This window comes from Elephas maximus, chromosome 5 (genome assembly GCF_024166365.1).
Source record: "Elephas maximus indicus isolate mEleMax1 chromosome 5, mEleMax1 primary haplotype, whole genome shotgun sequence".
Classification (NCBI taxonomy): domain Eukaryota; kingdom Metazoa; phylum Chordata; class Mammalia; order Proboscidea; family Elephantidae; genus Elephas; species Elephas maximus.
In genome coordinates, this window is record NC_064823.1 from 110,214,917 (window position 1) to 110,745,699 (window position 530,783).

A 530,783-nucleotide genomic window follows, 5' to 3' on the forward strand; every position below is an offset into this window, starting at 1 on the left:
GGTCTTCCAGCCACAGACGTGAAGGTGAAACTGACAGTCCCTGCCTTCAGGGATCTCACAACCTAGATTAGAGGCAAATAAAGAAGCCAATAAAATACAACACAAATACTGTACCAAAGGCTAGGGAAGGTTTCCCTGGAGGAAGTGGTTATGAACATTTAAACAGCACTCCCTACGTGCCAGGCGCTGTTCCAAGCACATATATAGATAAAATCTTTTACTCCTCAAAGGAGCTATATTGAGATTACCCTCCCATTTGGCAAAAGAAAGAAACGAAGGCCCAGGAAGGTCAAGTTAGTTGCCTGAGGAAGATAAACAGTGGAGCTGTAAGTGGGACCCAGGTAGTCTGGCTCCAGAGTCTATGCCTTAAATTCTTTGGCTCTACTGACATCTTCATAAGGAACCCTGGTGGCACAACGGTTAAGCTCTCGGCTGCTAACCGAAATGTTAGTGGTTCAAACCAACCCAGCAGTTCAGAGCAAGAAAAACCTGGCTATCTGCTCATGTAAAGATTTCAGCCTAGGAAACCCTATGGGGTAGTCCTACTCTGTCATATAAGGTCACTGTGAGTCAGAATCAACTTGACAGCACACAACAACACTGACATCTTCAATGAGACCTGAAGGGTAGGTAAGAGCTTGCCAGGCAAAGCACACAGCTGTCTGGGGGTGGCATGGTATGGGCACAGTGTTAAAGGGCTCTGGGAGACCCCTCAATGGACCTGCCATGAAGAAGTTGAACCACCTGGAGCAGTTAGAGCTGAAGTTCTGACAACCCTTCTAAAGTGGCCCCCAGAATACTGACCCTTGTTGCTCTAATGCTGAAGAAAGTCAATCAAGCAGGGTAACAAAGGAATTCTAGAAAATCCTTCTCAAAAAATAACTCTTCCTCCAACTGTCTATCGTTTAGATTTTGATTAATAAGCCTCTCTTTTAAAATGTAAATATGCCCTGTAAGGAGCTAAATCTGTGGCTCAAATTTATGTTGTTGTTAGCAGCTTGCCTCATGGCCACTCCATGCACAAAAGAACAAAACACCACCCAGTCCTACATCATCCCCATAATCAGTTGGGAATAGGACCATTGTATCCGTAGGATTTTCATTGGCTGATTTTCCTAGTCTGTCTTAGTCTGAAAAAAAAAGTCTGAAAGCTCCACTGAAAACCATTCAGCATCATAGCAACACATGAGCCTCCACTGGTAGCCAGGCCGTGGCTGTGCATGAGGTACATTGGCCAGGAATCGCACCAGTCTCTGACACGGAAGGCAAGGCTGTGCCACTGAGCCACTGATGCCTCACGAGCCAGTTGCCGACAAGTCGACTTCAGCTCATGGCCACCCCATGTGTGTCAGAGTAGAACTGTGCTCCATCTGAAGAGTTTTCCATGGCTACTTTTTTGGAAGTAGGTTACGAGGACTTTCTTCCAAGGTACCTTTAAACCAAAAAAAAAAAAAACCCATTGCTGTCAATTCCGACTCATAATGACCCTATAGGACAGAGTAGAACTGCCCCATAGAGTTTCCGAGGAGCGCCTGGTAGATTTGAACTGCTGACCTTTTGGTTAGCAGCTGTAGCTCTTAACCACTACGTCACCAGGGTTTCCAAGTTTCCCTTGGGTAGACTCAAACCTTCAACCTTTCAGTTAGCAACCCAGTGCTTTAATCATTTGCCCCAACTAGGGTTCCTGTTGTAATTTTAACCAGAGAATCAAATTTCTTTTCTTGTGCCCTTACTCTCATCCAGATGGGGAAGCTGCTCTAAAGAGGTTTGGGACAGACACCAGGACTAAAAAAGGGTACTGTACAACTGGGATCAAGTTCAAAAGTCTGTCACAATGCATTACTGCCCCTGTTTCACCACATACTATCTCTGCAACACCAGAAGCATTCTACTTTTTGCATTAAAAGGACTTTGCGTGTAGAGCCTATGGAAAGGAGTGTTGGAATTTTAAAGTAGGAAATTTACTTTCAGGATGAGTATTATCAGCATTTGTGAGTGAAATAAAGGATAAACCTGTCTCAAGGAAAACTGGACACAAAACCACGTGAATGTGCATTCATCTTGCTAGTGCAGATTTTCCCCGTTTGGGCCACAATCATGCTCTTGGGGCCTGCATTGTCTCTTCCTGAGTCTGGCAGTCTGAGCATTAAATCCAGATGAGCCTAAACCAGCCAGAACTCGGGGTGGACAGCCCGAAAAGTTTACACTGGGAACCTGGCCACGTGCCTCGCCTGACAGCACTGCCAGTACATAAAGGTAAGCAGAACCCGTGCTCGACCTTTGCGTGACACCTCATTTAGACCCCAGTGCTCTGCTTTTGTGAGACTTGATGTTATTTATTTCTCAGAGAGGGAATGAGTGACTCAGGAGATCCTGTGATTCACAGAGCCTCTCACAGCGCTAGGCAGATGGCCGAGCCAAGAGCTGGGACAAGAAAAAAGATGGCAGAAGTGGGGAGGGCCGCTCTTATCACCCTGCAGACTTCCAAGGCCACCCCCCTACAAGCAGCCACCCCCCCCCACACACACACGAATGCACGCACGCACAAGCCAGGAAACACCTCCCCACCAGGAAACTAGGGCCCCTGTGACAAAGCAGGAAGGAGGTGATTGTGGGTGAGCCCAGAGCTCCCGGAGGTTCTGATCTAGATTACCACCTACCTTCATTTTGTTCTCAACCCATCCCCACCCCCTACCCTCACGCTGGCTATCCTGCATATTGCTTGTCTGAGTCCCTCTCCCTTCCTTGCTCCCAAACTCCTGTACTTACCTCTTCTTATTTATCAGTTTGTGTGTTTCATCTACCCAACAAGACTACATATTGTGGAGGTTCAGAGCATGAGCTGTGGAGACAGGCCACCTAGGTCAACCCCAACTGCTGTGACCCTGACCATGTTACTTCTTTGTGCATCATTTTTCTTACCTATTGGGATGCTGTTGTTTTGTTAGGTGCCATTGAGTCAATCCCAACTCATAGCAACCCTGTGTATAACAGAAGGAAATATTGCTCCATCCTGTGCCATCCTCACAATAGTAGGCATGTTTGAGACCATCGTCACAGCCACTGTGTCAATCCATCTCATTGAGGGACTTCCTCTTTTTCGATGACCTTTTACTTTACCAAGCATGATCTCCTTCTCCAGGGCCTGGTCCCTCCTGATAACACGTCCAAAGTAAGCTAGGCAAAGTCTCACCATCCTTGCTTCTAAGGAGCATTCTGGCTGTACTTCTTCCAAGACAGACTTGTTCATTCTTCTGGCAGTCCATGGTATATTTAATATTCTTTGACAACATCATAATCCAAATGTGTCAGTTCTTTGGTCTTCCTTTTGTGACCCGATTAGGGTCGGTGCCCTGGGGCAGTCGAGCCAATGAAACATACTCCAAGTCAGAAAGAGTGAGAAAGTTTATTAAGGAGATGTGTATACCACCGGGGACCTGGCAGCAACACAGGCTGTCTCTATGGAGTCCCAAAGAGCAGCTTTACATTAGAGCTTATACAGAATCTTACAAGAGTTACAAGTGCCTTTGTAGTCCCCTGCCAGACATTTCTTTATTAGGCTAAAGATAAGCATATCTGCTGATACCTGGGCTCCAACTTTCCTGTGAGGAGTTGTATGCCACAGGTAGTCCACAGAACAAAAGGTTATTTCCATCAGTTTTAAACAAAGCACAAAGTCGTTAACATTTGGTCAAAACAAAGCCATTAACACAGGTATGTGAAGGAGGCAGGCAGAGGAAGAACAACTTATAGGTTTAGCGTGGCCTTAGTTATGTTAAGCTCTCAGTTACCCATTGTGAAAAAGGAGAAAACATGCTGGGGAGTATTGGGGTCACACTTTTTTCATTATCTAGTTTTGGCATGCATATAAGTGGTTGAAAAGACCACAGCTTGGATCAGACGCACCTTAGTCATAAAAGTGACACCTTTGTTTTTTAAGACTTTAAAGAGGTGTTTTTGCAGCAGATTTGCCTTTTGATTACTGCTACTTCCATGGGTATTGATTGTGGATCCAAATAAAATGAAATTCTTGACAACTTCAATATTTTCTCAATTTATAATGATGTCACTAATCTGTCCAGTTGTGAAGATTTTTGTTTTCATTATGCTGAGGTGTAATCCATACTGAAGACTGTAGTCTTTGATTTTCATCAGTAAGTGCCCTAAGTCTTATTCACTTTCAGCAAGCAAGGTTGCGTCATCCGGGTATTGCAGGTTGTTAATGAGTCCTTCTCCAATCCTGTTGGTATAATAGTACCTATTTTAGAGTTGTTTAAAAGGCCCTGGAACTCTTCTGTTAAGGAAGGAAGGAGAGAAAGAGACTGTGAGCCCCTTGAAATAATCCTGATTATTCCTTTTTTATTCTGTTCTTTATTAAATTTATGTATTCATTCATGAGTGCATACAATGTGCCAGTTAGTGAACAAGATCAGCCCCTGCCCTCCAAAAGCTCACCGTGAAGAGGGAGGGACAATGAATGACATCAACGGTTGTAACACAGTGTGAGGAAAGGGCTATGTGGCATCACTGTGAAGTCATGGCTCTGGAGTCTGGGTTCCAATTTTGACTCCGTCACTTCCTTGCTGTATGACTAAGTCACTAGCACTTCCCTTGTAGGAATGCTATAGGGATGGAATTAAAATGTGAAGAGAGCCCAAAACAGTCCCTGGTACATACTGTTTAATACATACTAGTTATTAATATTTATAACTATGTTGATATATATGTATATATGTACATGCACCCTCACGTGTCTGTCAGTTTGTTGTTCTGTGGGGGCTTGCATGTTGCCGTGATGCTGGAAGCTATGCCACCGGTATTCAGATACCAGCAGGGTCACCCAAGGAGGACAGGTTTTAGCTGAGCTTCCAGACTAAGACAGACTAGGAAGAAGGACCTGGCAGTCTACTTCTGAAAAGCATTAGCCAGTGAAAACCTTATGAATAGCAGCGGAACATTGTCTGTTATAGTGCTGGAAGATGAGCCCCCCAGGCTGGAAGGCACTCAAAAGATGACTGGGGAAGAGCTGCCTCCTCAAAGTAGAGTCGACCTTAATGATGCAGATGGAGTAAACCTTTCAGGACCTTCATTTGCTGATGTGGCACTATTCAAAATGAGAAGAAGCAGCTGCAAACATCCATTAATGATAGGAACCTGGGATGTATGAAGTATGAATCTAGGAAAATTGGAAAATGTCAAAAATGAAATGGAATGCATAAACATCGATATCCTAGGCATTAGTGAACTGAAGGGACTGGTATTAGCCATTTTGAATCAGACAATCATATCATCTACTATGCTGGGAATGACAACTTGAAGAGGAATGGTGTTCCATTCATCGTCAGAAAGAATGTTTCAAGATCTATCCTGAAGTACAACACTGTCAGTGATAGGATAATATCCATATGTCTACATGAAAGACCAGTTAATACAAATATTATTCAAATTTATGCACCAACCACTAGGGCCAAAGATGAAGAAATGGAAGATTTTTATCAGCAGCTGCAGTCTGAAATTGATTGAACATGCAATCAAGACGCATTGATAATTACTGGTGATTGGAATGCGAAAGTTGGAAACAAGGAAGAAGGATCAGTAGTTGGAAAATATGGTCTTGGTGATAGAAACAATGCCAGAGATCGAATGATAGAATTTTGCATGTCCAAAGGCTTCTTCACTGCAAATACTTTCTTTCACCAACATAAACGGCAACTATACACATGGACCTCACCAGATGGAACACACAGAAATCAAATTGACTACATCTGTGGAAAGAGACCGTGGAAAAGCTCAATATCATCAGTCAGAACAAGGCCAGGGGCCAACTGTGGAACAGACCATCAGTTGCTCATATGCAAGTTCAAGCTGAAACTGAAGAAAATCAGAGCAAGTCCACGAGAGCCAAAATATGGCCTTGAGTATATCCCACCTGAATTTAGAGACCATCTCAAGAATATATTTAACACATTGAACACTAGTGACTGAGAAGACCAGACGAGTTGTGAAATGACATCAAGGACATCATCCAGGAAGAAAGTAAGAGGTCATTGAAAAGACAGGATAGAAAGAAAAGACCAAGATGGATGTCAAAGGAGACTCTGACACTTGCTCTTGAATGTCGAGCAGCTAAAGCAAAAGGAAGAATTGATGAAGTAAAAGAACTGAACAGAAGATTTCAAAGGGTGGCTCGAGAAGACAAAGTAAAGTATTATAATAACGTGAAAGAGCTGGACATGGAAAACCAAAAGGGACGAACATGCTCGGCATTTCTCAAGCTGAAAGAACTGAAGAAAAAATTCAAGCCTTGAGTTGCAATAGTAAAGGCTTCTATGGGGAAAATATTAAACAACGCAGGAAGCATCAAAAGAAGATGGAAGGAATACACAGAGTCATTATAGCAAAAAGAATTAGTCCATGTTCAACCATTTCAAGAGGTGGCATATGATCAGGAACCGATGGTACTAAAAGGAAGAAGTCTAAGCTGCTCTGAAGGCATTGGCGAAAAACAAGGCTCCAGGAATTGATGGAATATTAATTGAAATGTTTCAACAAACAGATGCAGTGCTGGAAGTGCTCACTCGTCTATGCCAAGAATTATGGAAGACAGCTTCCGGGCCAACTGACTGGAAGAGATCCACATTTATGTCCATTCCCAAGAAAGGTGATCCAAGCAAATGCAGAAATTATAGAACAATATTATTAATATCACACGCAAGCAAAATTTTGCTGAAGATCATTCAAAAACAGCTGCAGCAGTATATCGACAGGGAACTGCCCGAAATTCAGGCCAGCTTCAGAAGAGGATGTGGAACTGGGGATATCATTGCTGATGTTAGATGGATCCTGGCTGAAAGCAGAGAATACCAGAAGGATGTTTACCTGTGTTTTATTGACTATGCAAAGGCATTCAACTGTGTGGATCATAACAAATTATGGATAACACTGTGAAGAATGGGAATTCCAGAACACTTCATTGTGTTCATGAGGAACCTTTACATGGATCAAGAGGCAGTGATACTGATTGGTTTAAAGTCAGGAAAGTCGTGCGTCAGGGTTGTATTCTTTCACCATACCTATTCAATCTGTACGCTGAGCAAATAATCTGAGAAGCTGCACTATATGAAGAAGAACAGGGCATCAGGATTGGAGGAAGACTCATTAACAACCTGTGTTATGCAGATGACATAACCTTGCTTGCTAAAACTGAAGAAGACCTGAAGCACTTTCTAATGAAGATCAAAGACCACAGCCTTCACTATGGATTACACCTCAACATAAAGAAAACAAAAATCCTCACGACTGGACCAATGAGCAACATCATGATAAATGGAGAAAAGATTGAAGTTGTCAAGGATTTCATTTTACTTGGATCCACAATCAACAGCCATGAAAAGAGCAGTCAAGAAATCAAAAGATGCATTGCATTGGGTAAATCTTCTGCAAAGGACCTCTTTAAAGTGTTGAAGAGCAAAGATGTCACCTTGAAGACTAAGATGCGCCTGACCCAAGCTATGGTATTTTCAATTGCATCATATGCATGTGAAAGCTGTACAATGACTAAGGAAGACGGAAGCAGAACTGACGCCTTTGAATTGTGGCGTTGGCGAAGAATACTGAATATACCATGGACTGCCAAAAGAACGAACAAATCTGTCTTGGAAGAAGTACAACCAGAATGCTCCTTAGAAGCAAGGATGGCCAGACTGCGCCTTACATACTTTTGGACATGTTGTCAGGAAGGATCAGTCCCTGGAGAAGAACATCATGCTTGGCAGAGTAGAGGGTCAGTGGAACAGAGGAAGACCCTCAATGAGGTGGATTGACACAGTGGCTGCAACAATGAGCTCAAGCATAACAACAATTGTAAGGATGGCTCAGGATGGGGCAGTGTTTTGTTCTGTTGTGCATAGGGTTGCTATGAGTCAGAACCACCTCGACAGTACCTAACAACAACAACATGTACGTGCATAATAACCAAAAAAACCCAGGTGCCATGGAGTGGACTCTACTGATAGCAATCCCATGTGTTGTTGCAGAATAGAGCTGGGCTCTGTAGAGTTTTCAATGTCTGTTATCTTCTGGAAGCAGGTGGCCAGGACTTTCTTCTGAGATGCCTCTGGGTGGGTTTGAATTGACAACCTTTTGGTTAGTAGCCGAATTTGGACCACCCAGGAACTCCTATATGCATAAAAGACATACGTATATACGCACACACCTATGCGTAATAGATGTCTGTGGCCAAGTGTAATGGCAACATAGAGAGTGGAAAACAAATCCAGTCAGGCAGGTCTTCCAAAAGGAGGTGACACCTGGACCCAGTCTGGAAGAATGAATGAGAGAGTGGTGGAGAAGCAGAGGAAGGAGTGGTTCAGGGAGAAGCTATGTATCTTTAGGCTGGATTCTCCAGAAAAGCAAAACCAATGAGGAGATTTATCTCAAAGAAATGCCTCATGCACTTGTGGAGGCTGGCAAGTCCCAAATCCATGGTCAGGCAACAGGCTGGAGGCTTCCCCTGACTCATGTGGTTGCAGGGGCTGATGAACCCACAACTGGCAGGTCACACAGTAGGCTGTTGGTTCACGGGGCTGCGGAAGCTGGCAAATTCCAAAACTGCCAGGACCGATGATAGGCTCAAGTCCCAAGAACCAGAAGTCAGACAATAATGAGCTGCATTCAGGACACAGAGCAAAGTACAGCCTTGTCAGAGCATACATATATGTATTGGATGCAGGTTACATTCCCAAGGAAACTCTTCCTACATCAGAATAAGGGTGTGACTTGAGTAAGGGTGTGACCTGTCACACCCTCTTGTAAGGCAGTGACTCTAGATACACCCCACACTAATCCTGCCTCCTTAACTGATAGTGGTTAGGATTTACAACGCATAAAATGGAGGATAATTACATCAGATTACAAAATGGAGGACAACCACACAATACTGGGAATAATGGCTTAACTAAGTTGACACATAAATTAACCATCACACTATGGCAAGGCTGAAGTATGAGAAGAGCGAACATCGGTCACTCTATTTCATTCTTGGGGGGCCTAAGACGTTCATGTTGGAAAGGTAACCAAGAGCTGAGTCATGCAAGGCCCTGCTAATGAATTTGGACTTTGCCTGAGGGCAATGCAGAGTTATGAAAAGAGTTCAAGCTGGAGCCTGATTTCAACAGTTTCCCACTTCCTAAATCAGCCACATTTTTCATAGTATTAGCCAGTGATAATCCACTTTGTGATCATGATCCTGAAGACCTGTAGGATGCTGAAGTAAAGCCTAAGACAGGCTCTGTTAACTATTATATACTTTTAAGGCTAAGTATATTTTATTTTATTCTGATTCTTTGAGAAGTAATAAATCCTTTATTGGAATGACCCATGTCTTTTCTCTCTTATCTTTGAAAGTGTCTAGAACAATACCCAGGCACATCCAACATGCACAACAAATACCAATTAATGAATACAATAACCCGTGCACATTACTTCTTGACATTGGTTACATATATTTATATTTAAAGTAGCTAACTGTAACACTATGGTGGAAAGTAGGGGTAAGGGTCGGGACATGAACTATGTAGTAGCAAGATGTCAAAGGACAAATATCAAGGGAATTGGTTAGAAGTTAGACTTCTGGTGTAATGGAGTGCCATTCATTTATATCACAAAGCCAAATATCTTTTCAGACCACAAAATGACAGTGTTATTTCTGACTTCTGGTAGCACAATGTAAAATTAACAATAGGACTGTATCCCCTTTAATTTGGAGGAGCAAAAGGGGGTGAAAAGAAAACATGCTGGGGGAGAAAGAAACCGGCGAGTCACATTAAGAAAGTGGCCTGGGGGATCTACTGGGGAACACAAATGCCCCATAAAAGCAGTATCTTGACAGTCTTTGAACCCAAGCTTATTTATTCATTCATGTATTCTTTCGTTCATTCATTCAACAAATATTTATTGAGCCCTTATTTTTTTTCCTATGTCCATACACAACGGTAACCAAAACAGGCACCACCTTGTTCTGTACCTCATGAAGATTACAGTAAAGCAGGGAAATAAGTTTTAAAAAAAAAAAACAATAATAAGTATATAATAACAAATGGTGAAAGTGCTATGAAAGAGAAGGGAAGGTGGAGGTCAAGGAAGGTCTTCCTGAGGAAGAATCAGATAGAGTAGGAAAGTCCAATTGCCTCCATGAATAACTGCCTGCTTTGCCATGAGACCAGAACTGGATGGTGCTCGGTTATCAATATGGAACATTTGATCAAGGATTCTACAGATGAATCCTGATTACAATGGGGGAAAATGAGAATCACGTTTCAAATGCTCATGTTATCCAGACTTTCTGGAGCCATTGAGGCCTGATGACCCCCCAAAATTATTGATGAAATCTTTAAACCTTGAAACAGAAGTATCCCCTGAAGTCGTCTTTGAACCAGATAATAGCTTAGCCTAATTAGAAAAGAATGCCTGCATTAAGCATTACACACTTAAATAATTATCTATATGTGATCTTACAGACAACAGCAACTCGAAATAATAGATAAGAAACTTAGGAGAGAGCAATGAGTTTGTGTTAATGATGGTGAAATAGTTTGGAAAAGGTTGTCAAGAAAGATGGCACAACTTGAAGAATATAACCAATGTCAATGAATGGTACATGTAGAAATCGTTGAAGTGGCATATGTTTTGTTGTGTATATTTTCACCAAAAAATAAACTAAAAAAAAAAGACAGACTGGAGAAACCCTGAGCGTATGGCCCTGGACACCCTTTTAACTAGTACTGAGGTCACTCCTGAGGTTTACCTTTCAGCCAAATATTAGATAAGGCCATAAAACAAACAATAATACATGTAGCTCATCAATATAAAAAAAAAATTTTTTTTCATCAATATACATGAGACTAATTTTTTTTTTTTTTTTAAATGGGCACACCAGCCTAGGGGCGAGGGTGAGAAAGCAGGAGACAACAGGAAAGCTGGACCAATGGAAATGGGGAGCCAAAGGACGAGAAGGGGAGAGTGTTGACAAGTTGCCGAGTTGGTAACAAATGTCATAAAACAATATGTGTATTAATTTTTTAATGAGAAATTAATTTGCTCTGGAAAACTTCACCTAAAGCACAATTTTAAAAAAGATAATAGAAAGAGAAGAAGAAGATGAGTAGGAAAAAGCTGGAACAACATTGATGTGGGGAGAATTCCAGGCAGAGGGAAGGCTCTGTGTCAGCTGCAGGCTAACACTGAGTCTTCCATTCCAGGGCTTCCACCGGTATTGTCCGCGTCTCGTTATGATGCCTGATCACCCAAATTAAAAAAAAAAAAAAAAATTAGATCTGGTTTCGTTTTCGCCGGTTCCAGCCGGTTGGAAGCCCTGACTTCAGCCTAAGAATTGGGAGTGGGTGGTGAGGCCCCCAACACAGAAAGAACTACAAGGCAGCAAGGGGGGTGGGGGGTGCACTTGTTGAGCGACTTAGCCGAGCGAGTGCTAAGCGGCGAGGTGAGGGGTCAGAGCGAGAGAAGGAAGGACGGGAAGCTGGGCGAAGAAAGGCGGAGGCCGAGGAAGCCGGGACAGGGGGCCTGGGACTCCGGCCGGCCCCTTGGGGCGGGGGCGGGCGCCCAGGGAGGCGGGGAGAAGGCCGGGCTGCAGCGGCGGCGAAGCGAGCTCGGCTCGGCGGAGGAGCGACTCGGAAGGGAAACGCGCTCGGCAGGTGAGCCCCGCGGAGCCGCGCCGGGGGGAAGACAAGCGGGGTGCAGGGCGAGAAGGGGCTGGCCTCCTCTGCCCGCTTCACTTCCGGAGTCCTCAGGGAGGGGACAGGGGCAGGGTAGCCCTTCGGAAGGCCGCTCGGGTCCGGAGTGGCCGCCTTGAGTCGCCCTTCCCAACCCCCTCCTCCCGCCCGACTACCGCCTCGGCCCCGGCCGCCATCGACCCCCGCGGTCCCGGGGCGGAGGCGGGGGGCTTGGGGTCCTGCTGGCGGCCCCGGGCTCAGGACAGCGACGGATTTCAGCATGTTGATCACTGCCTTTCTCGCCGATCAGAAAGTGCGTGACCCCCTCCCGCTGCCCATCGGACCCCGCGCCCTCACCCCCTCTCCTCATCTCCCCAAGGTGTCGCGCTCCAACCCCCCCCCCCACTGCCTACCTGTCAGAGGCGCAGAGGGACCCCAGACGTAGCGTGCGTGGTGGGAGCTGCACCTGGAACAAGCAGGACCCTCAGAAGTGTGTTAGGGGCCTGATGCCCACAGCTGAGATGTTGTGGTATCTTTGCTTCCCGATTTGGGACAACCAACGGCTTAAGGTCTGAATAAGCAAGAATAATCTAATTCGGCATTAGGCCAGCACCCTGAGGTCAGCGAAGATTTCCTAGGAGTCCTTGGAAAATAAAGCACGCAGGACCACTCTGACAGCTGCCTTTTACTGCTCACATGTACACTGTGAGCCTAGCGCTGAGCTGGGACTTCAGGAATCTCATCCCTTGTCCTCAAAACAGCCCCCTCAGGTTTGCTAAAAAAGGTTTCAATTCAATACAAGGTCATTAAAAACCAAAAAACCCCATTGCCGTCGAGTCAATTTGGACTCACAGAGACCCCATGGGGCGGAGTAGAACTGCCCCATAGGGTTTCCAAGGAGTGCCTGGTGGATTTGGACTGCTGACCTTTGGGTTAGCAGCTGAACTCTTAACCGCTGCACCACCAGGGCTCCTATAAGGCCATTAGCTTAAACACAAAACTTTACCAAATGTCTGTTATGTGCTAGACCAGGGGATACAAAGAATAAGACAAAATCAGTGCCTTAAAGGAACTCAGTCTAAAGAGTTACACAACATGAAAAGGGCTCCCTTAGAGGTGCCTCCCAAGGTGCCTTCAGAGATGGCTGAGGCACAGGAACATTTAGTCCCTTGCCCCCAAATCGCAGGGCTCAAACTCACAAAGAGTAGAGGCGGCATTTGAACTCAGGTCTTTCTGACTTCAGGGCTTTCCACTGCAGGGCAGCATGCTGCCTCTATACCACAATGACATTAGGTACCTAAAAGTGAAATTTTTATCATATGACTTGCAGTTTCATAACTGATCCTCCTGTCATGGGGTCCATCCAGTCTCTACAGATCATTTTGAAAGTTCAGGAGTGTCTTTGGTGCCCTCAGACATGACCAGACAGAAAAGACATCCTTCATGTCTCCTTCCTTAGCACCTCGTACTCACCTCCACGTCGAGTTGACTCCTATTCGTAGGGACTCCTTATGTGTCAGAGTAGAACTATGCTCTATAGGGTTTTCAGTGGCTACTTTTTCTGAAATAGATTGCCGGGCCTTTCTTCCAATGTGCCTCTCAGTGGACTTCAGCTTCTAACTTCGTAGTTAGCAACCTAGCACAGTACTCACCTGTGTTGTTATTAGGCGGCATTGAGTCAATTCTAACTCACAGTGACCCTATGTACGACAGAACTATACACTGCCCGATCCTGCACCATCCTCACAATCGTTGGCTATGTTTGAGCCCATTGTTGCAGCCACTGTGTCAATCCATTTCATTGAGGGTCTTCCTCTTTTTCACTAACCCTTTACTCTACCAAGCATGATGTCCTTCTCCAGGGACTAGTCCCTTTTGACAACATGTCCAAAGTACATATGATGAACACTCACTGTCCTCGCTTCTAAGGAACATTTGGACTATACTTCTTCCAAGACAGATTTTTTCATTCTCCTGGCAATCCATGGTATATTCAATATTCTTCGCCAATGTTATATTTAAAAGACTTCAATTCTTCCGTCTTCCTTATTCATTGTCCAGCTTTGACATGCATATGAGGTGACTGAAAATATTATGGCTCAGGTCAGGTGCACCTTAGTCCGCAAAGTGACATCTTTGCTTTTTAACACTTTAAAGAGGTCTTTTGCAGCAGATTTGCCCAATGCTATACATCCTTTGATTTCTTGCCTGCTGTGTCCATGGGTGTTGCTCGTGGATCCAAGTAAAATGAAATTTTTGACAACTTCAATATTGTCTCCATTTATGATGTTGCTTATTGGTCCAGTTGTGAGAATTTTTGTTTTCTTTATGTTGAGATGTAATCTATACTGAAGTCTTTGATCTTCATCAGTAAGTGCTTCAAGTCCTCTTCACTTTCAAAAAGTAAGGTTGTGTCATCAGCATATTGCAAGTTGTTAATGAATCTTCCTCCAGTCCTGATGTCCCTTTATTCTTCTTATAGTCCAGCTTCTCGGATTTGCTCAGCATACAGATTGAATAACTATGGTAAAAGGATACAATCCTGATGCTCACCTTTCCTGATTTTAAGCCATGCAGTATCCTTTTGTCCTGTTCAAACAACTGCCTCTTGGTCTATGTACAGGCTCCTCATAAGCACAGTTAAGTGTTCTGGAATTCCCATTCTTCGCAATGTTATCCATAATTTGTTATGATCCACACAGTGGAACGCCTCTGCGAAGTCAATAAAACATAGGTAAGCATCTTTCTGGCAGTCTCTGCTTTCAGCTAGGATCCATCTGACATCAGCAATGATATCCCTGGTTCCACATCCTCTTCTGAACTGGGCTTAAATTTCTGGCAGTTCCCTGTTGATGTACTGCTGCAACCATTTTTGAATTATCTTCAGCAAAATTTTACTTGCATGTGGTATTAATGATATTGTTCGATAATTTTTGTATTCTGTTGGATCACCCTTCTTTGGAATAGGCACATATATGGATCTCTTCCAGTCAGTTGGCCAGGTAGCTATCTTGCAAATTTCTTGGCATGGATGAGTGAGCACCTCCAGTGCTGCGTCCGTTTGTTGAAACATCACCATCTCTAGAGGAGCCCTTTTTCATGTTGTGTAACTATTGACTTACCTGTCTTTCTCTAGATTGTGAGTGTCTTTAAGGTGGTGATTTTATCTTAATTCCCTGGTTTAATAGACACTCAGTAAAAAGGTCAATTCATTAATGACCTTTTAATGAATTGAAACGTTTTTTAGGAATACGATTTATGGGTAGTAAAACATTTCACTGTTCACAGTAATATTTCCCTCTAATCTAAATTTGACTTGTTGCCACTAGTGAGATAACTTCTGTGTGTTGGTGGGGGAGGAGCGTTAGAAATTGCATTTGCAGATGGTGGCAGATTAAGACCTATGACAAAATGAAAGTAAGTTTTCCAAATAGGTGTAGTTGGTACTAAGGATGTTTTTAGGGTTGATACAAGCATTCAGTCACAATGTAGTGATTCTCTTTTACTTCCTTTAGACCCTGGGTGGAGGAGTAAGCAGAGTATACTCAACTAGAAGAAAAGCAAGGCCAAGGTCATCATGGCTTCAGTGTCTACTCAGGGAAACCAAGATAAAGATCCCCATTTGCCGCCACCAAAGAAGCAGGTATATTTTTAACTTGGTTATCTGCCATCTGCAGAGGAATAGCATACAAGACTTTAGTTAACACTCAGCCTAGCCCAGTCATGTTACTTTTTTTGTTTGTTTATTTTTCAGTCTGGCACCTGTTGGATGAGTTCAGGGAAAATGGAATGAGGAAGGAAAGTTTTTGGCTGCCTTTAAAAGGAGCTTTTTAAAATTTACTTACAAAATCCTTCCTTTACTCTTCCCTGATTAGAATCTCACTTAACTAACTCTTATGTAGGCTATTGGTGACTGAAGAGGCTTCCTTTAGCAGAGCAAATTCTTGGTTGAACCTAACAGAATGATGCATTATGCTCGCTTTTACATTTTTGTTACCAAGGCTAATCATACTAAGCATATGCTGCTGACAGGTGTTCCTAACCAGGACAGCAGGTTCTTAATTACTAAATTAGCCATCAGATTGAGGATCCAAGTATTAACATGGGCACAATTTTTCAACTTGTTAAGAATGAATATTATGTGTTTCAGGGATATATAAATGAAGAAAAGAGAAAGTATTATGATAGGTAAATGGAGTTCATGTTCTCTGGGATCAACTTTTCAAAGTAAAAAGAGTTTATGGAGGAGATAGTGTTTACGAGGCAAAGTTCAGGCAAAAGATATCAAGTCACCAGGAGAAGCGTTTGGACATCTGAATTGCATCTGTGAAATGGAGAGCCATAAAATATTGATGGCTGTAAAAGGATCCCTGGTGCTCTGCTGGAAGACTCTGCAGGAACATTTAATCCTGACTGCAAGACTCACAGTAGTTGTGATCCTGTGTGTGTGTGTGTCCGCTCGCACGTGCATGTATATATGTGTGTGTGCGTATGCGGCAGCCACAGCCAGAAGCAACAACAGATATTTACATTGGGCATAAGCTGGAGTGCTTGCTGTTGGGGGGTTGTGTTGTGGAACTAAGGTAAGTGAAGAATGAGAAATCTCCTTCTCGCCTTGCTGAGACACCCTTTCTACACCTCCTTATTCTGGGCTGTGGGGAATTGTAGATAAAGAGGAGGGATGTTGCCAGCTTGGGTTGTTTGTAGACCTCCGAAGGTATTAGTGTCACAGGTCTCTCCACCTTGTTAATATGGCAGCATGCACATTAAATGCTCAGGATGGTGTCTGGTCCATGGAAAATACTCAAGAAATGTCATCCACATTGAAAGGTATTACAAACAATAAAAGGAGCCCTGGCGGCACAACATTTAAGCACTCAGCTGCTAACAGAAAGGTTGGTGGTTCTAACCCACCCAACAGCTCCACGGAAGAAGGACCTGGTGACCTGGCTCCATAAAGATTAAAAAAAAAAAAACACAGCCAAGAAAATGCTGACTGCTCTGTCACATGGGATCATTATGAATCAGAATCAATTTGGCAGCACCTAACAGAACAACAACACAAACAATAAAAGGGTCTACAAAAGAACAGTGGCAGAACTAGCGAGGTAAACTTCAAGAGCCAAAGAGCTGCAAAGCACCTCAACAACAAAAGCAAAAACCCCCAATAGGTGAATGACAGAGGACATACGTAAATAATCCACACACAAGGACATACAGGTATGACGTTTACAGTAAGAAATAAAATTTGTTTTTCAAAAACTACTAAGCCAAATATAACAAATTATTCCAACCCAGGTCCAGTTGAGAGCAATCTAGCAATACTTTATCAAATTAAGAATATACATGCTGTATATTTTACTTCTACATATATGTTCCAAAAATTTGCTCACATGAGCCTGTAAGGGACATGTGGCGGTGAGGACTTGCGAGCACCCTGGAGAATCATGCAGCAGTGAGAAGCAGTGGGCAAGATATATACACACACACATAGCAACATGGATGGGTCTTAAAAACATAAAGCTGAATGGAAAACATTAAATTTTAAAAAAGATATCTAAAACCATGCCATTTACATAAAAAATGCATATACCCAAAACAATGAATACTTTGCAAGAATGCCTACAAATAAAAGACCCACATTAAACAGCAAGAACGGTGGTGATGGGCAGAGGGGAATCAGAGTGGGGACAGTGGATCAGAGTGAGTGAATAAATACCTACATATACGCAAAGGGGGAGGGAGCCTGAAAGACGGAGTTAGTTTGTATTAGAGGATATCAACATGATAAGAAATACTATACTACTAGTAAAAATAATTACTTCAATGGTATAGGTCCCTGGGTGGCACAAACGATTTGTAGTCAACTGCTAACCGAAAGATTGGTGGTTCCAACATACCCGGTGGCACTGTGGAAAAAAGGCCTGGTAATCTGCTTCTGTAAACTACAGACAAGAAAACCATGTATCGCTCAGTTCTACATTGTAACGCATGGGATTGCTGTGAGTCGGAATTGACTTGACGGCAATGGGTTATGTCAGTAGTTGCACCAGAAATTATGTGCAGACCACTTACAAACATGCAAAATACTGTCAAGGCTGAAAGTAAGCTATGTAGGATAACAAAAAGCAGTTGATGAGGTCACAGTCTAAAAATGCATACAGAAGTATATAAATAAGATAGACTGTAATACAGTGTTTTGTGTACTATCCCAGGTGTATAAATATTGTGCTGTAGAGGAGTTAACATCCCTCTCTTCTCCCAGAAAGCAACATTTGTGCTAGATCTTTAGGGAACCAAGTGAGCAAAGGGCATGAGGAACATGCCAGGTACAGTGACTATATGGACAGAGGCATGGCCAGGGACAGGTTATTCAATAAACAAGGTAAACACCGGCTTACTTGTACTTACTACTCTGTAGTGAACAATTTCACATTTTTTCACCACATCAAAGATTCTGCTTCTAAGTATGGCTGGCATCTGTCTCTCTCCCAACCCCACAGCACCTTCCTAGAGAATCAAAGCCTCTTTTCAAATTTACAATCCCTAACAGGAGTAGATGAACCAGTAAGCGAGGTAAGCACAGTGCTTCTTACTAATCTTGCTTATTGTTCACTATGCATTAGTAAGTAAGCACAAGTAAACCTGTGCTTACCTTGCTTATTGGGTAATCTGCCTCGTGGGTATGGCAGTAAGAAAGAAAATATGTCCTCAGCAGTAATTTAGCCTGACCAGATAGCTGTTCCATGCTCTCTCGGTGAATCACCCTGATTCTCCATTTGGGATTCTTTGCTTGCCTACGTTCATCCAGCGTTCCCAGATGGGAAGCTCTCTCTGAAACTGGTGATTGCTTTGTGCTGTCAGCCGGCACAAATCGATGCTGTGTAACAAGAGCAAAGAGACCTCTCTGTCCTCCCCAAGAGAAAACAAAGCAGATGTTTTTCTGATGATTTCAGCTAACTCACCACATAGTTTTCCTTACAGAGCCTGTTATTTTGTCCAAAATCAAAACTCCACATCCACAGAGGAGAGATTGTAAAGATTATCCGAGAATGTCAAGAAGAAAGTTTCTGGAAGAGAGGTAATTGCACCCCTCTTAGTCTCTGTTAACACTGTATTTGCTCCAGAGTCCTTGGGTGACACAAATGTTAAGGATTTGACTACTAGCCAGAAGTTTCAAACCCACCCGGAAGTGCCTCAGAAGACAGGCCTGGCAACCTACTTCCAAAAGGTCAAAGCCTTGAAAACCCTGTGGAGCACAGTTCCACTCTGACACACGTGGGATTGCCATGAGATGGAATCTACGTGATGGCAACTAACAACCTATTTGCTGCAATAAACTGCCTGACTGTCGTGTTAGAATTATGGTAATGATTTATTTTTGAGCTGACACTTTGCATAAATCCCTCATGAACTTTGGTATTTGGGGCTGTTTAGAGTTTAACTCCATGTTGAGACTCTTTTTAGGACAGAGGTAATAATTGATTAAGGAGCCCTTCATCTCCCTTTCCAAAAAGTAATGCACACTTAACACTTTCCTTGATGTGACCAAGTAGAACAAGAGCGCTGTTTAGAATTTCTTGACTGCCAAAGAGCAGACCTTCCTAAATTACACTAGACTCTAAGCTTGATAGAATTCAGGAGCAATGCCAAATTCAGTGCTTCGTCCCAGAGCATAGCACAGTGCCTCACACATAGAAAATATTAATACATTTTTGTTCAGTGAGTTATAAATGGCAGCACTTCATTAATACTTCTCTTACATTGTCTTTGAAATAACCTTGTCTACGAGCTGCTGCTTCTTTCTGGGCCTGCCTTCAGACCAGGATGTGAATTCAGGCTGTGCACTGTTACTTCCAATGTTAAAATGACATAATAGAACCTATAGATACACTTCCAATGTTTTACAACGTTGCTGATGCAGGGATAGTTTGTACTTGAAGATATTCGTTTTGATTTCTTAAACCATTCAAATTCAGTTTTAACTATTTTGGAAGCAACACTCTCTAGAAGTTGACATTCGTTATGCATCACTGTGATTACTGATTATGCTTCTAGATATCCACGCCTTTTCTGACAAGCTAGGAGTAAGTAATTTAGTTGGGCACTAGTAGAGTAGATTAACACTCTACTATGGGCTTTTATGATCCATTTACCTACCAGCAGGCAGTAGAATGGAAAAATCAGTTGCTATTTGATTTGTCTTGGTTGCTAGGAAGAGCTAGATGTTTACCACTGCTCTCTGCTTTTGGAAGAGGTCATTTGACACGTTCTGACAAAACTAGAAACTTCTTTTTGCCAGACTAAATTGCCTGTTTTAAAAATCAATAGCTAAACGTCACTCATGTTCAACGTGAGTATAATCATTTTGTAATCTTTAAAAAACAGGCAAATCCAAATTGTGGGACAAAATGTTATAAAAGATCAAAAAAAAAAAAAAAAAAGCAAGAAACTGTCCTAGATTAAAGCAGGTTAAGAAAGACATGCTAATGAAGTGTAATACATGATCCTTGATTTCCTGGATTGAAAAAAACCCACAGTTATAGAGTACATTATTGGGCCACTTGGGGAGAATCGACTGTAGATTGTGTATTAGTTAACATCATCAATATTATTTTTTTGAATATGCTAATAACATTGTGGTTACGGGGGAACATTCTTGTTCTTAGAGGGTACCTGCTGAAGTATTTAGGGGTGAAGAGTCATGGTGTTTGCAAATTCCAGTTGGCTCAGGAAAAAAAAAAAGAGAGAGATAAAGCAGATTTGGCAAAATCTTCACAATTAATGAATCTAGATGGAGAATATACAGGAGTTTATTGTACTGTTTTTTAACTTTTACCTAGAATTGATCATTTTAAAATATATAGCTAATGGAAACTCCCAAATTCGACAGCTAAGCAACGTCCACATGAAGATGCTTGTGTTGCCTGAGGTGATCAAAATCTGGTGCACGTTGGGCATTCAGTAAATGTGGAGGGTGGGGATGGAGTGGAGCCCCTGAGTGGTGCAGATGGTTAACATGCTCAACTGCTAACTGAAAGGTTGGAGATTTGAGTCCATCCAAAATCACCTCAGAAAAAAGACCTGGCAATCTACTCCCCCAAAAATCAGCCGTTGAAAACCCTACAGAGCACAATTCCACTCTGACACACATGCGGTCACCATGCGTCAGGGTTAACTTGACGGGAAAGGGTAGAAATAGAGTAGCATGGAGTTTAGGTTTTGTTAGATCAGTAACTGTGTGTTGGGCTGAGTGCCTTGGGCAGATCCCAAGAAAATTCCCATGTTTAGGATAGCGCTGAATAATTAAAACAACAAAGGAATAAAATCTCATTGCTGAGGTAGGAAAGAGAAAAAGCTCAGAGTAATTCTCCCTGACTTCTAGGTGAGATGCCAACTTTTAAAATATCGATATTGAGGGGCATTTTTGTTTTACAGCCCTGCCTTTTTCTCTTGTAAGCATGCTTGTCACCCAAGGACTAGTTCACCAAGGTAAGATTCATGATTTGTTGAGTACTTTAACTTAAGATAGCCCAGTTTTCTGTGGTCCTCCTGGCAACTTTTTGGTGCTGACCATTTATTTTTTGGTAAAGGGTTTATTTATTTGTGCCCGTTTTCAACCTAAGTGCCTATCATAGGCAGAATAATGGCTACTCAAAGATGTGCTAATCTTCCGGACCTGTGAAAATCTTAAGTTACAAGGCAAAGGGAAATTAAGGTTGCTAATCAGCTGTGGCTTAAAATAAAGAGATTATCCTACATTATTTGGGTGGACCCAAATGTAATCACCAGGGTCCTTAAGAGTAGACGAGGGAGTCAAAAGGCAAAACCAGAGAGATGACAAAGTGACAAGGACTCAGCCCAACATTGTTGGCTTTGAAGATGGAAGAATGGGGCCATGAGCCAAGGACTGTGTGTGGTCTGTAGATGCTGGAAAGAATGAGAAAAAGAATTCTGCCTTAGGTCCTCCAGAAAGGAATGCACCCCTGTTGACATGTTGGTTTTAGCCCAGTGAGATCCATTTTGGATTTCTGACCTCCAGAACGGTAAGATAATAAATGTGTTCTTTTAAGCCGTTAAGTTTGTGATAGTTTGTTACAGCAGCCATCAGAAACTAATACAGTGCCTTTCTCTGTATCAGAGACACTATGCCTCCCAGGCCCTCTATATATGGCTGGGCAGATTGTTCACTACACAAGGGCGCCCTGGGGAGTGGACAAGTGAGGCCAAAATACAGCCCATGCTCTGTTCACCAAGCCATTTGTCCTGGAGAGAGGCTGCATCTGCCTGAGGAAGGGCACCCTGTCTAATTCTTGTAACAGACCATGAGCACTAGCAGCCACCTTGAATCTCCCCTAACAGACCTCCCTCTGCCTAATAGAGTTTTCCTTTTTCCCTCTTTCCTTCTCCATTCTCTTTTTTCTCCCTGCCTCCCTCTGACCAGTAACCCACAGCTTTGCATAGTCCCCAGGTAATAAATAATAAGGCACCTGATCCTGTTTAAGCCCATTTTATTAAACACTACTGATTACCTGAACTTTAAAGAAACATTATACGCAATAAATATGAGGTAAAATGTTCTTGGTCCTTTCCTGGATCTCAAAGACCACATATCTCATGCATCTGGGAGAATCCCACTTGAATCAATAATATTCTTGTCCATAAAAAATTTTTCATTTTTATAACTTTAAGATAGTCTTTTTGTAGAAATATATTCATCAATTAGCAACAAGCCTTTATCAGACTGTTTCGATGCAGAAAAAAATATGGCAAGGATATCCATAGAGATGATGTTTTATAATACTGAACTACTCAAAATCTACCATCTCGTGCATCTATGAGAATATTTGTCCAGGGACTGTGTTTTAGATTACTTTGACTACTATAACAAATTACCTCAAACTGAGCAGCTTAAAACAACGCAGAATTGTTTTATAGAGGGTCTGGAGGTCAGAAGTTGGAAATGGGTCTCCTGGGATAAAATCAATGCGTCAGCAGGACTGCATTCTTTTTGGAAACTGTAACAGAGTCCGTTTCTTTGCCCTTTCCAGCTTCTGTGGGCTCCTCACATTCCTTGGCTTGTGGCCCCCTTTCATCTTCAAAGCTAGCAGTGGTGGGTTGAGCTCTTCTGACATGGCATCACTGTGACCTCCTCTTCTGCCTCCTTCCACATTTAAGCACTCTTGTGATTACATCAGAAACCCTGGTGGCATAGTGGTTAAGTCTGCTAACCAAAAGGTTGGTAGTTTGAATCCATCAGGTTCTCCTTGGAAACTCTATGGGGCAGTTCTGCCTTGCCCTATAGGGGTTTCTATGAGTCAGAATAGACTTGACGGCAGTGGGTTTGGTTTTTAGAGTGATTACATTGAAGTCTGTGGGTGATACAAATGGTTACTGTGCTACCTGAAAGGTTGAATGTTTGAGTCCACCCAGAGGCACCTTAGAAGAAAGACCTGGCAATCTACTTCTAAAAAATCAGCCATTGAAAACCCTATGGAACCCAGTTTTACTCTGACACACATGGAGTTGCCGTGAGTTCAAGCTGGACTAGTTGATAATTACTTTGGCCCCACCAGATAATCTTCCTATTTTAAGGTCAGCTGATTATCAACCTTTATTCCACCTGCTACCTTAATTCTCCATTGCTCCAGGTTCGGAGGATCAGGTTGTGGACATCTTTGGGGAGTGAGGCATCATTCTGACTACCATAGGTTGTAATGCTTTCATTTAAAAATTGTGAGATATATAACATACATAGTATGAATCTTTAATTTTAAATTCTTTCGACGCCAGTGGGTCTGATGTTGAGTTACTTATGAGGGGAAGAGGGTAGGAATGACTAGTTGTTTTGAACTTAGTTGTTTGTTAGCACTACTTGGATGTCTTTAAATCAGTCTTTCACATTATCTTTCTACAAATTAAAGCTAATATGTACTGCTTGCCTAAAAGATCTATTTTGGCCAAAAATTGAATTCATAACTTTTAAATGACCATCTCATTAGATTAAGAACCTGTGTACAATTGAAATATATTGTATCTTAAGTTTTGAAGTTTTTTTAAAAAATAAATTTAAGTTATGAAATGAAATAATAATGTATTTATATATTATTCCTTAGGTTATTTAGCATCTAATCCTAGATTTGGATCATTGCCTAAAGTTGCACGTAAGTCATAGACGTGAAAAAAAATAGATTTATGTTAGAAAAAAGATGTTTATAGCAACTGGAGATATGAATGTCCCAAACTAACTGAACTGCCTGTATTAACTATGAAAATTCAGTCTCCATTTTTTGCCACTTTGCATTTCTTACCTCATTCAGCACTTTCTGATACAAAGCCCAGCAGCCGGGACTTAGCCTTAGACAATTCTCTTTAAAGCCTGGACTAGGAGGAACTAGTAGGATATATAACTAGATGTCAACAGCAGAGCTTCTGGATGATAGATCTATTAGTGATTTTAATTTTCTTCTTTTGGCCAGTCTTTTCAAACTATGTTTATAGTAGACATAAAACATGAGTAGCGGTAAAAATCAGCAGCTTTCTAATAATAAATTTACTATAAACTTGGGGTTTCATCTTCTTCCAGTTGGTATACATAGTCGTTTCATGTACAGAGACAATGCATTCCAGTTTACAGTCTGAAATCTTATTCCCAGTGGGAGCCCTAGGGTAGAGATTTCTTCCATGCTACACTACAGGATACAAAGGCTGTGTAGATCATAAAAAATTATGGATAACATTGTGAAGATGGGAATTCCAGAACACTTAATGTTACTCATGTGGAACCTGTACGTAGACCAACAGGCAGTTGTTGGAACACAACAAGGGGGCACTTTGTGGTTTAAAGTCAGGAAAAATGTGCATCAGGGTTGTATCATTTCATCATACTTAATCAGTCTGTATGTTGATCAAATAATCTGAGAAGCTGGACAATATGAAGAAGAACACAGCATCAGGATTGGAGGAGGGCGCATTAACAGTCTGTGATACACAGATGACACAACCTTGATTGTTGAAAGTGAAGAGAACTTAAAGCACTTACTGATGAAGGTCAAAGACCACAGCCTTCAGTATGGATAGCACCTCAACATGAGGAAAACAAAAATCCTCACAACTGGACCAATAAGCAACAACATGATAAGTGGAGAAAATGCAAAGTTATCATGGATTTCATTTTACTTGGATCCACAATCAACGTCCATAAAAGCAGCAGTCAAGAAATCAAAGGAACTATTGCATTGGACAAATCTGCTGCAAAAGACCCCTTTAAAGTGTTAAAAAGTGAAGATGTCATTTTGAGGACTAAGGTGTGCCAGACCTAAGCCATGATATTTTTAGTCACCTCATATGCATACAAAAACTGGACAATGAATAAGGAAGACTGAAGAAGAATTGACAGCTTTGAATTACAATGTAGGCGAAGAATATTGATTATACCATGGACTGCCAGAAGAGCGAACAAATCTATCTTGGAGGAAGTACAGCCAGAATGCTCCTTAGAAGCAAGGATGGGGAGACTTAGTTTAACGTACTTTGGAGATGTTATCAGGAGGGACAAGTCCCTGGAGAAGGGCGTCATGCTTGGTAGAACGTCAGCAAAAAAGAGGAAGACCCTCAATGAGATAGACTGACACAGTGGTTGCAACAGTGGGCTCAAGCATAACAACAATTGTGAGGGTTGCGCAGGACCAGAGAATGCTTCATTCTGTTGTGCAGAGGGTAGCTATGAGTTGGAACTGACTCCATGGCACCTAACAACAACCACAACACTGTCAGAGCCTTGGAAATCCTTTGGGACAGTTCTACTGGGCCCTGTAGGGTTGCTATGAGTCAGAATTGACTCAACAGCAGTGGGGTTTGGTTTCTTTTTCTTTTTTGGTTTTGACACTAAAGGAGGAGTCTCTGGGTGGTGCATATGGTGCACTTGGCTGCAAACCAAAAGTTGGACGTTCAAGCTCACCCAGAGACAACTGGAGAGAAAGGCCTGGCGATCTACTTCCAAAAAACTAGCCACTGAAAACCCTATTCTGATACACATAGGGTTGCCATGAGGCAAACTCAACTCAACAGGAACTGGGCTGATACACCATAGGAAGGTCCCCTCTTCCTCGTGACCTCTCTTTCATACAGTGCCCTACTCCAAGTCCATAGAGGGGATTACGGAGCCTTCCTACCCAGTGTTTAGGAGACTGTCCATAGCCACAACTCAGACCCCACTGTCCCATCTCTTGGTAGCCTCAGCCATTTGGTTGACAGCTGGGCTATCCTCAGGCAGCCTGTCTCTGGGACAGCACCTTTGCTTGCTCCATCCTGACCTCTCTATCCCCAGTTCAAATCTGAGGAGATCAGAAAGTCCCCGATTGCCACTCCCGGTTTTTAATGTTCTTATGTGCCGTTGAGTTGGTTCCGACTTACAATGACCCTATGTATAACAGAGTGAAATGATGCCCAGTCCTGCACCATCCTTACAATCATTGCTGTGTTTGAGCTTATTGTTGCAGCCACTGTGTCAGTCCATCACATTGAATGTCGTTTTCTTTTTCGATGACCCTCTACTTTTTCAACCATGATGTCCTTCTCCAGGGGCTGGTCCCTCCTGATAACGTGTCCAAAATACGTGTGATGAAGTCCCACCATCCTCGCTTCCAAGGAGTATGCTGGCTGTACTTCTTCCGGGATAGATTTGTTTGTTCTTCTGGCAATCCATGGTATATTCAATATTCTTCACCAACACTATAATTCAAATGCATCAGTTCTGCTTAGGTCTTCCTTATTCATTGTCCAGCTTGTGCGTGTGCGTATGAGGCAATTGAAAATACCATGATTTGGGTCAGGCGCACCTTAGTCCTCAAAGTGACATTTTTGCTTTTTTTTTTTTTGAGGGAGGGCTGCTTTATTTCAGGACAAGGTACAACAGCCCACACCCCTGGCCCTGTACCTGGGAACCTTGGGCACAGTGAGCTAGGCAGCCACAGGCCTCAAGAGACAAAGCAAAGGCAAGTGTGAATATGTCCTTCCCAGGTCAGAAGGGCAGGTCACCACTGCTGTGGTGTGGCTCCTTGCAGCTCCTCAGCTGTCCAGGGACTAGGGAGTAAAGGGATGAGGACATGAGACCCAATATCCTCTAAAGTCAAGCTGAGGTGGGGAGAGTGACACTGGAGGTGACACACTTTCTCTGTTGGCAGGAGAAGGGCCAACACATCAGAGAGCTGGAGGGCTGGAGAGCCAGTCTTAGGCTGCATTCTGGAATGCCAAGGGAAGACCCAAAGTGACGGCAGTGCAGAATCTCAGGGACAAGGACATTCTCAGGGAAAGCATCCAGGGTGGGAGCAGCCACAGAGGCCCATGCTTTGTGTATTTTCCAATTGCAATGGTCGTCTTCTCTCCCTTGGGCATGGTCAGATACAGCCAGAGCCTTGCCTGGGTCCTGAGAGGCTGCCTGCTCACAGTGGGTGCCCTGGCTTGGGGCAGTCCCAACCACTGGTACCGCAGAAGAAGTCCTCAGAGAGCTCGCTCAGGAGCCCATCCAGGTCATCTGCTTCTGAGAGTTCCTCCTCAGGGGACTTCCTTGCTTCTGGGTGCTGTGCTGTTCTGAGGTCTTCCTCAGACTTCGCATCCACATCAAGCTGGAGGCCACCATGGAAGCTTCCTAGATCCTTGGGGAAGGGCTGAGATGCCTTGAGGAAGTTCCCATCCCCAGAATCTGGGCTGTAAATATGAACCAGGTTGTTGGGCGTCACGTTGAGATAGTGATTCCGGAGTAAAGAAGAAAACACTCCAATCTGCTTCAGTAGCAGCACCGAGCCTGGCTTCAACTCATTCTGGCACATCTCCAGCAGCACCCTGTGCACTGTTCCCTGCATCTCCCCTGTGGGGTCCTTGAAAACTACGCTGGTGTCCATCATGCTCCGGGTCAGGGACTTGATCATCACTGCCATGTTGGGGACCTTGTTCCTGGGCAGCTGCTTCAGGGCAACCTTCCGCAGCACCATGATGATGCTGTAGGTACAGAGGAAGCAGGTGGGGTCTCTCTCATACAGGCCCAGAGAAGATTTCATGGTTAGCCAAGGCCCTCGCCCAAAATCCTCCTCTACTGATGCCTGGGAACTAGCAACAACCTCCGTCCGGAATTTAGCCAGAGCACCATGAGTCAGAGTCTGAGGGGTCTTTTGCAGCAGATTTGCTCAGTGCAATGAGTTGTTTGATTTCTTGACAGCTGCTTTCATGGACGTTGATTGTAGATCCAAGTAAAATGAAATCCTTGACAACTTCAATATTGTCTCCATTTATCATGTTGTTGCTTACTGGTCCAGTTGTGAGGATTTTTGTTTTCTTTATATTGAGGTGTAATCCATACTGAAAGCTATAGCCTTTGATCTTCAAGTGCTTCAAATTCTCTTCACTTTGAGCAAGCAACGTGTGTCATCTGCATATCAAAGGTTGTTGACGAGTCTTCCTCCAATTCTGATGCCTCATTCTTCTTCATATAATCTAGCTTCTCAGATTGAATAAATATGGTTAATGGGGAGCTTCATTCTCAGAGTTTTTGTTCATTGATTTATCCTAATACTTTAAAATAAAAATTACTACTGTTAATAAAGTTTTAGAAGAGGATTAATAGATAAAATTCTGAACCTTTAAATGATTCATTTTTCCTAACCTGCTTTTACAGTTGCTGGAATCTTGGGATTTGGATTTGGAAAAGTATCATACATAGGAGTCTGCCAGAGTAAATTCCATTCCTTTGAAGATCAGCTCCGTGGGGCTGGATTTGGTCCAGGGCATAATAGGTTTGTAATCTTTTTTATTGAAAGATTTATTGAAGATAATTCTAAGAAATCAAATGAAAGATCATCACCATTTGTAATATTAAAGTTTTTAAAAATCAGTAAGTTAAAGAAAACTTTCTAACCCTCAAATTTTGAGTTGTTGCCACCCAACTTCAACAACTGTTATTTAATATTTATCTTAATTACCTAATAATTTCATTTGCACAACAGATATTTAAGACTTTGGAAAGTTACGTTCCCTGGGCCTGTAGAGTGAATAGAACCTTAAACATTGTCTCTTCCTGATGAGATACAATTCTGATCACCATTTAACTATATGGCCCAGACAGTTGCAGAGACTTCCTGAAGATCACGTAGTTAGTAAGAGACAGAAGAAAATCCATTGCCGTCGAGCCAATTCTGACTCAAAGCAACCCTCTAGGACAGGCTGGACTGCCCCATAGGGTTTCCAAGGCTGTAAAATCTTTACAGAAGTAGACTGCCACATCTTTCTCCTGCGAGAGCTTAACCACTGTACCACCAGGGCTCCTTAGAAGGTAGAAGGGGGACTCTAATCTCAACACATTTGCCTTCTAAACTCATGCTTTTTCCATTATACCATCAAGGCAACCAGAAAGTCATTAATTCCATATTTACAGACAACACCAACTTTAGCCCATCCTTTTAATGTTCTGTTTGGAAGGAAGCTGGCTGAGGAATAATTGGCCACATGATTCTCATCTGTGTGGAGGCAGTGGGAAAAAACACAAGCAAAGGAGAAAACTTTGCTGACTGCTCCCTCTTCCTGTTTGATTACATGAGTTTATTTAGCAGTTAACCAACTTTGGGTTCCAAAAAAAATGATGAACGAAGACTGAACCCTACATTTTTCTGATAATGTTCACTGTTCTGGTCTTCATGTGTGAACGGGGGTGGTTGAAGTAAATGGTCTCCAAATTCCCTTTAAGATCTATGTTCTGTGATTCCATTTCAGCTTTCCCACTTCTAGCCACAGTAGCTTCACTTTAGGCTTCAGAAGTGGACTTGCATGAGTAGCTGATAACCAATTGCTAAGGTCTATGTGAAGGACCATTATTACCAGGACATCTCAGAGGCAATAGTTTACAAAACTGTTTGGTTTTCTAGTTACGGGAAAGTAGAACAGGGCATCCAACGAAGTTGAGATGGAGGAGAAGGGCAAGGATAGGGTATCAGGTAAGATCTCTTGGAGATGATAATGCTTCACTTGAATCTTCAAAGACCAGAGGAGTTATATCAAGGCAGAAGAAGGGGATCCCAGGCCAGGAATAGCATATACAGAGAGGGAAAGTTTACTTACTACGGAAGCTGCAAATAGATTCTGTGTCTAGAGCACAGTGGCAAAGGACAAGCTGGAAGGTTAGGCAAGCAGGGGTCAGTTGCTGGAGGAATTTATACCATACTAAGAATTTTGACTTCATTCTCAAAGCAATGTGGTGAAGCAAGTGATAAAGGAAGGAGAGAGGAGTTCATTCATCTCTCCAGGAATTTGCAATAGCTTTTAGTTTTTTTTCTGGTCTTGCTACCTTCTCAGTAATCCTTCTCACCCAAGTCAGATTGATGGTTCTACAATGCAGATCTCATCCCATCACTATCCTGCTTAATTAAAAGCCTTTGGTTGCAAACTCCTTATCATAAAAAAAAAAAAAAAGTAGATGTTTAATCAGTGTTTTGTTTGTTTTTTAATTGAATTTCTAAGATTCTAAAATTTTAATGCTGGGGAAAACCTTGAGGACATTTATTCCATGTGTGTTAATAGTATTCAATGACAAAGTATGCATTTTCTTTGGTACTCATTAAATCCTAAAGAAATTGATACAAAGTTAGATAAACAATGAACCGGGAATTCTGGAAATGTCATTTAAAAAGTTTTTTTTTTTAATTAAAAAGTATTGAGTGGGTGCTAAGCCTAAGCCCCTAGTCGTTGATGTTGTTAGTTGTTCTAGAGTTGATTCCAACTCATGGCAACCCCATGAGTGCAGAGTAGAACTGCTCCATAGAATTTCCAAGACTGACCTTTCAGAAGCAGATCGCCAGACCTGTCTTCTAAGGTGCCTGTGAGTGGATTCCAACCATAAACCTTTTGTTTAGTAGTTGAGCGCATAACTGTTTCCACCACCCAGGGACTCCTTTAAGTGTACAGGGATATAGTTAAATCTTGGATAAATACACTGTGTATTTTATGGCTTTTTGTGCTATGAGTAGAAATTATTCAAATTTAGAAAGGGTCAAAATATTCAGCCCCTGTGTAACCCAGATCACAACTACGAACATCTGTTTCAATGAAGGTTAGATTTCTTTGATGAAAATCTGGGGATTTTGAACCTAGAAACAGCTCTTGTTATCCCTATAAAAGCTAGGCTAGTGAACATTAGCATAGAAAATGTCTGTAAATAATACTGTGTTAAGACCAGAGCTTCTCGTGTCAATGTACAAACCATGATCTATTTTTTGTTCTGTTCTAGGCACTGCCTGCTCACCTGTGAAGAATGCAAAATAAAGCATGGATTAAGCGAGGAGGGAAGTTCACAGCCTTCGGCTTCCTAAACTCTATGGCTTTGAAGTTTCTTAAACCTCTGAATTTGCACACATGGACACTTGAGACTGTGTTGCATCTCCTGTCTGGAGGGGAGATAGGAGGATAGAGAGGGTTAGAAATTGGCAAAATCGTCACAAAAAGAGAGACTGGAAGGAGGGAGCGGGCTGACTCATTAGGGGGAGAGTAAGTGGGAGTATGGAGTAAGGTGTATATAAGCTTATATGTGACAAACTGACTTAATTTCTAAACTTTCACTTAAAGCACAATAAAAATTATTAAAAAAAGAATTTCAAATAACAGATTTATATTGGTCCAGAAATATTGTGATTCCCTGACTCTTACTGATGCTTTCTGATGGAGGACAGGAGTGAAAATTAAGGGAGTTGGGAAGTAATGAGGCAAGAAAACTAATTTGTATGCAGAAAGAAATACAAGGAAAGAGTGTGTCTTATAGGTATGGGAAGCACTTTCTAAAATAATTTCTCAATGTGCTCAATTGCTAACCGAAAGGTTGGAGGCTCAGGTCCACCCAAAGGCACCTCAGAAGTAAGACCTGGTGACCTAATTCCAAAAAATAAGCCATTGAAAATCCTCTGAAGCACAGTTCTGCTCTGACACACATGGGGTCGCTATGAGTCAGAATCAACTTGGCAGCAACTGGTAACAACATGACCTGAAGGAATAAATACAACTTCCCAAACTGTCCCCCATCCTCCCAAGGAGCAGCTTATTTATAGGAAGAATCACTGGAAGAATTGACTCTAGAACCATAAACTTCTACGGCTTTAGGGAGCTCAGAAGCAGCCAATCCAATGCTAAGAGTTAGCTCTTGGCTGTTCTCCTACCAGGTGTTTTTTTTTTTTGCACACACACACAAAAAAATAGTAACAACGATAAAAACTTCTCTTGCATCTTCTCAGGAGTATGCTTTATATGTGTGTCACCATTCATACGTAGTGTGTGTATGTGTTTTACTTAATATATCTTGACCCTCTACCAGGGAGGTAAAAAGAAAAATTTAATCCAAAGCAAATACCTGATACGAAGTACCTATTTAAACATTAAAAATATTTGGAAGTTTGCATTTTTACATGAAGTATGTGAAATGGAATGATTTTGAATAACCCCCTTATTAGATACCCTGTTTTTTCAATCAATAAATTTCTATTTCTGAAATCAGAATGTGGAGCCAATATCCTAACTTCTTGGATGCAGTTTAACTCTTGGCTCTGACTAGTAATTGGCGACTGTCTGTATCTCAGCTTCTGGCAGAAATTCAGAATTGGGCACATTTGTTTCCCACATCCCAGAAAATGATTTCCCAGGGACCAGAACATTTCATGTTGCTAAGCACAGCAAGTCGATGATATAATCTGTATTGAGACACTGGGAAAAGATGAGTCTATTATTGTTGAAACAGAACATTCTTTTTACTGCTGACATCTTAATAGTTCTTCTCAATCAAATGGGGTTTATTATTTGGGCTGTCTGGTTTTCCTAAGTAGTTTAGGTATTCATTAAAGCAGTTTATCATAGTGATCTATTTTAGTGGGAAAGGAAATCAATAAGGGAAAAACTGGAAGGTCATCCAAGAAGTCTTGGTTATTCTGCTGCATATCTGTTGTGTATGTTAAGAAGCAAGTCTCTGGGGAAAATGTCTGTTTCTTGCAGGACAATGTGTTAAAGCATAGCATCCGTCTTTTAGCATTTAGAAATTACCAACACTCATCACCAAGCTGGTCACAGGTTATAGGAGGAAAAATCTTCATAACGAAAAAAAAAAAAACCTTGGCAAAGAACAGCAAGATAAAGTTGCAGATGTATTAATTGGACAACATGTTAAAAGTTGGATGTCTAACAAACTTTGTTGGCAAACTTTCCCTATTACCATATCTACTGATATGGTGAGCCACGGTGGCACAGTCAGGTGCTTGGCTGCTAACCAAAAGGTTCGCAGTTCAAACCCACCCCATGGCTCTGCAGGAGAAAGGCTGGATGAGGTGCTTCCATAAAAAATGATAGCCAAGAAAACCCTATTGACCAGTCCTGTCATATGGGATCGCTATGAGTCATAATCTACTTAACGGCATCCAACAACAACAGCTAATATTCTACCTGAAGAAAAATGGAAAACGTTCCATTATGTTGAATTTGATTAATGAAATTTAGCATTGTAACATAAAACTACTTTATGATACATTGATGTATCAATAAGAGAAAAACTTGCCATCTGTAATCAACAAATCTTATCTAATACATTTATAGTTATTCTGGACAACATTGTAACAACAGAGGAGAGCGGCACTAATGAGAATAAAGAAAATCCTTATTCAACCAGAAAATTACATCAAAATGATTTAATCCCACACACCCTTGTAGCACAGCAGTGATGCCTTGAGGCAGGTGACTAGAAAGGATTCTATCAGGGTATTTTTTATTTTAAGGCATTGATCAAAACTTCCACCCACTGTTGAGGTGATCATTTGTTTCTAAATTTCCCCTCAGTTTGTGTGATCCTAGAATTCAAAAGATATTGCTGGAGGTCAACTGTAAACTGCATGAAATGTGTTTCACAATTAAAAAAACAGTGGAATAATCCTTTTGTGTCTGTGTCTCTTACCAAAATAGGTAAAAAATTCCAGGAAGATTTATATAATATGATATAATATATATGTACTTTGGGCATGTTATCAGAGGGACATCATGCTTGGTAGAGGGTCAGTGAAAAAGACGAAGACCCTCAATGAGGTGGGTTAACACAGTGACTGCAATAATGGGCTCAAACATTGCAACGATTGTGAGGATGGCACAAAATGCATGTGCATCTCTTAGAATTCTGGGTGACAGTCCCCTTTTTTCAGCCATTGGGGTGAGTTTTAGCCCTGTCACATCATGGTCTTGGGATGCCCCTTGCTCTGTGGTGTCCTCATACACCAAGACTCCAGAAACGGGCTGACCAGTTGGGAGAAAAGCAGATGGATGAGTGTGGCTAGTGGAGCGACATGGCCTATCTCAAGGTAAACTTCATGTCACCTCCAGATAACTTCATGTCAGTGTGGGCCCTGTGATGACTCATCTTCAGATTTATTTAGATTCTCATGCAAAATCCCTCTAAAGATTGGTAACTTTTTAAAAAACTTGTATGCCAAACAAAATACGTGTGCTGGTTTCAGCCTACAAGGAGCCAGTTTCTGACTTCTGCAATAAAGAAAAAATTGATAAGATTTGATTATATAAAAGACTAAAAAATTATTCTTTATGTAAATAATAATAAATAACCTTAAAAACATGCATTATAATATTTTCACAGTCTCATTCATTTCACCTTGGACAACTGAATTGCAAAACCAGTTAAAAGAATCAGTCTTCATCATGCCCTTTCCTCACTCTTCGGGGAAAACCCAAGAAGTGGAAAAGCAAGAGTGAGCGCAAACAGCATCCTTATTTTTAAAAACCTAATGGAGAAATTGCACGGGTCACTTCTGCTTATCTCCCACTGGCCAAATTTTAGTTGCATGGCTGTATCTAGCAGCAATTCAAGTTATTCCAAAAGGGATGTGGAGACTAGATTCTGAGGGCAAAGCAGGAATCTCTGCCACAGGGCTGCTGTGTTTGACATGTGGGTTATAAATAAGACTGTTCACATTACGGTACTAAATTTCACAGTGTTCTTCCTCTCATTCTCCCAGCAAGATAGCAAATCTCATAGTTTTGTCTTCCTGAGGGTTAGGAGATATCACTGTTTAAAAAAGAAAAAAAAAAAAGTATAAATTTTGGAAAATAAATCAATTAGGATATTTTTTAAATCCATTTATAAAGCAAGCAGCAAGAACAATGCCTTCCTTAAATTCCCAATTACTAGGAAATACTCATCTCTCAGTTTATCCTATGGGAGTCTTGTGTGTTTCTGTGATGCTAGAAGCAACGCCACTGGTATTTTAAATATCAGCAGGGTCACCCATGGTGGACAGGTTTCAGTGGAGCATTCAGACAAAGACTAGGAAGAAGGGCCTGACGGACCTACTTCCAAAAAAAATTGGCCAGCGAAAACCTTAGGAATAGCAGTGGAACATTGTCTGACATACTGCTGGAAGATAAGCCCCTCAGGTTGGAAGGACTCAGAATATGACTGGGGAAAAGCTGCCTCCACAAACTAGAATCAACCTTAATGGTGTGGATGGAGTCAAGCTGTTGGGACCTTCATTTGCTGCTGTGGCATGACTCAAAATGAGAAGAAAAAGCCACAAACATTCGTTAATAACAGGAATGTGGAATGTACAAAGTATGAATTTAGGGAAATTGGAAGTCATCAAAAATGAAATGGAGCACATAAAAATCAATATGCTAGCCATTAGATTGGTACTGGCCATTTTGGATCAGACAATCATATGGTCTACTATCCTGGGAATGACAAATTGAGTAGGAATGGCATTGCATTTATTGTCAAAAAGAACATTTCAAAACTTATCCTGAAGCACAATGCTATCAGTGACAGGATAATATCCATAGGCCCACATGGGAGACCAGTTAATACGACTGTTATTCAACTTTATGCAATAACCACTGATGTCAAAGAAGAAGCAATTGAAGACTTTTGCCAACTTCCGCAGTCTGAAATTGATAAAACATGCAATCAAAACACACTGATAATCACTGGTGATTGGAATGTGAAAGTTGGAAACAAAGAAGAAAGATCAGTAGTTGGAAAATATGTCCTTGGTGATAGAAATGATGCCGGAGATCACATGATAGAATTTTGCAAGACCAACGACTTCTTCATGGCAAATACCTTTTTCACCAACATAAACAGCGACTATACACGTGGACCTCACCGGATGGAATACCCAGGAATCAAATCAACTACATTTGTGGAAAAAGGCAATGAAGAAGTCAAATATCAGTCAGAATGAGGCCAGGGGCCGACTGTGGAACAGACTATCAGTTGCTCTTATGCAAGTCCAAGTTGAAGATGAAGAAAATTAAAACAAGTCTGTGAGAGCTAAAATACAACCTCGAATATATCTCACCTGAATTTAGAGACCATCTCAAGAATAGATTTGACACATTGAATACTAACGAATGAAGACCAGATGGACTGTGGAATGACATCAAGGACATCATACATGAAGAAAGCAAAAGGTCATTAAAAAGACAGGAAAGAAAGAAAATACCAAAAAGGATGTCAGAAGAAACTCTGAAACTTGCTCTTGAAAGTAGAGTAGCTAAAGCAAATGGAAGAAATGAGGAAGTAAAAGAGCTGAACAGAAGATTTCAAAGGGCAGCTCAAGAAGACAAAAGAAAGTATAATGAAATGTGCAAAGAGCTGGAGTTAGAAAGCCAAAAGGGAGAACACACTCAGCTTTTCTCACGCTGAAAGGACTAAAGAAAAAATTGATGCCTAGAGTTGAAATTTTGAAGGATTCTATGAATAAAATATTGAATGAGGTAAGAAATACCAAAAGAAGATGGAAGGAATACACAGAGTCACTATACCAAAAAGAATTGGTCGACGTTGAACCATTTCATGAGGTGGCATATGATCAAGAACTGATAGTACTAAAGGAAGAAATCCAAGTTGCACTGGCAAAAAACAAGGCTCCAGGAGTTGACCGAATACCAATTGAACTGTTTCAACAAAATGACAGAACTCTGGAAGTGCTCATTCATCTATACCAAGAAATTTGCAAGACAGCTACCTGGCCAACCTACTGGTATAGATCCATATGTGTGCCGTGCCAAAGAAAGATGATCCAACAGAATACAGAAATTATCAAACAATATCACTAATATTACACACAAGCAAAATTTTGCTGAAGATAATTCAAAAATGGTTGCAACAGTACATTGACAGGGAACTGCCAGAAATTCAAGCTGGATTCAGAAGTGGACGTGGAACAAGGGATATCATTGCTGATGTCAGACGAATTTTGGCTGAAAGCAGAGAATACTAGAAAGATGTTTACCTGTGTTTTATTGACTATGTAGAGGCATTCAACCGTGTGGATCATAACAAATTATGGATACCATTACAAAGAATGGGAATTCCAGAACACTGAATTGTGCTCATGAGGAACCTGTACATAGACCATGAGGCAGTCATTCAAACAGAACAAGGGGATATTAAGTGGTTTAAAATCAGGAAAGGTGTGTGTGTCAGGGTTGTATCCTTTCACCATACTTATACAACCTGTATGTTGAGTAAATAATCTGAGAAGCTGGACTATATGAAGAACGTGGCATCGGATTGGAGGAAGACTCATTGACAACCTGCGTTATGCAGATGACACAACCTTGCTTGTTGAAAGTGAACAGGACTTGAAGCACTTACTAATGAAGATCAAAGACCACAGCCTTCAGTATGGATTGCACCTCAACATAAAAAAAAAAAAAACTCATGACTGGGACAATAAGCGGCATCGTGATAAACAGAAAATATTGAAGTTGTCAAGGATTTCATTTTACTTAGATCCACAACCAACGCTCATAGAAGCAGCAGTCAAGAAATCAAACCATGTACTGCACTAGACAAGCCTGCTGCAAAAGACCTCTTTAAAGTGTTAAAAAGCAAAGATGTTACTTTTAGGACTAAGGTGCGTCTGACCCAACCCATTGTATTTTCAATCACCTCATATGCATGCAAAAGTTGGACAATGAATAAAGAAGACCAAAGAAGAATTTGATGCCTTTGAATTAGTGTCGATGAAGAATATTGAATATACCATGGTATCATGGATTGAATTATGTTCCTCCCAAAAATGTGTGTATTCAATTGGGCTGGGCCTAGATTCCCAGTATTCTGTAATTTTCCAAAAAAAAAGTATTCTGTAATTTGCCTATATGTTATAAATCCTACCTCTATGATGTTAATGAGGGAGGATAGGTGGCAGTTGTGTTAGTGAGGCAGGACTCAACCTACAGGATTGGATTGTGTCTTGAGGCAATCCCTCGAGATACAAGAGATAGAAGCAAGCAGAGAGACAGGGGGACCTCAAACCACCAAGAAAGCAGCACCAGGAGCAGAGCGCGTCCTTTGGACATGGGGGCCCCTGTGCCTGAGAAGCTCCTCGACCAGAAGATTGAGGACAAAGACCTTCCTCCAGAGCAGACAGAGAGAGAAAGACTTCTCCCGGAGCTGATGCCCTGAATTTGGACTAGACTGTGAGAAAATAATTTTCTCTTTTTTAAAGCCATCCACTTGTATTTCTGTTATGACAGCACTAGATAACTAAGACACATGGACTGCCAGAAGAACAAACAGATCTGTCTTGGAAGAAGTACAGCCAGAATGCTACTTAGAAGGGAGAATGGTGAGACTTCATCTCATATACTTTGGACATGTTATCAGGAGGGACCAGTCCCTGGAGAAGGACATCATGCTTGGTAAAGTAGAGGGTCAGCAAAGAAGAGGAAGGCCCTCAATGAGATAGATTGACACAGTGGCTGCAACAATGGGCTCAAACACAGCAATGATTACGAGGATGGTGCAGGACCAGGCAGTATTTCGTTCTGTTGTATATAGGGTTGCTATGAGTCGGAACTGACTTGACGGCACCTAACAAAAACAACAACAGTAAGCATATGAACCAATCCAAGATAAAATATATTTGTATTTGCTCAATTATTTACTCAATCAACATACATTTATTGAGCACTTTCCATGTGAAAAATTATGGTACGCAGTACTGAAGATACAATAGAAAACAAGACAGAAAGTCCTGAATCAATAAACTTATGCATTTTTATAAATTAATAAACAGCAACTTCTAAGATACTGTTCTAGAACTATGGCAACAAAACATGATGCATTTTATGTGATTTATGCACTTAATTTCATTCTTTTAATAAAAATGACTCGGTTAATGCTGTTACCTCTAGATGTGAGAACAATTTACTCAGAGACCAAGCGCTAACATTTACCGTTTCCATTTAAAATAGCATTCATTCATTAGAGACATGGACTCTGAGAAGTTGAGTTTGCGTGCAGAGAAAGGTATGAGTTTGCATACAGTGGGAAATGAGGCCCCAAATAAGAAAGACATGAGATGCAGAAAAAGGAGAGAAGAGAGTTCCAGAATCAGAATGCAGGAACAGGTCTAGAGAACAACCAGTACAGACGCAGGGTGGAAAACAGAGAGCTCAGGACAAAAGTTCCTATGGACAGGACAGAGACAGCAGGAATACGGAGAAAAAAATATGATGTTAGGTTTGCAAAACACAAACAAAAAAAAGATGGCCTGATAAAGGTGAACTAAAAAACAAAGGAAAAAATATATTCTCCAAACATAAACAGCTACAAAAATTAAAGGCTCTGCAGTAAGAAGTTATTTTCTGGTCAAAATAATGCAAACAGTTTTCATGTTTTAGAATCAATCTGTAGATAAAGCTCAGAAGTGATTATGGTTATAACTAGAATGTAAATATTATCAACTTTGGTAACATAAAAGATAAATACGGGTGACCCAATTTGGGAGGTGGATGATGGAATGAGAGCTAAGGTGATGTGAGGATTGAATAATATGTATTGATGGGCTGGGAAATAGTAGTGTATCTCAATTATTGTGGAGGAAAACTAATCTACTGAATAAAATAAGTAGATTTTGCTATTTCTGTCAGGGTTATGATTTTTTTTTAACACAGTGTGATTTCTGTCACTGTTATTTAATCACACTCCTATAAACCCTGAATTTTAAGCCAAATGAAAAACAGACACAGAAATAACATAGGGATAGAAATATCAACTTTGCTTCTGGCAATTCAAGAGCAAGACAAATGGGCATCTCACCTCTTTTTTCTTAAATGGAACATATTTACCACATCATCAGTAGAAGAGCCAAAAAGCTACAGCCTGCCTCCGGTGAAAGAAGTAGGCAACAAGTATTAAGCCATTTACCCTGGCCAAGAGCAAACAAGGTCACACCTGTTAGTCATTCTCCTTCTCTTGGAAAGTAATAATGAAGAGGGCAGGAGAGAAAGGGAGATTTCTTTCCCAGGTGGTTTACTAAAATAATTACTATATGGAGTAAGGTAGGAACCTCAAGAATGGAGAGAATTTATTCTCCCTACAAAACAAGTTTAATCAATAACAATTTATTGACTTACTACTATGAACTGAAGTAATTCCCTAAGATAATGTGTAATGCAGACTTGGTTTAGAAGTCTCAAACATGTCTTTAATGATAGTAAATGGGCATTTAAAAGACAATGTCAAAATGGATTTAAGGCTTTGTTCAATTTCCCACAGGAGGACAATGAAAAGTACTCTGCAGTTTAATTTTTACAAATAGAGCTGTCTTAATGTTTATGTTGTAAGATTAGAAATAGGATTAGTGATATTGTTACCTTTGCAGCTATTGTACTTAAGAAAATACTTGGAAACATTTAGAATTCTAACATCAATTTACCTGTTTACAGCGTATCTATGCTTAATGTAAAAACTGCATTGTTAATCTTAAATTCTATTGTCAAATACAATTTCAAAACATTATTTCCCTATTTTATAACAGGTTTGCTTTCATTTCTGCTTGCTTCTCAGCAAGGTATTTCATCTCAGCTATCATTTCTCTTATTTCTTATTTCATGTAGTCCATGTTGCAATGACTGTTATTTAGAGCTAAAGAAGATGCTATCTAAAATTTACTTGTTTCCTGATATATGCCTTTCACAATCACCTTCCTTCCTGCATCATGACAGTTTCATTCCCCAAGGATATTATAGAATCATATGCCCCGTATGTTGTTGTTTTCAATACTTACATCTGATACTGACATTAGCCTGAAAACTAGAGTAATTCAATTTTTGTTATATCACCTCATTTTCTTGTTTGGATATTTATCATTTCAAACAGGAGCCTATGGGTGGTTGTCTTAGTCATCTAGTGCTGCCGTAACAGAAATACCACAAGTGGATGGCTTTAACAAAGAGAAATTAATTTTCTCACAGTGTAGTAGGATACTAGGGCTCCAGGGGGAGGCTTTCTCTCTTTGTTGGCTGTGGAGGAAGGTCCTTGTCCGCAATCTTCCCCTTGTCGGAAAGCTTCTCAGGGTCAGGGACCCTGTGTCCGAAGGACACGCTCTGCTTCTCGTGCTGCTTTCTTAGTGGTACGAGGTCCCCTACTCTCTGCTTGCTTCTTTTTCTTTTTATCTCCTGAGAGACAAAAGGTGGTGCAGGCCACACCCCAGGGAAACTCCCTTTACCTTGGATCAGGGAGGTGACCTGAGCAAGGGTGTATTTCAATCCCACCCTAATCCTCTCAACATAAAATTACAGTCACAAAATGGAGGACAACCACACAATACTGGGAATCATGGCCGAGCCAAATCGATGCACACATTTTTGGGGGGACATAATTCAATCCATGACATTGGTGCAAACAGTTAACACAGTCAACTATTAACCAAAAGGCTGGATGTCCCAGTCCAGCCAGAGGCACCTCAGAAGAAAGGCCATTGGAAATCTTCAGGAGCACAGTTCTACCTTGAAACACATGGTATTACCATGAGTTGGAGTGGACTAGACAGCAACTCGTTGTTTTTATTTATTTTTTTTTTTTAGTGGTCATCCCAAATGAGAGTCCTTGCCCCTCGAAAGTAGAGAATACTCATAAAATGAAGTGTTCCTTCCACCTATTTTTTAAAAACTATATTGCCTTCTTGGGGTGCTGAGCTCAGACAACTATTCCTTATCTTTCTTCCCAGGATCCATCTGTATGGTACTTTTCAGAAATTCCTTAGTTTCAGACAAGTGGAATGGCAGGCTTCCTCTGCTTGAAGTAATGACGTAAAGTCTCTCTATATCTGCAATCCCCCAGTAAGCTCAATTGGTAAGGAGGGATACAGGAAGGTTGATACTTGAGCTTTTTGCCATCTTTACTCTCAAGTGTTAAATTTAAAAAAGTAAATAACTATAAGCCCCATTTATGTTATTTAATGTATCCTTAGCTAGAAAATATAACTAACTAAAGCCTAGGCTTATTTAGCAGTTTGATGAAGACTCTTGGGGGAAAAGTTTTAAGAATATTCATATAATATTTTGAAAAGGCAGAACACTCACCTAGCCATTATAAAAAAAAAAAAAATTTTTTTTAATTTTTTTATTATATCCTATTTAAATAAGAAAAAAGTTGTTGTTGTTAGGTGCTGTCGAGTCGGTTCCAACTCGTAGCGACCCAGTGCTCAACAGAAAGAAACACTGCCTGGTCCTGCACCATCCTTACAATCATTGCTATTCTTGAGCTCACTATTGCAGCTACTGTGTCAATCCACCTTGTTTAGGGTCTTCTTCTTTTCCACTGACCCTGTACTTTGCCAGCAAGATGTCCTTCTCCAGGGACTGATCTTTCTTGACAATATGTCCAAAGTATGTTAGCCATCCTTGCTTCTAAGGAGTATTCTGGCCGCACTTCTTCCAAGACAGATTTGTTCCTTCTTTTGGCAGTCCATGGTATATTCAATATTCTTCACCAACATCACAATTCAAAGGCATCAATTCTTCTTTGGTCTTCCTTATTCATTGTCCAGCTTTCACATGAATATGACGCAACTGAAAATACCATGGCTTGGGTCAGGTGCACCTTAGTCTTCAAGGTGACATCTTTGCTTTTTAACACTTTAAAGATGCCCTTTGTAGCAGATTTACCCAATGCAATCTGTCATTTGATTTCTTGACTGCTGCTTCCATGGCTGTTGATTGTGGATCCAAGTAAAATGAAATCCTTCAGAGCTTCAATCTTTTCTCCAATTATCTTGATGTTGCTTATTGGTCCAGTTGTGAGGATCTGGGTTTTATGTTGAGGTGAAATCCATACTGAAGGCTGTGGTCTCTGATTTTCATTAGTAAGTGCTTCAAGTCCTCTTCACTTTCAGCAAGCAAGGTTGTGTCATCTGCATAATGCAGGTTGTTAATGAGTCCTCCTCCAATCCTGATGACCCGTTCTTCATATGGTCCAGGTTCTCAGATTTGCTCAGCATACAGATTGAATAGGTATGGTGAAAGGATACAACCCTGATGCACACCTTTCTTGACTTTAAACCAATCAGTATCCCCTTGTTGTGTTCCAACAATTGCCTGTTGGTCTATGTAAAGGTTCCCTGTGAGTACAAGTAAGTGTTCTGGAATTCCCATTCTTCGCAATGCTATACATAATTTGTTATGATCCACACATTTGAATGCCTTTGTGTAGTCAATAAAATACAAGTAAACATCCTTCTGGTATTCTCTGCTTCCAGCCAGGATCCATCTGACATCAGCAATGATATTCCTGGTTCCATGTCCTCTTCTGAAACCAGCCTGAATTTTTGGCAGTTCCCTGTCGATATACTGCTGCAGCTGCTTTTGAATGATCTTCAGCAAAATTTTACTTGCATGTGATATTAATGGTATTGTTCTATAATTTCCACATTCAGTTGGATCACCTTTCCTGGGAATCTCTTCATATCCATATTTATGCCTATTCCCGTGAAGGGCCAGGCACAAATAAATCTTTTCTAGAAAAATATAACATCATCCAGAGCCTCTACTATTTTTTCAAATACAATATCCAACAGTCAATCAAAAGTTAGCACTCAAGCCAAGAGACAGGAAAAAAATTGTCAAAAACTAAGGGTAAAAATAAATAAATAAATAAGAGCTACATATGCCCTAGCTAAAGAAGTTAGTGGAAGACCTTTGATGAGATGGATTAACTCAGTGGCTGCAACAATGGGCTCAAACATAACAATGATTGTGAGGATGATGCAGGACCAGGCAGTGTTTCATTCTGTTGTACAACCAACTCAATGGCACCTAACAAAAACAAAAAAATGAAATTCAACAAAGATATTAATCATGATTAACATGATTAGAAAAAAAGATGAAGCATTCCACCAGAGAACTGAAATCTAATAAAAGGGTGGAAAGTCTAGGCTGAAAAAATACAATTCTAAAATTAAGAAAATTAACAACTGATTAGACAAGCAGAAGAGAATTAATGAACTCAAGTATAAACCCTCCAAAAATCAAACCCACTGCCACAGAGTTGATTCCAACTCATAGCAACCCTATAGGACACAGTAGAACCACCTTTAGGGTTTCCAAGGAGCACCTGGTGGATTTTAACTGCCGACCTTTTGGTTAGCAGCCATAGCACTTAAAAAAGAGATAGAATATGAAATTCTGGAGCTGAAAAGTTACAATAAATGAAACAAAAATCTCACTAAGGAGTTTCAATAGCGTATTATGACAGAAGAATCAGTGAACTTGAAAATTGGTCAATTGACCTTATTCAATGTCTGGAGAAAATAAAATCAAGAAAAATTAACAGAGCCTAAGAGACCTGTGAGACACTATCAAACACACCAACATACACATAACAGGAATTCTAGAAGGAGAGGAAAGGGCAGAAAGAGTATCTGAAGAAATAATGGCTGAAAACTCATATTTCACAAGGCATAAATCTACACATTCAATAAGCTGAACCCCTCCCTCTCCCACCCCTCCAAAAAAGTAGGATAAACACAAAAAGATCCACTAAGACATAACTCTAATCAAGTTGCTGAAAGAGAAGGACCAAGGGAGAATCTTGAAAGCAGCAGGGGAAATGTGTTTTTTATTTCTTCATGTGCATTCAAGGTACTGTGTAGTAGTCTTTTGTTTCAGCCTGAAGGACTAACTTCAGCATTTCTTGTACAGCAGGTTTGCTGGGGATGTATTGTCTCAGGCTTGTTTATCTGGGGTTGACTTTTAATTTCTCCTTTGTTTTTGAAGGATAGTTTTGTTGAATATAGGATTCTTGATCTTTTTCTTTCAGCATTTTGAAGATATTATCCCACTGCTTTCTGGGTTCCACGGTTTCTGATGAGAAATCAGTTATAAATCTAAGCAGCTGTTGTATGGGATGAATTACTTATCTCTTGATCCTTTGAAGACCGTCTTTCAAAATTTGGCTCTGATGTGGCTAGGTGTAGATTTCTGAGTTTATCCAACTTGGAATTTATTGAGCTTCTTAAATGTGCAGATGTTTTTCATCAAATTTTGGTAGTTCCTAGTCACTATTCAAGTAGTCTGCCCTTTCTTCTCTCTCCTCTCCTTCCAGAACTCCTATTCTGGGTATATTAGCAGGCTTGATGGTGTCCTACAGGTCTGTAAAGCTCAGTTCATTTCTTTTTTCTTTCTGTTCCTCAGACTGGATAATGTCATTTGACCTCTCTTCAAGGTCACTGATACTTTCTCCTGCCAGTTCAAATCTGCTATGAGCTCCTCCAGTGAGTTTGTTTCAGTAATTTGTACTTTGCAACTCCAAAATTTCTATTTGATTATTTATCACTTCTATCTTTTTATTGATATTTGGAGAGACATCATTCTCATACTTTCAATTCTTTAGAGATGGTTTCCTTTCATTATTTGTATATATTCATAATAACTGGTTTAAAGTCTTTACATAGTGTCTGAGTCATCTAGTGCTGCTGTAACAGATACAACACAAGCGGATGGCTTTAACAAACAGAAGTTAATTCTCTCACAGTCTAGAAGGCTCTGTCAGCTCTGGAGGAAGGTCCTTGTCATCAATCTTCTTCTGGACTAGGAAATTCTCAGGTGCAGGGACTCCAAGTCCAAAGGATGCACTCTGCTTTCGGTACTGCTTTTTTTGATGGTATGAGATCCCCCTATCTATTTGCTTCTTTTATATCTCAAAGAGACTGGCTCAAGACAAAATCCAATCTTGTAGATTGAGTCCTGCTTATTAACATAACTGCCACCGGTCCCACCTCATTAACACCATAGAGTAGGATTTACAAAACATAGAAAAGTCACATCAGATGGCAAAATGGTAGACAACCACACAATACTGGGAATCATGGCCTAGCCAAATTGATACATATATGGAAATGCTATGAGTCGGAATCGACTCGACGGCACTGGGTTGCTGAGTATATTTGGGGGACACAATTCAATCCATGACACCTAGTCAGTCAGACATTTTGACTTCCTCAATGACAGTTTCTTCTGATTGCTTTTTTCCTATAAATGGGTCATACTTTCCTGTTTTTTTTTTTTTTTTTGGCATGTCTCATAATTTTTTGTTGAAAACCACACTTTTTAAGTAATGTAACACGGCAACTCTGGAGTCAGAGTTGCCCAGAATTTGTTTTTGTAGGTGGTGGAGGTGTTCATTGTTGAGGCAGTTTGTTTGTCCTGGACTAACTCTGTAGTCTAATTTGTCATATATGGCCATTGGAAGTCTCTGGTCAGTTAGGTAAGTGGTCAGATAATAATTAGGCAGAGATTTCCTGAAATGCTTTGACCAGTAAGTCTCCCAGCTTTTGCTGGTGGGCTGCGTGCATATGAGTGTTGGAGCACAGCTTACATGCTTCAGTAGGCAGTTTACAACTCTGCCTCAACCTGCACTCCCTGCTTGTGCAGTGCCTCAAGTGCAGTCAAATATCTTAAGAGACTAGGGCCTTCTCAGGTCTTTCCTGGGCATCCGCATGGTCTTCTGGACTCCCAGATGTCAGAGTTTTTCAAAGCACCCTATGAACATCTCATTCCTCAGTTTTTCCTTTTAAGTGTTTTAGTCAGGCTTTTATTAGCACCAAGTGGTAATGCTGCTTCAGACAGCTGCAATGTTAAACGGTGGCTAATCATTTCTGAAAAAATGCCCTGGGGAGAGAACTGTTATCAGAGAGCAGCTCTAAGTCAGCTCAAGGAAGCCTTTAGAGTGGAGCTTTTCGGCAAGCTGTCAGACATGTTGAATAGTGGCAATTCTCTGTGGATGGGGGTACTTGGGAGCTCCAGACCTGGCTTACCCCCTCCATTGGTTGCTAAGCTACTAATTTTCACAGCTACCACTGTTGCAAGGCTGTTGGTTTTTAAGGCCTTTGTGGAGCTGGGGAGAGGTGGATGGGATTAGGTCAAGTTAGAACATTACAAAAGCTCATTGTTCTTACAGAAATCCAGCAATTTTTCTTCAATAAACATTCTATTGTTGGAAACTTTCAGTAAATTTCAAGTTCTTTAAAAGTTGATTTTAACAGATGTATGGATAAAGAAAATGTAGCATATACATACAATGGAATATTATTCAGTTGTAAAAAGGAATGGAGTTCTGCTACATACATGCTCTAACATGGATGAACCTTGAAAACATTATCCTAAGTGAAATAGCCAGACACAAAACAATAAATATTGTATCATTCTATTTGAGGCATCTAAACAAAATAAAACAAAAATGCATTCTGACTCATAGCAATCCTACAAGACATAGAACTGCCCCATAGGTTTTTCCAAGGAGCAGCTGGTAGATTCCAACTGCCAACCTTTTGGTTAGCAGCCAAACACGTAACCAATGCATCGCCAGAATAGACAATTATAGAGACAGAAAGTAAAACAGAAGCTACCAGGGGATAGGAAGAGGAAAGAGTGAGAAGTTATTGTTAAAGGGTACAAATTTTCTGTTTGAGATAATGAAAAAATTCTGGAAATAGTGGTGATGGCTATACTACGTTGTGAATGTACTTAATGCCACTGAATTGTACACTTAAAAACAGTTAAAATGGTAAATTATATGTTGTATATTTTACAATAAAAAAAATCCAAAAATTTTTAAGTTGATTTTGACAATTTTTGCCAGTATTCTTGCTGCTTTTATGGAGGAACAGATTTTTGGAGGTCTTTACTCCACCATTCCTGAAGTCCAGTATATCACAACCATTATATTTCATGCTCTCAAGCTCAGTTTAGGTGCCAGCCAGGCACAATGGCAGTTCATGCATGTTGTCATGTATACGGCAGCTCATCTTGTTGGCATGGGGCACACTTAAATCTGCAGTTACTCCAGGTACTTCCATGACTCCAGGTACTTCCATGCCCCCTCTAAAGCTTCTTCAAATCTGGTCCAAGTGTGTGTGAACTCTTTGACCAAAAGCAAGTGGCACCCAGGTTGGAGGTGGTGAGACAAATATGGGTTTCTTTATTCCCCTGGTTTCCAGTATTACCTCTTAACTACCAGACTGGCTGGTCTATAGCAACTTCAAACTCAACACTAGATGCAGACACGATAGCCTGCAAATACTGATCTACCAGCTGCTACAATTGCCTAAAGTCTAATCTCCATAATAAACCCTTAAATCTGTATCATTTGTAACACTTCTGCTTTTCTGATCAAACGCTAATGCAGAAACTTGGTAGCTACAGGAAATACTGTTTAGGAACATCCTTGAACACGACTTCAGTGTTTTAAGGATGTTGTTCCTCAAGAGTATCATTTCCCCCTTTTTGAATGAGCATCCACAGTACTGTCATGCCTGTATTACTGAATTTGGGGGGGAAGAGGACAAATTGTTTAGTTCACAGATCTTCAAATTAGAGGAATGGTACTCAAGGAACTATACCCAAGGAGACTCATCCACACCTAGGCCTGATTATATTATGGGCTTTGAGTTAATGTTATAAAGGGATGAGATTTAGAGGTCCTGGGAAAACGGATGAGTTTATTTTGCATGTGGGAGGGATGTGAATTACTGTGGCCAAATGGTAGAGTGACAAGTTTAGTCCAAATATCTTCCATCCCAAGTGTTCTTAAAATGTGCCTTAGGTGGGGGGGCTTCTATATTCCCTCCCTTTGCTAGGCAGGCTTGTGTGGAAATGATGCTGATTCCTGCAGCTAAATCACACATAACAGGTAATGTACCTTTTGACATGCTTGCTGGAACACTTGCACTAGACCCCTCGGGAAACAGTCTGACCACCCTGAACGTACAATGCTGTGAGGAAACTCAAACTAATCTACAGAGAAGCACAGCATGGTGAAGTCCTGAAACCAAACGAAGAGAGAGATGTCCTGGCAAGGCCCCAGCTGCTATAGCTCCTTACTATTCACCATGACTGCAGACCTAAGACCAGGGCCAGAATCACTCAGCTTAATCCTTCCTTAATTCCCACAGAAAACCGGAGATGACTATACAGATTGTTGTTTTAAACCACTAAGTTTTGGGATGATGTACAGCATTAGCTAACTGGAATATTATGTTTCTGGGAGAAATGTAATATGAATAAACAGAATTTAGACAAGATTACAAATTTATTTTCAACTCACCTGAACCAGAAATAAGCAATGGGTCAATACTGAAGAAAACATATCAAATTTTCATTCTCCTGGAATTTGCACAATTTTTGAACATGAACATTTGCTTTAAGGCATGTAGCTGTTTACTGTATATCGATTTATCTTCATGAATCACTTTCATATAATATTCAGATATGTGACTATTTTCTATCACTATAAAACACCATTACTTATCATTGTACTTAAAATTAACATACAGGCAATAAAATCATAAAATAAATGAAGATGAGAGCTGCTGCATGTTTCTTTACATTTATTTATCATAATCATAATACAGCAAACACTGGAGAAAGATTTTTTATAATTTGTTGATGTGAAACTTAGAATTTAGGATTATGCTTGCTCCCCGCACCCACCCCAAGTCTACATGCAGTATTATTTACTTTTATACTGATTCTAGAGCATTACAATCTCTTGACGGTTTTATAAGGGTACCTTCGCCCTATAACTTTTAAAACAATTTCACAACTGTATACAATCATGGTATAATACCATCATTCATATAGTTCCCCAAGTGAGCATATTCACAATATTAACATTAAAATCTGTGTTTTTAAAACATCATAATAAAACAAACCACGAAAACACTAGCTTTAACAGTTTATGAGGACTGCTGCTGAACTCAAAGCATGCAGATATTCATGACCACCTAGATGAAGCTGGATATTGAAACTCCTTCAGTTGGTCCAATGATGTCATTTCTCACTCATCCCAAGTATCTCCATATTTGTTTACCTTGACTAGGAAAAAAGCACAAACAATTGATGATTCCAAATAATAAGTAAATTGCACTGTTTTGTTTGCAATTATAAGGATGAAAAGTTGTGTTTCTGTCATCTGAATAAGAGCATATGAGAGTCAAAATATAATTACAAAAAGGGGCTAGACAGATTTGTGAATAGGGGATTGGACATAAATATACTAAAGTACTATGTAAGAATTTCACATAAATATTTGATCCTCAAAACAGTCTTGTAAATACAATCCCATTTTAAAAGTGAGAAAACAGATTAGTAACTTGCCCAAGGTACAAGCCTAATAAAACAAGTAGAACTGAAATGTGAACACAGGTCTGTTTAAGTCCAAAGTCTGCATGCCCTTACAACTTTACCGTACTATCTAAATAAACGTGGCATATATTGCAGCACATATTTTTTTTAAAACCCCAGTATGGGGGGAGGGAGAACATTTTAATTTTATTTTCCCCAAAAGACACGGTAATAAAAATGGTCAAGTCTTCATGCTGTGGTTAATTCAATCTTCTCTCCCATGAGCAGTAATACTACTATCAAGAAGAAAGTGGTCTCCAATATTCCTGCACTTTAGGTGAGATTATATTTTGAAACACGTTCCTCTGCCTTCTCTTCTACATAGCCTTCATCTGTGAATTACAGCTCTTCAGAACACCAAGTGAATCATAACAAGGTAAAGAAGCAGTTCTCAGTGTGGACTAGGGACCTAAGACCCTTTCAGGGAATCTACAACATCAAAACCATTTTTATTATTATGCTAAGATATTACACGCCCTTTCCCCTCATCTTTTTGCCTTTTCCCTTGCTCTCATTCGCTCATGAATATAGTTTTCCAAAAGCTACATCATGTGTGATGGCATTACTGCTCTCACAGCTAGGGGAATACGTGTTCAAAAACTTCTCATTAGTCTTAATTCCAAATTTGGTAAATATCAATAAATATAATTCCTACAAACAAGAAATTTTTGAAGTCCTCAATAATTTTTAAAATGTAAAGAGGCCCTGATACCAAAAAGCTTAGAAACTTCTGATCTAAAGTACTGCATTACAAAAAACCAAAAAAACCAAACCCAGTGCTGTCGAGTGAATTCCGGCTCATAGTGACCCTATAGGACAGAGTAGAACTGCCCCATAGAGTTTCCGAGGAGCACCTGGCGGATCTGAACTGCTGACCCGTTGGTTAGCAGCCATAGCACTTAACCACTACACCACCAGGGTTTCCATTGCGTTAATAGCTCATGCAATTAAGGCAGAAATGGGAAGATTAACATTCTACACTTTATACTCTGATGTGCTCAAAAACGGGATTTCATGAGAGGAAAAATTACCGGAAAAAAGTTAATGAATCAGCCCAGTTGAAACATAACTAACAGATTTCATTCCACATAGCAGTATTTATCTTAAAAAAAAAAAAAGTAACACACATCATTGTGCGGAAACTACATTATATGAAGCCAGCAAAGACATCTGTCATAAAAAATTAAAGTGGCTATACATGTTTAAGATACTATTAACAGAAAAGTAATTCTATTTTTTTGTAAACAAATATACTTTTTAAAAATTTGATCAAAGTTTACTATGTGTCACTCACTATCCTAGGTGATTTGCATACATTAACTCATTTGATTCTTATGACAGCCCTACGAGGGAGGTACTATTATCATCCCTAGTTTACATGAGCTGTCTAAGGCCAATGTACCTCTTTTTATTCAACAAACACAGTCCTAAAAAGTTGTCTATAAATCAAATTATACCTGAAAAAGAGTGATTCACTTACACTAAAGAGAAATTTATCTTTTTTTTTTTTTGGCAAAGCAAAGCAATCTTTTATAATGAAATACTACTCCTTGATTTACCTGTTTAAGGCAAGGGAAGAATAGAATTTTAAAAATGTCAATTATAAATACATTATAAATCATATTACAGTTAGACACTGACCATTTGTAAGGGATATAGCCCATAACTTGCCAAAATCTCAAATTTAAGAATACCAAATAATCCACAATTTCCCTCCGTAAGATAAAACTTATGGACCCTGTAATCTACACTGTACTGCCATATTTTCTGTCTAGATTCTAGAACAGAACATTCTAGAACATTCATTGACACTATTTTACAACTGGCTTTTTATCTTGAAATTATATAAAGCACAGAAAAATCAGTTTTCTTTTCATAAAGAAAAAAAAAAACTGATCACTTCACATTATGTCATACAACAGAACTTTAAGGCTGTTCACAGTCAAAACCACAAATATCAAATTCCAGCAAATGCCATAGGGCCAGATTTTCTTTTCTTAATCTCTATTACTACAGAAGGTCCAACCAAAATACTCCATTTCTGACCCTGCAATGCAAGGCACCTATGCTACGCAGACATAAAAAAGACAAGAAAAATATTACTTCCCGCCCTCATGGAGCTTACAGTCTAAAAATCTTCAAGTCAATTAGCAGAACAAAGCACCAATATGAGTCTTTCCATATTACAGAATAAAGGCTGATGAATGCATTAAGACATGTTAAGTATTTTTTAAATGACAAATATTAAGGAATTTTGCAGGTTACAATTCTATTTCAAAGCTAATTTTCTTACATCAATGGTATCACAAAAGTATTATCCATCATTATAAAAACAAATTAGAGCGCTAATAGAAAACAACCATTAACAATTACGAATAAAATTAAATAACCAATAAAAAATACTAAGGATTTTTATGCATTTTTGCATTCTTTGTGGCATATGGATCTCAAGAAGGTACACCAAGGACCTATTCCTTCTTCAATTTTTACAGCAGTAAATAGAAAACTTTGAAACAATGATACACCTTCTAAAATTTCTTAAGAGAAATCCTAAAATTTTACACTGAAACAGCTGTAACACTGCATTGGAAATTCACTGTTCCATTAGAAGGAAACTTGTTTAAAAATTTACTTTGGGCAATGCATATCTCATCCAAAATGACTTTAAAATGAACTACGATTTTCTATGTTATAACTTAAAATTTATAATTAATTATAAAACAACAGTACCATTTAAAAAAAGTCAAATTCCTCTTCTGGAAATTCCTTTAAAGCTGGTTTGTAAGGCATAAAACTCTATTTCAATTTCACAAACGTAGAAGAAAATCTATTTCATTACTTAATCATGATTCTGTGGTTCTGTCAAAAGTGGCTACAGCCCAATTATCAACCTAACATCACAACATCTGGCTTTATGCAATAATGCATAATTAGAGGGAAAAAAAATAGAATCTCCAAGGTCACTTCTTATAAGGGAAAAATAGTCAAATGAATGCCTAATTTCCAAATTATATTAGAAATCTAGTCTCACTGTCTTAAGTCATACTACTATTAGGACTTCATTATTTTCTAACACAGAATGGCCTTTGGAACACATTAAAAATGGAAGAACTGATGAATGTGAAATAACTACTCTTTAAAAATTTTTTTTATTTTGGTTAATTACCTGATGAATTAAAATCACATATTAACGTTTTTAACTAATGTTACAGTTCCAATTCTAAAAAGTAAAGTGATTTAGACTAAGCTATCATACCTTCTTTTTTTTATCATACCTTCTTTTTTTGGCACTCTTTCCTGCATAGGCCTGACTGAGGGGTCAGTCTTTTGTGTTAAAGTTACTTCATATGACTCTCTGTTCTTAGTCCTTAATTCCTCATATGTAATATTTTTTCTTTTAGGACTTTCTTCAATGTTGGGATCAGGTCCTAAAACAACAAACAGTTAATAAATGGTGATAAAAGAATCTGGCTTAGTCCAAAACTAAATTTTGCAAATGCTCCTTGGCTAAAAGATCAAATTATTACCACCATTTGAAGGGTATTATATTTTCCCCAAGATAATTAAAATACTAAATTCTACTTCCGCTTTGAGGCTTTTATTTCTAAAACTTAAAATCAGTATCAAAAGCAGAAAAAAATTAACCATGGCCAGAAAAAGAATGGATACTATAATATATAACAGCACAATTTAAACTCATTAAAATGAGTGTTTTAAACTGAAAGTTATTCATACTGTGTATGGGACTAGAGAAATAAATTCTAGTGGTGACCAAGTGAACAAAACTTGACAAAGCATAGCTTTTATTTTATTTAGTGATATTTCCAGTTAAATGTTACTATGACCATAGTCTATATATTAAGCAACTCCATTCTATATTAAGCAAAAACACTTGAAAATTTTACTACTGAAAAGTATAAAACATAGCCTTTAATCATAGTATACATTGTTTCACTTTGGTCTAATGGATACAATACTGAGGCAGAAGAAAATGCCAACTATAACTTGTGCCTGGGAACCAGCATTTACTCTTTATCTCTCCCAATGGTTAGAGTCAAAGTATGAACAATATATATTACCAGAGAGTCAAATACTGATGTTAAACAAGGAAATAATCATTCTTAATTTTGGATGACAGGACTAAATATTGAACATAGTTTGTAAAATGCATAACCAAGCAAAAAAAAGGCCACATAAACATTCTTATAGAAATTAACTAATCCTAACAAAACATTCAGTGAACAATTTAACTTACAAAGTCTTCTACACCACACCAAAAGTACTATTTTTTCAAAAAGGTTTTCAATGAGACATGCAAATTGGGTATATCACATCAACGTAATCATATTAATTAAAATAGTTTTTAAAAAAATCTTTATGGAAGTGGTACTATTTTGGAACTCAATGGTAAGGTCCCAGTGAATAATCAGAATTTTCAAAGCAACATAGCTATACATTAGACAATGTTTTCAACCTTAATCTTTTATTTTGCTACAGTGTAAATTGAATGATTCAAAGCCAAAAGAACTTAAATTTCAATTAATTCTAATATTATGGTTGAAAACTAAATTTTTCTGGTTAAAGAAAAATGCAAATAATAATATAACCTTTCACTAGGTTTAAAAGCACTTTACATTTCATTTATATTACAACAGTAACGAACTAATTTCCCTTAACCAAAAATGATGGTATTTAAAAACTTCTAAAACAGACAGTGTGTAGTAGATTAGTAGTCAGGAACCTTGCTTCTTAACCCCACTCTGCCAACGACTAGCAAGTGTCCTTGGGCAAATCACTAAGTTTCATTGACTCCTGGTTTTCTCAACTGGAAGTTTGACTAGATGATCTCAAAAGTTCCTTCCAGGTCTAATACTTCTTATTAAAAAGAAAAATTCTGTGATATATAATGAAAGTGTAAATAGAAAATTAGGGAGAATTTTCTCTACTTACAAAAGCCAAACTAAAATATTCTGCGTTGTGCAATCATCAACAACAACTAACACATCACAAAACCAAACCTATTGCCTTCAATTCTGACTCAGCGACCCTACAGGGCAGAGGAGAACTGCCTAATAGGGTTTCCAAGGCTGTAAATCTTTAAGGAAGCAGACTGCCAATCTTTCCCGGAGAGCGGTTGGTGGATTGCCCACCTTTTGGTCAGCAGCTAAGCACTTAACCACTGCTCCACTTGCACTGTGTAAGGGGGTATGATTTACTACTTTGGGGAGGTTATAAAGAGCTGGAAGGAATAAGAAAATGTAAAATAGCACACTGACTTATATCTAACTGTAATAAACTATAAGTTTCATGCCAGCTATGAGGGAGTGCTTTAGACATTGAAAGATGAAAAACTATAGATTTCTGGTAAGAGAAAGCAGAACTAAAAAGGGCAGGTAGGACTTAAATCAAAGGAAAATGTTCTGCTATGAGAGGACAACAGCTGGGGCAAAGCAAAGGAAGACCAGTGCTGGCCCCTGTGGAGAGCAATGGAAGACAGGCTAGTCTGGCTTGAAGAAGGGGGTCAGAAAACAGCAGTGATCAGATGGACGGCTGTTGTGGTGGGCGTAAGACATTCAAATATGGGTCTCGCCTAGGCTGTGGGCAGATATCAAAAGGCTTTTTGTTTACTTTTATGTAGAAAACAAATTATATAACATAGAATTCCTAATGCAATGGAAGAAAGGATACAAGTCATTACAAAGCAAGAATTAGTGAATGACTAGAATACAAGTAGAATGAATTTGGCCTTGAGAGTGCAAAAATGAGAGACAGTGAAGGACAAATAGAAAAGACAATGACTTTTACTACTTTCTCCTCATCTGCCCACCCCACACCTTCCCCTTCTAATTGGATGTCTTTGATTCCTACCTCACAGTGGGGGGAAAACTGAGAATTAAGAGACTCTCAAATCTTCTCATCGAAAATTAAGAATCTCTTTAATTATCTTAAGTTCCATCGTCTCCTGTCTCTTCTTCACTCTTAAGGTTAATAGCCTCTGCCCTCCTTTGCTCTAAAGCAGTACTATCCTATATAATTTCCTGCAATGATGGGAATGTCCTATGTCTGCACTGTCCAATACAGTAGCCACTAACACTTGAAATGCTACCAGTGCAACTGAATTTTTAATTTAATTAATTTAAATAGTGACATATGGCTAACGACTACTGTATGTCCTGACCTACTAGAACCCCTTCTGCATCCTCTCAAACCTTACTTGACCTATAATCAATTTCTCCTTCTCTAGTGCCTTTAACCTACATACAGACTTAAATCTCTCCCATCTTAAAGAAAAAGTCCTTCCTTCAACCTTGTGCATGTCCCACAGTCACTGGCTTATTACCTTCTTCACAGCAAGCTTTTTCAAGGAGTACTCTACAAGAGGTCCATAATACTTTATCCAAAACCCTTGGGTTCCCATGTGTTTCACAATTCAGTTTTTCAGATTTTAGAAAAGTATTACAATATCGATCTCTTATTTTACTTAATGTCCACCCAATCAGAGGTCTGAAGAAGCAATGAGAAAGCAAATACATTAATATTTCTACAGTGAAATCTAGGGAAAAGATCACACTAAGCCTATGAACAGCCTCATGTCAGTTCAGGTCAGGGTTTGCTACTAAGAGAGTTGAGGTCAGATTTTATCACAAACTAAGTTACTTAAAGAAAAAAAATTTTTTCTGCATTTCCAAGCTTTTTGGCTTTTAGGATTTCAGATAAGGAATTGTAGATCTGTACTTTGTTTCTAATTCCTCAACCTTTCACTGAAAGTTAATTTGAAGAAAGAAAGAAAACTAATGTTTACTGAGAGCCTACTACCTGCCAAAGCACTGTCATTGATTATGTCATGTAATTCTAACAGTTCTTTTAAAAAAAGGAAGTATTATTATCTCCATTCAGGAGACCTAGAAACTGACAGGATCACAAATTAGTTACTTGTCCAACGTCACACGGCTAGCAAATGTCAATCACGATTCAAATCCAGGTCTTAACCCAAAGTCTATGGTCTTTCACTTACGTTGTGTGATCTTCAAACAGACTAAGAGTTTCTAAGAGACAAGAGCCAGATCTTATTCATCTTTGTTTCTTTGATATCTAGCAGAGTACCTGACACCTACTAGTCTTCAAGAAATGTTGAATGAAAAACAGATGAATAAATGAACAAACAAACATGTTGAGTTTAGGCTGATGGTGGAACATATAGGTGATATCCAGAAGAAAATTTCATCAAATAAAGTTTATACATACGTTGGACCATAAAATGCTGAAATTCATTTCAAGAGAAGTTTCTACCTTGGGCAATATGATCAGTAATACCAGTGGCAGTAGATTCATTCATGGAAGCACTGAATGGAATTGGTTCATAATGAGGAAGTGTATCTTTTTCTATGTCGTCTGCTGCTGGGGATGTCACAAAAGAGGAATGACCACTGACATCTGAGTCATGTTTAGACTTTTGAGAATAGTGCCTGAAAAAGAAAATCATACTACATAAGAAATATGAGTCATTGCTTAAACCTTATTTAAAGACATATATTAAGATATAAAAATAAATTATCTTCTTTTCTAAAACAACCATATAATTTTTAACATAATTATTTATAAACACTAGTCTCTTTCTGCCACAAAAACATTACAAATATATTCTGACCCCCACCCATATAACTTGAAAATAGTCACGCTTAAATTAAAAAAAAAAAATCTGTATCCAATTTTCTAATCATTAGGCTTCAGAGATAATTTTAAGGTGTTTTAAAGTTTCTTAGAAAGAATACTTCGAATTGGTCTAATTTCCGCAAATACGTCCAGTTCCTACATTAACTGGGAAGTTTCTTTTACAGCCAGCAGTCCACACAGACACTATTTTGCTACTTAAAATACAGGTATAATATTACCTAGAATTTGGTTTACACTTCCTGCCATTTACGATAATAATTTACTTACCAATCCACTTAATTATCTTATTTATCTACCTATCCAGATAGACAGATTCATTTATCTATACTCATACAACACAAAAACCAAACCATAGTCTAAAGCAAACCAGTAAGAGGATTAAACATTGTCTTATTTATTTACTAAGACTTAGGAGTTTGAAATTTTTAACATTCGAAAGTTTAAAAACATTTATTTTGATGTAATTACAAGTAAAATGATCCCATTACAGAAAGTTTGGAATAAGGGGAAAAAATCTTTAACACCAGTATCATCATCTTGGTTGATATGGGAGGTATATCACCTTTCAATATTTTTACAAGAATATACTCTCAAAAGAGAGATAACTGTATATGCACATAACTTTGCACTCTGCCCTTTTCAGTTTATTAAAAGCATTTCATCATGTTGCTTCATAAGACTTCATAATCATATTTTTAAATAACTTCACAATGCCCTATTAATGGAGATAATTTACTTAACTATTCATTTCCCTTCACTAGAAATTAAGTTGACTCCAGTTTTTCACTATTAAAATAAAATCATAATCTTTGTGCCCATATTTTTTGTTTTGCATTTTGACTAGATTCACAGAAGTAAAAAAACTCAGAGTTCTAAAACGTTATCACCTCCCCCCACAACAAACGCTGACAAAACACTATCCAAAACACTTGTACCAACTTATGATACTGGAAATGTATTCAGATACCAGACCTCTTTTGAAAGTATTTAACAAAGAATTATTATTCTTTATATGAAGCTGGATTATCAACACAAACATCAATGTGATGTATTTTAAAGAAAATTAAACAGATATTTTTCTGCTTAATTCATTTTCTTGCTGTTTTAAACAAAAGAAGCATTAAAAAGGAAAGCTGAAGTTTGTTAAGTAATGGGAGATTGATAAAAGCTAGGAATTCAAGAGAAAACTCCAAATAACGTAATCAAAGGTATCTGTCAAGTCAAATCAAGATAAAATTCTTTATTCTAGGACATATAGTCCCAGTAGGATGGAAGTCTATATTTAAAACAATGGCAGCCAAGGCTTGCTCTACTTTTTAAAATAAAATTAGCTTTAACCTACAACAAAATGGCAAGTTTCCAATGTCTCCAGTTGAGCAATGTTTCATGCCCTGAATTACGGCAATATTTGTTTCCTTGTAATTTTGAAGCTAAAAATTAAAAAACATTAAATAAAGATCAGAATCTGGCCTACCCAGGTGAAGATCGCCGTGCCTGTCCTGATCGTAAAGCCTCTCCAAGAGGGGAATTCTCAAGATTCTTAAACTTCTCTTGGCAAGTTTTCACGTAAGACAGCTTTCCAGCAAAGTAGCCCATGATACAAGCAACTTATTTGTTAAAAAAAAAAAAGTATGACAGTGTGAGTCAATGTACCTTTTTAGACAAAAATATTTCTCAAAGAACATTTTTAAACCAGTATGATCTAAGTGTGTCTTTGGTTTGGAGACTGAGATTCTTGAAATAATTTATGATAAAAGTACCATATTAAATCAAACTCACGCTTCAGAGATTCTGTGAATGAAATTCACTTTCCAAAAATAAGCCAAAATATAGCTGCTATCACATAAATCAACTCTAAATTCACTAATTACACTCTTAATATACACACTAAAGATATAATAGAAAGAGGAATAAAGAATCAAAATATTAATAGTTCTAGCCTAGTTGAGGGAATTTTGGCTATTTCTTTTCCTATAAAATGGGAATCATATCATTTGCCCAGTCAACTTCATATGATTGTTTTAAAATTAAGATAAAATTGGATACAACAAACCCCTTTAAGTAATTACGAAGTACTACCTAAATGTGGCTACTGTTGCATCAATATGAACGAAAGGTTAACCTGAAAGACTCATGAAAGTTTCAGGTACTCTTTCTCAGAGCTATTAAGCTTCTTTTCTATTAATCATATTGCAAAATGTAAACAAGTCATGCTGAAGAGATTTCTTTAAAAAATTAAGCTTAACTTTCAAATACACTTCACTTTGATTAATCAGACTATCTAGACAACTTTCTTTCCCTAAGGCAGACCAAGAGAATTTTTAAATACTGGATCTTTATAAAATAAATTTAAAAATTCTCATTACATTATAAAAAGAGGGGAAAAATGCCTCTCTTTCAAGTAACTCATGATTTTTACTGCTAACAATAAAATGCCCAAGTAGTCCACTTAAAGGCTTAAACTGATTTGTCAGTGCATATAACCATGTAATTCTATTATGAGTAAGATATGACAAAGTATTTGATAAAAACTAATGATTATGATTATTATAATGATTATACTTAGGTTAAAAAACCCTGTATATTCTTCAAAAAACACTCGTTGCCATCGAGTTGATTCCGACCCATAGTGACCCTATAGGACAGAGTAGAACTGCCCCATAGAGTTTCCAAGGAGCGCCTGGTGGATATGAACTGTGACCTTTTGGTTAGCAGCTATAACACTTAACCACTATGCCACAAGGTTTTCCTGTATATTCATAGACAATACCAACTAAATACAGTATTGTTTCATACTTACATATAAGTTTAGGGATGGAACCATACTTTGGATGACTTGAAAGGATTCCTAAAGACAAAAGAATAAATATTTCTGAGTAACATTAATTGTTAGAGGAAGATATATTTACATAATTAAGGTTAAGCGTGCAGTAGGTTTCACTAGAATTTCAAGTTTATGCCAAGACTATACAGGAAAATGACAAAACTTATTGAGAGAAATAAAGGCTAAATAAATGGAGAAATATACTACGTTCATAAATTGAAATATTTAACACTGTGAAGATGGCAATTCTTGACAAATTGATCTATAAATTCAATGCAATCCCAATCCAAATCAAAACAAGTTTTTGCAAAAATTGAAAAGCATATTCTAAAAATCACGTGGAAGGAGAAAGGGTCAAGGATAGCCAAGGCCAAATGACTTGCACACGACATTTTCCCAAAGAGAAAACACAAATGGCCAAGAAGCACATGAAAAGATTCTTAGCATCATTAACCAATGTTGTTGTTTTGACTCATAGGTACCCTATGTGACAGAGTAGAGCAGCCGCATAGGATTTTCTAGGCTTTAATCTTTACAGGGGCAGATCGCTAGACCTTTCTCCCATGGAGCAGCTTAACCATTGCACCACCAGGGCTCCTTTATTAACCACAAGGGAGACACAAATCAAAACCACACTTTACCCCCACTAGAATGGTTATGATTTAAAAAAACAGGAAATGACATGTGTTGGTCAGGATGTGAAGAAACTGGAACCCTCGTTCGATGACAGTGGGAACGCAAAATAGTATGGCATGGTATAACAGTTTGGCACGTCCTCAAAAAGTTAAACATATAACTATCATATGACCCACCAATCCCAATCCAGGTATATACCCAAAAGAACTGAAAGCAGGAACACAACAGAAATCTGTACACCAATGTTCACTGCAGCACTAGTCACAATAGCCAAAAGGTGGAAACGATATAAATGTCCACCAACAGATGAATGGATAAACACAACGTGATACACATACAATAGATTACTTAGCCATAAAGAGAAATGAAGTCCTGATACATGCTACAAGATGGATGAACCTTGAAAATATTATGCTGCGTGAAATAAGTCAGTCACAAAAGGACAAATACTGTATGATTCCACTTATATGAAAAAGGCAAATGTATAGAGACCAATGTCTATTAGTGGTTTCCAAGGGTAGGAGGGAGGAGAAAGGGGGAGTTAGTGTTTAGGCAGCAATGAGTTTCTCCTAATGGTGGTGGAATAATTTGGAAAAGGAGAGTAGTGATTATTGCACAACACGATAAATGTAATCAGTCACTGAATTAAACATGAAAAATTGTTGAACAGGCCAAAAAAAAAAAAAATCAGTAAATGGTAAAACATATGCATAATCAGTGACAGACTGCAATGGCTTAAAAGAAGAAATTAAGTGCTCATTTGAGAAGTTTGGCTTCACATGGAGGTAGCTGGGAGCAGTTGGAAAGGGATATGAAAAAGGGTATTTCCTTTCTATGTTCTCAAGATAGAAGACACCCAACATATTTGTGTGTTTTGAAAGATAGGAAATGAGCAGGGGTCGGGGGGAGCAGTTAAGACTGTGTTGAGTATGAGACACTGTGGATGAAAACATACACAAAATACAACGGATTTTGATTTTGTCTTGTGGGATTCCTCAATTCCTTTCCTAAAGTCTCTTCTTCAAAACCTAGTTAATCATTTCCCCTGGTTCTGCCTTAGCAATTTAATGGAGTTTTCATTCCGCCCCAAGTGATTCTGCCAGTGTAGACAGGTCGGTCTCCTGACTGCCTGTCCCAATAGTCCTGCTTATTGTCCTGATCATGAGGTCCTTCCTTCTGCAAATATTCTTCCTTCTCCTTTGACCTAAATCTTGCCCATTCCTGCAAAATTCACTTATTCCCAAAAAACTTTCTTGATTATAACAGCCCCACAGAGATCTTTTTTCCTTGAACACCTGCAGCTCTTGGAGTCTCTACTACACAATTCAGTAGCTTATTAAGCATTTGATTATATTCTCTATTTGCTTCAATGTCTGCTTACATTGTTTCCTCAGAGGAACTACTGGCAACTCTTAACATTTCTTTCATAGGACCCTCCCTCCATGCCTAACTTCAGTCATTACTAGTTAAATGACAAATTAGATTAAGACAAATAAAACGGAAGTAAAATAACAGACACTATAAATTCTCCATTCATAACTCCTTGTGCCAGTTCTTCCTTAAAACAAACTATTAAAATTTTTTTTTCCCAATATGTTATTTTTTCCCAATCCCAGTCTATATAACCACTTAGTCTTAAATGACATATGATGTGCATATATATCCTCATTTGTTCCCACGTTTAAGATTATTGTCACGGTAGCACGTTGTACGGAGGTTCTTCGGTTGTTTTTTTTTTTTTTTAATTGTGCTTTAAGTGAACGTTTACAAATCAGTCTCTCATATAAAAATTCATATACACCTTGCTATGTACTCCTAGTGGCTCTCCCCCTAATGAGACAGCACACTCTTCCTCTCTACTCTATATTCCCGTGTCCATTCAGCCTGTCCCAATCTGCCTTCTCACTTCCCCTCTAGATAGGAGCTGCCCACATAGTCTCACGTGTCTACTTGAGCCAAGATGCTCACTCCCCACCAGTATCATTTTCTGTTTTACAATCCAGTCTAATCCCTGTCTGAAGAGATGGCTTTGGGAATGGTTCCAGTCTTGGGTCAACAGAAGGTCCGGGTAATATGACCTCCACGGTCCTTCTAGTCTCAGTCAGACCATTAAGTCTGGTCTTTTCACAAGAATTTGAGGTGTGTATCCCACTGTTCTCCTGCTCCCTCAGGGATTCTCTGTTGTGTTCCCTTTCACGGCAGTCATTGGTTGTAGCAGGGCACCATCTAGCTCTTCTGGTCTCAGGCTGATGTAGTCTCTGATTTATGTGGCCCTTTCTGTCTCTTGGGCTCATAATTACCTTGTGTATTTGGTGTTCATTCTCTTTTGCTCCTTGTGGGTTGAGACCAATTGATGCATCTTAGATGGCTACTTGCTAGCATTTAAGATCACTTTGAGAGTTCTTTAAAAAACAATTTTTTTTTTTAACCAAAGGGGGGGGATCCTCCCACTTCTCTCCAAAACTACTTTTCTCAACTAGTTAAAGCGAAAAATGTAAACTTCCTAGTCACATTTTAGGAGGACCTAGTCAATTCAAAGCAGCCATTTTTTTAGGCTGTGCGGAGGCCATTCTAAGGTCATGTCATCCATTTCTGGACACCTTCCTATTCTCAGGTAGATGCGTTCACAAAGTAAATAATAATGAGCAGTTCTACAGCTTACATTACTAAATTTTACGATACAGAGACTGATACATTTAATATTTAATCTCAGCTCAACTCCACATATGAACATGTTGCACTATTTAAGACAAGAGACGAGAAAACAAGAAAGCCTACTCGGAGAATTATTAAAAACAGATTAGCTGCCAGACTCTTGAGATTCTAATTTTTTATTTAACGTTATACCCCTCAGATTCTAATTTTTTATTTATGTTATACCCCTCCCTTTCCAGATGACTATGAGGCAAAGCTGATTTTGGGAGCTACTGATCTCTAAACCAGTATGTAAGAATCACCTGCAGTTTGTTAAAACAGATTTCCAGGTCCTGCCTGAAAGATTCCAGTTCAGCAGGTCTGGGATGGGGCCTGTGAATTTGCATTCTAATAAGCTCCTAAATGATAGTGATACTGGTGGTCCACCTAGATGCCATTTGCCTCTCTATCTCCCTGCAAATCATTCCCAGGTTTTTACTTTCTTGCTCTTATAGACTGTTAATGTGCTGTAGTACAGGACAGTATTAGATTTTGAAAACAAGATATGAGTCAATGGGTCCATGGAAACATAACTCTTGTGATGTTATATACGTTTATCAATGATAATGTTTAATATATTTATCTGAAAATCAGAAAAATAACATAAACATGATGATATCCAATGTACAAAATAAACTCAAAAAGTTTAAACATTTACCTTTACTAATTAATCCTTGAGTTATCAACACACTTGTTGCAGCCAAAGGCACAGCTATAAAAGAAAAAGAACTTGTTAACATCAACAAAAGGAAAAGGTTTTATCTGCATTCATTAGGGTAGATAAATGAGTATCAATAAAACTATCTAAGTATGCAGCACAGTTAATACCTGTAAAAGAGACTTTTTCATTTTTAAAAAATGTACTGTATACAATCAGAGAAAAATAAAAGGAGCATTTTAATTAAAAATAAATTAAAATATTAAACAATTTAATTCAAGAACCATCTTAAATCTACATGACTCCAAAACAGCACTAATATCAATTGGAGCCCTGGTGGCACAGCGGTTAAGAGCCCAGGTTACTAATCAAAAAGGTCAGCCGTTCAAATCCACCAGCTGATGCTTGGAAACCCTATGGGACAGTTCTACTCTGTCCTATAGGGTCACCATGAGTCAGGGTAGACTCAACGTCAACGGAGACAGAGAGAGAATATCAACTAGGGCCCTTTGTGGCGGAGTAGTTAAGAGTGCAGGCTAATCAAAAGGTCAGCAGTTCGAATCCATCAGCTGCTCCTTGGGAACCCTATGGGGCAGTTCTACCCTGTCCTACAGTGTTGTTATGAATCAAGATTGACCCCACGGCAGTGGGCTAATATCGATTAAGAAAACACAGTCTCGTAAAATAAACAATGTCATCAGTGAGTATTGTGCTCTTAAAAAAAAAAAATCAACTATATGAGGATCAAAACTGTCAATATTTACTCTAAAACAAAGATGAAAGGTAAGAGTGGGTCAGGGTAGCTAGAATAATAGAAACAGAACCAGAATGGAAATAATGAGAACATCGACACATTGTGAAAAATGTAACCAATATCACTGAACAATATGTATAGAAATTGTTATATGGGAACCTAATTTACTATGCAAACTTTCACAAAAACACAGTATTATTTAAAAAAAAAAAAAAAAAAGACAACATGGAAAATTGTGTCCAAAAGTTACATGTGGAAAGAGAGAAAAAAAGTGTGGGGGGGGGAAGCAAGAAGCAAATTACAAACAAGAGCCACCAAAAAAAAAAAAAAAAAAAACGAGCCACTACATAGCAGTAACTAAATTCCACACCATCAGTGTCTTAAGTGCATTATCTCATTACTTTTTACCATCTTATCTACCTTATCTCTAAGGTAAGCAATGCTGTTACCTCCCCTTTTAAAAATAAGGAAATTGAAGCTTAGAGATGTTAAGTAACATGTTCAAAACTACATAGCTAGTTCAACGGCAGGTCTAGGATTCTCATAAAGTCTGTCTGATAGCAGATCTCAAGCTTTTAAGCTCCATGTTACACTGAGTGAACCAAAACACAAGGTAAATTTGCGCACAATTATTTGGTGATTGAGGCAAGAATTAAAAAGCACATATTTTAAATACTAATGTTCTTTCTTCTGAACTAGTGAACTCCTTAAGACTATACGCAATTATGTCTATATATGCATATTAATCCAGAGTGAAAATTGCAAAGCTCTCATCATAATCTCAAAGGGGTTCATAATTTTAAAACAGCTGTGAATCACTTTTAAATATCAATACTGTCCAAAAGAATTTTCTACAACAACAGAAATAGTCTTTATCTGTGACTTCCAACTAGACAGTGTGTAGAAAAAGAGTCAATTAAGGTCCCTGGGTGATAAAAGGAAACCCTGGTGGCGTAGTGCTTAAGTGCTACAGCTGCTACCCAAGAAGTCGGCAGTTCAAATCTGCCAGGCGCTCCTTGGAAACTCTACTGGGCAGTTCTACTCTGTCCTATAGGGTCGCTATGAGTCGGAATCGACTCGACAGCAGTGGGTTTTTTTTTGGGTGACATAGATGGTTCACGCTTGACTAACCTAAAACTTGGCTGTTGGAACCCACCAGCGGCACTGTAGAAGAAAGGCCCAGTAACCTGCTCCTGTAAAAATTACAGCCAAGAACACACTATAGAGCAGTTCTACTATGTAACACATAGGGTCGCTGTGAGTCAGAATCGACTCAGTGGCAGTGGGTTTGGGTTTTCGTTTTTAGTGTGCAGAAAACACTCAACATAGCTGGCCTGAGACTGCTATCCTCAGAAAGGCCTGCTTGAAAGGTTGGTCCCTCGCTGGTTACCGGGAAATGAACTGATAGCTGCTTATACTGATATAAAATTTTCCCTAAATGATAAGTGGCTCACTGTGCCTGAACTTAAGAAGCCCTTGTGGCATAGTGGGTAAAGCGCTCAGCTGCTAACCAAAAGGTCGGCAGTTCAAACCCACCAGCCACCCTGTGGGAGAAAGATGTGGCAGTCTGTTTCTGTAAAGATTTACAGCCTTGGAAACTCTATGGGGCAGTTATACTCTACCCTGTAGGGTTACTATGAGTCAAAACTGACTCAAACACAGTGGGTCTGGTTTGGGTTTTTGGTGCCTAAACTGCTTGTACAAATATGGTTTTTGGTGAACATCTACTTTCTTTCTGGGAGTCTGGAATTTTGGTATGTGCTAGGCCAAGGGTGCCTACGTGATCAGAGCCCAATAAAATCTTGGGAGTTGAGTCTCTAATGAGCTTCCCTGGTAAATAACACTTAATGCATGTTGTTACAACTTGCTGCTGGAAGAGTTAAGCGAGTCCTGTGTGACTCCCTTGGGAGAGGACTCTTGGAAACTTGCACCTGGTTTCTTCTGGACTTCATCTCATGTCCCTTTCCCTTTGCTGATTTTGCTTTGTACCCTTCCGCTGTAATAAATTTTAGCCATGAGTACAACTATATGCTTAGTTCTCTGAGTCCTCCTAGTGAATTACCAAACCTAGGGGTGGTCCTGGGACTCCCAAGCCACTTGCTACATCTGGCTACCTTGCACTTGAAATGTGGCTAGTACAACTGAGGAACTGCATTTTTAATTTAATTTAAATAGATACATATGGCTGGTGGCTGGCAAAATGGACAGTGCAGCTCCAGACCAGGTGTCAGCAATTATATTCTGTAAAGAACCAGAAGATAAATATTTCTGGCTCTGTGGGCCACAAAGTCTCTGTCACAACTACTCAACCACTGTTTTAAAGAAAAAGGACCTGGAAACAATACATAAAAAAAAAAAAAAATGACTCTTCTCCCCTCACAGCAATAAAATGCTACTCTAAATTCATAATTGTTTTCAATTCAAACTTTTATTTCATTTAATCACAATAGCACTAATAGGCATTTAATAAAGCTAGCTAAAACATATAATAAAGTAAATTAATCCTCATAACAATCTCACGAGACAGATTCTATTACTCCCATTTTACAGATAAGGAAACTGGGGCACACAGACATCAGGAACTTGCCCAAAGTCACACAGCTAATAAGTGGTGGAGCTGGGATTTCAGTGAAGACAATTGGGCTCCAGAGTTTTTGTTCTTATCCGTACACTTGCACTGTCTCATTCGAAAACCAGCAGTACACATGCACGGAAAATTACTCATGGAATCTATAAATGATACATGAAACAAATATGAATTCACACACCTTTTCAGTAATTCCAGACATTAAGATTACTGTAATACGTAATACACATTAAACTGATCCTTTATGTACAGATTCTCTTACTACCTGTGTGTTTGGGCACACATACAGCTGGGTTTTTTGTTTTATTTATTTATTTTTGTCAGTGCATAGGGCCACATTTTAAGCGCCTGGAAATAAGATGCCTTCAGTTATACTCTAAGATTAACAGAAAGTAGATGAGAATAGAAATAAACAAAATCATCTTAAAGAAGAGAATGTCCTACACCACGTCTAATTTTAAACCATGATGAATACAATTAACAGACCTCAAAAAAACATAAAAATTACCTTAGTGCTTTTCCCACAAATTTCTAAATACTTTCAGCAGTCTTTCATTTAATCAATAGTCACAAACTGAAAATCTTCAAAGTGACATGGAATCCATTACACATACACATCTGTCTATATATACATATATATACACGTAATACACGTACATGAAACCATATTAAAAAAAAAACAAAACCCATTGTTGTCAAGTAGACTCCAACTCACAGCAATCCCATATGCTGCAGAATAGAACTGCTCCATAGGGTTTTCTTGCCAGTGATCTTTACGGAAGCAGATTGTCAGGACTTTCTTCCACAGCACCACAGGGTGGATTAGAACCACCAACCTTTAGGTTAGTAGTTGAGTGCAAACCACCACTTAAGCAGCCTACCCAGGGACTCTATATACTGCAAAGAACATCCTTACTTGAAGATACAAATGTTAAAGTACAATGCATGGCTATTAATGCTTCTGATAATTTCATATTGAGTTTCCTTTGTTGTATGGTTACAGACAAGGTGCTAAATATTTTCAAAGTTTGATGTTATTACAATATGCAACACCTATGTTATCTGTTTTAACAATCAACCATTACTAATGCATTCATTTTCTGGCTGCTGCAATTTCCCAGTAATCTTGAAATGACATATAGCTAACAAGCCACTTTAGCCTGTCCTTATTATATGCTTATGCTTTCTGTTCTCCAACCTGTGATTAATCTATTTTAACACAAGCAATTACTCAGCCTTCTATTGTTCACATACCAATGTCCTACTTGTGGCAAACAACAATCAGGCATACTCGGGTATCCTGCCTACTTATCACTGCCCTTTATTGTACTTCTAGCATAATGCTGTTACAGCTGTTTAGAATGTTAAACATGTATGGAAACAAATTTGTCAGCAAGAAATAAATCTGGACATTGTATCTATGCAGCTATTAGCCTAACATTAAAATGATCCCAAACCTTATCAACCAAATTGTCTTTCTTAATTCTCTGTGTGATCAACAGACTTGAAAATGGATTTTATTCTATCTCTACTCTGTAATTCTCAAAGATAAAAAATCTGTTGCAGAGTATAACTGGGTCTCTGAGAAATTATTTCCATTCTACAGGAGGTGAGAATTTTTTTTTAAAGCCCTTGGTTTATGACTAGAAATCTAAAACAATTATCCACAGATGGAGATTACATTATCATCACCTAATTTTTACTCAGGTTCTTTGTGGCTTGAAACTTTTGCAAGTCTCAGAATATTAGACTGAGGATAAAACGCAAAAGATTCTATCAGAACTACTACTACCTTAACTGCTCTTTCTTGGTCTTTGTTGATTCTTTTACCGCCACTTATTCTCTTATCCATGAGTACTACCCAAACTTTGTCATTTATTCTATCATTCCTAAATATCATTCACATGATAGACACTGTGACCAGTTTTATGTTTCTATTTCTACACTTGATTCCTTGGTGAATTCACTAACACAGCTACAACAAAAATCCTAATTTCTCATGTATATCTTTCCTTCTATCTCTAGTTGCTTACATACCTCCCATAATTGAACACTGCACCATGAACTCAAAATATCCAGCCTAAACTTATTTCCCCCTCCAAACAATACCTTCTTCAAACTACACGTTTTGATCAGTAATACTGCCATTCTTTAGTCTCCTATTCTGGATATCTTGAAGTTATTATTTAACTTTTGCCTTTCCTTCAATCCTCCTTAGTCAATCTCTTAAAAAAAACCTTGTTATGTGTCCTTTAAAAAAGCTCTCATTGCCATCCCATCTTCTCCAGTCCAAGTGACACTAGCTTCAACTACATCTCCTCAATGACGATGTCTGTCTGGGCTATTGTTTCAGCTCATAATGATTTCACTGAGTACAACTTCTTATCCTTCTGTTAACTAGTCTCCCTTAAAAAAAAAAAAAAATGTATCACCAACTCCGGTCAAGAACCTAAGATTTATAATGAATCAAACCTTTAAGTCCTTCATATTACGCTTTACTTTCTACCCCCAAAAAGAGGCCTGTTTCATTCAGATTAGCCTCAAGACTCTAGAAAGAAATCAGGTTATTGCAGATTCTGTGCCTCTGCTCACTATTCCTTTTCATCTAGATGCTCCCTTCCCTTTTTTCTTCACTTAAGTCCTACTAGTTGTTAAGCCTCATTCGTTTAACCAAGCCTTTTTAAGCTAAGTTGGTTCAAATTAATTTATTTTCTTAAAATTCCTGTTGCAGCTATACACTTAGTCTTTCTCTAAATGTTTCATGCCTTAGCTCTGTCTCAACTACATTATAAAACTACCTCAAGAGAGACTGCTCATAAAACTTATATACCAATCACAGTAACATGCGCAATATAAGCATGAATACTAGGCAAACTGATGAAAACATAAATTTGTTCAACTGCTTAAGTCACCCTTTTTTTTTTTTAATTTCCTCCCTTTTTGTTAAGATTACCTTACCTGAAGACTGCACTCTTCAGGCACAACACTATGGTTTTCTTGAAAAGTAATTAAGATTATGTTCTGTGTTACTTCCAACATCCTCTGTATTTAAAAAATAAAATCTTCATGTATATAATCTCTAGTCAGAAATCTAGAGCTAGTAGTGTAACAACATTTCACACTGATAAAGGGAAACTAACCAGTTCTTATTACGTAATGGTTAAAAGCTGAGTTAAAATCATGAGTTCTCGTTTCAGACATGCCTGGCTTCAAGCCTAGACATCACAACTTACCAGCTTCATAACACTAGGCAATTCATTTAACATCTCTAAACCTCAATTTCTTCATCTGTAAAGTGAAGATAATTATCAACCTTACTGAACTGTTTTGATATAATCCACGTATATTCAGTAAATGCTATCATTATTATTGCCAAAATTACCTTATCATCTTGAAAAAAGTTCTGGAAACTATTACTTTAAAATGTGTACAATTCACCTCTATTTCCTTAATCTAATCAATCCCCGTTAGCAACAACCTCAGTACATTGACAAGTTCACCAATTTGTCCTATATACAGTCATTATAATTTCAGGTACTAAAGGTCAAATTATGTTGATTAGAAATTTTAACTTACATCTGAACCAGAAACTTTCATCATTGCATTCGGCAAAGACCCTTCTTTCTTCCTCTGTTGGAATATAATCAGCCCCTATGTCTTTTTACCAAAGAAAAAAGGAAAATATTAAAACACCCATATAAAAAAAACTAAGTCTAAATATTAACAAAACACACAATTTTTCTATCACATAATGAAACAACTGGCTTGTAAACTTTTAACAAACTTTGACTTCAGAAAGAAGTTAGTACTACTATCTGCTAGTTAAGACTAGCTACTTTTACACAATGTGCAAGGACCTGGCGCAAAATGAAATGTCTGATCTCCTGTTCAAATCATTATTATAATTTCAAGATGGTAACAGCACAGCATTAAACCAAGCACAGGGCTCTGTTTGACTGCCCATGAAGCCAGCCCTGCTTCTATCATTCAAGGCAGTGAAAATTTCTTTACATAGAAAGTGTTTCTAATTATAAAAACTCGATAGTTACTGGGAATTGGTCTTGGAACTTCTGCATTCGGCTCTCGAAAATCGGCCCTCCCATTCATCTTCCCTGTACCAAAAACATTTGTATTAAGTATTAGAGAAGAAAACAAAATATGTCAACAAAAACTAGATATTTATGATATAGTAAAAATACTAGTCTATGAGGCAATCAATCAACAAATATTTACTAACCACTCCATCTCAAATATAGGGTAACTATGAGTCAGAATCGACTCGAGGACAGGTACAGTACATCTTCAGTACGTGACATAAAAAGTTACCTAAATGAAAAAGTTACAACCCTATTAATTTGGAACTGATTATTTGTGTTAGGTCCTTAATTGAAAAAAAAAATAATTAGGTGCTTTGTAAGTATTTACCAACTGATTAATATCAAATTAAGATATAAAAGGCTATCAATAAAACAACAGCCATACTTTCCCTCCTGAAGCTTTTTTATTTCACATTATTCTGTATTTTGGTCTTTTCATAAATCTATGCATAATAATTAAGATAATTCTCCAAAACAAGAAAAATCTCAAAAATCCTATTTGGGCTTCGATTTAAAAAAATGAAAGGTTGCTGTTAGCTGCCTACAAATCCACTCCAACTCATAGTAACCCCATGCATAACCAGAGGAGACGCTGCCGATCCTGCGCCTTCCTCACAATAGCAGGTATGTTTGAACCCACAGTTGGAGCCACTATGTCAATCCATCTTGTTAAGGGTCTTCCTTTTTTTTGCTGACCCTCTACCTTACCAAGCATGATGTCCTTCTCCAGGGACCGGCCCCTCCAGATAACGTGTCTGAAGTAAGCAAGAACTGTCTTGCCATCCTTGAAACAGTTATTAGGAAACATGCAACCTTTCCCAGAAAACAGTACTCCAAAAAACTGTAATAATAAAAGACGTCATGTCTTTCTCCCTGTAGTGTAAATCTAACAGCAAATTCTGCATCCTCCAAAAAGAGTCTAAGAAGAATATATAGGAGTGGCGCAGCGGTTAAAGCACTAGGCTGCTAACCAAAAGGATATAGGAGATTTAAAAAATATCCGGCATTTCAAGAAAAAACATTTTTATTTTTTTCATTTAGATTCTTTCTACCCATGCCTCTGGACTTGAGACCAACAGATCATATAACTATATTTTACAGCGTTTACATAGTATGATTATTCCCATTTAAAAAAAAAATTGCATGAAACGGGAAATGACACACAAATAGGACAGCAACTGGGTCTTTCCATAATTCATTTATTCAAAAAGCCATCACTGAGCGTCCACTACGTGCCAGCCCCTTAGCTAGGGAAAAGGAACAGAAAGGCTAAGCTAAATTCATCGATAGAGCGTGCTGAAAAACTACTTAAATTCTAAAGCAACCGTTTAAGAATTAAAACGCAGCATCCTAGAAACCCTAAAAAGAGACTATCAGGGTTGACAGAGCCCCTTTGTACAAGTCCCCTTTACACAATACCATTTTAATCTCTTAATTTAGAAGAAAAAACTACACTGGACCGGTTTCGGCTGAATACTGTTGGTTCCCGCACTCCATCCCCCACCCACTATCTCCACTACCCTACTCTCCCAGCTGCATTTACTGACTGCGTACCCCCACCCCACCCGTCACCAGGGATCTCTCCGGTCCGCACCCTCCATAAATATTCCCTCGCCTCCCCGGTCACCACCACTCAGGAGCTCGAGACCCGAGGCGCGATCTGCGCACCTTCAAAAGCGGGAAAATGGCGGAAAGTACGGGGTAGCAGAGTGGCTACGCTGAGGTGGTGAGTGAGCAGGTGGGGCAGAAGGGGGCTCTCTGCGTCACCTCACCCACCTCCGACGACAGCGGCGGGCGACCGAGCTGCAAACACGGTCAATCCGGGGCAGAAGGCCCGGAAACGACCTAGAGGGAGGGGGGGGAGCGCGCGTAAACCTGGAAGCGTACGGGCAAGCGAGGAGGGTGGGCAAGGTAGAGACTAGGCTGCCCAGAAGTCACCCACATAAAAAGGGCTCAAAATGACTGCGACCCGGATGCACTGTTAACCTACGGCAGGATATGACGTCCGGGCTCGCGGCGGTGTCCAAGAGTGGACTGCCTCGGAACCTTGGCTCGCGCCTGCGCCTGTCGGCTCTGCCCCCTACTCGCCCTTCCTCCTTCCCGTCCTAGGCCAGGGCGCTCCCCAGCTGCATTGCGGCTGCGCAGGTGCCGCCGCGGGCCGGGAACTCCGCCCTACCTCCTCACTGAATCGAGGGGGAAGAGTTGCTTCAGGGTGTTAACGCACCTTACGGACATTGCAGTGATCAGCTGTCGCGGAGGTTCTGGAGCTCACCTTTATCCTTTGTTGAAAGTTACCAACTTTTATTGGCTTTCTCTATTTTTAGGCTTTACATAATTAATACATATCATTCTTTTAACCCAGAAACCCTATAGAAAACCAAAAACAAACCCATTGTCGTGAAGTCGATTCCAATTCATAGCGACGCTAAAGGACAGAGTAGAACTGCCCCACAGGGATTACAAGGAGCGGCTGGTGGATTTGAACTGCCAAAGTTTTGGTTAGCAGTTGTGGCTCTTAACCACTGCACCACCAGGGCTCCGAAACCAAACCTATTGCCATGGAGTCCATTCCGACTCACAGTCACCCTATAGGACAGAGTAGAATTGCCTCAACACGGTTTCCAAGGAGCAGCTGGTGGATTAGAAATGGCCAGCCTTTTTGGTTAGCAGTCGCAGCTGTTAACCACTGCACCACCAGTGCTCCATATACTAATTTTTATAAAGTAATTATTAAGCAAGTATGCTTGCTTATCCGTTAGACCCTATTTGACCATAGTTGAGACAGCTTAGCTCTAGAACCTTTGGACAATGGTACATTAGCTCTCTGAACTTAAAGTTTTTCTCAGCTGAAAAATGGAAACAATGCCTACTTTATAGGGTTGTTAGGATCAAAATGCAACATCTAAAAATGTTTTTAAGCATTCAGTGGCTCTCTTTATTAACGAGAGAGTGTACATTCGGTGTGAGGCTCTTGACTTCTCTTTATCAGCCATCATACTCCCACACCCAGTCAATCACCATTCATTTATTTGTTCCACAAATACTGAATGCCTGTTATGAGTCAGGAGTTCTGTTGGCACTATGGTTAAGCACTTGGCTGCTAACCAAAAGGTCAGCAGTTTGAACACACCCACTCCCCAGAAGAAAAGACCTGGCCATCTGCTCCTATAAGGATTTCACCCTGCAAGCCCTATGGGGCAGTTCTAATCTGTCATAGGGTCACCATGAATTGAATCAACTCCACAGCACATCCTACAGTGATCTATCTAAAACACAAGTCCTACCATGTGGTTTCTTCCTTAGTGCCTTTTGATTTTTCCCATTATACACAAAGTTTAAGGTCCTTTATGGCTTAGCCTCTATGCCTCTTCAGCCTTTTCTTCTACTTTAGTGTTCACTAATATGAAACATGGAAACCCTGGTGACACAGTGGTTAAGAGCTACAGCTGCTAACCAAAAGGTTGGCAGTTCGAATCCACCAGGCGCTCCTTGGAAACACTATGGGGCAGTTCTACCCTGTCCTATAGGGTCATAATAAGTTGGAATCTACTTGGCAGCAATGGGTTTAGTTTTGGTTTAATATGAAACACAGCCTATAGGCCTTTGCACTCACAGTTCTCTGTACCTGAATCAGCACCCCCCTCCTCTATTTGTCAATTCCACTGGTATTTCAAAATCCTGCTTTTACATCATCTCCTCTCTGAAGCCTTTCCTGATCCAGGAGGAAAACTAACCACTCCTCCTCCTTAGCACTGCTTTACCTTGCACATACTCCTGTCACAGCAATGTAGTTCTGTTCTATATTGTGATTATTGTTTGTTTGTTTCTTTGTTTTTGCTTATGTCTGTTCCTACTAAAGAACTCCTTTAGGACAGAGACTTATAAGTCTTTATGCTCCCAAATATGTTCCTAAAATGATCAATAATACTAATTACTCTTCAAGCTCATTCTGGGCCCAGGGCTTTTGCAATTGCTGTTCCGTCTTCTAGAACACTATTCCTCCAGATGTTCACATGACTTCTTGTTTGAGGCTGCAGCGTAATGTCACCATATCAGGGAGGCGTTCCCTAGCCACCCAATTAACACCCCATTCACTCTCTCTGTACCTTGTTTATTGTTTTCATAGGACTTAACATGATCTGAAACTATTATTTGTTTGTTTTCTCTCTCTCCACTCACTAAAATAAAAGATACATGAGAGTAGGAGCCATGTCTGCCTGGCATCAAAGTGTCTGGCAGATAGTAGGAAATCAATAAATATTTGTTAAATGAGTTTATTGAATACATTTTTAAAAGACAGGAAACAAAAATAAAGTCAGAAGACATTCCAGGTGAGCTTTATGCTAAAGCAAAAAGTTTTTGAAAAAAATTTATGAAAAATTGATGCCTTTGAATTACGGGGTTGGTGAAGAATATTGAAAATACCACGAGCTGCCAGAAGAACAAGCAAGTCTGTCTTGGAAGAAGTACAGCCAAAGTGCTCCTTGGAAATGAGGATGACAAGATTTTGTCTCATTTACTTTGGACATGTCACCAGCAGGACATGTCCTGGAGAAGGACATCATGCTTGGTAAAGTGGAGGGTCAACAAAAAAGGCAAAGACCCTCACTGACATGGATTGACACAGTGGCTGCAACAATGGGCTCAAACGTACCAACGATTGTGAGGATGGTGCAGGACCAGGCAGTGTTTCATTCTGTCGTACGTAGGGTCATTATGAACCAGAACCTATTTGATGGCACCTGACAACAAAGATGTTTTTCATTGCTCACTGATTCCCCAGCAATCAAGTCAGTAAATAAATTTGGTTTCAGTTGATGAAAGGGCATGGTGCTCTTTCTGTGGGGACAAATAGAACTCTCACACATTCAAGGTAAACTGCCATCTTTGCTTTCCCCCGTATTAGTGTTTAGAGGTTTATTGAGTCCTTTAGTATTTTGAGCCATTCAACAATCAGAGAATTCAAACACAAATTGTTTAAGATACAAGGTCTTACTGGAAGTTGTTTCATATTTGAGAGAGATAGGATATACTAATACTCTGTCATGGATTGAATTATGTCCCCCCCAAAAAATGTGTATATCAGTTTGGCTGGCCATGATTTCTGGTATTGTGTGATTTTCCTGCATGTTGTAAATCCTGCCTCTGTGATGTTAATGTGCAGCAGTTGTGTTAGTGAGGCAGGGCCCAATCTACAAGATTGGATTGTGTCTTGAGGCAATCTCTTGAGATATAAAAGAAAAAAGCAAGGAGAGAGACAGGGGGGCCTCATACCACCAAGAAAGCAGTGCCAGGAGCAGAGCGTGTCCTTTGGACCCAGGGTCCCTGTGTAGAGAAGCTCCTAGTCCAGGGAAAGATTGATGAGAAGGCTGACAGAGAGAGAAAGCCTTCCCCTGAAGCTGAGAGCCTGAATTTGGACTTCTAGCCTACTTTACTATGAGGAAATAAACTTCTCTTGGTTAAAGCCATCCACTTGTGGTATTTCTGTTATAGCAGCACTAGGTAACTAACACACACTCATTTTCAGATCCTTGGTACTCTAATTTTGAACTGTAAGATCACCAGAAATCAATCTACCTGGATTAAATTAAATCAAAACTCTTAGAAACATCTCCACTGAATTAAGATCTAATAAAATATCAGTGTAAGAAAGTCTGCTTTTTTAGGCATTGCTTTTTAAAACTTATCAATGAAGGAATTGTTTAGGATACTGTTAATTCATATAAATGGAAACCCATGTAATAAATTCTTCCTTGATTTCAGTGTCAAGAAAAACTTTGTCTTCATATGAACTCTTGAACTTCCATAATCACAATTATATTCAGCATTTTTTTTTCATCAATACTCCATGAAGACAGAGATATGTTTACTATGTCATCATAGACTATCCAGTACTAGAAGAGTACCAGGAACATTGTAGATGTCCAACAAATACTTATTGTTCAAAATCTAATGTCAGAGAAGTCTAGGAAAGAGAATGTTCCAAAAAGGAAGGAATGGCCAATCATGTCAAATGCTGATAGGGACTGAGAACTAGTCATTAAACATAGAAATAAGGAAGTTATGACTTTTGTAAAAGTAGTTTCATTAGAACTTAGATCACAAGGGGTTAAGAGTGATTAGGAATAGTATAGAGACAATGGAGATTACTCTTTCCAGAAGTTCAGCTGTTCAGAGAAAACAAGATATAGGGTGGTAGCTTGAGGGGAAAATAAGGACTAGATTGTAGGTAAGCTTTGTTTTTGTTTTTTAATGCCACAGAGATTTGACAGTAATTGACAATGTGAAAGAGCCAGTAAAGATAAGGGTTGAAAATATAGCATCAAGTAGACTTCTTCCAACTAGTATTCCGTGAATTCTATAGCCACAAGCAATTGATCCACTCAGCCTTTGGGGTGGGCTGTTGGCAGAGGCCACAGGCTGTTGCCTGCAGTCTGAGCAACCTCGTTTGGGATCCTTTAAGGGTAACTAGAAGGGAACAAAGTCTAATGGTGTGCCTTTGGACTCCACAGGTTATGAAAATAATGGAAAACATTCAGCTTTTTTCTTCTCTACTCTAAATCTCCAAAGGTTCACCTGAAGGACATACTGCTACCCATGGTGACCAATGAGCCAGTGGGGCTGCTGGAGAGGTTCCTGTTCTAGTCATCCAGGGAGTATGGCAGGCATCCCAAGGTGTCGCTGGTAGTACAGGGGCACAAGGAGAAGGACGAGGGCTCTTGCCTGGTGCAGCTCCAGAGAGGAGCCCCAAAAAGCAGCCCCAAATCTTAGTCTTCACATTAATTTGACATGTCTGACTTTTTGTAGCTGATGTACCTTTTTTTTAGGCCAGCTTTAGGGAGACTGTTCTAACAATGCATGCGTGTTCTACAAGTTAGAAAATTTTTTTATTAGCGCTCACCATTATTTTGACATAGTTGAAATAAATAAGTTCATTTGGATTTAAAATTCACTTATATTATCACAGGACGATTTTATGTTACATTTCCTAATGAAAGGTAGGAAAAGAACTGAGTTCTTTAATATTTCAATTGTAAACATTGAATGGTTGTTACAGTCAAAATTTCTCATTGTTTAGAACTACTAAGAATTCAAAGAGATCATCATTAAAAAGTCTTGACCAAGACATGTGTATAGCCGTTTCAAACTTAAATATTTAAAAATTATGTTTTCAAAAGTAAGCTCAAGTTTGAAAATATATTATTTGGAAGTTTTATACAATTCAACATTTATTCAATAAAGTCAATATTTATTATCTTCCTTTTAATTTTGTATTTTTTTTCACAGTTTTGTACTATAATATTTATCTGTATTTTTTTTATATGTATATGTATAGACACACACACATACATATTTTTTTTTTTTTTAAACCAAGCCCTATATAAATGTCCCAAGGCACTGGTGGGTCAGTGGTAGAATTCTTACCTTCCATGTAGGAGACCCAGATTTGATTCTGCCCAATACACCTCATGTGCAGCTACCACCCCTCTGTCAGTGTAGGCTTGTATATTGCTATGATGCTGAACAGGCTTCAGCAGAGCTTCCAGACTAAGATGGACTAAGAAGAAAGGATCTAATTCCAAAAATCAGCCAATGAAAACTTGACAGATCATAATAGTCAGATCAGCAAACTCTCAGGCAGCCTTTTGTTCCATTATGCATGAGGTAACAGTGAGTCAGGGCTACTCAATAACACTAAGAACAGTAACAGCAAAACAACTGGGAGACTTCTGCCCACTTTGTCAGAACCCAGTTTAGTTTACAAGTCTTAGAAGTAAAGTCTAAATTTATTCATGTATAAAGGTCCACTATAGTTTTCAGACTTTTATCAAGTGCAGTACTTCTTGAAGATTTTCCAAAAAGCAGACTTCCTTGGGGATGTGAATTCACTGGCAGATTTGGCAAGTCACCCCAAATAAACATCCAAAAAAAATATCCCTTGCCGTCGAGTCCATTATGACTCATAGCAACTATAGCGACCCCATACGACAGAGCAGAACTGCTCCATAGGGTTTCCAAGGCTGTACTCTTTACATAAGCAGAGTGCCACATTTTTCTCCCATGGAGCAGCTCTTGGGTTTGAACCGTTGACCTTTCGGTTAGCAGCTGGAGTTCCTTCCCAACATAGTTTTATACAAATGAAATTTTAAGACCACCTCTCCCCCAAACCAAACTGCCATTCCTCAGTTTCTTCTACAGTGAAATTTTGCATTGGCCACTCTGTGAATGTCTTCCAGAGCTAGTTTAAGGTGACTCCAGAAACCCTGGAATTCTAGCATGCCTCTGAACTTATGCTTGGATATATTTTCCTGGGGTGGTACGCTTTGCTTGGTTTCCCTTTTACAGCAGAAAAGATGAAGAGAAGCATCAATAAAATTATGGGGCCTATGCTCCTGCATTTAAATGAACCTAAGAAGATTTGATTAAAATTGCTGAGATCTCAAATCATATAAGAAAGCACCTAGCACAGAGTTCAGTGCTTAGTTTTCATTCAATAAATATGAGTTACTTTTTGCTTTTCTCCTTGAAGCTTTTAAAGTAGAGAAGGAATTTGGAAGGAAAAAAAAAAAAAGAGAGAGAGGTAAGCACCATTCCTGGTTAATAACAAGTAGTTTATCTGGCTTTCAAATTAAAATGTAAAATAAAGAAGTTTATTTTTAAGAGTATATACAGCTTCCAAGGAGTCCTGGTGGTACAATGGTTAAGCGCTCAGCTGCTAACTGAAACATCAGTGGTTCAAACCCACCAGCCGCTCCATGGGAGAAAGACCAGGTCTGCTCCCACAAAGATTGGAAAAAAAAAAACCCAAACCCATTGCCGCGGAGTTGGTTTCAACTTAGAGCAGCCTGATAGACAGAATAGAACTGCCCCATAGGGTTTCCAAGGAGCGGCTGGTGGATTCAAACTGCCAACCTTCTGATTAGCAGCCGAGTTCTTAACCACTGGAATCACTATGAGCTGGATTCCATTCAATAGAACCTAACAACAACAATAGGGCTTCCAATGATGAACTATTCTAGTTTGAAAGAATACTGTTTGGTGGATGATAAACCCCAACTACACTAATTCCTTGTTATTTCATTCATTTCATCTCTGACTCCAGTATCCTGAGTATTATGTTCAAAAATGAACGTGTTTTGTTATAACTAGGCAGTCAACACTTTGTCAAAGGTTAGAGAAAAAGAACTTAACCCACATTGCAGGTGGCATTTTTGCTGAGAATCTTTTCACTACAGTGAATATTAGGAAAGAAAGACACTCTGAATAGCCATCTCTTGCTTTTCTTTCTTGTGTGACAGTTTCATTTTCAAACAGAAGCAGGAGGAAAAAAAAAAAACCCTCCCCAGGAGGTAACGGTTGCTGCAGCACTCCCCATGCTGTCAATCAACCAGAGAACCATCTGCCCCACTTTAGATTTCAGGAGCCATCTTGCACATCTGCTGTACTTTTTCTAATGTCACTTATAGAACCCACTACAAGCTGTTAGAGTGAATTAGGGGAACCAGGGTGCAGCTGCATGTAGCCAATTTTGGAGTTTTTCAGCTGGGTCCTAAATGTCAATCTCTGTTCCAAAAAAAATTTTTTTTCTTATGAGATTAGAACCACAAAGCGAAAAAGTTATTTTGTAATAACTTCTAAAGAGAACGCATCTTAAAAATGTGCCCTCTGAAAGTTTAAAAATATATATATTTTAACATCTCCCACCAAATGTTTAAGCTAAGTGTGTAAATGTTTAAATAATCCTTAATGAGTTTCTCTTAAAAAAAATATCATGTGAGAAAAATGTTCTTAAAACCTTAACTCAATAACTGAGTACTTTCTAGTACGGAACCAAGTTTGATGTCTGCTATAGGGATGTTAGAAGTTTGTAGGCTAGAAATCTAAAGTATTAAAAGCTTCAAGTCAGTTTCTCTATATCACTCTCAAATTAACAAAAAGACAAATACAGTATTTAGTTAACTGTGTTTGAGGGAAATGAGGATTTTCACGTTTATGATCGTAAAACATAAGATTTAAAAAGATTACTGACCCAGAATACTAACCCATAGTAAATTATTTTTGGCTACATGCCAAGATTCTGTTCAATGTTTTTCTCAGTATCAGCTCCTGCAGCACCCTGTATATGTTTTCAAGATAACGCTTATCATGCTGCAATGATTTGTTTACTTGGTTCACCCACTATAATGATTCTTAGAAATGCAGGGACATTTTATACTTATGTCAACAGTATCATGCATACTAGGCTCTTTTAAAAACGTTTAACAAATGAAAAGTCAATGTATAATAGGAAAAAAAATTATGGTAGTCTTTGAAATGGTCTTTAATAGAAGCAATCAGAAGCCACATCCAGGTGACTGTTTTGCTGAAACTCTAGATGTTTTACCCCAACATCTGTCTGCTTACTGCATCTGTCTTTCCTCCTATGCAAGGCCAGCCCTCCACCTGTGAAGCAGATCTTACCTCCTTTCACTTACTCAAGGACATCCTTCCCGAAGTTCTACCAGCTCTCTCCCACATCATTCATTGTCCCATCATTTTACCGTCATCAGCTTATAAAACAAACTATAATTCTTGCGCCTTTAACAACCCCAAAACTTCTTGACCTCACATCTCCATTTATGTTCTCTTCCATTGCAAAACTCCTTGAAAGAACTGTCTATACTTCCTGTCTCCAATTCCTCTTCTCCCAGTCTCTCTGCGACCCACTTCAAGCATGCCTTTTACCCTTAACTATCCACTGCAAAAGGAGCCATGAAGTGGTTAAGCCCTCAGCTGCTAACTGAAAGTTCGATAGTTCGAATCTACCAGCTGTTCTGCGGGTGAAGATGTGGCAGTGTGCTCCCATAAAGATTTACAGCCTTGGAAATCCTGAGGGACAGTTCTACTCTGTCCTATAGGGTCACTGTGAGTTGGAATTGACTCCATGACAATGAGTTTATCCACTGCAAATGCCTTTGTAATTGTTTCCATGATCTTTATGTTATTTATCTATTGTTCAGTTCTCAATCCTTCTTTTACTTGACCAAAATATCCCCCTTTTCTTTTCATCCCCACTATTTCTCAGTCTTTATTGCTGGTTCATCTTCGTCTCTCTGACTTTTAAACTTTGGGGTGCCACTGACTCAGTCCTCGGGCATCTTCTCTGCAGTCACTCCTTTGTAATTTTGTCCATTCTTTTGGCTTTAAATACCATCTATACTCTGCTAACTCTCAAGTTTAGTTTTCCAGTCCAGACCTCTCTCCGGAACTCTAGGGTCATATCTGCCTACTTGAATATCTAATCGGCTTTTCAAACTTTACATACCCAAAACCAAATTCTTGATCTCCAACCTCAAAACAGAGAAAAATTAATTTCTTCCCACAATCTTCTTCATCTCAGTTTATCTAGGTTTCCAGTTTATTATATTAAATCCTTGGAGGTATCCTTGACTCTTCTCTTTCTCTCACACACTCCATATAATCTTTTGGTAAATCCTACTAAGTCTATCTTCAAAGCATATCCATAATCTGATCCTTTCTCAGTATGTCCACCAATGCCATCTTGGTCCAAGTCATCATCTCTTAGTGCAGTTATTACAATAATCCCCTAACTAGTCTTTCTGCCTCACTTCAGTTTACTCTTAACATGGCTGCAAAAGTGATCTTGTTAAAACCCAAGTCAGATCTTCAGGCCTTTGCTCAGAACCCTCCAATGGCTTCCCTTCTCAGTCCAATAAAATCCAAAGTCTTTACAATGGTGTACAAGGCCCCGTGCTCTTTCTCCGTCTCCCCTCTGGACTTCTACTACTGTTTCCTCCACCAATTATACTCCAATCATACTGTTCTCACATTTTCTCAAACATGCCAAACAGTCATCCACCTTAAAAGCTAAGAAAATATTTCTTCCTCAGTGTGAGATGTCTGAGTGCCCTCATATATCTTTATGATTCACTCTCATCTACTTCAGATCTTGGATGAAATGTCATCTTCTCAATAAGCATTTCTACATCATCCTGTTTAAAATTTAAACCTTTCATTTTCTTCTCTCCCATCCCCAACCTCTGCTCATTGGCGGTTCCTCAAAAAGTTAAACATAGAACTACCGCATGATCCAACAATTCCACTCTTAGGTATATACCCAAAAGACTTTAAAACAGGGACTCAAATAGATTCTTGTACACCAATGTTTACTACAGCATTATTCGTAATAGCCAAAAGTGGAAACAACCTAAGTGTCCATCAAAAGATGAATGGATAAACAAAATTTCTAAGAAATAAAATGTCTAATAAATAAAATATCTAGAATAGGTAACTGCATAGAGATAAAAGTCTATTAAATGTTACCAGAGGCTGGGAGAAGAGGGAAATGGGGAGTTACTGCTGAGGGGGTGCTGAGTTTCTGTTTGGAGTGATGAAAAACTTTGGACAATGCATAGTGATAATCGTAGCACAACATGGTCATTAATGTCACTGAATTAAGAATTGGACACTTTAAAATGGCTAAAATGGCAAACATTTTGATACATATATTACCACAATAATTTTTTAAAGGATATGATTATCAACCGAATAAGGCTGCTAGAGAGGAAGAGAACAAAAATGACTCCCAGGTTTCTGGCTTTGATAACAGCATTAAGAGGTGAAATCACCAACTGACATGGAGAATAGTGGAGGAGGAAAAAGTTGTCAGAGGGTGGAGACAATATATGCTGAATTTTGGGCATGCCCAAGTGGAGAGTTGTAGTGGACAGTTAATATATTGGTCTCAAGCTTATAAAAATATCTGAGAGGGAGTCATCAGGCCATATGTGGAGCTGATGTCACAGCAGTGGAGGAGTAGAATGAACCCTGGGAAACATCAGAGTTTAAAGCAATGTTTCCCAGTCTAAGGACTTAGAGCATCAAATCACCTTCTATTTTAAAAATACAGATTCTCTGGAGACCCTCCCTAACCTACGGAATAAGAATCTTTGGAGATGAGACTGAGGAATCTATATATTTTTAAAAGACCCCAGTTAACTCTTCTTGGGCTACCAAGCGGCAACTGCAAATCCAGTGATTAAAGTAATGGATAGAAGAGGAGACCAAGGAGTATATTTAAGAGAAGACGCAAGAAAGGTAACAAATAATAATATTTGCTGTGTACTTACTATGAGTCCAGCATTGTTTTGAATAAACACTTTACTGCACAGTGGTATTAGATCCTCACGATCCTATAAATGGTGGTGGTGGTAATTAGTTGCTGTTGAGTCAATTCAGACTCATGGTGGCCCCAATGTGCACTGAGTAGAACTGATCCATAGAATTTTCAAGGCTGTGACCTTTCAGAAGCAGATTACCAGGCCCGTCTTCTGATGTGCCTCTGGATGTGTTTGAACCGCCAAACTTTTGGCTAGTAGCTGAGTGTTGAACGCTTTGCGAGTAGGTATTATTGTTATCCCCAGTTTACAGATGAGGAATTTGAGGCACGGGGAGGTTGATTAACTTACTTAAGGTCACATAGCTAATAGTTATAGAGCCAGGAATTGAATCTAGCCCTTGCTCTAAAGTCAGTGCTTCAAAAATTTTAAAGTGCTTACAAATCACCTTGGTATTTAAAAATGCGGATTCTTATTGTGTGGGTCTAAGGTGGGAACTGAGATTCTGCATGTGTAACAAACTCACAGGTGACACGAATGTTGCTGATCTTGGGATCACACTTTGGATAGCAAAGATCTACCATTGGTTCTCAACCTTGGTTACATTTTAGAACAACCTGGTAAAGAGTAACAAGTCCCTGGCCCCACCACAAACCAGTTCAAGCAGAATCTTTGGGGCTTGTGCAGAGAAGAATCTGGGAGTGAGGATGGGGCATTAAAAGTAATTAAAATTAATTTATTTAAATAAGAGGAAGAACAACAGCAGCAACAACAAAAGGAAGAAGAAGGAAAAGGAGGAGGGAGGGAGGCAGTGATCATACTGCGCTGACCAAAGAGTGTAATTAAACAAATCAATCTAATTCTGTGGGACCTCGGTGGTCTAATTAAAAGATAAATAAACAAAGCCACAATTTGAAAGTTTAAACTTACCTTGCAAAAAAAAAAAAAAAAAATTAAAAGTAGAATCTTCCTGAGTAGAAAAAAGATAAAGAAAGAAAACCATGAAAGTAACTTTATGGAAAGGATGAAGACCAACCAAATAGAAAGTCCATTCCCTAAGTGCACAAAGAAAATGTTTTAATGAAAGCAATAAAAAAAATTTATTATTTTCTTTAAAATGTTTCCCCAATTTTAAATCAAAAAATGCTAAAGCCAGACATGAAACTATGAATGAATAAAATTAGGATGGTTTTAATTTCAGAAGAAAGAAAGAGGATATGTCTTTTGTTTTTGTTGTTATTAGGTGCTGTCCGGTTGGTTCCGACTCACAGCAACCCTATGCACAACAGAACTAAATACGGCCCTGTTCTGAGCCATCCTTACAATCGTTGTTATGCTTGAGCTCACTGTTGCAGCCACTGTGTCAATCCACCTCTTTGAGGGTCTTCCTCTTTTCTGCCAACCCTGTACTTTGCCAAGCATGTGATGTCCTTCTCCAGGGACTGATCCCTCCTGACAACATGTCCAAAGTATGTAAGATGCAGCCTTGCCATCCTTGCTTCTAAGGAGCATTCTGGTTGTACTTCTTCTAGGACAGATTTGTTCGTTCTTTTGGCAGTCCATGGTATACTCAATATTCTTCGCCAATACTACAATTCAAAGGCGTCCATTCTTCTTCAGTCTTCCTTATTCATTGTCCAGCTTTCACATGCATATGATCCGATTGAAGATACCATGGCTTGGGTCCGGTGCACCTTAGTCTTCAAGGTGACATCTTTGCTCTTCAAAACTTTAAAGAGGTCCTTTGCAGCAGATTTACCCAATGCAATGCATCTTTTGATTTCTTGACTGCTGCTTCCATGGCTGTTGATTGTGGATCCAGGTCAAATGAAATCCTTGACAACTTCAATCTTTTCTCCATTTATCATGATGTTGCTCATTGGTCCAGTTGTGAGGATTTTTGTTTTCTTTATGTTGACGTGTAATCCATAGTGAAGGCTGTGGTCTGATCTTCATTAGTAAGTGCTTCAAGTCCTCTTCACTTTCAGCAAGCAAGGTTGTGTCATCTGTATAACACAGGTTGTTAATGACTCTTCCTCCAACCCTGATGCCCCATTCTTCTTCATATAGTCCGGTTTCTCGTATTATTTGCTCAGCATACAGATTGAATAGGTATGGTGAAAGAATACAACCCTGACACACACCTTTCCTGATTTTATACCAATCAGTATCTCCTTGTTCTGTCCGAACAACTGCCTCTTGATCTATGTAAAGGTTCCTCATGAGCCCAATCAAGTGTTCTGGAATTCCCATTCTTTGCAATGTTCTTCACAACTGACTGGAAGAGAACCATATTTATGCCTATTCCCAAGAAAGGTGATCCAACCGAATGCAGAAATTATAGAACAATATCATTAATATCATATGCAAGCAAAATTTTGCTGAAGATCATTCAAAAATGGCTGCAGCAGTATATTGATGGGGACCTGCCAGAAATTCAGGCCGGTTTCAGAAGAGGACGTGGAGCCAGGGATATCATTGCTGATGTCACCTGGATCCTGGCTGAAAGCAGAGAATATCAGAAGGATGTTTACCTGTGTTTTATTGACTATGCAGAGGCATTTGACTGTGTGGATCATAACAAATTATGGATAACATTGCGAAGAATGTCTTTTATAAAGAGATCATTAATTTATAAAGCCAGCATATAAATGTATATATCCACATACCCACATAATAAAAAAATGAAATAAAATTGCTCACTACTTAAATTCAAATTTTGTTAATTTCTTCTAAGTAGCTGTAAACTAAACCAATTTGGATATATGCAGATTTGAAAAAAAGATATAAGGGAGGTTTCTGATAAATCTTATATGGTATGTCTCCTTTCAAATATATCTAAAATAAGTTACAGTATTATTCATACAAAGCTGCAAATTGTTTACTATCTGGATAGTCCCTTTATTACATATCCATGTTGTGTAAGAAATTACTCCAAAACTTAGTAGCCTAAGACAACACGCATTTATTATCTCAAGGTTTTTGTAGGTCAGAAATTTGGGAATGGCTTAACTGTGTGGTTCTGATGAGGTTGCAGGGTGTCTCCTGAGGTTGCAGTCAAGATGTAGGCTGGGGCTACAATCAAAGACTTGATTGGGGCTGGAGGATCCACTTCCACAACGTTATTCACATAGCTGTTGGCAGGAGGCCTCAGTTCTTTGCCTTAGGGTTACTTGAGTGTCCTCATGGCCAGGAAGCTGGCTTCTGCAGAGTGAGTGATCCAAGAAGGAGAGAGGAGGAAGCTGCAATGCCTTTTATGACATAGCATCAGAAGTTACATACTGTCCCTTCCTCCATCTCATATTTGTTAGAAGGGAGTCACTAAATCTAGGCCACATTCAAGGGAAAGAGAATGAAACTCCACCACTTCAGGAGAGGAGTATCAGAGGATTTGGAGACATACATTAAAACCAACACAATCTCCCACTTTGGAGAGTGGTGTCTGGGGTCTTAAACACTAGCAAGTGGCCATCTAAGATGCATCAATTGGTCTCAACCCACCTGGATCAAAGGAGAATGAAGAACGCCAAGGACACAAGGTAATTATGAGTCCAAGAGACAGAAAGGGCCACATAAATCAGAGACTACATCAGCCTGAGACCAGAAGAACTAGATGGTGCCTGGCTACAACTGATGACTGCCCTGACAGGGAACACAACAGAGAACCCCTGAAGGAGCAGGGGAGCAGTGGGATGCAGACCTCAAATTCTTGTACAAAGACAAGACTTAATGATCTGACTGAGACTAGAAGGTCCCCAGTGTTCTTGGCCCCCAGTCCTTCTGTTAGCCCGAGACAGGAACCATTCCCAAAGCCAACTCTTCAGACAGGGATTGGACTGGACAATGGAATAGAAAAAGATGCTGGTGAAGAATGAGCTTCTTGGATCAAGTACACACTTGAGATTATGGTGGCATCTCCTATCTGGAGGGGAGATGAGAGGGCAGAGGGGGTCAGAAGCTGGCAAAATGGACATGAAAAGAGAGAGTGGAGGGAGAGACTGGGCTGTCTCATTAGGGGAGAGCAATTAGGAGTATATAGCAAGGTGTATATAAATTTTTGTATGAGAGACTGACTTGATTTGTAAACTTTCACTTGAAGCACGATAAAAATTAAAAAAAAAAAAAAAACACAATCCCTTTCATGTAGTTGTTGTTATTAGTTGCCTTCAAGTCAATTCCACAGCTTAATATCTGAGTTCTCTGTAAAATAGATGATTATCTGTATTTCTGGGAGAAATAAAAAAGCCTAGTTTGCATATCTCCAGTGTCTAACTTCCCCTTCATTCCTTCCACTACATTTCTACCTTCACTTCTCCTATGAATCTCTTCTCCGAAGGTAACTAATGCCTCTCAGATGATAAATTAAATGGATACATTTCACGTCTTATTTTTATATCTCTGCAGCATTTGGTACTGTTAAACACTCCCAACATGAAGCTGTCTTCCTTTTGGCTTCTAATATAATATTGGTTCTTGCTTTTCTGTTGTGGTATGTGCCTAGACTAGGTTCCCAACCCTGGCTGCATGTATACCATATTTTTAAGCAAATAACATGTGCGTTATATGTTTTTTTGCAAGCCATGCAACCCTCTCATGCATTATTTTCCTATGTGTGTTATGCATGTTTTATGTGTGGGCACTTTTAATCCCATGAAGTTATCCAACCAGTCTTTCAGTGGGAGATTCCATCTCAAATTTAGAACTGCTTGCTTATAGCTATTACAATATTTGCTGGGCCTACAAAAACAACATATATTAAAATGGAAAGGGAAATATATGTTGGAAGTTGATGGCCAGTGTTACGCTTCTGGAGAATCCTTAAAAATTTAGGTACTTCACCATATAGTAAATAGAGCCCATCATGAAAAGTCTGGTAGCAAAGTCAAGTTGGGCAAAATTTGTTGGTGTGGCCGTACTGCTACCTCCAAGGGGCCACTTCTGAGGCTATTAACGTTATATAAACTGCTGCACTAGAAAAATTTCTCCTAGAACAGAGATGATACAGCAGATGGTTCCCCACTGAAAACAATAACCAGGGACAGAAAAGGATCAAATGTATAATTCAATTGATGTCTATTTTTAAAATACCTAGGCCTGCTTGAAAGGACCCATGTTGAGTTACCCACAGTTCAGGATCTAATTTGATGAATGGCTGAACTAGCACCCAGAATACCTGGAAAGCCTGTGGAAACACACCAGTGCCATTTGCTATTGACAATCAGCAAGAAACTCAGTCACCAATGCACCCCAATCCCAACAAGAAGGAACATATAATCTCCCACCAGCCCAAATTCACCTATGGTGTTAGCCACAACAATGCACAATGTGATCAATCTAACTCTATATTTGGCTTACTCTGCCAACATAATTTTAGCACACAGAACATAACTCCCCTCTCCCAGCCGGCCTTCTTCATAAACCTCACGTATAAAGATGATCCTATTCTCTTAACCATCAACATCTATCAACAACATCCAGAGGCTAATCTCACATTAATATGCAGGCAATGGTGGGCTCAGCTTAAAATCAATCTGTTGACCCAGATACTGAAAACAAGGCAGAGAACGTACAGCTTGTTTGGCTATAACATTATATACTCCTACTAACACCACGTGGAATTATAGTAAGCCACACAAACTTACCTTCACAGGGAAACAGGAAATACAGGCAGTAGAGGAACCCTAAAAAAAAAGATTTCATCTAGGCTATTCCAACTCATGGTGACCCCATATTTGTCAGAGTAGAACTGTGCTCCATAAGGTTTTGAATGGCTGGTTTTTCAGAAATAGACCACCTGGACTGTCTTCCAAAGTGCCTCGGGGTAGACTGGAGCCACCAACCTTTTGGCTCACAGTTGAGTATGTTTACCATATGCACACAGAAGGGACTCCAGAAGGGGGCCTAGTGTGGCCCTTTGAGCAAACCCTGGTGGCATAGTGGTTAAGTACTATGGCTGCCCGGCAGTTGGAATCCACCAGGTTCTCCTTGGAAACTCTATGGGGTAGTTCTACTCTGTCCTATAGGGTCACTACGAGTTGGAATCGACTCTACGGCAATGGGTTTTTTTATCACAAGATTCCCCTCCTCTAATCCTGAACAGATAAGTTGGGAGTTTTGTTTTAATTTGAAGAAATCTTTACCTCATGTGTGCCAAGAGAGACTCAAATGAACCTGAAAACAAAGACGTGGTAAAGATGCTCAAACCTCTAGAGGCCAAGCCATGCTCACTGAAGTTTACACGGAAAATGAAGATCACCATCTTCAAAGAGCCTGAAGAGATGATGTGGGAGATCTGCGAAGTGCTAGATGCCAACAGCTGTAAATGGGATCTGACCCAGACATACATACTGCTGTGCACACATGGCATGCAGGCCAAGAGGACTTCATGCAGTGGGGGACGGAGGTTTGCAAACAGCCTTGGTGGTTTATAAATGGGGTTCAAGTGAAGAGAATTTCAGGCACTTCCAGGCCTTCAAAAGCATTGCCTTCAAAATTACCAAGGAACTTAAATTTGTGAACTCTTCTTTTCTATTCTGTAGGCTAATGTAATGATGGATACGTGACACTATGCATTTGTCAAAACCCATAGGACTATGCAACACAAACATTCCTCTTTTCCACTGACCCTCCACTCTACCAAACATGTTGTCCTTCTCCAGGGACTGGTCCCTCCTGATAACATGTTCAAAATACATGAGACATCTTGCCATCCTTGCTTATAAAGAGCATTCTGGCTGTACTTCTTTCAAGACAGATTTGTTTGTTCTTTTGGCAGTCCATGGTAAATTCAATGTTCTTCACCAACGCCATAATTCAAAGCAGTCAACTCTTCTTCCGTCTTCCTTATTCATTGCCCAGCTTTCACATTTATATGAGGTAATTGAAAACACTACGGCTTGGATGTTTTGTAGCAGATTTGCCCAATGCAATGCATGGTTTAATTTCATTACCGCTGCATCAATGTAAACTATGAACTCTACTTGATAATAGCATATCAAGAGTGGCTCATCAATTGTAACAATGGTATCACACTAATGCAAAATGTTAATGAAACAATGTGATGGTGGTGAGGGGGTACATGGGATCTCTGTGTACTTTATGCACAATTTTTCTGTAAAAATATTTTACTCTAAAAATAAAATCTATCTAAAAACAATCTTTTTTTTTTATCAGCCTTCTCCTGATCAAAAGAGGGAAAACATGGGAGACAATTTCAAATTCTCATGGACTCCAGCCTTTCTGGAGCCATGGAGGGTGGATGAATGCCTGAAACTATTGCCCTGAGGTAATCTTTAAACCTTAAACCAAAAATATCCCCTGAAGTCTTCTTAAAACCAAACAATAGCTCAGCTTAACTAGTAAAAAAAAAGGTCTGCATTGAGCATTATGCTCTTTTAACAACTACCTATTTGGGATCAAACTGACAACAGCAAGTAGAAAGATTAGATAGGAACCTTAGGGGACAATGAGTTTATGTTAATGAAGGAGTAACAATTCAGAAAAGCAGGGGGAGTGTGGTCGCACAACTTGAAGAATGTAATCAATGTCACTAAGTTTTACATGTAGGGGGAAAAAAATCAGCATTCTTAGAAGAAAATATAGGGGCATGGTTGCAGGGCCTACTTTTTAATGATGGATTGCTGAATATGATAACAAAAGCATGAAAAAAAAAAAAAACAAAATAAATGGCACCCCATAACATTTTTTTGTTCATCAAAGGAGTTTATAAAAGTGAAAAGGTAACCTACAGATTGGGAGAAAATTTTGGGGAACTGTCATGGGTTGAATTCTGTCCCCCTAAAATATGGGTCAACTTGGCTAAGCCATGATTCCCAGCACTGTGTGGTTGTCCACTATTTTGTGATCTGATATGACTAATCTATTGTTGTAAATCCTAACCTCGATGATGTTAATGAGGCAGGATTAAAGGCAGTTATGTTAATGAGGAAGGACTCAATCTACAGGATTAGGCTGTATCTTGCGTCAATCACTTTTGAGATATAAAAGAAAAAAGTGAGCAGAGAGACGAGGGAACCTCCTGCCACCGAGAAAGTACAGCCAGGAGTCCAGTGAATCTTTGGACCCAGGATTCTTGTGCTGAGACACTCCTAGACCAGGGGATGATTGATGACAAAGACCTTCTCCCAGAGTCAACAGAAAGAGAAAGCCTTCCTCTGGAGCTGGCACCCTGAATTCAGACTTCTAGTCTCCTAAGCTGTGAGAGAAGGAATTTCTCTTTGTCAAAGCCATTCACTTGTGGTATTTGTGTTATAGCAGCACTAGATAACTAAGACAGAATTTGGTATTGGAAGAGTGGAGTGCTGGTCTAACAGTTATCTAAAACGTGCATGAGGTTTTGAAACTGTGCATGAGTACAGTTTGGGAAAAGGTTTAAAGAGCCTAATAGTAAAAGCCTAGATTGCCTTGAAAAGACTGTTGGTGGATTTATGGACAGCAGACAACTCTGGTGAGGGTTCAGAGGGAAGTGAGGAGAGCTGGAACATCGGAGATGGCACGGACAGTGAGAAGCAGCAGTAGAGAAAAGGCAGCAGCAGAACCAGGAGACCAGTGTGAAACAGCACTGGGAGTCGACTCATGGAGCAAGAGAGCTGAACACCTTTTCACAAGCAGAAGGCTTCCTGGTGGAGTGGGGTACCTTTAGGCACTTATCAGTGGAGCAAGGCTTGTCGACCCATGGAGGCCAAGTAGGGTGCCTCCAGGCACTTATCTGTAGAGCCAAAGAGCTTTGGAACACTTGCCTGAGCAGGGCAGATGCCAGGTTATCCCGAGGGGCCAAGAGACCAAGGAACCAGGAAGCAGAAGCTGAAGAGACAAGGAACAGAAGAAGCAGAGCTGCCTTAGTCTCAAAGGGTAGGACCAAGACCTCTGGGATCACAAAGGGTGGAGCCATGGACTTGTGGGTCTCAAAAGGTGGGGCTAGGGCCTACTAGGTTTCAAAGAGTCAGATCTTTGCCAATTCAGTTCTGGAGTGTGGGACTGCCTTTCATGAGTGGCAATGGGATGGGGCCAGATTTGCTGCCCAATGCTGAGAGGGTAGGGTTGCTATGCCCAAGGGGCAGAAGAACAGGTCCTGCCAGGGCTGAGGGGGTAGTGTGGCCACTCAGATGGACTAGGAGAATGAAGCCATCCACATTCAAGGAAGCAAAGTTATTGTTCCAGTGGGCCTGGAAGGCAGAGCTGAAACCCAAGGCCGAGGGACCTCTGCCCAGAATCCAGAGAGTATAGCCAACACCGGGAGTCTAGAGGGCAGGGCCATTGCCTAAATGTCTCAGAGAACAGAGGATTATTTTCAAGCCATAAGAGCTATTGCAATGTGTTGTGCTGACTTGCTTGGTGCCTGTTATCCTTTATTTCCCTCCAACTTCTCCCATTTGTAATGGAAATGTCTAGTGTGTGTCTGTTCCACCATGGTACTTTGGAAGCAGATAACTTATATTCTAGATTTCACCAACGAAAAGGAATTTTTGGAATTTGGACTTGGGGTTGATTTAAGGCTTTTGCTGTGATATGATGGGGTGAATATGTTTTACTCGTGGCAAGGACATGAATTTTGGGGTACCAAAGAGTGGAATGTCATGGATTGAATTGTGTCTCCCAAAAATGTGTGTCATCTTGGCTAGGCCATGATTCCCAGTATTGTGTGGTTGTCCACCATTTGTGATCTGAGGTGGTTATCCTAATATTGTAAATCCTAACCTCTGTGATGTTAAAGAAGCAGGATTAGAGGCAGTTATATTAATGAGAAAGGACTCAATCTACAGAATTAGGTTGTCTCTTGAATCAATTCTCTTTTGAGATATAGAAGAGAGAAGCAAGCAGAGAGACAGAGGGACCTCCTACCACCAGGGCAGTAGAGCTGGGAGTGGAGCTCATCCTTTGGACCCAGGATCACTGCACCGAGACGCTCCTAGACGAGAGAAAGACTGATGACAAGGCCCTTCCCCCGGTGCCAACAGAGAAAGAAAGCCTTCCTCTGGAGCTGGCTCCCTAAGTTTGGGCTTCTAGCCTCCTAAACTGTGGGACAATAAATTTCTCTTTGTTAAAGCCATCCACTTGTGGTATTTCTGTTATAGCAGCACTAGATAACTAAGACAGGAACCATATGTCCAATAAGAGTCTAATATCCTTCATATGTATACATATCTTCTAAAATTTAACAGTAAAAAGAGAAACAACCCAATCTAAAAACGAGCAAAGGATGTGAACAGACTTTTCACCAGAGAGGATATTCGAATGGCCAAGAAACACATGAAAAAATGCTCAAAGTCGTTAGCTATTTGATCCAAATCAAAACCACAGTGAGATACCACTTCACTCCCACAAGCATGTATAAGATTTTAAAAATGGAAAATAACAAATGTTGGTGAAGTTGTGGAAAAATTGGAATCCTTATCCACTATTGGTAGAAATGCAAAATGGTTCAGCCACTGTTGAAAAGAGTTTGGGGGTTTCTCAAAAAGTTAAACATAGTATTACCACATGACCCAGCAATTCTACTCCTAGGTGTATACACAAGAGACATGAAAGCAGCAACACAGACAGATATACACCAACGCTCTTTGTCCCATTATTTATCATAGGCAAAATATGGAAACAATCTGAATGTCCATCAACTGATGAGTGGATTTTTTAAAAATGTGGTATATACACGCAATGGAATACTAAAAAAAAAAAAAAAAAACTCATAGCCACCCTATAGAACAACGTAGAACAACTCCAGAGGGTTTCCAAGGAGCACCTGGTGAATTTGAACTGCTGATCTTTTGCTCAGCAGCTGAACTCTTAACCACTATGCCACCAGGGTTCAGGACTTCATTTTTCTTTACGGCTGAGTAGTATTCCACTGTGTGTCAGCCATGAAGAGAAATGAAGTCCTGATACATGTTACAACATGGATGACTCTTTAAAACATCATGTTGAGAAAAGGACAAATATTGTATAAGGCCACTATTATAAGAACTTGAGAAATAGTTTAAACTGAGAAGAAAACATTCTTTTGTGGTTATGAGAGGGGGGAGGGAGGGAGGGTGGGAGAGGGGTATTCACTAATTAGATTGTAGATAAGAACTACTTTAGGTGACGAGAAAGGCAACACACAATACAGGCGAGGTCAACACAACTGGACTAAACCAAAAGCAAAGAAGTTTCCTGAACAAACTGAATGCTTCGAAGGCCAGCGTAGCAGGGACAGGGGTTTGGGGACCATGGTCTCAGGGGACATCTAAGTCATTTATAATAAAATCTATTAAGAAAACATTCTGCATCCCACTTTGAAGAGTAGCATCTGGGGTCTTAAATGCTAGCAAGCGGCCATCTGAGATGCGTCAATGAGTCTCGACCCACCTGGATCAAAGGAGAATGAAGAACACCAACGACACAAGGTAATTATGAGCCCAAGAGACGGAAACGGCCACATGAACCAGAGACGACATCATCCTGAGATCAGAAGAACTAGATGGTGCCCGGCTACAACCAATGACTGCCCTGACAGGGAACACAACAAAGAACCCCTGAGGGAGCAGGACAGCAGTGGGATGCAGACCCCAAATTCTCATAAAAAGACCGGACTTAATGGTCTGCCTGAGACTGGAAGGACCCTGGTGGTCATGGCCCCCAGACCTTCTGTTGGCCCAGGACAGGAACCATTCCCAAAGCCAATTCTTCAGACATGGATTGGACTGGACAATGGGTTGGAGAGGGATGCTGGTGAGGAGTGAGCTACTTGGATCAGGTGGACACTTGAAACTTGGTTGGCATCTCCTACCTGGAGGGGAGATGAGAGGGTAGAGGGGGTTAGAAGCTGGCGAAATGGACATGAAAAGAGAGAGTGGAGGGAGAGAGCAGACTGTCTCATTACGCGGAGAGTAATTGGTCTTCGTTCATTAGTGTTCATTGCATCAAATTTATTCTTGAAATGGTCTCTAAATTCAGGTGGGATATATTCATGGTTTTATTGGGTTCTCATGGACTTGCTCTAATTTTCTTCAGCTTCAACTTGAACTTGCATAAGAGCAATTGATGGTCTGTTCCGCAGCGACCTCTGGCCTGGTTCTGACTGATGATATTGAGCTTCTGCATCATCTCTTTCCACAGATGTAATCAATTTGATTGCTGTGTATTCCATCCAGCAGGGTGCATGTGTACAGTCATTGCTTATGTTTTTGAAAGAATGTATTTGCATTGAAGAAGTTGTTGTCTTGCAAAATTCTATCATGGGATCTCTGGCGTCATTTCTATCACCAAGGCCATATTTCCAACTACTGATCCTTCGTTTCCAATTTTTGCATTCCAGTTACCAATAATTATGAATGGATCTTGATTGCATGTTCATCAATTTCAGACTGCAAAGTTCATTAAAATCTTCAATTCCCTCATCTTTATTGGTTGGTGCATAAATCTGAATGATAGTTGTATTAGCTGGTCTTCCTTGTAGGCATATGGATGTTATCCTATTACTGACAGCATCATACTTCAGAATAAATCTTAAAATGTTCTTTTTGACTATGAATGTGATACCACTCCTCTTCAATTTGTCATTCCTGGCATAGTAGACCATATGATTGTCTGATTCAAAATGGTCAATACCAGTCCATTTCAGCTCACTAATGCCTAAGATATAGATTTTTGTGTGGTCCATTTCATTTTTGACTTGCAATTTTCCTAGATTCATACATTGTATGTTCCATGTTCTGATTATTAATGCATATTTGTAGCTGTTTCTTCTCATTTTGAGTCATGCCGCATCAGCAAATGAAGGTCTCAAAAGTTTTACTCCATCCACGTTATTAAGGCTCACTTTACTTTGAGGAGGCAGCTTTCCTTAATTGTATCTTGAGTGCCTTCCCACCTGAGGGGCTCATCTTCTGGCACTATACCAGAAAATATTCCACTGCTATTTATAAGGTTTTCACTGGCTAATTTTTTCAGAGGTATACTAACAGGTCCTTCTTCCTAGTCTTAGTCTGAAAGTTCCAGATACCTGTGCACCATGGGTAACCCTGCTGGTATTTGAAATACCAGTGGCATAGCTTCCAGCATCACAGCAACACGCAAGCCACCACAGTATGACAAACTGACAGATGTGTGCTTTATTAGGACTGGTTATTTGTATGATATTCCTTTCAATGTAGTCCAACCCTACTTTATTTTATATAAAGTCCCTATCGAAAAATCCACAGGTTCCCTCTCTCTGTATGTCCTAGGAACTGCCATTGGAAAAATGGTATCAGTTTTCTATGGCTGTGTAACAAATCACTCTATATCAGAGGCCCAATAAGCCCTTATTTCTGGGCCACCTTGATAGTTTCTCTCATCTTGACTGGACTCCCTTAAGCATTGGTGGTCAACTACGGGTCTAGGAGGCATTTGCTAATCCTGGCTGGGCTCTCTCATGAATTGAGGGCTCTGCCGGATGCCAGCTGTTCTAGGATGGTCTTGAATGGGATGACTGGGCTCTGCTCCACATGGTCTCTCATGATGTAGCAGGAAGCCCAGGCTGTTCACATGGTGTAGGCAGATGCTCAGAGTAAGAGGAAGCATGCAGTGCCTCTGGAGAACCAGAACACCACTAGATCCTCCTATTGCTCTGTAGAAATAGCAAAGAGCACACAAATAAGAAGAAATAAAGACTATTTATTCAGACCTTGCTACAGCAAGACAGTCAGCCACCTTCACTTGAGTTTGGCAGAGACTCAAAAGCAGGCTAGATTGTGGGAAGGCATCAGGTATGCCCTGACTGGAGGCTGTTTGTATGGGGCAAGTTGGAGGGGAGCTTATTTGGCTTTCTCTGCTTGGTCCTAAGTTAGAATGGGGAAATTTTTTTTAATTAATTAATTTATTATGGTTTAAGTGAAAGTTTACAGATCAAGTCAGTCTCTCATACAAAAAGTTATACACACCTTGCTATATACTCCTAGCTGCTCTCCTCCTAATGACAGCACATTCCTCCTCTCTACCCTGTATTCCCCGTGTCCATTCAACCAGCTCCTGTCCCCCTGTTCCTTATCATCTCACCTCCAGACAGGAGTTGCCCACATAGTCTCATGTGTCTACTTGAGCCAAGAAGCTCAATCCTCACCAGTATCATTATCTATCTTACAGTCCAGTCCAATCGCTGTCTGGAGAGTTGGCTTCGGGAATGTTTCCAATCTTGGGCTAACAAAGGGTCCTGGGACCACAACCTCAAGGCTCTCTTCAGTCTCAGTCAGACCATTAAACCTGGACTTTTTACGAGAATTTGAGATCTGTATCCCACTGTTCCCCTGCTCCATCAGGGATTCTCTATTGTGTTCCCTGTCAGGGCAGTCATCAGTGGTAGCCAGGTACCATCTAGTTCTTCCAGTCTCAGGCTGATGGGAGTGTCTGGTTTACGTGGCCCTTTCTGTCTCTTCGGCTCATCTTTACCATATGTCTTTGGTGTTCTTCATTTTCCTTTGCTCCAGGTGGGTTGAGGCCGATTGATGCATCTTAGATGGCTGCTTGCTAGCATTTAAGACCTCAGACGCCTCTCACCAAAGTGGGATGCAAAACACTTTCTTATTTTGTTACGCCAATTGACCTAGATGTCCCCTGAAACCATGGTCCCCAGACCCCTATCCCTGCTACTGTGGCCTTTGAAGCATTTGCTTGTATTCAGGAAACTTCTTTGTTTTTGGTTTAGTCCAGTTGTGCTGACTTCCCTTGTATTGTGTGTTGTCCTTCCCTTCACCTAAAGAATGGGGAAAATTTTTAAGGAAGCTGTCAGTTGTTAATCAAGTCCTGGCTATTTTGGGCCAATTATTACCGGAATTGTTGCTTGGCTTTCTGGACTCTAGCTGTATAGAGTCGTTTAGCTTCCTGGGCTAGTTGCTGCAAATAGTGAGTGTATACACACACACACACACACACACACACACATTATTGTTAGGTGCCATCTAGTCGGTTCCAATTCATAGTGACCCTATATGCAACAGAACAAAACACTACCCAGTCCTGCGCCATCTTCACAGTCATTGCTATGTTTGAGCCCATTGTTGCAGCCATTCTATCAACCCATCTTGTCAACAGTCTTCCTCTTTTTCGCTGACCCTCTATCAAGCGTGATGTCCAAAGCATGTGAGACGAAGTCTAACCATTCTCACTTCTAAGGAGCATTCTGGCTGTACTTCTCCCAAGGCAGACATATATATATATATATATATATATATATATATATATATATATATATATATATATATATGCCTAGGTTATAATACCAAAAAAACCCAAACCCATTGCTGTCAAGTCGATTCCGACTTATAGCGACCCTACAGGACAGAGCAGAACTGCCCCATAGAGTTTCCAAGGAGCACCTGGCAGATTTGAACTGCTGACTGTTTGGTGAGCAGCCGTAGCACTTAGCCACTATGCCACCAGGGTTTCCTAGGTTATAATAAAAAAATACGGACCCTAAAATCAGGTGATTAATTTTTAAAATATTGTGATATATTCATACAATGGAATACTACATAGCAGCGAACAAGGAACAAATTACTGCTCCATGTAACAACAGATAAAATCTTACAGATTTTACCTTAAATAGATGAAATCAGACACAATGGAGTTCATGCAATATGATTCCAATTATATGGAGACCAAGAACATGCAAAACCTATGTCTGGGGATATCAGAACACTGGTTACTCCAAAAAAAAAAAAAAAAATTTCCCAAAGATAATATCAATTGGGGAAGTGGCAATTATCAATTGCGGATCTCAGAGGTCGTTTTAAGAACGTATATAAAAAAAAACAAAACCAAACCCTCTGCCGTTGAGTCTACTCCAGTTTTTTTTTTATTGTAAAAATTCATTGCATTGTACTCTCAAGATTAGTTCACATTATGCAATTCACTATATGTGTGTTATGCCTGATAAAAAATAAAAAGCTGTTTATAATTGTCATTTTCATAAGTTCTTCACTTCAACGTACAGATCCCAAATCCACGAAGAGGCCAGTAACAACACGCTCTTCAGTTGGGGCCTTCGGCTCCGCACACCGAGCCCCTGCCCTTCGGCATCGAGAGTCCCAGAAACCGGAAGCGGAAGTGCGCGTCCATTCCTATCTCCCCGGCTCCGGCTGTGTCTTTTACCTACTGCTGCCCGGGGGACAGGAGGGCGTCCGGAGATGTAAGGGCTCTGCTCCTGCTCTTTGCACAGTCCTGGTCTCTCCACCCTCCCTGGGCTGCTCCAGAGCCGCGCGACTACGCGTAGCTATGCTGCGCCGGGCTTCCCACCGCCGCCATCCCGCTGCCTCAGCAGCAGAGCCGGGCCCCTCCCTGGCTCTCTTGGGCTGCGGCTGTTTTCTTCTGGGCGGGGTTTGGGATGGCCAACTAGGTGGGCTGGACCTGTGTCTCTGTGTTAATAACAGGTAAAATCGTAAATCCTCGCTAAACAAAAGTGTTGATTTCTACACCAGCAGCGTCAGCTTCACCTGGGTGTTAGAAACACAGTGACGGGCTTCGTGGAAGCCCAGGGTGAGTTTAAAATACCCTGCTCCTACCCCCTCCAGTCTGCTGCTCACCCTGCTCTCATTTGTTTTCTGTGCTTGATCAGGCAGGACTTTGGTTAAGTATTGCTGGTCATCCAAGCAATAAGGTTATGGTAAAGAATATATCCCCCCTACTTTTAATGTTTTTTTGTTACTTTTGATGGTTGTGGAGTCCTGGTGGTGCAGTGGTTAAGAGCTCGGTTGCTAAACAAAGGGTCGGCAGTTCGAATCCACCAGCTGCTCCTCGGAAACCCTATGGGACAGTTCTGCTGTAAAAGGTCGTTATGAGTCGGAACGGACTCGACAGCAGTGGGTTTGGCTTTTGGTTTTGGCTTATCTGAAAGGGCTGCTTCAGACTTGAATCCACTCCATTTTGTAATTTCTGCTTTTGTACATGCTACCGAGATACTAAGAAAAATTTTTTTCCTTAAAGTATAACTAACCTTTAAAAGCAGCTTGTTTAGTTTTACATAATTGTATTTAGGTCATCAGGCTCACTGAAACACTTGAAACTTGTTCTTCCAGAAAACAATCGAAGATCAATGAACATGTCTAGTTTCTAAGACATCAAAGGTCTTACAGTCATGCCTCACTGATCTTGAGATTGTCTTAGCAAGATTTCCATTTTTCTATTCTTTATAATATTGGTCTTTGTAGCCAATTTGAGAAAGAATGTTACCAGAATGTTCCCAGAAGTAACCAAGCAACTAAACCCACACCTAGCCTTTGAACAAATCACTGAAGTTTCCCGGTTCCCACATATCCTGCACTCAACTATCTTACCTAACCAAGCACCAGTCAGAATGTTGGTAGCTTGTTCCCAAGGAGTTGTAAAACAAACAGCTTATCTGCAGTTTGTTTCCAAGGAGCCTTAAAATAAAACTGTAAACCACCAATCCAAAATGCCTAGGTATCCCTTGATAACCCAATCCAAGATGAACCCCCGCTTCCAGTAATCCCACCTAACACTGATCTAAATTTGTAACTTCCAATCAAAACAGTGCACCTAAAGTTCTTTTGTTCTCACTCTATAAAAATGTTCTTGCATCTCCACTACCTTGGATTAAATTCTACTTTGTGCGGTGCAGTGCCTCCCCAGCTTGGTCAGGTTGTCTTTCCTTTCAGTAAATCTCTCTTGATTTTATTTTAAATAGAACATGTATCGTTCCTCAATGATGGTCTTTAAGATAGATGAAACATGAGTTGGAACTAGTATGTGCATTTTAGGACCACTTAAACCAATTTTAGGAGGAAAAATATTTAGTAAGAGCCACATTTTGAAGAATTTCTTTGGCTGTAAGGCAGACATTTTTGTCATGATTATGTGAGAAACAGTATGGCCAAACCTAGTTGGTCTGCTGTAAACTGTGATGTGGCTGAACAAGCTTAATGTAGGCATTGAGCGATTTATAGAGATCACACACCCAGTATTTGTCCAAGATCTTAAGGATTGGCTGAGACAGGATCTGTGTGGGATTGGATTCTAGTGATTCAACCACAATTTCTGGGACTGAAGAGTCACACTTTTTAATAGGTCGAAGCTTGCTTGTAGGAAATGTGGGCATATTCCCAATGTCAGGGCTGGAAATGTTGGGAATGAGGACAAAGTGGGAGGTGTGTGTAATGTGTTGAATAACGTCTAAGAGTTAAAACAATGCTAGAGATTTATCAGTCAGTCATACAATTTGCCAGTTGGACAACACACAGCATGAGCCTGGGTGTTGCACCTAAGATGAGGCAGTATGGGGTTTTTATAGTCCAAGGAACAAAGAAAGGGAAGTCCAAGTGGTTTCGATGAGTCTTTTGGATATTCGTCAAAATGTCTCTTGAAATCCTTTCTTCCTCTGTTGTGTTTGTCTAAGAAGACAAATGATGCAAGTCTGAGGGGTCGATGTCTGCTGATACCAGCTTGTCTGGAATGTAGACTATTTTAAGAGAGTTACATTACACGTAAACTTAAACAAGCAAGTTATTATCTCTGATATTTGGATTACTTATTATCATAAACATTTGCATTTTGACACCAGGTTTCGCCATGTTCTCTTTTTTCCACATTTTGTTTTCGTCTCCGCATAGATTTCTAGCCTCCACAAATGAAAGTAATCAAAATACCGAGACAAATTTTCGTGTGTCAGCCATACTACAGTTTTGCAAAAAGTACCTCATCCTTTGTAATAATTGTTTCAGAAAGTATTCTTGCTTAAATAAATGTGAAATGCACAACTACTAGAAAGTCACAATTTATAGTAAATAATTTTTAACATAAAAAAAATTTTTTTTTTTTTAAATTTTGAACATAAGTAACGCTTAAATGAAGTAAATAAAATAATGTGTGATGTCTGTAATATTGTTACTGGAATGACGTTCTTGCCTCTCACTGGTCAAGAATGAGCAGGTAAGGCACGTACATAGTTTTCCACACGAGCAAAGCTTTATTGATAAAGAGGCTTGCAAGTGGAGACGAGGAGGGCCTAGAGCAATGCATACCCTCATCTCACAGAACAAAAGACAGGCCTGAGTTTTTAAAAGTTCTTGGAGGCAGGAAAGATTCATGTTTATTCATAGACACAGGCAGGGATATGTTAACTAAGGTGCCCTCGCAGTAGCTTTCCAAGATGGCGCCTGTCCTGGAGGCCTCTGGGATTCATAGCAGAACTTATTATGAGGTGTCATGCCTGCGCAGTCTCTCGCTCCCCAGGTTCCATCCCTCAGCTGGGGCTGCAGCCCTTTACTGCCCCTGGTGGAAGGTCACGCAACAGTCACAGGTGGATGTTCTGTGCATGTTCTGGGGCCTGGTTTTCTCCAGCTGTTTCTGAAAGGCAACTTTATAAAGAAGTTTGCAGGCAATTTTTAGATACCCTGCCCCATTGTTCTGGGGAATGGCTTTGTTTCTGCGCTCTGGCCCATTTCTTGTTATTTTGTTTACAGATTTTGGGGCCCCTCTATTCTCTGTCTTCCTAAGACTCTAGGTTCAGCAGTCAGCCCCCTATTACCTCCCTTATAGTATAGTCTGTTTCTCTTTTACTTGTTTCTCCTCTAACCACACCAGTCTCTTTGCTATTTTTTAAACAGGCGCCCTCTGATCTCAGGGCCTTTGCTCCCCATCTTAATATGACTAGAGAATGTTTCTTTTTAAACCAAATATAATAAAGTAAACCAAGTGTAATAATGAGGGCGGTATGTGTACAGGCAATCCCCAGGTTACGAACAAGATTCGTTCCTGTACGTGTCTAAGAATTTGTAGGTAAGTCGGAATAGGTGCGTACTGTTCTTATCTAGGCTTACTTTAGTGCTAACCCAAAGGTCGGTGGTTCAGAGCCACCATTGGCTCCTTGGGAGAAAGATGTGGCAGTCTTTGTCTATAAAGTTTTACAGCCTTGGAAACCCTATGGGGTTGTTGACAGTGTTTAGTGCAAGAAAAGGGTATAGCCTATTCAATGATGTAAAATCTGCAGGTGAAGGTGATTGTGATGAAGAATTTGATTCAAGTCATTTCAAAGTGAGGCCAAATTTACAGACAAGTACCAGTTGTCTGTAAGCCAGGCATTTGTACCTCAAGAACTGCCTGTATGTCAAATCTATTAAATGTGAAAGCAAAAAAAGGATATCATTTCATATAGAATAAGAGATAGGAAAAGTAGACACTGAAAGTCAAACAGTGAGTACATACATCATTTCAAAAATTTATAGTGTCTAAATTTAAGTGTTCTGTTTATGAAACCATTGCTAAGTCTAATGTCATTAGATAATCTCTTTTTTTAAACTATTTAGAATTATACTTCATCAGAATTTTTGTTATAGATGTAGACCTGTTACTTTTTTTCCATACTAATAATCAGTTGATGCCTATCCATTTACTTTAAAAAGTTCAGGGCAAGTGTGTGCTCTAGAAGACCAGAGCCTGTTCAGCTTAAACACAAATGCAAATACAAATGCCCTCCGGGTAGAGCATTACCTTCAGCCTGGGAGGAAGCCCTGCCCAGGGAAGGAGTAGAAAGCCAAGAACCTGTGACTCCCTCCTTATTTAATACTCTTTCTCGTCCGTCCTTCTTCCCTTTTAGGTCCTAGGTGTGGTGCAGGGAGAACTAGTCCAGTCTAGGCAGTTGGGGATCTAGAGTGACCATCTTGTACTTCCTAAATCACATGGAAGGATTTCAGCAGCTCAGACTGGCTGTGTGGACCAAACATTCATCTGCCTCCAGACTGCCTAAAATCCTTTTATTGAAGTGGCTTCTTGGGCTTCGAGAGCACATTCACTTAGACTTCCAGAAGTTGGAGCTAAGAATTGGCAAGTGTTACAGAGTACTGGGTTACTCTTACAGTAGGAGGACAAGGCAAGATATGAACTGTTGGAGGACCAGTTGTGTGCTGGTTCCTCAGTAAGGTAAAAAGGTGGCACAGGAGGCCAAGGGACTGAGCCCTAGGAGGCATCTTAAGGGCCTGCTCCACTGTCACTGGGCCCTTCATCTATACATATGTGGTTTTTGAAGCTGTGGCTGCCTGGAGTCACCTTCCTTGTGTGACTGTCAGAGCTGGAACCATGGGGGTATTAACATCATTTACCTGGGTCTTGGTTGTCTGCGTTGAGTGACAGAATCTCCTGACCGGAGGATGAAAACAACAGCTCTGGCTGAGGAGGCTGAGCCCCAGGCCCCCCAGAGCCAACGTCGTCCCACCACTGCAGTATTCTTGCCACTTGTTTTGGTTATCTAGTGCTGCTGTAACAGAAATACCACAAGTGGATGGCCTTAACAAAGAGAAACTTATTCTCTCACAGTCTAGTAGGCTACAAGTCCAGGGGAAAGCTTTCTGTCTCTGTCGAGTCTGGAGGAAAGTCCATGTCATCAGTCTTCCCTTGGCCTAGGAGGTTCTCCACACAGGAACCTCAGGTCCAAAGGACACACTCTGCTCCTGGCACTGCTTTCTTGGTGGTATGAGGTCCCCATGTCTCTGCTCGCTTCTCTTTTTTATATCTCAAAAAAAGAGATTGGCTTAAGACACTAATTTTTTTTTATATACTTCTATTTATTATATTTTACATTTTGTTTTACATCTTATTTTATTGCATTTTTTTAAAATTTTTATTGAGCTTCAAGTGAACATTTACAAATCAAGTCAGTCTGTCACATATAAGTTTATATACACCTTACTCCATACTCCCACTTTCTCTCCCCCTAATGAGTCAGCCCTTCCAGTCTCTCCTTTCGTGACAATTTTGCCAGCTTCCAACCCTCTCTGCCCTCCCATCCCCCCTCCAGACGGGAGATGCCAACACAGTCTCAAGTGTCCACCTGATACAAATAGCTCACTCTTCATCAGCATCTCTCTCCTACCCACTGTCCAGTCCCTTCCATGTCTGATGAGTTGTCTTCGGGAATGGTTCCTGTCCTGGGCCAACAGAAGGTTTGGGGACCATGACCGCTGGGATTCCTCTAGTCTCAGGCAGGCCATTAAGTCTGGTCTTTTTGTGAGAATTTGGGGTCTGCATCCCACTGATTTCCTGCTCCCTCAGGGGTTCTCTGTTGTGCTCCCTGTCAGGGCAGTCATCGGTTGTGGCTGGGTACCAACTAGTTTTTCAGGTCTCAGGATGATGTAAGTCTCTGGTTCCTGTGGCCCTTTCTATCTCTTGGGCTCATAGTTATCGTGTGACCTTGGTTTCTTCATTCTCCTTTGATCCAGATGGGTTGAGACCAATTGATGCATCTTAGATGGCCGCTTGTTAGCATTTAAGACCCCAGACGCCACATTTCAAAGTGGGATGCGGAATGTTTTCATAATAGAATTATTTTGCCAATTGACTTAGAAGTCCCCTTAAACCATGGTCCCCAAACCCCCACCCTTGCTCTGCTGACCTTTGAAGCATTCAGTTTATCCTGGAAACTTCTTTGCTTTTGGTCCAGTCCAGTTGAGCTGACCTTCCATGTATCGAGTATTGTCCTTCCCTTCACCTAAAGCAGTTCTTATCTACTAACTAATCAGTTAAAAACCCTCTCCCACCCTCCCTCCCTCCCCGCCTCGTAACCACAAAAGCGTGTGTTCTTCTCAGTTTATACTATTTCTCAAGATCTTATAATAGTGGTCTTATACAATATTTGTCCTTTTGCCTCTGACTAATTTCACTCAGCATAATGCCTTCCAGGTTCCTCCATGTTATGAAGTGTTTCACCGATTCGTCACTGTTCTTTATAGATGCGTAGTATTCCATTGTGTGAATATACCATAATTTATTTACCCATTCATCTGTTGATGGACACCTTGGTTGCTTCCAGCTTTTTGCTATTGTATACAGAGCTACAGTAAACATGGGTGTGCATATATCTGTTTGAGGACACTCTCTAATTTTGTAGATCTCATCTGTATAACTGCCACTAATCTATCTTGTTACATCATAGTGATAGGATTTAGAACACATAGGAAATCACATCAGATGGCAAAATGCTACATAAGCATACAATAGCGGGAATCGTGACCTAGCCAAGTTGACAGATATTTTGGGGGGATACAATTCAATCCTTGACACTACTGGGGCCTTTCCTGTACACTTCTAAAACTACAGCTTCACCCTACACACTGATGGAGTAATTTGGGGGGAGAGGGTTCGTAGGAGAAGGCCCTGACTTTTTATGGGGTCCTGGGTAGGGCTTGATGCTATCATGCCCTCACCAAAGGAATGAGTCTGGGGAGAGTGAGTCTACCTGGATCACGTTTGGGATTTCTAAACTCTTTCTTTTTTTCCAGTGGTGAATGTTCTCAGGTGTGTGAGAAGCATCATTCTCTACTTCCTTGTCCCCTCACCTGTCTGTGCCTAGTTGTTGTTGTTAGGTGCCATGGAGTCTGTTCCGACTCATAGCAACTCAACGTACAACAGAAAAAACACTGCTGGGTCCTGCACCATCCTCACAATCGTTGCTATGTTTGAGTCCGTTGTTGCAGCCACTAGGTCAATCCATCTCATTAAGGATCTTCCTCTTTTTCTCTGACCCTCTACTTTACCAAGCATGATATCCTTCTCCGGGGACTGGTCCCTCCTGATCACATGTCCAAAGTACATAAGACGAAGTCCCACCATCCTCGCTTCCAAGGAGCATTCTGCCTGTCCTTCTTCTAGAACAAATTTGTTTGTTCTTCTGTCAGTCCATGGTATATTCAATATTCTTCGCCAACACCATAATTCAAATGCATCAATTTTTCTTTGGTCTTCCTTACTCATTGTCCAGCTGTTGCATGCTGTGGTCATTAAAGTTATGTCAACTTGGCTGGGCCATGATTCTCAGTGGTTTGGCAGTTGCGACATAGTCTGACATGATCACTTCCATGATGAGATTTGGTATAATGTGACCATCTCCATGATGGGATCTGCTGTGAGTAGCCAGTCAGTTGAAAGGGAGTTTCCTTGGGGGTGTGGCCTGCATCAAATATAAGTGAACTCTCTGGCAAGTCTTGGGGGCTTTTGCTTGCCCTGAATCCTGCAGCTGACTCCTGCTGTCAGACTGCTGGTTCTTGGGACTTGAGCTAATAGGTTACCTGTGGCCTTGCCTACCAATATTGGGATTTGTTGGCGTTTGGAGCCTGTGAGCTAGAGCCCTGCTGTCTGACCTAGTGATCTTGGGTTCACCAGCCCCTGTGGCTACGTGAATCAGGAGAAACTTATATCCTGACCTATGGACATGGGATGTTCCAGCCTGTATAATCTCATGAGCTGTTTCCTTAATATAAATCTCTATGTATACATTTAGAGGGTTTACTGGATTTTGCTTCTCTAGAGAAGCAACCCAGCCTAAGACACGTGTGCATAAGGCAATTGAAAATACCATGGCTTGGGTCAGGTGCACCTTACTCCTCAAAGTGACATCTTTGCTTTTTTAACACTTTAAAGAGGGCTTTTGCAGCAGATTTGTCCAATGCAATATGTAATTTGATTTCTTGACTGCTATTTCCAAGGGCATTGATTGTGGATCCAAGTAAAATGAAATCCTTGACAACTTCAATCTTTTCTCCTTTTATCATAATGTTGCTTATTAATCCAATTGTGGGAATTTTTGTTTGCTTTATGTTGAGGTGTAGTCCATACTGAAGGCTGTGGTCTTGATCTTCATCAGTAAATGCTTCAAGTCTTCTTGACTTTCAGTAACCAAGGTTGTGTCATCTGCATAACGCAGGTTGTTAATGAGTCTTCCTCCAATCCTGATGCCTGTTTTTCTTCATATAGTCCAGCTTTTCAGATTATTTGCTCAGCATTCAGATTGAATAAGTGTGGTGAAAGGATATAATCCTGACACACCTTTTCTCATTTTAAACCACACAGTATCCTCTTGTTCTGTTCAAATGACTGTCTTTTGGTCTATGTACACGTACCTCATGAACACAAGTGTTCTGGCATTCACATTCTTCACAATGTTATTAATTTGTTATGATCCACACAGTTGGATATATTGTCAATAAAACACAGGTAAACATTTTTAAACATCTTCTTGGTATTCTCTGCTTTTAGCCAAGGTCCATCTAACATCAGCAATGATATTCCTCATTCCATGACTTCTTCTGAACCCAGCGTGAATTTCTGGTAGTTCCTTGTCAATGTACTGCTGCAACCTTTTTAGAACTATCTTCAGCAAAATTTTACTTGTGTGTGATGTTAATGATTTTTTCAGTAATTTCTGCATTCTGTTGGATCACATTTGTTTGGGATGGGTCATATATGATCTCTTTTTGTCGATTGGCCAGTTAGCTGTCTTCCTGATTTCTTGAGATAGATGCATGAGTGCTTCCAGTATTGCATCCATATGTTGAAACATCTCAGTTGATATTTTGTCAATTTCTGGAGGCTTGTTTTTCACCAGGGCCTTCATTGCCACTTGGACTTCTTCCTTCAGTACCATCAGTTCATGATCATATGCAACTGCCTGAGATGATTGAACATCAACCAATTCTTTTTGGTTAAGTGACTCTTTGTATTCCTTCCATCTTCTTTTGATGATTTCTGCATTGTTCAACATTTTGCCTATTTTTGTTGTTGTTAGGTGCCGTCAAGTCAGTTCCAACTCCTGACGACCCTGCGCACAACAGAAAGAAACACTGCCTGGTTATGCGTCATCCTCAAAATCATTGTTACGCTTGAGCCCATTGTTGCAGCCACTTCATCATTCCATCTCATTGAGGGCCTTCCTCTTTTTCACTGGCCTTTTACTTTACAAAGCATGATGTCCTTCTCCAGGGACTGATCCCTCCTGAAAACATGTCCAAAGTATGTGCAACATAGTGTTGCCTCCTTGCTTCTAAGGAGTATTCCGGATGTATTTCTTCCAAGACAGATTACTTTCGCTTGTAGAATCCTTTAGTATTGCAACTCAAGGCCTGAATTTTTTCTTCAGCTCTTTCAGCCTGAGACATGCTGAGCGTGTTCTTCGCATTTGGTTTTCTAACTCCAGGCCTGTGCCTAGAGCTGGTGTTAAAGCCGTATAATTTTTGACAGCTCTCCCCAGTCTTGAATTAGAATGTAAAATTAAAGTTTTCTTTTTTGCTAGAGAATTTCAACATATGGGATCGGTGTACTTAAGCTGTTGGGTTTACAGTTTCCACTGGAAGAAAATGTCTAGAATCAGTTTATGTGTTTCTACTAGGAATTTTTTTTCCATTTTCTTTTTTAAATAATTTTTATTGTGTTTTAAGTGAAAGTTTACAAATCAAGTCAGCACCTCACACAAAAACCCATACACAACTTGCGACATACTCCCAATTACTTCCCCCCACCATGAGACAGCCTGCTCCCTCCTTCCACTCTCTCTTTTTGTGACCATTTTGCCAGCAGCTTCTAAGCCCCTCTACCCTCGTTATCTCCTCTCCAGGGAGGAGATGCCAACATTGTCTCAAGTGTCCATCTGAACCACGTAGCTCACGCCTCACCAACATCCCTCTCCAACCCATCATCCAGACCAATCCGTGTCTGACGAGCTAGCTTCAGGGATGGTTCCTGTAGTGGGCCAACAGAAGGTATGGGGGCCATGATCACGGGCTCCTTCCATTCTCAGTCAGACAATTAAGTCTGGTCTTTTTATGAGAATTTGGGGTCTGCATCCCACTGTTCTCCTGCTCCCTCAGGGATTCTCTGTTGTGTTCCCTATCAGGGCAGTCATCGGTTGTGGCTGGGCACCATCTAGTTCTTCTGGTCTCAGGATGATGTAGTCTCTGGTTCCTGTAACCCTTTCTGTCTCTTGGGCTTATTATTATCCTGCGTTCTTGGTGTTCTTCATTCTCCTTTGATCCAGGTGGGTTGAAACTCATTGATGCATCTTAGATGGCCGCTTGCTAGCATTTAAGACCCCAGACGCCGATCTTCAAAGTGCGATGCAGAACGTTTTAATAGATTTTATTATGCCAGTTGACTTAGATGTCCCCTGAAACCATGGTCCGCAAACACCTGCCCCTGTTTCGCTGACCTTCAAAGCGTTCAGTTTATTCAGGAAACTGCTTTGGTTTAGTCCAGTTGTGCTGACCTCTGCCGTATTGAGTGTTGTCCTTCCCTTCACCCAAAGTAGTTCTTGTCTACTATCTATTTTCTACTAGGAATTTTTTAATATAATGAATATTAAACTTTTCAAACAGAATAATGCTTATTTTAACTGATGTAAAAGTTACTCTAAAGCTTATTTTATTCTTGAAATGGATCTGAAAGATTTCCACTACATTTAACAAATGATACACGAACCCCTAATGTGTTAAATATTTTAGCTATTTGAGGAACACTCTCCTGGCTGAGATAAAATGAGTGTACTTACTGTGATACCCCTGGTCACTGTGTTGAGAAACAGTGCCCTAATTTACATTTTTATAAATTACACAAATGTATTAGAGCACTTAATAAGTTAGTTCCCTAAATGATTAAATTCTAAATGGTTTCGTAAATGGCAATTCCTATTAAAAATATTAAATATCAGATTTGATTTATATCATGTTTAAAAATACAGTATGTTGTTGTTAGGTGCCGTCGAGTTGGTTCTGACTCATAGCAACCCCATACACCGAAGAATGAAACACTGCCCAGTCCTATGCCATCCTCACAATTGTTACCATGCTTGAGCGCATTGTTGCAGCCACTGCGTCAGTCCATCTCGTTGAGGGCCTTCCTCTTTTTTGCTACCGTCTACAATATAGTTTACTTAAATTGTGTTTCCCAATAGATAATACCTTTAACATTTCAAAACTCTTATATAAACTTTAAAAGTATACTTTGAGAACTTCTTCCCACTCTTGTTCTCATCCATCCAATCCCTATTCCACCAGCTACCTTTGGATAACCAACTTTATTACTTTCTGAGGCATCATGCTAGTGTTTCTTTATGTAAAAGCAGGCAGGTGTAGATAGAAATTTTCCCTACTTTGTTACACAAAAGGTAGTATTCTGTTTGCACTTTCTTTTCAATTACATTTTCTTGGCCATCTTTTCATAATATTGGTGTGTCTGTCCCCTAGTTGGAGGGACACGGTGAGGACGTTGGAAGCCGCTACTGGGCCCCATCCCGCCTGCTTTTGGCAGGCCTTATCTGTCAGGTTGAGGCACCCCAGCCCGTTTGCTAGGAGCAGTCCAGCCACGCTTGGACCTCAGCCCCTGTACACGTCGCCCCCTCACGGAGTGATCAGTGCCAAGCTGTGACCAGAGGTGGCACTTTTTATCACCCCGTGGACCCCGTTGTGGGAAGCCCAGACTCCAGGGATTCCTTCCCAGCAGTCTCTTTCCTTCCTTCTCTTCCACCTCCTTAGTTCTGCTCAGGGTGGAACCTAGCCTTAACCATCACAGCCAGCGTTATTCTTGCCTCACGCCTCACAGTCTGTTACTTCCAGACTTAGGTAAGTGCACAAAATAGTCGGATAGATTTTTTCTTATTGTTGTGAATACAAAATGTTGGATAAGGAAACAGTTGAAAAGTGAGTGGGAGTAGTTTGTTCATTACATATTTGGTACAACTTATCATTTAACTCATCTGAACCCAGTGCTTTCCGTTTTGGAAGATTTTTACTTACTCTTTCAGTTACTTAAGAAACATAGGCGTATTCACATTGTTTACTCCTTGTGTATGCTTAGGTAGATTGTGACTTCCAAAGAATTGGTCCATTTCATCTAGGTTATCAAGTTTGTGGGCATAGAGTTGTTCATAATAATCCTTTATTCTTTTAACATAGATGGAACCAGTAGTAGTGGTCCCTCTTCATTAGTCATTTGTGTCTTCTCTCTTTTTTTCTTAGTTACCCTGGTTAGGGGTTTGTTGATTTTACTGATCTTTTCAAAGGACCACCTTTTGCTTTGTTAACTTTCTCTATTGATTTCTTGTTTTCATTTATTCTCTAATTTTTCTTAATTTATTTTCTTCTGCTTACTTGGAATTTAAATTGCTCCAATTTTTCTAGTTCCTACGATGGAAGCTTTGATTACTGGTATTAGATCTTCTTTTCTAATACATAAAAAAAGCAAAACGTCATTGAAAAGAAAGAAAATACCAAAATGGATGTCAAAAGAGACTGAAACCTGCTTTTGAACATAAAGCAGCTAAAGCAAAAGGAAGAAATGATGAAGTAAAAGAGCTGAACAGATTTCAAAGGGTGGCTTGAGAAGACCAAGTAAAGTATTATAATGAAATGTGCCAAGAACTAGATTTAGAAAACAAAACGAAAGAAGTTGCTTGGCATTTCTTAAGCTGAAAGACCTGAAGAAAAATTCAACCCTTGAGTTGCATTACTGAATTCTATAGGCAAAATATTTACTGACACAGGAAGCACCAAAAAAAGATGAAAGGAATATACTGAGTTCTTGTACCAAAAAGAACTGTTGGTGTTCAGCCATTTCAGGAGGCAGCTTATGATTAAAAACCAATCATATTGAAGGAAGAAGTCCAAGGGCATTGGCGAAAAACAAGGCCCCAAGAATAGATGAAATACCAATTGAGGTGTTTCAACAAATGGATGCAACACTGGAGGTGCTCACTTGTCTACGCCAAGAAATTTGGAAGACAGCTACCTGGCCGACCAACTGGAAGAGATCCATATTAGTGACCATTCCAAAGAAAGGTGATCCAACAGAATATGGAAATTACTGAACAATATCATTAATATCATACACAAGTAAAATTTTGCTAATGGTAGTTCAAAAGCAGGTGCATTAGTACATCGACAGGGAACTGCCAGAAATTTCTGTTCAATTTCAGAAGAAAACGTGGAATGAGGGATGTTATTGATGATGTCAGATGGAGCTTGGCTGAAAGCAGAGAATACCAGAAAGATATTTACCTGTGTTTATTGACTATGCAAAGGCATTTGACTGTGTGGATCATAACAAATTATGGATAACACTGAGAAGAATGGAAATTCCAGAACACTTATGTGCTTATACAAAACCTGTACATAGAACAAAAAGCAGTTGTTTGAACAGAACAAGGGGGCACTGTGGGTTAAAATCAGGAAAGGTGTGTGTCAGGGTTGTATCCTTTCACTGTACTTATTCTAACTGTATGCTGAGCAGATAATCTGAGAAACTGGACTATATGAAGAAGAACAAGGCATCAGGTTTGGAGGAGGACTCATTAACAACCTGAGTTATGCAGATAACACAACCTTGCTTGCTGAAAGTGAAGGGGACTTGCAGCACTTACTGATGAAAATCAAAGACTATAGCCTTCAGTATACATTACTTCTCAGCATTAAAAAAAAAAAACTTCTCACAACTTGACCAAGAAGGAACATTGTGATAAACGGAGACAATATTGAAGTTGTCAAGGATTTCATTTTATTTGGATCCATAATAAATGCCAATGTAAGAGACAGTCAAGAAATCAAAGGACACATTGCACTGAACAAATCTGCTGTGAAAGAACTCTTTAAAGTGTTAAAAAGTAAAGATGTCACTTTGAGGACTAAGGCGCGCCTGACCCAAGCCATGGTATTTTCAGTCGCCTTGCATGCATGCGAAAGCTGGACAACGCATACAGAAGACCAAAGAAGAATTGAAGCGTTTGAATGATGGTGTTGGCAAAGCATATTGACTATACCATGGACTGCCAAAATAATGAACAAATCTATCCTGGAAGATGTTCAGACAGAATGCTCCTTAAAAAGCAAGGATGGCGAGACTTTGTCTCACCTACTTTGGACGTGTTACCAGGAGGGACCGTTTCCTGGAGAAGGACATCATGCTTGATAAAGTAGAGGGTCTGTGAAAAAGAGGAAGACCATCAATGAGATGGATTGACACAGTGGGTACAACAGTGGGCTCAAACATAGCAAAGATTGTGAGAATGGCATAGGACCAGGCAGCGTTTCATTCCGATGTACACAGGATCAGTATGAGTTGGAACCAACTCAATGGTACCTGGCAACACCAATAACAGCATACTAATCATAGTCATTTTGAATTTCAAGTCTGATATTTTCAACATCTCTGCTATATCTTAGACTGGTTCTAATGCTTACTCAGCCTTTTCAAGCTGTGTTTTTTGCCTTTACTATTCCTTGTAGTTGTTTGTTGAAAGACAAAAGTTATATGCTAAGTAAAAACTGAGGTAAACAGGACTTTACTGTGGTATATTATCTCTATCTGGCTAGAAGTTAGGATGTGTTTACTGTTTGCTGTAGGTGTCGGAGGCCAAAATGTTCTCTGTTTTTGTTTACCCTGTGGTGTTTGGGTTTCTTAGGCATTTTTAAATAAGATGTGAGACTTGGAATTCCTTCAGTTGTAATCCCCTATTATTATATAGGAACTCTACTGATGTGGCGCTAAGGTGTGGGGGCTGGGGGAGCATCCTATAGTCTAATGATGAGGTATCAGTCTCTTGGTGATCTTGTGCTCCTGGGCAGTGAACTCATGTGTTCTTCTCCCTCTATTTCCTCCCCCACTTTGTTGAGATAGAAAGCGCAGATGGACCTGGAGTTGAGTATTTCACTTTTGCAGTCAGTTAGACTCTAGCAGAATAGTTTCCCTTGATGGCAGGCCTTGTTCAGAACAGAATGCACTGGGTGAGTTTCGAAAGGCTACTTTTCCTCTTCTCCCTACTGGAAGCATGAGGAGATTTTTCTCTGATCTTCATACGAGGACCTGGTAGGGTTCCTAGAGAGAAAACTCAAAAAACGGTGTGGATCTCTCTAAGATTAGATTTCCTTGGCATTTTCAACCCTCAAGCTTGTCCACACAGCCTTCAGCAAGTTGTCAGTTACTGTTTAAGTTTTCCTACTCCTGTACTGACCCTAGCTGTGGTTTCTCTCCTGGGCTTCTGCCCTGGTATGATTCTCTGTATGTGTCAATGTGTCCCTTCAGTTTTGGAGGCAGCAATTTGCCCTGTGACTTCAGTTCTCTGAGTTCAGTTTGGTCAGCTTTTTTCATTGTTGTTGTTGTTGGGAGGAAGGAGAGACAACTTCCAAACTCCTCATTATATCAGACCAGAAACTGAAAGACTTTGTGTTTTGTATCATTATGATTGTCTTTATTTTCATATTAATTTCTTTATACTGTTCATTTATGCTGCTATTATTTTTCCAGTGTCCCAAATTTATATATTTAGTGTATTCCTAATGACCTTTTACTCTTTAAGAATAAGCAATGGATATTTTCTTTCTTGAGAATGAAGGTCAGTGGAACCCTTTGACTCTTGTGCCTCTACATGGGGACGTGTTGAAGTCAATGAGCATGTGAAATCTATATGAGTATTTGCAAAATTATCACAGTCTGCTTCCAAGTTGTTTAGAATTGAAAGTGTGGGTTTTTTTTAATCAAGCTAGGTTTCACTAGCTAGTGGATTCGGAAATGCTTCTTTGCAATCACTCAGTAAAGAGAAATATGCTTGTGCTACTTGTTGTTTGTCCCCTTATTGTGCTGCATTTTCTGTAGAACTTATTGCCGCTTGACATTATATTCTATTGTTTATATACTGTCCACACCCAAAGAATTTATGACCTGTGTGCATCTGGATATTTCTGTTTTATTCACTTCTGTACCTGCTTTGCCCACATGAAGTAGGCTGTGCGTCCATATTACCGAAGCGAATTTTAATAAATGAAGAAACCAGAGTTAAGGACCTCAAGGGAAGCCATCTTGCCTGAGACATACGGCTTTGCCAGAAAAAGGACCTCCAGGTTGTTTGAATTGAATAAGATGTTTCATTTGCCTCCTCTCCCTAGCACCCAGCTGGGCTCTAGGTAATCCATGGTGTTATAGGAGAATAACAACCAGAATAACAACAAAACTGTATGTATATGAACAGAAGTGTAGTTGTCAGGAATTTAGTTTGAAAGACAACAACAACAACAAAAAAAAAAAAGGCGACATTCTAACTGGACAATAGTGCCCGTGAGATTGATTAATTTTCTCTAACTCTCCTCAGCTATTGAAATAATATCTGCTTAGGAGAGTCATTATGAGATATAAATGAGGTAGTATGTGAAGCTGTTTGCAAAACCTTTCACATATCTTAGTTGCTCAATACATTTTTTCATGGCTTTAAAATATGCAATCTGCCCCACTACGGTGGAAGAGACTTTTGAATGTTGGCTCTTGATGGACGTTTGTTGTGACAACATCATACCAGAAATGATTAGAGATGACCCAGGCAGCTCACTTCACCCCTGCCCTGACAAGAGGAGCGTTTCTGTTCTATAGCTGCTTTACTGTTGAGCTCAATTTTAGCATCATTAGTGCAGTATAGCAACGTTTTCTGTCCTCACTACATAGGGAAGCCACTGGATTGAAGATACTTCACAGAGACCACTCCGACAGCCCAGGGGATTCCAGAGGTTAGGGTTCAGATAGTCATGCTTATGTGCATTCCAGGGGGTGCAAATGTGAGAAAATTTTCCAGGGGAGCCTCTGGAGAGCTAATGCGTAAGTCTCCATTTCATAGGAATCACCAGTATTTTAACAACTAAACCCTCTGTACTTCAATTAACTTTCTTATAAAATTAATTAACTTACTTACAAAATGGGAATCTTAACCTCTTCTCAGTCAGCAAACACAAGGGCATGCTATTACGGTTCTTGCAGAGGTAGGGTGTTTTGTAATAATAGTAGAGTGTTTTCGTGGGTGTCTGGATGTATGTTTGTTGAGGGGAGCAATCACCGATAATTGATGTACAGTACCACTGGATATGGAAAGTTTGATAATAGTGGAGAACTCTGAATTCTCATGTTTCCTGTCTGTCAACTGAGCCTTGTCTAACTTTTCAATACCTTGCCTGTTTCCATGTAAGAGACAGAGAACATGAGAGCACAACTGCTCAGTTATTGAAAAATAGGTGACAAACATATAATGATCCATAATTCTTGAAAAGTATTTTCTGCAGATGATCCCGTCACCTCCTGATCATCTGGAGTTTTTCAAGAAAATAAGATCAAGTCAGGGCCTTGAGTTGCCAGTTTGTTTTTGTGGGCCCCTCTCATGGTGAGGGGCAAAAGGAAAAACTGCCAGTCCTTCTGTGTCCCAGGTGTAACTATCTCATCCTGCTTTCACCCTGTGTTTCATGTTTTGTTGAGTGTTCTGGTCAGTCTTTTTGGAAGAGGTGAAATTGTTTTTTCACAAGGAAGTGATGATCTAATTATAGAAATAATATTTTTATTATTACAGCCTTTCTCTAATTATTGCTATGTGCTATGACTGCTCCAGTCCATAAAGATAGAGTGAATAATACTGGAATGGGTCACAATGAAATTATGACGAGATAAGTTCAGTGTGTTGGGAGTATCGTTAAGTCTATGAGACTGGATACAGTCAGTGAGGAAGTGAATGTCGACCGTGAATGGAAGAAGCCAATAGTTAATCCCTAGAGTAGACCTTGGTAGAACATAGGACCTTGTGTCAAATCCCTATGAATTCTCAGTTTCCCAGGACTTTCAGCCTCACCCTTCCTTTTGCATACATTGGAGTACATGGTACCTTGTTGATCCAGAATATGTGGGATGTCTTGGGACTCAGTTGTCATTGAGGATGTGGCTTTGGACTTTACCGAGGAAGAGTGGGCCTTACTGGATCTTACTCAAAAGAAACTCTACAGAGATGTGATGATGGAAACCTTCAGAAACCTGGCCTCAGTAGGTAAAGATGGCATCACTTTTTTTTTTTTTCATTTACATGTTTAACGGACACATATATCATACTCATTGACCCTGCACCAACATTTGGGCTGAGGAATGGAAATTCATTGATAAATAATACAGGCATGGTCATTTGTTCTACGGAGCGTACATATTCTGGTTTCTTCTTAAACATAAAATGGTATGTATTAAAATGACTTTTTATTTCTCTTGTACTTAAAGGCCTTGAGCCACTTTTAAGTGTTGCCAGTGTGAGAATTGGCTCATGGGACGCTTGGGCACAAAGAGAAAATATGTGGTGTGGGACCTTGTAAATTGTTTTACTGTGTTTATGACAGGTTTGACATGATTATTTCGCTGCAGATAAACTCATACCTCTCATCTCAGGAGATTCTGAAAGCCAAAGTGTTAGCTCAGTGTAAATGAAATGTTCATTGCTCTTCACTGGCTTTTCCCATGATATTTCTTTCTCCATGAGCACCGTGTCACCCACACACATTTGTTCTCCTAGATAAGCAATAGACAGATCTGAGAAGAGTAAAGATAGGACTCATTCAGGTCCACTGTGTTGGGGAGCAGCAGGAAGTAAAAAATCCTTTGAAAGACTAGCCCTGTATGGAGGAATTAGATTTGAATAAATCAGTTAGAAAAGGTCTCTTTTGGGTTAAGGGGAGTGAACTTCACAGATACCTGAGCTTATTTTTCTGACTTTCCTCAGTCTTCTCACAGCTATGTTCATGGAGAAAGACCTCTTTTCCTCCTACATTGTACATTGTGCATTTTCATGTTACATGTGTCATGGATGTATTTCCTAGTAAATTACTTTCTGACCATTGCCAGACATCCAAATGCCTCAAAGTCCTTCTTTGCTCACAGCTATCTTTGTGCTACTAATAATTCTTTTTTTTTTTTTCATATTGTGAACCTCAACTTCAATCATTGTGTCAGTTTCTCGAGACCTTAATGATAGAGAAAAATTATCTAGCGAACATATTACAGTGGAAATCATGAAGAAAAGCACCTGGTTCACCATGTTAGGAGAAATCTGTAAACTGCGTGGCATCGAAGATCAGCCTAAAAACCACGGGAGACGTATAAGGTAAGTGTTATTCACACAAGAGAGAGCAGTAGACAGTCTTAAGGTATCATGGTATTAAAACTATATATGTACAGTAAAACCTGTGAAAGCCAGAACCTGTGTAAGGCAGAAAACTGTCAAGAGAAGGAAAACTCAAATATCCACTAAAAACAAGTCTTATGACTGTAATGCTGCACCCTGTCAAAGGAAGAAAACTGCAAGACCCAGAAAAGCAAGGCAGCCCTGTCGAGTTCCAGCTCTCACAGGTTTCACTGTATATATATAGATATAGAGATATCGATACATTGATATATGTATACAGATATAACAACAACAGCAAAAAAAAACCCAAACCCATTGCCATCGATTTGATTTTGACTCATAGCAACCTATATGGATATATTGATATCTCTGGATAGATAGATACATAACTAGCTCTAAAATTGTGTATTCAGAGAATTTTTACAAAGTATTATTTTCATAAATGTGAGTCAGATACTGAGTACTTGAAACATATTTCTCTAGTACACAATTATCAGAAAGCCTCATATTTTAGAAACACTGTGTCAGTAATGGTAGCATCTCTACTAGATAATTTAACCTATGAAGCATGAGACACCTCAGGGCAAAAAATATATGTTCACAATGTTTATAATGGTAAAATGACAACAAATTTATTCCCATTGACGTGTTGCCCTTTTTTAAACAGAAGGCATACAGTAGAGAACCTTTGTGAACATAACAAAGGCAATCGGTGTGGAAAAACCTTCAGCAAGATTTCAACTCTTACTGTACTCAAAACAACTACTTCAGAATTAAATCCTTCTGAATGCTGCAGATATGGAAGAGCCTTCATGCATCATTCATCACTTAAGCATCATGTCAGATCTCAGACTGGATGCCCTGCCTATGGGTGTAAGGAATGTGGAGAAGCCTGCAGTTGTCCCTCCTACCTAAGCACTCCTGTGAGAACTCTTTAACAGGAAGCAAGCCCTATAAACATAGGGAGTGTGGAAAAGGCTTGATTTGTATCTCAACTCTCAATAATCATGTGACAACACTCACTAAAGAGAAACCCTGTCCTAGTTATCAAGTGCTGCCAGAACAGAAATACCACAAGTGGATGGCTTTAACAAAGAGAAATTTATTTTCTCACAGTAAAGTAGGCTAAAAGTCCAAATTCAGGGTGTCAGCTTCACAGGAAGGCTTCTCTGTCTGTCGGCTCTGGAGGAAGGTCCTCATCCTAAATCTTTCCGTGGCCGAGGAGCTTCTCAGGCACAGGGACCCCAGGTCCAAAGGACGCGCTCTGCTTCTGGTGCTGCTTTCTTGGTGGTATGAGGTCCCCAACTCTCTGCTTGCTTCTGTTTCCGTTTATCTCTTGAGAGATAAAAGGTGGTGCGGGCCACACCCCAGGGAAACTCCCTTTACCGTGGATCAGGGAGGCGACCTGAGTGAGGGTGGTATTACAATCCCACCCTAATCCTCTCAACATAAAATTACAATCACAAAATGGAGGACGACCATACAATTCTGGGAATCATAGCCTAACCAAGTTGATATACACATTTTTGGGGGTACGTAATTTAATCCATGACAAACCCTATGAATGTAGTGAATGTGGGGAAGATTTCTATAGTTTCTTAGCCTTTAGGACACATGTGAGAGGACATAAATGTAAATATAAAGAATGTTGAAAAAACCTATACTCGTCCCTCAACCGTCACTATAGGTCAAAAATTTCAGAGTGGAGAGCGATATTATGAATGTAAAGAATGTTTGAAAGCCTTTAATTGTGCTGCATCCATCACTGAGCACATAAGAAATTGCACTGTAGGGAAACCTTTTGAACACATAGAATTTGCGAAATCTTTCAGTTAGCCCTCAAACCCCACTAATCAAATAAGAACTCACAGTGGAGAGAGGCTATATGAATGTAAGAAATACAGGAAAGTCTTTAGTCAATCCTCACACCTCAGGGCCCATATAAGAGTTCACACTGGAGAGAAGCCGTATGAATGTAAGGAATGTAGGAAATCTTTCAGTCAGTCCTCATCCCTCACTAAATATGTAAGAACTCACAGTGGGGAGATGCCATTTGAATGTAAGGAAAGTGGGAAAGTCTTTAGTCCTTCTGCATCCCTCACCATACATATAAGAACTCACAGTGGAGAGAGGCCTTATGAATGTAAGGAATGTGGGAAAGCGTTTAGTTGGTCCTCAAACCTCACTAAACATATAAGAACTCACACTGGATATAAGCCTTATGAATGTAAGGAATGTGGAAAAGTCTTTAGTTATCTTTCTCCCCTCTGTAAACAGGAAATACAGGAAAGTTTTCAGATGTCTCTCATCTTTTGGAACACATATGAGTAGGTATATTGGAGAGAAACAATATACATGTAAGTGATGTTGGATAGGTTTCATCCTTTATCTTTTTACAAACCTGAAAGAAGATATGTGGCAGAGAAACCATGTAAGGGTAAGGAATGTGGGAAACTTTTTGTTTTTCTCCCCATGTTTCCAAAGACATTTGAATTCATGCATATGGAAAAGCCTTCCCTAATTAACCCTACTGAACTTGTGAGAAATCTCACTGGAGAGGTTTCTAGTAGATGTACTTGGGAACATCTACATGTCTTTTTCCATTCTTAGGCCGCGTGAGGTACATTATGCTGTGAATTGATCTTATGAATGTAAAAGATTTTGGAAGCCTTCAGTGTCCCTCCTCCTTTAGGAAGCCTACGAGACCTCATGCACTGGAGAGACCCTGTGGCTATAAACATTGTGAGAAAGCCTTCAATCACTCCTTTTTTCTTTTTGTGCACCAGGAAATGCATATCAAGGAAGAAATCTTTTAAAAAGGTTACACATGTGGAATTTTCCACTGTCTTATCCCCATACTAATTTCAATTTTGTATTTTGTGATGAAAACATTAAAGTAATATCACTTTCAATTTGAGGACATGAAGTTGTATATTTACATTTTGGTTTGTTTATATAAAAATTCTTTTCATTAGAAAGTCTCATCAACACATGGATGTTCTTATTTGTGTGGTATTTTTTATCTACTCTGTTACATGTTAATATTTTTCAGAGCATAAAGCAGTGTGTTCTCCTTGTAGAAAATTTGATTTTAACCAAAAAGTGTATGGAAAAGCAAAAATCACTTAAAATCGTTATGACCTATTATACCACCACAGTAGTCAAAACAACCTGGTACTGGTACAACAACAACCACATAGACCAGTGGAACAGAATTGAGAATCCAGGCATAAATCCATTCACATATGAGCAGCTGATATTTGACAAAGGCCCAAAGTCTGTTAAATGGGGAAAAGACAATCTCTTTAACAAATGGTGCTGGCATAACTGGACATCCATCTGCAAAAAAAGAGAAACAAGACCCATACCTCACACCATACACAAAAACTAATTCAAAATGGATCAAAGACCTAAATATAAAATCTAAAATGATAAAACTCCTGGAAGAAAAAATAGGGACAATGCTAAGAGCCCTAATACGTGGCATGAACAATATACAAAACATTACTAACAATGCACAAACACCAGAAGAGAAGCTAGATAACTGGGAGCTTCTAAAGATCAAACACCTACGCTCATCTAAAGACTTCACCAAAAAGGTCTCAACCCACCTGGAACAAAGGAGAAACAAGGTAATTATGAGCCCAAGCGACAGAAAGGGCCACATAAATCAGAGACTAGATCAGCCTGAGACCAGAACTAGATGGTGCCTGGCTACAACTGATGACTGCCCTGACCGGGAACACAACAGAGAACCTCTGAAGGAGTAGGGATTCTGTGGAGTGCAGACCTCAAATTCTCCTAAAAAGACCAGACTTAATGGTCTGACTGAGACTAGAAGGATCCTGGAGGTCATGGTCCCCAGATGGTCCCCAGACCTTCTGTTAGCCCAAGACTGGAACCATTCCCAAAGCCAACTCTTCAGACAGGGCTTGAACTGGACTATAGGATAGAAAATGATACTGGGGAGGAGTAAGCTTCTTGGATCAAGTAGACACATGAGACAGTGTGGGCCTAGCCAAATTGATACACATATTTCTGGGGGGCACAATTCAATCCATGACATACAGATTTCCATCCAATCATAAAGTTTTCATTTTTCTCGCATATATCCCTGGGAGTGGGATTGCTGTCATATGGTAGGTGTATGTTTATAAGAAACTGCCAATCTGTTTTTTAAAGGGGTTATGCCATTTTGTATTCCATCAACAATGTATAGTTTCTGTTGCTTTTGAGATCTGGAGTGGCTGCTGCTTGAAGGAACCTAGCACATTTCTGTTTGGCGTTGGCGTCAGGGAAGGACATTTGGGTGGGTGGCTCATCTCACAGGCAGCTCTGCAATTGCTGAGGGAAGGGCGTGGCCTGAAGCAGTCTCGGTGAGACCACGGGCCTATGTGTATGGGGCTCCTGGCCATGCCGCCACTACTGTTGGCAGCCTGATATGAGCCCAGGCCCCACCGAAATCTTTTTCAGAAGGAAAATAACAATCCTCACGTCTCAGCCACAGAAAGTGGCCATTGCTACTCACTGCCACAATTCCTGAGATCCCGGCCATACTCTTTCCTGGTGTGGAATCTGGAAGTAGATGTGCACATCTGAATTAGCAGGTCAGTTGGTAGTCAGCACTCTTACTACTCACTCCCTCCACCACCATGTCTGAATAAGTTTTCTCCTCTGTGTAGCAGGTGGAGTCAACATATCACCATGCAGGAGAGGGAAGGTCCAAAGGTGCATTATTTTCCTAGGCGCGCTATATGTGTATTGTGTGTGTTGGTACATTATTTTTGTGGGAACATTATTTGTGAAAAATATGGTATCCTTGTATTTCAATTTTATGTAAATTCTATTTTTCTCTTTTTTTTTTTTAACTTAAAGACTATGTTTCTAAAATTCGTGTTGCTATGTGTATATATAATCTGCCATTTCTAAGGGCTGCGTGGTTCTCCATGGTGTGTATCTACCACATTTTACCTCTCTACTCCCCCAAGCATGGAAGCCCAGGCTGCCTCAAACCTCTCACCACCACAAGTAATGGTACAACAAACACTCTTGAACACAACCCTTCATGGATCTGTGTGAGAATTCTTTTGGGGCATGGGTACCCAAAAAGAATGTCTATGCATATTCTTTATTAGACTAGGCACTGGGTAATTGCTCTGCAGAATAGCTTCTCCACTCTGATTCCTCCAGCAGTGCATGAGTCCCACATCCCCACCAACTGTTTGCTGTGTCCAGCTTCCTAATTTTTGCCAGCTCTGTAGTATGAAGTAACCAGTGTCATTGTTTTTATTTCATTTGCTGACGTTTTGAAGTGGAGTCCTCCAGGAAAAGTAAGCATGGTATATTTAATTCTTTGAGAAGCACTGCCAAATTAATGAGAAGGCAAGTAGATAAGATTAAAAATGATAAATGATGTTGCGATTTATTATGGAGTCCCTGGGTGGTGCAAACAGTTAATGCACTCAGTTGCTAATCTGAAGGGTGGTGGCTTGAGTCCAGCCAGGTACACCTCAGAAGGGCCTGGTGATCTACTTCCAAAAAATCAGCCATTGAAAACCCTATGGAGCACAGTTCTACTCTGATACACATTGGGTTGCCATGGATCAGAACAACTCGACAGTAACTGGTTTGATTGGTTATAATATGTAATGATAAATATGAAATCACTTGAGTACTAAAGATTCTTAAGATTAAAAAAATCAGACAATGCAAGTACAAAATATACTAGTTTAGACTATTTTTGGGGAACAGCTGAACTGCTCATCAGTAACCAAACCAAAAAATCAAACCCTTTGCTGTCGAATTGATTCTGACTCATAGTGACCCTATAAGACAGAGTAGAACTGCCCCATAGGGTTTCCAAGAAGCAGCTGGTTGTTTTGAACTGCCAACCAATAGGAGATTAAATAAATTATGATCCAATCACCATGTTAAAAAATTTAACTATCACACATCATGAGATAGATCTATATGTGGCATAGTGGCAATTTATTGATGTGCCTGTCCAGCTTCCTTTCTCTCTTCTTTTGGTAACAATGATTTTCCTTTACAAAGTCAACTGTCACTCACTTTCAGTGTGGTGAACTTTAGTTGATTCCACCCCTCAGTCCTTGCTATGGGCCCATGACTCAAGTTGGCTGATGATGATCCACTCTGAGATCTTGGCAGAAAGTTTTGAGAAAGAGGCTTACTCCACTGGGGTTGCTAAGCTGCTGGTGCCTGCCTGGGAAGAAAGCCACTGTAAAAGGAAAGCAGAAACCACAGTCAAAGAGAGAGCGAAAGAAGGTTTCTTGATGCTATCTTTAGAGCACTTGGATCCAGCTGCACATGAGGTATAGAGGTACCTCTGAACTTTGCAGTTACATGAACCAAAAAAATTCCATTTCCTTGTTTAAGCTGTTTTGAAATGGGTGTCTAATCTTTGCCACAGAAAGGGTCCTGATTTAACCCAAGGACTAAAATGGAAAGATGTCCATGAAATTTTGCAAAAAGAAAAAAATCGGAGTGCAAATCACATATAGAATGATCGCATTTTTGTGGGGAAGAGAAGAAAAATAGGAAAAAGAATCCTAAACTGTTAGGAGTGGTTATCTAAAAATTAGGGTGGGAAATTTCTCTTTTTTTCTCTTGAAAATATTAGGGTGGGTCTTTGTCTTAGTCATCTAGTACTCCTGTAATAGAAATACCACAAGTGGATGGCTTTAACAAAGAGAAGTTTATTCTCTCACAGTCTAGTAGGCAAGAAGTCTGAATTCAGGATGCAGGCTCCAGGGGAAGGCTTTCTCTGTCAGCTCTGGAGGATGGTCTTCGTCATTAGTCTTCCCTTGGTCTGAGAGCATCTCAGCGCGGGAACCTCAGGTCCAAAGGACACACTCTGCTCCTGGTGCTGCTTTCTTGGTGGTATGAGGTCCCCCTGTCTCTCTGCTCAATTCTATTTTTTGTATCTCAAAAGAGATTGGCTTAAGACACTATCTAGTAGATCTCATCAATATGTTGTTGTTAGGTACCATCGAGTCAGACAATCACAGTCTGCTGAGAATGACAGCTTGAAGAGGAATGGTGTTGCATTCATCGTCAAAAAGAACATTTTAAGATCTATCCTGAAGTACAACACTGTCAGGATAATATCCATATGCCTACAAGGAAGACCAGTTAATACAACTCACCAATATAACCGTCACTAATACATCTTATTATATCATAGTTATCGGATTTACAACACGTAGGGAAATCACATCAGATGAAAGAATGGTAGACAGTCATACAATGCTGAGAATCATGACCTAGCTGGTTGACAGGTATTTTGGGGGAACACAATTCAATCCATAACAGTGTTTTTACTGTCTATATTTCTAGATTTTTGGTTATTAAGTATATATATATAATTGTAGCTTCAAAAAAAAAAAAGTGACTATAATAGTAAAATATTTGAAAAACAAATATTCCATAATAAGGAACTGACTAAATGATGACTCATCCATACAACAAAATCTATTTAAAAATCATGTTTTAAAAGAATATAGAATAACATAGTAAAAGTTCACCATTCTATGGTAAGTGGAAAAGGTGACACACAAGGGGCACAGTGTCATTGTTAGCTGCTGTCAACTTAGCCCTGACTCATGGTGACCTCATGTGTGTCAGAGTAGAACTGTGCTTCATAGAGTTTTCAATAGCTAATTTTTTGGTTGCAGCAGTACATCAACAGGGAATTGCCAGAAATTCAAACCAGATTCAGAAGAGGACATGGAACGAGGAATATTATTGCTGATGTCAGATGGATCCTGGTTGAAAGCAGAGAATACCAGAAAGATGTTTATCTGTTTTTTATTGACTATGCAAAGGCATTCGACTGTGTGGGTCATAACAAAATTTGGATATCATCGCGAAGAATGGAAATTCCAGAACACTTAATTTTGAAAAAAAAAAAAAAATTTTTTTTTTTTTAATTTTGCTCATGAGGAACCTGTGCATAGACCAAGAGGCATTTGTTTGAACAGAACATGAGAATACTGAGTGGTTTGAAATCAGGAGAGGTGTGCATCAGGGTTGTAGCCTTTCACCATACTTATTCAATCTGTATGCTGAGCAAATAATTTGAGAAGCTGGACTACATGAAGAATAATGTGGCATCAGGAATGGAGGAAGTACTCATTAACAACCTGCGTTATGCAGATGACACAACTTTTTGCTGAAAGAGGAGAGGACTTAAAGGACCTACTGATGAAGGTGAAAGATCACAGCCTTCAGTATGGATTACGCCTCAAAGAAAACGAAAAATCCTCACAACTAGAGCAATATGCAACATCATGATAGGCAGTGAAAATATTGAAGTTTCAAGGATTTCATCTTACTTGAATCCACAATCAATGCTTATGGAAGCAGCAGTCAAGAAATCAAACGATGGTGGCATAGTGGTTAAGTGCTACGGCTTGATAACCAAAAGGTCAGCAGTTTGAATCCGTCAGGCCCTCCTTTGAAACTCTATGGGGTCGTTCTACTCTGCCCTATAGGGCTGCTATGGGTCGGAATCAACTTGACAGCAGCGGGTTTGGTTTTTGGTTTTATCATGGTATTGCCTCATTGGTCCAGTTGTGAGGATTTTTGTTTTCTTTATGTTTAGGAGTAATTCATACTAAAGGCTGTGGTCTTTAACCTTCATTAGTAAGTTCTTTAAGTCAGCAAGCAAGGTTATGGCATCTGCATATTGCAGGTTGTTAATGAGTCTACCTCCAGTCCTGATGCTGTGTTCTTCATATAGTCCAGCTTCTTGGATTAGGTGCTCAGCATACAGATTGAATAAGTATGGTGAAAGGATACAACCCTGACACACACCTTTCTTGACTTTAAATCATGCAGTATCCCTTTGTTTTGTTAGAATGACTGCCTCTTATTCTAGGTACAGGTTTCTCACGAGCACAATTAAGTGTTGTGGAGTTCCCATTCTTCGAAATGTTAACCATAATTTGCTATGATCCACACAATCGAATGCCTTACAATAAGGATAGAAGAGTTATAAACCAAGATCTGTCTTTAAATTATTATCAACAATAATCAATATCCCTGAAAGATTTAGCGCAAAGAGTTTGCCATTTAGGTAGGTCTGTGACTATGACCGGATTTGCCTGCAGATAAAAATGCACGGAAAATCCTGGGTAAGTTATCACTCAGAATGGAACATTGGAAGGAAGTAACAATAATATCTTGTATTTTTTCTACTACTTTTTACTTTACAAAGCATTTTTACAAATGCTGTTGAACCATCAGAAAAGTCATTTAGGTACTGTTATTTCTGTTCTACAAACAAGGATCAGGTGCTCAAAGAGATTAAATGAAAAAAACATAGAATTGGCAAATAACCAAGCTGGGACTTGAATTCAGGTCTTCTAGGTTTAAAAAAAGAGCCTGTGTTGGAAGATGAAAAAAAAAAAAAAGAGCAGAGCATTGGCACCATTTCAGAATTTGGAGAAACTTTTCCTAGGAGTTGCCTACGATAACAGTATAAGATATTTTTTCCTCTGACTTAAAATCATTTTACTCCTTAGGGATATCCCACAATATTATTTTCATCTTTTAAGAATATTTTGGTTTTCTTTTTTCTAAATTTTATTTATTTTGTTGTTGCTGAGAATATACACAGCAAAACAATACACTCATTCAACAGTTTCCACGTGTACAACTTAGTGATGATTATATTCAAGTTGTGCAACCATTCTCAGTCTCTTTTTTTGAGTTGTCCCTCCCTCATTAACATAACCTCACTGCTGCCAACGTTCCTATCCAATTTTTCAAGTCCATGTTGTCATTCTGATCCCATATAGATAGTTCTTAAAAGAGCATGATGCTCTTTTTTTTTTTACTGGTTAAAGTATTGTTTAGTTTTAAGATGACTTCAGGGAATATTTTTGGTTTAAAGTTTAAAGATTATCTCAGGGTAATAGTTTCAGAGGTTCATCTACCCTCCAGGGCTCCAGAAAGTCTTGAGTCTGTGAGAATTTGAAATTCTGTTCTGCATTTCCCCCTTTTTGATCAGGATTTTTCTATGAAACCTTTGGTTAAAATATTCAGTAGTGGTATCCAGGCACCAACCAGTTCAGGTCTCATGACAAAGGAGGCAGTTGTTCATGCAGGCAATTAGCCACACATTCCATATCCTCCTTCTATTCCTGACATTCCCTTCTTCCTCTGTTGCTCCAGGTTAATAATGACAAATTGTCATGCCTTGAATGGCTGCTTGCTAGCTTTTAAGACTGCAGGTGCTTTGCAACGGACTAGGAGCTAGAACAGAAGTGCTACACAAGTTATTAGGCCAATTAACTGGCTTGTCCCATGAAACCACAACCCTAACCTCCAAACGAGAAACCAAATCCCATCAATGTTTTGTTGTACATAAGCAGCCTCAGCAGCTACTGTTTTTGAGGGTTTTTTTTTTTTTGTAGTTTTTGTAGATATATCTACAACACAACTTTTCCCAATTCAATTTTTTACAGTGTCCAATTTATTGACAGCACAATTGGCTCTGCAACCCTACCTTTAATCGATGCGATTTTTCTATCACTGTTTTAATTGGAAAAAAATTTTCAATGTGGGTAATTGTACGTTTCTTACAAAAACAAGGAAATTTCCAGAGAAATGTTAATAAGACAACTCCAAAGAGTTTTTAGTGTTTATGTATTTTTGTTGGTATAGGGGTAAGGAATCAACTTCACAGCACTGGGTAGGGGATAGAGGTAAAATGAGAACTCTTATAGATCAGCCCTGAATAAAGGGTTTACAATCTAAACATTAATGAGCATAAAGAAGTCTAGAAACCAAAAGGTAATCAGTCTACATGGAAAGGAAAATGACATGTGGATTTATAAAAATAGGCAAGATCCTTAAATAAATCTGGGCAGGAATAGTGTGTTTGTCCTAAAGGCAGGGCAAGAATTCTGACTTTCATGCAAAGTCCATTAAAGGAAATTTTAGGAAGGGAGTGACATTGTCAGAATGGCAAGAGAGGAAGTTGATTTTGGCAGCAGCTTTGGGAAAGGACTTGAGGAAGAAGAAAATCCGGAGAAGAGCCTTTCTCAAGGGGAGTAATGACTATACATTATATATAGGTGGAGTTGTAAAAATGCAAGACCGAGCATACAAGAGTCATCTGTTTTACACTTACATGGAATCTTTCTAGTTCAGGTTCTGTTAATCAAATCTTATTTTTCATCTGTCTCTTCACTGTATTTTTTAATTAAAAAAAATAGCATCCATTAATACAGACTTAACATTATAACAACAGTGTATTTTAAAATTGTGTACTTTGACCGCTTGCATTAACTTTATGTTGCGCCAACAAGACTCAGACATGTTTAATCAGTTTTTGGTGCATTCCAATCTCCAATAGTAAGCATTAACACCTTGGACTTGAAATTTTAAAACAAAATCCTCATTGTTTCAAATGTCATTCAATGTTGTGAACTTATGTTAAGAGTTTTGGGGTAGGGAATAGAGGCTGTTACTCAGGCCCTTTTAATAGCTTTTAGCTTGTTGGGACATGAGTTTCAATTCTTTGAATGTAGTTCTCCTACTCTTTATGGTTCATTGTTGGATAAATACCTAACAGCCAGCAAGTTTTCTCTTTTTTTTTTCCTTCCCCAAACTGTAACTAATTTCTTTTCCACTGAACTGCTTGGTATTTTTAAATTGTAGTCATTGATGGTGAAGGTTAATATGTGTTTAGTATATTGATTTGGGAATTAAGATCACAACTATCAAAAAGAAAATAATGTACCACAATTATTTTCTTTTTATTTTTATTGTGCTTTAAGTGAAAGTTTACAAATTGAGTCAGTCTCTCATACAAAATTTTATATACACCTTGCTATGTACTCCTAGTTGCTCTCCTCCTAATGAGACAGCACGCTCCTTCTCTCCACCCTGTATTTTCATATCCATTCTGCCAGCTTCTGTCCCCCTTTGGCTTCTTATCTCCCCTCCCAACAGGAGCTGCCCACATAGTCTCACATGTCTACTTGAGCCAAGAAGCTCAGGCCTTGACAGCATCATTTTCTTATAGTCCAGTCCAATCCTTGTCTGAAGAGTTGGCTTTGGGAATGGTTCCAGTCTTGGGCTAACAGAAGGTCTGGGGCCCATGACCTCCAGGGTCCTTCTAGTCTCAATCAGAACATTAAGTCTGGTCTTTTTATGAGAATTTGAGTTCTGCATCCCACTGCTCTCCTGTGCCATCAGGTATTCTCTGTTGTGTTCCCTGACAGGGGAGTCATCGGTTGTAGTTGGGCACCATCTAGTTCTTCTGGTCTCAGGCTGATCTAGTCTCTGATTAATTTGGCCCTTTCTGTCTCTTGGGCTCATAATTACCTTGCGTCTTTGGTGTTCTTCACTCTCCTTTGCTCCAGGTGGGTTGAGACCAATTGATGCATCTTAGATGGCAGCTTGCTAGTGTTTAAGACCCCAGACACCACTCACCAAAGTGGAGTGCAGAATGTTTTCTTAATAAATTTTATTATGCCAGTTGACCTAGATGTCCCCTTAAACCATGGTCCCCAGGCCCCCACCCCTGCTACTCTGGCCTTCAAAGCATTTGGTTTATTCAGGAAACTTCTTTGCTTTTGGTTTAGCCAGTTGTGCTGACCACAAACAGTTATTTCGTATATGCTATTTTTTTTTTATCATGGAACTTTAGGAGTTCAATAAACATCAACTTTGAGTCTTTTCTCTCTCAATGACTTAATTTACTGTAGTTTTTGCAAATAATGTGCACACATAACACATAGCATAGGTCACTTATGAAAATAGCAAGGGGTAGGGGGTGCGCAATTGGTAAAAATTGTGTAATGCACAGGTTGTTCGCTTAAAAATACCATAAGTCATTAGGAACATAGTTGTTACATCACATTAATTTCATCAATGTAATCTAGTACAGGCCAATACCATGGCTAGATCCACACTTCTTCATCTCAACATTGGAAGATGCCTAGAGTAAGTGGAGTGCAGGAGAATTGATTAAGCTGTTGGCTGATGTCCCCTAGAGCCATAGCATGTGACTTCCAGCAGTGATGGAAGGAATATTCCAAGGGAGTATGTTTTTGATGGCTAGTTGGAATTATCTGTGAAAAAGCTCAGAAGGGGTTAAACAAGGCCCCGAGAGCTTCACTGGCCTTGGTAAAATCAGTCCTCCCCCTACTGTTGTACCACCTTCAGCAGGATTGAAGGAAGAGTCACACAGAGTAAGGCTCCCCAGTGACCATGATACCACCTGCCTACCGCAAACCAGGAACTAGTTGCTGTTGAGTCAATTCCTATTCATGGCGACCCCATCTACAAAGTGCTGTGAAATCAGGCCCAAAGCAGAGGCTGTAATGAAGACTGATATTCATCTTTTCCTTATGTGACTATCAGAACTAGTCCCATCATACCAACTGCTGTATACACTTCATTACGAGTGAATGTCCAAGCCCTCTGAGTAATTCATTATCACCCTAAGGATTTAGTACATCCACGAATAGAGTTAATCTCTCATTGTTCCCCAACCTCCCAAACCCTTTCACTGTGCCCTTCAGAATTTATGGTTCCTCTTCCTGTAATTGGAGCTTGGGTAGGCATTGAAGACAAGACATCCTCCTCAATTCTCTCAAGTGATAGCTGTGTTTTCTCCTACATCCCACTTACACAGGACCTGGCGGTGGTATCCATTTTTCCTTGTTGCTAATTTTAGACATTTTATCTTTATTCCTTCCTAAAACCAATCAACCAATAAAAATGTAGCTTCTTTACAGCACATGTTGTTATACTACTACCCTTCCTTATTGATTTATCTACTAGCCTCTTGCTAATGTATTCTTATTTGATGAATGAATATTCTACTGTGCTTTTCTCCACTACTACTCCATACTCTGATGCTTGGTGACTTCAGCATTCAAATAAATTGCCCATGTAAACACCCTGGACTATCAGTGTCTTAATCTTCTCATTTTCAATATTATTTTCCTCCACTTCGTTTCAGCAAAACACTATCATATGCCTTAGAGAACTTACTATTACCACGTAACTGTATCACCTCCAAAAATCCTGATTTTTAGAACTCCATACTTTCCGACCATCCTCTCATCTTTCTAGATCTAGCACTGCCCCCCAACCAGCCCATTCGGGGTAGCTAATCTAGTGATTTATCACTTCTTTACTGTTCATCCTTGCAGTTCTTATACTGTCTTTTCTCCTTACGTGGCTTACTACCAGCACTCCATGCATATACCCTCAATTCCTTTTTCCCCCTCACTTTGTATCTTACTCACTAAAAAATTCATACCCTGTCTTAAAATTCATACCCTGTCTTAAACATAGTTCTCCATCTATTTCACGTCAGTACTGAACAGTTGAACATGGCTGGAGAACAATATGTAACCACACTGACTAATCTTACTTATTTTTTAACCACAAATTTCAAGTCAGCTTTTATTCTTTTGGCAGTTCTACATTTTCCTGGTCTTTCCCACTCTCCTAGATAATTGTTTCACAGATACTCCTCTTTCTTCAAACTTCAGAAATCCCTGCCTCATTTTTCACTTTTAGGTAGTGATGACCTTTCTAATTTGGTTAAGAAGGTAGAAATAATTGGAGGAGAATCACTTCATTTTTCTTCATTGAATCTATCAGTCTGTCAGCACCTGTATCTGTGTGCTTTGCCTTCCGTTCTGTTACCTTGCATACAAATTAGTGCTCACACTTGAGGCCAACATTTCCACATTGGCTTCTGTCCTTCTGACCACATGGATGATTTCAGTCTAGCAATATCCCCTCTCTGCTTCACTGACAATGTTTCTTTCTCTCCTCTATCATTTCCATCACCATACAAACAGAATATAAAACCCTCTCTAATGTCCTTGTGAGCCCTGGTGGTGCAGTGGTTAAGAGCTATGATGAGCTACTGCTGCAAACCAAAAAGATCGGCAGTTCAAATCCACCAGCTGCTCCTTGGAAACTCTATGGGGCAGTTCTACTCTCTTCTATAGGGTTTCTACGAATCAGAATCAACTCCATGGCAACAGGTTTGGTTTTAATGTTCTTGTTCACCTTCACCTAAGGTCACATTTTCCTACTCGTTTTTTATGGCAATATCCCATTAATAACTATTTGCTATTACTTTATCATTTTGTTACCTCAGATTTGCAACTCAAGTCACTCATTTTCTGCATTTACAACGATTCCTCCAAGACCACTCTTGTCTTGATCAAGCAATAACTTTCTTCATGCCAAATCCAATGGTAGTATCTTAGCTGTCATCTTGCTTGGCCTCCGTGATGGACTGAATTGTGTCCCCTAAAAAGTTATGTTGAAATCCTAACCTCTGTCCTTTAAATATGACCTTGTTTGGACAGGGAGACTTTCTTTTTTCATGTTAATGCAGTTATACCTGACAGAGTAGGGTGAGTTCTAAACCTAATCCTCTCTGAGTGGAGACACACACGGGGGAGAGGCCCTGTGAAGAACTGTCTACACGTCAAGGAACACCAGGGGCTACTGACAAGGAAAGACACTTCCTGACAGCCTGTTATGAATTGAATTGTGTTCCCCCCAAAAATGTGTTGTAAATCATAGCCTCTATGCCTGTGGTTTTAATCCCATTTGGGAATGCAATGTCTTTATTATGTTAATGGGGAGAATTAGTATAGGGTGTGTCTTGAGTCAATTTCTTTTGAGATATAAAAGAGGTTAAACAAGCAAGCCACCAAAAAGAGATGGGGGAAGAGAGATGCCAAACCACATGAAGATTGCCCAGGAGCAGAGGCTCAGAAGAGACAAGGACCTTCCTCCAGAGCTGACACAAAGAGAAAGACTTCCCCTAGAGCCAACACCCTGAATTCGGACTTGTAGCCTCCTAAACTGTGAGAAAATAAATTTCTGTTTGTTAATATTTCTGTTATAGCGGTACTAGATAACTAAGGCAGAGCCAATGCCCTGGTTTGGACTTCTAACCCCCAAAACTTGAAACAATAAATTTCTGTTCTTTAAAGCCACTTGCTTTGTCTTATTTGTGTGACAGCAGCACTGGGTAACTATGACAGCCTCTTAACAGTATTTGACACAGACTATCATTCTCTCCCTGAAGCGTTTTCTTCACTTCATTTCCAGATCACCACTCTTCCTTGGTTTACCTACTTCACTGGCCATTCCTTCCAAGGCTGTTAAATGTTGGAGTGCCTAAAGGCTCAGTCCCTGGCCTTTTCTTTAGCTATACTCATTTATTCTCATTTCCTTGGTGCTCTCATCAAGGCTTTAAATACCATCGATACACTGAAGCCTCTCCAATTTGTCTCTCTGGCACTAAGCACACCTATGAACTCTAGACTTATATGCAAGCTCCTTCTTTTTCTTCTTGATAACTTCCCTTGGATGTCTATTTGAAATCACTGCCTTTGAATCTTGATATCTTTTTACAAACCTTCTCCTTTCTTGCTTGATATATATTTTTTCTACCTTTTGAGTTTTAGTTTGTTTTTGTCTTTAAGTCTAAGGTGTGTCTCTTGTAGGCAGCATTTAGAGGGATTGTGGGGTTTTTTTATTCTTTCTGCCACTCTCTGTCTCTTTATTGGTGCATTTAGTCCATTTACATTTAGTGTAATTATTGATAGGTATGAGTTTTTTTTTTATGAGTTTAGTGCTGTTATTTTATGTCTTTTTGTGTGTGTTGTTGACAATTTCTTTGTTCCACTTAATTTTCTGTGCTGAGTCATTTTTCTTAATGTATTTTCTTTTCATTGTTGTTGATTTTGTATTTGGTCAGTGTTTATGTTTTTCTTGTTTTTTATTTTGATGCGTAGGATTGTTAGTTTTCTTTTTGGTTACCTTAATATTTACCTCAATTTTTCTAAGCTTAAACCAATCTTTTATTTCTTTATATCACTTTGACTTCCTCTCCATATGAAAGATATATGACTACATTATTTAGTCCCTCTTTTTTGTTTTAATGTGGCCATCTTTTACATATTGACATCTCTGTTTCCCTATTTTCAGTGTTTCAGCCTTGATTTATTTTTGCGACCTTCCTATCTGGGTTGATATCTTGTTGTTCTGTCCTGTGTTCTAGTCTTAGGTTGTTGTTTGATGTTACTGCTTTTCTAACTGGAGGACTTCCTTTAGTATTTCTTGTAATTTGGGTTTGTTTTTTACGAATTCCCTAAACTTCTGTTTATTTGGAAATGCCCTAATTTTACCATCACATTTGAAGACAGTTTTGCTGAATATAAAATTCTTGGCTGGCAATTCTTTTTCCTTCAAGGCTTTATAGATGTCATCCCATTGCCATCTTGCCTGCATGGTTTCTGCTGAGTAGTCAGAGTTTAATCTTATTGACCCTCCTTTGTGGATGACTTTTCATTTATCCCTAGCCACTATCTTTGGTTTTGTCAAGTTTGATTATAACATGTCTTGGTGACTTTCTTTTGGGATCTACCCTGTGTGGGGTTTGATGAGCTTCTTGGATAGATATCTTCTCATCTTTCACAATATCAGGGAAGTTTTCTGCCAACAAATCTTCAACAATTCTCTCTGTATTTTCCATTATTCCACTCACCCTGTTGTGGTACTCCAATCACTTGTAGGTTATTCCTCTTGATAGAGTCCCATATAATTCTTAGGGTTTCTTCATTGTTTTTAATTCCATCATCTGACTTTTCCTCAATAAGTTGGTGTCAAGTGCTTTATCTTCAGTCTCACTAATTCTGACTTCCAATGCCTCAATTTTGCTCCTGTGACTTTGTATTGCCTTGTTAGTGGGTTAGTGGTTGTCTGATTCTGAAATTTTATTGTTAATCTTTTGGATTTCTGTTTGCCGTCTCTCTATGGATTCTTGGAGCCTGTTAAATTTGTCATTATGGTCTTGTATAACCTTCTTAAGTTCCTCTGTTGCTTTGTCTGTGTGTTCCTTGGCTTGTTCTGCATTTTGCCTGATCTCCTTCCTGATCTCCTGAAGAGCTCTGTATATTAATCTTTTGAATTCTATTTCCAGTAATTCCAAGAAGTTATCTTCCTCTGGAAGGTTTCTTGAATCTTTGTTTTGGTGGCTAGCTGAAGCCATGATGGTCTGCTTCTTTATGTGATTTGATATTGGCTGTTTTGCCTGAGCCATCAGTAAGTTATTTATTTATTTACTTTATGTTTACTTACTGTGTCTTCACTTCTTGTTTTGATATACCCAGATAGGTTGGTTGTGTAAACTAGTTTGATTATTGGCATTCTTGAAGCTCTAACATCCTATCGCCAAATGGTTAGAGCTGTTACTAGGTATGTGAACCCAGGAGTCCATTTACTTTTCTTGTATGATTTCAGGTCAGGTGTCCAGGTAGTCAGTCACCAAGTGTGTGGTGTAGGTACTCACCTACAGTCCTAGACAGGCAGGGGTGGTTGGAGTAGGCACAGGTATCTGGCTGCAGTAGGAGGTCATGCTCTGTGAAGACAGGGTGCTGACGGCTACCCCTGAGTGTCTGTTCCCTAGAGTGCATTGGTGGGTGAGTTTTGTAGCCAGACTATGGGCACCAATGCTGTGGGCTGTAAAGACTGGGAGGCAACACTTATTCTTGGACCCTGGTCATAGGTGGCTAGGTGGTGTGGGTGGAGCCACCACTCCTCAGGCCCCTAATGTGGATAGGTGAAAACCCTGCTTAATGAGCAAAGTGGTGTCAAATGTCATGAATCTGCCACTCCCCCTTATAGCTGATATAATTGAAAATAGGCTTCAGGTATATACCCTGCTGTACTGTGCTAACGAGAACCTATGCTATTGAAATGGACCCATGCAGGCCTATCAGGGATAAAAGGCATTCAAAGTCTGTGGACCCCTTTTGCCTGTGCCTAGGCAAAGGCACTGTGCCTTCCCTGAGTTCCCAGTTTAGGGGAACTGACAGATTATTTTTTCCTGCGTGTTAATTTGTTCCCTCTCCAAAACTGGGAGAACGGCTCAGGGCACATGACAGGTCCTACTTCTGGCCCAGGGGGTGGGACAATTGCTGACACCAGATTGGGGTGGTGTGGGGGGGCAGGTAAATGGGAGAGAGGTTCTTCCCAAAGGGGGCGTTTTCTCGATCTGCATGATAGGTTAAATGCACGTATTTATCCTTTGTCGATTGAGCGCTTCTTCTCTCTGGTTCTGGAGGCTTGAGCAGACTCTCTGCCATTTGTTCTCTCCTGCTGTGGAATATGCATTTAGAGCACCACTACTTGCCTTACCATGCATGCCAACCAATCCAGCTTGCAGCATGCTGGTGCCGGCCAGGTCAGGTCTGGCACCTCCTCTCTGCTCTGAACCATCTCTCCCTCTGCTTACTGTTCAGTCTGATTTCTTGACTTTGCTTATGAAGTTCAGAGCTCATAGATTTTCATATAAAATTGATTCACTTTTTGTTTTGGGGGTCTTTATTGTAAGGGACCACAGGAAGTATCTGACTACTCTGCCATCTTGGCCCTGCCTCTCCCTTCCTCTTTCTTAAAAAAAAAAAAAGCCATTGTCGTCAAGTCGATTTCAACTCATAGCAACTGTATAGGACAGAGCAGAACTGCCCCATAGGGTTCCTATGGCACAGCTGGTAGATTCGAACTGCTGACCTTTTGGTTAGCAGCTATAGCTCTTAACCACTGCACCACCAGGGCTCCTCTCCTTTCTTAGTGGTCTCTTTTTCAGCAGTTGGTACTCACTTTTCACCCCATTGACCTGGGAGTCATTCTGGACTCCTGTCTTGCACTCATATTCAGTCTGTCAGCAAGTTCTTTTGGCTCTAACATAATAATATATCCAGAATCCAGTGAACTCTCACTTTCTCCATTGTTACCACTCATGTCCAGGCTAATATCATCTCTGCTCTACTCTTTTGCAATATTCTTCTAACAGGTCTCTCTGGCTCTACTCTTGCCCTCATACAATTCATTCTTCACATAGGATCCAGATTAATTTTTTTTAATTGGTAAATCACATGATGCCATTCATCAGAGTAAAGGCCTACAGTGGTTTCCCACTGCATTTAGAATACAAATCCAAAGTCTTTACCCATGTTTGCAAGGCTTTTATGACCTGGCCCCCCTCTCTGACCTCATCTTGTAATTCTCCCTCTCCTTCACTCTGATTTAGCTACTTGGACTTCCTACCCTTTTTTGAAAATGCCATACTTGTTCCAGCCACAAGGGAAAAATAGGACTTGTAAAGAGTATAACTTAGCATTTAAGATAAAAATAAACTTACCAATACTCTGGTTAATTAAACATGTTGGGACTCAGATGGATCTATCTGTTGAACTGGATTCCATTTGTAATCTTATGTATATTTGTAGACTGATTATTGAGTTGATTAGTCAGTAAACTCCATGGATATGTCAACTTAATAATCAATCTACAAATATACATAAGATTACAAATGGAATCCAATTGTGTAGTACTTTGGTTTTGTTACTGACACCAGCTACTTTGTAGTTAAGACTGCCTTGATTTTCCATTACCTGTCTATCAATTTGTCATACTGTCATGGCTGTGTGTTGCTATGATGATAGAACCTATGCCACCAGTATTTCAAATACCATCAGAGTTACCCATGGTGGACAAGTTTCAGCAGAGCCTCCAGTTTCAGCCAGGTTAGGAATAAAGGCAATATACTACTGAAAATTAGCCAGTGGAAACCTATGGATCACAGCAGAACAATGTCTGACTCAACTTGCTTTAGACATGTCATCAGGAGAGATCATTAGAAGACATCATGTTTGGTGAAGGAGAGGGCCAACAAAGGTGAGGGAAACCCTAATAGAGATGGATTAGCACAATAGCCACAGCAATGGACTCGAACATGTTGGAGATGGTGAGGATGATGAAGGAGAGTGCAACATTCGTTGTGTTGTACATAAGATCACCACCAATCAGAGTAGCTCAATGACAGCTAACGACACCAACAGCAGCCTTGATTTTGGTCATTTATATCATGATGTACTTCTTTTTTCCAGTGGAATGTGAGATGGAAGACATTTCTTTTATAATTAATGTATTAATAAGTACTAAAATCTTATGAAATCTAGGTCTGGGTTACTTATGCATCAACCCAAGGTTATTATTCTTCTCTATTCCCACTTTCTTCATCTCTCCTGTGAGAAAAGGATCTCTTTCTTATCTCTTATCTTCATTCTTATTCTCCTCCCAAAACCTATCAGGAGAAATTCTATTTGCCTCAAATTCTAAGCTAGTCTATACCATAAGCAACCTGAAGGCAGAGACCATGCATGTGTTGTTAGCTGCAGCCACAGTGTTTAGAACATTACTGGCACATAACTGGCACTAAAGAATAATTATGGAATGAATAGTTGAATGGAAAACAGAAATGCTCAGTTTTCAGACAGAAACCTAGCTTTCTTTGTTAGGGCCTAATAGAGAAAATGATCTGATCTTCATAGAAATAAAAATGTTTCATGGAATAAGCAGAGGATTGTCATGTCAGTAAGATCAGCAATTGCCCTTTAAGAAGGTACATAGGAGTGTGCATTACCTGGATGGTGAAATTTACAACCATCAAGGCCATTATCACGGTCTCAGCCTTAGCCTTACAGGTTTCGAAACCCAATTTTTTCAACATACTAAGAACAGATCCGTTTTTAAGATTGAACTGACTGAAATGTAATGGCATATGAACCAGAAAGCCAGTGTATTAGTTTATCATGAGAACTATAATCATCACAGGGATTAGAATATATGAAGCCTGTATAATCAGTGCATTTCAAAATAAGAAGGTTGCTTGGTAAGCAGGGACTGAGGACACATTACAGCCTAGTGATTAAGACTCAGATAGACTTGACTTCAAATCATGAGTCTGCCACTGACCAGCTCTGTGACCTTGGGCAAGTTACTTAAGTTCCAAATGTCTTAATTTCCTCATCTGTAAAATGGAGATAATAACAGTTTCTACCTGCAGTAGATACTTTTTGCAATGTCTTCACAGGTCACACTGTTTCACTTACTTTAAAAATAACCATCCTCCCTCCCTCTCTTCCTCTTTCCATAAATGTGGGTCTCTAGCATCTCTATTTTTATATTATGACCTTGCCTCACTTTCCAAAGGGAAATGGATGAAAGATGGACCCCTTATTTAGGCAAGACCAATCAGGTTCTTTCTCCCAGGAATTTGCAATTAAGACTAAGAGATTCTATTCAGTTTGGTCTATTTGCTTGAATGAAGTGTTGTAAAGTTGAGATCAAAGACCGCTGTTGTAGAGTAATGATGCCTGTCCATATGTTGTCAGAGCTAGTCAATGCTGGTCTGCAGAGACAGGGAGAGGGGAATGAAGTAGACTCATCCAGAAAAGCAGAGATGTAGGACCATGGGCCCTGGAGAGAGAACCTGAGGCAGCATCTGCCAGCTCCCTGTTCCAGGTCCTTCAGAGGCTCAGCAGCTTTACCCTTTCTTGAGACGTCCCTGTGTTCTATCATAAAGTTCTCCTTCTTGCTTAAGCTACTTAGGCTTGGTTTCTGCCACTTGTCACAAAAGAACCTTAAGTTAGCACACATAGAGGATATATAATGATGGTATTCCTGCCACTGGGGTAGACAGATTCACTCCTTAGTTCAAGGTATCCCCTCTCCATAACTGGAGATGCCAGCAATTGCTTTCTGAAAATCTCTTATTTCTCTGCCTCCGTGGCTTGCCCGTTTGTAGGTATGGAATAAGCTAAGGGATCTTAATGACTTGGTTGTCTGCCTTCTCCCTGTCTTCAAATTTATCTATAGATTTCTTAGGACTATTCATAGAAGCTATTCCAGGTTCCTCTATCTCCTCCAGGTACTCTAAATGTCATTACAGTTAAATACTACTCTCCTAATTTTTCTGTTAGCCTGCCTGGACTCTACTCTTCTGAGACCCTTCTCTGTGATGCAGGCAAGGGCAGTGAGGGAACCTGGAGAATAGTAGATAGATAGATAGGTAGGTAGGTAGGTAGATAGGTAGAGAGATAGATGATAGATGATAGGTAGGTAGGTAGGTAAGTAGGTAGATAGATAGATAGACAGACAGACAGACAGACAGACAGACAGACAGACAGATAGACAGATAGACAGATAGACAGATAGATAGATAGATAGATATAGAGTCATGGATTGAATTGTCTCCCCCCAAAATATCTTTCAGCTTGTGTAGGCCATGATTCCCAGTATTGTGTGACTGTCCACCATTTTTTCATCTGATGTGATTTTCCTGTGTGTTGTAAATCCTACCTCTTTAATGTTAACGAGGCAAGATTAGTGGGAATTATGTTAATGAGGAAGGACTTAATCTAAAAGATTAGGTTGTGTCTTAAGTCAATCTCTTTTGAGATATAAAAGAGAGAAGTGAGCAGAGAGACAGAGGGACCTCATACCACCAAGAAACAAGAACCAGGAGAATAGCTCATTCTTTGGACCTTGGCATCCCTGTGCCAAGAAGCTCCTTGACTGGGGAAGATTAATGATAAGGACCTTCTTCCAGAGCCGATAGAAAGAGAAAGCCTTCCCCTGTAGCTGGCACCCTGAATTCGGCCTTCTAGCTTCCTAGACTGTGAGAGAATAAATTTCTCTTTGTTAAAGCCATCCAACTGTGGTATTGCTGTTATAGCAGCACTAGATGACTAAGACAGACAGACAGACAGATAGATAGCTACTGTCAAGTTGACCCTGACTTATGATTACCCCATGTACTACAGAACGAAACATTGCCCAATACTGCATTATCCTCACAATCGCCCGTGTGTTTGAGTGCATTGTTGCAGCTACTGTGTCAATCAATCTCACCAAGGGTCTCTCATACCCTCGCTGACCCTGTACTTCACCAAGCATGATGTCCTTCTCTAGCAATTAATTCTTCCTAATGACGTATCCAAAGCAAGCAAATCAGACAATTTCCATGGTGATCGATAGGGTTTTCATTGGCTGATTTTTGGAAATAGATCACCACACATTTCTTCCCAGTCTAAGTCTGGAAGCTCTGCTGAAACATTTCTACCATGGGTCATCCTGCTGGTTTTTGAAATACTGATGCCTTGGCTTCCAGCATCACAGCAACATGCAAGCTTCCATAGTAGAAGATATTGACAGATGAGTGGTGGATAGCATATAGATCAAATTCAAATATCAGAGAGCAGTGGAAGATGGTGCTGGAAAAATAGAGTGGGACTTGTAATGAAATTACCATTAAAAAATAAAATAAAATGAAACCCAAATTCTCTGATGTTGACAGAATCGCCATGACAGGAGAGTTTAACCTGAAGCTCAGATGCTTTCTTCCTTGCAATTCACTCAACAATGACTGCTGCCTCCATTATGCTGGCAAGGAAGAGCTCTGCTCTCACATTAGCACTGCCTTGGAAGCCTTGCCATTGCCATCAATTTTACTGCTTTAGCTGAAAGTTATTCAGTCACAGGTTCTTCAATGTGAAGGACACTTTCTGATGTCAGTACCATTTTGGAGACTAGAACAAATTGTTTTCTTACTTGCATGAAAATTACCAGGCTGACATCGTACAGGCTAAAAATGTTCACATAGCAGGACTCTAGAAATAGATCCAAAATACTAAATTGTGTTGAGTGAGATTTCACAACAGCTATCAGATATCTGCATATGGTTTGCAAAACTTGTCTTATGGAAAATGTGAGCTGCTAACATACTGGCATGTGGAAAGTTGAGAATTTTCCCGAGGTAAAACAACTTTCACAGATAAATTCTTAATTGCTTCACTGATTAAGTCAAAGCACAAATTCTTTAAAGGCAGGGTGTTTCTCTGTAGGACATTTTAGAATATTTTTCAGCTACTATGGACTTTTTGCTGTGTTAAAAGGCATAGTTTACTGAAAGATAATTTTATATTTTCAAAATGTTTGTAAAACTATTTACTATATTGTTACTTTATTATGTATAGCATATAAACAGTTCCTGATGAAAAAAATTGCAACTCAATTGCATATTGTTTTGTTACTTGAACTTGAGTCTCTGCTTCTCTATTATCATACCAGTGTGGCTACTATATTTCTAATCTATTTGTCTTTTACATAGTTCATATATGGGCATTATACATACATGTTCCAGTATGAGTTATCAATACACTAAAATTCAGGCCAGGTTTGTACTTGCAGAAAAGTAGTAAAGCATTAAGGCTTTAATTTGTACTTTACATAAGCACTAATCAGCAGGTGACTGTATTACTAGAAATGTTAAGATAATTGCAGCAAAGCTCTTTTTAAGAGTAAAATTTTTATATGATGGCCCAACTCCCTATTTCACGGTGCTTTAGATGATTTCAGAAAATGATTTATTCATTTTTTTAATAGTATTATTCCAATCAGCTAGGAGAATTACTATATACGTGTATCTTTGTGTGGTTTTTGCAGTGTCTAGGAACTACCTGGGAAATGTCAGGAAAGTAAAGCTTAATTTAGAAGATAGACCTTGGAAAAGATAATGGACTAGGGTTTGAGTCTAGGCTGTGGCTCAACTCTTTTTTTAGTTATATCTCCTCGTTTTTACTTGAGGAGTTCACCTGATGGTACATTTCATTCATTAAAAAAAAAAAATCAGATAATGCTTCTAGCTATAAAAAATATTGGCATGTTTACCAAAACCTTCTTTCTTTACCTCGAAAAAGTAAGCAGTTGTGATATTGAATCAAATTTAATGGTAGAAATAAAGGTGTATCTGGAACCCATAATGAAATCCAAAATACTGTCCATTAGGATTTTTCCTGAACTTTTGGCAAAAGCAATTAAACTTCCCCAAGAGAATGATGGTATAACTAGTAAAAATGAACCTCGTTGGATACAACTAAAAGAGATATTCTTCTTTTACCAGCAAAAAATATCATTGCTATAAATTAATAAAAATGAAGATTGTCTTAACTGCTGGCATCAGAATTCTCCTTAGGGAGAATTTCAAACTGCCCTTGGGTGGAAAAATGCCTCAATAAGTGATTGGCACCCTGAAGGTTTTAGGGTTAGGATCCTGAGGTTTTAAATATTGACTAGTGACAAAGCTTTAGAGAGGGAATCAAAACTGCTTAGTTCAGGAATTTGCTCTACAGCAGGAGAGAAATTCTTGGCTACCGAAAGAATGATGAGAAGAAAACACAGCAGGGGAAAGGGAATGTCGGGAGGATAAGCATGCCCTAGGAATCATGGCAGAGGGCCATGAGAAGCCCTTGGTGGTAGGTGGCAGAACTGTACTCAAGAGCGTATATAAAAAGTACTTTGAGCTGTTCGTGAGGCTGTGCCTGATGTGACAGCTCCCCGGGGCTCTCAGCTCTTCGGTGGAGTCAGCCACACTCACAATGATTGCCTATGTTTGCTTGTTTGTTTTCTAGACGTTGAAAGAGCCGCAGGAATGAGCTGTCAGGGAGAAAGCGTGAGTCTGGAGGCGAAGGTGAAAACAGAACTTCCATCTCACACCCCTCCCCTGGGAACACACAAAAATTCCCAGGAAGGTTTTTGGACTTGTATGAGGCATTCGGGCCAATTTTCTAAATCTAAAGGGGCCAGGTGTCTCCAGCTGGCAGCTGGGTTTTATGTGAGAGAGAATGTATTTGTTTCCTTGGTGCAGGGTGGCCAGATAAAGTAGAAGACACCCAGTTAGATTTGAACTTTAGATAAACAATGAATACTTTTTTTGTTGTAAGTAGGTTCCACACACTGCTTTGGATATATTTTTGTAGCACGGGTACACTCACAAGAGCTTCCACAGATACCCTAGGCAGCTGTCTCATTGAATTTGGGCCTCACTTCCAACAAACAATATAATTTCTTAGAAAAGAGACTAAGGTCTAAGCCAAGGCTATGGTGCCACAGAGCCCACCTACTTCATTTCTTTTTGTTCCTTCTTTCTTCCACAGTCTTACTTAGCTTTCATCTGTCATTACTTGTCATATTCTGTAAACCAGAGGCAACTGGGGCTGCACTGAGGGAAGATATTGAGAGGCAGCATGTAGTTAAGTTTCCTTATTTGTAAAGAGGGATGATAGTATTACCTATGGGGTTGTTATAAAAATTAAATGAGTTAATACGCTTATCAACTGTCTTGTTACCTGTCATTTCACATTTACGGTAATAGTAAAAAATCTACTATCTGACTACTTGGTGCATTAACGAAGTATGTCTGGCAGTAACGAAAGCCAAGTTGTGGGGTTAGAGTAACGTTGGCTGTGAATGTTAAGGTTATGTGTCAACTTGGCCGGGCCATGATTCTTAGCAGTTTGGCAGTTATGTAATAATGTAATTTGGCAGTTATGTGATGATGTAATTTGGCAGTTGTGTAATGATGTAGTCATCCTTCATTTTTGTGATCCGATGTGGCCATCCTCCTTTTTTGCATAGTACTGATTTTCACATAATGACCTGGTCTTTTGAACATAGCCATGTTGATAAGTGAGGAGTGGGTGCATATGTAAAGCACTAACAATAGTACCTGGGTAGGTAAATAGTAGTGTTTGGCTTTAGAGCCCAGAATCTAGGGTCTAGAGGCCTTTGACTATTGTAGTCACTAATCTTGTACCTCCCTAATCCATTCTCCATACTGTAGTAATTGTTGTTGTTGTTAGTAGTCTTCCATTTGGCTCTAACTCATGGTAACCTTATGTATAACAAAATGAAACATTTCCTTGTCTTGAGCCATCTTAATGATTGTTGGTACGTTTGAGTCCATTTTTGCAGTTATTGTGTACTGCCTTCCTACTCATGGGGCTCATCTTTCTGCACTGTATTGGATAATACTGTGATGTGATCCATAGGGTTTTCATTAGCTAATTTTCATAAGTAGATCACCAAGCTTTTCTTCCTAGTCTGACTTAATCTGGAAGCTCTGCTAGAACCTGTCCACCATAGGTGACCCTGCTGATATTCGAAATACCAGGGGCATAGTTTCCAGCATCATAGCAATATGTAAGCCACCACAGTATGGCAAACTAACAGATGGGTGGTGCATACTATTATACTGTAGTTAGTGAAGGAGCCCTGGTGGCACAGTGGTTAAAGCACTTGGCTGCTAACTGAAAGGTCAGCAGTTGAAACCCACCAGCTACTCCATGGGAGAAAGATATGGTAGTCTGCTTCCGTAAAGATTATAGCCTTGGAAACCTTATGGGGCAGATCTACCCTGTCCTATAAAGGGTCACTATAATTTGGAATTGACTAGATGACAATAGGTAAGGACCCCTGGTGGTGCAGTGGTTAAAGCTCTTGGCTGCTAACCAAAAGGTTAGTAGTGTGAACCCACCAGCCACTCTGCAGGAGAAAGATATGGCAGTCTGCTTCTGTAAAGATTATAGCCTTGGAAATTCTGTGGGGCAGTTCTACTCTGTCACAACTGTTACTATGAGTCAGAATTGACTCAATGGTAATGGGGGGTGGGGTAGGCCCTACTAGGGCAGTGTTAGTTCATTGGTAGCGTTCTCACCTTGCATGTGTGAGACTCAGGTTCAATTCTCAGCCAATGTACCTCATGCACAGCTACCACCTGTCTGTCATTGGAGGCTTGTGTGTTGTTATATGCTGAATATGTTTCAGTGGAGCTTCCTGACTAAGATGGACTAGGAAGAAAGGCCTGGTGATCTACTTCTGGAAATCAGCTGATGAAAATCCTATGGATTACAATGGTCTAACCCACATTTGATCATGGAAATGTCTCAGGATCAGACAGCATTTTGTTTGGTTGTACATGGGGTAGCCATGAATCAGGGTGACTTGACAACAGCTAACAAAATCAGTGGGCCCTTAACAATTTTGTCTTTCCTGGTTTCTCCCATTTACTGCTTGCTATTCTCCCTTTTACTCTGCATTTTCCAGGAAGGTGTTGCACATGCTGTCTTCTGCCTGAAATATTTTTCTCCTGCTCTTTCTCCATGTTAGTTCATACTCATTTTTCAGTCTTTGTCAAAGAATACTTTGCAGGGAAACCTTCCCTGACTTCCTAGTGTAGATTACAACTTATGGTGTACAGTGCCCTGTACTTTTCTTTCATAGACACTTATCACAATTTCTAATTATATATTTGAGTGATTATCATAACGTACTGTGCTTTTATGCAAATCATATGTGTGCTATACATTTTTTGCCAACTGCACAACCCCTCCCTCACTACTTTTGTGAGCTATGCTGCGCATTTTATGTGTGGGCATGTAATTTACGTGGGCATGTTATATGCAAAAAAAAATACAGTAAGTTCCATGAAAACATGTTTATCTTCCTAGACCATGTCTATCTTCCTAGCCATTATAGTTCTCAAGTCTAGCATAGGCCTGACACACACCAAGTACTCAACCAAAAACAAAAAAAGAGTGAGAGTTTTGTTAGGCCAGGGATCAATGGACTATGGCCTGGAGCAAAATCTGGCCTACCACTTGTTTTTGTATGCCCTGGTTGAAAAAAATCAAAAGAAGAATATTATCTGACTCTTGGAGATGAAATGAAGTTCAATTGCAGTGTTCACAGATAAAGTTTTATTGGAGTATAGTCACACTCATTCACTTATGTATTGTCTAAGTCAGCTCTTGTACCACCAGTTGAGTAGGTGCCTCATAGGCCATATGGCCCACAAAGCCAAAAATATTTACTATCTGGCCCTTTGTAGAAAAAAAAATTACCAACTCCTGTGTTAGACAATGGTCATTCTGGGCTCTGGGGCAGCCTGTGTTCAAAAGCACCTGCAGGTGGCTTTTCTCAATTGTCAACGGTTTGCTTCTGTTGCTGAAACAAGTGATCTATTTATTTTGCTTACTTGGTAGGATTAATTAAAGAGAGTTTCCTTTGTCCTTTGTTTTTCTGCTTCTCTATCAACAGACAGAAGCCCCCCAAAGCACATCAGTCATATGGTACATTCCTTTGCCAGTGGTATGATCATGTAACTCTTTTACCCTCTCCCCAGCATCAGAAGATTTCCCAGTTCTATGGATAATTTATGAATTCCTTTCCAAAATGAAATAATGAACTGGTAGGTGGCAGCAATACATTTAAATGAAATGCCTATGTTTTCCACTTTCTTTCCTTCAACACATAAACTAAGATTGGATTAAAAAATGCTTTCTGTCTTCTTTTAAAGGGACCATATTCTTTTTTGGTTACAAATTCATACTTACCAGAACAACACTTTAAAATACACATTAAAATCTAACAAGGTTTTAAGATATTTTCGAAGTGATTTCACCATAGTGCTAGCTATCCATCAAAACAGGAACTGCCAAACTATTTATTCCTTTAAATAATTTAATTTAAACACCTCATCTGAAGAGTAACCACTGTATAGGATCTTTGCTGCTGAATCAAAAGATTTAGCTAATGATAAAAAATAAAAAGAAATATACCAAATAGAAGTCCCTTTTTTTAATATATATAATGCAGTTTACTTCTGAAAAGCTATTTGTGAATGGAAATATTTAAGTTTGAATAATACTCTAAACCTTTCCTGAGTCTCGCCATGTAAATAAAAAGTCAATTATAAAGTCAATATCCAGCCCTTGATTTATTTCTTCTTTAAATTCACATTTGCACACTTTTATAAGAAGTCCCATTGTAATGATAAAAAAAAGATGGCAGAATACTAATATACCAATAGTAAGCTATTTTGGACAAAGTTAAGATCTTCTTGATATAAGTATCCCACATAATAGAAATAATATGAAAATATATAGCTCCTAAATGATCTAAAATATGTGTAGAAATTGCAGTAAGACAAAATAATGTGGTATTTTATTAAAGGAAGATGATCTCATATACATTCATTGTGTACCCCTGAAACAAGAAATCGATTATTTGACTCAATTAAGAAGGTGGTATTTCTAGATCTTTACTATGACATTCAGGTTTCTACTATAAAATGCTTAGCCATTATGAACTATTCTATTACAAATAGTTTACATCTGATGGGTTTGAACTATTGGAAAAAAAGCACTTTGAATTTATATAACACAAATATTTCTCCATGTTGCTAACCAAAGGGTTGGCAGTTCAAATCCGCCAGGCGCTCCTTGGAAACTCTATGGGGCAGTTCTACTCTGGCCTATAGGGTCGCTATGAGTCGGAATCCACTCGACAGCATTGGGTTTTTTTTTTTTTTTTTTTTGGTTTGTTTACTGTAACATGGTACGTGTTATCATTATCATAACTCTGTGAGGCAGGATAGACACTATGACGTTCACTGATAGGTATCAGGGACTTACCCTAAAGTGTTAGAAGCTTAGAAAACAGGTGTGGTATATAGAAAACAAAAAGAGAATCTTTAACATTTTAATTTTTTGGCTAATTGACAAACAATGGGGAATATTTAAAGGATAAAACAGTAGTTTTAGAAAAAAGTTGTATAATTCTCAAAAGAAAAGGAGGATATTCAATGAGATGTGGTAGAAGCAGAAAGGAATCCAAGAGACATTTTGCAAGGGCTCCTGAAACAATGAAGAGCTTCTTTACATACTCTGGCAGGAAGCCAGCAGAATACTTAGTAATGGCGCTATTATGGATTGATAATAAATAATTGTGTTGTAAATCCTAACCTCCATGCCTGTGGTTATAACCCCATTTGGGAATGGGTTGTCTTTGTTATGTTAATGAGACAGGATTAGTGTAGAGTATATATTGAGTCAATCTCTTTAGAGATATAAAAGAGATTAAATGCAAGCTAGCAAGAAGAGAGATGGGGTAAGATAGATGCCAAGACACATGGAGATCTTCAAGAAACAAGGAAGTATAAGCTGAAGAGGCAATGACCTTCCTCCAGAGTCAACAGAGAGAGAAAGCCTTCTCTTAGAGCAGGTGCTCTCAATTCAGACTTCTAGCCTCCTAAACGTGATGCAATAAATTTCTATTTGTTAAAGACATCCATTTATAGTATTTCTGTTATAGCAGCACTAGATAACCAAGACAGGCACTGTAAAGTTTGTTCATGGGTAGAGAAAAAAATAACAAAAAGTCAAAGAGTTTTTTTGTTCCCCATAGATATTGTGGGGGAAGAAAGTAAAGGAATAGTCTCAATTTAAAATCATCTTTTGAAACAGATAAAAAGAAGTATCAGATCAAGGAATAGAAAATGCAGAGTATTCCAGACATATGTTCTAGACTCAGTTTGAAGTCTGTGCAAGTTCTTCATAGTATTAAATTTTCAATTCAAAGGACTTTCCTTCTGAAGTTATAACCTTCTCAATTTTTAGTTTTAAAAATATTCTTATTTTATGAAGTAATGGGGAGAATAGATGGAAGGTTTATTTATATTTATTTTTCATGTCTTTGCAAAATAAAAAAACTGATATATCAGCTTTTGTCAGTTCCCAAAATTTCCTTGGAAATTTTACCACCCCATGATATAAAAAGGTCTGGGAACCAGTAATACAGACTAATTGATAAGACAAATTTACAATGAAATATTAATTAGAATGTTACTAGAATGGTATTTAATTACATTTTTACACTGTAGGTTAACCTTTTTGTTTTGCTCATTCAACTCAATTTGACATACATTTTATTTACTGAAAGCCTTCAGTTATGCCAGGCATTATAATAAGTGATGCTGATGCCAGGATGAATAAACATGGCCTTTGCTTTTTTTTTTTTATAGAGAACAAACCAGACTAGTGTGAGGGACAGAGAAACATCTAAGTTCTGTCTTAAATATGATACCTGTGGTAAGAATACTATGTACTTGGGAGAGGTGCAGCATAGAGAAGTAAATAAAGTTGGGAAAGGGGGTGCAATCAGAGAAGGTGTCACAGAAAAAGTAATGCTTCTATTGGTTTTCAATGGATGGGTAGGAAAGCCCTCCAGGTAACAAGGAGAGGAAGGCTTTTCCAGGCAAAGGGAATATGTCCAGAGGCACTGAGGCTTGAAAGAGCATGATAGCTGGTATCAGTAGAGCAGACATTTCAAGTATCAAATAAGGGAACGGCCAGAGAAGAATCCGAGAGGTAGGCTGGAGTTAGATTTTATATAGGGACTTGCATATTTTGCTGAAGTAGTTGTACTATATTCAGTATGCTCCTAGAGAAATCTCTGAAGGGTTTTCAACAGCTGAGAATTAGAAATATATCAAAAAATGTATTAGTATCCTATTTCTGCCTCAGGAAGTAGCATGTGCTGAGCATGATTTAACCTTCTGCTGATGACTGAAGATCTTTCAGTGATACTAATGAACACCAGTTCTCATTTTATAATGAGAACACATTTATATATAAAAACCCATTTAAATATAGAGGGTGGAGGCCTTGGGCATCCTCTGTAGAGAAGGAATGTTTCTTTAAAAAATGAAATTATTATAAATCTATTTTCTTAATTTGACTTTTTTGTTGTTGGTATTAATGTTTTTGAGGGGCTGGGGGAAGAGATTTTGGTCGACAACTTTTAGTAATTGGATTTCCCTTAATTTTACTGTAGAAATTTACTGGCTAATAGACAGTATCTGCCCATAAGTTTGAAGCAAACAAAGGATAAAATTGTACCACTTATGGGTGGAATCGGAGATTCATTATACTCTCTGGAGAATAGAGATTTATTCATGATTTTTCTCCTTCTTCTTACACCAGCACATAATAGCTACTATATAAATGTGTGCTGAGCTGAAAAGAATTTGTACTAGAAAGGTAACATAATTTTTCTGAGGAAAAATAATTACTGGCTAAACTGCGGTAGTTCTTTGAGTAAATTTTTATATAAACAGGAAAAATAAGTGATCATAATGTTTTTCAACCTTTAAAAAACTTTAGCGATGATCTATATGAAAGACTTTAAGAAAGCTTTCATCATGTTGACACACTGGGAGTATATTTCTTTTTAAAGAATGGGGATCTGGCTTAGGGATGGGTAACAAACATCGTGAGATAAAGTCCTTCTTATTGGTAAAGTGCAAATTCTAAAGTTCACTAGGGTTGGAATTGGGATACTGTTTAGAAACACAGAAACTTAAGAATGACCCATACATTGTAATCTACCCAAAACCAAAAACCAAACCCAGTGCCATCGAGTCAATTCCGACTCATAGCGACCCTATAGAACAGAGTAGAAATGCTCCGTAGAGTTTCCAGGGATCTCCTGGTGGATTCGAACTGCTGACCTTTTGGTTAGCAGCTGTAGCACTCAACCACTATGCCAGGGTTTCCTTGTAATCTACATGTTTGCAAATTTTCTAAATTCCTCTTCACTTTGAAATGCCAGTAAGAGTACAAGGTATACCAGGAAGCTGGGCTTGTGGGCTAAAATGTAATAAATGATGCTATTGTGGGTGTCTTGGTTATCTAGTGCTGCCATAACAGAAATACCACAAGTGGATGGCTTTAACAAAGAGAAATTTATTTTCTTACAGTCTAGTAAGTTGCAAGTCCAAATTCAGGGTGTTGGCTCCAGGGGAAGGCTTTCTTTCTGTCGGCTCTGGAGGAAGGTGAAGGACCTTGTCCTCAATCTTCCCCTGGTCAAGGAGCTTCTCAGGTGCAGGGACCCCATGTCCAAAGGCTATGCTCTGCTCCTCGTGCTGCTTTCTTGGTGGTTTGAGGTTCCCAACACTCTGCTTGCTTCCCTTTCCTTTTATCTCTCGAGAGACAAAAGGTGGTGCAGGCCACACCCCAGGGGAACTCCATTTATGTTGGATCAGGGAGGTGACCTGAGTGAGGGTGGTGTTACAATCCCACCCTAATCCTCTTTAGCATAAAATTACAATCACAAAATTGGAGGATGACCACAGAATACTGGGAATCATGGCCTAACAAAGTTGAAACAGATTTTTCGGGGGACACAATTCAATCCATGACATTGGGCAAGTGTGAAATATTTAGGGAAAAATAATATAAACTGCACTTGTAAGGTGATGATTTTAGTGTGGCCGAAATGTAAGGAATAAAATCTAGAGGTTTCTGAAGTTATGAGACTAATATGCTGGTGTTGCAAAACAGGGCAATAACATGCTAGGCATCATAAAGCAGGTGTATTATAAAAAAAAATGAGGAACTTGAAAACCTGACCTAGACCTTGCACAAAAGTCACAGATGTGTAAACGCCTGAAATACTGCATGTCTTTATCTCCAGAAGATCATAGTAGATATTAGAATATAGAATATTCTTAGTCTTATTATATTCCAAGGAAACCCTGGTGGTATAGTTGTTAAGTGCTATGATTGCGAACCAAAGGGTAGGCAGTTTGAATCCACCAGGTGCTCCTTGGAAACTCTGTGGGGCAGTTCTACTCTGTCCTATAGGGTCGCTATGAGTTGGAATCGACTCGACAGCGCTGGGTTTGGTTTTGTTTGGTTTGGTTATTATGTTCCAATGTGAATATTAGAACTCAAATTTGAATACTTGAAGCAATCTCAATGCTTGATAGTAGTAAATCAGGAGAAAATCCAAAATGTTACTATATGTTGGCTCTAATAAAAAAGAAAAAAATGGAATAGGCTGAAAGTAAGGGCTTAGTTATTGGCACTTAATGATGGATTTATATATATTTGTGAAGGTCATATAAGTAGGACCTTGATTTCCTTGTCTCTTCCCCCCCCCCGCCCCCCATATAGGCTATAACCACCTATAACATTGCCTTTTCTCATTCCTGCCTTTTGATATTTATGGGCATCCCTAGGACATTTTTCATGGGAGCTCACCGAAAAGTCCTGTTGACTTCCAATGTACCTTTCTTCCTCTCTTGCACCCGTTCCCATCTTGGGATACTGCTGGGCCCTGCCACTTTTTGCATACCACTGGACTCCGATGGGTTATCACTACAAATGCACCAAAGCCCCTGAGTTCCAAAATCTAAACCAAATCAAACCCAGTGTGGGTGAGTTTGACTGCTAGGACCCTACAGGACAAAGTAGAACTGCCCCGTAGGGTTTCCAAGGCTGCAAATCTTTACGAAGCAGACTACCACATTTTTCTCCAGCAGAGCAGCTGGTGGGTTTAAACCTCCAATCTTTTGGTCAGCCACAGAGCTCTTAACCACTGCACCACCTGGGTTCATCTGAGGTCCAAAGTCTCTGAAAATCCAGTGGCAAAGGGGGGAAGATCACTTAATTGTTTCCCTCTAACGTTCTTAGGTGGGTACCAAAATACTAGCTGTGTAGTGTCTTGGACATTTTAGTGGCAACAACTCTTTCGGTTTTTAAAACTCTGGTTGGAAACCGGGGAAATCGTAATGGCAGACCCCACCAGGCTGCCATTCACATGCTGCAGGGTCGAGCTTTTGGTGCCAAAGTCCCTTTCCCCTTAGGCAGAAGCATTTTCTCCAGGGTGGCGCTACAGTCCCTTAGGGAATAACCTTCTGGCGCCTGCTTGGGCTCAACCTGGGGGACTCCTGCTGCAGTTCTAGCAAGGGGGACGGACGTCTTCAACTACTAGGTTGGCATTAGGGGGATCATCTATTTAAACGTTTCCCCAAAAAAGTAACTTAGTTTTCGTGACAAACACCGGTTTGCGGGACGACGTTAACTACAAGGAATTTCTAATGGAAAGGATTTAAGCTATTTTTGAAATGTACGGTAGCGAGATAAACAAGGAAATCTCCAGGTTTGCAGATACCGTAAAGCACTTCCAGCTGGGGAAAAGCCAGAGGAATAAATGGTATGAGTAGAGTGGGCAGTGAGTGAAAAGTTGTTGAATAAAATGTCAGGGGAAATCAGTACTAGAATTTCAAGTCTTCTGACTCAGTCTACTCCATTCACTAGACCAGACCACGGGATGAGGATCCACAGGGTCCCAGCGCTAGCTCCAGGTATGCTGCGCATTTGGAGAATATTTTGAATTTTTCTCTTCTCCCTTTCCGGCTTTCCCCAACGCAGGCTATGAATTTGTCCACGACCCCTGCTAATATTTAAAGGCGCTTAAAAGAAGGCATAGTAGGGAGGACTTGGCGTCTATATTTCTCAAACCGGTAAAGGCAGAGCGGTAATGGGTAAGGAGCGTGCAGACTAACTCCTTCCTTGCCCAATCAGGTGCACAGGAAGATGTCCTTTTACCAATAAAAATAAAGTTCGCTTTCCGGAGGCGGGAGGGTGAACCTTGACTGCCAGTTTTCCAAAGCAACGATACAAGGGAGGATAGAGAGTGATGTAAGGTAGGACCAACCCGGAAAAAGGGGCGGGGAGGGGGTGGGACTAACTCTGAGCGGCGGCCGGACCGGCCGCTCCAAGGCAAGAATGGCTGTTCCTGTTGGAGTGCTTCTCGCCAATCACGGCGCCGAGGGAGTGGGCGGGGCTGGGAAGGGGTGGGGAGAGCTCGCAGCACCGCCGGGCGCCCGTCGGGCTCTGAGAGAGGGAGAAATCCGGTTAAAATCAGAGTCGGAGGGAGGTTTAACTGCTGATCGGTTCTGATCGGATTATTCCTTAAAGGGGACGCGCCATTGTCAACAGAGCGGAGCTCGGGGCCCGAGGGCGGGGACCAGCGGCGCCTGAGGAGCGAAGCAGCCGCACTAGGACTGGGGACGGGTAAGCGCTGCCTGGGGAAAGGCGCTTCATTTCACTTTCTCTTCCAGCGCGGGGGTGCTGGGATGCTCGCCGGCCGAAGGCCACAGCCCCGGCGGGAGTCGAGGTCTTCGGCCCTCGGTCGGCCCCCCTTCCTGGTGGGAGCCGAGTGGGAGGTGGGCCAGGATGGCGGCGGGCTGCGCCGCTTGGGCCGAGACTCATAACGGACGGCAAACCGCGGCGCATCCCCCGCCTCAACCGAAAACCCGCGGGAGTGGCCGTGGGTCCTGGGGGAGCGCCGCGCGCCCGGCTCCCCCGAGCGCACGCTCCCCTTGCGCGCCCAGATCTCTCTCGCGCGCCGCCGCCTCGCAGACTCGCGGGAGCCGCCCCGCGGGGAAGAAGGCGGCGGCCGAGGGGCAGAGGGAGGTTGGCGGCCGCGGCTCCGCCGCCAGGGCAGCGAAGAGAGGGCGGAAGAGCAAACTTAGCGCGGCGGCTGGCGGCCCCGGGCGGGAGGGAGCGGCGGGGACCTGCGGAGCGCCCGGCTTTGTCCCCCCTTTCCTTGCTTTCGTCTCTCCGCCCACTGCGCGCTGCTGTGGGCGGGGGTGCAGACGGGGGCGCTGTGCCCGCGCCGCTCGGGGCCGGCCGCGCACCCCAGTCCCGGAGCCTTCTGGAGCCGGGGTAGACTCGACCGACACCACAGCCATCGCCCGGACCATTCTTAGAGAGTGTTTCTGCTGCTCTGTATCTCGGCACCGTCGTAGGCTGCCTGGCGCTGAGCTCTTCCTTGCAACTTTTCTCGGCCGTTTGATGGAAGTTGTTGCTTCCGGGCGGCAGGTTCTGTGGGCAGGACCTCGTTTCCTGTGTCCAGGAGAGGCTGATTTCTAGGGCGAATGGTTCCTGGTTGTTGTCTGTCTTTTCTACCATCCCAGTTTCGTCTGTCGCCCCCTGAAAGCGCATCTCTTGTGGATTTGCAGTTACATGGAAGCATTAACCTCTTTCAGGCGAAGATAATTTGAAAAGAATAAAGGGTGGGGAGCAAGAAAGCTACCACCCATTACTGTGGAGTCGATGCCGACTCATAGCGACCATATAGGACAGAGTAGAACTGCCCCATAGGATTTCCAAGGCTGTAAGTCTCTGGGGACACTGACTGCCATTTATCTTTCTCCCGGGGAGCAGCTGGTAGGTTCTAACCACAGCTTTTAGGTCAGCAAGCCGACCGTTTAACTACTGCACTCCTGAGCTAGATAGAGCCGAATTTGCCTTATTCAGCCTTTAAACTATGAAGAGTATTACTTGAATCCATTGGCAAAGGTTTTTGGAAGGTTTGGGGGCGGGGGAAAGAAACAGGTTGCCAGGGTCAGTAGGAACTGAGGGGGAGACTTTTGATGAAAATAAAATTGTTTTTGTAAAATGCTGTTCTGCCTAGCAGTTATCTTCTGTAAAGTTGATTTCTACTACTAAACTCATAGGCAATGTAATTACTAATAGCACCTTTCATTTACTTTTGATAAAACAAGTATATACCGAAAACCAACTGCGGTCGACTCGATTCCAACTCATTGACCCTATAGGACAGAATAGAACTGCCCTATAAAGCCTCCAAGGCAGTAAATCTTTCCAGAAGCAGACAGCCAAATCTTTCTCCTTGGGGGCACTGGTAGGTTCAAACCGGCTGACCATCCGGCCAATCTCTCCGTCAGCAGTGGAGCGCTTAATCATTGCGCCACCGGGGCTCTTAAAACAAGTATAAGAGGCTTTTTATCTTGGGCACTGTACTATGCTATACCTGTCGATACTTGCTAAAGGAATCATATTTAGAAATAGCACACTTGTTAGAGACCTTATTTAGAAAAGGAATGTTATCTTAAGCATTCATTTTTTGACAGTTTTTTTTGTGCAATACTTTGTACAGTACTTGCATGTGCAAGTTATAGTCCTATAAACAAAGTAGCAGTGTTTGTGTTATTGTTGTCTTTTTTTGTTACTCATTATCAAAAATAACATTCCATCCTGTTTTCCACTGAGTTATTTTGTAAAATTACTTTTCTGGAAGAGTGAATTTTCTTGGGACACCTGGCCCACTTTTTTATTTTTAAGCAATACTAACAATTTTCAAGAGTGTTAACTGATGACGGTCTAGTAACTTTCAGAGTAACAACATAGGAGCAACTTATACTTAGGATACTGAAAACCAACTTCAGATATTGATGTTTAAAATATACTTTATTCTCCCCCACAGAGTTCAGGAAATGCATACGCACAAAAACATGATCTTTTTTAGTAATCTTGGTAGTGTCTTGCATTGTTACACCTAATTTTCCTTTTTTTAAAAAAACTCCTTCTATGTGACGAGGATGTCAGGCCGACTCCCAGCGTAATCTTCCTTAAACGACATTCACTCCTAGGTGAACTTATTATTCACTTTTTAACCATCTACTTTCATAATAGAAAGTAGAAGGTTAAAAACAAGTTTCCAATTTTTAAAACGCTATTTATTTACTAACTTATTTAAACAATATGTATTGTTGTGGAGTCAATTCTGACTCATAGGGACCCTAGGACAGAGTATATAACCTGCCCCGTAGGGTTTCCAAGGCTGTAATCTTCATGGAAGTAGCCTGTCTCATCTTTATCCCATGGAGTGGCTGGTAGGTTTGAACCACTGACCTTTTGGTTAGTAGCTGAGTGCTTTACCACTGCACTTCCAGGGCTCCTGTTTAAAAAACAGAATTTCTGAAGTTTTAAAAGAGCATGTATTGTAGTATTAAAGAAAATGTTCAGGAAGAATTGTCTTTGAAATATCTAGGCTGTGTTTCCTGGAAAACACATTTTTTCCTGTGTACTTTTAACATTGTTTTAGATATACATAATGCCAAGACTTTTCTTGAGTTGTGAGTTTCTTGGTTGTATGAGTTTCTTGGTCGCTAGGGCTGTCCTCCATTTCTGTCTACATTCACTGTCACTTAGCACCTTTCTGGTATTCAATAAATATGTTGTCTTAGGTTTTATATTTGTGACACAAAAAAAATCTTTCTACAAAGGCTGCTCAGGATATTTTTTTTTAAATAAATAAATACCTGTCTGAAAAATTTATACCAAAGAACAGTAATTGGTTTAATGTCTTGGGAAAGATACATTAATCTAGATGCTCTTTGTCATGTGTATAAAGTTGTAGTTTAATTGTTTATAGTATCTTCCTCCGCAGGCATCTTTCATGATAGTGATCACTTATTGTTGCAATTGATTTAAGGAATGTTATGGGCAGATAGAGTAGAAATGGATGACAGTCCTTGGTTTCAGAGGTATACAGTTTAATGGGAAGATGCAGAATTATCATTCACAGGAAAAAAAAGAGTGCATATCTCAGCACAACAAGTGTAACGTAACAGTAACATAGGATTCATGCCAAAATGGTAAAGCAATACTGGAGTGATAGAACAAGGCCAGGTCAGGTGACCCTGGTGGCACACTGGTTAAGCGTTCAGCTGCTAACCAAAAGATCAACAGCTCGAATCCACCAGCCACTCCTTGGAAAACCTACAGGGCAGTTCTACTCTGTCTTGTAGGGTCTCTATGAGTCAGAATTGACTAGATGGCAATCGTTTTTTTCTTTTTTTGGCAGATTATAAAAATATTTTTTGAGGAGTGGACTGGGTGTATGCTCTCAAACTATTTTTATCTGTAAAATGTTTCTGGGGGGGCAGAGCACGTGAATTTCTGAAGCTATTCTTTCTCATCAGAGGGATCATCTATCCAGCCCAGCTCAAATGTTGTCTTCTCTGCAAGCTCTTCCTCTGTTCTAATCAGCAGTGATTACTCTTTTCTCTTGCTTCTGTAAAACTCTCTTAATACAAGCCATAGTCTGAGTTGTATTATGGTATGTGTATTTCCTTCATTAGATTGTGGACTTTAGTAAAAGCCATTAACAAAAGTTGGAGTCTTTTTATTTTCATGTGGGGTAGCCATGAGTCGGAATCAACTTGAGGGCAACTAACAACAACAACAAAGTACTTTAGCAGCTTTATTAGCTCACCAGTATTCTGTAAAAACCATGAACTATAAAGGAGTTCGAATTTAGTTTTCTTTGGGGACAGTGCATATGAGTACTTAATTAAAGGAAAAAACATTTTTTCCCTTATCACCAAAGTTTCACATGCTCGTTCTAAAAAATTGATATGAAAGAAATGTGTAATTTACAAATTAAAAGTTCCCCGTAACACTGCCCATATCACGCTGTAACTATTATTAATGGTTTGGTGTTTATTCTACCAGTTTTTCTGCCTTCTCTTACCTTTAGATGGGACTGCCTTAAACTGTCTATTATACATGAAAAAGTTTAATGAGCAAGTTTTGTTCACTGGGAATGGAGAATGGTAATTAATTTTTATGTACTTTTGTATTATTAATTTCTCGAGGCTCAGTAACTATAGTTCCTTTGATCTTTTCTTAGGATACAGGGCTGCCTGTATTCTAAATGTAGCTTTCATAATCATTTCAAAAATTGATTAAGACCTGTGTGTGAACAGTTTACATGCCTTTGTGCTAAAATAATTTTCGAGTACCTACTCTAAGCAGGGAAACCCTGGTGGCGTAGTGGTTAAGACCTATGGTTGCTAAACAAAAATTTGGCAGTTCAAATCCACCAGGTGCTCCTTGGAAACTCTATGGGGGAGTTCTGTTCTGTCCTATAGGGTCGCTATGAGTTGGAATCTACTCGACGGCAATGGGTTTGGTTTGGTTTTTGGTTCTCTAAGCAGAGATTCTCCTTACCTCTTGATTCTTCTTGTTTCTAGAAGAGCATCATGAACTGCTTTAAGACTTCCTACAGGCGCTCCTCACACTACTTCAGGGAGTAATATAGGAAGATATTATTTGTTTATGGTCAAGTCACATATGGAAGTTTTACTATAACCTTACGTTGCTCATTCTAAAAAGGGCTTATTATTTGGGAATCTTTGAAAAACCTTTTTTCCCTCTGGACAAGCTTAAAGAAGTACCTAGAGCACTAGAATCTTCTTCACACCTACTTCAGCAACCAATATTGTAGCTCCCTTTTTAGAATGAGCAACATAAGGTTATAGTAAAACTTAGTTGGAATCGACTCGATGGCACTGGGTACTAGGTAAGCTCAGTGGCAAGGAGCTGAGTTATCGAGGACGTTACCTGCTGTGTGGGCATTAAGGGTATAGGATTAAGTCTGCGTCTATCAAGTTATGAGCGCCTCTGAGTGGGGGGGAAAAAAAGACCCATTGCTCTCGAGTAAATCCTAACTCATAGCAACCCTACAGGACAGTAGAACTGCCCGGTAGTGTTTCCAAGGTTGCAAGTCTTTGCCAGAGCAGGCTACCACATCTTTGTCCCACAGAGCCGCTGGTGGGTTCGAACTACTGACCTTTTGGTTAAGTCAGGTGCTTAACCACTGTGCAGCCAGGCCTTCTATAAGAGCATCGCTGAGTAGGAGCATTAAACAGACAAATACAGAACGGTACCTGCAGATTAAAGGTAGCTTAAACGGCATTCACTCCTAGGTGAACTTATTATTCACTCTTGTTTATTTTCTGCATAGCCTCTTCAAAAAGTGTCCTAGCAAACAAACCTGGGTGTCCACAGAAGGTGGTTTAGAGCCCATGGAACGTGTTAAATTAAATGTGCAAGCCTTAGAATTTTTTTTTTTTTTTGGGAGTGCAAGCATTTCTATTCCTGTAAGGCAGAATATTTGTGAAATTCTCCAGACATAATCTCTTTTTAACACCTTAGAAGGATCATCCATTTCAAAGAACACCATTATAAGACTATTTCTGTATCCTAGCAGATTATATACTTTCCTGATAGAGTAGTAACACATTCTTTTAAGCTCAAAATGGTGTAATAAATAAAAGTCTTTACTAGTATTTTTGTTGTGAAAAAATTATTAAAAATAAAACCACTTGTATTGAAATACAGTGCAGGGTAACTTTTGCAAAGCAGACCTTTTTCTTCCATGTTAGTCAATCTTTATATCTGTGGGTAAGGAACTGGGTTGTTAAGAGTTGGAATTCATAGGACTGTCAGTGATGTGGTCAGCAAGGCTAGGAAGAATATCTGATAGTGGGGTAGATCCTGTTGAGTTTTACCATAATGTAGCAATTTTGATTTGTCAAGTTTTGTGAAGAATCAGTTAAAAAAAAAGCTTTATTGAGATGTAGTTCACATACCAGATATTTCACCTACATAAGGTATACAATTCAATAGTTTTTAGTATATTCAGAGATGTATAATCACCACCAGGATTTCAGAACTTTTTCATTACATATCACCCCTACCTCTCAGCCCTTGCTGTTTATTACAGTCGAGTTGATTCTGACTCATGGCGAACCCATGTGTGCAGAGTAGACCTGCCCCATAGGGTTTTCAAGGCTGTGATCTTTCGGAAGCAGATCTCCAGGTCTGTCTTCAGAGGTGCCTCTGAGTGGGTTTGAACCATAAACCTTTTGGTTAGTATTGAGCACTTAGCAGTTTGGGCCACCCGGGGACTCTCCCTTAGCCCTAGGCAACCACTAATCTACATTCTGTCTTTATATGTTTGTCTATTCTGGACATTTCATAAAAATGAAGAATTACATTTTAATAGATGTATATTCCTATATAAATGGGCTTTTCTCAATGTAAATCCAAGGAAGAGAACTTTAATAATGCTTGAAGTCCCAAGGTTATAAAGATTTTCTTTGAGGGGATTTATCTAAATTCTTATGTCATCTAAGCTTGGAGAATAATGGAAAAGACAGATTTTTTTTTTTCCATGTGACAATCTTAAGACTAATTTTGGAGATGCTTCTTTATACCCATTAATCATTTGGTGACTCTCTCCAAGGAAACCCTGGTGGCGTAGTGGTTAAGTGCTACGGCTGCTAACCAAAGGGTTGGCAATTCGAATCCGCCAGGCACTCCTTGGAAACTCTGTGGTGCAGTTCTACTCTGTCCTATAGGGTCGCTATAAGTCGGAATCGACTTGACGGCACTGGGTTTGGTTTATTTTAGTGGACTCTTTCCAAGTGAACAATTTATATCTCAAGTTTTGCAGACTGAACTTAAATAAAGGACAATACTTTAAAAGAAGTTGAAGGTACTAAGAATTCTTATCACTTCTGAATATAATGTTACACTTACTGGTTCAAAGTGTTGTATTGTGCAACCTACTATTTATTGGATCGGTTTTGTAGGTTGATCATGATGAACTTGTCTAGCCCCTGCACAATGCTGGTGAGCTGTTAGGCACTTAAAAAGTGCCGATTGGTTGCTTGGTCACTAGAACCACAGATATTTTTGCAAATGGTTAAGCGCTGAAAGGTTTGTGGCTCCGGTTCACCCAGAGGTGCCTCGGACAACAGGCACAATCTGCTTCTGAAATCTCCCAAGCCTTGAAAACCCTATGGAGCAGTTCTTCTCTGCACATGTGGGGTCTCTATGAGTCAGAATTGACTCGACAGCATCTAAGAATAACACACCAGTAATTATTTTCCATCTTGTAATAATACTAGCTAACATTTATTGATTGCTTACTTTGAGCTAATATGATAAGGACGTTATATGTTGTTATTGTTGTTATGTGCCGTCGAGTTGGCTCTGACTCACAGAGACCTTATGTACAATAGAATGAAACACTGCCTCACAATCGTTGCTGTGTTTGAGCCCATTGTTGCAGCTACTGTGTCAGTCCATCTCATTGAGGGTTCTTTATATGTACTATCTTTTAATGTAAAAGAATGCAGTGTATTTTTGATAATTTTCTGTAATTATCTCCATTCATATAGTTTTAAAAGTTTCTGATTATTTTTTGTCTTTTAAAGATTATTTTTGAATGAGTATTTTTGATCAAACCTAAGACACATTAATGCTGGTGCTTCATTGAATTTTTCTGGAGGTGTCAACAGGTTTTCAAACAACCACATCCTGCCTATTGGATGGTGTCAATTAGATATTTCCTTATTTCAAAGCATCCGTACTTCAGAGAGGGTAAAGTGATTTTTTTTAAAGGCATTTCAGAATTCGTGAAATAGAAACATTAGTTTGTTCACAGTATACTGCAAGGCCGAAAAAACCCAAACGCGTTGCCATTGAGTGGATTCTGACTCATAGGGACCCTATAGACGGAGTAGAACTGCCCCATAAGGTTTCCAGAGAGCAGCTGGTGGATTTGAACTGCTGACCTTTTGTGTAGCAGCCGAACTCTTTTTTTTTTTTTTTAATTAACTTTTATTGAGCTTCAAGTGAACGTTTACAAATCAAGTCAGACTGTCACATATAAGTTTATATACACCTTACTCCGTTCTCCCACTTGCTCTCCCCTAATGAGTCAGCCCTTCCAGTCTCTCCTTGCGTGACAATTTTGCCAGCTTCCAACTCTCTCCATCCTCCCATCCCCCCTCCAGACAGGAGATGCCAACACAGTCTCAAGTGTCCACCTGATATCATTAGCTCACTCTTCATCAGCATCTCTCTCCTATGCACTGTCCAGTCCCTTTCATGACTGGTGAGTTGTCTTCGGGGATGGTTCCTGTCCTGGGCCAACAGAAGGTTTGGGGACCATGACCGCCAGGATTCCTCTAGTCTCAGTCAGACCATTAAGTCTGGTCTTTTTGTGAGAATTTGGGGTCTGCATCCCACTGATCTCCTGCTCCCTCAGGGGTTCTCTGATGTGCTCCCTGCCAGGCAGTCATCGGTTGTAGCCGGGCACCATCTAGTTCTTCTGGTCTCAGGATGATGTAAGTCTCTAGTTCATGTGGCCCTTTCTGTCTCTTGGGCTCTTAGTTATTGTGTGACCTTGGTATTCTTCCTTCTCCTTTGATCCAGGTGGGTTGAGACCAATTGATGCATCTTAGATGGCCGCTTGTTAGCATTTAAGACCCCAGACGCCACATTTCAAAGTGGGATGCAGAATGTTTTCATAATAGAATTATTTTGCCAATTGACTTAGAAGTCCCCTTAAGCCATAGTCCCCAAACCCCCACCCTTGCTCCGCTGACCTTTTAAGTATTCAGTTTATCCCGGAAACTTCTTTGCTTTTGGTCCAGTCCAGTCCAGTTGAGCTGACCTTCCATGTATTGAGTGTTGTCCTTCCCTTCACCTAAAGCAGTTCTTATCTACTGATTAATCAGTAAAAAACCCTCTCCCACCCTCCCTCCATCCCCCCCTCGTAACCACAAAAGAATGTGTTCTTCTCAGTTTATACTATTTCTCAAGATCTTATAATAGTGGTCTTATACAATATTTGTCCTTTTGCCTCTGACTAATTTCGCTCAGCATAATGCCTTCCAGGTTCCTCCATGTTATGAAATGTTTCACCGATTCGTCACTGTTCTTTATCGATGCGTAGTATTCCATTGTGTGAATATACCACAATTTATTTACCCATTCATCCGTTGATGGACACCTTGGTTGCTTCCAGCTTTTTAGCAGCCGAACTCTTAACCACTGTGCTACCAAGGCTCCTTCTGCAAAGCAGCCTCATTTAAAAAAAAAAAATTTTATTGTGGTTATATGTATATACACACACACACACGTATGTGTGTATATATATACACACCCACGCACATATATATATACCGGTTGCCGTTGTGTTGATTCTGACTCACAGGGACCCTATAAGATAGAGCAGAACTGCCCCATAGGTTTTCAAGTAGCTAGTGGATTCCAAGTGCTGACCTTTTCGTTAAGCAGCAGAGCTCTTCTTAACCACTGCACCACCAGGATTTAATATATATAATATTAAATTTACTGTTTTTTAAAATAATTTTTATTGTGCTTTAAGTGAAAGTTTACAAATCAAGTCAGTCTCTCACACAAAAAGCCATATAAGCCTTGCTACACACTCCCAATTACTCTGCCCCTAATGAGACAGCCCGCTCTCTCCCTCCACTCTCTCTTTTCGTGTCCATTTTGCCAGCTTCTAACCCCCTCTACCCTCTCATCTCCCCTCCAGGCAGGAGATGCCAACGTAGTCTCAAGTGTCTACCTCATCCAAGAAGCTCACTCCTCACCAGCATCCCTCTCCAACCCATTCTCCAGTCCAATCTGTCTGAAGAGTTGGCTTCAGGAATGGCTCCTGTCCTGGGCCAACAGAAGGTCTGGGGGCCATGGTCACCGGGGTCCTTCTAGTCTCAGTCAGACCATTAAGTCTGGTCTTACGAGAATTTGGGGTCTGCATCCCACTGCTCTCCTACTCCCTCAGGGGTTCTCTGTTGCATTCCCTGTCAGGGAAGATCATCGGTTGTAGCCGGGCACCATCTAGTTCTTCTGGTCTCAGGATGATGTAGTCCCTGGTTCATGTGGCCCTTTCTGTCTCTTGGGCTCGTAATCGGCATGTGTCCTTGATGTTCTTTGTTCTCCTTTGATCCAGGTGGGTTGAGACCAATTGATGCATCTTAGATGGCTGCTTGCTAGCATTTAAGACCCCAGATGCCACTCTTCAGAGTGGGATGCAGAATGTTTTGTTGATAGATTTTATTATGCCAGTTGACTTAGATGTCCCTGAAACCATGGTCCCCAGACCCCTGCCCCTGTTACACTGGCTTTCGAAGCATTCAGTTTATTCAGAAAACTTCTTTGCTTTTGGTTTAGTCCAATTGTGCTGACCTCCCCTGTATTGTGTGCTGTCTTTGCCTTCACCTAAAGTAGTTCCTATCTACTGTCTAATTAGTGAATGCCCCTCCCTCTTGTAACCACAAAAGAATGTTTTCTTCTCAGTTTAAACTATTTCTCAAGTTCTTGTAATAGTGGTCTTATACAATATTTGTCCTTTTGCAACTGACTAATTTCACTTCAATATAATGGCTTCCACATTCTTCCATGTTATGAAATGTTTCACAGATTCCTCACGGTTCTTTATCGATGCGTAGTATTACATTGTGTGAATATACCATCATTTATTTATCCATTCATCTGTTGTTGGGCACCTTGGTTGCTTTCATCTTTTTGCTATTGTAAACAGTGCTACAGTAAACATGGGTGTGCATATATCTGTTCATGTAAAGGCTCTTTAAATTTACCATTTTTAAGTGTACAAGTCAGTGGCATTATTTATATTCACAGCGTTGTGCAGTCATTACCACCGTTGCCCAAACATTTTCATCACCTTAAACAAATTCTGTACCCATTAAGCAGTTTTCGCCCTTTCTCCGTCTTCCTAGCTCCTAGTAATCTTTAGTCTGCTTTCTGTCCCTATAAATTCACCTATCCTAGATATTTTATGTAAGTGGAAAACAATATTTGTTCTTCTGCGTTTGGCTTATTTCACTTCAAAGTTTTCAAGGCTTAGCTATGTCATGGCATTCATTGGAGCTACATTCCTTTTTATAGCTGAATAATATTCTACCATATATATACCACATTTTGTTTATCCATTTCTCTGTTGATGGACACCTGATTTGCCCATCAGCAGCCTCATTATTTAGATTGTAAAACGTTCATAGGTATGTTTTGTAGCGCGAATGGATTTCAGTGTACTATTTCGACTCATTCTTAGGATTCCTATTCTTTGGTGGTGTTTTTTGTTTTGTTTTTGTTATGTCTCTTTATTTCATGGTAAATCAGAGGTGATTTAATTTAGTTCAGTACTAGAGAATGTTGGAAAGATATTAAATACAATTTGTGATTTTGTTCTCCATCTTAAAATTTAAGATGGATTATGCTGCCTTTAATACTGGTAAAGAAAAATAATAGTTTGGTGGTACCATTCACGTTTTTAGGGTGAGTCAGTGCATTCATAACAATTTATTTGCAGAAGAAACTTTAGCCTTTGGAGTCCTCTGTCATATAGACTATACTGTATTTTATTCTGTTTTGGTATTGAGATAATTCGTTTTAAAATTACGTCTGGTTTTGGGGTTGAGTTGCTGATTGCTTTATTATTAGTTCTCTTTGCTCACATTACACCTGCCTGTAGTAGCTTTCTTCTCTTTCTAATTTGATCTTTTCAGTGTGCTATGGAAACAGAACTGATGGACAGTGGCTAAAAATGATAGAAGGCTCTGGGAGAGGATTCAAAGGAATTCCTGTGCAGGGAGCTTTAGTGCTCAGACCTTGTTATCTTGGTTTTTACTGCTTAGAGGATTTTTGCTTCTTTCCTAGTTTTAGACAAGTTATGTTCCTGATTAGCAGAAGGTGTTGTAAATGAGATATAATTACTTTATGGATGTTTAACTTCACCTGAATAATGGGCCTCTTAAAATTCTGACTTACTGAAGCCTAACTCGAGTGGGTGAGGAATCACTGGTCTTCCTTTTTGAATGTCTTGATATTCTTTTTGCAGGAACCATCACAAACCCTAAGCTTGTGTATCAGGATACTTGTATGCACTGGTGTATTGTTTGTTACCATCTTTAAGGCATCTGATGATTGTTGAATCTGATATAACATAATTCCACGAGCAGCAGCAGTTGTGGTTAGCTGCCATTCACTTGTCCCCTGACTTATGGCGACCACATCCGCAGTGGAGTGAAACGCTGCCAGGTACTGCGCCTTCCCCACAATCAGTTGCACATGAGACTGTTGTGATTCACAGGGTATGCATTGGCTCATTTTTGGAAACAGATAGCCAGGCCTTTGTTCCTAATTTGCGGATGTATGGAAGCTCTGCTGAAACCTGGTCAGCATTATAGCAACATGTAAGTCTCCACTGACAAACAAGTGTGCCTGTGCATGGAGTGCGTTGGCTGGAAATGGAACCCAGGTCTCTCTCATGGAAGGTAAGAATCTACCGCTGAACCACATTGCCCCCCCCCCCCCCGCAGCAATTAGAGGACTTAAAGAACTACGCGATAGCATGTGAAGTAGCCATATGCTCCTGTTATCTAAATATTTATTTTTAAACTGGATGTTTTAGTAATCCATTTTCTTTGAGGTAAAGTTAAAATTTGGATAAGACCTTCTTTCTGAGCTAGTGATGACTTAGACCGTGTTTTGTATTTAATTTTCCTGGCAATACTCAAGCCATAGCATATATTCAATAAATACTTGGTAGTTTTAGCCATGCATCTCTTTATCGAAGTTTAACATTTTCCTGTAGTAGAACTCATGAGTCATAATGTTTTAGATCTGGAATGTCCTTAAGAATTACCTAGTACAACGCCTACATTTTGTAGGTGAGAATAAGATTGCGACTTAAACCGTGAATAGAATTGAGTTCTTTTGATTTTTAGTGCAGTGTTTTTCCTACTCTAATATATTGCTTCTCCAAGTAAAAAATGTAAAGTATGGGATGATGTCTTAGATTTTTACTTAAGAGGAATGTAAAAATTTTATCTCCTACTGCATCAATATAAAAAATTGAGCCTGCATTCCCAGTATTATTGTTGTTATTTGCGGTCGAGTAGGCTCCAGCTCATAGTGACCCTAAGTACAATGGAATGAAACACTGCCTGGTCCTGCATCATCCTCACAATCATTGTCATGCTTGAGCCTGTTGTTGCAGCCACCGTGTCAGTCCATCTCATTGAGTATCTTCCTCTTTTTCACTGACCCTCTACCAAGCATGATGTCCTTCTCCAGGGACTGATCCCTCATGATAACATGTCCAAAGTATGTAAGACGTAATCTTGCTGTCTTTGCTTCCAAGGAGCACTCTGTCTATACTTCTTCCAAGACAGATTTGTTCCTTCTTTTGGCAGTCTGTGGTATATTCAATATTTTTCACCGCCACCGCAATTCAAAGGCATCAATGCTTCTTCAGTCTTCTTATTCATTGTCCAGTTTTTGCATGCATATGAGGTGATTGAAAACACCATGGCTTGGGTCAGGTGCCCTTAGTCTTCAAGGTGACATCTTTGTTTTTTTTTAACACTTTAAAGAAGTCCTTTGCAGCAGATTTGCTCAGTGCAATGTGTCTTTTCATTTCTTGACTGCAGCTTCCGTGCGTATTGATTATGGATACAAGTAAGATGAAATCCGTGACAACTTTAGTCCCTTCTCCGTTTATCATGGTGTTGCTTATTGGTCCAGTTGTAAAGATTTTTGTTTTCTTTATGTTGAAGTGTAAGCCATACTAAAGGCTATGGTCTTTGATCTTCACCAGTGAGTGCTTCTAGTCCTCTTCACATTCAGCAAGCAAGGTTGTCTCATCTTACGAGTCTTCCTCCAGTCCTGATGCCATGTTCTTCTTCACATATGTCAGCTTCTCAGATTTTCTTGACATGCAGATTGAATAAGGATGGTGAAAGGATACCACCCTGGTGTACACCTTTCTTGACTTTAAACCATGTAGTATCCCTGTGTTCTGTCTAACGACTGCCTCTTGATCTATGAACAGATTGCTCATGAATGCAATCAAGTGCTCTGATATTCCTGTTCTTTGCAATATTATCCATAATTTGTTATGATGCACATGGTCAGATGCCTTTGCATAGTAATAAAACACAGGTAAATATCTTTCTGGTATTCACTGCTTTCAGCCAAGATCCATCTGATATCAGCAATGATATCCCTGGTCCATGTCCTCTTCTGAATTCTCAATATATGTATGTTTAATTATCATAAACCATCAGCCTATCAGTTTGGTGGCTTGCATGTTGCTGTGAAGCTATGCTAATGGTTTTTTAAATAACAGCAGGGTCACCCATGGTGGACAGGTTTCCGGTAGAGCTTCCAGGCTAAGACAGACTAGGAAGAAAGGCCTAGTGATCTACTTCTGAAAATTAGCCAGTGAAAATCCTGTGGATCACAACAGTATATTGTCCCATGTAGTGCTGGAAGACGAGCCCTCTAGGTTGGAAGACACTCAGAATACACAGTGGTGCATCAGATGGACTGGAGCATGCTAACAATCATGAGGATGGCACAGGGCCAGGCCACACTTTGTTCTGTTGTACGTAGGGTCACTGTGAATTGGAGCCAACTGGACGGCAACTAATAACTAGTAATAGTTTATTATAAATTTTATACATTATGTACAAAATAAGACTAACAAAAAATTGAAAAATGAGGTAAAGATGAAATAAATATTTTTAGAGCAATTTAAAATGTATTATTCCCAAGGTTTTGATCCCACTTAAAATATTTATAATTTATTAAGAGAAATGTGATTGACAGTGCCACATCTGATTAGATCATCACTTAAAGTTTCTATTTTGAAATAATTGTAGACTCACAGCAAATTGCAAAAATAGTATAGGGAGTCTTGTGTAACCTTCATTCAGCTTGCCCTTACATAACTATAGCATAATATCAAAACCAGGAAACTGATATTGGTGCAATACTTTTAACTAGCCTTAAGTAGATTTCATCAGTTTTTAATGCACTATGTGTATAGTTCTTTGCAATTTGATAAAATTTCATGTACACATTTGTGTGACCAACATTATGATCACAATACAGAACTGTTCTATCATCAAGAAACTACCTCATGCAAATTAAGGCCCACCCACCTCCCTTGCTCCACTTATCCCTATTCACTGGCAACCACTAATTTGTTTTCTTTCTCCATACTCTGTCATTTTGAGAATGTTACATAAATTGAATCATACAGTAAGTAACTTCTTGTGCGTGGCCTTTTTCACTCTGCATAATGCCCTGGAGATCCATCCAAGTCGTTGCATGTATCATTGGAAAAACAAAACCCGTTGCTGTAGCGTCAACTCCGACTCATAGCGACCCTATAGGACAGAACAGAACTGCCTCATAGGGTTTCCAAGGAGCAGCTGGTAGATTCGAACTGCCGGCCTTTTGTTAGCAGCCAAGCTCTTAACCACTGCCCCACCAGGGCTCCATGTATCAACAGTCATTTTGTTGCTGAGTAGTATTGCCACAGCTTAACAGTTCACCCTTTAAGGAACATTTGAGTTGTTTCCATTTTGACCACTACAAATAAAGCTGCCGTGAACATTCATGTACAGGTTTTTTTTTGATGTGGACGTAAGTTTTTCTTTTTCTGGGATAAATGGCCAAGAGTGCAATTGCTGGATTGTATTGTAAGTGTATGTTAGTTTTATAAGGAGCTGCTGAACTGTTTTCCAGAGTGACTGTACATACCACCAGCAATGTATGAGTGATCCAGTTTTTCCACATCTTTGCCTGCTTTTGGGATTATCACAATTTTTTAAATCACTGCTTTAATCATTCTAATAGTTGTGTAGTGATGTGTCATTACGGCTTTTATTTGCCTTTCCCCTGTGTGGCTGTTGGTGTCTTTTCATATACCTGTATATCCTTTTTGGTGAAATGTCTGCTCATATATTTTGCCCATTTTCTAATTGAATTGTTTATTGTTGAGTTTTGAGAGAGTTCTTTATGTATTCTAGATACAAATCCTTTGTCTAATATGTGGTTTGCGAACACCTCCCTCACGTCCGCTACTCCTCAACTGTAGCTTTTTTTTTTTTTTTTCATTATTATAGCTGGGTCTTTCACAGAGCAAAGTTTTAAATTTTGGTAAAGTCCAGTTTGTCAGTTTTTTCTTTTATGAATTGTGCTTTTGGTGTCGTGTCTGTGATCTTATCTAGCCCTAGGATCTGAAGATCTTCTGTGTTTTCTTCTAAAAGTCTTACAGTTTCATGTTTTACAAGATAATCACTTTTTTACTATATAGTTTTTGATAATGACTTGGTAATAGGGCGTTGCCAGCTCTGCCATTTTTTTGTTCCTCGCTTGTATTATGCTTTATTAATATTATAGTTTCTCTTTAAAATTTTGCTTTATTATTACTATGTGTTTTTTCCCCCAAGAATCTTATTTTAAAATCCATTTGTCCATTTGTGTTAGCATAATTCAAATAAAAACAAAAACCAAAATGAGATCATGTAATTGCAAATCTGTTTAACTGGGAACATGTAAGCTACAGGTTGCTACAGTGTGCTGATCGTGAACAGACAAATGAGGGTGCTCAGCCAACGCCTCAAGGATGTAGAACTGCCACCTTTCCTTTAGGACACCTTTACCTACTGTAATCAGTAGAAGAGATTTAATACAGGACATTAATACCAAACCAAACCTGTTGCTGAGTCTATTCTGACTCATAGAGATCTTATAGGACAGAGTAGAATTGGCCTATAGGGCTTCCAAAGAGTGGCTGGTGGATTTGAACTGCCAGACCATTTGGTTAGCAGCCGTGCTCTTAATCAGGATGCCACCAGGGCTCTAGTACAGAACATTAAAAAAAAAAAAAAAAAAAAATCCAAATCCATTCCCATGGAGTCAATTGCAACTCATAGTGACCCTATTTAAAAAAAAAAACAAAAACCAAACCCATGCCGTGGAGTCAATTCCGACTCACAGGGACCCTATAGGACAGAGTAGAACTGTGGCTGGTGGATTCGAACTACCAACGGTTTGGTTCACAGCCATAGCTCTTAACCACTGTGCCACCAGGGCTGCTTACAAAGTTGCTAGAAGGGCTTAGCAGCAAGTTTTAGGCCGAATTTAGGTTCGCCTGGAAAGCAATACAGAGGTAATCCACAAGGGGAGCTCTGAGGGCGCCATATAGCCATGCTGGAATCCAGAGCTTGTGCTGCCACACCACTGGTGCTGCTGCACTTGTCTCCAGGTGCTCTGGAAACTAGAGGAGAGACCATAGCTACAGTCCAGAATTAGGAAGTCAGATTAAGAATCCCTGCTGCTGCCTCCGCCACTACCACGCTGCTTCTCGTCACCTAGGAAGCTGGAGAATGGACACTGCGACGATGCTGTAGAGAAGTCCCACACTTCTACAACCATGCTTTCCCCCAAGGCAGCCAAAAAGAGGTCCTTCAAATTGTTTATGAATAAATTGGTGGAGTCTGATTAACATTCAGTGTCCTAGCCATGAGGAAAGGAGCCCTGGTGGTGCAGTGGTTAAGCAATTGGCTGTTAACTGGACAGGTCAGTTCAAACTCACTCAGCAGCTCTGCAGGAGAAACACCTGGTGATCTACTTCCATAAAGATTAAAAACAAAACAAAACAAAAAACAAACTCATTGCCACGGAATCTGTTCTCACGCCTAACAACCTGATAGGACAGGATTTCCAAGAAGCAGCTGATGCCTTTGAACTGCCAGCCTTTTGGTTAGCAGCCGTGCTCTTAATCACTGTACCACCAGGGCTCTGCCATAAAGATTACAGCCCAGAAAACCCTCAGGGGCAGTTCTACTCTGTCACATGAGGTCCTTATAAGTCCAGATCGACTTGACAGCACCTAACAACAGCAGCAACTGTGAAGAAGCCTAGGAAATGTGGTTTTTAGATTTTTAGTCTCTCCAAAAGGTAGATAAAATGGAAGTCAAGTGAGTTGGTCTACAGCATTGAGCATATGTCACAGAAATAACACAAGACTGAAGCGTTCTGATGCAGGGACCAAGTGAGGGGGCCGGTGTCAATCTCATATATCAAATATTAGGTTTTTAAAGAACTTACCCTAAAGTAAGAAAGGAGAAAAGCACCTCTACTTTTCTGTACCTCATAGGTTCAATCAAGTTGATTCCAACTCATAGCAACCCTATAGGATGTAGAACTGCCCCCATAGGATTTCTGAGGAGTTGCTAGTAGATTTGAACTGCCGACCTTTTGATCAGCAGCCAACCTCTTAACCACTACACAACCAGGTCTCTTTTCTATTTTCTACTTAAATTTTAAATTTAATGTAAAAGTGTGTATAATCCCCTGGTATCTTTCATTCCAGTGGCTTGATCATCTTGCCCATGAGGGATGGATATACACCACTTTGAACTTAATATATTTTGTATGATTAGGTAGTAGAGGCATAGTGGTCTGATATTTTGCCCAAGATTTAAAATTTATCTCAATATCTCCCAGTTTCTGAAACCATAGCTTTCCTTTTTACAAATGTACATGTGTAAAATGTTACTGTTTTGGAAAACACTAATTCAGTCAACATTATTCTTCTTAGACTCTTGGGACCTGAGCCTTCTCTCTAACACCCCTGTTTCCCCAGCTCTCCTTGGAGAGTAATGCAAAAGAAGTAGGTCTTCTCCTACAACAGTGCTTTTGGCCCTGGAGCCCACACAGCCATTAGTCATCATTTTGCTGCCTATTTGTCAAAAATAGTTAAAGTGTAGTTTGCTTTATTGCATTTTTTGAGATTTTATTCCTGGATGTATCAAATGACCTTTTTGTTTTTTGCATGAAAACAAAAATGAGACATACAGAAATCTTTTCAAAAACTGGTTTTATATGGGCTGTGATGGCGATTTAAAATGCAATAATATGAGTTGTGTGAAGCATTCTGAGTATGTGTTATGTACATTTTTCTATTTAGAGACCCATAGCTTTCGTCAGATTCTTGAAGGGAGGCCTTAACCGAGGAAAGATTAAAAATGGTCGTTCTACTGGTATAAGTTAAATCAAGACTTTTGCCGACTCTTTAACACTGAGGCTTCTACTGCCGTCAATCACAGATCTCCTTGTTGAGTTCCATCCTGTGATTGTAGCTTTTTTAGGGTCATAAAAAGTAAATAATTTAATCTTACCAAAGTGTTTAGGGAAGGGCCAGGGAACATCCTTAGGCGTTCGTTATTAAATGAAAGGGGACAACTGGAGGTCGATTATATCACCCCGATAATGTTTTTTTTAATGGATATATTCACATATGATTGTTGGGATTCTGGAAGATACTTGGGCTATGTTTCAAAACCTTAAAATGTTTATAATTTCTATTACACTTAGGAGAATTTACCTGAATGCTTGAAATAGTTATAAAAGTAATATATATGTTCAAATCTGAAACCCAAAATTGTATAATTTAGAAAGAAACCTACAAATTTAAACTCTGGAATTCATCTGAAATATGATAGAAATGATTCAGAGACCCAGAAGTGTTGATATGTAACTTTTGCACATAATTTTAGCCTTTTTTTTTTTAAACATGACTTCTGATATACTAAAGCTAAATGGAATGTAGCAGCATGAGGTAGAAATTTAAAAACCCTTTTTTAAAAAAGTATATCATTCTCAGAGATCTCAGATATAAAGGGATGAAAGGACAGGTGTTTTTGGTTGAAGTAGGGGGGTGAGAAAAGCCTCACTTTTTGTACTCGTGTCCCCTGTACATAAACACGCACTGTAGGGGAGAGGGAGGAGTGAGGACTTCAGAAACAGGCTGGTGGAGGCTATTTGAATCCTGGTTCTACTGGTTCATTTCCACAGACATTTACTGAGTACCTCCTTATAAGGCCCAGGACGTTGGGGATAAGTTATTGGAAGTCTCTAAAAGTGCCTTGGGTAGCCTTGTATTTCTCAGGTGTAAAATGAATAAAAAAGGACTTCCCTCAGAGTTGTGAAAGAGTAAATAAAGCTATGTAAATGAACCACACAACAGTGCTTGTGTTAGGCAGAATAATGGCTCCTCAAAGGTGCTCATGCCCCAAGGCCTAGAGCCTGTGGATGCGTTATGTTACATGGCAGAGGGGCGTTATTGGCCGCAGAGGGGTGTTATTGGTCGCGTTATTGGCCGCAGAGGGGTGTTTTTGGTCGCAGATGGAATTAAGTTGGCAATCAGTTAATCTAGGGAGATTATCCTGGATTACTGGGTGGGCCCAGTGTACCTACAATAATCTTTACAAGTGGAAACAGAAGGTAGAAGAGTCATATTCAGAGAGATGGTCCCATGAGAAGGACTTGACGGGCCATTGCTAGTTTTGGAGATGAATGGGGGCCATGAGCTAAGGAATGTGGGCAACCTCTATAAACTGAATAAGGGAAGGAGTTGGATTCTTCCCTAGAGCTTGCAGAAAGAAATGCAGCTCTGCGGACACTTGATTTTAGTGCAGTGCGATGGATTATTGGACGTTTGACCTCCAGAACTGAAAGATGATACTTTGTATTGTTTTAAGCCAGTAAGTTTGTGGCAGTTTGTTACAGCAGTAAGAGGAAACTGATGCAGTGCTTCCTTAACACCGAACCAAGCCTATTGCCATCTTGTTAATTCCAGCTCATGGCACCCCCATGTGTTTCCAAGTAGAACTGCACTACATAGGGTTTTCAATGGTCGTATTCTTACAGACGTAGATCACCAGGCCTTTCTTCTGCTGTGCCACTGAGTGGACTCGAACTGCTAACCTTTTGGTTAGTAGCTGAGTGCAAATCATTTGCACCACCCAGGGACCTGCATTTAATACACAATAGGTGCTAAATACATGTTCTCTTTCTGTCCTAACACAGCCTACCGAATTTAACCCTTGTCTACTTCAACATAGGGCGGCTATGATTTAGCATCTACTTTACAGCAACAAGTTTTTTTTTTTCTATTTCAACACATCTGTGTAACTTTTTTTCAGTGAAAAAGATGTCCTTCATCTTCTCTTCATTTGAGCCCCAGAATCCCATTCCTACACGTTTTCCTTTACCTCCTGCATCTGTTTCTCTACCTCCTTGAAATATGCACCAAGCTAACTTATCTTGGGGAATCTTCTGTTGGGCCCTGCTTTCCTTTTACCTACCATGCCACAATGACCTTGAAGAACCAGAAGATCCTAAAATATCTTTAGAGTAATCAGATATTTTTAACTTTAATTCTAATTCTTTTGTAGTTATTATATGTGTGCTGCGAATTAACGTAATACTTGTGTCCTTACCCTTTTCGTAAGTACTGTGTTGCTTGTGATGGAGTTAGAAAAGAATAAGAGAGTTTCTTCTCTGAAGGATCCTATTGTAGACCGTAAGTAAATTGCCAAACACTTAACTAGCAGGAAATGCCAGGCATCTGATGACTGAGGGTCGAAGTGAATTAGAGTTACGTATCATGGAAGGGGAAAGTAGAGAGGTCGTTTCAGACTGGAACAATCTCTGAGCTTTGAAAAAGAGATAATTGAATTAGGAATACGGTCTTAACGGAATTAAGGAAATTGGTTTCAGTTAATTAAATGTAACCAACTTAATTGTATTTTCTGTAAAAACATGGGGAAAACATTTTTTTCCTCTTGAACTTTTCATGGTTGAGCAAAGACTTTTTCACATTTTCTTTTTTTTATTGTGCTTTAGGTGAAGATTTACAGAGCAAATTAGTTTCTCATTAAACAATTAAGACATACACTGTTTTGTGACATTAGTTGCCAACCCTGTGACATGTCAGCACTCCCCTTCTTGATGTTGGGTTCCCCATTCCCATTTGTCCAGCTTTCCTGTCCCTACCTGCCTTCTTGTCATTGCCCCTGGGCTGGTGTACCCATTTAGTCTCATGTACATGGTTGAGCTGTTGTTTGTTTTATAGGCCTGTCTAATCTTGGGCTGAAGGGTGAACTTCAGGAATGCCTTCAGTACTGAGTTAAAAGGGTGTCTGGAGGCCATACTCTTAGGATTGAGCAAAGACTCCAATGGGATTAAAAAAAAAAAAGTATGAATTTAAATTGCATGAAATTGATATAGCACGTATCTTGATAATCTCAAGTATAACACATGAGATATCTTTATTCCCTGTGTTGCCTGAGTGATGTTGTTGTTAGATGCTTTTGAGTTGGTTCCAACTCATAGTGACCCTATGTGTAACAGAATGAAATGTTGTTGGGTCCTGTGCCATCCTCACAATTGTTGCCATGTTTGAGCTCATGGTTGCAGCTACTGTGTCAGTTCATCTTGTTGAGGGTCTTGCTCTTTTTTGCTGACCCTCTACTTTACCTAGCATGATGTCCTTCTTCAGGGACTGGTCCTGCTTTTTAATTATGTTTTGTTTTAGTGTTTCTATAAACATCTTAAAATATGTTTTGAAATTTAATATGGTGTACTCTGAGTTTGTTGTGTTTTATGTGCTAAAAACATTGACTGTGATTACATTTTTAAAGAAAAGTATTCCATGGGCTCACTAAAGATAGTTGTCAGACTAACCTTGCTTCTTTTCAGATAGGATTATTAGACTGTGGGTTAGGACACTGCAGAAGATAAATAGGTTTCAGCCAGAAAGTTTACAGTGTTTCTTTGTGTTGGCAAGGGGAAGAATGTGGGCTGGATAAACGTAAAATTAGGTGAATATGTGATTGGTTAACACTTCTAAAAGTTAATGAATAATGAATGGATTGATGACAACTTGCAGAGAAATTTCTAGTGACATGCTGAAGGTCACTGTCAATTTTTTGTAATGAAGTGGGTGAAAACATTGATGATATGCTCATCAGATTTTTAGATGAAATGAGTTTTCAGGGTTAACTTATTGAAAATAAAAAAATTAATTTTAAAATAAACTTATTTCACAAAGAAACCTTTAAAACATCTTCTAAACCCAGTCATAAGGCAACCCCTAGAATAAGTAGTGCCCCATTTTCCTGATGATGAGATCACAAATAGATTTTTTAGGCTCACTTGAGTATATAAACTCTTAGGAATATAGATAAATATGTCCAGAGTTTCTCAACCTCAACACTATTAACATTTTTTTAAACATTGTGTTTTAGGTGAAGTTTACACAGCAAATTAGATTCTCCTTTAACAATTTTATACAAATTGTTCCATGCCATTTGTTACAATTTTTATAATGTGTCAGCATCCTTATTATTTTCATTCTGTTTGTTCTGTTTCCATTGACCTAGCTTCCCTTCCCCTCCTTGCCTTCTTGCCTTTGCTTCTGGGTAAATGTTATCCACTGAGACTATGGTCCCAAGCCTTTTAACCTAGGAAACCAATCCTGCGAGTTGTTTGGCTACGTCTAGGAAACCTCGGTAATTGTGCCTCCTGTGTGAGTTGTTATCTATGTGGATATATATGTAGCACATACAACGTGTAAAGCAATGTTGATTGCATAAGGGACACATTACTTAGGGGTGACAGTGTTTATTTTATAAGCCAATCTGTTATTTGGTTGAAAAGTGACCTGCAGAAATAGCTTCAATTCCATGTTCAAAGTTTATCTTATAGCAGTAGTCTTGGACGTTCCTTTAGTCTCTTTCGGTCCAGTAGGTCTGACTGTTTTTAGGAATTAGAGTTTTGTTCTACATTTTTATTCCATTCTATCTAGGACTTTCTATTGTGTCCTTGGTCAGAATGGTTGGTAGTAGTAACTGGGCACCATCTAGTTCTTCTGGTCTCAGGTAGGAAGAGGCTATTAATCCTGTGGATTAATTTCTTCTTTGAGCTTTTGATTTCCTTCATTCTCTTTTGCTGCTTTCAAGTAGAGACCAGTTGTTGTTATCTTGGATGGCCATTCACAAGGTTTTAAGACCCCAGATGGTACTCACCAAACTAGGGTGTAGAACATTATCTTTGTGAACTATGTTATGCCAATTGACTAAGTTATCTCCCGAGACTATGGTCCCAAGCCTTTTAACCTAGGAAACCAATCCTGTGAGTTGTTTGGGTATGTCTAGGAAACCTCCGTAATTGTGCCTCCTGTGTGAGTTGTTATTTATGTGGATGTATATGCAGCACGTACAACGTGTATATACATATGCTTAGAGATACACCTGCACTTGCACGTGCATTTACTCGCATATGCCTTTCTATACACATCCATATCTATATAACCATACACGTTTTTTAGTTGTTGCAAAATTTTATGTTATAGCATTTTCCAAAATTGCCCCTTTTTCCTGTGTGCTTCTTAGTTTCTTTACTCATCTTGATCAGGTGCTGATTTCACCCATATTTGTTCTTGCCTTTCCCATCACCAAAAGTAACAAGTGTCTACTATATAGAAAGTGATTACCTACCTTCACCGTTCCATTCCTAGTAACCATCAAAGGACTCTGCTTTCTGTGTGTATATTTATTCTTGACTTTTTATAATAGTGAGACCATACAGTATTTATCTTTTTGTGATTGATTTATTTCACTCAGTAGAATGTCCTCCAGATTCATCCATTTATAAGATGTTTCTCAGACTTCTCATTATTCTTTATAGTTGTGTAGTATTCCATTGTACCACAGTTTGTCATCCATTCATCTGTTGATGGGCACTTAGGTTGTTTCTATCTTTTTGCAAGGAAAGTAAAAGTTCTGACTGAAATGATGGGCCAAGGCCAACATGATAATTTTATGGAGGTAGATGTGAAGTCTTATACATGGATTCAAAAACCAGATGCATAATCTTAGAGGTGAAGGAGATGTGGTTGAATACATATAACTTAGGTATTTTAATTACTGTAATAAACTCAACGTAAATATAAAATTTAAAGTGACTGCCAGAAAGCCTTCATAGAATCAACAGCCTCCACTAAGAGGAGGAGGAGGCTCAAAGGAGGGAGGATGTTAGTTTTACTTCATTCCTACTGTCTAGACTACACCTGGAGTATTGTGTTGAATTCTGGATGTCACATTTTCAGTGAGACAGACAACGGAAACAAGTGTTGGTGAGGATGTGAAGAAATTGAAAGCATCGTATATTGCTGGTGGGAATGTAGAATGGTGCAACTGCTGTGGAAAACAACTTGGCAGTTCCTCAAAAAATTAAGCATAGAGCTACCATATGACCCAGCATTTCTACCCCTGGATATATGCCCCAAAGAATTGAAAGCAGAGACTTAAATACTTGTACACAAATGTTCATAGCAGCACTATTCACATTAGCCAAATGGTGGAAACAACTCAAGTTTCTGTAGACTGATGAATGAATAAACAAAATGTGACTTGTCTGATTTTCCTGAATGTTATATCATTGCCGTTGGCTGCGTAGCGCCGAGCATCTTGTTTTCACTTAGCTGCTAAAAGACTGGAAGAAGGGAATGGAGTAGATGCTGCCTCTTCTGAATATTCCCCCCATTCAAACATCTATTTTTAAAAAGTTTGAATCTTACAAAAAAGTTGTGAAAATAGTATTGGGAACTTTTTTCTTTCACCTAGATGCATCAGTTAAACTTTTTGCCGTATTTGCTTTTTCTTTTCTTTATCTATTTGGTATGCTTTGCCAGCATTACAGTTCGAATGCATCAGTTCTTCTGTTTTCCTTTTTCATTATCCAACTTTTCATATCTTATGAAAAACCAAGCAAACAAACAAAAAAAACCCACTGCTGTTGAATTGATTCCTACTCATAGCGAACCTATAGGACAGAGTAGAAGTGCCCAGTAGGGTTTCCATGGAGCAGCTGGTGGAGTCGAACTGCCAGCCTTTTTGATTAGCAGCTGTAGCTCTTAACCACTGCTCCACCAGGGCAGACCACGGCTTGGGTCAGATGCACGTTAGTCCTCAAAGTGACACCTTTGCTGTTTAAAACTTTAAAGAGGTCTTTTGCAGCAGATTTGCCTGATGCGTTATTTATTTTGCATGTACCATGTACTTTCAAAGCAACAAACAAATCAGTATTAGAAGAAATACAATTTGGATGTTCTTTAGAAGCAAGGATGGCAAGACTGTAACTCACTTATTTTGGACATGTCATTTGGAAAGGCCAATTGCTAGAAAAGGACATCATGTTTAGTAAAGTAGAGGGTAATGAAAATGAGGGAAGCTCTTAATGAGATGGATTGACACAATGGCCACAAAAATGGAGTCCAAAATACAATGATTGTGAAGATGATACAGGACTGAGCATTGTCTCATTTTGTCATATATAAGGTTACCATGAGTCAGAGCTGACTTGGCAACAACTAAGAACAACAACATCTCTATCTATATATCTACATCTAGATACACAGGTAGTCCCCAATTTATGATGCATTTGAGTTAAGATGAACTGCACTTATGACCATCTGTTTTTTTTTTGTCGTTGTTGTTCATCTTATTGTTAGTAATATGTACTACATACAAAATTAAAATATATCTGTAAGTTTATATGTAATGTTTCCAACCCCTAAAGACAAAAATTGGATTTATAAAGATACTGATAAGAAAAGATAGTAACAATGAAAGCTAAAAAAAAGAAAATGAGGTATTCAACTTACGTCAGAACCAACTTAAAGAGTCGTCTGAATGGAACCCTGTCATGCAATAAGTTACTGTATATTTGTTGTTTATATTGGTGACTGAGAGAAAGTTGTAGGTATCATGACCCTTCATCCTTACTTCATTGTGGATCACATTAGGAAAGGACTTTCTCATGTAATCATGGAACAGGGATAAAATTCAGAAAATTTAACATTGTTCTCTCGGAAGTAGATGATGAGGCAGAATTAAGATTGTGCAAAAGTAAAGGGAGGAAACAGGATTGAGCAGGTGGAACTTTCAGATTGTGATGATACCCTGTCTGCCAGTACACGGGGCAGGTCTGGAGCCAGAATCACCCATTGGAGGAGTCCTGTGTTGGGCAGAAATTGCTTGACTGTACCTCTGCTTTTGCTCAGTGACCCTTTCTTGAAAGTGGAGGCTGACTTTGATGCTGGAGGCTCTCAGTTAACCACACTCCTCACACCTAGTAGTGAGTCCTTTGGATTTGAGTGGTGCATCTCCATTTCTGCCACAATATAATAACCAGTACAGTTGCCGTCCAGTTGATCCTGACTCATGGTAACTCCATGTGTATCAGGTAGAACTGTGCTCCATAGGGTTTCCAATGGCTGATCTTTTGAAAGTAGGCCTTTCTTCCGAGGTACCTCTGAGTAGACTTGAACCTCTAACATTTGCACCACCCAGGGACTCCACCACAATGTTGTTGTTGTTATCTGCTGTTGAGTGGACCCCTGACTCCTGGCGACCTCAAGTGTTATAGAGTAGAACTGCTTCATAGAGTTTTCTTGGCTGTAATCTTTATGGAAGCAGTTTGCCAGGCCTTTCTTCCATGGAGCCACAGCGTGAGTTTAACCTGCCAACTCATAGGTTCACAGCTGATCAAAAACTGCTTTTGTCACTCAGGATCCTCCCACGGTATCTAATATACAGTCTATAATCAGACTCGCCAATAATGTTCTTTATAGTGAATTTCCCCCCGTCAGAGCCCCCTCTTTTTATTGTGGAGGAAAGTCTTTCATGAAGCTCCTCTGCAGACTTTCCTTCACGTTTTCTTGGCTTGGCTGAGTCACGTGTCCTCCTCTAAACCAGTCACGAGTAAACTAAAAACTGAACCTGTTGCTGCTGAGTTGATTCTGACTCATAATGACCCTGTAGGACAGAGTATAACTGCCCCATACTATTCCAAGGAGTGCCTGGTAGATTCGAACTGCTGACCTTTTGGTCAGCAGCCTTAGCTCTTAACCACTACGCCTCCAGGGTTTCCACCACTGACAATGGAAAATGAGATTTTCATGGTTCGTTTAGACGTGGAGTGACTCATCCCTGTGAGCCTGGGGGAGGGGCTGCCTTCCCTGATCATAGCGTGCTTCTTACCTCATACTTGAAAAATGGGTTCCTTTAACAAGGAATCAACCCTGGTGGTGTAGTGATTAAGTGCTACTGCTGCTAACCAAAAGGTCCATGGTTTGAATCCACCAAACACTCCTTGGAAACCCTATGAGGCAATTCTGATCTGTCCTATAGGGTTGCTATGGGTCGGAATCGACTTGACTGCAATGGGTTTGGTTTTGGTTGGTTTTTAACAAGGAATCAGGGAGGAAAGACTGTTGGATAGACAACCCGCAGCATTCTGCCCACCTGGAGTGTTCTGTTGCATATCCTTTCTATTGAGAAAAGAAGCACACATTCCTGTCATTGAGCCAGCTACTTAGTTGTTCTGTCTTTTGAACAGAATCCATTCCTGCCTTTTATGGAGCACACTGGTTTTCTCTTCTAATAGGATGGATTATTGCCTAGCCCTGCCGCACAGCTGCCACCCTGGGACTTCTTTTTCATTTCACTCTTGGATCATTGCCATTGTTTCTTGTGTTCTCACATCTACTTTATTGGTTTTCATTCTTGTTTTGCTAGAGGATACTCTCGAGTAATGTCCTTATATATCTGAAAATGTCCTCATTTTGACTTTTCACTTGACTGATCATTTCGATATAAAAGTCCAGATTAAAATGGTTTCACTTTGGAAATTTTTGAGACATTGCGCATATTCTACAATCGGATGTTTCTGATTTTAGTCAGACTCTTGATTCTTGGTTTTTTCTCTCAAGACACTTAGAGTCTTTTCTTGGTTGTAAAATTTCATAGGATTTTTTTTTTTTTCATAGAATATAGAGAGTAGCTGTTATGGATTGAATTTTGTCTTACAAAGAGATGTGTTGAAGGTCCACCCTGGTACTTGTGAATATAACCTTGCTTGAATAGGGAATTTGAAGATGTTATCAGTTAACATGAGGCCCTGGTTGCGTAGTGGGTTAAGAGCTATGGCTGCTAACCAAAAGGCCGGCAGTTTGAATCCACTAGTTGCTCCTTGGAAACTCTCTGGGGCAGTTCTACTCTGTCCTATAGGGTTGCTATGAGTCATGATTGGCTAGACGGCAGCGGGTTTATACTGGAGTATTGTGGGTTCTAATCCAGTAAGAGGAGACCTGGTTGCACAGTGGTTAAGTGCTTGGCTGTGAACCTAAAGTTTGGCAGTTCGAACCCACCAGCTACTCTGCTGGAGAAAGATGTGGCAGTCTTGGAAAACCTATGGGACCACAAGTTGGAATAGACTCACCAGCAATGGGTTTAATCTAATAAGAGTGGTGTTCTTAAAAAGGAGATGAGGCACAGAGGGAAGATGGCCATATGAAGGATGGGGGTAGGGATGAATTTATGGTGAAGCTGCAAGCCAAGGAACGCCTGGGGCTACCAGAAGCTGGGGCGCACAAGAAAGTATCTTCTCCTAGATAGCCTTCGGAGAGACCATGGCCCTCCTGACACCCTGAATTTGAACTTCTAGCCTCCAGAATTGTGTGACAATAAATTTCTGTTGTTTCAAGCCACCTACTTTTTTGGTACTTTGTTATGGCAGTCCCAGGAAACCAGTATAGTAGACCATTACCTCACATTCATTTGTCACCTGGCTCCTTGTCTTATTTTGTACCTTTACTCTTATTATTGATCTTGCTTCTGTTATTCTGGCTTATTTTGACATCCATGTGGGTGGCCCATCCAGTACCCTTGGCCTCTTTGACAGACACTATACCTATTAATAATTACTTTCTTTTCTTGTTGATAAACCAAAAAACCAAACCAGTTGCTGTCAAGTCGGTTTCAACTCATTGCAACCCCATATGTTGCAGAGTAGAACTGCACTCCATAGGGTTTTCTTGGCTGTGACTTTTCAAAAGAAGATTGTCAGGCCTTTTTTCTGAGGTGCCTCTGGGTGGGTTCAAACTGCCAACCAACCTTTTGCTTAGTAGGCAAGTGTATTTTTTTCAGTTGTTTAGAGCCCATGTGCTTCATGGGTGCCTCTTGGCCTAAAGGCACTATTGTGAATGTGCTCAGCCTAAGTTAATTGAATTCATCCCATTTCCCTTGCCAGTGGTTGACCTAGGCATGGGCAGCTAGCAGGCTAGTTTCCTTGATGTTTATAAAGCACACCCCCTTTTTTCCTGATATTGTCCTGTGAGCTCATGATACTTGGAGCCGCCGCAGCCAGCTTGGGTCATTGAGGAGAAACGGGAAAGTCACAGGGAGGCCAACAGGGAGTTCTGCTTTGTTGAGTTGCTAAATTTACAACCTGTTCCTGGGCTTTACTGTTAATGTGAGAAAAACTCAGTGTTGTCTAAGCCTCTTGGGGTTAGAAATTCTGTTAATGGCCACTGAAAGGATTATACCAAATGCAGCCTCCCTGTGTCTACTGAAGTTTTTCCTTTGTCCTTCTCTATCACCTGCCCTTGGTTTTGTTTTTATCAGTAACTTCTACCTTCTGAATTTCAAGTTCAGAGATTTCATTGTGTGACCACCATCTTATTCTCCAGATCCATTCACAAAAGCAGTTTTTTGGCCTTGAAGATTTGACGTTAGCACTCTTCTCACTGTCAGTTACCCTTGTATTAACGTCCTAGGGCTGCCATAATAAATTGCCAATACCTGGGTGGCTTAAAACAACAGAAATGTATTCTCTCACGGTTCTGGAGGCTGGAAGTCTGAAATCAAGATGTCAGCAGGTCCATGCCCTCTCCGAAGGCTCTAGGGGGGAATCCTTCCTTGCCTCTTCCTAGCTTTTGGTGGTTGCTGGCAATCCTTGGCATTTCGTGGCTTGTGGGTACATCATTGCAGTTTCTGCCTCCTTTGTCACATGGCACTCTCCCTGTGTGTCCTCACATTGACTTTGTGCATGCCTCTGTGTCCAAATTTCCATCTTCATATAAGGATACCAGTTAAACTGGATTTTGGTCTTTCTCTAATCCAGTATGACTTCATAGTAACTTGATTACATCTGCAAAGACCCTGTTTCCAGATAAGGTCACGTCCACAAGTTTTGAATAGGCATGAATTTTGGGAGGACATTATATAGTTCAGTATACCCCTCTTCTGTTTGCATTTTTCCTCTTCTCTAGTTTAGTTAGATTCCATGGTTTTAAACTATAACCCCTCCTCCTTGCAGACACCCTTAATGCCAACACCCTTTCCCTCTCCCCCTCCACTGTACTTGCTTGTCAAAGCTCTAACCTTGGTTAAACTTGGACTGTTTACTTATTTTGAATCTTTGTCTCAGCAGTTGCCTGTTGGGGAAAAACTCATTGACATGTAGATTGGCTTCCCTTTAAATATGTTGTCTGAGTTGCAAATGGACAATATTTTTTGGCAATTATATTATACTTCTCTATTTTGTTTACTTTTTTGATTTCTGGAGTCACTCTTTCAGACCTCTTTTCTTCTCTAATCTCCTATATGTTTTCTCATCCTCAACCTCAATGGTTGTCCTTACTTCAAATCTTTGAGAAATAGAAGCAATCAGACTTCTCATCATGAAGTACCCAATTATCTACATCTATTTGACAGCAGTGGGCTTGGTTGGTTATCTGTCTCCCATAGAGCAGTTGTGGTCCAGTGGTAGAATTTTTGCCTTCCATGCTGGAGACCTGGGTTTGATTCCTGGCCAGCGCGTCTCACGTGCAATCACCACTCACCTGTTAGTGTAGGTTTGCATGTTGCTGTGATGCGGAACTGGTTTCAGACTATCACAGACTAGGAGGAAAGGCCTGGTGATCTACTTCCAAAAATCAGCCAGCTGAAACCTTGTGGAACACAGTGTTCTGATCTGTAACCAATCATGGAAATGGCACAGGACCACGCAGAGTTTTGTTCCATCTTACATGGGGTTGGCGTGAGTTGTGGGCTGACTCAGTGACAGTTAACAACAATAGTGATCTACCATTGTTACTATACATGAAGGGTCCCTGCACATGTCAAGCCGGCCTTTCCTCACACGTGCTCTGGGACCCTCTCTTTTTTTTATCTTTTGAAGGACTTGCCTTTTGTAATTACTTTCTCTTCCTTTTTTTTTTTTTTTGCATTAGTCTCTCATTTTTTACTTAATCATCCCTGTGAACATATGAACATCATCTAGTATTAACTGTCTTAAACCTATCTTGACCCCATGTCTCCTTTTTGGTACTGCCACAGATTCTTGTGTGGTACTTATAGTTATGTTTTATGTGTTCTGTATAAGAGAGAACTCTTTTTTTTTTTTTTCAAAGAGGGGAAAAAAAAAGTACTCCACTGCTAAAAATGTTTGAACACCAGTACTATAATTCATTCTTCTTAGAACAGGTGAACTTTCTAGAGCATGGATTGGCTTATTTTGGGCTCCTGTCAGCAAAACAGATTTGTATGCTTAAGAGCAAAGAAAATCTGTGAAAACCTGTCTAGAAAAATCAATCATGTCCTTTATTCTTAAATATGAAGGTACTCTCGAGTTGCACCAGACAAGAGGAGAACTAGTATAATTTTTCCTTTGTTGTGTAAATCACTACTTTGTAGATGTTGTTAGTGAAGAAGTTTGTGGCTACTTTGTAGGCTACTCTGGTAGTAATATTTTCATTCCTTAATACTTGTCCATTATTACATGTTTTAAAAACAGACTGAATCTTTAGAAAGACTGATTTAGAAGAGGTCATGGTCGCATTTAGACTGTCTTCTTTTAGATGATCTTCAACATTATGTTTCTACTGGGAGGTTATTAGTAACTGGAGACTCAAAATATATGAGAGAAGAATGTATGATAAAACAAGTAAATGGAATGTTTTTATAATAATGGTATTAAAAGATAGAATTTATATCTCTTTTATTATATTTGATTATATAAACTATCTTTTTTGGGCAGCATATCTTTTTCCAGTTTTTACCACTTTTGATGTTTTAACTTTAAGATTGAAATAATATATATTTACCTACTATTTCTATTTCTTCAGTATTTAGCTTTAATTCTTGTTAATACATATATGTATTTTTTATACAGTTGCTATCGTGGTACCTGTATCAGGAAACCCTGGTGGCCTAGTGGTTAAGTGCTAGGGCTGCTAACCAAAAGGTTGGCAGTTCAGATCCACCAGGCACTCCTTGGAAACTATGGGGTAGTTCTACTCTGCCCTATAGGGTTGCTATGAGTCAGATCGACTCGAAGGCAATGGGTCTGGCTTTTTTTTTTTGGTATTAGTGTGGCCACACTTACTTGTCTTTTTACTATATGTTTCTCCTCTCCGACAGTTCTCTCTGCATCTCATCCTTCCTTAACGGTCTTTCCATTCTTCTTCTCCTGGAGTTTCATGCTGAAAACTGTAAAATGAAAGAACTAAATAAACAGACTAAAATTCAGGATAGTAAAGATGCCATTTCTCCCCAGATTGTATGTAGGTTTAACATTAATTCCTGTCAAAAGCCCAGCAAGATTTTTTCACACCTGTTTTTACATGTAATTTATTTTTTTTGTTGTTGAGAATATACACAGCAGAATGTACACAAATTCGACAATTTCTACATGCACACCTGTTTTTTTAAATTATAGTAAAATTTTGTATAACAAAACATTTGCCAGTCTGGCAATTTTCACATGTGTAATTCAGTGGCATTGATTATGCTCCTTATGCCGTGTAATCCTCACCACTATCCTTTTCCAAGTTATTCCACTACCATTAATAGAAGCCCAGTGTCCCCTGCGCAGCGACTCTCCCTTTTCCTCTCCCTCCCACCCCTGGTACCCAAATAAGTTTTGGTCTCTATATGTTTGTCTGTTTTATGTAAGGGGGGATCGTACAGTATTTGTCCTTTTGTGACTGACTTATTTCACTCAGCATAATATTTTTAAGGTTCATCCATGCCGTAGCATGTATCAGGACTTCATTTTGCTTTATGGTGAGTAATATTCCATTGTATGTGTGTACCACATGTGTTTATCCATTTACCTGTTGATGGACATTCAGGTCATTTCCATTTCTGGCTATTGTGAATTAGTGCTGCCATGAACATTGGTATACAGATTTCTGTTTGTGTTCCTGTTTGAGAAACTGCCGAACTGTTTTCTACATTGACTATCATTTTGCATTCCCACCAGCAATGGACGAGGGTTCCAGTTTCTCCACATCCTTGCCAGTATCTGCTATTTTCCGTTTTTTCATCATAACCGTTCTAATGGGGCACAATAACATTTTTACATAAATGAGCAAAGGCTTACAGAGGGCATACTCTGTGCTAAGTGTTTTAACATATTAATTCATTTAATCTTCCTGAGAGCCTTTCAAAATAGGCACTTTTATTATTCTTTTTTAGAAGTGAGGAAACCCGCAGAGAGATTATGAAACTTGCCTCAGATTTCACAGCTAATAAGTGGTAGGTCCAGGAATTGAATCCTAACAGGCTAGCTATAGAGCCTAGACTCTTAATGTATATACTTTAAACATCTTTCTGTATATATAGTTTTTACTTCCTTTTGATTGTTTCTTTCAGATAAATTTCCCTTTATTGGGGTGGAGATTATGAATATTTTAATGCTGTATAGCCCAATTATTTTTCAGGATTCTGCAACAGTATGTGAATATACCTTTTTTAAAAACAATTATTGGGGTGATGTAATTTAATTCCAGTTTTCCTCTTTCATCTAATAATGAATTCTTAAGATGTTTCTTAGTACTTCCCTAAATACCTGAGTAACAAAAAATTATTTTCTCTTATGTTTCTGGGAAAAGGCTCCAGACACAGAATGGAGATCAGGGATGGTTCCGTGTTTAATGACAAGGAAAAGCCTCTGTCATAAATAGTTGGCAGATGTCTTGATGTAACTTATACCTAAGAACTTATGTCATTCTCGGTCTTATCTGGGTCATGGCCCCTTTTGAGAATCCGATTAACATTCTGGGCCTCTCACTAGAAAAAGGCACATGAACACATGCTTAAAGTTTTTCATACAAGTTGTTCTATTGCATTTTAAATTGATTTCCATCACAGCATATAAAACTAGTCTTCACAAGGATTTCTATTCATCTCATTTTTGTTTTTGTTAAAAAATTATTCTGATATATCCAGGAATAAAACCCAAGATATTCAATGAAACAAATTAAACTTTAATTATTTTTGAAAGTAAATTTGAATGGAAAGACTCATTGAAATTGTGGCATTGTCTCTGATATACCAGTATAGGTCATTTTTTACTTCTAAACAATTTCACGTTTTTGTTTTAATGGCAGCCAAGCTGAAAACCCAATTAGTGGAAACAATTTGAATTAGAGCTAGACAAGGCAAAGATTTTTATCAAAAAACTACCACAACTCTTCAAGACTTTCATTAGTTGAGTTCATTGTGTTTCATTTCCTTTCTCTTGAAGTTAATGAGATGATTTTGGCAAACCCACATTGCTGATGCATAAAAAAGATTGTGAATGTATATATCAATTGTGTTTTTATCTGAACAAAATATTTTTAGCGCATTTGAATAAAATAATTTTTAAAGTAATATTCAATCATGACTGCCTTCCTCACACCTGGCATCCTGTTTACTGCAGTGCAAATGGAAAACTCTATGAAAAATGAAATTTTTGCTTTAGGTGAAAAAAATGTTTCAAGCTTGAGGATTGTCTGAACTCCCATAGTGGCCAAGGACCGTAAGAGTGAGTGCTGAAGGGACCGGCAGTAGCTGTATGACCTTTTCTGACATGCCTTCGAAGTCATGAAGCATCACTTGTGTGGCATTCTGTTTGTGGCGGTGCCCACCAGCACTGCCCAGGTGAAAGGAAGGAGGCATAGATCCAACTTTTGATAGAAGGAGTATCAAAGAATTTACAGACATGTGTTTAAACTCCTGTATCACTCTTTAACTGTTATCTGCAAAATTAGACCAATTAGTACTAGAGAAATCCAGGTCCTTGGCAAGAGAAGAGGGCTTTGCCAGCCCTATCCATGGTGACCTGCCATGGCAGGAATACAAGTGTTCATGTCTTTTGCTGTTCACATGCTGGTGTACTTGATTTATTTTGAAACATCCCTTAACAGCTTGTAGTAACTCACATCTCATTGGTTGTTCTGAAGCTTCTGTCTTTGACATTGTACCTGGTCAGAGATGCATAGAAATCCTTGACTCATCTCTCTCATTAGCCACCGTATTTATTTATCCACTCAAACACTTAGCATGCCTATTTTGTACTAAAAAAAAAACCAAACAAACCGAAAACCTGTTGCCGTTGAGTCGATTTCGACTCATGGTGACTCCATGTGTTATACAAAAAATTCTGCACCATAGGATTTTCTTGGCTGTAATCTTTAGGGGGAAACCCTGGTGGCATAGTGGGTAAGTGCTACAGCTGCTAACCAAAGGGTCGGCAGTTTGAATCTGCCAGGCGCTCCTTGGAAACTCAGTGGGACAGTTCTCTGTCCTGTAGGGTCGCTATGAGTCGGAATCAACTTGATGGCACTGGGTTTGGTTTGGGTTTTTTAATCTTTAGGGAAGCAGATAGCTGCACCTTTTTCTGTTGTGCCAATTTAAGTTCATAGTGCAAACCATTTGTACCATGGAGAGACCTCTCTACTTTGTACTATACATCTTTTTTTTTTTTTAATTTTACAGCTCAAGTTAATTTGTCATTCAGAAATTTATACACATATAGTTTTGTGGCATTGGTTGGAATCCCAGCCATGTGACAGCATGCTCCCCCTTTCCATCCTGGGTTCACTGTATTCTTTCAGTTCCTGTCCCTTCCTGCCTTCTCATCTTGCTTTTGGGCAGGAGTTGCCTATTTGATCTCATATGTTTGATTGAACTAAGAAGCATGTTCCTCATGTGTATTGTTTTGTTTTACGTTGTTGTTGTCAGGTACCATTGAGCTGGTTCAACTCATAGTGTCCCTGTGTACAAGAGAATGAAACATTGCCTAGTCCTGCGCCATCCTCAAAATCGTTGCTATGTTTGAGCCCATTGTTGCAGCCACAGTGTCAATCCATCTCATTGGGTGTCTTCCTCTTTTTTGCTGACCCTCCACTTTTCCAAACATGATATCCTTTTCCGGGGACTGGTTCCTCCTGATAACATGTCCAAAGTACATGAGAAGAAGTCTTTTGCCATCCTTGCTTCCAAGGAACATTCTGGCTGTACTTCTTCCAGGACTGAATTGTTTGTTCTTCTGGCGGTCTATGGTATATTCAGTGTTCTTTGCCAGCATCATAATTCAAAGGCTTCAATCTTTCTTTGGTCTTCCTTGTTCATTGTCCAGTTTTCACGTGCATATGAGGCAATTGAAAATGCCATGGCTTGGGTCAGGCGCACCTTAGTCCTTAAAGTGACATCTTTTTTTTTTTTTTTAGTACTTTAAAGAGGTATTTTGCAGCAGATTTGCACAATGCAGTGCATCATTTGGTTTCTTAACTCTGCTTCCTTGGGCATTGATTGTGGATCCTGGGAAAATGAAATTTTTGACAACTTCAGTCTTTTCTCCTTTTGTCATGATGTCGCTTATTGGTCCAGTTGTGAGGATTTTTGTTTTCGTTATGTTGAGGTGTAATCTATACTGAGGGCTGTAGTCTTTGATCTTTATCAGTAAGTGCTTTAAGTCCCCTTCACTTTCAGCAAGCGAGGTTGTGTCATCTCCATAATGAAGGTTGTTGGAGTCTTCCTCCAATCCTGATATAGTCCAGCCTCTCAGATTATTTGCTCAGTATATAGGTTGAATAAGTATGGCGAAAGGATACAACCCTGATGCACACCTTTCCTGACTTTAAACCACATAGTATCCCCTTGTTCATCCTCTTGTTGTGTTTGAACAACTGCCTCTTGGTCTGTGTACAGGTTCCTCATGAGCACAATTAAGTGTTCTGAATTCCCATTCTTCGAAGTGTTATCCATGATTTGTTATGATCCACACAATCGAATGCCTTTGCATAGTCAGTAAAACACAGGTAAACATCTTTCTGGTATTCTCTGCTTTCAGCCAACATTCATCTGATATTAGCAAGGATATCCTTCATTCCATGTCCTCTTCTGAAATCAGGCTTGAATTTCTGGCAGTTCTCTGCTGAAGTACTGCTGTGACTGCTTTTGAATGATCTTTACTTGTGTGTGATATTAATGATATTGTTTGATAATTTTTGCATTCTGCTGGATCATCTTTCTTTGGAACGGGCACAAATAAGGATCTCTTCCAGTCAGTTGGCCAGGTAGCTGTCTTCCAGATTTCTTAGCATAGATGGGTAAGCACTCCCAGCACTCTATCTGTTTATTGAAACATCCTAATCAGTATTCCATCAATTCCTGGAGCCTTGTTTTTCACCAGTGCCTTCAGTGCAGCTTCAGTGCCATCAGTTCTTGATCATATGCTACCTCCTGAAATGGCTGAACGTTGACCTATTCTTTTTGGTACAGTGACTCTGTGTATTCCTTCCATCTTCTTTTGATGCTTCCTGTGTTGTTTAATATTTCTCCGGTAGAATCCTTCACTATTGCAATTTGAGGCTTGAATTTTCAATTCTTTCAGCTTGAGAAACGCCGAGTGTGCTGTTCCTTTTTGTTCTGCTAACTCCAGGTCTTTGCACATTTCATTAAAATATTTACTTTGTCTGCTTTAGGTGCCCTATGAAATCTTCGGTTCAGCTCTTTTTACTTTATCATTTCTTCTTTTTGCATTAGCTACTGGACATTCAAGAGTAAGTTTCAGAGTCTCTTCTGACATCCATCTTGATTTTTTCTTTCTTTTTTTAATGACCTCTTGCTTTCTTCATGTATGATGCCCTTGATGTCACTCCACAACTTGTCTGGTCTTTGGTCATTAGTGTTCAACGTGTCAAATCCATTCTTGAAATGGTCTCTAAATTCAGGTGGGATATACTCAAGGTTGTACTTTGACTCTTGTGGACTTGTTTTAATTTTCTTCAGCTTCAGCTTGAATTTACGTGTTAGCAGTTGATGGTCTGTTCCGTAGTCTGCCCCTGGCCTTGTTCTGACTGATGATATTGAGTTTTTCCATCATCTCTTTCCACAGGTGTAGTTGATTTGATTCCTGCGTATTCCATCTGGCAAGGTCCACGTGTATAGTCGCCATTTATATTGTTGAAAAAAGGTATTTGCAATGAAGATGTCACTGATCTTGCAAAAAATTTTATCATAGTATCTCTGGTATCATTTCTATCACCAAGGCCATATTTTCCAACTGCTTATCATTCTGTGTTTCCAGCTTGCGCATTCCAGTCACCAGTAAATTATCAGTACATCTTGATGGTGTTTTTTGTTTTATAAGTCTGCCTAATCCTTGTCTGAAAAGTGGGCTTTAAGAATGATTTCAGTTGAGTTAGCCAAGCGTCCGAGGGCCACAGCCTCGGAGGATTCCTCAGTCTCTGTCAGACCAGTATGTCTGGTCTTTTTTCATGAATCTGAATTCTCTTGTACATTTTCTTCCTGTTCTGTCTGGAACGTTCTGTTGTGTTCCCTGTCAGAGTGGTTATTGATGGTAGCCAGGCACCATCTAGTCCTTCTGGTCTCAAGTTGGTGCAGTCTCTGATTCATGTGGTCCTTTAGTCCTTTGGCTAATGTTTTCCTTGTGTCTTTGGTTTTATTCATTCTCCTTTGCTCAGGACAGAATGGGACCAATAGATGTATCTTAGATGGCTGCTTGCAAGCTTTTAAGATGCCAGATGCTGCTCGCCAAAGTGGGAGATAGAACATTTTCTTTATGAACTAAAGAAAACCAAAACCAAACCTGTTGCCACTGAGTTAATTCCGACTCAGTGACCCTATAGGGCAGTGCAGAACTGCCCCATAGGGTTTCCAAGGAGCAGCTGGTGGATTCTAACCACTGACCTTTTGGTCAGCACCCTGAACTGTAAACCACTCGCCATGACCTAGATGTCCCCCGTGACTATGGTCCCCAGCCCCCAGCCCCAGCTGCTTGGTCCCTCAAAGTGTTGGGATGAATATTGCACATCTTTTAATCAGTCATCTTCTCACTGTCTCTCAATTGGCTTTCCTTCCTTTTTGGTCTCAAAGTCACTGTCTTAGGACAGACTTTGTATAATTTGTCACCTAGATGATTATTGTATCTGTTTAGGGTGTTCCCTTGCTTTAGTGGCTGCTGTTTTTAATTTATCTTCCTAAAACTCAATTTCATCTGGATTATAAGCTCTCTTGGACCACCTTTCCAAATTCCTTCACCTGCATATAACCATTTCTTAATTTGATTCCAACCTAGCTCTTTTGCCTCATCCCTTGCCACTCTCCACTAAAGCACATGTTGCTCTAGATACACCAAGTTTCTTGCTGTGCTTAGAGCTTTCTGTGCCTTCTGGGACTCCATGCCTTTATGTATGCTATGTAGGAACAATGTTTATAATGTGTTTTTTAAAAAATCTATATTTTATTTTAAGTGCATATCATTTAATTTCATGTTATATCATGGGTGAGAGATATCCAGGGTTTCATAACAAATTTATATTTTAATCTTTAGCACATGTGGCAAATACAGTAGAAATCTTTCATTGTTTGAAAGAATCCTTGTGATCTAGATGATTTATAGGAAGGATTTTTTTTTTAATTAATTTTTATTAAGCTTCAAGTGAACATTTACCATTCCAATCAGTCTGTCACATGTAGGTTTACATACATCACACTCCCTTCTCCCACTTGCTCTCCCCCTATTGAGTCAGCCCTTTCAGTCTCTCGTTTCGTGCCAATTTTGCCATCTTCCCTCTCTCTCTATCTTCCCATCCCCCCTCCAGTCAAGAGTTGCCAACACACTCTCCAGTGTCCACCTAATTTAATTGGCTCACTCTTCCTCAGCACCTCTCTCCCCCGCCCCCCTGACCAGTCCTTTTCATGCCTGATGAGTTGTCTTCGGGGATGGTTCCTGTCCTGTGCCATCAGAAGTTCTGGGGAGCATTGTCTCTGGGATTCCTCTAGTCACATTCATATCATTAGGTATGGTCTTTTTATGAGAATTTGGGGTCTGTATCCCATTGGCCTCCTGCTCCCTCAGGAGTTGTCTGTTGTGCTCCCTAGCAGGGCAGACATCGATTGTGGCCGGGCACCAACTAGTTCTTCTGGTCTCAGGATAATGTAGGTCTCTGGTTCATGTGGCCCTTTCTGTCTCTTGGGTTCTTAGTTGTCGTGTGGCCTTGGTGTTCTTCCTTTGCCTTTGCTCCAGGTGGGTTGAGACCAATTGATGTATCTTAGATGGCCGCTTGTTGGCATTTAGGACCCCAGGTGCCACAATTCAAAGTGGGATGCAGAATGTTTTCATAATAGAATTATGTTGCCCGTTAGGAAGGATTTTTAAAACAGTTAAAAGTTTTAGTCCTCTAGTTTGGTTTCACATGTCACTGTTAAGTGACATATTTTTTCTTTAATACAGTCTATTTTTTTTATAGTTGATTTCTCACATGTCATAGCTTTTATTTAGCTTCTTTGCTGCCTTTTGATTAAAAAACCAATCAGGCATATGCAGCTAATGTGTTGGCTTTCTCTGCTATTCCATTCTCTTACTCTAAGATTCTTTGAGGCTCCCTGTGTAACTCGATGACTTTGAACCAGTAAATACTATGTTTTGAGTAGTTGACATTTTTCCTCTGTCGTTTATGATGCTCCTTAGTTTTACAGATATATTACACATTCACACATATTTCTGAAACAGTTTTATTGAGATATAATTCTCATACCATAATAGTTACCCTTTTAAAACACACAATTCAGTGGATTTTGTCATATTCGCAGAGGTGTGTGGCCATCACCAGTATCTAATTTTAGAATATTTTCATCACTCCAAAAAGAACTGATCCCTCTCCACCTCCAGCAACCATATGTACCTTCTGTTTCTATGGATTTGTTCATAGGCTTTTTTTTTTTTAACATTCTCAATTAATACATTTATTGACCTATTAATTGCAGAAGATATTTTAGATGTCAGGCAGCCAGATATTTACTGAGATGTTGTTTGAAGGGAGAAAAGCAGAAAGGGCATTGAATTGGGGAACAGGAGAATGGGTTTCTAGCTGTGGGTTTTGTGACAGGAAGCTTCTATGACGTTGGATAAGGCTCTTGACTTTTCTGGTCCTTGCATTTCCCCATAAGTTAAGTGAGAGGACTGGACTTCAGGAGCTTTCATTTCTTTTTGGGCTATGGAAACCTTTCTTAAGATGAGTTCTGATTTGAAAGCTTAATATTTGAATAAAAACGTCTGAAAAACAAGTGGACTAAGACCCTTCCCAGCTTTAACACCTGTAATTGTTTCAGTTCTGAGTTTGCATTTATAATTTTGGGTATGAAAGGCTTACAAAATAGCTAAAAATCCAGTAAAAGGCTTGCAAGTGTATTAAGGCGTGACAAGTGAAATCATTCTTGGTAAATGGAAGTTTCTGTAAAAAATGGCGTCGCATGTAGTTTTAATGGTTGAAGTTTTTTTTTTTTTTTTCGGGGTAGCTCATGGAAACACTTTATTTTGTGCAGACGTGAATAATGCCTGGATTGGATCAGGGTAGTCTGTATAAGGCACTAAGGATGAATAGCAGTGCTGAGTTATTAGTTTACAATAGGGACTAAATTACGATATCAATCTATTTTAATTACTGTAAAGGTGGTACTGAGAGCCAAGAGACTGGATGAGTGAATGTGGTATAGATAGAGAAGGTGTCCAGGGAATGTTTTCTTTATGCCTTAATGTCTAATATATGTTTGATTTTTTGAAATGTATGTAGGTTTTTAAATTCTCTGAAGTCTGTATGTGTTGCGTTAAGTGTGTTAATTATTGTTAATATCTCCTATATATTTATTTTTAATGACTTAATTTGTGTGTTTTTTTTTAAAGAGAAAGTCTCATAGTCTGTAACCCTGATGGTGGATACTCCTTTGGTAAACCTGACACCCTACTATCCGCTCCCCCCCAAAAGTGCTTCTCTTAGAAAAGCAAAGGGTTTTGCCTTTCAGTTCTTTGTTTAGAGGTTTAGTAATATCACTATCCTTGAAATTCAGAAAATTTCACACACTCTTCTGTATCTGCTAATTCTCTTCATAAAACTGGTAATTTTTTTTTTTTTAAACATATCTACATTATTCAGTGTTGATAGCTGTATGATTGCACGGGCCCCGTCACAGCCTGACAAGAGATTCTACTCTTCCTTCGCCCTTCTCTCAGTCTTCTCTCTGAAGATTGCAGTCAGTTTTCAGCCCAGTGAATTTGATAGAGGGAGGGACTGAGCATGGATTATTTTTTTCTGAGGTGCATCTAAGTAGAGTAGGCTGGCCAGCAGGCACCTAGAGCATAGCAGATAATGGCTGGGGAGCAGCCAGATTGGTCCGCCTTTCGCATTGTTCTTATCTTAAAATATCTTCATGGAAACTCAAAATTTCAGGTGTGGGTAGATGCCCCTTTCTAATTTCTAATGATGGTAGCATTTTTTCTTTTATAGCGATTGAGTCATCTCAGGGGATACTGGAAAAAGGAGCTAGTCAAATATGTATTTTTAGGTTATCATCTGAGTCTTGTTCCTCCTCTTAAGCTTGCTCTGGATATAGGTTGATTTAGGTATTTAAGAAGCTGGAGAGAAAAAGTTTGAAACCAATTATTATCTGGAGGCGGTAGATTACATCTGAAAATGGATGTAAGGTAAGGTATGCAGACATATTGAATTTATGTATTGAAAACAGCAAGTTTACTTCCCTTCCCCTGTCATTCAGTACTACTCTGTTATTGTGTGCCATCTAGTCAGTTTTTGACTCGTAGCGGCCCCACGTGATGGAGTAGAGCTGCCTTGTAGGGTTTTGTAGTCTGGTGATGCAGTGGTTAAGTGCTCAGCTGCTAACTGAAAGTTTGGTGGTTTGAGCCTACCAGGTGCTCCACAGAGAAAGATGTGGCAGTCTGCTTCTGTAAAGATTACAGCCTTGGAAACCCTGTGGATTTGAGCTGGAGTTGACTTGACAGCAGTGAGTTTAGGTTTTTTTAGTTAATCTTTATGGAAGCAGATCACACTACTATAAACTCTACTAAAAAGGCAGGAAAATTGAGATTTGTGAAGTTGTTTATATTCATCTTATTGGATAAAACTTGAATGTCTATTAATTTTTTTAATTATTGTTATGATGAATATAATTTATTTAATCAACAAATGTTTATTATCTGCTGTGATTTTTTTTTTTTTGTGAGGCAGGAGATGGTGCTGGGGATTATAAATGTAAGCAAGACCATCTCTGCCCTTCTGGAGTTTGCTTTTTAGTCGGTGGGGGCGGGCAAGCAATAAGCAGAGTGTTGTTAGGTGCCTTCGAGTTGATTTTCAAGCCATAGCAACCTGATGTGACAGTGTACAACTGCTCCATAGGATTTCCTAGGGTGTAATCTTTAAGGGAGCAGATTGCCAGGTCTTTCTCCTGTGGAGCTGCTGGGTGGGTTTGAACTGCCAACCTTTCAATTAGCAGCCAAATGCTTAACTGTTGTGCCACCAGGGCTCCTTATTGAACAATAAACTGTATGATGAAAAATTAAGTTTGGCTACAGAGTGATAAGGGAGTAGGTTATTTTAAGTAGGGTGGCAGGGAGGGCATCTCTGAGGAGTAGCATTTGCATCGATCTGAATAAAGTGAGGAGGGGAGCAAGCTGTGCTCAGGGAAAGAGCTTTCCAGGCAGAAGCACGGGCAAGTGCACAGGCCCTGATGTGGGAATACGCTTCTTGAACTTGAGGGATAGCGAGAAATTCATTGTGGCTAGAATAGAAGAAAGGAGAGGCCATGGTTTTTTTTTTTTTCCTGCGTTTGATGGGAGACCACTGGAGGATTTTGAGCAGGAGTGGAGTGAACAAATTTGTATTCTGAAAAGATTACTGTGGTTGCTCTGTGGCAAGTTGGAACGTGTGGATGCAAGAATATCAGTTTAAGAGGCTATCTTAATTGCTTGGACCAGAGATGATGATGGCTCAGACTAGGGTGCTAGCAGTGGGTGTGGCAAGAAGTGGTCAGATTTAGGATATACAATATTTTGAAAACAGGATTGACAGAACTTGTTGATGGATTGGATGTGGGGGTGTGAGGGGAAGAAAAGAATAAAAGTGACCACCAGGTTTTTGGCCTGGGCAGCTAGAAGAATAATGGTATTATTTACTGAGATGTTGACAGCAGCTAACCACCACCACAATGATGCTGAAGCAGGCAAAGATTTTTGGAGACTATGTTAAGAGTTGGAGGGCATTGGTGGTTCAGTGATAGAATTCTCACCTTTCATGTGGGAGACCTGGGTTTCATTCCCAGCCAGTACATCTCATGCATGGCCACCACCTACCTGTCAGTGGAGGCTTTCATGTTCCTATGATGCTGAACAGGTTTCAGCGGACCTTCCAAACTAAGATGGACTAGGAAGAAAGGCTTGGCGATCTACTTTTGAAAATCCAAAGCTGCTGAAAATCCTGTGTCTCACAAAGGTTCCATCTGCAACTGTTCATGGGAATGGTGTGGGACTGGGCAGCATTTTGTTCTGTTGTGCATGGGGTCGCTGTGAATTCAGACCAACTCTGTAGCAGCTAACAACAGTAACATTAAGAGTTAATACATTGACGTAGAGATTATAAATTTGAGATGCTATTAGACATCCAAGTGGAAGCTGAATTTGTGAGTTGAGTGCACAGAAGAGAGAGGGGTCTGGGCTAGAGATACCACCTATACACTGACATGTCCCAAATTTGGGTTTAAGGCTTTGAGACTGGATAAGGTTACTTAGGAGTGAGTGTCAGGGGAGAAGAGGGCCAAGGACTGATTCTGGGCTCTACAATATTTAGAATTGGAAAAAGGGCACAGGAGGAGGAGCTCCTGAAGAAGGGGAAGAAAACCTTCATCTGAATGAAGAAGGTATTTCAAGAAAGAGGGAGAGAGAGATGTGGCTGATAGGTCAAGAAAGATGAAGACTGAATGTTGACCTTTGGATTGTGTGAAGGTCATTAAGATTTTGACACATGGTCCTGTGGAGTGGTGAAGGTGGAAAGCCTTGGAGTGGGTGGTGGTAGTTGTTGTTAATTGCCATCAAGTGAGTTACAACTCACGATGACCCCATGTGTTCAGAGTAGAACTGTTCCCTAGGGTTTTCAAGGCTGGGACCTTTGGGAAGATCACCAGGCCTGGTTTCTGAGCTGCCTCCGAGTGGGTTCCAGCCACTGACCTTTGGCCAGTAGTTGAGCACTTCACTGTTTGTGCCACTCAGGGAGTGAGTAGGGAAGAGAATGAAATGAAGAAGGGAAGCCTTTGAAATACTTATTACAGACAACTCTTGAGGATTTTTATTATGAAGGAGAGTAGAGAAACAGCTGTAGCTTGAAGGTGGTTTTGTGATGGGGTGGGCTCTTTTTTTTTTTTTAAAGATGAGCAATCATTTTTAGCATGTTTATATGCTGATGCGTGTGATCCCTTAGAAAGGGAGAAAAAAGATGTGAGACTTTCGTCACCGTGAAACTGATACTCTCAGTTACAAAAAGTAGTTTGGAGATGGTCGGTGTTGGGTATGAAGTTTTCTCTTCCTTCTTCAGGGAGCTTCTGTAGTTCTTTTATTTTTCTCCTTTGGCTTGCTTAGTCTTATTGTATATCATGATAGATTTTTATCTTTCACATTTCTGGTAAATGGTGATTATTAGGAAGCTGAACCAATTGTGTAGAAAAAAATGTCAAAGATACTTAGCAGGAATGTTTTTCCCATGGCCCATTGTTTACCACAAAAAGGAAACCACTGACTTCTTGTTACATTGGTGGAGATAAAATTATTTTGTGAACGCAGTACTCCTTTTATGACAACATTTTTCATACTGTGACCCAAAGAAATTATTGTATGAAAAGAGTAAGTTATTGGGAAATGGAGACTTTTGTTACAAGTGCGGATTTATTTACTGAAAGCCCTTAAAAAACCTGCTTTCTGTTCAATGTAACATTTTAAATTCCTCTAGCTGTGGAGGTTTTGGCTATAATTTATACTATGAAGAAATATAGTTTAAGCAAGTTAGAAGTATATACTTAGTTCTTAATTTATTGAAATGGAATGAAAAATTTTAATTGATTTGAAAGGAGAAAACGGGAATATTTTCATTTTGAGTAGAAAGAGATCCATATTTCTGTAAATTAAGCTAATATTATAGTGAGAATATATTGAAGGTATAAGTAGACTGTATATCACAACCTAGTATCTCTTTCCCTACTGCGAATTCATGCTTAGTAGAAAAGGCTTCGGATGAGATTTGATAAAAACAACAAAATTTGTAGAAGGCGAGGAGGTTATAGTAGATTTGGGCTTACTGGAGAACTGAAGACCGGCCTTCTTGAACCCTTGGATTTCTCAGTTGGTGCTTTATACTTTACCCCTGCCTCCCACTGCCCCCAACTCCGCCCTTCAAAAAAAAAAGAAAAGAAAGAAAACTCTTGACTATATCTTTGGCAGTGATAAAGCCTCCCCATTTCTGAGCAACTAAGAAAAGTACATATGGCCAAGAGTCTGAAAAGCTAAAGATTATAAGGTATTAGGGTTCTGAGCTATGTGTATCACAGATACCACTTTGTTGTAAAATATGATTATTCTTTTAATGTGTGATACATTCTCTTCATAACATTACTTGTTTTGTCCTTCCCCTGCACCCTTCATCAACAGTGGTCAACAAGAAAGATTGTTTCCTGGCCCTTACGTGCTTACATTGTAGTTGGGGAGACGGGCACTATGGATATAAGTAAATAAATAGGCTTAGGTCGGACGGTGCCCGTTGCCTTCGAGTCGATTCTGCTATGGTTGCTTGGAGTCGGAATCGACTTGACAGCGACAGGTTTTTTTTGGTTTATGTCCGATAGTGCTAAGTTCTGTGATGGAAACAAAATGGAAATGGGATATTAACATGGGGGGCCTACTTGATATTGAGGGGTGCTCTGAACCTCTTTTTTTCTCATTCATCACATAGGAATAATATCTACCTCCTTAGAGTTATGTGAACTTAATTGTGTATAAAATGCACGTAGCAGACATGATACCATACCTGATGATCAAGTACATGTTATTCTCCTTTTCCCTTTTTTCTAGACTTTGAGTCATATAAATCTCTGGAGTGGTGCCATTTAATATGCCGTAATTAGAGTATTTTTTGGAAACTCTTCAGGGCAGTTCTACTCTGTTCTATAGGGTCGCTATGAGTCGGAATCGACTCGACGGCACTGGGTTTTTTTTGGTTTTTAATTAGAGTATGTCTAGACCATGTCTTTGTGTGCTTTTGAAGCTCTTGTTAAAAAGGGAATGATAAAACTACTCTCTTTTGGTAAAGTTTGCTATCCCCCCTTACATCCCACCCCCCCACTTTTTTCATAGATACTAGTGAGTCAAGTTGTTTCTGACTAAATCATGAGATGTTGTCAGGTGCTGTTGAGATGATTCCAACTCATAGTGACCCTATAGGACAGAGCAGAACTGCCCCCTAAGGTTTCCAAGGAGCGACTGGTGGATTCAAACTGCTGACCTTTATTTTTAGCAGCCGAGCTCTTAACCACTGTGCCACCAGCACTCCTAAAATCATGAAATAGTGGGTTGCTATTCTTAGATCAAGCAACCCTGGTGGTGCAGTGCAGGGCTTGGCTGCTAACTGAAAGGTTGGTGGTTCGAACCCACCAGCTGCTGCATGGGAGGAAGACTTAGCAGTCTGCTTCTGTAAAGATTACAGCCTTGGAAACCCCATGGGGGCAGTTCTTCTCTGTCATATAGGGCCACTATGAGTTGGAATTGACTCAGTGGCAATGGATTTTTATTCTTACATCATGAATCTATGTGATTCCCATAAAAGGAAAACTTTGGTTATCAGAAATTTTCACCATCTTAACTTTCAGAGTTCAAACCTTAAACTGTTGTTGCTTGTAGAGCAAAGAGTACAGTGTGGCTGGAAAAGATGTTTTCTATTGTTTTTGCCGATTTAGAAAATACTCATTGAGCACTCGTTGTACTGAATGAACAACAATACTCGTGACATTTGTTGCGTGCTGACTGCCAGCTATTGTTCTGTGTTTACACTTGTTTAGTCTTTTTAACACAGCCCTTTGAGGTGTTGTTATTGCCATTTACAGTTGAGAAAGCCAAGGCTGAGTGGATAAGTGAATGTCCTACTTTAAAAATTATTTTAGATGAATTTCAATATAGGAGGGAGGGCATTCCAGATGGAGGGCAGAGTGTGCACATAGATCTGGGTTTATGAATGAATGCAGTGTGTTCACACATAGTGAGGAGTTGAGGCTGACTGAAGTCTTAAGAACATCAAGGAAATACGTTAGCAGTTTGTTCTCTTCCATTAGAACTTTGACTTTGAGGCTAATGAATTTCTAGACTTCATTCTGTTTCTTTACCGTCCTTTTTAAAACCAAACCAGTTGCTGTCACGTTGACTCTGATGCATGGTGACCCCATGTGTGTCAGAGTAAAACTGTATTCCATAGGGTTTTCAGTGGCTGACTTTTCGCAAGTAGATCCATAGGGCTTTCTTCTGAGGTGCCTCTGGAAGAAACCTCTAACCTTTCTATTAGCAGCTGAGTGTATTAATTGTACCATGCAGGGCATCTCGCTCACTCTCTGTATATAAACCAAAACCCAGACTCGTTGCCGTCCAGTCAATTCTGACTCACAGTGACCTTATAGGACAGAGTAGAACTGCCCCATAGGGTTTCCAAGGAGCGGCTGGTGGATTCCAATTGCCGACCTTTTGGTTGGCAGTCATAGCTCTTAACCCCTGCGCCACCAGGGCACGCTCTCTCTCTCTCTATATATATGTAAGGTGCAGTTTATGTATATGTATACACCCCCAAAAAAACCCCAAACCTGTTGCTGTTGAGTCAATTCCGACTCAGAATGAGCCTACAGGACAGAGTAGAACTGCCTCACAGAGCTTCCAAGGAGCACCTTGTGGATCTGAACTAATGACCTTTTGGTTAGCAGCTGTAGCACTTAAACACTACGCGACCAGGTTTCCATATATATAATAGCAGCTTTATATATATATAATTTAAAATATATATATATAAAACTGTTTGCACCACCCAGAAACTACACACATGTGTGTATATGAAGGAGCCATGGTGGTGCAACATTTAAGTGCTCAGATGATAACCAAAAGGTTGGTGGTTCAAACGCACCCACAGCTCCCCCAGAGAAAGACCTGATGATCTGCCTTCATAAAGATTACAGCCAAGAAAACCCTGTGGGGCTGTTGTACTCTGTCACATGGGTTCACTGTGAGTCAAAAATCGACTCAATGGTACCGACCAACAGCAAGAATATATGATTACATAAATTCTGTACCATGCTTGTATTCTGTAAATCATTGCCTAGAAGTACACAGAGCCTTTAGTCTTCCATTTTATAGCTGCATGATGCTTCTTTTTATAAACCGTAGGTGATTTTATGAAGCACTGGTGATTTAACCAGTTCCCTTGGCTTGTTTTCCATGTTTAACTTTTACAAATAATCCCGGAATAATCTTGTTGCATGTTTGTCATTTTGTGAGTGTGCACTTCTATCTGTAGGTTAATGTCCTAGAAGGAGGACTGTTGAGTCGAAGTATAAATGCATTCCTAATTTTGATAGATAATTGCCACTACCAGCAACAGTGGAGAGTTTCTGATTCTTGGGGGGATCTTTTGAAAAAGGTAGTTTTAGGGTCATTACCCTTAGTCCTATAATGTATGTCCTCAAGTACTATGTAAACACTTTTATGATGGTACCCCTTGTCACCAAGCATCATTTGAAAAGATGTCGAGGAAATTTATAATATACTTAAGAAAGCTATTATGAGTGGGGATAAACATTTAAATTAGAACTCTAAAGGATTAGTTCTCATTTCCTTGATGTCGTCTTTCTCTACATAGATTCATCCCTGTATAGTTGAGATTTTATTATAATAAGTTCTTGACCAAATTCTCATTTAGAAAAATTAATTTCAGCAGTTTGATACATGTTGTTTGAAAGCTGCCAGAATGTTACAAGTTTTGTTTTAAAACATGGCGGTTACTAATAACCATCCGTATTTCGAATTTTTTCTCTTCCAGCCTTTAACATTCCATATTCTGCTTTATACATGGTGAATTACTACTGCTTTGCCTCAGCGTGCCTGCTTCAGTGCCTATAAAGTACAAGCTCCAGATTGAAAAAATTTCTAGATGGATCCTTTCCAAATTTGGTGTCTTTTCTACAAACTCAGTGCCTCAACAATTGTTTCTAAGTGGTAAGAATATGCATTTTTTTTTTTAAATAATAGAAATTTATAAAACAATTTTTATTTGGATTACTTTCTCCCTTTCCATGCCTTCTTCTGTTTTTACATATGAGTAATACTTGCCCTTTTTTTTGGGTGGGGGTAGTTTTTTCTAAATCACATATAAAAATAGCAACAACATCTCCAGTGTTTTTGGAAGCATCAAAACATGCTTTACATATTAAATTTAAAACGTTATCTTTGTAAAGAATAAATATAAAAATGTAAACAGTTTTATTTATGTGTATTTTATATGCTCTAGACAGATGTAGTTTATCTTGTTATATCTTCTCTTATCATTAGGCATTTTGTGCCCAGTGGGTCAAGACAGCCCCTCAATTCCCAGCAATTGCAAATTATATACACATTAATGAAGATAAGAGAGGTGTGTAATGCCATCTCTTCCTTTTATTGCATGGCACTATGTATACCTTTTCATATTCTAACATTTTTTTGGAAGCATAGATTTGGTTAGCCAATAAGCTGTCTTGCATATCTCTGAGATTTAGTCAGGACACATTTTTTGCGGGGGGCAGGGGAGTAAAATGAAGTAGAACAAGTTGCTGAAATGTGAGATTTTTTCAATTTTATTGTGGTGAAATACATATAACAAAAAGTTTACCATTTTAACCATTTTTAAGTATATAAATCAGTGACATTAATTACATTCACCATGTTGTGCTACCATCACCACTGTCCATTTCCAGAAGTTTTATATCACCCCAAACAGAAACTTAGTACTCCTTCAACTATAACTCCATTCCCTCCTTCTCCCAGCTCCTGGTAACTAACTCTGTCTCTATGCATTTGACTATTCTAGATACTTCATATAAATGGGATCATACACTCAGCATGTTTTCACTTTTCATCCATGTCGTAGGATGTATCAGATTTTTCTTTATCTTTATGGCTGAATGAGCTCCCATTGTACGTGTATACCATATTTTATTTATCCATTCATCTGTTGATATACGCTTGGGTTGTTTCCATCTTTTGGGTGTTGTGAATCATGCTGCAGTGAACATCAGTGTACACCTACCTCTTTGAGTTCCTGCTTTAAAATCTCTTGGCTGTCTACCCAGGAGTAGAATTGATGGGTCACATGGCATTCCTTTGTTGAACTTTTTGCGGAATCGCCGAAATGTTTTTCATAGCAGCTGCACCATTTTGCATTATGCAGTGGGAAACTTTTAACATAAAATCATTGAAGTAGACTTACTTGAAGCCAGTCAATCAGGTGTCTACCAGATGCCTGCTATTTATGAAAGAAAATATATAATGACATTTAGAACTATAAAGAAGCAAGTCACCAAGTGGAAATCATGGTATTGGGTAAGGATAAAAGGCAAGGAGGCAGAGTGAAGAATGGGGTACAGTCTATCTCTAGTTGTAGTCACTAATTGCGCTAATTGCTTAGTGTTCTTAAATGCAAGTTAATTAGTCTCAGTAGATGTCAGTTTTCTCATCTGTGAAATGAATGTGCTGGATTAAATGGTTTATAATGTTTCTTGGTTCTTTCATATATCTAACACTTTATGGCTGTAATGAACAAAGTCATTTTTTTTTTTTTTGAGGATACGGTTTCTTTTCTAACCTATGTAATAGAGACATTTTTGGTGTTTTTTATTCCTTTTTCTCTATAATCTTATCCTTCTCTTCTACTGATCTTTAGTACTTTCTTCGTTTAACTTAGACGTTCCCTCTCTGTCCAACCTTGTATCAGATTAGTGGCTCTCATCATGCTTTCTGTTCAACATCTATCATTTTCAACTGAATAATTCAGTGGAATCCCTGGGTGGTGCAAACGGTTAATGTGCTTGGCTGCTAACTGAAAGGTGGGAAGTTTGAGTTCACTGAGAGGCACAATATTCACTAGGGGGTTCCATCTTTGACCAGAGGTTGCAATTCTGGAACCCTTTAAAGAAATAGAGATTTCTCCTCAAACAAGCTTAGGAAAAGGGCATGATTCTTCAGTTCGTAGATGAAACCTATTAGTGAACCATCATCAGTTGAACAGGACTAGAGGTCCAAAGTGTTGGGTGTCTTCTCACACCCCATCGTCTCTTGCCTTAGAATTTGTTATCACCTGGAACGGTTCCATTTTTTAGGTCTTGAAAAGTTTCCCCTCATGGTCATAACCCTGTATCATGTCACACTTTTTGAATCTGTTTTTTGTCTGTATTATGACTTGTAGTTTCTTGGCATTGTCTTTTTTGCTAATTGGTTAGGTATTTCTTGGGCTCATTAACTTTCTACTCACCAGAACTCTACAATCATACTTTTAGCAACACCTTATGTTCTCTTGCCTTTTTGACCTTCTGAGGTACCTATCTTACCAAATTAATTAATTTGCTATGTATTTTCTTTTTTCCCAGTCCTAATAGCTTAATGCAGTTGGGAAGTTTGCGTAGCTGAGTTTGGATCTGCTCAGCCATCATTTATGTGATCTCTAAGCTGGTTCCTTTCAAAGTTGGCATGTTACCTTTCTTTGGAAGATACCACACTGTGCCTTGCCGCTTTCAAGTTGCCTTTTGGGGGCTATTTAATGTACTTCCTGGAATCCCTGGGTGGTGCAGATGGTTAAGCTTTCAACTACTAGCCACAAGATTGGCTATTTGAACCCATCTAAACGCACCTCGGAAGACAGGCCTGGTAATATGCCCTGAACGCTACGGAACAGTTCTGCTCTGCACACATGGAGTCACCACGAGTTGGAATTGAGTCAGTGACAACTAATTAACAGCAACAACAGTGTACTTCCTAACTTGTTTTTCCCTTTACTGCGGATTTTTTTTTGTTGTTGTTGTGTCTGAAGAAGGAATATTCTGTTATTTATTTACAATTACTTTTTATTATGGAAAATTTAAAACATATGCAAAGTAGACAAGCTAGTATAATGAATCCTCTTGTATTCACCACCCAGGTTCAATAATTATAAAGTCATGGCCAAACTGGCTTATCTGTTCACCATTGACTTCTCTTCGATATCTGTATTATTTTAAAGCAAAACTTATATATTGTATAACTTATTTGTAAATATTTTGGTATGTACCCTTAAAATATTAGACTGTCTTTCAAAATATAAGCATAATACCATTATCACACTTAAAAAAAACAAAAGCATCAGCTCCAATATCAGTATCCAATCAGTGTCAATACTAATTGTCTCATACATTTTAAAAGTGGTTTATTTAATTAAATCAAGATTAGATAAAGTCCCTCTCCCCTGCACATGCTGCAGTTGGTAGATTTTTCTCTTAAGTTTCTCCTCTTCTCTCTCTCTTCACCTCTGCCCCTTTTCTTTGAAATTTATTTGTTGAGCAATTTGGGCCCTTGTCCTGTAGACGTGGATGTTGCTGACTTTATTCCTGTGACGTGATTTAATGTGCTCCAGTGTCCTTTATGTCTTTATTAGTTGATAGTTGGATCTAGAGATTGGAGCAGATTCAGATTTGATTTCTTTTGACAAGTCTGTGTCTTTCGCCAAATGTATGTCTCGTGTATGTATGCCTAGTTATCTCTTTTTTTATGCTGATAATGACCATTGGTGCTCAGTGCTTTAGATCAGGGATTAGCAAATTTTTCTGAAAGGGACCGGTAGTAAATATTTTCAACGTTTTGGTAGGTTGAAAGACCATCTGGTCTCTGTCACAATGACTAGACTGCTGGGAACCAACCATTGACAAAACATAAATTAATGACGGTGGCTATGTCCCACTAAAACTTTATTTACAAAAACTGATGATGGACTCCCTGCTTTAGGTGTATTAATTTGCTTTTGTTGTTATTCACTGCAGTTGAGTGGGCCCCCAGTCATGGGGACCCTATGCTGAACCGGATCAAACCGTTGTGATCCGTAGTATTTTCATTGGCTGATTATTTAGTAGTAGATCTCCAGGTCTTTATTCATAGTCTGTTTGAATCTAGAAGCTGTGCTGAAACTTGTTCAGCATCATAACAGCAGGCAATCCTCAATTGAGAGGTGGGTGGTGGCTTCGCATGTTGTGTGTTGGCCAGGAATCAAACCTGGATCTCCCATGTGGAAGGTGAAAATTCTGTCACTGAGCCAAATCGTTAGGGATTACTAAATGGTAATATTTTAATACCGTAATTCCTTTTTCATTTATTAGTTGGGATATTCTATAAAGAGAAACTTCCCCTTGAACACTATTTGTTACCTAGTAGGACAGTTTGTATAGGAAAGGCAGGGTAAATACTTGATTCTTTCCCTTTGTTTACCAATTTTCAAAATAATGAATTGCTATATTAGCCTTCTCCAATAGTGACCAGTTAGAATCTCTCCTCCAGATTCATTATGGACTCTTAGATTTAAACGTATTGAATGTTTTTTAAATTCACTGTGTTTATGTCCTTTTTGGAGCTCTGGTGGAGTAGTGGTTAAGAGCTTGGCTGCTAACCAAAAGGCTTGCAGTTTTAATCTACTAGCAGCTCCTTGGAAACCCTATGGGGCAGTTCTGTTCTGCACACATGGGGTCGCCATGAGTCAAAATTGACTTGAGGGCAACTAGTTTGGTACTTTTAGTATCCTTCCATTCTTTCTTTCTTTTTTTTAAACATAAAGGGCTATAATATTTGTATCCTTCCTTTCTTTTATAAATGGTGGCATACTATATATCTTGCTTTTTTTGTTTACTGTATCTTGCAGATCACATCTTAGTAGTATATTAGTCATTCTTTTTTATAGCTACATAATATCCTGTTGTACCATAGTTTATTTAGCTACTTCCCAGCTGATGAACATTTGGATTGTTTCTAATAACTGCAACAAATAACTTTCTCTGTGTTACATGTATTTTTATATTTTACCCTTGTATATTGGGACAGATTCCTAGAAATGGAATGCAGGGTCAAACGGTAAAGGAATATATAATTTTATTAGATATTGTCACACGTATCCTTATAAGAATTATACTTCTTTGTGTTCCCATAGTATTATGTGAAAGTGCCTATTTGTCCATGTATAACCTTGACAACAGACAATAGAATATGTTGTCAAACTTTGGAGCTTTTGTCAAATGGCATCTCACTGTAGTTTTAATTTTTCTTTTATCTCATTATGAATGAGATTGAGTATCTTTTTTTAAGGTTAAGAACCATTTGCATTGTTTCTGTTAGCTGTCCGTTTCTTTAGCCAGTTTTTCTCTAGGCTTGTTGGTGTTTTCTATTTTTAGAAGCTCTTTATTATTAGGAACATCAAACCTTGATCCATTTGCTTTCTTTTTCCTGCCAGTTAATTAGAGACATTTTCTAATCTACTTTTAGCCTGCCTCTTTTTTCTTCTCATCCTTTTCCATTAATGTTACATTTGTTCTCCTGGCTAAATGATCATTTAATATTTGGTGACTCAAAAGCCCACTTCTATAGGTCACATGTGTTCCTCTTTCATTATCTTCAAACTCAGTATGTGCCAAACAAAATTCCTTTTTACCACAACCATCACGTGTTCCCTTTGTCAGGTAATGACATTAGCATTTTCTCAGTTGAGACTTGAGAACTTGAAGTGGTCTTTTATAGCTTTATTACTTATTAATTCAGCAAATATTTGTTGAGCACCTACTGGGTGTGTACTGGGCTAGGCACTAGTTAAACAAATAGTCATAATCCTTGCTCTCATGGAATGGTCTCTGGGGAGAATGATATTGAACAAATATATGTAAACCTAAATTTAAATGTGTGGTTAGAATTTTAAGAGAGAATTTAAGATCAGGACACACTATTATTAGATTGGACAGGTTAAGAATTACTTCTGTGAGGAAGTGACTTGAAGGTTTGTTAGGGTTAATCAGAGAGATAAAAAATCGGGGCACTAGTTTCCAGACATAGGAAACTGTGGAAGAATCCTGAGGCAGGAAAAAGGTTGAACTTCAAGGAACTGAAAATAAGACCAGTTTAACTGGCATGTCATGAGACGGGGTGGGAGGGCATGAGATGTGATCTGATTTACTTTGTAAAACAATCACGCTGGCTAATATGGGGTTAGTACACTGGAGGGGGTGCTTGTAAAAGTCAGGAGCCTGGTTAGGAGACTGTTGTAATTGTGACAGGTAATGTCCCCCATTCATGCAGGTGCGAAATTCTTTCAGTTCTACTTCAGTGCTTTTTTCATTTCCTGCGGATTTTTATATCCATTGCCCTACTTCAGAAAGTTATCTCTTGACTACTCATATTTTTAAAAAATTGGCCCTACTCTGCTTTAGTCTCTGTTCCCCATCCAATCTACTTCAGACAATAACTTTTAGGTATCACAGGTTTGTTCATGTCACTTCCTTTCTCAAAAACTCATGCTGGTACATCCATATGTATAATAAGCCACATGGGGGCACAGTTATGAATACTTCTTAGACATAACTAAACACCTTGTGAGATTGGTTTTCTGAGCTTGAAGTCTTAGGACTGTGGTCTTGTGGGGCAACTCAGTCATTTGGCATAATAGAGTTCATAAAGTTTATGTTCTACATCCTAGTTTGGTGAGTAGTGTCTGGGGTCTTAAAAAGCTTGTGAGTGGCCATCTAAGATACAACTCTTGGTATCTACTTGTCAGGAGCAGAGGAGAGAGAAGGAGACCAAAGACTCAGAGAAGAAACTAGTCTACAAGACTAACAGTCAACACAAACCACAGCCTTATCTACCCTTAGACCCGAACTAGGTGGTGTCCAGCTATCATGAACAATCCTTTTGATCAGGGCCACAGTAGATGGATCCTGTTAGAGTGGGAGAAGAATATGGAACAAAACTCAAATTCTTAAAAAGTCAGACTTACTGGACAAGGTGAGACTAGAGGACTTCCCAAGACTATTGCCCTGAGATACGCTTTAAACCTTGAACTGAAACTATCACCTGAGGTCACCTTATAGCTAATTAATAGATAAGCTCTTAAAATTATGTTACCCATGAGTACTGTATACCTTTAAAAAATCATCTATATGAGACCAACCAACTAACCAGGCAAACAAATAAAACTCATTGCTGTCGAGTCAATTCCAACTCATAATGATACTATATAGCAGAGTGTTACTGCCCCATAGGATTTGCAAGGCTGAAATCCTCACGGGAACAGACTGCCACATCTTTCTCCTGCAGAGGCGCTGATGGGTTCAAACCACCGACCTTCTGGTTAGCAGCCGAGTGCTTACCCACTGCGCCACCAGGGCTGCTTAATGAGACCAAAGGGTCAAAAATTTCTCTAAAACAAAGATGGAAGGGTATAGGGGACAGGGAAGCTAGATTACTGGGAACGGAACATCCAGAACTGAAATAATGTGAATGTTGACACATTGTGAAAAAATGTAACAAATGTCACTGAACAATTTGTGTAGTAATTGTTAAATGGGAACCTAATTTGTTATGTAAACTTTTACTGAAAATGCAATAAAATATTATTGAAAAAATAAAACAAAAAAACCACTACGGGCCCCTCACTCTATAATAATGAAATCCCCCAAATTGAAGGCATTATGGTTTTCTTCCAGTTTCAAGGTCTGCTCTCCTGAGACTACTTTTCTTCGGGCAGCTGAAAGAGATACTTCATAACCTCTTCCCTTAGCTCATCTTTTTTAATTTTTTAAATAAATTTTATTGAGCTTCAAGTGAACGTTTACAAATCAAGTCAGTCTGTCACATATAAGCTTATATACACCTTACTCCATACTCCGACTTACTCTCCCCCTAATGAGTCAGCCCTTCCAGTCTCTCCTTCCGTGACAATTTTGCCAGTTTCTAACCCTCTCTACCCTCCTATCTCCCCTCCAGACAGGAGATGCCAACACAGTCTCAAGTGTCCACCTGATACGAATAGCTCACTCTTCATCAGCATCTCTCTCCAACCCATTGTCCAGTCCCTTCCATGACCACCGGGATTCCTCTAGTCTTAGACCATTAAGTCTGGTCTTTTTATGAGAATTTGGGGTTTGCATCCCACTGATCTCCTGCTCCCTCAGGGGTTCTCTGTTGTGCTCCCTGTCAGGGCAGTCATCGGTTGTGGCCGGGCACCATCCAGTTCTTCGGGTCTCAGGATGATGCAAGTCTCTTGTTCCTGTGGCCCTTTCTGTCTCTTGGGCTCATAGTTATCGTGTGACTTTGGTGTTCTTCCTTCTCCTTTGATCCAGGTGGGTTGAGACCAATTGATGCATCTTAGATGGCTGCTTGTTAGCATTTAAGACCCCAGACGCCACATTTCAAAGTGGGATGCAGAATGTTTTCATAATAGAATTATTTTGCCAATTGACTTAGAAGTCCCCTTAAGCCATAATCCCCAAACCCCCGCCCTCGCTCCGTTCACCTTTGAAGCATTCAGTTTATCCTGGAAACTTCTTTGCTTTTGGTCCAGTCCAGTTGAGCTGACCTTCCATGTATCGAGTATTGTCCTTCCCTTCACCTAAAGCAGTTCTTATCTACTAACTAATCAGTAAAAAACCCTCTCCCACCCTCCGTCCCCCCGCCCCCGTAACCACAAAAGTATCTGTTCTTCTCAGTTTATACTATTTCTCAAGATCTTATAATAGTGGTCTTATACAATATTTGTCCTTTTGCCTCTGACTAATTTCACTCAGCATAATGCCTTCCAGGTTCCTCCATGTTATGAAATGTTTCACTGATTCGTCACTGTTCTTTATCGATGCATAGTATTCCATTGTGTGAATATACCACAATTTATTTAACCATTCATCCATTGATGGACTCCTTGGTTGCTTCCAGCTTTTTGCTGTTGTAAACAGAGCTGCAATAAACATGGGAGTGCATATATATCTGTTCGTGTGAAGGCTCTTATTTCTGTAGGGTATATTCTGAGGAGTGGGATTTCTAGGTTGTATGGTAGTTCTATTTCTAACTTTTTAAGAAAACACCAGATAGATTTCCAAAATGGTTGTACCATTTTACATTCCCACCAGCAGTGTATAAGAGTTCTGTTCTCTCCGTAGCCCCTCCAACATTTATTATTTTGTGTTTTTTGGATTAATGCCAGCCTTGTTGGAGTGAGATGGAATCTCATCGTGGTTTTAATTTGCATTTCTCTAATGGCTAATGATCGAGAGCATTTTGTCATGTATCTGTTAGCTGCCTGAATATCTTCTTTAGTGAAGTGCGTGCACATATCCTTTGCCCACTTCTTGATTGGGTTGTTTGTTTTTTTGTGGTTGAGTTTTAACAGAATCATATAGATTTTAGGCATCAGGCGCTGGTCGGAGATGTCATAGCTGAAAATTCTCTCCCAATTTGTAGGTGGCCTTTTTACTCTTTTGGTGAAGTCTTTAGATAGCTCATCTTTTTGTGTTCTGTCCTGACAGCTCTGCCTCCGAAACCCTACCCCACCTTTTTTTTCATGACGGTTCTGCTAAAATCCTAAATGATTTCCGTAATTTTTTCTTAGATTCCCTCAGTCAGGTTGACCCCCCCCACCACACACACTGACACATCCTGTTTTTCTTTTTTGATATGGCAGTTCTAAGATTCATCACAGTTTGTGTCGTATGAGAAATATTCATGCATTTATTTGGAATGCAAAGGATTGTGGCTTTGTTATTTATGTAACTGAGAGAAATTCAATAGATAGTTGTTCAGTGGTATGAGATTAGGGAGCGTTCCACATGATAGATCACTCATTGAAATCTTTCATAAAAGTAGACAGAAGAGACAAGTCTCAAGTACAGTTTTACAAATGTCTTGTATTGAACCTTCTAGAAGTGACCTCTAGAGATACAAAAATCTTATTTGTCTTAAAACAGTCGTTACAGGTCAGTACACATCAGATAATACTTATACTCTACACTAGTTAGACCAAAGTATGTTTATGTGGTACTCTTAGAGTTCTTGTTCCTTACTGGGGCTAATAGCATATTTACATCATTAAAACTTCAATTTCTAACAAAGCCAATAAAATTGTGACTATGTAGCATATTTTATGTGTACAGATGCTTTTATCTGAGATACCTCGTGGACTAATTATCCATTTAACTACTTACAGGTTTCTTGTTAAGTTGAATGTAGTAGCCTGTATATAGACAAAGATGAATTTCCTTGAATCTCCTATGTGATTTTGTTTGTATTTCAGGGCCAGCCAGCATATTTCTTTGGTGAAGAGGAGAGCACTATCATTTACTGCCCACAGCTTGCTAAATAATTTTATGCACTCAATCTTTTTTATGCTTATAGGCTTCCCTCCCTCTCCTTTTTATTTCTTTTCCTCATTTCTTTCTCCCTTCTTTCTATAAATGAAGTTAAGTCACTTTGTCTAAGTTAATAGAGCTTAGTATACATTTACTTAGTATGCTTAGTATATGTATACTTAGTATTTGTAGTATATCTGCATTGTGCTGCCTTTTCATATGAGGTCATTTCTCTGAAATTATAATAGAAATGGGCTTTATATACAGATTTATTTTGCATATAAAATTTCAGGTGTTAATCTAACTTTCGGTCTCTTTGAATCACCTCTTGGAATGAATGACTGTTTTTGTCTTTTAATATATATTGATGCAATAAAAGGGCTGGGAGAGGATAATAATTTTGTACTCTGGGCTTTATTTTTGTCACCTGAAATGTACTAGATTTCAAACCTTTCAATCCTATTTTAAAAGTTGATTTCCAAAAGTCACATTTCAGTGTTTTGTCTTTTGACAATATTGGCTAATGAAAAATGATTTGGTGCTATTATTTTAAGGTAAAAATATGTTAATGGAAATATTTTATTTGAGATTAAATTAGGATTTGTTAAGTCTCAGTTTCTGGAATATAATTTTAAGTTTTTTTTTTAATCACTTTGAAACATTAACTAGAGCAGATACTTATAGGTAAGAATCAAATCATCATCTGATATTGTGATTTTGAATCATAATTTATTTAGTTTGGAGTGGTGAAAATTTTTATTTTTAAAACTGAGGACCTAGACCAGACTTAATGGTCTAAGACTAGAAGAATCCTGGCGGTCATGGTCCACAAACCTTCTGTTGGCCCAGGACAGGAACCATTCCAGAAGACAACTCACCAGACAAGGATCGGACTGGCCAGTGGGCTGGAGAGAGATGCTGATGAGGAGTGAGCTACTTGTATCAGGTGGACACTTGAGACTATGTTGGCATCTCCTTGTCTAGAGGGGAGATGGGAGGGTAGAGGGGGTTAGAAACTGGCAAAACGGTCACAAAAGGAGAGACTGTAAGGAGGGAGCGGGCTGACTCATTAGGGGGAGAGTAAGTGGGAGTATAGTAAGGTGTATATAAGTTTATAAGTGAGAGACTGACTTGATTTGTAAACTTTCACTTAAAGCACAACAAAGTATTTAAACAAACAAACAAACAAAAAACCGAGGACATGTAAAACCAAAAATGTCCCACATAGCTCATGGTTTAACAAGCTTATGAAAGTTATAAAAGAGGTAATTGCTCTAAGTGAAATATTGCATCCTACATAGGATTTATGTAACTAGTACTGGTGGTGAAAAAGCCTGATGAGGTGGGAGAAATGACTCAGTTCGTCACTTTTTACCTTCCATGTCATATTTTCTCTCCCATTTCAAGTCCTACGCAAGTATTACAACTTCAGATACAATCACAGCATTAATCTAGAAGCCTGATAATACTAAAAGATAAGCTTTTGTTTTTTGCAGTAACCACATTAGTATTACATTGGGACTTCTTACAACACTTTCCTTCTAGGACAGCTGAGGAGGGATGGCTCCAGAGCTGAGTGAGTCATACCACACCACAGATTCCTTAAGGATGGAGACTGTGTCTTATTCATTGTTTGTGTCTTTTATTACTTAGCACAGTACTTGATATATAGCCAGCCTCAGTGAATGTAATGGAATTAAGCCTAATTTCATTTATTATACTGTACCCAGTAAGGTTGATGTGCGGCTTCTAGAAAGCCTTTACATTTGTTTTGTTTTTGCCTTTTTGCTTCACTCTAATAAATTTTCTGGTGAGCATTTATATCTAACCTTAATACGATTTGAACTCATATTAAAGTTCTTAACAAGAAGAGGAGCATAACCTAAAGTGGGAAGTTGATCCGGTGACTGCATTCAAAGGTTTTATTTAAATGACGCTGAACTGTACTATATGCTCGCTGTGAGTCTGAATTGACTCAATGGCAATGGGTTTTGATTTTAACTTCACTACACTATAATTTTTTTTTTTTTTTCTTATACTATGTCAGGGGACAGATATTCTCTCAGCATAGAGGAAAGCCTTCCTCTAGGCCAGCACCCTGAATTTGGACTTCTAGTCTCCTAAACTGTGAGAAAATAAATTTCGGTTTGTTAAAGCTACCCACTTGTGATATTTCTGTTATAGCAACACTAGATAACTAAGATTGGTATTGGGAGTAGAGTACTGGTCTAACAGATATCTGAAATATGGAAGTGGTTTTGGAATTGGGTAATAGGTGGAGGCTGGAATAGTTTTAAGGTGCCTAATAGTAAAAGCAGAAACCCTGGTGGTATAGTGGTTAAGAGCTACAGCTGCTAACCAAAGGGTCGGCAGTTTGAATCTGCCAGGCGCTCCTTGGAAACTCTGTGGGGCAGTTCTCTGTCCTATAGGGTCGCTATGAGTCAGAATTGACTCGATGGCACTGGTTAATAGTAAAAGCCTAGATTGTCTTAAAGAGTCTGTTGGTAGAATTATGGATGTCAAAGGCAGTTTTGAGGAGGACTGAGAGGGAAGCAAAGAGAGCTATAGAGAAACTCTCTGTCATCTTAGAGAGTACATATGGCACCAGGAACAAAATGTTGCTGGGAATGTGGCTGCTAAATGTGCTTCTGGTGAGACTGTAAAAGGAAATGATGAACATGGGATTGGACAGTGGAAGAAAGGTGATGCTTTTTATGCAGTGGCAAAGAAACTTGTTTGATTGACATTCAAATATCTGGTAGAAGGTAGAACTTTTAAATGATAAGCTTGAATATCTGGCTGTGGAGATTTCTAAGCAAGATCTTAAAGGGTCTTCATGGTTTCTCCTTGCCTCATATAGTAAACCGTGAGAGGAAAGAGTTGGACTTAAAAATGAGCTGTGCAAAATGAAAACAAACCTTAAAGATTTGGAAAGTTTTTGTACAAACTAAGGACACATGTCCTAGAGTTTTCACTGAGGAAGTGGCTACACAATCTTTTGTTAAAGAGATTAAGTCCGTAACTGATGAATCTAACCAACTACCACAGCAGAAAACCCATCAGCTTAGACTGAAGGGAACAGAGAAAGAATGAAAGGAAAAAGCGCTGTCTGTCTCTTGAAATTCTACAGGCAAGAAACAGACCAAAGCAGCTACATCGGTTATCCCCCCAAAAAAGAAAAGGACCATCCCTGGAGCACCTTGTAGATCAGCAGAACTGTTGGAAGGAGCACAGGAAACAGGGCTATCTTGCTTTCAAAGGGTGGAACCATGGCCTGCTGGGCTTCAAAGGGTGGGGCCATGGTCTCCTGGGTTTCAAAGAGAGAGAGATCACCAACTCAGTTCTGGAGTGTGGGGCTGCCATTCATGAATGCTAGGGGGGTGGGGCTGCTTTGCCCAAAGGGCAGAAGAACTGAGTCTGTTGGGAGCCAGGGGCTGGGTTGCCCCTCAGATGGACTAGGAAAATGGGACCACCTAAAGCCAAGGGAGCAGATTTGCTGTCCCAGTGGGCCTGAAAGGCAGAGCTGAATCCCAAGGCCAAGGGACCTCTACCCAGAATCCAGAGGGTGTGGTCATTACCCAGAGTCTGGAGGGCGGGACGGTTGCCCAGATGGCTTCAGAGAAGAGAGGATTATTTTCAAGCCTTGAGAGCTAATCTAATTTGTTCTGCTGGGTTTTGGGCTTGCTTGGTGCTGTTATCCTTTTTCCTCCAATTTCTCCAATTTGTGATTTAAATGTTTATATTTTGTCTGTTCTACCACTGTGCATATACCACTGTACTTTGGATACTGATAACTTGTATTCTAGATTTCACAAATTTACAGATTAAGAGGAATTTTGCCCCAGGATGAAATACACCTAAAGTGTAATCAGTGTTTCATTTAGATGCTTCAGAAGATGAGATTTTGGACTTGGAGTTGATTTAAGACTTTTGGGATGATGTGATGGGATGAATGTGTTTTTACATATGGCAAGAACATGAATTTTTGGGGGCAAAAGGGTGGAATGTTATGGATTGAATTATGTCTCCCAAAAATATGTGTTGTAAATCCTAACCTCAATGCCTATGGTTATAAACCCTGTTGGGAATGACTTGTGTGTATTACGTTAATGAGGCAGAATTAGTGTGTAGTGTATCTTTTTTTTTTTTTTTAATAATTTTTATTGTGCTTTAAGTGAAAGTTTACAAATCAAGTCAGTCTCTCACACAAAAACCTATATATGCCTTGCTACACACTCCCAGTTACTCTCCGCCTATTGAGACAGCCCGCTCTCTCCCTCCACTCTCTCTTTTCGTGTCCATTGCGCTAGCTTCTAACCCCCTCCACCCTCTCATCTCCCCTCCAGGCAGGAGATGGCAACACAGTCTCAAGTGTCCACCTGATCCAAGAAGCACACTCCTCACCAGCATCCCTCTCCAACCCATTGTCCATTCCAATCCATGTCTGAAGAGTTGGCTTCTGGAATGGTTCCTGTCCTGGGCCAACAGAAGGTCTGGGGGCCATGACCACCAGCGTCCTTCTAGTCTCAGTCAGACCCTTAAGTCTGGTCTTTTTATGAGAATTTGGGGTCTGCATCCCACTGCTCTCCTGGTCCCTCAGGGGTTCTCTGTTGTGTTCCCTGTCAGGGCAGTCATCTGTTGTAGCCAGGCAGCGTCTAGTTCTTCTGGTCTCAGGATGATGTAGTCGCTGGTTCATGTGGCCCTTTCTGTCTCTTGGGCTCATCATAATCGCCTTGTGTCCTTGGTGTTCTTCCTTCTCCTTTGATCCAGGTGGGTTGAGACCAATTGATGCATCTTAGATGGCTGCTTGCTAGCGTTTAAGACCTCAGACGCCACTCTTCAAAGTGGGATGCAGAATGTTTTGTTAATAGATTTTATTATGCCAATTGACTTAGATGCCCCCTGAAACCATAGCCCCCAGACCCCTCCCCCTGCTACGCTGGCCTTTAAAACATTCAGTTTATTCAGGAAACTTCTTTCCTTTTGGTTTAGTCCAATTGTGCTGACCTCCCCTGTATTGTGTGCTGTCTTTCCCTTCACCTAAAGTAGTTCTTATCTACTATCTAATTAGTGAATGCCCCTCTTCCACCCTTCCTCCCTCCCCCCTCTCGTAACCACAGAAGAATGTTTTCTTCTCAATTTAAATGTATAGTGTATCTTGAGTCAATCTCATTTGAGATATAAAGAAATTAAATAAGCAAGCAGATTAGGGAAGCAGAGAGATGGGGAAAGAGAGATGCCAAGCCATATGAAGATGCCCAGGAGCAGAAGCTCATGAGACAAGGACCTTCCTCCAGAGCTGACAGAGAGACAAAGCCATCCCTTAGACCTGGTACCCTAAATTCAGGCTTCTAGTCTCCTTTAAAATCAGGAAGTGTGTGTGTCAGGGTTGTATCCTTTGACCATACTTGTTCAGTCTGTATGCTGAGCAAATAATCCAAGAAGCTGGACTATATGAAAAGGAACGTGGCATCAGGATTGGAGGAAGACTCATTAACTATCTGTGTTAAGCAATAACACAACCTTGATTGCGGAAAGTGAAGAGGATGTGAAACACTGATGAAGATCAAAGACCACAGCCTTCGGTATAGCTTACACCTCAACATAAAGAAAGCAAAAATCCTCACAATTGGACCGATAAGCAACATCATGATAAATGAGAGACAATATCGAAGTTTTCAAGGATTTCATTTTACCTGAATCCGCAATCGCCACCCGTGGAAGCAGCGGTGAAGAAGTCAAACTACGTACTGCGTTGGGCAAATCTGCTGCAAAAGACCTCTTTAAAGTGTTGAAAAGCAAAGATACCACTGTGAGAACTGAGGTGCGCCTGACCTAAGCCAGAATATTTTCAATCACCTCACATGCATGTGAAAGCTGGCCAATGAGTAAGGAAGACTGAAGAATTGACTCCTTTGAATTATGGTGTCAGTGAAGAATATTGAATATACCAGGGACTGCCAGAAGAACAAAAAGATCTGTCCTGGAAGAAGTACAGCCAGAATGCTCCTTAGAAGCGAGAATGGCAAGAGTTCTTCTCCCGTACTTTGGTTATGTTATCAGGAGGGACCAGTCCCTGGAGAAGGGCATCATGCTTGGTAAAGTAGAGAAAAAAAAGTAGAGGGTCAGTGAAAAAGAGGAGGACCCTCAAAGAGTTAGATTGACACAGTGTATGTAACAGTGGGCTCAAACATAGTAACGATTGTGATGATGTTATGGGGACTGGGCAATGTTTCATTCGTTCTGTTTTACATAGGTCACTGTGAGTTGGAACCGAATCTATGGTACTTAACAATAAATAACAGCCTCCTAAACTATGAGAAAATAAATTTCTGTTTGATAAAAGACACCCATTTGTGGTATTTCTTTTATAGCAGTGCTAGATAAGTAAGACAAAAACAAAACAAAACAAAACCCAGTGCCGTAAGTAAGACAAAGGAGATTGAATTTAGCCTCAAAATAAGCATCTCTGATTATTTTGGTCTTTCTAACTTCACTTTTTCCCCCTGCTTTTATATTCGATAGGGCAAGTTTATTTTTTTCACGAAATATTTAAAATAAATCATGTTTTAATCATGGTTAATTGTTGTTTTTTGTAAGGTCTCTAACTTTTATTCTGAGGTCCAGAATCAATGTAAAAACATTTTGAAATCATACTTGCATTTTAATTTGAGAACTTTATCTCATAAAACTCCATATAACATCTCGCTCTTTTAAAATATGAAAGAATCCAAATTTGCATTAATTCCCAGTTCATTTACTAGCTTTGTCAGTTTTTACATCTGTCAGGTTGAACATTTACAGAAATTATAGGTTGTTAGGTTAAAATGAAGTACACATAGTAGGCCCTCAGTAAATAGTGGTTGTTATTTTTACTGGAGCCCTGGTTGCACAGTGGTTAAGGGCTACAGCCGCTAGCCAAAAGTTGGCAGTACGAATCCACCAGCCGCTCCTTCGAAACCCAATGGGACAGTTCTACTCTGTCCTGTGGGGTCACTGTGAGTTGGACTCGACTCAGCGGCAACGGGTTTGGTTTGGTTTTTTTGGTTATCTTTACTATTATTGGATACTTAATTAATTTGGATTTATAAGGCACCATTTCTTAGGGTGTAGTGAATCAATTCTGAATTCTACCCTCTTATATTTGTGAGTTATTGTTTGATACCGACAGCCACTGAAAAGAATAAAGCCTATTTGTAGGGTGTGGTGGGAGCTAGTAGTGACTTTTGTGTGAAGTCCTTTTGGAGCTACTGAATATACTGGAATATGAAGGACTAAACTTTGTGGCATGTTCTGCATGGCCATCCATAGTGACCTAACTGATTTGAAATGTTGTTTTGTTACTGACTTTGAAATATGTTATTTTCCATACAGAAGATGTTGATCTGAATAAATTGCTTCCCATCCTTCATACATTTCTAGACTGAGAGGAACTGCCAGTCAGGGTAAACCTTATCCAACACAATACTTTCTTTCAGAAACATGGGGAGGAGGCAATACCAAGCTAACCACTTTTGGGATAAAGCCAGGGAGTTGTTGTGTAACTAAAGGGGTATGTAATAGCACCCACCTTAGGAGCCTGCCACATTGGGAAGTTATGGCTTTAAGGATTAGAATGAAATAGTCATGTTTATTAACATGTTAACTTAAACAACTGTTTTATCGATAGCTATCTAGGTTCTCAGAGAAAGGCAAGAGACATTCATACAGTTACAGATTGCTGCTGCCTATATCTTGAGTTAGTTTTCTGGTAATGGAGGCTATGAACACCACTCCTAGGTGAAGCCTTTCTGGTCACCTCCTCTACTTAAATTGATGACTGTTTCCTGTGTACCATATTGGTTGTAGCTTGACATTTTTAGATAACCTCTCTCACAGTACCTGAAGCATGTTGTTACACGGCTCTCCCCCAGCTGGCCTTGTAAACTCCTTGATGTTGTGTCTGCATGAGTGGCAGTTAGTATAGAATCCAGGAGCCCAGGGTTGACTGTCAGTAAATGTTAAACAGTTGTCTCCCTGTTGTCTGCAGAAACTCCTCAATATTAACTGGTCCAATTGTATTTGTCTAAATTTATCTCTAACAATTCTTTAGTGAAAAATCCCTGGAGAGGCTATTCCCATCCTGCGTTATCCCCATCGTTACCTTTCCTATTTCTCCTCTGCTGATGCAAATTCTTTATTTCCTTTATTACTTTCAAGGAACAATTCAAGTCCTTTTCCGTGAAGCTTTTTAAGATTTGTTCGATCTTATTTAGTAGTAATTAAAATTTAGAAATCCAAGGAAAGGTGAGAAGTATACACCAGAATATGCTACAGATTGGTTATGCTATACTATACTGTGGAGCCCTGGTGGCACAGTCGTTAAGAACTTGGCTACTTACCAAAAGGAATCTACCAGCTGCTCCTTGGGAACCCTATGGGGCAGTTCTGTTCAGTCCCGTAGGGTTGCCATGAGTCGGAATCGACTCAACGGCAGTGGGTTTTTATACTATACTGTGCCATGCTGTGCTGTGCTATGCTTTACTATACGTGTATTCTAGGTTGTTACATAAAATTTTATTGTAAGTCCATTTATATAAAATATATTTTTCACTCTGTTGAAAATCGTTTGGGAAGCACATTTCTAATCAGTCCCTGCCACCCTGGCTTTAAACCAGGGAAGCAGACATGGTTTCCTTTATCCCCAGGTATGATTCTCTTTTTGCCGTTTTCTAGCTCTCTTGCTATCTTGGCCTGACTTGAAGGTAAAATGATTTCTACACAGAAAGCAGGTAATATTTTCCCGACATACATCTTACTCATAAAAGTTGTGTGGCAACATAGTTTTTTCATTATGTTGGTGTTTGCTTGCGTGCCTCTGGGTACAAATAAAACACTGTGGTGGATCTGTTAATCTGTAAGTATTGTTCATGATGTGCCTAACTTGGTACCAAGATGTGATTTAAGCACCAAGAGAATTTGGATTATTTAATACGAGTGCATAATAAAACTACTTATCAAATATTCATGTGGGCACATACAGAGGCATAATTGTATTCTTGTGATGCACGATATAAATACGAATGTTGTTTTGGAGAATCAGCATGGTATGCTAGAACCCTGGTTTGGAAAAATGCATCGTCGTATGTTTTTATCTGAGGGAATTACTGGCAAGTACAAGTGAGAGATTCTTAATAATGTAGTTGTTCTCTTCACTTTTGGATTGGCTTGAATATTTTTGGTCTTGTTATTTTTCTTATAACCATTGAATTATTGTTTTGTAAGATCTATGGTAGATAAAAAATGCTACCCCATAATTGTCTTATAGAAGTTGTTTTAATATTTCTTCTTTTAAAGATTTGTTTTAAAAATAAATTCCCCTTGGAGCCTGGCTTTGCAGTGGTTAAGAGCTACGGCTACTAACCCAAAAGTTGACAGTTCCAGCCCACCAGCCACTCCTTGGAAACTCTGTGGTGCAGTTCTACTCTGTTTTATGGGGTCATTATGAGTCGATCGTTTCTTATGAGCACAACTAAGTATTCTGGAATTCCCGTTCTTTGCAGTGTTATCCATAGTTTGTTATGATCCACACAGTCGAATGCCTTTGCATAGTCAATAAAACACAGGTAAACATCCTTCTGGCATTCTCTGCTTTCAGCCAGGATCCATCTGACATCAGCAATAATATCCCTGGTTCCATGTCCTCTTCTGAAAATGGCCTGAATTCTGGTAGTTGCCTATTGATATACTGCTGCAGCCGTTTTTGCATGATCTTCAGCAAAATTTTGCTTGCGTATGATATTAATGATATTGTTCTATAATTTCCGCATTCGGTTGGATCGTCTTTCTTGGGAATAGGCAGAAATATGGATCTCTTCCAGTCAGTAGGCCAGGAAGCTGTCTTCCTTATTTCTTGACATAGACAAGTGAGCACCTCCAGCACTGCATCTGTTTGTTAAAACATCTCAATTGATATTCCATCAATTCCTGGAGCTTTGTTTTTCGCCAATGCCTTCAGAGCAGCTTGGACTTCTTCCTTTAATACCATCGGTTCCTGATCACATGCTACCTCTTGAAATGCTTGAACATCGACTAATTTTTTTGGTATAATGACTGTGTATTCCTTTCATCTTCTTTTGATGCTTCCTATGTCATTTGATATTGCAACTCGAGACTTGAATTTTTTCTTCAGCCCTTTCAGCTTGAGAAATGCTGAGCGTGTTCTTCCCTTTTTGTTTTCCATCTCCTGCTCTTTGCATATGTCATTATAATACTTTATCTTCTCGAGCTGCCCTTTGAAATCTTCTGTTCAGTTCTTTTACTTCATCAGTTCTTCCTTTTGCTTTAGCTGCTTGGTGGTCTGAGCAAGTTTCAGAGTCTCCTCTGACATCCATCTTGGTCTTTTCTTTCTTTCCTCTTTTTCAGTGACCTCTTGCTTTCTTCATGGATGATGTCCTTGATGTCATTCCACAACTCGTCTGATCCTCGGTCACTAGTGTTCAATGTGTCAAATCTATTCTTCAGATGGTCTCGAAATTCAGGTGGGATGTACTCAAGGTCATACTTTGGGTCTCGTGGACTTGCTCTGATTTTCTTCAATTTCAGCTTGGACTTGCATAGGAGCAATTGATGGTCTGTTCCACAGTCGGCCCCTGGCCTTGTTCTGACTGGTGATATTGAGCTTTTCCATCATCTTTTTCCACAGATGTAGTCAATTTGATTTCTATGGGTTCCATCTGATGAGGTCCATGTGTGTAGTTGCCGTTTATGTTGATGAAAGAAGGTATTTGCAATGAAGAAGTTGTTGGTCTTGGAAAATTCTATCATTCGATCTCCGGCATTGTTTCTATCACCAAGGCCATATTTTCCAACTACTGATCCTTCTTCTTTGTTTCCAGCTTTAGTATTCTAATTGCCAGTGATTATCAATGCATCTTGATTGCATGTTCGATCAATTTCAGACTGCAGCAGCTGATAAAAATCTTCTGTTTCTTCATCTTTGGCCCTAGTGGTTGGTGCGTAGATTTGAATATTAGTCGTATTAACTGGTCTTCCTTGTAGGCATATGGATACTATCCTGTCACTGACAGTGTTGTACTTCAGGATAGATCTTGAAATGTTCTTTTTGACAATGAATGCAACACCATTCCTCTTTGAGTTCCCAGCATAGTAGACTATATGATTGTCCAATTCAAAATGGCCAATACCAGTCCCTTTCAGCTCACTAATGCCTAGGATATTGATGTTTATGCATTCCATTTCATTTTTGACGATTTCCAATTTTCCTAGATTTGTACTGTGTACATTCCAGATTCCAATTATTAATGGATGCTCGCAGCTGTTTCTTCTCATTTTGAGTCATGCCACTCAGCGAATGAAGGTCCTAAAAGGTTTAATCCATCCACGTCATTAAGGTTGACTCTACGCTGAGGAGGCAGCTCTTCCCCAGTCATCTTTTGAGTGCCTTCCAACCTGGGGGGGCTCATCTTCCAGCACTATATCAGAAGTGTTCCACTGCTATTCGTAAGGTTTTCACTGGCTAATGCTTTTCAGAAGTAGCCTGCCAGGTCCCTCTTCCTACATAGATCAAGAGGCAGTTGTTCGGACAGAACGAGAGGATACTGATTGGTTTAAAGTCAGGAAGGTGTGCGTCAGGATTGTATTCTTCCATCATACGTTTTCAATCTGTATGCTGAGCAAATAATACAAGAAGCTGGACTATATGAAGAAGAACGGGCATCAAGATTGGAGGAAGACTCATTAACACCCTGCGCTATGCAGATGACACAACTTTGCTTGCTGAAAGTGAAGAGGACTTGAAGCACTTACTGATGAAGTTCAAAGACCATAGCCTTCAGTATGGACTGCATGTCAACATATAGAAAACAAAAATCCTCACAACTGGACCAATGAGCAACACCATGATAAACGGAGAAAAGATTGCAGTTGTCAAGGATTTCATTTTACTTGGATCCACAATCAACAGCCATGGAAGCAGCAGTCAAGAAATCAGAAGACACATTGCACTGGGTAAATCTGCTGCAAAGGACCTCTTTAAAGTGTCGAAGAGTAAAGATGTTACCTTGAAGACTAAGGTGTGCCTGACCCAAGCTGTGGTATTTTCAGTTGCGTTATATGCATGTGAAAGCTGGACAATGAATAAGGAAGACCGAAGAAGAATTGACGCTTTTGAATTATGGTGTTGGCAAAGAATATTGAATTATACCATGGACTGCCAAAAGAACAAACAAATCTGTCTTAGAAGAAGTATAACCAGAATGCTCCTTAGAGGCAAGGATGGCGAGACTGCATCTTACATATTTTGGACATGTTGTCTGGAGGGATCAGTCCCTGGAAAAGGACATCATACTTGGCAGAGTACAGGGTCAGCAGAAAAGAGGAAGACCCTCAACGAGGTGGATTGACACAGTGGCTGCAACAATGAGCTCAAGCATAACAATGATCGTAAAGATGGCTCAGGACCGGGCAGTGTTTCGTTCTGTTGTACAAAGGGTCGCTATGAGTCGGAACCAACTTGACAGCACCTCACAACAAGAACTGGGTTCTGGGTAACAACAACAACAACATGAGTCAATGGCACGAGTTTGGTTATTTTTTATTTTTTAAATTTTTTGAGCAGGGGTAATAGTAGAATGAATGTTCACATGACTGTCCCTTCTCTTCAGCATATATCGGTTCATTGTTACCCTCATGTCCCCTTTCTTTCCCCACTTCCCAATTATTTTAATGCACTTCCTCTGTTATAACATTTTGTCTATAAATATTGGAGGTTTTTTTTTTTTTAAAGACAAAGATTTCCAGTTTTAAACATAAAAAGAATTTTAAGAGCCTTCTTTTTGAGGAATGTACTTAAGTTATGAGCATTCAAATTGTATATGGGATGTTATAGGGATGTAAAGGAAAAGCGAGATCCTTTAAGTAGATTAAATGAAAAAAAAAAAAAAGAAAAAACTACCTGAGAAGCAGTTGTATGAGAGAACCCTCAGTCATTGCTGCTGTAAATGTAGGATGATACAGCCACTGTGAAAGACAGTTTGGCAGTTCCTCAAAAAGTGTAACAGAACAACCATTTGACCCAGCAGTTCCACACTTGGGTATACACTCAAGGGACTTGAAAACAGTGACATGAACAGTGTTCATTGCAGCGCTACTGACAACAGCCCAAAGATGCAAACACCTAAATGTCCATCAACAGATGAATGGATAAACAAAATGTAGTATACATACATAATGGAATATTATTCAACCATAAAGAGAGGTGGAGTCTTGGTACATGCCACAACATGGATGAAAATTAGTCATAAAAGGATCAATACTGTATGATCTCACTTATGTGAAATAATCAAATACATACCCAAACCCATTGCATTTGAGTCAATTGATATAGTGACTCTGTATTCCTTCTTTCTTCTTTTGGTGCCTACTGCATTGTTCAACATTTTCCCCATAGAAAACTTTAATATTGCAACTTGTGGCTTGAATTTTTTCTTCAGTTCTTTAAACTTGAGAAATGCTGAGTTTTTTAAACTTGAGAAATGTTCTTCCCTTTTGGTTTTCAATCTCCAAGTTTTTGCACATTCCATTATAATATTTTACTTTGTCTTCTTGAGTTACCCTTTGAAGTCTTCTGTTCACCTCTTTTACTTCATCATTTCTTGCTTTTATTTTAGCTACTCTTTGTTCAGGAGTAAATGTCAGGGTCACTTCTGACATCCATTTTGGTCTTTTTCTTTCCTGTCTTTTTAATGACCTCTCGGTTTCTTCATGTATGATGTGCTTGATGTCTTTCTAGAACTTGTTTGGTCTTTGGTCGTTAGCCTGCAGTGGGTCAAATCTATTCTTGAAATGGTCTCTGAATTCAGGTGGGATATACTCAAGGTTGTATTTTGGCTCTCATGGACTTGTTTTAATGTTTTTCATCTTCACCTTGAACTTGCATATGACCAGTTGATGATCTGTTCCACAATAGGCCCATGGCCTTGTTCTAACTGATGATATAGAGCTTTTCCATCGTCTCTTTCCGTGGATGTAGTCGATTTGATTCCTGTATGTTCCACCTGGTGAGGTCCACGTGTATAGTTGTCATTTATGTTGTTGAAAAAAGTATTTCCAATGAATAAGTCATTGGTCTTGCAAAATTCTGTCATGTGATCCCCGGCGCTGTTTCTATCACCAAGACCATATTTTCCAAGAACTGATCCTTCTTCTATGTTTCCAAATTTTGCATTTCAGTGACCAGTAATTATCAATACGTCTTGATTGCATGTTTGATCAATTTCCAACCAAAACCAAACTCATTGCCGTTGATTCCGACTCATAGCGACCTTATAGGACAGAGTAGAGCTGCCCCGTAGAGTTTCCAAGGAGTGGCTGGCGGATTCAAACTGCCAGCCTCTTGGTTGGCAGCCGTAGCACTTAACCACTATGCCACCAGGGTTTCCTTGATTAATATCAGACTGCAGAAATTGGTAAAAATCTTCAGGTTTTTTCATCTTTGGCCCTAGTAGTTGGTGCATAAATTTTATAAAATTGTATTAACTCATCTTCCTTCTAGGTGTATGAGTATTATCCTATCATTGACAGTGTTGTATTTCAGGATAGATCTTGAAATGTTCTTTTTGACTATGGACGTGAAGCCATTCCTTTTCACTAATGCCTTTTCTATTTCATTTTTGACAATTTCCAATTTTCCTAGATTCATACTGTGTACATTCCACATCCCAATTATTAGTGGATTTTTTCCAGCTGTTTCTTCTCGTTTTGAGTCGTACCACATCAGCAAATGAAGGGCGTGAAAGCTTGGTCCAAGATGTTAAAGTCGAGTCTACTTTGAAGGGCGTGAAAGCTTGGTCCAAGATGTTAAAGTTGAGTCTACTTTGAGGAGTCAGGTCTTCCCTAGGCGTCTTTTGAGTGCCTTCCAACCTGAGGGGCTTATCTTCTGGCATATATCAGACGATGTTCTGCTGGTATTCAAAAGATTTTCACCGGCCAATTTTTCAGATGTAGACTGTCAGGTCCTTCTTACTAGTCTATCTTATTCTGCAAACTCTGCTGAAACCTGTCTACCATGGGTGACCCAGCTGGTATTTGAAATACTGGTGGGATAGGTTCCAGCATCACAGCAACACACAACACCATGGTAGACAAGTTGACAGATGCTTGAGAGAGGTTTTCTTAGATGTTAGGATTTCAAGTAATTTTTCTTTCTTTCTTGTTTGGTGTGGGGGCTCTTACAAACTTTGTGTCTATCAGCTTGATATAAACTAATAAAAAATAATAACATCCGATGACTACTTGTCCCTGGTTTAGTACAAATGGTTAATGTAGTCAGCTGCAAAATGAAAGGTTGGTGGTTCGTGTCCACCCACAGATTCCTCAGAAGAAAGTCCTCATGATCTACTTCTAAATTTCAGCCGTTAAAACCTTGTGGAGCACAATTCTACTCTGACACACATGGGGTCACCATGAGTCGGAGTCAACTTGATGGGAAGTGGTTACTGAGTACTTATTATTTGTTAAGCATTATTTAAGCACGTTTCACAATAGTTAAAAGATTTTTATAGATAAGAAAACTTAGATGTAGAGAGATTGGTATCTTGACAATTTGTGTACATCTTTGTAGGTTTATCCTTTGCTTCTGGATGAAGTTTTATTTTCAAAAATTGATTTGATTACAAAAATATTGTTTTGTTTTTCTACTTTCTTTAAAAATAAATGGTGGGTATTATGGCACAGTGAAACCTGTGAAAGCCAGAAGTTGACGGGACTGGCTTGTTTTTCTGGGTCTTGTAAGTTTTCCACATTTGACAGGGTGCAGTCTTACCACTTTTCTATCCTTAATTTTAGTGGGAAATACTTGAGTTTTAGTGGAAAATATCTGACAGGTTTCTGCCTTATACAGGTTTCAGCTTTCTCAGGTTTTGCTGTATATTAGTCGAATATGAATGGGTAACACAGATTTTTTTAATTGGTTTTTTGTTTTTGTTGTCTTACTCCAGCTCATTATTCTGCTGGTATAATGGCACAGCAAACATCTTTTTTTTTTAATTATATTTTAGATGAAGGTTTACAAAACAAACTAGTTTCTCAGTAAAGAACACATATTTTTGTATGACATTGGTTAACAACACCATGACATGTGAACATTCTCCCTTTTCAACCTTGAGTTCCTTATTACCAGCTTTCCTGTCCCCTCCTGCCTTCTAGTACTTGCCCCAGGGCTGGTATGCCCCTTTAGTCTTGTTATGTTTTATGGGCCTGTCCAATCTTTGTCCGAAGGGTGAACCTCAGGAGTGACTTCATTACTGACCTAAAAGGGTGTCCCAGGGCCATACTCTCAGGGTTTCTCCAGTCTCTGTCAGGCCAGCAAGTCTGGTCTTTCTTTTTGAATTATATTTTGTTCTACATTTTTGTCCAGCTGTCTGGGGCCCTCTATTGTTATCCCTGTCAGAGCAGTCCAGTCAGTGGTGGTAGCCGGGCACCATCTAGTTATACTGGCCTCAGTTTGGTGGAGGTCATGGTAGATGTGGTCCCTTAGTCCTTTAGACTAATCTTTCCCTTGTATCTTTAGTTTTCTTCATTCTTCCTTGCTCCCAAAGGGGTGAGACCAGTGAAGTATTCTAGGTGGCTGCTCACAGGCTTTTAAGACCCCAGATGCAACTCACCGAAGTAGGCTATAGAACATTTTCTTTATAAACTATGTTACCAGCAAACATCTTTGTATAAAAACCTGTTTGTGGGTTTCTGATTATTTCCCTAGAATAAGCTCTTAAAAGTGAAATTATTGGGTCAAAGAGCATAAACATCTTAAAGGCTTTTGATACAAGTTGTGAGATTGCCGGTGACAAATGACCATTCTTTTTAAGTTTGGAGAAATTGGCTTGGCGTTATAAACTTGGGTGAAATAAATCATCCAAACATCAGTAGAAATTTGTGCTTTCATAGTTTCTCATATGAAAGTCAGGCTTTTATAAGACAGTGAACATAGAAGAAAAGAAGAAAGACAAGATTTGGAAATTAAAATGTAGCCCAAGGTCAGCTATTTATTTTTTTGAGTTAACTTAAAATTTGGATTAGCCCAGAAACCTTTTTATTATAAATTCTTTTATAAAAATATATAAAGTATACATACCAAATTTGCATGATTAAAAAAATATATTTGATTCCATGGGACCATATCATCATAATTAAGTAGAGCAATTTGTGCTGTATGATTTTGTAACTATAGATTTAAAAGGATAACAAATTGATTAGAAATTGTAATGATCCTAAAAAGTGCCTTAGATGTTGCATTTTCAAATTTAAAAGAGGCAGTTTTTTCCCTAAGGGGTAAAATATTCCCTTTTTCTAACAAGCAAGAGTAGGAAATTACTTGGTTAATTAATTGATGGCTCCTATTAAATGGTTAAGGTTTAATGGTATGTTTCTCTTGAGCATATCTGCTTCCAAGAGTCTCCGTAGGCAGCTTTTAGAAAGACTTTTACTTTAAGGTTAAGAAGAGTAGGGGGCCTTTATCTTAAGGGAATTCAGAGAATAATGAATGCAATCAGAATTGGAAACTTTCCATATGAAGCTACTGAGGAGGTTGGGATCAATTATTCTGGAAAGACCAAGATTAATAAAGCATAATTTGAAAATCTAGAAATTCATGAGAGGTATAAATGGAATAAATAGAAAGCATGCTATTGAAATTTGAAGGTCACAGATATGTTAATGGCAAAAAAAAAAAAAAGCACAAATGGCTAAGCACTCGTCTGTTAATCGGGATATTAGCAGTTATTACTTACCCAGAGGCACATTGGAAGACAGGCATGGCCATCCGCTTCTGAAGGGGCAGGGACTTGAAAACCATATTAAAAAACCCATTGCCTTTGAGTCAATTCTGACTCCTAGCGACCCTACAGGACAGAGTAGAACTGTTCTGTAGGGTTTCCAAGGAACATCTGGTGAATTTGAACTGCTGACGTTTTGGTTAGCAGCCATAGCTCTTAACCACTATGCCACCAGGATTTCCATATAGAGGAGTTCTACTCTGCACACATGGGGTCTCCATGAGTCAGAATTGACTTGTCTGAAACTAACAATAACAACAACAATGAATAGTAAAATTATGAAACTATCTACTATTAATGATAAAAACCACCTCTTTTGACAGATGGAGTCCCTGGGTGGTGCAATAAGTTAAGCACTTTGCTGCTGATTGGTTGGAGGTTCGAGTCCATCCAGAGGCATGTAGGAAGAAAGGTCCAGTGATCTACTTCAGGAAATCAGCCACTGTAAACCCTATGTAGCACAGTTCTACTCTGACACACATGGGGTCGCTTGACAGGCAACCAGTTATTGACAGATGAGATAATGAGGCACAGAGAGGGCAAGTCATTTCCTCAAAGTCACACAGTTACTAAGTAGCAAAGCCAGGATTTCAACCCACTCACAGTCCTACTCAAGAGTCTGTGCCTTTAGCTGCTCTGCCACTGGCTGAGGAGAGATTTCTAACAGAAAATGAATACAAGGTGAGTTTATATTAGGAATTTTTTAACCCATGATTAATGGTTGGATTAGGGATGTTCGTAGCACTGCCAAATTTGGTATATGTGCATTTTGGAAGGTAAAGTCTCCAAATCTTTTTTCAGATTCTCAAAGTAATGAGAATCTGGGGGTGGGGGGCATAAGCACCGAGTAGAATATAAGCTTTGTGGGGCCAGGGACTTTTGTTTGTTTTATTCATTCCTCTGTCCCAGGTGCCTGGTGCATAGTTCTGCTCTGCAGGTATTTGCTGGATGGATATTTCCATAAATTATATGTGGCATGGTTAGAATAATGGATAAATTTAGGAATGGGAGTACATGCTAAATTTAGCAAGATTGGTGTCTTACTGGGCTACTTCTACATTTGTTCAAGATTTTTCTATTGATGTTTAAGCCTTAATGAGTAGGTACGTCATTCCTATGATAATTTTCTGGTTAAATTCCATTTTGTTTGTGCAGACATGGAAATTATTCATGTATGTTATTGATGTTTTTCAGTACATGTTCATTCATCATGTATTAGAAAATGTTGTACTCTGATGCAGTTTTCATTTGTTTTGATGAATGAAACCTTTACAAAAAACATCTTGAAATTTGTGAATGAAAAATTTGCTGGTTGTTTTCATTGGTTCAAGTAGTCTGACTATAACTGCTGCTCTGGCTAAAAAATGTAAAATCCACAAAATGTTGGCAGATTTACCTGCAGAGAACATTGCATTATCAGCAAGAGCTTTAGAGTTGTGCAGGTGATGTCTAATTATTCTAGCTCAATACCATTATACAAAGTTTCTAACAGGTGATAAATGTAATCTGTGGTTACATTAGTCAGCATAATTTCTTTCTATGCTCTTTAAAATTGAATTTTGGGAGAAGGTTAAAAAGAATGACTCAGGAACTTAAAGTACACGTCCATTTTAAAAATTGTAAAAATAATATAATTTCTAAAATGACAAGATAAAAAGTGAATCACTTAGAAATTGAAGTGTGATGGAGTTGCTGTTGCCCTTATGAATCATGAATTTTCTTTGTTAATTAAAGAGATGACCATAAATTCTTTATCTGAAGGATTTTTCTGAGTTGAACATAAAAGATACTTGAATGGTTTGCCACCTTGATTATTTGTGAGTAGATTTTTTTTTTATATTTTATACAATCTCTGGCAGATTAAAAAAAAGACTTTTTAAAATTTTTCTTAATTACATTGGTGTCACAAATAAAAGGTATGATTATTCTTAATTTAATTGGAAACAATTGCATCCTTGCTTAAAAAACTGTCAGTCTTAAAACCAAATGATAGTTTTGCTGCCTCGAGCAACTCTTTTAATATGTATCTTAAAAGATACATACTCTTTTAATATGTATCTATATGGCATCGAATGGACAATAGCAACTTGAAAGATTAGATAGGAAACTTACGGGGCAGTGAGTTTATGTTAATGGGGGAGGAACAACTCAGAAAAGGAGGGTGAGAATGGTTGCACAACTTGAAGAATGTAATCAGTGTCACTAAAATGTATACTTGTTGTTGTTAGGTGCCGTCGAGTCGGTTCCGACTCATAGCGACCCTGTGCACAACAGAACGAAACACTGCCCGGTCCTGCACCATCCTTACAATCGTTGTTATTCTTGAGCTCATTGTTGCAGCCACTGTGTCAATCCACCTCGTTGAGGGTCTTCCTCTTTCCCGCTGACCCTGTACTCTGCCAAGCATGATGTCCTTCTCCAGGGACTGATCCCTCCTGACAACATGTCCAAAGTATGTAAGAGGCAGTCTCACCATCCTTGCTTCTAAGGAGCATTCTGGTTGTATTTCTTCCAAGACAGATTTGTCTGTTCTTTTGGCAGTCCATGCTATATTCAATGTTCTTCGCCAACACCACAATTCAAAGGCGTCAATTCTTCTTTGGTCTTCCTTATTCATTGTCCAGCTTTCACATGCATATGAGGCGATTGAAAATACCATGGCTTGGGTTAGGTGCACCTTAGTCTTCAAAGTGACATCTTTGCTCTTTAACACTTTGAAGAGGTCCTTTGCAGCAGATTTACCCAATGCAATGCATCTTTTGATTTCTTGACTGCAGCTTCCATGGCTGTTGATTGTGGATCCAAGTAAAATGAAATCCTTGACAACTTCGATCTTTTCTCCATTTATCATGATGTTGCTCATTGGTCCAGTTGTGAGGATTTTTGTTTTCTTTATTTTGAGGTGCAGTCCATACTGAAGGCTGTGGTCTTTGATCTTCATTAGTAAGTGCTTCAAGTCCTCTTCATTTTCAGCAAGCAAGGTTGTGTTGTCTGCATAACGCAGGTTGTTAATGAGTTTTCCTCCAATCCTGATGCCCCTGTTCTTCTTCTTATAGCCCAGCTTCTCAGATTATTTGTTCAGCATACAGATTGAATAGGTATGGTGAAAGAATACAACCCTGACACACACCTTTCCTGACTTTAAACCAATCAGTATCCCCTTGTTCTGTCCGAACAACTGCCTCTTGATCTATGTAAAGGTTCCTCATGAGCACAATTAAGTGTTCTGTAATTCCCATCCCCAACTGTACACTGTACACTTAGAAACCATTAAATTGGTGTATGTTAGCTGTGTATATTCCCAACAACCACAAAAAGTAAAATAAATTATTAAAAACAAAACAAAAACCGTCATAACCTTTGCATCATTTTGATCTTTCACATCATGTTAAGAGGCCTTGTAAGATTCCCAGAATGATTTTAATAGAAGGGCAGGAATTGGCCCCCATTGAAATACATCTTGCAATGTGGCTTCTTTCTTTAGTTGAAATTTCATGAATTTCCTGGTCTACAGACATTCTAGTACCTAAGTATAAAATACATTTTGAAGTCAAATTCAGAGTCTAGATGTAATTTGGCCTTATCTTTTTACCTGGTAGGGCAACCCTTTCTATAGCATTTATAACAGCCTTTGCGTAGAAATTCGGTGAACGGTGTCTTCCTTCCTTTGTGAAGCAGCGTTTTAGTAATTGGCTTTTTGATTTGTCCAAGAAGATAACGTGAAAAATACATAGTTTAAATCTCATTAAATATAGACCAATGCATGGCTGTACTACTTGTTGTCTACAGGAAATATGTTATTTGTTATATAAGCTTTATTTGCTTTAAGGGAGAAACATTACCGTGAACCTAAGATAAAATAAAGTTTCACAAATTATGGCAGAATTGTAGATAATCATCTTGTTACTAGATTCAGAAATATTTGATGAAGCAGTCAAATACTCCATGAAGTCTGAATGATATTGATTATGAACAAGTGCGTGTGAATTGGTATTTCATTCATGCTTACCAGTTTTTGCTTTTGAACATTTGGCTTTAGTCATGATTTAGTTGATTATGCCTGTTGGTAAGTGGAATGTCATATTTTTCTAACTTGTCTGAAGAACTCTCAGTTTAAAAAGTTTAAGTTCAAAATTAAATACTTCACAGAGTAGTTAGCTCTTCTAGGTTGGGGATTAAATTCATTGAACAGATTAAAATAGTAAGAAACTGATTGTGATTTAAAATGAGGTTAATTTGAGTTTCACTGCCAGCTTTAAAATTGGGTTTTGTTTAACTGTTGAAAAATGCCAAGAGCTTTAGTGGTAGTAAAACAGAATGTGTATAATTAGATGTGAGTCCTTATATATGATCAAAGGACAACTCTCCATGGTCATTGGTTTTATTTGTCATTGTTATTGTGTGCTGTTGAGTCGATTTAATTCTGACTCTTAACAACTCTTTATGACAGTATAACTGCCCTATAGAGTTTCTTAGGCAGAAATCTTTATGGGATTGGAGGAAGACTCATTAACAACCTGAAATATGCAGACAACAAAACCTTGCGTACTGAAAGTTAGAAGGACTTGAAACACTGATGAAGATCAAAGACTACAGCCTTCGGTATGGTTTACACCTCAACATAAACAAAAATCCTCACAACTGAACCAATAAGCAGCATCATGATAAATGGAGAAAAGATTGACGTCAAGGATTTCATTTTACTTGGACCCACAACCAACGCCCATGGAAACAGCAATCAAGAAATCAAATGACGTATTGCATTGGGCAAATCTGCTGCAAAAGGCCTCTTCAAAGTGTTAAAAAGGAAAGATGTCACCTTGAAGACTAAGGTGCACCTGACCCAAGCCATGGTATTTTCAGTTGCCTCATATGTGTGCGAAAGCTGGACAATGAATAAGAAAGACCAAAGAAGAATTGAAGCCTTTGAATTATGGTGTTGGTGAAGAATATTATATATACCATTGACTGCCAGAATAACAGACAAGTTCAGTCAATGAATAGTAAAGCATTACTGCTACAAAGAAAAGAAAGGGAGGTAAAAAAACTGTAGATTAAACAGGATTTAACAGACACACTAACAATTACACTTACAGATTTTGTGTAGATCCAGATTAGAACAAACTGTTAAAATGCACTTTATGGAATATCTGGGAGATTTTGAGCACTGATTGGTAGTTGATATTATAAAGAAATTGTTAATTTATTGCAGGTATTTTAATGGTATTGGCTTTTGCTTAAAAGAAAATCCTTATCTTAGAGAGGTACCTACTGAAACATTTATAGATGAAACGATATGTTGTCTGGCATTTGCTTCAGAATAATCCCTAGTGTTGGAGTGATGGAAGTATAAAATGAGACATAATTTTCCATGTGTTGATTGCTGAAGCAGGGGATAACGGGGATCTGTTATACTATTCTCAATAAATTTGTATGTGTTTGAAATTTTCCTTTATACAAACCTATAAAAAATGAAAGGCAACATTATTAAAATAGAATAACTGCAGTGGTAGATGAGATTGGTATATAATAAACTCAGATGTAAGGATAGACATTAGTAATACATAAATGTAATTATTACAAGCATGTCTAATGTGTAACTGTTGTGTTTTGTTTTCTTCAGAGCTGAAGCCATCTGTTTGAATCTTGGATGATTAACACCTAAATGCTTAATTTTCAAAACTGCTCAAAAGTCGCACAGTCAGGATTAGATGATCCAAGTTACCACCAAGAAAGTCCTGTCTTGAGTGATACGGTAAGATCACAGTAAATATTCTAAAGACTAAATAGTCACTATGAGGTATAAAAAGATTTTTTAATGCTCTCTTTTATCGACTAGTTTCTCTTATACTTTCTTAATCCTGTAACTATTATACCAGGAGTTCAGAGTTGTGATAGTCAGTCATAGAACTCAGAAATACGAAATTGCTCAGAAATATCAGCACACGAACAAGAGTTTATGGCATTTTCTCTTCATGAATTCAGCTAGTAATGGATTCTGGCTTGAGTGCTGTGCTTCTCCCTTGCTTTAGTCTCAGGGTGGGCCCTCCCGAAGCTAATGCTGAAAGGGAGGTTAGCTTCCAGGATGTTTATTAGGGATCAACACTTATAAAAAGAGGGGGAAGGAAGCAGACTAGGCAGAGGAAGTTGAGCTACAGTGCAGGCTCCACAAAGCCTTGGCCAACCCTATAGATGATTATAGCTATGAGAGCTTCTTTTCCCTCTTAATGGTAACTTTGGGGATAGAGACATGTCTTAGTGCCCTTGCATCTTGCACAGGCTATTATAGAAGCTGCTCAGCAAACATTTGCGAAGGTAAGCTGAGAAAAATCTTGTGATCTCCCCTATAACACGTAAAATTCATTGCCTCTTTTACCTCAATCCCTTCCTGCTCCCAGTTGAACACGGTTTCTTCATGTGGTGCCATTTAGAACACTGAGGTTATAATGTATATCATGAACAAACATGAAGGTAACTCTGCCTCTGTAATCAGCAATGTTAGATAACCACTGTGTTTCTGGGTGCCATAGATAATGAAGATCTGAAAAGGGACATGAGGAAAACCACAAATATAAGATATAATGACTATGAGATCATATCTGTCAAGAGAAAAACAAAACAGCAACTGGGAGACATAGTGATAATTTTTAGATGTATTAAAGCGTACAGTTTATGGTTCTAACCAGGTATTTTTTTCTGTTTGTGGGAAATAGACAGATTGGATATGAGTTTTAATTCTTTTATGTTCAAAGGTATAGAGTGCATCTATTTCTTAGAAGTATTTTTAAAAAAACATTTTCTATTAGGTATAGCCCTATTTTAGGATAATCAATTGAAATGTTCGACTTTCTTATTTTTTCTCTCCTTTTTACTGTTGTATTCTCTGAGACAGGATTTGCATTGTTAAATCCTAAATTTTCTCTGAACTCCTCCTTGATGCTATATAATGCTTTATATGTGGAGGACCTTCAAATAATATCTTTTATATGAATAAAATAAAGAATAATTGACTTTATAAGTCACATGGCAGAAGAATAAGGAGTAAAAGCTCAGTAATTCAGAACCAGAAATTTACTTGTGTTTTCATTAAAGCAATTTTTCCTGATATCTATATGGATCATTTTATGCTTCATCTTTTGAAACGTATATAATTCATTTGCTTCATGTTGAGTATTGCAAGAATGAGATTGTGTTTGTGCTTCATTACTGGGAATCAGATTTCAACTTTTTGATTTATTAAAATGTACATCATTAGAAATAAAATGTATGGTTACTTAGAGAGTTTACTCCTTGTTGCCTTTGCGTTTTCATTTCCTTCTTGCTTATTTTATTTAGCACCCCCAACAGAGGGCAGGCAGGGGAAGGGAGAAAAGAAGCTATTGATTTCAAATTTTGAAGTCTTACGTAGACACCCTTTCACTGGACTATTGTATCATACTTTTGGAATACTTTGACGGTAGAATCAGCTACTTTTGTTGGTACTTATTGCTATTTTTAAATATTTAGTAGAGTACTTAGTTATTTCGGAACTAAGTATATAATGTTGGTTTCTGAGTTTATTGAATTAAATATTTATACTTTAAATTCTTCAACTTTATATTCTTAGGTCCATATATCTTAAAATTATCAATTTTTTTTGCTAATTCATGCAGGGGTTTCCACTGCTACTATTGATAATTATGATTGATTATAATAAGGAGTTATTTTCTTTACAAGTATGTTGGGATGTTCATAATACAGTATAAAGTTTTAAAATACCCCTTTTCACATCCTATAAAACTTGATAGTCCTGAGGTTTATTTGGATTTTCAAAATGTTAAGAATCATCTTTTTGAATACAAGATACTGTTTCTCACGTCAGCTGTAAGTTTATTTAAAAGGAAGACACACCCCCAGATCAACGTAAATTTATCTTTACATTATCACAGTATGGTTTTCAAAGTTTAAATGTTAAACTAGATGGATGGTAAACATTTTATGGTCTCAGTATTGCTGTTAACACCCTTTGTACATGCATATGTATGTGTATATATGCAGTGCCATTTCATGGTCTATAGCTATTTGGTTTTTATCAGTTTGAGCAGTGAATGTCCTAAAAATCAGCTTTAAAACATCTGGCAGTTGACCTTCTGGTGTTTAGCACCGCCTAAATTCACATGACGTTTCTTTGCCCTTTGCCACAAATAGTGTACCTTAGTGTCTCATCCAGGAAGTTGGTATGAGAGCACCTTTTTGTGTGCTTGTGGGTCTAGTAATGTAGAAGAACCTTGAAATGGATTTTTTAAAGAGAGTTGTTCCGCCCATTCTTTTGGGAGATGTGGTTTTGGATACTAGAGGTGATATTCAGGAAACTTCCCCAAGATTACTAAAGATGCGACGCTTTAGTTTGCTTTCATCACAGAAGAGTACAGATGAGGAAGATGGAATCCATTTCTCTCACCCTAATTATAATAAATGCCAGTGTCAGCAACTAGGTAATGTAAAACTGGGTTATTTTCAATCCTTTATAAAGTATTTTAGGAAAGTGAAATGATTTTTTTGATTCTGAATTCTATTGAGCATGAATCTTTGTTTTGAAAATCATATTTAAATATTAATGCATATTTAATAAAGTAAATATGTAGTTTCTTAGAATTAAAAATTTTCCTTAGTGTTTAGATGGAGAATAATTGACCTTACAAATCAAGACAGAGCCATTAATAAAGTTAACAGTTTTGGTGATCTTTAGAAAATGTTTTGATGATGAAGTACTAAACTTATTTTAAGTTTTTTATTATTATAACCTGTAGAATATATAAACAAAAAATAAGATACTGAGTTTTATCTATAACTATAAAACCCATTTAAGTTTTGTTTAAAAAATTATATGTCACATCCTTTTGTTCTAAAAATAGTATTTGGAGTGAGGTATAAAAAAGTTACATCTTTGGATATAATGATGATTATTTTGTGTCAGTACTTTTGTTTCATGTAATCCCACAAAGTTTAATTTAATGCCCTTCAGAGTTTGAGAAGATGATATTTAATGTGTTAGGAGAAAAATCAGAATATTAAATATATTAAATATTAGAAGAAAGGACAATGCTTTAGGAAAAAGGTGGAAAACAATGTTTATATGATCACAGATTTTCTATTTTAAAGGATAAATAGCTGCTCATATAAATTCATGTACTATTTAGCAGAGAGAGTTTCTACAAATCCTCTAAAATTTGATGTAAATTTTTATCACTTTCTATGCAATTTTAATATGCCTGCATATTTAAAACACACACTATACATTTTTATTGGTAGAATTTAAAGAGGGGCTTTGGAGTACTTTCCAGGCTGTGACCTTTGGCGGATGTAGGAGAGGCCATATTGGGTTATTATTTTTAACCCGTCTCTGAGAGAGAGGCAATGAAGTGTTGAGAAAAGCGTCAGGCTTTGATCCAGACTGAGCTGAGCTCCACCAGTGACTGGTTGTGTCCTTGCACAGGCTACTTAATCTCTTTAGACCAGTTAACCTCATCTGTCATTTGGAATAATATCTTCTTTGTAGTAGTGTTTTCAAGATTACAAAACATGCCAAAATTTACACATAGTTAAATAAAAATAGTGGCTCTTGTTTTTGTGAAAACTTTGGGAGTTTTGTCCTGAAGGGAGATGAAACACATTTAATTAGAGTTTGTTCTTAGAAAATTCCATCATAGAAAATATTCCAGGAATTTTATCTATGGCTTTTATTGTGTGTAATTCCAAAAAATTTTAGCACACTATTTATAACTAAATGACAGTTGGGAGGGCCTGAGTTGCGGCACCTTTTCCTTCGCTTCCTTCTTTGTCCATGATGTGTGCTCGTCCAGCTGCTGCTGTTAGTTGCCGTTGAGTCGTCTCTGACTCACGGTGACCCCGTGTACAACAGAACAAGACGTTTCCTGGTCCTGTGCATCTTCGCCAGTTGTTGTGACACTTGAGTCCATTGTTGTGGCCACTGTATGTTTTGAGTGCCTTTTAGCCTGGGGGCTCATCTTCCAGCATTGTATCGGACAATATGCTGTTGTGATCCATAGAGTTTTCACTGGCTCATTTTCACAACTAGATCACCGAACCTTTCTTCTTAGCCTGTCTTAGACTAGAAGCTCCACTGAAACCTGTGTACCATGGGTGACCCTACTGGTATTTGAAATACTGGTGACACATCTTCCAACATCATAACAAGATGCGAATAACAACAAGCAAGCCACCACAGTACGACAAACTGACAGAGGTGGTGGCTCTTCCAAATAGCTACTGCCAAATGATTGTGTGATTCAGATAAGCAACAGCATTGCTTCAGCAGTTTCTCTCACCTTTTTTTAAATTTAGTCTAATCACTTCCCCAGAAGGGTTATTTTAAACTGTTTCCTAAGTTACATGGATTTACAGTTTTAAAAATTGTGCAATTTAGGCTTAGGGCCAGGCGTTTAGAAAGGACCTGCAAGAAGCTTAAATGGCATAAAGAATGCATCTGTCTCCCCTTTTTTGAGGACCTGGAATGTCTTCCTCTCCAACCCACTCACTCTGCTGTTTCCTGTTCAGAACTGATATTTATCTAGTATGTACTGGTATGGTGAGAAGCCTGTTGCTGATTTTGACTCATAGAGACCCTGTAGGACAGAGTAGAACTGCCCCATAGGGTTTTCAAGGAGCAGGTATTAGATTCGAACTGCCAGCCCTTTGGTTAGCAGCCGTAGCTGTTAACCACTGCGCCACCAGGGCTCCATGTATGGTGATACTGGTTGGTAAAGAATTACAGTACTTCATATCAGTTGATATTTAGCCACTGTTCTGCGCCCCCTTGCCCACGTGCTTTTGTTGCTTCAGTTCCTGCCCCTCTATCACAGGAGTCTCTTGGACTACCACAGGTTTCAGTAATTAAAGGGTGAATGTAAGCACACCAGGGCTTAGGATCCAGTTGCACTGATTGTTGCTCTGATTGTTCAGTTACCATACCTTACTGTTGGCTGAGTATTTCGATGCTAACCCCTGCTTATTCCTTATTTAAGAAGCAGAAGGAAGGAGGTGTTGTATCTAAGATAAAATAGTTGAAACAAAGGAGGGTAAAAAATATATATACCTAAACAAATATCAGCCAAATCACTGACATAATAAAATAAAGGTATAAGAAGCTGAGTAGGACATTAAAACATAGCAACTATGTTGCAAGGTGCTAAAGAAAATAATAAAGATGACATTTAAAAAGAATAGTAAAACAGGTTCAGATGAATAAAGCTAAATTTAAGTTTAAAAAGTAACTAAAGGAATACACTACAAAAGTTAGAAACAAAAATAAAGCGTGCTATAAAGGATGTTCAGGAAGCAATGCACAGTCCAACGGTTAACTCCACCCAAGTATAAGTAGTGGCCTTTCGGTTGAGGCAGTTATAGACAGCTATAAGCTTTTCTCTCTGGTAACTTAAAGGGGAATAGAAGTCACTGGGTGGCCCCCCTTGGGGGTGAATAGCCCCTCTATCCCTAACCTCAGTTATCCTGTTTAGGACTCTAACTCATTGTCCACTAGTTTCTAGTACTCCATTTAATATAAAAGTATTGTTTATTCTACCAGATAGTGAGTTCTTTGAGGATTGGGTTGGTCTTATTTATGTTGGTAGCCCCAGAGCTTAGCTCAGTGATAGGCGCTTATTAAAAAAAAAGTTAGTAAATGCTTGTTGAGTAGGTGTTAAGAGTCCTGAGTCCTTTGGTGCTTTCCCTTTACGTGCCAGATCAGGTTTTTACTTGTTAACAAGAGCTGCTGTCAGTTGCTATATTTAGCCACTGACTTTTCCCTCAAAACCATTCAGTACATCACTCTGTGGGCAGTGGTTCCCAAGGCAAAACCAGCTAACATGCATTAGTTTCAAAATGAAAAATAATGCCAGTCAAGCAAAGGATGATCTAGAACAGGGGTCAGCAAACTTTTTCTGTAAAAGGCCAAATATTAAATGTTTTAGACTTATCAGGCCACATAGCCACTGCTACAACTGTTCAGCTCTGGCTTTGTTGAGTGAAAGCAGCCATAGATGATACGTGAATGAATGTGTGTGGCTGTGCTCCAGTACAATTTTATATACAAAAACAGGCCATGGGTCGGATTTGGCTTTTCAGGCTGACATTTTCCAACCCCTGCACTAGAATACAGAAGATGATATTGCCAACATCAGAGAGCTTCAGAGAGAACTAACCTGAGAAGGAGAGAATGGAAGCTCTTGGAAGAAGGAATCCAATATCATATTTATTTGTATTTTCTACAACCTCTGGAATAGTGTTTTATCTATAGTGGGTGTCCAATAAGTATTTATTATTTTGATTTGGAATCCAGGTATTTCACTTATCCTCCCTGGGCTTCAGTTTTTTCGTTTAAAATTGAAGGGATTATGTTAAGTGATCTTTAATGTCTCTCCAGTGAAAAAAATCTGTGATTCAGTGACTGTGGAAGGCCAGATGGTTTTCTCTTCAAAGATAACAGTTGTTGGTTTAACACGTTTCCTGTATGCCCTTAGTGTCCTTTTCTGGAGTTCTCAAGCGGTTGCTTTTATGAATCATTTTATTTTATGGATCTTTGCACAATGGAACTCATTGTCCACTAGCCTATATCTAGGCCTCCCCTGTCTCTACCACCCTTGCCCTGCCATGTATGAGAGAACGTACATTTTGCCTTATTTTTAATCATCGGAATTTATGACACATAATCATTTTTTGCTTAAAAAATAAATTAGCTATACAAAGTAACCTAGACAGTCTTAGATAATTCTTTGTAGAAAAGTGACAGTTAAGCTATGGATCAGTCTGTTTCTCCTTTAGAATTATATTTTTTACTAAATTGTGTATCTTACAAAGCAGGCATTCCATCTTTGATTTATCCACTCTGACTGCTAAAGTAAACAGTAATCCGGTATAATTTTAAATATTACAGGTATAAATTATAGTCACGTTACCCAAATTATTCTTGTTCTTTTACTTAGAATTTTTTTTGTTTGTTTCTAGAGATTGCTTAAGATTAGGTAGGCTGTCTGATGATCTCTTACAGTGGCTACACTGTACTCAAGAAGTACTATCTATGCACTGGTGTGTATCTGGTCTACTTGGTGAAGAAACCAAAGCTCTGAGAAGTTCTTTGTAAGGAATACAGACTATTTCCCTTGTTGTTGTTAGGTGCCGTTGAGTTGGTTCCTGCTCACAGCGACCCTATGTACAACAGAATACAACAGGGCCTGGTCGTGATCCGTCCTCAAATACGCTGCTATGTCTTTATTGTTGTAGCTGCTGTGTCAGTCCATTTGGTTAAGGGTCTTCCTCTTCCTTGCTGACCCTCTACTTACCAAGCATGATGTCCTTTTCCAGGTTCCCTCCTGATGACATGTCCAAAGCATGTAAGATGAAGTCTCGCCACCCTCCCTTATAAGGAGCATTCTGGCTGTACTTCTTCCAAGACAGTTTTGTTTGTTCATCTGGCAGTCTGTGGTATATTCAGTATTCTTCTCTAACATCAAATTTCAAAGGCATCAATTCTTCTTTGGTTTTCCTTTTTCATTGTCCAGCTTTCGTATGCATATGAGGCAATTGAAAATACCGTGGCTTAGGTCCTCAAAGTGACGTCTTGCTTTTTAATACTTTAAAGAGGTCTTTTGCCACAGATTTGCCTAATGGAATATGTTGTTTGATTTCTTGACTGCTGCTACTATGTGCATTGATTGTAGATTCACGTAAGATGAGGTCATTGACAAATTCAACCTTTTCTCTATTTATCGTGATGTTGTTTGCCAGTCCAGTTACGAGGATTTTTGTTTTCTTTATGTTGAGGTGTAATCCATACTGAAGGCTGTAGTCTTTGATCTTCATCAGTAAGTGCTTCAAGTCCTCTTCATTTTCAGTAAGCAAAGTTTTGTCATCTGTATATTTTAGGTTGTTAATGAGTCTTCCTCCGATCCTGGTGTCTTGTTCATCTTCATACAGTCCAGCTTCTTAGATTATTGCTCAGCCCACAGATTGAATAAGTGGTGAAAGAATACAACCCTGACAAAAACCTTTCCTGATTTTAAACCATGCAGTATCCCCTTATTCTGTTTGAATGACTGCCTCTTGGTCTATGTACACATTCCACATGAGCGTAATTAAATGTTCTGAAATTGCCATTCTTTGCAGTGTTATCCATAATTTGTTATGATCCACACAGTCAGATGCGTTTGCTGCAACTGTTTATGAATGATCTGCAGCACGGTTTTACTTGCATGTGATGCTAATGATATTGTATTAATGATAGTGCATTCTGTTGGATCACCTTTCTTTGGAGTGGGCACAAATGTGGATCTCTTCCAGTCAGTTGGCTAGGCAGTTGTCTTCCAAATTTCTTGGCATAGTTGAGTGAGCTCTCCCAGTGTTTAATTGGTATTCCATCAGTTTCTGGAGCTTTGTTTTTCACCAATGCCTTCAGTGTAGCTTGGACTTCCTCCTTCAGTACCATTGGTTCTTGATCATATGCTGTCTCCTGAAATGGCTGAATGTTGACCAGTTCTTTTTGGTACAGTGACTCTGTGTATTACTTCCATATTCTTTGATGCTTCCTGTATCGTTCAGTATTTTGCCTATAAAATCCTTCAATATTGCAACTCAAGGCTTGACCTTTCTTTAGTTCTTTCTGCTTGAGAGATGCTGAGCGTGTTCTTCTTTTTTGGTTTTCTAACTCCAGGTCTTTGCACATTTCGTTGTGATACTTTAGTTTGTCTTCTCGAGCTGCCCTTTGAAATCTTCTGTTCAGCTCTTCTAATTCATCATTTCTTCCATTCACTTCAGCTACTCTATGTTCAAGAGCAAGTTTCAGAGTCTCCTCTGATATCCATTTCTTTTTTAATGACTTCTTGCTTTCTTCAGGTATGATATCCTTGATGTCATCCCACAACTCGTTTGGTCTTTGGTTATTAGTTCTGAATGTTTCAAATCTATTTCCCAGTCTCGACTTTCAGATAAGTATAGATGTGTGCTAAAAATGACATAAGCACAATAATGACATTTTTATATTTTGAAGTCATTTTCTTAAACATTAATATGCTTAAGAATCACGTAAAGGGTCTTATCAAAAAGTAGATTCTGATTCACTAGGTTTAGAGTGGGATTTTAAAGATTATTAAGATTATGAAGGTAGGTTGTTCTAAATTGCTTTTAATACAGTACAATATGATTGAGGTTAATGAGGCACAAACCATCTTCTGTGCTTTGGGCTTGCCCATTTAATTGTATTGGTCAGTTTCTTGATCTTTTCTTCCTAATCTTCCTGGTACTCTACCTCATAAGTATGTATTTTTTTCCTTACACTTGGTTGCCTCTGCAGGTTTTGCTGCTTTCTTTCCTTTGCTGCTTCGGTGGGCACCTTATTCTTTTTTTTTAATTGAACTTTAGATGAAGGTTTACAGAACAGACTAGTTTCTCATCAAACAGTTACTACACACATTGTGGTATGATATTAGTTAACAACCCCACGACATGTCAACACTTTCCCTTTTCAACCCTGGGTTCCCTATTACCAGCTTTCCTGTTCTCTCCTGCCATCCAGTCCCTGCCCCAGGGCTGATACCCCCATTTAGTCTTGTTTTGTTCCACCTTTGGCTGGAGGGTGAACCTAAGGAGTGACCTCGTTACTGAGATAAAAGTGTGTCTGGGGGCCATACTCTCAGGGTTTCTCCAGTCTCTGTCCGGCCAGCAAGTCTGCCCCCTCCCCCCCCCCCGCTTTTTTTTTTTTTTGAGTTAGAATTTTGTTCTACATTTTTCTCCAGCTCTGTCCGGGATCCTGTATTGTGATCCCTGTCAGGGCAGTCAGTGGTAGCCAGGCACCATCTAGTTGTGCTGGACTCAGTCTGGTGGAGGCTGTGGTAGATATGGTCCATTAGTCCTTTGAACTAATCTTTGCCTTGTATCTTTAGTCTTCTTCATTCTTCCTTGCTTCCGAAGGGGTGAGACCAGTGGAGTATCCTAGATGGCCGCTCACAGGCTTTTAAGACCCCAGACACTACTCACCAAAGTAGAATGTAGAACATATTCTTTATAAACTATGTTATGCCAGTTGAGCTCGATGTTCCCTGAGATCACGGTCCCCACAGCCCTCAGCGCAGCAGTTCGGCCCCTCAAGGAGTTTGGATGTGTCTATGGATCAGCCCTTTGTTTTAAAACTAAAGCTGTACTGAGGTAGCTCTAAAGATAAAAAAGCTTCTAGTTGATTGAAAACTTATTATGCTGCTGACAGTTGTAGGAGAAGTTTAGAAAGGCAAAGTGTTGGCTGAAAATAGTGAGCCTCTACTTTATGGTGGGTGCTTCATGGGTAAGGTGACCCTCGGTCTTCATATGTCCTAGACAGTTATGGTTCACACCTCCTGCTCTGGCAGTTGTTAGTAGTGCCTACTTTCATGCTGTAAAAATGTCCTGGTTTGGCCAGTACATTTTACGGTCACCCTATTCATGGTTCATAGAGTTTTACTTGTTCTTTCCTAGTAAGATTGGCCAGTTGTAATGCAGGTGCCTCTTTCTTCCAAGTACATCTGTATAACATGTATTGGCAATGAAAGGATTTGAGTGTTAAAAATTCTAGTTTCTTTTGGGGCAATGAATATTCATTTTATGTGTTTAAAAAATACAAATCCTATAACTAACAGCTTTTGGGATAGAAAGTTTCAAACCTGGACTTTTTATTGTAAGTTTCTTAAAAATAATTTCCAATGTCTAGATTCTTAGGCCCTCAATAATCAATTTCAAATATATCCAGAAACAGCAGGTTTTTTTTTCTATTCAAGAAGGTCGTATCATGCCAAATGATAGCAAATTGGTACAGTCTGTGAAGGCAAAGAAGAACATATGATTACAGCGTAAGGACTACTTCATTCGAAGTAGAGGAAGTAATTTTTCTCCCATTTTATACATAAAATATATAAAAAGAACTTAATCCAAAGACCAGGGACAAGTTGTGCTATTACTAAATACCCTGTCGGGAAGGTAACAGTAATTATACCTTACAGCATATGAAAGTAATATAATTGCCGCATAGGTAACTGTTCCCAAAATTATGAGAGCCCAGTTAAAATGTGTCTTCACTGGTTTTATGTTATTGTATGAATATTTTGAGGCATTGGTCTAGTATGTGAGTACAAAACTTATCTTTATTGGAAACCCATTTATAGCTCTGACCATTAATTCAGAAATTTGATTTATATACTTATGAAATAAGCAGTTAATTTGGACATGACCTGAAACGTCTCTATCTAGAATCCTTGATAGAGTTCTGATTCCGTTCCAACTGTTTCAGTAGCAGATTCCCCTCATTATTCAATTGTTTCTTTTGTTTGCTCTTTCATAGTGCTGGTATTTGAATTATTTTACCTCCTTTTTTGCATTACTTTTCTACAGGTCAGCTGAATCCATTAATTTGTTAACATCATGGCTAGCAAGTACTTGCATTCAGTTTCCCCCCTCATAAGTTGGGGAAGACACTTTGGGAGTTTTGTGGGATTGGAAGTCTGAATACTTTTCTTCTGTCTCTATATCCTCATCTTATCTCCAGTTTTGCTTTAGATTTATATAGCCAGAACTCTTCCTGGTGTGACCCTACACGTGCTATTCCATTTTAAGTACCACTACCAGTCACCCAAACCAAAAACGTAGGAGTCACTTTTGAGTGTTTCCTCTTTACTTATTTTTTCTGTCCAATAAGTCACCAAATACATCAAGAAATATCTAGTAGAAAAACTGGAATCTGTTTCCTCCCCACCATCCTTAATGACTTTTTCCCAGTTGTTATCAGCATACTAATTTAGTCATGACTTCTCACCTAAGCAATTTAAATAGCTTATTGACTTCTAGTGTGTCCATTCTCCACCTAACTAATCAAATTACCTGTCTGACAGTGTTCCTGTTAGGAACCCTTCTACAGCATCCTGTTAACTACTTCAAAAATTTGTTAGCTGCTTGAAAAATTTTTGGAATCCTATGGGTTTTTCAGGGGTGCTTTGAGAACCTCATGAGACAAGTAGAAGAGCCAAGTGAGTAGGAATCTGGTGCTCTCACTCTGGGTAGCTAGAGCTTCTCTGCTTTTATCTATTTTTCTTTTGGTGATTAGACATAAATAGTCATTCTTCAGAAGAAGTTCCACTGCTGAAAAAAAGAAAAAGAGAAATTCACATTTCGGTTGTTCTCTCAGAGCAGCCTTCTCTGACTGCCCTATCTTAGTAGAGCTTCCTTGTTTTCTCTGTCAGTAACCCCCTTTATTGCCTGCATACACTTAATCACAATTTATAATCTTATATATGCATGTATATCTGTGTATACACACACCCACACACTTTTTTTGTCTCCACCATTAGACTGTAACCTTTCTAAAGGAAAAAAAGATCTGTTTTATTCACTAAAAGATGTGGAAGCATGGTGCCTCCACAAAGTATTTAAACCATTTACATTTAATGTGATTTTCAACATGGTTGGGTTTAAATTGATCTTGCTATTTGCTTCATATTTGTCCTATCTGTTGTATTTTCTCTAACCCTCCCCACCCCCTTACTGCCTTCTTTTGGATTAATTATGAATGTTTTTAGTTTTCTAATTTATTTCACCATTGGGTTATTAGCTATATTGCTTTCTCTTGTCTCTCTCTTTTTTAACTAGTTGCTCTTGGGTTTAAAAAATACATATAACTTATCACAGCTTGCTTTCAAATAATAACCAAACCAAAACCAAACCCGTTGCTGTCAAGTCGATTCCAACTCATAGCGACCCTATAGAACAGAGTAGAACTGCCCCATAGAGTTTCCAAGGAGCACCTGTTGGATTTGAACGACCAACCTTTTGGTTAGCAGCCAAACTCTTAACCCTTATGCTACCGGGGTTCCCTTCAAATAATACCATAACATTTTATGTTTAATATAAGAACTTTAAAACCTTGTAGTTTGATTTCTTCCCTCTCATCCTTTGCGCTACTATAGAATGTTTTATTTCCACATACTTAATACAAACCTGACAATACATCGTTACTGTTTTTGCTTTAAACAGTTAACACTTAAAGAATTTTTTTAAATAAGGTTTTAATTTTGAAATCATTTTAGATTTACAGAAAAGGTACCAGGATAGTAGAGAGAGATTATCGGTACACCATGCTCCGCTTTTACTATTTTTGACATTTTATATTACTGTGGTACATTTTTCACAACTAATGAGCCAATATGATACCTTATTAATAACTAAAATTCATATTTTATTTGTATTTTCTTAATTTTTACCTGTTGTCCTTATTCTGTTTTAAGATCTCATCCAAGATAGCATTTTACATTTAATTGCCATGCCTCTTTAGGCTCCTCTTGGACTGTGACAGTTTCTCAGACTTGTTTTTGATAACTTTGATAGCGTTGAGGATTACTGATCAGGTGTTTTGTAGAGTGCCCCTCAGATGGGATTTGTATGATATCTTTTCTCACGATTAGACTATGGTTATGGGCTTTTTGGAGGAAGTTACAGAGATAAAGTGCCATTTTCATTATATCATACAGGAGTGCATACTTTTAATATGACTTATCATTGATGATTTTAATCTTGGCTGAGGTAGTGTTTGCCAGGTTTCTCCAGTGTAAAGCTACTTCCACCCTCCCTTCGTTTTCCATACTGTACCCTTTAGAAGGAGGTCGTTCTGTGTAGTGCATACTTAAGAGTTGGGGAGTTATGATCCAGGTCTTTGAGAGTGAAGTATCTATATAAATTACCTAGAATTCTCCTGAACATGAGTGTGAGGGGCCCCTAAGACCACCTCCAGGTTCAGTGGTTTGCTAGTAGGACCTACAGGACTCAGTATATATTTGTACTTATGGCCGTGATTTATTACAGTGAAAGGATGCAAAGGAAGATCAGCAAAGGGAAAAGGCACATGGGGAAATGCCGAGGGAAATCAGCCATAAGCTTCAGGTTCCAGAGTCCTTTCCCAGGTATATCACATAGGATGTGCCTTATTCTATCACTGAATCGTGGCAATGCATGTGAAATATTACCAAACAAAGGAGCTTTTAGAGTCTCAGTGCCCAGGATTTTTGTTGGGGACTGATCACATCACATAGGCACCCCATACCTGGCACATACCCAAATCTCAAGTTTCCAGAAGGAAGGCAGGTATTCAGCATAAACCATATTGTTTGCAGAAACAGCCATTCTTTATCAGTTCATCAGTTCTGGGAATGGTGGGACCTTCCCAAAATTCAGTTCCCAGATGCCAGCCAAGGCCCAACTTTGTAAGCAGGCTTTTGGAAGGATAGCAGTCAGGTCTGCTGAGTTAACTCTTCTGCACAGTTTGAGATTTGCTTCTTGTCCCCTATTCATTTATTTACTGAAATTATTCATATCAGGATGGACTCATGGATTTTTATTCTATCAATACTTTGGGTTATATTTCAAAAGTATGTTGTTTATAGCTCAAATCGTTATAGCTTTGGCCATTGGGAGCTTTTTCAGTTGACTCCTGTGTCACTGTTTTATTTTTTGAGCACTTCCTTAGGTTGTGTCCTTATTTCTGGCACTACAAAATGTACTAGGCTTATCTTGTGTATTCACTGCCCCAGCCCTGGAATCAGCCATTCCTCCAAAGAGTCCTGCTTCCTTTTGTAATGAAGTTTTAAAATGTTAAACGTGCTCATTGTAGAAAATTTGGGATTAACAGAAAGAAGCACTAAGTAAGAATTAAGTAGAATTAAGAAGTACACTAAGAAATAAATATTAAACTACGTATACAGTTACAATTACTATTAACATTTTACTGCATTATTTAATGAGATTTCAAAGCAAAATATGAAGAGATTTTTGCAACCATTTTCTTTTTTTTTTGTTTTTCATATGTGGTGATAATTACCTAATAGACCCGAGAGCATCTTTCGTTTCTTACCTAAAGGCCTTCAATCTCTTTCTTTTCCCTCAATCTCTTTTTTAAACTGCAGATAGAGTGAGGACTTTCTGAAGAGACTGAAATCTGTGGTGGCTATAGAAGGCTCTAGGAGTGACAGAGTATTTGACGTTTTGTGTTAGAAAAACTCACCACACTTCTGTTTTTTTCCCCACATTGTGGTTTTAGATACCAGCTTAATAATTTTCGAGATGTTTAGGGAAGCATTAATATGAGGAATAATCTGCATATTTTCACTCATTTCCTAAGAATGAGTTAGTAATTAAAGAATTTTATTTCCTTTTGGGAAAATCCTAATGAATTATATGATACTTTCAGTTAAACCCAAACTTCATTATATATTGTGGAATGTTTTGTTCAGATCCTGTCTCTAAAGAACAGTATTGTATAAGAGTTACTAAGAATTTGTCTGAGTACACTTTGGTTTGGTGTATTGGGATGCACCTCTACCTACCTTCCATTAAAAATATAAAGCAAGATTAAGGGGACTTCTAAGTCAATTGGCAAAATAATACTGTTATGAAAACATTCTGCGTCCCACTTTGAAATGTGGCGTCTGAGGTCTTAAATGCTAACAAGCGGCCATCTAAGGTGCATCAATTGGTCTCAACCCACCTGGATCAAAGGAGAATGAAGAACACCAAGGTCACACGACAACTATGATCCCAAGAGACAGAAAGGGCCACAGGAACAAGAGACTTACATCATCCTGAGACCAGAAGAACTAGATGGTGCCTGGCCACAACCGATGACTACCCTGACAGGGAGCACAACAGAGAACCCCTGAGGGAGCAGGAGATCAGTGGGATTCAGACCCCAAATTCTCATAAAAAGACCATACTTAATGGTCTGACTGAGACTAGAGGAATCCTGGTGGTCATGGTCCCCAAAGCTTCTGTTGGCCCAGGACAGGAACCATTCCCGAAGACAACTCATCAGACGTGGAAGGGACTGGACAATGGGTAGGAGAGAGATGCTGATGAAGAGTGAGCTACTTTTATCAGGTGGACACTTGAGACTGTGTTGGCATCTCCTGTCTGGAGGGGAGATAGGGTAGAGGGTTAGAAACTGGCAAAATTGTCACGAAAGGAGAGACTGGAAGGGCTGACTCATTAGGGGGAGAGTAGGTGGGAGTATGGAGTAAGGTGTATATAAGCTTATATGTGACAGACTGACTTGATTTGTAAACGTTCACTTAAAGCTCAATAAAAATTAAAAAAAATAAATAAAGCAAGCAAGACACTTAATTCCATGAATCTTTAATATGCCAGTGAAAGGACCATAAAATTAAATGGAAATCGATTAAAAGAAAGCGGAAAATCGAATTCCTACCTCCTTGAGGGCAAGAGAACTGTCACGATCACCTTTTGTAACCAATCCTTACTACAGTATCTGGCCCATGCCAAAGGACCCTCCTAAAGGCTCATTATATTGAAATTGTGAATTTCTTAAAAAAAATCCTACATCTATCATTTTTAAAGCATTCTTTAATATCCTCTAACCCAAGGTGGGAGGTGTGCAGTTGAAGGAAATTATCTGAAATAGATTTTTCTGCTTTGCTGAGGACATGCCATCAAGAAAGGATTTGTAGGGCTATGTTTTTATGTTGAAGAGACCAATATTTATATCATGTGTGTATGCAAAGTTATGAACCGATTTGGAGAACTTGAAATTTATGGAAAGAATAAAATGAAAGGCTGGCATGGGGCATGTTTGGTCTTCAACAAACTTGCAATAACCTTTAGTGTATGAGTTTGTTTCTTTGATTAATTGGTGGATTAAGGATAGAGAACTCATTTGAAGAATGATAGTATTATTTGTACAATCAAACAGTAATTGAGGGACTGAGAAAGCATTCAAAATACAGCAAGACTCTGCATTGAAACAAACTTCTGAAATGATTGCTGGGTGCTTGTATAGTTTTCCTCGTCAATATTTTCATGATTTGGATGATGAAAAGTTTGAGAAGGGCAAGAAAGGACATACTTATTCCATCAACTTTTGTTCTGATATTTGTCAAATAATATTTAAAATAGTAACGCTGCTTGTTTTTCTTTACATCTTTCAGAATAAAGTTCAGGGAGAACCAGGCTCTGCCCGCATGGACCTATTGAATTATTCTGCAGTTTAAGTGGAGAGTGCCATTTTCATCTCCCCTTTGTCTGCAAGAAAGTTTTGATATAAAATAGAACTTCCAAAATAAGCCCTGATATTAATTTTATGCATCTCTGTCCCAAAGAAATGGTTCACTTGCTTTTAGCTGTGTATATATAGTAACAGACTGATTATATATAATTAAAAATTTAGGTTCTGATTTATTCTCTTAGACCCATGCAGGCAAAAATTAAGCAGAAGAAAATCTATCATTTTTTAAAGGTTGTGAGAAAACCACCTGTTATTAAATATTAAACATCCCCCTCCCCCAGAATGATATCAGATTTTGAAGTTCTTCTGTATGATGCACAGTTCTGTTGTTTGTTATATTTTACAAAGGCTTACCAGGAATGGACCGCAGTTACTTGTGTAGGACGTTATAGCCAAATAGTATTAAGTAGCTATTAAGATTTGTGTAAGAGTATTAAGTAGCTATTAAGATTTTTGTAAGACCAATAGGCTTAGCTCAGCTAAGGTGCCTGGGTAATGTAAAGGTTAACATGCTCGGCTGCTAATCTAAGGCCCTGATGTTCCAGTCCTCCCAGAGGCTCCTTGGAAGAAAGGCCTGGTGATCTAATTCCAAAAAGCAGCTATTGAAACCCTATGGAGGAAAGCTCTTCTCTGACACACAGGGGGCTGCCATGAATTGGAATCAACTTGACAGCAACTGGTTTTCAACTGAGGTAGAAAAAGTATGGCAGAATATCTGGGTGTGTGCCTACTAACTTGTCTTCATGCTGACATGGTTCAGGTTGAGCCTTGGCATTTAATAGTATAGTTTATTTCTGGTCTAGATAAGCTTATTCCCTGGACTGTTAATAGCTGTTTGATGAAAAGGAGGTTGTATTGTCAGATTGCTTTAATTAAAAAGAAAAATTAAATTGGTTTCTGTAAAACTCAGAGCCTTTCTTGAACATACACTGTGTATGCTCAAGAATGGAATGTAGTAGGTAGTGTTTTGGGACTGTGGAGCACCCTGTATTCATGTAGCACCTAAAGGTTTTTGTGTTCCACTAACCATGCTGTGGGAGACCCTGGTCTAAGCCAATCCTGAGATTATCTCTATCAGGAAGATGTGGCTGAATCAGGGCATTGTAGTAGCAGGGTTCAGTAGTGGTTAGCCTTTGTATCCCTTATTTGAATTTACTTTTTTAGGGCTGTTCAGGAGTAGGAATTCCCAAACTTATGCCAGATTTCTTAGACTGCACCAAAGAAATACAGCTTTTTAACAACTTCTTTTCCCTACCCAACACCACTGAATACATCTTAATAAATGTGATTATCTTTTGCCTTATTGTATAATATTTGTGTATGGGAGGGTGCTATTTTAGCTTCTAAAACAGTGCCTAGCCATTTGACTATGAATAAATTTATTCGGTTATGGCTTTTACCACTGACTTTACTTACTCTTTAAAGGACAGAATAGTATAGTTGGGTCAGTACAAATGTATTGCCACATCTGGAACAAAACTGTAAATTCATGCCTCATTGACCTTCAGAGTTGCAGGAAACTAATATAAGGTCAAGACATTTTTCTTCTGATTTTGACATAAAATACTATTTGTTGGTTTTGCTTATGAATTTTTTCTACTATTTTGAAGAGCAGTTAGGCTTTTAAGAGTGTCTGTTTTCAGTTTAAAGCAGGTTTCATAGAATAAAGGTTTTAAAATGTACGTTTTGTTTGACCAGAGGGTTTCTCACTATTCATGGGTATTTTGACTGTAAGAGTGTCGGGGAATTATGTACCATATTAAGAATAGAAGACTGTGTTTCAACAGTAATCCCATTATTATAATAGAGTTATCTCTTTTGAATAAGTAGCATGCAGCAGAGGCAACTTTGTGCTGAGCTGAGCTGAGCAGTTTTTGAGGGCTGATGGAGGCTCAGGCACAGTGCTCATTACATCATCTTTTCATTCCATTAGCCAGCTTTATCTCCGGCGAGCTAAGTGAGAGTTGAACACTGCATCATCATAAGCATGCCGAGAAAGTCACTGCTTACCGCCTGGGTGTGTACAGCACTGGAAAGAATTTACTACTAAAAATCATCTAGAGAAAAGGGTGGGATAAATGCCGCTGATTTTTTTTTTTTTTTTTTTGTCAGCTATCGTAGGAAGAGATTTAAAGACCTTATGCTAGGTCCTAAGTCATTTTTTATTTCTGAGACCCTTAGCTAGTGAGAAAAGTTGGCATCAAGCGTAGAGCTCTACCCTTGTCTGTGTGCTAGTAGCAGTGACCACACTGGGGCAGCTGGAGACACTGCTCATCAAAACTGATAGCATGCTCATCAAAACTGATAGCAAGAACATAAACAAAGAAGATAATTTGGGCAATGTAAATGCCTACGTAAAGAAAGGTGAGGATGTCTTTCAGGGCACTTATAATAAACTCAGCCTCTATTCAACGGGATAGGTCATCTGCATTCAGTAGCGTTCCCACTATAGTTGTGCGTCACTGCAAGACTGCATGGTAATGAAGCCAAAGCACTGTGGGCCAGAGCTCTGCCGCCTGTGAGAAGGGAAGGGACAGGACTTGGAGAGATAGATCAACAAAACCGTTGCGACTGCTGCTGCTGCTGCTGCTGCTGCTGCTATTATTGCTGCTGTTGCAGCTGGTTGAGACACAATGTTGAGTCTACAGGATTCTCTGTTTTTTGAAATTAGCATAAAGTCCTTGTTAAAGTCCTGGAGCAGCAGCTGTAAGTATATATATATATATGCCTCCCTGGGGGAAATGCTGAGGTATTATCATTGCCATTCCTTGCATGCTAATCCTTTAAACCCATCCAGATAGAATAAGAGCTATTGAAAGTAACATGAAGAATATTTTCTTGAATACTAATCAGTAAACAAAATCTAGATGGTGCACACATTGAGCAGCTGTAATATTGTTAGCTAAATTTCCTTTGACTGAAATGTAGCAGCCTAGGTTTTCTTGTTAATTTGTGCCATTTGGGAAAAGTTTCTTGCTATGTTCAAAAATTGGAGAAAAAGAAGGTGACGGATAGACTCTGCTCTGTGCAGGGTTATCTGATACCAGTACGATTCCACAGTTCCATTAGCACAGAATGTTTGAAACAGCATCAGCTATCTTAAGACATCAGACACTTTAATATAATGGTCAAAACTTTCCCTTCTTATGATTAAGGCTGCAATGAGGAATTTCCATATGTAGTAAATTTGCTGTTAAAGAACATTCATTCAGAACACATACTTCTATTTAAAAGTTGAGCTAAGTCAATAAAACTAATGTCATTGAACTATTACTCTGTCCATTACTCCCTTCCTAGTATGTGGATTTGGCAGAAATTGATATTGTTCCATATTTCCAATAATTTGCGAAAGTAATTTTTCTCTGAAGATCTCAAGCTCTTATAAAAAAAAAAATAGAAATTATTTATTACCACAGTCTGGTTATCTTTTTTTTGGCCAAAATTATATTAACATCAAACTCATGAAGTAAACAAGTACAGCAATGACAATATTTATTTTGCCCAGAGAAAATTGAAATATAAAGTGTGACTTTTCCAAGGTCATTCATTGGCGAAAAACTAGAACTAGAACCCAGTCATTCTTGCTCCTGACTGTGTTGCCTGTGCCTAAGCAAACTAATGAATAAAATATGAGGCTAAATTTAATTTTTTTCCTGTTTAACTATCAAATATTTATTTAGTGTAGTTTTCTAAGCAAATAATATAAAAGACCAAATGTTGACATGGGGAAAAAAAACCTCTTAAAAACCTTATTGAATATAATATGAGGAGATTTGTATCATGCCACATATATTGTGTTTATAGTTTCCATATTTCTCTGTATATTTTTGATCTTTAAGTAATTCTTCCATATGGAGAGATTGTTGTGCCAGATGGCAGAAAATTATCTTAGTCGTAGGAAGGTTTCTCAGTGAATATACACAGTTAAAATATTAGGGGAATTACAATTACTAAGGACTTTTACTACTTGAGGGGGAGAGTTATGTAGAATACACTTTTACTAAATTAGACCATGGGTTCTAATCTTTCGCCTTTCCTCATTTGTCTCCCCGCTTCCCTCATCCTCACCATACCAAAACCAAAAACCAAACCCAGTGCCATCGAGTCAATTCCGACTCATGGCGACCCTATAGGACAAAGTAGAACTGTCCCATAGTTTCCAAGGAGCACCTGGCGGATTCGAACTGCTCACCCTTTGGATAGCAGCTGTAACACTTAACTACTACGCCACCAGGGTTTCCCATCCTCACCATAGGCTTTTGAATTTTTTTTTATTTTTTAGTAAGGCGGTTTTATAGTGATAATGAAGTCATAATTAGTGAGTTTTTATAGAGGGATAGTGTATTATTATATCAGAGCAACTTGTCTTTCTGTAAAAACTTTAGTTTGCTTAGGGCGTTAGGACCTATGTAGTTATTTTGTTCTGTGACCATTTAAATATTTCTACATGTCATTCATTGCCTGAACTCTGTAACCAGCTACAGCAGAATCTCATTTAATTATATTCCCTGAAACTAAGAGTAAACCGAAACCAGATATTTGTAAAGCCTTTGTTTTTAGCTGTTAAAAATATAGTGGTTCAGGCTGTGGCTATCCCATTGCGCTTGGGCATTCATACTGTGTATCTCTTGGAGGTGTTTTTACAGTTCTAAAGTAAAAACAGGTTAAAATCGAAAATAAAGTACTAGTCTCAATGTCCAGTAAAGCACTAAGTATATCTGCCCTAGCCCTAGAGATTTTATTTCACCAGCATCCATGAATACCCTTTTTATCTTTACTTAGTGCCATTATATTAAAAAAAAAAAAAAAAAGAGGATTAAAATATTTCTGAGATCCCAAAAAGTACAGTACTTAGCTGTCTGTTCTTAGGGATGTTTTCATAACACCAGCACTTTTGAATCACTCTAAGTTTATGAAGCATATACCGTGGAGCCCTGGTGGCACAGTGATTAAGAGCTAGGGGCTAACCAAAAGGTCAGCAGTTCAAATCCACCAGCCACCTCTTAGAAGCCCTATAGGGCAGTTCTGCTTTGTCCTACAGAGTCGCTGTAAGTTGGAATCAACTCGGTGGCAACAGGTTTGGTTTATTTGGTGCCGTGGTAGATATGAAAAAAAAGTATGAGATGTGATCTTTGCTCTTAAGGAGCTTATAGTTAGGTGTGGAGAGTAAATATACATGACAAATGCACAGTAAGCAAGTTCAGTGAGAGGTGTTACATAGTCATTATGACTTACCAAATGGCAATTAACAGATGAAAAGAATGGGGAGTACGGAGATGGAAGGAATCAGATTAAACTACAGGGGTCCAGGAAGATCTAGAGGAAAAGAGATTTGAGTTTGGCTTTGAATGACAGGATGTTCCTACTATGGTAGGCAGTACTGACATCCAGTTTCCTGAGCTAGAAATCAGGGGTCTTTCAACATGTCCGTCTCATCCCCACTGCTTTCAGTCGCCTACCAAGACTTGTCATTCTGCCTTCTAAAATTTCCTTGGTCTCTCCTGCCTTCTCAGTTACCACAGCCACTGCCTTAGTTCATTCCTCTCTTTTCATTATGAACTGGATTATTGCCATAACTTTCTTTTTGTCCTATTTCCATCTTCCACATAGCTGCCAAGGGTTCCTGCTAGTGCCTGCTCTTAGTGTCTGTCTACTCCTTACTACACAATCTTTCGTTTCCCTGTAGGATAAAGCCTTTCATCATCTAGCCCCTGTTCTTTGTGTGTTTCCTGTCTTGCCATACTTACCTAGTTTCCAGAACATGTTGTTTTATTGTTAGGTGCTGACTAATAGTGACCCCATGTACAACAGAATAAAACATTGCCTGGTCCTGCACTATCCTCACAATTGTTGCTATGTTTGAGCCCGTTGTTGCAGCCACTGAGGGTCTCCATCTTGTGCGCTGACCTTCAGTTTTACCAAGTGTGATGTCTGTCTCCAGCTGTTGGTCCCTCTTGATGACGTGTCTAAAGTAAACGAGGTGAATTCTTACCATTCTTGCTTCTAAGGAGCATTCTGGCTGTATGTCCTCCAAGACAGATTTATTCATTCTTTTGGCAGTCCATGTATATTCAACGTTCTTCTCCAATACCACCGTTTGAATGTGTCAATTCTTCTTTGGTCTTCCTTTTTTGTTGTCCAGCTTTTGCATGTATATGAGGTGATTGAAAAACCATGGCTTGGTTTAGGCACATGTTAGTCCTCAAAGTGACATCTTTGCTTTTTTATAATTTAAAGAGGTCTTTTGCAGCAGATTTGCCCAATGGCAGAAACAATGTCACCAGTATTTCAAATACCAGCAGGGTCACCCATGGTAGAGAGATTTCAGCAGAGCTTCCAGACTAACACAAGGTAGGAAGAAGGCCTGGTAATCTACTTCTGAAAATTAGCTGATGAAAACCTTACAGATCATAACAGAATATTATGCCTCCATATTTGCTGCTACCTCTGCATGGATTGCACCCCCTATACCCCTTTGCCTGCTTCATAATGAATTCTTACCCACCTTTCAAGACCCATCTTTCTTTGAGTCAGCCAGATAGTTAATGCTTCAACTCTTCTGTTTTTCATTTTAAACATAATTCTATCATGAGACTTATCGACTCCGTTCACTTCTTTCTTTGCTGCTTGAGTGTAAGCTTGTTGAGGGAATGAATCGATTGCCTTTTGTTCTTCTTTGTATGCTTAATATTGATATAAGCTCTGGTAAATGTGCCAGACAGCTAAGATAATCCATAGAAATGCAGTAATTTTTGCTGCAATGAATAAATAATAGTAAAGAAGGTAGGAGGATATATGTGTAAACTTTCACATTGTATGCGTATGTACTCATTAAAATCGTATGTAATATAATGAGGAAAATATTACTTTTTTTAAAAAACAGCTTTATCTGTTGTAATTCAAATACCATAAAATTCATCCTTTTTGAGTGTACAGTTTAATGGTTTTTAATATATTCACAGAATGGTATAGCCCTCACCAATAAGTTGAGAACATTTCTGTCATCCCAAAGGAAACCGCATATCCACTAGCACTCCCCGTTTTCCCCTTGCTTCAGCCCCTGTTAACTACTAGTCTACTTTCTGTGTCTATGGATTTGCTTATTCTGGACATTTCACATAAATTCAATCATATAATATATGGTCTTTTGTATTTGGCTTCTTTCACTTACCATGTTTTCAGGGTTTATCAATGTTATAATGTATAAGTACTTCATTCCTTTTTACGTCTAAAGAATATTTCATTGCATGGATATACCACATTTTGTTTAGCCCCTAATCAGTTGATATTTTGTTGTTTTTTTATAGAGTAGTAAGATGGGGCTTAGTTAAGTTAAAGAATACCAAGAACACTACCCCCCCCACATACCCCAAATCTTTATCTAGCTAACTGTGTTTTATCCTTCATAATTTAAAGCCTTTCCTATCAAGTGATCCCATAAAACCCATTTGAGCTAAATTCTATAGGAAGAAATAGTTAACAGTTATGGGGAGGGATGGATGGGCTTAAAGAATATCACATGCTTGAGATTGGAGAGAATATGGCCAATTCGACTGCAGCAGAGAGCTGTGGGGAGAGTGATGGCAGAGACTGGAAGGTAGACAGGGTTCAGTGTACACATATCTGGAAGGCCTTGTTAAGGATTTTGGTCTTAATCATAAAATAAATGGGAAACCATTGGATGAGCTTTGGGATGATGACTAGGGTGATTTCACCAAATTTCCGTTTTTCGTGGAATGATAGCAGGGAGAAGAGGTACAATGTATGCAGGAAAATGAGTTAGGATGCTGTTACAAGAGACCAGATATGAAATGATAGTTGAACAAATCAAGAGATGTTATTTTTTTTTATTTAGCAATATGTATATAATGCTTACTACATGAGTAGTGCTTTACCAAATATTACCTCATTCAGTCATGGATATGGAAAATAAAATTTTAGAGATCGAAAGAATAGGTCTTGGGTTATATAGGCAGATGAAGGAGATTTTTAACTAGGTTTTTGTAAAATGAATTTTGTGGAATAATTTACAGTCTTTGTTGGCATTAGTTTCAGAGATATGTCCATTGGGAACAAAGGTTGATCATAGTAGAAAAAAAATCACCTATTATTGCCAAAATATCCTTTTATCCCTCAGAGAAATTTGTCCACTTTAAGATATGGAGTCTTGACAAGGCAACCCAACACATTGCTCTAAGTGAACAGTATGAACACTTTGTAATGGTCCCTGAAGTTGGAGTTGCTGGCTGCAGATAGCATTGAATTTAGGAGTCATGGGTCTGCTTTATCTGCTTTTTTTGTTTTCCTTTTTGTATGGTAACCCCTTAAGCTAGGTTTACCTCATTTGATAAGGAGACATTTCCTCTTCAAGACCAAACATTTTATGTTTAAGAAGTGTAGCTGATTATCTAACTCACAGGTACTTGGTTACATGATTTGTTTTTAAAATTTTCATTTGTAAATATTAGAACAAGGACACATTGTTTAATAATGAGATAGAAAATCAAATCAGGAGAATCTAATACTAATGGTCACAGTATTCATAGGTTACTGAGTATGCCAAGTGGTCAGTGTACCGTTTACGCTAAGTCTCAAACCCACTCTTTCATAAGTCTTGATGTCATAGCCTTTCCCTGTTTGTATTCTCTGTTGTAGTCATGTATGTTGTTCTTAGCTGTCATTCAGTCGGCCCCCGACTCATGACTGTTCCACTGGGTGTTCTTGGCCGTAATCTTTACAGAAGCATATCACCAGGACTTTCTTCCACGACACTGCTGGGTGGGTTTTAACCACCAATGTTTAGGTTAGTAATCAAGCGCAGACTATTTGTGCCACTCAGGGACCTTGTAGTCATGTATAGATTCAGCCTGATATCAGGCATGGGTTCCTATCCTATGCCAAGAGGAAGAGTTTGGGAGACCCCTAATTCCTAGTCTCAGTGACTCAGCATCAAGCCAACCTCACTATTAGTTATGTCTAACTTTGTTCCTCATATCTAGTGTCTGGGCTGCTACTCATTCGTCTGTCAAAGCCTCTATCTCTAATAATTGTGATTTCTTCCTTCCTCAAAGTTACCTTGTTAAATTCTCTAGTACTCCATTTCCTCCAAAATTGGACTCCTGCCTTTGCCCTTGCAAAAATTTGAAGAGATTGGAGTTCTTATGTCATACTTGTTTAATGATTAAACCTACCTCTTTACCTGCATGTCCACATATTTTCTGTTTTTTTGCATTATGCATCTGTTTGCTTGGATACCATCTGTTGTTCTTTGCTGGACCTCCCTGGTGCTTTTACCTGTCATCATCATACTCTTTAGATTGGAGAGAATATGGCCAGTTTGACTGCAGCAGAGAGCTGTGGGGAGAGTGAAGGCAGAGACTGGAAAGGTAGACAGGGTTCAGTCTACACATTATTTTTTTTAATATAATTTTTATTGTGCTTTAAGTGAAAAGTTTACAAATCAAGTCAGTCTCTCACATAAAAACTTATATACGCCTTGCTGCATGCTCTCAGTTACTCTCCCTCTAATGAAACACCCCGTTCTCTTCCTCCACTCTCTCTTTTCGTGTCCATTTCGCCAGCTTCTAACCCCCTCTAGCCTCTCATCTACCCTCCAGGCAGGAGATGACAACATAGTCTCAAGTGTCCACCTGATCCAAGAAGCTCACGTCTCACCAGCATCCCTCTCCAACCCATTGTCCATTCCAATCCATGTCTGAAGAGTTGGCTTCGGGAATGGTTCCTGTCCTGGGCCAACAGAAGGTCTGGGGGCCATGACCACCAGGGTCCTTCAGTCTCAGTCAGACCATTAAGTCTGGTCTTTTTATGAGAATTTGGGGTCTGCATCCCAATGCTCTCCTGCTCCCTCAGGGGTTCTCTGTTGTGTTCCCTGTCAGGGGAGTCATCGGTTGTAGCCAGGCACCATTTGGCTCCTCTAGTCTCAGGATGATGTTGTCTCTGGTTCATGTGGCCCTTTCTGTCTCTTAGTCTCGTAATTACCTTGTGTCCTTGGTGTTCTTCATTCTCCTTTGATCCAGGAGTTTATACATTATCTTGAAGGCCTTGTTAAGGATTTTGGTTTTAATCATAAAATAAATGGGAAACCATTGATGAGCTTTGGGATGATGACTGGGGTGATTTCACCAAATTTCCATTTTTTGTGGATTGATATATACATTGATACATAGTCCACCTCCCTTAGCTAGGATTTACCATTACTTCCAGCGTTGCTGTTATTCAGCCATTATGCATCTTTATGGATATTCTGGTGTTTACAACTAGCAACTGTTCTGATTGCTCCCATGTTGTTGTTGTTAGTTGCTGTTGAATTGATCCCAACTCATAGCGACTACATGTGTGCAGAGTAGAACTGTTCCACAGAGAGAGACTGTGTCCCACTGCTAAATATTTTGAATCTAATGCCTGATAGATATTTGCCCTATTATAGATATGTCCAATATCTAGGCCCAAAGCATTGGGTTCTGGCCTATTTTGCTACTGGCTAAGCCCTGAGGCTTCTTTTCTGGAATTAACCAATTTTACAGTCTCACGATCACATTAATAAGACATAGTTTGCTAGCCTTTTGCAGGATGGAGTGGACCTTGTTCTCATTATTCTTCTTCATAGTCTGTTAATGTATTATGTCACAGAATGTTCTCTGTTCAGTGGAATTTCTGACTAGTTTAGGTCTAGGCTATCATTAAACTTAATGTTTTCCAATTTTTTTTTTTTTTAATTTGAGAAACAGTAAAGTTTTAAAGGTTTTTACAAAAAGAGAATTAATTAAAGCAAAATTCACTTGAATGAGAAAGGCTATAGAAACCAGATTCCAAATTGCACAGAACTGTTCTTCCTAGGGTCACTATAAGTTGGAATCGACTCTATGGCAATGGGTTTGATTTGGTTTTTGGTTCTTCCTGGAAGGTAACTAATTATGAATGTAATGGGTGCTCATAATTGGAAATCATATGAATTGCTTTAGAAACCGTATTTTCTCTTATATTCTTAACATGTAATGTAGTAAGTAAGGAGCCCTTGTGGCACAAATGGCTAAGTGCTCGACTGCTAACAGAAAGGTTGGTAGTTTAGACCCACCCAACTGTTCCGTGGGAGAAAGATCTGGCAGCCTGCTTTTGTAAAGATTACAGCCAAGAAAACCCTATTGGGCAGTTCTGCTCAGTCACATGGGGTCACTATGAGTTCAAAATGACTCAACAGCTCCTAACAACGATATAGTAAATAGAGAAGGCATTTGTAAAAACAAATGAAGAACGACTACTCATTAGGATGTAACAGTTACAATAGTCATAGTATAACAATAACAAATACAGAGTTACATTAGGTACATCAGAAAGATCCTTTTTTGTTTAAAATAAGCATCACACAAAATTTTAGAACAAACTGAATGAGTCATTCTTATTGTACAGAGACTATGGAAGAAAAGAAAGATAATTCCAGTAAAATGAATTTTGCAGTGTTCTTGAAGGTAAGGTTAGAGGCGATCTGTTGCCATGGTTGGATGTATTGGGCCTGATTGAATTAAAGTACTAGAAAGTAGTTACTTGGGTGCTGCATGAAGTTGTTATTTCATTTGCTGAGTGATAGGGAGACCTGTGAAAGTGGTTTTTTTTCAGAACCCTACCTAGAATGTTATCAGGATCTGGACTTAAAATTTAGCTGAGCAGAAAAAGAAGGAATTGCTTTAAATAGTTGTGGGATTTGATGACTAGAGCAGATATAGACTATAAGATATAAGGACGAATCAGTGATGGTTCTAAAGTTTATAACATTGAAATATCATCCTTGGAAATTTTGGGTAGTGGAAAGCGGAGGATTGACAGGATACCACAATAAATGGTTTATGGCGTGGCCTGTGGTAAGTAAACTAAAGTAATTGAAACCTGGAGAGAAAAATCAGTTCATTAAGATTTTTGGTATGAACTGGGAGACTCATATTTGGCGTTTTAAAATTAGGCTTTGAATTTAGGGCCCACTGATCCTTTGCTTCCTAGAACTTAGTCTGCCTAACACTTACTTAAATCTCTGTGAATTGCTTGATAGGTATTATTTGCAGCATTATATGATTAGATTTCTTCATGTATGGTGCTTTTGAAACTTTTCATAATTTTTTTTTTTAATTGTACATTAGGGGAAGGCTTACAGAGCAAATTAGTTTCCCGTGCAATAGTTCCATGATGTTGGCTACAGTTACTGCAGTGTCTAAGCACCCTCCCCATTACCATCCCGAGTTCCTCATTTCCATTCATCCAGTTTTCCTGCCCCTTCCTGCCTTCTCGGCTTTGATTTTGGGCATATGTTGTCCTTTTGGCCTCATGTAGATGATTGTTCTAAGGATCACTTTCCTCATGTGTGCTATTGTTTATTTATAGACCTGTCTATTGTTTGGCTGAAAGGTGATCTCTGGGAGTGGCTTCAGTTCTCAGTTAGAAGGGTGTCTAAGGGCCATAATCTCAGGGGTTCCTCCAGTCTGTCTCAGACCAGTAAATCTGGTCTTTTTTATGGATTTGAATTTTGTCGCACATATTTTTTTCCCCACTCTAACCAGGACCTTCTATTGTGATCCTGGTCAGAGCAGGTGGTAGTGGTAGCTGGGCACCATCTTCTTCTGGTATCAGGCTGGCAGAGGCTGTGGTTTCTGTGGTCCATTAGTCCTTTGGACTAATTGTTTTCTTGAGTCTTTGGTTTTCTTCACTCTCCTTTGCTCTGGATGAAAAGAGTCCAATAGTTGTATCTTAGATGGCTGCTTGCAAGCTTTTAAGACCTTAGATGCTACTCACCAAAGTAGGCTGTAGAACATTTTCTTTATGATCTGTGTTATGCCAGTTGACCTAGATGTCCCCCTAGACTATGATCCTTAGACTTCAAAGCTGAGTAACTTGGTCCGGTGAGGTCTTTGGCTATCTAGGCTGTTTCCATGACTGTGCTCCCTCTGTGCTCTGTTATAAATATGAATATACATGCAGCGCATACAAATATATATGTAGAAGTATCCGTAGTAAAACCTATATACGCACATGGGTATACTCCCATGTACCCTCCCACACCTATTCAGTATACATATCTACTTACGTATCCACTCATAAATTGTTGTTTATTATTACTGTTGTTGCAGCATTGTGTATGTTATAGTATTTACCTTCACTGCCCTTTATTCTTGCGTACCTCTCAGTGTCTCCCCTTGCCTTGGTTATATTGTGCTGTCTTCCCCCATATTGTGTACTACCGTTCCCTGCACCATAGTTAATATGCGCTGAAACTTTTTAACGATCAAAATTAATTTTAAATGAAATCATTATATAGGACCAATCATCCCACTTTAAAGAATTACTGTAAGACAGTAGTTCTCAAGCCTAGCTGCACATTAGAATTAATATGGAGAACTTTAAAATACACACACACACACGACTGGGCCCACTCCTAGGATTTTTATTCTGATTTAAGTAATTACCGGGAAAGCCCAGTAAAGTCAGAATCAAGTTAGAAAACTTGACTCTGCCAGCACAGTGAAAGTGCGTGTGAAATCTTTCTTAGAGGGTGGAATCACAAACAATTTGACAGAGACAAAATTTTACAAGTTTTCCAGTTTACTAATTTACAATGAGAAGTATACCAAGGGAACCTTAATGCTAGATTTGGCAGACCATTCTTTGCTCTTCTTGTGGAGTTGCTCATACAAACTAAATTGTAATCAGAAGCTTGGATGGAGAGTCTGAAGACTGAAGAAAGTTACTCCTGTGATATCCTGCTATAGGGACCAGAATGCTCATCCTTTTGTCCAGAGCATCACCTTCACTGGACTCTAGTCGGGTGGGCATTATATTTCCATCAGCAATGTGTTAAGTGTTAAATTTCCCTGTACTTTACCAGGTATAGATACAATTTTTCTTTTTAGTATTTGCCAGTCTGTTGTATATAAAATGAAAATTCATTGCTAGTTTAATTTGTATTTTCTAGATACTACTAAGTTAGCGCTTTTTTCATGCGGTGGTTGGCTTATGTGAGTTGTTTATTCATAACCCTTGCCATTTTTTCTCTATTGTGTTGTCTCTTTCTTGTCACTTTGTAAGAGCTCTTTGAATTATTTTATATTTTCTGTCAATAGATTGGAGCCCTGGTGGTATAGTGGTTAAGAGCTACGGCGAGTTAAGGCTGCTAACCAAAAGACTGGCAGTTCGAATTCACCAGTTGCTCGTTGGAATTCCCATGGGGCAGTTCTTCTGTGTCCTTTAGGGTCTCTATGAGTCAGAATCAAATCGACAGCAATGGATTTTTGGTGTTTTTTGTCACCTGTGTTACAATTTTTTTCCCCCAACTCTGTCCTTTGTTGACTTTGTTTATGGTAGCGTTTATCCTATAAATATTTTAAAATTTTATTTGACTAAACAATTTAAAAAATAATTTTGAAATTCTTGTCTTGGCTGAAGGTCTCTTCTCCCCTACATTATACATGTAGACTCCTCATTTTTTTCTAAGATTTTTTAAAATTCATTTTTAACTTCAGATCCTTCTGGACTTGGGTTTTGAATATAGTATATGTATTTTTTCTCCAGATGAATAGTCAGATATTCTAACTTTTTTTATTAAATGAATCATTCCATTACCTTTAATTTTGCCTACATTGAATCCTTATACATTCTGGAATTTTTTTTTTTTTTGGGGGGGGGGTCCTCTTTTCTTTTGGAGTCCCTGAATGGTATAAACTATTAACATGCTTGGCTGCTAACTGGAAGGCTGGAAGTTCAAGTCCCCCCAAGGTGCCTTGAAAGAAAGGCCTGGCAGTCTACTTTCCCTAAAATTAACCATTGAAACTCTATGGGACACAGTTCTACTCCGACACACATGGTGTCTCCATGAGGCAAAGTCATGTCAATGGCAACTTTTTTCCCCTATTCTTTTACATTAATCTGATTTGTCTACACTTGTATCTACTGTGTTATTATGGTTATTGTATATTATGTTTTGATATACTCATTATGTTTTGATTGTAGTTATATTATGTTCTGATTATAGTTATAGTCTGATTTAGAAAATATTCTTTGTATTTATTATTTAAATGTGCATTAAGTGAAACTTTACAGTTCAAATTAGTTTCTCATACAAAACGCTGTACACACATTGTTATGTGACCCTAGTTGTTCTCCCTATAATGTGACAGCACACTCCTCCTTTCCATCCTGTATTTCCCATATCCATTCAACCAGCTCCTGTCCCTTTCTGCCTTCTCGTCTTGCCTCCAGACAGGAGCTGCCCACTTAGTCTCATGTGTCTACTTGAGCTAAGAAGCACACTCTTCACAAGTGTCATTTAATGCCTTATACCCATTATATAGTCCAGTCTAATCTTTGTCTGAAGAGCTGGCTTCAGGAATGGTTTTAGTTTTGGGCCAACAGAGAGTCCAGGGGCCGTGTCTTCAGGGATCCCTCCAGTCTCAGTCAGGCAATTAAGTCTGATCTTTTTACTAGAATTTGAGTTCTGCGTCTCACTTTTCTCCTACTCTGTCAGGGACACTCTGTTGTGTTCCCTGTCAGGGCAGTTATTGGTGATAGCCGGGTACCATCTAGTTCTTCTGGTCTCAGGCTGATGGAGTCTCTGGTTTATGAGGCCCTTTCTGTCTCTTGGGCTAATATTTTCCTTGTGTCTTTGGTGTTCTTCATTCTCCTTTGCTCCAGGTAGGTTGGGACCAATAGATGCCTCTTAGATGGCTGCTTGCTAGCTTTTAAGACTCCAAAAGGCACTCATTAAAGTGAGATGCAGAATGTTTTGTTAATAAACTTTGTTATGCCAGTCGACCTAGATGTCCCCTGAAACCATGGTCCCTAGACCCCCACCCTTGCTACTCTGTCCCTCTAAGTGTTTGTATTCGGGAAACTTCTTAGCCTTTGGTTTAGTCCAGTTGTGGTGATTTCCCCTGTATTGTGTGGTGTCCTTCCCTTCACCTAAAATAATTCTTGTCTACTATCTAGTTAGTGAATATTCCTCTCCCTCCCTCCCACCCTTGTAACCATCAAAGAATGTTCTCTTCTGTGTTTAAGCCTTTTCTTGAGTTCTTATAATAATGGTCTCAATACAATATTTGTCCTTTTGCAACTGACTAATTTCACTCAGCATAATGCCTTCCAGATTCAGCATAATGCCTTCCAGATTCCTCCATATTATGAGATGTTTCACAGATTCATCATTGTTCTTTATTGTTGCATAGTATTCCATTGTGTGAATATACCATAATTTGTTTATCCATTCATCTGTAGATGGGCACCTTGGTTGTTTACATCTTTTTGCTATTTTGAACAGTGCTGCAGTGAACATGGGTGTGCATATATGTATTTGTTTGAGGGGTCTTATTTCTCTAGGATATATTCCAAGGGGTGGGATTGATGGATTGTATGATACTTCTATTTCTAGCTTTTTAAGGAAGCGCCAAATTGATTTCCAAAGTGGCGGTATCATTTTACATTCCCACTAACAGTGTATAAGTGTTCCAGTCTTTCCACAACCTCTCCAGCATTTATTGTGTTTTTTGGATTAATGCTAGTCTTGTTGGGGTGAGATGGTATCGCATTGTACTTTTGATTTGCATTTCTGTAATGGCTAATGATCGTGAACATTTCCTCATTTATCTGTTTGCCGCCTGAATGTCTTCTTTGGTGAAGTGCCTGTTCATATCATTGGCCCATTTTTTAATGGGGTTGTCTTTTTGTTGTTGAAGTTTTGCAGTGTCTTGTAGATTTTAGAGATTAGATGCTGATTGGATTTGTCATATCCAGATATTTTTTCCCAGTCTTTAGGTTGTCTTTTTACTCTTTTGGTTAAGTCTTTGGATGAGCATAGGTGTTTGATTTTTAGGAGCTCCCAGTTATCTAGTTTCTCTTCTGGTGTTTGTGCGTTGTTACTAATGTTTTATATGCTGGTTATGCCACGTATTAGGGCTCTTAGTATTGTTCCTATTTTTTCTTCCATGATCTTTATCATTTTCGATTTTATATTTAGGTCTTTGATCCATTTTGAGTTAGTTTTTGTGCATGGTGTGAGGTATAGGTCTTGTTTCATTTTTTTGCAGATAGATATCCAGTTATGCCAGCACCGTTTGTTAAAGAGACTGTCTTTTCCCCGATTAACGAACTTTGGGCCTTTGTCAAATACCAGCTGCTAGTAGTAGATGAATTTACATCTGGATTCTCAATTCTGTTCCACTGGTCTATGTATCTGTGGTTGCACCAGTACTGGGCTGTTTTAACTATCATAGCAGTAATAATAGGTTTTTATAATAGTCAGGTAGTGTGAGGCCTCCCACTTTGTTATTCTTCAGTAATGCTTTACTTATCTGGGGCCTCTATTTTTTATAATTTTTTTTGCCTCTTCTCGGATGTTTATTTCCTCTCTATATTCCCTATGATAGTTTTATCCAAATAAAATCTAAGGAAATAGTATTGAACTTTTAAGTAGAATTATGCTAACTTATGTATAAATTTTATGAGAAATGACACTTATAAGTCCTCCCATCTAAGAATATTTCTTTCCATTTGTCAGATCTTCTTCTATATTTTTAATATGTTTTGGCAGTTTCCTTCATGTAAGTCCTTTTCTTATTAAATTTATTCCCACCTATTTTAAATTTGTGAATGGAAGATTTTTATCAATTTCCAATTATAGTTGATAATTGCTAGTAAATGTAGAGAGTTCTGTGTCTTCTTCTGTGAGCCTCTTAGCTCCCTGTAAGGATATTAGGAGGAAGCCCCTTTGTGCCTTGCCTTTTCCCATCTTCTCAGCCTCTGAGGTATAGAGGACTCATCCTACCTATTTAAGTTCTCCTCAGATCTTTAGGAATCAAAGAAAATACACAGTTGTCGGCCTTCCCTCAGGACCTAGGTCCAGGTGTGTGTCTGTTGGACATGGGCCTCACAGGGTTCTGATGTTCAGAGTCTTGCTTCAAAGCTGTCCTCTGCTGATCCCCAGGTTCATGTCTGGCTAGAGGAGAAAAGCTGGCTATAATATATTTTTCACTGGCAGTGAATATTTTTATTTATTTATTTGGCAAGGAGAGGAGAAAACAACTTTCTTTTCGCTTTTGATATATACTCATGGTTTAGAGATAATTTAACTCATTCACTTTCCCAAGGGGAAGCAAAAGCTTAGAGAGGTTGAATAATTTGATCAAAGTTATGATGGTAAGTAGTCAAGTCCAGTCTAGGGTCCTTGTCTTCTGACTCTCAGATCTGTGCACATTTTAAAAATACCACATTATTTTTAGATGTTTAGAATAGTTTCTTAGCTGAGCTTCTGTAGGTTACCAAAAGAGTACAAGAACATAATAACCTCAGGGAGGCTCTAGCTGAGTGAATAATGGATGATTTAGATGATAGGTCATTTTTCTTGAGCTTTATGAGAAGTGATGTTTCTGTAGTAGACTCCAAGGAAAAACTTTGGAAATGTACCAAAGATGTCATAAGACTTCTATGTTTAGAAACTGTTTTGAATGGGAATAGTTTAGTCTAGGATAAATAAACATTTTAGGAACAGCTGTCCAAAGAGCAAGCAAAACTCTTTAAATATTTCTAGCCATTGAAATTCAACCAGAAACAAAAAAGCTGGACTGAACAATGAGGGGAAAAGATTTCATTCACACAGAATAGAAACATAAAGTACTTAGATATACACTTAACAAGGATTATATGGAAGTACTATGGAGGAAATTTTTTTTTTTTTACTATGGAGGAAGATGAATGAATGAGAGGCATGCCAGGTTCTATACAAGAACTTTCTGTACTTAGAAAGATGTCAGTTTTCTTCAAATTGATTTGTGAAGATTGCATAAAGTTGGAAGTATAAGTGAGTGACGATAGCTGAGAGATAACTGAAGATAATGGGTAAACAGGAGTATTTGTGCCACCAGGTGATAAAACATATTATAAAGCTACAATAATTAAAAGTATGGTTATGACACAAAGACAATTGTTAACGAGTAGACTAGAAAGCCCAGAAAGCATATTCGAGTATGTATAAAGATTTAGTTTATGATAGTGGTTAAAATTAGTGACAAAATTTTAGTTAATGGACCCAGATGAATTAGATTAAATTTTTACTTATAAATCTTTATCTCATAACACTAAAGCAAATAAATTCCAGTTGGATTACAGATTTAAGTAGAAAAGTAAAACTAAAAAATAACTAAAAGAAAATAATAAATATATACCTAACCAAAGTGGGGAAAACTCTTATTTTTAGCCCTTTTTATACAAGTGAATTTAAAGATGCAACCAAAATATTTGACTTCAGAAGCAGTTATTATAAACTAATGGCACTGGTGGTTCAGTGATAGAATTCTTACCTTTCATGCAGGAGACTAGGCTAGTGCGTTCTGGCCTAGTGCATCTCATATGCAGCCACCACCCCTCTGTCATTGGAGGCCTGAGTGTTGCTGTGATGCTGAACACGTTTCAGCAGAGCTTCCAGACTAAGATAGACTAGGAAAAAGGCCTAGTGATCTACTGAAAGTCAGCCAGTGAAAATCCTATGGGTCACAATGGTCTGGTCTTCAACAGATCATGAAAGTGGTGAAGGACCAGGCAGCATTTATTTCTGTTCCACACAGAGTCTTCATAAGTTAGGGGCCTCCTTGACGGCAGCTAACAAGAATATATTAAGAATCTAGACCATTAAAGGATAAGATCAAAATCTGGTAATTTTGGAGGAAATAAAGCTGCTGGTCTGCAAGTTCTTAGAACTCAAATCTGAGTTCAAATTTGAGGTCTACCATACCCATGTGACAAGTGACTTAATTTGGAGTCAGTTTCTTCATCATAGATGGAAAATAGCTTGCAGTTGTGTTCCCATTGGTGACTTGAAATCAACCCTAGTAGGTGTATTTACATGATGGAAATTGGCAGATGCCAGTCTGAGCTCTTTTTTTTTTTTTGGATTGTCATTTACCAGCATACCACTTGAATTAAGACTAGGTTTTTTGGGATAAAATGAGATAGTATATGAAGTATTAAATAATGTTTATTCATATGAGAAATAAACAGTTTCTGGTATGCACTTTACTAACGTGAAGCAATTTTGAGTTACAGTGGTTAAGAGCTCAGCTGCCAATCAATAGATTGGCAGTTCGAATCCACCAGCCACTCTTTGGAAACCCTATGGGGCAGTTCTGTTCTGTCCTATAGGTCGCTGTCAGATTTGACTCGACGGCAATGGGTTTGGTTTTTTGTTTTTGCCTTTCATGCCTATGTTCTGCTGTTTATGAGTATGTGCACTGAAATATCAAAAGATGCCTTCAGATTGTACCTCTCAACACTTAAAACATACACGTTACTTACATTTTCTTTTTCAGATATAGTTCCTTTTAATTGTACGGTTTTCTTCTGATTAGTTGGTTGAAAGATGTCACAGTCCAGCTGGCCTCACCAGAAATTGAAATTTACACTTATTCTTTAATACTGATTTTGCTTTCTTTGTTTCTACCTTTAATCTGAGTACCATATAACCGGATTTGGGTTTTTGACATTTTATTTTGAATTGATTTATAAACTATTTGTTTCCTCTCTTTCAACTTGGTCTAAGCACATTATTGTTTTAAGCTTTAGCTTGAGCTGTTGGTTGGTTGACTTCCCAGGCACTTTAGTTCTGGCTGACTGGGATAGAATAGGCTTGCTTTTTAAAATAAGAATTTTTCTTTTTCCTTTTAAATTAAATTAACATATAAATAAAGTTTAATAAATCAAACAGCATGGTAACTTTTTTTTTTTTAACAATGTTGTGCAACCATCACCACTGTTTATTTCTGAAATTTATCATCACCACAAACAGAAACGCTGTACCCGTTAAGCAATAACTACCCAGCCCCTGGTAACCACTAATCTACTTTTCCATCTCTTTGCTTTTGCTTATTCTAGGTATTTCGTATAAGTGGGACCGTACAACAAGGAGCTCTGGTGGTGCAGTGGTTAAAGCAGTCGACCATGAACCAAAAGGTCAGCAGTTTGAACCCACCAGCCGCTCCACGGGAGCAAGATGTGGTAGTCTGCTTCCGTAAAGATTACAGCCTTGGAAACCCTATGGGGCAGTTCTAACCTGTCCTGTAGGGTTGTTATGATTTGAAATCAACTCAATGGAAAAGAGTTTGGGGGATCATACAGTATTTGTCCTTTTGTTTCTGACTTCTCATTCAGCATAATGTTTTCAAGGTTCATCCATGTCATAGCCTGTATCAGCATGTCTTTTCTCTTTATTGCGAAATAATATTCCATTGTATGTATATACCACATTTTGTTTATTCACCCGTTGATGACACTTGGGTTGTTTCTACCTTTTGGCTATTGTTAATAATGCTGCTGTGAACATGGGTGTACAAGTATCTGTTTGAGCCCCTGCTTTCAATTCTTTTGGTATATATCTAAGTGTGGGTTATAAGGTAATTCTGTGTTTAACTTTTTGAAGAATGATCAAACTGTTGTCCATAGGGACTACACCATTTTACATTCCCACCAGCATAAATGAGTGTTCTAATTTCTCCATACCCTTTCCAACACTTGTTATTTTCTGTTTTTTAGTAATAGCCACCCTAGTAGGTGTGAAGTAGTATCTCATTGTGGTTTTGATTTATATTTCCCTAATGAAACTAACAATGTTGAGCATCTTTTCACGTGCTTATTGGCCATATGTATGTCTTGTTTGGGGAAATGTCTATTCAAGTCCTTTGCCCATTTTTTTAATTGGGCCGTTTGTCTTTTTATTGTTGAGTTGTAGGAGTTCTTTATTATTCTGTATATTAAACCCTTATTAAATATATAATTTCCAAATATTTTCTACCATTCTGTACGTTTTCTTCCCATTTTCTTGATGATGTCCTTTGATACACAGTCATTTTTAATTTTGATGAAATCCACTTTATTTCTTTTGTTGTTCATGGTTTTGGTGTCATATCTAAGAATCTGTTGCCAAATACAATGTCCTGGAGATGTACACCTATGGTTTTAGCTCTTATATTTAGGTCATTGATCCATTTTGAGTTAATTTTCATGTATGGTTTGAGGAAGGGATTGCTTTTGCATTTTCAATTCTGAAATATCTTTGATTTTTGTTCTTGTTTTTCTGAGGCCATTTACTTTATGCCTGTTTTTTCTTAGGTGGTCAACAAAATTTTTATTAGCTAGTGAAAGTAATAATTATAAAACAGTCACTTAGGTAGCACTCAGTGGGTGCCAAACACTGCTTAGTGCTTTGCATGTATTAACTCTGTTGCTCACAACCTATGAGCTAGATGCTTTTACCATCCCCATTTTACAGATGAGGGAACTAAACCACAGAGAGTGTAACTTGCCCAAAGGCCATGTGTTAGTTAACCCTTTCATGCTCATAGGTACTTCTAGGGACTAGGTAGTTTTTTCTGCCTCTGAAGGTTTATTGGGAAGCTGCCGCACCACTTGACAGTGTGTGTTGCCACAAGGCAGGGGCCTTTATGACTGGTTGAAATGAAAGAAATGGGCATGTGCTGCAAATTACTGCTTTATAAGGTATTATACGAGATGTCTGAATTTTTGGTAGGAAAAATAGAAATACTGAAATTTTTTGTTACACATATGTGCCAGTAGATCTGGGTGGGGGCTCTAGGGTATAATTAGTGGTACTTTGTATGTACCGCTAAACACTTAGGGTAGGCTTGTGGTGGGAAGTGGGGAACAACAACAACAGAAATCCATACTACCTACCAAAAATTCAGACACACTCGGTGATTAAACATACTTACATTAATAAAAACACGTTGTATCAACCAAAAATCCAAAGCAGAGAATAATTGATTCATGACAGGGTGAAGTAGTGTGGAGCCAAGACTTAAACTCAGTTGGCTTGGCACCAGGGTCACATTCCTAACCAGGTAAATGCTAGGTTTGTCCTGAAGATCATAACTTCTCACAGAAGAAAAAGGAGCCAAGGAAGTGGTATGAAAATTGTTGTATTTACTCTTGAAAACCTTTTCTAAATGCTAAAGCAAGGCTGATCTCACTAATGGTGGTAGTATAGGAAGTCCCAGGATTACGAATGAGCTCCCTTCCTAAGTCTGTCTTTAGATGAATTTGTACATAAGTTGGAACATTTAGGTGTGGTTCATATCTAATGTTAGTTAGTCAAATGCTTGTCATAGTATGTAGTGTACCTTTCTATGCGTAAAAAACATTAAAGAAACACCTTGAGATACGCTAAAACATCTTTAACATAATAACACAGTAATAATAATAATGTTTTGATGCATGTCACGGAGTAGCACCCATTTGTTACTATGAACCATTGTATATACCTCAAATTTTTAATATAAAATGCTTTATGGGGGTTGGTTTGTAACTACCAGCTGTATGTAAATTGGACGTTCGTAACCCAGGCACTGCCTCTGCTGATGATTGCTGGTGTGCAGATGGCCTTTGTCAGGTGGTGAAATAGTATGGGTATTCTCCCAGACATATTTTGTTTCCCACTTATGCAAGTTTCCCTTTTAAGTGCTAGCATTTTATGTACTGCACCTGAATGTCACCACTGTGTGTGTTTGTCCATAACATTCTTCTAGAAATGATCTTCACAGTATACTATGGGAATGTTGTTGTTGTTATTAGGTGCCTTTGAGTCAGTTCAGATCACAGCGACCATACGTACAAGATGAAACACTGCGCAGTCCTGTGCCATCCTCACAATCGTTGCAATGTTTGAGCCCATTGTTGCAGCCACAGTGTCAGTCTATCTTGTTGAGGGTCTTCCTCTTTCGCTGACCCTTTACTGTGGGTATAAACATTTCTACAAAGAAGTTTTCTTTGTGGTGACTTTAAAACTGTGCCAGGTATTGACACTTCTGCTGCAGATCTTGAAGATGTCCCCATAATAGTATTTCTAATTACAGGCATTGCTGGTCTGAGCAAAAGTAGAATTTTGTTAACCCAGGTAAGCAGGGTAGAGTGGACTTCTTTCTGGTAATGTTGGCCACAGTATTTCTATGGGATAAATGACTACAAGAGGATTTACAGGGTCAAAGTTCATTGCAGTAAAACCTGCAGAAGCTGGAAACTGTGCAAGGCAGAAACCTGTCAGAGAAGGAAAACTAAAATATTTTCCACTAATAGCAATAGAAAAGTGGTAAGACTGCACCCTGTCAAAGGTGGAAAATGTGTGAGACCTCGTGGGAATGTAAAGTAGTTTAGTTGCTGTGTACAGCAGTTTGATAGTTCCTCAACAAGTTAAACACAGAATTACCTCATAACCCAGCAGTTCAGCCCTGCGGTATATACCCAGGAGAATTGAAAACAGGGGTTCAAATAGATATAGATTCCAGCTTTCGCAGGTTTTACTGTGCTCAACTTTGACTCAACAGTTCCTCTTGTAGTAATTTATCCTACAGAAATACTGTGACCAATATTAAAATACTGTGACCAACATTACCAGAAGGAAATCCAATATCCACTCTACCCTGCTTCTATACATGGCAGTCCTGTTGAGTTCCAGCTCTTACAGGTTTCACTGTGTATTCAAAATTTTGCCAGATGTTGTCAAATTGGTCCCCCTTGCTCCCTTCCAGCATGTCTCCTTCCTGACTCTTTCACTCTGGTCTGTTTTGTAATATTTTCCCAATCTTGGAAGTCTTCATTTCTTCCTCTAGGTATAGCTTAAACTAGTTGCTTTCGAGTTGGTTCCAACTCAAGGCAACCCCATGTGTGTCAGCGTGGAACTGTGCCCATAGGATTTTGATGGCTAATTTTTTGTTAGTAGATCATCAGACCTTTTTTCTGAGATGCCTTTTGGTCAGCAGCTGAGCACGTTAACCACTTGTGCCACCCAGAAGGCTGGTAAAGTTTACCCTTAGTTAAAGGCTCATCTCAGATGCCACCTCCTGTTTGAAGCCTTCTGAAACCTGCTTACCTTATAGTTGTGGGTCTTTCTTCTGGACTTGGTATTCATGGCCTGTAGGTTTCATTTGAAAAACAATTGCATGGTACGTTGTTACATTTCTTGTATTATATAAACATATATATGTAACCAAAATAAATAAAACCAAACCTGTTGCCACGAGTTGGCTCTGACTCATAGTCACCCTATAGGACAGAGCAGAACTGCCCAAATTTATGTATATACATATGCGTATACGTATACATATATGTGTGTGTTGTTCTTGTTAGGTGCTGTCGAGTCGCATCCAATTCATAGTGACCCTGTGCACAACAGAATGAAACACTGCCCGGTCCTGAGCCATCCTTATAATCGTTGTTATGCTTGAGCTTATTGTTGCAGCCACCGTGTCGATCCACTTCATTAAGGGTCTTCCTCTCTTCCGCTCACCCTGTACTCTGCCAAGCATGATGCCCTTCTCCAGGGACTGATCCCTCCTGACAACATGTCTAAAATACGTAAGATGCAGTCTGGCCATCCTTGCTTCTAAGGAGCATTCTGGTTGTACTTCTTCCAAGACAGATTTATTCGTTCTTTTGGCAGTCCGTGGTATATTCAATATTCTTTGCCAACACCACAATTCAAAGGCGTCAGTTCTTCTTCGGTCTTCCTTATTCATTGTCCAGCTTTCACATGCATATGATGCAATTGAAAATACCATGGATTGGGTCAGGTGCACCTTAGTCTTCAGGGTGACATCTTTGCTCTTCAACACTTTAAAGAGGTCCTTTGCAGCAGATTTACCTAATGCAGTGTGTCTTTTGATTTCTTGACTGCAGCTTCCATGGCTGTTGATTGTGGATCCAAGTAAAATGAAATCCTTGACAACTTCCATCTTTTCTCCATTTATCATGATGTTGCTCATTGGTCCAGTTGTGAGGATTTTTGTTTTCTTTATGTTGAGGTGTAATCCATACTGAAGGCTGTGGTCTTTGATCTTCATTAGTAAGTGCTTTAAGTCCTCTTCACTTTTAGCGAGTAAGGTTGTGTCATCTGCATAAGGCAGGTTGTTAATGAGTCTTTCTCCAGTCCTGAGGATTCTCATATATGTGTGTATGTGTGTATTTTTATTTGTATATATATACACGTATACATGTATGTATACAGAAACCCTGGTGGTGTAGTGGTTAAGAGCTATAGCTGTTAACCAAAAGTTTACCAGTTCAAATCCACCAGGAGCTCCTTGGAAACTTTATGGGGCCGTTCTGCTCTGTCCTGTAGGGTCACTATGAGCCGAATTGACTCGACAGCAGTGGGTTTTGTTATACATATATACATATCCCTAAGTTATGTGTCAACACACAGACATGTACATATATAAGCTTGTGACTATAAAGTAGTAATTTTTATCTCTAAAGACCTCTTGTTAGGTATGGGGGTAAAGGTTGGAGGCAGCTTTTACAGACTCGACTGGGATCTTTTTAAACCATATCTACCCCTGTTGTTGTTAGGTACTATCGAGTCAGTTCTGACTTATAGCAACCCTTCGTACAAAAGAACGAAATACTTCTTGGTCCTGTGCCATCCTCACAATTGTTATGTTTGAGCCCGTTGTTGCAGCCACCATGTCAGTCCCTCTTATTGAGGGTCTTCCTCTCTTTCCCTGACCTTCTACTTTACCAAACATGATGTACTTCTCCAGGGATTGGTCCCTCCTGATAAACATGTCCGAAGTATGTAAGATGAAGCCTCACCATCCTCGCTTCTGAGATGCATTCTGGCTGTACTTCTTCGGAAACAGATTTATTTGTTCTTTTTGCAGTCCGTGGTATAGTCAGTATTCTTTGTCAACACACAATTCAAAGGCATCACTTCTCCTTTAGTCTTCCTTATTCATTGTCCAGCTTTCTCATACATAGGAGGCAATTGAAAATACCATGGCTTGATTCAGGCACACATTAGTATTCAAAGTGACATCTTTGCTTTTTAACACTTTAAAGAGGCCTTTCACAGCAGATTTGCCCATTGCAACATGTCCTTTGATTTCTTGACTGCCGCTTCCATGGGTGTTGATTGTGGATCCAAGTAAAATGAAATCCTAAACAACTTCAGTCTTTCGCCTTTTAGAATGACATTGCTCATTGGTTCAGTTGTGAGGGTTTTTGGAAACCCTGGTCGCATAGTGGTTAAGTGCTATGGCTGCTAACCAAGAGGTCGGTCGGCAGTTCAAATCCACCAGGTGCTCCTTGGAAACTCTATGGGGCAGTTCTACTCATAGGGTCGCTATGAGTCGGAATCGACTCGACGGCAGTGGGGGTTTGGTAAGGGTTTTTGTTTCCTTTATGTTGAGGAGCAATCCATAGTGAACCTGATCAGTATTATATTTATGTATGAATAAATTCAGCAAACAATTATTAAGCATTGACTAAGAAATATAATTGACATAAATGGCTGCGTTAATTTATTTGATGAAAACATTCTTTAAATGTTAGTTTTTTATAAAAAGATGATTTTGTAAACTTGAAATATTTTAAAACGTAATTTAAAAATAAAAGACTTTCTAAAACTTCTGGCTTTTTAAATAAAGAAAATTTCTTAAAATATTGAACTATGATACCTAGGAATATTTGCTTACGTTTCATTTTAGGAAGTAGGAGACAATAAAGGTGAATTATTTGAGAGGTTATATTAACTAAAGTTTTTTTTTCTTTTTAAAGAATAAAATGTCACTTAGAAAGTTTCTACCTCGTCGAAGACTAGAATTGCAGTACCCGAGTCTATTATATGGCTTCTTGTTTAGTTCCATTTACTTTAAATTTAAAACCAGGTAAACACAGTAACACTGTTCAGTTATAGGCTAAAATACCTCAATTAAAGGAAATGATATATTTTGTAGCTACTGCCTTAAGTCAGATTTTCAAAAATGTTTCATCCTCATTTATATTTCTAAAATGTAAATTAAAATTCTGAAAACAAACTGAGCAGCCTGTTGTACCACTTTATGATTCCCTAAAGTAATACAACATAATATGGATATAAAATGTAGAGTACTCTTACCAATCCAAAATAATTTTTTTTTAAATTTGAAATCTCTTACTTTTTCCACTATGGCAGTTGTTAACAGATTCCCTCCTTAGTAATGCACAGTGTTGGATCATGAAACAGTGTAAACAAACAGATTATTGTTTAAAACGAATAATGTCCACTGTGTTCAAAGAACCGTGAAATTTTGTTTTGAATTGTTTTTATTATGTAATTTTAGTTATAGAATACAATACGGAGTGTGTTTTAATCTGATGGGTTACAAAGATATTTATTTTACTTATAATAGTAAGAGGTTGTAATATTCTTTCGATATATTTTTATAAATTTGTGTATCTTTACACACTAATTTGGTAGGTTGAGTTTTTTTAGTTGACAGAACAGTTCCTTATAAGATTAAAATTCGTTGAGGACAAATGTGTTTATTGTCCTACACTTATATATTAAAAAAAAAACTAAACCCACCGCTGTTGAGTCTATTCTGACTCATAGCGGCCCTATAGTTATACATACATACACACAAATTTGATGTTTAAATAATATTTTGTGTTTATTTTCAAGGGGGAGTTGCTCGTAGTGTCATATTTGGAAAGAGCAATACCTGGAGATCAGATTGAGCTGGAAAAGTAGAAACTTGCTGATTCTCCATGAATATTCCATGCCAAAGGATGGCATATGCTGAAGTTAGAGGATTGGAGGGTCTTTATTAGGCTCCTGACTAGAAGGTTGAGGTGCTTGGATAAACTGTGGATAACAGTTTTGCAGGCAGCCCAGGGAGTCAAGAGAAGCTAAACAAATTGCTGTGGAGTATGCTTGCTTTGTGTGAAGCCTGGTGCAACTTACTATTTGCCAGGCACTGTGTCATCCCCATCGGAGTAAATGGCACCACCATTCTTTCAGTAATCCAAATAAAATCCTATGAGACATTGTTTATTCTTTTCCCTCATTAACATATGACATCTTAAATCCTCTTCCTCTATCCCCTTTCATTCTCATCCCCACTTAGTCTAAGTTACGATTATCTCACCAGGATTTCTGTAATGGCTTCCTAGTTCTACATTTACCTTCTTCCAATCCATTCTCCAAAGAGTAGCCAGAGAGATCTTTATAAGTAGAAACCAGATCATATCCCTCTCAAGTTATAGTACCTTCCATTGAATTTTAATTACATTTAAAATAAAATCTAACTTCCTTACAAAGTTCTAAACGGCTGTATGTGATTTGATCTCTGTCTGGTGTTTTTGACTTCATTTTGTATCACCCAGGTGGCTCTGCCACCTCCCTGAATACAGCCACACAGGCCATATTTTGTTTATCAAACATGCATACTCAATTTTGACTTTCTGTTCCTCCTGTTTTGCTTTGCAGACTCTTTTTCATCAATTAGGTCTGAGTTCAAATGAAGCTTCTTGGGAGAGACCTTCCTCTCTCCAAAGCTGCATCTTTAAATCTCCCAATCCTGTATTGCACTTTTTCATATCTGTTTTCTTTCCTTCATTACACTGGACTATCAGGTTAGAATTCATGCAGTTCTTCATTCAGTAAATATTTATTCAGCACCTACAGGCACTGTTCTAGGCACTTGGGATATATCAGTGAACAGAAAAGGCAAAAGAAAATCTCTGTTTTTATAAAACTCAAATAAGTAGTATGGGGAGACAAACAGTACATAATAAACAAAATATGTAACTAAATTATATAGTATGTTAGGAGGTGGCGAGTGCAATAGACAAAAATAGAAGTGTAATGGATGTTGGGAGAGCTAGATGAGGAAGTAGGAACAGGATGCATTTTAAAATATGGTGCTTACGGTAGTCTCATTGAGTTGATTATTAAAATGTGTTTTTGTTTGTTTCTTTTACTTTTAGCTTCAGCACCAGTCAGCAAAATAAATAAGTACTGCAATTCTTCCAACTTTCATTCCACTTGGGGAAAAAAGAATATCATCATGTCAAACATTACAGTTGACCCAGATGTCAAACCTGGTGAATATGTCATCAAGAGCCTTTTTGCAGAATTTGCTGTTCAAGCTGAAAAGAAAATTGAAGTTGTAATGGCTGAACCCTTGGTGAGTAGAGCTGACCTTTAAATCTGAAGTATTTTTTTGACTTTTGTATTAACCATTATTGTATAAATTTCTCAAGGGAAATAATATACTTGAAAAAAAAACTAAGATTAATAGTAAGGTAGTTATCTAGAATGCTGTAAAAACTTTATAATCCACTTTGATGAGTAACTTCAGGTTACAGCAAGAATGGAAATGGACTTCGCCAATGGAATTGAGACAGACAAAACATAATGAAATAAAGGAAAATCTAGGATATTCTGCAAGTTGATGATATGACAGTAGCCAAATTTATAATAAACAAGTAAACCTTTTTATACTGGTAATTCGTGAGGCATGCTTAGAGAATGTGAGTAGTCCTATATGATTAGAACCTATGGTGAGGAAGGAGGAAGAGAGAAGACTGAACACAAATACTTGGATCAGATCGTGAAGGATTGGGAATGCTGTTATGATAGATAATACAGCAGTTGGACAATAAGAGGAAGAAGAGATCGAAGCAGAGATTATTTAGCTATTGTATAACGTTTAGGCTGGAATAAAAGGGGTCTTGACTTAGGAAGTAATGGTGGGAATTGTTGCAGAAGACAGTAAGAGAAATAGCAGAAGTAGAATCAATAGAACAAGTAAATAGGAGTAGAGATTTGAGTGAAAGTGAAGGGTTTTTGAAATGTTAGAAAAGGTAGTGTATTTATTTAGGTAAACAACATAGGAATATTACTGGTGTGGGAAAGGTGAACAAGCTAATTTTTCCTTTGTGTATGTTAAGCTCGAGATAACTGGTAGAATTGTTGGATTAGCAGTTTTAAATTCATTTTGGGAATTCAGAAGAGATGGTGACCAGAAATACAGATTTTGGGATCATAGGGTTAAAATTGAAGCCAAAAGAGCAGATGGTGCTATCAAGGGAAAGAGGGAATAGAATACAATTATTATTGTTAAATTATATATAGAGGCAGTGAACATTAAGAAAAGAGGTTATTGAATTTGGAAGTTAAATAGCCAGATCTTTAAGATAACAGTTGTAGCAGGATGATGTAACTTTAGAAAGTAATTTAAAAAACAGAAACAGAGTACAGATTTCTTTTGGGGTTTGAAGGGAATGGATATGTCATGTGTCAGGATCCCAATGTAGATTAGAAGAGGGACAATGACAATGAAGATGGAGGTGAAGGACATAAAGCTGAAACTTATTTATACCTTACATGACTGGATTAACCCAAAACCAATCCAAACCCATTGCCGTTGAGTCGATTCCGACTCATAGCGACCCTACAGCACAGAATAGAACTCCCCCATAGGGTTTCCAAGGAGCGGCTGGTGGATTCAAACTAGCCAACCTTTTGGTTAGCAGCCAAACGCTTAACCACTGTGTCAGCAGGGCTCCCACAACTGAATTAGGCTTTTGCTTTTACTGCCAATTTCAACTCAGAGTGTTTGTTACTTGGCTAAGGCCCAAAGTCGATGAACGTGGAAGACTGCAGAGTTGGACACAATCGTGCTGACTCCAGAACCCGCTCTGCTGTACTCCCCTAGTATAGAGCATAGAGGAACAGAAGAGGATAGGTGATGGCAGATGTTACCTAGGAAAAGACGGAAGTGGAAGAAGCTATTGTTAAATATTTTAAATTTTCTTAGTGAAATAGGACTTAACATTTGCTGATTGTGAAGGTGGGTGAGTAGGTACATTCATGCCTTTGAGTAAATTTCTTTCTCATCATGAACTAGAGGAAATTAGTCTGAGGAAAGCATCTATGAATAATGTATTCTGGCTCTTTGTTAGCCAAAACCTGTATTTCAAAACTATACAGATCACTATATTCAATTTAAAATCATTCTGTGTTTGTTTTCTTTTAACAAATTAATGATTTTCTTTTTAACCAGTGCTTATTTTTTTACAAAGCATGTATAATATAAAGTTCTGTTTTAGAAATAAGGATTGCAGACACCTGTAGAAATGAATGAATGATTATAAGATTTGATTATAAATGTGCTGTCTTAGTCTGGGCTCTCTAGAGGAGCAAAAACCACTGAAATGTATATATAAATATATAGGGAAAGATTTAATTGAAGGAAATGGCTCACACAACTGTCGGGGCTGGCAAATCCCAAATTCGTGGGTCAGATGGTAGGCTGGAGACCTCTGCTGACTCATGGAGTTGCAGGGGCTGGTGAATCCAAAATCTTCAGGTCAGGTGGTAGGCCAGAGACTGCTGCAGGCTTATGTCCCAAGAGCCAGAGGTCAGGTGACCATCTTGCTTCTGCTTCATCTTTGTAGCATCTTACCTCTTCTGTCTGAGCCACACTGGCCTTCTTTTGGTTTCTTAAGAAGCCTTGTGCTTCAGGATCTTTGCACAGGCTGTTCCTTCTGTTTGGTTTGTGTGTGTGTGTGTACGTGTACATATGCCTGTTTTGTGTAGTTTATTTCCATACATCCTTCAGAAAAAAGGTCAAACATGCACTTGATTTGGAAGACCTTCTTTCATCCCCTTGACTAGATAAGTTTTCCTTTTGTAGTCTCAGAGCATATATTTTTCCTTCACAACACTTCCTTCAGTTTGTGGTCATATATTGGTATACTATTTGTTAACGCCTGTCTCCTCCTGTAAGGGTTAAGCTCCATGAGCACGGGGATTCTGTTGTTTTGATCACCGTTATATCCAAAGGGTTGGCAGTTCAAATCCACCAGGCGCTCCCTGGAAACTCTATGGGGCAGTTCTACTCTGTCCTTTAGGGCCGCTATAAGTCGGAATCGACTAGACGGCACTGGGTTACTGGGTTTGGGTTATATCCATCCCCAATACTTAACAGAGTACCTGATTCTTAAAAATCTAGGGTTAAAATATTAACATCACGCATAGTAGAAATAAAGCAAGACAAAATGGGAAAAAAGCTCATACTTTTTGTAATGAAGCATAGAATTCACAATGCATAGGCTTAAAAAAAATAAAAAACCTTTTTTGTTGACGTTTAATATTACCAGACTTTATATATACACCAATGACATAATTCTAAAAATACAACACCAAACATTGAGAATTAAAATATATTAATATTAATAACGTTAGGAAAGTCATCAGATTTCTTTTAGCCTTTGGCAGATTAATTAGAAAATCAGCAAGTTAGAAAAAGATGAACTGAACAAATCTTAAGAAAGCAAAAGAGGACATCGATAAAAATAAAAGCATCAATAATGAAATAGAAAAACAGTAGAAGTACTGGTAAGTAAGTTCAAGATAAGTTCTTTAAAAAAGTTACTACAGGAGTTAAAGCACAAGCTGGCCTAATAGAAGAAGAACAAGCTCACATAACATCTCACTAGGAATGATGAATTCAGAGAGGTTTGCAATGAAAATTTTTTATAAGAAAATGCTTTTGTACAGACCTAATTTATGGACTATAACAGCAGAGATGCTGGAATCTTTGTGTCATTTTCCAGCTATATGGCCATGGACGGGTATCTTTGTGTCTCAGTTTTCTCATTTTGTGAATTAGAGATAATAGGATCTATTCCACAAGATTGTTAAACTGATTAAATAAAAATTATGTAACATGCTTAGCATTAAAAAAAATCATATAATTAAGTTAATTCTGTTATAATATGACATTTGTGGTCATAAAATTCACTGCACTGTGCAAAATGGTACCAAAGACAACAGAAACAGAAAACACAGGGCTCAGTGACACAAAAAAGATAAGCACCTAATAAAAAATGGTTGCACAGTTTTACACATGTTAGATATTTAAGAAATACACAAATACCTCGATAAATATGGCGCTTTACTTTGAAAAGGACCTGAAGACTTGAAGCTTCAGAAGGGTTGCAGCTTGTATGTTATTGTCAAGTGGTGGAAGGAGGGTTATCTGAAATCTGACAGAAAGTTGCAGCACCAGCTGTGGATGGGTGTGTCACTCATAGCACGTGATGACCTGAAGTCACTGGTAGGTGCTTGAGGGTGCTCCTGTGCACTCTGTGTATTCCTGCACAGCTCGGTTGAGCTGGATGCAGTTGTGTTTTGCGTTCACCTGTGCATGAGCAAATGTGTAGTTTGTGAAATCATATTATCCTCAAATTGTTCTCTAATGTTGGAAACAATTTGTGTTTTCAAAACGAGGGTAAAACTGACCCTATAGGATCTGTGTATAGGGCAAAGTAAGTACTCAGTTCATGACATGTTGAGTTGTTAATTTACATTCAGTACCTCAACTATCTTTTACCTCAACTATTGAAGTACTTTAATACTTCAAAGAACTGTAAGGAGTAAAGAGTTACTGTTTAAATGGTGTGTTGCCCATAGTTAGCACCTTATCAGTCATTGTTCGACTCAGGAAATTATAAAATAAGCATTGACTTGGCAGGAGGTACAAATCTAAATAATTTAATGACTAGGGGAAGTTTTGAGGAAGTAAACCGCCTTTCTAAAGCACTAACTGATTCCAGTTCCAGTCAGACTGGTCCAGTTCACTGGCTAGCTTTTTTTCATAGTTATTAGGAGTAGACAGGAGTCCCTGGGTGGTGCACATTGTTAACCAGCTCGACTGCTAACTGAAAGGTTGGAGCTTTGAGTCCACCCAGAGGCGCCTTGCAAGAAAGCCTTGGTGATCTAATTCTAGAAAATCAGCCGTTGAAAACTCTGTGTAGCACAGTTCTACACTGACATGCATGGGCTCTCCATGAGTCAGAACTGACTTAACAACAACCAATTTGGACTTTTTTGTTTGTTTTAGGGGTGGGTAACTGTTACAGTGCACAGGGAAAGGTAGAAGGCTTCCCTTTTTTTGTTGTTAAAATTGCACAGTGTTGATAGTAACATTTGGCAGTCACTCTCATTTTTCACATGATGAAACTGAAGCACAGAGATCTTAAGTAATCAGCTGTAGGTCATTAACCTAGTGGCGGTCAAGCCAGCTGTCCAACTGAGGCCACCGGGGCCCGTAGCCCATGCTCATAAGTGCTATAGTAGGCACTTTTCAGTGAATGCGTATTGAATGAATGAGTGAAATAGTGGATGAGCAAATGCTGATGGCTTTTGAACTTAAATCTGTACAGCAGAGGATCTATATTGAAGTTTAAATCTAAGAACTGATGATTTGTTACACAATTAGATAATACGACATGGCCAGTCTCGTTGGGGAGGGTGGTGGTGAGGTCCCTGGCTCTGCAGCTCCTGCTTAACTAGTGTGTGGCCCTGGGCAAGGGAGGGCCTTACTTTTCTTTTAAAACAACCTAATTACAAATGAAAATACAAATATAACCAACTTATACTTTTTTTCGTTGTAGGAGAAGCTGTTGTCCAGATCTCTTCAGAGGGGTGAAGATCTTCAGTTTGACCAGGTACGTCAATCTTAGGGAAATGTTTTTGACAGATATGTCAATTTGAAGGGAATATTTTTTCCTGAAAGGAAAATCTTGGTCCTAATAGCCTGGTCCAAATTTTAACAAGTTCCTTTATTTGGTTTAATGACCCTGTATATCCTTACACAGTAAATTCATTCTAGAACTGATTGTTTTGTTTTGTTTTTTTACAAGTAAATAGAAAGAGCTGTGAATTTTACTGATTTCAGCTCATTTAGCATTTGCAACTTCTTAATTTTCACTATTACTTTCTTCACTGGGCTCTTTGAAATTTTTCTCAGAAAGTTCCCAATTTCATACTTCAATCTTTCCTTGTGCACCAATTCTTACGAATTTTACAAAATAATATTTTACCTTTTAACCTTTTTTTCCAGTTGGGGCTTTCAGAACCTGTACGTAGAATACCAGTATATAAAATTTAGTGTGATATTTCTCAAATGTTAACTCTTTCCTCTTGCTGAGATTAAAATGTTTGACCATGTGTTACTTTATATTAATTATGTTAGACCAAAAATTATTTTATTATCATTAAATATTGATGATTTGCAAAAACCAGTAACCCAGAGTGACTTTCCCTTGTCATCTAGTATTCCTAGGCCATTTCTTCTCATAATTTTGTATCCAAGAAATAGAAAATAATGTTCATATGAATCTGAGTAGACAAAGAAGATTGGTTAGAGTCACCTGGTAGAGATTTTACAAAATAACCGTGTTCCTGGATCTCACTCCAGTTTTCCTGAATCAGAATCAACAACAGTGAGGCTCTAGCACTTGTATTTTACAACAGTTCCTTGGGTTATTCTGATACATACATTAGTAATTAGCTCCTGGTCTTAGAGAAAACCATAAATAGGAAGGTAAGTCCCCTGTTACAAAAATTATACTAGTTACCAGTTGCCACCAAGTCATGGCAACCCTGTGTGTGTCAGGGTAGAACTCTGCTCCATAAGGTTTTCAGTGGCTGATTCTTTGGCTTTCTTCTGAGGTACCTCTGAGTGGACTCAAACCTCCAACCTTTTCATTAGCAACCAAGTGTGTTAATGGTTTGTACTACCTAGGGACAAAAATTACAAGAGCACCTTATATAATGCTTTCTAAAACATACGCCACCACAACAGGTATTAAGATTATTCACATCATGAATTCACTCCACTAGTGAATGTGTAACCAAGGTTTAAAACCCACTTAAACAATGTTTTAAGGAAAATTTCCATTTTTGTTTTCTTACGTAAATGACTAATAAAAACTATGAATGATCATGCCTCATACCTTGATTTTTGTTTTCCATAGTAAAAAAGCTATGTGTGGTATAAACTGTTTCAGTATTTATTTACAGTAGCAGATGGTGGTGTTTCTCCTTCAGATATTAAAAAGGATTTCCTTTGAATGATTCTGTTCATTGTTAGTAAAGTGTAGACTGAAAAAACTTGGTTAAAATAAAATTAAGATCTTGTTTTTACTTTAGTTCTCTATGTTAGAAGCTAGTTACCTATCAAATTATGATAATTTATAAATAAGAGGATGATTAAAGGAGAATAGAGGTAGTAAGAAAGTAAGAAAAGAACAGACTACACAGTCAAATAAACCATTTCATTTTTTCCTGAATGCAGTACGTTTTGAAGTTATATGAAGAATATGAAACATCAGGAAAATTAAATGTTTTATGAGGCATTGATTTATCTCTAATAACTGACATTTTATGTAGGCACGGAGCTGAAAGAGGCCTTGAATATCCTTGCAGCCTATAGTTTTTCCGTTAAGGAAAACAAAGTGTGGCATGCTTGACCATATGCTGATTTTAAAATACTAATTTTATAAGCAGTAGGTAGAATCAGATACAGGAATTCTTGTGAAGAGGGAAATTTCTTTCTTGGAACCCAAAATATGAGGATTGATTTTAGGGACTGCTAAAACCCTGGCGCTCCTTAGAAACTCTGTGGGGCAGTTCTACTCTGTCCCATAGGGTCGCTATGAGTCGGAATCAACTCGACGGCAATGGGTAGTGGGTTGGGTTAAAAACCTGGTGGCATAGTGGTTAAGTGCTATAGCTGCTAACCAAAGGGTAGGCAGTTCGAATCTGCCAGGCACTCCTTGGAAACTCTATGGGGCAGCTCTACTCTGTCCTATAGGGTCACTATGAGTCGGAATCGACTCAACGGCACTGGGTTTGGTTTGGTTTTGTTTAATAGTGGTTGGTGTATCTCTTACCACCACTACAGACAAATTAGATTCATTCGTGAAATGAATCTATGATGTTCACCTGGAATTCAGATAGTCTCAGTGATGCCTCAGATAGAGTAACAATTTATTCACCCCACTACACTTATCTTTATGCTATCCATTTTTATATCCTAAGCTTTAAAAAGCTTGTTTGTGCCACGTTTCTTCTATGTTAATTTGTGGAAATCAGAAGTTATTATAATTCTGTCTTCTGTGTCATAGCAGTGCAGAGTAAATTGGAGCTTTCCCCACAGTTCTAACATAATATAGTCTTCTGTGTTTCTGCAGTTCTTTTGTCCATTATAGTGGCAACATTTTAGAATCTTTTGTTCACATGACAGTGGAGTAGCTGGCAGGGTCAGGAAGTAGACATGGTTTTTTCATGTTACACATAACAGTTCCCCCAGAGGTATCAGTGTGAGTAATCGGGATGTTATTGATGGACATGTTTGTACACATGTGAGTGGCATATGGAGGCAGGAAAAGGATTGAAAGCCACTTAAGCTAAACTGAATGGATTTGGGTAAAGCTTAATAAAAAATAGTGGATGAAATTTAGCTGATTTTACTTCATTACTTGCCGGAACCCCTGGCGCTTATTTTAAAGTGCTTTTATTGCATTTGAGTTGGTATGCTGATTCATTTCTAACAGATTTCTGATAGAGTTGTAAGTGTGATACGTTCAGTGTTGTATTTTATTTTCTGGTGAGGTTTAATTTTTGTGTGTTTTCAGGTGATAAGCTCTATGAGCTCAGTAGCAGAGCACTGTCTCCCTTCCTTACTTCGCACCTTGTTTGACTGGTACAGACGCCAGAATGGAACTGAAGATGAATCTTATGAGTATAGACCTCGATCTAGTACAAAATCTAAGGGGTAAATGGCTTATTTTCCACCATTCTACCTGGCATCTAGTCACTTCGAATGAAAGGGTGATAGAGTTATTAACTGAAGATTCTTGTTCTTTGGTTTCTATGCAAAAAAAAAAAAAAGAAATGGATTCTTTTTTTTATAAAGGTGGTCATGAGAGGGAAGGCTAGTTCATACTTAATCTGTAAACCAAGGGAAGGTACCGGTGACTAGCTGCAGCTCTAACCATGTTGATGGCTGGGACGAGTCATGCAGAAACTAATTTCAGGATTATCATTTCAGTAGTCCATTGAGGAACTTTATAGTCATTGAAGAACCTGAAGAAATAGTCAAAGAAAGTGACCTACTGATGAGAATTGTGAAGGGAAGCAATTGTTATCATACAGAAAGATTCTAACGCCCTTTATTATAATATCATGATACTCTTCTTGCTGCCCAGATCCTAGAACTTGTCTTCTCCTTCTTCAGATTTCCCAGGGAGATCATGGCATTACATAAAACTTCTATCTGTGCTCAGTTTATCGTTCCGTAAATTAGTATTGGGCTGCAGTAGATGCCACTTGTGATTTGTCAGCTTAGATTTGTGAGAAGCTTACCTGGTACTGTATTTTCATCTAGAAAAGCTAGTACTTTTGTTTTAGTTCTTAATAATACAAAAAGAACACTGATCATACAAGGAGCAATGATAGGCTTTCTAAATAAAGTTTAAAACCTTTTTCTTCCTCTTACTAATTCTTTCAGATTAGGTGTAATTTCTGACAGATATCATAGTGGACTGTGTATTTAAACACCCAGCGTATAAAAAGACAAAGAACATGAGAACATGTAATGCAGACATTGGATTATTACAATTTGTAGTAACAGTCATGGTAGCACACCACGCATATTAGGAACTCAGTAAATAATATGAACTACTAAACCAATAACTATTTTAAAATTCACAGTCTTAATACAATCCTAATTTTATGTTCTCATTTCAGGGATGAACAGCAACGTGAAAGAGATTATCTCCTTGAAAGGAGGGACTTAGCAGTAGATTTCATTTTTTGTTTAGTTTTAGTTGAAGTTCTAAAGCAGGTAAGCACTTTTATTTCTGTAAAGTCTGTATTTCTTGTATATTGCTTATTAAGTGTACATGTTTCAGTTACCTTATTTAGGATGTCTGAAATTCTGGGCCACATGAGTTAACTCCCTATAATTTAACTATACTTCTTTCAGATGCCTGAGGCTTTCATGACCTGCACCTATCACTCCTGTCCTTTTTGCCTTTGTATGCTATCCGTGATGGGAAATCTTGTCCGCAAAAAGGAGCTGAGTGGGAATTGTGTTAAATATTGGCTTTTGGCTGCAAATATATTCTGTCTCACAATTACCTGCTTCAATCCCTTTTTACTTCTACTTTCAAAGAATTTCTCTTCCTTAGCCCTCAAGCCTGCATTCCACCCTGTCATAATTGTATAGTCATGGTTGAGGAATGGGAGTGAGTTGACAAGGGTAAGATTGAATTGTCACGTGCAAATGGTTTTTAGGCAAGAGAAAATGTTCATTCATTTAGTGAATATCTGAATGACTTCTGTGCACTGGCATTGTTCTAGGCACTGTATTTATGAACTTATATCTGAATAGGATAGATAGGCAGTAAAAATATAAATAATATAATGTCAGGTGTCATGTGCTTTTGCTATTGAGAGTCAGCACAAGTATATATACATGTGCTTGTACTGATTTTGAAAGCTTTTTTTTTTCTTTTAAGTTTATAGTCTTTTAAAAAAGGTCCCTAGGTAGCACAAGTTGTTTGCGTTCAAGTGCTAACCTAAAGGTTGGTGGTTTGGACCCACCTAGCAGTACCATGGAAGAAAAGGCCTGGCAATCTGCTTCCATTAATATTACAGCCAGGAGAACCCTATGGAGAGTTCTACTCTACATGGAATCAACTTGGCAACTAACAGCAACAACAACAGCACAGTCTTTTAAAAGTTATATATCAATCAGGGATGATCCATTTAGTTCCAGTTATGCACATTTTATTACTTTGAAAAAAGTTAACCAAGCCCGTTACTGTCAAGTTGATTCCCATGTCCAGTGACCCTATAGGGCAGAGTAGAACTGTCCCATAGGGTTCCCAAGGCTGCCAATCTTTATGGAAGCAGATTGCCACATCTTTCTCCCATGGAGCGACTGGTGGGTTCGAACCACCAACCTTTTGGTTAGCAGCCACGCACTTAACCGCTGTGCCATCAGTGCTCCTTTGAAAAAATTTAGGAAACATTAAAAAAAAATAATTTTGCATATGACATGCCTTATCCGGTAAATTTTGCTTCTTATATAAAAGTGGAGTATGTAACAGGTAGCAAACATAAGAGTAGTCTTCTTTTTTAGTATCATCAGCATAAAAATATTTGAATTATGTAATCATTTATACTTTTCCTTCTATTTTTACTACGTATATAAAAAGACAGTTATTTGATGCTCTGAAATCTGCAAATAAAAATAACTTTAAATATAAAATAGTTAAGTGAGTTAACCAAAGGTAAAACCACTTTAAATAATTTTTGCCTTTCATAAAGATTTTTTTTAGAGATGTGGGAAAGAAATTTCCTCTGGGAGTTGTGCTAACAAGCCAAATTTGATCTCTGTGATCTCCCAGTTTAGCTGGGATCCTAAGACCCTCAGACTGGAGTAACTAGGGGTAGGAAGAGCTGAGGAGTAGATATGGCCATAGACGATGAATGGACTTTGACTATGGCTCATTGTGGTTAAGCCATACCATCTCTTGTGTTTGTACTTCTTTGCTCAGTTAATGGCCCAGGGTCTCTTTTTTCCAGCAGGAGAAATTACAGACTTCCTACACGGACTTCCAATGCCATCAGTGATCTGGTCCACTGTGTTTTTCCTGCATTGTTGCCTGCCACATTATTCCACTAGCAGTCAGTCTGTTTTCTCATCGAAAAGTTGCCCCTAATTGCACTGGCTTCAGAATTGCAACACACAGAACATAGAAAGGTTTTTATTTCCCTTCCTCCTCCTTCTTTTAAAACGATCTAGTAATTTATAAACTTAAGAACTCTTTTTCAGTGGAATCATTTTCCAAGGCCACTGCACAAAGTCCATTTAGACCTGTAGTTCGCATGGACTCAGTGTGAAAAGCAGAAATACAGTGCCTCTAGTGGCTACTTTTTAGTTTTTGGTTCTGTCACCATATTCTTCCAACTCAGAGTACTCTTTACACTTACCCTTCCCCCTATTTTGCCATTATTCTCATCCCTTGGTCTGTATATGTACACATTTGCCCATTGTCTTAGTCATCTAGAGCTGGTATAACAGAAATACCACAAGCGGATGGCTTTAACAAAGAGAAATTTATTTTCTCACAGTCTGGTAGGCTAGAAGTCTAAATTCAGGGCATCAGCTCCAGGGAAAGCCTTTCTCTATCAGCTCCGGAGGAAAGCCCTTGTCATCAATCTTCCCCTGGACTAGGAGCTTCTCCGCACAGGAACCCAGGAGTTCAAAGGATGCACTCTGCTCCCAGCACTGCATTCTTAGTGGTGTGAGGTCCCCCCTCTCTGCTTACTTCCCTTTCCTTTTATCTCGTGTAAGATAAAAAGTGGTGCAGGCCATACCCCAGGGAAACTCCCTTTACATTGCATCAGGGATGTGACCAGAGCAATGATGTTACATCCCACCCTAATCCTCTTTAACCACAGGCAGAGATTATGATTTATAGCACATAGGAAAATCACAAAATGGAGGACAGCCACGCAGTACTGGGAATCATGGCCTAACCAAGTTGACGCATAATTTGAGGGGACACAATTCAATCCATGACACCCATCAAAGGATAAAATATATCATGAGTAACAGAGATATACTTTATTTATATAAAATTATATATAGAGTAGGTCTTTTATTCAGTAAAAGAGAACTCTTTAACTTGTCCGAAACAACTAAAACTATAGAAAATTAGGTAAAAATCAATAGAGCTTTCTACAAAATCAAGACAAACTAACCTAATTTTCTTCCATGTCAGAATGACATAGCATTTAATAGATCCTGGAGAAGTGGTCGTTGTAATAAATCATGGTTCTAATAGGACTTTTACTTTTGTTTCCCATAATATATTAAAACTTGATTCAGTTTTATTTCGATGAATGGGCAGCCCCCAGAGTATTGAAGTATTGATACATGGTTGTTTAAGCCTTGAGGAGGAGTAAATAATTCTCGTGGGCTAGTCCTTCACCTAATTCTATTGTAAACTAGTTTTTCCTTGAATAATTTGTTTTGTCTTCAGTACTACATATGTGTTGTTGTTGCCATGGAGTCGATCCCAACTCATGTTTGGAACTGTTCATAATGCACAAAAGACCTTATATTCTTTGTATCACCTGATCATTATAATAAACTTGAAGATAGGCAGAGCAAATGTTCTCATCCCAGCTGTACTTCTGGGCAAGTTATTACCTACTAACTCCACCTCGCTGTAAAGTAGGGATGATAATTGTATCCTTTTTATACAATCATGAAGGTTAAATTCAATAATGCCTGGCACATGGGATGTTCCCAATAAATGTCATTTGTCATATCTATTTCACAGATGAGGAAATGGTCTTTGTTGTAGTGACTTGTTGAAGATTATAAAGCTAGTTCATATTTCTACTCCAAGATTTCTCTGAAAATAAAAATAATATTTTCTGATTGGTAAAGTTAGTGATACAAAATTAGGCGAAATGGACAGTATCTTAAAAAATTAAAGATTTAATCTTAACAGGTTATACAAAGAATTGAGGAAGTATAAATATGTTGAAATTAAATGGTGTAATTCACCATGGGAACAAAATTAAGACAATAGACGACTAATTTTATTTTTTTTGAAAGCCAGGACAATGATTCTGGGATCATGGACAACTACAAATCAGGATGATTGGTACATAGTACCAAAGAGCTGTATGGCTTTAAAACTCATGTTAAAAATACTTTAAATAGCAATGCAGTGTTTAGAAAAGTTTGAAACAATTTCCCATTTATATTGAATTTTAGTCACACATTTATGCTTTGAAACAAACAGGAAGGGTGGAAAACCTCTAGTTTGTGAGCCATTTTAAGTTCTTGGCTTAGTTGTCATGGGTACCATTGTGCAAGTTTCAGAAGATGATGTCTTTCCTGCTTGTTGAGTAGGCCCTCAGCATTTTCAGATTTAACATGGACCTAAAGGTTCATGACACAGGGTTGTTTGGACTTTTGCTGAGGCATGAACTTACTCATTTTCCTTTGTGTTGAGTGCTCATCATTTAGCTAATGAATGAGCCTCACTGGCTCCCCAGTATTCATAGCTTGACCTGGCTTTGTTGTTCTGGGAGAAACAGGGATTTCAGGAGGCTTTAAATAGGAATGATTGTGTAACAAAAATGTTTATTCGTTAAAGTTTCTCCCCAAAATTAAAGATATGTATCTTCTTTCACTTCTGTTGATTTGTCTCCCTTTGGCTCTAATATAATGGGACTAAAGATTTTCTTTCCTCATGTGTTGCATTTGTTAAATGCGTTTTCGTGTATCAGAAACCGGGGACACAATATATTCTAGAGAAGTACTTATTTCCAACTTCTCAACTTCAGTTCCCTCATCTGTAAAATAGAGGACTATTACAAGTGTTATTAATGTTATGTTTTATTAATAACATATATAAAAATGCCTAACTAGAATCTGGTACCAAAACAAAGCCCAAACCCATTACCAGCGAGTCTGTTCTGACTCAGCAATCCTATAGGACAAAGTAGAACTGCCTCATAGGGTTTCCAAAGCTGTAATCTTTACAGAAGCAGACTGCCACATCTTTTCTTCTGCAGAGTGGCTGGTGGATTTGAACCGCTGACCTTTTGGTTAGCAGCCAAGAGCTTAATCACTGTGTCATCAGGGCGACTTGAACCTGGCCCACAGACATGTAAAAAGTGTTGATAGTGGTAGTAGTAGGATAGCAGTAATTATTTATTCTTTAATAAAGGGCACATGTAAAAAAAATTGATGATGGTAATAGTAGGGAAAAATAGTATTTATTCATCAATAAAGGGTGTACCAGCAATAAAGGGTATAAGCTATGTCGTAGCTGTAATTGTTAGACTTCAGGTATAACTGGAGCAAATAAAGAATATTTGGGAGAAGTTGTAGGTTTAAGTTACCCTCTGTTTCATATCTCTGGTCTAGGACACACCAAACGTCCCTGTGAGGAAAGTAATATGATAAAACCACATCATAGTATAATAAGCAAGATTTGAAAAATTAAATCATGTAAAATAGAGTGTTGCATTATTGCAAGGTTACTGAAATGTCTGAGTCCTGCCTGCGTGATTAGCACCCTGAATTCTGGAAGTTTTGGGAGTCAGGCTGGTTAATTTAAATAGTCTTAGCTACAGTTTGGCATCACCTAGTGGCAGATGTCTGCCCTGTTTTAAATAATGGGAATGATCTAGTGTCTGACTGGGGCTTCTAGGATAACAACAGTGATGCCAGTAATCTGGTTACCATACCCATTGCCATCAAGTCCATTTTGATTTATAGCCCTTGTGGGGCAGTGGTTTAACTCTTGGCTGCTAACTGAAAAGTTAATGTTAAGAATCGACCTTATGTTCTGCTGAGGAAAAATGTGACAGTCTGCTCTTGTAAAGATTTACAGCCTGGAAACCCTATTGGGGCAGTTATACTCTGGCCTGTAGGGTTGCTATGAGTTATCTAGTTACATTGGTGCCGAATTTGTAGGCCTGATTCAGGAAGATCAAGCCAAAAGACTACAGGGGTTGCTCCATCTGCCTCCCTGCTTCTCTAAAAAGGGGGTTGGTTTCCTGCCATTTTTGTACCTGGCCTTGCCCTCTCAAATGTCTCCGTCCTCTAGGTCTACTCCCTTCATCTGCCTTCCATTCCCAGGAAGTAAGCATTTTGGCCTGATCCCTTTCAGAGAAAGGTAGAAAAGATGAGAGAGGACAAGACTCAATCTCCAATTCTAATGCACCTGATTTTGCATTATCCCAGAGCTAGTAAGTATAGGGCTTTAATCTCTTATCTACATATTACAGGTGAGTAAGTGGAGGCTTACCCAAGGTTACATAGCTAGTACAAACAGAAGATTTGGCTTTGTTAGACTAATCCAAAGACCATGCTCTTTCTACTCTTTTTTCATTATATTGAAGAAAATGTTTTTATTTATTGTATAATGGCTTAATTATAGTTTACCCATAATAAATTGAACTCTTTTGGGGATACTGTTTTTAGTTTCTTCTTAATATAAGACAAATAGTATGGTCCTGAAAAGAGGGATGCAGGGTACCAACTATAAGATTACCGTGTCCCTACTTAGTTGACCAACCAAAACCACAAAAAACCCACTGCCGTTGAGTCGATTCTGACTCATAGTGACCCTATAGGACAGAGTAGAACTGCACCATAGAGTGTCCAAGGAGTGCCTGGCGGGTTTGAACTGCTGACCTCTTGGTTAGCAGCCGTAACACTTAACCACTACACCACCAGGGTTTTCAGTTGACCAACCAGTAATCTGAAATTCCTATATCAATATATGTGATTGTTTTACTTTTATAATGATGGGATGTGTCTGCCTATAAAAGATGAGAAAGATCCTTGTAATCATATAACTCAGTCATAAAACCTTGGTTAAGTAACTCTAATTGCTAGAGAAACTCTGGGTGTAAAATTTCAATCTGCCCATGTGGGACAAAGGGAAAACCTTTGGGATCTCATTATGACTCTTATTTCTTGAACTTTATTATGTAGAATGAACTCAGTTTCTGAGTTATTATTAACATGGGATTTTTAGTCTCAACCTTTACAAACTGGTGAAGAAGCTTCATTTATTTCCTGTGTTGTCGGTACTTTTAGAAGCAGTAGACAACAAGATTCTCTGAGATCTAGAAAGGTAGAGTTGGGATCACTGCTGTTTCCTTGCTTAATCCCTGAGTGGATTTGTAAATGGGCAATGTAAGAATCTCCCTCTTAGTCTGCTTTTTCAAATTTCCAGGTTCAGGCATTTAGGACCTTCCCAGTTTCTAGAAAATCTAAGGTGAACACTGTTTCTGATCCTCCTGTAGTCAAGAATAAATACGTAGCCATTTAGTCAAGATGGGGCTCTCACCTTTAATTGCAGAATAAAGATTCCAAGCAAACCTTTTACAACTGTGCCAACTGCTGTGCCAAAACTGTATTGTAGCCCTGTTTGAGTATTAAAAATCTGGAATGACGTGTTACATGGCTGTTAAAAATATATAGAGAGGAGCTCTAAGTACTACATGGAGAAGTGCATCACTCTGTTAAATAAAAGTAGGTGTGTACGTGTGTGGTTAAGGGGGAAGTCTAGAAAGGTATAAATCAAATTGTGAATAATGATTATGCATAAGGAGAGGGGAAAGACTTTCGGGCGTAAATGTTGTTGTTTTACATATTAGAGACTAGCATGCATTTTTTTTTAAAGAATTAAAACAAGGATATTTAATGGACAGATTTCTGATAATAGTAGCTTAAAATTATTGGGAAAGAAGGTGTCCCTTTTGACTGCTGTTTATGATAGAAAATCAGGCTAGATGGAGAATGAGGCTGGCTCAGTACAGAGGTAGCTTTTCTATAGATGTTATAGGGAGAAATAAAAAAGGATCCTTTTAGCTTTCTAACAGTAATGGCTATAGTAACATCTGCCACTTTTCCGCCACGTAGTCCCTAGTTTAGTGATTTGTGATTATAAAGCTAATATTCTTAAACTTAGAGCTTGTTAAATTAAAGACTGAATTCTTAGAGAAATAATAAGATTCTTAGAAAGAGGAGAGAATGACAGATTACTAATATACTCTGCAATTAAAATTCAGAGTATTGATTTAATTAGTTGAAATGATGAAATATTCATGAATGTTATAACTTATTTAGCTCTTATTTGATAATTTTTTTTATTCTAGATTCCTGTTCATCCTGTGCCTGATCCCTTAGTTCATGAAGTTCTAAACTTGGCTTTTAAGCACTTTAAACATAAGGAAGGGTGAGTAAAATACTAATTTGCTATTGCTGCTCTTCTCCATAGTCCAGGCTTGAATTGTTCGAAAACAATTTGAATATTCATTGATCCTTTGTTTTTAGAGTTCAAAGCAATTATCTTCCCATTTCTTTTGAATCCACACGAAGCACTTATAGGAAAGGCTTTGTGAAAATAATTCTCAGCACCATAGATAGGATTTTTAAGAATCAGAAGGCTTAATTTCATGGCAAATTAAAATCTAGAGATGGAAGAAAATTTATGTGGTTTTTATCCTCCTGTAAATGAGTATGCAGAGAAAATTACACAACATTCTATTAAAGAATTTTCAAATTTATAAAGAAAGAGTTCACAGAAAATTGTAATGAAATATTTCCTTTGTTCTCTTATTTTAGATATTCAGGAACCAACACTGGGAATGTGCATATTATTGCAGATTTATATGCGGAGGTGATAGGGGTTCTTGCCCAATCAAAGTAAGTTTTGTGAACCACTGATATTGATTTGCTTGGCCTTTTAGAATGCTCTATTATTAATTAATGTAATAGTTCATGATAGTTAATAGATGTACCATTTTTATCATATCGTTATTATAAAGCCTGTTCCTATCTTGTATTATTTAGCAGCTCTGTTCCTCACAGGCTCTTTAAGTAGCATTCATGCCTCAGTGTCACAACTTTTCTTCATTTAGAGTTTTCCATAAAGGCGTGAGTCAAGGAAGTCAGAAATGGCCAAGAATAGTCAGGATACTACCTCATTCTGTTTTTCACAATTGTATGAGAAGTAATTTTAAAAAATTTTATTTTCGAAGTCTTTACAGAGCTAGTAATTACTTTTATTACTTTCCAGTTGAATGCTTTTATTTTTGAGGTAGCAGTGCAGTATCTTCTAATTTTCTTATTTATTTTGGTATTAAACAGTTTTGAATACGTGGAAGACGTGCCAAAAGGAAAGGATCAAAGATATTTGATTCCACCATCAAAAGTGTTATTCATTAGGAGCTAGACTCATTAAATTGTATTCAACCATCATTATAGTGAACAATAAGCAATTAGCATCTTGTGGTTCTAGAGACTATGGAAGATTCTGAATTTCTTTTGTTGCTCCTGGGAAATTTGTAAGGAAAAATACCAATTCAAATTTTCTTAGATCCTTTTTAAAAGAGTGTTTGGTCCTGAACTCATCATATAACAACCTTTCTAAATTCTACAGTGGTAAGCAAAGTTACTGTTCATGTTTATTAGTTAGCATTTGAAGTAATATATGTTAATTAATATATTTTTTATCTTTTATAGTACACTAGGGACCCTTGTATAACCAATGTTATAGAACTTAGAATACAGTATTTTAAATGAATTACACTTATACGATAATATCTTAATTTCTCATTTATATTTAGAATATAGACACAAAAACAAAGATATGAACAATAATATATTTCTTTTTATGGCAAAGTAGTTCTTCATATTTTTATTTATAAAAAATAAATTCCAATCTCAGGAATATCAATGCAGAAATTTGAAGTAATGCATCAGTAAGTTGAATCCAGGAGAACATTATATCATGACTAGGTCCAGTTAATTCTAGGATGGTAAGGATAGCGAAAGGAGCCCTGGTGGCTTAGTGGTTAAAGCTCGGCTGATAACCAAAAGATCGGTGGTTTAAATTCAACAGCTGCTCTGCATAAGAAAGATGTGGCAGTCTGTTTCACAAATATTTACAGCCTTGTAAACCCGAGTGGCGTAGTGGTTAAGTGCTACAGCTGCTAACCAAGAGGTCGGCAGTTCGAATGCACCAGGTGCTCCTTGGAAACTATAGGGGCAGCTCTGTTCTGTCCTGTAGGGTCGCTGTGAGTCAGAATTGACTCGATGGCAGTGGGTTTGGTTTTTTTTTTTTTTTTTTAAACCTATCGGGCAGTCCTAATCTGTTTTATAGGGTCACTATGAGTTGGAATTGAGTCGATGGCAGTGGGTTTGTTTTTTTTGGTTTTTAAGGATAGTAAGTCCAAAGGGCCAATAAATTTATGAAATAATACTAGGCTTGCTAATCTAGTTGTAAAAGAAATGCCACTAAGAGCAATATTGAGGTGTTTTCTACTCATGCATATAATGAGCATGGAGGAAAATGTGGAAGGATCCACATTGGGTTAGGCTGACAGGTACTGTCTTTTGAGGGGGTAGGAAGGGGGAAGAGGGATGAAGAAAAGCTGGGAGGTGTAGTAGAATCTTTTGTCTGTATTTTCTTCGATTGTAGTGACTAGTTTATTTGAGAAAGTTAATAAAGAAAAACAACCTGGATTCAAATATTATTGCAATGAAAAGATTTTTATCCAATCTATAAAGATTTTCTTTACAAAGTGCTGAAGAATGCTTTGATGAAAAATGGGATTGTAATTTCCAATATTCCAATGGGAATAGATATGTTATAGTTCCTATTTTGTATCCATATTTTGGTACTATGTAATCCCCCCCCCCACCCCCCAGTGGCCATTGGAGAACATGCTTCGTTGGAGGTCGTTTTCACTAGAACTGGTTTCTTTAGTAACATCAAGAATAAAATTTTTAGTTTTTTTCATAATATGTTTATAAAATAAAAACCACCCAAACAGTTGTTATTTTTGCTCTTCATGACTCTTCAAAAGAGGCAAAATAGACGTAAATGGCATCATTATTAATTTCTTATTCCAAGTGCTAAATTGTCACAAGTGTGAAATGCCTTTTTTTTTAATTCGAGGATGTTTTGATCTTTGTCAAACTTTATAAGGTAGCAAAGAGTATAGTTCTACTCTGCACTTATGGTAAATCCATGAGTTCAAAGTAGGATCGAACTCCATAGGGTTTTAAATGGCTGTAACCTTTTTGGAAGTAGAGTGCCCCAGACCTTTTCTCCAAGGCACCTCTAGGTGGATTTGAACTGTCAACCTCTCAGTTAGTAACGGAGCACTTAACTGTTTCTGCCCCCCAAGGACTCTGTTCATAATATATACATGGAAAAATTAAGAAGTATTGGTTAATAAATTTAAAGATGTGTATGTAAGCAACGAAAAATTTACCAGCCTTAACAGTTGCAGTCATTTGAGTCCAGGATGTTGCTTACTTTTCCAAAGTGGTATGATTCTTTGGCTTATTCTCATTGTGAGACTAGTGTTCTCTCTCTCTTTTTCTTTTCTACCAATTGGTTGGTTTATCTCTGAACAAATTCGTAGCCTCCAATCTACTTTCCATATAAAATCGCAGACTTTATAAAAAGGAGCCTGAAAAATTAGAGAATACTGATTTACTTGGATACATTTTATAAATGAGTTATTTGATTTTACCATTGTATGGTTCGGTGGTAGAATTCTTGCCATCCATGCTGGAGACTCAGATTCTACTCCCGACTGTTGCCACTGAGTGCAGCCACCACCCCTGTCAGTGGAGGTTTGCATGTTGCTGTGATGCTGAATAGGTTTCAGGGAAGCTTTCAGACTAAGATGGACTAGGAAGAAAGGCCTGGCAATATGCTTCTAAAAAATCAGCCAGTGAAAATCTCGTGGATCACAGTGGTCTGATCCTGTTGTACATGGGATTGCCCTGAGTTAAGGCCAACTCAATGGCAGCTAACAATAACAACCATGGGGCTTAAGGAATTCCTCATTTTAAAATAAATGAACAGCAAATTTAGAATAACAAATTTATTTTCCTCTGCATGCTTTTCTGGTAAATTTAATGAAGGTAGAGAAAAGAGATAATGTTTGGGTAAAATACCTTGTGATTTTAACCTTCAATATCGTGGGAAATTGATGTTTTCAGTTCAATTCACGTTACATATCCATGTACGTTAAAGGTTTCAGGCTGTAAGGAAGAAGTTTGTGACAGAATTAAAAGAACTGCGACAAAAGGAACAAAGCCCACATGTGGTTCAAAGTGTCATCAGCTTAATAATGGGAATGAAATTTTTCCGAGTGAAAATGTATCCTGTAGAAGATTTTGAAGCATCATTTCAGTTTATGCAGGTGATATACCTTTTCAATTACAGTAATTAGACTTACCCTAACAGTAGTTGTTCTTGCTCTTCATGAAAATATACATAAATAGCATCATTATTAATAAATTTCTTATTTCAAGCATTAAATTGTTGTAAGTGTAAATTTTTTTATTTGTGAATGTTTTGATGTTTGTCAAATTTTGTGAAGTAGTGAAGAGTGTTCACAGAATTATTGTGATGTTACAAATTCTTTAATCTCATTAGTCTAATATACTTTTTTTCCCCTCCAGGAATGTGCTCAGTATTTTTTAGAAGTAAAAGATAAAGATATAAAACATGCACTTGCTGGTTTATTTGTGGAGATTCTTATCCCTGTTGCAGCTGTAAGTATATTTTTATTTTTATATTGTATTTAAAAATACTTTTTCATTGAAGAAGTTGCCTCATGAAATATTCTTACTTTCTGGTAATCTCATAGAAATTGAATTTAGTGGAAAATATGAACGAAATGTGGGTATGGGAAAAATGATTAATAGACAGATAGCATAATGACCATTGATTGGTCTATTAATTTAAAGAAAAACTCTGGGCCCTTACGATTCGGGCAGTGTCAGGCGGGCAGAGTTTTGCAACCCAGTAGTAATGGTTGCCGCAGGTACCTTGGTATAACATACAACGTTTACTAGTGGCTTTTGTTTCTTACAAAATGGCAGCCATTTTAATGGCCTCTGAAGAATTGATAGTGACATATATCCTGGAATTTGCTGGGCTGTCTTGGTTTTAAGTGTTCTGTAGATGCCCTGACATTTATTTTATCTGTCAAAATATGTATTCTGATTTATTCAGAAAATATAACTTCTGTAAATATAATTGAAATAACATCTAGGAGAACAGGCCTACAGAAGCTTTTCTTGCTATAAATGCAGTATATTATTAAAAAATAATTTTACAGTTACTACGAATAAAATATGCTATAAATAAAATTCAGGACTTTTATAATCATAGAGAGATGCTGTATTTTTTGGTTTCCTTTTTTCTGCACCCACCTAGTTTTGTTATGTAGTATATATATTGATATGCGTGGCTTCAATCTGGTTCAGACCTGTTCAGTCGTGGCCTACCAAGTGAAACCAAAACAGACCTGAAGTTTTAAAATTTGGGTGATCTGGAAACATAACCAGAACAAGAAAAATTATGGGTTGTAGCCCTGGAATGGGAGATTCGGAAGGGGCATAGTGAGCCCTTTGAGGAGCCTCAGGCATGAGACTGGATTATAGCCAGGACTGTGGAGAGTGACATATTTAAAGCGATGTAGTCAGCTGCCATCTTTGAGCGGGGCACAGCTGTGTCTGACTGTCCAAATTCCTAGGGCAAGAGAGTTGGTTGCTATGCAAGGTACATGCTGTCCTTGTTTTCTAAGAGGGAAATTCAGTTTCTGGCAGGGCTTGGACCTGTAATTTTTCCCATTCCGGTTACCATTCCCTTTACCCAAATTTTAAAAATTCAGGTTTGTTTTCATGTTGAGTCCGTGGCCATGATTGAACCGGGAAGAACCAATCCGAAGCCCTAATGATATGATAGTCACTTTTAGTATTACACTTTTGCCTAATAGATGATATTCTACTTTTAAACATATAGGATATATTCTTGGATTTTGTTCTGGGACTCAGTTAATTTACTTGAAAATGATTTGATCCTTTCGGGTTTTTGTTTTAAGATTTTTTAGATGGGGCTATCTTGAGTTAATCATTCCTCCCTACTGCGAAAGAATTCTTCTGTATATTCTACCCAGTGCTTTATGAATATTGAAGTTTTCCAGTCCAGCTGGTGGAAATATATCCTATTCCTGGTCCATTGTAAGACCCTAGCACTGTTCACGCTCATCCTTTCTGGTGCCTTTTCCCCAGCCTGAATACTCGTGGGAGTTACTCATAAACCTTCAGAGCCCTCTGTGTGGCTCTTTTATCCCCTTCCCTCTGCTTCCTTCCCTTCCTGTCTCCCCTCTTCTTTGGTACAGCGTTTTGGGAACACTGATCACCTTGATCTACCTGGACACTCAACTTTTTCTCAAGTCATTGTATCTGCCAGGTTCCCTTAGGCTCTCTCTCCCTGTGCTGCAGCCTGAGAACTCTCACAAGGCAGTAAGCTGGGACCATTGAAGGACTCCTCTTATTTGTTTCCCGTTTCTCAGGAGTCACTTCCTTTTGTTGGCTGAAGTACAGCATCCTACATATATTTTGTCCATATTTTTGGATCTTCCAGAAAGCAGGGTAAATCTAGTCCCCAATACTCCATCTTGGCTAGAAATGGAAGTCAGCAATATTCTTTTTATTTTATTAAGAAATTGAAGAAATTTGTTTTCATGATGAGACTCAAATTGACCTTTTTGGCATTTGTTTTTGATCACTGAATTAATTGACTTTGTGGTCTGTGTGTTCATATGAACTGGTTTGTGGTATTCAGATCTTGTCTTTAGTTTATGTTAAGAAAAGGTAGACATGGAACTGTAAGAAAAGTTAAGAATATAAAATAGTAATGGTATGATTTTTTGCCTCTCTTGAATAGTTACTTATATTTAAATATTTGAACACCTTTTTGGGAAAGACAAACAAAAGTCATGAGCTTTAGCTTGTAAGTGGTTTATTTGAGTCAGACAGCCCCCTGCCAAACACTCCCTGCAACCTCACCCCCAGTTTTTAGCCATGTGAATTAGGCTTATTTTATTTAGGTAAAGACATTATACTTTATGAAAATATGCCATCTTTAGCCTATTATTGTTAGGCCATGTACTTTGAGTTCTTTTTCTTAAATGGCTGTGAATTACTGCATGTCCATTCCCAACTGTCATTTGTACTCCCCAACTCTTTGTCTGGTAATCTGTTTTGCCAGATGTCTAACTGAGATTAGTTAGTAGTTCTTAAAGGTAATCTAGCAAAAGAAGCAGGTTATATAGTAAGAAAGACCTTGGACAATGTTCCACTACAATTGTGTTGTCCTAATTCTTTTGTATCAGGTTTGCTTTTGTGTTCAGGCCTTTGCACAGAGAGCACCTTCTTCCTAGAACATTCTTGCCTCTTTAATAGCCTCCCTCCTTGCTTTGCCCATCTGGTCCCTGTTTGTTTATTCATTATATTTATCGAGTGCTTTCTGTGTGTCAGGTCCTATTCCACCAGTTAACCAGTTGTTGTCAAGTTAATTCCAACTTATGGTGACCCCAAGTGTGTCACAGTAGAACTGAGCTTCATAGGGTTTTCAATGGCTGGTTTTTCAGAAGTCGAACTTCCAGGCCTTTCCTCTGAAGTGCCTCTGGGTGGACTCGAACCTCCAACCTTTTGGTTAGCAGCTGAATGCATTCACTGTACTACTCAGGAACTCCAGTGCTATTCTATACACAGGAAATACAACAATGAACAAGATAGGAAAGACTCCCTGCTCTCATAGAGCTTACTTTTAGTGAAGAAAACAAATACTAAACTTGTATGTAAAATATGTAGTATGTCAGATTATGTTAAGTACCATGGAAAAATGTAAGGCAGGGTGGGGGGGGGTAAAGATTGCCAATGGGATGGTTGTTGTTAGGTGTCATCAAGTCGATTCCAACTCATAGGGACCCCGTGTGACAGAGTAGAACTGCCCCATGGGATTTTCTAGGCTATGGGAGCAGATGGCCAGATCTTTCTCCCTCAGAGCAGCTGGGTGGGTTTGAACTGCCAACCTTTTGGTTAGCAGCTGAATGCTTAACTGTTGCGCCATTAGGACTCCTTGCCAAAGGGGTATAGAAGTTGAAATTTTCAATAGAGTGATTAAGAAAGACCTCACCAGGATGGTGACATTTGACCAATAACTAAAGGGATGAGGGAGTAACCGAGGGAAGAGCTTCTTGGGCAGAAGGAACAAGTGCAGAAGTCCTGAAGCAAGAGCATGCGTGATGTGTTCGGGTGCAGCAAGGAAGCTGTGTGGCTGGACCCTGTCACACAGGGGCAAAGTATTGGAGATAAGGTCAGAGAGGTTATGGCAGGCTATTGTAATATGTCAGGTAAGAGAGGATGGGTTCAGCTTAGACATTACTTCCTTGAGCAAGTTTTCCAAGGGCATCCTTCAGAGGGCTCCAAGAGGACTGACAATATTTTCTTATACTACCTGTTATACTGTGTAGTCAGTGTCTGTTCGCTTTTGTGTGTCCTCCACATATTTTCTCAGGGCAGGAAACAGGTTTATTTATTTAGCATATGGTCATTTGGCACATTGTAACATTTTAATGAGATATTTGGTGAATTATTAACTAATTTAAAACCTTATAGAAAGTCCTTGTAATCATGGCATTGTTTAAGTCTTTAACCATTTTCTTTTTCTTTTTTTCTTCTTGGTGTTATCTTTTTACCCAGGCTGTTAAAAACGAAGTGAATGTTCCTTGTTTGAAAAATTTTGTGGAGATGCTTTATCAGACTACTTTTGAACTGAGCTCCAGAAAGAAGCATTCATTGGTATTGATAAACATTTCAAACCTTTACATTTTTAATTGGGAGCATCAGTAATTGATTTATGAATTCAGTGAAGAGTTAAGGGAATTGTAAAAACTGAAATTGTAAAATATCCAAAGTGCACTATGAGGGAAGATATCACAAATATATTTGCTCCTGCTTTTCTTTAAACTATTTTTTAAATTTTATTAGTTCTGCATTTGATAGGTTCTTCATATTTTATTCTTAGTTACTGTCTTGACAGGCACTTTAAATTATGTATTTTACTAAGGAAAAGGTTGAATGTAGGCTTGTATGAAACCGTAAATTCCTTTATTTCATATTACAGTAAATTGTATTCTGAAGCATCAGATTATTTTAGGAACCATTCTTTGCCTAATTCCATTGTTTCTTTTCAGAGATTTATGACTTTTTTTTTTCTCCGCTTAACTACCCACTTCACATAATTTTAAATAATTTGTAGATTTTTATATGGCTTGGAGAAAACTGGGAAAATCAGGCAAATATTTGACCACCTAAGCTAGAGCTCTAAATCATAAACATTGATTGTTCTAGGCATAGAGCTAAGTACTTCGCATTCTTTGTCTTAGTTTAAGCCTCACAACTCTATAGGATAAAAAACCTGCTGCTGTCAAGTCAATTCCAACTCATAGCGACCTTATAGAACAGTGTAGAACTGTCCCATAAGGTTTCCAAGGCTGTAAATCTTTACAGAAGCAGTCTGCCACATCTTACTCCGGCGGAGCAGCTGGTGGGTTCGAAATGCCGACCTTTTGATTAGCAGCTGAACACTTGAACCACTGAGTCACCAGGGCTCCTACCTTAAAAGATATTTGTGCTGTCAGAGCACAGACTGGCATTAAATACCAGTGTTCTGCCTGCCGGCTGTGTGACTTCAGGGAGGACACGTTAAGTTTTCTAAGCCTCAGCTTCCTAATGTAAATTGGAGGGTAATACCACAAGTATCCTCTAGGGTCTGTTCTCTGATCCTAGCGCCTACATTCATAAACCACTGTCACGGCTGAGGGGCTAATGGATCCCAGGAAAAGAAAAACATGTTCTAATTCAGGGAGGTATGAGAATTCAAGGCATTGTTGTTATAGAAATTCTTTGTTTTTAATCATTTGTTAGAGTACTCTGTGAGACTTCTTACAAATGGGAAAACTGCATAAAAGATTCTTTTAGTCTCCTCGTTTATGAGAATAAATGAGATATAATTTGCAAGACCAGTACTTTTCCATGAAAAACATTAATGCTCTTTTCCCTGTCTCCTGTAGGCTTTATATCCATTAATTACCTGCCTTTTATGTGTCAGTCAGAAACAGTTTTTTTTAAATAACTGGCATATTTTCCTACAGAACTGCTTGTCACATTTAAAGGTAAGAACAGTCTCATTTCTGACCTGTAAATACTGACTGGTGTGTTTATTTATGGACATACATTGACGTGTATGTAATGAAACTTTCATTACCGTTAGTACATTCGCATAGTAATTCTTTGCCGCATCCCTTGTCTTGTACACACTTCATTCTTCTATAGAGAGTCAGGAATAAACTTTTGATTGAATATTTGCTTTGTCTTCATTGATGCAAAATTTTACGTATTCATTGATTGTTGTTTATGTTCTCTTAGATCTAGAAAGATTTGTTAATAAGTCAATTCCTTTAGAATTGCAGAGTAGTGATTAACCTTACAAAAAAACCCAGATACTTTGTGTTTTGAGAAAATTCAGTAATGTTGGCTCAGATCTGAGCAATACAAAGAAAGAAAGGAAAAAAAAAAAAGACTTTGATAATAAAATATCACTAAAAGCATGTTTAATGTAAACATGTCCAGCCAAATCCAAAAGTGTGCTACTGGATCCACACAGATATAAAAGCTCCAGAATGATTCTTACTTAAATCAAGGGATAATGGTCACTAACACTATTTGGGACATCCATGTTCAGTCTGTCTTAGTACTGACAACAAACCTGTGAGACTGAAGGATGATTATCTTCCCAGGATGCTCTGCTAGCAGGATCTGCTTTTCTTCTTTGGATAGGAACACAGGTGATGTCTGCACAATGTGGGAATATTCCTCATCTGCCTGCATGCGAATGCTTGATTCGAATACTGTTTTGATATACAGTTAAATTAACCTGTTTGAATATTTGCTCACAAGTTACAGAACCACTGCTGACATGATATTTCATTTCCTGATATTCCTCTAAGTTAGGGTCAAGATTAAAAATCTTGTACTTTGAAGATAATGAAACCAGTGCACTGGTAGATTAAATGACTTGTCTCCTGCCATGTAGCTCACTGTGGTATTTTGAGAAATAGGACTGGCTCCTCTTTCTGATTTCAGGGATTACCCACTGGACAACATTATCCTAACTACCTTTTTCACGATTGTGTTGATCATTTCCAAAACTGCTTTGATTTCTTATTAGTAAGGTATACAGAAAGTATGTCTTTGAAAAACACTTTTGGCCGTTTTCCTCCTACAAATATATTAATGCTGTTCACATTTGGATAAGAATTGATATACCCTCTTTGCTTAAACTCTTTATGTCATGCAACTGAGAAATAAAATTTCTTTAATTAATTACATTATACTTGTTTCTGTCCTTACTTTGATAATTCATACAGACATAGGTACTGAAAAGGATTTGATCATTTTCTGGGTGATTTTTGATACTTCTAATAAAATAATTTAAGACACGCACTGAAGTGTTTCTGGAAGGTTGCTTTGTTTCATGACAATTCATACTTTTCTGTTGCTTGTTAAAATTTATATATATATACACGTTTCCACCTAACATATATGCAATACTTTCACAGTACTTTAACTTTTTTTTTTTTGTCTTAAGGCTTTCATTTAAAATGCTGTGTTTTCTTTGAACCCTTACCTCCTGTTAAATATTTCTGGCATATTGTCCATTTTCATTAACGGGTATGTCAATCTGCCAGTCTTAAGGAGATAAGAGCCACTTAGCACGAATAATTGAAATACAGTTGTCTTGGCCATTAACCCTTATCTTACATTAAGGCTCTATTCAGCAGAAATTTTATGCATTGGCTCCTGTTTATTAAATTTTAGGTACTGTGGCTGCTCTGCATAGTTGAAGTAAGGAGTTGAGTATGCAAGGCAAAACTATGCTAGTTATCCATTGTAGCAATTATAATTGGTTTGTTTATATAAAGGAAAAATTGATCCAAAGTAAAGGCCTTATCTAAATTGATTTTGTTTTGAGATTTAAGTAAATGCTTGATTTTAAAAAAAATCTCTAACAGTTTTCTCTTTATTAGATCCACCACTGATTTGTGCTAGTATTTACCATGTGCTAGATTCTCTAATTGCAGTGTCCCGTTTAATTCCCACTGTAATGGAGGCTGGAAGAAGAGAAGTGAGCAATCCATCTTTAGGGAGCCAGTAGTTCCATAACTCTTTCTGGTCCACCATATTACCCTTGAGTGTACTATAAGGAATGTTGGTGTACTGCATATTTTAAGGAGACCTTTTCACTATAATTCTGGGGTATTAAAAAAAGCATTATTCTCTGCAGTCATAAGAATAAATTTGATGAATTTTCAAGGCACTTTAAGATAACGTGAAGTTTTTTTAAAAAATTACTACACGATTTTTTTAAGTTGATGACCATGAAAAATGGGCTTTATTCCTGTATGCCCAAAAATAGCATGTGAGAGAGCTTTATTTTCACTGAAAATGTTAAATCTCTTATTTTTTTTCCCCCCAATCAGAATTTGGTACTTTCCTATTCCCATATCTTTATATCAATTTAAGTGCTTATGTGAAAAGTACTTATAAAATTTCTGATCAATCATTAAGAGAGAGTGATGGGAATAAGAAGAGTAGATATTATATAAAAATAATTTGGAGATTTTTTTCCCACTACAGTGGCATGCTTATTTACTCTTAAAATTTTGAAGTTGTTTGAACCTAAATGTAGTATTTACAAGAAGAAAAATGAGGTATTTAAAATTTTGACTGTTTCCTCTTAGTTTGAGGATTGTACCTGTATCCTATGATGCCCAAATTGTGGGATTTTTTTTTTTCTTAGTTTTTCTGGCCACTTTCTTGGAAATCCCAAATTTCTTCTAAATAGAGACCTTGGTGAAGAGCTGTCTTGTTTTGTGCTTGTTTTCATCTAACATGCATGTGCGGCATCTCATGTTGTGTTTGCTGTCTCACATTGCTTTATTTAGATACCATCTAACAACAGTATCAGAAAACAGATAGAAACACTCCAGGTGAGTTGGGTTGACACTGCAAAGTAAAATATTGCTTTATCTCCTTTAAGCGTGGCATTTTTTTTTTCCTTTACCCATTGTTGCATTGCATGTCTAACGCATTTATCCAAACCTGCTTCTAGTATTGTCAAAGAAGAGTAGCACACAGCAGGAGCATTCTTCAGAAGCTTTAATATTAATGTGACCCCCATGAAGATGACTTTAAGAGGTAGAAGTCCTATCGAATGCTGATTCTTCACCCAAATTCTCAATTTCAAAATGTTCTGATTTATGTTATCTAGCTTTTATAAATGAAACATTTAAAAACATTTTCCAATGATATTAAGGAGAGATTAGATTAGATTTTGAACATGATCTTGGAGAATAAATGTTTAAAACTTTTATCCTATTGGTTTGAGTTTTTAAACACATCCTATTTTTTGGTTCACAGAAGGAAAAAGAGAAAAACGTTAAAATGATTGCTGCCTTAGCGGGTAGTGAGTTTCTGTTAATGGTGGTGGAATAATTTGGAAAAGGATAGTGATAATGGTTGTATAACATGATAAACATAATCAGTGTCATTGAATTATACATGTAAAAATGTTGACTTGGGAAATGTTATATATTTTTTTATAACAATAAAGAATGATTGCTGCAAAAGATCATATTTGACTGACATCAAAATTTTGTACATTTATATCATTGGATTTTTAAATTTATGTAAGAACTTAAGCAAATTAGATCAAAATTGTAGAGAATTATGTATCTTTTTTTTGCTTAAGGGTCAGATCAATTTAGGATTTAAAAAATTTTTTATTTAGACATATATAGCAGCATTGGTATGACCAAAAAAAATTGAGTTTTATCACTTTTCATCTTGTTTTGGCATTGCGCGGTATAAAATAAGTCTGCTTTGTAAACATTTCCATCTTGGAATGTTTGAAAACCAAGTTTTTCGTGCCAGATACCTCATCACTTAATGTAAGATAGTCCAATACTTTTATGTTTAACAATGTATATGAGAATGATTTTTATGTGGAATAAAAAAATAAACCAAACCCATTGCCTTCAAGTCAACTCTGACTCCTAGCGACCCTATAGGACAGAGTAGTAGAACTGCCTGATAGGGTTTCCAAGGAGCAGCTGGTGGATTTGAACTACTCACCTTTTGGTTAGTAGCTGAGTTCTTAACCACTGTGCTACTAGGGCTCCAAAGTGAGACCTTTCCCTGGGTGGGCTCAAACCACCAACATTTCAGTTAACAGCTTAAAACGCTAAGTAGTTGCGCTACAGAAACATACGTGGAATAAGATTTAAGAATTTTTAAAGTGTAATTTTTTATTAATCACATTTTGAAAATACAATATTTTAAGAATGTAAAAATATTATTTGGAGTGTACAAGTAATTGATTGAACCCATATTTTGATATCTGATATATTAGATCTAAATGATAGGAAAGAATGTTTCATTTTCTCAAAGATTTTATTATAAAAAGCTTGGTGGTTATACTAGTCATCTCTGTTTATTTAGGGTGACTTAGCAACTACTGTAAACTGTCCATAATTACTATCTTTAAAATATAATAGTAAACTCATTCTATAATTGCATGTTTTTTAATTTTGACATTTAAAAAATTATTGCCATTTAGATATTAATAGTTTCACTGGGATGATAAGCCTGTGGTTCATTATAGTGTCTCATAAAAACTCAAAACCAAACCACTGCCATGGAGTCGATTCCAACTTATAGCAACCCTATAGGACAGAGTAGAACTTAGAACTGCCCCATAGAGTTTCCAAGGAGTGCCTGGTGGACTCAAACTGCCAGCCTTTTGGTTAGCAGCTGTAGCACTTAACCACTATGCCACCAGGGTTTCCCTAGTGTCTCATAGCCTACTAATAAAAACTCATTGAAATTTCACATAAAAAATCTAGTATAGCTTTAAAAAATCAGAATTTATATTAAATATATTCTTAAAATACTAAAGAATTAAATTATTATTGGTGAAATGCATCTTAACTGCTTTTTAAAATGGAGGCTTTGTTTTGTTAAGTTTAACTTATGGGAACACAAAGGGTCTACCTGACAAAAAGCCTTTTTGGTCAAATGGCATATATAAAATGATTGTTTGACAATAAGAAATCCTCTAAACTGAATTAAAAATGTGAATGTACAGCAGTCAGTGCACCCTAAAACAGTTAACAGATATGTAAAGAGCTTCTCCTAATAAAAGTGATAATTAACTACATTTTCAAAATTCACAATAAAATCTCACCATACTACTCTGATCTTTTGAGAACTTCATTTTTTATAACAGCTAGAATCAACGGTTTGCTGATCAAATTGTGATTGAAGTGGAATAATTTTCTGATTTTGATCAAGGTTGAAAGTTTTATACCTAACGTATATTGAGCATTTAACATGTGCCAGGCACTCTTCTGAGTTCTTTACACATTAGCTTCCTTAGTCTTTGAGGTAGGCACAATATTATCTCCATTTTAAAAATGAGGAATTGTGTGGCACAAAGAGATTTAACAGTTCCCAAGGATGAGCTTGGATTTGAACCAAGTCAGTTCTAATTCCAGAGTCCATGCTCTTAATCTACTATGCTGTACACCCTCTTGAAATGGTATGCAGTCAGTAATATTTTGCATTATTTCTTAAGTTCAAGTAAGTATAATATCGTTTGGTATTGTCAATTTTAAGTGTTTATGGGCTGCAGATGAATTACTGCAAAGATGAGTAATCCTTCTTTCTTCATTGTTGTCAACAATGTCATGTGAACAATTTACCATCAAGTAAGTCAATGTCTCTAATATAGAGTTGTTAGAAATAATTGATGTAATTCCAAAATTTGAGTATTTTGAGAATGTCAGGAAGAACTCAAATTTTCTTATTTATGGTTACTTTGAATTATCTCTACTTGAAAAAAAAAAATTTTTTTTTTTCCACCACATACCAAATACATGTTTACATATTTAAACCTCTTTTAGATTGAATACAAAAGGGGAGAGAGGGCTTTTAGTTGTTGGCTGAGAATGTATTTGATTTTAAATGATTGCAGGTATATTAATAAGTAAGTTTATTTTTATTCTCTTCTGTTTTTGAACAGAATAAAGATCCTAAAATGTCTCGAGTTGCACTGGAATCTTTGTATAGATTGTTGTGGGTTTATGTAATTAGAATAAAATGTGAAAGCAACACTGTAACTCAAAGGTGAGTGCCATTGTTTTAAAGTATGTTTAAAATAAAATCTTGTTAAATAATATTATACTAATGGAGTTTTTGGAAACCCTGGTGGTGCAGTGGTTAAGAGCTATGGCTGCTAACCAAAAGGTTGGCAGTTCAAATCCACCAGGTTCTCCTTGGAAACCCTATGGGGCAGTTCTACTCTGTCCTATTAGGTTGCTATGAATCGTAATCGACTCGACGGCAGTGGTTTGGTTTTGGTTTAATGGAATTTTAGTTAATGTTATAAAATATCTTGAGGAGAAATATGAATTCTCTTTTTGTTAAGAAAAATTATTCATATTTTAAAGAAATAGGAAAAATTTCTTGTAAGTATGCTATTTCATTATCTTATTTTGACTAATTTTTTTTCCTGTAGTCGTCTTATGAGTATAGTGTCAGCACTTTTTCCAAAAGGTTCACGTAGTGTGGTTCCTCGTGATACACCCCTCAATATATTTGTGAAGATTATTCAGTTCATTGCTCAGGTGAGTGTCTTACCTAATGACACATATGTACATGTAAGTTATAAGAATAATTGTAATAAGTTGGGAGCTCTAAATTTTGTTGTGTATCTAAAAACATGGTAACAAAACATTTATTAATACCGAATAGTGAAAAATAATAGTATGCTAAAAAGAGTGAAAAAGAAAGTATGATAATTACCTCCTGAGTATCTCAAAAAATTTCTTAGAAAACATCTTTCTAGATTAATTTCTGTGGTAATCTGGATGCTTAGGTACAGATAATAGAATCCACTGTAGTTAGTTTAAGCCCAAAAGAATTTTTTAAAGGGAAACAATAAAAAGAAAAAACAAAACTAATCCCATTGTCGTTGAGTGAATTCTGACTCAAGGTTATAGAATCACGAGAAGAGCTGAAGAAAAGAGAGTCTGGTCTGAACGACTGAGGAAAACTGCAGAATTGAGCTATCCAGGAAACTGCTGCCTCTGCCAGCATCAGAAAGCTGCCAAATAAAAATAAGGAAGGGACCATGAGTGGCTTCAGAATCAGGTTGCTTCTGTCATGACTCCCACAAGTAAAATCTATTCCTTTCTTCTTGTCCTTCTCTTGACATTCCAGTTCCCAATCAAAGACTCACAGGAGTGTACCACTTGTCAGGATCTAAATTCAGAACCCTACTTTTGTAAGGGAGTCTGGAAAATATAATTTTTAATTTCTAGCCCCTGAAGTAAAGAAAGGCTTATTAGAAGGGATTGAATTAGCTGTTGAGTGAGCCAACCCAAAGTTTTGGTCACAGTCCCTTTGAGGCATCAGCCCTGGGAAAGCATATCTGATTAGAAAACAGATTCAGGTGGGGTTACCTCCTCTACTTAGGATATTGCTGATTCCAGAATATTTGTTGCGTTCTCTTTGAACTGAAACTATGAAAATTTAAACGATCCATAGTGTAATTGTTTTTGGCAGTGAAGAAATGAGTCTTTAAACAAAATGAAAATGTTTCTATTTACTGGAGCACAGAAGTAATTAGATAAGTGTGTGTCAGTAAAATTAGTAAAGGCAAAAATGTGCTTTAGATCCAGTATTAAGAAAATTTTTACTATCAGGCTGCATCTCTTTTTCTCCCTTTTTTGCCTAGGATTGCATCCACTCCCTTGGTTCTCTGTTTTTCTGAACTATTGTAATACTTTTGTCGCATCTTGATTTTTTAAATTAATCACCTAAGTAGTGGCCTTAAGTTCATTCCCATCTGCCCAGTGTGGCTATGTGTTGCCAGTTTAAACATTCAGCATTTGATAGCTCATTTTCTTACTTGTAAATATTCAAGTTTCCCACTACCTATACGATCAGATTTAAAATCCATTATAAGCCCAACCTAAGTTTCTAGAACATTCCTTTGATTTTCCTCTAGCCAGTTTTTTAAAGCATTCTCATTTATTTATTTATACTTTCTGCTTACTCCCTTTCTTTGCTTTTTCCGTCTCTCCCAATCCTGCATGCTTTTCAAATGCCAGCTTAATTTCAGTGTGATGCTTTTGCAAATCAAATTGACATTACCCATTTACATACATTATTTTTAAACTAGTTTTAGCATAAGAAGCAAATCTCCAACATAAGGCAAATAAAAGTAGAGCTGCTCTGATTGAAGTTAAATTGGAATTCTGTAGATCTCCTCTGATCCACTCATTATGATTACCCCTTTACACCTCTTACCCCATAGGACAGTAGAACTTGGCAGAACTATTTTGAAATCCGTTGGTTAAGTTCTTCTGCTTAAAGATAACATTTACTGTGGCTGATGCATTTTCTTCTGCAGTTGTTGGTAGTATTTATTTAGAGCCTTAGAAAATGGTTCATTCACATTGACCTAGGTACTCTAGATTTCCAGAAAATAATTAAATACATGGATATTTAATGTATAACTGAGTATCTAGTAATTAAGAATAATTTTGTATATTGATATGATGAATTTTACCATCTAATGTCAGAGAATATTGTGTTAATGTATGATTAAGGTCGAATACAAGATTACAGGTTTTATCTACAACCTTGTTCCAATTTTTGGCAACTATATTGTGTCATTAAAACATGAACAGATTACTAACAGAAAGGAACATTCAGAAAACTAAAAAAAAAAAAAAAAAATTGGAAATTAAGAGAGAGAAGGAAAAAAAAAACATTAGAAGAATTGGAAATATTAGAAGATGAGTAGACCAAATCTTCTAGAAAAGAGAATTATAGGGAAAATAAGGGAGGAAAAAAGGTGTTCAAAGAGAAAGCAATTGGGAGAAAATAACCTGATAAATATGTTTTTAAAAAGCATTTCTGAGAATCAAAGGCAAGAAATTCCAGAAAAGGTAACCCCATGTGCCTAATACAATAAATTAAAGAAGTTTCCTACCAATGCATATCATCATGAAGCTTTAGAACACTGAAGATTGAGAAGATTTACATCATCATGATGGGGAAAGATAAAATAAGTCAAGCTGAACTGGAAATTAAGATGATGTACAGATTTATAAGAGCAGGACTGAATCCTAGAAGACAGTGGAGTATTATCTTTAAATTTGTAAAGGAAAGGAAGTTCACACCTAGCATTCTGTATGCCCAGCCATACTATCAAATAATGAGAATTTTTTTTTCAGTCATATAAGCTACCTAGTTTTTTGGTTTTTTTTCACTTTGCCTAAACCTTTTCTGGTAATATGATTCTCCAAAACAAGGGAGTAAACCAAGAAAGAAGAAGACAAGAGATCCTGGAAAAAAGGAAATCCAGTAGAAGAGAAAAGTAAAGGAATTCCCAGAATGATGATGAAAGAAAGTTCCAAGACAACAGCTATCAGGCCTGGAGAGTTGTGAGTCCGCACTGGGACAGGAAGAATAGGGCTCTAGGAAGGAAATCTCCAGGGGAAAAAAAAAGTTAGCTGATTTTTGAGAGGAATTTTATAATTCTGATGGAGCGTTGGAGTGAAATGTTTAATAACTCCTAAGTATGCTGTTTATTTTAGAATTAAATAATATATTAGTAATCATATTTCTGATCAACTAGATATATAAACTTCAAAGATTTATTATTAATTGGTTTTTTCCCCCAGGAACGTTTGGATTTTGCAATGAAAGAAATAATATTTGATCTGCTCAGTGTTGGAAAATCTGCTAAAACTTTCACCATTAATCCAGAGGTAAAATAATATAGTAATAAACTTTTTTTTTTAAATTATTTTATTTTTTTAAGAGCAAAATTTCCTAATGGTTGACTGAATGGTTTAGTGGTAAACGTGGTGAAAAATAGTCAAGAAAGGACATTTTCTGGGTTAGCCAGCTAAACTGGCTTTACAAGTTGTGACAAGAGCTCAGTTTTCTTTTACTTAAATGATACATTTTAAAAATATTCTTTACGAAATACCACCTACTAAACATTTATTGAGCACATGAAATTGTGCCAGGTGCTGTTTTAGGTATTGGAGATTTAAGAAAAAGATGATTAACAGTGTGATTGTTCTGAAAATTTAAGAGCAGATGGGATTCTAACAACTAGAATCATCATCCCCTTAACTGTAACAAGAAAAAAAGGGTGGGAGAGGCAGTGTGGATGTAGGTTGATTAGTGTGTTTTGTAATGAAAGACTGAAAAAAGTTGATTTTTTCTTTCTATGAAGGAGACAAGTCATCTACTTAGAAGAGGGGGTGGTAGGAGTTTAGGAGAGCTGAGGAAAGGTGAAAGAGATCTGAAATAAGCTTTATAGTGACTAGGAAAGCTAGTTGACCTGAGAAGTGAGTGAGTGGCATTTGGGAATTTGGTATTAATACAGACTCTAATGGTTGGACTAGTCAAAAAAGTTGAAAGACAGGTTAGTTTTCTATCAGCCTTCCCTCTCCCACCCTGCATGTTATTTGATGAGATGTTTTTAACATGGAAAAAAAAAAGATAATTTATGGCACTCTGATTTCTTCGTTTTGAAACTTTTTTTCTCTGAAGAGAATGAACATAGGCCTCAGAGTCTTCCTTGTAATAGCAGACAGTTTGCAGCAGAAAGATGGTGAACCACCAATGCCAACAACAGGAGTTATTCTTCCCTCAGGAAATACTCTTCGTGTGAAGAAAATTTTTCTCAATAAAACTTTGACAGATGAAGAAGCAAAAGTCATAGGTTAGTGTTAATTGGAATCATAAATTGCTTTGTAAGGCATTTTGATATTATTTTGTAAAAGCTTTATGATCAGATCTAATATATATATATTTTAGCATGTACCATATATATAGTAATGCAAAATGAATATACTTTATCATATTTATAGGTCTTCATTTTGTAGTCTTCTGGTTAAATATTCTTCCACATGATACTATTACTTAATTGTGTTTTTCCTTCAAATTAATTTTACTTCCTTGCATAATTTTTACACGATATCTCGAATATGTTGAAGCTGATTGTCAGGAAGAAGAATGTATATACATATAGTTGAAATTCCCTCTTATATGGCAACAATAAGCTAATGTCTTCTCAAGGTGCGTAGGTGCTTATTATCAAAAGTGACTGTAAGTATTCTTTATCTAATCTCTGACATTTTATAATTGAGGTTTTTTCCCCCCAGGAATGTCAGTTTATTATCCACAAGTGAGAAAAGCATTAGATAGCATTCTGAGACATTTGGACAAAGAAGTTGGGAGACCAATGTGTATGACTAGTGTGCAGATGTCCAATAAGGAGCCTGAAGATATGATTACGTATGTAGTAAATTACTTTATCTTCTTTACTATTTTAGTTTTCATAAAAAGAATACAGATACCTGTTTCCTTACTATAAGTGCTTTTTCTTTTGGAGTTCTCCCATATTTCCATCTGCTGCTGTTTGTAATGCAGTGATTTCCTCCACGTGCTCAGTTTACTTCAGTGCTGTCAAGCCAGTATAGATTGCAGAAGTCATCCTGGATCCCAAGACTAGTTTGTTGTTACGTATTCCATGAGCAGTAGATAAATCCTGATTACTCCAGATGTATGGACTGATTGGTTTACTATGTCAAATAAATGCTCTTATTCCCGGAACCCTGATGAACTAAGAAAGAAAACCTGAAAATCTCAGTTCGGGTATTTTTGTCTCCTCGGACCCAGGGGTGCAGAGGGGAATAATGTATGAGTTTTTTGTTTTTTGGAAACAGTCCCTCATTACACATCACCCCTCACCCCAGCCCTGTCACTCTTTGCCCAGCTTCTCACCCCAAAACCTTTTTTCTTTATTGTTAGAAACTTTACCAAGAGAATACATTTTATAGCAACAACTTTTTTTTTATTTACGGGGAAGTATCTACATATTTTGAGTAAGGGAAGGCATTTGTTTGGGTATTATTGCCTGCATTAGGTCTTAAATACCAAAATGGATGTTTGACCTCATTTATATTTATTCCATATATAGTCACTACATACTGGTATACACTAATCTCTCAGAGTTTCTTTAATGTGAAGTTTTTGTTTTTTGCCTGTGTTATTTCATCTGGGACATCTTCCTTCTTTTAGTCTCAACCACTTTCCTCATTCCTCTCAAAAAATTTGCACCGCTAAGTTTCTCTGGCTGTATATCTAGAGTTTTGAATGGCAGCCCTGTCAACATTTCCTGGTCAGCTGTTTCTTCTTTAACTCCATTTACATTCAATTTGAATTTCAATTGCAGCAGTATCACTCTTCATTTCTTTACTACACTTGCATCTTTGTTGGCCAATAGCTCTTTTGACTTTCTATTCTTATAAAGTGTCACATGGCTTTGTCATTGGGAGACAAGGAAGCAATACAACTATACATTTTGCTGCCTGTGCATAATCTGAATAACAGGTGCACAATGACCAATCCCTGACAGTCTTTGAAAGAAGAAATATGATTGGTCCTGATCATGATGCATATCTGCATACATATATAGTGATTCCTGGATTAAAGAGCTAAGAGCAAAGTTTGGTTATGCAATTATGTATAGTTGATATGTGGTAAGCCCCTGAGTGATGCAAAAGATTAACATATGTGGCTGCTAACCAAAAGGTTGGCAGTTTGAGACCCCAGGGGTACCTCAGAAGAAAGGCCTGAGGATCTATTTCCAAAAAATGAGCCTTTGAAAATCCTGCGGAACACAAATCTACTCTGACAACACATGGGGTCGGCATGAGATGGAATTGACTCACCAGCAACTTTTTTTTTTCCCTTATTATGTGGTAACCGAAATTTGAATGTGTTGTTGGAGGACTGGTGTTATTTAACTAAATTTTGAAAACTGAAATGTGTACATATTGAGCCATGCAGAGCAAGAATTGATTATATATAAAATCTCTAGAAGTCAGCAGTCCATCACTACTATAAAAGATATTGGCCCAAAAGACTTAAAACATCCAGATTCTTTTCTTTAGGATTATTTTATTGGGCCAACTGCATAGCCTTTGGAAAAAAATAATTTAATTAAAAGCCTCACCTTGAAATATAAATCAAAATAAAAACTGATGTATCAAGTTGTTAAACATTTAAAATAAATAAATAAAATCACTGAATAACTACAAGAAAATATGTTGTTGTTAGGTGTTGTTGAGTCAGTTCTGACTCATAGTAGCCCTATAGGACAGAGTAGAACTTCCCCATGGGTTTCCAAGAAGCAGCTGGTGGATTTGAACTGCTGACCTTTTGGTTAGCAGTGAAGCTCTTAACTCCTGCACAAGAAAATATAGTATAATTAAATTGTAGCAAGCCCAGGAGGAGCCAGGTTTTTCAGAAATTGATGCATTTTATTACATAAAGATTTAAAGTATTTTTATTCTGAAAGAAAAAAGCCTAGAGCAAACATTACCAATAGTGGTATATGAGTTTGTTTCCCAAGACCTTGTTAATATAAGGCATTAAATGAAAATAATTTTCTTTTGTTAGTTTACAGGCCAGAGATAATAACTAATATTTGATTATTTAGAAACAATATCATTATTTATTCTTTAATAGCTAAGCAGTATTATTTAGTAAATAATATATAATGAATTTGTTATGTATGCTAATAAAATATTGATTTTTCTAAATCACTAATTTATTAAATGATATTATCTAATAATATTTAATAATAATGGTTGTTATCTTTGTTTTATAACTACTGAAAATCTTTTTGTTTGTTGGCTGTATTTTTTTTTTCTAAGTATCTCCATATTCTTTTGTCCATTTATAAACTGGTAATGTTCTATGGATTCGTATGAGCTTTTTTCATATTAAATACATTAAACATTTTTTCTTAGAGGGTTTCCTATTTTTTGTAATTTTCCAAGTTTGCTTTTATTATCTAGCATATTGTTTCAGTTTCTTAGTGCTGCTGTAACAGAAATACCACAAGCGAGTGACTTTAACAAACAAATTTATTTTTCTCATAGCTTAGGAGGCTAGAAGTTCGAATTCAGGGTGCAGGCTGTAGGGGAAGCCGTACTCTCTCTCTCTCTCCCTCTCCCTCCCTCCCCCCTGTTGGCTCTAGGGGAAGGTCCTTGTCTCTTTTCAGCTTCTGTTTCTCCCTTGACGATCTTCATGGGGCGTGGCATCTGTCTTTTCCCATCTGTGCTTCCTTGCTTCTGTGCCTAATCTGTTCCTTTTGTATCTCAAAAAGGGTTGGTTTAGACACACCCCACACTGATATGGCCCTGTTAACATAACAAAGGAAACCCTATTCTCAAATGAGATTATGTGCACTGGTATAGAGATTATGGTTTACAACATATTTTGGGGGGGACACAATTCAACCAATAACTCATAGGTAATACACTTCTTATTAATTCATATCATTGTGATATATTTTTCAGAGGGGAAAGAAAACCCAAAATTGATTTGTTTAGAACATGCATTGCTGCTATTCCAAGGTTGATTCCTGATGGCATGAGCAGAACGGATCTCATTGAATTGTTAGCAAGGTAAGTGAGAATTATCATTTGCTGTGTTTGTTTTTATCTCTTTCTCTCCCTTTAAATTTCTAATACACCCTGTTACTATTACCACTAACCCAAAACTACTATTACCACTAGAAAGTGGTAATAAAGACATTTTTGATCCTTTATTTGATTTACTTTCTAAACTCCCATTTTTTCATTTATTTCTTGTTAAACACATTCTCCCTACTCATTTTTAACTTGTAAAGTTCTTCTGCATTCCCTATAAATCCTATTTTTCAATTCTTATACATAACCATATGTGATCTGTGTCAAAGCTTACTATAGCGGTGGTTTTTAAATGCTTTCCATCTAGGGAGATACCCTGGGATTTATATAATACATTATGTTTTACAGTATGGGTATTATCAGTGTACGATGATGACCAGTTAGGCAGTTAATTATTGTGTTTACTACTTCAACTATTTCTTTAGGATCTAGGATGGTGAACAGTTCTTGTTTTCACCTTTTCTACTATGGCAAAATTCATATAGGGTTCAAGTTTTTGTCGTCTTTCCTCAATTAGATATATCATAAAAAAAATAAAATAAAATAACATTATAACCAAACTTAAATACTAGCTTCCCAGAATAATTGTAAGTTGAGGTGGTGACCCTTTGTTGATAAAATTAATGATTCCCAATATGGGGGGTCAGCAAACTTTTCTGCAAAGGACCAGGTAATAAATATATTAGACTTTATAGGTCAAAGGGTCTCTGTGGCAGCTATTCATCTCTGCCAACGTCGTATAAAAGCAGACATAGACAATGTATGAGGATTGGGCGTGGCTGTGTTCCAGTAAAACAGTACAAAAAGTGACACCGATCTGGATGGCACCATAGTTTGCTGACCCCTGTCCTAGATAGAAAACCAAATGACCATGATAGAGCAGTGATACTTATATTGAAAGATGTTTACTGCTTGCCAGGCACTCACCACTAAGGCTTAGGTTAAACTCATAATGAACAGTTAATAGACAGCTCTTTTTGCCCCATTTTTGAAAACTCCTAGCATTTCAGACATTCATGTGTCACTCTTATCCTCACTGTTGCATGTTGCCGTTGGAGATAGAATGGTGTTTGTCTACCTTTAGGATTATGAGGAGGAAGGGAGGTTACTTTGAAACTTTGCGCTGTGAGATGAATTCATTCCCTTCTCACTCTTTTAATTTTTTCTGTGAACTGAATTGCAGAGTTACAAAGATTTATGTCAACATTAGGGAGCAAAAGGGGGTTTGAATTAGTTATGACTGCTTCCTTGGGAAAGCAGTAAACAACTACCATTCTATTCTGCTCTTATCCCACACCTCAAGTTAACTCACCTACATCTTTATGAGTGGTGGAGCAAGAGCTCAGCCTATCGGAGTTCCCCCACCGAAACGAAACTGCATCTACAAAGGGTAGTGAAGCCTAGTGAAGGAGCAAGCACCTGAACTACAAATGGCAATTTGCTTCTTTTCCCTGCCATATTCATTTACTAATTGATATACAAGAGTCCCTGGGTGGTGCAAATGGTTAAGCACTTACCTGCTAGCCAAAAAATTGGCAGTTTGAACCCACCCAGGGGTCCCTCAGGAGACAGGCCCAGCGATCTGCTTCTGACCATCACAGCTTTGAAAACCCTATGGAGCATGTCTGCTGTGATACAGATGGGGTTGCCATGAGTCAAAATTGACTTGATGGCAATTAACAAAAACAATGGATTTACTCAGTGGAAAGGTGGATTCTAGGATCTGTTTTGTCCCCAACTCCTATAATTTAGAGTTATGATGTCTAAATCTTATTTACTTAAAAATAAAGCAATCAAATGAACAAAATAGAGAAATATTGTAAATTTGTAGACCCATATACAACCTCTAAAAGACATTAGTTAATTCCCTTGCCTTTAATTAGCCAAGCTATATTATATTGTTGTTCAACTAGTTAAGTCATGACATGGATATTCTGAGTCACACAGATAGGTGTAAGATGGATATTTACACGTTCTTCGATTTAAAGGGTATTGAAATAACCTTTGAAGTCAGCATGATAGAGGCTAATCACTGTTCTCTCCCATACTATCTCCTTTGGTGCTACTATCAGAGGCAGAATACTGGGCTAGAGGCCCTTAATCTGACCCTGTATGGTATTTCTGATGTGCTAATATAACTGCTGCTGCTTTGTGGCTTACTCTCAAGTCTATCTAGCTGTAATAAATTTTCTCTTCAGTCTCATTGTCAGTTGAAGGTTGACTTAGTGAAGACCAGAACTGAGTTCAGCAGGGTGAAGACTGTGATATCTCCTTTCTCCTAAATCACACAACTTTCCTCCTCTGTCATTGTGGATAACTCCATCTCCCCAGCTTCCCGAGCATGTAATTGTGACATTATTTTTAATATTACCTACTTATTTTATTCATTTAGGCTGTTTCTAACTGTGATACATTTGCCCTTGTGGTCAATCACTAAAATAAACCTCTTCAGACCGAAATCAGAAACTTATTCATATAGTATATATTCATATTTTGGTAGCTTAACTATAGCAGCCGTCTTTTGTGGTGTTCTTGTTTATCACTCTCTTCCTTGTGTTCTGTTTAAAATGCTGTAACCAAACCTATGTTCATGCCCACATATTCTTTTGATGTTTTGATGTAGCCTCTTCTCTAACGCATTTAGACTTAAACTCTCTTTAGGGCCTTCTGTTTTCAGTTGACAGTATTTCGTTTTTCATTTTCTTGTAGGCATACCCCATTTATGATGTTACTCTTAAATTTGTTCTCATTCTCACCTTCAAGGATTAGTTCTGTTAAATTGATTCCATTTCTATTTGTTGTATTTCTTTCTTCATAATGACTCATCTTATATTTAACATAAATGAAATAATGGAGATAAGTTATGTCCTCTCCAGTGATAACAGAGGACTAAATAAGTGTGAAATATTGCTAAAATATTGATATGATTGGATAATTTTCGATTGACTATACAATAACAACATATGGTAATTTAAGGATTAAAGAATTTTTAAAATGGAATTCTGATCTATATTGTCTGTATTCTTTTCTGAAGTAAAGCATTTAAAGTATGATCAAACTTGTTATTCTGGATTATAGTAAAAGTGCTGACTGCTATTAATAGATTCATATGTGAATTTAAACAAATGAATATAGACTAGCATAAAGAAAAATACAGTGCAAAAAAGTGAACGTTGGTTCCTATCTTCATACTTCTTACAAAACACTTAAGAAAGGACATAAATTTATAAGATTTTAGTGTCAAGTTTTATTTATTTAAAAAGTTTTGTGGTTGGCTAATAGGATTTTGTTCTTGGTAGGCTCACAATTCATATGGATGAAGAACTGCGTGCTCTGGCTTTCAATACTCTGCAGGCATTAATGCTTGATTTTCCAGATTGGCGGGAGGATGTTCTTTCAGGATTTGTTTATTTTATTGTTCGTGAAGTGACTGATGTCCATCCCACACTTCTTGATAATGCTGTAAAGATGTTAGTACAATTAATAAATCAGTGGAAACAAGCAGCACAAATGCATAACAAAAACCAGGACTCACAGGTACCAAACTCTTTTGTTTTGTCCATAGTCAGTGGTAAATGCTAATATACAGCTCTACTCACTTTTAAGGTATTCCATAGTTTCTGTATTAAATGTATGATGTTTGTGTGCGTCTAACCTTTCAAACCTTCTTCCTTTGGTAACGATTAGTTCTTAATGAACATAGGAAGTGGAGATAATTCTAGCTTACATTTAGGCTGTTTCCAATATATTTAAAACCAATATAATAAAAAATTATGATAGTCTACCATTTGGATTATTTGATTATTTTATCCATGACACCAATCCTTGCTTCACGACCATATAAGCTGCTCAGATTGTTGATTTACGATAATAACCCACCAAACCCACTGCCATCAAGTTGATTCCAACTCATAGCGACCCTCTAGGACAGAGTAGAAGTGCCCCATATGATTTCTAAGGCTGTAAATCTTTGCAGAAGCAGACTGCCACATCTTTCCCCCATGGAACAGCTGGTGGGTTCCAGCCACCAACCTTTTGGTTTGCAACCGAACACTTTAACCACTCCGCCACCAGGGTTCCTTTTATGGTAATAGTTATGTATGAATCATACAACGTTGGTATCTCAGAGCTTAATCATGTAGAGCTTTAATGAGCATGCAAATCACCAGGTACCTGAGATTATTTTTCTGAAAAGCTCCCAGGTGATGATGCCCCCTGCTGGTCCATACTTTGAAAATGAAGGATCCAGTCCAATCCCCTCATTTTCCACAAAAGTGACTTTTGGTTCCAAGGTGTAGAGATGGTACCAAGTGTACAAATGGCATGGCAGGAGCACCCGACTTCTCTGTCTTAACATCGCAAAGGAGAAGGGGACTCATTATCAGCATCAGTAGCCCAAGGCAGATTCCTGTGAGGCCGAGGTCAGACATACCTCCACCCTCCCACTTTTTACCAATTCTGACACCAGCCATCCCTCTCCTGGCACTCTACCTCTGTGCTCTGCTCAGTAATTTCTTGTAGTGGCCACACAGAACTCAAAGACCATACTCACAGTTATGGGGTTTATTAGGGAAGTACAAGTTACAATTCACGATACAGTTTTTCAGTCAGGGCAGCCTCTTTCCAGCCTTGGTCGCAGGAAGGCCTCTCTCTGGCCTCAGCCTGGCCTCTTTCCCACTTGGGCAAGTATTACAAAGCACTTTAGGTCTGTCAATAAGTGCCTGGAAGGCACCCCACTCCATCAGTAAGCCTTGGCCTAAAGGCACTCAGCTCTCTCAGTCTGTTGGTTGGCACACGGTCGGCACACTCACTGTAACCACCTTGCTCCGTGGGATGGGAAGCCCACTGCACCGTCTCATGCAGGTCTCCTGGTTCTGCTGCTGCTGCTGTTCTGCTTTCACTTCTCGCCATCTTGCACCATCTCTGGTGTTACAGCTCGCTCTCTCTGTCTCCTGGGTCTAGGAGACTCAAAGCACAGGGATCCCAGGTCCAAAGGATGCACTCCACTCCTAGCTCTTCTTTCTTGTTGGTAGTGAGCTCCCCCCTCCCTCTTTGGGAATGGCTCTCTTTTAAGCCTAGTGGGGTTGCAAAACTAACCAGTCCCCTTGTTAGGGTTCCATACACCTTGTTTGCGTAGTTCCACTCATTCATTTGGTGAGAGTTATAAGACCGTGGCAAGAAAGGCCATATAAAGCAATTCATTGCACTGCACAATGTTACAAAGTAGTCAGAGCGTCACAGGTGCAGAATTCATGTTTAGGCTGCTAGTTAAATGCTTTTTTCACTGTGTACAATCTTAACATTTTTTTTCTTTTTTTTTATTGAACTTTAGACGAAAGATTATAGAACAAACTAGTTTCTCATCAAACAGTACACAGATTGTTGTATGACACTGGTTAACAACCCCACGACATGTCAGCACTCTCCCTTCTCAACCCTGGGTTCCCTATTACCAGCTTTTCTGTTCCCTCCTGCCTTCCAGTCCTCCCTTGGGGTTGGTGCACCCCTTTAGTCTTGTTTTGTTCAATGGGGCTGTTCAATCTTTGGCTGAAGGGTGAACCTCAGGAGCAGCCTCATTACTGAGCTGGAAGGGTGTCCAGGGGCCATACTCTCAGGGTTCCTCCAGCCTCTGTCAGGCCAGCAAGTCTGGTCTTTCTCTTTGAGTTAGAATTTTGTTCTACATTTTTTTCCAGCTCTGTCTGGGACACTCTATTGTGATCCCTGTCAGAGCAGTCAGTGGTGGTAGCCAGCCACCATCTCATTGTACTGGACTCAGTCTGGTGGAGGCCATGGTCCAGTAGATGTGGTCCAGTAGTCCTACAATATTATACTTTTATAAATTAAATACTATTTAAATTGCTTCAGCTGAGGTAGACCTATAGTTGTAATTTCTGTGATTTATTTTACTCTTTATTGTTTTACTAGAATGTCTATACATATATATTGTTTGAATTTATTTTTAACTTCACTTTATTTTTCAAGCATGGCCTAGCTGATGGAGCTTCTCATCCTCCTCCTCTGGAAAAAAGTCCATATTCCAGTGTATTCCATGTGGTTGAAGGGTTTGCACTTGTCATTCTCTGTAGCAGCCGACCTGCCACCAGGAGACTAGCCGTCAGTGTCCTTAGAGAAATACGGACTTTATTTGCACTTTTGGAAATACCTAAGGTAAGATTTATGAAATGAAATACTTAGAAACTATCTTTTTGTCCGTCTATATCCCATTTCTGTTATTACTATGTAGCTGTAACTCACTTTTTAACAAAGTCTTTTTTATAACATCTAGCTAACCAGTCTGCCCTCAATTCCATTTGTAACACATAGTACTAAAATGAACTTCCAGTTTGTACTTAGGTCTGGCTCTTTTTCTTTAACATTCCTAAAGTTTTTAATACTATGATTTTTTTTTTATAGGGTGATGATGAATTAGCCATAGACGTGATGGACAGGCTGAGTCCATCCATTCTGGAGAGCTTTATACATCTCACTGGGGCCGATCAGGTAACTATGATGATGTCATGCTTTTTAGTCTTGTTTTGGAAGTTAAGACAATGTATGTCTTAAAATACATACGTACATATATAATTGAATCCCCTTAAACCAAAGTAATGCATTAGCTAAAGCAAAAGGAAGAATTGATGAAGTAAAAGAACTGAACAGAAGATTTCAAAGGGCCTCTTGAGAAGGCAACGTAAAGTATTATAATGACATGTGCAAAGAGCTGGAGATGGAAAACCAAAAGGGAAGAACACGCTCGGCGTTTCTCAGGCTGAAAGAACTGAAGAAAAAATTCAAGCCTCGAGTTACAATAGTGAAGGATTCCATGGGGAAAATATTAAATGACGCAGGAAGCATCAAAAGAAGATGGAAGGAATACACAGAGTCATTATACCAAAAAGAATTAGTCAATATTCAACCATTTCAAGAGATGGTATATGATCAGGAACCGATGGTACTGAAGGAAGAAGTCCAAGCTGCTCTGAAGGCATTGGCGAAAAACAAGGCTCCAGGAGTTGAGGGAATATCAATTGAGATGTTTCAACAAACAGATGCAGTGCTGGAGGTGCTCACTCATCTATGCCAAGAAATATGGAAGGCAGCTTCCTGGCCAGCTGTCTGGAAGAGATCCATATTTATGCCTATTCCCAAGAAAGGTGATCCAAACGAATGTGGAAATTATAGAACAATATTGTTAATATCACACGCAAGCAAAATTTTGCTGAAGATCATGCAAAACGGCTGCAGCAGTATATCGACACGGAACTACCAGAAATTCAGGCCTGTTTCAGAAGAGGACGTGGAACCAGGGGTATCATTGCTGATGTCAGATGGATCCTGGCTGAAAGCAGAGAATACCAGAAGGATGTTTACCTGTGTTTTATTGACTATGCAAAGGCATTTGACTGTGTGGATCATAACAAACCGTGGATAACACTGCGAAGAATGGGAATTCCAGAACACTTAATTGTGCTCATGAGGAACCTTTACATGGATCAAGAGGCAGTTGTTTGGACAGAACAAGGGGATACTGATTGGTTTAAAGTCAGGAAAGGTGTGTGTCAGGGTTGTATTCCTTCACCATACCTGTTTCATCTGTATGAAATAAATAATCCGAGAAGCTGGACTATATGAAGAAGAACAGGGCATCAGAATTGGAGGAAGACTCATTAACAACCTGCGTTATGCAAATGACACAACCTTGCTTGCTGAAAGTGAAGAAGACTTGAAGCACTTACTGATGAAGATCAAAGACCACAGCCTTCAGTATGGATTACACCTCAACATAAAGAAAACAAAAATCCTCACAACTGGACCAACGAGTAACATCATGATAAATGGAGAAAAGATTGAAGTTGTGAAGAATTTCATTTTGCTTGGATCCACAATCAACAGCCATGGAAGCAGCAGTCAAGAAATCAAAAGACAACATTGTATTGGGCAAATCTTCTGCAAAGGACCTCTTCAAAGTGTTGAAGAGCAAAGATGCCACCTTGAAGACTTAGGTGTGCCTGACCCAAGCCCGTGGTATTTTCAGTCGCATCATATGCATGTGAAAGCTGGACGATGAATAAGGAAGACCAAAGAAGAGTTGATGCCTTTGAATTGTGGTGTTGGTGAAGAATATTGAATATACCACGGACTGCCAAAAGAACGAACAAATCTGTCTTGGAAGAAGTGCGGCCAGAATGCTCCTTAGAGGCAAGGGTGGCGAGACTGTGTCTTACATACTTTGGACATGTTATCAGGAAGGATCAGTCCCTGGAGAAGGACATCATGCTTGGCAGAGTACAGGGTCAGTGGAAAAGAAGACGACCCTCAACAAGGTGGATTTGACACAGTGTCTGCAACAATAAGCTCAAGAATAACAACAATTGTAAGGATGGCACAGGACTGGGCAGTGTTTTGTTCTGTTGTGCATAGGGTTGCTATGAGTCGGAACCAACCCCACAGCACCTAACAACAACAACATGGCATGTAATAACCTAAACATAGGAGTACTGGTTAAAATGCAATGGGAAAAAATTTCCATTGAAGTTTGAAAGAAAAAATTACACTCCACTTCTTCAGTAAGCATTTTTCGTTTGCTTTACCACATGCGTTTAAGTGCAGTAGATTAACTGTGGAGCATTTTATGCCAAAGCCACGTGTAATTTGACTCATTAAAATGGAAATGGTTTTCCGGAGGTGAGATGAGAAGGCAGAAAGGGACGGGAGCTGGTTGAATGAACACGGGAAATCTGAGGAGGAAGGAAGGAGTGTGCTGTCACATTATAGGGAGCAACTAGGGCCATGTAGCAATATTTGTATAAATTTTTGTATGAGAAACTAGCTTGAGCTGTAAACTTTTACTTAAAGCACAATTAAAAAAAAAAAAAGGGAACACTTTATCAACAAATACATTCCTGAGAAAACTTAAGCAAACTTTCTTAGTTGGGTGTTTGAAAAAAAGACCACATATCAAGTTTTCTTTGTTGGTGCTGAAAGATTGACTATCAAAATTTACTACTTCAGTTTTTTTCTCCCTGTTTTGGAATACATGAATAAGAGGTATATGTGCTTTCTGCACAAAGCTTGACTCTTATAACCCATGAGTTACACACAATAAAGAAAGATAAATTTTTAAAACTCTTTGTAAACTAAAGATCATGATTAAAAATATGTACAGTTTAAAGAATTCAATTAAAGAATTGTACCAACAAAGATTAATGGATGACTCTCTTCTGGTGCCTAAAACAGTGCCTAGCTCATAGTAGGTACTTTATAAATATGCTCATTGTAGGTGAATTACTGAATGAACTGAGCCTCCGTTCAGCTTAAGACTCCATTGGTTTTTTTTTTAAGTAGTGGTTCTTAACTTTTTTGCTTTGTAAATCCTTTCGAGACTAATGAAAGTTATGGAATCCTTCTCTAGAAAACCATGTGAGTGGACATGCCCAGAAAAACTTACATTCAGGGATTTACAACCCACCTGGGACCTCATATACCCCTGTTTAAGAACCTCTGTTCTAGAAACTACCAATAGACCACTCAAAGTATAAAGCAATTTGCATGGCAAAACTTCAAAAGATTGAAATGTGTAATAATTGGTTCTTTTTTTCTCTACACAGACTACTTTGCTGTATTGCCCTAGCTCGATAGATTTGCAAACATTAGCAGAATGGAACTCTTCTCCAATTAGCCACCAGTTTGATGTAATTAGTCCATCACATATATGGATATTTGCACATGTGACCCAAGGCCAAGACCCATGGATTATAAGTCTTTCCAGTTTTTTAAAGCAAGAAAACCTTCCCAAACACTGCTCTACAGCTGTGAGCTACGCTTGGATGTTTGCATACACAAGACTTCAGTTGTTGTCCCCACAGGTTGATATAAAGTAAGTTATTTTGCTAGGCTAAATTAAAAATGCATATACTGTCAGCTTTCCTAACGTATGTATTCAGAAAGCTGTATAAGTTAGGCAATCCTATAAATACTGTCATGCTGTTTTGATGTATTAAGGAGGGAGAAGAAAGTTGTATAGGATACATTCATATAATTCCTTTGCCCTTTTCATGTAATTCAGTCTCACCAAGTTGTAACTGCTATTTTACTTATTAACACAGTGTTTGGTACATGTGTCCAGTGAATCTGTATTGAAGGGAAGAATTAATGAGGAAAGGATCCTATGATAAGTATAGATGTGGGTGTAGATAAAAGTCTGTAGATGAAAGGTGAGAGGTAGAGAGGATCCAAGGTCAGTGGCCTTACTTTTCTAGATGGCATCGTAAGGAAGGCCATCTGCTACTAAGGAGTGATAATTATAGCATTGGGTGGTGGTTTTGAGGGTAATGGCAAAGATGTAGAATATGCAGAGTTGACCAAGGTCATTATAAACTGCAATTAATTTCTTCTTGCTCTTAAATATGGAAGATAATTTTTGAATGTGAGTTTGGCTTCTTGATTTCACCTCATCCAGTATGCCATAGATTATATGGTATGAGTCCTTTTATTGTATGACTCCCCCACATAAGCACAAAGTGTGAATAAACTCAACATTGTAAACTTGCATTAAAGGCTTTCCAAGCCTAGCTCCAGTCCTTTTTTTATCACTGCCATCCGTATATTCTTATGTTAGAACCAAAGCGAATCTCTCAAAGTTCACTAGATGTGGTCTACAGTTGCCATTCTGTGGGCTTTTGTTCACATGAACCTAGATTCTTTTGTTTTCTCCATCTTTGCATGTCCGTATCTGACATATCTCAAATTCCACCTTATTTTTAAAGCTTTCTCTTACACCTCCGACCTAGAGTAATCATCGTTCCTTTTGAATAACACATGTATATATGTATGTGTATTTGGTGTGTGTATATATATGTATACATATTTGTGAGTGTGTGTATACACACACGTATATACACACACACACACCAACTAACTAGTTGCCGTCAATTTGACTCTAACTTACGGTGACCCCATGTGTGTCAAAGTAGAACTGTTTTTCTATAGGGTTTTCAATGGCTGATTTTTTTAGATGTAGATCACTAGGCCTTTCTTCTAAGGCACCTCTGGGTGGACTCAAATCACCAGCCCTTTGGTTTGTAGCAAACACTTTAACTAACTGTTGCATATAGGTAGAGAGATCCTGAGGTGTTTTGTATTGAATGCTGTCTTTTAAAATATGTTTGACTCCTATGTTGCAAGACATTTATGACCATATTTAAGAGTGTAAGCTCCACTCCTACCAGCATTCCCTATCTCCCCATTCTTCTGTATTTTTCTTTGTCATACTTAGCACCATTTATGTCATTATGACATTGTTTTATTTGTATTTATTAATTGTATGTCTTCTCTAACCCATATGATGGCAGTGATTTTTGTCAGTTTTTTTTGTTGTTATTTTACTGCTGCATCACCAGTGCCCAGATCACTGTGCCCATGTAGGCACTGTTGCTAAATGAATGAAGTGGTGTGTATGCATTATTTATCTTATTATAAGCCATTCATAGGCAGGGACTGCATATTAATATTTTTTTATTTTTATTTACTCTCAGTTCTTAATCCCAACAGAATTTTGATGGTTGGGAAGATTTATGCCAGTTGTTCCAAAATATATGATAGATGTACTTTTTTCAAGACAGAAATTTGGCAGAAGGCTTAAAAAAATGTGTTTTTTTTTTTTGGATTCTGCCATTCCATATTCAGGAATTTATCCAAGGAAATAATTAAGCGTATGTGCAGACGTATATTGTTTACGATGGGGAAAAATTGCTACTGACTAAAATGTCCAACACTGAAAGTATGGCTATATAAAATATGATAATTCATATGATATAGCATACAGTTCATCAAAGATGATGTCATGAAAGTATGCCAGATTACATGGAGAGATGTTAAAATACATGTTAAGTATAAAAAGCAGGTACAAAATAATATTAATCAGTTTTTATGAATTAAAAGAGGTGTATCCATGCATTTACAGTGCGTGTGTATATGAACAGAAGGAGTATAGAATATACAGTGCTTATTTTGGTATGGAATTAATGGTAATTTTCATTTTCTTTTCACTTATTTTTTTCTACATGGCACGCGTATAATAAGTTATAAAATGTGTCCTGATAAAATTATTAATGTTTGTCACAAGAATAATAGGCTATGTTGAAATGATCCCATAATACATTTTAATTTCCCATCTAATACTTTATTCACTTATATGTTATATAATTCCACAAAGATTTAGTACTAGTAATAAAAATTTTGAGCTAGCCATCTTCCTTAAAATTGATAGAAATTTAGCATTACTTTTTTTTTTCCTTAGTAGCCCCATCAATGCTAAGAAGGTGAACGCTACCACGAGCAGTGACTCCTACATCGGCCTGTGGAGAAACTGTCTGCTTCTGTGCTGCAGTGCGGCAACATCCACGCCGTCTTCAGCATCTACAGGTTCTGTGAGGTGTTCTCCTCCCGAGACGCTGGCGTCGACCCCCGACAGTGGCTACAGCATCGATTCTAAAGTAAGCTTTCTGGATCTATCCTCGAATCTGAATGGCGTTGTAAAAGTAATGTTTTAAAATTTTCTTTTCGAAGACAGTAAAGTGAGTTGATTAAAAAGTAAATCATTTGCTTACATTAATAATAAAAATAGTCGTAGAAATCCTATTAATATTTTTATGGATTCAGAGTTGGAGCCAGTGATACATAAAGATTTTTTTGTTTGTTTTGGTGAGATAGGGCCATGCCCATTAAATTCATTATAGTGAATATTTAAAAAATAACTTTCATCCCCATTTTTACTTACTCTGTTTCCTATAGTTCCTACACTTGTAAATATTTAATGAAAAGGATTCATTTAAATAATTTCTTTTAAAGTACCTGTCTAGAATTTCCCTAAGTCATATAGTGATACAAATAGTACTGATAAAAACAGTTTTATATTTGTTATGATATGGCACAAAATTTTATGGAGTAGTTCAAGGAAATTTAGAAAACTTAAGACTTAGGTGTCTAACTTTGACACTGATGACTTTTAAAAGTAATTTTGCTTTACTCATTTTCGTGGATCCAAAGACATTATGGAATTTCTGATGAAAGGAAGCAGTTTATTATATGACGGTGAGTATCCCTAAGAAGTAAAGAGACCTGCAAACAAGTCTCAGCTCTGTAAACAAATGTGCAATGAGACATGGGACACGTCATTTAACCTTTTTTAGGTTATGTACACCGTAGATAAAGAGCCCTGGTGGCGCAGTGGTTAAACACTTGGCTGATCACCAAAAGGTTGGTGATTCAAACCCACCAGTGGCTCCATGGGAGAAAAGACCAGGAGATCTGCTCATGTATAGATTACAGCCTTGGAAACCCTATGGGGCAGTTCTGTTCTGTCCCATAGTGTCGCTTTGAGTCAGAATCAATTCAGCAGTACACATACCACCACCACCACCATAGGTGAAATTTGAAGCACCGTTCATAATAATGTTTCATTTATCCTTTGTCCTTGACCAAAAGATTGCTGGTCAAATTATTTAGTGGGAATTAATATCACGGAATTGCATATCAGAGTGGCTGCTATAAAAACAGTATTTTTTTCCCCCCAGATTATCGGCATCCCATCCCCTTCATCCTTGTTTAAGCACATAGTTCCAATGATGCGCTCTGAGAGCATGGAAATCACAGAATCCCTTGTTCTAGGTCTTGGCAGGACCAATCCAGGAGCTTTTAGGTAATTATCTTCTTATGATTTCTGTATGCATTAAAGTAGTAAAAGTGGCAATTTAGAGAGAATATGGTAAGTCAAGCAGAGTACTCTCAGGATAGTTGCATACCAGTCTGGACTTTTACCAGTTAACTAGCTGTGTAATTTTAACAAGTCACTTAATTTACTTGAGCCTTCATTCCCTGATTTTGATTGAGCAAATAAGGTTTAACCTTATTTTCTTCACAGAATTATTATGAAAATCTATACTATCTATAAATATTTTCTAAAAATGTAACATGCTATGTAAATTTGTAATATTTTTCTACCACATTTATTTACATAGTGGTTCTATTAATGTATAATCTTGGTCTAGTGATTAAAATTCCAGTTTCCTCATTCTTATTCAAAATAACTAGAATATTTTTAAAAGAAATACATATATTTTATATCATTCTGGATATCCTTGATATTAATGTACCAAATTCTTCATTTTTGCTTAAGATTCTATTTTGTTGTTGCCTGCTGGGCCCTAAATTTATTATTTTGAAAATGTCCTCAACTAACATGAAGGATAGTGTTTGATATTTTGTCTCCAAGGTAGCATGTATAGCAACAAAATAGATTAATAGATTGTAATGTATCTATAAGTATGGGATATCATTCATTATAAATGAAATTTTAGAAGAATATCTTACGGCACATAAATACACTATTGTGTTAAAGAGAAAAAAAGGGATACAAAAATTATCTTAATTTCTTAAAAAAACAAATTCTCTATAAATAGAAACAATTCCAAGGCACATACTTTAAATGTCAGTGGTGGTTTTCTGTAAATGAGGAAATCATGGATGGATTTTCTTCTTATTTTTTTTTTGTATTTTACAAAACTTCTACAATGAGCACATTTTCTGTTTGAAGTTAGAATATAAGCAAATCATTTTCATAAAGTTCATAGCTATTGGCACATTAATTCAATTTCTACGAATTAATCCTAAGGAGATAATCAGAAATGAAGACAAATATTAATGTACAAAGATGTTCACTGGGACAGTATTTACAGTAACAGAAAAATGAGATAAAGTGCAAGGATTTGGTAATAAATGGAAATGGTTAGGAAAACTATGGTATCCCACTCTATAATCAAATATTTTAAACTAATTAATGGCATGTGAATAGTGTTAAAAAAAAAAGATTTTTAAATATGGTAGAGTTTCAACTGTAAAGTATATGTGGGTTGAAAATGATTAAACAAAAATATTGATAGTACTTACCTTATGAACTAGAATAGGTAGCCTATAACTTTTTTGTTTTCAGATATTCTGTAGTATGCATGTATTTTTTGTAACTGGAATAAAACAATAAAAATTTTGCCAAAGTAGGATTAAGGTTAATTTTAGGATTAAGGTTAGTATCTGTCAGTTGATGTCACTATGTTAATTTGTACATATTTGCATATATGTCAGATTATATTGGTTTAGCTAATAATAGAATGTCTATAATTTTTCTTGTAGGGAACTAATAGAGGAATTGCATCCCATAATTAAAGAAGCACTCGAAAGAAGGCCGGAGGTAAAATTTTTAAGTTCTCCCTTTCAAATTTAAGCCTTTAGTCCATCCAGAACTAATTTTGTATTTTGTGAAGTAGAGAGCTAAAAGAAACAATAAATTTAACAGTCATCAGCAAATTGGCCTGCTAATGGATGGGGGGGAAATTGGATTGTGGACATGTAAATGAAAGACTAATAAATATATTTTTAATTGCTCCGTATTATGAAAACTATATTGTAAGCAGAATAATGAGCTCTGTAGTGAAAGTAGGAGCCCTGGTGGCACAGTGGTTAAGAGCTTGACTGCTAACCGAAAGGGCAGCTATTCGAATCTACTTGCCGCTCCTTGGAGACCCCATGGGGCAGTTCTACTCTGTTCTATAGGGTCACTATGAGTCTGATTTGACTCAATGGCAGTGGGTGTTTTCTTTCTTTTCTTCTTTTGCGGGGGCAGAGGGGGTTAGTGAAAATGGTGTAGAAGCTCTCTATTTTACTACTGTTTGACTTCCTGTTAGAAGCAGAATCAAGTTGAAGTGTTAAAGCTGTTATTGTATGTATTTAGTACTTTGGTCTTAGTATAACAAAGATGTTTATTCATACCATAATGACCAAAGAAAAATTTTCTTTTGTCTTTGTTTGTATTTATTTTGTCTTATGCCACAATTAATTTTTAAGTGGAAAACTGGTATGAGTAAAATTTGTGGGGTTTCTTGAGTTCCCTTTAGAATTTTTTTCTTGGCCTTTTGTTGTATTTTTGGGATTGCCTTAGGGATTTTTTATCATTCACTGAGAACAGTTTACTAGTCCCTTTAATTCTTCTGAAGTTTTCAGATTAGCAAATTCTGAAAATATCACTGTGAAGTGTCGTGTGATTTTATTTGGATCATTAATTTTAAGCTATCCACATGCGTCTCTCTGGTGCAGTAGCTGCCAGAGTGTTCACAATGTGCATTTGCACAAGGAAAATAATTTTGATGAGCCCAGAAACTCTCTCTGAGACATTCACATTATTCTTCCCAAGTTACGCCAGCAAGCTTTCCATCAACTTCCCTGAAGGTTTTTTTAACTTCAGGCAGTTTCCAGGTACAAACTCATAGTTTCGAACCAACCCCCGGTAAAGCCTATTATAGTAAAAATTCAAGGTACATACAATGGTTTATAATAACAAACGGGTGCTACTCTGCAACATGCATCAAAACATTGGTATTATTATTACTGTATTACCGTGTTAAAGATGTTTCAGTGCATCTAGAAGTGTTTCGTTAGTGTTTTTTACGCATAGAAAGGCATAATATATACTAAGATAAAACTTTGACCAGCATTAGATATGAGCCATACCTAACTGTTCCAACTTACTTATAAGTCCGACTTAAAGACAGACTTAGGAATGAAACTCGTTTCTAATCCTGGGACTGCCTGTAATATTTTGTATCTTTGAAATAGAATATGAAACGACGCAGGCGTCGGGATATTTTACGAGTACAACTGGTACGAATATTTGAACTGCTGGCAGATGCTGGTGTCATTAGTCACAGGTCAGTGTTGGATTTTGTTTTTTAAAACTTTGGAATGATTAGGGAACATGGCATTTTTCTCTCATGAAAAATAAAAAAAGCAAAGCCTTCCTATATTACTATAATGGCACCTGTCAGGTTATTGTGCTGTGGTGGCTTATGTGTTGCTGTTGTGCTGGAAGCTATGCCACCAGTATTCCAAATCTTAGCAGGATCACCCGTGGTAGACAGGTTTCAGTAAAGCTTCCAGACTAAGGCAGGCTAGAAGGAAAGGTCTGGCAACCTACTTCTGAAAATTAGTCGGTGAAAACCCTATGGATCGCAACGAAACATTGTCCAACTTACTTGCTTTGGATACGTCATCAGGAGGGATTAATTTGCTGGAAGACATCATGTTCGGTGAAATCGAGGGCTGGGGAGATCCTTGGTGAGATGGATGGGCACAGTAGCTGTAACGATGACCTCAAACGTGCCAGAAGCCGCGAGGCTGGCGCAGGACAGGACAGCGCTTTGTTCTGTTGTACATAAGAGTGCCATGAGTCAGAATCAGCTCAATGGCAGCTATCTATATTGCTGCAAATGTTATTTATCCAATACTGTAACCAATGCCCAAAAAATGTAGTGAAAAATTTACTACTACAACTAGCTTACATCAGACAAAAATTAGTTTTAATGCACCTATGATTTTTAGTTAGTTGGAATCTTGTTACGTAGATAAGTAGACATAGCAGTAGCCTTTTCTCTGCAGATGTACCTATTACTTGTTTTTAAATGCTAATTTTTCTTGCAAAAATCACGTATTCAAAGGCTAAACATTATAAGGTTTGCAAATTTATTCCAGTGAACTGTTCTCTATCCTGCTCAGTGCAAATACAAAATCCACAAACATAATTTATAACTGTGTTCTACCATTCACAAATAAAACTGTAAACCTGGAGTTGTTGCTGGAGAACAGATGGAAAGCCCTTTGAGGAAATTCGCTGTCAGCTTTGGGTTGAGAAGTAACTATTTTCTTAGCAGGGCAATGGTGTTGTCTGACCATTGAGGGGAAAAAAATGGCTATGACTGTATCTAAAAAATGTAACTGAAAAGAGATCTTGAGAAAAAATGTATCAGTACTCATACAGGCATAGTAACTGTGATAACTGCTTTGCATCATTAATTTTGCATTCCTCGTGATTATTAGTGTATTTAACACTTCATTTTTACTATCTGATACTGTTTTTGATGAGTGCTTTTAAAATAGAGCTTTAATCAAAGAGAATTTATGCCACTTATTTACTATTCTTTACTATTAAATGAAAAGCAAAAAAAGACAAAGAAACAGCAGCATCCTTTTTTCTGTTTTCCGCAAAAATTAACAACATATCTAAATTATTTTTGCCATTGTCATTGCTTTTAATGTAATGTTACTGAATGAAGAATCTTCGTTACTTTTTTGTGTATGACTGGCAAGGGTTTGGTGTATTTTAAATTTAACTGCAAAAGCTATCCTCATTATTGAACAGCAGTGGTTTTTGAACACAGTTGCATAATTTGTTTTTATTTTTAAGAAAAACGTATATAAGACTCTAGCTATTATACATCTTTTTTTAATATTATCTTTATTTTGGTTAAGGGAAAAAAAGATGAATTCTAAATAGCAAAAAAACAGGAATCTTTATTTTGTTTACCCAGTGGATCCCATGTCTCTGACACATAGCGGGCACTTGGTGAATATTTATTGAATGGATAAATGTTTTATTCCAGCACAAATCACAGCCAACTAAATTGGTTTCTCATCAAGCACTAGGTCATGACCTAGAGTTTAATAAACACTTATTTAAGGAATTTTTTTTTTTTTTGGAGAAATTGTGGTTAGAAATTCATTCAATGCATTTTTATTGTTGACTGGTATTTTTTAATATACTCTACTACCACTATGACTTCCTCAGTCTTGTTTTCATAGGGTCAGGATGTTTATAGAAAGCCATTCGAAGTAGTTATTAGGTACAAATTAATTTTTACTTTTATAATCATCCACATTAGAATTACTTAGAAAATATAACAAGAAAAAACTGGCCCAAATAAATGTAAAGGCAGTAGCTAAATCATTTATTAGTACTTACGGTTTACTAAGAGAGCCCTTGTAGTGCAGTGGTTTAGCACTCAGATACTAATGAAGAGATCAGCGATTCGAACCCACCAGCTGCTCCATTGGAGAAAAATGTGGCAGTCTGCTTCCGTAAAGATCTGCAGCCTTAGGGATCCTGTGGGGGCAGTTCTACTCTGTTCTATAGGGTTGCTATGAGTCAGAATTGACCCAGCAGCAGTGGGTACAGTTTACTAAGCATTTTCATTTATATTCTTACTGAATGCTCTGAAGGAAGTACTGGTCACATGTCTAATAACTAATGGAACAAGATTGGAATCCAGGACCTCTGAGTCTAACCGTGTGTCCCCCTACCGGTCAGTGGTTTCCTGGCCCAGAACTCTCTTTCTCAAACAGAACCTTATTGCAGAGATTCTTGGGGCATGTTCACAGGTTTGGAAACAAGGTTTGAAAACCAACACTCCACACTACTCTTTGTGAATTCTCTTAAATTTTTTTATCCCCAATAATACCTATCATGGTATGTTGCTGAGATTAAGCTTCTAATGCATATTTGATTGATTATGCTGCAGGCATAATACAAATAGGCATGGCAACTATGAGAATGTATAGAACTAATCTTTCCTCTTTCCACCTTTCTAACCTGATCTTCCCCATCCCATATACCTGCTTATTTCCTTACTAAAAAGCTATTCATTTTGACAGAGAGGAAATAACAGTAACACTCAGAATAGTTGACCAAAGTTAGATACAGAATTGAATTATATAGATATCAATAGTGGTTCCCTGATCAAGAAGCACCATCTATTTTTATATTTAAGCAAGGCCTAATCATGTTCATTTAATTTTTGTATATTAAGTTGCATGCTACCATGATCATGTAAAGTTTAATATATATTATTCAGATTTTGAGTCCTAGAAATTTGTTTCAGTTTAAATTATAATTTTAAATCACATTTTATTAATTATTTATTTTTTAAAATATTTTCAGTGCAAGTGGTGGCCTTGATAATGAAACACATTTCCTCAACAACACTTTATTGGAGTATGTAGATTTAACTAGACAACTCCTGGAAGCAGAAAATGAAAAAGACTCTGACACACTGAAGGATCTACGATGCCATTTTAGTGCCTTAGTGGCGAACATCATTCAGAATGTTCCAGGTATCGCTTTCAGTTTTTTCAAACATTATCGGATATTGAGATACTATCATATTTTTTTTTCTTCCCCCGAGGTTTTGTAATTATAATCTAAGTTACAAAACAATTTATTAATATGCTAGAAAAATGTATCAGAATAACATGGATGGTAAGAGTTTGTATTACCTTTGAATTAGTGCCAGTGGTCAGAAATCAAAAAGGAACCCAGCATAGATTTTCGCTGATAATCAAGACACTGACCCCAAAATCTGAAGAAAACAGTGGAGTACGCTCTTTGGACTAGTTTTAGACACAGTGAACAAATTGCTTAATGCCCCAAATGGCAATTGAAAATAGAATTAAGGAGATACTTTTGAATAATGGGAAAAGGGTGTAGGCCACAGATGTATAACAAGGATACAGTGTGATTAATTGGTTCACTTATTTGCACATGTGTGCCTACTATGGAGCATGTGCTATATGTGAGATACTGGTTTAGGCATTGAGGTCCCTGGGTGACACAAATGGTTTGCACTCAACTGCTAACCTAAAGGTTGGCAGTTTGAACCTACCCTGTGGTGCTACAGAAGAAAGACCTGGTAATCTGATGCCATAAAAAATTACAGCTAAAAAAACCCTATGGAACAGTTCTACTCTGCAACACAGTGGGTCAACATGAGCTGGAACTGACTCAACAGCAATGGGTTTGGTGAGGTTTTTTGTATTTTTGTTTGTTTTGTTTTGGCACTAGGAAGACTGAGAGATACAATGGCATTTTTTAAGAAGTCATAAATTATTTACAAGTGTTAAGACATAAAACAATGACGATAGCCTTTGGAATGTAACTTACGTAGAAATTTTTTTTTTTTTGCTTTCTGAAAAAAACAAAGTTATTTTGTTATTCTAAATAGTATATGCAAACGGTTGACTTTTAAAATAAGAGCATGGATTGTATTTTATAAAAGGGTCATTTTTTAGTGCTGACCACTCTATTAGGTATGTTTATTTCAAGTGCAAGGGCCCTATTTTGAACTTTAAGGGGAAATAATGCTATTGAGAGGAAAAGAACATTGTTTTCCTCTAAGTTTTCTTATCTTAAGTTCACTAACGTAAAGATGTGATTTAGTCTATCCCTAAACACTCTTCTACAACTTAAAAAAAAAAATTTTTTTTTTACATTGTTTATTCGGATATTGTTGAGTTCTTTTTAACACGGAATGGTGAGAAAACTTGTGAATAGAATGTCAAGGCTGAAAGACTCCTTGGAGATTATCTAAACCGTTGGGTTTCAAATTGTTTATCAGAGCCAGGGGTTCTCTGGTGCCATCAACAAGAGGCAGCAGAATGGGTTTGTACTCAGACCTCACACCTTACTTCATATAGATCAGCATCCCTTTTATCAGTTTTATATATCAAGATCCTGTATAAGATTCCTTTTATAAAGACAACTTTATTGCTGAAACAAACAAACATAGTTTAAGAACAATTGAACTACTTCAAAACTCACTTGCCAGAGATCCAAAGGTGTGTTCATGTCTTGGCTAAGCTTACCTGGTAGTCAGGGACAGCCAGGAAAGGAGTGGGGTCCTGACTTCCGGCTCTGAGCCAGGCTCTGTGCACAGTTCTGCCTGCCATGGAATTTCTCCTTGCCAGGATGGTATACTTCATTTAAGTAATGCAGCACAGCGTAGTTACAGACTGTAACTTGTTTCTGTGACTTTGTATATATTCAAATGATTTCTGTTATGGTAAAGGTTTGTTGGTAGGCTAAAATGAAAACTTTTGATTTCTTTTTTATGTTATTATATATTCGGTAACAAATAAGTTGGCATGCATGTTAAAGTAAAAAAAAAAAAGTTTTTCATCTATTTATTTCCCCCTACAGTGCACCAGAGAAGAAGTATTTTTCCTCAACAGAGCCTTCGTCACAGTCTCTTTATGCTGTTCAGTCACTGGGCAGGTCCTTTCAGCATCATGTTTACGCCCTTGGACAGATACAGTGATAGAAATATGCAAATTAATAGACATCAATACTGTGCATTAAAGGTATGTGCTTAGAAATCAGATTTCTTTTTTCTTATGTTAAGAGCAGAGTTAAATTTTTTTTTTCTTTATGTCTCTCAGTGCCAGGTATTATAAAGAGAATAAGAATTTCTTCAGCATACCTGAGAGTATTAGAACATATATCTGACTGCCATATTCAAATACTATACCATATGTTTATTTAAATGTATAAATTACAATGCAAACAAGTTCCACAATCTACCAAATTTCGAATATCATTTTCTCAGAGAATTGAGAAATGCTGCAAAGATACACCCATTTATTTTTTTCTACTTAAGTACTTTCCCTTGGTCTTTTTTCTTCTCTTATGTTACTGTTCAAATTTCATGTCTAATTCAGTATCATATTTATTTATCCGTAATTTCTTAGTTTTAAAACTTACTTTTATGCTTTCCTTTTCTAAAGAGAAAAATTACAGGTATTTATGGTAGATAACCATGAATGAAAATATCTTGCCAATTCGCAGTAAGCAGCCACCATTTAACCACTTAAATTTTTTGAATGTAATTTTAATATTATTGTTTGAAGGCTATGTCTGCTGTACTATGTTGTGGCCCTGTTGCAGATAATGTAGGACTTTCATCAGATGGCTATTTGTACAAATGGTTGGATAACATTTTGGACTCTCTGGACAAAAAGGTAATTATGACAATTCCCTTAAAATGGTCAGCTAAAAACAAGTCTTTTTTGGTAAAATAAGGTTAGAATTGTATGCAAAAATATATATATATATATATATATATAATGTAAAATTAAGTAGGATAACAATCTAAGAAGGTTCTAGTTCTTACATATTACTCATTTGAATAAATTTCTCTTTTGTAAAATCAGTAAATTATGTTGTGTATGTATCTTGCAGTAGGGCTTAAGTCTGTAAATAAAATAACAATGTCAAATACATTGAGCTCCATGGAAGAAACCTGATATTTTCTGTATTTAATTTCATCTTTAGACCACTCTCCAATTCCTCTTTATTGCCCTCCCTACACCTTGCCCTCCTGGCTCTCATACTGTGCATATACAGACTTCTCAATTTTAAATAGGTCTTATACTTTTTTCCCTCAGAATAATTATTTGTTGGGTTATCAAAAACAAGAACAAAGCTTGATAAAAAATAATTGGAGAGGTTAATAACTCATTTTTCTGAAAGCACTTAATCACTATTCACATTCATCAGGCGCCTTCAGGGGCCCTGCTGGAGGAGAGAATCATATGACTAAGAGTCTTCTGTAAACAGCAGCAGACCGAGGATGATTTATCCATGTCATTTTTTTCTGCTGACTGAATAAAACAAGATTTGAACAAAGGGAGACTGGATTTTGTGATTAAATTACAGTAAATATATACACTGTATTACTTTAGTAAAAATGTAGAGAAACGGGCAATCAAATGATATATACTATTTTCTCTATCCTGGGCAATTCTGCCACCTTTACCAGGTTCATCAGTTGGGCTGTGAAGCAGTCACTTTATTGCTGGAGCTGAACCCTGATCAGAGCAACCTGATGTACTGGGCTGTGGATCGATGTTACACTGGTTCCAACAGGGTGGCAGCTGGCTGCTTTAAAGCCATAGCCAATGTATTCCAGAACAGGTACTCGAGATATTCTGTTTTATTTTTCAGTGAGATTTTTTAAAGCAATTCTTTCTTTTTGAATTCAGAAGTACTAAGACAGCTAGCATTTTCTTTAAGTGCTAATGAAATTTAAGCAAACTAAGAATAATGATCACTAGGCATCTGTTGGTATACCTATTGCCTTTAAAAAAAAAAAAAAAACAGTCAACTCATAGGCTTAGAACATACAGCCTTGCCCTTTATATGTCATAATCTAAACCAGCTCTATATATTAACTGGTGTGAAAACCTCTGAAAATTAAGTTGTTTATCTAACCCTTTAAATTTGTCCATAGGGATTATCAGTGTGATACAGTGATGCTCCTAAATCTGATACTGTTCAAAGCAGCTGATTCTTCTAGAAGTATCTATGAAGTTGCTATGCAACTCTTACAGGTTTGTAGACAAATGTTAATTAAAATATTTTTTACTAAGGGCTTAATGAAGCCCCAGTAATTTATTTTTACCTTTAAATTATATTAATACTAATATACAGCTTTATTTTTAATACTGAGGTATAGTGTCAGTTCCTGATTATTAGAAGAAAAAGATAATATGGGTCATTTGGATCTTTGGGTACAAACCATTCAGAAATGTATTGTAGAGGGGTTATATACGTTACCCCAGCACAACATACACACTTAAGTATATGTGTGAAGATCCTTATAGAAGTTATGTGGTTTGGGCCTATAACTATTTCTGTGTAGCAGATAAGAATAATATAAGTCAAATATTTTTTGAGATTAAAGTGAAAAATAAGTAACTCTTTTATGATATCCTTGTATAACTTTATTAGACTAAGAAAAATAACTTTGAAAGTTACTTCATTATTATACAGTGTGTAACTCACTGCTACCAGGATGAGGTGGTTCATTCTTAGCCGAAATAGGATGATAGGATTCAAGAAGATGCTGATTTTTTACAAAGGGTTTGTAGTGGTACTGATCCTGATAGGATCATTTTTGGAATTACATCCTAATACCGTTCTTAAATAAGTAGAAACTTCAGTGATTTCTTTTGTAGCTCTTTACGTATTGTAATGTCAAAAGGACTTTTAGCTTATGTTTTATATTTAATCTGTGAGTAACCAAGATCCGTTTGAAGTTTTTTTCTCTTAACACGTGTTTCGTATAGTTGTATTTTTGAGCTGGAAAAGTGGTGAATCTTTTTCAAGTAATTATACGTTAACTTGCTGAAGTTATTTTCACATGATGCTACTAATCTGAATCATTGGCATTAAATGGAAGAAGTGAAAATCCTTTTAAAAACAGTTATAAAGCCTTCTGCAAACATTTCTGGAATGAGAAATGAACATCTGAAATACTTTACAATATATATAGCCATATAACTTTTTAAACTGTTTAAATATTTACTAACCTTTTTTTTTTTCTTAAACCTTATAAATATAAATACCAAATATTTATATGTAGTATTTCTTGGGAGAAGCTTTTTGTAATCAAATTTAATTATAGTTGAATTTGCAGAATCACAAAATATTAACTTTAGCTGACGGAATTGTGTTCCTGTAGATTCTGGAACCGAAGATGTTTCGCTATGCGCACAAATTGGAGGTTCAGAGAACTGATGGAGTGCTCAGCCAGCTGTCACCTCTGCCTCATTTGTATTCTTTTTCATATTACCAGTTGTCAGAGGAATTAGCAAGGGCATATCCTGAGCTAACTCTCGCCATATTCTCAGGTATGATCATTTTACTGGTTAGTAGTTTTGTTTTTAGCAATCATTTCTAAAAAAACTCCTCTTAGAGATATTAAATTTGAGGTTGAATCAAAATAAAACATGTCTTTACCTAAGTGTCAATTGCTTTCTTTTAAATATGAATGCTTAATAGTGATGTATAATGGTATTTAGATTTCTTATTAATGGCATCTTCACAGGGCTTCATGCCGTGCCCTCCCTTCTCTACTCCACCCCCAGCCAAAAACAAAAAATAAAAATAGGAAGAGGGGGAGTTCTTCACATGCAATTTAAAAAATATTTCTTTTGTAGACAAAGAACTTCATGAATCTTTTAGTGTTGCATTTTATTTTGTGTATTGGTCTGTCTTTAATGATAAAAATGGGCAGGGATAAAGGGGAGCAAGATAAAAAAAAAATGAGAGCATGCATTACTTGCTGCTGCTTGTCTTAGAGGAGAAAAATCAGTTGCTGTTGAGTTGACTCAGATTCATGGTGCCTTCATGTGTGTCAGAGTAGAACTGTGCTCCATAGGGTTTTCAGTGGCTGATGTTTTGGAGATCACCAGGCCTTTCTTCTGGGGAGCCTCTAGGTGGACTTGAACCTCCAACCTTTTGGTTAGCAGCTGAGAATGTTAACCATTTGCACCACCAAGGGACTCCTCTGTTTCAGAGGAACCCATTTGTAATTCTCTCTCAACAGACTTCTTTCTCCTTTAATCATAAAGATCCTGCGGGCATTAAGTAAATCTATTGCTAGGATACCACAGTGCTTTCTGGTCCAGCTTCCTTTCCTTGAGGTCAACAAATGTTCTTCCCAGGGGCTTCTAGAACATCTGCGATGAGTGTCAGGCAAGATGTCATATTAACTTGGGTCTCCCAGAACTCAGATTTAGAGGAATCTCTAGGGTCCATCTGGTTCAGCTTCCCACCCAATGAAGGTACTGTTACAACTCCCATAGTGTTCTACTCGTTATCAAAAAAGTTTTAATTATCGCATACAACATACTCAGCTAGTTTTTACGCTTGCTGCATGCAGCAAGATCTTGATCCAGCCTGAGTACTGGGCATGTAACAAAATTCGCATCTAGAAGATTACAAGGTTCTCTTGTAGTTGCTTTCTTTCACTTGGGTTCAAGGCATAGTGGTTTGAGCCTGCTTGGGCATCTTTCCACAATGCCTATTTCAGCAGTAGAAACAGTTTGTTTCCCATCTCTAATTGACCTGAGTGAGAGAAAACAAAAAACTAAAATTCTCCTAACATTCAGTTCTTACAGTAGTTGGTCTGTTTGGTTTGCACTGGTAGTTATCGGCATCCGTGCCCCCTCCCCTTTTTTTTGAGGTCCTATTTATCCGTTTTGTCTTTTGCTGCTCGTGCTTTTGTTGTCAAATGTGATAGCCCATCCTTAAAAGCAGGTCTCACAGGCCCCTACATTTTCTTCAAAAGACTTTTATGGTTTTAGTTTTCACATTCAGGTCCTTGATCCATTTTGAATTGATTTTTTTATGTATGGTGTGAGGCTTAGATCCTGATTCATTCTTCTGCATGTGGAAATCCAGCCTTTTTTTCAGCACCATTTATTGAAGATGCTCTTCCTTCGCTATTGGATGGACTTGGAACCCTTGTCAAAAGTCAGTTGACCATAGATCTGTGGATTTATTTCTCAACTCTCAATTCTGTTCCACTGGTGTATATGTCTATTATTATACCAGTACACATCTCTTTTAATTATTATGGCTTTATAGTATGTTTTGAAATCAGGAGGTATGAGTCCTCCTACTCTAGTCTTCAAGATTGCTCCCTTCTCTTTCCCATCTCCCACAGTCTAGACACCACTTCCAACATGTGTGTGATGTATAGAAGAATCCTGATCAAAAGAGGGGAATACAGAACAGAATTTCAAATTTTTGTAGAGTCCGACTTTCTGAAACAATTGCCCTGAGATAGTCTTTAAACCTTAAACCAAAAATATCCCCTGAAGTTTTCTTAAACCAGAGAGTTTAGCTTAATTAGTAAAAAATACCTGCCTTCAGCATTATTCTCTTTTAAGAACTATCTATGTGGGATCAACAGCAAATCAAAAGATTAGATAGGAACCTTGGGGGCAGTGAGTTTATGTTAATGAGGGAGGAACAAGTCAGAAAAGTAGGGTGAGAATGGTTACACAACTCCAAGAATGTAATCAATGTCACTGAATTGTACATGTAGAAACTTGAATTGGTGTTGTGTTTTGCTGTGTATGTTAACAACAACAAACTAAACAAAATTTAGAAAAAAAGTGAAGTTGTGATGTATTTTAACTGTTAATTTTCATTGTGACGTCATTGAGGCCAAATTGATTAAAAGAAAAGCTATGCTCATAATTTTTTAATGTAATGAATAAACTCTGGCTTCACAGTCTTTAAGAAAGTGATGCTGAAATTTAATTACAAATGAAAAGCAACCGGAATTGTATCAACCTTTCCTTCTTTTGGCTTGTGTTTAATTACAGAGATAAGCCAGAGAATTCAGACAGCCCATCCGGCTGGGCGGCAAGTCATGCTGCACTATCTGTTACCATGGATGAACAACATCGAGCTGGTGGATTTGAAACCTTTGCCCACAGTGCGGAGGCATGATGAAGATGAGGACGATTCATTAAAAGACCGAGAGCTTATGGTGACTAGCAGGCGCTGGTTACGAGGAGAAGGCTGGGGGTCACCACAAGCCACTGCAATGGTTTTGAACAATCTGATGTACATGACAGCAAAGGTAAAATGGGTTTTGTATTTGCAGTTGCCACATGGAATTATAGGGGCCCTGCTGGCACAACAAATTAGTGCTCAGCTGCTAACCAAAAGGTTGGTGGTTCAACCTGCCCAACAGGATAAAAACTTGGCAATCTGCTCCCATTAAGATCACAGCCTAGGAAACCCTGTGGGTCAGTTGTGCTCTGTGACATGGGGTGACTATGAGTTGGAATGTACTTGACAGCACCCAACAACAAAGAATAATGAAAATTCCTGGTGTTTGTCATAATGGCTCCCATGGTTAGAAATAAATGAAGAGATTAGATAATCCTGTGATAACCACACAAAAATGCATCGTATATTTATTCGTTTCTTTAAAAAAACTTTTCACTAGATGTAAAATGTCCTTTTGTTGTGTTACTAAGACCATACGTGATTCATGATACTTATGTTTAGATTTATTGAAAAAAATTATTATTCTTAAGTATGGAAAAGAATAAAACAATCTAAAAATTTTAGCTTCTGATATTTCATGGTGTCATGATTTTTTTAATTTTGATTTGTTGTTGTTGAGAATATACAGAGCACACAGGTTTGGTATTAATAGCCCATCTCGACTAAGGTATCTGTTATGTGCACTGCATCTAGTACGGAGATGAGCTGGCCTGGTCGGAGGTAGAGAATGTGTGGACCACGCTTGCAGATGGCTGGCCAAAAAACCTGAAAATAATTTTGCACTTTTTGATCAGCATTTGTGGAGTGAATAGCGAACCAAGCCTTTTGCCTTACGTATGTATTCATGTTCATTTACCTTTTTTTTTTTTTTTAATACATTGACCATATGTTTGTGACGTCAAAGTATGGACAGCAGTAAACCAGCAGAGGCAAGTCAACGGCCAGGATGAGGTAGAGTCAGGAAATAGCATATGGATTCTTTTCATTCATTCACTCAACAAATATTATTTATCATTACTACAAGGCACGTGCTCTTCTAGGTGCTGGAGATTACAATCTGATGGGTGGTAACGGATTTTATTCTTTGTACCCACATCTGATTTATTTAATGACTAAATCAGTAAGTTAATAAAATACAGCTGTGGTAAGGGCTACAAAGGAAGACTGTGGAGTAGTGAGATTGAATAGCCTAACCTAACTGTCTGGGAAGATTCGAGGTAGTACTCCAGCCAAAGCGATACTGAAGCTGAGACCACAAAACTGGGGACATTTATAGTTTTTGGTAGGCAAGAGCTGGCATTAGGATGTTAGAGCAGGATGGGAGGGTAAGAGCTCAGTGACCATAGAATAATGCCGGAAGCTGTCAGAAGCAAGGAAAGTGTGATAAGAGATATAGAATGAAGAATGTGATAGCCTTTGCCTTCTGGGGAGAAGGCAACACTTAACACCTGGCCAAGTGACCAGTACAAAACTATCAAGCATCTGTTAAATTGAATGTGTGCATGTGTGTATAGCTCTCCTAAAAGTATGTTCCACAGAAGACTAATTCTGCAGGATATTGCTCTAAAATTTCCTGCAGATCCTACTTCAGAGAAATAGCTTTAACTTTGCTTTAGCCAGCATTGCCCCCAGCTAACTTGATCACTGAAGCCATTGCTGTCAACGTATGTCGCAGGTTTAGTGTTCTTTGAGTTGTAAGGTACAAGTCAGCAACGTGCCCCACATTACCTCTCTGACCACTTTTCCTAATCTTCCTCCTCACGCATCCTGCCCTTCAGCTGTGCTGCCTCCTGCTCTGCTCCACTCTGGCACTGGGCTTCCCATCTCGGAGCCTTCGCACACCTCTCTTTCCCCAGATGGCCGCATGGCTCACTCCCTCACCTCTTGAAGGTCATTTCTCAGGTGTCATTTCTCACTGAGACCTTTGCTGGCTGTGCTGTGTGAAACTGCAAATGTCCCCCAACCCCGTCGCTCACATGCACTCTTTTTCTTCTCCTGCTTCATTGAACTTCCTAGTGCCTACCATCATCTCCCATATCTGTCTCAACCCTCATAGGTTGTGAGCTTCTTAAAAGCAGGAATTTTTGTTTGTTTGGCTCATCGCCAATGCCTAGACTAGTGCCAGGCACACAGGAGGTGCCCGTTAATTGAATAAATGAATGAGTTAATTGGGGCTGGAATTAGAAACAGGCATGAGTTTATAATTCCAGGAGATCAAGGTGAAATTCAGGGAACAGCCAGTTAACCGGAATTTAATGCCATTTTTAAAATGTGATAATAATAACCGTTCTTACTACTATTTCTCGATTACCATTGCTTAAGCACTTACTTATTGGAGCCCTGGTGGTGCAGTGGTTAAGAACTTGGCTGCTAACCAAAAGGCTGCAGTTCGAATCTACCACCCGCACCTTAGGAACCTATGTGGCAGTTCTACTCTGTCCTATAGGGTCTCTATGAGTCAGAATCTACTCAACGGTAACAGGTCTTTTTTTTTTTTTTTTTTTGATAAGCACCTATTATAGGCTGGACATGGTACAGGCACTTCATCTACATTATTTTATTTAATTCTCAGAATAAATCTCTGAGTTTGGTAAAATTACTGCAATTCTACAGAAGAAGAAAACAAAGCAGGAAGAAATTTCTTCAAAGTCACACAGCCATCTAGCTCTATCACTCATTAGAACTAGAACTCCAACCCAGAATTGTTGATGAAAAGTCAGTGAAATCTTCTAGGAGAAGAGAGTGAAGCTGGGGTGGGGAGTGGTTTGAAGACTTGATTACAGTAGGTTTGGGAGTGTCAACCCAGAGATGGGCACAGTCAGGCAGAGCAAAGGCACAAAGGCAGGAGTGCAGGTGGCATCTTCAGAGGAGACCGAACCTGAAAACAGAACTTGTTACCAAATCATTAGAGCAGGTTGTATAGATGAATACACAGAGCACAGAGGGTCAGTTATCAGTAAGCAACCATTATAAGGTTTTTGGTCTGATATAATGAATCGTGTTCTACGGTTTGACTGGAGGTCATCTACTGCAGTGCTTCTCACACGGTCATGTGCACATGAATCGTCTGTGGATCTTGTTCTGATTGCGTAGGATTGTGTAGGTAGGGGTGGGGCCTGAGAGTCTGTGTTTCTAACAAGCTCCACATGATGAAGCCTATACTTATAGGACCTCACTTTGAGGAGTAAGGATTAAAGTGGAGAGAAGCTGATCAGTTACTATTTTGATGATACATATCAACTAAAGCATACGTATAATATATGTTACTGAAATGATTTTTTTTCTACCTAACTCGTACTGTTTACTAGGCACTTCTAAAGTACTTTATAAATCGTAACTCCTACCAGCTGTATGAAATAGATGCTATTATGATCCCCATTTTGCAGATCAGAAAACTGAAATTAGGTCACTTGCCAGATCATGTAGCTGGTGAATGACAAATCCACATTCCAACCCCGGTTGGAGGAAAGACAATGTTTATAAAACTGATTAATGCCTTAATGCTGAGCAATATCTGTTCAGATTTAGATTATGCCTCTTATTTCATCTGCCACTTAATGTTGAGCTTTGATAAAATTTGTCTCAAGAAATGTTTCTGAAATAGTTGCTTTTTCTTTTCTGAACGACTTCTTTTGTAACAGGTGAAGAAAGTTATTGTATATTTAGGTAGAGATAAAACAATGCAGTTGCTAGAAGAACTGGTGAGTGAACTACAGCTGACGGACCCTGTCAGTTCAGGAGTCACTCACATGGATAATCCCCCGTATTATCGCATCACTTCCAGTTATAAAATCCCTTCTGTCACCTCAGGTGAGACATTATTTAAAACTATGATTACTTGGGATCAAAAGAGATGCTTTACATAATTGTTCATTTTAGCAAGCGTTTGTGTATTTAAACGTCATTAAGAAAACAAAAGCAAACGTGAGTCCTATATGGTAATTAATTTGACAAGACTTCTTTAATTTGTCGTATGAGTAAAGAAATTTGACAATGTATTATAGAAAGAAAATACCTACATTCTTATACAGACCTGGAATATAGATTTGTATACCCCTGTAGAATAAATGGAAACCCTGGTGGCATAGTGGTTAAGTGCTATGGCTGCTAACCAAAAGGTCGGCAGTTCAAGTCCACCAGGCGCTTCTTGGAAACTCTATGGGGCAGTTCTACTCTGTCCTATAGGGTCGTTATGAGTCGGAATCGACTCGACAGCAGTGGGTTTATAGAATAAATGGAATTCCTGGGTGATGCAAATGGTTAAGGCACTCAGCTGCTAACCAAAAGGTTGGAGGTTTGAGTCCACCCAGAGTTACCTCAGAAGAGGCCTGGCGATGTATTTCAAAAAAAATCAGCCACTGAAAACCCTATGGAGCACAGTTCTACTCTGACACACATGGGGTCACCATGAGAGAGTCAACTTGCTGGCAACTGGTTTATACAACAAATGCATTTTAAAATTAATGTAATTAGTGTGTGAATTTAGAAAATGTTTGCTTATTGAAATTATTTCTGTAATTTCATGTTGTAATTACTTGAATACAGATTATACATAGCATTCAATCATGTGAGTGTATGTGCTTATATGTGTACATATATTATAATGATAAATATTATAATTATTTTAGTTGAAGAAACTATGTCCCTGAGGGACTGACTTCCATTGAAAGTCAATGTACAGTGAAACCTGTGAGAGCCGGAACTCAGTGGGACTGCCTTGTTTTTCTAGGTCTCACAAGTTTTCTGCCTTTGGCACGGTGTAGCTTACCACTTTTCTATCACTGTCTGTTGGTGGAAAATATTTGAGTTTTCCTTCTCTGACAAGTTTCTACCTCACACCGGTTCTGGCTTTTATAGGTTTTACCGTAGTATCTAGGCTATTATAGATTGAATTTCTGTGAAATTCTTTGTGATTCAGTTTATGTTAAATGTTTTTAGGTATGTTAATAATGTTATCTGTATAATTAGACATCTTTTAAATTATATCTGTATATATTCTTTATTGCCTCTCCTAAAAATTCTCTTGTTTGGGTGTTTTCCATCTCTTAACTTTCTAGGGAATTTCTAATAACCCTTCTATTGGATTTTTCACTTCTGCTAGAATGTTTTTAATCCTCGAGAGTTTTTTTTTTTTTTAAGTTAGCATTTTTAGTAGCGTCCTGTTTGTGTTTCATGGTTAGACTGTCTTCTACATCTGATAAGGTTATCAAGTTTTCTTCTCAGAAAGTTTCCATTTTCTCTAAATTGCTCTATTTGTTTTGATTTGTCTATCTTAGTAAAGGCTTTTCTCAAAAGCCTAACAATTCTATATCTGTCTTTTCATAAAGAGTTGAGTATTAAAAAGTTGACTGGATATTCTGTAAGTACTTATGGAACTTACTGACACTGTCCTTCATTATAGGGTGACTTCATTGATGCCAGTGTCTGTAGGTCTCTCCTCTTGGTCTAATCAAAAAACTACTAGTTATCTGCCTAGAGTAGAGGACGTAGGGGTGTATGTGACTGGTGTACATATAACCCATAACACACACACACAGCCCACGAGCCTCTGGAAGCCAGTAGGGTAAGAAGGATGCAGGGGATGGGGGTATAGTCTCAAATTCAGTATGTATATTTTTACTTACCCCCACCCCTTCCTGTGCTCAGTAAGGTGCTCCCTCCTTCAGCTGTGCTGGGTGTGCCCCAGTCCAGAAATCTTCTCGTTTGGTCTCATAATAAAAGACTACTTTTGGGGCGGAGAGAGAGATAACAACTCAGCTACAGGGGGCAGGGAGGTAGATCTGGGGAACCAACTACTTCTGAAATAGGTTTTCAACCAATCCTATTTTTAGCATCATTCCCCCTCCCACCTCTTACACCCGGAGATACTAGATGCCACTAACTCGTGAGCCTTTTGGAGTTTCAACAATATTACAGATAAAGAAGCTTGGTTTTCCCCATTACCAGCTTAGGATTCAGCCTTCTTAAGACTTAATTACTTCTTGCCCAGTTGTTTTTCCAGCATCTGAAATTTTGTTGCTATAGTTTCCTTCACTTCTGTTAGTCATTATGAGTACATTCCTTTTTTAAAAGTCATTTTGTTCTTATTTTAGTAGAGTTTTGACGCCTGTAATTTGAAATCGTTTGTTCTTACTGGAGTTATCCCAGGTTTTTTAGTTCACAGGTACTTTTCGCATTCTAATTTACAGGAACTACTTCCAGTAGCAATACAATGGTAGCTCCCATGGATGGCAATCCTGATAATAAGCCCATAAAGGAGAATACTGAAGAGAGGTAAGTACTTCTCTGCTGTTCATCAGGCTTTCAGTTTGACAGACATTGATTGTCATCAGAATAAATGATAATGGTTTCTGCAGCAGGATTTGTATTTTGTTGAGTTAAAATTCTAGTGAAGAAATATATTTCCGTATTAGAAATATTTGTCACATTGACTGCTTTGATGTTAAAGGTGGTAGATATTTTAATATGCCTTAATGAATGCGTAGAGTATGATCAGTCACTTCCTGTATAGCTTACATTTTTAGACTTTTCTAAATGGATATTTACTCTGCCTGTTTTATATAAAATAGATTTGACCACAGCATTATTGCCACAACTACTTAAGAGGAATCTTTAAGTAGAAATATTTGACTTAAAAGTTTAAGCTTTTGAATTGTAAGGTAGAAATTAATTTATGTCATAGTGAGCTTTTGTTAATATATTGTGTACTGTATTCTTTTTTAAACATAAAAAGTGAAACATAAAGCACAAATACCGTATTACCATGAACTATGACTAACTTCAATGCTCATTTCCATAGCTATGTGCACCTAGACACCTACAGTGGACTAAACAGTCATTTAAATCGTCAGCATCACAGACTAGAATCTCGATACAGTAGCAGCTCTGGAGGATCTTATGAAGAAGAAAAAAGTAATGAATTCCAAGTGCTTTTTATAACTGTAATGGCAAGAATTATGTTGATTATATTAATTATGTTGATGTTAATAAGATGGCGTTAATAAAGTTTATTTTCCAATATATTGCTTTAAAATAGAGTACTGCCACTAGTGGTGTTCCAACATAGTCTGAGATGTCTTCATTTTAAGAAGCAACATAAGTGGGGAAATTTTTTTCTAAAGCACAGGTTCCCTATAGACAAATCAAAAGAAACGTAAGAATTGGTTCCCAAGAAACGTCATAGAACAAACACTGACAATAGGTTGGTTTTTTGAGCAAGCTTGATTCTTCTCCATGGATGCACATTTTACTAAAGAAGTTCTCCTCTGCAATTGCAAAGTGAACGATCTACCCAAGTGTTACTGTAGAATAGACATACGAGCTTTCAGACTGGGAAGGGACCCTGAAGATGATCTGGTCCAATCTCCTCATTTTGCACATGATGGAACTGAGGTCCAGAGAGGTTAAGTGACTTATCCACGTCACACAGAACTCACATTTCCTGACAGCATTTTTTACTGCACCCTGCAGCCCCACTCTGGTAGAGCAGACTTATTTCTGAGATGAGTTTTTGTTGGCCCTATCCCAGGGAACTTGGAAGTGAGTAACTTACCAGAAGGCCATTGTTACAAGGCAGCTTCACCTATAATGTGGTCTCATGACTTGGACATCAATTATGGAATTGTAATGAGGTGCTAATATAGTTTTGCTTTGATAATCACAGATGGAATCTGAACTGATATCTCTTTTTCTCTCCGATTTGCTTTATTTGATAATGTATGTACCCAGGTCTTCCTAGCAAACGTATGTTGGAATAATGGGAATTTTTTTTTTTTTTTTGTATCACTTTCCATTGCTATAAATAGTTGATGTCTTACTAGAGCTTGCATATATTGGCAGAAAATAGATGGTGTAGAAAATGAGATCATTTTATTTTGATAGGTGATTCAATGCCACTTTATTCTAATTGGCGACTGAAAGTGATGGAGCATAATCAAGGAGAGCCACTACCCTTCCCACCAGCTGGAGGCTGCTGGTCACCACTGGTGGATTACTTGCCTGAAACATCATCACCTGGATTACCTCTTCACAGGTGGACTACAGCGTCATTCCTATTTCATGTGAACCAAATTGCTGCTTAACACTTTCAGCTTTCTTTATGCTATCTGACAATACAGAACACAGGCAATCTTCTTTCTTGAGATACTGCAATAAATTAGATCAGTGTGCTTAGATTTTAAGAAATCTAAAATCTCAGAGACTTCCAACTGTATAAAATTAATATTCAATCTAATTCTGCTGCTGCTTTTCTGGGTGTCTGGCATAGTTACTTGACCTTTCTGGGACCCAGTTACTACATCTGAAAAATAGTGTTTGATTCTAATAGGCACTGTTATTTCAAATTGAGTCAGCTGAATTATACTTAGCAAAATCACAATAGAACAATCACTGCAGTCTTTCAAAACTTATTAATGCACCAAACATGTATTGAACACCTACTATGTGGCAAGCAGTGTGTTAGGTCTTAAGGTTGAAAAGGTGGAAAAAAAAATAGGACTCTTAACTTTGAGGAGCCCTTATCTGATAAGTTTTTTTCTTTAAAATTGTCACTTTAATTTAATGGTATCTTCAGCTACATTTCTTTTTCCCCTTTTTTTCTTGTTAAGTCGTATTTTTCTGCAAAATACAGTATTAAAGTCTTCAAATAATTTGCACAAAGTTTCTTCTAGGTTTGCTCTGATGTGCTGAAACGTCAGTAATACTCTATCTGTCACAGGTGTAACATAGCCGTGATTCTTCTGACTGACCTGATCATTGATCATAGTGTGAAGGTGGAATGGGGAAGCTACCTCCATCTTCTTCTTCATGCAGTTTTTATAGGTAATAAATATTTGGTTCTAATTCCTTTATTTTATATATTTTTAATAATAATTTAAAAGAAGTATGCTTTTGAGGAAGTTTCCACATGCTTCTCTATCTATTTCTTTGCACTTTATTTCCAAGACTCTGTAATGCTCCCGGTCTGTCGTTGTTGTTGGGTGCCATCAAGCTAGTTTTTGTCTTACAACAACTGCATGTGACAGAGTAGAATTGCCCCGTAGGGTTTTCCGAGCTGTAATCTTTACGGAGACGGATCACCAGGTCTTTCCCCTGTGGAGCTACCAGGTTGGTTCAAACCACCAACTTTTCAGTTAGCAGCCAAGAGCTTAACCATTGTGCCACCAGGGCTCCTTACTTGTGTTCTAGCGGGGGATTATTCCAAAGCTCTCTTAGCCGTGAACAAGTCTATCGTCCCTATTCCTATTCCTACACTGTGGTCCTTCCCATCCCTGCACAAACACATATGCACTCCACCAAAAATGGTTCTGTAGCTATAGCAAGAGTAAAATTAAATCTTTACCTCTGGGATTTAGGTAGACTTTAAGAATGAATGGAAATGGCAATAGGTTATGAGCGTTTAATTACACTTCATATTGTTCACAAAAGAACTGGATTGTGGAGAGTCCAATTACAAGAGCTGAAATCTCATGGTGCCCTCTGTAACAAACACATGGGATCTGTCACATCTATAGTGTCTCTGGTGCTTACAGGATTGGCTTCCTGAGACAAGTCAAGACAGCTAGCTTCTCAGAAAATTTCCTGATATGCACACTTACAATATATGTATTTCTTTATTCCATTGGTAATCATTTACTGAATATCTTTATGTGCTAGGCACAGAATAAATTAAAAAATGCCTGCCTTCTGTTTTTATTCATTTACATGAATAAAAAAGTAAGTTAAGTAACAGAGTAATAATATCTAAGGAGATCTATTCAATTTTAGGCATGAAATGCATTGAAATCTTAACTGGATTCTCTTTGTGTTATAGGACGAAAAACCCGTTGCTGTTGACTCGATTCCAACTCATGGTGAACCCATGTGTTACAGAGTATAATAGCTCGACAGGGTTTTCTTAGCTGTAACCTTTACAGCAGATTGTCAGGCCTTTCTTTTGCGGTGCCACTGGGTGGGTTCAAATCGCCAACCTTTCAGTTAGTAGTCAAGTGCAAACCATGTGTGCCACCTAGGGACCTAGGCAGGACAATAGACTATTGTAAAAATGTATGGGAACTCTAGGCCAATTAAAAAAAAAGCTTTGTAATACATCATCTGCCACTAAATATTTTATGTGATTTCTGCATTTCTTTAAAATGTGAGTTCGGTAGCAAGAATAGTCACTATTTTATTTTATTGATAATCGTTTTCTACTGTCCTTTTTAGGGTTTGACCACTGCCACCCTGAGGTGTATGAACATTGCAAACGTCTGCTTCTGCATTTACTAATAGTCATGGGATCCAACAGTAACGTCCGAACTGTTGCTTCTATCCTTCTCAGGAATAAGGAGTTTAATGAGCCCAGGGTGCTTACAGTCAAACAAATTGCACACTTAGATTATTCTTTCACAGGTATTTACTTTAGAAGTACAATTTGAAAGTAGCACTATATTAATGTGGAATCCAGTAATAGGAAAGTCAAATAAAACTGAAAATACTAGAGAACGTTTTAAACAAAATGTTACTTTATTATTTTAAGTACCATTTACATTATTTTCTAATCAGTAAAAGGAGAAATTAAACTTAAAAGTATTTAAGTCTATTGCTTTTTATGATCTTTACCGTAAAAATCTTAACTTCTGAACATGTAAATTCACAGTGCAATGAAAAATGCTTAATTTATTTAGCACTTGATGTGAAAAAAATGTTGAATTTGTTTTTGATTCCTTCAAGTCTCAAGGTCTGAAAGACTGAGAAAGTATTTTTAGTTTTTCTTTTATTTGATTGCATTTACTGAATTTTAAAATGTTACACATTTTTAAATACTGAGATTCAAACTTATGAGACAAATATTAAATTTATTTTCCCTGTAGATTTGAATATTTTTACTTTTAATATTGTATGTTCTTCTTTCCTAATAATCCTAACTTATTTATTTTATTCATCAGTATCATCTTGCTAATAAGAGGGTCTAGAAAATAATTATTTTTAGAAATTGAAATACAATTACCTTTTTTCTAATCCTCTAGTGTTCAGATATAAGGTTAATGAATTTAAAAGTTACTCAGAATAAACCGAATGCTTCGAAGGCCAGAGTAGCAGGGGCGGGGGTTTGGGGACCATGGTTTCAGGGGACATCTAGGTCAATTGGCATAATAAAAACTATTAAGAAAACATTCTGCATCCCATTTTGGAGAGTAGTGCCTGGGGTCTTAAATGCTAGCAAGCGGCCATCTAAGATGCATCAATTGGTCTCCACCCACCTGGAGTAAAGGGGAATGAAGAACATCAAAGACACAAGGTAAGTATGAGCCCAAGAGTCAGAATGGGCCACAAAAATCAAAGACTACATCATCCTGAGACCAGAAGAACTAGATGGTGCCCAGCTACAACTGATGACTGCCCTGACAGGGAGCACAACAGAGAATCCCTGAAGGAGCAGGAGAGCAGTGGGATGCAGACCTCAAATTCTAGTAAGAAGACCAGACTTACTGCTCTGACAGAGACCAGAGGGATTCTAGAGGTCATGGCCCCCAGATCTTCTGTTAGCCCAAGACAGGAACCATTCTCGAAGCCAACTCTCCAGACAAGGATTGGACTGGACTATAAGACAGAAAATGATACTGATGAGGAGTGGGCTTCTTGGATCAAGTAGACACATGAGACTATCTGGGCAGCTCCTGTCTGGAGGGGAGATGTGAAGGCCGAGAGGGATAGAAGCTGGCTGAATGGTCACGGAAATAGGGTGGAGAGAAAGAATGTGCTGTCTCATTAGGGGGAGAGCAACTAGGAGTATATAGCAAGGTGTCTGTAAGGTTTTGTATTAGAGACTGACTTGATGTGTAAACTTTCACTTAAAGCACAGTAAAAATTTAAAAAAAAAAAGTTACTTGGTTAAAGCCCTATATTTACTTAAATCCTTGTACATAGTAAAACAAAAAAAAAAATTAGGAAATTAGCCTTTTAAAACTCTGATTAAAAAAGGAATGGAATAAAGTTTACTGCCTTTTTATATCAAGCCAACTTTACTCACAGTTTCATAGTTCGTTGTTTTTAAGGCTCCATTAAGCCATTTGTAAATATGAGCAATAGTAATAACCTTTTAAAATAAATTGTTCGCTAATTGACATAGTATAAATATTACAAAGACTTTAAAACAGCCCTTCTTTGAGTAAAATGAAGCAAAAATGTTGAGTCCTTTCCATAAGAAATTAAAAATCTGTTGCCATTATAAAAATGTGACTGACTTAATAATAAATGCTGAGAAAATATGCCAAAATATGGGAAAACTGCCACTCTGAACTTTGTTCGGCAGATGGCAGCAAAGGAAAAAAAAAAAGTACACTGTAAATCCAAATAGTTCTAGCGTTAGGCTGTGATAATGGTCTTTGCTAAAAACTCCTTCTACGTGGTTGGTGCTAATGAGGGTCCATTAGGAGTACTGATTGGAATCAGCCAGTACTAGCAGATTTCCTCATGTGTCCCGTATACCGTAGTTTTATACAAATAACACGCATCTTCTATGTTTGTGTACCAACTGTGCCCCCTCCCACAAGTTATTTTCATAATTGTGCTATGCTGATTTTAATGGCAGCATGTAAAAAAAAAAAAAAAACACACAACAGAAGGCATGCATTATTTGCATAAAAATACAGTAATCAATAAGAAACAGTAGTTTGCTTTTTTAAGTGTCCTGTGAGGTTCTTTCATGCTTAGATGTTCATGACAATCTTGTTCTCTTTCAGCAGGTGTTAACGATTTTATACCTGATTACCAGCCCTCCCCTATGACTGACTCAGGGCTTAGCTCAAGTTCTACCTCTTCTAGTATCAGCTTAGGAAATAACAGCGCTGCCATTTCACATCTGCATACCACTCTCCTCAATGAGGTTGACATCTCAGTAGAGCAGGATGGAAAAGTAAAAACCCTCATGGAATTCATTACCTCAAGGTAACGCTTACAGCTCTTACCGTTCCAGCAATACATGTGTTAAGTACCTCTTTCATTTGTCAGCTGTTTTGGACCATACATTTGTTTTCAGAAGTGATACTGATTTGAAATACATAGATTTCTGTTATGCAATTTTTGAAAATTATGATGCAGCCATCATAGGCTTTATTCTTTTGCATTCACACAGTTATCCCCAAGAAGGGCCTCATTAGCATCTGGATGCTCAGTGTCCGTGAAGAATACGGTGTTATCTGAATACATATTCTACTTTGATTAGCTACATTATCAGTCAGTCACCACATATTTAGTACGGTCTACTCTTTGCAAGACGCTGGAAGTAGAGAAGAAAAATAGCTGGGGGAAAAACGGGTGAAAGCAAAATCATAGGGGCATGAGAAAACAAAGTGTGTTTGGAAATGGTGAGTAAGGGTGTCTTTGGAAATCCAGCCTGACTGTTAATGGCTGAGGAAAAAGTGTCTCAAGACAAGGCTCGAAAGCTAGAGAGAAGCCGACCTTGTGGGCCATGAAGCTTGGGCCATACATTTAGAGATCTTTATCTTTCAAGAAAGGAGACATTGAAATCTTTGAGCTGTAAGTGGGGAGGGCAAACCCCCGCGCCTCCCCCCGCCCCCGCAAAAAAATGCCTGTTACCATTGAGTAGATTCCAACTCATAGTAATCCTATAGGACAGAGTAGAACTGCCCCATAGGGTTTCTAAGGAGCAGCTGGTAGATTGAAACTGTAGACCTTTTGGTTAGCAGCTGAGCTCCTAACCACTGTGCCACCAGGGGTCCAGGGATAGTTAAATAAATGTGTTGAGAAAATCAGCCTCAGAGCAATGTACAGGATGAATTTAGAGATGGAAGGGCTTGGAGATAGCTTGACTAACTAAGAGGTTTTCAGGGCACTTAGGGCCCATGGCAATAAGGGGCTCAACCAAGGTAGTAGCCTTGAGAATGCAGAGACAGTTTAAAGAAAGAACCAACAGGCTATTGCTCAGTCCTAAACTTTTCTTGCAGCTTTAGCCAGTAAGTTATTTTCTCTGCATTTACTCAGATACTTTCTTTGTGTTATAATCTAATTACAGTCTACCAGTTTTCTGTTGAATCAGTTCTGACTCATGGCAACCCCAGGTGCTCCATAGGGTTTTCTGTGGCTGATTTTTCAGAAGTAGATATCCAGGCCTTTGTTCTGAGGTACCTCCAACCTTTCAGTTAGTTGCTGAGCCTGTTAGTCACCAAGAGACTCCAACTGCAGTCTAGCTTTCACAGATTAGAATATTCTGACCTGTAACACATAAGCAATAAGCAGTCCTCTTCTCATTTGACAAAATTTGTCATCTTTTCCCTACCATCTCTGAGAGATTTTGGCTGCAGTGATGGAAGACTTTGAGATTATATGTAACCTGGATCTTCTCCATCTTGGTATAGACTACAGGCCGTCCCCAGGTTATGAATGAGATCCGTTCCTTACTGTGTTTTTAAGTCGAATGTGTAGGTAAGCTGGGACAGGTGCATACAGTTATTTAGCCTTTCTTAGTGCAAGAATAGGCTTGAAGCTTTTTCAGTGATTTAAAAGCTGCACGTGCAGCAAGCGAAGGTGACTTTGACAAAGAAATTTGTTGCAAGAAGGGGTTGGTTCAGTCGTTTCAAAGTGAGGACAGATTTACATAACATAAAAGGGCAAGTGCGGGTAGTCTATAAGTTGGATGTTCATAACCTGGGGACTGCCTGTATTACATCTCCACGCGCGTGCAATGTATTAGTAGACTTTGTGACATGCTGTTTGATTTATTCAACTACTATACTTTCTAATTGTGAAGGTGTGCTTAAGGCAAGTATGAGTAAAACTCTTAATGTAACTTTAAAACATAGGGAATGATATCTGTGCTGTGTTTTCAGAAAAAGAGGGCCCCTCTGGAACCATGAGGATGTTTCTGCCAAGAATCCTAGCATAAAGAGTGCCGAACAGTTAACTACGTTTTTGAAACATGTGGTTTCTGTTTTTAAGCAATCCAGCTCAGGTATCTTTCATTAAATATTTCAGATAACATTTACGTTTAATGAGATATCATTTTAATGTGTTGTTAAAATTTCTCCTAATGCCTAACAAAAGTTGATAGTTGATATGTCTCAATAAAAAGTTTAACACAGATATTTTAAAACTTGGTAACAGATTTTATTTAGCATATTTTTTTGGTTGGGAAAAAAATTCAGTTACTATTTTAAAATAAGAATACTGCCTGCGACATTCTGGACTCCTTAGCTTTGTGGATGACGGCATCATAAAACTGCAATACGCTTGTGTTTTATGAGAGAATTGCATTAAAGGGGCATATGGTACCATGAGTTAAAATTCACTTTTATGCTGGAACGGGACTCTGTGATATAAAATGTAATAACATTTTGAAAATCTTAGTAAAAATGTATTTGTCTAAAGCAATAGTTCTTAACTGGAAGGGATTTTGCTGCCTGGGAGAATTTGGCAATGTGTGGAGATATTTTTGGTTGTCACAACTGAGGGGGCAGGGGTTGCTACTGGAATTCAGTGAATATAGACTAGGGATATTGCTAAACATCCCAAATTGCACAGGACAGCTCCTCCCAACAAAGAATTATCCAGTCCAAAACGGCAGTAGTGCTGAGTTTGAGAATCCCTGGTCTCAAGAATAGCTTTCCTAAAGATTAGAATGAAAAATCATCTGAAATACAAAGAGTTTAATGAAGAGAAAAAGCAATGACTTATAAAATACTAATGAATGCCTGCTATATGCCAGGTATTGTGCTAGGTATTGGGTTTACAATGATTAGCACCTGATCATAACCCCTATAATATGAAAAACAAGAACCACCTAATGCTTTCATTTGTTTTTCCAGAAGGAATTCATTTGGAACATCATCTTAGTGAAGTTGCTCTGCAAACAGCACTTTCTTGCTCTTCTCGACACTATGCTGGGAGATCCTTTCAGATTTTCAGGGCCCTAAAGCAGCCTCTTTCTGCAACTACACTTTCTGATGTTCTCTCCAGACTTGTAGAAACTGTAGGGGATCCTGGAGAAGATGCACAGGTATTTCATTAAGTTCTTTCAGCACTTACTGAACAGCCACAAGTTGTCAAAACATATTGCCAACTGTCGATTGCTGCAGCTGGACCAATATAGAAATATTAGCATCAAATGTTAACAAGCAGGCAGTGAATTAAGAAACAAAGTTTTCTAATTAATATGTAATAACATATTAATTAAATCAGATAGTCTGTTGCCTATCAGAGAAAGCTTTACACACACACAACGAGTTGAATAGTACCCTGGAATGGCTACAAGGTAAAAGAGATAGCAGTTAAATTTAAATATAAAGAGGAACGGGGAATTTAACTTTTTAAGATAAATTAAGTAAGATATTGCAACTTGAGAACATAAGCCTATACAGACTAATGATTTCAACATTATCTGATGAGAAATTCATTCATTCAGCAGGTATTTCTCAAGTACCTACCATGGACCCAGCACTATTTAGGCACTGAACAAGACAAAGTTCTGGCATTCTGACACTTACATTCCATTGCAGAAGCAGGCCTTTAATCTATTACTAATATATAACACAATTTCAGTGATAAGTGCTGCAAAAATAATGTAGAATAAATTGTTGAAGTGATAAGGGAGGGGAGCTCTTTTATCTATGGCCATCTCAGAAGGTGATTTTTGAACAGATACTCAAATGAAGTGGGCCATGTGCTAATCTGGGGAATAACATTGTAAGCAGAGGGAGTAGGAATAACAAGTGCAAAGCCCTGAGGTGGACTCAGTAGACCTCTTTAAGGGACATCAAGAAAACCAGTGTGTCTAAAGTATAGTGGATTGGGAATTGGGAGCCAGTGGCAGGAGATTGGGAAAGTCAGCAGGCCCAGGTCACCTGAGGCCTACTAGGCCATGGTAAGAGGTGAGATTTTACTCAAATTTGATGGGAAACCACTCAAAGATTTTGAAAAGAGAGTGACAGGACATGATTTGCATTTTTCAAAAATTAGTCTGGGCCTTCATCAGACTGTGTCCAGTACCACGAGATGGTACCTGGATACCACCACTGACTGCTCTGGCAGGGATCACGATAGAAGGTGATCACAACAGAAAAAAAAGAGGACAGAGCTGGAGAAAAATGTAGAACAAAATTCTAACTCAAAAAGAAAGACCAGACTTGCTGGCCTGACAGAGACTGGAGAAACCCTGAGAGTGTGGCCCCGGATACCCTGTCAGCTCAGTAATGAGGTCACTCCTGCAGTACACCCTTCAGCCAAAGATTGAACAGGCCCGTGGAACAAAACAAGACTAAAGGGGCATGCCAGCCCTGGGGCAGGGACTGGAAGGCAGGAGGGAACAGGAAAGCTGGTAATAGGAAACTCAAGGTCAAGAAGGGAGAGTGTCGACCTGTCGTGGTGTTGCTAACCAATGTCATACAACAATACAACAATGTGTGTTTGTTGAGAAACTAGTTTGTTCTGTAAACCTTCATCTAAAGTTCAATTAAAAAAAATTAGTCTGGCAGCTGGGTGGGTATCTCAGAAGAGTAAGAGTGAAAGCAAGAGAGGTCAGTTAAGAGGCTATTTAAAGGAGTTCAAGCTAACATGGTGGCAGCTTAGATTAAGGGAAGTTTTTTTAAGGAAATAGAGAAAAAGGGGTCTGATTTTTAAATATTTAACAGTAATATTTTTAAGAGTTTCTGATGGATTCCATTTAGGATGTGAGAGAAAGAATCAAGGGTGACCCTTAGATTTCTGGCCTGAATTTTGGGTGAATTGTGGTGCTATTACAATCAATTTATTCAATTAGTTTGATGAGTTTTCATCAATCAGCAAGATCACGTTGCCCAAGAGTTTAATCATTTTGTAATAATAATGTGGAGATTGTTTAATCATTTTGTAATATTACTGTGGAGATTGTTCTGTTTTTAACTCTCATCAGGAAGTCCATTGCGTTTTCTTTCTCCACAGCATATTTATTAAAAGCTGCTCTGTTTTGCAGGGTTTTGTGATTGAGCTTCTTCTCACATTGGAATCTGCAATCGATACTTTGGCTGAAACAATGAAGCATTACGATCTTCTTTCTGCACTTTCTCAGTAAGAATTTAAGCCAGGCAACCTGTACATATATATGTAGAACTTTAATAGCTAAATATGTGTAATTATAATATTATATTATTGTTAAATTGGTAGTGGGCATAATACTAAAAGAATCTGATGGATAACCAGTGGAGACATTAACTTCAGAAAGTGAAGACTTGTGAAAAGTCATAGAGCTGATAGTGGCAATGCCTTCTAATGTCCTGGCTAGAGATGTTTCTACAGCGCCACCGAGGCTGCGTTAACCACTGCCATTCCTGCCATGCTGAACGTTCCATTGCTCCCCAGACATGCCAGGCCCCTTAGGACTCCTTTCACTTTTGGCATAGTGTCCCTTGTCCTTGCTGTAGCCTCTCCTCCCACTTCCTCTGCCTTAGAAACCAGTTGCCGTCAAGTCAGTTCCAACTCATGGCAACCCCTTGTGTGTCAGAGTAGAACTGTGTGCCGTGGTTGGTTCTCTACAAATAGATCACCAGGCCTTTCTTCCAAAGAGTTGAGCATCCAAACTTTTGGTTAGCAGCAGAGTGTATTAACCTTTGTACTACCTAAGGACTCCTCCTTTCCTCTTTGCCTTGCAGACCCTGAAATCCAACTCATCCTCTAAGTCCCGTCTCAAATTTTACCTCCTGGCTAAGCAATCCTAACTGTCCCAAGGCAGTGTTAATTATTCTGTCCTTAGGGTCCTCACAGTATTTTCTTTATATTTTAGTAACAGCAATTAACAGGCTATAAATTCATCCATTTACATACCTATCTCCTGCAATAGATTTTATCTTAACATTCCTATCACTTTGCATACTGCCTGGCACCGGTAGGAAGCCTTCAGTTAATAGTTTTTAAATTAGTGGTGATTGGATGTGAGGGAGAAGAAGAAATCAAAAACAATTTTCGAGCTAGGTGGTTGTGGAAATAGTACGCCACTGACAGAAATAAGGACACCAGGGCCAGGAAGGCTGAGGGATAAGATAGATGAGGTCTGCTTTGGACATAATGTATACTTCAATCCCAGATTTGAAAGTTATCAATGATTACTGTAGCAGAATTTTATTTACAAGTCAAACTTCATCCCAACTCAAAGGAAAGGTGCTATGACACATTTTAATAGGGAGGAGAGAACTGAAATCTGATAAAAGCAAAGTCAGATATACTCAAAAGAATTTTTAACTGATAAGTTACTGTTTTTCACTGTTTTCAAGAGCAAAATTAATGTATCAAAAGAAGCGATTGTACTTGCATTTATCTGTTTTTGTTTTTTTTTTTTTTTTAAAGACCCTCATACCATGATCCTATAATGGGAAACAAGTATGCAGCTAACAGGAAAAGCACTGGACAACTCAATCTAAGCACAAGTCCCATTAATAGTAGTAGTTATTTGGGATATAACAGTAATGCAAGAAGTAACTCTTTAAGATTAAGTTTAATTGGTGACCGAAGAGGTGACCGGCAGCGGAGTAACACACTGGATATAATGGATGGACGGATAAACCATAGCAATAGTTTAGCAAGGACTAGAAGCCTTTCCTCTCTACGAGAGAAAGGACTGTATGATGTGCAGTCCACTACTGAGCCTACCAACCTGATGGCCACCATTTTTTGGATAGCAGCATCTTTATTAGAATCAGATTATGAATATGAATACCTCCTGGCTCTCAGGCTTCTCAACAAACTGCTTATCCATTTGCCTTTGGACAAATCAGAGAGTCGAGAGAAGATTGAAAATGTACAAAGCAAACTGAAGTGGAATAATTTCCCAGGCCTTCAACAGCTCTTCCTTAAGGGTTTTACCTCAGTATCTACCCAAGAAATGACCGTGCACCTCCTCAGTAAACTCATTGCTGTCTCCAAACACACGTTGGTGGATCCTTCCCAGCTGTCAGGTGATGTGAACGTCATTGCACCAACACCTCGCTTTTAATGCGGTGAAATGTAAATTAACCATTTGTTTTGGAATCTACTAATTTCTGCTTTTCCGCAAACAGTTATAATATTGTTTTATGTGAGAGAGCTCGAATTATTTGGTAAAAGCCAAAAAAGAATGTAGAGGATCACATATCCCAGGAAATGTAAAGAAAATGGTTTCTGGAACCATTTAAAAAAAAAAAAAAACTTTTAAAGTAATATGCAATAAAATTAGTTATTGTTTGCTTTTTTTTTTTTGATAGGCTTTCCTCTTAACATCCTTTGCTTATTGCCTCACTTAATCCAGCATTTTGACAGCCCAACTCAGTTTTGCAAAGAAACAGCTAGTCGAATAGCAAAGGTAAGCAAATGTTATGCTGCAAGATAACGCTATAGGGAAGTCATTCTGGATTTTATCTTAAAGGGGGAACTCTCTTAAAAATTCTTAAAAATCTCTTTTTACTGTCACTTCCTATGTGAATTTTGCATCTAAATTTTTATTCTTGTTAGGCATATAAAGGAGTTCTATAAAGTTGATGTAAGTTACAACTGCTCAAATGACAGTGAATCAAATTATTTAACTAGAGTAACACTCCTTTGAGTCTTTCTACTCTGTTTCCCTCTTTTATCCCCTGCCTGTCAGTTGCTCATTCATTCATTTCTTCGCTACCAAATATTGACTTAGCACTGGGTTAGGTGCTGGGAGTACAGTGATAAAATAGTTAGGATACTTACCCTTGTGGAGCTTATAGAGGGAGATGCAGAAGAGTGTGTGGACAACCACAATACAGTATAATAAGTGCAATGAGAGGCAAAGGACTCTAGGAACTCATACATCAAAGGTCTTCCTAGAGGAGGTCATTTCTGAGCTGACATTGAAGGCCTAATAGGAATAACCAAAGTAAGATCTCTGGATAGTGGCAGGAAGCTCAGCTGGGAGTGAAAGTTTTCTAGCCCAAAGCGCAAAGTGCAAAGGTCCCAAGGAAGAAATGGATATAATATATTTAGGGATTCTGAATGCTGTCCTTTTATGTTTGCCTTTTTCCTTTTAACATTCTTTCTCTTCATCTTCTTTCCCTGCTCCCTTCGTTCTTATTTTCTTCCTTATTTGGCTCTTTCTTTCTCATCATAGAGCTTTGAAAACAAATGTAGCTTTTTTTAGATCATCTGTTAATATTTGCTTAAAAATATTACAGCTCTTAATTTTAAAAGAATGTGATTTTGATGTTTTATATTTTTAATAATTTCTTTTAAGAAAAAAAAAGAACTCTCCGATAGCTTGTCTTCTGCTTAAATTTAACTCCTAATTAATTTTCTTATTTTGTCATCAATCATTGAGTGTTGGAACAAAAGCTTTTTTTTTTAACAACTAAAAAAAGAAACAGTTATATGAATTAATGAATTATGTGTGTCCAACAGGAAGTTATGTGAACGAGGAGAGGAGAGGGCATAGCAACATAAGATATCCTAGCTAAATGCACTGGGAGAAAAATCAGTAAAGTTTGCAACAAAAGGGCACAGCAAATAAAATTCTCTGGAATAGCTTTTTAAATGAGCAAATTTTTTAAGAGTTGTGATTCGTTTAACAAGTAGCACAACAGTAAATGGAAAGAGCAAGCCAGCAGAAAGCCAAATAAAACACTCACCTCTCCATGGCCCAGATTTTAACACTGGTAAAAAAAAAAAAAAAATTTTTTTTTTTCCCAAGGGCAAACTTATCTCTGGATGCCAGGGTAGTGAAAAAATAGTACCGGCCCAATTAATCACAGTAACAAGAGCCTGAGTATGATCTTGATAAAACCAAACCACTTGCTATCGAGTCCTTTCCAACTCATGGCGATACCAAGTATGTCAGAGTAGAACTGTACTTCATAAGGTTTTCAGTGGCTTATTTTTTGGAAATAGATCACCAAGCATTTTTTCCAAGGCATCGAAGTGGGGTGAACTTGAACCTCAATGTTTTGGTTAGCAGCTGAGCGCTTAACCATTTGCACCACCCAGGGATTCCATTATCTTGTTAGATGATACGTAATAGAAGACAAGAAAATATTTAATAAAATATGATGTTGAATCCATTCTTAATAAAAATTCTAAATAAATTAGATATGGAGAGATTCTTAGCATGATTATTTTTAAAGCCTGTATTTAAAAAGAAGAGCCAGTATTAATGGAAACATGTCTCAGTTTCTCAAAAATGGCAGTGGTAACAAATAAGACAAGAATGTCTCCTATTCTTGGTTTTACTTAATAAACTAATTCAATAGAACATTAAATATCAAGAGAAGGTGAGTTACTATAATTGTTAAAAATGAAATATCACCTTCTATAAATTAGTGTTTGCCTAAAGGAAACCAACAACATGTATTGCATTACTTTGGTCTAAATGTGATACAAAATATAAATTTATTAAAATAACTTTCATTTTAATATTCTAATGACACATTAGAGCCCTGGAGGTGCCATGGTTTAAGAGGTTGGCTACTAACCAAAAGTTGGCAGTTTGAATCCACCAGCTGCTCCTTGGAAACCCTATGGGGCAGTTCTCCTCTGTCCTGTAGGGTCGCCATGAGTCAGAATTGACTTGATGGCAACGGGTTTTTTTTTTTAATGACACTTCATTAGAAAAAGGTTTTAAACACTAATTTCCTTTTTTTTTTTTTTTTGCTTTAGGAGTAAGAAAACAATGAGAGAAAAAATGTATATTGGCTTAATTTGGGATTTCAAGAGAAAAAAAGGCATAAAACCCCTAGTGAGGGGAGTAGACACATTTAACGCATAGCAGCTACCTGCTGAATGCTGGGATAAGTGAGGCGCTCTGCCTGCCTGGCTTTAACCATGTTGCAGCCCCTTGAATGTCAAACCTCTGCTCTCATGATCACAGCAGGACGCAGGAAATTCCTAAATGTCGCTTTTGTTTTTCAAAAATCAAATCTGGCCTTCTGTGACTCATTGTTTTTAAGTCTGTTTTCTTCCTGTTGGGCAGCGCACAAAGGTTCCCTCTCTGTATGCTTTTAGCAACCTACAGGATGTGGATTAAATTGATTTCTTAATTATTCTCTCACTCATAACTGTTGAGAGCAATTTTCTGCCATTATGTGCTTCCTCATTATGCAAATATCCCTTGTACTTGCAGAGCACAGAATTTCAAAATGAGGCAATACTTAAGACAAATATTGTCCTCTTCAGCTATTCATTGTGGCAAAAATAGTATGCTAACAAAAGTATGTGATAAAACATCTTCTCTTTTAATCATCTTAACCTGATAATTCAAAAATTCCAAAATTAAAATTTTAGTCATTTGCTTTATTATAAAATTGCACAGTGCAATTTTCTCCCTTTTTAAAAATAGGATTTTTTTAAATCAGTCTTAGAAAAACTGTTTCATAAGCTATTATGTATCTGTTTTATTCGAGAAAATTTTTCGTATTTTAGAGAACTTAATTGTGAGAGTTTACAATTTTATTTTTTTTTACAATATGATAAATTATTATATTTTGAAATGTGAATAAAAGACATATCAAACAAATTTTCCTTTTTTTCCCTGATGCCTATTTTATGGGTAAAAGATGAATAGCTGAAATAAGCTGCTTTCTATGATTTCACCCACAGAAGAAAGATGTGGCAGCCTGCCTCCGGAATGATTAAAGCCTTGGAAATCCCATGAGGCAGTTCTGTTCTGTCTGTACTGGGTGAATAGTGTCTACACAGGGCTTATACCTTCATATCACAAGCCTCTGTCTAGTAATAACACCCAAATGATGAATCTGAGGCCCTCTAAACATATTAAATGTCTTCTGAATTATCAAAGTAAAAGATCCATTTGAAAGTTGAAAATACATACTCTACTTTGTTTACTAAATACGCTAGGCAGTTTGTGAAAATACCATAAAACATTAATAAGATGACAAAGGAAAACTAAAAGCAAAAATTGAGATGAGGCTAGCCCTTTATGAGGGCTCCTGGGTGGCACAAATGGGTAAGCACTTAGCTGCTAACTCAAAGATTGGTGGGTCGATTCCACCCAGAGGTGCCTTAAAGAATGCCTGGCAACCTACTTCTGAAAAATCACCCGCAGAAAACCCTTTGGAGCACAGTTCTACTGTGACACACATGGGGTTGCCATGACTCATGATCAACTCAACAGCAACTGGTTAGCCCTTTATGATACATGGGGGGTATAAGGCTAGCATGGCCCTTTTCTAGTTCTGCATTACCCAAGTATCCCTCACACGAGACGAGGGGCATCCTTACCTATCTATAACCTAGGGAACAAATGGACTGAGAGGGTGCTTTGGGTTAGTAAGATACCCCTAAACATTTGTAGGTTTGGATTCCATAGTACTGTATCAGGTAAACTTTGACAGGCCAATACATTTTGAAGTGACCCCTAAAAGATTACTCTAAGGATCTTAGAACTTTAGATACTTTTCCAAAGACCAATTTGGGGTCCAGCCTATGAGTTATCATCCACTGGAGATGTAGGACTCAGTTTTATCAGAGCTCCAGCTAAGTCCTTTGAGCCTGTCACACATATTGAGGATCTCTGCAGTTGACTGCTCTACTGAGATCTGCTGGACACCTTGAGACTAAAGCATTTCCTCTCTGGCACAGCAGGTCTGAACCTCCCTGAGGATTCCCAGGTTGAGTCAGCCTGTTTGGATACTTGTGCACTTAACTGTGTATGGTTTTTACAAAAGGAAACAATTTCTACAAAGTAGTTACAGAACGATGTATGGGGTTTCCAAAACTGTATATGGGCTTTACCAAAAACTGTTTTGCAAAACATCAGTCTGAAAAAAGCATTTAGCACCCTCAGTAGTGCTTAATATATTAAACACCTTCCCATTTTGTCTATTAAGTTATTAGGAGTTCTTTGTGCTTTTTTTCTCTTCCATCTAATTTTTCTACTGTACTGAAATACATTAAAACTTTAAGATACACATCGAAATTATTTCATTAAATAAATGAACTATATAAAATCAAGTTTAAGTGTTTTCATTTTAACTGAATGAAATAATTTTGTTTTTTGTCTAGGTTTGTGCAGAAGAAAAGTGCCCAACGCTTGTCAACCTGGCTCACATGATGAGTTTGTACAGCACACACACATATTCCAGAGACTGTTCTAACTGGATCAACGTCGTGTGTAGATACCTGCATGACTCCTTCTCAGATACCACATTTAGTCTTGTGACTTATCTTGCAGAGGTAAAGTTTTTAGCGGTCTTGATCCTGGTGAATGATTATACTTTTTGTTTCTACAAAATTGGTTCTTGGCTTTGAAATCCTTTCTAGAATAATAATACAGCATTCAAAGACGTTTTTACTGGGTAAGTTTTAATTTAATGATACATTTGCTTCCTAATCTAAAATATGATCAGGGGACTAAAAATGGAGTTATTAAGAAATAGCCCTAGAACAGCAAAAATGTTAATATTTATTTGTCGATGCGTAAGAAATAACTTCATTCCTTGGACGTACATTATTAAGTAGGCACAAGGACAACCTCACAAGAAAGGAATTCCTATTCCCTAAAAGAATGTTTATCAATTTTTAATAAAGGAATACCTTCTTTTCTAAAAAGTTGGCCTCTAGAAATTAAACTATAACACTACAAAGTTAAAAGAAATTATTTATAGCTGAGTAAACAGTTTAAATACTGCTCCTAGCACTAATATTTTACTTAGCTAAGTCACTGACCACTATCATAAAAGTGCTTCATTGCTGGTATGAATTTTAAAAGTGTTGATTTTGATAGGTTTGCTACCATCAAATTTATATTTAAGTGAGCTGATAATGTGAGCTACCTACCTGATAGCTTCCTAGCCTAAATGAATACATGTCACTGTGTTTATCTTATACCTTTATCTTTAGAGTCAGAGTCAACATAAAAGCAGTCCAAATTTGGTTTTGAATTTAACCCAGGGCCTTAGACCAGCGTCACATTTGTGCTACCATAAAACTCACCATTAAGACTATAATCTTTAAGGGAGCAGATCGGTAGATCTTTCTGCCAAGGAACTGCTGGGTGGGTTCAAACCGCCAGACGTTTGGTTAACGGCTGCGTGCTTAAGCGATACACCACCAGGGCACCTTAGTTCTCCCTAAAGATCCAGTCCTGGGGTTCTAATGCCTGAAACTTACAAGTATGACCTGTTGTGTACCACATACTAGCAATGTTTTTCCACTGTGTACAGAGAGTGGTTTTGCCTCAAATGTTACTCTTATCAGTCTGAATTATTCTTTTATTATTATTAATAATTCTCAAGTTATTACTAACTACTAAAACTAGCTACATGTATTTAAAATGACATTAATCTGCTGCTGAAAACCCTATGAAGTATATAGGTGGTGCTGCTATTTTACACTTAAATCAGGTCTCAGAGAGATTAAGAAATGTTCAAGGTCACAGAGAGATTAAGAAATGTTCAAGGTCACAGAGCTAATAAGTGGCTGGTGTGAATGTTTTGGGTGTAGTTATTATTCTTTGGTGATGGTGGTAGAGTGGTTTTCCTCTTAACCCGAAATGTGTTCAACTAAATTAATTAAGGAAATAAAATACTAAGATGATAATAAAAAATAATTATCTAATTCTTCTTTCTGAACTAAGAAAAATGACAATAATAGACATTATTGTTAGCGCTGCATTTCTGATAATTTAACCATAAATTCCTGGGTTAAAGCAATTTTGTTTTTCAATGTAAATTTAAATATTGGAATTTTTCTTTAACCTGATTAAAGTATACTTTTTAATATTATTTTTAGTTGTTAGAAAAAGGGTTGTCCAGTATGCAGCAGTCATTACTACAGATCATCTACAGCCTTTTGAGTCATGTTGACCTCTCTGCTGCCCCAGTCAAGCAGTTTAACCTGGAGATCATGAAGATTATTGGCAAATATGTACAGGTGAGTGACCACAATAATTACGACAAATCAGAGACACCGTAAGTGTCCAAGAGTAAGGACATGATTAATCCATAAACCAGGTTTTCAGGAGTATTTATAACATGGGAAACATGTTCTCAATATTAAGTAACAAAAAAGCAAGATCTTACGGGTTGAATTGATATGATTCTGACTTGTGATTTTAAAAATTATATTGATGAGTATGCATTTCAGTAAAGACTGGATAGTTATGTACACAAATGGCAGCAGTCACCATCCCTAGATATGAGGATTGTGACTCATTGCTATTTGTATGTTTCTATTTTTAACCAGAGTCTACATAAGGAAAAAATATTACTTTTAGAAACAGAGGAACTCTTTTAAGTCTGTATTTTGGAGTTGCTCTTTGTATCTAATGTAATGTGCCAGATATTTACAAAGTAGAAAATCAGACTTAATTTAAATGTAAACAGTGAGAAACCACTTGGTCTGTACTGAATTTCACCTTTGAACTATCTACTAAGAAGGTCTTGCTGAGCACATCAGCACGGTGTCTATAACTTTTTAAAGACCAAACTTTTTAAGAGCCTCTACAGATTAATATTACGTGTTTATACTCTAGTTCTCTTTGTGTTTACTAAAGCAAAGTTTACGAATGGAAATGCTTGGCTACATGAGTTTGTATTCTAGTCTGTGTCTGAAAGTAATAAAACTGTATTTAAAATATGTTTCCATTACTTAGGTAGGAAATCTAGACTACTTTTTAGATTTCCTTGGAAATCTGTGACTGTAGATAATTCAAAAAACATAGATTCTTTGGTGATTCCGTTTATCTTTTGCATCTTATCCCACCAAATAACAATTATGTTTCCTTCTAAAGCAGATCTATCTTTTCTTCTTAAAGGTTAAAGAAACTCACTCATCAAATATTTGTTGGATCTTCTGTAGGAATACATACCACGTTGAATTACTAATTTATGAAGTAATATTTACATAATCTACAATGTACACTAAATTTGTGTTTTTAGTAAAATATATATTTGTAACTTTTATATGTTTATTATGTTTTTAACCAGAGTCCTTACTGGAAGGAAGCCCTCAACATATTAAAGCTGGTAGTGTCTCGCTCTGCAAGCCTTGTCGTACCCAATGACATCCCCAAGACCTGTGGGGGAGATATAGGTTCTCCTGAGATATCTTTCACTAAAATTTTTAATAATGTCTCTAAAGAGTTGCCTGGGAAGACCTTAGATTTTCATTTTGATATATCTGAGGTAAGATGCTCAGGGATTGATGTAAGTACCCTACTAGGAATTTTCATTTATTCATTCTTTCATTCAGCAAGCATTTCTGGAGCCCATGTTTGGAATTACCTTTTGCTGTCAAGTTGACTACAACTCATGGCGACAGCATGTGTTGTCAGAGTAGGACTGTGCTCCATAAGGTTTTCTATGGCAGATTTTATGGATGTAGATCACTAAGCCTTTCTTCCAAGGCACCTCTGGATGGACTCAAACCTACAACATTTTGGCTTTCAGTTGGCAGACAAACATGTTAACCTTTACACCATCCAGGGGCTCCATTTTCAGTATTAGACAACTAGGAAAATGAAGGCGGGTGGGGGGCATTTGCTCTCAGAAAGCTTAACAGTTTCTTGGGGTAAATAGGTGAATAAACATTGTGGTAAGAGCTTGGTTGGAACTACGTTAAAAGTACTGTGGGAATACATAGTGTGTACATCTAACCTAAAGAAGTGCTTCCAGGAAGGAGGTAATACCTGAGCTGAGTGTTGAAAGATAAGTAACCCTAGATAGGCACATATGGAAGTTAGGAGGAAGGAGGTTGAATCTGTGAAAAAGCAGCATGTATGAAGCCTTGTTAAGTTTGAGTGAGTCTGGTGTTCTGGAGACTTCCAACTAGTACAGTGTACTTTCAGCAAATTTTACAGGGGAATAAGGAGCAAGATCGTGGGGATCTTACATCTCAAAGTTAGACAATGGTTTTATTTTGAAGCAGTAGGAACATTTAAGGGATTGTTAGCTAGAGTAAACAATACTAGGATTTGCATTTTAAGAAGATTACTCTTGACAGCAGGATGGAGAACAGACCAGGGAGAACGAAAAATGAAACCAAGTCAATTGCTATCAAGTCAATTCCTACTCATAGCGACCCTATAGAACACAGTAATACTGCCCCGTAGGGTTTCTAAGGCTGTAATCTTTGTGGAAGCTGACTGCTGCTTTCTTCCAAAGAATGGCCGGTGGGTTCAAACCGCCAACTTTTGGTTAGCAGCCGAGCCCTTTAACGAAGGTAAATCTGTAAGGAATCTGTTAGAATAATTTGGGCAAAAGATAATGTGGCACTGTCCCAAGGCAATTGCAGAGGAAATAAAGAGAGAAGGGGTGGCTTACAAAAAGATCAAGGAAGTGGTTGACCTGATTTGATAGGGAGGGTTGTTATTGTTGTTAGTTGCTGTCCATGCCGACTCATGGCGGCCACCCTCCCCCTGCCTCCCATGCATGTGGAGTAGAACTGCTCCACAGGGTTTTCACAGCTGTGACCTTTCGAAAGCAGATCTCCAGGGCCTGTCTTCCAAGGTGGTTCTGGGTGGGTTTGAACTGCCAGCCTTTCCCTAGTGGCCTAGCAATTAAGTGTTTGCACTCAGGCAAGTAGAAGGTGCTAAGTGAGGACAGTGACTTGAACAACTAACTGGTTGAATGTTGGTACCATTTAGAGAGGGTGGGAATACATGGAGAACTGATCTTCGCATTGAAGGAGGGGATGATGAGTTCAATCTGAGACATGTTGACTCTGAAGGAACATTCTAATAGAGATGTCCAATGAGCAGTTAGGTTTTGGGATCTAAAGTTTTAGAGGATACTTGGTGTTGAAATAGGAATTTAAGGGTTTTTAGTGTTGTATGGAGTTGCCATGAGTCTGAATCAACTCTATGGCAAAGGGCATAGTGTTGTACAGTCTTCTAGGTGATACAAATGGTTAACACATTTGGCTGTTAACCAGAGCACAGTTCTACTCTGACATACCTGAGGTCGGCATGAGTCAGAGTTGACTCAGTGGTAGCTGGTTAGCATCGTATAAGGGGATAGTTGAAACCGTGGAAGGAAAACTGAAAAGAGACTAAGGCTAAAATAAAATGAAACCCAAGAACCCCATATTTTAGGGTGACAGAGGCAGGACCCACTGGTCCAGAAGGAAACCTGGGGCCTGTGTTGCTTATTAATACAAATCTCATGTAAAGATTTTTGACCTTCACAGGAAACCCTAATTTTTTTTTTCTCCAGCACCTGAGACCTCTGTTGGGTGGTCTTGGAGCAGTTGGAACGGCCTTTTAGAAGCCAGGGGAGGAATTTTTCAAGAAGGAAATTCTTGAGCAAGTATATTGCAGGAGGACTGAGAAAGATAAAAATTGAAGACCTAATCACTTGCTTTTTCATTGATTAGGATCGTATATAAACCTGTTGCCGTCAAATCAATTCCAGCTCATAGCAATGCTATAGGACAGAGTAGAACTGCCCCCCTCATAGGGTTTCCAAGGCTGTAATCTTTACAGAAGCGAATTGACACATCTTCCTCCCGTGGAGAAGCTGGTGGGTTTGAACTGCTGACCTTTTGGTTAGCAGCCAAACGCTTTAAGCACTGTGCCACCAGGACTCCTTAGGATTGTATACATACAAATACAAATTTTATTGCAGTTTAGTTATTAGAATTTATCTACAACTTCTTTGTTTTAAGGTAGATAATATGTTTATTGCTAATTTAGCTAACATCTGAGAATTTCTAACATGGAGTATGTAGCATGGAAATATGGAGAACCATTTTTTTTTTTTTTTTTTCAGAATTGAAAACTGATATTGTAATAATTATTTTGTTTGAAGCAGTGATATGAAGTCTCAAAACAATTGATATGCTTAATTCCCACTTGTTTCATCATAAATTCTTAAGTGTATGCATAGACACTAGAGAGATACACTAGAGGTAGAGTGACTCAGGTACGACTGGGGGCTCATGTGTAGCATGGGAGAGAGACGCATAAATCACGGTTAGCTTGGTAAACGTCCAAGCATAGTTAGATAGTGCTGTGGTTGTATCAGAGAAGGCCTCCTTGGAAGCCTGGGGTCATTCTTGAAAAAGGGGTTTGCTTGATGGACATTCTACGCAAAGGGAGCAACGCGTACCAAAACATAGGTCTGTAAAAGAGCACGGTGTGTTTGGGTAACCAGTTTCAAGTTCGGTTTTGCTAGAGTTGTGAAGTTCAGGGGGGAGAGTTGAAGGTAGGGAGATAAACAGGAACCAGATCATGAAGGGACTTGTATGACATGCAAATAAGCTTGGGTTTTATTTTCAAATATAGGTTCAAGACACTTCGCGATGCCAAATAAATATAAATGAGTTCTGGGTCATCATAGACTGTTTACTGAAATAAATTTTGGAAATATCACACATCAGATTTGTAGTAAGAGGCTACATAGACATCTTCCTCTTTGGAGTTGTTAATTTATCATGAATATTTGTTAAAGCACATTATTGAGGCACAGTTAACAACATGCATTGAAAAAAAACACTAAAGTGTTAAAAAAAATTAGCAGACATTAAATCTGAGTGGTGACATTACAGATGATTTTTTTAAACTTTTTTATATTTTCTGAACATTCTACAAAGAGGATATACTTTCTAGTTTGGGGGGAAAGGTAGAGGTGGATTTTAAAGAAAGCAGATATATGTTTAAAATAGGAATAAGCTCACTAGTTGTCTTCTCAGATCTCCAATAAAGTCCCTTGATTTAAAAAAAAAAAAAAGACATCATTACCTTTGATTTCGTATCATTTATTTCATGCTTTGTAATCTCCTTCGTTATTATTATTTTTTTTTTTTTTTTGGTTGCATGTAGAAAATGTCTTTAGAGATAATACTGTTAACATTTATAAATTTCTGTTGAGGTTCTTTAAACACTGGTATTTTGTTTCTGTGTAGACACCAATTATTGGAAATAAATACGGTGACCAGCATAGTGCCGCTGGAAGGAATGGGAAACCAAAAGTTATTGCTGTCACTAGAAGTACCTCTTCAACTTCTTCTGGCTCTAATTCTAATGCCTTGGTTCCTGTTAGTTGGAAGAGGCCACAGTTGTCACAGGTACATGAAAGAATATGAAAATTGAACATTCATAGAATAGAAGAGTCGGTTTTATTGCGTGTGTGAGAACTTGCAAATTTGCCTTCTTTTATCAATAATCCTAACATGTACTTATTTATGTATTTGCTGTAGCGGAGAACAAGAGAAAAACTAATGAATGTCCTTTCCCTCTGTGGTCCAGAATCTGGCCTCCCAAAGAACCCATCAGTGAGTAGTCATGAGCATATATATTAAGGTTTCAAAAATCATGTTATTCCATGAAGAAATGGAAATTGTTCTACCTCCTCAGGTGCTTTTTCTAACTTACCTTATTATGGTGTTTAGTAAGAACGAAGAAAAATACTTCGCCTTTTGACACAGGGCAGTCATTCTAATTAGGAATTCAGCCAGTCAGACTTTAACGAGAAGACCAAATTTAAGTTCCAAATTTGTTGAGGAATGAGGCCTTCAGTGACTCTTAGGTTGATGATGTCTCATATGTAGAGTGGCAAAGCTGATGGATGGATTTTTTTTTTTTGGTGGGGCCTCAGGTCGTATTTTCTTCTAATGAGGATTTAGAAGTTGGTGACCAACAGACTAGCCTAATTTCTACAACAGAAGACATAATTCAAGAGGAAGAAGTAGCTGTGGAAGATAATAGCAGTGAACAACAGTTTGGCGTTTTTAAGGATTTCGACTTTTTAGATGTCGAATTGGAAGATGCAGAGGTAAGGATATGGGCTTTCTATGATGTTATCTGCACATGTTACAGCTGTTTGAGAATTAAGGATTTTACCATGGGCTCTTTCCTTATTAAAGTCAGCGTAAGGACAGAAGGTTAAAAATCGAAATGAGGAGCTAAATGTGATTAGTATAATTAGGCAATAACTGAATAAGTCTGAAGTAAAAAAGGAACATCCAGTTTTTCTCCTTTATCTTTAAAAATGTAAGTTTAAAGAATGTGTTTCTTCAAAAGTGCTTTTAAGGTGTGCTTGGACCTAAAGGTTTCGCATGAGTTATACAAATTACAGTGCAGCAAAACAGTAAAATTATATTAAAATTGATCGATCACAATTTTAAAGAGGATGGCACTCACCACTTCATTGACTATTACAAAGGCTTCAGTTCATGAGAACTCTTCCCTACAGCAAATGACTGAGATTTTCCTATAATATTCCTAACCATTTTTCTTCTTTATGATGTAGCCAACTCTTTCAAATGTCTGATTTCATTTAATACCCAAAGGGCCATCTCCTCTAAATTGATTCAGTCTAGGTTGCATTGATAGTTATGTCCGTTTTAAATGCTTTCTAATGTAAAATCCATCTCAGATGGTGGATTAGCTCACAAAATTGAGAAAGTCCAGAGTTAGAGCTAATATTCAGCCCTGTAAGGTCTCTGGCTGTTGCCCTGCAGTTTTTCAGGTTCTCCTCTTCTCTGTAAGTCAGCTTAATCTCTCAGACGGTGGCAAGATGTTTGCCACAGCTGTGTGTGGCCTCAGAAGTAAGGGTCACTTCTAGAAATGTTCTCATCAAAGTGAAGAAGCTGCTTTCCTAATCCTCTCACAAACCTCTTATCACATCTCAAAGACCCAAATTGAAACACATGCCAATTTGTGAAGCAGCCACTGTGGCAGAGAAAATGGGATTGCCCTGCTTGACTTAGCTATTTGGGACCCATTCCTGCAGCTGAGGTCATCTCCCTAAACCACAGTCTCCAAAACCTGAACATTAAAAAAAAAAACAGTTTGCTGTCAAGTCGATCCCAACTCATAGCAACACTGTAAGACAGAGTAGAACTGCCCTGTAGGGTTTCCAAGGAGCAGCTGGTGGACCTGAACTGCGAACCTTTTGGTTAGCAGCTATAGCTCTTAACCGCTGAGCCACCAGGGCTCCAAACCTGAATAATTTATACCATATAGGTCAAACACAACCTACACTCTAAAATTATTGCAAATATCTATCTGTATGCTAGAAGCCCAAAATGCCTTAATATCAAGTATTTATATCATGTCATTTATATAACTTTTTCCAGATAATTTAAACTCACTCATATAGCTCATATACATTCATCCACTCTCTTGAAAGGATGTTTCCTTTGGCTCTAACAGGAGGTGGAGGTATGGAATTCATTGGCCAAATCACACAGTTAGTTGTTGACAGTCCTGCAAGGTGAGTTTAGGGAGGTGAGTTTGCCCTCTTCAATATGTTTCAGGCCCTCCACCCCTTTCCGCAGATATGAAGGTATGACCATGGTGCCTTAAACAAAACCGTTGCTATCTAGTTGATTCTGACTCATAGCGACCCTATAGGACAGAGTAGAACTGCCCCATAGAGCTTCCAAGGAGCACCTGGTGGATTCGAACTGCTGACCTTTTGGTTAGCAGCCATAGTACTTAACCGCTACGGCACCAGGGTTGCCCATGGTGCCTTAAAGAGTCATACAAATGCCCTTATGCTACTTTAGAAGCTATGTGTAGATATATATTTAAAAAAAAAGAAAAACAACATCAAACCCACTGCTGTCGAGTCAATTCCAACTCTTAGCCACCCCTGTAGGACAGGGTAGAACTGCCCCAAAGGGTTTCCAAGAAGCGGCTGGTGTATTCAAACTGGCGACCTTTTGGTTAGCAGCCGAGCTCTTAACCACTGTGCCACCAGGGCTCCCAGAAGCTATATAAGCTCCTACCTAATCATTCTGTATAATAGAACGGTACGATAGCTCACCATCTGCTTATTCCCAAAGATACATAGAAGCCCAAGAAAGAAAGATTAGTCAGCATTGTGTAGGACAATGACTTTTAAACTTTTTTGGACTATAATTCATAGTTGGATTTACGTCGTATCCACGTATATACATACACATATCTCTAAAATAGAAGTTTCAAAAAATAATGTACATCCTTACTGTTTGCAGTGCATACTGATGTTTTCTATTCTCTTCCACTTCATTTCATTTTATTCAAAAAAGGCAAGTCACCACCCTCTAAAACTGATTTCACAACCCGCAATTTGAAAAACACATTGTAAGAAATAGAACAGACTTGTACAACCAGGCAAGAAAGTGTGATGGGCAGATGAGACCTGCTGCCCTACCTCAAGGCTATGAGCTGTTTCTTCTGTAGTTATTTGCTTTTTTTCAGTTCAGAATTTAAAATTTCTGAAGTCAAAGTCTTGACATTTTTGTAATGGTAAGGTTATTTTTGTTTGCTTTTTTTTTTTTTTAAGAGCACTGTAAATGCTATCTGAGTTCATCTAGTACTCTGAAATGTCAGTGGTAATAAATGTGGCTTTTGAATAGAACCTTAGTCAGTATGGATTAAAGCTGCTTATTGTGGTTCTGTCTTTAATTCAAATCTCAGTGATTTGGAGGTGGGGGCTAATTTATGCCTTATAATTAGCCCAGATCAAATGATTTAAATTTTCTGAAACCTGGATATAGTCTTATTTAAAACATGGTAACAGGAAATACTTTGCTACAAATCAAACTTCTAAGATATCTCCAACCTTGATAAGCCTACAGCATATTCATTCACTCACCAAACATACATTGAGGGCTGTTGCCATTTTGATGTATTCTGCTACATAATAATACTTGAAGTGATATGTTCAAGAAAACTGGTTTTCAACTCTGACCTGCAGAGCACTAAGGCATCCCGGGGACTAGCAGAGAAAGATCTAAGGGTCAAGTGGGCAAAACTCCTGGCCACCCTTCAATCAGAGCAGCTCTGTGTTGTTGTTGTTTTTCTTTTAATCAGTTTTGCACAGTGGACTTCCATCTAAAATGTCATTTGAACAATATATCCCTCCGCTTTAAAAAAAAAAAAAAGATTTGAAAACTCTGTTCTGGACAATCCCTTCCTGAATAGTAGGATACAAATAAATTATATTTAGCTAGCTAACCCAATGTAGTTTGTCATCTCAGGGTTTAAGAAAGAGTGTAAGAATTACATCCTTACAAAAGGAGGATCAGCTTAGAATAACAGAAGCATAACTTATATAAATCCCTAAAGTGGGGTGAAATTTGTCATATTTCCTTTTGAACTTTAAAAATCAGTAAAGGTTATGTTTTGATAGCTGTGATCTTGATTTTAACTGTTTTATAAATTTAAAAAATGACCATTGCATTTAGCCAGAGCCATCCTGCAGGCTAAAATTGTGACTCTGTATGTTGTCAACTGAATGTGGGTATTTTAAGTCAGTTTTGCATTGTATCATCAAGTATCAAATCTCTGTAAATTTTGAAGGTTTTCTTAAAGTTTGTGTTGCCAAAGTGTATCAAGAAATGTTGTTTTAAGTGTCTGTCTCTGACTTTCTCACAGTATATTTGCATAAAAAAGTAGTTTGAATCACATGTTGGCTACCTGCACAAAGGTTAATCCAGAGCTTGAATCAGTCTTTGAGTCTGAGAAATCACAAAGAGTTTTCCCCAAAGGTGTAGCGTATATTTAAATGTTTGTCTTTGTTCTTTCTAATTCTGTGTGTTTTCCTTTTTGCTAACCAGGAGCTGCAGGTAAGTTGCAGCCTGGTGTTGTGGATTGTTATTTGTTGTCACCTGTGATGTATTTGTCTTCTTTGTAGTCTCATCTGTGTTTGTATATTAGAATAGAAATGGTATAGATAGTAGATTTAGTTGGTCCCCAGTAATACAAGATAGAAAGCCAGGAAAATAATTTTGTTAAAACAGGTTATCAACCAGATCTTTTGATCTCTTTTAATATAAATATTTAGTGATATGTTAAAAATTTGAAGAAACTGAAGGGCTGATTGAAACTCTGTTTATGATGCATTAAGTATTTTTCATCTTGGTGTATGTTTTCCTGGTATATTACACTTACTACGCTTATTAGCATGTGTTTGGGGTCTTAGAAATTGTGTCTTGCTTTCCCAGGGTGAAAGTATGGACAATTTCAACTGGGGAGTCCGCAGGCGCTCACTTGACAGTATTGACAAGGGGGACACTCCATCCCTCCAGGAGTACCAGTGCTCCAGCAGCACCCCCAGCCTCAACCTGACTAACCAAGAAGACACAGATGAGTCCTCAGAAGAAGAAGCAGCGCTCACCGCCAGCCAGATACTGTCCCGCACACAGATGGTATGCAGTTACGTTTTTGTACAATGACAGTTGTATTTTCCTCTTTCAACTTAGTAATTATGGTTTCTTGATTTTCATATTTTCATGTCAGTGTGCATAAAATGCACATACCAAAGTGTAAATATAAAGTTGCACTGGTAGTGGAGAATTCTATTATTCATGACCAAACTAAACATATAAAGTTGGTACTACTCACCCGTTTGCAGCAAGACGTGTGTTTTATCTTGCTCCTCTCCTAGCAGTGGGGAGTTGTGCGAGGCACTTTTCGAGGCCCTCATCTTGAATGAATCTGTTTTTACTTTGATTGTCTAGTATCAGCATGAGCACTGACTCCACTTAATCCGCCACCCACTTTTCTTTCTTAGTTGGCTTGGAAACATAGAGCACTTTCAAGATCAGCCAGTTACATGGGGGCTCTGACTTGTATCCCAGAAGCTAGACAGCAGAGATTTAAAGAGTGAGTGAAAAATGAGAAAATGAAGGCTACAAGAGTAGTGTGTTCACTGAGAAATGTGGAGGTGAAAGGAAGTCCAAAGAGGCAGTGGTTGCAGGGTTGAATATTGAAGATGGCAGTTTGAGGAAAGAACGTGTGTGGAATAGCCACCATGCTCCATATGCTAAGGAATCAGCCTAATGAATACCAGGACTCAGCTAAGGCTACACAGCTCTTTTATGAATGCCTTTTTCATACTGAACTAAACTATGTGTCTGTCTAACTTAGACCCATTTGCTCTACACTCTGCCTGCCGGTAAATTGCCACCAGCGGTGTTGAATGGCACGGGCTGAGCTGGCTTTAGGCAAAATGTAAAGTTAACAGTTTGTGGTTGGCGTCCCATCACCTCTCCTGTTTTTGCATCACACCGTTGACAGATATGCCTTTCAACTAACCTCCTGTAAGGTGTTAAGTGATAATGAAACTGCTGGTGATGACAACAGCAATAGATATCACTTATCAAATGTTTACGATATGCCAGGCTCTGTTCAAGGTGTCTGCATGTACCAGTTACAATAAATCTCACCCCAAACACAGGAGGTAAGTATGGCTGTTGCAGTTTTGCAGATTAAGTGACTTGTCAAAGATCACACAGCTAGTGTGGGAATTTGAACCAGGCAGTCTGCCCCCAGCACCCATGCACTTAACTATGTCACCTAAGGCGTGGTCCTGCATAGGACTCTTTTTGTTTAAAGGAATGATAGAATGACTGGCGACAATGACTGACTGCGCAGGCGTGGAGTCTGGCTTTGCCACTAACTCACTGTGGAACTGTGGTCCATTTACCTAACCTGTCCTTTAAAACAGAATCCTAATAGTGTCTGCCTCATGGGGATTTAATGAGGAGGAAAGCCACCATGTATGTAGTAAGTGGTCAGTAAAGTTTAGCTCTCCTTAGAACAAGGGGGCAGAATTGACTGCCTGATTAAAAGACCAAACTTAGTCATAATGGCATTGAGTTAAAAACAAATTTGAAGATGCTTCCTCTTCAGAGAAAAGAAATAAGTTTTGCCTTTACCTACACTGAATCATGAACTTGATTTTTCTGATACTTAATATTGACCCTGCTTAGAAGAGGGAAATTATGCTGATTTCTTTTTTCCAGTTAACAGCTGCTACTTCTTAAAATAAACCCCACTGGCAATGGATTGCCATTACAGCAACTCTGTGTTACTGTCCTAATTCCTTTTATCTTTTTGAAATTTTGTGGTATTGATTTTTGCTTAAATAAATGAATGGCTAGTTCAGACATTCGAGCCTGCTTCCCCACTGACGTCTCTGCTTGAGAAACCACTACATGCTAGGCACTGAAGCCCCTGCTCAGACTAACTGTAAACAAAATATTACCACACAAATATGAATTTCGGTTCAAGATTGACAGAATTACATAGCGATCTTCCACTTTGATCGCTGTTGTTTAGCAAAATTTAACATGTATTAATGGACATTTGATTCCCCTGAATGATTAGCTGCTTATATTAACAGGCCCCGTTCTGCTATTGATTGAATGGGGGAAAAAAAGATAATTTTAAGAAATCATTGAAGCTCTTTGTAACTAGGCCCCAGAGTATGTTATGATATGGAATATGTTTCTTGTAGCCTTTGCGACCATTACTAACTCACAAACCGAATTCCTCATTTTACTTTCTCCTTTTAGTTAAACAATGATTCTCCTGTAGATGAAACCATGCCAGACCATTCTGATTTACTTCTTCAGTCTCAAGATTCCACTAGCAGTGCCACAACCGAAGAAGTGCTTCAAATCAGAGATGAGACCCCAAGTTTGGAGGCTTCTCTAGATAATGCTAACAGCCAGCTGCCTGAGGTGGGAAGAAATGGGAGCTGGTGCATGGCCAATCTGGGCTCTTTTTAGCACCCCATCACATCCCTTGCTTTTCTTTCAAGAGTTTTCATCTGATACATTAATTATTTGATTTAATTCCAGTATTTATAACCTGTTGAGTTGTTCTAAATGAAATAGACAAATCAGATTAAAAAAAAATTTTTTTTTTAAATTGATAGATTAAGGAAATGACCTACAGGTTAAAAATAACCTTGAGTGTTTTTAATGAGCATTTTGTGTTGCAGAATGTGGCTAGATTCATGTACAGCTCGCTTCTCTGGGTTGGTGAGCATCTTCTGTAGTATTGTATATTCTTTGAAGGACTGCTTTTGGTTTTTCTTCTCTTTCTGCTCTGTATCTGGGTTTACGTGATTGGTGCTATGATCAGGATTAAAACCTCAGGCTAGCTCTGTTAGCAGTTGATTAAATCAAAACCTTTTAAAAACACTTTGGAACCACTAGGATTATGTTTTTTGGAAAGGCCTGTGAAAAGTAAGCCAGATTCCAAGCTAATGACCGACCAGAAAAATAAGTAAGTATTAGTTTTCTTTTTAAGATTACTATAGATAATTTTTTTTATATAATGTAATTGCTATAGCTCTGTCATACATGTTTTTATGCCTTGGTAAGTACTAGGAAAATACTGTATTCTTGTCAGTGTTGATTAATGTAGTCACTAGATTTAGACTGATCTATAAGTTTAATTCTCAAGTTCTTATTAGGTTGACAGTTTATATATCTGAACCCTCTCTGATAATAAGCAGACAATGTATTTTGAAACGGAGGCATCTAGGCTTCCTTCTTAGCAGTTTTTTAAATGCCCATACTAGTGTGAGTGAAGTTTAGATAATTCAATTTAACAAATATTTATTGGGATTGTAGTAGGTGTTTTTTTTTTTAGTCAATCTGCTAGGTGCTAGAAAGATGAACAAGGCATGGACCCTGTTCTCAAGGAGTTTACAGTCTATTGAGGGAGGCAGAGCAGGTTTAAAAAAAAAAAAGACAATACACTTCAGTATGAGCAACTCATCAATAGGCATGTTGAAGGCTTAGCAAAAGCTCAGAGAAAAAACCAATCAGCTCTGCACTGGGCAGGGTGAGGGGTGGAAAGGTAGTGCTGAAGGACAGACTGTGTGGCAATGGGAGCATTCCAGACAGAGGGACACTGTGGAGAAAGACAGGAAAATGTGAAACATCATGGTATGTTCAAATAACAGCTGGAGATTCAAGCTTTCTAGAGAATAAAATGGAAGGAGAAGGAGCAATAAGAGAGGTGAAGAGGGTTGAAGAAAGAAGCATCCTATATGCCATACTGAAGAATTTAGACTATCTGGAGTTGATAGGAAGTTGTGAGGAAGTTGTATTCTTTGAAGACATACCGATTATGTGACAAGCGCCATACCAGACCTAGATGGGAATATAAGGCATGAGTACATTCATTCATTTAACCCATCTTTCTTGAGCCCTTGTCATGTGCTGGATACTTCTAGGCACTGGGCTTCCAATACTCATTAAAAACAATGGAAAACAGCAGGCTGATGTTAGAAATACTTTTTTAACAGAAGTAGTATGATGGTATATTTTAACAAAAGGAAAATCTTTTATTTTTATTTCATTTTGGTTATTAAAATAGTCACCATCATAGTGAGTAAAGTACTTCCTAGAAATGATCCAGATGTGTTGGAAATTTTGTGTTATTTTGGACAGGGTGTTCGTTCATTCAACAGGCTATAATCCAAACTAGACGCAGATTAAATGAAGAACCAGTAGTTAACATTCACCTAAGAAGCCTCCCAACAACTGAAAGGCAAACGTCTACTTGAGATTCATCTCTAAAGCCTGTCACTTATTTCTTGTAAACATTAAAAAAAATTTTTTTTTTAATTTTAGTGAAAATATACACAGCAGTGTATATTCATCATTCATCATTTATCAGTTCCTATGATCATTTTTCATATTCATGCACTCTTAGTTCCACGCCAAAACCAAACCCATTGCCATCCATTCCGACTCATAGCAACCTTATAGAACAGAGTAGAACCGCCCCGTAATGTTTCCAAGGAGTGCCTGGTGAATATGAACTGCTGACCTCTTGGTTAGCAGCCAGAGCACTTAACCACTACGCCACGAGGGTTTCCTGTATATTCTTAGACAGTACCAACTAAGAAAAGTACAGTGTTCTTTCACACTTAGATATAAGTTTAGGGGTGGAACTGTACTTGGGATGACTTGAAAGAATTCCTAAAGATAAAGGTTTCTGGTTTTATGGAACTTTAATGGGAAAGACAGATAACAAACAGGTAAAACAAAACATAGATAACACATCAGAAAGTGATTGTCTTAGTAATTGTACTGAGAAAATAAAACAGTAATGTGGGAGTTGATGAAGGAGAAAGTTAGATAAGATGGCATCTGAGGTAACACCTCAGTGACAAGGAGCCAGCCCTTGAAGATGTGAAGGAAGAGTGTTCCAGGCAGACGAAACAGCAGCTACAAAGGCCCCAGTATAGCTGAAAAACAAAAAACCAGCCACCAGTGGGGCTTGATCACAGTAAACATGAGGGAATGGAGAAAGGGAAATGGAATCACAGGGGTGAGCAGAAGCTCTCTAATGAATGGTGTTATGGCCACAGAACAGGAAACCAATGGGTATTTTTAAGTAGAAGTAGGGCATGATCTGATTGTTTTTTTTTTAAATCTTGGCTTTTTTGTGTGGAAAATGGAAAGTAGGCCCTAGTGCCACCCACAGGGAATATACAGTCTAGGTGGTTGCCATCAGGGAGGGATGTGGTCTGATTTGTGTTTTAGTGGAGTCTCTGTGATAGAGCTGTGGAGGTGGACTGGAAGAGATTAAGATAAGGAGGTGAGCTAGAAGAATGTTAGCAAGAGATAAGGAGAGCCTGAACTAAGAGTGGAAAACCCTAGTGGTGTAGTGGTTAAGAGCTACATCTGCTAACCAAAAGGTCAGCAGTTCGAATCCACCTTGGAAACTGTGGGGCAGTTGAGTTCTACTGTGTCCTGTAGGGTTGCTATGAGCTGGAGTCGACTCGATAACAATTGGTTTAGGTTTGGTTTGGAATTAAGAGTGCATGAACATGAAAAATGATGACAGGAATTGATGAATGGGTGTATGTTCTGTGTATATTTTCACTGAAATTAAAAATTTTTTTTAAATGTTTACAGGAGAGCAGTGACAGGCTTTAGAGATGAATTTCAAGTAGACTTTTGCCTTTCAGTTGTTGAGAAGCTTCTTAGGTGAACGTTAACTACTGGTTCTTCATCTAATCTGTGTTTAGTTTGGATTGTAGCCTGTTACAAACTCATTAGAAAGTCTCATTAAAAACAATGGAAAACAGCAGGCTGATGCTAGAAATACCTTTTTAACAGAAGTAGTATGATAATGTATTTTAATTTGTTTAACAAAAGAGTTTTTGTTTAGTTTTGGCTATTAAAATAGCTACCATCATAGTAAACTACTTCCTGGAAATGATCCAGGTTTGTTGGAAATTTCGTGTTATCTTGGGTGGGACATTCATTAATTCATTCATTCAACAATATTAAATGGGTCTGCTTCTCCGGCACTGTAAAGTTCCTTGGGGATACCCTAATGACCAAGGAGGTAATCCTTCACCTCAGGAAAGACAGTTAAGCAATTAAAGCATTGTATGCACCACAGTAGGAGAAGCACAAGGATTCATTGTTTTCACAAATATTTATTGAATACCTTCTTTGTGCAGGTATTGAGAATTCAGCAGTGAATGAAAGGAACTTAAGAAAATTTTTCCTATATCATGGAGCTTTTACATTCTAATAGAGAGAAATTTTAAAATAATTATGTAAAATGTCTTAAGCACATTAAAAATTCATTGTTGTCGAGTCAGTTCTGATGCATAGTGACCGTACAGGACAGCCGGTTTCCAAGGAACCACTAGTAGATTCAAACTGCTGACCTTTTGGTCAGCAGTCAAATGCTTAACCACTGTACCACCAGGGCATTCAATGATGATAATTCTAGAAGAAAAGTAAAGCAAGGAAAGAGAAATAGAGAGCTTTTTGGAGAAGGGATGCAATTTCAAGTAGGATAGACAGGGAAGGCTTCACTGAGTAGAGCATGGGAGACTGGGCCAGGGTAGGGTGGGGAATGTCAGGTGGAAGAAAATCTCAGTCATAGAGAAGAGTAGGTATATAAGCCTGGAGGCAGAAATATCCCTAGTGTATTTGAGGGGTAGATCAGATACATGGACTAAGACAGGGGAAGAATAATCGGAAATAAGGCCAGAGAGAGAACCAGAAGCCTTACTCTGTAGGCCATTGAGATAACTGGCTTTCACTCAGTGTGAGATGGGAAACAATTGGCATTTTGGGGAAGAGAAGTGACATAATCTAACATAGAGAATGGTCTGGTTAGGGAGGCTATCATAATAATCCAGGCAAAAGATGATGGTGGCTTGAAGCTCATTGTAAGAGGTGACAAAAGTAGTCTAGAAGTTTAGAGAAGGCTTTCCTAGGAGAGTGACTTATGAGGCTTAAAAACCAAACCCATTGCCGTCCAGTCCATTCCGACTCATAGCAACCTTATAGGACAGAGTAGAACCACCCCATAGTGTTTCCCAGTAGCGACTGGGGGATTCGAACTGCCAGTATTTGGTTATCAGCCGAACTCTTCACCACCGTGCCTCCAGGGCTCCCTGAATTATGAGATTGAGTAGGAATTAGACAGGGGAAGCAAGTCCTTTGGAAGTGTCCAAACAGAATCCACCAAAATGAAAGGGGTGTTTTTTAAACCATAGTATTTGATTTAGAACTAGTTCTACTGATGCATAAATTATCACTAAAAGAATGTCCAGTAAAGAATAAGTCAACATACTTGGATATATTGGCCTAATTTTTTTCTGGTATGCCTAATAGTGTCAAAAGTCCCAAGGTTGTCACTTAAAAAAAGTAGGAAAGCACCAGGAGATTGAAATAAAACCTTAACTCTATGAAATATGTCAATCACAAAAGGACAATATTGTATGAGACCACTACTGTAGAAACTCACGAAAAGGTTTACACACAAAAAGAAACAATTTTTGATGGTTATAAGGAAGGGGAGGGATGGGGATGAAAAAACATGAGACAATACGTAAGTGGTGACTTTGGTGAAGGGTAAGACAGTACACAATACTGGGGAAGCCAGCACAACTTGTCCAAGACAAGGTCATGGAACCTCCATAGACACATCCAAACTCCTTGAGGGACCAAATTACTGGACTGAAGGCCCTGGAAACCATGGTCTCAGGGAACAGCTAGCTCAACTGGCATAACATAGTTTATAGAGAAAGTGTTCTACATTCTGCTTTGGTGAGTAGCATCTGGGGTCTTAAAAGCTTGTGAGCAGCCATCTAAGATACTTCTCTGGTCTCACCCCATCAAGAGCAAAAGAGAATGAAGAAAACAACAGACACAAGGGAAAGGGACTAGTGGACCACAACTACCATAGCCTCCACCAGACTGAGTCCAGCACAACTAGATGGTGCCCAGCTACCACCATTGACTGCTCTAACAAGGATCACACAATAGAGGGTCCTGGGCAGAGCTGGAGAAAAACGTAGAACAAAACTCTAACTCACAAAAAAAGACCAGACTTACTTGCTTGACAGAGACTGGAAAAATACTGAGAGTATGGCTCCTGGACACCCTTTGAGCTTAGTAATGAAGTCACTCCTGAGGGTCACCCTTCAGCCAAAGATTAGACAGGACCATAAAACAAAACGCAACTAAAGGAGCACACCAGCCTAGGGGCAGGGACTAGAAGGCAGGAGAGGTAATAGGGAACTCAAGTTCAAGAAGGCAGAGCCTTGAGATGTCATGGGGTTGGTAGCCAATGTCACAAAACAGTATGTATACTAATTATTTAATGAGAAGCTAGTTTGTTCTGTAAACCTTCATCTAAAGTACAATAATAAAAAAAAAAAAAAGGAGGGATGTCAACTTTTCTTGAAACCCTGGTGGCATAGTGGTTAAGAGTTATGGTGGCTAACCAAAAGATCGGCAGTTCGAATCTACCAGGTGCTCCTTGGAAACCCTGTGGGGCAGTTCTGCTCTGTCATACAGGGTCACTATGAGTCGAAATTGATTCCGACAGCAGCAGGTCAACTATGTTATCTTATGGAAAGGTTCTGTATTTCATCATAAGTGAGTTTGGATATATGCACTCTTAATATTGACAGTAAATCAGCAACTATGGAGTCAAACCTCTTCCCAATAATGGTCATATTTATCAAAGATTTTCCCTGAATAAATTTTAAAGGTTTAGTAGTCAGACAGGAAGAGCAAGGTGAAGAAGATTAGGCTAAGTGTAGAAATACAGACTAGGCTAAGATACAAGAAGTAGAAAGGAATAGACTGATAGGGATTTACTGATGAGAGTCTTTAAAAAAGAAAAAAAAACAAAAACCTTTATTTTAAGGCAGCTTCTTGAGAAGTATAATTAATTTTAATAGGTGAAATGTTTTATGAATTAAAAGAAAATCCATTCATAAAACTGTTTATGTACATTTTGCCCTTAAATTGTGTTAATCTTGAGGTGATAGAATAGGCCGAAGCATTTCATGTCATGACAGAAAACTCTCCAGCCCAGTTTGTCCCCACAGCTTATACTCTGAGCTCTATATGATGAAGTTCTTCGCTTGTGTTTACTGGAGAAACCTTCACAGAGGGTTTCTTCTAGTATTTGTAATAACTTGAAATCCAATTCATAGTTGACAGAAATTTTTTTTTTTTAGGAAATGAATCTTTGAAATGTAACAAAGTCTGTGTGTATGTGTGTGTGTGTGTGAAATTCTCTAATAAAATGGAGTTCAAGCAATTTGATTCATGTAATCCACATATAACCAACGGAATCCATGCCATTAGCCCAAAAGCACTTTCTTCATGTAATCTAGGTAGGATTAGAAAATGTCAGCATACATTATATAGTAGTAATTATGGATAAAATATCTGCCTTCATATTATTATTTGAGAACAAATGACAACCACATATAGATGTAATCAATGAAAAGTGAGTATATTACATTAAGAAGTTTTGTGGTTTGAAATAACATGCTATTTTCTAATCGGTGTGGAATATTTAATACCAATAAAAATTCTTGGTGTAGAAATGTCTCACGCAGTACCACATGCTTTACCCCTTTAATGGCCAAATCTAAAAAAAAAAAAAAAAAAACACAGCTCAGATAGAAACTATAAATAGAATATATTGAATGTAAGCTATTTGAGCTATTAAGAAATGATTTTACCACGTTATGTAAAAGTGATGTTCTGTGAAGATGTGAAGAATTGGCACCTTTCCCTGACTGACTGGATCCAGATCAGTATTCTTCTGATATGTTTGTATTTTCCTGTGGTGTGCCCTTGATATCCTCTGCTCTTTATCTGGAATACCAGCCCCATCCCATATTTGTCAAAGCCCTGTATGCTGTTTCTTCCAAAAAGACTAGTCTTGATTTCTTCAACCAGATGTGAACTTTCCCTTCTTTGAACACCAATAGTCGTTTTTATAGCTCTTAAAATATTTACCTTACACTTACCATACTCTATTTTATATCACTGTCGTTCACTTATTAGCCTAAATCCATTAATAGATTATAACTAATTACAGACAGGAATTAATTTCTCCTGGAGCACCCAGAGCAGAACCTGGTCAAAACTCTATTTTATAGATGAATAAACTAAGGACTAGGCTAGTCTAAGGTCAGATGCTGACTTTTCACATTTGGAAGGAAAATTTGATTTTTACCCATGAAAAAGAGATGAGAAACTGCTATATAACTAAGGAGTAAAGTAGTGAAGTACTTTACTTTCAGTACTTCAGTCTTAAGTACTGAAATTGATCTTTCAACCCTGAGACCGCTAGTGCTTATTTTCAATGTAATTAATATGTTCCATGCAGATAAAAAAAGCTTCTGCTACCGCATGATATGTACCTGGGAAGTATTTTTTTCTTTTTTAATAGTGTTAGTCATTCATTCAACCAGTATCTTTTGAGCTTCTGCCCTGTGCCAGGCACATAGCAACATTATTTCAGTAATGTTACAGTGGATAAAAAGGGAAAACCACCAGCACACTGTAACACATATTTTCATCATCAGTTGCTTAGGGATAGAAGAATATAGTCCTTCTTTTTGATAAATGAACTTGTGATTCATGTAATTTCCAAAAATACTAAAGTCTAAAATTTCCCAGTATTTCCCGAAATTTAACTCAGTGATGAAACGTTATCAGTACTCAAACCTGAAATGAGTTTTTGCAGCCTTAACTCCCGAAAACAATGCTTACATCCCGAGTATTCTTAGGTGCTGTAACAGTAAGGCTGCCCTAGTCGTTTAGATTCAGCACCCTTCTGGTTAGTCAATACCTTTGTCTGGTTGGTGGATGGCCCTGCAGGACAAGTTTCTAACTATTTTGAATTATCTTCCCTTCTTAGCCAGAATTCCTTGTATTCTGGTATAGTGAAAGAAATGGTATTTCAAATAAGAGAATTTATAGTAATGATAACGAAGTTTTGCTTACACAGTATGAGAAGGACATATGTCTAAGTAACTACTTAAACCCTGTTAAGAAAACAGATTGCCTTGATGTTTCTATATGACAGTAGTGATACATTTCAACTTCAAAATTTTTTAAACCTAGGACCATTCAAAAATGAGTTTGAATAGTTCATGTAATCAGAGTCCAGAAACTCCAAAAAATTAAACTGTGTAAATGAGACTACTTAATAGCCATACATCAGTGTCAATAGTCATTTATTCTGTTGTGATAAAATTCTTTGTTTAATAATATACTTAGTACTTAAAATTTTTTTTTTATTGTACTTTAGATGAAGGTTTACAGAGCAAACAAGTTTCTCATTAAACAATACACATATCGTTTTGTGGCACTGGTTGCCAACCCCAGGACATGTCAACACTCTACCCTTCTCAACCTTGGATTTCCCAGTCACCAGCCTTCCTGTCCCCTCCTGCCTTCTTGCCCATATTCCTGGGCTGGTGTGCCTGTTCAGTCTCATTTTGTTTTATGGGCCTGTCTAATCTTTGGCTGAAGGGTAACCCTCAGGAGTGACTTCATTACTGAGCAAAAAGGGTGTCTGGGGCCATACTCTCAGGGTTTCTCCAGTTTCTTTCAGACGAGTAAGTCTGATCTTTTTTCATTTTTTTGTGAGTTAGAGTTTTGTTCTACGTTTTTCTCCAGCTCTGCCCAGGACCCTCTATTGTGTGATCCTTGGTAGAGCAGTCAATGGTGGTAGCTGGGCACCATCTAGTTGTGCTGGACTCAGTCTGGTGGAGGCTATGGTAGTTGTGGTCTGCTAGTCCTTTGGACTAATCTTTCCCTCATGTCTTTGGTTTTCTTCATTCTCCCTTGCTCCTGATGGGGTGAGACCAGTGGAGTATCTTAGATGGCTACTCACAAGTTTTAAGACCCCAGATGCTACTTACCAAAGTAGAATTTTCTTTATAAACTATGTTATGCCAGTTGAGCTAGCTGTTCCCTGAGACCATGGTCCTCAGAGCCCTCAGCCCAGCAATTTGGTCCCTTAGGGAGTTTGGATGTGCCTGTGGAGCTTCCATGACCTTGCCTTGGACAAGTTGTGCTGGCTTCCCCAGTATTGTGTACTGTCTTACCCTTCAGCAAAGTTGCCACTTATCTATTGTCTATTTAGTGTTTTTCTCTCCCACCCCTACTTAATTTTTCAATACAAAGTATTAAGTATATTGTTATAAAAAAGAGTTTTATCATAACAGAATAAATGACTGTTGGCACCAATCTACATCTGTTAAGTAGTCTATTTAATATTTTATAAGGAGTGTCTGGGTGGTGCAAATGGTTAAGCACTGGACTACTTAACCAAGAGGTTGATGGTTCAGATCCACCCAGAGATGCCTCAGAAGACGCCTGGCTGTCTGCTTTTGAAAGGACACAGCCTTGAAAACCTTGCAGAGCAGTGTTATGCTGCACGCATGGGGTTGCCATGATTCAGAATCAACTCAACAAGAACAGATACTTTATGTACTAGTTTTTTAAAGTTAATGAAAAATATGATTGTTTTACAGGATATAAGTTCAGCATTAAAGGAGGAACAGGCTATTACAGCCTTTGAAGATGAAGGGTCATATATAATTCAAGAACAACAGGATTCTCTTGTGTGTCAAGGAATTCTTGATTTAGAAGAAACTGAAATGGCAGAGCCTTTGGCTCCTGAGAGCTATCCTGAGTCAATCTGTGAAGAGGATGTTACCTTAGCTTTGAAAGAACTAGATGAAAGATGTGAGGAAGAAGAAGCTGACTTCTCTGGACTGTCTAGGTGAGAATATGGTATCACAGACGCTATACCATTCTCTTCCCCATTCCCTCCCAAACAAAATGCCCTTCTATTCCAGTTCATTTACTTTCATTTCTTTATGTTTCAGTTCATAGTCATACTCTATAACTTCTTTTAAGAAAATAAAACAACTTACTATGATGAGCTTTTTTTTTTTTTCCCGTTACTGACATTTACTTAAAGAGAACAAATAGGCTGTTCTCAGAGCACAGTCAGTGGCATTCTGTTTCTAAAGGCACACCAAATACCTATTATGGTTGAATGCCAAATGGCCAAGTATTAAAATCATTATTTTCCATGGCCAAAGCCAAGTGTCAGAATTACTAAGTGAACTTCTGTGGTACAAGAATAATCCATCTGAAATATATCCCCGAAATATATTTTACAGTTTCATTATATGCAGTCAGATTTCTGTAATAGACAGAACTGATAATATATTTGGTACTGTTTTCTGGTAGGAAGCCGTAGTGGTGTAGTGGTTAAGTGCTATAGCTGCTAACCAAAAGGTCGGCAGTTCCAATCCTCCAGGCGCTCCTTGGAAACTCTACGGGGTAGTTCTACCCTGTCCTGTAGGGTCGCTATGAATCAGAATCGACTCGACGGCACTGGATTTGGTTTTTTGGTAGATTGCCCCATTTAAACGTTTATGCTCCATTCACTCAAAATTCATTGTCACAAACCATGAAGAATTCCCAAATGGAGCTTTTTCTTTACTCAGTGGGCTAACTAAATTGAATAGCCAATTCTTATATATAGTTCTTAAAGGAGATGTTGGTTGTTTTACATTTTCTAAATCCCTGTGTATATATAAATAAAGATAATCTGTGTTGAATGACCTAAACAGTTCTATAACAATTAGAATTATGATATAATCTAATATCTATTTGTCTTTTTTTATTATTTGAAGCTCACAAGTACTCGTGGCTCAGAATAACATTCTTTTTAAAGGTATCTAACTTAATGCCCATAGCTATATCAGTATACCTGTTTCCTGTTCTACTCTTTGAAGCTTCTTGATAATTAGTTTTATCCAAAAATTAGTCTTTAATAATGATTAAGTATTTTAGAATTCTCTTAAAATGAAAATTACACATTTATGCTTCAAGTGATTAATAAACCCTTTGCTGTTGAGTTGGTTCCAACTCATAGTGACCCTCTAATGCAGTGCAGAACTACCCCCATAGGGTTACCAAGGAGCAGCTGGAAGATTGCAACTGCCGACCTTTTGGTTAGCAGCTACAGGCTTAACCACTCTACCACCAGGGCTCCAAGTGATTAATAGAATTTTTAAGTAAGGATTTTTTTAATCTCAATATATATAGAATGCTTACCTATATTTGAAAGTAAATATTCAGCTATTAACAGTAAATCTTAGTGAGGTACCTTATTCATATTACTGATTTGAATATGACAGTAGCCTGTGCAGTTAATCAGTCATTGATAATGTGCAAGTTCAGGGATGACAGATAAAATGGCAAGGTAGATGTTCAGCTATTTGAAATTACAAAAGGCTGAAGCCGAATAGTTGACTTTGGCCAAGGAAAAAAGTCAAGTACTATTGGCCAAGTACTAAAGTCAAAATAGAATGGTGCACCCCTCCTAAACATAGAGGTATACCTACTCAAGCTTACAGGATACGTTTTGTTACAACCAATCACTATAGTAGCATTTTAAAATTAACCTTTTTGAGGTATAACTTAAGTTTTCATTTTAAGTGTTTTGCTTTTTTTAATTTTTATCTCTACCCCCCCATCTTAAATCCTTGTCTTCCACATGAATTACTCCATCATTTCTGTAAAGCTGTATAGAGCTGCCTTGTAATGTGAACCACACAGTTTTAAGACTTTGAGTAACATTTCCTTATGGAATATCTGACTCAAATACTTCATCTTTCAGACCTAAAGTTTTACATTTCTTTATGGAACGTTTGTCTTAAGTGCATCTTCATCTTTTTTTCATTGTTCCATTTTTGTACGTATTATCTGACTTGAGATTTCATACGCCCCAAAGGAAACAGCCAGGTCTTATGTTTCTTTTGTACATGCTTATGGAATAGCTGAGCTGGCACGATGTGTCATGGCTAATGGCATTGGCTTTGGACTCATAATCCTGGATTCAAATTCTGTTTCTGTCATTCCTACCTAATAATGTAAGCATGCAATTTAACTGCACAGAAATTCTTACGTCATCATCTGTAAAACTGGGATAGTAGTAGTACTTAACCCTCGTAGAGTTAAGAAGATTGACTGAAGTGATCCACGTAAAGCGTTAGACACAGCCCTTGGCATGAAAGTACATAATCAAAACCTTTTGTTGTTATTATTATCATCATCAGTTTGGGGCCATTTGAATAAAGAGCCCCAAAATTGACCATTTAATATGAAAGTATTCTAATTTCTATTATTCAAAGGAGTTACTAAAATTAATCCATAGTGCTGGCATACTAAAGGACTTGGATTGTTTTAAGAGAGTCTGTATGAAATTAGATTTCTAATTTTAAAGATTCTACATAGGAAGAACACAAAAACTTGCTAAATTGTGCACTCTTACAAAGTTTAGGTTGTTGTACATCTTCTAAATCAGAGTGTATATATAAATAAAAATAATTTATATTGAATGATTTAATCAAACTATTTTAAGAGACTGAGTCTATTCTGTTTGTTTAAGATAGTGTTATGATTATTGTGATATTTGTATTAACAGTCAGGATGAAGACGAGCAGGATGGCTTTCCGGAAGTGCAGACATCACCTCTACCATCACCATTTCTTTCTGCCATAATAGCCGCTTTCCAGCCAGTAGCGTATGATGATGAAGAGGAAGCTTGGCGCTGCCACGTCAATCAGATGCTTTCTGACACTGATGGATCCTGTGCAGTGTTTACCTTTCATGTGTTTTCTAGGCTGTTTCAGGTCAGTGAGGTTTACAGTTTCTGAATTCACATTATAATTACCTGACAACGTTATGGTAACTTGTTTTTTTTTTTTTTTTTAATTTAAACTTAAAAATTTTTAATTTAGTCTTTTTTTCTTTTTTGGATGTAATATTTAATGATTTCCTAGAACTTTTTCCCCTAATCAGTGGTTAAGAGCTTGGCTGCTAACCAAATGGTTGGCAGTTCAAATTGACCAGCCACTCCTTAGAAACCCTATGGGCAGCTATGCTCTATTTTATAGGGTCACTCTGAGTTGAAATCGACTTGATGGCAGTGGGTTTCGTAATGATATTATGGTACTGCTGGTACTGAGCACAATGACTAGTTATGAATTTCTCCCCTCAGGCAATTAGAATAAAACTTAAAAACGATATCAAAAGTATTTTCTGTGTTATGCTAGGCACCATCAGAGATACCAAAGAACCATAAGGCATTATCCCTTGCCTTCAAAGGTGCTTATAGTCAATACAGTAAAACAGTTTATAATTAAGTGTTAAATTATATGATACATTAATACATGGGGACCTTAAAAAGTTAAGGTGTTAAGGTCCCTTCCAACCATAAAAAAAAAACTATAATAGTAATACCATCTGATGTTTATTGAGTACTCAGTACATGCTGGGCACTATGCTGAATGCTTTATACTGAATATTTAAATTAATCCTCATAACAACTCCAGGGAGTGTAGGTAGTATTATTTTCAGTAGTCCATGGATAGGAAAGAGTCCACGAGTGGCACGAACAGTTAAGTGCCCAACTACTAGCCAAAAGATTGGCAGTTTGTGCTCACCCAGAGATGCCTTGGAAGACAGTCCTAGTGCTCTGCTTCCAAAAGGTCACAGCCTTGAAAACCTTCCGAAGCAGCTGTACTCTACACACATAGGGTCGCCGTGAGTCGGATTCGACTCAGTGGCAACCAACAGCAACAGCAACATAGATAAACTAAGGCACAGAGAAATGCTACTGTTTAAATCAATTTCCTCTGAACTGTCTACCACCTTTTATCTCTATCTAAGCAAACTTATTAAAAAAAAAAAATTTTTTTTTTTTTTAAGCAAACTTTACCCACCTAGGAAGACTCAGTTCAAGTCATCTTCTCCCTGAATCCTTCACAAGTACCCTACCCTCCAGTTTCTGCCTTCTTGAAGTTCTTTAGCACTCACGAATTGGAACATGTATTTACTTAATTCTGTACTCCGTATTGCTACTTGGTTTTCTGTTTGTATTGTTCTTTTTCTACTGACATAAGTTTCTTGAGCTCAGAGACTGTGGCTTATGCTTTAATTAATCATAATGCCACCTAACATTACTACATATATACATATCAGTACACATTAACGATTTGTAAAATAATTATACTACTGATAATATAGCCTAGTTAATTAAGTGTTTATTATGGATCAGGCACTTGTGATCGTCCTATGTGGATGAGTAGTCTTGAGTTCTGAGAAGATATTACCCCTAACACATTTTTGTGACTTTAATTGAAGTCAGACGGCAGCCCATAACCAAGGATAGTAAGTTAAATTTACCAAAAGTGCCTTTCATGTAGGCCTTTTGACTTCAGAAGAACTAATTCTCAGACGTGTGAGGACTTTATTTCCAAGGGTATATAGCAGGCATTCCCTCTATTTCTCGTAATGAACAGATCCCAGGAATGGGAAGATGAGTGGCACGTTATCACTGGTTTCTTTTCTTCAATAATACTATTTTGTAAACCTTTGATCATTTTTAGGAATTAACATGTTTCCTAAAGAAATTCCTAAAAACGTGTATTTACGGATCAGTTATTAGAATTCTATATGTCATTACAATAAGAATTTATAAAGATAAAAGTTTGTCCTAATTATAAATTATGCCTCTATCTAAAGGTGAAACAGGCCATCTTAAAAATACTAAATGCTTTCTTATGCCTTTTCTCTCACAGACAATTCAAAGAAAGTTTGGAGACGTAACTAACGAGGCAGTCAGCTTTCTTGGTGAGAGCCTGCAACGCATTGGTACCAAATTTAAGAGTTCATTGGAAGTGATGATGATGTGCTCAGAATGCCCTACCGTCTTTGTGGATGCTGAGACAGTAAGTTTTTATATGGGGACTTACTATAAAGACTAAATTTGAATGACATCATTCAGTAAACGTTCTTTTAAAAAAAAAGGTAATTCAGAATTTTGTGGTGTCATGTTTCATATTTTTAACTTGATGACAAATATCCAGCAAAAACTGCAGTGATTTATGACTACTTGTGATTCTGACCCCTCTCCACATCTACTCTCCATAGTGTCCTAGATGAGTCATGCTCCAGAGACTCGCACTTTTACCTTTTTCTGATTCTTGAATAAAAGTGGGTGTGAGAGGGCAACTTGCCTACCCCTCCCTCCACGAAGTACCTGGGGCTCCTCAGTCTTCCCCTGTTTTGTTTCCAAACACACCGATAGATTATGTATTAAGGTATTTATATTAAAGAATTAAGATTTTAAATGCTTCTAAGGTGTAGTATACTGACCTGACAAGTTAGCTCTTGCCTAACCCAGTATTTAAAAGCATTTGAAGGAGAACTTGTCCTTTCTGAGGGCCCTGAAATCCCACTATATCCTTACTGTGTCTCAGTCAGCGGTCAGCCCCTAGTAAGGACAGAGTGTAGTCAGGGGCACCAGCACCAAGTTGGGCCAAAAACCAGTTAACAGAAATTCCGTGACCCAAAAGCTGTTAAGTCTCATGATTGTGATCAAAAATGGTAACCCGGATCAATGTGTTTCTTATCTGACAGCTAATGTCATGTGGTTTGCTAGAAACATTCAAGTTCAGTGTATTGGAGTTGCAAGAACACCTGGATACATACAATGCCAAAAGAGAAGCAGCTGAGCAGGTCAGTCTCCCTTTACCATGTGGAAAAGTAGTTTGCTTGTGATAACAAAAGTATTAACCTGATGTCTGAATTACCCAGACAGAAAAGAGTGAGTTTAGCACATGCCTAAGGGTGTTCCTGTGAATGGTGGGGCCTTTGAGCATTCTGTCCAGTGGAATCCTTCTTGTGTTTTTGTATATTGGCCTTCTAAGAGCCTAAAGACATAGTGGAAAACCACAGCTCTGTAAAAAGTTTCTGTGTGGAGATTGTATAGCTACCGTCAACAATTCAAGGAGGAAAATAAAAGCAGTATTCTTTAGAGAATGCATTATGATACCGTAGTATGGAAAACTTGCAACCTGTGACGAAGTTGTGACCTTTATCCTGTGATGTTCATGCGTACATGGGCAGGCATGTACTGAGTTACAGATCATACCCGCTAAGAAATGTTTCTTCGTTTGTATTTGGCGCTGAAAACAGATTAGCTCGCTCTCTGAGAGTAAATCCAGTATTTTTTCAATTGGCAGGAGCAGAATAAAACAAAGGAATGCTTTCTGACTTTTCACACAAACTGCTTACAGTAGGTTCCTTGTGTGTGTTTTTTGTTTGTTTTCCTAAGAGATGGAGCTTTCATTAATATTAAATATCTATCACATATAAAAGCCCGTGGCGGGGGGGAGAACTGTTGCCTCTGAGTCGATTCCGACTCACAGTGACCCTACAGGACAGAGTAGAACTTCCTCATAGGGTTTCCAAGGCTTCATCTTCAAAGAAACAGACTCACATCTTTCACGGAGTGGCTTGTGGATTTGACCCACTGTCCGTTCAGTTAGCAGCAGAGTGCTTGACCACTGTACAACCAGGGCTCCTTGCCTATGAAAAATGAAGTGTAAATCCTGATTCATGTTCCCTAAATAGTCTAGAAAGGAATATAAACATAAATAATGTACACAGATAATTAGTAGACATATGTAAAGTGTCCTAATATTAGTTAGGTGATCACTTTAGTGATAGCTATAAATAAAAGTACTGATAATGAAAGAGACTTCCCAAGATGGTACAGGTCTAACAGAGAACTGAGGCAGAACAAGTACTATGATTTCCACAGAGAGATCACTTTGGGCCAGAAGGAAAAACTTTACGAGTGGGAATGTGACCTTAGGCCTTGATGGATGATTAGTTTTAGATTGGGGGATTATTTCAGGGAGGGAATATGATATGAGAAAAACCTTGCCATCTCAAGGCTTTCTCAAACCCTTAAAGGGGAAAGTGTTCTTGTATTTGGAGCGAAAGAATAATGACACCTTGAGAAGAGGAAAGAGCTTTTAACATCAGGGAAGTGTCAGGCAAGATCTGGTCATCTTACAAATGATACTGTTATGTGCATACTTCTACATTACTCTTGGTTGTTTATGTTCACATACCTGTTGAGTATCTACCTGTTGTTGTTAGGTGCTGTCTAGTCGGTTCCGACTCATAGCCACCCTATGCACAAAAGAACGAAACACTGCCATCTTGCGCCATCCTTACAATTGTTGTTATGCTTGAGCTCATTGTTGTAGCCACTGTGTCAATCCACCTCCCTGAGGGTCTTCCTCTTTTCCGCTGACCCTGTACTCTGCTGATCATGATGTCCTTCTCTAGGGACTGATCCCTCCTGACAACATGTCCAAAGTATGTAAGATGCAGTCTCGCCATCCTTGCCTCTAAGGAGCATTCTGGCTGCACTTCTTCCAAGACAGATTTGTTCGTTCTTTTGGCAGTCCATGGTATATTCAATATTCTTCGCCAACACCACAGTTCAAAGGCAACACTTCTTCTTCAGTCTTCCTTATTCATCGTCCAGCTTTCACATGCATATGATGTGATTGAAAATACCATGGCTTGGGTCAGGTGCACCTTAGTCTTCAAAGTGACATCTTTGCTCTTCAGCACTTTGAAGAGGTCCTTTGCAGCAGATTTGCCCAGTGCAATGTGTCTTTTGATTTCTTGACTGCAGCTTCCATGGCTGTTGATTGTGGACCCAAGTAAAATGAAATCCTTGACAACTTCAATCTTTTTTCTGTTTGTCATGATGTTGCTCATTGATCCAGTTGTGAGGATTTTTGTTTTCTTTATGTTGAGATGTAATCCACAGTGAAGGCTGTGGTCTTTGATCTTCATTAGTAAGTGCTTCAAGTCCTCATCACTTTCAGCAAGGAAGATTGTGTCATCTGCATAAGGCAGGTTGTTAATGAGTCTTCCTCCAATCCTCATGCCCCGTTCTTCATATAGTCCAGATTCTCGGATTATTTGTTCAGCATACAGATTGAATAGGTATGGTGAAAGAATACAACCCTGACGCACACCTTTCCTGACTTTAAACCAATCAGTATCCCCTTGTTCTGTCCGAACAACTGCCTCTTGATCTATGTAAAGGTTCCTCATGAGCACAGTTAAGTGTTCTGGAATTCCCATTCTTCGCAGTGTTATCCATGGTTTGTTATGATCCACACAGTCGAATGCCTTTGCGTAGTCAGTAAAACACAGGTAAACCTCCTTCTGGTATTCTCTGCTTTCAGCCAGGATCCATCTGACATCAGCAATGATATCCCTGGTTCCACGTCCTCTTCTGAAACAGGCCTGAATTTCTGGCAGTTCCCTGTCGATATACTGCTGCAGCCGTTTTTGAATGATCTTCAGCTAAATTTTGCTTGTGTGTGATATAAATGATATCGTTCTATAATTTCCACATTCGGTTGGATCAGCTTCCTTGAGAATAGGCATAAATATGGATCTCATCCAGTCAGTTGGCCAGGAAGCTGCCTTCCATATTTCTTGGCATAGATGAGTGAGCACCTCCAGCACTGCATGTGTTTGTTGAAACATCTCAACTGATATTCCGTCAATTCCTGGAGCCTTGTTTTTCGCCAGTGCCTTCAGAGCATCTTGGACTTCTTCCTTCAGTACCATCGGTTCCTGACCATATGCCACCTCTTGAAATGGTTGAATATTGACTAATTCTTTTTGCTATAATGATTCTGTATTCCTTCCATCTTCTTTTAATGCTTCCTGCGTTGTTTAATATTTTCCCCATGGAATCCTTCACTATTGCAACTCGAGGCTTGAATTTTTTCTTCAGTTCTTTCAGCTTGAGAAACGCCGAGCGTGTTCTTCCCTTTTGGTTTTCCATCTCCAGCTCTGTGCACATGTCATTGTAATACTTTACTTTGTCTTCTTGAGAGGCTCTTTGAAATCGTCTGTTCAATTCTTTCAGTTCATCGATTCTTCCTTTTGCTTTAGCTGCTCGACACTCAAGAGCAAGTTTCAGAGTCTCCTCTGACATCCGTCTTAGTCTCTTCTTTCTTTCCTATGTTTTCAGTGACCTCTTGCTTTCTTTATGGATGATATCCTTGATGTCATTCCACAACTCGTCTGGTCTTCGGTCACTAGTGTTCAATGCGTCAAATCTATTCTTGAGATGGTGTCTAAATTCAGGTGGGATATACTCATATAACTCATATATCATGGGATATACTTGCTCTGAAAATCAAGTCCACGAGAGCCAAATCTACCTAGGAATGGAATTTTGGGGTCATGGGTTCAACTTCATAGTCAACTTCAATATATTCTGCCAAGCAGTTTTCCAAAAGAGGTTGTATCAATTACTATCCCATGAAAAGAGTATACAAGAGTTACAGTTGCTTCATATCTTTGCCAACTGATAAGTCGGTATTGCCAATTTCTTCTCATTTAGCTGTTCTGATGGGTTTGTGGTAGTACCGCAAGATAATATTTGCATTTCTCTGGTGACTAAAGTTGAGCACCTTTTCATATAGATGTCTTCATTTAGATATTTTATTTTGTGAATTGTACCCTCAAGTCCCTTGCCCATTTTTGTAAGTGGGTTGTGTATTTATTATTGGTTTGGAGGAGCTCTTTATTCTAAATACAAGCCCATTATTTGATATAAGTATTAAAAATATTTTTTCTCTCGTTGGCTTACATTATTAGTGTCTCAGTGTCTTTTGATGAACAAAGGTAATTTTAAAAAAGCCCAGCTTAGAAGTCTTTTCCGTATGGTTAGTGCTTTTCATGTCCTAAGAAATCTTTGCCTATCCTAGAAGCTGTGGTAGATTGTTACAGTAATGGTCCCAATGAATCCCACCTCCCTGTGACCACACAACTTTGCAACATAAATGACTTTGCCCTCATTTTCGCCACCTCTTAAATCTGTAACTTGCTCTGAACAGTTAACTTTAGCAGAAGAAATGTGGTGCAGCTTCCAAGACTAGCCCTTTAGAGGCTTATCGTACTTTCTGCAGTTGCCATCATGCTGATGGAAGTGTAGATGGGGATTAAAAATAAAAATAAATTACTGTCAATTCTCACTCATATGACCCTATAGGACAGAGTAGAACTGCCCCATAGGGTTTCCAAGGCTTCACTCTTTACGGAAGCTGACTGCCACATCTTTCTCCCGGGGAGCTGCTGGTGGGTTCAAACTGCAGACCTTTGGGTTTGCAGCTGTAGCTCTTAACCACTGCACCACCAGGGCTCCTGTAGATTGGGATAAACTCTAGAAAATTGTTTTTTGACCTCTAGCCTACTAAAGGATTTGGAGGAGAATGAAGGCATCCCAGCTGACAGCCAGCGTGCCAGGGACTTCCAACTCCAGACAAGTCATCATATGACTGTAGACCAGAAGAAACTCTAAATTTTAGTTACTGTACTTTTCATTTCCAGAATTTCCCTTTGCTTATTTTTATAAATTCCAACTTGGGTGTAATTCTCCCATGCTTTCATTTATCTTATTGAACATACTGTCATAGTTATTTCAAGTTCACCGTTGGTTACTCCAATACCTGAATCACACCTGTAAGTCTTTCTAGTGTCCATTTTTTCTCTTGACTCTGTTTTTGGGTCCTATTTCTGGCATGCCTGGTCAGTTTTTATGGAATGCTAGAAATTGTTCATGAAAAACTATAAAAACTCTGGATGATAGCTTTCTCTAGAGAAGACTTAATTTCCTACTTACAGCCAGACGAAGGGTATATCAGGGATTGAGTTGACTCCAGGCTTTGTGAGAGCTGGTCCAATTCTATTTAGCCTTACTATCAGGACACAGCCATCTAAGGATCACAAGTGAAAGCCTGAGGTATTTACCAGGACCCTGCCATCTTGGTCCGAATTGAACAATTTTTATTTCCCCAACACCATAAGATAAGAAAAAATCTCCTTACCTTTTTAGCCTCCCAGAGCTGCCACGTGGTTTTTAGCCTTTTCTGCACATGATAAACATAGGAACAGCAAGTACTGCAAGGGGAGGTTGCACACAGACTGTTGGGCTCATTTCCCTGCAGTTCCCTTTTCTCCAGGATCTTGGCTGTCAGTACCTCACTACCTTTGATAACCCTGTTTTCTCAGCCCATTAAAGCCATAAGCCACAAACTCTAAGTCACCACTTTCTCTTCAGCTTCTATGCCCAAGGACATGAATAGACAAATACCCCTGACGTAGAAACGAGGATAAATGTAGGGCTCATGTAAGTACTTTCTTCTCTCTGAGGTCTTAGCCCCTCAAGTCCTGGCTGATGGTATTCCACATTTATAGTTGTTCTTGAAGAATTAGTCTAATACAAGCTGCTCCATCATGGTCAGAAGTAGTACCATCCAGTTAAATTTTAATCTTCATTTTAGCTTTGAGTGAAAAAAGAAGACAGGAAGACTGATTAGATGTGAATTGAGGAGTGTTCTATGCACAAACTATCCACTGTGTCTTGTATGCACTGACTAGAAAGGTATGAAATTATACTTTTCAGGCCTGTGCATAGCCATGAAACTAGAGAGTTGGGGGTTTTCTTTTGACAGAATAAAAATTATAAATAATTATGTTGCATAGTGCTGAAAAATGGCGTATCACTAGGCACACATTATTAAAAATTTTATTTAATAAGAATAGGCCACTAAATAATTGAAATTCTTTTCAAGTTTAGTATACTTGGACAGATTGGACTGGATTATAGTGATGGTAATTAAGTTTATAAACATTTTAACATTTTATATGAATAAAGATTAATATATAAATTCCATGATAGATGTCAGCTGCATTTTGCTGAAATAAATCTGCTGGATAGCTTTTGACAACGGCTGCTATCAACCATCTCACTAGAAAAGCTTAACATGTTTTTCTTCAGAGATGCTGTCAAGCAAATAGCCTAAGGGTCAGTGCAGTCTGAGGGACTGGGATAAAAGGGACATCGGTCAACAGAGATTGTTTTGAAATAACTGAGATGTCTAATTTTAATTCTTTGCATGTAAAAAGCTACAACTGAGAATTTTAAATGTGTATCTAATACTAATTTTCAAAGAACAAACTTAATGTAGCTAACAGTTTTTCTCAAAGTCCTAATGATTTCTTATATATTATTTTTATGTACATTAATACACCACAAAAAAGAACTAGGGAGTCAAAAGGACCGATAATATTAGTAATATCAAACTGTCAAAATTTAGGACCTTAACTTGAAGGCTCTTAGCTTTTATATCAGCTTGGAAATCCTGTAACTCCAGAGTTCCTTTTCACAATACCACAATGCTCTTATTTTTATTTGACCAAAAAAAATGTACTCTAAATAAGTATCCAATTTTAGAAGTATAACTTAACTGCCGTAGAATCAATTCTGACCCATAGTGACCCTATACGACAGAGTATAACTGCCTCATAGGGTTTCCAAGGCTGTAATCTTTATGGAAACAGACTGTCACATCTTTCTCCCATGGAGCAACTAGTGGGTTCGAACCGCTGACCTTTTGGTTAGCAGCTGGACACTTTAACCAGTGTGCTACCAACCAAAAAACCCTTTGCCATCAAGTTGATTCCAACTCATAGTGACTCTATAGGACAGAGTAGAACTGCCCTGTAGGGTTTCCAAGGAGTAGCTGGTGGATTTGAGCTGCTGACCTTTTGGTTAGCAGCTGTAGTAGCTCTTAACCACTGTGCCACCAAGGGCCCCTGAATTTTATGAGTAGCCCCCTGGATAAGGAAAAGCCACGTTTGGTTTCTGTATCTAACATTCATTGGAGATAAACATGTCTGTCGTTCATTGCTGTCCAAAAAGAAAGAAAAACAAGGTTTAAAGTGGATCTTGGTTTCTGTTTCACTCATTAAAACTGACACCAGTCTTCTGAGAATTAAACTTCTGATAAGCAAACGGAACTGGTTAATTCTCTGTAAGTGCCTTTATTAAATTGACCAGAGCGAAGCACATGTTTCATTTCCCCATCTTACGTTAAATAAAGGTCAGGTATAGGCTGTGAGATTTCCAATAAAACCTGCAATATGAAAAATATTCTTTACAGAATGGAGTGCCACAAATCCCTAGAAGACATTTAAGCTGTTTTCATTAGTAAACTGACAGGAGGGTGTGTGCATTTTTTAGTATTGGCTAATACCATCCAACTTTGGTTGTAAATGCTTAGGCACAAATGGAGACGAAATTCTGTGTCTAACAACCAATCCTAAAACTTCAAATTCACTTGTAAGCTGGCTACTTTATATGTACAGGCTGTTATATATTACCAGTTTCATTGTGCATTACACAGTTGCTATATTAAAATTTACCGTTACGTATTTCTTTAGTGGTTAGACAACTGTAAGAGGACATTTGGTGCCAAAGAAGACATGTATAGGATGAACGCAGATGCAGAGGTAAGTTTCTTATTTTTGTTGTTACTGTATTTCTATTTCATGTAAAACAATGTGTGTCTTCAAAAGTCCTTATTTGATATTCCTAGAAATAAAAAAAAAACATTTGCAAAACTTTTTATTTTGGTTATCAGAACAATCTTTGTACAAGTTAGGTTCAACAAAATAGTGGCTTAGTAATGAAAAATTCACTTTAATAAAAATGAACAACCAGCTTGTGACTGAAGTTTAATAACGTTCACTAGATAAGCTTGATGGATATCTGGACAGTCCAGGATGATTTTAGCTGCATCTGCCTCTTAAAAAGAAAAAAAAAAATGTGTGCAGCATTAGTATTCTGCAGATAAGTTGTCTGGTCAAGAAAGCAAAGCTAAGAGTAATATTATGTAAATTACAGTTAGCCTTTCTAAAGGCAGAATTCTGATTGAAGAAATTCAGGCTTTTTCTTCTCTAGTATGAAGTTCATCGAAACTAACAGCACTACATTTTCCTAGGGAAAAGTGCACATACATAATATGCATATTGGGTTAGATGGGGATCAGTTAAGACCTTCAGGAAGAGGAGTGCAGCTTTGTATGAAGGAAAATGCAGTCATTCACTAACCGATCTCTGCATTTGGCGTCAGAGTTCAGGGGGTTTTCAGTTCGCTTACATTGTTACAGATTTCCTGTCACCTTAAAAGTCATTGTACTATTATAATAATACTTTGGAGTTTTTAAAAAACTGAAATGCTCAGAAATAATACTATACTGTCAATAAACGTTAACTGTTTTTGAGGCACTGTGCTAATAAGCATTTCACATACATTTTCTCTGCTTTTACAACTCTGTCAAGTAGATGCTGTAATTATGCCCATTTTACAAATGAGGAAACTGAGGCTCAGAGAGGCAAATCTGTGTAAAATCGGTTAATAATAGCAGGACCAAGTTTCAAACCTAGGTGTACTGACTCAAAATCCTGCGCTGTCACAGGGAAGCTAGTTGTCACATCCTCTGTGTGAACAAAGAAATGAGGCATTAGACCTTGGTTCTAATTCTGTCTTTATTACTGTTTAACTGCATGGCTTTCAGCAAAAATATAAGCTCCTTTTTTTTTCCTGTGTAAAATTAGACTACATGATTTCTTAGTTCCCTGCTACCTCGAAGAAAATAAGATCCATCTCCAAGAGTCTAAGTCAGTTTCATATCTTGAGGTTTTCTAAGTGAAAACTGAAAACTGTGTATGTTTTTTATGGAATTATTTCGTTGATATTTTATCTCACCTTTCATCTCCAGCCCCTTGAGAGGGGGGTGGATGGGAGCCATTCTTAAACACTATCTGCTATCTGTCCCTTTGCGCCAGTAGAGTCTTTTGTATAAGAAGCAATCAACATTTCTGGAATATTTGTGGATAAGTGAAAAGAGATTACACATGCAAATTTCAGTATACTAAACAATAATTTTTAAAATACATAGGTGTGCTACTCCATAAAAAATACTATTTGTTAGCATATTTAGAGTAATTTCTGGTAATTCTGAGCTACAGAATTACTTTGTGTTATCTCCTATAGTTTGGTGTTCATGAATTTTATCAGCTGGTTTCTTTTTCATTACATTCTAAAATGGAGACTGCATACATGCAGTAGTCAGTTCTGTTTTATTCTAATAGATAAGAAGAAGTATTTAAAACTCCAAATAGTTCTTAATCTCTAAGTACTAAATAAAATAAAACCTCAGACATGCAAACCTTAAATATGCTAATATGTTTGGCATTGGATTGTGCTCAACTAATGTTTATTGAATGAATATACACGTAATTTATGGTAAACTGTGCAGAGCTAAAGTTCACCTTTGCTTAGCAAATCCCTTCTAAATTGATAGGAATAAATGTGAAAAGGTTCTTTAGGGGAAACTGTTTAGAAAAACCAACTTTAAAAAGTACTTCTAGAAGCTACATTATAGCAATTGCTGTTTTAAGTAAAAGTCATTCTTTTCCCAAGATCACATTAGTGGTTTAATTTTACTCTTTGTAGCTTTTTACACAGAAATAAACCATAGCCTAAATATAACTGAGTTGTTATTTCCCAAAGAGTTAAAATCACCCTGAATTGTTGTAAGTGTCTAAAAAGTTTTATTTTGGAAAGAGCATCATAAATTTTCCTTTGGGGTATAAATATATGTTCTTCAATTTGCCTGGGACATCTGTGACCCTAGTTAAAATGATTTCTTATACTAATTCTTGGTCTTTTTCTTCTTTTGTATTTTTTTTTTTTATGACCTGCTCACCTTCTTGCTTAGCAAATGGAAATTCTAGCAGTAAGTGACCTGTCTTGATTTATAGACTATTTAACCTTGTCAGACAAACTGGTTGTCATCTGCCATTTGTCCACTTATGACCTAGCAATGTTTTGTCATGGACTACTGTAAGAGCAGCGTGTACTTCAGTTTCGCGTAGCCCTAATCTATGAAATGTTGGCCCTATTTAAAAAAAATGAAATTTTATAATTAGTATGTACAACTAGCAACTGTCTTTTTCTAAATCTATTACTAACATAACTCCTTTTAAAATTCTTAATTTTAAAAATCAAAGTGCACATGTTAATTTCATAGTCTCTTGCCAATGAAGTTACAGAGCAGTTTTCTTTTAGAAAGATGGATCTATTTTAAAGACAGACTATTCTTACTTAGGTAAAAGGTTATCCAGTTTATTGTACTGTATCAAGCACTTCTGGTTAAATGCAGTGAAATACACATCTTGATGGGCAAAAGCCTATGCATTTGTAAATTCTTTTCATTGTAAATTTAAATTTGTAAATAACAGTGAATGCTTTTTAAAGCATCCTACATATTGCCCATTGAAACACTCTGTATCTAATGTGAAAATGTGCTTAACAGTAAGAATGAATTATGTAACCAACAGTGATCATTAATGTTTTGATTTTAATCCAGTCTTTAAAGCATCTTTCATCTGCCTTTCATCAGCTTCACATCATATTAACTTGCTTACTGCAAAAAAAAAGCCAAGAAAATCTTAATGTAATTATTTATTAATTGTCACTGAAAATATGCTGTCTAGTCAAATATCGTGGGGAAAATAACACGTAAATTTAACGTGATATTATTTATTTCTAGGAACTGGAGCTCTGCCGGAGGCTATACAAACTGCATTTTCAATTGCTGCTTCTGTTCCAGGCCTACTGTAAACTTATCAATCAAGTAAATACAATAAAAAATGAAGCAGAGGTAAATCTCAGATGTACTAGGCATCAGTAATTGATTCTAGAAAAGGAAAATATATATACATACATATATCCAGCATTAGAATAGCTTAAGTCAAAAGCCACTTACAGTGAATCACTTTTTTTAATCCATGAGTTATCTTTTTTGAATTAATATGTTATTTCAGGACCTATCAGTAAATAGGAAACCCTGGTGGCTTAGTGGTTAAGTGCTACAGCTGCTAACCAAAAGGTTGGCAGTTCAAATCCACCAGGCACTCCTTAGAAACTCTATGGGTCAGTTCTACGCTGTCCTGTAGGGTTGCTGTGAGTCCAAATAGACTCGACAGCAGTGGGTTTGGTTTTTTGGTATCAGTAAATAAGACAGCAGATATCTAACAGTCTTAAAAGGTTTCTGGACCTTGAAGGTCTCAGCAGCAGCAACAGATTGCCTGACTCACAAGTCAAGTAAAGCACATCAACTCAACGAAGACAGAAAATTGTATTATGGAGTCCCCTGACATCTTGTCCACATATTACTTCTGTGGTTCTGTTAATGCACACAAGAATAAACATGTTAAAAACACTTTGAATGTTAGAAATCATTTCATGTATAGGTTCAAAGGCAGTGACAAGTCTTTTTCCCCCTTGTCATCTGCTGATACTAAAACTATCACTGGGGAGATAATTTTTTTAAATTGTTAAATCTGTGTAAAAAAAAAAACTATAAATATTATACATATATATACATTTATATGTTTCTTATATGTGTTTATAAAATATATGTGGTTTATGTAAGTACCCTAGTTAAATATCCTTTTAAAATATGTAGAGATCATTCATTACTGTCAAAAAATTTTCCATGATCCCCCCATAACAATAAATGTGTTTTTACTAACCACATGTTAAAACCAATATAAACATTTGTTACAACTTGTTGCTTTATCAGGAATACTTAGTTTGGTGGCTGAAATAATTCACTTATTCCTACAGAGTAGAGAACTAGAAATATTAACTACCTTTATGCACTAAGCTTAACATTTGTAAATAACCTTTAAGAGGAAATAATACTACAATCAGATATATTCTAGCAGCCAATTAAAAAAAAATTTTTTTAACTGAATATACAAATTAATCTTTAAAGGCTAAAACATTTTTTGTTTTGTTTTAGGTCATCAACATGTCAGAGGAACTTGCTCAGCTGGAAAGTATTCTCAAAGAAGCTGAATCTGCTTCAGAAACTGAAGAAATTGATATATCCAAGGCTGCCCAAACTACCATAGAAACTGCCATCCATTCTTTAATTGAAACTTTGAAAAATAAGGAATTCATATCAGCTGTAGCACAAGTCAAAGCTTTCAGGTAAAATATGAAAAGATTTAAAGGTGTTGTCTTTATACCTAGACTGGGAGTTTACTTAATGGCCATTTAGTTGGGTTTTGGTTTTCAGTTTAATGGTTCAATATCATGTCTTCGTGAAATGAAAATGTGACTGTTATATTCTACAGTTACACTAAAATGATACTAATTTTAGATTGTTCTTTCAGCAGTTCTTTCAGCAGTATATTTGCTCAAATATTGAAATAGTTCCACAGTTCAAGGAAATTTTTTATTGTTATAGATATTCACTCAAATGTAATCTTAACTGATAATTTAGTGTCAGGTCTTAAAAATATTGTCTATTTTCAGAACTCTCTGGCCCAGTGACATATTTGGCAGTTGTGACGATGACCCCGTGCAGACGCTGTTACACATATATTTCCATCATCAGACACTGGGCCAAACCGGAAGCTTTGCAGTTATAGGCTCTAACCAGGACATGTCTGAAGCCAACTACAAACTGATGGAACTTAATCTAGAAATAAGAGAGTCTCTACGCACAGTGCAATCATACCAACTTCTAGCACAAGCCAAGCCCATTGGAAACTTGGTGAGCACGGGATTCTGAGAAGTTTCAGGCATTTAGGAAAGAAGCTAAACTGAAGATGATTAACAGTATGAACAAGCACCTTTTATGAACGCTTGCAACTCACTGATAACTTTCTCTGGCAGCATCCACAACTGTATTGTAACTAATGTCACAATGTATCAAACTAAAAAAGTAAGAATCTCAAAAACAAAGATCTGAAGGGGAAAAAAGTCTAATTGTTTCACAGCTGCCAATACCTCCCACAATAAGTGTATGAAGAATTTTTTTAATTACTTAACCTAGGTGGAAAGAAAAGGGCTAAAAGTGATGCGTAAATTACTCTGAGGAGAAAAAAAAGAATTCCAAGAAAGCTTGCAATAATGGCCTCTAATACTGAGACATTGTAAAGCAGGTGAAATGAGGCTGAAATCAAGGCTGGTTTATTTTAGCTGAGGACCTGCAGAGCTGCTTGGATTTCCAGCGGTCGTAAGCGTAATCCATCATCTACACGAAGAACATCCAGGCAGATAGACACAGAAAAGACTTATTTGCAAAAACCATTGATTTTTCAATATGTGGATTAAGGGTTGGGGTGTTTTTGTTTCTTTGGTCCCTATAAGGAATTATGTGTGTGTGAGTTGGGATGTGTGGATATGTGATACTCATATTTTCCAGGTATGGATGTTTGATAACATCTCAAAGCATGCCTAAAAGAGCACTGCAAGATTATTTTTGAAAAAATTTTATTTTATTAGCTCTAACTCCTCATAGTGTATAAATGTTAGAACATTTTAATATTTTAAAACTGGACTTTCCCAGTATCTCAAAAGAAATAATATATCTGTTAACGTTATTGGAATGCTGCTCAGTTCTCTGATCAGTGCTTATGTTACAATTGTTGATAACTAACCAAAGTAGATGCCTGCAGAGACTTTAAAATGTAAAATAAAGATGTATGCTGCCCGTCAGCAACTTTCATTAGAAAAGTTAACTTATTTTACTCCATAATTATTATAGAAACTGTATAGATTAAAACCAGTATTTTCTTGTACATTTGTGCATTGCACTGTTATACAAGAATGGGTGTACAAAGCTAAAGAAAAAATTGTGGTCACTGATGGTAGAATATATGACTTGCAGGCTGAAGTCTGCAGAATTCAAGAAGAGAGATGCAAATGCATTTTTATACGTTTGGTTCAGGACTCACATGTTTCACCCTAAAGGAACCTGAGGCTACGGGGGAAAATGAAAGGAAGCCTGAAGACTGACTACCAAACCATGCAATATGCTTATTCACTGTCTAAGGCTGTAGCATAACATGAACTGGATTCTCCGTCCTTTTTTAAATAGCATTTTGTAAAAGAAATGAATGTAGTCCCACGATTCCTGATTTGAAAAGAACACCTTGTATTTTTTATATGCATCTCTTATCCACTGTGACTTTTCTTTTGAACTGGGCTCTGTGACTCCAGAGATTAGAATGTAGAAATGAAATGCTTAGCTTTGCCTTTTCTTGGGGGTGTGAATCCTGCCAGAAATGTAAATTATGCTCAAGTGCATTAATTGAAGGCACTGTGCACACCATTGGACTGCTGACCATAGTTGTTACCTGTAAAATTCCATAACTGGTCACGGCACACTCATAATCACTGTATTTTTTTGACCCTGATAAAACAATTATTTTGGTGGTGTTCTGGTACTGTAAATGTAAATTATTTAATAGCTTTTGGATGTGGTGCAGGAAGACGGGGTGGTATCTAGTATGCACCACGCTTCACATACTATCTCCCCATCTCCTATTTTTCTCACCCTCCTTACATTGTTAAAATAAAAAGCATTGTAGTGTCAGTTTGTGTGGTATTTTAAGAAAAGATGAATGATTACAGTATGTGTCATTTAGAAACTTTTTAGATGTTACCTTCATTCTTTTTAAATAATTTTCCTTAAAAAAAAGACCAAAATTAGATGACTACTTACCCAAACCAAAACCTTTTGAAAAAGTGGAAATTTGCTTTTTGTATTTATTTTTATGTAACTAAGTCTATTAATAGTATAATAAAAATGAATACACCTGCAGAAAGCAAGATGCAAATATATACTTAACAGGATTGTCCTTTTGCAAATGGGTTTTCCTCAAGCTTTCACTTCTTTGTTCCTTGCCCTTTAAATCCAAAGTTTGCATTTATTAACACATCAAATGCGTATTTACTAAATCCCTTACTTAGTTACACTTAGAGGACAGTGTTTGCTATACGCAATCTTTTTCTTTTGCCCTGTGAATTTATCGTTTTCAAATCATAAGTTTGTAAAATAACACCAAAAGAAGTTTTCTGGCAGGTTCTTCAATGCTCCTTCCAAAATAGAAGGCCACAAGATTTTTATAGAATTTAGAAAATATGTTTTTTTAATTTTAGTGATGTAAAACAAGGGGTGGTACAACATATAACCTGCTTAAATTTAGGTCTGTGAAAAGAACTGCTCATATACCACACCAGCATAAACTAAGTGAAAGAAAATATTGGAATGAATTTAATTATATTTTGGAGCATTCTCGGGAGCCCTGGTGGCACAGTGGTTAAGGGCTCAGGCTGCTAACCAAAAGGCTGGCAGCTGGAATCCACTAGCCACTCCCTGGAAACCCTATGGGGCAGTTCTACTCTGTCCTAGAGAGTTACTATGAGTCGGAATCGACTCAACAGCACATAACAATAGTGGCATTCTTATATATTATCTTGACACAGAGATAACATCTTGGAGTATTTTAACCTCTCAAAAGATATTTTATTCACGTTTTATAACTTTTGAATTGTGTGCATAAACAGTTTGACAGTGCCTTCTCACTGCTAGAATGTTATCACCGTAACTCACTCATCATGATAAAGGCTTTTGAGTCACTTTGTTCCGTGTTTAAATACCCTAAGGAAAGCACAGTTTATCTTCTATAAAATAGGGTTAGCTGCCCTGTTAGGAAAATTAACTGCAAACAATATTGAATTTAAAGGACGATTTAACTACGTAATACATAGCCAGCGAATATGTCTTAGGACTTGTTGCAGGTACGTTTCTATTATTAACTCATTCATTCAGGAAATACTAGGCACATATTATGTGCCTCTGCATGCCATGGGAGTCAAATGAGTTTCCTATCCATGTACCTACCCCCAGCCAAATCACTAGTAATAGGTATTAGAACATCGCCCTTACCCACACACCTAAAGAGTTCATTCACTTCTCTTTGGCCCCACCTCCACTTTATCTGATCCCTGCCAGTCTCATTGCTGGTCTACAGGCATCTGTTGTAGTGATTATTTCTTTTTAATGTTGAATCTGTCACCATATCCTACCCCACCAAACCCACTGCCGTTGAGTTGATTACGACTCATAACGACCCTACAGAACAGAGTAGAAACTGTAGGGTTTCCAAGGAGCAGCTAGTGGACTCAAACTGCTGACCTTTGGTTAGCAGCCAAGCTCTTAACCACACTGCACCACCAGGGCTCCCCTATCCCACCACACCTTTAAAAGTCTTCATTGGATTCTCACTGATGACCAGGTAAAGAACAAGCCTCCTTAACAAGGCCTGAAAAGCCCTCCCAGCCTGGCCCTGCCAGTCTCCCCCACCCCTCCCGAAATCATGCCCGTCCCAGACCTCCAGGAGTGTTCTACCACTGGTTCTTCCCACCAGCAGGCCTGTGCACGTGCTGTTGCCTTGGTCTGGGAAATGTCTCCTTCCTCTCTTTGCCTGATTCAACTCACCCAACTTCAACTCTCAGCTGAGGTGTCATTTTCTTAGGCAGGCTTTCCCTACCTCCCTAAGTTAGATTCCCCATTTATTACAGGCACTTAACTGATCCAGTAGCTCCTCCAAAGGACTTTATGTAAAAAGAATGGCCATCTCCCCCACTATGCTGGAAGGTCCATAAGGACAGAGGCCACATCTGTGTTCTGTAGTAGCATAAACCCGTTGCTGTCGAGTCGATTTGACTCACTGTGACCCTAAAAGACAGAACAGAACTGCCCCAAAGGTTTCCAAGGAGCGGCTGTTGGATGCAAACCGCTGACCTCTTGGTTAGCAGCCGAGCTCTTCGCCACTACGCCACCAGGGCTGGCTCCATAGTAAGCACAGGACTGACCAAACTAGTGGTTTTCAAGCTTCAATTCTAAAAGCATCACCAGGTTGCTTGTTAAATGCTTCACCTCCAGATAGTAACTCAGTAGAAACAGGGGCCTAGGAATCTGTTTTTTTTGTTGTTTTTTACAATCACCTCCTAGTAGATATTGATGCAGAAGGGCCTTTCCCATTTCCCTCAAACTCATTTTAAGTCTTTTCATCCTTCACATTTGACTACACAAGCATCCACGATGTTAACAGACTCATATGCCCGTCTACAGTAGGGAGATGGCTAGGGAATAGGAAGAAGGCATAATTAGCACCTTGTTTTTTTCTTTTCCCGATTATGTGGTTTCCCTAACCATGAAACCAATAACCTTCATCTCAGAGTGGGCCTCAGTGTTCTCTCTGGATCATCTGGAAAGCTGTTTTGTGCAGCTAGGATGGAGAATCCTGCTTAAGACAGCAAAAAACACTTTCCTGATTATAGCTGCAAGTCAATGAAGGCCAGAGCTGTCAAACTGATTTGAAATCTTTAAAAACATTTATTTTAGGGGGCTTTTTAAGAAACTCTGGTGGTGTAGTGGTTAAGTGCTACAGCTGCTAACCAAAGGGTCAGCAGTTCGAATCTACCAGGTGCTCCTTGGAAACTCTATGGGGTAGTTCTACTCTGTACTATAGGGTCGCTAAGAGTCAGAATTAACTCGACGGCACTGGGTTTGGTTTGGTTTTTTTGGATGGCACAGCAGTTAAGCAGCTCAGCTGCTAGCCAAAGGTTGGTGGTTTGAACCCACTGGCAATCTGGTGATCTGCTCCTGTAAAGATTATAGCCTTGAAAACCCTGTAAGGGCAGTTCTACTCTGTCACTCTGAGTGGGAATCAATTCGAGGGCACCTAATGGGTTTAAAAAAAAAAAAAAAGCTTTGTTTTTTAAATCATTTTTTTAAACAGGCAATTACCACCTGAAGTTCATTGATAGATTTGTTATTTAACATCTTAAAGGAGTTGCCCTTAGCCACCCCATCCCCAGCCTCACTTGCACCACACATGCAGGAAATGATTACAAAGTCAGTTTATAATTCTCCTGAGCCTCCAATAGTCTGTTACCTACTAAACCAAGCAAGATCATCCCATATGCACTGAAGCTACCACCTACACCTCACCAGCCTCTGAAGTTTTCTGACTTTGGGTTACCCCCAACTAGCTCCACACATGAAGGAACAGCTGCCTCCACCTCCTTCTCCCTTAGAGGATCAGATGCTTATTTTAATATGGAAAAAGCTTCTTTTCATTCAATAAATCTCTTATAAGCTTAGCCCTACAGATCTACGTAAACTGTAAACCTCATGTCCGTGAGCCCCTAAGTTGTTTCTCAAGCTACTGTTACCTAGCTCAGAGCCCAGCACACCATGTGCATTGAACCAATGTGGAAAATAAAGGTAAAGTTGGTAAAGTTGACAGCCTCAGACTGTTAGCACAAAACAAGCTCTCCTAAAATTTATTTTTAAAAACATGAAGATTTTATGCAATTTATAAGTTGTGTTGCAATACCTTTATTTGAAGGCTTTGTCAAAGTACACTGCCTTTCATGAAGTATTTTGAGAAGGGGGAGGTAGAAAGGAGAAGGGGCGAGGAAAAAAGCTCACTTGTCTGCTCCATTACTGCGCTCCACAGGACCATTTTTACATTTGTTTAAATGATATATTTAAAGCTGAAAGTGCTGTCACAGGAGAGGCGTTTGCCTTTGCATCTCCCACACAAATCTTGTCGATGGGGCCTCTTAGGGTCGACATGGCGAAGTTTTACTGGGCAGGAGCATCTCGTCTGTTTACAACTCTAAAAAATCAAAGTGAGAAGTACATAACAGAAGATAAACCCCTTGGTGATTTCCAAGGACTTCAAGGTTTTCTTGGTTTTTTTTTTTCCTAGTCCATTCAAATACTTAACTGAATGTACTCTAAGCAAGGCCTTGTGCTCATCTTGTTTTATGTCACATCCTACCTAGCAATGATTGCGTTAAGAATTGAACACATCTAACTATGTACTGGAAACCCTGGTGGTGTAGTGGTTAAGTGCTACAGCTGCTGATGAAAAGGCTGGCAGTTCGAAACCACCAGGCGCTCCTTGGAAACTACGGGCAGTTCTACTCTGTCCTATAGGGTCGCTATGAGTCGGATTCGACTCAATGGGACTAGGTTTGGTTTTTCTTTTTTAAACTATGTAGTGACGTCCCTGGGTGGCAGAAAAGGTTACGTGCTTGGCTGCTAACAGAAAGGTTGTTGGTTTAAGTCTACCTAGAGGCATCTCAGAAGAAAGGCCTGGTGCTCTACTTCCAAAAAATCAGCCATTGAAAACACTAAGGAGCACAGTTCTACCAACACGCATGGGGCTGCCATGAGTCTGAATCGACTTGATACCAACTGGTTGGTTAGCTATGCTGCAGTGGTTCCATATCACATCTGATTCAGTTCTCAGTTGTGAAGTTTCTTATGAAACCTGGAATTTTCTAGGGGGAGATACTTTCCTGCACTGGAAAGGTGGAGAACAAACAAGTGGGGGGAGGAGGATTCTGACAATGAAAGCTAAGGACCAGTGACTAGCAAGCCTAAGGTCAGGCCTGTCATCAGTGGCCGGCTGACATTACCCCTTCTGCTGTAAGTGCTCTCAAGATGAGGCAGCTGGGCAGAGCAGCAACTGCTGAGCAAAGAGCAGAGTGGCTGGGTACCACTGCCTTAGAACCTTTCTTCCTGCTGTCACCTAGAAGTCCACACAGTTTTTCATACTTCAGGCTTTGCTAGCTGTGTGATAAATTTAATCACTTCCTTCCTCTTAGCAGATTTCTGAAGTCCCTTAGTGCAGTGCTTAGTTAACAGTAAACAAGCAATGTTACCAGTTATCCCTCACTTAATCTCCCCATAAAGCTGGGCAACAACTTTTAGATTTACTTTAAAACAAACTGTCCTCCCTTTGGGAACTCTCAGGCAAGACTGAAACTTTAAAACTCTCTGCTTATTCTAAATACTTTAACTTGGGTATGTGCTTCATAAAAAGCACTCAGATAAAATAGTTGACCTTCCCACCTCATGTTAGTAGAAAAGTAGTCTAGTTTTCAGATTATTTTCTCTCATGTCAGACCCTGGGTAGCAAGTAAAACATTCTTCCACATCGCAAAGTGAGGTAACACTCTCAAAGAGGTTGACAGAGCTTTGCAAGGGCAGAAGGAAACTAACATCTAAACCCTTATTTCCCAATAGATATTCTACTACTTCCTCCTACCAAAAAGTCATCAGAAACTAAGGTATCTGTCATCCAAACTCCCTGAGGGACCAAACTGCTGGGCTGAAGGCTGTGGGGACCATGGTCTCAGGGAACATCTAGCTTAATTGGCATAACATAGTTTATAAAGAAAATGTTCTACATTCTACTTTGGTGAGTAGCATCTGGAGTCTTAAAAGGGTGTGAGCAACCATCTAGGGTACTCCACTGTTCTCACCCCTTCAGGAACAAGGGAGAAGGAAAAAAACAAGATACAAGAGAAAGACTAGTCCAAAGAACTAACAGATCACATTTACCATGGCCTCCACCAGACTGAGTCCAGCACAACTAGATGGTGCCGGGCTACCTCCACTGACTGCTCTGACAGGGATCAAAATAGAGAGTCCCAGCAGAGCTGGAGAAAAATGCAAAACAAAATTCTAACTCACAAAAAAAGACCAGACTTACTGGCCTGACAGTGACTGGAGAAACCCTGGCCTGACAGTGACTGGAGAAACCCCAAGAGTATGGTCCCTGGATACCCTTTTAGCTCAGTAATGTGACTCCTGAGGTTCATCCTTCAGCCAAAGATTAGACCGGTCCATAAAACAAAACGAGACTAAAGGGGTGCAACAGCCCAGGGACAAGGACTAGAAGACGGGGGGACAGGAAAGCTGGTAATAGGGAACCCAGGAGATTGAAAACAGAGAGTGTTGACAGGTCATGGAGTTGTTAACCAAAGTCAAAACAACATGTGTTCTAACTGTTTAATGAGAAACTAGCTCTGTAAACCTTCATCTAAAGTACAATTAAAAAAAAAAAAAAAAAAAAAACAAGGTATCTGGGTACCTAGCCTCTTTAAGAAATACATTCAAGAAACTAAAACTCTCTACCACTACAAAACTGAGGCCCCAAATGAAAACATTTACTTGACAGATGATATCCTCCACTTTGTAAGGGTTATAAGACTTCTGACAACTTCTGCAAAATTGCTTGAAGTAAACCTGTAATGAAAGAGAGAGGAAAACTGAAAGCAAAACCCTGTTGGCACTTTGTTTAAAAAGATGCCAGTTACAAGGGATTTCTTACCTTGTTAGTGCCCTGTACACACCACACATATGCACTTTCCCATCGGATGTTGCAGTCCTTGCAGTGATAATAGCCATACTTCTGCTCTAAGAACTGAACAGAATACCAGAGTTTAACTAACATAACAGTTGAATTACCCTTCATTGCAGAAGCTGGGAAGGATCTAATATTTAAAAATTGGCAACCTTATTCTAGATCATGGAGGAAAAAACAGTAGGATCAGGTTTAGATAAACTTCTACACTATAGTAATCAAATGAGCTAATGGACATGTTATCAGGAAGGACCAGTCCCTGCAGAGAGACATCACGCTTGGTAAAGTAGAAGGTCAGTGAAAAAGAGGAAGACCCACGAGACAGACTGACACAGTGGCTGCAATGATGGACTCAAGAATAACAATAGTTGTGAGGATGGTGCAGACCCGGCAGTGTTTTGTTCTGTTGTACACAAGGTCACTATGAGTTGGAACTGACTCAGTGCACCTAACAACTACAATGGCTTAGTCAAGCAAATAAGTAAATATGAGTCCAAAAATGTTTATACACCAGCTTAACTTGGTTCATATAAGGCAGGGGAACAAATATGACTATATAGGTGTTTTCTCTCAGGCAAGAAAAAGCTAAACATCTAGGGTTTACTGAAGCCTGAAATTCTCTTTAGGGAGGCCTTTTCTCTGTAGAAGAGTCTGATCTTAGAACTTACACATAAGGAAGTGGTTACCCTGAAGAAAATGAACAGACTCTGCACCATAAGATACCTTAAGGTGTGTTTCCAAGATTTCCAATTCTTTACCCTGCTGGTGAGGGCAGTGGTAGATGAGTGGTAGAATTTTCACCTTCCATGCGGGAGGCCTGGGGTTCCCTTCCAAGGCACCTCGAGTATAGCCACCGCTCACTTGTCAGTGGAGGCTTGTGTATTGTTGCTGTGATGCTGAACAGATTTCAGGGAGCTTTCAGAGTAACACAGACTAGGAAGAAAGGCCTGGTGATCTGCTTCTTAAAATCTGCCAATGAAAAACCCTATGGATCACAACGGTCCAAGCCCATGGGGCACGGGGCCCCTCCGTGAGTCGGGCTGACTAGAAGGCAGCTAACAACATCACCCTGCTACTTAAATTTTCACCAGATTTAAGTCATATTTAATGTGAACTAAAGTAGTATTTGGAAACCCTGGTGGCATAGTGGTTAAGTGCTACGGCTGCTAACCAAAGGGTTGGCAGTTCAACTCCACCAGGCGCTCCTTGGAAACCCTATGGGGCAGTTCTACCCTGTCCTGTAGGGTTGCTATGAGTCGGAATGGACTCGATGGCACTGGGTTTGGTTTGTTTTTTTGGTAAAGTAGTATTACTTTCTTTAGCTTCCCTTCTTCCCTCTCCCAGTGAGAAGTTACAAACAAATTTCTTGGGAGTTAGTAAGTGGGAGTATGGAGTAAGGTGTATATAAGCTTATATGTGACAGACTGACTTGGTTTGTAAATGTTCACTTAAAGCTCAATAAAAATTATTAAAAAGAAAAAATTTCTTCGGAGTTAGGCCTTTACAACAGAAGAAACTTTGAAAAGCACTTAGAGCAATCTCACAGGTGAGCAAATTGAAGCCTAGGAAGGTGGAGGCTTGCCTAAAAACACATTTTGTCCATGGCCAGACTGGGGCTGAGAGCTTCTTAATTTCACGCCCCGCCCCCCACCTCCCTTCTTAAAAGAGCCTCTACAATGGCTGTGGAAGTGAGCAACAAAGAACTCCTCCCAGCCTCTCACTCCTCTTATGCCTTCCTTCCCACTTCCCCTGGGTTATAATGGTCCTCTGTGCACCTCTAAGCCCTTTGGAGTTCAGCTAGTGTGAACTGGTCCCCCAAAGCCTACTGCTCTCTCCGGCAGCAACACTGGACAGTCAGACTGCCTTAGCAGTATTGAGCTCGTCCTGCAGGGGTACTTTTCAAAAGCAAGGAAAGCTCCTAAAGGGGGCGTTCCAGGAGCTCTAGCTTCCAGCAGACTGTCGGCTTGGAAGATGGAGGTCAGAGCTGGAGATGCGGAAGAGCTGAACAGGAGGACCCCAGACAATTGTTAATAAGGCTTTTCCCAAATTGAGCGCGGAAATAGGAGTCACATCTCAGGAATCCACTCTTCTGCCCGCGAGGTCACCTTGCAGTCCATGTGAGTACCCTCCCTAAAAAAAGCCCAAACTGGGATGTGAGTACCCTCCCTAGGTCATATAAATGCGGGGTCCAGAGCGGACCATTTGCCTAAGGTCAGGGTTTCATACTGCATACATGCTCAGAATAAAAGTATTAAAAAGGCATGTTCCTGGCCAATGGTGTTCCTTTGGAGCCAATGCTTTGCAATAGTTGCAAATAAGAACCAAGCTAAACTGGATTCAATTCGAACTGAAAGAAGACACCTGAAAGAAGCTAGGAGTGGCTGTAGAAACGCAGCAGGTGTGTGGCCTAAGGAAGCTTTGCGCCTCCGCATGTCCTGAGCAGTCACAGGGCGCCGGCAGGAGCAGGAACCAGAAGACCCGTCACGTCCCATGCCCTCGGGGACCGCCCCAAACCTCAGGTCGCCCCTGGCCGGCCCAGGCCTCACCTGGAAACGCAGGCGCTCCTTGCTCGGCTCGGGGCTCCGCGGCGGCGACGACCTCTCTCCCGCGACGGCCGCATCCTCGTCATCCTCGGCCCTGTTCGCCGGCTCAGGGCTCCTCGGGGCCGCGACACCTCCCCGGGCCTCCTGCAGCGGTGGTACGTCCCCGTCGGCAGGCTGCTCCCAGCTCGCTCGCACCGCGGCCTGTGCCTCGTCGTCGTCGTCGTCTTCCTCGGACTGCGGCCACTGGGGCGCCTTCCTCGCCGACGGCGCGCCCTGCTCCGGACTTTCGGGCCTCGGGGACGGCCCTCGCTTTCCCTCGAGCGCCCGGGTCTTCTGCTCGCCGGCTCCCGCTGCTGCGGCCTCGGTTCCCTCGAGGAAGGTGGTGAGGCGGCGGGAGACCACCGGGGAGTACACCGCGACCGTGCGCGGGAAGCGCACGGCCCGCGGGGCGCCGCTTGACGGACTGCCCTGTTCTGGGCCCCGGCGAGCCGACTGCGGGGAAACCAAGCCGCCGCCGCCCGCGCCCTCGGCGCCCGGGCGGGTCGAGAGGCCGGGGTCGCCGGCCCTGCGCAGCAGCGTGCGCCGCCCCAGCGAACACTGCACCGAGGCATCGCGGCGTGGGTTCACCTGCACACCCACGTCGCGGCTGCTGGCCCTGCGGTGCCGCGGGGCGAGGCCGGGGCTCACCTGGGACAGGAGGGCCATGAGCTGCGCCCGCTGGTAGCTGTCGAAGTACTCGGCGGCCATCAGCTGCCCGTAGCCGGGGAAAGACGTCGAGGCTACCCCCACCGAGGAGGAGGAAGCGGGAAGGTAGGCCCTGCTGCGGTGCCGCCACCCGCCCCCTCCCGCCGTGACCTTGCCCTTGGCGGCCGGCGGGTAGGGGTATGAGTAAGGGGTGCACGCGGGGTACATGTAACCGTCCAACACTTCGTCTTCTGGGGCAGCCATAAGCTCAGCCGCAGCAGCTAGCACCCGCCGCGCCTAAGTAGGCAGCCTTGCGGGGGCGGCCGCGGAGGCGTGAACTGCCCTTGGCTCCGAGCGCGGGCCCCACTCGCAGCGCCGCACCGCCCTCCGCACCCTTCTCGCCTCGGGTTTGTTCCCCGTGCCCAGGCTGCAGGGGCCCTCCCCGACCCTCTCCACGTGGAAATTCTCCACACCAGGAAGTCTGGAAAGAAGGCTTTCTTTGGGATGAAAGAACTGATTTATAAGTGAACTCGTCTGAGGTGATTTGGAATCCAACAAGAGAAGTATCACCGCGATTAGCTGCGCCAGGTGGTGCCCACACCCTGATTGTTGCAGGTGTCTGCGCCGCCGGGGAAGCTGAGGCGAGGCGAGGCGGCGTGCCTCTGGGTGAGTAAGAATACGACGGTTTGGGGAACTGCTTTGGGTCTGTTAGCTATGATTTGAGGTTATAGTGTATCTCAGAGTGGCCCTCTGAAGTCTTTCCGTAAGTGTATGGGGAAGCATTCTAGGGCTTTCATATCTAGGCTAATTGTTTTCTCCCCTGGGGCACGTTTCCCCATTCCACCGCCACCCCCACAAAATGATGACCAGGAGGTACTGTTGAGTGTCGACTGTTGCTCCTCTCCAAACCAAAACCGAAACCCACTGCGACCGATTCTGACACCTAGTGACCCCCACATGGTTTCCAAGGCTGGAAATTTCTACAAAGGCAGACTGCCACATCTTTCTCCTGCAGAGCGGCTGGTGGTTTTGAGCCGCTGATCTTTCACTTAGCTGTCAATAGCTTTATCCACTGCGTCAGAAGGGCTCCTTTGCTCCTCTCCAGGGATAGTAAAAACCAAGCCAAACCTGCTGCTGTAAGTTCATTCTGAGTCAGCGACCTTATAGGACAGAGCAGAGCTGCCCTTATTATAGTGTTTCCAAGGAGCAGCTGGTGGATTTGAACCGCCAACCTTTTGGTTAAGCAGCCGAGCTCCAAGTTCTCTAAATTTTCCGAATCAGACTATCCTGCCAACAGATAAATTGATTTGGGGTGTGTTTACGTAAATGCTGAAGACCAAACCAGTCCCCACTTCCAAAGGAAATGCTTTGTCCACTAGAAAAAAAGTTGGCTGTTCATCAGCAGTAGACACGAGATCAAGTAAACACAGACATTAATATAATTTTTCTCCGATTTGAAACAAGTTTGACAATAAGCTGCTATACTCTTATTTCATTGTTTAATTGACCTGTTTGGGGATTTCCCTGAATAAAGGTCAAAATCAGCATTGTCAGGTATTTATAAATTGAGCAGAATACAATTTTATACAATTACATTAAACTCAATTATGCTTTACAAATATAGGGTTTTTTTTACCCATATAAGCTAATGCACCAAAATTCTACATTTCCAACACCCTATTTTCTAATAATTCACATATTTGAAACAGTCATAGAAATTGGTAATGGTGAAAACCAAAAAACACAGTTAACTAGCTCAGGCTTCACTTTAATGGTCCCAGGTGCAGGTTATATTATGGCATTGATTCGTAATTTGTGAAAACTGCTTGGTTAATACACCAATGCAACCTTACAATGGGAAGATCATAATTGTTACATGTATGATAATGCAAACCAATTTTATCCTTTATGTAAACCAATACAGTACCACAGACCATAAATATGAAGTAATGTATCAGCCACATAGACGTTCTCATGTATCTCCATGTTTAGACAGAAGTCTGGGTAGTCTCCATGATGATTAAATTATCTGTGTTCACTGTGCCATAGGAAGTGTCTGCCATTTCCTCTTCTTTTAGTTTCTTATAAGAAATATCTGTATCTTCATCTTCATCTAAAGGATCTCGCTTGTGCAATATTTCACTTCCATACACTTTATATATTAAAACAAAAATCCCTGCTTCTGCAGACTGGAAAAGGGCATAAAGCAAGGGAAACATGTACATACTTCCTATAAGCTGTGGTGGAAAGGCCAGTTTCAGAATGGCAGTGCAGAGCTGCACGTTCTGACTACCTGTTTCCAGACACACAGTCCTCTTGCAGTTAGATGGAAGGTGGAAGAGGGTAGCTAAGCCATAGCCTGAGGCATAGCCTGCTAAAGGCATAAAAATTGCTATCACATAAACAGCTGCAGGGATACTTGCCAGCAGTTCAGGTCCTAACATAGTGCCAGTCATTATGAAAAGGACCACCAGAGTCACTAGCAGAGACCACAGGGAAACCTAGTAATAGAAAATGGATAGACAAGCCATCAAAAGTAAGACAGTTCAAAAAGAATTCAGGTAAGAGAATCATAATTTCTTGGAAGAAGAGTCCTCCCACACAAAAAGGAGATATTTGCCCTAAAATATTTTTGACAAAGTATCTCTGAAGGGGGTCACCTCCTGAAGGCATCCAGATCCATGTCAAACAGCTTGAATTGCTAGGAGGCTGTCCTTATGTCTAGTGACAATTTGCCTTCTATAGCCTCTAGCTATTGCCTTGGATGTGCTCTTAGGAGCAACATAAACCCGTCTACTTCTTCTGAAAAACAGCTCTTCAGGAACGTTAACACTTGTCCAGAACATCCCCAGACTTGCAGCCTCCATCACACAACTTTGTCTGGGAGTCCTGACTGCTGTGAGAGAGTACGTTTAATTTGTGAATGTGCCTCGGCAAACAGATCAGCAGAATTGAGCCCAATACCCCAGATATGTTCTGATGAATGCAGTGGTCAAGGGGACTTCTGCTTTCCCTGAACAGGACCCCGTGTTTCCCATAACAAATTAGTTCTGGTTTTGCACATGACGGGGTGTAGTTGCTATTAAATTTTATGAAATGTGGTGTGTGATGCTTTTAATCTTCAGAATACTTTTTACTGCAGAGGATTATTAGCAACACTGAAACAACTGCCATTTCTTAGATCATGTAAGAGAAAAAAATGTAAAGGGAGATGTGAGAAATTATTTGCAATTTTGCAAGCCCCCCTCTTTTTCCATCTGTTCATAAGGAACCCCCCATCTGCATGTCTCTAGTGATGCTTAGGAGTTATTAAAAAAAAAAAATTGCTGTCGAGTCAATTCCAACTCACAGCAACCCTATGGACAGAGTACAACTGCCCAATGGACTGGTGGATTCAAACTGCTAAGCTTTTAGTTAGCAACTGTAGCACTTAACCACTGGGCCACCAGGGTACCTCAGGAATTTTTTTTAACAGGTGGATTTTAGAGGTATTATAGCTATGAGTCGGAATCGATGGCAATGGGTTGGGATAGCTGATTCTGTATACGACTTGTCATCCTGATGGTCTGACTGATACATTTCACTCATTCAAGTAAACTGCCTGCGTAAAATAGTTCATTGATAGTTAACTTGTTTTTAAAAAGGAGGGGAAGTAGGAGGGAGAATGAGAGAGAGATGGAGAACAACTTCAGTTTTGCTACTGGTTCCCTGGACATCTGTGAGGAAACTCTTGGAGTTTGTGGGATTGGTATATTCTTTACATTCTTCTTAAATATACAGATTTATAATTTATCTGGGCTGGTCAAAAATTCTACCCTAGCAGATGCTGAAATAATTATGATATAAATTACTTATACTACAAATGTGCAGTTGGCAGAAACTAAACCATTCTAAATCAAACATCTTATATGAAGTTTCAAAGTGTGTCCACACTGAAAGCATTGCCAGGAAATCCGTGATTCTTCAGTTTGCAAATACTGGTTCCAAAGTTTCCTTTGAACTATTTTAAATCATTTCAGTGAGCACTGATATTGAATGTTCATTTTAAAGTGTTTGCATAACCATGTTATAAACCATGTTTTAGTAGTAATAGCGTGTTGGCTAAAGACTAAGGATGGGTTCACCTTAAACTCAAAGTCAGCCAAACTTATCGAATTGTATTTTAGTGTATTTATTCGGTTTTTAGCATGTAAAGTAGCTGATTTGATTGATTTCCTCTGAGAATTCTTAAGATCTTAAAGTAAATGCCATCACATTAATAGTATTAGCTTAATGATTAAGCTTAATAAATTCTTTAATGCATATCAAAATTATCTATGGATACATTATATATAAATATACAAACCGCTGCCAAACCCATTGCCATTGAGTTGATTCCAATTCATACTGACCCTATAAGACAGAGTAGAACTGCTGCATAGGGTTTCCGAGGCTGTACTCTTTCTGGAAGCAGACTAGCCACATCTTTCTCCCGTGGAGCAGCTGGTGGGTTTGAACTGCCACCCTTTGGTTAGCAGCCAAGTGTTTAACCACTTTGCCACCAGGGCTTTTCATACATACATATATTTATTATATACCTACATACTCATGAAAAACCCATTGCCGTCAAGTCGATTCCAATTCATAGCAACTCTATAGGACAGAGTAGAACTGCCCCATAGGGTTTCCGAGGAGCAGCTGGTGAATTTGAACTGCTGACCTTTTGGTTAGCAGCCTATCTCTTAATCATATTTATTACATTCAGAATATATATGCTTCTTATAAAACAGGATTTAAAAAAAATTTAAGACTGGATATGTGTACAGAAAAGAACTCTAATTTTGTAAAACAAAAATTATATCATCTTAAATCTACATAATTGAAATAGTGGAGTGGTTCTTTTCCTCTTCATTTGTCTTAAGGAATTGCCTATGCATTTTACAGTAACTAGTTATGTACTTTATTTGACTAATTTCCTGAGATAAGAATCCTGTTCATGAATGACTCTTATTTACAACTATTTTTGAGTTCTCAAAGAAAGTTTAATTTATGAATATTTAACATTTTCTCCAACTATCAGAAGATCACTACTGCTATGAAAATACCAGTTTTTGAAAATAAAGCAGTATTGAAAATACTGCAGAAAATAATATAAATCCTACATCTTTTCACAAGCTTTAGAAATCATATAAAATGGGGAAAGAAATATAAACGGGGAAAGAAAAAGAAACACACAAATTTAGTAAAGCCATATAATCTATATTCTTAACCCGGGACCTATTTTATTTTGTGTTCTGAGGCAAATATTTTGTGTATTCTACCCGAATGCCACAATTTAACTTTTCAAATATTTTAGCCTTATTAGTGTCCAGATTTATTTTAAGAAAATAAATAAAACATTTTTAAACAAACTTATTACAGGGTTTCTCAGAATTAGAGTTCTACTTTTAAAAATATAGTAATGTATTTCTAAAATACTGCACAAATTCTATTAAAAATAATTTTATTTAATCTGCTTTGATTTTTACAGTTTGCTAGTGGAAAATATGTTGCTACTTAATAGCATTGTTATCTCCCCCCCTCCCACTATCTATTTCCTCCCACAAAGTACTGGTCATTTATTTATGCTGTTTTTAATTAAGCTGTGTCTTAATTAAAGCTGCCATTTTAGGAATTCAAAAAAGTGGTTATCTTTGCTGCATAAGCTTTTTTTTTTTTTAAGTTTATCTATGCAAGTGTTGCCAAGCCCTTTTCCTCCTTCCCCCTCTTTCCAAACTGCTTAGAGTTTCAGAAAGGAATAGAGACCAAGGACGCTAAGAGAGACAGGGTATATCAATGAAAGAGTGGCTTTACCTTCACAATGTAGTCAGCCACCCGGTTGTATCTGTAGCGAATGAAGATGCCCAACCCAATAGGGATGAGGGTGCTGCACAGAGTCAGGGTCACTGCTCCTAGGGGTAGTAACTGCACAAGAGGAGTGTTGATCCATGCCCGGCTGTAGATCCACAGGCACAGAGGCATCAAGAACAGGGCCAGAAGTGTGGAGGAGACGGTCATGATGATGCTGCAGAAAGGGGAATGAGCACAAGTCAGCAAGTTGGCTTTCAACCCAAGAGCCAGCCAACCTTTTTCTTGAACATTGGGTGGAGGGGAGAAGGGAGACTGCAAGTCCCTGGGGTTGAAGTCTGGGGAGGACCTACTTCATCGGAGGGGAGTGCCAAGGGAACACTAAAACCCAACTGAAACATGAAACCTGAGGCAGGAGAAAAATATTACCTCATGACCACTGCCCCTGGCTTTAAAATATGGAACTGAAGACAGCCTGGATGATTCGCAGTGCAAGGAGCATTTTTTCTATTTTTTTAATTCTCCAAAGCACCCTGCAATGTTAGACATGTTAAAGCTGCCGAGTACTAGTTGTTGGATTAAACTGAATTATGTTGTATTCTAGATGAGATTACTCTCTTTATTGGAGCCAATAACCCTATTATGCTTTTCCATTTCCAGCGAGTCCGAGCTTCAGACTTCCCCATTCCCTTTGTCTTCCAGCTGCCCAAGGCCTGCACTGAGAGCCTACCACTTAAAGAGGGAGGTGGGTCAGTTGAAAGGCCTGAGCTGTGGGTGAAACCCCAAGATCCTCAGAGCAGCTCAGTCTGTGTCTACATCTTTCCCCCTGTGACCTGTCAGCGTCTCTCCTTTTTCTAAAGCCCAGGCATCGAGATTTCCTCCACTTTGTTCTCCCACCTTCTGTGTTTCATTCTACCCATCTCTACTTCCTCTCTCCTTGGTCTTGAACCCGTGGCTGTGAACGCGCTTGGCTAGCCTAAGAATGATCCTAAAGAACAGAGAGGTCATACCTGAGATTCATGTCGCCGTCAACCAGCAGGGACATAAGATTGGAGAGATTTCCGCCGGGACAGCAGCCACACAGGAGTACCGCCACAGCGGCCACCTCGTCCAGCTTGAAGGTGAGGGCCAGCAGGAAGGCCAGCAGCGGCAGGAAGCCAAACTGGCAGAGCGCGGCTAGCAGCGCGCCCACGGGCCGGCGGACGTGCGCGCAGAAGTGGTTCACGTCCACCGTGCAGCCCAAACCCAGCATGGTGATGCACAGGGCGGCGCCCACGAAGACGTTCAGCCCGTGGTTCAGCGGCGTGTCCCAGAAAGGGGTGTCGTGGGAGGTCCAGAACGGAGGGAATGAGGGCGGACTCTGGCTCGCCGCGCCGCCTGCGAAGCTGCTGGACGTCGGCTCCGGGGTCGGAGTAGGGCTAGGGCTGAAGCTGATGCTCGGACTGGGCTCGAGACTGAGGCTGGGGCTGGGGCTGGGGCTAGGGCTGGAGGTAGGAGCAAGGTGGAAGTCTGGGCCGGGGCTCACGCTGCTGGCATTGGGTGACAAGGTATAGTTGTCTGGCAGCAAAGAGGACGGCTCAAAGAACTGGGTTGCGTTGTCGGTGCCGTCCATGGCGCTGTCGGCGGGAGCCGGAGGTCTGGCTCCTGTCCGTGCCAAGGATTCCTGTCCCCTCACGCCGCGCACGCCTCCTCTGCCCTGGGTCCTCGCAGCCCCACTGCACCACCGTCAGCCCCTTGCCGGTGGCGCCCTTGGAGGCAGGAGGCGTCGGGTTCGATAGGTGCTCGCTCTGCGCCCCCAGCCCAGGTCCGTCTACGCCACTGGCTGGCACTTAAGAAAGTGCAGACCCCGCGGGTGAGCCCAATCAGTGGCGTCGGCGCTCTGCGCCCCGCGTGGGCAGGCCCCGCCCCTCGCCGAGGCCCGCGCCGGCGGCTGGAAGGCCCCTCCTTTTAATCACCAGTAAGTGGTTCTGTTAGAGAGAGGGTAGCCAGGGGCGGAACAAAGACCTGACAAAGGAAAAGATGACAAAACCGTGCCTGGCTGCTTATCAAGTTCTCTGAGGGGCTCTGCTTCTTTGATGATGAAATCTGGAGCCTCAGACTCATAGGGTAAGGAAAAAAAACAAAAAACCAAAAACCTTTCTGCGCACTCACATAAACAATACGGACTGTTTAAATAGCCTATAACCTTTGAGCATCAAGAGGGGCGCCTGACTATATGAAGGACTCTGAGTAGAAGACACAATATCTGGCTTTAATCTGCAATTTTTTAAAAAAATTAGATTTGTATGTTTAACCTTCAAGTAGAAAGTAATATTAGCGCTAGTGGTTTTTGAGCCAGGTCCTGTGCAAGCGTGTGTGCATTATGTGCGTTCTTTCATTTGATTCTCACAGCAAAGCGGCAAGATAAGTAGTAGTAGTCGATTTTTGCAAACGAGCAATCTGAAGCACAGGGAAGTCTCAGCTTCATCAACCAAATCCACGAGTACCTGGCTGAATCTGCATGGTGATCTGTGGTTAAAGAGTGCAGTGAAGAAATCTGCTTAGGTAAGTCTCCGTGAAAAATGGGTTTTTAGGAAGTTATTGGCAGATGGGGAGAGGATATTTCAGTAGCCATAGATTTATGAAGCTCTGACATTAGGCTTAAAGGACTGAAAAGAAATAAAGTGGTGAGATTCCCTGCTACAGACAGGTTTATCCCCAAACAAATCAAATTCACAGTGCTTAGGAATAGAGAAGAATGCAGGCCTGGTGATCTGCTTTAGAAAAATCAGTCGGTGAAAACCCTATGGATCACAACAGTCTGGACAGGGCAGCATTTCCACCCTTTTCATACGGGGTTGCTATGAGTCAGGGCCACTCCATGCAGCTAACAACAGCAGCAGGAGCAGAGACTCAGCAACTGAGCCAGTCAGCTAGATGAGTACATGAAGCAAAGGAACCTTTGCATACCAACTTGTGTGGTAACCGAGCCATGGAGGAGCACATCTGGCTCCCCATCAGCCTAGGTCTCATCAGCAGTGACCCTGAAGTGACAGCCAGTTGAGTTGTTAAAGCCAGTGTTGGAATTTCTAGACCAAACTCAGGGCTCAGCTCTAGTCCAGGGTCACCCTGGAGTGGAACCAGTCTCCCAGAGTCAGTTCTTCTTCCAGTGGACCTCTCCCTAGCCCCTTTCCTGACACCTGACAGGACTGGGTGACTTCCATTTCCCCTTAGTGGGATGACCTCATGTTTTTACATTTCCTTCGTCCATTAGTGTTGTGGAAATGACAGAGGATCTGAAAAACAATAAGACTAAATCCACAGAATATTGTGCATGTAAGTAATAAAAAATAATTTATCTCTTCCCCAATAGACTAAATTCTATGAGGGAAGAGGTTCTGTAAGGATTTAGGGGAATAATGTACCCTTACACTTCTCACACTTGGCTGCTAATCGAAAGGTTGGCAGTTCGAGTCTACCCAGAAGCACCTTGGAAGAAAGGCCTGGCAGGCTACTTCCGAAAAATCAGCCACTGAAAACACTACGGAACACAGTTCTACTCTGACAAACGTGGGGCCGCATGAGTTGGAGTCAACTCAACAGCAGCTGGTACTGGGTACACATCTCCAAAACATTAAACCCCGGAAAACAATATAGTAAGGTCCACCACAAAGCTTTGAAGAAAGTGACCAGAAGTATTCTAAGTTTCATTTAGGTGTATGCAGGCAAAAAAAAAGATCGATATATGAGGGAACATGTCACCAAAATACTTGTGTTAAGTGAGTAAATCCAAGAGAGACATGGAGAAACAGACAAGGAGGAAGAACTGCTGAGCTTTTCTGTTCTTAAAACCAAATGCTAGATAAGCCGAGAACACAAATGGCAGTAGATCCAGCTGAATGAAGCCCAGTTGGGCAGGCACCATTCCTGTGTACCTTCATTCAGTTACATTTGCCTCAGAACACCTCCGCCTCATGTTAATGATGTTAAAATCGACAATTAAATTAAATCAGCAGTAATTAGAGGCAGATGAAATCTTCCAGCCAGCTCCTTTAGGAGTCTGGGGAGGGATTTGGGAGGCAATTTGTGCAGTGGGTAGAGGATAAAAACAGAAAGGTATGTATTTGGATTGTAAATAAGCATTTGCACTAAGCATGCAATTTTAAGCCCTTCTTGGGCCCTGCAGACCTGTTGTCTCCACCACTGATGAGATATTGTCAATGTAAACAAGGCAGGTGTACTTGCTGCCTGTCTTCTTTCTTCTTTCTAATCTTCACTGTTTAGGAGAAAACCCCAGGATTAGGGTTATAGAGCTCATTCTCCGAGTATGGTGACAATAGCGAATTGGCTTGGGTCACCTAGCTTACTTGATTGCCTTCCCCTTACTCTTGCTGCCACCAAGCAGTGCCTAGCCTCTCCAGAGGGGAGAAAACGTGCAGAAGGGAAAGTCCTCAAAATGCTACTCAGGGTGTGGTTCAATGATAGAATTCTTGCCTGACTCAGGTTCAATTCCTGACCAAGGCACATCACGCACAGCTCTTACCCGTCTGTCAGTGGAGGCTTATATGCTGCTGTGATGCTGAACAGGTTTCAGCAGTTTCCAGACTCAGGCAGACTAGGAAGGTAGGCCTGGTGATCTACTTCTAAAAATCAGCCAATGAAAACCCTACGGAACAATAAACAGTTTGATCCCTAACCAATCATGGGGGTTGCGCAGGACCTGACAGCATTTCCTTTCTGTCACCATGAGTCAGGAATTGACTCCACAGTAGCTAAGAACATTTTGGAGAAAGCAAATTAAGAGCCTTGTCTCAAACCATATTCCAAAACTATATGTAGATTAAAACATTAAAGAAGTCCCTGGGTGGCACAAATGGCCTTCACTCAACTACTAACCTAAAGGTTGGTGGTTCAAACACCCAGCAGTGCTGTAAAAGAAACATGGCGATTTGCTTCTGCAGAGGTTATAGCCAAGAAAACCCTATGGAGAGGTTCTACTCTGTAACACACTGGCTCGCCATGAGTCGGAATCTACTCAACAGGCAATGGTTTGAAAGGGTTAAATATAATAATAAAAATAGCGACAAAAAAAACAAAACAAAACCTGTTGCCATCAAGTCAGTTCTGACTCATAGTCGACCCTGTAGGACAGAGTAGAACTGCCCCATAGGGTTTCTAAAGAGTGGCTGATGGATTTGAACTGCCGACCTTTTGGTTACCAGCCAAGCTGTTAACTACTGGGCCACCAGGGCTCCACAACAAAATAGTAGAGAAAAATATTGGATGGAGAATTTTTTCTAAGTAAAAAGCAATGGAAGAAATTGTAACAGGAATCTCAGTAGTTTGACTACATAAAAATCATAAACTTGGCCATTGAAAAAATTAAAAGCAAATTACAACATGAGAAAACTAATTTTCAACATATGTGAAACCAAGAGCTAATATCCTTAGTTTATAAAGCAGTTTTACAAATTAATATGAACAGCCAACACAATAGGAAAATAGGCAAATGATACGAGTAGACACAAGAACACAAAAAGGAATGCAAATAGCCAATAAGCTTATTAAAAAAAAATTCATACTAGTAAAGAAATTCAAGCAATTAACTACCATTTTTTTTTTTCTCACTACTCAAAAAGATTCACATACATGGTATGATGGCAAGGACACAATCAACCAGGCACTCTCTCACCCTGCTAGTGATCTTTTGTAGAAGATAATTTGATAATAGTTGGAAAAGCTTTAAAAATATGCACACTCTTTGACCCAGTAATTCTATATATAGGTGTGTATCCTAAGAATGGAGCCATGGTGGTGAAATGGTTAAGAGTTTGGCTGCTAATCAAAAGGTTGGCAGTTTGAATCCACCAGCCCCTCCTTGGAAACCCTATGGGGCAGTTCTCCTCTGTCCTATAGGGTCGTTATGAGTTGGAATCAACTAAACAGCACCAGGTTTTTTTGGTTTTGATCCTGAGAATAAACCCAAAACCCATTGCCATCAAGTTGATTCTGACTCATAGCGACCCTAAAGGACAGAGTAGAACTGCCCTATAGAGTTTCCAAGGAGCGCCTGGTAGATTGGAACTGCCAACCTTTTGGTCTGTAGCCATAGCACGTAACTGCTATGCCACCAGGGTTTTCAGTCTTTAAAACTTAAACTGAAAATATCCCCTGAAGTCTTCTAAAAACTGAACGATAGTTCAACTGAACTAGTGAAGAATGTCTGCCTTCAGCATTATGCTCTTTTAAGATCTATCTATATGGGATCAAACTGACAACACTGATGAGAAAGATAGGAGCCTCAGGTGGTAGCGATCTTATGTTAATGGGGGAGAAACAACTCAGAAAAGGAGGACGAAAATGGTTGTGCAACTTGAAGAATGTAATCAGTGTCACTGAATTGTACAGGTAGAAACTTGAATTGATGTAATTTTTGCTGTGCATATTCTCAACAATAAAATAAATAATTTTTAAAGTGATTTTATTTTCTTCTTTGTACTTTGCTATATTGTCTAAATTTCTGTCATAAAAATTTTATAATCAGAAAAATGTAAACATTACTTTCTAAAGTATAAAATCCAGGAGAAAAATACATTCCACAAATGACAGAGTTAATCCGTGTCATCAATCCATAAGGCCTCCATAGTTTGATAGAGAAAAATAGGCAAAAGACACAATTTACAATAGACAAATGATTTTCTACTATTTTAAAAAAAGTTCTTCACTAGTAATTAAACACAAAATAAGAAACTTAAAAAAATCGAATTGACAAAGTCACACAGTAACAATACTTAACTCTGGACATACAGTGAAGAAGCACTCAGACACCACCGGTGGTGGGATACTTGGAAATACCATCTGCTCCTGGACACTTTTTTTCTTTTTTTGTAAAATGTGTATAATACTTGCCATTTTAACCACTTTTAAGTGTATAATTCAGTGGCATTAATTACATTTACAGTGTTATAAAGCTGTCATCACTATCTGTTTTCAAAACTTTTTATCACCCCAGCAGAAAGTCTGTGCCCATTAAGCAATAACTCTCCATTCCTTCTCTCCCAGTCCCTGGCAATCTCTAACTTTCTGTCTCCATGAATTTCCTATTCTAGATATTGCATGTAAGTGGGATAATACATTATTCGTCATTTTGTGTCTGGCTTATTTTACTTAGCATAATGTTTTCAAGCTACCTGTATTGTAGTATACATTGGGAGTTCATTCCTTTTTATGGCTGAATAATATTCCATTGTATGTGTCTATCACATGTTATTTACCCATTCATCTTTTGATGGGCACTTGGGTTGTTTCCAGCTTTTGGCTATTGTAAATAATACTGCTGTAAACATTGGTGCACAAGTATCTGTTGGAGTCCCTGCTTTCAGTTCTTTTGGTTATATACCCGGAAGTGGAATTCCTGGGTCATATGGTAATTCTGGAGCCCTGGTGGTGCAGTGGTTAATAGCTCAGTTGCTAACCAAAAGGTCAGCAGTTCAAATCCACCAGCTGCTCCTTGGAAACCCTGTAGGGCAGTTCTACTCTGTCCTATAGGGTTGCTACAAGTCAGAATCAACTCGACAGCAACAGGTTTGGGTTTTTTTTTTTTAGTTTTATGGTAATTCTATGTTTAACTTTTTGAGGAACGACCAAACTTTTTCCACAGCGGGTGAGCCATTTTCTATTCCTACTAACAATGCACAAAGGTTCCAATTTTTCCACATCTTCGCCAACACTTGTTTTTTTTTTTTTTTTTTTCAATAATAGCCATCCTGGTGGGTGTGAAGTGATATTTCATTGTGATTTTGATTTCCATTTCTCTAATGACTAATGACGTTGAGCACCTTTGCATGTGCATAATTGCCATTTGTATATCTTTTTTGAGGAACGTCTATTCAAGCCCATTGCCCACTTTTTAACTGGGTTGTCTTTTTGTTGTTTAGTTGTGGGAGTTCTTTATATATTCTGAAAATTAAAGCCATATCAGATACATGATTTCCAAATATTTTGTCTCACTCAGTAGGTTGTCTTTTCACTCTCATGATAATGCCCTTTGATGTACAATTTTTTAAATTGTACATCATTTTAGTTTTCATGAAGTTGGACTTTTATTTTTTTTAAATAGGGTGCTTTCAAGTGAAGTGCCAGAAGCCTTTGTTGAAACTGGTCTAAAACTAAAAAGGAATTTATTAATTTTGGCTCTTTACAGAAGAATAAATAAACTGGAAGAAATACAACCAGAATGCTCCTTAGAAGTTAAGATAGAGAGACTTTGGCTTGCTTACCTTGGACACAAAAGACCAATCGCTAGAAAAGGATGTCATGGTTGGAAAAATAGAGAGGTCATTGAAAACAAGGAAAACGCACAATGAGATGGATAGATAAAATATTCATAATAATGGACTCAAACATACCAACAGTTGTGAGGATGGCACAGGACTAGGCAATGTTTCATTCTGTTACACATTTGGTTGCCATGAGTTGGAGCTGACATGACGGCAACTAACGACAACTACTTTACCAAATATGCTGTTTTATCAGGCAGTAATTTGGGAGTGAAGTGAATAAAGTAGACAATAACACAAGTGGCCCTGGCTCTGAAGGAGACCAGGAAGCTGTGAATCGAGCAGCAGAAAGGAACAGAAGAGGAAAGTGGACTTCCAAGAATGTCAGAGCACTGGAAGTTGCTTATAGACACCCAGACCGTGTGTGAAACACCTCATGGTCCTGTAGTCACTCCAGTAGGGTGGATCTCAATTGTTTTGCTCCCCAGGGCTCCTATTCTCCTGAGAGGTAAACCCTTCTTTTGGGGGTAAATTGAACCTCCAATAGCTCTTACCATAAAGTCCAAATGGAAGCCACTTCTTTCCTATAAGGCCCCAGCTCTGAGTTGTCAGTGACTTGTTAGAGGATGGGCCTCCTGACTCAACCTAAGCAACTGTAACTCTTAACCACTACACCGCCTGGGCTCCCATCATAATAGAGTTAGGGGCACTGCTAAGCAAGGGTTCACGTATAAGTAAAATTTCACTTGAAAATCCTTTAAATCACCCATAACAGCACCATAGTCTTTTTTTTTCATGATGACAATGAGATTTTTCCCCCAGTATTAGTATAGATTACTATTTTGTTGAGTACCAGATGAGGCGGATGGCATGCATTTAGGGACCATTTTGTATGAAATGACTCTTTGGATCTTTGCTCCAGATTCTTACACCATGACAAGCACTGGGAACTAAGGCCAATGACTGGAACAGCAAATTCATGTTTCCTGGCTCTGACTCATTGTATTCAATAGCAGACAGCATCGCCCACACATATCATCTCTCTCCTTATTTCCCCCTTATCACTCTTATAGTTGAATTTAAGTTAAATTGTGTATGTGATATGTGAGGTGACTCCAGGAGTGAGTGACTGATCCAAGGGGTGGAAAATGGACCCAATCCAGGACAATTAGGATCCTTCTGTGTGTGTGTGTGTTTGTAATGAAAGCCAGTGGAAAAGCCATTTCCTCTCGTTAAGAAGTTGGGAAGTTGTGAGCCCAGAAACTGCCACCATTCATGGTTCCATTCCATGGAATCAACCAGCCTGGGAAAATAACACCAAAATGCAGGTGAGAGATAAGAGTGCAGGCAGCACTGACTGTCTGTTCCGGTCCTTTCCAGCAACACTTCTCTTCTTCCTGGTTATGTAAGCTCAAAAATCTTACCCCTTTAGCCAAGTTAGCTCAAGTAGCAACCACAACAGTCCCTAAATAATAAGACCATTTTTGCTAAGAGAAGAAAAAAATTGTGAATTGAGCAACTAGTAGTTTAACAGATGGGATTTGAGAGTCAAAGGCTGTTATTTTATTGGTTTCAGTGTAACTCATATTCCTGGATTGCACCCCTAAACTTACATGGGCAGGGAAAGTATTGGTTACATTGTTTTTGCACAAAATAAGCAGTTGTGTAACAGCTTAATCTATCATCCAGTTACGACCAGCTTTCCATATCAATGTCCATATACATGGAGATGCTGGGGCCATGACTGAATACAGATAGAATTAATAAACCAGTTTATGATGAGTCTGTTCTGACTCATGGTGACCCCATGTATGTCAGAGTAGAATTGTGCTCTGTAAGATTTTTCCTATGACGGTTTTTTTTTTTTAATTTTTATTTTTATTGTGCTTTAAGTGACAGTTTACAAATCAAGTCACTCTCTCATACAAAAATTTATATACACCTTGCTATATACTCCTAGTTGCTCTCCCCCTAATGAGACAGCATACTCCCTCTCTTCACCCTGTATTCCTGTGTCCATTCAGCCAGCCTCCGTCCCCCTCTGCCCTCTCATTTCCCCTCCAGACAGAGCTGCCCACATAGTCTCCTGTGTCTACTTGAGCCAAGAAGCCCACTCCTCACCAGTATCATTTTCTATCTTATAGTCCAGGCAAATCTCTGTCTGAAGAGTTGGCTTTGGGAATGGTTCCAGTCTCGGGCTAACAGAAGGTCTGGGGACCGTGACCTCCAGGGTCCTTCTAGTCTCAGTCAGACCATTAAGTCTAGTCTTTATGAGAATTTGAGGTCTGCATCCCACTGCTTTCCTGCTCCATCAGGGGCTCTCTGTTGTGTTTCTTGTCAGGGCAGTCATCGGTTGTAGCCGGGCACCATCTAGTTCTTCTGGTCTCAGGCTGATGTAGGCTCTGATTTAGGTGGCCCTTTCTGTCTCTTGGGCTCATAATTACCTGTGTCTTTGATGTTCTCCTTTGCTCCAGGTGGGTTGAGACCAATTGATGCATCTTAGATGGCCGCTTGCTAGCATTTAAGACCCCCAGACACCACTCTCCAAAGTGAGATGCAGAATGTTTTCTTAATAAATTTTATTATGCCAATTGACCTAGATGTCACCTGGAACCATGGTCCCCAAACCCCTGCCCCTGCTATGCTGACCTTCAAAGCATTTGGTTTATTCAGGAAACTTCTTTACTTTTGGTTTAGTCCACCTATGCTGACCTCTCCTGTGTGTTGTCTTTCCCTTTACCTATAATAGTTCTTGTCTACTATCTAAGTAGTGAATAGTCCTCTCCCTCCCTCTCTCCCCACTTTTGTAACCATCAAAGAATATTTTCTTCTCTGTTTAAACTATTTCATGAGTTCTTATAATAATGATCTTATACAGTATTTGTCCTTTTGCGACTAATTTCACTCAGCATAATGCCTTCCGGATTCCTCCATGTTATGAAATATTTCACAGATTCATCATTGTTCTTTATCGATGCATAGTATTCCATTGTGTGAATATACCATAATTTATTTATCCATTCATCCTTTGATGGGAATCTTGCTTACTTCCATCTTTTTGCTATTGTAAACAATGCTGCAGTGAACATGGGTGTGCATATATCTGTTCGTGTAAAGGCTCTTATTTCTCTAGGATATATTCCAAGGAGTGGGATTGTAGGATCATATGGTACTTCTATTTCTAGCTTTTTAAGGAAGTGCCAAATCGATTTCCAAAGTGGTTGTACCATTTTACATTAACACCAGCATCATATAAGTGTTCTGGTCCCTCTACAACATCTCCAACATGTATTATTTTGTATTTTTTGGATTAATTCCAGCCTTGTTGGAGTGAGTAGGGAATCTCATTGTAATTTTGATTTGCATTTCTCTAATAGCTAATGATCATGAGTATTTCCTCATGTGTCTGTTAGCTACCTGAATGTCTTCTTCAGTGAAGTGCCTGTTCATATCCTTTGCCCATTTTTTAATTGTGTTGTCCTTTTGTTGAGTTTTTGCAGTATCATATAGATTTTAGAGGTCAGATGCTGATCGGAAATGCTATGACGACTTTTCACAAGTAGATCACTAGACCTTTCTTCTGAGGCACCTCTGGGTGGACTAGAACCTCCAACCTTTGGTTAGCAGCTGAGTGTGTTAACTGTTCGTACCACCCAGGGACTCCAATAGATAGGTAGCTGTGCATACCTTTGCCTTTTAACCTTATTACTTCCCTAGCTCCTGTGTTAAAATTATCTTGGTATTTCACATATCTCTCAATAGTTAGCATGTGCATAGCTATTGTTTCCAAACCTTATGCTACATTATTTGAGGGTGTGATCCTTGTGTCCTTGCAGAACTTTCCCCAGCCTATCCTGTTCATGCTGATAACACATCAGATCTCATACAGCAGTCATCTTTGTAAAAGTATCACCTCATCTGCTCTCAAGCCATGTGATTCAGTTGCACAACTCCCTAGTCCTTATAAAAAAGTGTCATCGAAATTGGATTTAATCCACGTCCTCCTTTCCATGTTATCTCTAAGGCTATGCTAGAGGTACAGCTTTCTACACACCTGTTCAATGATTTAACAATAAGGATTAGCTTTACATGGGAAGATTGTTGTCTCTCTTTTCTCTCATAATCTTCTGTTCTTTAAACAGTCCCATTCTTGTTTTCACCTATTCTTTAACATTCCTGTCAATTAACACAAAATGTGAGAGATTCATTGTTTTCCTGAAGTTCTAACACTTCAACTTGTTTTTGATGCATCGAAGACTTTTTGGGGGGATTTCAAATGACCATCTTTGTATGTCAGAATCTTGTAGCAGGAGGCATTTGTCATCTGATAAAGTGAAAAGGAAAAAACAATATCTACTAAGCTCTAACAGGATATTAAACTGAGAATTTATTTGATCTAAACATGAAAAAAATTTCTGTTGATATTTTTCAAGGCTCACTACTTACAAGGTAATGAAAGATACCTCTTACTGAATACTCAGATAACACAATAAGTAACAAAAGTGAGATAAAAGAAAAAAAATTTACCAAAATTAGATTTCACTAATTAGTTTGGATTTTGTATTGTTTTATTTGCCATCACTCCATAGAAGAAAAAGCGTTAACATGTTTTAATTTAGCAAGTTTTACTTTGAAACATCCTTTACAGCTGGATTTCTCTTGGAATAATTTAAAACATCTTGCCTATTATACAAGAAGCAAATCATGAAAACAACCTCTTATTCACTCATTTAACCTTGGTAAATAATGACGTGTGTTTGTAGAAGAGTGAAGAATACTCGTTTCAAATTATCCCTCCCCCCAAAAAGATGTCTATTAATAATTTTATATTTAATACATTTTTTTCTTACTTTGAATATTGAATTGGCCTGGCCATTCTATAAATTTGAGAATTAGCCCCTTTAGCTGTTTCTTACTAGCATTGCCACCCATTGCCCTACTTTGTCTTGACTACAGACTGGGGGATAGTAGATAAGATCATACTTGCCCCCACCACTTCTGCAAAATCATGCTAAGAGAGAACTGAATGGGGAGCAGAGGGTAAGGAAAGTAGGGGCAAATTATTTAGAACCTTTATTACCATGGAGGAGCTTGGACTTTATTTTGTTGACCATGGAAAGTCAGTTAAATCTTCTATGCAGGGAAGTGACATTCAAGATTCAGAAATATAATTTCAGAGGCCCTGGGTAAATGAATAGGAATGGAAATAGAGAACAGCAAGGGGAGCAAGCTTGGAGGCTATTATGATAATGCCAGTGGAAAATAATGGCACCTTAGGGTCAAGCAATGTTTCTTTCTGTTATTCATAAAGTTGCTATGAGTCAGAGCCAACTCAGCAGCACCTGACAACAACAACAACATTCTAAGAAACAGTAGTAGAAATTGAGAGAAGATACACTTGGAGTAAAAAGAGAGATGACTCAAAGCAAAATTACCCTCTACTTTGGAAAACATTAACTGAGATGCAGAACATAGAAAAGTAATAAGTTTGAGACTCGGGTTTTGGATATGTTGAGTATAGGATGTTTGGAATGTCCGTTGTATTCTAAGATGCAAATGAACTTCAGTTCTGCAGTCTGGGGGAAAGAGCTGGGCAACAGACATAAATTAAGAGCCAAGCTAATGGGAGTTGTTGCACGTCCATGTTTCGGCAATGTGGCTGACTAGATAACCTGAAAACCCTTTTTTTACAAAAAATACCCAGATATGCTGAATTAAATACAACAGACATCCTTCTAAAGGCATATATGAGTCCACAATAAAGTAATGAAATTCCAAGGAACCAGAGAAAATTGAAAAGGAAAAGGAAAAGTAGGTGGTTTTCTGCCTTCAGTTTCCTTGGAACTTTGCATTTAATGGCCATGTGGGGATAGGGGATGGAACCCTGGGCATACATGAGGTGGAGAGTTGGCACTGAGACCCCAATCCAGGACCATGAAAAAATTACACCTTTAGTGGAAGACTGGATTAGGAGGAAAAAAACTACCTATTGGCACAGGGAGATGACAGTTTTGTCCTGTTTTCTGTTTTCTTCTTTGGCTCAGGTTTCTGGGTCAGGGGAAAAAAATGCTTCCCCTGAGAAGTTTTTATTAAAAGCTCAGTGCTGTGCTGAAGTTGGCTGGAAGTGGCTTAAAGAGCCAAAGGTACACATCTTTTCCTAACTCCACTTTCAGTAACTTCATGTTGGTAGCTCCAAATCAGCAATTATGTGAATATTTACACCATAGAAATAGGCAAATCCTATAAATCAGGGCTTTTTCTCTAGAGAGCCAGTTGTTAAAAATTTACCAGCTTGCTGCTATATAGGCCTATCTTCGCATATAGGACTTGTCTCATTCCTAATATAACAAAATTAAACTGTAAATATCTAAAATCATTCATTTAACAGATATCTGAATGAATCAAGTACTGGAGATACAAAAATGAGGAAGACAGTTTCTGCTTTACAGATGGTAAAGCTGGTTTCTGTACTCTCATTCCTTGCCTCTGTCTAACACATCCTTCTTTTTTGTAATCCTTCTACACTCTTTTTCAGACTCCCGTGTGAGTTTCTTTTCTTCAGTCACACCCTTAAGTGATTGATACTCTTCCTGGGATTCAGTCACGGGCTCTTTTTCTTCTAACTCTACATATTCTTACATGACTTCATTAACTCACTTTGCTTTACCTGTGAACTGTAGACATTGACTCCCAAATCTCTGTTTCCAGCCCCAAATCTCATCTGAACTCCAAATTCACCACACATGCTGCAAACGTGAAATAAATGGAATTCATTATCTCTATCCCAACCCTGCATTGTCTCTCTTCTTTGCCTTGATTAATGGCATTGCTACTGTCCTTTACACATGTTTTCTCAGCCAGGAATGGATCTGCCCCTTTTCTCCATTTGGAAATATCCAGTTCATCCCTTAAGATATTGTTCAAGTCTCACTTCCTCTGTGAGCCCCTTTAACTGCCTCTGGTTTCCCTGTCAGAGTTAGATGCTACCTTCTTTGGTTTTCCATATTACCATAATAGCCATTACCCATACCTTACCTGCAGATATATTTTTGAAGTCTAACCTCTCCAATAGACTACAAGTATACAGGTAGCAAGAGCTGAGCTTGTGTTGTTTTGTGCCCTAAGCATTGCCTTTGCATGGTGCCTATCCCGAGGTAGATCCACTTTGAATACAGATGAATGATGAATAGATGACTGGATAAATAAATTGATGTGTCTTATTCAACCAACACTGAGAGAATTAAGAGTACGGTTTTAGTGTTAGATTATCACCTGGTGACTGTATTAATTTCTGTGCTCCAATATGTAATCTGGCATTGAAAGCAGAGCTATTGCTCCGAGCACATTAGCTGTTTTTATGCTGTCTGTTTTTTTCAACAGCAGGGTGTTGCCAATCACTGTCATATAAAGTGGCCTCAACAGCTCTGCTCCAAATGACCTGATGTGAAACTGTCTGGGCTGTGGGTTGGAATATTAAATGACATTGTGTTTCTGCAGCTAGCTGAGCTGCTTGAGTCACAGCCTCAGTAAAAACATTTTAACAAAATTAAAATCTCAGTGGGGGAAGGGAAAACAGAAAATAAAGAAGGCTGGACAGAATGTTGGGAAGAGAGTAATGGCAAGACAGGGAGATGTCGGTATTGCCTGATTTCTCTATTTAATTATAATAGGAAAATAGAGATTAAAACTGAGAGGTCTATATTTGTGATTTAAAATAGTCTAAAATTTTCTCTCCAGTGAATTGAAAAAAGGATAAGAATTTTCTGGAAAACACACTAAATGGAAAAAAGCCGTGGGGCAAAGAAAGAAAAGCTATCTCCTACAAAATTGAAATAGATCAATTACCTCTTGTCACTTCCTATTTCCAAACTAATGAATTACATTTTTAAAAGCCTGGCTCTGTGGACTGCTGGGTTTGGCACGAAGATGGAGATTCCTGATGTGTGTCTCACGCAAATGGAAAATGATTGGGCTGATAAAGTACTGCAGCTTCTTTAGGGAATCAACATAAATAATTCTTTGCACCAAGGCAAACAAAAATAATTCTTGTTACTATGGAAAAACTAGAACTTGAAATATCTGTATGGTAAATTAGAGTCCTGAAACAACATTTTGTATTTTTATTTTTTCTCAAAGGGGTATTTTCAAGTGTCAGCTTGACCAAAGGAAAGAAACAAGGTTCTAAAAACCCTAAAATATAAGATTGTTTTCTTTGACTTTGTTACACTTAGAAATTAACAAAACCTGAGCTATGGGATGGGCAGGGAGGCAGGTAGAGTGCTAAATATATGGGGTCGAACTGACAATAGCAACTCAGAAGATTAGACAAACTTTAGGGGACAGTGAGTTTATGTTAAGGGGGAAAAACAATTCAGAAAAGGAGGATAAGAATGGTTGCACAACTCGAAGAGTGTAATCAATGTCACTGAAATATACATGTAGAAACTTGAATTGATGTATGTTTTCGCTGTGTATATTTTCAATAACAACAATAAAATAAATTATATATATTTATATATATAAAAATTAACAAAACCGAGGAACAAATAACTTGTCCTCGTGTGTTCTAGACTATGAGGATACAAAAATGAGTAAGATGAGGTCTCTTGCCTTGGTGCAACTCCATGACAAATGTAAAAGGATGAAATCGAGCCAACATGAGGGTGTCAAGAAGTGTCAAGAGCCCAAAGGCAAAAAGACCAGCTGAGCCTCAGAAGAGATCAGAGCCAGGCGCTGAAGGTCAGGAATCCAGGTGTCTCTCTGATTCTGCTTCTCAGCATATCTGTATTTCTCTGTGTCTCTGTCCATCTCCTTCATTTGTGTTCTCTCTCTCCCCCTCCTTTCCTTTATCCATCCATCCTTTCATTTAGCCACGTTCAAAGTCGGCCTACTTTGGAATAGGCAGTCAGCAAAGGCAATGAGGGAGGGGAAGAGGGGAAGTAAAATCAACAGAAACCGTTTCCAGCAGAGGAATAGCACTTGTGAAGACATGTGTGGTCTGCTACGCTACGTTCAGAAGAAGAGGGGACTGGAGGGGGTTGAGGAGGAATGACAAGAGGTGAGGCCTAGACAGTGGTAAGGAAATTGATCTTAATTCTGTAGGCTGTGGAGGGTTAACTGAGTGTATATGCAAAGAGTAATATTTTGAAGGAAGCTTTCTGTGGCTGGAGTATGGAGGCCGGCTTAGAGCCGCTACTCTCCACCTTTCTCCACCATGACATCCATGTTGACATCTTCCCATCTTCCAGGGGTAACTAATATGGGGGCTTTTATCGCCAATAAAAACCAAAAAAACAAAAAACCAAACTCGTTGCCATCAAGTTAATTCCGACTCATAGTGACTCTGTAGGACAGAGTAGAACTGCCCCATAGGGTTTCCAAGGAGCACCTGGTAGATTCAAACTGCTGACCTTTTGGTTAGCAGCTGTAGCTCTTAACCACTATGCCACCAGGGTTTCCATTCTCAACAAAGCATATCAAAATATAAGTGATAGCATGACTTGAATCTGCTCTAAGTTATTTTTAACTAAATTCATCACAAACTCTGGTGCTTAATTATTATTAAATTATATTTCCAATGCACTGCATAATTGATCATGAAAAAGTCATGAGCCCACGGTTGAAAACTGCTAGAGCAGTGGTAGCCATCTGTGCTCCACAGACACCTAGAGGCTCTGGGGAAGTGTCTGAGGGAGGTGAGCTAAGAAGACTGAGCCCTGAACCCCACCAACATGCACACACACACACACACACACACACACACACTCAGCCAGAACAGCTGCACTTTTAGCTTATTATTGTTGATCTTTCACCAAAATTTTGTTTAAATAGAATATCATGCTGCTTAAAAAAATTGTTTGCAATGGATTAGAAGGAAGGAGAGATTAGAGGCAGATAAATCAAATAGGAGATAATTGTAATAGTCTGGATGAGAAATAATAAAATTAGTTCAGTTAAATCTAGTTGAATGGATAAATTAAATCTCATGAGTCAATATGAATCACATTGCTCAAGATAAAAAAGTATGTTAATAATGTATGTAATAGGAAACCACACCTCTTATTTATTTTGGAATGAGATGGAATATAAATGAATAAATAAATAAAATATATTGGAACAGTGCTTAAATGTTTAAGTACATACACATCACCTGGGTATCTTTTTAAAATGCAGATTATGATTCATAGGGTCTGGGATAGGGCATGCAGGTCTACATTTTTAGAAGAATCCCCATTTCTAAGAAGATTCCAGGAGATGTTGATGTTGCAGGTCCAGGGACCACACTTTGAGTAGCAAGGTTTTAGAGAATCTTACAAATAATGAGTTTAAAAATATCCCTAGCCAAATGAAGTCGCATGAGTTGACCTCTTAAGTCAGAGACCCTTGATTTCAGTCCAGGACTCACCACTTAAAAACTACAGCTGACCGCTTAGCCTATTTCCTTACCTGTGCTAATGACAGACAGTTGTTGCTGAGTGACTCTGACTTGCAGGGACCCCATGTGTGTCAGAGTAGAACTGTGCTCCATGGTGTTTTCAGTGGCTGATTTTTCAAAAGTAGATTGCCAGGCCTTCGAAGGTAGTTCTTAGTGGATTTGAACTCCCGACCCTTTAGTTAGCAGCCAAGTGCTTAATTGTTTGTACAGTTCCTTGAGCTGTTGTGAGGATTAAGCAAGCTAATGCATATAAAGGAATTAGCACAACACCTAGTTCACTGGAAATACTTGGTAAATGTTAACTATTACTATTATTTCTAAAAGCCAATTTTATGGAAAAGTGATTTATTGGAATCACTGGGTGCTAGTTTAAAATGCAGAACCTTGAACCCCACATCAAAATTACTGAATCAGAACCTCTGAGGAAGGAGCCCAGAAATCTGCATTTTTTACAAACTCCTTTGCACACTAAAGCTGGAGAACTACTGCTAGAAGTATGTGCCTGTATGCTCGACATAGCTAACACCCCTTCCAAGATCACTTGTTTAGCAGGCAGAGCCAAACCTTGGCATGTACCACTGACCTGACTGCCTGTAGTGGGTGAAAGGTGAACTATGGAAAGGCAGAGTGGTCAGGGAAGCTGCAGTGGGGATGGGAAGGATGCACATTTCCATTGGGCTACAGAGATCTAGAAATAAAACGTTTGTAGAATGGAAGGAGTATGCCCTGTTTCACTGTATTCCTTGTCAGGTAAAAAGCTCCTCCAGTTATAAAATACCTTTTTTCCTCCACTTGCTCACAAGCTTTCTTGCCAAGATAAGTTAAGAGGGGCTGCATCTTTTCAGACCAATTCTGGGCAAAGCTGATCCTGGATGGAGTATCAAAGTAAGCCCAAGTTATTTCTGAGGCTTTTGTACTTTTCCCCCCACTTTATCCACTATCTAGGGCCTATTCTCGCTTCTAACCTCCTGGCACCTGTTCTCACCTCATTGTTTCAAGTCCTGTCTGTAGTGTATTCTCCTTCACCTACAATTTCATGTGGCATTCCTACCCTAGCACACAGAGTACTTCCCTGGAGGTATAGCGATAAGCAGGGGGTGAGGTGGACAGCCTTTAGGGGAAACTGATGAACTAAAACCAAAGTCCCATCTGGAAGGAACTGACCCACTTCCATGATAAGAAGGACCAAGGTGGTACTAACTACTAACAAAGCCAGGACTTTAGGCAGGAAACAGGCTGCATTTGGTCTAACACATGATTAAATTAACAGTGAAGTCCCAGGAATTATAGAGTACAACTTAGATAACTTTAGCCTAGACAAAGGCAGATATTACTAGTTGCCCACCACGGCCATAGAAAAATTTCAAACATAGCCTGAAAGAATATCTGTTTTTGATCAATTGAATTTCTCAACGAATCGGGCCAGGAGCTATTTTTCATTTTCAAATATCCCCTCCACCTGCACATATCAGAACAATTGGTCAACAAGTGATTTATTGAATAGCTATCATGTGCCAGGAATTGTTCAGGGTTCTGGGGGTGCTACTACATAGATTGCATTTATGTGTTTGTTTATTTAAACATACAAGTCAGTTAATTTGGGGTGATTATATAATCATGTGTTATAATCATATGGCATATAGAAGAGAAAATAGGACAATGTGATGGGAATGAGGGTGGGGGGTAGGTAGGAGAGCCTTCTCTGTAGAGGCAGCATTTAAGCTGAGACTTATACAAGGGGAAGGTGGTAGCTATATGAACATCCAGGGGAAGAGCATTCTAAGTAGAAGGACAATAAGTACAAAGAACTTGAGATAAAAACAAGCTTGGCATGTTTCAGGGACATCATTGTGTCCCCAAAACATACTTGCACTGAATGTAAGTGTATCAATTATCTCATAACAGACATGATTGGAGCCTTGGTAGGAATTGAACTGTGCCATCAGCACATTAAACCCAGAACCCAGTGCCATCGAGTCGATTCTGACTCATAGCGACCCTATAGGACAGAGTAGAACTGCCCCATAGAGTTTCCAAGGAGCGCCTGGTGGATTTGAACTGCCGACCCTTTGGTTAGCAGCCTTAGCACTTAACCACTACGCCACCAGGGTTTCCAATTGCTTTTTTTTTTTTTTAATTCAATGAGTATGAAGTAATGCCCCAAGTGGCAGGCCTTGTGCTAGGTGCATAAAATACAGATGCATACAAAAGTGTCTGCCTTTCAGTAGCTCATAACTGGTGGGGAAACAGATCCGTGAGGCACAGCTAAAGCAAACTCCCAAGTGAGTTAGTTCTGGACTGGGGGTATCACGAGGAGCTATGAGAGCTTAGAGGAAGAAGAGTCTGAGTCCTCTTGGAGAAGTGTGCAAAGCTTTTACATAAGAGGTGACCTTTGAATTGAGCCTTTGAAGATAAATACGATTTAACAAGATGAATTGTTCTCAGCAACACTGTGGGCTGGATATTCTGAAAAATCCTCCCGCTATAAAATACCAAAACTGCTGAGTTAAATACAATAAATATCCTTTTCAAAACCAGGAATTTAGAATAATGAACTAGTGCTGAAGCCTCTTGTTGTCTTGAGGGCATTTGCCAATACCAGGAATCCAGCCAGAGCCCTGGTGTGAGGCTGGGGTGGGGTCGTGAAGGAAATAGAACCCAGGAGGCAGAGCCTGGGGTCTGTACAAGGTGGGAAGTTGGAAGGGAGATGTCCCATATAAAGCCAGGATTCCTGAAAAGCCACCAACCAATAACCAGTTACTGTCGAGTCAGCTGCAACTCACGGCAACTGTATGTATGTCAAAGTAGAACTGTGCTCGATAGGTTTTCAGTGGCTGATTTTTCAGAAGTAGATCGCCAGGCTTTTCTTCTGAGGTGCCTCTGGGTGGACTTGAATCCCCAATCTTTTCATCAGCAGGTGAGCACATAAACTGTTTGCAATACTCAGAGACTGCTGAAAGGCCACATCCTCCTTGAAAAGGTAGGACAGAAAAATACTTACCCCTTAGCAAAGGCAAAGCACATAAAGATATAACTTGTTTGTCTCAACCTTGGCTCTGGAGAAGAAAGGAAAGAAAAATGTCTTCTGAGAGAACTGATAACCCTTCTCTCACCCAGGTCAGGATTTGATTATAACACCAACCTGATATATACTGCAGAACCCCCAAAGGCAGCGATACATTCTTAGGGAAGACAGGGTGAAGTATGGGCTAAAATTAGGAGGATTGTTTAAGAAGCAGTTAGGTAGATTCATCATCTAGTTGTCTGGACTCAGTCTGGTGGAGGCCGTGGTAGATATGGTCCATTAGTGCTTTGGACTAATCTTTCCCTTATGTCTTTGGTTTTCTTCATTTCTCTGAATTTAAATTATATCTCAATTAAAATTAAAAAAAATAAAAAAGTTACAAGTCCAGATCTGCTCTCCGGTTTATATATCTGGACGAGCTTCCCTAGACTGGAGTGTTCCTGTGAAGAGTATAAAAGATTCTCTGGACTGGGGGACATCAGGCATAGCTGAGGGTACAAATACAATAAACAAAAGGAATAGTTGAATAGGAACTGTAAAAAATGACATAGCTGTTTTGAAAAGAACTAAACAGAGGATACTGAGGCTATTCGTTTCTCCACTTGGCTCCCAGAGCTTGGCAGCTCAATTTGAAAGATAATAAATATACTGGAGACTCCCAGCCATATTACCCTAAAGGGAAGACAAGTCCCATTCATGTGCTCAGAGCAGTCAGTCTCCCTCTCTTAAGCATGAGTATACAACCAATGATTACCAGGCACCTAAGGAAAACCTCCAGTGTGGAAGATAGAGATCCACACAAACGAATCCAACATACAAAAACAGAGACCAACTCAGGGAAAATCTAGCTCAATTTGCATAACAGAGTTTCTAAAGAAAATGTTCTGCATCCTATGTTAGTGAGTAGCCTCTGGGGTCTTAAAAGCCTGTGACTGGCCATCTAAGATACTCCACTGGTTTCACCCCATCTGGAGCAAGGGAGAATGAGGAAAATCAAAGACACGAGGGCAAGATGAGTCCAAAGGACTAATGGACCACAACTACCACAGCCTCCACCAGACTGAGTCCAGCACAACTAGATGGTACCTGGCTACCACCACCAACTGCTGTGACAGGGATCACAATAGAGGGTCCTGGACAGAGCTGGAGAAAAATGTAAAACAAAATTCTAACTCACACGTGTAAAAAAAAGACCAGACTGACTTGTCTGACAGAGACTGGAGAAACCCCAAGAGTATGGCCCCTGGACACCCTTTTAGCTCAGTAATGAAGTCACTCCTGAGGATCACCTTTCAACCAAAGATTAGAAATGAGACTAAATGGGCACACCAGCCCAGGGACAAGGATGAGAATGCAGGAGGGGACAGGAAAGCTGGTAAGAGAGAACCCAAGGTTGAGAAGGGGAGAGTATTGAAATGTCATGGGGTTAGCAACCAATGTCACAAAAAGATTAGTTTTTTAATGAGAAACTAGTTTGCTCTGTAAACCTTCATCTAAAGTACACACACACACACAAAAAAAGACCAATCAGGGAGAATAAAAGTTTTTTAGAAAGGTAAAATGAAGAAAAAGCCTTCGCATAATAAGATACTGCAATCATGAAACAAAAACAGGATGCTATAAAAATGAGCATTTAGAGAACCAAAAAAAGGGCTCTTAAAAATTAAAAATATGAAAGCAGTAATGAAACACACAACAGAAGATTTGAAAAATAAAGTTAAAATGTTCTAGAGAGAAAGTGAAGAGGACTTGAAGCACTTACTGTTGGAGATCAAAGGCTGCTGCCTTCAGTATGGATTACACCTTAATATAAAGAAAACAAAAATCCTCATAACTGGACCAATAAGCAACATCATGATAAACAGAGGAAATATTGACATTGTCAAGGATTTCACTTTACTTAGATCCACAATCAACACCCATGGAAACAGCAGACAAGAAATCAAATGGCATATTCCGTTCCGCAAATCTGCCGCAAAAGACTTCTTTAAAGTGTTAAAAAGCAAAGCTGTCACTTGAGGGCTAAGGTGCACCTGACCCAAGCCGTGGTATTTTCAATGACCTCATATGCATGCAAAAGTTGACCAATGAATGAGGAAGACTGAAGAAGAGTTGAGGCGTTTGAGTTACGGTGTTGGTGAAGAAGAGTGAACATACCACAGACTGACGGAAGAAAGAACAAATCTGTCCTGAAGGAGCACAGTCAGAATGCTCCTCAGAAGCCAGGATGGCCAGACTTCGTCTGAAGTACCTTGGACATATTATCAGAAGGGACCAGTCTCTGGAGAAAGATATCGTGTTTGGTAAAGTGGAGGGTCAGCAAAAAAGAAAATTTTCAACGAGATGGATTGACACAGTGGCTGCAACAATGGGCTCAAACATAGCAACGATCATGAGGATGGCACAGGACTGGGCAGTGTTTTGGTCTGTTGTACGTGGGTCGTTATGAGTTGGAACTGACTCGACGGCATCTAACAGCAATGGAGAGTAAAGCAGAATGACAAAGGGAGAACACCTGAGATACAATATCTTAATAACAGACATTCCTAGAAGGAGGGACTAGCAAAATTTCATGAAGGAAATAGTCAATTAAGTAATTCCATGACAATTTTCAGAAAGTCATATGAGATTTGCAGATTGAAAGGGCTCACCAAGAGCCCAGTATGTTCAGAGCTCATCATTGAGATGTCACAATGCTAGCTTCAGAGAAAAGATTTTATGTGCTTCCAGAGAAGGGGGACAGAGGGGAAGAGGGGCTCGTCACATACAAAGGATCAAGAACTAGAACGACTTTTAATTTCTTAACAGCAACACTGGAAGCAAGAAATCAATGGAGGCTTTCAATTTCTAATAATAGCAGCCTAGGGAGTGCTGATCAATCCTACTGCTGAAATCAGTGAAAAGTATCTAATAAAAAATATGTTTTTAAAAACCACCTTAAAATCATTAAAGACATGATAAGACAGTGGGGAAATTCCAGGCCACTTTTTGGGTTAGAGCTTATAACCAGAGAGGCAAAGAGAATGTCAGAGCAGTAAGGGCAAATTATAAGGACAGACCTGAACTAGACTCAGCTTCCCTACCCCCAACTTCTGGGAACTGGGAAGAGTATTGCCTTGGTGGTGCTGCCTTGAAGAGGAGAGGAAAAGAGGAAAAGAAGTGCCCACGGGCTAGTCATCACATGAATTGTATTCAGAATACACACATATATATGTTTAGCTTGCATGGGCCCCAGGAATTCTCAAACCGTGTGTGTGTGTGTTTCTTCCTGATAGTGCTCTCAGGCACCTGGCAGAAACAAATGCAGTGCTCTGAATAAGGGGCACATTCAATTTACGCTTCAGAAAACCCCCAAAAATAAGTTATCTAAGGTAATATCCAGCAAGCAGCAAGGTTATGAAACATACCAGAAAACAAAACAACATGAATGAGAACAAATATTGGAATGATCAGTCCTGAACTTTGGAACAACCACACTTGCCAAATTTAAAGACTTAAAGAATTAAAAATCTGCAGGAAATACAGAACTGTGAAAGATGATATAGCAGTTTTGTAAAAGAACCAAACAATTTCCATAGATGAAGAATCCATCAAATCTGAAAAGACGGTAGAGCAGTACCTTCATAATTCTGAGGGAAAATGATCGCTGAGCTAGAATTCTATACCCAGTTAAACAATGAATAAAATACCAGAAGAGAATAAAGAGATTTTTCTACACTCAAGTTCTCAAAAAATTTACCTCCTATGTACTGTTTCTGAAGGAGCTACTGGAGAAACTGGTCCATCAAAATAAAACAGTAAACCAAGATCTGAGAAATAGAAAACAGATCCAACGTAGGAGAGAGGCAAAGGGCATCCCCAGGAAGATGTTGAAAAGAGGTACCAGGATGATAACTGTGCACCAGATACAGAGGAAACCTGTGCAGTGTGACACAAAGACAGACACATTGAGAGCTATCACCTCCAAGATCCCTGGAATTATTCTACTCTCTTACGTGAAGACAGAATGCCTGGCCATATTCTTATATATACTTGATTTTTTCTGATAATTGCTATAAAAGTTCCTGTTCTCCCCCTCTGTATCCTGCTGCCTGGATCAACTGAGGAATTTATTCATCCTAAGAAAAGTTTGACCTGAGAGCTGGAGGTAGCTTATGTAAACTTGTTATTTGCCATTGAGTTGGCTCCTACTCACAGTGACCTTATATGTAACAGAACAAAACACTGCCTGGTCCTGTGCTGTCTTCATGATTGTTGCTGTTTAAGTCCATTGTTTAGGCCACTGTGTCAATCCATCTCACCAAGTGCCTCCCTTGCCCACCCTCCAGTTTACCAACCATGATGTCCTTTATTAGATGACATGTCCAAAGTAAATGAGCCAAAGTCTTACCATCTTCGCTTCTAAGAAGCTTGATGGTTGTATTTCTTCTAAGATCATTTTATTCACTCTTTGCCAGTCCACAATGTATTCAATATTCTTTGCCAACACCACATGTAAGTTTAGAAGCAGAAAATACAGGAAAGCCTACTCTCTTTAGTCTTATTTCTGTTGGACAGGCTCTATGTCTGACATTACAGCCCTGCCAGATGCTCCAACCATGGTCAGACATCTACTTCCCAGAACTCACTCTCGACCCTGCCTACTGACCACGTTCCCCCAAGGGGCTTAGGTAAACTCAGGGAAGGTGAAGTCAGCTTATGGACCAGCCGATCATTACCTGGCAGATTCTATCTCTAATAGTGGCAGTATTCCCTTTCATTTCACAGCTAGGTTTGTGCCTGCTTTTCAAAACTAAACGATATATTATTTAGTGATATTTATGTAGGCTATAAAACTATTATAAATAAAAGAATGAGGATGACTGAAGCAAAAGTCAAAAGAGTGGTTTCCACTAGGTGAGAGAGAAGATGTGATTGGGTGGGTTATACAGAGTAGTTCTAAGGAGGTGGTAGTGTTCTATTTCTTAACTTGGATGATGGTTACAAGAGTATTAATTTTATTATAATTTTTTAAATTCCATGTATGTATTTTATGTATTACTTTAATCATGGACTCCAGAGGTACTTCTTTTATCTGAATCTTGGTTCTGTCACTTATTAGCTATGTGGCCTTGGGCAGATTAACATTTCTGAACCTCAGTTTCCTTATCTGTAAAATGGGGAAAATAATAAGTGTTCAACCATTTCAAGAGGTGGCATATGATTAGGAACCGATGGTACTGAAATAAGTAGTCCAAGCTGCTCTGAAGGCATTGGTGAAAAACAAGGCTCCAGGAATTGATTGAATGTCAATTGAGATGTTTTAACAAACAGATGCAGCGCTAGAGGTGCTCACTCATCTATGCCAAGAAATATGGAAAACAGCTTCCTGGCCAACTGGCTGGAAGACATCCATATTTATGCCTATTCCCAAGAAAGGTGATCCAACTGAATGTGGAAATTATAGAACAATATCACTAATATCACACGCAAGCAAAATTTTGCTGAAGATCATTCAAAAACGGCTGCAGCAGTATATCGACAGGGAACTGCCAGAAATTCAGGCCTGTTTCAGAAGAGGACGTGGAACCAAGGATATCACTGCTGATGTCAAATGGATCCTGGCTGAAAGCAGAGAATACCAGAAGGATGTTTACCTGTGTTTTATTGACTATGCAAAGGCATTCGACTGTGTGGATCATAACAAATTATGGATAACATTGCGAAGAATGGGAATTCCAGAACACTTAATTGTGCTCATGAGGAACCTTTACACGAATCAAGAGGCAGTTGTTTGGACAGAACAAAGGGATACTGATTGGTTCAAGGTCAGGAAAGGTATGCGTCAGGGTTGTATTCTTTCACCATACCTGTTCAATCTGTATGCTGAGCAAATAATCTGAGAAGTTGGACTCTGTGAAGAAGAACGGGGCATCAGGATTGTATGAAGACTGATCAACAATCTGTGTTATGCAGATGACACAACCTTGCTTGCTGAAAATGAAGAGGACTTGAAGCACTTACTAATGAAGATCAAAGACCACAGCCTTCAGTATGGATTGCACCTCAACATAAAGAACACAAAAATCCTCACAACTGGACCAATGAGCAACATCATGATAAATGGAGAAAAGATTGAAGTTGTCAAGGATTTCATTTTACTTGGGTCTACAATCAACAGCCATGGAAGCAGCAGTCAAGAAATCAACAGATGCATTGCATTGGGTAAATCTGCTGCAAAGGACTTCTTCAAAGTGTTGAAGAGCAAAGATATCACCTTGAAGACTAAGGTGCACCTGATCCAAGCCATGGTATTTTCAATTGCATCATGTGCCTGTGAAAGCTGGACAATGAATAAGGAAGACTGAAGAAGAATTGACGCCTTTGAATTGTGGTGTTGGCAAAGAATATTGACTATACCGTGGACTGCCAAAAGAATGAACAAATCTGTCTTGGAAGATGTACAACCAGAATGCTCCTTAGAAGCAAGGATGATCAGACTGGGTCTTACATACTTTGGACATGTCGTCAAGAGAGATCAGTCCCTGGAGAAGGACATCATGCTTGGCAGAGTACAGGGTCAGGGGAAAAGAGGAAGACCCTCAACGAGGTGGATTGACACAGTGGCTGTAACAATGAGCTCAAACTAACAACGATTGTAAGGATGCCTCAGGACCGGGCAGTGTTTCGTTCTGTTGTGCATAGGGTCACTATGAGTCGGAACCAACTCAAGAGCACCTAACAACAACAACAATAAGTCTGACTCAGAGGGTTGTGTGAAGATTAAATGAGTTAATTTAAGTAAAGTGCTTAGAACTGTACGTGGCACGTGAATATTAAGCATTTTCTCTTATTATTATCATTATTATTGTTTTCTTAGCCAAGAACACAACTGTAAAAACTAAAAAAAAAAATAGATATATTTAGCTATAAAATTCTAAAACACTTTTATGTGGTAAATATCATCAACAAAGACAATGGACAAGCATAGATTTGGAGGAATAATATTTGCAATGTGGAGGAGAGATACAAAGCTAATATCCATCAGACACAAAGAGCTCTTACAGACTAATAATAAGGGATTAAACAACTCAGTAGAAACAACCCAAAAGAAAAATATACAATATACATAGCCAGGCAATTGATAGAACAAATCCCAATGAACAGCCAGCACATGAACAGATGCTTAAACTTACCCCCAAACAACCCAGCACATTTGAGTCGACTCCGACTCATAGCGACCCTATAGGACAGAGTAGAACTGCCCCATAGAGTTTCTGAGGAGCACCTGGTGGATTCAAACAGCCGACCCTTTGGTTAGCAGCTGTGGCATTTTACCACTACGCCACCAGGGTTTCCTTAAACTCACCAGTAGCCCAAAAACATGCAGCTAGGACTCCGAATTAACTGATGGCAACGGGTTTTTTTTTTGTTTGTTTATTTGTTTAAGTCACTGTTAGTTGAGTCTTCTGAATCTTACAGCCAAAATATTCATAAATGATACTACATAAATGTTTTCATATATCATTGTACAAACATGGAAAACATGTAAGAATAATATTAGGTTGGCAACCATAGTTACTTGGTTGGAGGGTGGGAAGTGAAATGGATAGAGAAAGAAGAGTCAAGATAAATGGAAAAAGGGGAAAAGACTGCCTTTAAAAAGCCATTATTATGGAATAGGATCACATTTATGTATGCGTATAAAATTATCTGTACAGATTTGTAATAAATTTTAAAAGTGGATGCATTATTCATGTAATATATTCTTGCACGCACTTATGTTTTAAGCGTATTTGCAGCCACCTCTCATTTAACATCAGTAAGCTATTCCTAAAGGCAGATATTCTGTGTAAAAACTCTATTTCCATAATTTAAAACGGGTAAGATATTAATATGTGTCAATCAAAAAACAATTGGTTTCCTAAAATCAAACTGAATAAGGCGCCTACACACCCACATGTAAGTAAAAACCACCATGTTCTGACGTAAATTGATTAAAACGCCACTTCCTGGATGCCATATAATTACTAAGATTGGTATAAATAGTAGATTTGTGTGCAGTGACATGGCCCCTCTGAGATTCAGCTATATACAAGACTGCACACCTGATGCCCTTTTCAATACATCCTCACGTGATTCTGATGTTCTCCCAATAGTTTTTGAGTAATAGTAATTCGAGATTTTACCTATATATCATTTTGTCTTAGTTTCTTAGTGCTGCTGTAACAGACATACCACAAGTGGGTGACTTTAAAGAACAGAAATTTATTTTCTCACAGTTCTGGAGGCTAGAAGTCTAAATTCAGGGCACCAGCTCTAGAAAAAGGCTCTCTTTTTGCTCTGGGGGAAGATCCTTGTCTCAGCTTCTGTAGCCTCAGTGTTGCTCAGTGCCTTGGTGTCATGGATTGAGTTGTGTCCCCCCAAAATGTGTGTTGTAAATCCTAAACTCTATGCCTTTAATTACAATCTTATTTGGAATGGGTTGTCTTTGTTATGTTAATTAGACAGGATTAGTGTAGGGTGTGTTTTAAATCAATCTCTTTTGAGATGAAAAGAGATTAAACAAGCAAGGAAAGAAGCAGAGATGGGGGAGGACAGATGCTAAGCTGCATGAAGATTGCCCAGGAACAGAAGCTCAGAAGATACAAGGACTTTCCTCTAGAGCCGACAGAGAGAAAAAACCTTCCCCTAGAGCTGGCACCCTGAATTCAGACTTTTATCCTCCTAAACTGTGAGAAAATAAACTTCTGTTTGTTGAAGCCATTCATTTGTGGTATTTCTGTTACAGCAGCACTAGATAACTGTGATGATTAAGATTGTATGTCAACTTGACCATGATTCTTAGTGGTTGGTCAGTCATATGATGTGATCACCCCCATGATGGGATCTGCTGTGAGTAGCCAATCAGTTGAAAAGGAGTTTCCTTGGGCATGTGGCCTGCATTGACTATAAGTGGACATTCTGGCAAGGCTCATGACTTTTTGCACGTGCTGAGTGCTGCAGCTGGCTCCTGTTCGTCTGACCTCCGGTTCTTGGGACTTGGGCTAGCAGCTTACCTGTGGTCTTGCCTGCCAATCTTGGGATTTGTCAGTTTTCACAGCCTGTGAGCAAGAGCCCTGCTCTCTGACCTGCCAATCTTGGGTTCACCAGCCCCTATGCTACGTGAATCAGGAGACGCCTCTATCCTGACCCATAAACTTGGGACGTTCCAGCCGCTACGGCCCCGTGAACCATTTCCTTGAGATAAATCTCTCTCTCTATATATTGGAGCCCTGGTGGCACACTGGTTAACAGCTTGGCAGCTGACCAAAAGGTCAGCAGTTCAAATCTACCAGTTGCTCCTTGGAAACCCTATAGGGCAGTTCTACTCTATCCTATAGGGTCACTATGAGTTAGAATCGACTCGACGAAGACAGGTTTTTTATATATTTATATATATACATGCTTTACTGGTTTTGCTTCTCTAGAGAACCCAGCCTAAGACAGTACTGAGACACTTAGTGATCTCCACGTGACATCTATCTCACCCACCCCTATTTGTGCTCCCTCATCTCTATGTCTAGGCTGCTCTTTATATCACTCAGAAGTGATTAGGTTTAGGACACACTCTATAATGATGTGGTCTCATTAACATAATAAAGAAAACCCTATTTCCAAATAGGATTAAATCCACAGATATAGGGTTCGGGACTCTAACACATGGTTTTGGGGGGACACAATTCAATCCATTACACATTTTATTAAAAACGTTGGATTTGGGGACATAATAAAACATTTTTCTGTATAAACATCAGCTGAAAAAAATGTATTGAGAGACTGCGCTGTATGAAGTTGGGGTATTAAACACTAAGAGTTGTTCTAACAGAAAAATGTCACCAGAGACAATCTTTGAGTCACCTTGTGCTCTGGAAATCCTTCCTATAGTGACATCACTCCAGAGCTGAATGCCAAGCTTGCCTAAGCCAGAGGGGAGGCTGGCAGTCTACTTTTGTCCTGGGAATTCCCACCCTCCCAAATAAAGGCTGCCTCTGTGGAGGAGGGGATACTTAGTGAAAAATTCAGGATATCTGTCATCGATTGTTGAAAAACATATGGGCCTTGTCTTGTCTGATTGGTCAGTTAGAATTTGATGATTCAAATTGTTCCAGGAAATGAGATTCATGACGCAGTCTGCTCTGTCATTTGTCTCAACCACTTTATTCTGTCCTTATGAGTGCACTCTGCCATGTTGCAAAGCCAAAAAAAAAAAGAACCCCGTTGCCATTGAGTCGATTCCACCTCATAGGGACTCTATAGGCCAGAGAAGAAGTGCCCCACAGCGTTTTCAAGAAGTGCCTGGTGGATTCGAAAAGCCGACCTTTTGGTTAGCAGCCGTGGCAAAGCCAGTCGGGGTCAATTACAGCATAAATTTCACTAGATGCGACCTATTTTACAGTCTATATCTTCAGGAGAAATCCTGCCGAGAAATTCTACTGCATCTTAGACACATTAATATGACCCTAACACACACAATTCATTAACCATCGTTAAGCTTCAGGTTGGGAGTTTGCCAAGAAAATAAAGATCTAGATGCATCTGCCTGTATCTATGGTTTCAAGGGTTAAAATGATCATATAACTCAATTTAATCATGATTTGCTAATTGATGCACAGGACTTATGTAATTTAGTTATTTTTTTCAGTCTTAAAAACTAAGTCCTGAAGCTTATATTTTCCTTAAAATCTATCATTAATATTATGAAACATTTATTTTGCTACTTAATAAATGCCTGATAAGGATAATGATTCATTTTTAAATGACTTTTTTTTTTTTTTTAATTTAAGATGAATCAGAAATTGTTGGGTGTAATTTAAATGACTATACACCTGGCCAGAGCTTGAGCTAAAGAAAGAGTTACGCAATTTATAAAAATCAGATATTTTAGAATGTAGTTGTGGTCTCTATAAAGGCAGTATATTAGTATGTTAACAAGTCTCAGTGGTTTAATATAGTAGATGTTTATTTCTGTTTCATGTAAAGTCCAGTGCAGATGTTCCTAAGCAGTTCTTTGAATAGTTCTCAAAAAAAGAGACTCAAGAAATTAGCTCCTTCCATCTTGCAGATCCACCTCCTTTCACACAAGGCCACCAAGTGCCAAGGGGGCAAAAGACAAGGCGGAGAAAGCCACCTAAACATAATTCCTTGCCTATGAAGTGACATGTCACTTCTGCTCACATTCTTTTCAGCAGAACTAGTCACAATCTCAGTGCTATGCTACAACCAGCTGGTCCCAGCTTCCAAGAGTCACATCTGTGCATCTATTCCCAGCTCCACATTCAATGACATCATGTTGGTAGCTTGAGATAGGCCTCGGTGGGAATATTTACACTATGGAAATAGGCCTTTTTTCATCTGGAGAGCCAGTTGTCAAACATTTACCAGCACACAACTGAGTCACATGGTATCTTAGTCATCTAGTGCTGCTATAACAGAAATACCACAAGTGGATGGCTTTAACAAAGAAAAATTTATTTTCTCACAGTCTAGTAAGCTAGAAGTCCAAATTCAGGGCACCAGCTCCAGGGAAAGGCTTTCTCGCTCTGGAGGAAGGTCTTTGTCATCAGTCTTCCCCTGGACTAGGAATTTCTCCATGCAGGAACTCATGCTCTGCTCCCGGCACTGCTTTCTTGATGGTATGAGGTCCCCAACTCTCTGCTTGCTTCCCTTTCCTTTTATCTCTTGTAAGATAAAAAATGGTACAGGCCACACCCCAGGGAAACCCTCTTTACATTGGATCAGGGATGTGACGTGCGTAAAGGTATTACAACTCTGCCCTAATCCTCTTTAACATAAAATTACAATCACAAAATGGAGGACAACCACACAATACCAGGAATCATGGCCTAACCATGCTGACACATATTTTGGGGGGACACAAGTCAATCCATGATACATGATCCCACCTAGTTGCAAGAAGCCTGGGAACGTCATTTAGCTGTGTGTCCAGAGAACACAATGGGTTGTTCTATTTGTCATTTATATGGCTCTGGTGGTGCAGTGGTTAAGCGTTTGGCTGCTAGCCAAAAGGTCGGCAGTTCAAATCCACCAGCCACTCCTTGGAACCCTATGGGGCAGTTCTACTCTGTCTTACAGGGACGCTATGAGTCGAAATCAACTAGACAATAACTGGTTTGGTTTGATTCTTTTTAAACTTATTTTAATTGTTTATGAATTGGCTAACTAAAAGCATATTGCTGTTAGGTAAGTCAGACGCCATGTTGTCTGGAGACTTTCTTCAAGGGAAGCTTCTTTCTCTCTCATTTGAAATTTCTGGTCTTCTTTCCCCACTTAAAATACTGTATCCCTGCTACGCACTAATACAGTCATTCTTTTTCCAGCACTGTATCTCCAGGCCTTTCTTTCTACTGTATCTTAGTCTAGAAGCTGTACTGAAACCTGTCCAGATCTCAGAAGAAATACAACCAGAATGTTCCTTAGAAGTGAGGATGGAAACTGAATCCCATTTGTATGTTACAAAACAAAAACTTTCTACTTCCTTTCAACACTCTAGTCAACTAGCTCAGCAGAGTGAAGAATCTCAGAGTCACAATGCTAGATCTAGATTTCATCATAATTTCATCCAAGATGCAATACATTTTCTAAAATTGGCTCTCAGGTGTCCAAACCCCCGGCATTAAAATAAACAAAGTCAGTTGTGAGCTCATCAGTGGGGATGTTCTGGCAGGAAGATTCCATGCACGGCAGGGTTTCCCTGAAATGATGTAGTGCTTGCAGAGAAAGGCAAAGGGAGGGCAGAGACAGACGCTGGACTGAGAGTCAGTTCCTAGCAAGTGATTTTGCTGGTGATATAGGCAGTTAGAGGAAGCCGTAATTCTCCAGGGATGCGAGCAAATTAGATAACTTTGACTGGAATTGGGAATATATAGGCTTTAGTTCAAGTTGGGCTGAAGAGGAGGAGACTTTTAGCCTTCTTATATAAGAGAAGAAGATTTGGTGGAAAACTGAATGTGAGAGTAGTTAAGAGAGTGGAGGATAGACAGGCAACAGGTATTTGTTAAGAGCTGAGGTGAAGGATTGGGGGCTATTTTGGGAGGTGTTTAGCAAAAGGATGTTGAGGTACATAGGTCCTGGACCTTAGGGTCTGAATAAGTTAGACGAGACTCAGGGCTTGTGAGCCAGAATGTTTGGCCTATATTTTCTCATCTGTCTACAGCTTTTTCTACCAAAAGATGTCTCCTTCCTTCTGCTTATTCAAATGTGGATACAGGAAGAAGTGAGCTTTGCGTGCTGACCCTAATAAGTAGTGAACTCTAGGACCATGCTTCTCAAAGAGTATGCCAAAGTCCCCTGGGAGGTACAGAAAGCCACAGGATGATAGACCATCCTCCTCACTGGAAGAAAATCCTCAGTTTCAGAGGATTTGGGAAACAAAATTTTCTTTTTTTGCGTGAAATAGAGATCATCTATCTTACAGCCCTCCATTACTCGTTTTCTTTTATCACTTCATGTACTTTTACAGAGAGATTCACTGCAACCCAGGCTTCAGTTACCAAATATATGCAGTTAACTCCAGTCTACATTTCTAGCCCTACATTCATTGGGCTTCAAGCTCTTAAATTGTCTTATAGGGTCGCTATGAGTCGGAATCGACTCGACGGCACTGGGTTTAGTTTTGGTTTTTGGTTAAGCTCTTAAATACACTTTTACCTCAGGCCTGCCATGTCTAAAACTCAGCTCAATATCTTTTTCCCAAAGTATGCATTCATTCAGTCATTTAAATAGCTTTTGGGCTCCAGGTATTACATTGTTGTTGTTAGTTGTCTTCAAGTTGATCCTGACTCTTGGTAATCCCATGTGTGCAAAGTAGCACTGCTCCACAGGTTTTTTTAAGACTGCGACCTTTCAAAAGCAGATCAGCAGCCCTTACTTCAAAGGTGCCTCTGGGTGGATTTGAACTGCCAAACTTTCAGTTAGTAGTCCAGTGCTTAACCATTCGCATCACCCAGGGATTCCAGGTATTAAAAATAAATTTTAGGCACCATAAAAGAATCATGAGCAAGATACGTATAGTCCCTTCCCTCACAGAGCTTATTGTTTAATGAAGTATATTCACAAGTAAAGAAGAAAATTTCTCAGAACTGAAGAACATGAGTCTCCAAGTTGAAAAGGCCCACTGACAGCCCAGGACAGCACATTTATAAAAGGCCTTAACCAAGAAACAACAACATGAAATTTCAGAACACTGGAGACAAAGATTCTAAAATTTACCAGAGAAAAGGGGGGTGGAGGGGGGAGGCCACACTCAAAGGAACAGGAATAAAATGACATGAGACTTTCAGTGTTGTTGTTGGATGCCATCAAGTCAATCTTGACTCATAGTGACCACACGTGACAGAGTAGAACTGCCCCATAGGGTTTTCCGGGCTATCATCTTTACAGAAGCAGGTCACTAGCACTCTCTCCCACAAAGCAGCTGGTGGGTTCGAAATGCTGACCTTCGGTTAGCAGCCGGCACTTAAGCACGTTACGCCATCACGGCTTCTTAAGACTTTTAGTACTAACCTTGAAAACTTGAAGACAGTAGAGGAGTGGCTTCAACTTTCTGAGGAGCTATTATTTTCAACTGAACATACTACATCCCATGAAACCATCAGTTACTTTGAGGAAAAAAATATTTTTAAACATTCAAGGCCTCGAAAAGTTTACCTCCCATGTACCCGTTCGTTCCTATGAACCACTTAGGAAGCTTCAGCAAAACAACGGAGTCAATCAAGAAAGAAAGAAAAAAAAGGATCTAGGAGAAGGCTCTAACACTGGCAAGTCTCAGCGCAACAGCTCTGCAGCAGGCCTAGGGAACAACTTGGGCAGACAGGAGCAGCAGGATGGCACTCTCTGGGGGAAGAAAGTGGAACAGATGGACTACCTGATGTTTTGTCCTGTATTATTTCTTTGAGAGTTTCAGAGATCATTATTAAGAGCACAACTCTGGAGCCGTACTTTCTGGGTTTAAATTCTGGCTCCATCAGTTCGTAGCTAAGTGATATTGGGCAAGTGACTTAATAATTCAGTGCTTCAGTTTCTTCACATATAAAATGGGGAAAATTATAGTGTTTTGCTTGGAGGGGTGGTGGATGGGCTCAGTTTTAGTTAGGATGAGCTAGGTTATATTTCAGTAACAAACAATCTCAGAATTTCAGTGGCTTAAAACCACAAAGACCTTTTTCCTTCTCATGCTGTATGTCCCTGTGGACCTGCTGGGGTTTCCACATTGTCCTCACTCAGGCATGCAGGCTTATGGGAGCCCCATCACCTTGAATGTCAGTGTTTGCTACAGTAAGGGGAAGGAAAGGTGAGAAATTACATACTACCTCTTAAAGTCATTTCTGCTTATGTTCCATTGTCTGGAGCAAGGGAATGGAGAGGGACATGCAATCTTACCTCATGACCGGGTGGAGGAGAACCGGAACATTAATGGATACCAATGACTACCACAGAATCCTAATAGAAGAGGCCAGGGGAAGAGTCTGTGGCTCTACATAACAAAAGGAGTGGAGAAACTGAAGGAGCCGGAGCCCATGACTCTATATAAGAAAAGGAGTACGGCGACCTGGAGGGAAAGTAAATGGATTCTAGAGGAGGAAATAAGGAGAAGGCCAAAGAAGGGGAAGAGAGTGGTAAGTCCAGGGACAGCGGACTTTGGATTTTGAGAGAGAGGAGAAGAATGAGAGTGTTCCCATGAGAAGTGGAACTTCAAAGAGCGTGAGAAGTATGAATAGGGCTTTCAGGAATTCTTCGTAGATGTTGTGCTATATAAACTACTCTGATACCTCCTCAAGAAATGTTAATAGACTTTTTTTTTTTTTAATTATTTCACTTTTGGGATCAGTCTAATAATTTTTTCAGATGGAATACCAGGCTAAGACAGACCTCAAAGGTAGCCCAGTACATCTGAGTACATACAGAACTTCACGTGAAGCAGGCTTCTTGGGCTCTGGCCTGAGAGCTTCTTCCTCTTTCGTCTTCTCTGCTGTTAGGGGTGATTTGATAGAGTTTTGAGAAGCTCAGGTAACAATTTTTTTAAATGTATTTTAAATGTGTTAGGAGTCCCTGTGTGGTGCAAACAATTAATGCTCTTGGCTGCTAACTGAAATGTTGAAGGTTTGAATCCACCCAGGGAAGAAAGGCCTGGTGATCTAAAAAAGTGATCTACTTCCAAAAAATCAGCGATTGCAACCCTATAGAGCACAGTTCTACTCTGATACATGTGGGCTGCCATCAATAAGAGTCAACTTGACAGTAACTTAAAAAAAAAATTTTTTTTTTTATCTAATCCTAATTAATTATATTTTCATATACACAGAGTTCGCTTAGCAAAGAAAGCCCTTCTTTCCAACAGACAAGTCAGCTTGTCCTACAGTATATATTTTTCAAAGTACTTCCCAAAAAGAACTAAGAACATTAGGTTCTAGTCTCATTTTATTTTTATTTTATTTATTTATTTTTTATTAACTTTTATTGAGCTTCAAGTGAACGTTTACAAATCAAGTCAGACTGTCACATATAAGTTTATATACACCTTACTCCGTACTCCCACTTGCTCTCCCCCTAATGAGTCAGCCCTTCCAGTCTCTCCTTTCGTGACAATTTTGCCAGTTTCTAACCCTCTCTACCCTCCCATCCCCCCTCCAGACAGGAGATGCCAACACAGTCTCAAGTGTCCACCTGATATAATTAGCTCACTCTTCATCAGCATCTCTCTCCTACCCACTGTCTAGTCCCTTTCATGTCTGATGAGTTGTATTTGGGAATTGTTCCTGTCCTGGGCCAACAGAAGGTTTGGGGACCATGACCGCCGGGATTCCTCTAGTCTCAGTCAGACCATTAAGTATGGTCTTTTTGTGAGAATTTGGGGTCTGCATCCCACAGTTCTCCTGCTCCCTTAGGGGTTCTCTGTTGTGCTCCCTGTCAGGGCAGTCATCGATTATGGCCAGGCACCAACTAGTTCTTCTGGTCTCAGGATGATGTAGGTCTCTGGTTCATGTGGCCCTTTCTGTTTCTTGGGCTCTTAGTTATCGTGTGACCTTGGTGTTCTTCATTCTCCTTTGATCCAGGTGGGTTGAGACCAATTGATGCATCTTAGATGGCCGCTTGTTAGCATTTAAGACCCCAGACGCCATATTTCAAAGTGGGATGCAGAATGTTTTCATAATAGAATTATTTTGCCAATTGACTTAGAAGTCCCCTTAAACCATGGTCCCCAAACCCCCGCCCTTGCTCTGCTGACCTTTGAAGCATTCAGTTATCCTGGAAACTTCTTTGCTTTTGGTCCAGTCCAGTTGAGCTGACCTTCCATGTATTGAGTATTGTCCTTCCCTTCACCTAAAGCAGTTCTTATCTACTAATTAATCAGTAAAAAAACCCTCTCCCACCCTCCCTCCCTTCCCCCCTCGTAACCACAAAAGTATGTGTTCTTCTCAGTTTATACTATTTCTCAAGATCTTATAATAGTGGTCTTATACAATATTTGTCCTTTTGCCTCTAATTTCGCTCAGCATAATGCCTTCCAGGTTCATCCATGTTATGAAATGTTTCACAGATTCGTCACTGTTCTTTATCGATGCGTAGTATTCCATTGTCATTTTATTTTTTAACATAAACTTTTAACTTTAGAATCATTTTAGATTTGCAGAAATATTTCAGAGATAGTAAGTACAGAGAGTTCTCATATATCCCACACCCAGTTTCCCCTATTGTTAACATCTTATATTTGTATGGCATATTTGTCACAACTAATGAGCCAGCAGGGAAACATTATTAACAAGTCCATACATTATTTGGATTTCCTTAGTTTTTACCCTGGAACATGTCCTTTTTTGTTCCAGGATCTCGTGCAGAATATCACATTACCTTTAGTCTCCATGTCACCTCATTTTATTTTGGTAAATATGAAAACCTCACACTGACTCACCTGTACTAACAGTAAAACAAATCAAATTGAGAGCAAGCAGTCAGGGAGAGCTGGGATTTGAGACACTCCAAGAGAAAGCAAGATCTCCCCCTAGTGTTTGAAATAGATAACAGCACCTTGACTTTTCCACACAGTGCTAAAAATGAAGAAAAAATCTTCATGGAAAAGTATTTTGGAAATGATAATAAATATTCATAGTTTTAATATAATCAATACAAATAGTAGGCAAAATCAATTACTAACAAAAATGGCAAACAACCTCAATAACAAAACCCCTCATCATGGGCCCTGGATAAGTAAAGCATTACTGAAAAAGAAGAACAAAGTGAGAGGCCTCACACTACCTGATTTTAGAACCTATTATACTGCCACAGTAGTCAAAACAGCCTGGTACTGGTACAACGACAGATGCATAGACCAATGGAACAGAATGGAGAATCCAGACGTAAATCCATCCACATATGAGCAGCTGATATTTGACAAAGCCCCAGTGTCAGTTAATTGGGGAAAAGATAGTCTTTTTAACAAATGGTGCTGGCATAACTGGATATCCATCTGCAAAAAAAAAAAATGAAAAAAGACCCATACCTTACACCATATACAAAAACCAACTCAAAATGGATCAAAGACCTAAATATAAAATCTAAAGATCATGGAAGAAAAAATCTAAAGATCATGGAAGAAAAAATAGAGACAGCACTCAGAGCCCTAATACATGCATAAACAGTATATACGACATTACTAAAAATGTACAAACACCAGAAGATAAATCAGATAACCGGGAGCTCCTAAAAGTCAAGCACTTATGCTCATCCAAAGACTTTACCAAAGGAGTAAAAAGATTACCTACAGACTGGGAAAAAGTTTTTACCTATGACATTTCTGATCAGTGGCTAATCTCTAAAATCTACATGATACTGCAAAAACTCAACAACAAGAAGACAAATAACCCAATGAAAAGATGGGCAAAGGATACGAACAGGCACTTCACCAAAGAAGACATTCAGGCTGCTAAGAGATACGTGAGGAAATGCTCACGATCATTAGCTATTAGAGAAATGCAAATCAAAACTACAATGAGATTCCATCTCATCCCAACAAGGCTGGCATTAATCCAAAACACAAAATAATAAATGTTAGGTTGTGGAAAGACTGGAACACTTATACACTGCTGGTGAGAATATGATATGGTACAGCCACTTTGGAAATCAATTTGGTGCTTCCTTAAAAAGCTAGAAATAGAACTGCCATATGACCCAACAATTCCACTCCTTGGAATATACCCTAAAGAAATAACGGCCTTTACACGAACAGATATATACGCACCCATGTTCATTGCAGCACTGTTTACAATAGCAAAAAGATGGAAGCAACCAAGGTGTCCATCAATGGATGGATGGATAAATAAATTATGGTACAGTCACACAATGGAATACTATGCAATGATTAAGAACAACAATGAATCTGTGAAACATTTCATAATATGGAGGAATCTGGAAGATATTATGCTGAGTGAAATTAGTTGCAAAAGGACAAATATTGTATGAGACCACTATTATAAGAAATCTAGATAAAGTTTAAACAGAGAAGAAAATATTCTTTGATGGTTACGAGGGTGGGGAGGGAGGGAGAGGGATATTCACTAACTAGATAGTAGACAAGAATTTTTTTTTTTTTAGGTGAAGGGGAGGGTAACACATAACACAGGGATAGTCAGTACAATGGGACTAAACTAAAAGCAAAGAAGTTTCCTGAATACAACCAAAAGCTTCAGAGGCCTGAGTAGCAGGGACAGGGGTCTGGGGAGCATGGTTTCAGGGGACATCTAGGTCAATTTGCATAACAAAATGTATTAAGAAAACGTTCTGCATTCCAATTTGGTATGAGGCAGTCTGGGGTCTTAAACGCTAGCAAGCGGCCATCTAAGATGCATAAATTGGGCTCAACCCACCTGGAGCAAAGAAGAATGAAGAACACCAAAGACGCAAGGTAAATATGAGCCCAAGAGACAAAAAGGGCCACATAAACCAGAGACTCCATCAGACTGAGACCGGAAGAACTAGATGGTGCCCAGCTACCACTGATTACTGCCCTGACAGAGAACACAACAGAGAATCCCTGATGGAGCAGGAGAATAGTGGGACGCGGATCTTTAATTCTTGTAAAAAGACCAGGCTTAATGGTCTGACTGAGACTGGAGGGACCCTGACAGTTGTGGTCCCCAGACCCTTTGATGGCCCAAGATTGGAACCATTCCTGAAGCCAACTCTACAAACAGGAATTGGCCTGTACTATAATTTTTTTTTTTTTTTTATGAGATAGACAATGATGCTGGTCAGGAGTGAACTTTTGTGGCTCAAGTAGACACATGAGACTATGTGGGTGACTCCTGTCTGGTGGCGAGATGAGAAAGAAGAGTTCTACAGAAGCTGGTTTAATGGACATGGGTTATACAGGATGGAGAGGAAGAATGTCCTGTCTCATTAAGGAGAGAGCAGCTGGGAGTGCATAGTGGGGTATGTATGGCTTTTTGTATGAGAGACGGACTTGATTTATAAACTTTCACCTAAAGCACAACAAATAAATTAAAAAAAGAAAGTCCCTCATATAAAAGCTTTTGGAATTAGCAGTCATGTATCTGATATACCAAAACCAAACCCACTGGAGTTGAGTCAATTCTGACTCATAGTGACCTCACAGTACAGAATAGAACTGTCCCATAGGGTTTCTAAGGCTGTAACCTTTTAAGGAAGGAGACTGCCGCGTCTTCCTCCTGAGGAGCACCTGATGGCTTCAAACCGCCAACCTTTTGGCTAGCAGCCCAGCGCTTAACCACTGCGCCACCAGGGCTCTGCATATCTGACATAACCAAATCCAAAAAACCTACCACTGCAGAGTCCATTCCGACTCATAGCAACCCTATAGGGCAGAGAAGAACTGCCTTATAGGGTTTCCAAGGCTATAAATCTTTATGAAAGCAAACCGTCACATCTTTCTCCCAGAGCGGCTGGTGGGTTTGAAGAAGCCTAGGGCTTTAATCACTGTGCTACCAGGGCTCCTTTGTATCTGCCGTAGTGCCTGATAAATACCTGGTACAGAATAGATTATCAAAGACTGAATGAACATTTCTGTGAGTTTATATTATTTAATATTTATTAACCAGGATTAATGAATATAAAAGGGTAAGGTGTTCAATTCCTGTGTATATTATTATCCGAAATATCTGTCTACTTCACTAGTTTTGAAGGGCGGTACAATTGGCAGAAAGGAGCCCTGGTGGTTCCGTGGTTAAGCACTTGACTGCTAACCTAACTCAAAAGCTGGCGGTTGGAACCCACTCAGCCACTCCGGGAGAAAGGCCTGGCAATCTGCTCCTGTAAAGATAGCAGCCTAGAAAACTCTATGGGGCAGTTCCTTCTGTCTCATGGGGTTGCTATGAGTAGAAACCCACTTGATGGCACCCAACAACAACATAGCAGCACTCCTTTCATCACCCCCACCCCCAACTGAATTAATTGGATATATTATTTCTGGCTATTCTTTACCCTAGTGAAAAGTCAGGAAGTGTGCCTGTGAAATAACTATCACAAAGACAGATAAACTGAAACCATTCATCTCTTTAGAAGTAGACACAATTAAGGGCTTGCTGGCTATCACATATAAAAACCAAACTCAGTGCTGTCAAGTCAATTCTGACTCATAGCGACCCTATAGGACAGAGTAGAACTGCCTACGAGTACAATCAATTTGATGGCAACAGGTTTGGTTTTTTGTTTGTTTTTTGTTTTTAGATGTAAGTACTAGACGGTAGCTCAACGTTCGTGAGAAGGTTTCAGAGTCTCCTTTGACATCCATCTTGGTCTTTTCTTTCTTTCCTGTTTTTTCAATGACCTCTTGTTTTCTTCATGTATGATGTCCTTGAGGTCATTCCACAATTTGTCTGGTCTTTGCTCACTAGTAATCAGTGCATCAAATCTATTCTTGAGGTGGTCTCTAAATTCAAGTGGTATATACTCAAGGTCATATTTTGGCTCTTGTGGACTTGCTCTGATTTTCTTCAGTTTCAGCTTGAACTGGCATATGAGTGATTGATGGTGTGTTCCACAGTCGGCCCCTGGCCTTGTTCTGGCTGATAATATTGAGCTTTTCCATCATCTCTTTCCACAGATGTAGTCAATTTGATTCCTGTGTGTTCCATCTGGCGAGGTCCATGTGTATAGTTGCCACTTATGTTAGTGAAAGAAGGTATTTGCAATGAAGAAGTCGTTGGTCTTACAGAATTCTATCATTCGATCTCCAGCATTGTTTCTATTACCAAGACCGTATTTTCCAACTTCCGATCCTTCTTCTTTGTTTCCAACTTTTGCATTCCAATCACCAGTAATTATCAATGCATCCTGATTGTATGTTCGATCAATTTCAGACTGCAGAAGCTGGTAAAAATCTTCAATTTTCTTCATCTTTGGCCTTAGTGGTTGGTACGTAAATTTGAATAATAGTCATATTAACTGGTTTTCCTTGTAGGCGTATGGATATTATCCTATCACTGACAGCATTGTACTTCAGGATAGATCTTGAAATGTTCTTTCTGATGATGAATGCAACACCACTTCTTTTCAAGTTGTCATTCCCAGCATAATAGACCAGGTAATTGTCTGATTCACAATGGCCAATATCAGCCCACTTCAGCTCACTAATGCCTAAGATATCGATGTTTATGTGTTCCGTTTCATTTTTGATGATTTCCAATTTTCCTAGATTGATGCGTCGTACATTCCAGGTTCCAATTATTAATGGATGTTTGCAGCTGTTTCTTCTCATTTTGAGTCATGCCACATCAGCAAATGAAGGTCCCGAAAGCTTTACTCCATCCACATCAATAAGGAAGACTCTACTTTGAGGAGGCAGCTCTTCGCTGGTCATCTTTTGAGTGCCTTCCAACCTGGGGGGGCTCATCTTCTAGCACTATATCAGACAGTGTTCCACTGCTCTTCATAAGGTTTTCACTGGCTAATGCTTTTCAAAAGTAGACTGTCCATCTTTCTAGTCTGTCTTGGTCTTGAAGCTCAGCTGAAACCTATCCTCCATGGGTGACTCTGCTGGTAACTGAATACCAGTGGCATAGCTTCCAGCATCACAGCAACATGCAAGCCCCCATAGTACAACAAATTGACAGACATTGGCAAAAAACAAGGCTCCAAGAACTGACGGGATATCAATTGAGATGTTTCAACAAACAGCGCTGGAGGTGCTCATTCGTCTATGCCAAGAAATATGGAAGACATATTTCTGGCCAACTGACTGGAAGAGATCCATATTTATGCCTATTCCCAAGAAAGGTGATCCAACCGAACGGGGAAATTATAGAACAATATCATTAATATCACACACAAGCAAAATTTTTCTGAAGATCATTGAAAAACAGCTGTAGCAGTATATCGACGGGAAACTGCCAGAAATTCAGGCCTGTTTCAGAAGAGGACGTGGAACCAAGGATATCATTGCTGATGTCAGATGGATCCTGGCTGAAAGCAGAGAATACCAGAAGGATGTTTACCTGTGTTTTATTGACTATGCAAGGGCATTCGACTGTGTGGATCATAACAAGTTATGGATAACATTGCAAAGAATGGGAATTCCAGAACGCTTAATTGTGCTCATGAGGAACTTTTACATAGATCAAGAGGCAGTTGTTCGGACAGAACAAAGGGATACTGACTGGTTTAAAGTCAAGAAAGGTATGCATCAGGGTTGTATTCTTTCGTCATACCTATTCAATCTGTATGCTGAGCAAATAATCCAAGAAGCTGGACTTCATGAAGAAGAACGGGGCATCAGGATTGGAGGAAGACTCATTAACAACCTGTGTTATGCAGATGACACAACCTTGAGTATGGCTTTCACCTCAGCATAAAGAAAACAAAAATCCTCACAACTTGACCAATGAGCAACACTGTGATAAATGGAGAAAAGATTGAAGTTGTCAAGGATTTCATTTTTCTTGGATCCACAATCAACAGCCGTGGAAGCAGTAGTCAAGAAATCAAATGACACATTGCGTTGGGTAAATTTGCTGCAAAGGACCTCTTTAAAGTGTTGAAAAGCAGGGATGTCACCTTGAAGACTAAGGTGTGCCTGACCTAAGCTATGGTATATTCATTCGCATCATATGCTTGTGAAAACTGGACAATGAATAAGGAAGACCGAAGAATAACTGATGCCTTTGAATTTGTGTTGGTGAAGAATATTGAATATAGCATGGACTGCCAAAAGAACAAACAAATCCATCTTGGAAGAAGTACACCCAGAATGCTCCTTAGAAGCAAGGATGGCGAGACTGCATCTTACATACTTTGGACATGTTGTCAGAAGGGATCAGTCCCTGGAGAAGGACATCATGCTTGGCAAAGTACAGGGTCAGGGGAAAAGAGGAAGACCCTCAACGAGGTGGATTGACACAGTGGCTACAACAATGAACTCAAGCACAGCCACGATTGTAAGGATGGCGCAGGACCTGGCAGTATTTCATTCTGTTGTGCATAGGGTTGCTATGAGTCGGAACTGATTTGATGGCACCTAACAACAACAACAATAGATGATAAGCTTTTAATTTTGTCTGTTTCTACAGGATATGCATGGTTTCTGTTTATCTGTCTTTGTGATGGTGTCCAAGGAGTGGCTGGTGGATTCCAACTGCTGACATTTTGGTTAGGAGCCCTCATTTGACAGAGCTCTTAACCACTGTACCACTAGGGCTCCTATTATTTACGTATAATTCTTATAATTTGGCGTACTTAATTATCAGGAAAAAGACAGCACATTTGTAAGGATGGTTTCTGCAGTTGTTTTCTGGTAGTAGAATTAACAACTGATAGCCAAAAAACAAAAACTACTGAGCACAGAGTATAGTTTTCGATAGTATTAATGAGCTGAAATCATCAAGCACCACTCGCATCATGATCAGCATCTTCTGTTTATGAAAGCCTCACAAAAAGATTTTCATTAAAATGATTCAAATTTAAAAGGCTTTTGGGATTTTGCTCAATTTCATTTATTTAGAAAACTCATTTATTATTAGAGGCAGGCTCTCTTGCTACTCCAACATCCATTCCCCCTTTTTTCCACTAACAAAACCCATTTGTTTAGAATGGCAATGTATTCAGGTAAATCCTCACTTTCCCAGCTTCCTTTGTAGCTAGGAATGGCTCTGTGAAACAATTTTGGCTGATGAGATACAAGCAAAATTCTGCTAGCCCTTTTGAGAAGATTTTGTTTTCCTGATGATGCCCATTTCTCTATATATCTGCTTTGAGTAAAGATGTGATGACTGGATATGCAGCAACTCTATTGAACTGTGATGCAAGAAGAATGCAGACAGAAGTCAGTGCTGTAATGATGGTGGGCAGAAAGAAAGAACCTAAATCCCTGAAATTATTGTTGAATACTGAAACACCACCACCAATAACCTAATCTGGATTTTTTATATTATTATTGTACTTTAGATGAAGGTTTACAGAACAAACTAGCTTCTCATCAAACAGTTAGTATGTACATTGTTATATGACATTGGTTAACAACCCCACGACATGTCAACACTCTCCCTTCTCAACCCTGGGTTCCCTATTACCAGTTTTCCTGTTCCCTCCTGCCTTCCAGTCCCTGCCCCAGGGCTGGTGTACCCCTTTAGTCTTGTTTTGCTCCATGGGTCTGTTCAATCTTTGGCTGAAGGGTGAACCTCAGGAGTGACCTCATTACTGAGCTGAAAGGGTGTCCAGGGGCCATACTCCGGTTTCTCCAGTCTCTGTCTGGCCAGCAAGTCTGGTCTTTCTTTTTGAGTTAGAATTTTGTTCTACATTTTTCTCCAGCTCTGTCCAGGATCCTCTATTGTGATTCTTGTCAGAGCAGTCAGTGGTGGTAGCCACGCAGCATGCAGTTTTACTGGACTCAGTCTAGTGGAGGCCATGGTAGATGTGGTCCATTAGTCCTTTGGACTAATCTTTCCCTTGTATCTTTAGTTTTCTTCATTCTTCCTTGTTCTCGAAGGGATGAGACCAGTGGGGTATCCTAGATGGCCCCTCACAGGCTTTTAAGACCCCAGATGCTACTTACCGAAGTAGAAAGTAGAACATATTCTTTATAAACTATGTTATGCCAATTGAGCTAGATGTTCCCTGAGACCATGGTCCCCACAGCCCTCAGCAATTCAGCCCCTCAGGGAGTTTGGATGTATCTATGGAGTTTCCATGACTTTGCCTTATACAAGTTGTGCTGGCTTCCCCAATAGTATGTACTGTCTTACCCTTGAGCAAAGTTACCACTTACCTGTTGTCTATTTAGTGTTTTACCATCTCTACTTCTTCCTCCCTCGTAATCATCAAAGATTGTTTCCTTTTGTGTGTAAACATTTTCATGAGTTTTTACAGTAGTGATCTCATACAATATTTGTCCTTTTGTGATTGACTTATTTCACTAACCATAATGCCCTCCAGATTCATCCATGTTATGAGATGCTTCACAGATTCATTATTGTTCTTTATAGTTGTATAATACTCCATTGTATGTACGTACCACAGTTTATCCGTTCATCTGTTGATGGGCACCGAGGTTGTTTCTATCTTTTTGCTATTGCGAACAGTGCTGCAGTGAACATGGGTGTGCATATGTCTAATCGTATGACGACTCTTATTTCTCTAGGCTATATTCCTAGGAGTGGGATTGCTGGATCGCATAGTATTTCTATCGGTAGCTTTCTAAGGAAGTGCCATATCATTTTCCAAAATGGTTGTATCATTTTGCATTCCCACCAGCAGTGTGCATAAGAGTTCCGATCTCCCCGCAGCTTCTCCAGCATTTGTTATTTCCTGTTTTACTGACTTGTGCCAGTAATGCAGGGGTGAGATGGTATCTCATTGTGGTTTTGATTTGCATTTCTCTAATGGCTAGAGATCGTAAACATTGTGTTTGTTAGCTGCTTGAATGTCTTCTTTGATGAAGTGTCTGTTCATTCCCTTTGCCCATTTTTTTATTGGATTATTTGTCTTGTTGTTATAGAAGTGTTGGATTTTCTTGTAGATTTTAGAGATTAGACCTTTGTCTGATTTGTAATAACCAAAAATTTTTTCCCAGCCTGTAGGTTCTCTTTTTACTCTTTTGGTGAAGTCTTTTGATAAGCAGAAGTGTTTAATTTTTAGAAGATCCCAGTTATCTAGCTTATCCTCTGGAACTTGTGTGTTGGTTGTGGTTTGTGTCCTGTTAATGCCGTGTGTTAGGGCCTCTAGTGTTGATCTATTTTTTCTTCTATGAACTTCATGGTTTTGGCTTTATATTTAGGTCTTTGATCCATTTTGAGTTAGTTTTTGTCTATGGCATGAGGTATGGGTCCTGTTTCATTTTTTTGCAGATGGCCATCCAGTTTTGCAAGCAGCATTTGTTAAAAAGACTGTCTTTTCCCAATGTGATGGACTTTGGGCCCTTGTGGAACATCAGGTGACCATAGGTGGATGGATTTACATCTGGGTTCTCAATTCTGTTCCATTGGTTGATTTATCTGTCATACCAGTACCAGGCTGTTTTGACTGCCGTAGCTGTATAGTAGGTTTTGAGGTCAGGTAGTGCGAATCCTCCCACTTTATTCTTCTTCAATAGTGCTTTACTTATCCAGGGCTTTTTCCGTTTCCATATAAAGTTATTGATAAGTTTTTCCATCTCTTTAAAGAATGTTGTTGGTATTTGGATTGGTATTGCATCGTATTTGTAAATTGCTTTGGGTAGAATTGTCACTTTCACAATGTTGAGTCTACCTATCCCTGAGCATGGTATGTTTTTCCATTTATGTAGCTCTCTTTTGGCTTCTGCCAGTAGTCTTTTGTAGTTTTCTTTGTGTAGGTCTTTTACATCCCTGATTAGATTTATTCCCAAGTATTTTATTTTTTTAGGGGCTATTGTAAATGGTACTGTTTTCTTGATTTCCTTTTCATCATTCTCTTTATTGATGTATAGGAATCCAGCTGATTTTTGTATGTTTATCTTGTATTCTGCCACTCTGCTGAATCTTTCTATTAGTTCTAGTAGTTTTCTCATGGAGTCTTTTGGGTTTTCTATGTATAGTATCATATCCAAAAATAGGGAGAGTTTAACTTCTTCATTACCAATTTGGATGCTCTTTATTTCTGTTTCTTGCCTTGCTGTGCTAGCTAGGACTTCCAACACAATGTTAAATAGGAGTGGTGATAAAGGGCATTCTTGTGTTCTTCCTGTCCTCAAGGGGAATGTTTTCAGCCTCTCTCCATTAAGAATGATGTTGGCCGTTGGTTTTGCATAGATGCCCTTTATTATGTTGAGAGATTTCCCTTCGATACCTATTTTATTGAGAGAGTTTACCAGGAATGGGTGTTGGACTTTGTCGAATGCCTTTTCTGTGTCAATTGAAATGATCATGTGATTCTTTTCCTTGTTTTTATTTATGTGGTGGATTACATTGATTGATTTTCTAATATTGAATCATTCTTGTGTACTTGGTATGAATCCTACTTGGTGATGGTATATTATTTTTTTGATATGATGCTGAATTCTATTGACTAGAATTTTGTTGAGAATTTTTGCGTCTATATTCATGAGAGTTATTGGTCTGTAATTTTCTTGTGGTATCTTTGCATTGTTTTGGTATCAGGGTTGTGCTGGCTTCAACAGAATGAATTTGGAAGTATCACCTTCTTTTCTATGTTCTGAAATAGTTTGAGTAATACTGGTGAAAGCTCTTCTCTGAATGTTTGGTAGAAATCTCCAGTGAAGCCATCTAAGCCAGGGCTTTTTTTTGTTGTTGGGAGTTTTTAAAATTACCTTTTCAATCTCTTTTCTTGTTATGGTTCTGTTCAGATTGTCAACATTATTTTGTGTTACTTTGGGTAGGTAGTGTCAAATTTGCCAGAGTATAGTTTTTCATAATACTCTGTTATAATCCCTTTTATTTCAGTTGGATCTATTGTAATGTCCCCCATTTCATTTCTTATTTGGGTTATTTGCATCCTCTCCTGTTTTTCTTCCATCAGTTTGGCCAGTGGTTTGTCGATTTTGTTGATCCTTTCAAAGAACCAACTTTTGGTTTTGCTGATCCTTTGTATTGTTTTTCTCTTCTGTATTTCATTTATTTCTGCTCTGATCTTTATTATTTCCTTTCTTCTGGTGGCTATGGGGTTGTTTTGCTGTTCTCTGTCTATATGTTCGAGTTGCGTAGCTAATGTTTTGTTTTTGTCTCTTCTTTTTTGATGTGTGCATCTATTGCTATAAGTTGACCCCTGAGGACTGCCTTTGCTGTGTCCCAAAGGCTTTTGTATAATGTGTTGTCATTCTCATTTGATTCTAGGAATTTTTTTATTCCATCTCTGATTTCTTCTATTACCCGGTGGTTTTTAAGCAGGCAGTTATTAAGCAGGGAGTTATTCAGTTTCCCTGTAATTGATTTTTTTTTTTTCCCTTTCTCTTCCTGTTGTTAATTTCCACTTTGATGGCATCATGGTCACGGAAGATACTTTGTATTATTTCAGTGTTTTGAATTTTGTTGAGGATTGCTCTGTGGCCTAAGATGTGTTCTATTCTAGAGAACGTTCTATGTACATTGGAAAAGAATGTGTATTTTGCAGCTGTTGGGTGGAGTGTTCTATATATGTCTGTGAGGTCAAGTTGGCTGATTATGGTCTTTAGCTCTTCTGTATCTTTGTTGAGTTTCTCTTTAGATGTTCTGTCCTTTACCGAGAGTGTTGTGTTGAAGGCGCCTACTATTATTGTGGAACTGTCAATTTCTCTTATCGTGGAACTGTTAGAGTTTGTTTTATGTATTTTGGAGCCCTGTTGTTGGGTGTGTGTGTGTTTTTTATGGCTAAGTCTTCATGATAGATTGTCCCTTTAATCATTATATAGTGCCTTTCTTTGTCTTTTACGGTGGATTTGGTTTTAAAGTCTATGTTTATGTAAGATTAGTATTGCTACTTTTGCTTTTTTTTTGGTAGTTATTTGCTTGATTTTTTTCCCATCCTTTGATTTTTAATAAATTTATGCCTTTGTTTCTAAGGTGTATCTTTTATAGACAGGATATTGATGGATTTTTTTTTTTTTAAATCTATTCTGTCATTCCATGTCTCTTTATGGGTGCCTTTAAGCCATATACATTCAGTGTAATTATTGATAGGTGTGAGTTTTTTACTGTCACTTTGTAGTGCTTTTTTTTTTTTTTTTTTGTGGTGGTAACATTTTCTTTGTTCCTCTTTCCTGTGCTGAATACTTTTGTGTGTGGATTTCTTTTTCATTTCTTTTGTTTTTATTGAGACTTTATGTTTTTCTTCTTTATTTGATGAGTAGGTTTGTTAATTTTCTTTGTGGTTACCTTGAAATTTACTGTTATCTTCCTAGGCTTGAACCAGTCTATAATTATTTTGTATCACCTTGCCTTCCTCTCCATTAGGAAGTTCTATACCTACACCTTTTGTTCCCTCTTTTATTGTTTTGACGTTGTCATTTACAGACTAACCTCTCTGGTTCCTTGTTGCAATTCTTTTGGTTTGGGATAGTCCTTGAGAGTTCATTTCCTAGGTTGGTATCTGGCTGGTAGAACCTTGCATCCTAGATTCAGGCTGTGGTCTGATATTGTTCGTTCTCAGACCAAAGGACTCCATTTAATAATTCTTGTAGATTTCGTTTGGTTTTTACATATTCCCTTAATTTCTGTTTATCTGGAAATGTCCTAATTTCTCCATCATATTTGAATGAAAGTTTTGAAGGATATATTATTTGTGGTTGGCAATTTTTTTCTTTCAAGGTTTTCGATATGCCATCCCATCACCTTCTTGCTTGCATGGTTTCTGCCAAATAATCAAAACTTAGTCTTATTGTTTCTCCTCTGTATGTGACTTTTTGTTTTTCTCGAGATGCTCTCGGGATTTTTGTCTTTGGTTTTAGCGAGTGTGATTATTATATGCCTTGGTGTTTTTCTTTTGGCGTCTACCCTATATGGGGTTCATTGAGCTTCTTGGATGGTCAGCTTTCCGTTAATCATGATATTAGGGAAGTTTTCTGTCAGCACTTCTTCAATGATCCTCTCTGTGTTTTCCGTTTTCTTTCCCGGTTCTGGAACGCTGATCATTCACAATTTTTTGCTTTTGATTGTATTGCACATAATTCTCAGGGTTTCGTCATTTTTCTTCATTCTTTTTTCTGATTTTTCCTCAAACAGAGTTGTATCCTAGTGTTTGTCTTCAATTTCACTGATCCTGTCTTCCATCATTTCAAGCTTGGCTCCTTGGCCCTTCTATGACACTGTCCATTTCTGAAATCTTGTTGTTTATCTTTTGGATTTCTAATTGTTGTTTTTGTATGATTTCTAGTTGTGAATTTATTCTGGCATTTTGTTTCTGTATTATTTTCCTGAATTCTTCCATTTTTTGGGTCTGTATTTCCTGTGAATTTGTCTGCCTTTTCTATAAACTTGTCTATTTTTTCCTCAGTTTTGCCTTTTTGCTTCAACTCTTGGAAAGCTCTGAATATTAGAGATTTGAACTCCCTGTCAGGTAGTTCTAGTGCCTTTTCTTCTACCGGAAAGTCATCTGGTATTTTATTTTGGATGACTGCTGGAACCATCCTGTCCTGCTTTTTATATGTTTTGATATTGTCTGCTGTCTTCAGGACATCCAATACTTATTTTCCTCATGTCTTGATTGTAGGTTTGTTTGTTCCGTCCTGCTCTTTTGTTTTATGTGCTTATTTCCGAGCAGGTGGGCTATGTATTCTTTGTTGTTTGCTTGTCTATAATTGTGATACTTTTCACCTCCTTGTCCAACGGGCTGGGCCAGTCACTTAGCTATGGTGCAGCAGGGCAGGTCCAGCTGAAGGAGAGGGGCTGGGGGCAGGCCAGGAATCAGTGCCAGGCAAGCTGGTAGGCTGTGCCTGTGCTGCTCAGAGAAAGGAGAGGGAGGTGGTGGGAGGCACGGAAGAAACCAAAACAGAAAGAATCAACACCAGCTCAGTTAGCTGGCCAGTGTAGGTGGGGCAAATCCAGGTGGCCTGACGTGGAAGCAGTTGCCTCTCAGCCAAGAGATTGCAGCTGGTGGGAAGCAAAGGAGGCCAAAGAGGGAGGGGAAGAAAGGTGGGGATTAGGAAAGTGTATATTGCTGGTTACTGGGTGTTCTGTATCCTGCTGGGAACTTTGTGAAGCTGCTTTCCCATACTCCCTGTCTGCCAGTCTGGGATGTGGGTGGGGCAAATCAAAGCAGCATAGGTGCTGCACTTCCTGGCCAACGGAGCCATTATAGCCAGCTGGGAAGCTCGGAGGTAGAGCAGCAGGGAGAGAATGGAGTGTGGGTAACCACGTATTGCAGGTTACTGGGTCCTCTGTCTCCTGCTGAGAGTTCAGTGAAGCTGCTTTCCTGTGCTCCCTGTCAGCCAATCTCTGACAGGAGTCCAAGATGGCGAATCCGTGCAGCATTAGCTGATAAGGTATCTCCACAAGTATCTCTCCTTGCACTGTCCTCTGTTAATTTCTTATTGCATTTGGTGTTTGGCTGAGTTCTGTATCTCGTCATTTGACACTTCAGGTTCCAGGAATGACATTTGTCTCTGTTTTACTTAGTTTTTCAGGTCTTTGCTGTGGAGGGATGGTGTGGTGCTTCTGTATGGCACCATGTTGCCCAGAAGTCCTAATTTGGATTTCTTGCTATGTGAGAAAATCGTATTTGTTTATGTGCCCTCTAAATTAATTATTCTGCTTCTTGCAAACTAATATATTCTGACCAGTTTATTATTCATAAATATTATTTTTAGTATTAATAATTATAACTAATGTTTAGTGAGGGCCAGGCTTGTGCTTTGTCCCTTTTAATCTGCACAGCAAGTCCATGATATAGACCTTACTGCGAAGCTTTTTTATTAAAAAAAATTTAGAGGGCGAGAATTCTGAAATTTAATGAAGTGACCCACTAAAGGGTCACACAGGTAGGAAGTAGTGGGACAAGGACTCAACTTAGGCCTGACCCCAGATGCTCTTATTCCTCTGCCACACTGCTTATATAAAGATGGATTCTTCACTTACATTCACATTACTTCTTTCTAACAGAATGTTTATATAGTTAATATGCTGCATGAGGGTTCTTGTAATCTACTCTTTTCTGCTTCACCATGTTTCCCTGTAAATTAAAAACTTCATCTCGCATTAATGTAAATACCTTAAATTCTTTTTGGAATGGAACAGGGTATAAATACATAAATTCAGTTGTTAAAATTGGGTATCAAATATAGATCTAAACTTTCTGACAAAAGGGGCAACCATGGAAACATGATAAACATGTAGCCAAGAGGGAGAGCACCCAGTTCCTCAAGAGACCCGGTGTTTTTCCTGATGCTGGATTCTAGAATAATGTTCTCACACAGGGCCGTATACAGGGGATGTTGGGCAACATGATGAACAATGCTCTTGATAATTTTATACCAGATGCAGAAGCAGCTTTTGTGGTTGTTTCTTATAAAATGCTAGATAAATCTGAAAGCATAGCCTTAAAATAAAATTCATCGAAAACCTGTCTTGTGACGCAAATGTATAAAGTTAAGATGGCGCAACTAAGAAGGTTAAACTGATGAAGAGCATGTCCTATAGACCAGATTTACTGGACCCACTAATTCAAATAGGGTTTTTTTTTTGGTGGCGGGGAGGGAAGGGAAGTTAGGGAGGGAGTTGTATTTCTCTTTTACTTCTTGAAAAAGCAGTAAGTATGCATATACACATGGTAAAGAATTAAAATCATTAGAAATATTCAGGGAAAAGGAATTCTCATTACAATTCTTAACCTAGTCCCCAGTTCCCTCTTAACATATAACCAGTTACTAGCTTCTTTTGTATCCCTCCATAGTCATTGGTGAAAAACAAGGCCCCAGGAACTGATAGAATACCAATTGAGAAGTTTCAACAAACATATGCAGCACTGGAAGTGCCCACTCATCTATGCCAAGAAATTTGGAAGGGAGCTACCTGGCCAACTGACTGGAAGAGATCCATATTTATGCCTATTCCAAAGAAAGGTGATACAACTGAATATGGAAATTATAAAACAATATCATAAATATCACATGCAAGTAAAATTTTGCTGAAGATCATTCAAAAGCAGCCGCAGCAGTATATCGACAGGAAACTGCCAGAAATTCAAGCTAGATTCAGAAGAGGACATGAAACCAGGGATATCATTGCTGATGTCAGATGGACCCTGGCTGAAAGCAGAGAATACCAGAAAGATGTTTACTTGTGTTTTATTGACTATGCAAAGGCATTTGACTGTGTGGATCATAACAAATTATGGATAACATTGTGAAGAATGGGAACTCCATAACACTTAATTGTGCTCACAAGGAACCTGCACACAGGCAGTTGTTGGAACAGAACAAGGGAGCACAGCGTGGTTTAAAGTCAGGAAAGGAGTGTGTTAGGGTTGTATCCTTTCACCATACCTATTCAATCTGTATGCTGAGCAAATAATGCGAGAAGCTAGACTATATGAAGAAGAACGGGGCATCAGGATTGTATGAAGACTGATCAACAATCTGTGTTATGCAGGTGACACAACCTTCGTTGCTGAAAGTGAAGAGGACTTGAAGTATTTGCTGATGAAGATCAAAAGCTTCAGCCTTCGGTATGGACTATACCATAACATAAAACAAAAATCCCACAACTGGACGAATACACAACATCATGATAAACAGAGAAAATACTGATGTTGTCAAGGATTTCATTTTACTTGGATCCACAATCAACACCCATGGAAGCAGCAGTTCAGAAATCAAATGGCACATTGCATTAGGCAAATCTGCTGCAAAAGACTTCTTTCAAGTGTTAAAAAGCAAAGATGTCACCTCGAAGACTAAATTGTGCCTGACCCAAGCCACGGTGTTTTCAGTTGCCTCATATGCATGTGAAAGCTGGACAATGAATAAGGAAGACCAGAGAAGAATTGACGCCTTTGAATTGTGGTGTTGGCGGAGAATGTTGAATATACCACGGACTGCCAAAAGAACGAACAAAATCTGTGTTGGAAGAAGTACAACCAGAATGCCCCTTATAAGCAACAATGGTGAGACTGTATCTCACATTCTTTGGACATGTAATCAGGTGGGCTCAATCCCTGGAGAAGGACATTGTGCTTGGTAAAGTAGAGGGTCAGTAAAAAAGAGGAAGACCCTCAACAAGATGGGTCGACACAGTGTCTGCAACAATGGGCTTAAGCATAACAACCATTGTGAAGATGACACAGGACCGAGCAGTGTTTTGTTCTGTCCCACATAAGCTCACTATGAGTCGAAACTGACTCGATGGCACCTAACAACAACAACATAGTCATTGCTAATCAAGAAAATACCACACACAAAACTTTGTATTCCACAAATGGTAGCATATCAATCTCATTGTGTGGTACCTTGTTTTTACTCTTAACAATGTATCTTGGGTGCCATTCCACATCATTACATATAGATTTATTGTATCTTGATCTTTCTAATGGCTGCACAATATTTCAGTGAATAATGTATCATGATTTCTTATTGATGGCATTTAAGTCATTCCAACCTTTGCCACAAATAACACTATAATAAATATCCTTATAGTCACATCTACACAAGCACATTATCTGTATATCTGTTTAAGATAGATTCTTTTGTTTTGTTTTATTGTTGTAAAAATAGATATAGCAGAACATTTGCCAATTCAACATTTTTTGCATGTACAATTTAGCGACATTGGTTTCATTCATCATGTTGTGCAACCATCACCACTGTTGGTTTCCAGATTATTCCACCACCATTAACAGAAACTCAGTCCCCCCTAAGCCAAGACTCCCCCTTTCTCCCTCCCTCTGACCCCTGGTAACCACTAATAAACTTTGGTTTCTATACATTTGCCTGTTATTTATAAGTGGGATCTTTATGGCTGAGTAATATTCCATTATATGAATATACCGCATGTTTTTAATCCATTCATCTTTTGATGGGCACTTGGGTTATTTCCACCTTTCAGCTTTTGCAAATAGTGCTGCAGTGAACGTTGGTGGATAGGTCTCTGTTTGGATTCCTGCTTTCAAGTCTTTTGGGCATACACCTAGGATTAAGATTGCTGGGTTGTAAACTAGATTCTTAGAAGTGAAAACACTGGGTTCAAAGGTACGTTTTAAATTTTCTTAAGTATTACCAAATTGCTTTCTAAAGAGGTTGTACCATTTATAGACTCCCATCAGCAACACTTTCATTCAACAAATATTTGAGTGCCTATGATTTGTCAGGCACTGTTCTAGGCACTTGAGATGTATTGATAAACAAAGCAAAAGTCTGCTCATGTGAAGCTAATGCGTGTGTATGCTTGTGCACATGAATGGAAGGAGAAGAGAAAATAGGTATAATAATGAGTTAATTGTATGGAATTCTTGAAGGTGATGAGTGTAATAGACAAGAGAAAGAGCACAGTAAAAAAGATTAGAGGCTGGGAGAGGGGCCAAGGTGCAATTTTTACTGAGAAGATAAATTTGAGCAAAGACTTAGCGCAGGCAAGGCTTAGCTGAAAGAATTAAAAAAAAAAAGTGTTTTTTTTTTTTTTTTTTTTACCTTGGGTAAAAGTGTTCTATGCAAATGAAACAGGCAAGGCAAAGCTCTTGTGGGTGTGCCTGAGGTTCAGCAAGGAGGGCAGACTCCAGTCCGAGCAGAGTGAGAGAGGCTGAGAGGAAGAGAGGAGGCCAGAGGAATGAGAGGCAAGAGTAGCATTGACTTTAGCTTTTACTCTGAATAAAATGGGGAGTCCCTGGAGGATTGTGAGAGGATATTGTTGTGAGTAAATGACATTTTGAAAGAGCCATTAGTGGATGTGTGGAAATTGTCAGGAGCCACAGTTGAGGCAGGGGAAACTGTTAGGAGACTGCTGTCATAATCCAGGAGAAAGAGGCTCAGATCAGGAGATGGTGATGGGAAGTGGTGGGATTTTGTGTGTATTTTGAAGGTTGTGAGGTGTAAGAAACAGAGCAATCAAGAATGACTCCAAAGTTTTTAGCCTGTTGCCATCAGCTGAGATGGGTGAAGCAAGTTTGCAAGATCAGAAATTTGTTTTTGCGTGTCCATCCTGTCTATTGGCTATCCAAGTGAAGAAGCTGAGTAAGTAGGCAGTTGGGTATGTGAATTTGGAGTTTGGGAGACGGTGTGAATTCCAGACATATAATGGGTGGTTTCAAAGCCATGAAGGGATTCATGACTGTCGTGGATTGAATTGAGTCCCCCCAAAATGTGTCAACTTGTGCAGGCTGTGATTCCCAGTATCGTGTGACTGTCCACCATTTTGTCATCTGAAGCGATTTTCCTGTGCGTTGTAAATCTTATCTTTATGCTGTTAATGAGTTGGGATTAGCAACAGTTATGTTCTTGAGGCAGGACTCAATCTATAAGATTAGGCTGTGTCTTTTTTTTTTTTAATAATTTTTATTGAGCTTTAAGTGAACGTTTACAAATCAAGTCAGTCTGTCACATATAAGCTTATATACACTTTACTCCATACTCCCACTTACTCTCCACATAATGAGTCAGCCCTTCCAGTCTCTCCTTTCGTGACAATTTTGCCAGTTTCTAACCCTCTCTACCCTCCCATCTCCCCTCCAGACAGGAGATGCCAACACAGTCTCAAGTGTCCACCTGATACAAGTAGCTCACTCTTCTTCAGCATCTCTCTCCTACCCATTGTCCAGTCCCTTCCATGTCTGATGAGTTGTCTTCGGGAATGGTTCCTGTCCTGGGCCAAAAGAAGGTTTGGGGACCATGACCACCGGGATTCCTCTAGTCTCAGTCAGACCATTAAGTCTGATCTTTTTGTGAGAATTTGGGGTCTGCATCCCACTGATCTCCTGCTCCCTCAGGGGTTCTCTGTTGTGCTCCCTGTCAGGGCAGTCATCGGTTGTGGCCAGGCATCATCTAGTTCTTCTGGTCTCAGGATGATGTAAGTCTCTGGTTCATGTGGCCCTTTCTGTTAGGCTTTGTCTTAAATCAATCTCTTTTGAGATACAAAAGAAAGAAACAAGCAGAGAGACATGAGGACCTCATACCACCAAGAAAACAGAGCCAGGAGCAGAGCGCATCCCTTGGACCCAGGGTTCCTGCACAGAGAAACTCCTAGACCAAGAGAAGATTGTTGACAAGGACCTTCCTCCAGAGCCAATGGAGAAAAAGGCGTCCCCTGGAGCTGGCGCCCCAAATTTGGACTTCTAGCCTACTAGACTGTGAGAGAATACACTTCTGTTTTTAAAAGCCATCTACTTGTGGTATTTCTTTTATAGCAGTACTAGATAACTAAGACAACGATTAAGGTGACAAAGGTACGCCTGACCCAAGCCATGGTCTTTTCAGTCACCTCATATGCATGTGAAAGCTAGACAACAAAAAATAAATTCAGAAGAAGAATTGATGCATTTGAGTTGTGGTGTTGGCAAAGAATATTGAATATACCATGGACTGCCAAAAGACCAAACCTATCAGTCTTAGAAGAAATACAACCAGAATATTCCTTAGAAGTGAGGATGGTGAGACTTCAACTCACTTACTTTGGGTATGTCATGAGGAAAGACCAGTTGCTAGAAAAGGACATCAAGGTTGGTTAAGTAGAGAGCCAGGAAAAGTGAGGGAAACCCTCAGTGAGATGGATTGGCACAATAGCTGCAACAGTGGACTCAAACACACCAATGATCATAAAAAATGATGCAGGACTGGGCAACGTTTTGTTCTGTTATACATAAGGTCACCACGAGCTGGAGCCAAATCCATAGCAACTAACAACTACAAGCCGGGAAACATTGGGTGTAGATGTGCAGAGAAGTGGACCAAGGACTGGGCTCTGGAACACATCAATGCAATAGCCAGAAGAATTCTTATTTCCCCACGCTCTCAGCTTCATACTCTTTGCTGCAGAGATAAGTAAAATATGTTATTGTAAATTTGCTTTCCTTTGATTATGAGTGAGGCTGAGCATGATTTCATATGTTTTCTTTTCTTCTGGCAACTCTCTTCATACCCTTTGCCAATTTTTCTGTTGACTTGATTTTTTTCTTTTGTGATTTAAGAGTTTAGCTAGGTTTTTCAGAAGAGCTGAATCACAGATTATTTGAAATTTCATATCTCTAACACTCTGCACATTTGAATCAACTGAACAGTTTTAAAAATACACATGTTCAGGACTCTCCCTCTAAAAAGCCTGAATTTATCTAGGGGCCAAGCCAGCCATTATTTTTGTTGTTTTCGAAGTACCCAGATGATGTGTACAGGAGTTAAGAAACTGCAACATAAATTTGGAATGATGATACTGTTTTTTTTTTTTTTTAAACAGAGTTTATTTTTAGAGAAATTTTAGGTTTACAGAAAAATTGAGCAGATAGTGCAGAGTTCCCATGTATCCCCTCCCCTCTCCTCTGTTCACTGTTTCTTCTGTTATTAATATCTTGCATTTCTGTAGTACATTTTTTATAAGTGAAGAACCAATACTGATACAGTATTATTAACTAAAGTCCATAGTTTACATTAGCATTCGCTCTGTGTTGTATGGTTTTATGGATTCTGACAAATGCGTGTTATAAAGATGCAATTTTTAACTGGGGATTAAACTCACATGCTTCAAACAACCTAAATGTCTATCAACAGGTGAGTGAATAAGCAAAACGTGGTACATATATACAATGGAATATTACTCAACATAAAGAGAAATGAAGTCCCAAGATATGCTGCAGTAGGGATGAACCTTGAGAAGGTTCTGAGTGAAATGTCAGTCGCAGAAGAACAAATATGATCCCACTTATATGAAATCTCTAGAATAGGCAAATGTATAGACACCAAAGTTTATTAGTGGTTACCAGGAGCGGGAAATAGTGGGGAGGGGAAGTCATTGCTTATGGGCACTAAGTTTCTGTTAATGGTGATGGAATATTTTGGAAACAGTAGTGATAGTTGCACAAAATGGTGAACATAATCAATGCCACTAAATTGTACATGTAAAAAATGTTGAATTGGCAAATGCTTTGTTATATGTGTTTTTACTGCAATAGAACAATCAAAAACAAAAGAAAGCAAAACACATACTTGGGAAAATAGGTGAGCATGTTGTGAGCTGATGTTCTGTTTAAAAAGTTGACTTTTATCAAGTATCCTTGTTCAAGTTAAATAAGTTCTATTTATCAATTTTCAGATATTCGTTGTTATTCGTTACCATCGAGTTGACTTGTACTCATGGAAACCCCATGTGTGCACAGTAGAACTGTGCTCCGTAGGGTCTTCAAGGCTGTGACCTTTCAGAAGAAGATGGCCAGGCCTGTATTCTGAGGCATCTCTGGGTTGGTTCAAACTGCCAACCTTTCAGCTAGTAGTTGAGTGCTTAATCATTTGTGCCACCCAGGAACTCCTTTTAGGTACTATCACATGAATTATCTGCTTTGCTTATGCTTAATGGCAAATTCTAATCGTAGTTAATTTCCTAGTTAACTATTGCCAAAAGGACCCAAATCCACTGCTGTGAGTCGATTCTGACTCATACCAACTCTCTAGGACATAGCAGAACTGCCCCACAGTGTTGCCAAGGCCATAAATCTTTACAGAAGCAGACTGCTACATTTTCTCCCGAAGACAGGCTGATGGGTTTGAACCACTGATGTTTTGGTGAGCAGCTGAGCACTTAACCACTGTGCAGAATCAAATTATTCTTTATAATTACTCCAACAAATGTTAGCAAGGTTAATATGCTACCAAACAGTCATGTAATGCATTCTAAAACCAAGTATTAAAAAAAAAACCAAATCCATTGCTGTTGAGTCGATTCCAACTCATAGTAACCCTATAGAACACAGTGGAATTGTCCCATAGGGTTTCCAATGAGCAGCTGGTGGATTTGAACTGATCTTTTGGTTATATAGGAGCTGATCTCTTAAAAACCAAGTATGGTGTATGATTTATCTTATTTTAACGTAAATAACGTGCATGTTCTACTTTTTTTTTTGCCAGTTGCGTCCTTCCCTCCCCCACAGGTGTTTTCATAAGTTTGCTACGCTATTTTTTTTTTTAACAGCAACTTGTAAAAATATTAGCATAGTGCACTTAGGAAACTAGAAAATACCTCTCAAGGAGAGGGCATGGTTGGCAAAAAAAAGTGGAATGTGCATTATTTTTGTAGAAATACGATATTCACTTTTTTTTATTAGCATACATAAAATAAGATTCCAAGTAAAAGAAATATTTTATGTATTTCCCAATAAATCCTTGCCTTATTTAGTTCCTTGATGCTGGAGTATAATTTTAGTTTTGGCATAAGATTAAGTTCTTTTAAAAAGACTTTTTAATTGTAAAATAATTTTATGTTTATAGTACAGTAGCAAAGATAGCAGAGCGTTCTCATGTACCCTTCACCCAGTTTCCCCTAATGTTAACATCTTTCATAGCCATGGTACATTTGTGCAAACTAAGAAAGAACATTGGTATGATACAGACTTTATTCAGATTTCATGAGTTTTTCTATCAATGTTGTTTTTCTTCTCCAGGATCCAATTCAGGATACCACATTGTAATTAGTTGTCATATGACCTTAAAAAAAAACCAAAAAAACCCATTGCCCTCGAGTCGATTCTGACTCATAGTAACCCTGTAGGGCAGAGTAGAACTCCCCCATAGGGTTTCCAAGGAGCACCTGGTGGATTTGAACTGCCGACCTTTTGGTTAGCAGCCGTAGCTCTTAACCACTATGCCACATATCTCCTTAATCTCCTCCAAACTGTGACACTTTCTCAGTCTCTCCTTGTTTTTCATAAACCTGACACTTTTGGAGAGTAGTGGTCACGTATTTTGTAGACTCTTTCTCAGTTTGGGTTTGTCTAATGCGTTTTCATGTTTAGACGAGGTTATGGAATTTGGAGAACAATACCCTTCCCACTGCATCATATCAGGGGGTACATGACCTCAACATAATTTATCAGTGGTGATGTTAACCTTGAACACTTGTTTAAGGTGATGTCTGCCAGATTTTTCCACTGTACAGTTACCGTGTTTGCCTTTCCTACACTATTCCTAAGAAGCAAGTCTCTAAGTTCAGCGTGCGCTCAAGGGGAGGGGAATTAAGCTTTACCTCCTTCATGGGGAGTATCTACATTTATTATTTGGAACTCTGTAGGAAAGATTTGTTCTTTATCCTGAATTTTTTTACTTATTCAGTCATTTATTTGTATCAATATGGATGCATGAATATTTATCCCTTGTGCTATAATACTATCATAATTACCTTCCTGTTCAAATTATTCCAGCTATTGGGAGCATGTTGGCTTCTATAGCCCCCCCCCCTTTTTTTTTTAAGCCAAGTAGAATTCTATGTTTCTCCCATGTAAAACCAGGCCACATATAGATGAACTTGGGTTGGTATTGTGACTTCAAGGCAGGACCCTGTCTCATTCTTCTTGTTGTTTTGCTATCCTTAAGGTGTTGTCACAGCTTATAGGCCCACATGGTAGCATGTGCTCTTGCTATTAGGTCCACATTCCACACAGCAAGAAAGAGGAGAGGAGGAAGAAGGGCATACCCTTTTAATACTGGTTTATATCCCGTTGACTAGAATTTAGTCATAAGGCCACATCTAGATGCAAAGGAGGATGAACAAATGTCACCTTTTAGCTTCAGGGAAATAATGTACGTAGATAAAATTCAAGGATTTTCCAATAAAAAGAATGAGATATTGGGAGGTAATTAGCATTTTCTAGCATAGGTAGCATCTCCCCACTTTCTGCCATCGCATCCATAAACTCTGCTCCAGCCGTACTGGCTTCAGTCTGTCATGGGTTAAATTGTGTCCCCAGAAATGTACTGGAATCCTAACCCCTATACCTGTGAGTGTAATCCTGTTTGGAATAGGGTTTTCTTTGTTTTGTTAATTAGATCACACCCAAGTAGGATGGGTTCTAAAACTAATCACTTCTAAGTTTTAAAAGAGCAAATAAGACACAGAGGCACACGCACAGGGGAAGACAGACACCATGTGAGAATCTTTTACAAGCCAAGGAACGAACACCAGGGCTACTGGCAAGGAAGGAATCAACACAACCAATACCCTGATTTAGACTTTAGCCTTCCAGAACTGTGAGAAAATAAATTTCTGTTTTTTAAAGCTACACACTTGTGGTATTTCCGTTACAGCAACACTAGGTAACTAAGACACCCTCTTACTGTCTTTCTAACGTGCAGAACACACTGGAGCTTCAGGATTTCTTGCGTCATTCTCTGTATTTTGACATACTCCCCCCATTCTTTTTTTAGCATTTCTTCACTGTCATAAAACCAGTTACAGCCTAAGTAGTTTGCTGCCTCAGCATCCATTAATTCCTCCTAGTTGTCCTATTCACTTGTTCCTAGTGTTTCTGTTTTACCAAGGTAGGTCCTTTCCCATCATCTAGATAAAGAAACTATCAGCAAGCACATCATTGCTGTGCATACCTCTCTCTCCTGACTGAAGTTCCCCTCAATAGTACTAGTTCCCACCCTCCCAATATTTTATTATGAAAAATTTCAAACACATGGAAGGGATTAAAGTACACCCCCCCAAAATTTTTTTTTTTTTTTATATCTACCACCTTACCCTTTGCTGTGAAGTCAATTCCGACTCATAGCGACCCCGTTGGACAGAGTAGAACTGCCCCATAGGGTTTCCAAGTCTGTAATCTTTGCAGCAAGCACGGGGGTGCAGTGGTTAAGAGCTCAGCTGCTAACCAAAAAAAAAAAAGGTTGGCAGTTCAAATCCACCAGCCGATCCTTGGAAGCCCTATGGGACATTTCTACTCTGTCCTATAGGGTCACTATGAGTTGGAATTGACAGCGACGGGTTTGGTTTAATCTTTATAGAAGCAGACTGCCACATCTTTCTCCTGCAGAGCGGCTGATGACTTGGAACCACTAACCTTTTGGTTAGGAGTTGAGCATTTAACCACTGTGTCACCAGGGCTCCTTACCTAGATTATACTATTAACATTTTTTGATACTTGCTTTGTCATACATGTACTCATCTTTTCACCCATCAATCCATCTTACTTTTTGATGCATTACTTTGTAAGTTGCAGACATCAGAATACTTCCCTCCAAATTACTTCAGCACGGGTATTGATAATGGTTGTTGTTAGGTGCCATCGAGTTGATTCCGACTCATGGGGACCCAACATACAACAGAATGAAACACTGCCTGGTCCTGTGCCATCCTCACAATTGTTGCTGTTTGAGCCCATCGTTGTCAATCCATGTTGTTGAGGGTCTTCCTCTTTTTTGCTGGCCCTCTACCAAGTGTGATGTCCTTCTCCAGGGACTGATCCTACCTGATAACATGTCCAAAGTGTGTGAGAAAGTCTCGCCATCCTTGCTTCTGATGAGCATTGTGGTTGTACTACTCCGAAGACAGATTTGTTCATTCTTCTTGCGGTCCATGGTATATTCAATATTCTTTGCCAACTCCACAATTCAAAGGCATCAATTCTTCTTTGGTCTTCCTTATTCATTGTCCAGCTTTCACATGCATATGAGGCAATTGAAAACACCATGGCTTGGGCCAGGCTTACCTTGGTCCTTAAGGTGACATCTTTACTTTTTAACACTTTAAAGAGATCTCCTGCAGCAGATTGCCCAATGCAGTGTGTTGCCTGTTTGCTGCTTCCATGGGCATTGATTGTGGATCCAAGCAAAATGAAATTCTTGACAATGCAATCTTTTCTCCGTTTATCATGATGTTGCTTATTGGTCTAGTTGTGAGGAATTTTGTTTTCTTTATGTTGACGTGTAATCCATACTGAAGGCTGTGGTCTTTGATCTTCATCAATAAGTGCTTCAAGTCCTCTTCACTTTCAGTAAGCAAAGCTGTGTCATTTGTATATTGTTAATGAATCTTCCTCCAATACTGATGCCCTGTTCTTCATATAGTCCAGCTTCTCAGGTTATTTGCTCAGCATACAGGTTGAATAAGTATAGAGAAAGGATACAGCCCTGACACACACCTTTCCTGACTTTAAACCATGCAGTATTCCCTTGTTCTGTTTGAAATACTGCCTCTTGGTCTAAGTACAGGTTCCTCATGAGCACAATTAAGTGGTCTGGAATTCCCATTCTTTCCAATGTTATCCATAATTTGTTATGATCCACAGAGTTGAATACCTTTGCATAGTCAATACAACACAGGTAAACATCTTTCTGGTATTCTCTGCTTTCATCCAATATCCGACATCAGCAATGATATCCCTGTGTCATGGATTGAATTATGTCTCCCAAAAACTGTGTGTATCAACTTGGTTAGGCCATGATTCCCAGTATTGTGTGGTTGTCCTCCATTTTGTGATTGTAATATTATGTTAAAGAGGATTAGAGTGGGATGTAACACCCTTACCCAGGTCACATCCCTGATGCAATGTAAGGGGAGTTTCCCTGGTGTGTGGCCTGCACCACCTTTTGTCTCTCAAGAGATGAAAGGGAAGCAAGCAGAGTGGGGGACCTCAAACCACCAAGAAAGCAGTGCTGGGAGCAGGGTGTCTTTTGGACCCAGGGTCCCTGCATGGAGAAGCTTCTAGTCCGGGAGAAGAGTGGTGAGAAGGCTGAAAGAAAGAGAAAACCTTTCCCTGGAGCTACAGCCTGAATTTGGACTTTAAGCCTACTTTACTGTGAAGAAATAAATTTCTCTTTGTTAAAGTCATTCATTTGTGGTATTTCTGTTACAGCAGCACTAGATAACTAAGACACTCTGGTTTTGTGTCCTCTTCTGAATCCAGCTTGTATTTCTGGCAGTTCCCTTGTGATGTACTGTTGTAACCACTTTTGAATGATCTTCAGCAAAATTTTGTGATATTAATGATATCGTTCAATAAATTTCCATATTCTGCTGGGTCTCCTTTCTTTAGGATGGGTACAAATATGGATCTCTTCTAGTTGGCAGGCCAGGCAGCTATCTTACAAACTTCTTGGCAGACAAGTGAGCACTTCTTGCACTGCATCCATTTGTTGAAACATCTCAACTGGTATTCTGTCAGTTCCTGAAGACTTGTTTTTCGTCAGTGCCTTCAGCGCAACTTGGACCTCTTCCTTCAGTACTATCAGTTCTTGATCATATGCCACCTCCTGAAATTGTTGAACATCAAACAGTTCTTTTTGGTACAGTCACTCTGTGTATTCCTTCTGTCTTCTGTTTTTTTTAAATAATTTTTATTGTGCTTTAAGTGAAAGTTTACAAGTCAAGTCAGTCTGTCACATATAAAATTATATACACCTTACTCCATACTCCCATTTACTCTCCCCGTAATCAGTCCTCACCCTCCTTCCAGTCTCTCCTTTCGTGACAATTTCTCCAGTTTCTAACCCTCTCTACCCTCCCATCTCCCCTCCAGACAGGAGACACCAACACAGTCTCAAGTGTCCACCTGATACAAGTAGCTCACTCTTCATCAGCATCTCTCTCCTACCCATTGTCCAGTCCCTTCCATGTCTGATGAATTGTCTTTGGGAATGGTTCCTGTCCTGGGCCAAAAGAAGGTTTGGGAACCATGACTGCCGGGATTCTTCTAGTCTCAGTCACACCATTAAGTCTGATCTTTTTATGAGAATTTGGGGTCTGCATCCCACTGTTCTCCTGCTCCCTCAGGGGTTCTCTGTTGTGCTCCCTGTCAGGGTAGTCATCGGTTGTGGCCAGGTACCATCTAGTTCTTCTGGTCTCAGGATGATGTAAGTCTCTGGTTCATGTGGCCCTTTCTGTCTCTTGGGCTCATAGTTATCGTGTGACCTTGGTGTTCTTCATTCTCCTTTGATCCAGGTGGGTTGAGACTGATTGATGCATTTTAGATGGCCGCTTGTTAGCATTTAAGACCCCAGATGCCACACTTCAAAGTGGGATGCAGAATGTTTTCATAATAGAATTATTTTGCCAATTGACTTAGAAGTCCCCTTAAGCCATAGTCCCCAAACCCCCGCCCTTGCTCCACTGACCTTCGAAGCATTCAGTTTATCCTGGAAACTTCTTTGCTTTTGGTCCGGTCCAGTTGAGCTGACCTTCCGTGTATTGAGTATTGTCCTTCCCTTCACCTAAAGTGGTTCTTATCTACTAACTAATCAGTAAATAACCCTCTCCCACCCTCCCCCTCTCGTAACCACAAAGTATGTGTTCTTCTCGGTTTATACTGTTTCTCAAGATCTTATAATAGTGGTCTTATACAATATTTGTCCTTTTGCCTCTAATTTCACTCAGCATAATGCCTTCCAGGTTCCTCCATGTTATGAAATGTTTCATAGATTTGTCACTGTTCTTTATCGATGTGTAGTATTCCATTGCGTGAACATACCATAATTTATTTAACCGTTCATCTGTTGATGGACACCTTGGTTGCTTCCAGGTTTTTGCTATTGTAAACAGTGCAGCAATAAACATGGGTGTGCATATATCTGTTCGTGTAAAGGCTCTTATTTCTCTAGGGTATATTCCGAGGAGTGGGACTTCTGGGTTGTATGGTGGTTCTATTTCTAACTTTTTAAGAAAACGCCAGATAGATTTCCAAAGTGGTTGTACCATTTTACATTCCCACCAGCAGTGTAGAAGAGTTCCAATCTCTCCGCAGCCTCTCCAACAGTTATTATTTTGTGTTTTTTGGATTAATGCCAGCCTTGTTGGAGTGAGATGGAATCTTATTGTAGTTTTAATTTGCATTTCTCTAATGGCTAATGATCGAGAGCATTTTCTCATGTATCTGTTGGCTGCCTGAATATCTTCTTTAGTGAAGTGCGTGTTCATATCCTTTGCCCACTTTTTGATTGGGTTGTTTGTCTTTTTGTGGTTGAGTTTTAACAGAATCATAGATTATAGAGATCAGGCGCTGGTCGGAGATGTCATAGCTGAAAATTCTTTCCCAATCTGTAGGTGGTCTTTTTACTCTTTTGGTGAAGTCTTTAGATGAGCATAGGTGTTGGATTTTTAGGAGCTCCCAGTTATCTGGTTTCTCTTCATCATTTTTGGTAATGTTTTGTATTCTGTTCATGCCTTGTATTAGGGCTCCTAACGTTGTCCCTATTTTTTCTTCCATGATCTTTATCATTTTAGTCTTTATGTTTAGGTCTTTGATCCACTTGGAGTTAGTTTTTGTGCATGGTGTGAGGTATGGGTCCTGTTTCATTTTTTGCAAATGGATATCCAGTTATGCCAGCACCATTTGTTAAAAAGACTATCTTTTCCCCAATTAACTGACACTGGGCCTTTGTCAAATATCAGCTGCTCATATGTGGATGGATTTATATCTGGGTTCTCAATTCTGTTCCATTGGTCTATGCATCTGTCGTTGTACCAGTACCAGGCTGTTTTGACTACTGTGGCTGTATAATAGGTTCTAAAATCAGGTAGAGTGAGGCCTCCCACTTTCTTCTTCTTTTTCACTAATGCTTTACTTATCCGGGGCTTCTTTCCCTTCCATATGAAGTTGGTGATTTGTTTCTCCATCACATTAAAAAATGTCATTGGAATTTGGATCGGAAGTGCATTGTATGTATAGATGGCTTTTGGTAGAATAGACATTTTTACTATGTTAAGTCTTCCTATCCATGAGCAAGGTATGTTTTTCCACTTATGTAGGTCCTTTTTAGTTTTTTGCACTAGTACCTCGTAGTTTTTTTTTGTATAGGTCTTTTACATCTTTGGTAAGATTTATTCCTAAGTATTTTATCTTCTTGGGGGCTACTGTGAATGGTATTGATTTGGTGATTTCGTCTTAGGTGTTCTTTTTGTTGATGTAGAGGAATCCAAGTGATTTTTGTATGTTTATCTTATAACCTGAGACTCTGCTGAACTCTTCTATTAGTTTCAGTAGTTTTCTGGAGGATTCCCTGTGTATAAGATCATGTCATCTGCAAATAGAGATAATTTTACTTCTTCCTTGCCAATCCGGATGCCCTTTATTTCTTTGTCTAGCCTAATTGCTCTGGCTAGGACCTCTAACACAATGTTGAATAAGAGCGGTGATAAAGGGCATCCTTGTCTGGTTCTCGTTCTCAAGGGAAATGCATTCAGGCTCTCTCCATTTAGGGTGATATTGGCTGTTGGCTTTGTATAGATGCCCTTTATTATGTTGAGGAATTTTTTTTCAATTCCTATTTTGCTGAGAGTTTTTATCATGAATGGGTGTTGGACTTTGTCAAGTGCCTTTTCTGCATCAATTGATAAGATCATGTGTTTTTTTTGCTTTTGTTTTATTTATATGGTGGATTACATTAATGGTTTTTCTAATATTAAACCAGCCTTGCATACCTGGCATAAATCCCACTTGGTTGTGGTGGATTTTTTTTTTGATATGTTGTTGAATTCTATTGGCTAGAATTTTGTTGAGGATTTTTGCGTCTATGTTCATGAGGGATATAGGCCTGTCATTTTCTTTTGTTGTGGTGTCTTTACCTGGTTTTGGTATCAGGGATATGATGGCTTCATAGAATGAGTTAGGTAGTATTCCATCATTTTCTATGCTTTGAAATACCTTTAGTAGTAGTGGTGTTAATTCTTCTCTGAAAGTTTGGTAGAACTCTGCAGTGAAGCCATCTGGGCCAGGGCTTTTTTTTTGTTGGGAGTTTTTTTTTTTTATTACCTTTTCAATCTCTTTTTTTGTTATGGGTCCATTTAGTTGTTCTAGTTCTGATTGTGTTAGTTTAGGTAGGTAGTGTTTTTCTAGGAATTCATCCATTTTTTCTAGGTTTACAAATTTGTTACAGTATAATTTTTCGTAATAATCTGATTCTTTTAATTTCAGTTGGGTCTGTTGTGATATGGCCCATCTCGTTTCTTATTCGGGTTATTTGTTTCCTTTCCTGTATTTCTTTGGTCAGTCTGGCCAATGGTTTATCAATTTTGTTAATTTTTTCAAAGAACTAGCTTTTGGCTTTGTTAATTCTTTCAATTGTTTTTCTGTTCTCTAATTCATTTAGTTCAGCTCTAATTTTTATTGTTTGTTTTCTTCTGGTGCCTGATGGATTCTTTTGTTGCCCGCTTTCTATTTGTTCAAGTTGTAGGGACCGTTCTCTGATTTTGGCTCTTTCTTCTTTATGTATGTGTGCATTTATCGATATAAATTGACCTCTGAGCACTGCTTTTGCTGTGTCCCAGAGGTTTTGACAGGAAGTGTTTTCATTCTCGTTGCATTCTATGAATTTCTTTATTCCCTCCTTAATGTCTTCTATAACCCAGTATTTTTTGAGCAGGGTATTGTTCAGTTTCCAAGTATTTGATTTCTTTTCCCTGATTTTTCTGTTATTGATTTCCACTTTTATGGCCTTGTGGTCTGGATGCTTTGGATTCTGCAAAAGTTTGTTTTATGACCTAATATGTGATCTACTCTAGAGAATGTTCCATGTGCGCTAGAAAAAAAAGTATACTTTGCAGCAGTTGGGTGGAGAGTTCTGTATAAGTCAATGAGGTCAAGTTGGTTGATTGTAGTAATTAGGTCTTCCGTGTCTCTATTGAGCTTCTTACTGGATGTCCTGTCCTTCTCCAAAAGTGGTGTGTTGAAGTCTCCTACTATAATTGTAAAGGTGTCTATCTCACTCTTCAGTTCTGTTAAAGTTTGTTTTATGTATCTTGCAGCCCTGTCATTGAGTGCATAAATATTTAATATGGTTATATCTTCCGGGTCAATTGTCCCTTTAATCATTATGTAGTGTCCTTCTTTATCCTTTGTGGTGGATTTAACTTTGAAGTCTATTTTGTCAGAAATTAATATTGCTATTCCTGCTCTTTTTTGCTTGTTGTTTGCTTGATATATTTTTTTCCATCCTTTGAGTTTTAGTTTGTTTGTGTCTCTAAGTCTAAGGTGTGTCTCTTAAAGGCAGCATATAGACGGATCCTGTTTCTTTATCCGTTCTGAGACTCTCTGTCTCTTTATTGGTGCACTTTGTCCATTTACATTCAGCGTAATTATAGATGTGTTTAGTACTGTCATTTTGATGCCTTTTTGTGTGTGTTGTTGACAATTTCATTTTTCCACTTACTTTTCTGTGCTGAGACGTTTTTCTTTGTAAGTTGTGTGTTCCTCATTTTCATAGTAGTTGAATTTATGTTTGCTGAGTCATTATGTTTTTCTTGGTTTTTATTTTGAGTTATGGAATTGTTATACCTCTTTGTGGTTACCTTAATATTTACCCCTATTTTTCTAAGTAAAAACCTAACTTGTATTGTCCTATAGCGATGGCAGTTCTATGCCTCCTGTATTTAGTCCCTCTTTTTGATTATTGTGATCTTTTACATATTGACTTCAATGATTCCCTGTTTTGAGCATTTTTTTCTTTTTACAATTAATCTTAATTTGTTTTTGTGATTTCCCTATTTGAGTTGATATCAGGATGTTCTGTTCTGTGACCTTGTGTTGTGCTGGTATCTGATATTGATTTTCTGACCAATTTCCTTTAGTATTTCTTGTAGCTTTGGTTTGGTTTTTGCAAATTCTCTAAGCTTGTGTTTATCTGTAAATGTTTTAATTTCACCTTCATATTTGAGAGAGTGTTTTGCTGGATATATGATCCTTGGCTGGAAGTTTTTCTCCTTCAGTGCTGTATATATGTCATCCCATTGCCTTCTTGACTGCATGGTTTCTGCTGAGTAGTCTGAACTTATTGATTCTCCTTTGTAGGAGACCTTTCTTTTATCCCTGGCTGCTTTTAAAATTTTCTCTTTATCTTTGGTTTTGGCAAGTTTGATGATAATATGTCTTGGTGATTTTCTTTTTGGATCATTCTTATATGGGGTTCGATGAGCATCTTGGATAGATATCCTTTTGTCTTTCATGATGTCAGGGAAGTTTTCTGCCAAAAGATCTTGAACTATTCTGTCTGTATTTTCTGTTATCCCTCCCTGTTCTGGGACTCCAATCACACGCAAGTTATTCTTCTTGATAGAGTCCCACATGATTCTTAGGGTTTCTTCATTTTTTTTTAGTTCTTTTATCTGATTTTTTTCAGCTATATTGGTGTCAATTCCCTTATCCTCCAGGTCCCCCACTCTGCATTCCAAGTGCTCGATTCTGCTCCTCTGACTTCCTACTGAGTTGTCTAATTATGTAATTTTATTGTTAATCTTTTGGATTTCTACATGCTGTCTCTCTATGGATTCTTGCAGCTTATTAATTTTTCCACTATGTTCTTAAAAAATCTTTTTGATTTCTTCAACTGCTTTATCAGTGTCTTCCTTGGCTTTTTCTGTAGATTGCCTTATTTCATTTCTGAGGTCATCCCTGATGTCTTGAAGCATTCTGTGAATTAGTTTTTTATATTCTGCATCTGGCAATTCCAGGATTGTATCTTCATTTGGGAAAGATTTTGATTCTTTAATTTGGGGAGTTGTAGAAGCAATCATGGTCTGCTTCTTTATGTGGTTTGATATCGACTGCTGTCTCCGAGCCATCTATAAGATATTGTAATGATTTATATTTGCTCACTGAGTCTTATCTTGTTTTGTTTTCTTTCAATGTATGTAGATGGGCTACTAGATTGCGCTGTCTTGATTGATGTGGCCCTTGAATCACTTATGTCCTATTACCAGCTGGTTTGGGCTGTTACCAGAAATATATGCCTAAGAGTCCATTCACTATTCTTGAGTAGAATCTGATTTTGGGTCACCAAGTGTGTGGTGCAGACTGTCACCTATCCACCTAGAGGAGTAGTGGTGATAGTTGTGTGCACCAGATTCTAGTAGCAGCAGGGGGTCACACTCTGGCGGGGGGCAGGATGCTGACAGGGTTCCCCCAAGTGCCAGTGAGGTAGGTGTGTCTGTATTCCTAAAGCACTTTGGTGGGTGGGCTCTGCAGCTGTACCTTAGGCACCCAATGCATGTACCTCTACAGATTGGTAGGTGTCACCATCCTCAGACCCCTAAGGCAGGAGGCTAGGTGGTCTGGGGGAGCTTCAGCCCTCAGTTCTCTGTTGTGGGTCAGTGAGGGCTCTATTTAATAAGCAGAGATATCAGACCTGGGAAACTTGTCTTTCCAGTAATCTGCTAAACCAATTACAGTCAGATTACTATCAGAATTGCCTTTGCATTATAATAGCCACCTTGTTCCCTGTAGGGATGAAAGCCCAAGACTGTGGATCTCATATGCTTGGCTGGAGCTGGTTCTGTATTTTTAGTCCAATTTCGGGAAGTCAGGGAAGGATTTTTGGTCCCTGGGTTTTTTGTAGCTGCTTCTCTCAGGCCAGGAGAATGGGTGAGGAAAAGACAAAAAAAAAAAAAAACAACAAAACTGCGGGGCACTTCACTCTCTGGCTCAGGAAATTCCAATGTTAATGAAGCCGCATGGGAAGGGGAGGGGAGGGATCAGATAGATAGGAGAGAGTAGCACCATGGAATATAGACATTGTTATCTTTCTTGGTGATGACTGTTTTATCTGAGATTCCCGAGGGGTGTGCGTTCGCTGGGTCGAGATTGCCCCCGAGGGTCAGGCCCGCGTCCCATGCTTGTGCTGTCTCAGAAGCCGTGGTCAGTTCCTCCGCTCCCAGTCCAAAGCCCAGTGCCAAGGTTCCCCGGCTGGGACTCCTTACTCCAGGCTCCAAAACCAGTCGCTGCCTCCCGGAGACTTCTCCTGTCAGCCGCGTCACTACGCTGCCTGCATGCACTGGCTGGGCTTCCCCTGAGGTCACTTCTGGGGGCTAGGGCTGTGTCTTGTGTTTGTTCCGTCTCAGTATGCTGTGCTCAGCTCCCCTGTGCCCAGTCCAAAGCCCGGCGCCAAGGTTTTCTGACTGGGACACTGGCTCCAGGCTCTGAAGACAGTCGTTGCTTCCCCGTGGTTGCTCGTTCTCAGCCTCTGTCACTCAGGTCAACTCTTTAGATCTGTGTTTGATGGTCAGGGGTTGTAGATTGTCATGTATGTGATCGATTCACTTGTTTTTCTGAGTCTTTGTTGCAAGAGGGATCTGAGGTAGCTTTTACCTAGTCAGCCATCTTGGCCCCACCTCTCCCATCTTCTTTTGATGCTTCCTGCATTAACGCTTTCTCAGTAGAATCCTTCAATATTGTAACTTGAAGCTTGAATTTTTTCTATAGTTCTTTCAGGTTGAGAAATGCTGAGCATGTTCTTACCTTTTGGTTTTCTATCTCCAGGTGTTTGCATATGTCACTATATTTGTCTTCTCGAGCCGCCCTTTGAAATCTTCTGTTCAGCTGTGTTACTTCGTCATTTCTTCCTTTTGCTTTAGTTAGTAGACATTCAAGAGCAAGTTTTAGAGTCTCTTTTGGCATCCATTTTGGTCTTTTCTTTCCTTCTTGTCTTTTGATTTACCTCTTGCTTTCTTCACATATAATGTCCTTGATGTCATTCCACAACTCTTCTGGTCTTCAGTCACTAGTGTTCAATGCATCAAATCTATTCTTGAGATGGTCTGTAAATTCAGGTGGGATATACTCAGGTTGTACTTTGGCTCTTATGGACTTGTTCTAATTTTCTTCAACTTGAACTTGTATTTGAGCAATTGATGGCCTGTCCCACACCCAGGCCCTGGCCTTGTTCTGACTGATGATATTAAACTTTTCCACCATCTCTTTCCACAATAGCAATAACTAGGTCACGATATTTATTTGCGGTATGGTATTCTTCTAATGAAAAATTTACATGTAATGAAAAATGCAAAACTTAAGTGCACCTGTTGCTGAGTTTTGAAAAATGCATACTTACACAAGCAAATCACTATTACTGTACAGAACATTTCCATCACTCCAGAAATCCCAGTATAACCAGTCAGAGGCAGTCAGTTTTGTTTTTTTCCACTATAGATTAGTTGTTTCCCATTCTAGAGTTTCATATAAATGAAATATTATGGTATGTAATCTTTTGTGTAGGGCTTCTTTCATTTAGCATGTTTTTAAGATTCATCTGTATTATTTCAGCTACCTGTAGCTCATTCCTTTTTCTGTGCTGAGTAGTATTACATTAGGAGTCCTGGTGGCACAGTGGTTAAAGTACTAGACTGCTAACCAGAAGGCTGGCAGTTGAAACTCGCTAGCCAACCCACAGGAGAAAGTTGTGGCAGTCTACTTCCGTCAAGATTTACTGTCTTGGAAACCCCTCGTGGGCCGGTCCTACTCTGTCCTGTAGGGTTGCTATGAATCGGATTCAACTCCACAGCAGTGGGTTTGGTTTTTGGTTTAGTATTACTTTGTATAAACATACCAAAAGTTATTTATCCACTCTTCTATTCATGGGTACCAGGTCTGTTTCCAATTTCTGGTGGTACTGTAATGAAGGAAGCGCCTATGAACATTCTTGTTCTAGTCTCTTGTGGGCACGTTTTCATTTCTCTTTCTTATTACCTAGGAGTAGAATTGCTCAGTCTTAGCAATATGTAGTTTTATAAGACATGCCAGACGTTTACCAAAGTGGTTGTACAATTTTATTTACACTCCCACCAATATGTGAGTTCTGGTCGCTCCACATCTTTTCCAAAATTTGGCTTCTCATTCTTTTTGGTGGGTATGTATTGTATTTTAATTTTCATCTCCCTGATGACTAATAAAATGTCAAATATGTTTTCAAGGGCTTATTTGCCATAGTGTTCTTTGTAAAATGTCTCTTCAAAAATTTTTTGCCCAATTTTTAAACTCTTAATTATTGAGTTGTGGAAATTGTTTATGTATCTTGGACACCATTTTTTTCTCTCTGGTGTGTTTTGCAAATAAATTCTTCCAGTTCATGGTTTGCCTATTCATTTCCTGAACATATTTTGATAAAATTTTTTTCATTTAAATTTATCAGTATTATTATTATTGTTTTCTGTGTCCATGAGACATTTCTCTATCCCCAAGTCATGAAGGTATTTTTTCTGAAAACCTTTTAGTAGTAGCTTTTAAGTCTGTGATCCAATTTGAATTAATTTTTGTCACTGGTGTGAGGGTCAGAGTTCACTTTTTGCCCCTCCATATCAATATACAGGGTAGCTATGAGTCGGAATCAACTCCACAGCAATGGTTTTTTGTTTTTGTTTTTAAATATCAGTATCCCATTGTTCTAGTATCATTTGTCAAAAAGATTGCCCTTTCCTCGTTGGATTGCTTTTGTTATCTTTGTCAATACCAAATGACTGTGTTAAATGTGGGTTTATATCCGGACTCTTTATTCTCTTTCATTGATGTATTAGTTGGTGCTTATGCTAGTACCATATTATCTTAATTTCTGTAGCCTTACAGTAAGTCTTGAAATTAAGTACTGTTGGTCCTATTTTATTTTTCTTTTTCAAAATTGCTTTGGATATTCTAGGTCTTCTGTATTACCATATAAAATTTTTAATTAAATTTTGAAATCAGCTTGTTATTTCCACAGTAAAGTCTGCTGCAATTTTGTATTGCCTGAATCTGTAGATGAAAATGGGGAGAAATGACATTTAACGATATTGAGGCTTTTGATCCATGAACATGGTATATTTCTCCATCCATTGAAATCTTTTTCTCAGCAACATTTTGTAGTTTTCTGGGTAAAAATCTACCCATATTTTGTTAAATTCATTTAGTATATTTGACATAATTATAACTTGAAATTTTGAAAATTCCATTTCTAATTGTTTCCCATTAGTGTATTAAAATAGCTTTTTCTATATTAATCTTGTATTCTGCAATCTTGTTAAATTTACTTATTAGTTCTAGTAGAGATCTAGAAGAGTCCTCAGGATATCTAGGTATACGATCGTGCCATCTTTTACTACTTCTTGTCTTACTGCAATGGCTAAAGCCTCCAGTACAATGTTGAACAGAAGAGGTATAATGGTGAAGGTGGCTGTTAGCGCTGGGTTTTTGTATATGCCCTTTGTGAAACTGAGGAAGCTTGCTTGTTTCTATTTTGCTGAGAACTTTTGTAATAAAAGGATGCAGAAATTTTGTTAATTTTTTTGCACTCACTGAAATGATCATACAGGTTTTCTCCTTTACCCTATTAATATGGTAAGTTTTATTGGTTTTAAAAGGTTAATACAACCTTGCATTCAAAGGAAAACCTCCACTTGGTGGTGATGTATTATACTTTTTATATACTGCTGTATTCCTTTTGTATAATATTTTATTGTATCTAACTCCAGGGACAAGTTACAGGAAGCTAACGCTGAAGCTCTGACAGAAAACTAGAAAGCAAAGCCTGAGGGTATAGATCTGTAGAAAAAATTATCTGGAATGAAGCATAGAAAAAGGACAAAAATATAAGGGTAAGGAACATACAGTAAAGATAATCTAACATATATGTAATTCGAGGACCAGAATGAGAGAAGAGAAAATGGAGCAGAAGCAGTAATTGAAGACATACCCCTATGAGTTGCCATCCAGTTGATTCCAACTCATGACGACTCCAAGTGTTGCAGAGTAGAACTTCACTCCATTGGGTTTTCATGGCTGTGACCTTTTGGAGGCAGGTCATCAGGCCTTTATTCCAAGGTGCTTCTGGGTGGGTTCAAACTGCCAAACTTTTGGTTAGTAGCTATGCACTTAACCATTTGTACCCCCCAGGCACTCCCTACTGAAGACACTGGCCAAGAATTTTCCTACTGATAAAAGACATCAAGCCCAAATTTGATAAATTTCAAAGGATACAGATATTGTAAAAATCATCACAATAATGTCTATGGCATTAAAAAAATCTGAATTTAAATACATGAGAATAGAATATATGTCGGGAGTTAAAGAGTACTAAGTTCCTTTCATTGTCTGGGAAGGGGTACTAGACTAGACTTGCCTGGACTAGACTTTACTGGAATAGTCCATGTTCAGAAGTCTACTTTGATATTAATATAACCACTTTGGCTTTCCTTCGATGTTTGTATGGTTTATCTTTTTTTTAAATCTTTTTATGTTTAACTGAGGTCTTTATATTGAAGGTATGTTTCTGGTACACAGCATATAGTTGAGTCTTGTCTTTTTATACAATCTGACAATCTGTCTTTTAATTTATGTGTTTAGGCTGTTTACATTTAATGGAATTATTGATACAGTTGGATTTGGGGTATATTTTTATATGTATGCTTTGCAATATACATAACTAACTTTTCAGTCTACTTAAGAGGTAATACTATAGTTGTCATATATTATTACTTCTAAATATATTCAAAACTCCCTCTGATAATGTTATCATTTTTGCTTTCAACAGTTATACATATTTTGAAGAAATTAAGAGAAAATTGTCTTCTTCATTTACCCAGGTATTTTACATTTATTTTACTTTTTCTTCATTCCTAAAGTTCTAAGTTTCTCTCTGGCACTATTTTCTTTCAGCCTGAAGAACTAACTTCTTTTAGCATTCCTTTCTCCTTTTCTTCTGGGATTCCAACAGTGGTGTGCTGGAAATGGCTTGTACCAGCTCACAAGAGTTGATTCTGCACATCTCTTTCCAATTCTTCATTTGTTGACATAATGCCACTAGCTTCAGAATGACCGTGGTGGAATTATTTACACCACAGACACTGAAAAACAGTACAAATACTTTTTTTTCAAGAGCCAGTTTCTCTCTGGACTTGAATGACACAAATGTTAGACCCTTTCATACTGGTCCTTAGGTCCCTGAGGTTCTGCTGAGTCTTCAATCTTTTAAGTCTTTATTCTCCATACTGAATACTTTCTACTGATTTATCTCCAACTTCACTCACTCTTCAGTCATCTTCATTCTATATTGAATCCATCTAATAATTTTAAAATTTCAAATATTTTTTCAGTTCTAAAATTTCTATTAAAAAATAGTTTATCTTTCCATCCCTCTCAAGAGCGTATGTGTATCTTGATCTCGTGCCACAGTTATAATAGCTGCCTTAAAGTCTCTCTGATAATTCTAAAATCTGGGTCACCTCAGTGTTGGCATCTATTTTGTGTGTGTGTGCATATGTTTGAGAATTGGTCACATTTTCCTGGTTCTTTGTATGTTGAGTAATTTTAGATTATATGCTGGGCATTTCGAATATTATGGTAGACTCTAGGTCCACTTAAAATGTTCTGAAAAATGTTGATTTTTGTTTAACAACCAATCAACCAGACTAGATAATAAGTTTAGACTGCAAATTCTGTCCCATCTTCTATGGGTGCTGGGGCCAATGTCAGTTCAGTTGGCAAAGCTGCTTATGCTATATAGAATCAGTCCACATGTATACATACCACTCGGTTGTTAGCCTCTAGCTTGGTCAGTGGTTTAAACTGTAGTTCTGTTTTAAAAGTCTTTGCGGTGCTACTTTGTGTCTATCCTGATGATGTGACGCTGAGGGGTGGGCCTGGAATTTCTATTAATTCATTCATTGAGTAAGGGATCCCCTTCTCCAGCTCTCTTCTCTCTCTGGGTTCTCCCCTTATCCCACAAGAGGTCCTTTTCTGAGTCCCCTGGCCAGAAATATGGGGTTTCTCTTAGAATTCTAGCTTTACCATTTTTACTGTGCAGTTCCCACAACTCAGGACAAAGGGGGTAGAGAAAATAGAGAAAAAAGGGAAATTTCCTCCCAATTCTTCAGATTGCAAGGGTCCTTTCCACCATGTCATCTGTCCAGAGAGACAGGATTTCTATCAGTTTTAACTGCTGGACCATTTGCCAGTGGGGCTTAGCTGGGAGCCTACTCTTAGCAAGCTGTTAAGAAAGAAAATAAAAAAGATTTCCCCCAACAATCTCTAGCTCCCAGGGATCCCTTTTCCTGATCTTTTGGCTAGAAACAGGGTTTTTTCCCGAGTTTTACCCACCAGAGGTACCACTGTGACAATTCTGCTGGGGGCCTCCCATGGCTCAGGGCCAAAGAAGAGAGAAGAAAAACGGGAAATTCATCACTTTATGGGGCTTTTCTTCAGGCTCTGATGCCCTTCCCCAATTCACCTCCTTTTCTTTGTCTTTCCAGTGTCCTCAGGTAGTTGCCTTTTGCATTTTGTTCAGAACTTTTAGCTGTCAATGGGAGAAATAGGCTTTAGAGGGCTTACTCTATCTTGGCTACACCCAAAGCAGCATTATTTTTAAGAGCCCCAAACCGAAAACTCAAATGTCCCTCAACAGTAGAATGGTTTGTGATGTATTTATACATCAAAATATAGCAATTAGAAGGAACTACAGTGACATCAATAATATGAGTGAATCACACATCTTATTTTTGTTTAGTGCCTGAATCTGAAAGAAACTCCATTTTTAGCCTTTTCTGATCAACAGAAGATAGGCAGAAAAATTGTATAGTTACATTTATATAAAGTTCAAAAACAGGAAAAAAAAAAACAGGATAGCTATTATCTGTTGAGAGGAGGAAAAAAGTACTGATTGGCAGGCAGTATTAGAGCTTTTCGGATGCTGTGAATGTTCTACTTCTTGTCTACATGGTGGTTACACATGTAGTCACTTAGTGATAATTCAGTGAGCTAAATTTGTTTTCTATGTTTTTCTGTACATATTTTATGCATGAAAGTAAAAAAAAAAGTTTTTGAAAAATGAACTCTTCTTTCCGGTTGCAAATAATAAAATCCTAGCTTAAAATGGCCTATGTATATATATATTAAGGTGAATTTACAGTAATACTGAGGTGCCTCGTGGAATCCAAGAATAGGAATAATACTTGCTATCATGAAAAACTGAGCCAAGAGCTCAAGATTAGGACCTTCTATCTCTTTATAAATGTTTCCTCCAGGGAAATATGACCAGTGACACGAAACAGAACCATTTTATATGGCTGGCACTGAGATATCTGTGGTGTGCACTTATTGTTCTATGTGCCCAGGACCTCAGAACCTCTGCTCTAATCTATCTCAAATCCTTATTTGGTTGTGCCTGTTACTTAAGGTTATTTTGTCTTAAAACTGGCATTGTGTTCAATACTACCTTCAGGGAAAATGGTCTTCCCTCATCCCATCCATATGGTTTTCCTGGGAGTTATCCTGTTTTTAAGGAGCCCTGGTGGTGAAACAGTTAAGTGCTTGGCTGCTAACTGAAAGACTGGCAGTTAGAACCCACCCCGTGGTTCCATAGGAGAAGGACCTGGTGATCTGTTCCCATAAAGATGATAGCCTAGAAAATCCTATGGGCTGGTTCTACTTTGCCACATGGGGTTGCTATAAGTTGAAACTGAAATCAACTCAACGGGACTAAAAACAACATCCTGTTTTTTGTTTGATCCCAATCCCCAGGCAACAATGAGACCACCTGACCTATGCCGAGGAATCCTATCCCGAGAATTTTTGAACTTAGGACCAGAGTTCTCAGAGGTGGGGTACAAAAGGCTGTTGTAACACCTCTTCAGGTGATTCTGAAGTTTGAGAGCCACCACCTTTAATCTGTCTCCACCCTTTATTTGGTTGTGCCTGTTATTTAAGGTTATTTTTAAGCTGGCATTGTATTCCACCAACAGTATCAACTTATGACTTGGTAGATGGGGTATGAGGCAGTTCTAGCATTGATAAAGAATCCTATATCAACAAATATAAAAAAATAGGTGAGATAATGTTCTGGAATTAATATTGGCATGCTCTTTCTGGAACTGTCTTTTTGCATTAAAAGCCATCTAAACCACGGCTGTTGTGACTTCTGAATTAAGACACTGTCAAGAGTGAATTATGATCTCGGTTTCATAAAGAAAATTAAAAACAACAACAAAGAAAATACCTTCAAATTTAAATGTATGATTACCTGTGGGATTGTTTTTCTTCTTTATAACTTATATTTTTCAAATTTTCTACATGTATAATTTATAATAAGAAAAACCAATTAACATTATAAAAACATTATAAACAATATATATGCTAGTCTTACCAGGAATATCTGCAACGCATGCCCTCCTTTCAGTAACAGTTAATGTACGCCTTTGTTTAAAAGCAAACTCATGTCATCACTGTAAGTGAAAAACATTTTCTCACCTTAAACAAGAGAACTCTGTCCTTCCACTTGGTATTTTATAACCATGTTAGGTTAACACTTAAATATTTATTTCTGGGGGGTCAGATTGCAGGCAACTACCATTTTCATCTTTATTTATTTGATTTTTTAAAGCAGTGAGTATCTCTATATTGCTTTTAAAGCCAGAAGAAATAACTTTGTTTTCTTCTTCTTCTCTTTAAAAAGATAACATTAAGGTTACCCAGGGTAGATAAAGAATCAGTTTGAAATTGGCATCCAGTTAACACAAATTTAACCAAGGTGTTTTAAGTAAGGTCCATGTTCCAATTTTAAAGTGGTAACCAGAGTGCCATTCATGCTACCCAGACTTACATCTAAAAAACATTATGGGTTGCTAATTTTGGCTTCACATACACATGAACATCCTCCTTCCACATGGGATTTAATTTCTCTACTTTTCATTCTGCTTTTGTAACTCAAAGCTAAACTTTGAGATAGCAAATATTTCACAAGGACCTCCATAAGGGTCCTGTTGTACTGACTAAATAACAAGTTTAGGTAACTTTTCATTCATGGATTTACAAGTGTATTGGCATTTAACTTTAAATGGTTCTTAAGGTTTTTCGGCTGGCTTGAGAGAAAAACTCAAATATGAGAGTGTCATTTTCTCAATGCCTTGCAGTGAGACTAGCAACATGCTTTATCATTCTGTAATATGGGGCACGGCGAATGCTTCTGAAAGGAGCACGGGGAACTAATTCAACAGTGTACGAGTCTTGACTTTTCCATCCATGAAGGAAAGGATGTACACAATTACCTATTCATATTTGGTTTAAAAATGTATTAATTTCCCCTTTTGGAAATTTTATATAATTGTTTTTTGCTCATTTTATATA

General features: G+C 38.8%; 6 protein-coding genes across 27 annotated transcripts; 3 read left to right on the forward strand and 3 right to left on the reverse strand.

The window, feature by feature from the left end:
- Positions 1–11,606: 11,606 nt before the first annotated feature.
- Positions 11,607–33,658, forward strand: OCIAD2 (OCIA domain containing 2). The gene is made up of 7 exons (XM_049886259.1): positions 11,607–11,708; positions 15,242–15,369; positions 18,711–18,807; positions 21,165–21,218; positions 23,843–23,890; positions 28,399–28,516; positions 31,000–33,658. Exons 2-7 carry the CDS (start codon positions 15,304–15,306, stop codon positions 31,079–31,081), a joined length of 465 nt encoding a protein of 154 aa, XP_049742216.1. The 5' UTR covers positions 11,607–11,708; positions 15,242–15,303; the 3' UTR covers positions 31,082–33,658.
- Positions 33,659–49,408: 15,750 nt separating this feature from the next.
- Positions 49,409–74,154, reverse strand: OCIAD1 (OCIA domain containing 1). 6 transcript variants are annotated; one of them, XM_049886266.1, is made up of 9 exons: positions 74,134–74,154; positions 72,096–72,158; positions 71,623–71,703; positions 64,706–64,759; positions 60,694–60,741; positions 59,368–59,500; positions 57,510–57,685; positions 53,495–53,647; positions 49,409–49,910 (listed from the first exon to the last, which is right to left on the reverse strand). In XM_049886266.1, exons 2-9 carry the CDS (start codon positions 72,151–72,153, stop codon positions 49,873–49,875), a joined length of 741 nt encoding a protein of 246 aa, XP_049742223.1. In that variant the 5' UTR covers positions 72,154–72,158; positions 74,134–74,154; the 3' UTR covers positions 49,409–49,872. The 6 variants fall into 6 exon arrangements, with proteins under 6 accessions (XP_049742223.1, XP_049742221.1, XP_049742220.1 ...); XM_049886264.1 differs by lacking the exon at positions 74,134–74,154 and adding an exon at positions 73,920–74,121; XM_049886263.1 differs by lacking the exon at positions 74,134–74,154 and adding an exon at positions 73,812–74,120.
- Positions 74,155–86,703: 12,549 nt separating this feature from the next.
- Positions 86,704–430,810, forward strand: FRYL (FRY like transcription coactivator). 13 transcript variants are annotated; one of them, XM_049886269.1, is made up of 66 exons: positions 158,161–158,377; positions 209,493–209,668; positions 239,882–240,105; positions 243,277–243,408; positions 290,524–290,723; positions 296,002–296,055; positions 299,029–299,168; positions 300,143–300,239; positions 308,105–308,184; positions 308,574–308,654; positions 312,004–312,172; positions 312,435–312,527; positions 316,530–316,628; positions 317,903–318,004; positions 320,837–320,881; positions 323,974–324,077; positions 324,469–324,577; positions 327,647–327,733; positions 328,530–328,701; positions 329,144–329,276; positions 332,351–332,458; positions 335,782–336,019; positions 338,465–338,650; positions 338,897–338,983; positions 342,091–342,359; positions 344,781–344,976; positions 346,057–346,181; positions 347,669–347,726; positions 349,148–349,239; positions 352,302–352,474; positions 354,336–354,496; positions 355,043–355,153; positions 355,954–356,108; positions 356,425–356,524; positions 357,658–357,826; positions 360,314–360,573; positions 361,200–361,340; positions 364,148–364,316; positions 366,695–366,779; positions 367,306–367,418; positions 368,388–368,538; positions 369,223–369,326; positions 370,710–370,895; positions 373,229–373,433; positions 375,335–375,456; positions 376,310–376,500; positions 378,451–378,545; positions 379,818–380,425; positions 380,711–380,808; positions 385,482–385,652; positions 387,210–387,350; positions 388,406–388,603; positions 392,322–392,483; positions 392,616–392,690; positions 393,014–393,190; positions 397,353–397,556; positions 399,708–399,875; positions 409,985–410,235; positions 412,957–413,164; positions 415,115–415,264; positions 415,956–416,054; positions 423,654–423,722; positions 425,996–426,013; positions 426,830–426,940; positions 428,087–428,277; positions 428,605–430,810. In XM_049886269.1, exons 5-66 carry the CDS (start codon positions 290,604–290,606, stop codon positions 428,861–428,863), a joined length of 9,093 nt encoding a protein of 3,030 aa, XP_049742226.1. In that variant the 5' UTR covers positions 158,161–158,377; positions 209,493–209,668; positions 239,882–240,105; positions 243,277–243,408; positions 290,524–290,603; the 3' UTR covers positions 428,864–430,810. The 13 variants fall into 13 exon arrangements, 12 of the variants coding, with proteins under 12 accessions (XP_049742231.1, XP_049742226.1, XP_049742228.1 ...); XM_049886271.1 differs by lacking the exon at positions 239,882–240,105 and adding an exon at positions 281,641–281,718; XM_049886268.1 differs by lacking the exon at positions 239,882–240,105.
- LOC126077185 (zinc finger protein 699-like) lies at positions 101,329–125,980 on the forward strand. 5 transcript variants are annotated; one of them, XM_049886283.1, is made up of 5 exons: positions 101,329–101,423; positions 101,665–101,770; positions 119,635–119,849; positions 120,797–120,947; positions 121,636–125,980. In XM_049886283.1, exons 3-5 carry the CDS (start codon positions 119,714–119,716, stop codon positions 121,904–121,906), a joined length of 558 nt encoding a protein of 185 aa, XP_049742240.1. In that variant the 5' UTR covers positions 101,329–101,423; positions 101,665–101,770; positions 119,635–119,713; the 3' UTR covers positions 121,907–125,980. The 5 variants fall into 5 exon arrangements, with proteins under 5 accessions (XP_049742240.1, XP_049742241.1, XP_049742238.1 ...); XM_049886284.1 differs by having other exon boundaries at positions 101,713–101,770; XM_049886281.1 differs by having other exon boundaries at positions 101,329–101,770.
- Positions 430,811–434,448: 3,638 nt separating the features above from the next.
- On the reverse strand, positions 434,449–440,822 carry ZAR1 (zygote arrest 1). The gene is made up of 4 exons (XM_049887105.1): positions 439,859–440,822; positions 437,280–437,372; positions 437,120–437,194; positions 434,449–434,771 (listed from the first exon to the last, which is right to left on the reverse strand). The coding sequence occupies exons 1-4, from the start codon at positions 440,801–440,803 to the stop codon at positions 434,628–434,630; spliced, it is 1,257 nt and encodes a 418-aa protein (XP_049743062.1). The 5' UTR covers positions 440,804–440,822; the 3' UTR covers positions 434,449–434,627.
- A 1,629-nt stretch (positions 440,823–442,451) lies between these two features.
- On the reverse strand, positions 442,452–448,168 carry SLC10A4 (solute carrier family 10 member 4). Its single transcript, XM_049887106.1, has 3 exons — positions 447,376–448,168; positions 446,372–446,582; positions 442,452–443,040 (listed from the first exon to the last, which is right to left on the reverse strand). Exons 1-3 carry the CDS (start codon positions 447,975–447,977, stop codon positions 442,528–442,530), a joined length of 1,326 nt encoding a protein of 441 aa, XP_049743063.1. The 5' UTR covers positions 447,978–448,168; the 3' UTR covers positions 442,452–442,527.
- Positions 448,169–530,783: the final 82,615 nt, after the last annotated feature.

Excerpts from the sequence above, each read along its gene's own strand:
- ZAR1 (XM_049887105.1), bottom strand. The coding sequence starts at position 440,803 with ATGGCTGCCCCAGAAGACGAAGTGTTGGACGGTTACATGTACCCCGCG. Across the intron at positions 437,373-439,858 it reads AGGAGCGCCTGCGTTTCCAG|TTCTTAGAGCAGAAGTATGG; the intron begins GTGAGGCCTGGG and ends TATTCTGTTCAG. Across the intron at positions 437,195-437,279 it reads GTGTACAGGGCACTAACAAG|GTTTACTTCAAGCAATTTTG; the intron begins GTAAGAAATCCC and ends CTTTCATTACAG.
- OCIAD1 (XM_049886262.1), bottom strand. Across the intron at positions 71,704-72,095 it reads AGTTCCAAGACCAATTCCCA|ACATAGGGGCTGATTATATT; the intron begins GTAACTATCGAG and ends TTTGGTAAAAAG. Across the intron at positions 57,686-59,367 it reads GCACGGCGATCTTCACCTGG|GCACTATTCTCAAAAGTCTA; the intron begins GTAGGCCAGATT and ends TTTCTTTTTCAG.
- LOC126077185 (XM_049886281.1), top strand. The coding sequence starts at position 119,714 with ATGTCTTGGGACTCAGTTGTCATTGAGGATGTGGCTTTGGACTTTACC. Across the intron at positions 119,850-120,796 it reads CAGAAACCTGGCCTCAGTAG|TTTCTCGAGACCTTAATGAT; the intron begins GTAAAGATGGCA and ends TCATTGTGTCAG. Across the intron at positions 120,948-121,635 it reads AACCACGGGAGACGTATAAG|AAGGCATACAGTAGAGAACC; the intron begins GTAAGTGTTATT and ends TTTTTTAAACAG.
- OCIAD2 (XM_049886259.1), top strand. The coding sequence starts at position 15,304 with ATGGCTTCAGTGTCTACTCAGGGAAACCAAGATAAAGATCCCCATTTG. Across the intron at positions 18,808-21,164 it reads AGAAAGTTTCTGGAAGAGAG|CCCTGCCTTTTTCTCTTGTA; the intron begins GTAATTGCACCC and ends TTTGTTTTACAG. Across the intron at positions 23,891-28,398 it reads ATCATTGCCTAAAGTTGCAC|TTGCTGGAATCTTGGGATTT; the intron begins GTAAGTCATAGA and ends CTGCTTTTACAG.
- SLC10A4 (XM_049887106.1), bottom strand. The coding sequence starts at position 447,977 with ATGGACGGCACCGACAACGCAACCCAGTTCTTTGAGCCGTCCTCTTTG. Across the intron at positions 446,583-447,375 it reads GACGGCGACATGAATCTCAG|CATCATCATGACCGTCTCCT; the intron begins GTATGACCTCTC and ends CCCTTTCTGCAG. Across the intron at positions 443,041-446,371 it reads TGGCTGACTACATTGTGAAG|GTTTCCCTGTGGTCTCTGCT; the intron begins GTAAAGCCACTC and ends TTCTATTACTAG.
- FRYL (XM_049886274.1), top strand. The coding sequence starts at position 290,604 with ATGTCAAACATTACAGTTGACCCAGATGTCAAACCTGGTGAATATGTC. Across the intron at positions 318,005-320,836 it reads ACTGCTTGTCACATTTAAAG|ATACCATCTAACAACAGTAT; the intron begins GTAAGAACAGTC and ends TGCTTTATTTAG. Across the intron at positions 388,604-392,321 it reads TTCATTTTGATATATCTGAG|ACACCAATTATTGGAAATAA; the intron begins GTAAGATGCTCA and ends GTTTCTGTGTAG.